Source organism: Pan paniscus, chromosome 20 (genome assembly GCF_029289425.2).
Source record: "Pan paniscus chromosome 20, NHGRI_mPanPan1-v2.0_pri, whole genome shotgun sequence".
NCBI classification, from domain to species: domain Eukaryota; kingdom Metazoa; phylum Chordata; class Mammalia; order Primates; family Hominidae; genus Pan; species Pan paniscus.
Genome location: NC_073269.2, coordinates 13683655 through 14236997, shown reverse-complemented (window position 1 = coordinate 14236997; position 553343 = coordinate 13683655). Strand labels below are relative to the sequence as shown.

The window sequence follows — 553343 nt, the reverse complement described above, 5'->3', positions numbered from 1 at the left end:
TAGATAAGAGCATAGATAAGATTCATGCGGACTTCCTAAAAGTGAAAACACCGAGATCTGGGGTCGGGGAATCTAAGGCCAATTCGTGATAATTTCCTAAAGTTAAATCAAAGGAAAAACACCTGGGGCTGGGGGCAGGGCACCTAAGGCCAATTAACACAAACTTCCTGAAGCTAAACCAAAAGGAAAAACCCCATCTCCCCAAGATCAAAGACTACTCTCTCTACTGTAAAAAGTAAAGTAGAGGTTCCTCTTCAATGACTTTCCTGCCCATCTAGTTAGGAATAGTAACTTCTGTTAGAAGCAAAATTTATTCAAAGACCTGTACTAATGTGTCCGGAATTGGTGGGTTCTTGGTCTCACCGACTCCAAGAATGAAGCCGGGGACCCTCGTGGTGAGTGTTACAGATCTTAAGGTGGCACGTCTGGAGTTTCTTCCTTCTGGTGGGTTCGTGGTCTTGCTGGCTCAGGAGTGAAGCTGCAGACCTTCGCGGTGAGTGTTACAGCTCATAAAAGCAGTGTGGACCCAAGGAGCGAGCAGTAGCAAGAGTTATTGCAAAGAGTGAAACAACAAAGCTTCCACGGCGTGGAAGTGGATCAAAGCGGGTTACCACTGCTGGCTGGGGCAGCCTGCTTTTATTCTCTTATGTGGCCCCACCCACATCCTGCTGACTGGTGGAGTCAAGTGGTCTGTTTTGACAGGGCGCTGATTGGTGCCTTTACAATCCCTGAGCTAGACACAAAGGTTCTCCACATCCCCACTAGATTAGCTAGCTACAGAGTGTCGACACAAAGGTTCTCCAAGTCCCCACCAGAGTAGCTAGATACAGAGTGTCGATTGGTGCATTCACAAACCCTGAGCTAGACACAGGGTGCTGATTGGTGTGTTTACAAACCTTGAGCTAGATACAGAGTGCCAATTGGTGTATTTACAATCCTTTAGCTAGACATAAAGGTTCTCCAAGTTCCTACTAGACTCAGGAGCCCAGCTGGCTTCACCCAGTGGATCTTGCACTGGGGCTGCAGGTGGAGCTGCCTGCCAGTCCTGCGCCATGCGCCCGCACTCCTCAGCCCCTGGGTGGTCGATGGGATTGGGTGCCATGGAGCAGGGGGCGGCACTTGTCGGGGAGGCTCCGGCTGCACAGGAGCCCACGGAGGCGGAGGCGGGGGAGGAGGGGGGAGGAGGGGGAAGGAGGGAGTGGGGGTAGGGCAGGGGGAGAGAAGGGTGGGGGTGGGGAGGAGGGTGGGGGGGAGGAGGGTGGGGGGAGGAGGGGAGGAGGAGTTGGGGAGGAGGGTGGCGGGGGGAGGAGGGCGGGGGGGAGAGGAGGGCGGGGGGGAGGAGGGCGTGGTGGGGGGGAAGGCTCAGGCATGGCAGGCTGCGGGTCCCGAGCCCTGCCCCACGGGAAGGCAGCTAAGGCCTCGCAAGAAATCGAGCGCAGCGCTGGTGGGCTGGGCCTGCTGGGGCACCCAGCACACCCTCTGCAGCCGCTGGCCCGGGTGCTAAGACCCTCATTGCCTGGGGCAGGGACGGCCGGCTGCTCCGAGTGCAGGCCTGCCAAGCCCACGCCCACCCGGAACTCCAGCTGGCCCGCAAGCACCGTGCGCGGCCCGGTTCCCGCTAGTGCCTCTCCCTCCACACCTCCCTGAAGCTGGGGGAGCCGGCTCCGGCCTTGGCCAGCCCAGAAAGGGGCTCCCACAGTGCAGCGGTGGGCTAAAGGGCTCCTTAAGTGCCGCCAAAGTGGGAGCCCAGGCAGAGGAGGCGCCGAGAGCGAGCGAGGGCTGTGAGGACTGCCAGCACGCTGTCACCTCTCACTAACATTCTTAAATATCTGCTAGCTGTAATAAAGAAATCAGTGTACTTTATGTTCTTAGCTCCCACAATTTAGCCTAAATATTTGCCCTGGCATGCTTATACTGGTCCAAGCAAGCATTAGGTCATAGTCTGTTCCTCTTCCTTATCTGAAGGTGTTTTTACCTTTCTCAGCATCCCACAAGTTACTTCCTCCTTCCTTTGTTCTCCTCTGCCTTTGCCTCTTTTAAAAAGTCCTAAGTTGCTAGCCAATCAGGACAAATACAGAATGTAAGGTCCTGTTCCAGCCAATGGAAACTGATAAGCCTCCTCTAATATCCCCCACCCAGAAAGAAACAAGCAAAGAAATCTGCAAGGTACCACAGCCCCCACCCCCCCGCCGGCTATCGGTTTTGTCCCCTTCAAGCTATAGGGAGAGGGGAATTTGGCCCAACCCGGGTACATGTCCCCTTCTCCCTCTCTGATTTAAAGCAGATCAAGGTAGACCTGGGGAAGTTTTCAGATGATCCTTATAGGTATATAGATGTCCTACAGGGTCTAGGGCAAACCTTCAACCTCACTTGGAGAGATGTCATGCTATTGTTAGATCAAACACTGGCCTTTAATGAAAAGAATGCGGCTTTAGCTGCAGCCTGAGAGTTTGGAGATACCTGGTATCTTAGTCAAGTAAATGATAGAATGACAGCTGAAGAAAGGGACAAATTCCCTATGGGTCAGCAAGCCATCCCCAGTATGGATCCCACTGGGACCTCGACTCAGATCATGGGGACTGGAGTTGCAAACATCTGTTGACCTGTGTTCTAGAAGGACTATGGAGAATTAGAAAAAAGCCCATGAATCATTCAATGAAGTCCACCATAACTCAGGGAAAGGAAGAAAATCCTACCACCTTCCTTGAGCGACTATGGGAGACCTTAAGAAAATATACTCTCCTATCACCTGACTCTCTCGAGGGTCAATTGATCCTCAAAGATAAGTTTATTACCAAATCAGCCGCAGATATCAGGAGAAAGCTCCAAAAGCTAGCCCTGGCCCTGAACAAAATTTGGAGGCATTATTAAACCTGGCAACCTTGGTGTTCTATAATAGGGACCAAGAGGAACAGGCCGAAAAGGAAACGCGAGATAAGAGAAAGGCCGCAGACTTAGTCATGGCCCTCAGACAAACAAACCTTGGTGGTTCAGAGAGGACAGAAAATGGAGCAGGCCAATCACCCAGTAGAGCTTGTTATCAGTGTGGTTTGCAAGGATGCTTTTTTTTTTTATTATACTTTAAGTTTTAGGGTACATGTGCACAACGTGCAGGTTTGTTACATATGTATACATGTGCAATGTTGGTGTGCTGCACCCATTAACTCATCATTTAACATTAGGTGTATCTCCTAATGCTATCCCTCCCCCTCCCCCCACCACACAACAGGCCCCCGTGTGTGATGTTCCCCTTCCTGTGTCCATGTGTTCTCATTGTTCAATTCCCACCTATGAGTGAGAACACGCGGTGTTTGGTTTTTTGTCTGCAGGGACACTTTAAAAAAGATTGTCCAATGAGAAACAAGCCACCCCCTCACCCATGTCCACTATGCCAAGGCAATCACTGGCAGGCACACTGCCCCAGAGGACAAAGCTTCTCTAGGCCAGAAGCCCCCAACCAGATGATCCAACAACAGGACTGAGGGTGCCCGGGGCAAGTGCCAGCTCATGTCATCACCCTCACTGAGCCTCGGGTAAGTTTAACCATTGAGGGCCAGGAAATTGACTTCTTCCTGGACACTGGCACAGCTTTCTCAGTGTTAAGCTCCTGCCCTGGATGGCTGTCCTCAAGGTCTGTTACCATCCGAGGAATCTTGGAACAGCCTGTAACCAGGTATTTCTCCCACCTCCTCATTTGTAATTGGGAGACTGCTCTTTTCACATGCCTTTCTTGTTATGCCTGAAAGTTCCACACCCTTATTAGGGAGAGATATATTAGCCAAAGCTGGAGTTATTATTTACATGAATATGGGGAACAAGTTACCCATTTGTTGTCCCCTACTTGAAGAGGGAACAACCCTGAAGTCTGGGCATTGGAAGAACAATTTGGAAGGGCAAAAAATGCCCACCCAGTTCAAATCAGGCTAAAAGACCCCACTACCTTTCCTTATCAAAGGCAATATCCCTTAAGACCTGAAGCTCATAAAGGATTACAGGATATTGTTAGACATTTAAAAGTTCAAGGCTTAGTAAGAAAATGCAGCAGTCCCTGCAACAGCCCAATTCTGGGAGTACAAAAACCAAATGGTCAGTGGAGACTAGTGCAAGGTCTTAGACTCATCAATGAGGCAGTAATTCCTCTATATCCAGCTGTACCCAACCCATTTACCATGCTGTCTTAAATACCAGAGGAAGCAGAATTGTTCACTGTTCTGGACCTCAAGGATGCCACCTTCTGCATTCTCCTGCACTCTGACTCCCAGTTTCTCTTTGCCTTTGAGGATCCCACAGACCACACTTCCCAACCCATGTGGATGGTCTTGCCTCAAGAGTTTAGGGATAGTCCTCATCTCTTTGGTCAGGCATTGGCCCAAGATCTAGGCCACTTCTCAAGTCCAGGCACTCTGGTCCCTCAGTATGTGGATGATTTACTACTTTTGGCTACCAGTTCGGAAGCCTCATGCCAGCAGGCTACTCTACATCTCTTGAACTTTCTAGCTAATCAAGGGTACAAGGCATCTAAATTGAAGGCCCAGCTTTGCCTACAGCATGTCAAATATCTAGGCCTAATCTTAGCCAGAGGAACCAGGGCCCTCAGCAAAGAACAAATACAGCCTATATTGGCTTTTCCTCACCCAAAGACATTAAAGCAGTTGTGGGTGTTCCTTGGGATCATCGGCTTTTGCCAACTATGGATCCCCAGATATAGCGAGTTGGCCAGGCCACTCTATACTCTAATCAAGGACACCCAGAGGGCAAATACTTATCTAGTAGAATGGGAACCAGAGGCAGAAACAGCCTTCAAAACCTTAAAGCAGGCCCTAGTACAAGCTCCAGTCTTAAGCCTTCTCACAGGACAAAACTTCTCTTTATACGTCACAAAACTTCTCTTTATACATTGGGAATAGCTCTTGGAGTCCTTACTCAGACTCGTGGAACAACCCCACAACCAGTGGCATACCTAAGTAAGGAAATTGATGTAGTAGCAAAAGGCTGGCCTCACTGTTTATGGGTGGTTATGGCGGTGGTCATCTTAGTATCAGAGGCTATCAAAATAATACAAGGAAAGGATCTCACCGCCTGGACTACTCATGATGTAAATGGCATACTGGGTGCCAAAGGAAATTTATAGCTATCAGACAACCATCTGCTTAGATACCAGGCACTACTCCTTGAGGGGCTGGTGCTTCAAATACACACATGTGCTGCCCTCAACCCTGTTACTTTTCTCCCAGAGGATGGGGAACCAATCAAGCATGACTGCCAACAAATTGTAGCCCAGCCTTATGCTGCCCAAGAGGATCTCTTAGAAGTCCCCTTAGCTAATCCTGACCTTAACCTATGTACCGATGGAAGTTCATTTGTGGAGAATGGGATATGAAAGGCAGGTTATGCCATAGTGATGTAACAGTACTTGAAAGTAAGCCTCTTCCCCCAGGGACCAGCGCCCAGTTAGCAGAACTAGTGGCGCTTACCTGAGCCTTAGAACTGGGAAAGGAAAAAAGAATAAACATGTACACAGATAGCAAGTATGCTTATCTAATCTTACATGGCCATGCTGCAATATGGAATGAAAGGGAGTTCCTAACCTCTGGGGGTACCCCCATTAAATACCACAAGAAAATCATGGAGTTATTGCACGCCGTGCAAAAACCCAAGGAGGTGGCAGTCTTACACTGCCAAAGCCATCAAAAAGGTGAAGGAGAAAAGGCAGAAGGAAACTGTCAGGCAGACGCTGAGGCTAAAATTGCTGCCAGGCAGAACCTCCCATTAGAAATACCTATGTAAGGACCCTTGTTATGGAACAACCCTCTCCAGGAGATTAAGCCCCAGTATTCTCCGACAGAAACAGAATGAGGACTTTCACGGGGGCATAGTTTTCTCCCCTTGGTGTGGTTAATGACAGAAGAGGGAAAGGTACTCATACCCAAAGCCAGCCAGTGGAAAATACTTAAGACCCTCCACCAAACTTTTCATATGGGTATTGAGAGCACTCATCAAATAGCTAAATCCCTATTTACAGGGTCCAATCTCCTCTGAACCATCCAACAAGTAGTCAAAGCCTGTGGGGTGTGCCAAAGGAATAATCCCTTGGTTCATTGTAAGGCCCCTCTTGGGGAACAAAGAATAGGGCACTATCCTGGAGAGGACTGGCAATTAGACTTCACCCATATGCCTAAGTCAAGTGGATTTCAATACTTGTTGGTCTGTGTTGATGCTTTTACAAATTGGATAGAAGCCTTCCCCTGCAAGACAGAGAAGGTTCAGGAAGTGGTTAAAGACCTAATTCATTAAATAATTCCTAGATTTGGGCTTCCCCAAAGCTTACAAAGCGACAACGGTCTGGCTTTTAAAGCCACGGTAACTCAGGGAATTTCCAGGGCACTAGGGATAAAATATCACCTTCACTGCACCTGGAGGCCACAATCCTCAGGGAAGGTCTAGAGGGCAAATGAAACACTCAAGAGGCACCTAAGGAAACTAACACAAGAAACTCATTTCCCATGGCCTACTCTGTTGCCCATGGCCTTGTTGAGAATCCGAAATTCTCCACACAAAATGGGACTCAGTCCATATGAAATGCTGTATGGATGACCTTTTCTCACTAATGACCTTCTACTTTATCAGGAAACGGCCAGTTTGGTCAAAGATATAACTTCTTTGGCAAAATATCAATAAAGTCTTAAAAACCTACCCGAAGGATGTCACGAAGACAAGGGAACAGAGTTGTTCCAACCAGGAGATCTAGTGTTAGTCAAGTCCCTCCCCTCTACCTCCCCATCTATGGATTCCTTGTGGGAAGGAACATACTCCGTAATCCTCTCTACCCCCACTGCAGTTAAGGTGGCAGAAGTGGAATCTTGGATTCACCACACCCGAGTTAAACTTTGGACACCCCCGTTATGGAGGAAAATACCCTTTCCAACTTGTAAATACGCAATCATTAGCCAACTTCCCCATCTCCGATAGGACCAAAAATACCCTAACAGGACGCGCAATCCAGCTTTTATGCTCTTACATTTCCAACTTCATCTATTACATGAGCAATGAAAAACCCATACATGGCCCTGTAACCGCGAATACCATCTTAACTTTCCAAGCCCCTTTATGCATCCAATGGAACCTATTATCAGGCCTGCCCCTGGGACACCTGCTATCCCATCAGTGTAATTATATCCTACAACTTCAAGCCCCAACTGATCATAGTAACTTCCAAGTCACCCAAACAGCTCCATTCAGATGGCTTGTCTGCTTCTCAGGGCCCCCTAAAATCACCACCCCCTCCCTGCTTAAACAGTTTGTAATGGCAAACATCTTCCCTGCATGACCATTCACCCCTGGAACCCCTGCAGCAGCGCCCCCACCACTAATGAATGCCTTCTCATCCCCTCTTTCAATCACTCTCTTGAATGGTTCCTAGTAGATACAAAATGGTTTTTTCTCTAATGGGAAAATAGAACACAGGGAGCCACTCAGTTTGCTCCCAATACCCCTTTCCAGCTGCTCACTGGAGCTACCTTGACAAGTACTCCGGGAGTATGGGAAAATGAAAAGAACAAACTCACACGCCTTTTTAACATACACAACCATTTCTGTCTACCCAGCCAAGGCATATTCTTCCCATGTGGAACTTCAACCTATATCTGCCTCCCCACCAACTGGAGACGCACCTGCACCTTAGTCTTCCTAAGTCCCAACATTGACATTGCCCCAGGAAATCAGACCCTATCAGTGCCCCTCAAAGCTCAAGTTTGTCAGTGCAGGGCCATACAACTAATATTCCTACTTATAGGGTTAGGAATGGCCACTGCTACAGGAACTGGAATAGCCAGTTTATCTACTTCATTATCCTACTACCTATCTACTTCATTATCCTACTACCACACACTCTCAAAAGATTTTTCAAACAGTTTGCAAGAAATAAAATCTATCGTTACTCTACAATCCCAAATAGACTCTTTAGTGGCAGTGACTGTCCAAAACCACTGAGGCCTAGACCTCCTCACTGCTGAGAAAGGAGGACTGTACATTCTTAAGGGAAGAGTGTTGCTTTTACACTAACCAGTAAGGGATAGTATGAGATGCCGCCTATCGTTTACAGGAAAAGGCTTCTGAAATCAGAAAACGCCTTTCAAACTCTTATACCAACCTCTGGAGTTGGGCAACATGGCTTCTCCCCTTTCTCAGTCTCATGACAGCCATCTTGCTATTACTTGCCTTCGGGTCCTGTATTTTTAACATCCTTGTCAAATTTGTTTCCTCCAGGATCGAGGCCATCAAGCTACAGAGGGTCTTACAAATGGAACCCCAAATGAGCTCAACTCAGAACTTCTACTGAGGACCCCTGGACTGACCCACTGGCCCTTTGACTGGCCTAGAGAGTTCCCCTCTGGAGGACACTACAACTGCAGGGCCCCTTCTTCACCCCTATCTGGCAGAAAGTAGCCCAGAGCGGTCATCACCCAGTTCCCAACAGCTGTTGGGTGACCTGTTTAGAGGGATAATTGAGAGGTGAGGCCAGCTGGACTTCCTGAGTTGAGTGGGGACTTGGGGAACTTTCCTGTCTTACAAGAGGATTGTAAAATGCACCAATCAGCACTCTGTAATATGCACCAATCAGCAGGATTCTAAAAGTAGCCAATCACAGGGAGGATTGAAAAAAGGGCACTCTGATAGGACAGAAACGGAACATGGGAGGGTCCGATAAGGGAATAAAAGCTGGCCACCCCCCCAGCCAGCAAGGCAACCCGCTAGGGTCACCTTCCACGCTGTGGAAGCTTTGTCCTTTCACTCTTCACAATAAACGTTGCTCACTCTTTGGGTCCATGCCATCTTTAAGAGCTGTAACACTCACTGCAAAGGTCCACAGCTTCATTCTTGAAGTCAGCAAGACCACAAACCCACCAGCAGGAACCAACTCTGGACACATTATCTCCTTTACAGCTTGGGTCCAGAGAGCTGCCTTAGACTCTCCAGTGAATCTATTCAAACAGCTGCCTCTGTTATCTTGACTCATCTCAGATTTCGTCCACCTGAGACACGTGCTGGTACTAGGAATGTAAAACTGTCTGTATTATTTTGGCTTGCTCCAGGTTAGGGAGAAGCCCGTGTGAAGCTTCAACTGACCATATGTTTCATTTCTAGCTTTGATGTCTGGGCACTGATTTCCCTAGATTTAACTATTTGCTCAATGTTAAGGCAGTTTTGTGGAAATTTGTCTGTGTAACAGAAGTGCTGTGCAGGTCTGTCTGTGTGACTGTCATGCAGGCCTGTCTGTGTGATTGTCAGGGAGAATTGACCTGCCACAAATTGGGAGGAAAAGCAGTCTGGATACCATGAACCAATTCTTGGTGTTGCTAGGACCTGGTCTGTCAGTAAAGGAAAAGCAAGGCAAAACATGCTTTGACCACTGTCCTAGTTATAGATTTATTACTTATGCTACAAATTTGTCCTTTTTTTCTGCTTTGTGATAATGGAGATGGGCCTTATAAATATTTCTCTTTTACCCGTTACCAGTGTAGGGTGCTGGAAGACAAGGAAGGAGGAAGAAGCTTCCTTTCCAAGTTTCAGTGTTGAGGTAGAATAGGGTCTACAGGCAGGGAACCTAAGGCCAATTCACGCTGACTTTCTAGAACTAGATCAAAAGGAAACCCCACTTTCCATGCCCAAGTAACAAAAGGACCAGAGGCTATTGCCTTTGCAATCCCTCACCTTTTTTGCATGGCAGATGAAAAATTGAAATTACTTCTGATTGGCAGGGCATGGTGGCTCACACCTGTAATCCCAGCACTTTGGGAGGTCAAGGCAGGTGGATCACCTGAGGTCAGGAGTTCAAGACCAGCCTGACCAACATGGAGAAACTCCATCTCTACTAAAAATACAGAATTAGCCGGGTGTTGTGGCACATGCCTGTAATCCCAGCTACTCGGGAGGCTGAGGCAGGAGGATTGTTTGAACCCAGGAGGTGAAGGTTGCAATGAGCTGAGATTGCACCACTGCACTCCGGCCTGGGCGACAGAGCGAGACTGAGTCAAAAACAAACAATAAAAAAAACCTACTGTTATGCGTACTGTAGGAAGCAGCCCTACTGGGTCTGTGGGTTTTTCTCTTCGTGTGTGGAGACAAGAGATCATAGAAATAAAGACACAAGACAAAGAGATAGACAAAAAGACAGCTGGGTCCGGGGAACCACTACCACCAAGGTGCAGAGACCAGTAGCGGCCCCAAATGCCTGGCTGCACTGTTATTTATTGGATACAAGACAAGGAGGGAGGGTAAGGAGTGTGAGCCATCTCCAATGATAGGTAAGGTCACGCGAGTCATGTGTCCACCAGACAGGGGGCCCTTCCCTGTTTGGCAGCCGAGGTGGAGAGAGAGAGAGGACAGCTTACGCCATGATTTCTTCTATGCATTTCAAAGACTTTAGTACTTTCACTAATTCTGCTACTGCTAATTAGAAGGCAGAACCAGGTGTACAGGGTGGAACATGAAAGTGGACCAGGAGTGTGACCACTGAAGCACGGCATCACAGGGAGACGTTTAGGCCTCTGGATGGCTGCGGGCGGGCCTGACTGATATCAGGCTTTCCGCAAGAGGTAGTGAGCAGAGTCTTCTCTAACTCCCCCGGGGAAAGGGAGACTCCCTTTCCCTGTCTACTAAGCAATGGGTGCCTTCCCCAGGCACTGACGCTACTGCTAGACCAAGGTCCGCTAGGTAACGGGCTCCTTCCCAGGGGCTGGCATTACCGCTAGACCAGGGAGCCCTCTAGTGGCTCTGTCCGGGCATAACAGAGGGCTCACCCTTGACTTCTGGTCACTTCTCATCATGTCCCTTCAGCTCCTATCTCTGTATGGCCTGGTTTTTCCTAGGTTATAATTGTAGAACAAAGATTATTATAATATTGGGATAAAGAGTAATGCTACAAATGATTAATGATATATACAATCATATCTATAATCTATTTCTAGTATAACTATTCTTATTCTATATATTTTCTTTATTGTACTGGAACAGCTTGTGCCCTCGGTCTCTTGCCTTGGCACCTGGGTGGCTTGCCACCCACGCGTACAAAGAAGGCAGAAAGGAAATACAGAAAATTCAAACACTGCTGGGATTCTGAATGTTGTTTGTTTTTTCCTTATACTTTTCCTTTAAAATAAAAAACTACAATGAGAACATAATGCTTCATAATAGAAAAAGATTTACACTTAAAAAACATAGATGATGAAAGGGAGCTGGCTAGGGCACCAGGGACAGGCATTGGGAAGGTGACCTCAAGCCGCAGTGAGGAAGTAATGAACAACCTAGGGACCAATACAGAAAGGCCACCTGTGGTTCACTTATATAACACATCTCTACCTCATATTATACCAAAATACATTCCCTGAGCAGTAAAGAATTATACGTTTTAAAAAGCAGTACAATTTGGAAGTAAATTAGGAAGTATTTTTATATTTTAGAGTTTGGGGAGACATTTAAAAGCAAACTAGGAAACTCAGAAACCATTTTACTAAAAGTATAGATTCATTGGGGATATATAAAATTGAATATATATATTTTTGAGATGGAGTCGTTCTATTGTCGCCCAGGCTGGAGTGCAATGGCGCGATCTCAGCTCACTGCAACCTCTGCCTCCCAGGTTCAAGCGATTCTCCTTGCCTCAGCCTCCTGAGTAGCTGGGATTACAGGCACCCGCCACAATGCCCAGCTAATTTTTTGTATTTTTAGTAGAGATGGGGTTTCACCATGGTAGCCAGGCTGGTCTTGATCACCTGACCTCAGGTAATCCACCGGCCTCGGCCTCCCAAAGTGCTGGGATTACAGGCATGAGCCACTGCGCCTTGCCTAAAATTAAATATTTTATATGGATATCATATTATAAACTAAGTCAGAGGAGCAAAATTATGTTATCAACTCAATTGTTGCATAAACATTTGATAGTGTTCATAAAAAATTATTGATAAAATATCTTTATAAACCTGGTTTAAAAAGATTAACTTGATAAGAGGTGCAACCTGTTGTAAACAGCTTACTGAGGAACTTTGGTAATCATTACCGACCAAGACAAGAATGCTTAATTTCTTTCCGACTTATAGTTGAGGAAGCCCTAAACAAACAATAAGAAAAAGAAATGACTCTGGGTGTGGTGGCTTACACCTGTACCCCTAGCACTCTGGGAGGCTGAGATGAGAGGATAGCTTGAGCTCAGGAGTTTGAGACCAGCTTCAGCAACATAGTGCGATCCCATCTTTACAAAAAATAAAGAAAATAGCTGGGTGGGGTGGTACGCGACTGTATTCTCAGCTACTTGGGGGGCTGAGATGGGACAATCACTTGAGCTGGGGAAGTCAAGGCTGCAGTGAGCCATGGTCGCGCCACTGCACTCCAGCCTAGGCGATAGAGTGAGACATTGCCTCACATAAAGAAATGAGTTATACACATTAAAACAATGAAAATATGCAGAGAAAATATTTATATTTGATGGTTCAAATAATAAACTGACAGCTATCAGAATTCAGCAAGTTTCCAGGAAAAAGGTTCTATTTAAATAATTATCAATGGCTTCCCTCTACAGGAGAAGTTATCAATACAACAATGAAAGGGAAAACTAAAAGGCCCAAAAGGACTGAGTGAGTGTAAAGGAGAGTCTGTTTCCTATTAGAGCTGCAAATATATGTGTCCTGTGTACAGGACTGTAGCAACGTGGAGGATAGGTAGAAACCCGATCGATGAGCATCCTGTATCCGTGGTAGCTGAGAACCTGGATGGGAAGCCCTAGCCTTAGCCCCATCCCTAGGCCTTGTCACTTAAGCCCCGCCCAGCCCTCGTCTCCGCCCCCTAGGAATTTCAACCAAGCCCCGCTCCCAATCTGGTTCCACCTTTAGCCCCGCCCCTTGGAGTATTTAAAAGGCCACGCCCCTAGGTCTAGCCCCAGTTCCGTCCCTCAGGCCGAGTCATGCAAGTCCAGTCCAGGGTTCTGTTTCTTCTCTGTTTACTCCAAATCATGAAGAAACTAGGATTTCTCATCCACTTGCGGCTGGAACCAGCCTTGGCGCTCCTTTGCATCCCGCTCCTCCCTGCTCCACCCCCTTCACCTCAAGTCCCGCTTCCCAGGCCCCGCCCCATACGCCATTTGCAGCGCCAAAAGAGGAATCAGAAGTGTGCTTCTGCGCATGCGCGAGTCGACAGCCCTGTCACCCTACGCCTCCGCCCGCGTCTGAGGAATATTTTTGCCTCCGTCCACTTCCTGTCCTGCCCTGCCCCGCCCCGCCCCGCCTGCCCCGGGTCGGGTCCGCGGGAGACCGAGGGCTGGGTTTGGGGATCGGCGGTCTAAGGGCTGCCTCCCCGCCACTCCTTGTCCGGACCCCGCGCCCGGGGCCTCCCGCCGCCGCGGCGCCTCCTCAGAGAGCCCGGGTCAGCTGCCCCTGTGGCCGCGGCTGGTCCCAAACTCACTGAATCGGGAACTCTGGTCTGGGTACAGAAATCGGGGTGATTCTGATGCAGGCGAGAGTTGGAGAACCAATGTCGTAGTTCATCAGCCTCCGAAAGCATCCTTTGCTGTCTTTCCAGAAAGGAAGAGCATCTCTGCCATTCGGGTCTCAAGGACAAGCGCTTCAGCCTCGTTCTCTGTGAGCTGATCTGTGGATCGCGGCGTGTCGGGTGAGCACGGGGTGACATTTGCCTCGGCTCGGTCCCCTCCTGTCCCCTCTTTATGCATTAGGTAGTGTTTGGGCCAAGCGCGGTGGTTCACGCCTGTAATCCCAGCACTTTGGGCGGCCGAGGCGGGCGGATCGCTTGAGCCCAGGAGTTTGAGGCCAGCCTGGGCAACATAGCAAGATCCCGTCTCTACCAAAAAAAAAAAAAAAGTAATATAAAAGGTGCGCTCCTGTGTTCCCAGCTACTCGGGAGGCAGAGGTTGCAGTGAGCTGAGATCGCATCACTGCACTCCAGCCTGGGCAACAGAGCGAGACCCTGTCTCAAAAAAACAAAAAGATAGTATTTGGTCTCTGGATATTATATTCTGCCTGTGGACATCAGTTTGATACATTATATTCAAGTGAAAGTGAACTGATGCATTTTGTCATTAATGATGCATTTGAATCATTTGTCTATAGATTGGTTAAATTTCACACAGAAAATTTGGTCATCTGTCAGTTTCAATCTTTTCCCTTTTTATTCCTTGCAGTTTCCATTTCTTTTCATTTCTTTACTGCACTTGCCAGGACCTCCAGTACAATGTCCGACAGAATAGCATGTAATTTACATCCTTGTCTTGTTTCTGATTCCAGAGGGAATTATTCTATCATTTCACCATTAAATAGGATGTTTGCTGTAGGTGTTTGTAGGTTTTTTTCCTTTCTTTATTCCTATTTCTTTTTAGAAAATAGGAGTCTCGCTCTGTTGCCCGGGCAGGTCTCGAACTCATGGGCTCTCCGCCTCCCAAAGTGCTGGAATTACAGGCATGAGCCACTGCACCCGGCCTGACCGTGTTTTAAACCGCTGATTTTTTTTTTCTTTAATTACGGGGTGTAATCAGGTTTTAGATCACTGCTGGAAAGTTGTACTACTTTCTAGAAATTCATTAATTACCTGTGCATCTTCATATTTATTCCTTAAATTTTTTCTATATTCTCCTTATGATATCTGTAATTATGATTCATTCTTGTTCATATTTGTTGTTGTTGTTGTTGTTTATGCCCTGTTGCTCTTAAAATTGCTGAGTCTGTTGCTGGCTGCGGTGGTGCACATCTGTAGTCCCAGCTGGTGGGAAGCTAAGGCAGATGGATCGCTTGAGCCTAGGAAATGAGATCAACCTGGGAACATAAAGAGTCTGTCTTAAACAATAAATTAAATAAAAAAAATTTTTTTAAAAAGCTGAGTTTGTCAGTTTCATTAGTTTTTCTTTTTGCAAAGGATGCTTTTTTAGCTTTTCTGATTCTGTTTACTATGTTTTAAAAAATATTATTTTCTATTTTCTTTCTAAACTTTTATGCTGGTCTTTATTCAACTTTATATATCAATAGTCTAGCCTATTAATACCGATTTTTTTTTTTTTTTTTGAGACAGAGTCTCGCTGTGTCTCCCAGGCTGGAGTGCAGTGGCGTGATCTCGGCTCACTGCAACCTCTGCCTCCTGGGTTCAAACAATTCTCTGCCTCAGCCTCCCAAGTAGTGGGGATTACAGGCACCTGCCACCATGCCCAGCTAATTTTTTTGTATTTTTAGTAGAGATGGGTTTCACCATCTTGGCCAGGCTGGTCTTGAACTCTTGACCTTGTGATCCACCCACCTTGGCCTCCCAAAGTGCTGGGATTACAGGTGTGAGCCACCGTCCCTGGCCAGTACTGATTTTTTTTCCTCTAGGAGTTGATAATGCTTATAAATATATAATAGCTATACTAAACCCTCTGAAATTCCACCATGATCTGAAATAGTTATTTTAATTTTCTGCTTCTACCCTGCCACATTACCTGTCCTGACTTGCTAAAGATAAATATGTTACGTGTCTCCTTATCCCTATAATGTGCTACATTTTTTATATAGCATGTATCTCTACTTGATGTATTTTGTTTACTTAGTGTCTTACCCAAAATATTATAACATTCATTTGCTTCAGGATTTTTCTTTTTTATTTTTCTATGCCTTATTCCTTGTGACTTCATGTAGTAGGGTCAGGATAAATGTCACCTAAATAAATATGAAACAAAGGAGGTAAGGGCTATAAGGGAAGCATCATTGCCCAAGACATAGGCCTTAGGAAAAGGAGCTCAAAGATAACATATTTGATTATTTATTTATTTTATTTATTTTGAGACAGAGTCTGGCTCTGTTGCCCAGGCTGGAGTGCAGTGGTGTGATTTCGGCTTACTGCAACCTCCGCCTCCTGAGTTCACACAATTCTCCTGCCTCAGCCTCCTGAGTAGCTGGGACTACAGCTGTGCGCCACCATGCCCGGCTAATTTTTGTAGTTTTAGTAGAGACAGGGTTTCGCCATTTTGGCCAGGCTGGTCTTGAACTCCTGACCTCATGTGATTCCCCCGACCTTGGTCTCCCAAAGTGCTGGGATTACAAGCATGAGCTACCACGCACAGCATATTTGATTAGAATGCTTCATTTGTCCACTCTCTGTAGTGCCCAATAGGGTTCTAGGCTAAATCCTGGTAAAACTAGGGAATAAGGGGCTTAAAAACAATTAAAATTTAAGGTATGTGTTCAAAAATGTACTCACTGGGTGTTTGGGTTTTGAAGACAAATAGGCCTGCATTCATACCCTGCCTCAGCAGCTGTCTAATTGGGTAATATTGAAGATGTGGTTAATTGACTCATTCTAAGATAATTCTAAACTGGTTGTAATAATATTTGATTTGCAGAGCTTCTGTGAGAAATATTCTAAAATGTGGCCATTTCTTTGCAAAGTCATTCTCACATCAGGGTTGTCCAGATGGCATATATTGTTACTAATACAGTGAAGAATGTTACAGTTTTTTATTGGCTTTTTAAAATGCTACTTGTTCCACTGCAGTGGAAGTAACTGTTAACATGTCGTTGTTTGAAATTTGTGAAACAGCACTGCAGATACCACATCAGGGCTGACACAGGTCAAGTGTATTTTTTTTTTGAGATGGAGTCTCGCTCTGTCTCCCAGGCTGGAGTACAGTGGCGCAATCTCGGCTTGCTGCAACCTCCGCCTCCCGGGTTCAAGCGATTCTCCTGCCTCAGCCTCCTGAGTAGCTGGGATTACAGGCTTGCGCCACCACGCCCGGCTAATTTTTGTATTTTTAGTAAAGGAGGGGTTTCACCACATTGGTTAGGCTGGTTTGGAACTCCTGACCTCGTGATCCATCCACCTCGGCCTCCCAAAGTGCTGGGATTACAGGCGTGAGCCACCGTGCTTGGCCAAGTATTCTTATTCTGCTACTACTGTACTGTGCAGGCAAATTTAGCATGTGTATCACAGCATAGCGGCCTTCTCTGCCTCCAGCATATGGAATTCAATAGGCTGATGCTTGGCCAGGCGCGGTGGCTCACGCCTGTAATCCCAGCACTTTGGGAGGCCGAGGCAGGCGGATCACGAAGTCAGGAGATTGACACCATCCTGGCTAACACGGTGAAACACCGTCCCTACTAAAAACACAGAAAAATTAGCCAGGCATGGTGGTGTGCACCTGTAATCCCAGCTACTGGGGAGGCTGAGGCAGGAGAATGGCATGAACCCGGGAGGTGGAGGTTGCAGTGAGCTGAGATCACACCACTACACTCCAGCCTGGGTGACAGAGCAAGACTCCATCTCAAAAAAAAAAATAGGCTGATGCTCTTTCTCAGGTTTTGGGGAACCCTGCAGCTCATGGGGGCAGGGGCAGTGGTCTAGGGCTGAGTAGCAAAGCCTGTTAGCCAGCCAAGGGGTGCAGAAGTAAGAAATATCGGGAGTGGAACTCCCAGAAGCCTGGCATATAAATCAGTGCTTTCTTGAATTTGAGATGGGGAGTGTTTATTCATGTTTTGGAAGATACTCCCTGATACATTTTATACTTTTTGTTATCATGGGCAGATTGACAGCCATACTTTTCTAGTCTTCAGTTAACTTAAAAAACTCTTAACCTCTTCTTTATGATCAACAAGGACCAGAGCACTGTTTTGTATCTCTAGGGGGACATAAGGTTGTTCCACTTTCCCACAAGAGCAGGGTATATTTACTTGGGTGTCTTGGGTGTGTGCGTGTGTGTGTGTGTGTGTGTGTGTGTGTGTGTGTGTGTGTGTTTTGAGGGGAGTTGTTACTTATAATTGATGGGCTGCAACATCCAGGCTCATGAGTGTGGGAATTTTGGGGAGGTCTGGATTCTCATGTCACCTTTTTTAATTCTAACTTCTCAATATCCTGCTTTTCTTCATGAAGGCGACATGGAGGAAGAAAGAAAAACTGCTGAGTTACAGAAAAATAGGATACAGGTAAGTAAAAGGTGATAATTGTCCAAAAGAATATTTCCATTGCACCAGGTCTCCCTCAGTGTTTTAGGGCACAAGCCAGCAATCTCTTTCTGTATTGGACCACATAGTATTTTAGGCACTGAAGGCTATAGTTTTTTTTTTTTTTTTGAGACAGAGTCTTGCTCTGTCGCCAGGCTGGAGTGCAGTGGCACCATCTTGGCTCACTGTAGCCTTCAACTCCCTGGTTCAACCGATTCTCCTGCCTCAGCCTCCCGAGTGGCTGGGACTACAGGCATGTACCACCACTCTCGGCTAACTTTGTATTTTTAATAGAGATGGGGTTTCACCATGTTGGCCAGGATGGTCTCGATCTCCTGACCTCGTGATCTGTCCGCCTTGGCCTCCCAAAGTGCTGGGATTACAGGCATGAGCCACCGTGCCCGGCCGGCCGTAGTGTTTCTATTGCAATTCAGCTCTGCCATTTTGGTGCAAAAGCAGCCATAGACAGTACATAAACACATTTTATTGTGTTCCAATAAAACTGTATTTATGCATTCAAGTGGCAGCTTGGATATAGTCCATGTGCCATAGTTTGCTGACCACTGGCCTAGAATACAAGGAAGTATGACCAGCTGTGGGCCTGGCTTCAAAATTGTGCTTATGCAGTCTCCTGGGCCTCTCAGTTTTGTGAGAGGGGGAAAAAAATGAAAGGCTGCTTTTCTCTCGGTGTATTTTTATTCATTAAAATCCCATCTAGATTTGACCCTGTGTTTAATGTTGTAGTGATTGCTATGGTGGGAATAAAGTAACAGGCGAAGTTATTTCTGTAATAAAGGAATCGATGATGTCAATGTGGAAATTATTTCATTTCCAGAGCATTTTTCTCATTTCTTCAATATGTTCTGGACTTTTCTAGGCCATCATAAGACTGGCATTGGTCACCATCTATGATATTGTGAAATACATATTTGGGGCTGGGCGCGGTGGCTCACGCCTGCAATCCCAGCACTTTGGGAGGCCAAGGTGGGCAGATTGCCTGAGGTCAGGAGTTCGAGACCAGTCTGGCCAACATGGTGAAACGCTGTCTCTACTAAAAATACAAAAAAAAGTAGCTGGGCATGGTAGCACGTGCCTGTAATCCCAGCTACTCGGGAGGCTGAGGCAGGGGAATTGCTTGAACCAGGGAGGTGGAGGTTGCAATAAGCCGAGATCGCGCCACTGCACTCCAGCCTGGGCGACAGAGCGAGACCCCATCTCAAAAAAAAAAAAAAGAAAACAATTTGGTTTTCATCCTATTTCCTAGGACAGAGTTCCTAAAAACGCTTGTAATCTCTAGAGCAATAAGAGGGTCTTTTGTGTGCTCATGAGATGGTTGGTATCTGGAAGCCCCTAGAGAGACTCAGAATGGGGGCTGGTTCAGAAAGACCCAGGCAAGATCAGAGGATTGGGACTTAAATCAGCCATGCCTGTGATGGAGCCTCCTTAAAAACCCAAAGGACTGGCTTGAGGAGCTCGTGGATAGCTGGACGTGTGGTGGTTCCCGGAGGGTGGCATGCCAGGAGAGGGCATGGAATCTCTGCGCCCCTTCCCAGCATACCTTGGCCTGTCCATCTCTTCATCTGGCTATTTTATCTGTGTACTTCGTAATGACCTTGGTGATAAACCAGTAAACATGTTTCCCTGAGTTCTGTGAGTTGTTCCAGCAAATTCATCAAACTCAAGGAGAGGGTAGTAGGAGCCCTGATTTTAGCCAGTCAGAAGTATAATTGACAGCCTTTTAACTTGGGATTGGCATCTGAAGTGGGAGGCAGTTTAGTGGCACCTCCTGTGGAATCTCCAACCTGTGGAATCTCCAGGTAGATGGTATCAGAAGCAAATTGTAGGATACCCAGCTGGTGTCCACTGGGGAATTGCTTGGTGTTTGCGGAAAATATCCCCCACACATCTGGTGTCAGAAGTGTTCTGTACAGTATTGAGTGACTATGTAAGAGGGTAGGAAAAACACTTTGTTTTTTCCTAGCTCATTGGCATCAGATTGTGGGGAGATAAATTTAATGTTTGTTTTTGTTTTTTTTTTGTCCAGGCTAGAGTGCAGTGGCATGGTCGTGCTCACTGCAGCCTCAACCTTGTGGCTCAAGCAATCCTCCCACCCACCTCAGCCTCCGGAGTAGCTGCCACCATAGGCACATGCCACCACGCCCAGCTGTTTTAAAAAAAAATTTAGTAGAGACTGATTCTCACTATGTTCTGTTGCCTAGGCTGGTCTTGAACTCCTGGGCTCAAGTAGTCCTCCTGCTTTGGCCCCCCAAAGTGCTGGGATTACAGGCTTGACCCAATTTGCCTGGCAATTTAGTGTTTTAGAAGTATTAAATCTATAAGCCAGGATTTGATCAGTGATGAATTATGTGTGGATAGAAAGAGAGAGAGATTTGTTGACTGAGCCCTAGAGTAGATGCTGGGATCTTCTGAACTTCCTATGAATTGACTCTCATTTCCCCAATGTTGTGAGCCTCATCTGTCCTCTTGTACACATTGGAGGAACTGTACCTTTCTGAACAGAATTTGTGGTATGTTTTAGGACTCAGTAGTCTTTGAGGATGTGGCTGTGGACTTTACCCAGGAGGAATGGGCTTTGCTGGATCTTGCTCAGAGGAACCTCTACAGAGATGTGATGCTGGAAAACTTCCAGAACCTGGCCTCACTAGGTAAGAATGGCAAGATTCTTTCATGTAGTTGTTTAGAAAGTTATTTTATCTCACTAAATTGACTTTATTCTAGGATTTGGGCTGAGGAATGGGAAGACATTGGTAAGTAAGACAGATATGGTCACTGACCCCAAGGAACTTACAGTCTAGTGGCTTTGCTATGAAAATAAACACCTGGGCCGGGCGCAGTGCTCATGCCTGTAATCCCAGCATTTTGGGAGGCTAAGGCGGGTGGATCACCTGAGGTCAGGAGTTCGATACCAGCCTGACCAACATGGAGAAACCCCGTCTCTACTAAAATTACAAAATTAGCCAGGCGTGGTGGTGCATGCCTGTAATCCCAGCTACTTGGGAGGCTGAGGCAGGAGAATCGCTTGAACCCAGGAGGTGGAGGTTACGGTGAGCCAAGATCGCTCCATTGCACTCCAGCCTGGGCAACAAGAGTGAAACTCTGTCTCAAAAAAAAAAAAAAAAAAAAGAAAATAAACATCTGTATATTGAACTGATGCTTTTTTTCATGGTTGAAAGCCTTGAGGTTTATTAAGTATCGAAAGTGTGGGTATAAACCTCAGCAATCACTATAGGACACAGGGAGGAGGTTTGTAGTTTGGACATTTTGAGGATTTTACTGCTATCTGTGTCCTTTACCCAAAGACTACCAGAACACCCCTATAGTTAAACAAGTTGGGTTTATTTTGCAGTGCAGCAAGCAAGAATACATGCCTCTTACATGTCCTAGTAAGATGGTGTTAGAAAAGACCTATTACAGGATTTGTGCTTCAGTTGAGTGATTTGGGGATGGGTCTATGGAAGCAGGCTGTATTAGTTTCCTAGACCTTCTGTAACAGAGTATCACACACTGGTGGCTAAAAACAACGGAAATTTTTTCCTTCACAGCATTTCTGGAGGCTGGGTATCTGAAATCAAGGGATCAGCAGGGCCATGTTCTCTCTGAAGGCTCTGGGGGAAAGACTCCCTTTTCTCTTCCTGGCTTCTGGTGATTGCTGGCAATCATTGGCATTCCTTGACTTACAGATGCATCATTCCATTCTCTGCCTTCGTCTTCTTGCCTGTGTGTCTAAGTCTCTGTCTCCTTATAAGGACACCAGTCATTGGATTCAGGGCCCATCCTAATCCAGTATAACTTTGTCTTGATTATATCTGTAAAGACCCTATTTCTAAATAAGGTAACATTTTGAGGTTCTGGGTGGACTTCTCTCTCTCTCTCTTCTTTTTTTTTGTAGGCTTTATTATTATTTTTAGAGCAATTTTAGGTTCACAGCTGAATTGAGTGGAAGGTACAGCGATTTCCCTTATAACCTCTGGCTCCCACATGCATAGCCTCCTCTGATAACAACATCCCCCACCAGAGTGGTAAATTTGTTATAACTGATGAAGCTACATTGACACATCATCATTGCCCGGAGTCCATCATTTACATTAGGGTTCACTCTTGGTATTGTACATTCTATGAGTTTGGAAGAATATATAATGACACGTATCCACCATTATAATATCATACAGAATAGTTTCACTGCTGTAAAAATCCTGTGTGCTCTATCAATTCATCCCTCCTTCCCTCCCTCTTAAATCTTGGCAACTACTGATCTTTCTGTCTCCATAATGATGTTGCCTTCTGCAAAATGTCATATAGTTGGAATCATGCAGTATGTAGCCTTTTCAGATTGGCTTCTTTCACTTAGCAATATACATTTAAGATTCCTCCATGTCTTTTCATAGCTTGAGAGCTCATTTCTTTGTACCTCTGACTAATATTCTATTGTCTGGATGTACCACGGTTTATCCATTCACCTACTGAAGGACTTCTTGGTTGCTTACACGTTTTGGCAGTTACAAATAAAGCTACTATGAACATTGGTGTGCAGGTTTTTATGTGGACTTAAGTTTTCAACTCCTTTGGGTAAAAGGAGTGCAATTCAGTTGCTGGATTTTATGAAAAGAGGATGTTTAATTTTATAAGAAACTGCCGGCCGGGCGCGGTGGTTCATGCCTGTAATCCTAGCACTTTGGGCGGCCGAGGTGGGTGGATCACGAGGTCAGGAGATCGAGACCATCCTGGGTAACAGGGTGAAACTCCATCTGTACTAAAAATACAAAAAATTAGCCGGGCGTGTTGGCGGGCACCTGTAGTCCCAGCTACTCGGGAGGCTGAGGCAGGAGAATGGTGTGAACCTGGGAGGCAGAGCTTGCAGTGAGCTGAGATCACACCACTGCACTCCAGCCTGGGCGACAGAGCGAGCATTCCAGCCAGCAATGAATGAGAGTTCCTGTTGCTCCTCATCCTCACCAGCATTTGTTGTTGTGAATGTTCAGGATTTTGGCCATTCTAACAGGTGTGTAGTGGTGCCTTGTTTTAATTTGCATTTCCCTGATGACTTATGATGTTGAGCATCTTTTCATATGCTTATTTGCCATCTGTATATGTTCTTTGCTGAGGTGTCTGTAAAGGTCTTTGGCTCATTTTTTTGTCTTTTTTTTTTTTAAGCATTGTTGAGTTTTAAGAGTTCTTTGAATATTTTGTTTGTTTTTTTCTGTATGATATCTGCTACAGTCTTTGTATATTTTTGATAACAGTTCCTTCTCAGATATGTTTTTTGCAAATATTTTCTCCCAGGCTGTGGCTTATCTTTCCATTCTCTTGACATTGTCTTTCAGAGGGCAGAAATTTTTAATGTTAATGAAGTTCAATTATTGATTCTTTGTTTTATGGATCATGCTTTAGCATTATTATCTAAAATATCATTGCCAGGGTGTGGGGGGCACGCGCTGGTAGTCCCAGTTACTTGGGAGGTGGAGGCTGGAGGATCACTTGAGTCCAGGAGTTTGAGGCTGCAGTGAGCTATGATCACACCACTACTACAGCCTGGGTGATAAAGTGAGACCCTGTCTCTTAAAAAAAAAATTAAAAATGTCAGGCCAGGCATGGTGGCTGACGCCTGTAATCCCAGCACTTTGGGAGGCCGAGGTGGGTGAATCACGAGGTCAGGAGATCAAGACCATTCTGGCTAACATGGTGTAACCCCGTCTCTACTAAAAATACAAAAAATTAGCCAGGTGTGGTGGCAGGCACCGGTGGTCCCAGCTACTCAGGAGGCTGAGGCAGGAGAATGGCGTGAACCCAGGAGGCAGAGCTTGCAGTGAGCTGAGATTGTGGCACTGCACTCCAGCCTGGGCGACAGAGCGAGACTCCGTCTCAAAAAAAAGAAAAAAAATTTAAAATGTCATTGCCAAACAGAAGGTCATTTAGATTTTTCTCCTGTTATCTTCTAGGAGTTTTCTAGCTTTGCATTTTACAGTAAGGTCTGTGACCCATTTTGCGTTAACTTTTGTGAAGGGTCTAAGGCCTGTGTCTAGATTTATTTTTTTGCTTGTGGATGTCCAGTTGTTCCAGTACCAATTGTGGGAAAGACTTAGCTTTTCTCCATTGTATTGCCTTTGCTATTTTGTCAAGGTCAGCTGACTGTATTGGTGTGGCTCTGTTTCTGAACCCACTGTGCTTTTCCGTTGATCCATTTGAACATAAATTTTGAGGGGACGTTGTTCAGCCTAGTGACACAGGCAGTCATTTTAGATTGGTTGCTGACAGAAAGTGGATAGTATTGCTGGTTGCTGACAGTATTATTCAATAATACTCTATTATTGAGTATGTTGTGGGTGGCATAAAGTCTTTAGACAAAATTATGAGGTAACCTTGTTTTGTTTCATTTTATCATGATTTCAGAGTAACTTTATCCAAGATTAGTATTTTGTGAGATTATTTATATTCTATAGGAGAACAAAATGTCCCGGTTGTGACTGTCTGACCAGCTTGTAATGATATTGAGGTTTAGGTGTGAACATTAGATCAGTTCTGTATGTCAGAAGCTGCTTCCTCCTGCCACCTCTCCTTTTATTTTTTTGAGATAGAGTCTCGCTCTGTCGCCCGGGCGGGAGTGCAGTGGCACGATCTTGGCTCACTGCAACCTCCGCCTCCCGGGTTCAAGCAATTCTCCTGCCTCAGACTCCTGACTAGCTTGGATTACAGGTGTGCTCCACCACACCCTGCTAATTTTTGTATTTTTAGTAGAGACAGGGTTTCACCATGTTGGCCAGGCTGGTCTCGAACCCCTGACCTCGTGATCTGCCTGCCTCGGCCTCCCAAAGTGCTGGGATTACAGGCGTGAGCCACTGCACCCAACCTGCCACCTCTCCTTTTAAAAAAAAAAAAAAAAAAAAAATTTGACATTTTGTTGCAGTTAAACTCACAGTTGTCCATTTTTGGAATATCAGAAGACTAAAGTTTTGTTTCTGTTTCATGGAAATGTTAGTGATTCTTCATTATTTTCCCTCATGATATGCCTTTCTGCTTGTGCAGGGTATCCGCTACACACACCCCATCTGATCTCCCAGTGGGAACAAGAGGAGGACCTGCAGACAGTGAAGAGAGAACTTATCCAGGGCATCTTTATGGGAGAGCACCGGGAAGGCAAGAACCCTTGGGAGAAACTGTCTTGGTTGGGGGAAAAAATAAACTTAAAGTAAAAAACAAAAACAAACTTTGTTTTATATGAGGAAGCTCATCTTCCACAGATAGCTCAGATGACTATTTTGACTTTTTATCAGTCCTCTCGCATTTTCCTTGTTCTTGGCAAAGACCTTCCACGTTTCCTCTTTGTAAGTTGGCATTTGGTCATGTGCATTTTATCCAATTTCTGTTTTGTTCTCCTAATACTATATTAGTTATGTTAGTTTCAATCTTCATAAAATTATTTCTTAGTTAATTGCTTACCATTTTGACCCTTGTGCCTATTAATACCAAAGTCCTGAAATAGTCACTCTGCTAAAAGTCCTTGGCTCACGGAAGCTTTCACTTTTTTTTGTTTCAGGTTTTGAGACGCAACTTAAAACTAATGAATCAGTTGCTTCACAAGATGTTTGTGGAGAAAAAATATCCAATGAACAGAAAATAGTAAGATTCAAAAGGAATGATTCCTGGTTCTCCAGTTTACATGAAAACCAGGAGTCCTGTGGTATTGATTATCAGAACAAAAGCCATGAGAGACATTTGAGGTGAGTGCCATTCGTGAGAAAGAGAAAGTGCCTCAGGAGAGAATCTTAAAATTAAAGTCATGAAATTTAAGAAATATGTATATATAAATAAGCCTAGATCAAAGATTGTGGGTTGAGAAAGAATTTTCATGAGTTAATTTTTTCCACAAATGAGACCGGGATTTTGAATGTTTGACACATACTTCAGTTGTAAACAATTATCAGAAAAATCCTGTGAGTCAATAACTCGGTGACAGTATTGGCTGTGGTAGAGCCCTCTGTGAAAACTTTCAGCTTATAACTTGACAGAAGGGCAGAAAACATATACATTCACTGAAATTGGTAGAAATTTATTACTAATAATGTGTCTTTTATTTTTAAAAGAAATCATATGGTAGAGAACATCTATGAATGTTATGAAGAAAATCAAGATGGACAGACTTTCAGCCAAGTTCCAAATCTTGATTCACTCAAGAGAAATACTGAAGTAAAATCCTGTGAATGCCATGAGTGTGGAAAGGCCTTCGTGGATCATTCATCCCTTAAGAGTCACATCAGGTCTCATACTGGAAGCAAACCCTATCAGTGCAAGGAATGTGGGAAGGCCTTCCATTTTCTTGCTTGTTTCAAGAAGCATATGAAAACCCCTACTGAAGAGAAGCCCTATGAATGTAAGGAATGTACCAAAGCCTTCAGCTGTTCCTCATTCTTTAGGGCACATATGAAGATTCACATCAGAAAGACAAACTATGAATGTAAAGAATGTGGGAAAGGTTTTAGTTGTTCCTCATCGCTCACAGAACACAAAAGAATTCACAGTGGAGATAAGCCTTATGAATGTAAGGAATGTGGGAAGGCCTTCAGTTGTTCCTCCTCACTCTCCAAACACAAAAGAATTCACAGTGGAGATAAGCCATATGAATGTAAGGAATGTGGGAAGGCCTTTAGCTCTTCCTCTCACCTTATAATACATATAAGAATTCACACTGGAGAGAAGCCTTATGAATGTAAAGAGTGTGGGAAGGCCTTCAGCGAGTCCTCAAAACTCACTGTACATGTGAGGACACATACTGGAGAGAAACCCTATAAATGTAAAGAATGTGGGAAAGCCTACAATTGTCCCTCCTCCTTAAGTATCCATATGAGAAAACACACTGGAGAAAAACCGTATGAATGTCTGGAATGTGGAAAGGCCTTCTACCTTCCCACTTCCCTTAATACACATGTGAAAAATCAAAGTCGAGAGAAACCCTATGAATGTAAGGAATGTGGGAAGGCCTTTAGTTGTCCCTCGTCCTTTAGAGCACATGTGAGAGATCACACTGGAAAGATACAGTATGAATGTAAGGAGTGTGGGAAGACCTTTAGTCGTTCCTCATCCCTCACCGAACACCTAAGAACTCACAGCGGAGAGAAGCCGTATGAATGTAAAGAATGTGGGAAAGCCTTTATTAGTTCCTCCCACCTTACAGTACATATCAGAACTCACACTGGAGAGAAACCCTATGAATGTAAGAAATGTGGGAAAGCCTTTATTTATCCCTCAGCCCTTAGGATCCACATGAGAACGCACACTGGGGAAAAACCCTATGAATGTAAGGAATGTGGGAAAGCATTTCGTCATTCTTCATACCTTACTGTACATGCAAGAATGCACACTGGAGAGAAACCCTTTGAATGTCTGGAATGTGGAAAAGCTTTCAGTTGTCCCTCATCCTTTCGAAGGCATGTGAGAAGCCACACTGGAGAGAAACCCTATGAATGTAAGGAATGTGGGAAAGCCTTTGTTTGTCCTGCCTACTTTCGAAGGCATGTGAAAACTCACACTAGAGAAAACATATAAATGTAAGGAATATGGGAATGTCTGCAAAGCTTCAGATCCTAGGCAACATGTGAGATCTCATACTGTGGAGACACCCTATGAATGTAAGAAAGTAGGAAATTGTTGCTCATCGTTTTGAAGATTTGAGGACACTTTAGAGAAACCCTGTGTATGTAAATCATGTGCTAAAGCCTTTATGAACATTGCTTATTATGTATAAGAAAATCTCTACTAGAAATGAAGATCAGTGCCTCATCCTTAAAGTAGAATGCTGGCTCGTTGATTACCAGTGTTTTCTGATAGGAACATTGAAGGTGATAAATTTACCTTTCAGCTCTAGCCACATACTTTTTAGTATGAGGTGCTTTAATTTTGGTTCTGATGTAAATATGATTTCCATTACAAAATCTTTTGGATCATGGAGGACACGAAATATTTTTTCTGTATAGGCAGGAGTGGTCTTTTTTAAAAAAGTGGTTTCTAATTAATGTTCATTGTTCTTTAAATGGGTAGTCGTTATAATATTGACAAACCAATATAATACTGACAAACCAAAAACCAAATATTGGTTTTTGTTGATGTTTTGTTTTTAGTCTACATGGCAGATAATGGAACTTGCCCACTCAATATTTTTCTTCCTATTCTTTTTTGCTAAGAGACATTAGAGTTTCTGAGATGATAAATTTTTACTATTAAAAGCTTTTATTGTCTAGTGAGTAATTTCAGCAGAAATTAATTTAATATACTTTTTTATATTTTATTCTTTGTCCTTGCTCGTGGCTGGGAATTGGATCCAGTGTTTTGAGTGTAAAAATTGTGTTACATTAACTACATTTCCCAGAATCACTTTTTTCTCCAGTTCTAGGTTAGACTTGTCTAAAATAAGAGTTTGTATGAGATTTGGAAGGCATAAGGGAAGAAAAAGCTGTTATGCTATGTTTAGTGGGGCCATCAGACAGAGACAGATGTATAAAGGCCTGGTGACCTCTAGTTTTCAGCTCATTTTTCTGACTGTTGGACTCATTGATCAATATTTGCTCAAAACTGAATGTTATAGCTGGACGTGATGGTGCATACCTGTGGTCCCAGCTACTCAGGGGGCCTGAGGTTGGAGGATCACTTGAGCCCAGGAGTTTGAGGCTGCAGTGAACTATGATCATGCCACTGCACTCCAGCCTGAGTGATAGAGTGAGACCCTTTCTCAAAAACAAAACAAAACAAAATAAAAAACCAAACATTAAATGCTTGCTTGACTTCAGTGTCTTCCAAGGCAGCATCTCTAAAGCAATCACCAGATACAGCTTCTTGGATTTTCTAGCAAGCTCTGGCATTGCCATTTTGCTTATGGTGCAGTCTTTCTTACACAGTCCAATCGCATCATGTCGTGCTATTCATGGGGAAAAATATGTTTGCAAGTCTCAAAAGCAAGAGCTGTGGAGAGTGAGGGAAGTTACCCTTGGTAATTGAGGTAAGCATCCACAGGGTGTCATCCTGTTTTAATGGAGGAAGATTTATACTTGACACCTTTAAACAGGAAAGATTTTACTGCTTTTTTTTTTTTTTAAATGTAAGAAGATGAATTGCTTCAGGTACCTTTAGCTACAGTATTATATTTTCCCTTTAAAAGTATAATCTACTACTGTGATATTTCCCTCCTATTATATTTTCTCTTTAAAAGTATAACTCTACTATTTCCCCATAATCACTTTTTATTTTATTATATTATACATATACTAACATGCATGAAGTGTGCTAATCTTCAATGTACAGCTTAATGACATTGCATGTATGTATATGTCCTGGTAAACAGAACATTTCCAAGACTTCAGGAAGTTCTTTCATCCTCTTTCTCAGTGATAATTACTCCACAGGGCAACCACAATTTTGACTCTTACTATAATTGACTTGGTGTGCTTTTCTTGATTTTCATCTAAATGTTAAAATACAATATATACAGTTATGTGTTTTGACTTCTTTTGCTCAACATAATGTGTGGTTTGACTTTTAATTGTTCTTTTGATAGATGTATGGGCTTATTTATCTTGGTATGTGCTATATGCTCAGGAATGAATTTACTGAATCATAGGGTAGACTTTAAGTTTAGTTTTGGTAGGTATTGCAGTTTTCAAGAAATATTGATTCCACTAATAATCCCCAAAACAATGCATGAAAGTTCCAGTTGTTTCACACACCTGTCCAGCTCTTTCTGATTATAGTCATCCAGCACAGTGTGCATTTACCTGATGTGTAATGATTTTGAGTACTTTTCGATGTGCTTATTGGCTATTTGGATTTTTTTTTTTTTGTGGGGGCACCTGTTGAAACATTTCATCCATTTATGATTTCTTTTCTTTTTTTTTTTTTTTTTGAGACGGACTCCTGTGCCCAGGTTGGAGTGCAGTGGCGTGATCTTGCTCACTGCAATCTCCGCTTCCTGGGTTCAAGTGATTCTCCTGTCTCAGCCTCCTGAGTAGCTGGGATTACAGGCGTGTGCCACCACACCTGGCTAATTTTTGTATTTTTTAGTAGAGACGGGGTTTCACCATGTTGGCCAGGTTGGTCTTGAACTCCTGACCTCAGGTGATCTGCCCACCTCGGCCTCCCAAAGTGCTGGGATTATAGGCGTGAGCCACCGCACCCAGACTTATGGTTCCTTTTTTAAAAAAAAAAAAATTGAAAGGTTTCCTTCTGGTTACTTGTCCTTTATTGTATGTATGTATATCTATATCTAGGTACACATGCATAGATATGTATAAACCATGTATCATATATTACATATATACATAAAATATGTATATTATATATACATACATTACAGATAACATTTCCCAATCTCTGTCTTGTCTTTTCACTCTTTAAAGGGAATTTGTTGGTTTAAATAATTTATTACTAAAAAGTCCTTGGGTATAACGAGCTTCAGACATGGCTAAATCCTGGGGCTAAAAAAATGTTATCTAGTTGAATTCTGTCTCCCTGTCTTGGCTGTGCATCCTCCTGCATTAGCGTTTCTTCCAAGCAGGTTGTCTCTTCATAGATGGCCCCAGAAACTCTGGCTACTTTCTTCCCAACTTAAAGTCTCAGGGAGAAAAGAGTGATTGTCTTTTTGAGTGGTTCCAAGATGATGATCAGAATTGAATCTCGTTGGCTCTGATTGGCTCACTTGCCCACTGTACTCTAGTCACTGGCCTGGGGAATGTAATACTCTCATTTGTTTAGGGTTAGTGCCTGTTCTTATCCAGAAACTGGATTAGAGTCTGCACTGACTGAATCATAGAGTCCTGGCAGTTTTGGGGCATATGCAGAGGGGAGGAGGAAGGAGTGGGCAGGTAGGATCTAAAAGCAGTGGTAATATTGTTAGCTGTTATGCTGGTCTTAGCAGCAAGTGGGAACTGTGAAGTCTGGGAACTCAGCCAGGGTTAGGTAGTTCCTAGATAGCATTTTAGAAAGGTCAGGTGTCATCCGTTAACATGTGTTTAGATTGCTAAAGATTGCTGCTTGGCCAGGCACAGTGGCTCATGCCTATAATCCCAGCACTTTGGGAGGCCGAGGTGGGCGGATCACCTGAGGTCAGGAGTTTAAGCCCAGCCTGGCCAACATGGTGAAACCCTGTCTGTACTAAAAAAATTAGCCAGGCGTGGTGGCCTGTGCCTATAATCTCAGCTACTCAGGAGGCTGGGGCAGGAGAATCACTTGAACCCGGGAGATGGAGTTGCAGGTAGCCAAGATTGTGCCAGTGCACTCCAGCCTGGGCAACAGAGTGAGACTCCGTGTCAAAAAAAAAAAAAAAAGATTGCTGCTTAATCTTTAATGAGCATAAAGATCAACTTGAGATCTGACACCTGTTTAAGAATTATTTGCCTGGACCAAGATAATGAATCTACTCTCCTATGTTTCCTTCTAGATTCTTTATTGTTTTTTTATGTAGGTCTGTGATCTACTTTGAATAATTTTTTGTAGCGCGTGAGGTAGGATCAAGGTGTGTGTATATAGATTTATCAAAGAGACCATGGTTTCCTCTTTGCTGAGGTGATCTCTGCCTCTTGGTTCATTTGTCTTTTCTTGCATCAATACCATACTATCTTAATTTATGTTGCTTTGTAATATTTTTGGAAATCTGGTAGTGAAAGCCTTCCGACTTTTTTATTCTTTAAGATTGTCTTGCCTTCTCTGTTCCCCATGTTTCCTAAATTAATTTTGGAATCTCAGGATTAATTTTCACAAATGAATTTTTGGTACTATGCCTGTAATTGCATTGGTTTTATAAAATAACCTGAGGATAATTGACATCTTTACAATATCGAGTTTTCCAGTTGATGAATATGGTATGATTGTCCATTTACCTAGGTTGTCTTTAACTTTTCTCAAGAGTGTTTTATAGTTTTCATTGTAGAAATCTTGATTTGTTTAATTTATTTCTAGTATATTTTGCTTTGTATTTTTAATTTGTTTTTCAATGTTTTTGGCTAGTACGTAGAATTGCAATATCTTTTTGTATATTGACTTTATAGCTGGTGACATTTATAAATTCAATTACTTATTCCAATACTTTGTGGATTTTGGATTTTCTATATATATATAATCCTGTTAATACCAATAAAAGAAAGTCTTACCTAACGTCTAAACTTTATTTTTTGCTTATTTTTCTTGCCTTATTTCTTTAGAGTAATGAATAGAAATGAATGTGAATATCTTTGCCTTGTTTCTGAACTTAGGGAAATGTGTTTAATATTTCACCATTAAGTATGATACTACCTAGAAGTTTTTTATAAATAAGCTTTATCAAATTAAGGGAATTCTGTTTTATTCTTGGATTTTCAAGATTGTTTTGTAAAAATCATGAATGGACATTAGATTTTATCTAGTGCCTTCTCTAGATAAAGAGAGTCTTTATCAGAGTCTTTAAGAAATCCTTGTCAATCCTGAGAGGTCTGGAAAAAAAAATTCTTAAATCTGTTAATAAGGTGAATTATATATTCCTTGATTTTCATATGGTAAAACAACATCTATTACTGGAATAAACCACACTTGGATATGGTTTATTAGCCTTTTCATTTTTGCTAGATTCAATGTTACTTTAAAAAAAGTATTTCTGTGTCTATGTTAATGAGAAGGTTGTCCTGTGATTTCTTTTATCATAATATACTTGGCTGTTTTGTATCAGGTTTATATTGTCTTATAAAAGTTGAAAACTATTCTGAAAGGTGGTATAAAATCACAGCTCACTGCAGCCTCGACCTCCTGGACTCAAGTGACCCTCTTGCCTCAGCCTCCTGAATAGCTGTGACTACAGGCACACACCACCATACCCAGCTTTTTTTTTTTTTTTTTTGTAGAGACAGGGTTTCACCATGTTGCCCAGGCTAGTCTTGAGCTCCTAGGCTCAAGTGATCTGCCCACCTTGGCCTCTCAAAATACTAGGTTTACAGATGTAAGCCACCATGCCTGGTTGTGACCTTTCTTTCAATAGATCCTTTTTTTAATTTCTCCTTCAGAAGATGGTTTCATCCCATGGTCCAAGTACTTTGACTTTCACTACCACATTCTAGAAAATTAATGCCCCCATTTCCTCACTCCTTGTATATTCATGCCCTTTGCTATGTGACTTGTTTTGGGCAATGGAACGTTAAGCAGTAAAATATGAGCAGAGGCTTTAAACATGCTTGTGTAGTTTGGTTTGCTAACTTTAGCACTTCTGGCACTGCTACAGACACAAGAGTAGCTAAATGGCTCAGTGGAGCCCAATGCAGATCAACTCCCAGATTTGTGAGCTAAATAACATACTTGATGTTTTGCCTCTGGGATTTTTGTGATCATTTGTTAGGCAGCACATTGGAGCAATAGCTAACTGATACACACATTGGCTAACAACTCCCAAATTCAAATCATGGCTCAGACTCCTCCTCTGAGCTCCAAACATATATTTGCATGGCTGATAATCATCTTCAAAATAACATGCCCCAAATAGAACTTTTCTTTAGCAAGCTACCCTTATCATACCTGTTCCACCCTTATAAATGACACCGTACTTCCAACTCAGATTTATGACTAGTCCTGGATTGCTTCCTTTCCTTTATGGTGACAGACACCTCATAGTGACTCAAACATTTGTAAAATGAATGAGTACAGTTATCTAAGTGTTCTGCTACCAGGATATATGGGACACAGTATTCTGGTCAGATCTGTCTTCAAATTCACTATCCACACTAAGTCTTTTGAAATGCGATAAGACTTAACCCAGCACCCCACTCTAAGAGGCCCAAAGTACCCAGAGAAGCTTCTCAATTAGTTGTGTTTCTGTTATCTTCCTCAATCATAAAATTTTTGGCTAATATGTAAAAATCTGAAAGGTGTTAAAAAATAAGGAATAAGAACCAGTCTATGTTTAGCCTTGGGCAGATAGATTATCAACATTGGCTATAAATTAAAGCCACTCAGTATCACCAGAAATGCATATAGGAAGTGATACTAGCATGGCTGGGGTGGAAGCAGGGACTATATCCTTTCTGTGGGATCAGAAACACTTCTTCCACTATCCTAAGTTCTTATTTTATTTTTATTTTATTTAATTAATTATTTTTTTGAGATGGAGTCTCACTCTGTCTCCAGGCTGGAGTGCAGTGGTGCGAGCTCGGCTCACTGCAACCTCCACCTCCCAGGTTCAAGGGATTCTCCTGTCTCAGCCTCCGGAGTAGCTGGGATTACAGGCGCATGCCACCACACCCAGCTAATTTTTGTATTTTTAGTAGAGACGGGGTTTCACCATGTTGGCCAGGATGGTCTCGATCTCCTAACCTTGTGATCCACCCATCTCGGCCTCCCAAAGAGTTATTATTATTACTATTATTATTATTTTTGAGACAGTCTTGCTCTGCCACCCAGGCTGGAGTGCAGTGGCATGACCTCAGCTCACTACAACCTCTGCCTCCTGGGTTCAAGTGATTCTCCTGCTTCAGCCTCCTGAGTAGCTGGGATTACAGGTGCACACCACACCTGGCTAACTTTTGTATACTTTCTTTAGTAGAAACGTGGCTGGTAACACAAGGCGATATTCACACAAGTGCATAAAATGGTCAGGAGGTAGAGAAAAGACTTTTCTGGGACTCCTTGACATGGGAGCCTCATGTACTCTGGTTCCAAGACCTGGTAATGGAGTCCTAACAGGGGCTATAGTTAGATTGCGAGGATATGGAAATACAATTGTTGATGGGATTATGGTGAATATTTGAAAATTAGTGTTTATTATTATTTTGAGACAGGGTCTCACTCTGTCGCCCAGGCTGGAATGCAGTGGTGTGATTATAGCTCACTGCAGCCTGGAACTCTGGGCTTAAGTGATCCACCCAAGTGGCTAGGACTACAGGCACACACCACCATAACTGACTAATTTTTTACTTTTTTTTTTTTTTAGAGATGGGGTCTTGCTATGTTGTCCAGGCTGGAAGACCTGGATTCAAGTGATCCTTCCGCCTCAGCCTCCCAAAGTGCTGGGATCATAGGCATGATGTGAGCCACCATGGCTGAGGAATTTTCAAGTGTACAATACATTATTATTAACTATAGTCACCATACAGTACAGTCAATGTCCAGAAATTTTCTTCCTGTCTAACTGAAATTTTGCACCCTTTGACCAACAACTTCCCATTTCTCCACCCCATCCTCTAGCCCGTGGTATTAACCATTCTACTCTCTGCTGCCAAGAGTTTGACTTTTTTGATTCCACATATCAGTGAGATCATGCAGTATTTATTATCATTTTTATTTCAATAGGTTTTTGGGGAACAAGTGGTGTTTGGTTAATGAATAAGTTCTTTAGCAGTGATTTCTGAGATTTTGGTGTACCCATCACCCGAGCAGTGTACACTGTTAACCAATGTGTAGTCTTTTATCCCTCACCCCTCCCACCCTTTCCCCCAAGTCCCCAGAGTCCAATGTATCATTCTTATGTCTTCATGTAGTCATAGCTTAGCTCCTGATCATATAGTATTTATCTTTCTGTTCCTGTCTAGTATGTGAGGTGATGGGTATGTTAATTAGCTTTATTTCATCATTCCATAATGTATACATATAACAAAACACATAGTACCCCTTAAATATATACAATTATTATTTGTTGATTAAAAATTTTAAAAAGAGGACCAAAGGTGGAGGCATCACATTTCATGATTTCATTGCTATATTACAAAACTACTGAATCAAAACAGTATGTTAGTGCCATAATAGCAGACACATAGACCAATGGAACACAATAGAGAGCCTAGAAATAACTCCATGTATGTGCAGTCAACTATTTTTCAACAAAGACACTAAGAATACCCAATGGGGAAAGGATAGTTTTTTCAGTAAATGGTGGCGTGAAAACTGGATATCCGTATGCAAAACAGAAAAAAAAGAAGAAATTTGACTCTTATATATAAAAATCAATTGAAAATGCACGAAAAACTTAAATGTAAGACATGAAGCCATAAACCTTCTCAAAAAAATATATATAGGGAAAAACTCTTTGACGTTGGCCTCAGTAAAGATTGTTTGCATTTGATCCCAAAAGCAACATGGAGCTGGGCATGATAGCTCACGCTTGTAATCCCAGCACTTTGGGAGGCCAAGGCGGGAGGATTGCATGAGGCCAGGAGTTTGAGACCAACCTGGGCAACATAGTAAGACCCACATTGCTATTAAAAGTAAATAAATAAATAAAAGCAATATGGTTGAACCTTGAAAACATTATGCTAAGTGAAATAAACCAGACGCAAAATGACAAATATTGTATGATTCCACTTATATGAGGAAACATGAACAGGGAATTCATAGACACAGAAGGAGCAATAGAGGTTGCCAGGGCCTGGAAGCAGAGGAGAATTGGAGGTATTATTTCATGCGTATAGGGTTTCCATTCAGAAATGATGAAAAAGAATGGAAGATGGATAGTAGTAATGGTGCACACCATTGTGAATGTACATAGTGCCACTGAGTCTCCTTTTTTTTTTTTTTTGAGATGGAGTCTCACTCTGTCGCCCAGGCTGGAGTGCAGTGGCGTGATCTCGGCTCACTACAACCTCCGCCTCCCGGGTTTAAGCGATTCTCCTGCCTCAGCCTCCCTAGTAGCTGGGATTACAGGTGCACACCACCAGGCCTGGCTAATTTTTGTATACTTTTTTTTTAGTAGAAACATGGTTTCACCATGTTGGTTAGGCTGGTCTCAAACTCCCAACCTCAGGTGATCTACCCACCTCAGCCTCCCAAAGTGCTGGGATTACAGGCGTGAGCCATCGTGCCCGGCAATGTGCTGCTGAGTCTTACACTTAAAATGGTCAATTTTGTTATACATATTTTACCACAATAAAAATATTAATAAAGGCCAGGTGTGGTAGCTCATGCCTGTAATTCCAGCACTTTGGGAGGCTGAGACAGAAGAATTACGTGAGGCCACAAATTCTAGACAGTCTGGGCAACATAGTGATGCCCTGTCTCTACAAAAAAAAAAAAAAAAATTAGTGGGGCATGGGGGCGCAGCCTGTACTCCCAGCTACTTGGAAGGCTGAGGTGAGAGGATAATTTAAGCTCGGGAATTTGAGGCTGCAGTTAGCTGAGATTGCGCCACTGCACTCCAGCCTTAACAAGAGTGAGACCTTGTCTCAAAAAGAAAAAAAAAGTAATAAAAACTTTATTTATTTTAGATTAATAAAAACTTTAATAAATAAAACTGTTGTAATTTTTTCTTTTTTCTGAGACAGAGTCTCACTCTGTCCCTCAGGCAGAGAGCAATGGTGCAATCTCAGCTCATTGCAACCTCCGCCTCCCAGGTTCAAGCAATTTTGTTTCCTCAACTTCCTGAGTAGCTAGGATTACAGGCGTGCGCCACCACGCCTGGCTAATTTTTGTATTTTTAGTAGAGACGGGGTTTCACCATGTTGGCCAGGCTGGTCTCAAACTCCTGACCTCATGATTCATCCGCCTCGGCCTCCCAAAGTGCTGGGATTACAGGCGTGAGCCTCTGTGCCCGGCCAACTGTTAAAATTTTTTTTTTAAAGTAGATTCTTAGGTCCTCCCTTGGAGATATTGACAAGGTAAGTCTGGGATAGAGTGGGAAGCTATTACCCTGGGATCCCCCAGGGTAGCATGGTGAAACCCTGTCTCTAAAAAAAAAAAAAAGTAAAAATTAGCTGGGCATGTTGGTGCACTCCTGTAGTCCCAGCTACTCAGGAGGCTGTTGTGGGAGGATTGCTTGACCCCAGGAGGTTAAAGCTGCAGTGAGCTGTGATCACACCACTGCACTCCACCGTGGTGACACAGCAAGACCCTGTCTCAAAAACAAAAACAAAAAACTATAGTATTTTTTTTTTAAGTAGACTCTTAGGTCTTCCTTTGGAGATCTTGGCAAGGTAAGTCTGGGATAGGGTAGGAAGCTATCTGTTCACAAGATCCCCTCTTTATACCTTTGATAAATCTCAATTTGTGAAGCACTGCCCCAGGACACTCGTTCCCAAAAAGATTGTCCTGGGGACCATCACATCTAGAATGTGTCCCAAATGCAAATTATGACTCAAATTTAGACCTACTGAGACAGAAACTTGAAAGTGGGTTCTAGCAATCTGTGTTTAAACAAGTCCTTGAGGTCATCTGGTGCGGGCTCCCTTTTGAGAACCACTACCTTTTTGTGAATCCTGGGACCCTTTGCTACCCAACTATCTGCCTAATTAGGAAACCTCAAGTCAGAAAATGCCGCCCAGGTGTGGTGGCTCACGACTGTAATTCCAGCACTTTGGGAGGCTAAGATGGGCAGATCACTTGAGGGCAGGAGTTCAAGATCAGACTGCCAGCACGGTGAAACTCCATCTCTACTAAAAATACAAAAGTTGGCCGGGCATGGTGGCAGGCGCCTGTAATCCTAGCCACTTGGGAGGCTGAGGCAGGGGAATCGCTTAACCCGGGAGGTAGACATTGCAATGAGCCAAGATTTCGCCACTGTACTTCAGGCTGGGTGACAGAGCGAGATTCTGTCTCAAAAAAAAAAAAAAAAAAAAAAAATTGCTGACAGTTGTCACCAAAGGTGATTCAAAGTAGACTAGAGTGATTCTTCCCAAAGGAGACGTACAGGAAACGGGAATCACAGCTGGCCCCATTGATAGTCTCCCAAGAATAAGGAATTGGCAGTTCAGAGACCTCTTCTTGTGTAGTCCCTGCCCATGAGGAACCAAACTGATCAGGGAATGAATACGCCATTGACCAACTTGTCTAACAAGCTTCAGAGGGGATAGACCACCCCAGGGCCCAACATGCAATTCATCTACTTACAGTCACCCAGGCCCCCAGGCGCAAGGTCCAAGACACTCATGCGTTCTCCAGGAGAAATCATCCAGGCCCCGTACCACCTGCCGGGCTCTGTCTCCCTGCTCTTTTGGGGGGCAGAGCTTCTGTCTTCATCGCCTACTTCCACGAGACAACAAAATTCAGGGGAGGTTGAGAGGTGACAGCGTGCTGGCAGTCCTCACAGCCCTCGCTCACTCTCGGCGCCTCCTCTGCCTGGGCTCCCACTTTGGCGGCACTTGAGGAGCCCTTCAGCCCACCGCTGCACTGTGGGAGCCCCTTTCTGGGCAGGCCAAGGCCGGAGCCGGCTCCCTCAGCTTGCAGGGAGGTGTGGAGGGAAAGGCGCGAGCGGCAACCGGGGCTGCGCGCGGCGCTTGCGCGCCAGCTGGAGTTCCGGGTGGGCGTGGCCTTGGCGGGCCCCGCACTCCGAGCAGCCGGCCGGCCCTGCCGGCCCGGGCAATGAGGGGCTTAGCACCCGGGCCAGCGGCTGTGGAGGGTGTACTGGGTCCCCCAACAGTGCCAGCCCGCCGGCGCTGCGCTCGATTTCTCACCGGGCCTTAGCTGCCTTCCCGCGGGGCAGGGCTTGGGACCTGCAGCCCGCCATGCCTGAGCCACCCCCTCCATGGGCTCCTGTGCGGCCCGAGCCTCCCCGACGAGCGCCACCCTCTGCTCCGCGGCTCCCAGTCCCATCGACCACCCAAGGGCTGAGGAGTGCGGGCGCACGGCACCGGGACTGGCAGGCAGCTCCACCTGCAGCCCCAGTGCGGGATCCACTGGGTGAAGCCAGCTGGGCTCCTGAGTCTGGTGGAGACATGGAGATCCTATATGTGTAGCTCAGGGATTGTAAATACACCAATCAGCACCCTGTGTCTAGCTCAGGGTCTGTGAATGCACCAATGGACACTCCGTATCTAGCTACTCTGGTGGGGCCTTGGAGAACCTTTATGTATAGCTCAGGGATTGTAAATACACCAATCGGCACTCTGTATCTAGCTCAAGGTTTGTAAACACACCAATCAGCACCCTATGTCTAGCTCAGGGTTTGTGAATGCACCAATTGACACTCTGTATCTGGCTACTCTGGTGGGGCCTTGGAGAACCTTTGTGTCGACACTCTGTATCTAGTTAATTTAGTGGGGACGTGGAGAACCTTTGTGTCTAGCTCAGGGATTGTAAAGGCACCAATCAGCACCCTGTCAAAACAGACCACTGACTCTACCAATCAGCAGGATGTGGGTGGGGCCAGATACCAGAATAAAAGCAGGCTGCCCCAGCCAGCAGTGGCAACTCGCTCGGGTCCCCTTCCAAGCTATGGAAGCTTTGTTCTTTCGCTCTTTGCAATAAATCTTACTACTGCTCACTCTTTGGGTCCACGCTGCTTTTATGAGCTGTAACACTCACCGCGAAGGTCTGCAGCTTCACTCCTGAAGCCAGCGAGACCACGAGCCTACTGGGAGGAACGAACAACTCCAAACGCGCTGCTTTAAGAGCTGTAACACTCACAGTGAAGGTCTGCAGCTTCACTCCTGAGCCAGCGAGACCACGGACCCACCAGAAGGAAGAAACTCCGAACACATCCGAACATCAGAAGGAAGAAACTCCAGACGCGCCACTTAAGAGCTGTAACACTCACCGCGAGGGTCCGCGGCTTCATTCTTGAAGTCAGTGAGACCAAGAACCCACTAATTCTGGACACAAGGTGGCTCCTGTGGTGGGTCCACATTGCCAAACCTGCATAGCTCAGTAAGTGTTGAGGGAAATAGGGAAAAGAGATGATTGAGGGGAAAGGCATTGACTTGTTAATCATAGGGCAGGAGAAACCCTGTGATGTCCACGGAGAAGGGGCTGTTGAGGCTGATTTCTTGGAAGGGAGAATGGCTAGACTACTTGCTTAAATAGCCATTGTATAGTGAGCTTTAACTTTGCCTGTATATTACTTGGGTGGATGACTGATGGAGGTTATAGGAAGGGCTACTCTTTGTTGGCCTGGGGCACTGTTTGATATCTTAGCACTGCCCTGGATCACTCTGTGTGGTCTTAGAGTGACCAATCTGCATTGTACAAATGGATGCTCCAAGGTACTGATAGAGCTGTAGGTGCCTTGCAGTGAAGTCCTGGTCACTTCTAGTTCTTTTCACCTACTACCTGACCCAAGAACTTCAGAGGCCCTCAGCCTAGATCAAGCCTCTCTGAATTCTTCTCTGTGACCCTCACTTGCTTGGAAACATCTCCTGCCTCTCCAGAAAGACTTATCCTTCCCCGTCTTTCTTTACCCTTATCCATGATTCTAAGTAGACACCTTCAAGAGACAAGCGTCTGTGTTCCCTGGAATGGAAGGCCATGGTGTATAACAACTAGGGTAGGATGGGTGAGTGAGGGAAAGTGAAGGGCTCAGGCAAGCCCAACATCCAGTCTCCTCTTGACATCGTATCCTCTGGGGAACACGAGGGAAGCATTGAAACCTGCAGGATTCTTTTCCATAATTCCCTTCATTTCACTTGAAGGTCAAGTCTCGTCCTTAAGCTGAGATTGTTAGCAAGACATTGACCTCATTCCTTTACCTCTCCTGGCCTTTGTTTTGCTTCTGCAAAAATATTCCTGAGTTGTTCCCCTCAATTCCAATGATATGAGGAATCCCCAACCTTGTTCCCTTGTCCTTAGTTTTGCCTGCCCTAAATCCATCTTTCCCTCCAGGCCCCAGGGAGAATTGCAATTCCTATCATGTTACTCCTTTGATTGCGGTTCCTTCACAGCCCCATCCTTTATGGATTATACTTTTCAAAGTTCTTAGACATGTCATCCCTGCCCACCTCTCCAACATCATCCTCATCGTTTCTATCTAACACTTTGTACTTAAGCAGCAGCAAAGGGCTAAGAGAACTCTGTCCCGTGCTGCTTCTTGCTTCTAGGCTTATTCCCTTGCTTATATCTCTGCCAGAAATGCCCCTGTGCAACCCTTCACCTGGGTAACTCCTTGCCCAGGTATTCCTTCCTCCAGGACTCCTTCCATGAATGCATTACTCCAGGCTGGATTGAGGGTTCCTCTCTGTACTCCAATCTGTACATCGTTTTATTTTAGCACTTAATTCACTGTGTTACAATGATCTGTTTCTGAATCCATCTTCTGGAAGGTGGAACCATTAGAAAAAAAAGACCACATCATTAATCTTTGTATCCCCAACAGCTAACACTTAGCCTGGCCCAAAGAAGACCCTCTTGCAGAATGGCTGTTAGCACTTTTTCAGTGATTGACAACCTAGTTGTCAACCTAGTTCAATTCTTCTGTACTTCCCAGCACGGCTCAACAAAAATTATGCACCAGGCCACGTGCTGTGGCTCATGCCTGTAATCCCAGCACTTTGGGAGGCCGAGGTGGGCAGATCACCTGAGGTTGGGAGTTGAAGACCAGCCTGGCCAACATGGTAAAACTAACTAGTTTTTGTAAAAAACTAGCTAGTTAGTTTTGTATTTTTACAAAAACTAGCTGGGCATGGTGGTGCACACCTGTAATCCCAGCTACTCAGGAGGCTGAGGCAGGAGAATCGTTTGAACCCGGGAGGCAGAGGTTATAGTGAGCCGAGATTGCGCCACTGAACTCTCCAGCCTGGGTGACAGCTCAGGACTCTGTCTCAAAAGAAAAGAAAACAAACAAAAACCCAACAACAACAACAAAATTGTGCACCAACACTAGACACTAGAAACATATTAGGACATATTTATTATGTGGATGGAAAAAGAGAATCATATAAGTGTCAAATGACTGTATCTTTCTGGTCTCTAATTTTGAGACCCTGGTTCTAAGGTAGAAAGTTTTTAATGTGCGGTCAACTTCTTAAGATGAATGTTATTACTGGTAATGTCATGACCTATTTGAATCAGAATTTGGCTGCCACCATAATTCCAAGTGGGACTTAAGGCAACAAGTAACCCTTCCTTCCTTCCTTTCCTTCCTTCCTTCCTTCTTTCCTTCCTTCCCTTCCTTCCCTTCCTTCCTTCCTCCCTCCTTCCCTCCCTCCCTTCCTCTTTCCTTCCTTGAAAACCTAAATCCACTCATCTTGCAATATTTTGCCTAGCTATGATCTCTGCTTTCATATTTTCTCACTGCTCAGACATAGTTGTCTGACCTTCTTCAGTCTCAGTTGTGTCTTAGACAAGGAAGATGACCCTGACCTTTTCTTAAGTTCACTGAACCTTATATGTGTTAGAGCAGGTGCAGACCATTTTATCTCTAAGGTCTAAAGTTGCTCTTGGTAGATTTGATGATTCTAAAGCAGAGAAAAAGGGAATGGGTAAGCCTCTGAGAGGCCAATGAACAGGGGTTAGTCAACGTCATGAAATGTTGCCTATAACAAATGACAGAATGTAGGATTCCTAAGTTTTGCAATTTTAAAGCTTTTGTATCCAATTATTCACCTCAAGAAATAAAAAAGCAGAGAGATTTTGGAGCCTGTTCAGCATCTATTTCATGTTTCTTCCCTTCCTTAACTGTCTAGCTGATGTGTCAGCAACATGGACTTGGGAAATCAAACAAGAGTTTCAGAATTTTTACTCCTGGGATTTTCCCAAGACCTAGAGGATCAACAGTTGCTCTTTGCACTGTTTCTGTCCATGTACCTGGTCACCGTTCTGGGGAACCTGCTCATCATCCTGGCCATCAGCTCTGACTCCCACCTCCACACCCCCAGGTACTTCTTCCTCTCCAATCTGTCCCTGGCTGACATCGGTTTCACCTCCACCGCAGTCCCCAAGATGCTGGTGAACATCCAGGTGCAGAGCAATGCCATCAGCTATGCAGGCTGCATCGCCCAGATGTATTTTTTCATGGTTTTTGGAGGCATGGACACATTTCTCCTCACCGTGATGGCCTATGACCAGTATGTGGCCATCTGTCACCCCCTGTACTACCGTGTCATCATGAACCCCTGCCTCTGTGGCCTGCTGGTTCTTGTGTCCTGGTTCCTCAGCTTGTCATACTCCCTGATCCAGAGTCTGTTGATGCTGTGGGTGTCCTTCTGCACCAGTTGAGTCATTCAGCACTTTTACTGTGAGCTTGCTCAGGTCCTCAGGCTTACCTGCTCAGACACACACGTCAATTACATCCTGCTCTACGTGGTGACCGGCCTTCTGGACTTTGTGCCCTTCTCAGGGATCCTTTACTCCTACACCCAAATTGTCTCCTACATCCTGAGAATCTCATCCACAGATGGGAAACACAAAGCCTTTTCTACCTGTGGATCTCATCTGTTTGTGGTTTCTTTATTCTATGGGACAGGCCTTGGTGTGTATCTTAGTTCCAATGCATCGTCCTCTTCCTGGTGGGGCATGGTGGCCTCGGTCATGTACACTGTGGTCACCCCCATGCTGAACCCCTTCATCTATTGCTTGCGGAACAGGGACATCAAGAGGACCCTAGAAACACTGCTTGGGAGAATGCTGTATGCTCAATGACGGGGACATTGGTCCTGGGCTTCTGAGTTGGCAGAGGTAGCAGCAGTGAGCTAAAGAAATTCTGGACCAGCCTGGGCAACATAGCAAGACCCTGTCTCTACAAAAAAAATATAAAATTTAGCCAGGCATGGTGGTGTGTACCTGTGGTCCCAGCTATTCAGGAGGCTGAGGTGGGAGGATCCCTTGAGTCCAGGAGGCTGAGGCTTCAGTGAGTCGAGATCATGCCACTGCACTCCAGCCTGGGCAATAGAGCCAGACCCTGTCTCAAAAACAACAGCAACTAAAGAAATTCTGCCTGTAGGCCAGGCGCAGTGGCTCACACCTGTAATCCCAGTGCTTTGGGAGGCTGAGACAGGAAGATCACTTGAGACCAGAAGTTCAAGACCAGTCTGGGCAACAAAGATAGTAAAATGTCTCAAAAAAAAAATTCTGCCTCTTAATCTCATGGAATTTGTTTCTCTGTTTCTCTGCCTTTGGTCAACATTACCTTGTGAGTACTGTGAGTACTTTGTATGAGTCTTATACAAAGAGACTTCTCTGTTGTCCTTCAGTTCTACCCTTTCATCTCCTCCTTTTACATTTTCCACGATTGCACCTCAGCTTGGTGTTTGTAGATTTGTTTGTGTTGATTCCTGAGGGTTAATACAACAAGTACTCAACTCAGACATTGTTGGATAAAAGTTATGAAATAGTTCATTTTACCATTAACCATTGCTAGCTCTTATCAAGTTCATTCATTTGACAATCTTTTCTTAAACCTTTCTCAATGATCCTTTGACAGTATTTATTGGACCTTATAGTGTGCCAGGCTGTTCTAGGTGCCTGGGATACAGAAGTGAAAATAAATTTTTGCCCCATAGAGTTAAATCTGCAATCTTAGAATGTTATCAGATCATGTTATATGTTCAAACTTAAAATAGATTGATGGGTAAATAATTTATTTCCTTATTAGTGAGGTTGAACATTTCTCCATATGTTTGTTTAGTACATTTCTAAAATAAGCTTTGATAGCCTCTAAAATAAAGAAAATAGGGAGACCCTTTCTTTACAAAAAAAAAAAATAGGCTGGGCGTGGTGGCTCACGCCTGCAATCCCAGCAGTTTGGGAGGTCGAGGCGGGTGGATCACCTGAGGTCAAGAGTCTCAAAAAAAAAAAAAAAAAAAAGCCAGCTATTGTAGTGTTCACCTATAGTCCCAGCCACTTGGGAGGCTGAGGCAGGAAGATCACTTGAGCCCAAGAGTTTGAGCATGTAGTGAGCCGTGATGGCGCCACTGCACTCTAGCCTCAGAGACAGAAAGAGACCCTGCTTAAAAAAAAAAAAAAAAAAAGGCCAGGTACGGTGGTTCACACCTGTAATCACAGCAATTTGGGAGGCCAAGGTGGGTGGATCACCTGAGGTCAGGAGTTTGAGACCAGCCTGACTAACATGGCAAAACCCCATCTTTACTAAAAATACAAAATTAGCTGGGTGTGGTGGCCCGCACCTGTAATCTCAGCTACTCGGGAGGCTGAGGCAGGAGAATGGCTTGAACCTGGGAGGCAGAGGTTGTGGTGAGGCGAGATAGCGCCACTGCACGCCAGCCTGGGCAACAAGAACAAAACTCCATCTCAAAAAAAAAAAAAGAAAGAAAGAAAAAAGAAAATGTATCACCAGAAACAGACAAACCATCTGCCCAGAATTTTAGGTCTGATCGTGCTGTATTTTGTCTAGTTGCCTAATTTCGCAGGTGAATTCACAGAGGCCCAAAACAGGAGTTTAGACAGTAACAGCACCTGGCTGAATGTAGAAACATCTTCAAATATGGTGCCAGCAGCGAGCACTAGCTTATGATTCAGGAGAGTGAGAACTGAATCACAGAGTTGCCAGAATCTAGGTATATAGTGCTGAGCAGCTTCAGATGCTGCAAATCCACTAGGACTACTGGATCTCTTCCTAAATGTTCATTTTAATATCTCCTCCACCATAAAACAAGTACCTTGGTGTAAGGTGAGATTATGGAGGGATATTCCAACAAGAAATTGGATAATATGTCTTTGGATGATGCTGTTTGCCAAGGCACTGTGGCAGGAAAGGCAAACGTAAGTACATAAATAAATATTCATTTCAGTAAAGATGAATTGCTGCCTACCCTGGGGTGCAAAGTGTCTGATGTAATCAACTTGCCACCATGTGGTCCTCAAGGAATATGACTATTTAGAGGCCATATACTGACATCCAAAGATGAGCCCAGCAACTCTTCAATTTCAATGCTCTAAATCTGAAAACAGGCTTAAGTATGAAAACTGGTAGAAGACAAGTTCAATTTGCTATTACACCATGTGGTCCTTAAGAAAGTCATGTCATTTTACAATAGAAAAACACTTAAACTATAAGTATGTATTATGAAACAAGGCACAAAAATGAAGTTTTTAAATAAAACCCAAATATGATGTTTAATGTCCTTTTTTTTTTTTTTTTTTTTTGACGGAGTCTTACTCTGTTGCCAGGCTGGAGTGCAGTGGCGCGATCTTGGCTCACTGCAACTTCTGCCTCCTGGGTTCAAGCTATTTCCCTGCCTCAGCCTCCTGAGTAGCTGGGACTACAGGCGCCCACCACCACGCCCAGCTAATTTTTGTATTTTTAGTAGAGACGGGGTTTCACCATGTTGGCCAGGATGGTCTCCATCTTTTGACGTCATGATCTGCCCGCCTCGGCCTCCCAAAGTGCTGGGATTACAGGCATAAACCACCGCGCCTGGCCTAATGTACATATTTAAAGATTAAATGTGCAGTGATTATTAAAAAACAAGAAAACTAGTAGAAGAATCATGATTTTCAATGGTGGTGGCTGACATCTGACTTCTGCTGACTTGATCATGATATTTTTGGATATGTAGGTCACACAATACACTCGACGTCTGCTCACCTACAATCTGTTGCCATCACCCCAAATCCCTGTGGGTCATGGACCCTGTTTACCATTTTAGACTTGCTGCCTGATAGCCTACCTTGCCTCTCACTTTTAGTGTTGTCATTTGAGCTTGGAACTCAAGATACTAGTAAAAAAATATATACAACCCCTGTTTTAGGCTGGGCGCGGTGGCTTACGCCTATAATCCCAGCACTTTGGGAGGCTGAGGCAGGCAGATCACTGGAAGTCAGGAGTTCAAGACTAGGCTGGTCAATATGGTGAAACCCCATCTCTACTAAAAATACAAAAGTTAGCTAGGTGTGGTAGCGTGCACCTGTAGTTCCAGCTACTCAGGAGGCTGAGGCAGGAGAATCACTTGAACCTGGGAGGCGGTGGTTGCAGTGAATACCTTGGTGTAAGGAGAGATTATGCAGGGATGTCCCAAGAAGCAATCGGATATGTGTCTTTGGATGATGCTGCAAATCATCATCCAATGCAGTGAGATTGCGCCACTGCACCCCAGCCTGGACGACAGAGTGAGACTTCATCTCAAAACAACAACGACAATGACAACAACAAGAACACCTCTGTTTTACTATGACAGTTAACGGTGCTATGTTTAAATATCCAAGAGTTGGAACAACAGTTTTGAAAATTCTGATTTTCAATGGACTAAGATGGCTTTAACGTTTTCCTCAGCTTTACAAAACGAGCTAGGTTTCTTCCTGACTACAGAGCCCTGACCTTTTTTTAGAGCATTTACTTTAAAAAACTTGTGATTGCAAATTATTTATCTGCTCCCTTGAAAGGGAGATAAATCATTTTTAAGTCTCATGCCTTTTTTTTTTTTATGAGACTGTCTGTCACTCTGTCACCTAGGCTGGAGTGCAGTGGCGTGATCATAGCTCATTGCAGCCTCGAACTCCTAGGCTCAAGTGATCCTCTTGCCTCAGACTCCCAAGCAGCTGGGATTACAGGCATACAGGCCACCATGCCTGGCTAATTTTTTTTTTCCTGGTAGAGATGGGGTCTTGCTACGTTGCCCAGGCTGGTCTTGAATTCCTTGGCTCAAATGATCATCCCACTTTGGCCTCCCAAAGTGCTGGGATTACAGGTGTGAGCCATCACGCCCTGCCACATCCCAGTTGTATAACCCAGGAATGTCTTTCTCAAGGACCTGGTTGCCATCCCTTTGAAATGTAATTATTAATAAAAACAACATCCCTATCTTTCAGCTTCTTTGGGAGGGTAGGAGCCTTCTGTAAGTGACAATTAGTGAACACACATGGCCAAATCACACTGGACAACCTCCTCCCTAACGTCTTCCTGGGCTTTTCCATTAGCTCACTCCAGCATTTGAAAATCCTCTCATTTTTGTTTCAGTAGAGTTGAGTTCAATCTCTTTTCCCTAATGCAATAGTCTTTTTTTTTTTTTTTTTTTTTGAGATGGAGCATCCCTCTGTCGCCAAGCTAGAGTGCAGTGGTGCAATCTTGACTCACTGCAACCTCTGCCTCATGGGTTCAAGTGATTCTCCTGCCTCAGCCTCCTGAGTAGCTGGGACTACAGGCATCCGCCACCATGCCCAGCTAATTTTTGTATTTTTAGTAGAGACAGGGTTTCACCATGTTGGCCAGAATGGTCTCAATCTCTTGACCTTGTGATCCATCTGCCTCGGCCTCCCAAAGTGCTGGGATTACAGGCGTGAGCCACATTGCCTGGCCTCCCTAAGGCAATAGTCTTGACCCTTATTGCAATTGTCTTGAATAAAGTCTTCTTTGCCAGCTTGACCCCATGTGATGTAATTTTTCTTTGACATGATCAATGACTTTCCACACTTCATAGCAAATTTCTACCAACTGATATATGGTTTTGGCGATGGAATTACCCAATGTCTTGCTAGTTTAAATCAATAACATGACATTCTGCAAAGGACTTTGGACTGCAAAGAGATGAAAGCTCACTGTCTTGATGACTTGCATATGTTTAATTTGGAAGAGAATAGCTGAGTCTGATTGCTACAAAGACTTTCCTTTATAGTACTCAAAACGTGTGAGATCACAGAGAAGGTAACGATATTGAAAGAGGAATCAGGCCCGGAGCAGTGGCTCACACCTGTAATCCCAGTACTTTGGGAGGCCGAGGTGGGCAGATCACGAGGTCAAGAAATTGAGATCATGCTGGCCAATATGTTGAAACCCTATCTCTACTAAAAATACAAAAAAAATTACCTGGGTGTGGTAGTGGACGCCTGTAATCCCAGCTACTTGGGGGGCTGAGGCAGGAGAATCACTTGAACTTGGGAGGTGGAGGTTGCAGTGAGCCGAGATGGCGCCGCTGCACTACAAGCCTGGTGACAAAGCAAGACTCCGTCTCAAAAGCAAAACAAAACAAACAAAACAAAACGCAAAAATAAAAATAAAAAAGAAAGAGGAATCAAGACTAACTTGATAGTAGAGCCCACTACACACCTAGTTTCTACGCTATGACCTACTGCTCCTAGGCTACAAACCCGCACAGCATGTCACTGTGCTGAATACTGTAGGCAACAGTAGTGCAATGGTATTTGTGTATCTAAACATAGAAAAGGTACAGTTAAAATATAGTTTAAAGGTACAGTCTAAAAGACAAAAGAAGGTCCACCTGTTTAGGGTACTTACCATGAATGGAGCTTGCAGGACTGGAATTGATCTGGGTGAGTCATTGAGTAGGGGGTGAATGTGAAGGCCTAGGACATTACTGTACATCATTATAAGACTTTAGAAACACTGTACACTTAGGCTACACTAAATTTGTAAAAAATATTTTTCTGTTTTCAAGAATCAACCTTGCTTACTGTAACATTTTCACTGTTTAAAAAAGGCTTTTGACTGTTTTGTGATAACACTTAGCTTAAAACACAGATTGTACAGCTGTTACAAAAGTTATTTTCTTTCTTTCTATCCTTATTCTATAACTTTTTTCTATTAAGATTTTTTTTTTTTAGTTAAAATTTTTTTTCTGTTAAAAACTATGACACATAGCCAGGAGCTGTGATTCACACCTGTAATCCCAGTACTTTTGGAGAGTCAGGAAGAGATTCACTTGTGGCCAGGAGTTTGAGACCTGCCTGGTCCACATAGCGCGACACAGTCCCTAAAAAAAAAAAAAAAAAACACCAAAAAATGAAGATACGAACACACATTAGCCCAGGCATACACAGGGTCAGGAGCATGAATACAACATCTCCCACCTCCACATCTTGTCCCACTGGAAAGTCTCGATGCCACTCATGGAGCTGCCATCTATCACAACAATGCCTTCTTCCAAAATACCTCCTGAAGGACCTGCCTGAGGCTGTTTCCTGTTAATTTTTTAAAATATAAAAATAGAAGGACGACATGAATGATAGACTGGATTAAGAAAACGTGGCACATATACACCATGAAATACTATGCAGCCATAAAAAAGGATGAGTTCATGTCCTTTGTAGGAACATGAATGAAGCTGGAAACCATCATTCTGAGCAAACTATTGCAAGGACAGAAAACCAAACACTGCATGTTCTCACTCACAGGTGGAAATTGAACAATGAGAACACTTGGACACAGGATGGGGAACAGCACACACTGGGGCCTGTCATGGGATGAGGGGAGCAGGGAGGAATAGCATTAGGAGATATACCTAATGTAAATGATTAGTTAATGGGTGCAGCACACCAACATGGCACATGTATATATATGTAACAAACTTGCACATTTTGCACATGTACCCTAAAGCTTAAAAGTATAATAAAAAATAAATTAAAAAATAATAAAAAATAGAAGGACAACACTCTAAAATAATGATTAAAAGTATAGTAAATACATAAATCACTAACATGGTCATTTATGATGACTGTCAATCATTACATACTACCTAGAATTATATGTGCTACAGTATTATGTAACTGGCAGTGCAGTAGGTTCGTTTACACAAGCATCATCACAAACGTGGGGAATACATTGTGTTATTGTTATGGGATCTTTAGGGTTTCACTTTTCTGTCTGGAAAGCTCTGTGGCCAGTGGTGCCTTTGCCTGAATTCTTGTCTTGCATCCAGGAAGAATGAGGTACGCAGGCAATTGGAGGGTGAACAAGATGAAGAGGAGCTTTATTGAGTGTTACAACAGCTTAGAGGAGACCCACAGTGGGTAACTGCTCTCTGTAGGCAGGTCTTCTGGTGGAGTGTTCAGCTCTCAGCTGAGATGGGGCCCTGGAGAGGGTGGCTCCTCCCTGCTAACAGGTGGTCTGGTCATCTCTCCATCCTCTGCCCTGCTCTGGCTGAGCCTGGGGCTTTTATGGACCTCAGAGGGGAGGAAGCACATGCTGATCGCTCCACAGGCAGCCATGGGTGGGCCAGAGGAGGCAATACAAGTCCCCACTCCATCCATGAGACTGGCATCATGGTGTCTAGCCTTCAGGCCTTCCATGGCCTGAAGGTAGGGTCTTACTGGGGACCTGCCCCCTTTTATCCAGAACTCTGTATCCCACTGCCATTTATGGTCCCAGAGCTGGTCCCAACCCCTCTCCGAGACTGGAGGAGGCACCAGAAGGGAAAGAGGCCAGGCTGTGGGAGCAGACACTGCCAAGCCTGCAGTGATTGGAGGGTCCTTCCCAGGCCCCCGAGGGTGGAGGCTGCAGATATGCCTGGGTCCTGTGCCTGGGAGGGCAGTGGCAGCTACACCCCGGGAGCTCCTGCCATGCCAACTCGGGAGGGTTGGGGCTCCCACTTGTCCCTGGCTCCTTCCTGCTCCATGGAGTGGGAGCCCCAGGTCTGCAGCTGTGGGTCAGTCGGCTACAGCTGCCCCCGGGAGAGCAGATCCTGTCTGCTCCTGCCTGCCTCCAAGAGCACAGGGAGGCTCGGAACCACAGCCAGATTGGGCAGCTGTAGCCCCACCCAGGAGAGCACAGGTTCCTGCCTGCTCTGTGGAGCTGGAGGCCTGGGTCTGCATCCATGGATTGGGCGGCTGCAACAGCACCTGGGGAGCTCCAGCCCCAGCTCATAAGGGATGGGCGGGGCTCCCTCTGGCTCCATGGAGTTTGCAGCCCCAGCTGCCCCTTCTCTGCTGCAGCTGGCCTGATGGCAGCAGCCACTGCTATCATTATGATGTCACAATGGCTATGACATTACTAGGCTATAGGGATTTTTCAGCTCCCTTAAAATCTTACGGAACCACCACTGTGTATGTAGTCTGGTCATTGAAACATCCTTACGCAGTGCATTACTGAAATCTTGAAACTTGAAATACCCATAATATCTTGGGCAATGTCAGGGAAATGCACTAATGGGAAGGGCAGTCCCCAAACTGTAAACACAAAGAAAAACAATGATGACACATTGTGGACCGGCAAGATGATCCCTTGATAACTGAGTGGAAATCGGAAGCTGCAGGGGAGATTTGTTGTTCTCAGGCATAGAGTGGCTGCGGGTTGGCCTGATGTCAATGGCAGGACTCTACAGGGGTAAGAGAATCCAGGGAGGCTTCTGTGCACTGCTTGGTCAGGTGGGTACTCAATGTAGAAGAAGTTCTGCCCAAGTGCCAGTTTTTCCTTCCAGACATTTTTTTTTTTTTGGAATTTTTTGGTTGTGATCATAGTGGTGTGATGAATTGGGGATTATGCTGGATATCTGCAGAGTGTTGCTGTGCTTAGAGTACAAAACCCTGACAGAGGATGAAGCCTGCGGGTGGCGCCTAAGACCCTTCCAAGGGTCCCTGCCTCCTAGTTTTCATGCCCGAGTGTCATCTCCTCTCCTTGAGTGTGGGCTGGACTCCGTGAGTAGCTTCTGATGACAAGAATATGGGGATCTCTGTGTTCTGATTGAAGGTTGAAACAACAGTAGTTTTTTTTTAACTGCCACTCTGTGGCCCTGTTGCTTGATGTTTTAGAATAAAAAAAAAACTATTATTTATTTTTGCATAATGAAGTATTGAACAATCCATTGCTTGATATTAATGGGAGTTAACTGCTCCATCAAGAGGACTAGAATAGACATTTCTCTAAAGAAGATAAACAAATAGACAATGAGCATACAAAATGGCCGGGTGCAGTGGCTCACGCCTGTAATGCCAGCACTTTGGGAAGCCAAGCTGGGTGGATTGCTTGCAGTCAGGAGTTTCTGTTCTGAAAGAGAAATATATTGATGCATGATGGTGGTGGTTGCACAACACTGTGGATGTACTTAATGCCAGCAAACTGTACAGTGAAAAGTGGTTAAAATGGTATTGGTTACCATTTTGAAGAGGATAAATGGTAAAATGTTACTTACCATTTTGTATAAACCTATATTTATAATTTTTATATTGAATGTGGTATATTTTGCCAGGATAAAAATATGAAAACTTTAAAAAGATGCATCCTTGAAAAAGAAAAAGAAATGAAAGAAGTGAACGATGAACACAAGCTTTCTCCTCATTAGAGGAAGAGCCCGAAAGTTCCTGGGGACGTTCATTTTTTCTGCTTTATCTTGCATTAATGAGGAAGTCCTTAAAGACTGGGGAACTTGGGCAAGTTTGCTAATGAGGAGCTCTGTGCCTTGAGCCCCCAAGGCCATAGGATAGTAAATACTCAGCCTGTGCCTCCAGCCCTGCAGTGTGAGCTTCCAGTCCAGTGGGCTCCACACCTGTCGTCTGCATCAGGAGGCTCATGTCTGACCCTGTCTTCCTGCCAGTCCTGAGGACGGAGCCTGAGCCTCCATCGTGCACCACACAGGGAGGACAGCGGACCTGCTCTCCGTGGTCATGGCCCAGCAGAGGGGAAGCGCAGCTCAGTGAGTGCTGAGGGATGGTCGGGAGCCTTGTTTCCTTATCCTCAGGACAAACAGGACAGTGGGGTGGCAGATGGGAGGAAACCCACGTGCAAAATGTCAGTTCAGACGACCGTGGAGTTTATGTTCTGGGTTGTGATTGGTCTCAGAAATCTCATTCAAAGTTTAACTTTTCTTCCACACTGGTTCAACTTCCCAAAGACATCTCACCCGTAATATCATGTTCCCTAAGCATGCCAAAAGGATTATGAAGGTGATGATGAGGATGAGGAGGAAGACGATGGTCACCAGGCTATCATGAACTTTTACTGAGGACTTCTTGATGTTCTATGAAGCCTGTTCTCTTTCATCTGCTTAGTCTTCCCTGAATTATACCTGCCGCATTATTCTTAATTATAGAATAGGAAAGGAGCCGTTTAAGTCCAGACACATGGCATTGGGCCAGGCCTCTCTCTGAGTCCAACCTGCCCTCTCAAATCCCTGTCAGTCCTGGCAGATGCCCTTGCTCACTGTGCCCTTCCCTTGGGGGGGGTTCCTGGTAGACCACAGCTAGACCAGAGGGTGCTACATTCACAGTATCACGTATAGAAAGGGCAGCTGAGATCACATCAAAGATCCCAGAAAGAACTGGCACAGGATCATTCAGGGTGCATCTCTCCCTTTCCCCCGTTCCTGGCTTTCCTTGCGGCTCTCCACCTCCTCAAAGGAGACATAAAATCAGGGTCTTGGCTCCATTTCTATTCAGGAAGCTGGAACTTGTTTCTAAATGCACCCCAGAAGTGCCTGTAGTTAAGACCTCCCACCTCTGCTTAAGACTTTCTGAGAGCTGAACAATAATGAAGAAGGGTAGTGCCTGGGCCTCAGAGACTGACCATTTAGTTTTGAATCTGCCCATTTCCCTGAACTCTGTGACACGGGGTGAGATCTCTGTGTCTCTGAGACTCAGCACTATCATCTAAGCTGATATCTAGTTGACCCAACTACAGTGAGTGATGATTCAACAGATCATGGGTGTTCTCTGCTGATCTCTATGTGATGGATACATAAAAGCAAAGTGAATTTTGATATTCTTATTACTATTTTAAGCTTAATCTTCATACAATTGAACTGAAATGTCCTCTGGCCTGAAGTTACAGTTCCCTACATCCCTGACAGGACATTTGACATTTGCGCCTATCTAAGTAAGTGCTGAGTATTATGAGAGGAATGTTTGCATCTCTTTCGTTTCTGATCCCCTAGAGCCTATATCTTGCCAGTCCCAAAGGAGGCATCAAAAATAAAGTTCCCCGTTAAATACTGGATAGGCCCTTCCTTGGATCACAAAAAATTGGCTGTGATTAGTGTGACCTCAACACAGTTGGTGGTTTCTTGTCTGTCCTTTCATCCCTTTAGGAATGTCTAATAAAATGAGATACAAGATAACACCTGTTTATGTCTATGTCACAGACACAGGGACCTTAGAATTCCATTTAATAGCATCTGCAATGTTCAAGTACCTAAATACCATCGCAGAGATTTTTGTAGCTATATCAGAATGAAGAAAGGCACAAAGAGAACAGGGCAGGTAGACCTGATTCTCGTGCTTAGACACAATTTTGAGTTTCGCATCATTCCAGGCTAAAATAAAATAAAGAGAAAATGTTATTAAACTTCATTATTATTTAGTGATGACACATGCATTACACATTATCGATAGCTGTGTGGTCGCTGAAGGCCTACGATTATGTGCAACAAAGCTTTCTTATCAAAACCCAAAGAAAACATGAGCCAAGGACAAGAGCTATATATTAAATAAATTTGGAAACATAGCTCCTATATTTGAGTGTGCATTTACTTGTGTGAAGAAATGATGTCAGAAAACCTAAGAATGATAAAAAATATGAAAAGTAATTGGCATGTAAAAAGGTCTTCTGATTATGAACTAGCAGGCCTGTTTTAGTTTCTAGATAATGTGCTCCTAGCTCTTGTATAGTGTTTATAAATATTCTACATCCAAGGAGTTTGTAGCACAGTGTCAGAATAAAATGAATTATATTTCACTGCTTCTTAATTTCTTTTAATTAAATTGGGCTTTTTTTTCTTAGAGAAGTACATTTCTTATTTTTTTTTCTGAAAAGACTAGGCCATGTTTTATTGCAATCATGGATTTGTTATATATTACTTCCTTGATCTTTTAACATTCTTCAGTGGATTTTCTCTGAAGTAGGTATATACAGAAAGAGTTGAATAGCAAAAAAGTAAATCATGTAATAATTCTGAGATTTTTGGGTTTCTCACAACGGAGAAATATTGCTGAGGGTGTATGGTCTTCAAGTGTGAAAATGTTACTTGTGAATTGCTCGTATCCAAAATATGCACACAGCAGTAAGTGCTGATTTATGTCTTTTATTTTTTCAACCCTCTTTTCTTCTCAAGGTGTCCAAGTTACACAGACTCGCAGAATATCACAGGTGTCTTAGAATTTCTCTTCCTGGGACTCTCAGAGGATCCAGAACTGCAGCCCATCCTCGTTGGGCTGTTCCTGTCCATGTACCTGATCACGGTGCTGGGGAACCTGCTCATCATCCTGGCCATCAGCTGTGACTCCCACCTCCACACCCCCATGTACTTCTTCCTCTCCAACTTGTCCTTGGCTGACATCGGACTCACCTCTGCCACCATCCCTAAGATGATTGTTGATATGCAATCTCACAGCAGAATCATCTCCTATGAGAGCTGCCTGATGCAGATGTCTTTATCTATTTTGTGTGTATGAATGACATGGTCCTGACTGTGATGGCCTATGACCAGTTTGTGGCCATTTGTCACCCCCTACGCTACCCAGTCATCATGAATCCCCATCTCTGTGTCGTCTTAGTTTTGGTGTCTTTTATTCTTAGCCTGTTGAACTCCCAGCTGCACAATCAGATTGTGTTACAATTCACCTGCTTCAAGAATGTGGAAATCTTTAATTTTTTCTGTGAGCCATCTCAACTTCTCAACCTTGCCTGTTCTGACAGTGTCATCAATAACATATTCATGTATTTAGATAGTGTTATATTTGGTTTTCTTCCCATCTCAGGGATCCTTTTGTCTTACTATAAAATTGTCTCCTCCATTCTAAGAATTCCATCATCAGATGGGAAGTATAAAGCCTTCTCCACATGTGGCTCTCACCTGGCAGTTGTTTGCTTATTTTATGGAACAGGACTTGGAGCCTACCTCAGTTCAGCTGCGTCCTCTTTCCCCAGGAAGGGTGCGGTCACCTCAGTGATGTACACTGTGGTCATCCCTATGCTGAACCCCTTCATCTACAGCCTGAGAAACAGGGACATTAAAAGTGCCCTGTGGAGGCTGCACAGCAGAACAGTCTAATCTCATTATCTGTTCCATCCTTTCTGTAGTGGGGGCTGAAATATATGGCAAAATCAAACATGTCTATTTGCAAATTCTGTCTCTTTGGTCACATTATTTTTGTTGCTTGTTTGCTTTCGTTTCTCTCCATGTTTCATGTATGAATATTGCTTCCTTTTTTGGGTCTTTAGTTGGAACGGGTGAGTATTCTGGTATCATTTGTTCATCATAAACATCACAAGTGGATCCCATATACCTCAACAGCGTCCTTGTGTCTAGGAGTGTCTGAGCAATGACATTGGTGTCCTGGTGATATCACAACTCACAGCTCCTTTCTGAGCCTCAGATTTCTCTGCAGCAAAGTAAGTGCAATAGCCTTTTTTTCCCCCAAGGCCATGCAATGATTGCGTATCTTTTTATTATTATTATTTTATTTTTATTTTTTTTGAGATGGAGTCTTCCTCTGTCACCCAGGCTGGAGTGCAGTGGCATGATCTCGACTCACTGCAACCTCTGCCTCCCGGGTTCAAGCAACTCTCTGCCTCAGCCTCCTGAGTAGCTGGGATTACAGGTGCCCACCACCACTCCTAGTTAATTTTTTTGTATTTTTAATAGAGATGGGGTTTCACCATCCTGGCCAGGCCGGTATTGAACTCCTAACCTCATGATCCACCTGCCTTGGCCTCCCAAAGTGCTGGGATTACAGGCGTGAGGCACTGTGCCCAGCCGATTGTATATCTTGTGTCATGAACCAGTCAGAGTAGTTTCCCATCAAATGGTAGCTTCTAGTATCACATTTAAAAAATTTAATTTTATGTGCATATTTCCAGAATATATTAGTAATGATGTTATAAGCTGCATGGCTCAGGGTATGATATAAACCATATTTCTATCGAATGATTAATATTTTATCTGTAGAGCGATAATTGCTTAACTGAGAGGCTGTTTGAGGGGATATAGTCAAATGTACTGGCAAGAACAGTATTACAAGCTAGGTGCAGTGGCTCACGCCTGTAATCCCAGTACTTTAGAAGGCCAAGGCGGGTGGATCACTTGAGGCCAAGAGTTGGAGACCAGCCTGGCCAACATGGCAAAACCATGTCGCTACTAAAAACACAAAAATTAGCTGGGCATGGGGGTACACGCCTGTAGTCCCAGCTACTCAGGAGGCTGAGGCAGGAGAATCGCTTGAACCTGGGAGGCGGAGGTTGCAGTGAGCCGGGATCGTGCCACTGCACTCCAGCCTGGGCGACAGAGAGAGACTCTATCTCAAAAAAATAAAAATAAATAAATAAAAAATTAGCTGGGTGTGGTGGCACATTCCTGTAGTCCTAGCTATTCTAGAGGGTGAAGTTTGGAGGATTGCTTGAGCCCAGGAGTTCGAGGTGACACTGAGCTGTGATTGTACCATTGCACTCCAGCCTGGGTGACAGAGGAAGATTCTGTCTCAAAAAATAAGTATATTCTTTTTTCCAATGTGCTGTCATTCTATGTGTCTCAAGTCATAGACTTCTTTCCCTATTTACCTCTATACACCTGCCATCTGGTCTCCCTCAAATACGCTGTCATTTATTTACACACCACAGGTCAATAACATCCTTTCATCCATATCCAATTTCATCTGGTGTATATGAAAGTGTTCTTTATGTCTACTAAAGACAAATCTCATTTTTTTTTTTTTCGGAGTCTCACTCTGTCGCCCAGGCTGGAGTGCAGTGGTGCGATCTCGACTTACTGCAACCTCCGCCTCCGGGGTTCAAGGGATTCTCCTGCCTCAGCCTCTCAAATAGTTGGGACTGCAGTCGACCACAACCATGGCTGGCTAATTTTTTTTTTTTTTTTTTTTGTATATTTAGTAGAGACGGGGTTTCACTACGTTGGCCAGGCTGATCTCGAACTCCTGATCGCAGACGATCCGCCTGCCTTGGCCTCCCAAAGTGCTGGGACTATAGGCATGAGCCATCGCTCCAGGCCATAAATCTCATTTCTTTAGAGTAGATATTTCTCAGCCAGGGAGTTCCATTGATAAAATGCAGAAGATGGCAACAGACCACTCTTCACGTGCATCTCACGTGATCTATTAGAAAAAACCCAGGCAGCCAGAAAACACCTTTTATTAGAGTGCTCAAGAGCTGGGAACACACAATGATACTATAGAAGCTATATTCTGGACCGGGTGCAGTGACTCATGACTGTAATGCCAGCATTTTGGGAGGCCTAGTTGGGTGAATCACCCGAGGTAAGGAGATTGAGACCAGCCTGGCCAAGATAGTGAAACCCCATCTCTACTAAAAATACAAAAATTAGCCGGGCGTGGTGGCACATACCTGTAGTTTCAGCTATGTGGGAGGCTGAGGCGGGAGAATGGCTTGAACCCCATAGGCAGAGGTTACAGTGAGCTGAGATCATGCCACTGCACTCCAGCCTGGGTGACAGAGTGAGACTTCATCTTAAAAAGTAAACAAATAAAAGAAACTTATATTCTGAAGCTATTTCAGCCTTTCAAGTGAGCAGAAATCAAAACCCCTGGACATTGCCTAAATTCAGCTACAGAAGGGGGCTACATTGCACTGCATGTCCAGGAGCAGTATGGTGGGGTCCACAGAAGGACCCAGCACAGAGGAAGTTCTCCGTCTCCATTGAATCATGTTGAGATATTGTGGTGTGTTAGATCCTACGCTAGAAAACAGAGGAAACTGAGGGCTGGGCGCGGTGGCTCACGCCTGTATTCCCAGCACTTTGGGAGGCCAAGGTGGGCGGATCACGAGGTCAGGAGTTCAAGATCAGCCTGTCCAACATGGTGAAACCCCATTTCTACTAAAATACAAAAATTAGCTGGGCGTGGTGGTGCACACCTGTAATTCCAGCTACTGGGGAAGCTGAGGCAGGAGAATGGCTTGAACCCAGGAGGCAGAGGTTGCAGTGAGCCGATTGTGCCACTGCACTTCAGCCTGGGTGACAGAGCAAGACTCCATCTCACAAAAAAAAAAAAAGAAAGAAAAAGAAAACAGAGGAAACAGACCTGGTTCTTGATGTCCTTGGAGCCCAAAGTCCTGGCAGAAAATGGGGCCTGTGTGATGAGCAGCATCTGAGATGTTCCCAAGGACATCCCAACTCCTGGTTTTCATACCCTTGTGCAATCTGCTCCTATTTAGTGTGAGATGCACCTGGTGACTGATTCCCAACTACGAGAGTGTGGAAGAAGTGACGCGATGTCACTCTGAGAATAGAACGAAGGACCTCAGCTTTTATTTTGCTGCCCCATCTTGCTTTGCATTGATGGAAGCCAAATGCCATGTGGTCAGCTGCTTTATGCAGAGACCCTTAATGCAAGAAATTGAGGGAATTTTCTGTCTAATGTTTCAGAGCAATCGAATCCTGGTAACAACCTTGTGAGTGAGGTTGGAAGTTGATCCTCTACCTTCCAGCCTTCAGATGACTGCCACCCTGGTCAACACGTTAATTGCCACCTTCTGAGAATGTCTTGTATTTCAGTGACGTATCAGTTATCAAATAACTAAAGTTCAATAAGTAAGGAATATACCATTGTATACTCATTTGGACAAAATACTTAGACCCGGAGATTCACTGAAACAAGCATCAAACATAAGTCTCTGGCACATTAAAGGCCAATCCAATGCAAGGGCTAATAGAAGTGAATTAAGACCTTCTCTGTAACTCCAATATTAAATGGAAACCGGGAAATAGCCAGATTCCTCTCCAACCTGTCCTTGGCTGGCATCGGTTTCCCCTCCACCATAGTCTCCAAGATGATTCTGGACATCCAGTCTCACAGCAGAGTCATCTCCTATGCGGGCTGCCTGACTCAGATATCTCTTTTTGCCGTTTTTGGATGCATGGAAGACATGCTTCTGAGTGTGATGGCTTATGACCGGTTTGTGGCCATCTGTCACCCTCTGGATTATCCAGTCATCATGAACCCATGTTTCTGTGGCTTCCTAGTTTTGTTGTCTTTTTTTCTCAGTCTTTTAGACTCCCAGCTACACAACTAGATTGCCTTACAAATTACCTGCTTCAAGGATGTGGAAATTCCCAATTTCTTCTGTGACCCTTCTCAACTCCCCCACCTTGCCTGTTGTGACACCTTCACCAATGACATAGTCATGTATTTCCTTGCTGACATATTTGGTTTTCTTCTCATTTCGGGGACCTTTTCTCTTACTATAAAATTGTCTCCTCCATTCTGAGGGTTTCATCATCAGGTGGGAGGTATAAAGCCTTCTCCACCTGTGGCTCTCACCTGTCAGTTGTTTGCTTATTTTATGGAACAGGCTTTGGAGGGTACCTCAGTTCAGACATGTCCTCTTATCCCAGAAAAGGTGCAGTGGCCTCAGTGATGTATACGGTGGTTACTCCCATGCTGAACCCCTTCATCTACAGCCTGAGAAACAGGGAAATTAAAAGTGCCCTGCGGCAGCTGCACTGCAGAATAGTCTAATCTCATTATCTTATTATCTGTTCCATTCCTTCCGTAGTGTGAGTTAGAAAAGGCAGCAAGGGGCCGGGCGCAGTGGCTCACGCCTGTAATCCCAGCTCTTCGGGAGGCCGAAGTGGGCGGATCACGACGTCAGGATGATCGAGACCATCCTGGCTAACACGGTGAAACCCTGTCTCTACTAAAAATACAAAAAAATTAGCCGGGTGTGTTGGTGGGCGCCTGTAACCCCAGCTACTCGGGAGGCTGAGGCAGGAGAATGGCGTGAATCCGGGAGGCGGAGCTTTCAGTGAGCCAAAATCGCGCCACTGCACTCCAGCCTGTGCGATAGAGCAAGACTCCATCTCAAAAAAAAAAAAAAAAAAAAAAAAAAAAAAAGAAAAGAAAAGAAAAGGCAGCAAGGTCAAATACAAATAATATAAAAGGATGTACACCTGCGTCCGGAATTGGTGGGTTATTGGTCTCACTGATTTCAAGAATGAAGCCGCGGACCCTCGCGGTGAGCGTTACAGCTCTTAAGGTGGCGCGTCTGGAGTTTGTTCCTTCTAATGTTCGGATGTGTTCGGAGTTTCTTCCTTCTGGTAGGTTTGTAGTCTCGCTGGCTCATGAGTGAAGCCGCAGACCTTCGCGGACCCAAAGAGCGAAGGAACAAAACTCCCACAGTGTGGAAGAGGACCCCAAAGGGTTGCTACTGCTGGCTCGGGCAGCCTGCTTTTCTTCTCTTATCTGGCCCCACCCACATCCTGCTGATTGGTAGAGCCGAGTGGTCTGTTTTGACAGGGCGCTGATTGGTGCCTTTACAATCCCTGAGCTAGACACAAAGTTTCTCCACGTCCCCACCAGATTAGCTAGATACAGAGTGTCGACACAAAGGTTCTCCAAGGCCCCACCAGAGTAGCCAGATATAGTGTCCATTGGTGTATTCGCAAACCCTGAGCTAGACACAGTGTGCTGACTGGTGTATTTACGATCCCTGAGCTAGACATAGAGGTTCTCCACGTCCCCACCAGACTCAGGAGCCCAGCTGGCTTCACCCAGTGGATCCCGCACTGGGGCTGCAGGTGGAGCTGCCTGTCAGTCCCCGTGCTGTGCGCCCGCACTCCTCAGCCCTTGGGTGGTCGATGGGACTGGGAGCCGCAGAGCAGGGGGCGGCGCTCGTCGGGGAGGCTCGGGCAGCACAGGAGCCCATGGAGGGGGTGGGAGGCTCAGGCATGGCGGGCTGCAGGTCCCGAGCCCTGCCCCGCGGGAAGGCAGCTAAGGCCCGGCGAGAAATCGAGCGCAGCGCCGGTGGGCTGGCACTGCTGGGGGACCCAGTACACCCTCCACAGCCGCTGGCCCGGGTGCTAAGCCCCTCATTGCCTGGGGCCGGCAGGACCGGCCGGCTGCTCCGAGTGCGGGGCCCGCCAAGGCCACGCCCACCCGGAACTCCAGCTGGCCCGCAAGCGCCGCACGCAGCCCGGGTTCCCGCTCGCGCCTTTCCCTCCACACGTCCCTCCAAGCTGAAGGAGGCGGCTCCCGCCTTGGCCTGCCCAGAAAGGGGCTCCCACAGTGCAGCGGTGGGCTGAAGGGCTCCTCAAGTGCCGCCAAAGTGGGAGCCCAGGCAGAGGAGTCGCCGAGAGTGAGCGAGGGCTGTGAGGACTGCCAGCACGCTGTCACCTCTCACACCCACTGTGATATTAGGGGTAATATCTCCCTAGGATATAAAAAATAGTACCACAGAGTGTACGCACATGGGGTACACCCACTGTGATATCAGGAGTAATATCTTTCTAGGACATACAGAATAATATCAGAGAGTGTACACACATGGTGTATCCTCACAGTGATATTAGAAGCAATATCTCCCTAAAATATTATGAAAAATATCACAGGGTGTACACCCTCATTGATATTAGAAAAAATATGTACCCTGGATATTATGAATAATATCAAGGGTGTAGACACATGGTGTATGTACACCCACTGTGATATTTAAAGTAATATCACCCTAGAATATTATGAATAATTTCAAAGGGTTACACCTCCTGTAACCTTAAGAGTAACGTTTTTCTAGGATATTATGAGTAATATCACAAGGTGTACACCCTTTGTGACATTAAAAGTAACGTCCCACTAGGATATTGGAAATAATAACACAAGGGGTATACACACATGGTGTACACCCCCTGTGGCATAAAGATTAACATCTTCCTAGGATATTACAAATAATATTACAGAAGGTGTAGACACATGGTGCACATTCCATGTGACATTAGGAACAATATCCCCCTAGGATATTAAAAATAATATCACAGTGGTTGTACACACATGGTGTACTCACCCTGTGACAGTAGAAGTAACATCCCCCTAGGATATTACAAGTAATATCACAGGAGGTGGACACATGGTTTACACATTCTGTAAAATTAGGAGTAACATCCCCCTAAGATATTACGAATAATATCACAGGGTGTGTACACACATGGTGTTTACCCCCTGTGACATCAGGTGTAACATCCTTCTAGGATATTATGAATAATATCATAGGGGGTGTACACACATGGTGAACACCCCCTGTAATATTATGAGTAACATCCCTGTAGAATATTACAGAAGGTTTACAGACATGGTGTACACCCCCTGTGACATTAGCATTAACATCTTCCTAGGATATTACAAATAATATCACAGGGTGTACACACCCTGTGACATTCGGAGTAACATCCCCGTAGGATATTATGAATAATATTAAAGAGTGTACACCCACTATGACATTAGGAGTAACATACGCCTAGAATATTACAAATAATATCACAGGGCAAGCACAACCTGTGACATTAGGAGTAACATCCCCCTAGGATATTACAACTAATATCACAGGGTGTACATGCATTGTGACATTAGTAGTAACATTCCAATAGGATATTACAAATAATATCACAGGGCGTACACCCCCTGTGACATTAGGAGTAACATCCCCCTAGTATAAAAAGAATAATATCACAGAGTGTACAACCACTGTGATATTAATAGTAACACACTCCAAGGATATTATGAATAATATCGTGTACAGCCACTGTGACATTTATATTCCTAAAATATAAGGAATATTATAATAGAGTGTACACACATTGTGTATACCCACTGTGATATTAGAAGCAATATGTTCCTAAATTATGAACAATATCACAGAGTGTACATTCTCTGTTATATTACAAGTAATATTTACCCTGGAGATTATGAATAATATCACAGTGGGTGTACACACATGGGGTACACCCACTGTGATATTAGGAATTATATCTCCCTAAGATATTACGAACAATTCAGAGGGTGTACTATGTGCATACTTCTACTGTGATGTTGGAAGTAATATCCTCCTAGGAGATTACAAATAATACCAAGGAATTTACACCACCTGTGACATTAGGAGTAACATTCTTTTAAGATATTACAAATAATATCACAAGATGTACAGCCATTGACATTTTGTACACCCTTTGTGTACATTAAAATTAATATCCCACCAGAATATTTTGAGTAATATCACAGGTGGTTTACACACATGGTGTACACATTTTATGTCATTAGGGGTAACATCCCTATAGGATATTATGAATAATATCACAGAAGGTGTACACAGATGCTGTACACTCCATGTGATATTAGAAGCAACATCCCCCTAGGATATTAGGAATAATATCACAGGACTTGTACATAAATGGGATACTTCCTTTGTGACATTAGGAGTAACATCCCCCTAGGCTATTATGAATAATATCACAGGGTGTGTACACATGGTGTGTACACCCTGTGAAATTAAAAGAAGCATCCCTCTAAGATATTATGTGTAATATCACAGGGTGTGTACACATATGGTGTACACACCCTGTGATGTTAGAAGTAACATCCTTCTAGAATAGTGATGGTGAATATCACATTTAATATTAGAAGTAACATCCCCGTAGAATATTATGAATAATATCACAAGGAGTGTGCACACATGGTGTACAGTCCCTGCGACATTGTGTACACATGGTGTACACTCCCTGTGATATTGTGTACACATGGTGTACACACCCTGTGACATTGTGTACACCACCTGTGACAATGTACACACCCTGTGACAATTTACACCCCCTGTGACATTGTGTACCCCCCCTGTGACATTAGGAGTACATTCCCTATGACATTAGGAGTACACCCCCTGTGACATTCTGTACACCCCAAGTGACATTAGAAGTAACATTAGGAGTACACATGGTGTACATCCCCTGTGACATTGTGTACACCCCCTAAGTGATATTAGGAGTAACATTTTCCTGGGATATTATGAGTAATATCACGGGCGTACACCCACTGTGACAACAGGAGTAATGTCGCCCTAGGATATTATGAATAATATCATTGAGTGTATACCCCCTGTGACATGAGGAGTAACATTTTTCTAGGATATTACAAATAATATTACAAGGTATACACCCCCTGTGACATTAGCAGTAACATCCCCCTAGGATATTACAGATAATACCATAGGGTGAACATGCATTGTGACATTAGTAGTAACATCCCTTTAGGATATTGTGAATAATATTACAGTGTGTACACCCCTGTGACATTAGGAGCTGTTGACCAGGCTGGTCTCGAACTCCTGACCTCAAGTGATCCGCCTGCCTCAGCCTCCCAAAGTGCTGGGATTACAGGCGTGAGCCACCGTGCCTGGCCATTTTATTTTATTGTAGATTCAGAAAGTACATGTGCAGTTTTGTTGTGTTACAAGAAAAGCCTTAGACAAATTAAATTTAATAGAGGGTTTTTTTTGTTTTATTTTTTATTCTTTTTTTGAGACAGAGTCTGGTTTCGTCCCCCAGGCTGGAGTGCAGTGGTGTCATCTCGGCTCACTGCAAACTCCACCTCCTGAGTTCAAGCGATTCCCCTGCCTCAGCCTCCTGAGTAGCTGGGATTACAGGTGCCCACCACCACATCCGGCTAATTTTTTTTTGTATTTTTAGTAGAGACGGGGATTCACCATGTTGGCCAGGCTGGTCTTGAACTCCTGACCTCAAGTGATCCACCCGCCTTGGCCTCCCAAAGCGCTGGGATTACAGGCATGAGCCACCACGCCCGGTCAAATTTAATAGAGTTTAATTGAGCAAATACCGATTCGCAAATCGGGTAACCCCCAACCAGAATAGGTTCAGAGAGGCTCCAGTGCAGCCATTTAGGGGAAGAAAATTTATGGACAGAAAAAGAAAAGTGACGTACAAAAGAATGGAAGTGAAGTACACAAACAGCTGGATGGGTTACCGCTCGGCGTTCGACGAATTTGAATACGGTTTGAAAGGCTGGCCAGCTTTGATGGCTCAAAAACAGATAATTGGCTCAGGCATAGGGTACAATCTGTTTAAACATCCAGGTAGGTTACAGTTCATATGCATGGAGGAACTTTCAGGCTGAACTTAAAATACGTAAGGAGGGCCGGGCGCGATGGCTCACGCCTGTAATCCCAGCACTTTGGGAGGCCCAGGCGGATGGATCACGAGGTCAGGAAATCGAGACCATCCTGGCTAACACGGTGAAACCCCGTCTCTACTAAAAAAAAAAAAAAAAATACAAAAAATTACCCGGGCGTGGTGGGGGGCGCCTGTAGTCCCAGCTACTCAGGAGGCTGAGGCAGGAGAATGGCATGAACCCGGGAGGCGGAGCTTGCAGTGAGCCGAGATCGTGCCACTGCACTGCAGCCTGGGGGACACAACGAGACTCCGTCTCAAAAATAAATAAATAAATTAATCAATTTAAAAAAACCTAGAGGAACAAGGAAAGGAAGGAGGGAGAGAATAAGAGAAAGAAGGGAGAAAGGAGGAAGGATAGAAGGGAAGAGAGAAGGAAAGAAGGACAAAAGCAAGAATCACAAGGAATGAAGCAACAGCTCAGGGTACTCCGAAGCACTAATCTCTATGAATTTTATGAATGAACCAGCCTGTGAATCTAGATCCCAGCTTTCAACTTGAAAAGCTCCTGAGTATTTTTATGAAATTCGGGTCAGCAAAGTTAGTAGTGGGGCTGCAGTGTCACACTGCCTGATATAGCCGACCTCAACTCAATCTCTGCCTCTGAGAAATAGAGTGAATGAGAGAAAATAACTCAAAGAAAGGTTTTTAGGATGAAATAGTTTATAGATGTAAACTAGTAAGCAGAGTTTTGATATGGTAAGTACTTTGCTTTGAATATTTTATGAATTTCATTTTATTTCTTCCAGGGATAACAAGAGCAAAATCAAATTAAGATGAAACAGTAACATTCAAATGGATCATTTTCGAGGACCTGTGTCAGCATTTGACATGAAGAGTTTTATAATGTCAAGTTAGAAATCTCAGGAATGGCACTAAAAAAATGGATCAAAGATGGAACTTTAAGGACTATGTGCAGAGAAGAAAACTTTAAAAGGAATTACTGAGAGAGCTCTTCAGCAGAAATATATTAGGTGGGTGCAAAAGTCATTGCAGTTTTGGCCATTACTTTTGATGGCAAAACTGCAATGACTTTTGCACCAACCTAATACAAAAACTTTTTTTTTCTTTTTTTTCAGACAGAGTCTCGCTCTGTCACCCAGACTGGAGTGCAGTGGTGCTACCTCGGCTCACTGAAACCTCCACCTCCTGGGTTCAAGCGATTCTCCTGCCTCAGCCTCCAAAGCAGCTGGGACTACAGGCGTGTGCCACCATGCCCAGCTAATTTTTGTATTTTTGGTAGAGACAGGGTTTCACCTGTTGGCCAGGATGGTCTCGATCTCTTGACCTCATGATCGGCCCGCCTCTGCCTCCCAAAGTGCTGCAATTACAGGTGTGAGCCACCGTGCCCGGCCATACAAAAACATTTTAAGCAAAGTCGTAGGTGCTTTGAAAATAGGAAACTGCAACATATATTTTAGGGGAGAGCAAGATCTAGGATATGTGCATTCACATTTGCTTAAGGGACCCATAGCATCCTCTTAGTTCTGAGCTTGTGTCCCGTAAGAGACAAAAGGCTGCCCTGCTAAGGAGTCTCCCCAGGGCTCCCTTCACATCCTTGTTCCTCAGGCTGTAGATGAAGGGGTTCAGCATGGGGGTGACCATGGCGTACATCACTGAGGCCATGGAGCTGCTCTGGGAAGAATGGGTCACAGCAGAACTGAGATAGACCCCAAGTCCTGTTCCATAGAACAAGGAGACCACACAGAGGTGAGATCCACAGGTGGAAAAGGCTTTGTACTTGCCCTCGGTGGAGGACATTCTCATTAAGGAGGAGACGATCTGAGAGTAGGAGAAGAGGATCCCAGCTACAGGAAACACACCCAGCAGTGCCGTGGCCACATACAAGACAATGTTAATGAGGAGAGTATCAGAGCGGGCCACCTTGAGGACCTGAGCCAGTTCACAGAAGAAATGCGGAATCTCAGTGCCTGTGGAGAAGGTCAGCCTCTTCATCAGTAGAATATGAACCAGGGAGACCCAGAAAATGATGAACCAAGATGCCAGAACCAGGAGGCCACAGAGATGGGGGTTTATGATGACCATGTACTGCAGTGGGTGGCAGATGGCCACAAACCGGTCATAGGCCATCACGGCCAGTAGGAAAGTATCCATTCCAGCAAACATCATTAAAAAATACACCTGAGTGAGGCACCCCATGTAGGAGATGTCTTTGCTCCGTGCCTGGATGTTCACTAGCATCTTGGGGACTGTGGTGGAGATGAAACAGGTGTCCACAAAGGACAAGTTGGAGAGGAAGAAGTACATGGGGGTGTGGAGGTGGGAGTCAGAGCTGACGGCCAGGATGATGAGCAGGTTCCCCAGCACAGTGACCAGGTACATGGACAGGAACAGCCCAAAGAGGACGGGCTGCAGTTCAGGATCATCTGAGAGTCCTAAGAGGAGGAATTCTGATAATTCTGTAAGGTTTTCTGCTTCCATGTAGCTGTTGTGTCTACCGGGGAAGGAGGAAAAAGCAACATTCAATCACTCTTCAATATCACTCTTGGATGCAACCTCTATGGAGTCCTTCCAAAGATCCTGATTCACTCAGCCATTTGGTAGCCTAATTCCATTTGAAACGTGTGGAGTTTCTCAAACTACCTTTAATTTAGCAGTAATCTTTCTCCTTTACCATATACTCATGAGTTTTAATTATTTGATTCAAACCTATGGACAGTAATTTCTTCTTTGATAGGATCCTTCCAAATAACTGCAGACTCGCCATGTCTTTTGATACATCTCCATAGTTCCTTCATGCTAATAGGTGTATAATCATGATTAAGATACGCATTTTCAACTCAGGCAATCTTTTTTTCTGTGACCTGACACTGGTGATGTGACAGTTAATTCTCAGTTCCTTAGTCTTCATGGATACCTCATGTTTTACTCATTTATGGGGGACATGTGATATTTTGGTACATGCATAGAATACATAATAATCACATCAGGGTATCTGAGGTGTCTACCACCTTCAGTATTTATCCTTTCTATGTGTTGGGAACAATTCACGTCCTCTTTTCTAGTTACTTTGAAATATGCAATACAATGTTGTTAACTATAGTAATGCTACTTTGCTCTTGATCAAAAGAACATATACCTTTTATCTAAGTGTACGTTTATTTTTTTCTTTCTAAAAATATGATTGTCAGTATCACTTTGTGAGGTTTTAAAAGTGGCTTTGTGTACAATAAGAGTCTCAGTAAATGATAGCTGTCGATATTATTAAACTCCTTCTTCTTATAAGATAGTTATTTTGGATATATCACTCTTCCAAGGTACAATACATAGGTGTAATTTAGGAAATGGAATCTTGAGGGAGATTTTCTGGAATAGAATTTTGGTCCACCAACTTACTATTGTGTGACCTTAAGAAAGACATGTGGCCAGGCACAGTGGCTCACGCCTGTAATCCCACCACCTTGGGAGGCTGAGGTGAGCGGATCACGAGGTCAGGAGTTCGAGACCAGCCTGGCCAACATGGTGAAACCCCGTCTCTACTAAATATACAAAAAATTGCCAGGCGTGGTGGTGCACACCTGTAGTCCCAGCTACTTGGGAGGCTGAGGCAGGAGAATTGCTTGAACCTGGGAGGCGGAGGTTGCAGGGAGCTGATATCGTGCCACTGCACTCCAGCCTGGGTGACAGAGTGAGACTCTATATCAAAAAAAAAAAAAAAAAAGAAAGACATGTAAACCCTCTTAGCTGCAGATAATTCACCTCTAAATAAGAGTAGTAAATATTTTCTGCATGGAAGGATTGAAGAGTGAAATTAAATGAGATGATCCATGTTGTTTTTCTGCTCTGGTTTCTGTGGCATACAACGGCCATATCATAAATGTGAGCTTCCGTTCTTAACATCACAATAATCTGCCTTGCATGAGTGTCATTTCTTAATATCCATCTCAAACTGTGCTGACCATCAAGGATGGAATTCTGGTGAAGATGAATAGAACTGTTACCTCTCTGACTGCCATACAACACTTCTAATTAATGAAGATTCCTGTGACTCCTTCCTTCAGAATGCCTGCCAGGTGATTCTTCCAAGAAGAGAAAAAAGCATGTGGACTACATATATAAGAGGAGGAAACAAAAGCACACAGCCATTAAAATAAAACACAAGTCACGTGTGAGTCTGTTCTCGTGTGTACGTGCTTTCCAGTGGGGTTGCAGCGTACTAAGGTCAGTAGAGTCGATCATCAACATATATAATTCATGGATTTGGTTCAAAATATTCAAAACTTACATAAATCATGTCATCCTAGAAAAAGAAAAGGCAAATTTAAGATTTGAAAATAAATGATTACATTTACCATGGTAGAAAAAGGGCAGTGATACTGATGCCTAGAGATATTTAACTAATCAAAGACCAGAAAAACATCATAGAAGACCAATTTAGTCTGGGAAGTTGGGTTCTGAAATAGGAATCTTGGAGCTAAGAGAAGAAGATTGGGTCATGATTCAAAAGGGGAAGTAAGGAAAGAATAGACAGTGTAGGCTGGGAGGATGAAATGCCTGGTTGCCCGTGACTCAGAGAGCTTAGTAATTGGGACTTGAGAGACCAGTGAGATGGAGAGTGGAGAGTGAGGGTTAGGGGGGTCAGAGTGTGAGCCCCACAAGAGACCATCCTGTGCTCTTTCCTGAGTGCATCTCATGTAGGTAATTTTACGTTTTTTTGTGGATCTGAGGTTGTGTTTTCTTTCATCATTTTTCTTTCCAGAGGTGTACATGGTACCCGTCACTTAGTGAAGCAGTGTCATTCGTTTGGGGTAATACCTGAGGTTCGCTGCCTCACGCCAAGGAAATCAAGGACACAGACAAACAAGGATTGGGTTTAACAGCGGAGGTTTCATAGATGAGAGAAAGAGAAAAGCTCTCTCCGAGGCGCTGCCGAGTGGGTCTTCCAGTTCCATTGTGAAATGCATGGGATTTTATAGATAAGCTTGAGGAGGTGGTGTCTGATTTACATAGGGCACAAAGGACTGGTTGGACCAGGTGTGCCGTTTAAAAGTGCACGAAGAATCTTTTTTTTTTTTTTTTTTTTTTTTTTTTGCGACGGAGTTTCGCTCTTGTTGCCCAGGCTGCAGTGCAGTGGCGCGATCTTGGCTCACTGCAACCTCCGCCTCCCAGGTTCAAGTGATTCTCCTGCCTCAGCCTCCTGAGTAGCTGGGACTACAGGCGCACACCACCACGCCCGGGTAATTTTTGTATTTTTAGTAGACACGGGGTTTCACCATGTTGGCCAGGATGGTCTCTATCTCCTGACCTCGCGATCCGTCCACCTCGGCCTCCCAAAGTGCTGGGATTACAGGCGTGAGCCACCGAGCCCGGCCATATAGCCTGCTTTTTAATGCACACACGGTTGACAAAAGGAAGATGGAGCCTCCATGTTGAACACGCCTGGCCCCCAGGTAGCCTTTTCCCATTGGCACAGCTGCCAGCATTCACCCGTACAAGCTTGCAGCCCGCTTTTCTATGTCTGCAGCTTGATTTTTCAGGCTGCTCGTTGTTAGAAAAGAAATGATTTTGGGGGATGCTTTTTGTTAAAAGGGAAACCCTTGCCAAGGACTCTCTTACCCTCACTAGCTGCCTAAGTAATTTCTTTTTAGCTCCTGTATCATTAGTAGGTGTTCAAGAAACACGATTTTGGATGTGTAATAAAGATTGAGATCAAAACTGACATCCATAACACAAAACAGAAATTTTTATTCATTTCATGCCTGAATATAGACACTAAATTGAACAGTAAAGTTAAATAAAATACGTTTCTGTTTATTTTAAAAGAATCATACACCATGAACATGTAAGACTCCTATTAATAGGAAACAGGCTTAATATTAGGATGTTTGTTTACATAGTTCATCACAATAATAGGTCAATGAAAAAAAAAAACCTTAACCACAAACACAATGCAAAATAATATATTTCAGAAAATCAAACAGCAGCCAGTGCAGAGACTCTCAGGACATGAGGAAAGCAAGGACAATTTTTGTTGTTGTTGCTTTTGTTTTTTGAGACAGAGTCTTGCTCTATTGCCTAGGCTGGAGCGCAGTGGCGCAATCTCGGCTCACTGCAACCTCCACCTCGCAGGTTCAAGCGATTGTCCTGCCGCAGCCTCCCAAGTAGCTGGGACTACAGGCATGCGCCACCACGCCCAGCTAATTTTTGTATTTTTAGTAGAGATGGGGTTTCACCATGTCGGCCAGGATGGTCTCAATCTCGTGACCTCATGATCCACCCGCCTTGGCCTCCCAAAGTGCTGGGATTACAGGCATGAGCCACCATGCCCGGCCACCAAGGACAATTTAACCTAGTAAAGGAAACCACAGCCAACAGCATAGTCCATATTAAAACACTACAGCATTTCTCAGGCCGGGTGTGGTGGCTGACACCTGTAATAATCCCAGCACTTTGGGAGGCTGAGGTGGGCAGATCACTTGAGGTCAGGAGTTTGAGACCAGCCTGGCCAAGATGGTGAAACCCCATTTCTACTAAAAATACTACAAATACAAAAATTAGCTGGTCATGGTGGTGCAAGCCTGTAATCCCAGTTACCTGGGAGGCTGAGACAAGAGAATCACTTGAAGGTGGAGGCGGAGGTTGCAGTGAGGCGAGATCATGTCATTGTACTCTAGCCTGGGCCACAGAGCAAGACTCCATCTCAATCAATCAATCAATAAATAAACACTGCAGTATTCCTCTTAAATTCATGAATAGGCCAAGGCAGTCTACTCAGCATCAATCGTCTGAGATTCTCCTGAACATTTAAAGACATTGGTAAAAATGAAATAAAGGAAATTGGCCCGAGTTTCAAATGTCAAAAATAATATTATTTTTTACATGGCACTGTGGACACTGAAGTGAAAAAATAGTAATGACAACAACAATGATATAGAATTCTTTAGTAATATTTGAAGTCAGATCTGCCAGCAACATAGTAAAATTATAAAAGAAAATCCAATCATATTAGAAACAAAATAGACAATACCTTGCGCAGGACAGATCTTCAGTGAGTCATTCAGGAAGAGGTGATTGGATTCAGGAAACCTACCAGGAACCTACAGTTTACGGCAGAGAGTGGAGAGGATTTGGAGATCATCAGAAAATCATACATTCAAGTATGGACATTCCTAACTGTTCCCGGAAAGAGGCTTCAGCTTCCAAAAGGAAAGAAAAGGAACAGAACAAGGGCTACAAAAGACTGGTATTGGTGAACACTAAAGTACCTTTAAAATACAGGAACTTCAAGGCTGGGCGCGGTGGCTCACACCTGTAATCTCAGCACTTTGGGAGGCCAAGGCAGGGGGATCACCTGAGGTTAGGAGTTCAAGACCAGCCTGAGCAACATGGAGAAACCCCGTCTCTACTAAAAACACAAAAATTAGCCAGGCGTACTGGTGCCTGCCTGTAATCCCAGCTACTCGGGAGGCTGAGGCAGGAGAATCGCTTGAACCCAAGAGGCGGAGGTTGTGCTGAGCCGAGATCGCGCCATTGCACTCCAGCTTGGGTAATAAGAGCAAAATTCTGTCTCAAAAAAAAAAAAAATACAGGAACTTCAGCTTCATAGACTAAATAAATATGGGACTGTCTAGGCTTATTACTCTAAAGTACAGCCCAGTACCCACTCTCTCTCCTCTTACCCCAGCAGCCCTTGTTGGGTCACACTGACTCTGATTGTCACTGATGCTTTCTCTTCTCCATGGTGTGTCCCTGTTAAACCCAATGGTGTTTTTTCCAAGGCTGGGATCAGAGAATTACACTTGAGGGGCGGCAGGGCCCAGTTCGAAGTTTCCATTGCCTCAAGGGTTGAACTCTCAGAGAGCCTCATTAAATAAATTGTTCTATTGTTTTTCCACCCTCCAAATAATTCAGCTCCCTTAGGATACAAAGAAGATAGCAGAATGGAAAATGTTCAGGCAATTTTGCAGCGGTAGTGGGAGATGAATTTATTTTCTCCAAGGAGAAACTCTTTTTTTAGTTGGATTTAAAAGTCACAAGGTATTCCCTAAGGAAAGTTTAATTTCTTTTTTTCTTTTCTTTCTTTTTTTTTTTTCTTTTTGAGACAGAATCTTGCTCTGTCGCCCAGGATGGAGTGCAGTGGTGTGATCTTGGCTCACTGCAACCTCTGCCTCCCAGGTTCAAGCGATTCTCCTGCCTCAGTCTCCTGAGTAGCTGGGATTATAGGCACCTGCCACCACGCCCGGCTAATTTTTGTAGTTTTTTTTTTAGTAGAGATGGGGTTTCAGCATATTGGCCAGGCTGGTCTCGAACTCCTGACCTCTGGTGATCCACCCGCCTCAGCCTCCCAAAGTGCTGGAATTACAGGCATGAGCCACCATCCCTGGGAGGAAAGTTTAATTTCTATAAGGAACCAAAACTCAGCAATCTTCTCTCTGGAATGTGCCTCCCTTGAAGAAACTTTGGAGATTTTATGGATCCCTTGGTGTCCACAAGGTTATAGAGGCAAAGGGATCTTTTTTTTAAATTTACTTTCCTTATGTTTTAACCACTTTATTGAAGTATGATTAAAATGTAAAAGCTGTAGACATTTAATGTATACACATGATGAGTTTTGAAACAGGCATACATCCTTGAAACCATCACCACCATTATGGCTAGGGACATACCCATCACCTCTTAAAGTTTCAACTGCCTTTAATATTTTAATGTGTGATAACCACACATAACATAACATCTGCCTTTAAGCACATTTTTCTAAATAATACATTATTGATATCTACAAGCACTGTATTGTATAGGACATATCCACAACTTATTAATCTTGCATCACTAGAACCCTTCGTGGTTTAACCAGCATCTCCCCATTTTCTCCCCTTTTCAGTCCCTGGCATTCACCATCTACTCCAAAGTGGTCCTTCCTGAAGGAAAGCAAATTGGTGAGTAGGTTTTGTCCTGGTGAAAGAACCAACAAAATGAGGACTGAACAATAGTTTTTGACATTTTCTGGTGACATGGAAGCCTTTGTTGATTTTAGGAAGGGCTTCATTTATTACCTCTAAATAGAAGGGTAGGACAGTAATAGCCCATATGGAGTAGGTGAAGAGTGTGTCTAGAGGAAATATAGGTGGCAAATGTACACCAACTATGAAGTTTTTTAGGGAAGGGGAGAGAAGAGAGAAAGTGTAGCCTAAAGGGGGCATGGAGTATGGGAGAGTATTTTGAAAAATGTTTTTAATTGGACAATAGAGGAATGTGTTTAATTTCAAAGAGAATGAAAATAATTAATGTAGGTATTTGAATACACAGATACTGACTACAAAATTGGCAAGATGTAATATACACCATAAGACAAAGAAAAATCATAATGTGCTACATCCCCAATATATAAAATCCATCGGTCCAAAACTCAAGGGTGGACAGTGAGAATGGCTATTATTAAAAACTCAAAAAATAACAGATGCTGGTGAGGTTGTGGAGAAAAAGGAATGCTTATACACTGTCGGTGGAGGTATAAATTAGTTCATTCATTTTGGAAGACAGTGTGACGATTCCTCACAGACCTAAAGACAGAAATACCATTCTACCCAGCAATCCCATTACTGGGTATATACCCAGAGGAATATATATCATTAGTATATAAAGACACATGGATGTATATGTTCACTGCAGCAATATTTACAATAGCAAAGGTATAGAACCAACCTAAATGTCCATCAGTGATAAACTGGATAAAGAAAATGTGGTACATATACACCATGGAATACTATGCAGCCATAAAAAAGAATATCAGGCAGGCGTGGCGGCTCACGTCTGTAATCCCAGCACTTTGGGAGCCCAAGGCGTGTGGATCACGAGGTCAAGAAATCGAGACCAGCCTGGCCAACGTGGCGAAACCCCATCTCTACTAAAAATACAAAAATTAGCTGGGCTTGGTGGCTCATGCCTGTAGTCCCAGTTTCTCCGGAGGCTGAGGCAGGAGAATAGCTTGAACCCAGGAGGCGGAGGTTGCAGTGAGCCGAGATCGTGCCACTGCACTCCCACCTGGTGACAGAGCAGGACTCTGGAAAAAAAAAAAGAAAAAGAAAAAGAATGAGATCAATGTCCTTTGTAGGGACATGGATGGAGCTGGAGGCCATTATCCTTAGCAAAGTAATGCAGGAACAGAAAAGCAAATACCGCATGTTCTCACTTATAGGTGAAAGCTAAATGATGGGAACACATGGACACAGAGAGGGGAACTACACACACTGAGGCCTTTCAGAGGATGGAGGGTGGGAGGAGTAAGAGGATCAGGAAAAATAACTAATGGGTACTAGGCTTAATAGCCAGGCGATCAAATAATCTGTACAACAAACCCCCATGACCCAGTTTACCTATGTGACAAACCTGCACTTGTACCCCTGAGCTTAAGATAAAGTTAAAAAAAATCAAGGGTGGAAAGTAGAAGGGTCCCTGCCTGACGTTCCTCTCAGGGAGCCACTTGGGGACTTTGTGCTTCTGTTCTGAAGTCTGACTTCCGCAGATTTAGAGGTCTTGGCTTCTAAAGGCTGTAAAAGTAAGTAGAGGTTCCTCTTCAAAGACTTTCCTCCTTGTCTAATTGGGAATAAATAGTAACTTCCCTTAGAAGCAAAATTTATTCAAAGACCTGTGCTAACATTCTTAAATATCTGCTAGCCGTAATAAAGAAATCAATGTACTTTATGTTCTTAGCTCTCACAATTTAGCCTAAATATTTGCCCTGGCATGCTTATACTGGTCCAAGCAAGCATTAGGTCATAGCCTGTTCCTCTTCCTTATTTGAAGGTGTTTTTACCTTTCTCAGTATTCCACAAGTTATTTCCTCCATCCTTTGTTCTCCTCTGCCTTTGCCTCTTTTAAAAAGTTCTAAGTTGCTAGCCAATCAGGACAAACACGGAATGTGCGGTCCCGTTCCAGCCAATGGAAACCGGACCCAGCAGTAGGGTGGACACATCAGGTTATAAATGACCTTGTCTCCTTTGTTCAGTGTACTCTCGTGGCAAAACTGCTGGCGAGTGTACCCTTTCTGCAGAAAGTATAAAAATGGCCTGGCTGAGGAAATTAAATTTATATTCAAGTGCTATTTCTTTATGGTACCAGGGAACAAGCATTTCAAACAAGGCTTAGCCCTTCTAGAGAAAGGGCAGAAGTCTCTAAGAACTTCAAGCCATGCTGCTGCCTAGCACTTCAGGGCTCTCATGCCAAGGAGAGGAGCTCCCACCTGGCAGGAGTAATTGACCCAGGTCATCAATGTCATTGTGGACACAGGAAGGAGCATGCACAGGTGCCTTGCTATGTTCTAGCCGTGATGGGAGCAGCCCAGGAGCAAGCTTGGCACAAACATAGTAATGAATACAGATGGCTCTGGGTCAGTTATGCTCCTACAGCAAGAGAGATGAGTGTTTCCACCATGAATAAAGCAGCCTCCTTCAGCTGAGAGCAACTCTCTAAGGGGATTGAGGCTGCAGGCTGCCATATGGCTACACTCCTTATGCCCTGAAGAACAGGACCTTCATTCTGAAATGGATAAGTAAGGAATGCAACGCAGCATCCATGACCATCCACTCCTTCAGCCATTTGGATAAACTTTTTGTGTACATTCAAGGAGTGGCATTCCCCATGGTTTCCTTTGTGTCGTTTTAGGGAAGAGAGGCCAATAGGATGAAATACTTACAAAAGGAGGGTCAGTGGTTCAAACAGCAGCCTCTGCTGCTGCCTGTCATCTCAAGGTCCCACTGATATAGGTAGTGTCCCCCTCCCTTGTCACCATCCTCAATTCCCCTCTCCTTTTTGTTGTTTTTTTATTCCTTCCTTCCTTCTTTCCTTCCTTCCTTCCCTCTCTCCCTCCCTCTCTTTTCTTTCTTCCTTCCCTTCCTTCCCCTCCTTCCCTTCCTTCCCCTCCTTCCTTCCTTCCTTCTTGAGTTTCGCTCTTGTTGCCCAGGCTGGAGAACAGTGGTGTGATCTTGGCTCACTGCAACCTCTGCCTCCCGGGTTCAAGCAGTTCTCCTGCCTCAGCCTCCCAAGTAGCTGGGATTACAGGCATGTGCCATCACATCTGGCTAATTTTATATTTTTAGTAGAGATGGGGTTTCCCCATGTTGGTCAGGCTGGTCTTGAACTCCTGACCTCAGGTGATCCGCCCACCTCAGTCTTCCAATGTGCTGGGATTACAGGCATGGGCCACCGCACCCGACCTCCCCTCTCCTTATATAACACTTCTGTTGTTGGGTGATTCAGGTGGTGGGGTGACCTTGACCTTCATCCCTAAGCATTCCAAGTCCTGGTTGTCATTTCTTTTTCAGGTCATGTCTGTTGCATTTGACCATTGATTGTGAAAACTGAGAGAAAGTCTACTGAGAAGTGTTTAAATGGATCACCCACATACCAACATAATCTCCTCTTCTCACATCATACACCCCTATGCTTGGGCCATATTATCTGCTAGATCTATGGTGTTGAAGGTCATTGGTGAACAAAATTCAGAGTGCATCTATGGAATCTCTCTCTCTCTTTTTTTTTTTTTGTTTTGACCAAGTCTCACTCCATTGCCCAGGCTGAAGTGCAGTGGCATGATTCTGGCTCACTGCAACCTCCACCTCCCCAGTTCAAGTGATTCTCCTGCCTCAGCCTCCCAAGTAGCTAGGATTACAGGCTTGCACCACCATGCTCAGTTAATTTTTTGTATTTTTTAGTAGAGACAGGGTTTCGCCTTGTTGGCCATGCTGGGCTCAAGTGATCCACCGGCCTCAGCCTCCCAAAGTGCTGGGATTACAGGTGTGAGCCACCATGCCTGGCCATATGGAATCTCTTAGTGGGAAAATCATGATCAGGTTTTAAGGATTCTAGAATGAGGCTATGCCATCCACTGGAAATATTTATATGTCTTTGAAAAATAGTTCCTGGTTTGTTACCAAGTCCTGTAGATATGGGATGCTTGATGACGGGGTACCAATGACCACATATATGAAATTTCCCACTATAACCTGATTCTATGGGCCCTATTAAGTCGTAACATTAGACAGGCCCAGCCCCAATCCATGGTGGAAATGGCACATCTGAGATTGAACCCAAACAGGACCAGAGGCGTGAGAAAGCTGCACGTGTAGAAAGCCGAGACCCCGGCTGGGTGCAGTGGCTCACACCTGTAATCCCAGCACTTTGGGAGGCCGAGGCAGGTGGATCACGAGGTCAGGAGATCGAGACCATCCTGGCTAACATGGTGAAACCCTGTCTCTATTAAAAATACAAAAAATTAGCTGGGTGTGGTGGCACACACCTGTTATCCCAGCTAATCGGGAGGCGGAGGCACAATAATTGCTTGAACCCAGGAGGCAGAGGTTGCAGTGAGCCGAGATTGTGCTACTGCACTCCAGTCTATGCCACAGAGCAAGACTCAGTCTCAAAAAAAAAGCCAAGACTCCAGCAGATCCCAATGGCATTCACCATTATTGCACCAACACCACGCCTTTAGCTTGTACCTAGGGTCCATTGGGGAGCAGGAGATGTCCTGTACTATTAGGAAAAAAAAAAAAAAAAGAAGAGAAAAATGCCTGAGTTTGCTTTATAGACAGATTGGCTTGGTATGTGAGTACAATAAAAAATGAACCATGGCTTCATTATAGCCAAGTTCAGGGACACCCTGCAAAAGGGGTGTATAGAAAAAATCTCTGCAAAGGGTGGAACTGCAAGCGACACATCTGGTCATCCACGTTGTCTGGAAGAAAAAGTCATTTGAGGTGGTGGGACCACCTGGTCATGGGCTTTGAAAGAAAATGATGAAACAGTGTAGACAGGTATGTAGATGGACATAGAGGACTGGATATGATAAATGAAAATATTTGTGTTGTATGTCACATAGGAGGCAGATAGGCATTCATTTTGCCACATAACATTTTCCAGCCTTTATCATTGGCCACCTGATGGTATGATGGCCTGATAAACAGAGTGGCCACAAGGGCTGAGCCTCCCATTTGCAAAGATCCATCGAGCTGGTGCTGCTTCGGAATGTCCGAATGGTCAGCAAGAGACAATAGCAGAGCACCCAGAGGGCCTTCTTTCTTGAGGAGACCAGCCAGCCAGGGGAGCAGGTTGACCACATGGGGCTCCTTCTATCTTGAAAAGACCAGCAGTTTATCCTCACAAGGATGGTGCAAATTATGCAAATTAAACAACAAGAAACATCAAACTCACAGAATGAAGAACAAAAGCCATATGACCATTTCTATAGATGCAGAAAAAAGCATTTGACAAAAATTAACATCCTTTAATGATAAAGACTCAATGAATTAGATATAGAAGGAATATACCTCAACATAGTAAAAACCACACACAAGAAACCCACAGCTAACATCACACTCAATGGGGAACAATTGAAAACATTTTATCTAGGGTCCAGAACAAGACAGGAATGCCTGTTCTCACCACTTCTCCTCAATATAGTACTGGAAGTTCTAGCTAAATCAACTAGGTTAGAGAAAAAAAATGAAAGACATCCAAACTGGAAAGTAAGAAGTTAAGTTGTCCCTGTTTGCAGATGACATGACCTTATGTATAGAAAACTCCGAAGACTGCCAAAAACTGTTAGAACTAACAGAAAAGACTCAGTAAAGTAGGAGGATACATAATTGACATATAAAAATCAATAGTGTTTCTATATACTAACAGCAAACTACTCAAAAAAGAAATCAACAAAATAATCCTATTTATAATTGGTACCCCCAAAAATAGAATGGTTAGGAATAAATTTAACTGAGGAGGTGAAAAATTTGTACACCCAGAACTATAAAACATTGTTGAAAGAAATTAAAGAAGATACAAATAAATGGAAAGATATCCCATGTTCATGAACTGGAAGAATTGCTATATTAAAATGTCCATACTATCCAAAGCAATCTACAGATTCAATGCAAACCCTGTCAAAATTGTAAAAACATTTTTCACAGAAATAGAAGAAAAATTCTACAATTTGTGTGGAATCACTAAAGACACCAAATAGCTAAAGCAATGTGAGCCAAAATAACAAAGCTGGAGGCATCACACTACTTGATTTAAAACTATTTGACAAAGCTGTAATATCCAAAACAGCATGGTGCTGGCATAAAACTAGATACATAGACCAACTGAACAAAATATCAACCACAGAAAGAAATCCGTGTATTTATAGCCAACTGATTTTCAACAAAGGTGCCAAAGACTCACAAGGGGGAAAGGACAGTCTCTTTAATAAATGGTGTTGGGAAAACTGGATATCCACGCAGAGAAGAATGAAATTAGGTATTTACTTCACACTATATACAAAAATCCATTCAAAATGGATTAAAGTCTTAAATGTAAAACCTAAAATAGAAAAGCTAGAAAATAACAAAAGAGGAAAACCTCATGACATTGGTCTGAGCAGTGATTTTTTTGGATATGACCTCTGAAGCACAGACAACAAAAGCAATAGACAAATGGAATTACATTAAACTAAAAATCTCCACACAGCAAAGGAAACAATAGAGTGAAGAGACAAACTACAGAATGGAGGAAAATATTTGCAAACTAGACACCTGATATGGGGCTAATATCCAAAATACGTAAGAAGCCCAAACAACTCAATAGGAAGAAAACGACCCAATTTTAAAATGGGCAAAAGACAGCCAGGCGCAGTGGCTCACGCCTGTAATCCCAGCACTTTGAGAGGCAGAAGAGAGCAGATCACGGGGTCAGGAGATAGAGACCACCCTGGCTAACACGGTGAAACCCCGTCTCTATTAAAAATACAAAAAATTAGCCGGTCGTGGTGGTGGGCGCCTGTAATCCCAGCTACTCGGGAGGCTGAGGCAGGAGAATGCCATAAACCCGGGAGGCGGAGCTTGCAGTGAGCCGAGTTTGCGCCACTGCACTCCAGCCTGGGTGACAGAGCGAGACTCCGTCTCAAAAAAAAAAAAAAAAAAAAAAAAAAAGGGCAAAAGACCTGAAAGACATTTGTCAAAAGAAGACACACAGATGGACAACATACATTTTTTTTTTTCTTGAGACGAGTCTTGCTCTGTCACCCAGGCTGGAGTGCAGTGGCGCGATCTCGGCTCACTGCAAGCTCCCCCTCCCGGGTTGAAGTCATTCTCCTGCCTCAGCCTCCCGAGTAGCTGGGACTACAGGCGCCCACCACCACGCCCGGCTAATTTTTTGTATTTTTAGTAGGGACGGGGTTTCACCTTTAGCCAGGATGGTCTCGATCGCCTGACCCTGTGATCCGCCCGTCTAGGCCTCCCAAAGTGCTGGGATTACAGGCGTGAGCCACTGCGCCCGGCCCAACATACATTTTTAAAAGGTTTAACTTCACTAATCATCAGGGAAATGCAAATGAAAACCACAATGAGATATCACCTCACTTCATCTCAAATGGCTATTACTAAAAAGACAAAAGATAGTAAGTGCTGGCCAGGATATGAAGAAATGGAAACCCTTCTACACTGTTGGTAGGAATGTAAATTAGTACAACCATTATGGAAAAGAGTATGGAGGTTCCTCAAAAACTTAAAAATAGAACTACCATATGATCCAGCAGTCCACTACTGGGTATATATCAATAAGAAACGAAGTCAGTGTGTGGAAGGGATATCTGCACTCCCATGTTTATTGGAGCATTATTCACAGTAGCCAAGACACAGAATCAACCTAGTTGTCTGCAAATAAATGAATGGATAAAGAAAATGTGGTATATATACACAATGGAATATGATTCATCCATAAAACACAAGGAAATCCTGTCATTTGCAACATGGATGAACTCAGAGAACATTGTGTTAAGTGAAATAAGGGAGGCACAGAAAGACAAATATCACATGATCTCACTCATATGTGGAATCTAACGAAGGTGATCTCAGAGAAATAGAATATAGATTTCAAAGAAGTAGAATGTTGGTTACCAGACCCAGAGTGGTTTGGGGTTGAGGAGTAGTGTTGGTGTTGTGGAGACGTTAGTAAAAGAATACAAAATTACAGCTATATAAGAGAAGTAAGTTCAAGAGATCTATTGTACAGCAGGATGACTTTAGTTAATGATGATATATGATATTCTTTGAAAATGCTGAGAGTGGATATTAAGTGTTCTCACCAGGATAACAACTCTGTGAGATAACGCATATGTTAATTAGATACATTGAATGTCCACAATGTATATATATTTCCAAATATCAAGTTGTACATGATACATACATATAATTCTATAATTTAAAAATATATATAAAAATAATTTGAAAAAAATATTTAAAAAGAAAAGACATTTTTGTTTCCATAAATTTTCAACACCGAGGGATCCATAAAATCTCCAAAGACTCTTCAAGGGAGTCACATCGCTTGGAGATGATTCTTGAGTTTAGTTCCTTGCAGAAATTAACCTTTCCTTAGGGGAAAACTTGTGACTTTCAAATTAAACTGAAGAAAGAATTTCTTCTTGGGGGAAATAAATCCATCATGCCCTACCACTGCCTATTTCATCACAAAATTAACTGAAAAATTTCCATTCTATCATCTTCTTACTACTCAAAGGGAGCCGAACTCTTTGGAGAGTGGAAAGAAAATAGAACAATTTATTTAATAAGGTGCTCTGAGAATTCAACTCTTGAGACACTGGAAACTTTAAACATGCCCCTGTTTAAACATCCTCACCTGTAATTCTCTGTTCCCAGCCTTTGGAAAAACCCAGTACGGCTTCCTAGGAACAGATCGTGTAGAAGAGAAAACTTCAGTGATAACCATCAGAGTTAGTGTGACCCAGTGAGGGCTGGTGGGGTAAGAAGGAAAAGAGGAGAGAGAATAAGTACTAGCCTTCCCAGTAATGAGCCTGGAAAGTCCCATACTTATTGAGTCTATGAAGGTGAAGTCCCTGTACTTTGATGGTACTTTAGCTTTCACAGAAACCAGTGTCTCCCACCTTCTGGCCTCACTCCTTGGAATCCAGGGCCCGTCTTTAATAAGTTATTTTCCAAACAGTCTCTAACTCTACTGTACTCTTTCCTATAAACTTTAGTCTCCTGTTGAATTTCGTACATCCAGTTACTTATTCATTAACTACTCACAGAAGATCTACTATGCTCAAGGTATTGTCTACGTGTTCCTAATGTGATTGGATTTTTCTATTATATTCTATATTTTTCCTGGCAGATTATTGGTTACCAGACCCAGAGTGATCTGGGGATTGGGGGGTAGGGTTGATGTGGTGGAGATGGTGACTTATTACAGCACTTACTAGCTGTTATGTTGTTGCTATTTCAACTTAGTATCCATGATATCATATACAAATAATACAATTATTTCTGACATTCAACATGCAGTCCAATTTTTTTTCTCATATTAAAAATCCCTTGGCTGAACGTAGTGGCTCACATCTATAATCCCAGCACTTTGGGAGGCCGAGGCGGGCAGATCACTTGAGGCCAGGACTTTGAGACCAGCCTGGCTAACATGGCAAAACCCTGTCTCTATTAAACAATAACAAAAAAAGAAAGCCTGAAACCTTAGCTTATACCTGCAATCCCAGTTACTCGGAAGACTGAGATGGGATAATTGCTTGAACCCAGGAGGCAGAGGTTGCAGTAAGCTGAGACTGCACCCCGCACTCCAGCCCAGGTGACAAAGTGACACCATGTCCCCCCCAAAAAAAATCCCTTTGCATGTTCACCAAAATATCAAAAGATTGAAATTGTAGTAGACGGCCTTTGGTGTGTCCAGGAATTTAAACCCCTTACTGTTTTAACATAGCATATCTTGTTGCCTGTGGTATTAAAACAACCATTGTTTATTGGGTTAAGCAATTGTCCTTGGTTTCTTCCTTTATTGAGAGGATCTGCCCTGGTTGATAATCTTTTTCAAATGCATTTTTTCTATTGTGATTTTGTTTATGATTTCTCTTTACTGACCTGTTTTTGTGATGAATTATGCAGACATTCTTACATTAAACCTGCTTCCATTGTTAGAGCTGGTATTACTACTTCATTTATCATTATTTTAAAAGAGATATGAATATATGTTATTTACTGTATTATTAAATTTATGTCTATATTCAAACATGTCTTAAACTTGAAGATTTCTATTTTGTGTTATAGTTGATGCTTTGGTCTCAGTCTTTACAGAACATTTCAATTTGTACTTGCTCAGAATCAGTAATGTGCTGGGCACCACGTAAATCCTTGTTAAATGATGAGACAAAACAATCGCAACCACTGTCTAAAACTAAATATAAGTTGACCAATGTGAAAGGGACAAGGAGGAAGAATATAGGATGTTCCATTTCTAGTCATCAAATACATATCCCACTTTCATTCCCTGCTCCCCATCTCACTGGCCTCTCAAATCCTTTCCTTTACAAGCTCAATGACCCATGGGACAATGTCGAATTCTCTTCTGTCAGCCTAGAAGATTTACCCTTTCCTTTCCTTACTTCCCCTAATTAACAATGATCCGGCCGGGTGCAGTAGCTCATGTCTGTAATCCCAGCATTTTGAGAGGCCGAGGTGGGCAGATCACTTGAGGTCAGTAGTTCGAGACCAGCCTGGCCAACAAGGTGAAACCCTGTCTCTACTAAAAACACAAAAATTAGCTGAGCATAGTGGCACACACCTGTAATCCCAGCTACTCAGGAGGCTGAGACAGGAGAATCGCTTGAAACTGGGAGGCAGAGGTTGCAGTGAACAGAGATCGCACCACTATACTCCAGCCTGGGCAACAGATCGAGATTCCATCTCCAAACAAACAAACAAACAAACCAATGATCCATTCTTCCTCTCTCAGCCCAAATTTTCCTATCTCAGAGAAGCCTCTTCTATCCACTTTCCAGGACTAAAGTTGGTCTTCAGTGATTATTTTTCCATCTTTAATTAATCAACATTCTCTAGGCATAAATAGTAACAGCCTTTTTTCCATCATGAAAAATGCAAATTTTTTTTCAAACCTCAAAGTTGCCCTTTAGTTTTTTAGGATGATTTGATTTATAGAAATTTTTAAATTTTTATATCAAACTTATCAGTCACATTTCTTGGCAATCCATTGCCCTGATATTAGTCCAACATTGCCACTCAACTGCATGTGTACACAAGCACACATTCTCTCAGGCCTTGTCTTTGATTCTAATGGCTGTGTCCCTTTCTTTTCTCGTCTTGTGTATGTAGTCCACAGGCTTTTGTTACTTCTTGGAGGAATTCACTGGGCAGACATTCTTTGAAGCAGGGAAGCATAGGGATCTTCATGAGTTGAGAGTCCTGTGTGGTGGTCACAAGACGTAACAGACCTGTTGTATTCACAGTGATCAGAATTCCATCCTTGATGGCTGCCCCATGTAAGGGGGATATTGATATTGATAAATGATAGCCATGAAAGACAGATTTATTGTAATGTTAAAAACAAAAGTTCAGGCTGGGCACAGTGGCTTATGCCTGTAATCTCAGCACATTGGGAGGCCAAGGTGGGTGGATCACTTGAGCCCAGGAGTTCAAAACCAACCTGGCCAACATGGTGAAACCCCATCTCTACTAAAAATAGAAAAATTAGCTGGGCATGGTGGTGCATGCCTGTGGTCCCAGCTACTTGGGAGGCTGAGGCACAAGAATCACTTGAACCCAGGAGGCAGAGGTTGCAGTGAGCCAACATTGCACCACTGCACTCCAGCCTGGTCAACAGAGTGAGACTCTGTCTCAAAAAAAAAAAGCAAAAGAACAAAAGTTCATATGTGTGAAATATCCATTGTATGACACAGAAATCATAGTAGACAAATGACATGGATAATCTCATTTAATTTCACTCTTCAATATTCCCACATAGGGAGTATTTACTACTCCTACTATGGAGGTGAGGTAGCTGCAGCTAAGACAGTTCAAATAACTTTCTCAATGGTATACAGTAGTAAGTTGGTGGATTCATATAGTTTGGCTGTGTCCCTACACAGTGAACCAGAGGCAGGTCACAGAAGAAATGTGGAATTTCAGTGCCTATAGAGAAGGTCAACCTCTTCATCAGAAGAACATGAACCAGGGAGACCCAGAAAATGATAAATCAAGATGCCAGAACCAGGAGGCCACAGAGGCAGGAGTTCATGATGACTGTGGGGTGCAGGGGGTGGCAGATCTCATCTTGAATTCCCATGTGTAATGGGAGGGACCCAGTAGGAGGAAATTGAATCATGGAGACAGGTCTTTCCCGTGCTGTTCTTGAGATAGTGAGTAAGTCTCATGAGATCTTATGGTTCTATAAGGGGGAGTTTCCTTGCACAAGCTCTCTCTCTTTGCCTGCCACCATCCATGTAAGATGTGACTTGCTCCTCCTTGCCTTCCACCATGATTATGAGGCTTCCCCAGCCACGTGGAACTGTAAGTCCATTAAACATCTTTCTGTTGTAAATTGCCCAGTCTCAGGTATGTCTTTATCAGCAGAGTGAAAACAGACTAATGCATGGATCAGAATTTTATTCTAAAAAGTCTGATTTCAGAAAATATTTTCCAAATCACAGCTCTATGCTGTACCTTGGAAGAGTTATATATCTAAGTAATTATCATAAAAGGAAAAGATGAATAAGATTAATAGTAATAGTAGCAGTAATGATAGCTATCATTTGTTGATATTCCTACTGTGCATATGGCATTTTTAAACCTCAATAAGAAAGTAATATCAATAATTTAATTTTAAGGAAGGAAGAAAGCCCTGAGAGTTAACTGTCACATCACTTCCAAGCACTGGGTCACAGAATAAAGGTTGTTTGGGTTGCAAATCCACAACTTAATAACTATTGTACATCTATTAGAATGAAGGAAGCATGGGGATTATCAAGGAAAAGACATGACATACCTTTAATTATTTTGGAAGATTCACACCAAAGAAGAAATTGATTTAAGTTCATAGATACAAATGGGGGAATTAAAACTGGTGAGTAAACGAAAAAAAGAGTTTTTTTTGTTTTGTTTTGTTTTTTCGAGACGGAGTCTCACTTTGTCACCAGGCTGGAGTGCAGTGCCATGATCTTGGCTCACTGCAACCTCCGCCTCCCGGGTTCATGCGATTTGCCTGCCCCAGCCTCCTTAGTAGCTGGGATTACAGGCGCACTCCACAACGCCCAGCTGATTTTTGTATATTTAGTAGAGACAGGGTTTCACCATATTGGCCAGGATGGTCTCAATCTCTTGACCTCGTGATCTGCCCACCTTGTCCTCCCAAAGTGCTGGGATTACAGGCGTGAGCCACCATGCCCGGCCAAAGAGAGAGATTTCTAAAAATTAAAGAATGGCTGGATAACTCTACACAAATAGAATAAAAATAGATACCACTTCCTGAGAGATTCATTGTCTTTGTAAGGACTCCAGGAAGGGTGACAAATGTCCATCAAAAGGTGATATTGTAAAGTGATGACAAGCTGAGCTGCCACTTGCTGTTCATTAAACGTTGCTTTTTCCTTCCTCCCCAGCAGACACAACAGCTACATGGAAGCAGAAAACCTTACAGAATTATCAAAATTTCTCCTCCTGGGACTCTCAGATGATCCTGAACTGCAGCCCGTCCTCTTTGGGCTGTTCCTGTCCATGTACCTGGTCACGGTGCTGGGGAACCTGCTCATCATCCTGGCCGTCAGCTCTGACTCCCACCTCCACACCCCCATGTACTTCTTCCTCTCCAACCTGTCCTTTGTCGACATCTGTTTCATCTCCACCACAGTCCCCAAGATGCTAGTGAACATCCAGGCACGGAGCAAAGACATCTCCTACATGGGGTGCCTCACTCAGGTGTATTTTTTAATGATGTTTGCTGGAATGGATACTTTCCTACTGGCCGTGATGGCCTATGACCGGTTTGTGGCCATCTGCCACCCACTGCACTACACGGTCATCATGAACCCCTGCCTCTGTGGCCTCCTGGTTCTGGCATCGTGGTTCATCATTTTCTGGTTCTCCCTGGTTCATATTCTACTGATGAAGAGGCTGACCTTCTCCACAGTCACTGAGATTCCGCATTTCTTCTGTGAACCGGCTCAGGTCCTCAAGGTGGCCTGCTCTAACACCCTCCTCAATAACATTGTCTTGTATGTGGCCACGGCACTGCTGGGTGTGTTTCCTGTAGCTGGGATCCTCTTCTCCTACTCTCAGATCGTCTCCTCCTTAATGAGAATGTCCTCCACCGAGGGCAAGTACAAAGCCTTTTCCACCTGTGGATCTCACCTCTGTGTGGTCTCCTTGTTCTATGGAACAGGACTTGGGGTCTATCTCAGTTCTGCTGTGACCCATTCTTCCCAGAGCAGCTCCATGGCCTCAGTGATGTACGCCATGGTCACCCCCATGCTGAACCCCTTCATCTACAGCCTGAGGAACAAGGATGTGAAGGGGGCCCTGGAAAGACTCCTCAGCAGGGCCGACTCTTGTCCATGACAAATCAGGGCCTCAGAACTAAGAGGACACACTGCGTACCCCTAAGGCAAATGTTGTGGGTTTAAATATCCGGCTCTTTTTCTCTTTTAAAAAATGTGCTTGATGTGGGATTTTTGGTTGTTGTTATTGGGTTGTTTGTTGTTGTTATTGTTATTGTTTTTGAGACAGAGTCTGGCTCTGTCGCCCAGGCTAGAGTGCCGTGGTGCAATCTTGGCTCACTGCAACCTCCACCTCCCAGGTTGAAGCGGTTCTCCTGCCTCAGCCTCTCAAGTAGCTGAGATTACAGGTGTCTGCCACCACACCCAGCTAATTTTTGTATTTTTAGTAGAGACAGGGTTTCACCATATTGTTCACACTGGTCTGGAACTCCTGACCTCATGATCTGCCCGCCTCAGCCTCCCAAAGTGCTAGGATTACAGGCGTAAGCCACCATGCCTGGCCAATGTGTTTCTTTCTTTTCTTTTCTTTTAATCAAAAACAATTATGATTTTGCTGTTGTTTTTGTGTTAGTTTCTCCTAAAAACTCCCTCTGTAAGCCCTTTTTGACTTTTCTTCCCTAGATGTTTCCCGTAAAGTTCCATCTTTGATCAGTTTTCTTACCACCCTTTCTGAGACTTCTAATTTGATGTGTATGGCACTCCCAATATCAAGTGCTGACCTGGTTTCCTCGAAAATTATCCTTTTGAATGTTGATGTTCCTCACCTTAGTATAGTTTTTTCTTGTCCTCTGGATAGGAAATAAAATGAAAATCATAGATTAGTCGTATAAAATGTTTACAATATCAGGACAGTGCTTGTTGCTTTACATGTATGATGTTATTCAATCCTGAAAACATTTTGTGAGAAATTTTGTCTCATTCACTGCATTTCTCAAAGGAGGAGACTGAGATGGAGGTAGAGTATATCCTAACGATCTGACACTTTGCCCACACTTCTAACTTTGCCATCCTACTTTCCATAAAAACAGTGATATAAAATTATCGGGGCACAGTGGCTCACACCTGTCTTCCCAGCTACTTGGAGGGCTGAGGCAGGAGAATCACTTGAGCCTAGGAGTTTGAGGATGCAGTGAGCTGTGATCGTGGCACTGCAATCCAGCCTGGGTGACAGAGCAAGACCCTGTCTCAAACCAAAAACAAACACAAAAGCAAAGAATGATAATGTGATTTTCAACTTCAAATTATGACTCTACATTTGAAAGCTGGTTGGGTCAAATGGTTCATAGTAATATACTGGCCAGAATGAGTCTGGCATGCTATCCCTTTGAAATACAAGCCCTATAAGCCCACAGAAATCAGAGCCGTGGAGTCTGGGAGCACAAACCCCTTAGGTATCTCACTACAGGTGATGTTAGGCAGGGCCAATCTTGTTCCAACTCTTGATTTCCGGGCCGTTGTATTCTATATCATAAAGATATTATCATTTTGATAGTATCAAAAGATATTATCATTTTTCACTGATTTGGAATGCATACTAATCCTAATTTGCATCCTGCGAATTTGGTAGCCAGTATTTTCTGTTTATTCAAATACCTGCAATAAATATTTGTCTTTGAAATAAAACTCAGGTGGCAGAGGTTGCAGTGAGCTGAGATTGTGCCACTGAACTCCAGCCTGGGCGACAGAGCAAGACTCTGTCTAAAACATAAAATAAAATAAAATAAATAAAACAAAATAACTTAGAAAGTATAATTGCATTGTTTGTAACTCTAAAGATAAATAGTTGAGGGATGAATACCTCATTCTCCACGATGTGGTTATTTCACATTGCATTCCTGTATCAAAACGTTTCATCTACCCCATAAATATATACAGCTACTATCTACGCACAAAAATTAAAAATGTTTTAAAAACATTTTTAAAGAAAAATAAAAGTAGAAGAGGAGAAAAGTGAATGACCATTGAAGGAACAGGGCTTCCTCTTCTCATTAAAACCTCTTCTGTCCTCTGAGTTCCCACCAGCAAGTTTCAGAGACAGTGACAAACCACATCAGATTTTTTTTAAATTTTAAAATGAAATGGGAGTCATATCTGCAAATCCATTGAATGAACCAGGTAAATAAAGAAGAAGCAGGCCTTCCATGAGAAGAATATATTGCTACTTTTTTTTTTTTTTTTGAGATGGAGTCTTGCTCTGTCGCCCAGGCTAAAGCACAGTGGCACGATCTCGGCTCACTGCAACCTCCATCTGCCGGGTTCAAGCAATTCTCCTGCCTCAGCCTCCCAAGTAGCTGGGACTACAGGCGCACGCCACCATGCCCGGCTAATCTTTTGTATTTTTAGTAGAGATGGGGTTTCACCATGCTGGCCAGGCTGGTCTCAAACTCCTGACCTCCTGATCCACCTGTCTCGGCCTCCCAAAGTGCTGGGATTACAGGCATGACCCACCACACCCGGCCACTACTTTCATTCTTGAAGTTCAGATTTATGTTTCTAAGGAGGACTTTCTATTTTACTTTCTATACTCCTTGCCTGTAATTTGAGATTTTATGCATTGGTAATTTATGTTTTTGCTAAGTTGGATAAGACCCTAATTCTTTCTGTCTGATTGATCTATGTTGGCATGTTAGAAACTGCTGATCTTTGCAGCCTAACTTGGTAACTTTATATATTGCTTAAGCATTTCCCCATATCTAACAAGACTGCAATCAGATGTCAGCCAGGGTTGCAGTCATCTCGTGGACTGACTGGAGAGGATCTGCTGTGAAGCTCACTCACATGGCTGTTTGTAGGGTTTAGGTTCTTGCAGGAGGATGGCCTAAGGCCCCTCAGTTTGTTGCCACAAGGGACTCTCATGGGGCAGCTCACATATGCCAGCTGAGTTCTGTCAGTGCAGGGAAGCAAGGGACAGAGCAACAGAGGCCAGGCCTATCCTTCTACCAGGACGTGGGTCTCTAAGCACCCAAGACCATGGAGATTTCCCTCTGCCTTCCGGTAGAGTTCCTCACCATTCAAGACATTGTACTGTCAGAAAAATTCCATGCTGTAGAACTGGCACATGGACATGTCGCCCTTTCCTCTGCACTGGATATTTCTACAGACTTAACAATGTTCTCCTGGACCTTCAGACAAAATAAGCCACCCTGGTTCTCCTTCGCCACAAGCTCTCAGCCCAACATCACAATAAGCTGCTGCAATTCTGCACCTAAATTCAGCAAGTGTTCCCAGCAGCTTCTGATTGTTGCTCATCAAGAAAGAGCTCATCTCACTTCAGGCAGAGAACTCCCTAGTGTAGACTCTGTGTTGTGTGTGTTGTGTGTGTTGTGTGTGTGTGTGTGTGTGTGTGAGATCACCTAGTAAATTCTTTAATGAAATGTACTTTCTTTTGGCCTGTCTTTATTCAAGTAGATAAAATAGGTTGTATGGAAGTTATGGAGTTTTTGTTTTGTTTTGTTTTGAGATGTCTTGCTCTGTTGCCCAAGCTGCAGTGAAGCGGCTCAGTCATAACTCACTGCAGCCTTGAATTCCTGGCCTCAAGTAATCCTCCTGCACCACCATGTCCAGGTAATTTATTTTATTTTATTTTTTTGTAGAGATGGAGTCTTGCTATGTTGCCCAGGCTGGTCTTGAACTTGTGGTCTCAAGTGACCCTCCTGCTTCAGCCTCCCAAAGTGGTGAGATTATAGGTAGGAGCCACCATGCCCAGCCAGATATTATGGTTCTTTATAAACTTTCACATTCCACCCATGGCTCAGAGGTGAGGTACTCAACAATATTTGTCAATGACTGATATAATAAATGTAAATATATATTCCAACAAGTTGAATGTGGAAGAAAGGATGCTATTTATCAGTGTATCAATAAATACTGAGGTAAATATGAGGGCACAAATGATCAAATGACAGGAATGTAGAGGTAGATTGGATCGGAAGATGCTGGGAGTTGGGAGCTTTTAAAATGTTTGGGTAGTAGCAAAAATAGTGTTCTAATCAGTACATTTGATATGTCTCCTCAAACAGACTCTTAGTTAAGTTGTTATCACATCTCTACAGATGAACTTGTTCAATAGAAATATGTTTTGTTTTACCTGGGTGCAGTGGCTCACGCCTGTAATCCCAGCACTTTGGGAGACTGAGGCAGGCGGATCACAAGGTCAAGAGTTCGAGATCAGCCTGACCAATATGATGAAACCCTGTCCCTAATAAAAATGCAAAAATTAGCTGGGCATGGTGGCACACACCTGTAGTCCCAGCTACCCAAGAGGCTGAGGCAGGAGAATTGCTTGAACCCGGGAGGCAGAGGTTGCAGTGAGATGAGATTGTGCCACTGCATTCCAGCCTGGGCAACAGAGCGAGACTCTGTCTTTAAAAAAATAAAAAAAAGAAATGTTTTGTTTTATACTCAAGGTCACAGTTTGTAATATCCAGTTACTTGTATATTCTGAGAATACCCATTTAAAATTAACTTCTTTTAAATTTTTTAAAAATGTAGTGACAGGGTCTCACTATGTAGCCAAGTCTGGTCTCAAACACCTGCCTTAAACTTTCCTGCCAAATCAGCCTCCCAAAGTGCTGGGATTACAGGTATGAGCCACCATGCCAGGCCCTAAAATTAACTTCCTCAGTGTAATAACAGGGGCTATCATTTCAAGGGAAACTAACATTTGACTGGTTAATGGCACCATGATATAAAATCATTGCATGGCCTTGGAAGAAAAGACTACTGCAATTAATTTGCTGCTGAGGAACATGGGGTTCAGAAAGGACCTCTGAGTTATCAAAAGTCCCACGTTTAAGAGCCCAATATATGAGTGATGAAGGGTCCATAAATCCCACATTTTTTCTACCATCTGTATATTCTATCCCGATTGAAGTTTGTCACATCGCTTTTGGTTGGCTACTGTGAACCATCCAAACAATCCAAACATTTCCCATCACAAGGTATTAATCCATCATAGCACTCTTCTAAATATTAAAATAAAAGTGCCAACAACAAAGCATTACCAGTGGGGAGAGTCCACCATGTGACATCAAAAAGCAGCATTAGGCCAGGCACAGTGCCTCACGCCTATAGTCCTAGCACTTTGGGAGGCCGAGGTGGGTGGCTCACTTGAGGTCAGGAGTTCGAGACCAGCCTGGACAACATGGCAAAACCCCATCTCTACTAAAAATACAAAAATTAGCTGAGCATGGTGGTGTGTGCCTGTAGTCCCAGCTACTTGGGAGGCTGAGGCAGGAGAATCACTTGAGCCCAGGAGGCGGAGGTTGCAGTGAACCAAGATCATGCCATTGCATTCCAGCCTGGGCAACAGAGCAAGACTCTGTCTCAAAAAAAAAAAAAAAAAAGGCAGCATTAATGTCCCACTTATCAAATTCTTTGACTATCATTTATGTGAAATAAAGGGGAGTTCATGTTTGCTGGTGACATGGACTTTTGGTAGCTCAGTGTAAAGTAAAAGAAGAAAACCCTGAAATTATTTATGATGAAATTGGTGATTTAACAATCCCTAGACATCATTAGAGTCACACAGCAACTGGAAATAGGGCACTGCCACTTAAACTTCAGTTGGACTCTCTTCACAAAGACATATGTTTTAAAAGCAGCTTTATTTCATCAGCACATTTTAAAAATATTCCCCTTGCAGACAACTCCAACATACTTTTGTTCCTCAGTCAAGGTTAGGTCAGGAATAGAAACCAGGGCTGGGCACGCAGCTCACGCCTGTAATCCCAGCACTTTGGGAGGCTGAGGCAGGTGGATCACCTGAGGTCGGAAGTTCCAGACGAGCCTGGCCAACATGGCAAAACCCCATCTCCACTAAAATTACAAAAATTAGCTAGGCGTGGTGGGCGGTCCTTGCAATCCTAGCTATGCAGGAGGCTGAGTCAGGAGAATTACTTGAACCTGGGAGGTGGAGGTTGCAGTGAGTCAGGATCACGCCACTGCACTCCAGCCTGGGTGACAGAGGGAGACTCCATCTCAAAAATAAATAAATAAATAATAGAAACTAATCTAGTTATTTTGAATAACTAATCTACTTATTATGAAGAGAATTGAACAGAGGGAGTTGGCTCGATTGTTACTGCAGGACAAAGGCTAAAGGACACAATGTGGTAACAGAGACAGTAACTGAAGGCAGCAGCCTCTAAACACTGAGGCAGGCATAGGGGTATACTAGAAGGTGGTCGCGAAGTATACCGAACTTTCAGTGTAGTGAAATTTAGTGTTCAAGAAAGTCTGTAACAAGAACACCAGATGGAAAACAGAGCAATAACTTCAACAGCCCCAACCTAGCATGAAAGAGCTGAGTAGAGAAAGGCGGGAAGGGAACAGAAAGACAATGGCTTAGAAACCAGAATAATGAGAACAATACAAATCTTCTCTCCTAGCTACTTTGAAATATGCAATCAATTACCACTAACTAGAATTCCCCTACTGTATTAGGAAACGCTGGAACTTATTTCTTCTATCTAACTGCATTTTTGTACCCTGTAAACATCTTTTCATGCTCCACTCCTTCCTTCCCTTACCAGCCTCTAGTAATTACCATTCTACCTTGTACCTTCACAAGATTCACTGTTTTAGCTCATAGGTATGAGTGGGAACATGCCATATTTGTCTTTTCATGCCTGGCTTATTTCACTTAAATCCATGTTGCTGCAAATGACTCACTTTCATTTCTTAAAGGCTGAATAGTATAACTTTGTGTATCTACCCCACACTTCATAAAAAAAGAAAGAAAACTAAACAAATTTTTAAAAATCAGTTATAGCATGTGAAGTTTTAGGGATGTTGTTACCATGTTATCCTTTTCTATTTTCCCTTTCAGTACGCACAAGAGTGAAATCCGAAGAAAATCTATATGTATATAAATCAACATTTTCAACAAATTCCAAGTGCTTACTAAAAATTCCCGGCATAATGACAATCTGTATATTGCTGAAGGATAATGAATTTGAAGAAGATAGTTGAAGAAAATTACATTGTCTAGTGCTGCAATCAGCTCTTTAGTAGCTTACCCATTTGAGCTTGATCCCTTGAAGAACTTCATCGTCTGAACTATCACTGGTGCTTTTAAAACCTCTCAGACCCACACAGGTTCAAGTAAATCAAAATCTCTGGGTAAGAGAGCCCAGCCATCATCATTTGTAAGCTCCCCAGGTGAGGTCAATAAAAGCCAAGGTTGAGGACTCGTGAACAAGTTCATCACACATAGCCTGCTTAAAGTGATTTTACAGATGTAATATGTAAATAATTTCCACACGAACTGTGAAAATTAACTTAAATTTGAAATACAGTAAGTCCTCAATTAACACCCTCAATATGTTTTTGGAAACTGTGAATTTAAGTGAAATGATTTATAATGAAACCGTGTGTTTTTCCTTATCAACAGTATAACTAATGGACTTTGAACAAAACAATTTTACTTGAGGACCTGCTGTACATCATTTCCTTAAGGTTGCAGTTTCCAAGATGCTATTGACTTTAAGCAAGGACTTCTTATATATAAAAACAGGGTTGTGATTTCACCTAGATACCAGGGTCATTGCTCAGAAACTAAAGGAGGCTGTCTAGGTATACTGGATTCAGCCATGAATTTTTGCAATAAACAAAGAATTCCAGAATACCTTCACATTCCAATTAAAGACAAAACAATGGAAACAATATTCACATGTAGGGACCAGCCCTACAGGGTCTGTGGGTCTTTCTCCCCGTGTGTGGAGACAAGAGATTGTAGAAATAAAGACACAAGACAAAGAGAAGAAAAGACAGCTGGGCCCGGGGGACCACTATCACCAAGGCGCGGAGACCGGTAGTGGCCCAAATACCTGGCTGCACTGTTATTTTTTGGATACAAGACAAGGGGGCAGGGTAAGGAGTGTGAGCCATCTCCAATGATAGGTAAGGTCACGCAAGTCACGTGTCCACTGGACAGGGGGCCCTTACCTGTTTGGCAGCCGAGGCGGAGAGAGAGAGGACAGCTTACACCATTATTTCTGCATTTCAGAGACTTTTAGTACTTTCACTAATTCTGCTACTGCTGTCTAGAAGGCAGAGCCAGTTGTACAGGGTGGAACATAAAAGTGAAACAGGAGCGTGACCGCTGAAGCACAGCATCACAGGGAAACAGGCCTCCGCATAACTGCGGGCAGGCCTGACTGATGTCAGACCCTCCACAAGAGGTGGAGGAGTAGAGTCTTCTCTAAACTCCCCCGGGAAAAGAGAGACTCCCTTTCCCGGTCAGCTAAGTAAGGAGTGCTTTTTCTAGGCACTGACCCTACTGCTAGACCAAGATCCACAAGGTTAACGGGGCTCCTTCCCAGGCACTGGCGTTACCGCTAGACCATGGAGCCCTCTAGTGGCCCTGTCCGGGCATAACAGAGGGCTCACACTCTTGTCTTCTGGTCAGTTCTCACCATGTCCCTTCAGCTCCTATCTCTGTATGGCCTGGTTTTTCCTAGGTTATGATTGTAGAGTGAAGATTAATATTGGACTAAAGAGTAATTGCTACAAACTAATGATTAATGATGTTCATATATAATCATATCTATGATCTATATCTAGTATAACTATTCTTATTTTATATATTTTCTTTATTATGCTGGAACAGCTCGTGCCCTCGGTCTCTTGCCTCGGCACCTGGTTGCTTGCCGCCCACATTCACATATGAAACATGGAGAGGAATTGAACCTATCAAGCAATAAATATAATGTAACCAAGGGGGAAGGATTTAAAGGTCTTGATATTTTGTATCAAAGCTCTGCCTTTTCCAACCAATACTACAAAAAAGATGCAACAGATAAGGAGATTACATTATTCTGCCGTGCAGCCTCTGCAGGGCACTTTGAATGTCCCTGTTTCTCAGGCTGTAGATGAAGGGGTTCAGCATGGGGGTGACCACCATGTACATCACTGAGGCCACTGCACCCTTCCTGGAGGAAAGGGACACAGCTGAACTGAGGTACCCTCCAAGGGCTGTTCCATAAAATAAGCAAACAACTGACAGGTGAGAGCTGCAGGTGGCGAAGGCTTTATACTTCCCACCTGAAGAGAGAACTCTCAGAATGGAGGAAACAATTTTATAGTAAGAGAAAAGGATCCCTAAGAGAGGGAGAAAACCAAATATGGCACCAATAAAATATACAACCATGTTATTAATGGAGGTGTCAGAACAGGCCAGGTTGAGAAGTTAAGAAGGGTCACAGAAAAAAATTAGAGATTTCCACATCGTTGAAGCAGGTAAGTTGTAACACAATCAAATTGTGCAGCTGAGAGTCCAAAAGGCTAAGAAAAAAAGACACCAAAACTAAGAAGCCACAGAGTCGTGGGCTCATGATGACTTGGTAGTGCAGGGGGTGACAGATGGTCACGAACCGGTCATAGGCCATCACAATCAGGAGCAGACTTTCCATACATGCGAAAAGGATCAAAAAAGACATCTGAGTCAGGCAGCCTACGTAAGAGATGAGTCTACTGTGAGCCTGGATGTCCACAATCATCTTGGGGACAGTAGTAGAGGCAAAACCGATGTCAGCCAAGGACAGGTTGGAGAGGAAGAAGTACATGGGGCTGTGGAGGTGGAAGTCAGAGCTGACGGCCAGGATGATGAGCAGGTTCCCCAGCACCGTGACCAGGTACATGGACAGGAACAGCCCAAAGAGGACGGGCTGCAGTTCTGGATCATCTGGGAGTCCCAGGAGCAGGAATTCTAAGACTCCTGTGAGATTCTCTGGCTCTGTGTATCTTGGACACAATTGAGAAAAAGAGAATTGCAAAAAAGGAAAGAACAAAATCAGCACCCAGCACGGTGTCTATATTTTGGATACAAGCAATTTACAATTAATGTTTTCACATTTGAGGATCATACACCCTCAGCCATATTTCTCAGTTTTGAAAACCCTAATTTTCTTTTTTTTAATTTTAGACTCACAGAATACATATGCAGGCTTGTTACATGAGTAAATAATGTGTCGGTAAAGGCTTGGTGCAGCAATGATCCCAACACCAAGGTAGTGGGCTTAGTACTGGATAGATAGACTTCCACCCCACACACCTCCACACTCCCCCATAAAGCAGTCCCCACTATTTTTCCCATCTTTGTGTCCGTAAAACCCAATTTTCTACAAATCCTTTTGTAATTGATTGGTGTGTTAGTCACCTGATTCTGTAGACACTTACCTTAGAGACCCTTGACTGAACAAAGTGAGAAGAGCAAGAACATTTGAGAAAATTCATGATCACATTAAAATACAGCATACTCTTTTCAGTAAAAATATAAAATAAGAAATATTGGCTAGGCGCGGTGGCTCATGCCTGTCATCCCAGCACTTTGGGAAGCCAAGGCGGGAGGATCACTTAAGCTGAGGAGTTTGAGACCAGCCTGGACAACATGACAAAACCCTGTCTCTACTAAAAATACAAAAATTAGCTGGCGTGGTGGCATGTGCCTATGGTCTCAACTACTTGGGAGGCTGAGGTGGGAGGATCACTTGAGCCCAGAGGTGGAGGTTACAGTGAGCCAAGTTCACACCATTGCACTCCAGTCTGGATGACAGAGTGAGACCTTGTCTTACACACACACACAAAAAGTAAAGAAATATCTTTCCCCATTTAAGAAAAGAAATCTTTGTAATTAAAAGAAACCAAAGACATTCAAATATGCCTTATTTCATTCTAATTCAATGCTACAAATTCCTTTGATTTACAATATTTAGAAATATTCTGTAAGACCTAGGACCACGTTATTTCAAAGGTAAATTAAAGTTGACAGTTCATAAGCAGACAACATTTTCACATTCCAGTTCTGTTCTAGTGTTTTCATTGTCTTCATGGTTTCTGACTTCACTTTCCTGTGGAAGCAAAGTCTCCCTCAAATATGTGGGTTTTCTTTTGAAATTCATTTAATATTCAACTCCTGTCCTTGCTTAGGTGGACTCAGAGTTTTGATAAGTAAGGTTTAGTTAAATGCGCATAATCAAACCCATCAGTGACTACAAGTTGTCTGTAGTGCGCAAGGCACCTGTGGATGTTTGAGCATTAATAAAAGTGTTTTTTTTCTTGAGATAGAGTCTTGCTCTGTCGCCCAGGCTAGAGTGCAGTGGCGTAATCTTGGTTCACTGCAACCTCCGCCTCCTAGATTCAAGAGATTCTCTTGCCTCAGCCTCCTGAGTAGTTGGGATTACAGGCGGGTGCCACCATGCCCAGCTAATTTTTTGTGTTTTTAGTAGAGACGGGGTTTCATGTTGGTCAGGCTGATCTCGAACTCCTGACCTCATGATCTGCCCGCCTCGGCCTCCCAAAATTCTGGGATTACAGGCGTGAGTAATGCAATTTTAAGAACACTTTTGCATTACTTTCTGTGAGGCTAGGAAGACGTGAAAGTCTAAAATGTGTTTCTGTCTAAGCAATAATGTTTACCTTCCCCTCTTCTTTCTGTCTCTTTCTCTCTTTTTTTTCTCAGTATTTCCAGAGATTTTTGGCTTTAAGTATTTATTTTATTCTGTGTATATAATTTTTTTGTGAAATGTTCCAAGAAATCAAGGGAATGTACATAATATGTATGTACTTTAAAAAAAAAAAAGAACAATAATGAAATACCCAAGTACCTATCCCACAGTTTAACAAATGCAATAAAACCAATCTTTGGGCCGGGCATGGTGGCTCATGCCTGTAATCGAAGGACTTTGGGAGGCTGAGGCTCAGGATCACTTGAGGTCAGGAGTTTGAGTCCAGCCTGACAAAGACGGTGAAACTTCGTCTCTAATACAAAAACTAGCCAGGCACGGTAGGGCCTGCCTGTAATGCCAGCTACCCGGGAGGCTGAGGCAAGAGAATCACTTGAACCTGGGAGGCGGAGGCTGCAGTGAGCCAAGATCGTGCCACTCCAGCCTGGGTGACACAGCGAGACTCCATCTCAAAAAACAAAACAAAACAAAACAAAAAACAATCTTTGGGCCAGGCTCGATGGCTCATGCCTGTAATCCCAGCATTTTGGGAGGCCGAGGTGGGCTGATCACTTGAGGTCAGGAGTTCGAGACCAGCCTGGCTAACATGGTGAAACCCCGCCTCTACTAAAAATACAAAGATTAGCCGGGCGTGGTGGCACACACCTGTAATCTCAGCTACTCGGGAGGGTAAGGTATGAGAATCATTTGAACTCAGGAGGCAGAGGTTGGAGTGAGCCGAGATTGCACCACTGCACTCCAGCCTGCGTGACAGAGCAAGACTCAGTTTCAAAAAACAAACAAACAAAAACAAAACAAAACAAACAAACAAGAAAAAAAAAGCACAATCTTCGAAGCCGTGCATCCTTCTATGGTTCCAGGCACCCCAGCCCTACGGCACAGGTAAACTCCAATGTGAAATTTGAGTTAATCTCTTCTTTCTTTATACTCTACATATATATATATATATATATATATATATATATATATATATCCCTAAGTAATGAATCATTTAATTTTGCTTTCTTAAATTTTATGTCAACGAAAGTATAGAGCAGGTATTACTCTGTAGCTTGCTTTTTCATTCAGTATTTCTGTAGAGTTATATCCACATTTACACACATAATTATACATCATTTTCTTTTTAAAAAATATTATGGGTACATAGCAGGTGTATATATTTATGAATGACATGAGATATTTTGACACAGGCATACAAGGCACAATAATCGCATCAGGGTAAATGGGGTATCCATCACCTCAAGCATTTATCCTTTCCTTGTGCCAAACAATACAATTACTGTTAGCTATTTTAAAATGTACAATAAATTATTGTTGATTACAGTCACCTAATACTGGATCTCATTCATTGTCTGTAACTACACTTTTGTGTTGCTTAACCATCCTGCACTTTCCCCCCACCCCCACTCCCCTTCCCAGCCTCTGATAATCATCCTTCTACTCTCTATCTCCATGATTTCCATTGTTTTAATTTTTAGATCCCACAAATAAGTGAGAATGTGTGAAGCTTATCTTTCTGTGCCTGGCTTATTTCATTTAAATTGATGGCCCCCAGTTCCATCCAAGTTGTTGCAAATGACAGGATCTCTTCCTTTTTTATGGCTGCATAATGCTCTATTGTGCACATGTACACAATTTCTTTGTCCATTCATATGTTGAACGGATGGTGAACGCTTAGCTGCTTCCAAATCATGGCTATTGTGACTAGTGCTGTAATAAACATGGGAGTGCAGATATCTCTTCAATATATGGATTCCCTTATGGGGGGGGTATATACTTATACTTAGCAATGGAATTGCTGTATCTTTTGTTTGTTTGTTTGTTTGTTTTGAGATGGAATCTCGCTCTGTCGCCTAGGCTGGAGTGCAGTGGCGCGATCTTGGCTAACTGCAACCTCTGCCTCCCAGGTCAAGTGATTCTCCTTCCTCAGCCTTCCGAGTAGCTGGGACTACAGGCGCCCGCCACCACGCTCGGCTAATTTTTTGTATTTTTAGTAGAGACAGGGTTTCACCATGTTAGCCAGGATGGTCTCGATCTCCTGACCTCGTGATCCACCCGCCTTGGCCTCCTAAAGTGCTGGGATTACAGGCGTGAGCCACCGCGCCCGGCCCGGAATTGCTGCATCTTATGGTAGCTCTATTTGTAGTATTTTGAGGAAACTCCAACTCGTTCTCCATAATGGATGGACTAACTTGCATTCCCACCAACAGTGTACAATTGTTCCCCTTTCTCCACATCCTTGTGAGCATTTGCTATTGCCTGACTTTTTGATAAAAGCCATTCTAAATGGGGTGAGATGATATCTCCTTGTAATTTTGATTTGCATTTCTCTCTCTTTTTTTTTTTTTTTTTTTGAGACGGAGTCTTGCTCTGTCACCCAGGCTGGAGTGCAGCGGCACGATCTCAGTTCACTGCAACCTCTGTCTCCCAGGTTCAAGTGATTCTCCTGCCTCAGCCTCCTGAGTAGCTGGGATTACAGGTGCCCACCACCATGCCCAGCTAATTTTTGTATTTTCAGTAGAGATGGGGTTTCACCATGTTGGCCGGGCTGCTCTCAAACTCCTGACCTCAAGTGATCCACCCGCCTCAGCCTCCCAAAGTGCTGGGATTACAGGCATGAGCCAATGCGCCTGACCTGCATTTCTCTTAAAAGAGATTTTTATTTTTGATGCCTCCTCTGTGTCAAGCAGGATAGAGACTCTGGAGAATTAGAGATGAAAGAGACTCAGTTGTTTCTGTCACAATAATCAGTACTTAATTATATAAGGACAAAAATAAAATGTCCTGTGGGAAGTACAGAAACAGTAACTTCAGGTCACAGGATATTTCAGTTGAGTGATATAAAGATTAATCTTAAAATATTAATAACAATTTCTAGAATACATGTTGCCTTTACTTTATGCATCCATCACACATAGATCCCACAGGGAGCCCCCATGATCTGCTTAATCAATACTGAATGTATCTGTGTCAACTAGAAATCAACTCAGGTGGCAATGTTGAGTCTCAGAAACACTAACCTCTTGCCCCCTGCCACACAGATAAGTGGAATGAACAGGATTAAAAAAAAATTATAGGTTGATGCAAAAGTAATTGAGGTTTGTGCCATTGCTGTTGTCACCAACCTAATAAATGATCAGTCTCTGAGTCTCAGGCATGAACCCTTTTTTATGTTTCCCAGCTATCAGAAAGTTGTAAGCAGAGGTAAGAGGTCTTAACCACAGGCACATCGGAGGTGCATTTTCAAACTGTTTCCAGATTCCTGAGTAGGAATGAGGCCAAAACTCTGATTTTATTTCTCCTTTCAGGAGGTGGAGAGCTGCAAGGAAAGCCAGGAACAGGGACAAGGGAGAGATGCACCCTGAAGGATCCTGTGCCAGTTCTTTCTGGGATCTTTGATGTGATCTCAGCTGCCCTTTCTATACTTGATACAGTGAACGTAGCACCCACTGGTCTAGCTGTGGTCTACCAGGAACCCCCTGGTAAGCAGTGAGCACACCAGGGGTCCAGAGTGACAGGGATTCGAGAGGGCAGGTTGGATGCAGGAAGAGGCCTAGCCAAATGCCATGTGCAAGGATTTAGATGGCCTGATTCAAACATGGCTTTACTCCTCTCTACTTCATGAAATACTACAAGTTATATAAAAATGCACAGCTCCTTTCCTCGTGCAAAATAATAATAATGTGTGCACTTATGGATTGCAGAAGGCTATGCAGATAAAATGAAACAAACCACATAGAACACAGAACTGGGCGCCTGGCATTCAGGAAGCCCTCAGGAAAAGTTCATGATGTCATAGTGACTGTCCTCTTCCTCCTCATCCTCATCATCAGCTTCATAATCCTTTTACAGTGTTCATGGAATAGCTTAGAGAGACCTATTTTTTCCTAGCTTCAGTGAGATGTCTATAGCAAGTAGAACCAGTGGAGGGAGAAAGTAAAACTTTGAATGAGATTTCGGAGTCCCCACCACAATCAAGAACATAAACTCCACAGTTGTCTGAGCTGATATTTTGCACATTGATGTCCTCCCATCTGCCACTCCACTGTCCTGTTTGTCCTGAGGATGAGGAAAGAAGGCTCCCCACCATCCCTCAGCACTCACTGAGCTGCGCTTCCCCTCTGCTGGGCCATGATCATGGAGAGCAGGTCCGCTGTCCTCCCTGCGTGGTGCACGATGGAGGCTCAGGCTCCATCCTCAGGACTGGCAGGAAGACAGGGTCAGACATGAGCCTCCTGATGCAGACGACAGGTGTGGAGCCCACTGGACTGGAAGCTCACACTGCAGGGCTGGAGGCACAGGCTGAGTATTCACTATGCTATGGCCTTGGGGGCTCAAGGCACAGAGCTCCTCATTAGCGAAATTGGCCCAAGTTCCCCAATCTCTAAGGACTTCCTCATAATAATTCAGGAAGAAGAAGAGAAAAATGAGTGTCCATAGAAGCTTTTGGGCTCTTCTTCTAATCAGGAGAAAGGTTGTGTGTATTATTCGCTTTTTTCTTTTCTTTGTAAAGATCCAAATGCTTCAATTTTCATCTTTTATTGTGGTAAAATATACCATGTGTAAATATTAAAAAGTATAAATATATATTATTTTATATATAAGGGTCAATATAAACATTTACAATTTCCACTATTTTGAAGTTTACAGTTTAATGACATTAAGTACATTTGTATTGTTTAGCAACCATCACCACCATCATCTCCAGAACATTTTTATCTTTCAAAATGGAAATTGTGCCCATTCAACAAACTCTCCATTCCTCTCTCTCGCCCACCCCTTGGGGCCACCATTCTGTTTTCCAACTCTATGAGTTTAACTACTCTAGATATTTGATATCAGTGGAATCATACTGTGTTTATCTTTTTTTTGAGACAGAGTCTCATTCTGTCACTCAGGCTGGAGTGCAGTGGCGTGATCTCGGCTCATTGCAACCTCTGCCTCCCAAGTTCAAGCGATTCTCCTGTCTCATTCTCCCAAGTAGCTGGGATTACAGGCATGTGCCACCATATCTGGCTAATTTTTGTATTTTTAGTAGAGACGAGCTTTCGCCATGTTGGCCGGGCTGGTCTCAAACTCTTGACCTCAAGTGATCCGCCTGCCTCGGCCTCCCAAAGTGCTGGGATTACTGGTGTGAGCCACTGAGCCCAGTTGTGTTTATCCTTCTGTGATTTATTTACTTCAGTGATGATAATGTCTTCAAGGTATATACTTTTGTATAAAAACCAAAGAGTTGGCTGGGCGCAGTGGCTCAGGCCTGTAATCCCAGCACTTTGGAAGTCTGAGGTGGGCAGATCACGAGGTCAGGAGTTCGAGACCAGCCTAGCCAATATGGTGAAACCCTGTCTTTACTAAAAATACACAAATTAGCCAGGTGTGGTGGTGTGCACCTGTAGTCCCAGCTACTCAGGAGGCTGAGGTAGGAGAATCTCTTGAACCTGGGAGGCGGAGGTTGCAGTGAGCCAAGATTGCGCCAGTGCACTCCAACATAGGCGACAGAGTGAGACTCCATCTTTAAAAAAAAAAAAAAAGAGTTATGTTTGTGCAGTAGAATGAATCATTTTCTTTCATCTTTTCCTAATTTCCCCTCACACGAAGAGTCCACTTAATGGAAACAGGAGGATACTATTTTCTGAGTTTTTTTTTTTCAATGTGCAACTGAAAAATGTCTACCATCACTTTTTAACGTATTAACCTTTATTATTTGCAGAATCTTTCAAAACCTTTCCTTTCTTATGTGATTTTTTTTTATACTTTAAATTCTAGGGTACATGTACACAACGTTCAGGTTTGTTACATATGTATACATGTGCCATGTTGGTGTGCTGCACCCGTTACCTCGTCATTTACATTAGGTACATCTCCTAATGCTATCCCTTCCCCTCCCCCCACCCCACAACAGGCCCCGGTGTGTGATTTTCCCCTTCCTGTGTCCAAGTGTTCTCACTGTTCAATTCCCACCTATGAGTGAGAACATGCGGTGTTTGGTTTTTTGTTCTTGCGATAGTTTGCTGAGAATGATGGTTTCCAGCTTCATCCATGTCCCTACAAAGGACATGAACTCATCCTTTTTTATGGCTGCATAGTACCATGGTGTATATGTGCCACATTTTCTTAATCCAGTCTATCATTGATGGACATTTGGGTTGGTTCCAAGTCTTATGTGATTCTTTATCTGTAAATACTGTTTAAGAAATCTAGATCCCATTCAACGGTTCTGATCAAACACTAACAAACCATATGTTTTGTTTCCAAGGAGTTCTCTGTATAGGAGGAATAGGGCTTCAGTGAGGAAAGAAAATATGGTATGAACAGATATCAAATTGCCTTCACTCTCATAAGTCAGTGTATAATTACTTCATTGTTATATGAAGGAGAGCTGTCCTCACTGTGCAAGGTTGTGAGTATATAGATAATGATATTCATTCTCTGCCCTTGTGTAAATATAAAAAAGAGACAGTCCGTCAGCCATCCAGGATAATGAACAACAGGAGTTCAAATAATTTACTTGAAATGCATTGATCTAAGTGTAGATGATGACAATGATATCTACATTTACTAATTTCTTATCAGGTAAATACATTATCTGTTTGATCCTAGAGTTCCTCAAGCTGAACATCATTAAAAATGATGAATTAGAGGATGTGGAGTTAATAAATATGTTCTGGTCCAGTCAGCAAATGACTTAGATGAGCTAATGTTGAAAATCAAACTTCAACCCTTAAAACCCATATGTTGGGCCAGGCGCAGTGGCTCACACCTGTAATCCCAGCACTTTGGGAGGCCGAGGTGGGCGGATCACAAGGTCAGGAGATCGAGACCATCCTGGCTAACATGGTGAAACCCTGTCTCTACTAAAAATGCAAAAAATTAGCCAGGTGCGGTGGTGGGCGCCTGTAGTCCCAGCTACTCGGGAGGCTGAGGCAGGAGAGTGGCATGAACCTGGGAGGCGGAGCTTGCGGTGAGCCAAGATCTCGCCACTGCACTCCAGCCTGGGCGACAAAGTGAGACTCCGTCTCAAAAATAAAACAAAACAAAAAAACACATATGTTCAACAATACACTAACCAATAATACATTGATTATGACAGTTTGGCCTTATTGTTCCATTACTACCTATTAAATAGTTATCTAATTAGAGATATATTTCATTATATCTCCCAGCCAGCCTCTCAGATAGACCATTATCACAGTATTAGATGAACTAGTGTAATAGAAATATGTTTTGTATTGCATACAAGGTTATACAGTTTGCAATAACAGTTTGCTTATGAATTCTGCAATAACAATTTGCTTATGAATTCTGGAAATTTTCATAAAATTGACTTCTTTTATGTAATAATATATACTAATAATATATACTAAAAATATTTGATGGAAAACTACCTTTACTGGTTCATGATACCATTATATATGATCATTGCATGATCTTGGAAGGAAAAAAAATGATTGTACTTAATTTGCTACTGAGGAATCTGAGGTTCAGAAAAGAGCTGTGAGCTGCCAAAGGTCCCAAATTCAAGAGCCAATGTATGGTTGATGAAGTAGCTACAAATCTGACATTTTTTTCTATTATCTGTGATCTCCATCCAAATCAAAGATTGTCATACTAATTTTAGATGGCTATTCTGAAGCATCCAAACTTCTGCCATGTAAGGTATTAGTTCATCATAGCTCTCTTCTAAATATTGACATAAAGAGCAAAGGACAGAGCATCACCTATGGGGAGTGTCTACAATGTGATTTCAACAGGCAATATTAATGTACCACTTATCATGTTCCTTGACTATTAGGTGACAAATGAAGAGCTCACTTTTATTGGTGACATATACATTTAATATCTTAGGATAAAGTTATAGAAGAACATGATTAAATTATTTATGATGAAATTGGTGGCTCAATAATCCTCAGACATCAGTAGAGCCACACAGCAACTGGAAGTAGAAAACCAGCATTTAAACCTCAGTTAGATGCCCTTCACAAAGACATATGTTTTATAACCAGCTTTATTTCTTGAGCACATTTAAAAATATTCCAATTGTAGAGAACTACAACATACCTTTGTTCCCAAATCAAAGTTCAGGAATAGAAGTCAATCTAGTTATTTTAATGAAGAGAATTGAATATAGGGAGTTGGTTCAATTGTTACTGCAGGACAAAGGCAAAAGGAAACAATGTAGTAACAGAAACAGTAACCGAAGGTAGCCTCTAAACTCTGAGGCTTCGGGGAGTGAAGGTGTTAGTGAAGTACACTGAACTTTCAGTGTGATGAGCCTTAGTGACCAGGAGTGGAATTACATAAGAAAACTACATGGGCCGGGTACGGTGGCTCACGCCTGCAATCCCAACACTTTGGGAGGCCATGGTGGGTGGTTGGCTTGAGGTCAGGAGTTTGAGATCAGCCTGGCCAACATGGTTAAACCCCATTTCTACAAAAATACAAAAATTAGCTGGGCGTGGTAGCCTGTGCCTGTTATCCCAGCTACTTGGGAGGCTGAGGCAGGAGAATTGCCTCAGAGGTTGCAGTGAGCTGAGATCATGCCACTGCACTCCAGCCTGGGCAACAGAGTGGGACTCCATCTCAAAAACAAACAAACAACAACAAAAACAAAAAACCCACATGGGAAATAGAACAGGGTTTCGAGAGTCCCAACCTGGCAAAAATGAGTACAGAAGAATGACATCAGAACAGAAATACTATAGGTTAAAGACCAACATAATAAGAACCACACAAATCGTATCTCCTTGCTATTTTGAAATATTCCACATTATTGTTAACTAAAATTTCTCTACTGTACTATTAAATACTCGAATTTAATTCTTCTGCATGGACCTTTGGACCCATATACCAACTTCTCTTCAACCCCCTCCCCATTTTTACCACGCTCTGGTAGCCAATATTCTACTGTCTGCCTTCACGAGATTAACTTATCAGCTCCTACGTATGAATGAGAACATGCATTTTTGTGCCTTCACCATTTCACTTAACGTAATGACCTACAGTCCCATCAAAGTTGTTGCAAATGACAAGATGCCATTTGTTTTACAGCTGAATCATATCTCATTGTATACGCATACACCACATTTTCTTTATTAGAAAGTAAAAATAACACATATTTTAAAGAACCAGTCTCTGAATGGGAAGTCTAGGGATATTGTACCATGTTATTATTTCCTATTTCTCTTTTTATGTATGCACAAGAAGGAAATATGATAAAAATCTATATACATGTAAAACTACAGTTGCAGTAGAAAAAATAAAAATTCTAAGGGGTGAAAATAACCCAGCATAATGACAGTCGGTTCAGTGTTGAAGGCAATGCATTTGAAGAAATCACATTGCCTGGTGGTACAAAAAACTCCTTTGTAACTTACATTGAGTTTAATCCCTTTGGGAACTTTACCATCTGAACTCTCTCTGATGCTTTGTAATATCCTCATACCCACACAAGTCTAAGTAAATCAGAATCTCTGGTAATGAGACCTGGGCATCAGCACTTGTAAGCTCTCTGGGCAATTTCAATCTAACTCAAACTCGAGGACCAGTGACATGGATCCTCACATATAATCTGCCTAAATAGATTTTATAGATGCAAAGTGTAAATAAATTACAAATGAACAGTGAAAAGCAATATAAATGTGAAGTACAGTAAATTCTCATTTAAGGTCTTCAATAGATTTTTGGAAACTGCAACAATAAGAAAAATGATGTATAATGAAACCAGATTCTTTTTCTCAACAACTTTATAGCTAAACAATGTTAAAGGAAATGACATCATTTGAGGACCTCCTATAATTCATTTTCTTAAAGTCACAGTTTCCAAGAACCTATCAACATTATGCGAGGACTTAACTGTATATAAGAAGAGAGATGTGGCCAGGTGCGGTGGCTCACGCCTGTAATCCCAGCACTTTGGGAGGCCGAGGCAGGTGGATCACAAGGTCAGGAGTTCGAGACCAGCCTGGCCAAGATGGTGAAACCCCGTCTCTACTAAAAGGCATGTGGTGGCACACACCTGTAATCTCAGCTACTCAGGAGGCTGAGGCAGAAGAATCACTTGAACCCGGGAGGCGGAGGTTGCAGTGAGCCGAGATCACTCCACTGCACTCCAGCCTGGGAGACAGAGTGAGACTCCGTCTCAAAAAAAAAAAAAAAAAAAAAGTGCCTTATGTTCACTATTCAGGTAATTGGTACGCCAAAAGCTCAGACTTCACCCTTATGCAAATGCATGTTAAGAAATCTGCATTTGTACTCTCAAAGTATAAAAACATTTTTTTAATTTTAAAGAGTAAGAATTTCAAAATAAAACATTTTTGCCATTGGTGCTCACAAAACTTCTTAGTCCTGGGGCCAAGGGATCCATCACAAACAAGAGGCTGCCCTGCCGAGGAGACTCCCCAGGGCTCCCTTCACATCCTTGTTCCTCAGGCTGTAGATGAAGGGGTTCAACATGGGGGTGACCGCAGTGTACATCACCGAGGCCACGGAGATTTTCTGGGAAGCGTGAGTCACCGCAGAAGTGAAGTGGACCCCAATGCCTGTCCCATAAAATAAAGAAACGACGGAGAGGTGAGACCCACAGGTGGAAAGTGCTTTTTGTTTTCCCCCAGATGAGGACATCTTCTTTATGGATGAGAAGCAATTCGTGAATAAGAGAAAATGATCCCAAGGAGGGGAAAAACGCCCAGCACACCCGTCATAAAGTATATCAACGTGCTGTTCAGGAAGGTATCAGAGCAGGCCAGCTGGAGGATGTACGTCAGTTCGCAGAAAAAATGTGGAATTTCAAAATCTTTACAGAAGATTAGATGCATCATCAGAGAAATATGGAGGAGGGATGTCGTGACACCAATGAGCCAGGTGACGAAAACCAGGAGGCCACAGAGGCGGGGGTTCATGATGATCATATAGTGCAGAGGGTGGCAGACAGCCACAAACCGGTCATAGGCCATCACGGTCAGGAGTAGCGTGTCCAGAATAGGAAAAAACATGGAGAAATAGACCTGTGTGAGGCAGTCCATGTAGGAGATGGCTTTGTTCTCGGTCTGGATGTTCACCAGCATCTTGGGGACGATGCAAGTGCTGAAACAGATGTCAACCCAGGACAGGTTGGAGAGGAAGAAGTACATAGGGGTGTGGAGGCGGGAGTCAGAGCCGATGGCCAGGATGATGAGCAGGTTCCCCAGCACCGTGACCAGGTACATGGACAGGAACAGCCCAAATATGAACGGCTGTAGTTCTGGATCCTCAGAGAGTCCGAGAAGGATAAACTCTAAAAATCCTGTTTGGTTTCCTGCTTCCATGTAGCTGATGTATCTACAAAAGAAGAGGTCATTAGCCAGGCGTGGTGGTGGACACCTGTAGTCCCAGCTACTCGGGAGGCTGAGATGGAAGGATCACTTGAGCCCAGGAATTTGCAACTGCAGGGAGCTATGTTTACACCACTGCACTCCAGCCTGGGCAATAGAGGGAGACCTGTCTCAAAAAATAAAAATAAAAAATAAAATAAAAACAAAACTATGTACATATGTATTTACTTTAAAATATACATATTTATTTAAAATTATATTTATTTATTTATTTAAAAGGAAGCGGTAAGAGAAACATCAGTTAACATCCAATGGGCATCCTTCATATAATAGAAATGTTGTCCATACTATTTACTTGTGATTTATGGACTCATTTTGTCTAATCTTTCATACGTAAATGGAATTCTAAAAAATGAAGTCTCTCATCTCAACCACCCATATATTTAATTATTTAAAAATTAATTATATTCTGTATATTCAACGTATACTATATATGTTATGAGATACATATAGATAGTAAAATGGTTACTGTAGTGAAACAAATGAACATATCCATCATCTTACATAGTTACCCATTTTCTTTATAGCAAGAACAGCTACAGTCTACTGATGTAGCATAAATCCGGAATACTACACACTGTTATTGACTATAATTTTCATGGGTACACTGGACCTCTAGACTCGTTTATCCTATATATCTGCTACTTTGTATCCATTATCCTACATCTTCTTCATTTCCTCCCCCAGCCGCACCCCTCCTCTGGTAACCACTGTTTTATTCTCTCTCTATATTTGACTTTAAAAAAAATATTCCACATAGAAGTGAAAAAATGCAGTATTTTTCTTTCTGCATCTGACTTATTCCACTTAACATAATGGCCTCCAGATTCATCCATGTTGTGGCAAACGGCAGGATCTATTCCTATTTTATCAATCAGTGGAATAATATTCCATAGTGTAAAAATATATATACACACACACATACACATACATATATATACACACACATACATATATATACACACAATGGAATATATATACACAAATATATACACACACACAAATGTACATATACATATATATCACATTTTCTTTAGCCATTTCTCCATCAGCAGACACTTAGGTTGTTTCCATATCTTGACTTTTGCAAGTAATGCTGCAATGAACATGAGCATGCAGATATCTTTACGAGTGGCAATTTCATTTTCTTTGGATACATATCCAGGGGAGGGATTGCTGGATCATATTTAATTTCTTTTTATTTTAAATTTCTTTTATTTTAAATTTATTCTTCTTTTTGATTTCTTTATTATTTTTATTTTTTGAGAAAGAGTCTCAAAATTTTAATTTCTTTTTCCTTTTTATTTTTTGAGACAGATTCTCTGTCGCCCAGGCTGGAGTGCAGTGGCGTGATCTCAGCTCACTGCAACCTCCACCTCCCAAGTTTAAGCGATTCTTGTGCCTCAGCCTCTTGAGTAGCTGGGATTACAGGTATGTGCCATCACGCCTAGCTAATTTTTGTATTTTTTGTATTTTTTCTTTTTTTTAGTAGAGACAGGGTTTCACCTTGTTGACCAGGCTGGTCTTGAACTCCTGGCCTCAAGTGATCCACCCGCCTTGGCCTCCCAAAGTGCTGGGGATTACAGGCGTGAGCCACCACACCCGGCCTCTATTTTTAATTCCTTTAGGAACCCTCACACTATTTCCCATAATGTCTGCTCCAATCTACATTACCACCGACAGGGCACAAGGGGTTCCCTTTTCTTCACACCCTTGCCAACTCTTGTCTTTTTAATAATAGTGAATAGTTAGTTAATAGTTAGCTAATAATAGAGCCAATTGTTAGCTAACCGCTAGTAATGGTTAATAATTCTAAGGTCAGGCATGGTGGCTCCCGCCTGTAATACCAGCACTTTGGGAGGCTGAGATGAAAAGATTGCTTGAGGCCAGGAGTTCAAGACCAGCCCGAACAACACAGTAAGACTTGCTCGCTACAAAAAAATAAACCAAATTAGCTGGGCATGGTGGCATGTGCCTGTAGTCCCAGCCACTCAGGAGGCTGAGGCGGGAGGATCGCTTTGAGCCACAGTGTTCGAGGATGCAGTGAGCTGAGATTGTGACACTGAACTTGAGCCTAGGTGACAGGGCGAGACCATGTCTTAAAAAAAAAAAATTACACGGATCTCCCACCAGTCACAGAAAGCGGCTCTGACCCAGCTGAAGTAATTCTTTCCACTGCCCCAGAACCCACCCACGGGAGCAGGCAGCTGGGTTGGCGGGGCGGGGTGGGGCGGCCTTGGAATAGGGGCTGTGGCAGTACACAGAGACCCTGCTGCGCTGGCTGTGGGGCTGACGAGAAACTACTAAAGTTCTTGGGGAAGCAAAGTAGAATTTCGTAAGAACAAAATGGATGGCGAGAAGAAAACCTACGGTGGCTGTGAAGGCCCTGATGCCTTGTATGTCAAATTGATATTATCTGACGGCCACGAATTTATTGTCAAAAAAGAACGTGCATTAACATCGGGCACGATAAAAGCCATGTTGAGTGGCCCAGGTCAATTTGCTGAGAAGGAAGCCGATGAGGTCCATTTTAGAGAGATCCCTTCACATGTGCCATCAAAAGTATATGCATGTGGCCGGGTGCGGTGGCTCACGCCTGTAATCCCAGCACTTTGGGAGGCCGAGGCGGGTGGATCACCAGGTCAGGAGATCGAGACCATCCTGGCTAACACAGTGAAACCCCGTCTCTACTAAAAATACAAAAAAAATTAGCCAGGCGTGGTGGCGGGCTCCTATAGTCCCAGCTACTCGGGAGGCTGAGGCAGGAGAATGGCGTGAACCCGGGAGGCGGAGCTTGCAGTGAGCCGAGATCTCGCGACACTGCACTCCAGCCTGGGCGAGAGAGCGAGACTCCGTCTCAAAAAAAAAAAAAAATAATGATAATGATAATAAATAAATAAATAAATAAAGTATGCATGTGTTTTATGTACAAGGTTCGCTACACTAACAGCTCCACTGAGATTCCCGAATTCCCAGTTGTGCCTGAAATTGCACTAGAACTGCTGATGGCTGCGAACTTCCTAGATTGTTAAATACAATAAATTATAATAAACTGTTAACTCATTTCAGTATTTAATACCTGTAGTTCAGTTAGTAATTTTTTCATATATAGCATGTTGCCTATATGCAGCTGAACTGTATAAAGTTCATTGAAAAGCAGATTATCTTCTGGTTTTGCATAGCAATCAAAGTTGAAATTTGTTTGCTACCTCAACAAATTAAGGGCATTTTCACAAACTGATAAATAAACAAAAATGCCAATTCATAGGTAAAAGAATAATAATAATAAACAATTCTAACAGGTGTGAGGAAATATCTCATAGTTAACCACCCATATTAAATATCCATTTTATAACGTCCCAAACAAAATAGAATTCTAGAAAATGGACTCTCTAATCCCAACCATCTATCTTAACACTGATTTTATAGCACCCCTATTACATGGTCAAGGAGATGCTTAATGGGACATAGTAAACATGTGCTTTCTGATAGGATTCACTGGAAACAGCGAAACATCATTTCTGTGGGATTCCTGCCAAAGACGCAGAACTTTAAAGAGTAGGGAACATCACACAAACTGAGCTTGAGGGGCACAATATCTCACTTGTGCTCTTCAAAAATGTCAGTGCCATAAAATACAAAGAAATGCCAGGCATGGAGGCTTACACTTGGGATCCCAGCACTTTGTGAGGCTGTGGGAGTATCGTTTGAGTTTAGGAGTTTGAGGCCAGCCTAGGAAACATAGTGAAACCCCTTCTCTACAAAAATTAGCTGGGCATGGTGGCACATGCCTGTTGTCCCAGCTACTTGGGAGGCTGAGGCAGGAGAATTGCCTGAGCCCAGGAAGTTGAGGCTGCAGTGAGCTATGATTGCACCACTGCAACCCACCCAGCCTTGGTGACAGAGCAAGACCCCATCTCAAAAAAAAAAAAAAAAAAAAAAAAAGTCTAGGAAATGTTCCAGATTAAAGGAGGCAAAAAAGACATGTCAATCAAATGTAATGGATGACTTGAGTCTTTCTTTTGCTATAGATGACATTATTGGGATAATTAAAATACAAATGAGAAGAAATAAAAAAATATAAATGAGCTCTGTAAATTTTATAGTATTATATTAATGCTATATACTAATTACTATATTAATAATATAGTATATAGCAAATAGTATATTATATATCTATAATACTATATATAATATGGTATTAATGCCAATTTCCTGATTGTGATCATTGCACTGTAGTTATGTGAAACAATTTTTTTTTGACAGGGTCTGGGTCTGTTGCCCAGGCTGAAGTGCAGTAGCATGATCATAGCTCACTGCAACCTCCACTTCCTGGGCTTAAGCGATCCTCCCACCTCAGCCTCCTGAGTAGCTATGACTACAGGTGCTCGCCACCACACCCGGCTACTTTTTGTATTTTTAATAGAGATGGGGTTTCACTATGTTGGCCAGGCTAGTCTCAAACTCCTGACCTCAGGTGATCCACCCGCCTCAGCCTCCTAAAGTGCTGGGATTACAGGCGTGAACCACTGTGCCCAGCCAGCATTATTTTTTACTTAACTATTTAGACAAATACACCATGAAGCCTGACAAACCTGAAGTTTCTTTGTGGCAAGTCCAGATCACATTCTAGAAAATTTTACTTTATCCAGATATTCCCCAAGGCTTTGTACTCATCATGGAAAGCTGAATGAAGGTAAAAAAAAAAAAATCGCATATAAGACAAACCAGAAATCTGCAAATTAATCTCATGTTGACAACAGATGCAAAAGCCTGAAAGGGGAGTGAAATGAAGTTATCTTTTGGATAAAATAACACACTCCATTACTAATGAATGTTTATCCTAAGAGTGTAAAAAAATTAATATCAGCAAGTCAGATAACAAAGTATATGCATGAATAGAGCAAGGCAGAAAAAGAAACCATGGTTTTAACATAAGCTAAAATTCATTTAATAAAATGTAACAGCCTGGCTGGGTGCTGTGACTCCTGCCTGTAATCCCAGCACTTTGAGAGGCTAAGGCAGGAGAAATTCTTGAGGCCAGGAGTTTGAGACCAGCCTAGACAACAAAATGAGACACTTGCCTCTACAAAAATAGATTTTAAAAAAATTAGCTACTTGGGAGGCCGAGGCAGGAGGTTTGCTTGAGCGCAGAAAGACCCTGTCTCAAAAAAAAAAAAGTCAACTTAAACACAATTAATTACAACTAATCAGTGTCATCAGCTTTCTTATGTATCTGCAAACAGCCATGAGAAAAAATAAGAGGAAAAAAAGTCCATTCACAGTTGCAATGACGATATATGTAACATCTGGTGCAGAGTGAGCATTTAGTACATACTTGTTTTGTTTTGCTTTGCTTTGTTGATTTTTTTTTTAGACGGAGTTTTGTTCTTGTTGCCCAGGCTGAAGTGCAATGGCGCAATCTCAGCTCACTGCAACCTCTGCCTCCCAGGTTCAAGAAATTCCCCTGCCTCAGCCTCCCAAGTGGCTGGGACTACAGGCACACACCACCATGCCCGACTAATTTTGTATTTTTAGTAGAGACAGGGTTTCACCATGTTGGCCAGGATGTTCTCGATCTCTTGACCTTGTGATCCACCCGCCTCGGCCTCCTAAAGTTCTGGGATTATAGGCATGAGCCACTGCACCCGGCCGAGAACTATTATATTATACTAGAGAAGAAAAAGGAAGGTGTTAGCAGGTAGACTGAAAGGAATGCACTCAAGGTAGTGCCAGTTCCTACTGACATTGAGAAAGTCACTAGTTTCCAGAATGAAAGGCCATCAGAGGTGGAGGTGACAGAAACAGTTGCAATAGAATCTTTTTTTTTTTTTTTGAGACAGCGTCTCACTCACTCTGTCACCCAGGCTGGAGTGCAGTGGCGTGATCTTGGCTCATGGCAACCTCTGTCTCCCGGGTTCAAGCCATTCTCCTGACTCAGGCTCCCGAGTAGCTGGGATTACAGGCATCCGCCACCATGCCCAGCTAATTTTTGTATTTTTAGATGAGACGGGGTTTCACCAAGTTGGCCAGGCTTGTCTTAGACTCCTGGCCTCAAGCGATCCGCCTGCCTCAGCCTCCCAAAATGCAATGCCTTAAGACATCTATAACCAGGTAAGGGAATCCTAGAGACATTTTAAAAATCATGAGACGTTATCAACCCTGTCACCTCCATCTCTGTTCCTCCCCACACTACTTTTTAAATCCTTTTCACACACGGTACTAACAAGGATAGTGTGAGTCACTCAACTGACATTGCTTGAAAAAAAAAAATGCTGGTATGTCTTCCCTGAAGACAGAATCTAGCAGGGAAAGGCGGGGAGATGGAACTTGTCATGAAGTCATCCTGACTCTCCTCTCTAAGATGCACGAGTGTGGCGTCAGGAAACTGTCCAGGTGAGGTGTTCTAGGGAAGTATTTATGGTTTCTCAAGCCCCAGGGAGCTGATGTCTCATCCTTCCTCATTAAATCCACTGTTCCAGTGATGTTCTACTCTCCAACCCATTCGGCTCCCTTGGGATCAAGAGCAAATGGCAGAAAGGTATGATGTGTTCTAATTCTGTTTCCAAGAAGGCAGCTCTGAAGCCAGGTGGCTCTCTCTGCACCTCCCACCCTCTTGGGGCCTCTTTATTCTTGGAAGAGCTTTCATCACTATTGGTTTGGCTTTGAGATAAAGAGGTTTTTCCCTCTGGAATGTGTCGCAGAAGCTACAAAGACCCATCTCTCTGTAATCCCAGTGCCTAAGGGTGTCAAGGTAACACAGAAGAAAATAGAGATGCAACTATTTCCGTGAATCCCTTGTGATCGCGTTGGCTACAGGGCGTTAAACAGGCTGTGGACATGTCGTAAGTCCTGTTTCAAGAGAGGGAGAGTCAACCATTGTGAGATACAGCAAGGTTTCTCTTCAAACAGCCTGCTTAGCTTCTTATTCTCTAATTCCAAGTACCTCCCACACACACTTTCTTCTCCTTTTCTTCTTTCTGATTTTGCTGCATGCCCAGATATGCCACCGCCCCAGCTCACATTTCTTTCCTTATTTAAGAATAGACTAGCTGTCTAGTCCTCTGTAGAAGACCCCTTCCTCCTCTCCCCTCTCTCCCATCACACACCCACCTTATCTAAGACAGTTTAAATGTGTAACCAATCAAGTCTAGTTTAGATTGTGCTGTCCGACCCCAGCCAATGGGGAAAGGACACAAAGTCAAGAGTCGCATTAAGAATAAAAGTTTCTACTCTCCTTTGTTCAGGGTGCTCTTGTAGCAGCCAACCCTACGAGAAGCACCCTTCTGAGCAGAAGTAAATTTGCTTTGCTGAGAAATCCTTTGTTTGAGTGCTCATTTTTCTTTATGACTCCAAGATTTATTTCTAACAACCATGTAAAATGATGCTATAGGGCCAAGCAAAATAAAGGCTGAAGAATATCCATCACATTTAATGGCATGGAAAACATTAGAAACAGCGATCTGGGTAGAGTGATGGGGAAAATTTCATTGATGGCAAGTTTGGGAGGAACTGAACAATAAGAAAAAAGTTTTTTTCAATTTTTAAAATGATGGCAAAATATACATAACATACAGTTCACCATCTTAACCATTTTAAGTGTACTAAGTGGCATTAAGTATATTCACAATGTTAAGCAGCCATCACTATCCTCCATATTCAGAATCTTCTCATCTTCCCAAACTGAAACTCTGTCCCATAACACTCATCCCTCATTCACCCTCCCCAGCCCCTAATGAACCACCATACCACTTTCTGTCTCTATAATTCTGACTGTGGTACCTACTTCATAGACGGAAGTATACACTGTTTGTCTTTTTGTGACTGACTTATTTCACTTAAGTGAAATATTGCCAAGGTTCATGTATGCTGTATATGTGTCCGAATGTTCTTTCTCTCTCTCTCCTCTCTTTTTTTTTCTTTTTTCTTTTTTGTCAGGGTCTTACTCTGTCACCTAGGCTGGAGTGCAGTGGCACAATCATAGCTCATTACAATCCCAAAGACCTGAGATCAAGCAATCCTCCCACATCAGTCTCCCAATTAGCTAATTTGTTTTTTATTTTTTGTTGTTTTTCTATTTATTATTATTATTTTTTATATTATTATTTTGAGACAAAGCCTCACTCTTGTCACCCAGCCTGGAGTGCAACTTCCACCTCCAGGGTTCAAGCGATTCTCCTGCCTCAGCCTCCCGAGTAGCTGGGATTACACCATGTCAGGCTAATTTTTGTATTTTTAGTAGAGATGGGGTTTCACCATGTTGGCCGGGCTGGTCTCATATTCCTGTCCTTGAGTGATCCTCTCGCCTCAACCTCCCAAAGTGTTGGGATTATAGGCATGAGGCACCATGCTCAGGAGAATGTTCTTTGTTAAGGCCACAAAATATTTCATTATATTATATGTATATACGCACATTTTGTTTACCCATTCATCTGTCAATGGCTGACAGATCTTTTAAAATTAAAATTAAATGTACAAAAATCTGTGTGGTTTGCAGGAATAAATTTCGATTATTTCAAATATACAACAAAATGTGCTTGGCCGGGTGTGATGGCTCACGCCTGTAATCCCAGCACTTTGGGAGGCCAAGGTAGGTGGATCACCTGAGGTCAGGAGTTCGAGACCAGCCTGGCCAACGTGGTGAAACCCTGTCTCTGCTAAAAATACAAAAAAAAAAAAAAAAAAAAAAATTAGCTGGGCGTGGTTGTGGGCGCCTGTAATCCCAGCTACTTGGGAAGCTAAGGCGAGAGAATTGCTTGAACCCAAGAGGTGGAGGTTGCAGTGAGCCGAGATTGCACCATTGCACTCCAGCCTGAGTAACAAAAGCGAATCCCTGTCTCAAAAAAAAAAGTGGTAAATATTTTTCTGAAATATAATTTTTAATATAAAATTATTAACACATTATTTCATTTTTTTTCATTTGTTTGTTTTGGTGCAGTCTCACTCTGTCACCCAGGCTGGAGTGAGCGGTGCAATCTCAGCTCACTGTAACCTCTGCCTCTCGGGTTCAAGTGATTCTTCCACCTCAGCCTCCTGAGGCGTAGTAGCTGTGATTACAGGCATATGTGCCACCACACCCAGATAATTTTTGTATTTTTAGTAGAGATGGGGTTTCACCGTATTGGCCAGGCTAGTCTCAAACTCCTGGCCTCAAATGATCCACCCACCTTGGCCTCCCAAAGTGCTGGGATTACAGGCGTGAGCCATGACGCCTGGCCATTTAGGGGTAATCTTTTTAACTGAACAGAAGTAATTGAAGTAATTTGCAACTCGACTGGACAAAAATCATTTGCAATTGATTAATTCCTTGTGGGTTGGCAATAACTTCACAGAGTCCAGGTCTCAAGCAAACAAACGAACATTGCCTTGAGAAGGAAAGAACTAGGTAGGCCCGTCAGACAATGCTTCAGCGTGATACTGAACAGAAATGCGGTCATCCTTTTGCCTTATTTAAAAGGTTTAGGTAATTTGCTTCTTAATACAAAGGATGGATTAGAAGACAGGAGGGTGATGGAACAAGAGATGGAGTTGGAGCAAAAAACAGGAGTCAGATCATGGAGGACACTGGAGTTTAGGTTTCCTTCTGGAGTGGAAGTAAGAGCACCGGGTGTTAAAAAAAAATGTGTACAATGATGTTCCCCTGCAGAATGGGCAGGAAGGGTGCCAGGCTATCTACAGCCCAGATGACAGATCATGTGGACTTGAATCAAAGCAGCATTGGTGGATGTTCTAAAAAAATAAAGTCTATTAAAATGGCATCTAATTCTTGCTATATATATATATATGTATATATATAATAATAAATATATATAAAAATAAAATATATATAATAAAAATATATAAAAATATATATATTTTTGAGATGGAGTCTTGCTCTGTCATCCAGGCTGGTGTGCAGTGGCACAATCTCGGCTCACTGCAACATCTGCCTCCTGGGTTCAAGCGATTCTCCTGCCTCAGCCTCCCAAGTAGCTGGGATTATAGGCACACGCCAGCATACTGGACTAATTTTTATATTTTTAGTAGAGACAAGTTTTCACCGTGTTGGCCAGGCTGGTATTGAACTCCTGACCTCAGGTGATCCTCCCCCCTTGGCCTCCCAAAATGCTGGGATTACAGGTGTGAGCCACTGCACCCAGCCCTCATTCTCTTTTCTATCAGTTATTTATTTAGGAATTAAAAAAATTTTTTTTCCAGTTTTCTAGTTTCCTAAGCACTTTTTTTTTTTTTACATAATTTGCCTTTTCTGACTTGACTTGTGATATGTCTGTATTATGAACTAAATTCTCATATTGATGTTGGTGAATAGAATCAAAGTCTGTAAAATATTTGAAGAGATTTATTCTGAGCTAAATATGAGTGACCGATGGCCCATAACATAGCCCCAGGAGACCTTGAGAACATGTGCCCCCAAAGTGGTCAGGCTATAGCTTGGTCTTACACATTTTAGGGAAACATCAATCAATACGTATAAGATGTACATTGGTTCGGCCGGGCGCAGTGGCTCACGCCTGTAATCCCAGCACTTTGGGAGGCTGAGGCGGGTGGATCATGAGGTCAGGAGATCGAGACCATCCTGGCTAACACGGTGAAACCCCGTCTCTACTAGAAAAAAATACAAAAAATTAGCCGGGCATGGTGACGGGTGCCTGTAGTCCCAGCTACTCAGGAGGCTGAGGCAGGAGAATGGCGTGAACCTGGAAGGCGGAGCTGGCAGGGAGCCAAGATGTGCCACTGCACTCCAGCCTGGGCAATAGAGCGGGACTCCGTCTCAAAAAAAAAAAAAAAAAAGATGTACATTGGTTCAGTCCGGAAAGGTGGGACAACTGGAAGTGGGGCTTCCAGGTCATATGCAGATTCAAAGTTTTTCCAATAGGCAGTTGGTTGAAAGAGTTTTTCTATCAGACCTGGAATCAGGCCGGGCACGGTGGCTCATGCATGTAATCCCCGCACTTTGGGAGGCCGAGATGGGAGGATTGCTTGAGCTCAGGAGTTCGATACCAGCCAGGGTAGCATGGCAAAACCCCATCTCAACAAATAATACAAAAACCAGCCAGGCATGGCGGCATGTGTCTTGTAGTCCCAGCTACTCAGGAAGCTGAAGCAGGAGAATCACTTGAGCCTGAGAGGTTGAGGCTGCAGTGAGCCATGATCGTGCCACTGCACTCCAGCCTGGGCAACAGGGTGAGACTCTGTCTCAAGAAAAAAAAAAGTTTCCAGGGAAAGTATTATGATAAGACAGAGAGAAGGGAATTGATCAGGTTGTATACTTTAAATATGTGAATTTCGGCCGGGCACGGTGGCTCACGTCTGTAATCCTAGCACTTTGGGAGGCCGAGGCAGGCGGATCACGAGGTCAGGAGATTGAGACCATCCTGGCTAACATGGTGAAACCCCATCTCTACTAAAAAAAAATACAAAAAAAATTAGCCGGGTGTGGTGGTGGGCGCCTGTAGTCCCAGCTACTCGGGAGGCTGAGGCAGGAGAATGGTGTGAACCCGGGAGGTGGAGCTTGCAGTAAGCCAAGATCACGCCACTGCACTCCAGCCTGGGCAAAAGAGCGAGGATCTGTCTCAAACAAACAAACAAACAAACAAACAAACAAACAAATAAATATGTGAATTTCCCACATGTTCATCACTTCTCAATAAAGATGTTCCCCTTACTTAGACTCTTGCAATAATACACTGGCCTTGTGGCCAACTGCAGAAAAGAATGGCCACTGTGTCTTTTCTTCCCTATATCCAAGCCCCTTTTGTGTAACTGAGTGCCCTTCCACCTTGGGCTCACCCATGATTGCACTGGCTGATGGGGCATAGGCATTCCCAATACAAGCTCTGCTGGAACACTCCAGCAATGTGTGAACAGGCCTTACCTGGATGACTGGAGGAATGAGACCTTGAATGAAGAACAATAAACCCCACCCCACCTAGAGAGTGACTGCAGAAGCCAGTCAAGAGAACTCTCAGGCTAAGCACAGCCCAAATTGTCGACAAACAAACCCTAAATAAAAGGTGGTGGGGTGTTGTTGTTTGAGAGAGGGGATTTCACCATGTTGCCCAGGCTGGTCTTGAACTCCTGGACTCAAGTAATCCTCCTGCCTGGCCCCCAAACTGCTGGGATTATGAGACACTGAGCCCGGCCTGGTGGTTGCTTTAAACCACCATGTTTTGGGTGGCTATGAAACAAAAGCTCATAGAAACAGGACCCTTCATTCCATTCCGCAATTGGGAACCAGTTACCTTGCTCAACTGCAAACTTCATTAAATATCAATTGGTTTCCATCGATTTCCAACTAACATTTACATTGAAACTAGTAGACTAACATATAGATATATGTGTGTGAGCCAGGCACAGTGGCTCATGACTGTAATCCCAGCACTTTGGTAGGCTGAGGCAGGAGGATTGCTTGAGCCCAGGAGTTTGAGACTAGCCTGGGCAACATAACAAGACTGTGTCTCTACAAAAATAAAAAAAATAGAATTAGTCAGGCATGGTAGTGTGTGCCTATAGTCCAGGTACTTAAGAGGCTGAGGTTGGCAGATGGCTTAAACCCAGGAGGTTGAGGCTGCAGAAAGCTATGGTCATGCCACTGCACTCCAATCTGGGTGACAGAATGAGACCGAGTCTTTAAAAAAAGAGAGAGAATAAAGGAAATGTGTGTGTTCTCCAATCTGTCCCATATTACCTTTCAAGTCTGCCTCTTACTCCAAAGATTGTCTTTTATCTACAGAATGTAATATACTGTCATTTTTTCAGTGCCTTTGCACTCAGGATTAGCATGCTTTTTTGATTCTGCTCCTGAACTCTTAATGAGCCTTCTACACGGCAGGCCTCGGTGGCTCATGCCTGTAATCCTAGCACTTTGGGAGGCCGAGGCGGGCAGATTGCCTGAGCTCAGGAGTTTGAGACTGGCCTGGGAACACGGTAAAACCTGTCTCTACTAAAATACAAAAAATTAGCCAGGCATGGCAGCGTGTGCCTGTAGTCCCTGCTACTCAGGAGGCTGAGGCAGGAGAACCGCTTGAACCTGGGAGGCGGAAGTTGCAGTGAGCTGAGATCGCGCCACTGCACTCCAGCCTGGGCAACAGAGCGAGACTCCATCTCCAAATAATCATAATCACAATCATAATCATCCTTCTACACTGAGCTTGCATCATCTCTTCTACTTAGATTTTCTTGATGGCCCCCAGTTCAACATCTTCCTCATCTGGGGCCTCCCAAACGGATTCACCTGCCATACTAGGTGTCTTATTTACTGTTAATATCGCTCTTCTCCTAGACCTTTACTTTCTTAAGGGCAGTACTTTGTCTTATTGATCTTTCTTCCCAAAACCTAATTAAAAGTGTAAGGCACTTAGCTAATATTCATTGGGTATATACAATAGGTTCCCTAGCAGGGAAGAATTCCTGAGTGGATTGGATGTTACCCAAAGGTTACACAAGACAGAGATTTTCCCTGCTGGAGAGGGTCCAAGAACTGAAAACAAGACTCAGACAAGCAGACTGTGTTCCTGTAATTAGAAGTTCCCTCCAGAGACTGTGTGACACTTTCTTTCTGAGAACTGGCAGGGAAGTGCAATGAGAGGCAACTGTCATGGGCCACTGAGGTTATCCATGGAATTCATTATCGGGATGGAGAAATTGGGCACAAAGGGACCAGTTATGCCGGTTCCCAAGGCTCATTTAAAAGATGGCCGATTTTACTCAATGCTGAGAGAAAGTACTCTCTTCCCCTTGGGCCTGGCCTCTAGGGTACACATTCTTTTTCTCAACCCTGGCAATAGCCAGTGAGTAATTGCTATTTCTTCACTAATGAGCCTAGGAAAACTTTTGACCAAGGCTTGCTGAACATTCAGCATTTTCACTTGGGGATGTAAACTGCCCCGACCACACACTCAAAGTCCTGCGTGGAAGCACTGCCAGGGGAAAGGAAGGGATTTCAGGAAGCCAAGTGGAACACCACAAGCCCCTTTGTCATGTGCTCTGAGCCCAACAGATCCACTGGTTGATGCAGGCATGAAAGGGGTCAAGAGATGAAACAAGAGCTGAATGTCAGAGTAAGCACTTGACACTAGTCCCAGTTTCCAGCTGGTAAGTTGACTCTTTGACCTGTCTCTTTCTCTGCAGAAAGTAAATGACTGGCCTCCAGTGTTGTTGGGAAGACTGGTCAATCTATGAAAAAAGTGCTCCAATCCGCCATCTTCTTGGTTGAGGTAGAGAAAAATTATCACCAATGTTAGGTCAAAATAACTGTCAAGGGCCCAGCATGGTGGCTCACGCCTGTAATCCCAGCACTTTGGGAGGCCGAGGCAGGTGGATCACCTGAGGTTGGGAGTTCGAGACCAGCCTGACCAACATGGAGAGACCCCCGTCTCTACTAAAAATACAAAATTAGCCGGGCATGGTGGCGCATGCCTGTAATCCCAGCTACTCAGGAAGGCTGAGGCAGGAGAATCACTTGAACCTGGGAGGCAGAGGTTATGGTGAGCCAAGATCGCGCCAGTGCACTCCAGCCTGGGCAACAAGGGCGAAACTCCATCTTAAAAAAAAAAAAAAAACTGTCAAGTCCCAAGGCTGGTGTAATCCCAGCACTTTGGGAGGCTGAGGTGGGCAGATCACTTGAGGCCAGGAGTTCAAGACCAACCTGGCCAACATGGCAAAATTCTGTCTAGTAAAAATACAAAAATTTGTCAGGCATGGTGGTGGGTACCTGTAACCTCAGCTACTCCTGAGGTTAAGGCAGAAGAATCGCTTGAGCCTGGGAGGCAGAGGTAACACTGAACCGAGATCGTACCATTGCACTCCAGCCTGGGTGACAGAGCAACACTCTGTCTCAAAATAATAACAATAAATAATAATAATAATAATCAGCTTTTATTCTGAACTCAAGAAAGTAGCATCGGGCTAAAGACAAATCAAGGAACTCATGTTGCTTAAATGTAAGGGTTTTCTTGGGCAAAAGATTAAGACCTTGGAGGCCAAACCAGATAGAAATGAATGGACTGGAAGAAAATGCAGATCAAACAGTCCTTGAAAACAGAAACAACCGTCGAGTTTTGACAAGTGTTCTTCAAATCTTGCAACCTGAAAACCAAATACAGTGAGAGAAGCAGGGTCTCATGGAGCAAGCTGGAATTGCTCTTGTCATGACAGAAAGAAATGCTTTGATGATTCCTCAGTAAGCATTCCCAGCCCTGTTCTGTTTTAGGAGAAACTGAAATGTACAGGAAAGCTGCCTCTTGAGGATTTCTGTGATGATTTTGTTTCCTAAAAAGGTAAAGTGGCCAAAAATGAGTGTACACCCCTGTCTCTACTAAAATACAAAAAAATTAGCGGCGCGTGGTGGCAGGTGCCTGTAGTCCCAGCTATTTGGGAGGCTGAGACAGGCGAACCGCTTGAACCCGGGAGGCAGAGGTTGCAGTGAGCCGAGATCGTGCCACTGCAGTCCAGCCTGGCGACAGAGCGAGACTCCATCTCAAAAAAAAAAAAAGAGTATACGCTGTACACTGCACAGGTTGAATGGGTCAATCCCATCTGTCTGTTCCCCTCCTCAACTTTACTCTTCCTTACAGCATTTATTCTTCTCCACATTTACTTTTCTTCCTAGTGTTTATTTATTTGCTTGTACTCTGGCTCCAAAGTTTAACGTCAAGATTACTATGAATGGGACCAGTTTTGTGTACTGCTGCCTTGCCAAAGCCTATAAATACCTGGACAAGAAAGTCATTAGTTAATTCCCAGTATTTATGAGAATGTAGTATGACATTCCTAGCATTTTAATGTAGCTGATAAAAGTCATTTCGTAAGTGATGGAGGTAAAATGAGTTATCCATTCTGACAAGATCTCTAAGTACAACATACCCTGCCACCAAACTGATGGCAACTCTTAGACCTTCTCAAGAGACACAAATACCCTCATACTCACACCTCCAAAGGGACTAGGGATCTCTGGTCTAAAAAAACCCAAATCCAAGCTGAGACACACACTTAACAGTCCCCCAAGGGCTTTTACAAAGAAGAAACTTAGCACAATACATAATAAATATATATATATTTTTTGTTTTTGTTTTTGTTTTTTTTTTTGAGACAGAGTCTCGCTGTGTCACCAAGGCTGGAGTGCAGTGGCAAAATCTCGGCTCACTGCAACCTCCGCCTCCCTGGTTCACGCGATTCTCCTGCCTCAGCCTCCCAGGTAGCTGGGAATACAGATATGCACCACCATGCCCGGCTAATTTTTTTGTATTTTTAGTAGAGACGGGATTTCACCATGTTGTCCAGGCTGGTCTCGAACTCCTGACCTCATGTGATCCCCCAGCCTCGGCCTCCCAAACTGCTGGGATTACAAGCATGAGCCACTGTATCTGACTGATATGTAAATATTTTGCAAGTAACCTGCCTGACTGTAAACCCTTGGCCTCTCTACTCCAAACTCCAAACCCAGGTTTCCCAGGACACAAATATTAGGAATGCATGGATGTGTTCACTCAGGTGAGGAACGATACCCGCAATGGCCAATGTGTGCAGAATAACAATGTAAGGCCAGGCGCAGTGGCTCACGCCTGTAATCCCAGCACTTTGGGAGGCCAAAATGGGAGAGGATCACTTGAGGTCAGGAGTTCGAGATCAGTCTGGCCAACATGGTGAAGCCCCGTCTCTACCAAAAATGCAAAAATTACCTGGGTGTGGTGGTGTGTGCCTGTAATCCCAGCTACTTTGGAGGGTGAGGCAAGAGAATCCCTTGAACCTGGGAAATGGAGGTTGCAGTGAGCTGAGATCGTGCCATTGCACTTTGGCCTGGGTGACAGAGTCAGGCCCTGACTCAAAAAAAGAAAAAAAAAAAAAAAAAAAAGAGGGAAATGGAGAAATTGGAGAAAAGAGAGAGACAGAATTTTAAAAATCTAGAGAAAGAAATATAAAGAGAGAGAGAGAGATGGAAAGGGAAGAAAGTAAAACCACTTAGCTAAGGAAGCTCAAAAATGAAAATGTGGAAATGGGAGAGGGTAGAAGGCTGTTGGAGAGGGAGTCTGAGGCCCTCAGAAGAACCAAGCATGTAAGGAAGAAAATTAAGGAATAAAACTGTCCCGAATGTCAAAGTCAGAGTCCACCACTCGTAGGCTCCCACCCTGGAAACACACTAGGTCTTCTGTTGTGCTGAATGGCGGTAGCTGCTTCTCCACGTGGCAGAAAGGCGGCTGAGCAGACCATGTGAGAGCACAAACACTATCTCCAGCAACACAGGAGTCCAGGGTCTTCACAGCCAATGAGGTCCCCGCCGGGCCTCCAGGCTTAATCTCAATCTTGCCATTTTCCTTCCTGGTAACTAAAAACAATGGCCAAAGTTCCATCATGGAGCTTGGATTCCTGTGCAATTGGGTTCTGCTTGCAACAGAAGGTGGTTTGAAAACAACCTTTTAATGGCATCAGACCCACTTGTCATCACTGCATGGCTGCTGATGGGTACCTGAGACACCTTTTTTGTAGGATTTCCTTGTTCCTTGGCAGGGTTTCTAATGAAATAACAGGAGGTGGAGGGGAGGGCATGTGTGGGGGGTGTCAGTTACTACATGTTTGGTTTTTTTTTTGACCGAGTCTCACTCTTTCGCTCAGGCTGGAGTGCAGTGGTGTGATCTCAGCTCACTGCAACCTCTGCCTCCTGGGTTCGAGCAATTGTCCTGCCTCAGCTTCCCAGTAGCCGGGACTACAGGCACGCGCCACCACGCCCAGCTAACTTTTGTATTTTTAGTAGAAACGAGGTTTCACTATGTCGGTCAGGCTGATCTCGAACTCCTGGCCTCGTGATCCTCCCTCCTTGGCCTCCCAAAGTGCTGGGATTACAGACATGAGCCACTACACCTGTCCCAGTTACTGCATCTTGAGGAAATCAGGCTTGGGGATGGGAGCAGGAAAACACATCACCCTTTTCAGTTATTACACAAAGCTGTGCACAGCAAGGCTTATTACCACTACACCTACCTCTCCCTTCATTCCTCCCTGGGTGGCCAGGGCAGGCCAGGAGGCATTGTGTTATCGGCTTAGGGGACCACCACATTCAGAGCAAATTCAAGCTACAACGGGGAGAAGCACCTGTTTTCCTAAGGACCTCAGACATCTGGATTTTAAGGAGTCACTAAATGGATTCCACAGATGAAGAAGACAGAAGAGTTAGTGAACTTTAAGATATATCAGTAGAAGTCATACAAACTGGAAAACAAACACATTAGAAAAATGAAACAGGAACTTCAGAGTCCTGTGGCACAGCTGGAGTCCCAAAAGGAGAAAATGAGGAAGAAAACAACTTCGGAAAATTCCTGAGAATTGAAAGCAGGAACTCACACAGACACTTGCAAACCAATGTCCATATTGTAGGGGCAACAAGATTTCACCTTCATCATCTTAGGATCCTTGCTGGGCCTGATAATTGCACTGACATATGATTAGGTTAACAAGATAAAAGCATACACATGTATTTGTTTAATGAAAGTTTTATGTGGCATGGGGGTCCTCATAAGGAAACAAGCCAGAAAAGCAATTAAGAGCCAAACACTTATATACTGAATTGGACAGACAAGTAAACTGCGCTAATGGGATAAAACCAAGGGTGTGGGCTAGGGTGGTTAATCAGGTAGAGAAGTGGCTCAGAAGCCATAGTGTAATGAGGCTGGTTTGGATAGATCTCCTTTGCCTCAACTTTGCATCCTTCATGCTAAGAATGCTGTCTTCAGGCTGGCCGCAGTGGCTCACGCCTGTAATCCCAACACTTTGGGAGGCTGAGGCGGGCATATCACCTGAGGTCAGGAGTTCAAGACCAGCCTGACCAACATGGTAAAACCCCGTTTCTACTAAAAATACAAAAATTAGCTGGGCATGGTGGCAGGCTACTCAGTGAGTACCCAGCTACTTTGGAGGCTGAGGCAGGATAATTGCTTGAATCCAGGAGGCAGAGGTTGCAGTGAGCCCAGATCGCGCCACTGCACTCCAGCCTGGGCAACAGAGCAAGACTCCATCTCAAGAAAAAAGAAAAAAAAATCATCAATATCAGTATGATTCACATAGCCAAGAGGTAGAAACAGCCCAAATGTTCATCAATAGATGAATGAATAAAACGTGACACATACATGCAACAGAATTTATTAAGCCATAAAAGGGAATGAAATTCTGATGCATGCTACAACATGGATAAGCCTTGAAAACGTTACTTTTAATGAAATAAGGCAGACGCACACGAAACAACGTATTTTATTATTCTACTTCTGACAAAATTCATGGACACTACCTACAAGTTACCAGGGGCTGAAGATAGAAGTGTTGAGGAGTGATTGCTTAATGGGTACATAATTTTTTGGAATGAAGAGAAAGATCTGAAAATGGATAGTGGTGGTAGCCAATATTGTCAATGTACTTAATGCCACCGAACAGTACACCTAAAAAATGATTAAAATGGGGCTGGGCACGGTGGCTCACACATGTAATCCCAGCACTTTGGGAGGCCGAGGCAGGTGGATCACGAGGTCAAGAGATCTAGACCATCCTGGCCAACATGGTGAAACTCCCGTTTCTACTAAAAATACAAATATTAGCTGGGCATGGTGGTGCACACCTATAGTCCCAGCTACTCAGGAGGCTGAGGCAGGAGAATCGCTTGAACCCAGGATGTGGAGGTTGCAGTGAGCCAAGACTGCACCACTGGACTCCAGCTTGGGCAACAGAACGAGACTCCGCCTCAAAAAACAAAAACAAACAAACAAAAAAACCCAGTGAATTTCATGTTATGTTTATTTTACCACAATTAAAAAATTATGAAGAAATAATGGCCAAATACTTCCTTGTGAAAGACAATGACTCACGTATCTAAGAATCTCAAGGATCCCCAAGCAGAGTAAATGCACAGGAAACTGCACCAAGACACACAGTCAAACTGTTGAAAACCCAAGATAATTATCTGAAGAGGAGCCAGTGACAAGCAACACATTACATACAGGGGAGTAATGTTAAGAATAACGCTAACTTTTAGTCAGCAACAATGGAGGCCAGAAGACAAAGAAATGACCTCTTTAAAGCATATCCAGGCCAGGCACGGTGGCTCACACCTGTAATCCCAGCACCTTGGGAGGCTGAGGCAGGCAGATCACCTGAGGTCAGGAGTTCAAGACCAGCCTGGCTAACGTGATGGAACCTCAACTTTACTAAAAATACAAAAATTTGCCAGGCATGGTGGTGCAAACCTGTAATCCCAGCTACTCAGGTGGCTAAGGCACAAGAATCGTTTGAACCTGGGAGGTGGAGGTTGTAGTGAGCTGAGATCATGCCACTGTACTCCAGCCTGGGCGACACTCTGTCTCAAAAAATAAATTAAAACAAAATAAAATAACATATTCAGCCAAAGTATCTCCAAAAACTAAGGTGAGGAGACTTCCAGGTAACTAAAAACAATGGCCAGTGAGTGGTAAGCAACCTCCCCAAATCTCCTCTCAAATGCTGTGAAGTAACTCCACACCTATGAATCTTCTACACAAAACTATACCTTCAACAGTGCCTTCAAGACATAGAGAATGCCAAAATTGCAACATAACTATGAGTAAAATCAGACAAAGCATTAAATCTTAGCACCACGGTCCCACACATGCCCACCCCAAGGCTCTGTTAGGTAAACTGCAAGAAAGAGGGATAGCTGGTGGGGGGCCTGAGACAGAGCTGGAGCAAGACCCTCAGACTCATCTACCCTTAATTTGAAAATGCAAAAAAACAAAACAGAATCAAAACCCTGGCCAATCATAGGAGAACTGCAGGAAACAGACTTAAAACTATGTGTCATTTATAGACCAGAGCAACTGTGTCTCACACTGCTAATAAAGACATACCCGAGACTGCCTAATTCATAAAGAGGTTTAATGGACTCACAGTTCCACATGGCTGGGGAGGCCTCACAATCATGGCGGAAGGTGAATGAGGAGTGCTGTCTGAATAGCCCACTCCTTAATTTGCATGTAATTAAAACTGGGTATAAATACTGCTAGCCAACAGCCCATATGCTGCTACGCTGGGTATACTGCCTATGAGTCAGCCGTGCTCCACAAAAGGGGCAGCCACTCGGCTGTGCCCTGCTGCTTCAATAAACCCAATTTCTTTTACCGCTGGCTGCCTCTTGAATTCTTTCCTGAGCAAAGCCAAGAACCCTCCTGGGCTAACCCCCAGTTTGGGGGCTCATCTGCCCTACATCATCAGCAGAAAAATAGAAACTCAAAGAATCAGAAGGAAAGATCAGAAATCAAAGCCACCATAAAGAAATGGAAGAATGCCTTTGATAGGCTAATCAGTCATCTGAACATGGCTGGGTGCGGTGGCTCACGCCTGTAATCCCAGCACTTTGGGAGGCCAAGGTGGGCGGATCATGAGGTCAGGCCATCAAGACCATCCTGTCTAACACGGTGAAACCCCATCTCTACTAAAAATACAAAAAAAAATTAGCCGAGTGTGGTGGTGGGCGCCTGTAGTCCCAGCTACTCAGGAGGCTGAGGCAGGAGAATGGCATGAACCTGGGAGGCAGAGCTTGCAGTAAGCCGAGATTGCACCATTGCACTCCAGCCTGGGTGACAGAGCAAGACTCTGTCTCAAAAAAAAAAAAAAAAAAAACAACAAAAAAAGAGCACAACTTACCAATGATCAGGTGTATGGGCTCCAGGCAGCATCCAGCTGGGTGCAGAAACCCCCTCCCACCAATAAATAAATGAAATAGAAAAACAAGCTGGGTGTGGTGGCACATGCCTGTATTCTCAGCTACGTGGGAAACTGAGGCAGGAAGATCATTTGAGCCCAGGAGTTCGAATCTAGCCTAGGCAACATAGGGAGACCCCCATCTCAAAATAAATAAATTTAAAAGAAAAACAATGAAATATCCATAGCAGCTTAAACCAATAATCAGTTTTATTTTTTCTCATGTTATAGAAGTCTGGAAGTCCAGGGCTGGTGCAGACACTCAAAGAGGCCACAGGGGAGGCCAGGGTCGCTGTGAGCTTTCTGCAGTCACTTCCTTAGACTGTGGTTTTCATATGCACGGTCGTTAAGGTGGATCTTCCAATACTAGGTACTGGATCTCTTCGCAAGGTGAAAAGTAAAGCAAAGAACAAAACATACAGGGAGGAATTCATGTTTAAGAACGATCCCCATTCAAGAGCTTTCTCAGAAGCCCACGTGGTGACATCTGCTGATCTGTCAGTGGCCAGGGCTGTGAGACATGGATGGTACTAGCTGCAAGAAAACCTGTAAGAGATTTTTAAAAATTTAGATTAGCACACCTTACTAATCTGACAGAACCTGGATTCTCTTGATATTGGAAGAAGATGAGAGTGGATACCGGGGAAGTCACTAGAAGTATCTGTCACTCTTGGCTGGACAGCAGGCTGCAAACATATTACCACTTGATGGAGGCATCATGCTCTGGTCGCAATCCGTGTGCATCAGGTACCAGTAACAAACTGGTACTGAGAAATATCCTCATGTCACACAGATCTCAATATGCCATTGGTCAAGGAGGTTGTCCAGAAGGAAATTAGGACGTTATCAAGGATGAAGCTATAGTAAAAATACTATAAACAAACCTTTCTTGATGAGGCTTAAGGGTTATTTAGAGGAGTGTAACCTTAAAAATAAAGATGAAAAACTTATGAGCGGGGCTCTGTTTTCCTGATGAGAGAGTACGTGCAGTCCCGTATTCACCGGAAAATCTCGTTGGGGCTTCTCTCGGGGGTCTGTTTCCGTGATGAAAGAGTAAGTGCAATCCCGTATTCACCGGAAAGTCTCGCTGGAGCTTCTCTCCGTGAGAATATTCACATGCTCAAGTGAGGGGACCATGGCTGGAGTCATGTCCACATAGGAATTATCAGCACTAATTGCATTTTAAAAGTTTTGTAAAAGAAATTTCTCCTAGCGTAAGTGCTCACAAGATTCATAAAAATGGAGGAGGTGCTGCAGGCAGTAATTGAGGAATGACTGCATGATTATTTTCAACCTCAGCAACAGTGACGTTTGGGGGCACTAACTCTTCATTGTGGGGGGCTCCTGTGTGCTGGAGCCGACTTAGCAGCATCTCTGATGTCTTCTTATTGCAAGTCAGGAGTATCTTCCTCCCCCATTCTAACTACCAAAAATGTCTCTAGACATTGCCAAATGACGCCTAGACAGCCAAATTGTCGCCCGACTGAGAACCCGTGCTGTAGACCAAGGGTCGGCCAAGTTTTTCTGGAAAGGGGCAGATGACAGGAAGTATTTCAGACTTCATTGGCCACAAATTTTGAAACATTCTTCTTCCTTAAAGATGGAACCACTATTGTTAGCTGGCAAGCCATACAAAGACAAGCAGCGGGCCGTGGTTTGCGGCCCATTCATGACCTTCCATGTTCCTTACTTCACTGATTTCTCTCTTTAGTGTGATTTCCGTCATGAGGAATCAAGTGAGACTAGGAAGCCACTGTGTTTACAGAGATGCTCCCTAGTGTGCTTATGGGCCCAGAAGGCTAGAAGTGGTCTGAAGTCATTTTGACATTAAATGCCACGCTTGGATTTTGACATTAAATGCCAAGCTGCCATTAAGTCCTCCTGTGTTTGTTAAGAGTCGAATGTACCCTGAAGGCTTCTCCATGCTACAGACGTCCATTTTCACCCCCGGCGTGAGTTCTCACAAACCTCCTATGGGATGAGAACGCCTCGTCTTCCCAGTTTTTACAGGAACTGGACTTCTCCCAAGTTCCGTGGATTCTTTTGCACCCAGTAAGGTGCGAGCTCACAGAGGCTTCCTCTTACACCCACGAGGTCTGTTTCCGGTCTGAATCATCCTGTGTCTCTAAAGCAGGCGCGCTCACTGGAGCCTTTTCCACACGGATGACACAAAGAGCTTCTCTCCTCGGTGAGTTTTCACGTGGCTCCTGAGGGATGAGTGGTCGCTGAAGGCTTTCCCGCAGACAAGGCATTCGTAGGGCTTCTCCCCGGTGTGGATCCTCCTGTGCACGTTCAGGTTGGAGCCTATGCTGAAGGCCTTCCCACAGTGATCGCATTCGTACGGTTTCTCCCCCGTGTGGCTTCGCATGTGCGTCTTCAGCGTTGACTGGTTCCTGAAGGCCTTGCCACACTGCCTACACTCAACTCGTTTCTTTACAAGGTGAATGCTCATGTGCCTCCGCCGGGATAAATAGTCACCGAAGACTTTCCCGCAGGCGGCGCATTCGTAGCGTCTCTCTTGCGTGTGTATCTTCCTGTGTGCGGTGAGGTTTGAACTCGCGCTGAAAGCTTTCCCGCAGAGATCGCACCCGTATGGTTTCTCTCCAGTGTGAGAGTTCATGTGAGTCTTAAGGATGGACTGGTTTCGGAAGGTCTTCCCGCACTGCCGACATTCCACGGGTTTCTTGACGATGTGAATCCTCATGTGTTTCCTCCGGGACACGAGATCGCCAAAGGATTTCCCGCATTCTTTACATTCGTAGGTCTTCTCCACCATGTGGTTCTTCTTGTGCAAATTAAAGTTGGACTTCCAGCGGAAGGCTTTGCCGCACTGCGTGCACGCGTAGGGCTTCTCCCCCGTGTGATTCCTCACGTGCTCTTTGAGGTGGGAGGGGTGCTGGAAAGCTTTCCCACAGTCGTGACACTCGTAGGGCCTCTCTCCGGTGTGCGTTCTCTTGTGTGCGATGAGGTGGCAGCTCCGGCCGTAAGCCTTCCCGCACTGATCACACTTGTAAGGCCTCTCGCCAGTGTGAACTCTCATGTGGATTTTCAGGGCCGAGAGGGTCCGGAATGCATTTCCACACTGACTGCAGTCAAAGGGCTTCTCTTTGAGGTGAGTTCTTGCGTGGCTCCTAAGGGCTGAAGGGTCGTTGAAGGCTTTCCCGCAGTCGCTGCACTCGTAAGGCTTCTCCCCGGTGTGGATTCTCCTGTGCCGTGTGAGGGACGCGCTCGTGGTGAAGGCTTTTTGGCACTGATGACATTCATGCATTTTTCTCCCGTCGTACATGCTCATGTGCTGAGTGAGGTGCGGCCTGCCCTTGAACGCTACCCCATAGTCGCGGCGGTGATAGGGCCTCTTGCCAGCGTGCCTTCCCATTGGCTGAGTGAGATGAGGGTCCATGCCAAAGACTTCGAACAAGTGAGCGTATTCAGTGGACTTCTCTCCAAGACCGGCTCTTTCCTGTTGGTTAAGACATAAGTGCTGACAAAGGCAATTCTCATATTCATTGCAACCCTAAGCGTCATCCCCACATACACTGCTATGAACAGATAGAAGCACATTACTATGACTAGAGCTGTCACCATCTGCCGTGCAGACGTGCTGTCCCTGCCCCATTTGAGCTCCATTAAAGACAATAGGTGAATGCCAGGCCATAAGGCTCCACGTGTGTTACTTTTCCAAAGCTTTTTGCATATAGCATTTCTTCACTGCTTAAAATGGAATTGAGGCTGGACAAGGTGGCTCACGCCTGTCATCCCAGCACTCTGGAAGGCCAAGGCGGGTGGACTACCTGAGATCAGGAGTTCGAGACCAGCCTGGCTAACATGGTGAAACCCTGTCTCTACTAAAAATACAAAAATTAGCTGGGCATGGTGGTGCACACCTGTAATCCCAGCTACTCGGGAGGGTGGGACAGGAGAATCACTTGAGCCTGAAAGGTGGAGGCTGCAGTGAGCTGAGATCGTGCCATTGCACTCCAGCCTAGGTGACAAGAGCAAGACTGTGCCTCAAAACAAACAAAGAAAGAAACAAACAAACAAACAAACACCACTGAATTGAGGCTGGGCATGGTGGCTCAAGCCTATAATCCCAGCACTTTGGGAGACCGAGGCTGATGGATCTCTTGAGGCCAGGAGTTCAAGACCAGCCTGGGCGACATGGTGAAATCCTGTCTCTGCAAAAAATATAAAAATTAGCCAAGTGTGGTGGCACATGCCTATAGTCCCAGCTGCTCAGGAGGCTGAGGTGGGAGGATGGCTTGAGCCTGGGAGGCAGAGGTTGCAGTGAGCCAAGATGTTGCCCACTGCACTGGGCAACAAGAGCGAGACTGTCTGCCCCCCAAAAAATAAACACCACCAAAATTGAATTGATAAGTAAGTGTATAGCATAAATATAAAATAAAACAAAAACTGCATTGAGCCCCAGCACTCAATATCTGAGACACAGCTATAAAAATCTTCACTCAGAGACATTCTAGGTGAAGTAGCTTGAGGTTAGGTTTAGGGTTGTCTCCATCTTGGTAATACCCAGTGTCTCTGAAACACAGTCTCCTCTGAGGGAAGCTGCTTGCCCTGGTGTTGAACTGCTTTTCTAACCTAGGCTGCCCTAGTCTCCTCAGATGTGGAAGGAAGATCCAGAATTATCCCACGGTAATCTTACCATTGTCACACCACTGGGCGTTTCCTTCCCAAAAATATCTTCCATAAGAAGTGACCACTTGGTTTTAGATGGAGTCTCCCAATCTGAAACAAATTGGAAAAGTATTAATTGTTGGAAAAGGAAAATGGTGGGATGATGGCGACAATGACATGTGGATTTCTTGGCAGATCCTAAGGCTATGTAAGGAAAAGTGGTGCAAAAGCAATTGTTAAAAAATCTGGTCATGTGAGATATTTGGCAATGCCAGGGGTAGAAATTTAAGTCAATTCAGGCCTGGCGCAGTGGCTCACGCCTGTAATCCCAGCACTCTGGGAGGCCGAGGTGGGTGGATCACCTGAGGTCAGGTGTTCGAGACCAGCCTGGACAACATGGTGAAACCCATGTCTACTAATACTAAAATTAGGTAGGCATGGCGGCATCGTGCCTGTAGTCCCAGCTACTTGGGAGGCAGAGGTTGCAGTGAGCCGAGATCATGCCACTGCACTCCAGCCTGGCAACAGAGTGAGACTCCGTCTCAAAAAAAAAAAAAAAAAGAAAAAAAGAAATTTAAGGCAATTCAGATGATGTTGATAATGACAGAAAGAGGATGATCAGGAACATCAAATATGAAAGAATGGGACAAAGAGCCCAATAATGGGAATGTGAAAGTCAAAGATGAAGGAGTGTGTGGACCAAAAGATTTGTCAGAGAATGGATGGGCAAAAAGAGGAAAGGAGCATCTCTCAATTTCCCTGGGTGACACTCCCTAACCTACCTCCCTCCACCCCAGTCACTGAATAGAGGTAGAGTCACAGCACCGCTCTTTGCCTGGGGCTCGCTCACCTGCACAAGCGCCCTGGTGAGCGCCCCTCTCCTCTGTCCTCGGCTCCTCCTCCTGCTCCAAGTGTGAGATGAGGCTGGGTTTGCCGACCTGATACCCTACACTCACGGGAAAGACACAGGTTGAGGGAGGGCCATGCAGAGGACAACCCCTTCCAGTAGCCTGGGCTCAACACTTGGGTCTTCAGTGTTCTGAGGGTGGACAAGTCTGACTTAGGAGCGGCAAAATGGTGGTGCCAAAATTTCTAAGGAACACAGTAAAAGTTTTTGACTGATAGAAAAAACCACAGGCAAAGCATGGTGGCTCGTGCCTGTAGCCAGGAGTTCAAGATCAGTCTGAGCAACATAGTGAGAACCCTTCATCACCAAAAATAAATTAAAAAAAAAAAAAGAAATAGGAAATAAGATCACAAGTACCCACACACTGACCCTCCAAAAGAATGGGGATTTTGTATTTCAGAAGCCCATGCCAAGCTCAGACACACACCGGAGAACCACCATGGTCCCTGCAATAGATGGGCCTCGATACCCAGGAGAGACCCCATTAAGCATGGGTGCTGGGGCTGCTTGTTCACAGCTGTGTTCTGAACCGCTGCATAGTTCCTGGGTCACAGAACATACTCAAACAAAAACATCTAATTCATGAATGAATAAGTGGAGAAATGGCACTGGCCTTACCCAGTGAAGTGAGGTTGCTGTAGTTCTCCAGCATTACATCTTTGTACAGTTTTCTCTGAGAAGAATCCAGCAAGGGCCACTCCTTCTCGGTAAAGTCCACAGCGACATCTTGGAAAGTCACCGATTCCTGGAACGCCACACAAACTTGGGGTCAGTGAGGAACCAGCCTAACGATGTTCATGGTAAGATGGCTGAGGTTGAAGACCGGGCATGAGAGACCCAACACAGGATTTCCAGATGGCCTGCTACGGGGCTCAACATTTCCTCCAGGCGTCAGTCCTCAGACATCCTCTCTCCCCAGTGAGGCCATCTTGTCCTGTGCCGTCGCTTCAGATGCAACCCTGACAAGGGACTAATCTCCCTCCAGTTCTAGCCCACTCCGAGAGCTTTTCCCTTTATTTCCCCCCGTCTCTGGGGCTGAGCATGGGCCTGAGATTTTGCAAGCATGAGGGAAACAGATGCTACATAAATCACTTCCCCTAACTTTCCCAACACCAGGACAGCCCCAGTATTCCTTGGCTCTCTCTTGGGCCCTGTTCTGGCATCCATTGGCTGAGATGAAGCTCTGCAAGAATTCCAGCATGCACTGGTGGGGTCTTCCAGGAAGTGCCTCTCCTGCTCTAGGGACCCAGAGATCTTAGTGCACCTGGGAACCAGCACTGGGTGTGTGAGGCTCCAGACCACTGCACGCGAACAGGTCCAAATTCTGGGGACAGGAACGGTCTTTTGAAGAAACAGGAAATTCTGAGTCCTGGAGACAGGTAGAATCCTGGGTGGACGTGGCTGGAGGAGAAAAGAGGGTTCATGAGAATCAGAGCCTGCCCTGCCTCATAATACAAACTTGTAAACCAGGAAACTGCTCCACACTGATTCTGAGTGTTCACATCCTCCAACTGCTCCACACTGATTCTGAGTGTTCACATCCTCAATCCTCTCTCTCTCTTCCTCCCCCCACCTCTCTTGCACATATCAGTTTCATAACAAGTCAGAGCAGCCCTGTTCCACCAAAAACATAAAGAGGGTGGTGGGCTACATACTCATAAGAAGTGACATAGTTCCAACCTAGGAGTGAAGAAATGCAAGTTCTGAGAGCTAGAGTTGTGACCTTGCTGAAAGTGATCAAAATAATAAATGAGATAACTCAGGGTTACCCATTACCTGCACCCTCTTCACGCATGAATGGTAAGGACACTGGCCCGCTCCCAGACCCACCAAGACCCTCAGCAGACACAGTCACTGGGGTGGCTGCTGGGGCTCTGTTCCCACCCCTTTTCCACTTGCCCATCCTCTCCCAGCAGCCCTCTATGGTGTACGTATCTTTCACCCCATCAAGTGGCAGGGGCCACTTGCACTCACTTTCTCAGGGCACGCACTGACCCAAGAACTTACCAAATGTAGGGGACAGAGCTGCCATCCTCAGAGAATGGCAATCAGTTTGCCTGAGCAGGGCACCGGGACAACCAGAAAGCTACTCTCTTGCTCTCACGTGACTCTCCAGGCTGGCATCTGTAGCAAATGAAAGAACATCGGGAGTAGTGAAAGGCTATCTGTCTCTCCTGCTTGCCAAAGAAAACTCTGAGTTTTGTTTTTTGGCATTTCCTCTTTTGAGCAGCAAGATCTGCCTGATCCTGGACTTTTATCTTACTTAGGTAAACTCTCTCAGCAATGTGGTGATGTGGTGGGGGGACAGCCCCTGATCTGCTATAAGTGGGTTCAGAATTACTCTTCCTAAGTGATTTGCCACCAAGTACAACTCTGTTAAACCCCCTCACTCATTAAACACTCTGGTCCTAGACTTCTGCTCTTCCTTCACCTTCAAGGCCTGCGATCATTTAGGATGGCTCTATCCATGAAGATGGTCCACCCAGGACCAACCATGAGTTCCAAACTCCAATGCCCTTTGCACCCACACTCCACACCAATATATACATCCTTGGGCCATGGCCTGGACTGCATCATCACTAGAATCAGCCTCACCTCACAGGCAATGATTTGGAAATCTGCTCTCTGGGCAAAGTCTCCTGTGCAACCTTCTCACATCAACTCTCATTTTAGAGATTCACGGCCACCTATGCTTCTGCCACCTCCTCCACTCACTGAATTTGAATTTAAACATCTTTTGAGATGAATCAGAAACTTAAAAATTCATAGAGAACAGCTGCAGTGAGCTACCATCATGCACTCCAGCCTGGGCAATAGAGTAAGATTCTGTCTCTAAAAACAAAAAAAGAAAAAGAAAAAAGGAAAATGAACAGTGAACCACGGATTGGGAAAAAAATATCTGCAATGCATACACCTGAAAAAGAATTCGTATTCAGATTAAAGAACTCCTACATAGGAGTGCAAAAGGCTTACTGGAAAAAATAAAAAGAACTCCTTCAAAACAGAAAGAAAGAAAGAACATCAACCCAACAAAAAGGGCAAAAGACTTTAATTAATAAACAGACATTTCACAAAACCAGTAAGAATCACATCGAATGGTGTTGAACATCATAGTCATTAAAGAAATGCAAATTAAAACTAGAGCAGCCAAAATAAAAAAGACTACCAATACTAAATGCTGCTGAGTTTGGGGCACACTGGCACCTCTCATATCCTGATGGTAGGAGCGTGAAGTAGTTCAACTACTTTGGAAAACACTTTGGCAGTTTTTAACAAGCACACTGACTATCTGATCCAACAATTCTGCTCCTAGATATTTACATAAGAGAAACTGTAAACAATTTATATCCACAAAGACTCATACAAAAATGTCTGTAGTAGTCTGATTCCTAATAGCCAAACACTGTAAACAATCTAAACATCTATCAACCAGAGAATGGATATACAAATTGCAATGTTTACAGAATGGAATACTACTCAGCAATAAAAAGAAACCATGCAGACACACTACACGGAGAAATCCCTACGATGCTGGCCAAAAGAAACTGGACACATAAGAAACGCTCTGATTCCAACAATATAATGTCCATGAATAGGCAAAACGTAATTAAGTTGATAGAATTGAAAAAAAAAAGGGGGGGGGTTTCTTCAATGGAGGATCACAAGACAGGGATAGACTGAAAGAAGCAAAGGGAACTTTCTAGGATGATAGAAACGTTACCTATTTTCAGATGTACAGTGTACACAATTGTCAAAAATTCAAACTGATCACCTAAGTAGGACCTATGCATTTTCTTGAACATATATTAAACCCTGCTTAAAAGAAAGAAAAAAAATGAGGCTTTCTTACCTTCTTGCTTCTAGTTATTTAAATATTCTTCTCACAACTGATTTATGACCTCCTCCTTTCCTTTTATGACAGACAAAGAGATGTCTGCCCTCCCTTCTCAAGGCAATCCTTTCAAATCTGCTCCAGGCCCATCCCCTTCTCTGGACCCTCGCACTACCTGGCTCTCCTTTACTTTCAGCCTCATTTGTCGCCCTGCTAGACAATTTCCTATGCATGGACACATGCTCAGGTCTATTCCATCTTGAAACCAATGCCTGCCCTCGCTCCCCTTAGTGCCCCCTTCCGAGCAAAAACTTAGGAGCAGTCTACATTCACCATCTCCCAATTCAGTACACCCAGCATCCACTACCATCATCCCCATCCTCACAGAAAATACAATTTACTCCTGTGTCAGTGAATCCAGTAAACGCACTTCAGTCTTAGAGTCTCACGAAAATGTGGTGTCTATTTTCTTTGAGAATCATTCTCTATTCTCGGCTCCTCTACCACTGTCTTCTGGTTCTTTCCCTGCTTCTCTGGATCATCTGGACCATCCAGAGGTCCTCTTTCACCACTAAAGGCTGATTCTGCTCAAGAGCCATCCTTTACCCATTCCTTCGCATGCCTCATGCTTTGCCCAGGTAATCACATCCACTCATTTAACCTGAATCCCCATCTCTAACACTTAGGTTCCAGTAGGAACTCGAGATCTTATTCCCTTTGCCTAGGAAAAGCCACCAGTAAGACATCTCATACAAAAACCAGTTCCAGCCAGGTGCAGTGGCTCCCGCCTGTAATCCCAGCACTTTGGGAGACCAAGGTGGGTGATCACCTGAGGTCGGGAGTTCGAGACCAGCCTGACTAACATGGAGAAACCCCGTCTCTACTAAAAATACAAAGAATTAGCTGGGCATGGTGGTGCATGCCTGTAATCCCAGCTACTCGGGAGGCTGAGGCAGGAGAATCGCTTGAACCCGGGAGGCGGAGGTTGAGGTAAGCTGAGATCGTGCCATCACACTCTAGCCTGGGTGAGAGAGCGAGACTCAGTCTCAAAAAACAAACAAACAAACAAACAAAAAAAACTACCTTGACACACTAAACCTAGGGAAAGCAAAAGTAAAGAAATAAAGATTAAAGCAGAGACAAATGAAATAGAGAATAGAAGGAGAATTAATGAAAACAAAAGTTGGTTCTTTCAAAAAGATCAACAAAGGTGACAAAACTACAGCTAGAATTACTAACAAAAAAAGATGCAAGTAACTAAAATCATCAGTGGAACTGGGACATTACTACTGACCTTACGGAAATTCAAAGGGCTGTAAGAGAACGCCATGAACAATTATGCACCAACACATTAGATTATCTACACTAGCAGTCCCCACCCAATTTGGCATCAGAGACTGGTGTCATGGAAGACAATTTTTCCATGGATGGTGAGGTGAGGGGGGATGGTTTTGGGATGACTTGAGTGCATTACATTTATTGTGCACTTTATTTCTATTATTATTACATTGTAATATATGGTAAAATAATTATACAACTCACCATAATGTAGAATTAGTGGAAGCCCTGAGAGTGTTTTCCTGAAACTAGATGGTCCCATCTGGAGGTGATGGGAGACACTGACAGATCATCAGGCATTAGATTTCCATAAGGAGTGTGCAATCTAGATCCCTTGCATGTGCAGTGCACAATAGGGTTTGCGCCCCTATGAGAATCTAATGCTGCTGATGATCTGACAGGAGGTGGAGTTAAGGGGTAATGTGAGTGATGGGGAGCCACTGTAAATACAGATGAAGCTTCACTCACTTGCCCTCTGCTCACCTCCTGCTGCAGGGCCTTGTTCCTAAAAGGCCAGGGACCGGTACCTGTCTGTGGCCCAGGGCTTGGGGATCAATGCTCTAGGTGTATCAAATTCCTTGAAACATACCCAAACAGGCTCTAGAAGAAAAAGAAAATTGAGAGACCTATAACAAGAGACTGAGGCAGTCATCGAAAGCCATTAAATAAAAAGTCCAGGACCGGCTGGGCACGGTGGCTCACACCTGTAATCCCAGCATTTTGGGAGGTCGAGGCGGGTGGATCAGGAGGTCAGGAGATCGAGACCATCCTGGCTAACATGGTAAAACCCCATCTCTACTAAAAATACAAAAAATTAGCCAGGCGTGGTGATGAGCGCCTGTAGTCCCAGCTACTCGGGAGGCTGAGGCAGGAGAATGGCATGAACCTGGGAGGCAGAGCTTGCAGTGAGCCGAGATCGTGCCACTGCACTCCAGCCTGGGCGACAGAGCGAGACTCCGTCTCAAAAAAAAAAAAAAGTCCAGGACCAAGGGGCTTCACTGGTGAACCCTACCAAACATTTAGAATTAACATCAAGGACATTATCAAGAAAGTGAATGAGACACAGAATGGTAGAAAATATTTGCAAATCATGTATGTGATAGGGATTTAATATCATTATAAACTCAACAACAAAGACAACCCAATAAAAAAGTGGGCAGGAGACTTGAACAGAACAGACATTTCTCCAAATTTACAGAAATGAACTGTAAACACATGAAAAGATGATTAACAACATCAGTCATTATGGAAATAACATCAAAACCACAATACATTGGTGAGGTATGGTGGCCCACACCTCGGGAGGGGATTTAATTTGCTTTGTATGAACATGTCTCCTCTCTCTGGTTTCCACTGCGACTCTCATGACAGCACTGACGTAAGAACCGTGACGCTGCTACTTTAACATCTAACTCAGATCAATAATCAATATTACCACTTTTAAACATTACCAGGGTTATAACAATCTTTTTCAACATCAATTAGTATTTCTGCTATTGGAATTGTTTTAGATATTCAGAAACATTTCAAAACAATAATATAGGAAGTATGTTTTAACATATAAACTCTGCCTTGGGGATTCATTATTCAACACCAAATTTGATCTTGGGCCAACTCAAAGATGCATGATGCTTTCATTCTTTTTACAAAGCCCTTTTCTAGTCATTGTGCCTTTGGGTTCTGACATTAAGTCACTACTGAGGAAGGGGAGAGAGGGTGACAGAGGCTCAGTTCCTGAGGCACAGTATCTCCATCCTCACCTACCATTCATTCGTTCATGCTCAACTAACAAGCTTCTGCAGGTCCCATTCCACATTTCCCCACCAACATTAATGCCAATTCTACAAATAACGACATGTGTAGTGTTTACAAGGTATGAGACATTCTCCTGAGTCTTTCCAGGGCCACTCCTATTTAATCCTCACAACCTCCTGGAATTATTCTCAAGTACCCAGAGAATAAGGCACCAAGGGTCTGAGACACTTGGTCAAGGTCATAGGTGGAAGTTGTGAGCCCAGCTGACGTGACTGCGGAGCCACATCTTGTTGCCTCTCAAAGTGACCTATGTCACCTGTACTGTCCCCTATGTGGGAACTCCTTGACACTACATCTTGACCCTTCCTTTGCCTGACCTCCTGACACATCATCTTGCTCACTATGAATCTATCTCCCTCTTCCTGGGAATGCCACTGCTCTTGCAGCCATAGCCCCCTCATCCCAGTCTGTGCTCACATCTCTGGTTGCTCTTTTGAAGACTCTGGCTTGAGATCCCTCTTGTGCCCGGCCCCTAAAGGTCACGGTTCCCCTGGGCCCCTCTCCCCCATCTCCCACAGGTCCACATTGTGAAACACCCCCACCATTTGGAGGTGCTGACACCCAGGTTCTGATTGCACTTCTGTGAAGGTCTCCCTGTCCCTGAGGCCTCAGTAGACTCCCCTTTAATGCAAGCCCACAATTCTGCTCATTCCCCTCCCAAGAGTCAGTTAATCAAAACTCAGTTTTCTCATCTGGAAACTGAAGACTTTAACACTGGGTTATGTATGGAACTCTATAGGCTCAGTAAACAAACATTCACTCTAAAATGCCATTATCATTAAAATAAAATGACCACTGACGATTTCACAATTACTTCACAGAATTGTTCATTTCTAGTGGGTGCCACTCTCCGCTCCCTGGCACCTGCCCCACCCAGAATGACTCAGAGTGAGTGGCAGCCAGGTGGCTACTTAGTATCCCTACTGCAACAGCCAACAGGATCCCACATTAAACACCTACAACTGTGCTGCCACCAGCCTCCCCACGTTGATGGCAGCTCCAGCCTCCCAGGGGCTCAAGTCAAAAGCCTTGCTCGTCATCACCTTCAACTCTCCTCTTTCTTTTCCATAAACCACACCTGCATCACCAGCAAATCCTGCCAGCCTTATCTTTAAAACTTAATACAAAAATCTGGTTGCTTCTCACCACCTACACTGCTACTGCCTTGGCATAAGGCATCGCTTCTCTTCTAGAACATTCCAACTGCTTCCTAACTGGTCTCCCAGCTGCTATGCCTGACTTCCCTTAGCTTCCATGACAGCCGTAACTTTATGGGTAAAATGAAGATCACATCGCTCCTCTGTTCAAGATCCTCTGATGGTGTCCCATCTCACTCAGACCAAGGGCCCAGGTCCCTGCCGCCTCACCCACAACTCGCTCTGCCACTGGTCCCTCACCCAAGCCACATAAGCCTCACTGCTGTGCATCAGGCCCCGCCAGCCATGCTCCCACCTCAGGGTCTGTGCACCTGCTGCTCCTCTGCTTGAAATGTTTCCCCCACATTCTCAGTGTGCCTGGCCCCCTCTCATCCTTCAGATCTTTATTCAACTTTACCTGTCCTGATCTGGCATTCACTGGCCACTCTTTTCTTTTCTTTTGAAATGGAGTCTCGCTCTGTCACCCAGGCTGGAGTGCAGTAGTGTGATCTCAGCTCACTGCAACCTGCGCCTCCCGGGTTCAAGTGATTCTCCCGCCTCAGGCTCCCAAGTAGCTGGGACTATAGGTGTGCCACTGTGTCCGGCTAATTTTTGTACTTTTAGTAGAGACAGGGTTTCACCATGTTGGCCAGGCTGGTCCTGAGCTCCTGACCTCAGCTGATCTGCCCGCCTTGGCCACTTTTTAAAATGCAAACCCCTGCTTCTTTCAATCCCAATTCTCCACTCCTTTTCTTTTTCCCCAAAGCACTAATTTCCAAGTAATGTTCTGTGTAAGATTAGGCTCTATTTTTTACTGCAAAAACAGACAAACCCAAATCTCAATGACTCAATAAAATGGAAAGTTTACGCCTTGCTCATGTCACTTGTTCAACCCAGGCTGATGCCAAAAGTTTTCCTGTTGTTCAAGGATGCCACTTGTCTCTGAACCAACTGATACCCTTGGCCATGTTGGTCATAGATGATGAGCAGGAAGCTGGACAATTATGCATTCTGTCGTCTATATTTTGACCCTGAAGCACTTGCAGCCCATTGGCCAGAACTAGTCACATGCCCCTGCCAGCTCCAAGGATCCTGGGAAATGTAGGACAGGACACAGAACACCGGGTAAGCATTATTATCTCTCTGCTGTCTCCTCCATGCACACTATGTAGTTTACTTGTTTTGATTTCCTGTGTGCCCAACTAGAAAATACATTCCAGGTGAGTAGAGATTTTTTACTTTGATGATATTTCATTCACCATTCCAGTGCCTGATATAAATAAGACAATAAGTAGGGAATGAAAGAATGAATGGATGATGAGCAAGCTGATCTACATTTGCCTTCATACTGAGACAGCCACCCAGGGGATGCCACCTTGGGAGACCATAAAGGAGGGGCCTATGGAATGTAGGGGGTCTGGGATCTCCTCAGAAGGTCCTGTGAAATTAAACAGTAATCCAGGTACTAGGACACAGCCCTATGGCTTAGCCCAACACCCTGGGGCCAACATTCACCACCACCCTCCATGAAGGACAAAGTGTCCAGAGGGCTGGAGCTTAGAGAGCGCACCCACATCAATTCAGTCTGTGGAACCTTGTCGATGTTTTGCAACGATGCAAAGCAGAGCTCAGAGTGGAGCTTCTGGCCAAGTTCTCACCTGAGTGATTCTATCACTTTCAGGGGTTGTCAGTGCTGGGTGATGGTGTATTAGTCCATTCTTGCACTGCTATAAAGAAATACCTGAGACTGGGTAATTTATAAGAAAAGAGGTTTAATTGGCTCACAGTTCTGTAGGCTCTACAGGAAGCACAGTGCTATCTGCTTCTGGGGAGGCCTCAGGAAGCTTCCAATCATAGCAGAAGGCAAAAGGGAAGCAGGCAAGGCATATGGTGAAGCAGGAGCAAGACAGCAAGGGTTGGGGGGAGGTGCCACACACGTTTAAATGACCGGATCTCAGGAGAACTCACTATCACGAGGACAGTACCAAGGGGGATGGTGCTAAACCATTCATGAGAAATCTGCCCCCATAATCCAATCACCTCCCACCAGGCCCCACCTCCAACATTGGGAATTACATTTCCATATGAGACTGGGGGGCGGGGGGTGGATACACATCCAAACCGTATCAGAGAGTCTCAAAGAACTGGTGGCCATGAATACAAATAAAGCAGGAAGATTTCAGCATCTAAGCGACCCCAGCAGGATGTGGAGCAGGGTGTCTAGAACAGCTGTAGGATCTATGAACTCAGAGACATTCTGTCCCGTTTCTGCATGATACATGAAACAAAACCAGGATCAGCCGGGCGCGATGGCTCACGCCTGTAATCCCAGCACTTTGGGAGGCTGAGCCAGGCGGATCATGAGGTCAGGAGATCGAGACCATCCTGTGAATGGTGAAACCCCATCTCTACTAAAAATACAAAAAATTAGCCAGGCGCGGTGGCAGGCGCCTGTAGTCCCAGCTACTCAGGAGGCTGAGGAAGGAGAATGCTGTGAACCCAGGAGGCAGAGCTTGCAGTGAGCTGAGATTGCGCCACTGCACTCCAGCCTGGGCGACAGAGCGAGACTCCATCTCAAAAAACAAAACAAAACAAAAAAAAACAAACCAGGGTCATTGGAATGCTGTCACTATGGATGAGTTAGAACGGACAGGTTAATTTTTCAGAGCTGTTGGGGTTGCTTAATTTCTCTTTTAATTTTCTTTACAGCATGGTGAAAGCAGTTCTATTTTTCTATTTCTACATATCTTATTCTATTCTCATTGGGATCTGTTTTTCTCCTCACCAGGGCCAGGACTGGGATGAGGCAACCAAGGCTGCTAGACAAGAGTGTGGTATTTAAGGAAGTACTTCTGGTGTCAGACAAGCACAAGGTTGGCTCAGAGTGAGTGGCTCCCTGGCTCTGCACTCACAAACCTCACCCTTGCTCCAGCCCTGCTCCTCAGTTTTAGAAGATCTGCCTCCTCCATCAAGTTTGTGGTCCAAAACAAATGTTGCCCAAAACTGTTCCATTATGAGCTTTCTCAGGACCATAATTCTCCCAATATTTGATTTTATCCCCATATTCAACTTAATCACAGTATCCCAGGATATTCAGAATTTGCAGATGTAAATACTGTAGAGAGAATAATTCTTTTGTTACTTTTACTGACTGGTATTTCTGCCCTTGCTAGAACCCTTTCTACCACTGTTATTCACGTAAATATAGGCCCAGCATGGTGGCTCATGCCTGTAATCTCAGCACTTTGGGAGGCTGAGGCGGGCAGATCATTTGAAGTCAGATGTTCAAGACTGGCTTGGCCAACATGGTGAAACCCTGTTTCTACTAAAAATACAAAAAAATTAGCCAGGCATGGTGGCACATGCCGTCCCAGTTACTTGGGAGGCTGAGGTGGGAAGATTGCTTGAACCTGAGAGGCGGAGGTTGCAGTAAGCCAAGATCATGCCACTGCACTTCCAGCCTGGGTGACAGAAATGAGACACTGTCTCAAAAATAAAAAGAAAAAAATATATATATATAAATAATATATACAATATATATATAGCGAGAGACAGAGAGAAGGCAACAAAGGTTGTGAGAACATCATATGCCATTTTCTTGGTCCAGAAATGCATTACATTAGTAAATCAATATACCCTCCTTTCAACCAGCTAGATGAGATGTCCCAGGGGGTGGGGAGCAGGGTAGGAATTCTGTTTCCAACAAGCAACCTAGGTGCCCCAATTAAACCTTCCATGCATAACTATTTCAAATGCAACACAAAGTACAGACAGATGATATGTTTCAAATTCATGTGCTGGCAAGAAATTAACATTCAGAAAATTAAAAATTTATGATTTCTAAAGGGCAATTACAATTGCTAAAAAAAAAAAGCAAAATGGAAACCCACAACAAAAGCCCTAAGTAAATAGCTTTTAGATTACACACAGCCAATAATAATAATAATAATAATAATAATAATAATTTGTTTCTTAAATATAGTCTGCTGCATAAGCGTCCCCTGGAGCACTTTAAGTAACTCTGACACCCAGATCATATCTCAGTTCAATTCTCTTTGGGGTGGCCTGATGAATCAGTATTTTAATAAACTCTACATGAAATTTTTATGAAGGCTGAAGTTTCAAAGCCAGTTGTAGCAATAAATGCAAGGGAAGCACAGAAAAAGAGTCGAGGAACATAAATACAGCTAAGAACCATGCGGGGGCAGAAGATAAGGAATTGAACCATTTCTAACTGGAGTTACTGATGAGAGACAGAGAAGGAGGCTAAGCAATTACTGCAAAATATAATGGCTGTAGATTTTTCATTTTGAAGGAAAATATAAACAGATTGAAGAGAGATAAAATCTTAAGCACAATGAACCAGATAATACCAATGGTAAAAAGAATATCTCAACAGCAGCCAGAGGAGAAAAAGACAGGTTACCTTTTAAGCAATAGTTCTCAAACTTTAAGTTACATGGGAGTCACCTGGAGGTCTTGTTAAAACACACCGTAAATATCTCTCTATTAAGAAACAAAGCAAGCCTGGGCATGGTGGCCCACACCTGTAATCCCAGCATGCTGGGAGGCCAAGGCAGGTGGATCACTTGCACGCAGGAGCTTGAGACCAGCCTGGGCAACATACCGAGACCCTGTCTCAAAACAAAACAAAACGAAAAACTCACATTTCTAGGCTCCTAAAACTGCTGCCTGGCCAACATGGTGAAACCCTGTCTTTACTAAAAATACAAAAATTAGCTGGGTGTCATGGCCCATGCCTGTAATCCCAGCGACTCAGTAGGCTGAGGCAGGAGAATTGCTGGAACCCAGGAGGCAGAAGTTGCAGTGAGATGAGATTACGCCATTGCACTCCAGCCTGGGCAACAAGAGTGAGACTCTGTCTCAGAAAACAAACAAACAAACATTAGACTGACAGCTGACTTCTCATCATTAACAAGTGGAAGCCAGAAGATAATGGAACATCTTCATAGTTCTGAAATATAAAATTCTATTACCACCAAAAATGTCCACTGAGAAAGAGGGAAAGAAGTGTTTTCTGAGCACCAAAAAACAAAGTTCCTGTGGGCTTGCAACCCACAGAAAAGAGACATCATCAAAGACATACCTCAGGGAGAAAGAGGTAATTAAAGAACCAAAGCAAACAGTGGAAGAATTACACCAAAAAGTGTAAGAACCAACTAAAGTGCTCAAAGTGACAAACATGTGAGTATAATGAAACAAGAAATGATGGCATGCAATAGCAATAATAATTTCTTCTGAGGTTTAAAAAAGAACTCAATATGTGCAACTATGATATATCAATACAGAAAGAATGAAAATGCATAAGAAAACCATGTAAATCAGGAGAGTAACATATGCAAATCTAGATTTAGTGAACAAGCATGGGTAAGAATTATTTAGAACAACCACTGAAATAATAGAGTAAATAAATTCAAAATGTACAGAAAATAAAAAAGGAGAATGACAAAAATACACAAAAGAAGCTAGAGAAAAAACAGAAGACAAATGTAACATTCAAATATATTAATACAGAAGATGCTAACAGAATAAATGCTTTAACTAAAATACTAAATTCACAGAATAGATTAATCCAATTATATGCTACGTACAAGAGATATCTTAAATATAAGAATACAATAAGAGCTGGGCGCGGTGGCTCATGCCTGTAATCCCAATGCTTTGGGAGGCCAAGGCAGGTGGATCACCTGAGGTCGGGAGTTCGAGACCAGCCTGACCAATATGATGAAACCCCATCTCTACTGAAAATAAAAAAATTAGCTGGGTGTGGTGCCATGCGCCTGTACTTCCAGCTACTTGGGAGGCTGAGAAAGGAGAATCACTTGATTCCAGGAGGTGGAGGTTGCAGTGAGCCAAGATCGCGCCATTGCACTCCAGCCTGGGCAAAAAGAGTGAAACTCCGTCTCAAAAAAAAAAAAAAAGAAAAGAAAAGAAAAAAGAGTACAATAAGAATGGAAATAAAAGGATATATAAGGCAAGTTAAAAAAAAAAAAAAGAAAGCTGGTTTGAATGTTAGTGTCAGACAGAACAGATTAAGGCAAAAAAGCTCATAGAGAAAAATGAAGTATTACATAATAAAAAGTTATAAATCCAAAAAGAGGTGTGTGTGTGTGTGTGTGTGTACAAAACACAGCCTCAAAAAAAAGGAAAACACAAAAATTAAAAAAAAAAACAAAAGGGGGACAGAACTCTAAGGAGAAATGGATGAAGCCACCACCAGAGCTCTCACAAATCCAGTTTAAGCAGGCAGTTCAATAACTACATGCAGATGGAACATGATGAAACAGTATTTCCTAACTATAAAATCCAACCACTCATGGGGCCATGTTTGTCTCAGAAAATGCTTGACCACAGAGCAATGCAGTTGGCAAACAATGACCAAAAGATAACCAGAAAAAAAGTCACAGAAATGAAAATTAAAAGAAAAGAATTCTAAATCTGCATGCCAAAGAAGCCATGATATTTGATATTATAATTAAAATACAATAAAATATGATACTGCAATTCTTTGGGATGTGACAGGCATTCAACATAAGAAACTGGAAAGAAACATCCCAAAAGGAAGAAAATGATAACAATCAGAAAGTTATAAAATAGAAAACATATATATCATAAAGTGGTTCAATCAAGCCAGAAGTTCTTTAAGAAGAAAACTGACAACATTCTGACGGAATTTATTTTTGTAAAAAGCAACATATAATTATTACAAATAAAAAAGTGGATAACATTACAAATGTAGCAAGCATTAAAAATTTGAGTATGTTATGAACAACCCTGACTATACAATTTAAACCTCAGATGGAATAAATAAATTCCTAAAGAAATTTTACTCATCATAACAACACAGAAAACTTGAATGCCCCACAAACCTTAAAAGAACAGAAACAATAGCTTTAAAACTTTCCACAAAGAAAACTCCAGACCCAAATGGTTTTTCCAGGAACCACTCCCGTTCTAAGGAACAAAAGATTCTATTCTTATGCAAAACATTCCAGAGTTTAGAAAACAGAACACTTCTCATCCCATTTTATGAGGCTGGCATAAATCTGAAACAGAAAAGGAACATTTCACTCAAGCATAGATCCAAAAACACCAAACAAAGTATTAGCAAACCGAAGCCAAAAGTGACAAATAGTAACGTCCTTTCCAAATTATTTACCAATACAAATTCAATGTAACAAGAGAAAATCAATTGGTTTAATTTGCCACACTACAGGATAGAAAATAAAATTAGATTATTCACTCATTAATTTGTTACACAGCAGTACTGAGTGCCATAATTTAAGGTACTAGAAATGTATCAATAAACAGATACAAAACTATCAATATAGATTTTGTATCAAACAGATACAAAATGTATCAATAAACAGATACATAATGGCAAAAAAAAAAAAAAAAAATCACTTGTTAAAAGCCTGCAGCAATTCACAAGAAAAACTCAAGTAGGAAAAGAGGGGAGCTTCCTTGATCTAATAAAAACTCTTCGAAAGAAAAGCCTTCGGCAGACACAAATGACAATTCCCTTTAAGATCAGAAAATAAACAGGCCTGCCTAGAGTGTGCCATCCAAACTCCAGTCAATGACAATGGAAGTCCCCACCCAGTCCAGCACAAAAAACAAACAAAAAAGACAATTTATCGTCTGTATAAAATAAATATTTGTATTTTCCCTTTGACTTGTACACATTTTCTTTGTCTACAAAGAACATCCAACAAACTACACAAAAGTTAGACTTTTCTGAGCACCAAAAAACAAAGTTCCTAAGAATAAATATAACAAAAACAACCTAAATCCTTTTTGCAGGTACTTATAAAACTTTACTGAGCCTGACATCGTGGCTCTCTCTTGCAATCCCAGCACTTTGGGAGGCCAAGGCGGGTGGATCACCTGAGGTCAGGAGATCGAGACCAGCCTGGCCAACATGTTGAAACCCCATCTCCACTAAAAATACAAAATTTAGCTGGGTGTGGTGGTGGATGCCTGTATTCCCAGCTACTCAGGAGGCTGAGGCAGGAGAACCGCTTGAACCAGGGAGACAGAGGTTGCAGTGAGCGGAGATTGTCATTGCACTCCATTCTGGGCTACAAGGGTGAGACTCCATCTCAAAAAGGAAAAACAACAACAACAACAACAAACATTTTATTGAAAGGCATTAAAGAAGATGTAAATAAATGATGTAAATCAATTAACTGCAACTCAATGGCATAAAAATGACAATATTCTCAAAGTTCAAATATAGATTCACCACAACTTGAAAACAAAAGTCCAGTATGTGGAATTTGGTGAACTGACTAGAATTTAAGCCATGACATTCCTGAAAAAGAATGGCTAGGTGTAAGTACTTCATCTACAAGATATTTAGAAATCTCTAAATTACAAAGGTGTGCTTGCATCAATACAGAAAAAGATTGTTTCCAAAAATACTGAAGCGCCTGAGTTCATTCACAAATAATTACCAAAATTTAGGAAATATATTTTCTGGAAAAGATGTATACGCAGTCAAATCCACGGAGAAAGTATTGGTGGGAGAGGAGGATGCAGTTTAGAAGAGGTACACAGCTTTCTGAGATTTAATAATCTCTTTCTTGGCCTGGTTTGTAAATTCGCTTTACTGTTGTCCTTTTAAGTGTGTGTAAGTCTGCGTGTGTGTGTAATCATACTTTTTTTGCATGTATGTCCTATTTTCCAGTGTTAAAATATGTGCATAGAAAAGGACACACCACAAAATAAGACGGTAAAATTCAATGGAAAATATTAATAATCACGATAAGTATAACTGGACTAACTCAAGTTAATTAACAAAATGTTGAACTGAATAGTAAATATACATATAGGCTATTTACAAGAGAGTCCACTAAAATTAAAATAAATAAAAAAGTGCAACCAGAAGGACTTAAAAATATAAAAGGTACTCAAGGTAAGTGCTAAAAAGAACACCAATGTGCTGACATTCACGAGATAAAATTGACTACAGCGCAGAAAGAAGGTGATTTCTCCTCGCGATGTCCAAATCCTGACGCCCCCCAATCTCCTGAACTGCCCCCAAACTCTTGAATTCACTTCAGCCGGGCTTTTCCGCCCCCACCAGAGACTCAGGGCTTTTCAGGATCAGGTGACCAATGCTTCTCTCATCACTAGCTGCAATGGTCCAATTTTATCCTTCGCGTCCCCAGCTTTTCATATCGCTGATCGCGAGATCTAAACGCACCCCTCGTCTGGATGCCTAGCTCTTTAGCCCCCGACCCTCGTACCCTCTTAGTCCTCACCGCCAGATAGGCCTCCCGTGACCCCTGGAACTGAGGGGGAGAAGGGTTAAGGAAAGCAGGGCTTACACGACTGGGAGTATGATCGGGGGAGCGGAGGTGACGGAAGCCGCCGCCGATGCGAAGAGAAGTTCATACGGGAGGTCCAGTCTGGCGTGGGGACGCAAGGGGTCCCCAACAGGCCAAAAGAATTCGCCGCTGACCCCTCCTTGGCCCATGTGTCTCGGGGCAATAGCCTCCAGAGAGTAATGGCTTCCGCTTCACTGCCGCCTTCCAATTCTCGCGGGACTTCATTGGCTGCGTCTAATACGGAAGCGGGGCGGAGAGGATGCTGGGAATTGTAGTTTTGAAGTTTGGATTGGCATGGCGGCCGTGCCCCGGTGGAATCTGACGGTCCAGCATGTTTCTCCAATTTCTACTCAAGACTCAAATTTTCAACTACAACCCACAGCATTTTGTAGCCATCATAGTGGTAAAGGTTGAATCAGGCAAGAATTGTCATCTATATGACACAACTGGGGGACATTTGCATGACGAGCAGATATTTGAATTGCCTTAAATGCCTCTCTATAAACTGCTCGTATGTTGGAATGGAGAAAAAGTAATAGAAATTGTACAGCGAAGAAATTGGACAACATCTGGACCAGGTGATCTAATCAATATCACCAGTGAGGGTCAGATGGAGACCACGTGCCTCTGAATGACACCTTGGGAGGGGCGTAAAATCACCATCACCTGTGTGGTGTTCATCCTGCATATCTGCTATTTTGTGTTTTTTGACCCACATCTCCCCATTTCCTTCCCCAACTGTTTCATTCTTTATTTCTGTGTATTTGAGCTGTCTCTCTTGATTAAAAAAAGTTCCTCATGTAAGTGACGTCATGCAATATTTTTCTTTTTGTGTCTGGCTTATTTCACTCAGCAAAATGTCCTCCAGGTCCACCCGTCTTGTGATAAATGTCAGGATCTCCTTCTATTTCAAGGTTGAATAATATTCCGTTACATATATTATATGTTTTATACAATGGAATATATATTATATCATATTTATTATAATTATGTACTATGTGTATTATTACTGTATATTATATAATATATGCTAAAATAATATATGTATGTATGTTATATATATTATGGAATATATATTATATATAATATATATTATTTTAGCAGGAGGAGTCTGCATATACAAAATTCCAGAATCAGACTTGGTACAGTGGCTCACACCTGTAATCTCAACACTTTAGGAAACCAAGGCTTCCCATGTAACCAGTAGGGGCAGAATTATATAGGCAGGAGAGACAGATGGTTAGTATTATCCAGGGCAGGTATTATAAAAGACAGAGAGAAGGAAATTTGAGGTTTTGGAAAATATATTATTGAGGGGATGGACCATGGTGCATATATATATATACACACACATATAAAATGTATGTATGGAATATATATGGATATAAAATATTCATATATAATATATAATCTATATTACATAATGTAATATATATTTCATAATAATATATACACCATAATATATAGCATATATACATATAATACATATAATATATAGTATGTATTTCATATAGTATATTATATACATATATTACATATAATATATTACATGATATATAACATATAATGGGAATATTATGTAATAGGTATGTATTTATATACAACATATTATATTAATATAAATATTATATTAATTAATATTTAATATAATTTGAAATATATATCAATATTATATGATATTAATGTTGACATCATATATAAATACAAAATAGATATAATAGAATATTATTCAGACTACATAGCTGCTATTTTATATTTCGTATTCATGTGAGCATCAATGGACATTCAGGTTGTTTCTGTAACTTGGATATTGTAAATAATGCTACAATGAAAATGAGTGCAGACATCGTTATGAGGTGATTATTTCATCTCTTTTAGGCATATATTCAAAAGAGGAATTCCTGGGTCATATAGTAGTTCTGTTGTAGATTTCTTTAAGAGCCTGAATACTGTTTTCCACAAAGGTTGTACCAATATGCATTCCCACCAACAATGTACTAGGGTTCACTTTCCTCCATGCCCTCGCCAACATTCATCTCTCATCTTTTTTTTTCTTTTTTTTTTTTTCTTTTTGCAATGGAGTTTCGCTCTTGTTTCCCAGGCTGGAGTGCAATGGTGGGATCTCAGCTCACCGCAACCTCCGCCTCCCGGGATCAAGCGATTCTCCTGCCTCGGCCTCCCGAGTAGCTGGGCTTACAGGCATGCACCACCACGCCCAACTAATTTTGTCTTTTTAGTAGAGGCGGGCTTTCTCCATGTTGGTCAGGCTGGTCTCGAACTCCCGACCTCAGGTGATCCGCCCGCCACGGCTTCCCAAAGTGCTGGGATTACCGGCTTGAACCACCGCGCCCGGCCTCTCCTATCTTTTTGATGATAGTTCTCCTTAAGGATGTGAGGTGATATCTCATAGTGGTTTTAATTTGCATTTCCCTGATGATTAGTGATGTAGAGCACCTTCTCAAATACCTGCTGGCCTTTTTTATGCCTTCTTTGGAAAAACGTCTGTTCAGACCCTTTGCCCATTTAAAAATCAGGTTATTTGTTTTTCTGCTATTGATTTATAAGAGTTCTTTATAAATTTTGGATATTAACCCCTTATCAGATATGTGGTTTGCAAATATTTTTTCCCAGTCCGTGGATCGCCGATTCATTCTGTTGATTGTTTCCTTTGCTATGCAGAAGGTTTTTAGTTTGATGTAGTCCCGTTTGTCTACTAATTTTTGCTTTTGTAGTCTGATCTTTTGGTATAATATCAAATATATATATATATATATTTGGTCTTTTATCCATTTTGAGTTGATTTTTGTGTATGGCGTAAGATAAGGGTCAAATTTCCTTCTTTTGCATGTGGAAATCTAGTTTTCCTGGCAGCATTTACGGAAGAGGCTATCCTTCTCCCATTTTGTCCTCTTGGTGCCCTTATTGAAAATTAGTTCATCATATATGTTTGGATTTATTCCCAGGCTCTCTGTTCTGTTCCTTTAGTCTATGTTTCTGTTTTTATGCCAGTATCATGCCTTTTTTTTTTTTTTTTCTTGAGACAAGTCTTGCTCTGTCACCCAGGCTGCTGTGCACGGCTCACTGCAGCCTCGATCTCCCGGGCTCAAGTGATCCTCCTGCCTCAGCCCCCCAAGTAGCTGGGACTACAGGTGCATGCCACAGCGCCTGGCTAATTTTTGTATTTTTCATAGAGACAGGGTTTCACTATGTTTGCCCAGGCTGGTCTTGAACTCCTGGGCTCAAACAATCCACCTGCCTCATCCTCCCAAAGTGCTGGGATTGCAAGCGTGAGCCACCACGCTGGGTCCCTTTTTTTTTGAGACTGAGTTTCACTTTTGTCGCCCAGGCTGGAGTGCGATGGTGCGATCTCGGCTCACTGCAACCTCCGCCTCCCGGCTTCAAGCAATTCTCCTGCCTCAGCCTCCCGAGTAGCCAGCCTCCCGAGTAGCTGGGATTACAGGCATGAAGCCTGTAATTAGCCATCATGGTTGGCTAATTTTGTATTTTTAGTAGAGACAGGAGTTCACCATGTTGGTCAGGCTGGTCTCGAACTCCTGACCTCAAGTGATCCACCAGCCTTGGCCTCCCAAAGTGTTGGGATTACAGGCGTGAGCCACGGCGCCCGGCACGTTTTGATTCTTAAGGACAATTGTGCCACCTATGGAGACGCCTTTGGTTTTACCACTACCCGGGATACTACTGACATCTAGTGGTTAGAGTATAGAATGCCCTACTCCCTCTAACAGAAATATCAGGTCCTGAATGTCAGTCGTACCAATGATGAGAAACCCTTGCATAGAAAAGTAGGAGATGGCCGAGCGCGGTGGCTCACGCCTGTAATCCCAGCACTTTGGCCGCGGCGGGTGGACCACGAGGTCAGGAGTTCGAGATCAGCCTGGCCAACATGGTGAAACCCCGTCTCTACTAAAAATACAAAAATTAGCCGGGCGTGGTGGTGCGTGCCTGTAGTCCCAGCTACTCAGGAGGCTGAGGCCGGAGAATCTCTTGGATCCAAGAGGTAGAGGTTGCAGTGAGCGGAGATTGTGCCACTGCACTCCAGCCTGGGTGACAGAGACTCTGTCTCAAAGAAAAAAAAAAAGCAGGAGATACTGGCTGTAGATAAGAAGGCAGACATCTCATTGCTTGCAGAGTGAAAGAAGAAAGAACTGGTGATGTTACTGGACTACTTTCGCACTAATGTCAAGAAGGTGAGAAATCTCTCGAATCTAGGATAAGAGAAAAAATAAAGAAGGTGAGAAATCTTTGTCATGGTCGTTACTATTTCTCTCTGCAGTAAGTTGTAAAATCATTTGTTATTAAACAGGGAAGTTGTGGCCGGGCGCAGTGGCTCACGCCTGTAATCCCAGCACTTTGGGAGGCCAAGGAGGGCGGATCACGAGATCAGGAAATCAAGACCATCCTGGCCAACATGGTGAAACCTCGTCTGTACTAAAAAAATACAAAAATTAGCTGAGCGTGGTGGCGCGTGCCTGTAATCCCAGCTACTCGGGAGGCTGAGGCAGGAGAATAGCTTGAACCAGGGAGTTGGAGGTTGCAGTGAGCTGAGATGGTGCCACTGCACTCTAGCCTGGGAACAGAGCAAGACTCTGTCTCAAAAAAAAAAAAAAAAAAAAAAAAAAAAAAAAAAAAAGGAGGGAAGTTGAGACGGTGTGAATTCAAAATCCTGGAGAAATCATGAAAAGATCTTTGCCCATTGGAAATTTTCTGAAGTGTCGAAGGCCCCTTTAGAGTAGGTGATCTCAAATTTTTAGCGCTTCCCATATCACCGCGTGGGGGCAGAATTATGTAGGCAGGAGAGACAGATGGTTAGCATTTTCCAGGGCAAGTATTATGACAGGACAGAGAGTAGGGAATTTGAGGTTTTGTAAAATATATGATTGAATCTCAGTTACCTAGTTAAAGAAATGAGGTTGGCCAGGCGCGGTGGCTCACGGCTGTAATCCCATGACATTGGGAGGCCAAGGTGGGTGGATCACCTGAGGTCGGGAGTTCAAGACCAGCCTGACCAACAAGGAGAAACCCCGTCTCTACTAAAAATACAAAATTAGCTGGGCATGGTGGCGCATGCCTGTAATCGCAGCTACTCAGGAGGCTGAAGCAGGAGAATCGCTTGAACCTGGGAGGCAGAAGTTGCAGTGAGCCGAGATCTTGCCATTGCACTCCAGCCTGGGCAACAAGAGCAAAACTCCATTTCAAAATAAATAAATAGAATGCAAAAAGTAGCTGGGCATGGTGGCGGGCACCTGTAGTACCAGCTACTCAGGGAGGCTGAGGCAGGAGAATTGCTTGAACCCAGGAGGTGAGTGTTGCAGTGAGCTGAGATCATGCCATTGCACTCCAGCCTGGGCTACAGAGCAAGATTCCATCTCAAAATAAATAAAAATAAATAAATAGCAACATGGTTGAAGAATAGATGGCTTGGAGGCCTCTATGCATTAGGAGAGGAGATGCAGTAAGGCCAAAATGGTGAAGAAGTTGGGGCCGCGTGCAGTGGCTCATGCCTGTAATCCCAGCATTTAGGGAGGTAGACGGATCACTTGAGGTCAGGAGTTCGAGTTCAGCCTGGCTAACATGGTGAAACCCCATCTCTACTAAAACATAAAAATTAGCCAGGCATGGTGGCACACACCTGTAATCCCAGCTACTCAGGGAGGCTGAGGCAGGAGAACTGCTTGAACCCAGGAGGTAGAGGTTGCAGTGAGCTGAGATTGCACTACTGCACTCCAGCCTGGGTGAAGGAGCAAAACTCTGTCTCAAAAATAAAAGAAGAGAAATTATCCTGAATCATGGCATAGCTGGGTGTTTAAAGAACAGGAGTCGTGCCAATGACTTGAATGCATTAGGTCTCTGTGTTGATGCCAATTCAGATGAGAAGCCAGAGATGTGTCAGGGCAGCATGGGATTTTTGATAAATGGTGAGCAATGCAGTTCAATAATGTGGATACACATTAGGGATAGAGCAGGTAAAAAACGTTCACCATATTGCTTTGAGGTCGTACATGCCACACAAAATCAAGACCCAAGATCAAAAACACCTTGAATCCAGAAGGAGAAGATACTGGATGGGTCATGATGGAACTGCCTTTGGTGCAACAGAGAAACAGAAAACTTGTGAATTCTCTTTTTCATATGTCTTGATTTTAGGCTGGGCATGGTGGCGAAACGGTGGCTATCCCAGCTACTTCGGAGCCTGAGGTGGAAAGATCAAGTGTTTGAGACCAGCCTGGGCAACATAGTGAGTCCCCATTTTTGCACACACACAAAAATAGCTGGATGTGGTGGTGCACATCTGTAGTCCCAGTTAATTGGGCGGCTGAGGCAGGAGGATTCCTTGAGTCCAGGAATTCAAGGCTGCAGCGAGCTATGATGGCATCACTGTACTCTTGCCTGGACGACAGAGCAAGACCCTGTCTCTAAAAAAAAAATAGAAAAGAGAAAAGAAAAACTTAAGGGGAAAGCAGAGAACATTTACTATGAGTTTCCTCATATAGCTTCAGCTTTCCCTATCTTTCACTTTTTACCTATCATTTCCTACTTAGGATCTTAAAGACCTGTCTTCTTTCTGACACCCAGGCTTGAGTGTGGTGGCACGATCTCTGTTCACTGTAACCTCCACCTCCCAGGTTCAAGCGATTCTCCTGCCTCAGCCCCCCAAGTAGCTGGGATTACAGGCACCCACCACCACACCTGGCTAATTTTTGTATTTTTAGTAGAGACGGGGTTTCACCATGTTGGCCAGGCTGGTCTCAAACTCCTGACCTCAAATGATCTGCCTCTTCGGCCTCCCAAAGTGCTGGAATTACAGGCGTGAGCCACCACGCTTGGCCTTTTTTTTTGAAAGAACTGTCTTCTTAAAGACCTGTTCTCCTTAATATTTACGTTGGAAGCCATTGTCTAATTCTTTCTCATTTTTCATACATAATAGCTTTTGCCTGTCAATGTAATTTCCAATCGTAATAGAATCATTCCTTAGTAAACTACATAAAATACCAAACGATGGCAGTATCATTCCTTTGATTATGAATGCAGACATTTTCCCCCTTGTCTTCCCAAGTTTAGGGTCAATAATTAAAGAGAAACCCACACAGGCCCCATTTTTTGTCACCATCACTGCACCATTTCATACTCTATCAACTTCAGGTTTTGTTCTTCATTTGTTTCAGACTGGGTTTGGGCTTTATCTGCATGTTGTCAACATTATGTCACCATTTCTTTTCCAAAAACTTACTGTACTAGGCCATTATTGTGTTGGTATAAAGAAATACCTGACGCCAGGTGCGGTGGCTCATGCCTATAATTCCAGCACGTTGGGAGGCCGAGGTGTGTGGATCACTTGAAGTCAGGAGTTTGAGACCAGCATGGCCAACATGGTGAAACCTCGTCTCTACTAAAAATATAAAAATTCGCCAGGTGTCGTGTGTGCCTGTAATCCCAGCTACTCTACTCAGGAGGCTGAGGCAGGAGAATCGCTTGAACCTGGGAGGCTGAGGTTGCAGTGAGCTGAGATCGCACCACTGCACTCCAGCCAGGGGGCAGAGCGAGACTTGGTTTGAAAAAAAAAAAAAAAAAGCAATTTCTGACTCAGAGAAAGCTGGGATTCTGTCTAAGGAGGATTCCACCAGCTCCCTAGGGGTCCGATCCTAGGATCCAAGAATGAGATACCCTTGGGGTAAGAGGAAATGTGGTAGGAAGAGAATGACATACAGCTTGTCCCTTGGGGTCAGAAAGTCAACCATCCAGAAATTCCCCCTTTGTGCTCACGTCTGATCTGTGCTCATTAAGGATTTGAGCTGCCTTAGGGGAAGAAATGACAGTACTGTACACATTTAGCTAATGAGCAGCTTTGAAAATTGAGCTCCTAGGGGCCACAGAGACTGCAAATAATCTACCGGTGACCACTCCACTCAACAGCCCCGCTCATGTTAGGAAACATCACACCTGAGTCTTGCTCCAGAGATGATCCCTCTTGCCCAAGAGTGCGTTGCCTTACTTGGTTCATCTGCCCTTCTTGGGGATAGATCTTCCATTTCATCTTACAATTCTCCAAGAAAAAAAATGGAGAATTCCTCACTGAAGTCTTCAAGGTAATCTGAAATGCTCCCAATAAATGCTGTGAGAAACTGAACAAGTTTTTTATTTTATTTTTGCTCCCATCTTATCTGGAGGACAACCATAAGGTAAGAGACAATTCAGCAGAATTGTTATAAGTGAGATTCCAAACTAATCGGTGACCCTTTTCTTGATATATTTACTTCCCCTGTTTTCTTATAATTTATAATCAGATTTCATTATTTTCAGCTCTCATTCTGTCTTCTAAATCCCAGGGACTCCTTCCTTACCTAAGTATGAATTAGTCCCTTCAAAAAGGAATCTGGCCAAGTGCGGTGGCTCACGCATGTAGTCCCAGCACTTTGGGAACCAAGGCGGATCAATCACCTGAGGTCAGGAGTTCAAGACCAGCCTGGCCAACATGGTGAAACCCCATCTCTACTAAAAATACAAAAATTTAGCCGGGCATGTTGGCAGGCACCTGTAATCCAAGCTACTCAGGAGGCTGAGGCAGGAGAATCGCTTGAACCCGGGAGGCAGAGGTTGCAGTGAGCTGAGATGGCACCACTGCATTCCAGCCTGGTGACAGAGCAAGACTCTGTCTCATAAAACAAACAAATAAACAAAAGGAATCTACAGTTCTCTGGTTTTCCACATTCTTTTTTTTATTTTTTGAGAAGGAGTCTCGCTCTGTCACCAGGCTGGAGTGCAGTGGCTCAATCTCAGTTCACTGCAACCTCTGCCTCCTGGGTTCCAGCGATTCTCCTGCCTCAGCCTTTTGAGTAGCTGGGATTATAGGCACCCACCAACATGCCTGGCTAACTTTTGTATTTTTAGTAGAGATGGGGTTTCACCAAGTTGGCCAGGATGGTCTTGATCTCTTGACCTCGTGATCCGCCCGCTTTGGCCTCCCAAAGTGCTGGGATTACAGGCGTGAGCCACCATGCCCGGCCCCATGGTTTTCCTCATTCTTTTGACTGCAGATGGGGCTTTGATGAGATGCATCTGGCTTTTCAATCGTCACCATGTCTGTTGCCAGATTTCACACTTAAATAACTTGACTCTTGTCCCCATCTCTTGACCGTGAGAAACTCCAGAAGAGGAAGTTGAGACCCACTCACCTACATTTCCAGTCTTTCGGTTTCTCTTTTAAAACCCCAAAACAGGCCAGATGTGGTGGTTCATGCCTGTAATCCTAGCACTTTGGGCTTACAGGCATGGGCAACATAGCAACATAGCCTGGGCAACATAGCAAGAGCTCATCTCTGCAAAAAAAAATTTTTTTTAATTTTAAAAATAGATTTAAAATACTAAATATAATAATAATAACAATAAAGTATAACACTTATACATGAAGTCCTCTTGATTTCTTTTTATTCCTCTCCTTCCCTTCCTGGGGACCACCACTCTCTGAAATTGGTGGGCATTCACTATGGTTAAGTTAACACTATTATTACATGTAATAATAGTGCCATAATTTGTGTATCTATCCCCATACTGATGTTTGTTTAGCTTCTTTCTTTCTTATTTTATTTTGAGACAGGATCTCACTCTGTCACCCAGACTGGAGTGCAGTGGCTCAATCACGGCTCACAACAACCTCGACCTCCCGAGCTCAGGTGATCCTCCTACCTCAGCCTCCTGAGTAGCTAGGACTATAGATGCATGCCACCATGCCTGACTAGTTTTTGTATTTTTTGTACAGATGGGGTTTCACCATGTTGCCCAGGCTGGTCTCTAACTCCTGGGCTGAAGTGATCCGCCTGCCTCTACCTCCCAAAATGCTAGGATTACAGGCGCGAGCCACTGCGCCTGGCTTTTTCTTTTTTCTTTTTCTTTTCTCTGAGACAGCATCTTGCTCTGTCACCCACGCTAGATAGAGTACAGACACACAACCCAGGCTGGTCTCAAACTCCTGGGCTCAAGCGATCCTCCCACCTCGGCCTTCCAAAGTGCTGGGATTACAGGCTTGAGCCACTGTGTCAAGCCCAGTTCTTTCTTTTCTGTACCTCATTACACTAGGAGAACCCTCAGTGGGATTTTGAGCACATGCCTTCTTTGCTCAGCCCTAAGACATTCTTCTTCTTCTTTTTTTTTTTTTTTTTGAGATGGAGTCTCACTCTATCACCCAAACTGGAGTGAAGTGGCATGATCTCAGCTCACTGCAACCTGCACCTCCCAGGTTCAAGCAATCCTCTTGCCTTAGTCTCCAAGTAGCTGGGATTACAGGCATGCATCACCACACCTGGCTAATTTTTTAATTTTTTTAGTAGAGACGGGGTTTCACCATGTCAGCCAGGCTGGTCTCAAACTCCTGACCTCAGGTCATCTGCCCGCCTCGGCCTCCCAAAGTGCTGGGATTACAGGTGTGAGCCACCGCACCCGGCCTGACATTATTCTTGGGATATCTTCCCTGCTTCTTCCTTTTGCACCCCATCTCACCCCCATGTCCCTGAGGCATCAAGCATTGTCCACAGCTAGAAACAAAAATGATAGGAAAGGTCATTGCAGGCCAGGCGTGGTGGCTCACGCCTGTAATCCCAGAACTTTGGGAGGCCAAGGTGGGCAGATCACCTGGGGTCAGGAGTTTGAGACCAGCCTGGTCAACATGGTGAAATCACGTCTCTACCAAAAATACAAAAAGTAGCTGGGCATGGTGGTGCACACCTATAATCCCAGCTACTCAGGAGGCTGAGTCAGGAGAATTGCTTGAACCCAGGAGGCAGAGGTTGCAGTGAGCCGAGATCGTGCCACTGCACTCCAGCCTGAGCCACAGAGCGAGACTCCATCTCAAAATAAATAAATAAATAAAAGGTTATTGCAGGACCCCTGAGCACTGTGCTAGGATACACCTATCCTAACATCTATTCATTTTTCATCCCTGCAACACCCCTGCACATTTTTATACCAGTTCCCATCGGAGAAGTGAGAAACTTGAGTCTGCTCAGAGAGGTTCAGGGACCTTCTCATGTCACGGATCCATGTCACAATTGAGGCATACATGACGGAACTGACAACTGTCTGAGTCCAAGTTTTATGCACCAATGGTTAAAGCTTTTATAATCATTTGTCTTTCTCCAGTAAAAGCCAGCTCCTGGTTGGGGGCCTGAATTTTGTTTTTGTTTGTGTATTTGGTTTTTTGTTTGTTTGTTTGTTTGAGACAGAGTCTCGCTCTGTCGCCCAGGCTGGAGTGCAGTGGCAGGATCTCGGATCACTGCTAGCTCCACCTCCCGGGTTCACGCCATTCTGCCGCCTCAGCCTCCTGAGTAGCTGGGGCTACAGGCACCCACCACCATGTCCGGCTAATTTTTTGTATTTTTAGTAGAGACGGGGTTTCACCATGTTAGCCAGGATGGTTTCGATCTCCTGACCTCGTGAACCGCCTGCCTCAGCCTCCCAAAGTTCTGGGATTACAGGCTTGAGCCACCACACCCAGCTTGTTTGTGTATTTGTTTTAAGAGGCAGAGTCTTGCTCTGTTGCCCAGGCTGGCATGCAGTGACCCTATGAAAGCTCACTGCAGCCTCCAACTCCTGGGTTCAAGTGATCCTCCCAACTCAGCCTCCCAAGTTGCTGGGACTACAGACACGTACCACCGTGCCTGGCTAATTTTTAATTTAATTTAATTTTTAAAAAATGTTTAGTATAGATGGGTCTTGCTACTTTGTTCAGGCTGGTCTCAAACTCCTGGCCTCAAGCGACCCTTCTGCCTCAGCTTCCCAAAGTGCTGGGATTATAGGTGTGAGCCACTGTGTCTGGCCAGGAACTCAATTTGTGAAGCAAAGGGCTGAGATGGGCTCACTGCACCATTCAACTGTTCACATGCTGTGATTCTATAATATGTTTGCCCCAACTCCTGAGTCATCATTACAGAATTTCCTTAACTTATGGGTTTATGAGAACAGCAGGCTGATGTTTTGACATTGCCGGCATACATCAATTCTTTACTTCCTGCTTTGGGGGCCCCAGAATCAATTTCTCAAGGATCTGGATAAGCCAGAAGGAATAGGGAAGGTTTGGCGCTGACTCACACAGGACTCCTCCAGGAATCAGTGCCAAGGCTCAGGGGTTGCCTGAACCAGGGGCTGCACCAGTAATAATAGGAAGGGTGGGTGCAGTGGCTCAAGCCTGTAATCCCAGCACTTTAGGAGGCTGAGGCGGGTGGATCACTTAAAGTCAGGAGTTCAAGACCAGCCTGGCCAACATGGTGAAACCCTATCTTTGTTAAAAGTATAAAAATTAGCCAGGTGTGTTGGCACACACCTGTAGTTCCAGCTACTTGGGAGGCTGAGGCAGGAGGATCGCTCAAACCCGGGAGGAAGAGGTTGCAGTGAGCTGAGATCACACCACTGCACTCCAGCCTGGGTAGCAGAGTGAGACTCCATCTCAAAAAAAAAAAGAAAAGAAAAAAATAATGGAAAGAGGGTCTGATGCATGGCTTACTCTTAAAATTTTCTTTATTAACATTATCTGTGATACAAATGAAAGACAGATGAAGGCAAATAAAAATAGTGGGAGGGGCTTATGCTGCTAGATAAAGAGGGCTTAATTTTTATTTTCACAAACTGTAATAAGAAAGGGAAATTAGTGGGTGAGAAAGACACTGATAGGGTACCTAGGAAGGAAGTAAAGAACAGGCTGGGCATGGGGGTTCATGCCTGTCATCCCAGCTATTTGGGAGGCTGAGAGAGGAGGATTGCTTGAGCCCAGGGGGATGAGGCTACAGTGAGCTATGATCATGCCACTGCACTCCAGCATGGATGACAGAGAGAGAGACCCTGCAAAGAAGAAAGAAGGAAAGAAAGAAGGAGGGAAGGAAGGGAGGAAGGAAGGAAGGAAAGAGAGAGAGAGAGAGAAAGGAAGGAAGGAAAAGAGAGAGAGAAAGAAAGAGAGAGGGGGGAAGGAGGGAAGGAAGGAAGGACAAAAAGAGGAGGGAGAGAGAGAAAGAGAAAGAAAGGAAAGGAAGAAAGAAAGAAAAAGGAGAAAGAAAGAAGGAAAGAGAAAAGAAAGAAAGAGAAAGAGAAAAAGAAAGAGGAGGGAGAGAGGGAGGGAGAGAAAGAGAGGGAGGGAAAGAAAAAGGAAGTAAGAAGAAAGAAAGAAAGAGAAAGAAAGAAGGAGGGAGAGAGAGAGAAAGAAAGAAAGAGAGAGAAAGAGAAAGAGAGAGAGGGAGAGAGAGAAAGAAAGAAAGAAGGAAAGAAAAAGAAAGGAAGGAAGGAAGAAAGAAGGAAGGAAGGAAGGAAAAAGGGTCTATAACTTATAACTGGTTTGGTTTTGATAATATTGACAAGATCAAGACTCATCAACAACATGAAAGCAGGAAACTTCTCAGACACTCCAGAATTCTTTCTCTTGGGATTGTCAGGGGATCCGGAGCTGCAGCCCATCCTCTTCGTGCTGTTCCTGTCCATGTACCTGGTCACGGTGCTGGGGAACCTGCTCATCATCCTGGCCGTCAACTCTGACTCCCACCTCCACACCCCCATGTACTTCCTCCTCTCCATCCTGTCCTTGGTCGACATCTGTTTCACCTCCACCACGATGCCCAAGATGCTGGTGAACATCCAGGCACAGACTCAATCCATCAATTACACAGGCTGCCTCACCCAAATATGCTTTGTCCTGGTTTTTGTTGGATTGGAAAATGGAATTCTGGTCATGATGGCCTATGATCGATTTGTGGCTATCTGTCACCCACTGAGGTACCATGTCATCATGAACCCCAAACTCTGTGGGCTGCTGCTTCTGCTGTCCTTCATCATTAGTGTCCTGGACGCTCTGCTGCACACGTTGATGGTGCTACGGCTGACCTTCTGCATAGACCTGGAAATTTCCCACTTTTTCTGTGAACTAGCTCATATTCTCAAGCTCGCCTGTTCTGATGTCCTCATCAATAACATCCTGGTGTATTTGGTGACCAGCCTGTTAGGTGTTGTTCCTCTCTCTGGGATCATTTTCTCTTACACACGAATTGTCTCCTCTGTCATGAAAATTCCATCAGCTGGTGGAAAGTATAAAGCTTTTTCCATCTGCGGGTCACATTTAATCGTCGTTTCCTTGTTCTATGGAACAGGGTTTGGGGTGTACCTTAGTTCTGGGGCTACCCACTCCTCCAGGAAGGGTGCAGTAGCATCAGTGATGTATACCGTGGTCACCCCCATGCTGAACCCATTCATTTACAGCCTGAGAAACAAGGACATGTTGAAGGCTTTGAGGAAACTAATATCTAGGATACCATCTTTCCGTTGATGTCTCTGCTTCTTGGGCTTACACTGCTGGGATATGTCAGGGAGAAAGAAGTAATGAGGTCTTGAAAGCCTGACTAATGTTTTTGGGGTTTTCTGTTTTTGTTTTGTTTGTTTGTTTGTTTTTGTTTTTGTTTGTTTGTTTGTTTTTTGAGATGGAGTCTCGCTCTGTTGACCAGACTGGAGTGTAGTGATGCAATCTTGGCTCACTGCAACCTCCGCCTCCTGGGTTCAAGCGATTCTCCTGCCTCAGCCTCCGGAGTAGCTGGGATTACAGGCACATGCCACCAAGCCCAGCTAATTTTTCTATTTTTAGTAGAGACGGGGTTTCACCACATTGGCCAGGATGGTCTCGAACTCCTGACCTCAGGTGATCTGCCCGTCTCGGCCTCCCAAAGCGCTGGGATTACAGGCATGAGCCACTGTGCCCCATCTAACCAATGTCTTTGAATACATGAGACCAGAGATCAGATGGTTCAGGGTGATAGTTTTGGAATCGGACCACCTGGACTTGAATTCTTTTTGGATTGATTGACTGACTAATTGATTTTTGAGACAGTTTCTCACTTTGTTGCCCAGGCTGGAGTGCGGTGGTGTGATCACAGCTCACTGCAGCCTCGAATTCCTGGGCTAAAGCGATCCTCTGGACTCAGCCTGCCGAGTAGCTGAGACTGCAGGTGCATGCCACCACGCCTGGCTTTTTTTAAATTTTTGTATCAATGCATAATAGATGTACATTGTTTCAGGATACATGTGATAGTGTAATACATTTGTATAATCTGCAAGGATTTGTTACTTTAGATATCCATCACCTTAAATATTTGTCTTATCTTTATGCTCCAACCATTCCAATTGTTCTCTTCTAGGTATTTTGAAATATACAATGGATTATTTTGAACTATAGTCACCCTACTGGTCTATCCAATACTAAGTCTTTTTTTAAAAAAAATTAAATTTAATTAAAAATTTAAAAACTTATTTATTTATTTATTGAGACAGAGTCTTGCTCTGTCGCCCAGTCCAGAGTGCAGTGGCACAATTTCGGCTTACTGCAACCTCCACCTCTGGGGCTCAAGCAATTCTCCTGCCTCAGCCTCCTGAATAGCTGGGATTACAGGCGCCTGCTACCGTGCCTGGCTCATTTTTGTATTTTTAGTAGAGACAAAGTTTCACCATGTTGGCCAGGCGGGCCTTGAACTCCTGACCTCAGGTAATCTGCCCGCCTCAGCCTCCCAAAGTGCTGGGATTACAGGCATGAGCCACCATGCCCAGCTAGCTAATTTATTTTTAATTTAAAAATTAAGTAATTTATTTACAATTTAAAAATTAAGTAATTAATTTTTAATTTTAATATTAAATGATTAATTTCTTTTTTAGAGAGAGCCTTGCTCTGTTGCCCAGGTTGAACTACAGTGGTGTAATTACAGCTCACTGCAGCCTCAAACTCCTGGCCTCAAACAATCCTTCTGCCTCAGCCTTCCAAAGTGCTGGGATTAAGCAGTGTGAGCCACTGTGCCCAGGTCGCCTATAATTTAAATCATTTCTACATTACTTATATTACCTAGCATAATGTTAATCCTATGTAAATAGTTGTATTACTTAATATTGTATTTTTGTAATATTCTTATTTAATATTTTTAAATATTTTCTTTAATATTTTTAATATTTTTGATCCACAGTTGGTTGAGTCCATGAATGTGGTACTGGCAGATATGGAAGGCTGACTGTACTTGTGTATATATATTGTTAAAATTGTCAGAATCAAAATGGAGTCACTTATTTAAAAAAAAAAAAGGCTGGGTGTAGTGGCTATCAAAAAAGTCTGCACTTTGATAGGCTGAAGTGGGCAGATCACAAGGTCAGGAGTTCGAGACCAGCCTGGCCAACATGGTGAAACCCCATCTCTACGAAAAATACAAAAATTAGCCAGACGTTGTGGCGCATATCTGTAATCCCAGCTACTCAGGAGGCTGAGGCATGAGAATCACTTGAACCTGGGAGGCGGAGGTTGCAGTGAGCCGAGATCGCACCGCTGCATTCCAGCCTGGGCGACAGAGCAAGACTCCATCTCATGAAAAACAAACAAGCAAACAAAAACAAAACAAAACAAAAACACCCTGACAAGTAAAGCTAGGGAAGGCCATGAAGAGATTTATTTCACTTGCATGCCTAATAACAAAAACTATCACAAGACTACAAAAACTATCACAAGACAACAAAAACCACAACCTTGCACAAAAGGCTGTTGCAACCTTACACAAAAAATATTTCTGCAAGTACATCTGCCCAGCAACTGCCTGTCTAGCTTCAGACTGGCATCACCCTTGTTATTAGTTATTACTGTGAAGGATAATTATTTCAAAACAATTATGTAACCTTCCTCATTTTTCCATTAAAAAACTGTCTTCCTTTACCTCCTTGAATGCATACATAGTTTATGATGGCACGCGTATCGCTATTGCAATGCTTTCTTTGGCAATAAACATCATTTTCTTTTAGATAGCCTCTCTCTGTTATTTAGGTTGACTATCTATAGTTATATTGATTTATGTTTGTGCTGTTGAATTTCAAAGGAATTGAAATCAATATGCTGAAGAGATATCTGCACTCTCATGTTCATTGCAATATTAGTCACAATAGCCAGGAAATGTAATCAACCTGAATGTCCATCAACATATAAGTGGATAAAGAAAATGTGGTATGGCAGGCACCGTGGCTCACGCCTGTAATCCCAGCACTTTGGGAGCCTGAGGTAGGTAGATTACTTGAGGTCAGGAGTTCAAGACTAGCCTGGCCAACATGGTGAAACCGTGTCTCCACTAAAAATACAAAAATTAGCCAGGCATGATGACGTATGCCTGTAATCCCAGCTACTCAGGAGGCTGAGGCAAGAGAATCACTTGAACCCAGGAGGCGGAGGTTGCAGTGAGCCGAGATCGCACCACTGCACTCTAGCCTGGGCAACAGAGTGAGACTTTGTCTGGAAAAGAAAAAGAAAATGTGGTATATGATAGAGTACTATACACCCTTTAAAAAGAAGGAAATTCTGTCATTCGCCACAACATGGAGGAACCTGGAGAACACTATGCTAAGTGAAATAAGCCAGGTACAGAAAGACAAATACTGCATGATCTCAACCATGTGTAGAATCCAAAAGAGCTGATCTCATAAAATCAGAATAAAATAATGGCTACTGCGGTCAGGCACGGTGGCTGATGCCTGTAATCCCAGCACTTTGGGAGGCCGAGGTGGGTGGATCTCGAGGTTAGGAGTTCAAGACCAGCCTGCCCAACATGGTGAAACACTGTCTCTACTAAAAATACAAAAATTAGCCGGGTGTGGTGACGCTTGCTTGTAGTCCCAGCTACTCAGGGGGCTGAGGCAGGAGAATCACTTGAACCTGGGAGGTTGCAGTGAGCCGAGATCGTGCCACTGCGCTCCAGCCTGGGTGACAGAGGGAGACTCTGACTCAAAAAAAAAACCCCAATAAAAATAAATAAATGAAAATAACTTTCTGGTCTATTTTGCAACTTGCATATTTGGTGATATTCTTCTCTCTGGGGTCATGTTTTCTTATTCTCAAATAGCCTTGTCTGTTTTGAGAATGCCGTCAGCAAGTGGAAAACATAAAGCTTTTTTCACCTGTGAGTCTCACCTCCCATTTGTTTCCCGATTCTACAGGGCGGGTTGGGGGGTGTACATTAGCTCTGCCGTTTCTGACTCTTCAAGGAGGACTGCGGTGGCTTCAGTGATGTACACAGTGGTCACACCTATTATGAACCCCTTTATCTACAGCCTGAGGAACAGAGATATGAAGAGAGCCTCGGGGAAACTCATTGGTAGGATAACTTCTCTTCCTGATTATGTTGTCCACGTTGGACTTGGGATTCAAAATGGGTCAAAGACACAGAAATACTGGTGAGCCAGAATGCCTGACTGATCTATCACTGAGTTTTCTAAAATGATTAGATAACATAGTGGGTAAGTACATTTTAACTTGGGGTTGAAACATCACTTGTTCTTTGTGTGTAGCTCTGTGATTTTACGAAAATGAGTTCCACGGCCGGGCGCGGTGGCTCACGCCTGTAATCCCAGCACTTTGGGAGGCCGAGGCGGGAGGATCACGAGGTCAGGAGATCGAGACCATCCTGGCTAACACGGTGAAACCCCGTCTCGAATAAGAATACAAAAAATCAGCCGGGCGTGGTGGCGGGTGCCCGTAGTCCCAGCTACTTGGGAGGCTGAAGCGGGTGAATGGCGTGAACCCAGGAGGCGGAGCTTGCAGTGACCTGAGATGCCGCACTGCACTCCAGTCTGGGCGACAGAGCGAGACTCCATCTCAAAATAAATAAATAAATAAATAAAAATTAAAAATAAATAATAAAAAAAATTAGTTCCATTCTCCAAGCTCAGTTTTTCTCTTTCTCTTTTTCTTTTTCTTTCTTTTTTTGAGACAGAGTCTGTTCTGTCACCCAGGCTGGAGTGCAGTGGTGCAGTCTCGGCTCACTGTAGCCTCCGCCTCCTAGGTTCAAGCAATTCTCATGCTTCAGTCTCCGGAGTAGCAAGGATTACAGGCAAGCATCACCACACCCAGCTAATTTTTTTCTATTTTTAGTAGAGACGGGGTTTCGCCATGTTGGCCAGGGTGATCTCGAATTCCTGGGATCAAGAGATTCTCCCGCCTCGGCCTCCCAATGTGCTGGGATTACAGGCCTGAGTCACCAGGCCCACCACCACCACATTTCTTATCAACCCTGGGACAACACATTCTACCCTTAACGCTACTTCATTTCCTGCTCACTTTCCACAGAGTCAGCAAACTTTCCCCAAGGTGGTATCTGAACACTTGCCTCATGACTTTTTCCTTTCTGAGTCTCTGAACATTTCTATTTTTTCTTTATTTTGGTTTTAGAGACACAATCTTGCTGTGTTGCCCAGGCTGGAGAACCAGAAATAGAAATAAAACTAATTTTTGTGACTTTCAATGTGATAAAGCAATAAGATGAGAAAACTTTTATTAATTTCTGGTTCAAAGACATATTTTAGTGTGACATAATCATAAATATTCATGTAATAGTAGTGCCAGTAACAACCAAGAAAAAAACAGAGAAAATTTATCAAAAAATAGCTACAACCAAAGGCTCACATCCAAGAAGCAACTGAAGTAGCTTACACACCTCCAGAAAAAGATTTTACTCTCTTTTAAAATGATTTCTAGAAATAACTGTTTTTTAAAAATCCTGAATAGCCAAGATAACCCTATGCAGAAGGAACAAAGCTGGAGGCATCACACTATCTGACTCCAAACTATACTACAGGGCTACAGTAATCAAAACAGCATGGTACTTGTACAAGAACAGACAAATAGACCAATGGAATGGAATAGAGAACCCAGAAATAAGACCGCACACCTTCAACTATCTGATCTTTGACAAACCTGACAAAAACAAGCAATGGGAAAAGGATTCCCTACTCAATCAATGGTGCTGGGATAACTGGCTAGCCATATGCAGAAGATTGAAACTGTACCCCTTCCTTAAATTATATACAAAAATTAACTTAAGATAGATTAAAGACTTAAATGTAAAACCCAAAACTATAAATACCCCAGAAGACAACCTAGGTAATACCATTTAGAACATAGGCATGAGCAAAGATTTCATGATGAAGACACCAAAAGCAACTGCAACAAAAGCAAAAATTGGCAAATGGGATCTAATTAAACTAGAGAGCTTCTGCACAGTGAAAGAAACTATCATCACAGTGAACAAACAACCTACAGAATGGGAGAAAATTTTTGCAATCTATCCATCTGATGAAGGTCTAATATCCAGCATCTATAAGGAACTTAAACAAATTTACAAGAAAAAAAAAACCATTTAAAAAGTGAGCAAAGAACATGAACAGACATTTTTCAAAAGAAGACATATAGGCGGCCAACAATCATATAAAAAAAAGCTCAATATCACTGATCATTAGGGAAATGCAAATCAAAACCATAGTGAGATATCATCTCACATCAATCAGAATGGCTATTACTAAAAAGCCAAAAAATAACAGATGCTGGCAAGGCTGTGGAGAAAAAGGAACACTTATACACTGTCAGTGGGAGTGTAAATTAGTTCAACCATTGTGGAAGGCAGTGTGGGAATTCCTCAGAGACCTAAAGACAGAATACCATCAGACCCAGCAATCCCATTACTGGGTATGTACCCAAAGGAATATGAATCATTGTACTATAAAGACACAAGCACACATTATGTTCATTGCAGCACTATTCACAATAGCAAAGACATGGAACCAATCTAAATGCCCATCACTGATAGAATGGATAAAGAAAATGTGGTACATACACACCATAGAATACTATGCAGCCATAAAAAAGAATGAGATCATGTTCTTTGCAGGAAAATGGATGGAGCTGGATGCCATTATCCTTAGCAAACTAGTGTAGGAACAGAAAACCAAAGACCACGTGTTCTCACTTATAAGTGGGAGCTACATGATGAGAACATATGGACACATAGAGGGGAAAAACATACACTGTGGCCTATTGAAGGGTGAAGGGCTGGAGGAGGCAGGGATCAGGAAAAATAACTAATGGGTACCAGGCTTAATACCTGGGTAATGAAATAATTGGTACAACAAACTCCCATGACACAAGTTTGCCTATGTACAAACTTGCATATGTGCCCCTGAATTAAAATAAAAATTAAAAAAATAAAATAGACTGGGCATGGTGGCTCACGCCTATAATCCCAACACTTTGGGAGGCAGAGGTGGGTGGATCCCCTGAGGTCAGGAGTTCCAGACCAGCCTAACAAACATGGTGAAATCCCATCTCTACTAAAAATACAAAAATTAGCTGGGAGTGGTGGCAGGCGCCTGTAATCCCAGCTACTTGGGAGGCTGAGGCAGGAGAATCGCTTGAACCCAGGAGGCAGAGGTTGCAGTGAGCTGAGATCGCGCCACTGCACTCCAGGCTGGGTGAAAGAGCAAGACTCCATCTCAAAAAAAAAAAAAAAAAAAAGAAAAAGAAAAAAAGAAAAGTGGATGATGTACACTTGGCCTCTAGGGTCAGGACAGCAGCCATCCTGAATTTCTCCCTTGTTCTGCAAGGATTTAAGCACCCTGGGATTACAGTGCCAACACAAATTCCTTGGCTAATGAGGAGCTTTGGCAATTGAGCCGCTAGGGAGGCAGAGACTACAATGTACCAGTGACCACCGCATTCATGAGCCACTGTGCCCAGCCAGAAGCTTTTATTTCTTATAAGAGAAAGAAACTCTGACTATAATTTACATGAATAAGAAACAGAGTTATTTTTTACGACAAGAACTTCAGGGGTAAGAAATGCATGGGAGCAGTAGTGTGGGGATTCATGCAAGCCTCGGGAAGATGACTCCACATCTGTGCTGATTTTCCTCTTGCAAACAGATGTCTGCAGAAATGTAGGCATCATATTCAGACATGGTGCTCAGAGAAAACCGACGGTCTTTCTGTAGGTCTGCTGTGAAGAGAGTCTATTTGTAATAGAAATTTTCTTTTAAAATTTTATTTTTATTTACTTGTTTATTAGAGACAGGGTCTCACTCTGTCACTCAGGCTGGAGTGCAGTGCCACGATCATGGCTCACTACAGCCTTGAACTCCTGGGCCTCAGCGACCCTGAGTAGCTGGAACTACAAATGAGTGAGTGCCACCACACCTGGAGATATATATATATATATATATATATAATCCTCTATATGTATAATTATATGTATATTACACAAATATATTCTAATTGTATCATTGTAGGATTAGCTGTAGTCTCAGTGCTCCCGTGCAAAACTGTTTAATGTGTCTTCACTAGGAAGATTACTCTGTAGAGAACTACTTTCATTTGAGAAGGAGATGTCGAGTGTAAGACAAGACAGGAGGAAAGGGAAGTTGGCAAGATTTTGGGGCATAATTTTTTTCTATAAGCACACACACACACACACACACACACACAGCAGGATCATCAGTCAGAATTATCTCTCTAAGTGTGAGGAGCAAACAATGGAGGTGTCAAAAGAGAATCAAAGGAGTGGGTGGAGAGTCTTCTGTTGCAGCTGTCTTTGGAGCTTGAGGAGCTGGCTTTATTTTCACCAAAATATCTGGGAAGCCAGGCATGGTGGCTCGTGGCTGTAGTCCCAGCTACTTGGGAGGCTGAAGCGGGAGGATTGCTTGAGGCCAGGAGTTTGAGACCAGCCTGGGCAACATGGCAAGATCCTGTCTCTAAAAAACCCCCAAAACAAAACAAAAAGCTCTTACATATCTGGAACGCAGCTCCTATTCTGGCACTCATAGAGTCTCCTAGGACTGAGATTCCTCTGTTAGTGTCCACAGAACAGACACAGAGAGGAACCACCCGAGACATTTCCTCATAGAGAAGGTTCTTGGCCTTGCCCGAGAACTACTGGTGTTAAATCTCTGAGAAATGTGTGAGGTGTGAGAATTTTTAATAAGCACTTTGAGAGATGCTGATAACCTCTGAAGCCTGATACTCATAACTTTAATATTAGGAGAACATGAGGAAACATATTTAGGGTTAGAAATATGAAGGGTCTTTCTTTAATCGTACTTGTTACATTATCATATACAAAGTAATGCATAAAATCTATCTATCTGTAGGTAGTGTAGAGCACAGTGGCTCACGCCTGTAATCCCAGCACTTTGGGAGGCGGAGGCGGGCAGATCACAAGGTCAGGATATGGAGACCATCCTGGCTAACGCAGTGATACCCGTCTCTACTAAAAATACAAAAAATTAGCCGGCCGTGGTGGCGGGCGTCTGTAGTCCCAGCTACTCAGGAGGCTGAGGCAGGAGAATGGCGTGAACCTGGGAGGCGGAGCTTGCTGTGAGCCGAGATCGTGCCACTGCACTCCAACCTGGGCGACAGAACGAGACACTGTCTCAGGAAAAAAAAAAATCTATCTGTAATTCTGAGAGAATAGTAACATGATAAAATCGCATATACCTATCTGGCATTAAAAATAAGTTAATGTCATCACCATAGAACCTACCTGTAGGATTTTCTACTCAAATCACCTTGTTTTCTTCCAGCAACAAATACACTATCCCGAATTCTGTAGTTACCATTTTCTTTGAAAACAGGATGACTGTTATAAAATTCTCTGTAATTTACTTGCAGTCTTGTGGGGGAGAGGAGGTGAGCAGCTTGCTAAACTTCACCTTATCTTCACTTTCCTGTGGTGTTTTTATTTATTTATTTTTTTTATGGAGTTTTGCTCCATTGCCCAGGCTGGAGTATAATGGCATGATCTCGGCTTACTGCAACCTCCGCCCCCTGGGTTCAAGCTATTCTCCTTTCCTGGTTCTTGACACAGCTTTGTATTATTTCTGTTGGCTGCCCTGAAGTCTCTGGGGGTCCAGACAGAGTCTTCCAGCCGTTTTCCTGGTATGTACTTTGTTTCATTTTATTTATTTTTTGTTTTTTCATTACCAAATATTTTTAATAATCAGAACAGCAGAGTGGTGGCACATGTCTGTAATCCCAGCTACTCAGGAGGCTGAGGATGGAGAATCGCTTGAACCTGGGAGGCAGAGGTTGCAGTGAACCAAGATTGTGCCACTGCACTCCAGCCTGGGCAACAAGAGTGAAACTCCATCTCAAAAAAAAAAATGATGAGGCTGGGCATGGTGGCTCACGCCTGTAAACCCAGCATTTTGGGAAGCCAAGTCGGGCAGATCACTTGAGGCCAGGCATTTGAGAGCAGCCTGGCCAACATGGCAAAACCCCGTCTCTACTAAAAATACAAAAATTAGCCAGGTGTTGTGGCAAGCATCTGTAATCCCAGCTACTTGGGAGGCTCAGGCAGGAGAATTGCTTGAAACCAGGAGGCAGAGGTTGCAGTGAGCCAGGATCAAGCCACTGCACTCCAGCCTGGCCACAGAGCAAGACTCTGTCTCAAAAATAAATAAATAAATTTAAAAAATAAATAAATAAAAATAAAAAATGATGACCCCTTAACCATTTCCAGAATTAACAATTATCGATGCTGTGCTGTATAAGCTTCAAGTTTTGTAAAAGCAATAAAGTAATATCAATACAAAAGGCAACACTTATTTATTTTCTTCCCTTAGAATCCACCCCTTTTCAAGATGGTGTTTGCCTCTGGTGACGTTGCTCCCGCAGTCTAGAAAACACATTTGATGGTCTAATCATCCCATTTTTTGATCATCAAAAACATGGGACCCAGAAACCAAACAGCTGTTTCAGAATTTCTTCTCATGAAAGTGACAGAGGACCCAGAACTGAAGTTAATCCCTTTCAGCCTGTTCCTGTCCATGTACCTGGTCACCATCCTGGGGAATCTGCTCATCCTCCTGACTGTCATCTCTGACTCCCACCTCCACACCCCCATGTACTTCCTTCTCTTTAATCTCTCCTTTACTGACATCTGTTTAACCACAACCACAGTCCCAAAGATCCTAGCGAACATCCAAGCTCAGAATCAGAGTATCACTTACACAGGCTGCCTCACCCAGATCTGTCTTGTCTTGGTTTTTGCTGGCTTGGAAAGTTGCTTTCTTGCAGTCATGGCCTACGACCGCTATGTGGCCATTTGCCACCCGCTGAGGTACACAGTCCTCATGGACGTCCATTTCTGCGACTTGCTGATTCTTCTCTCCGTGTTCATGAGCACTATGGATGCCCTGGTTCAGAGTCTGATGGTATTGCAGCTGTCCTTCTGCAGAAACGTTGAAATCCCTTTGTTTTTCTGTGAAGTCGTTCAGGTCATCAAGCTCGCCTGTTCTGACACCCTCATCAACAACATCCTCATATATTTTGCAAGTAGCATATTTGGTGCAATTCCTCTCTCTGGAATAATTTTCTCTTATTCTCAAATAGTCACCTCTGTTCTGAGAATGCCATCAGCAAGAGGAAAGTATAAAGCGTTTTCCACCTGTGGCTGTCACCTCTCTGTTTTTTCCTTGTTCTATGGGACAGCTTTTGGGGTGTCCATTAGTTCTGCTGTTGCTGAGTCTTCCCGAATTACTGCTGTGGGTTCAGTGATGTACACTGTGGTCCCACAAATGATGAACCCCTTCATCTACAGCCTGAGAAATAAGGAGATGAAGAAAGCCTTGAGGAAACTTATTGGTAGGCTATTTCCTTTTTAGCGATATTTGTCCTCTGCTTTGAACTGGAGCTTCTAAAATAAATCATCATGACAGGATTCCTTGGTAAGCCAGAGTGCCTGACTCTTGCATCAAGATTTACTTTTTTTTTTTCGAGGCAGAATCTCGCTCTGTCGCCCAGGCTGGAGTACAGTGGCATGATCTCGGCTCACTGCAAACTCCGCCTCCCGGGTTCATGCAATTCTCCTGCCTTGGCCTCCCGAGTAGCTGGGATTACAGGCACACACCACCACACCTGGATTTTTTTTTGTATTTTTAGTAGAGATGGGGTTTCACCATGTTGGCCAGGCTGGTCTCGAACTCCTGACTTCAGGTAATCCACCCACCTCGGCCTCCCAAAGTGCTGGGATTACAGGCATGAGCCACCATGCCTGACCTACTTTCTTTTTTGTGATCTTTGTGCTCTGCTTTGAACTGGAGCTTCTAAAAGGAATCAACATGACAGGATTCCTTGGTAAGCCAGAGTGCCTGCCTCTTGCATCATGAAGATTTTCTTTTTCTTTCTTTCTTTTTTTTTTTTTTTGTGACAGAGTCTCACTCTGTCACCCAGGCTGGAGTGCAGTGGCACGATCTCCGCTCACTGCAATCTCCGCCTCCTGGGTTCACGCCATTCCCCTGCCTCAGCCTCCTGAGTAGCTGGGACTACAGGCGCCCGCCACCATGCCCGGCTAATTTTTTGTATTTTTTTAGTAGAGATGGGGTTTCACCGTGTTGGCCAGGATGGTCTCAATCTCCTGACCTAGTGATCTGCCCGCCTTGGCCTCCCAAAGTGCTGGGATTACAGGCATGAGCCACCGCGCCCGACCTTTCAAGATTTTCTTAAAGTGACTAGTCTGCATCACGGATGTGTATGTTTTGTTGTTGTTGTTGTTGAAATCTTGCCTCTTTTGGAGCTCTGTCATGTGTCAAAAATGAATTCTATTCTCAAAGCTCAGTTTCTTTGCATGTGGTGTTTAAAAAGTTAACCTGTGGCAAGTGTTACAGTGATTTGGTTGGTAAATATTCTCAGAGGAAGAAAAGCAGGAGGCGTCTCATAGGTCAGGGCAAAAATCCAAAGAAGGCTGTGTTCGCAACACAGAATTGATATTGCCTGATTGAATATTTAGGGCCATATGAAATGCATGCCAGAGTGAAACCTATTGTGCAAAATGGGAGCTGATTGTTGATACCAGAATTCTGTAATTTTAGAGCCCAGTCACTACTAAACTGTCTGTCTGTGCAGGTCAACATCAACGTCTACTTACTACCCTCAGTTTTATCATCAATAAAATTGCTATCATTAGGTTATTTCAGTGGTGAGATATTCTTTCTTTCTTTCTTTCTTTCTTTCTTTCTTTCTTTCTTTCTTTCTTTCTTTCTTTCTTTCTTTCTTTCTTTCTTTCTTTCTTTCTTTCTTTCTTTCTTTCTTTCTTTCTTTCTTTCTTTCTTTCTTTCTTTCTTTCTTTCTTTCTTTCTTTTTGAGAGACAGAGTCTCGCTCTTGTCACCCAGGCTGGAGTGCAGTGGTGCAATCTTAGCTCACTGCAAACTCCACCTCCCAGATTCAAGCTATTCTAACCTTCCAAAACCATCTCCCTGGCATTCCTATAACCTCCCCTTTCCATACTTCCAGAGGAATCACACCCATGGAACCAGGAAACCAAACCAGTGCATCTCAATTCATCCTCCTGGGACTCTCAGAAAAGCCGGAGCAGGAAACACTTCTCTTTTCTCTGTTCCTCTGCATGTACCTGGTACAGTCCTGGGGAACCTGCTCATCATCCTGGCCATCAGCGTAGACTCCCACCTCCACACCCCCATGTACTTCTTCCTGGCCAACCTGTCCCTGATTGATTTCTGTCTGGCCACCAACACCATCCCCAAGATGCTGGTGAGCCTTCAAACCGGAAGCAAGGCCATCTCTTATCCCTGATAATGCAAACATTCCTGGGCTCTTTATGGGGAAGCTGCGGCCCTGTGCCTGACCCCAAGGCACTGGGAGAGAAAGCCTTTCCTGACCCCAAGGTGTTACAGGAAAGGGGTCCAATCCAAACTCCAAGAGAGGGTTCTTGGATCTCAGGCAAGTCCATAAAGTGAAAACAAGTTTTTAGGAAAGCAAAGGAATAAAAGAATGACTACTCCATAGACAGAGAAGACCCGAGGGCTGCTGGTTGCCCATTTTTATGGTTATTTCTTGATGATATGCTAAACAAGGGGAGGATTATTCATGCCTCACCTTTTTAGAGCATCTGGGGTAACTTCCTGATGTCGCCATGGCATCTGTAAACTGTCATGGTGTTACCAGTAGAAGGTGTCCAGGTTCTTTGCATCCCAAACAAAGAATTGGACAAAACACACCAACAAAGCAAAAGCAAAAGCAAAAGCAGGCGTGAGCCACAGTGCCCGGCCTCGAGCTGACATGATATTAAGCAGAATGGCTTTGAATAATCAAACCTCTGATTTATTTGTGTTACTTTTCTTCCAAGAGAATTAAATTTTAATTTCTCAGGTGAACAAACAGACCTCCAGATGTGGCCCTGCTGTAGATTTCTATAAGTAAGTACACAGGTTGGAAAGATGAAGAAAATCTGCTTTCTGGTGACTATTCTGGTGAATGAAACACAGAATTTGACCGGGGATGGTGGCTCATGCCTGCAATCCCAGAACTTTGGGAGGCCAAGGCAGGTGGATCATTTGAGATCAGGAGTTAGAGACCAGACTGGCCAACATGGTAAAACCGCATCTCTACTAAAATACAAAAATTAACTGGGTGTGGTGGCGGGCATCTGTAATCCCAGTTACTTCGGAGGCTGAGGCAAGAGAATCACTTGAACCCGGGAGTCGAAGGTTGCAGTGAGCTGAGATGGTGCCACCACACTCCAGCTTGGGTGACAGAGCAGGACTCTGGCAAAAAAAAAAAAAAAAAAAGAATGGCCAGGTGGCACGGTGGCTAACACCTGTAATCCCAGCACTTTGGGAGGCAGAGGCAGGCGGATCACCTGAGATCAGGAGTTTCAGACCAGCCTGGCCAAGGTGGTGAAACCCGGTCTCTACTAAAAATACAAAAATTAGCCAGGCGAGGTGGTGCGCACCTATAATCCCACTTACTTGGGAGGCTGAGGCAGGAGAATCGCTTGAACCCGGGAGGCGGGGGTTGCAGGGAGCCAAGATCTCACCACGGCACTCCAGCCTGGGCTACAGAGAGAGACTCCATTTCAAAAACAAAAACAAAAACAGAATTTAAGATAATTGGAAGTTGGGAGGATTGCTTGAGCCCAAGTTCAAGGCTGTAGTGTGCAATGATTATGCTTGTGAATAAACACTGTGCTCCAGGCTGGGCAACATAGCAAGACCCTTGTCTCAAAAAAAAAATTAAACTAAAAAAATAAAGTAAGCCTGGGCGCAATGGCTCATGCCTGTAATCCCAGCACTTTGGGAGGCTGAGGCGGCTGGATCACGAGGTCAGGAGTTCAAGAGCAGCCTGGCCAATGGTGAAACCCTGTCTCTACTAAAAATACAAAAAAATTAGCCAGACATGGTGGTGCACACCTGTAGTCCCAGCTACTCGGGAGGCTGAGGCAGGAGAATCGCTTGAACCTAGGAGGCAGAGGTTGCGGTGAGCCAAGATCATGTCACTACACTCCAGCCTGGGCAACAGAGCGAGACTCCATCTCAAAAAATAAAATACATAAAAAATAAAATAGGCCAGGTGCAGTGGCTCACGCCTGTAATCCCAGCAGTTTGGGAGGCCGAGGCAGGTGGATCACCGGAGGTTGTGAGTTCGAGACCAGCCATGACCAACATGGGGAAACCCCGTCTCTACTAAAAATACAAAATTAGCGGGGCATGGTGGTGCATGCTTATAGTCCCAGCTACTAGGGAGGCTGAGGCAGGAAAACTGCTTGAACCCGGGAGGTGGAGGTTGCGATGAGCCAAGATCATGCCATCGCGCTCCAGCCTGGGCAACAAGAACAAAACTCCATCTCAAAAATAAATAAATAAATAAATAAATAAAAATAAAATAAGATGAGAGTTTGCCATGGAGAGTCCATGATTCAGGTCAGGGCCTTTTTGGAGTAACCAGAAACCATGGGAAAGCGAAACTACAGCTCTCTCTCCTTGCAAGTTCCCTACACTCTCTTGCCATAGGCACGCAGGCGATTACCGTGCTGATTGACAGAAGGCTGGAATTGCCAGAGACTTGGGAAGTTATTACAACCTGGGGGCTGCTAGAAATTTGGGGAAAGCCCTCCCTCTGTATCCAGCTTGAGCTGAAGCATTTATTTAGACCCCTCCGTCCCCTGTGAAATGAGAAATGCCTCAGGCACCAATAAATCTCTTAAGATTCTGTCAGCCAAACAAAAAGATCTCCAACTTGCTCTGTGTTAAGAAATAAAGGTTTCCTAAAGTGCTGGCTCTGCAGGCATGAGCCACCATGCCCAGCAGAGGTGGGTAGATTGCTTGAGCCCAGGAGGTTAAGACCAGCCTGGGCAACATAGTGAGATCCCATCTCTACCAAAAAAGAAAAAAAAAAAAGTAGCCAGGCCTGGTGGTGCACACCTGTAGTCTCAACTACTTGGGAGGCTGAGGAAAGAGGATCAGCAGAAGCCGGGAGGTCCAGGCTGCAATGAGCCATAATTGCACCACTGTACTCCAGCCTGGGTGACAGAGCAAGATGCTGTCTAAAATAATAATAATAATAAACTTAAGGCCGGGTGTGGTGGCTCACATCTGTAATCCCAGCACTTTGGGAGGCTGAGGCGGGCAGATTACCTGAGGTCAGCAGTTTGGGACCAGCCTGGCCAACATGGCAAAACTCCATCTCTACTAAAAATACAAAAATTCACCAGGCGTGGTGGCGGGCGCCTGTAATCCCAGCTACTCGGGAGGCTGAGGCAGGTGAATCGCTTGAACCCAGGAGGTGGAGGTTGCAATGAGCCAAGATCACACCATTGCACTCCAGCCTGAGCGGCAGAGAGAGACTCCATCTCAAAAAAAAAACAAAAACCTAGACTTGGGTTACTGCAGTTCCCAATGGAGACACACGAGGGCAGAAGAAACACGCAGCGAGGACGTCTCAGGTGCTCCAGTCCCTCGGGCACTTTTCACAGAGAGCATCTCCCGCCTAGCACAGACATTTTGCTTAATCCTGGTCCCTTTCCCCACCTGACCTCAGTGCCTTTTGCCACTGGGGAGCCAGAAGCCTATAGCCCAGGGGCTTCCCAAGTTAAGGCACACTGGGAAAGGGTTGAAAGTAGCCTTACGTTTTCCAAATTTCCCACCCCAGCCCCTGGGCTCGGTGAATATCTTCCCACCTAACCCAGGACTGGGGCCATCTGGTTTCTGTTGTCCACAGAGAGATACTGAAGTTATGCAAGAAAAAGAGAGAGAGAAGACCGGACCTGGTGGTTCACGCCTGTAATCCCAGCACTTTGGGAGTCCGAGGCAGGTGGATCACCTGAAGTCAGGCGTTCAAGACCAGCCTGGCCAACATGACGAAACCCCGTCTCTACTAAAAATACAAAAATTAGTCCAGGCGTGGTGGCTCAAACCTGTAATCCCAGCACTTTGGGAGGCCGAGGTGGGCAGTTCACGAGGTCAGGAGTTCGAGACCAGCCTGACCAACATGGTGAAACCCTGTCCCTACTAAAAATACAAAAATTAGCCGGGCACGGTGGTGCACGCCTGTAATCCCAGCTACTCGGCAGGCTGAGGCAGGAGAATCACTTGAACCTGGGAGGCGGAGGTTGCAGTGAGCCGAGATTGCGCCACTACACTCCAGCCTGGGCGACAGAGCGAGACTCCGTCTCAAAAAAAAAAAAAAAAAAAAAAAAAAATTAGCCAGGTATGGTGGTGTGTGACTGTAATGCCAGCTATTTGGGAGGCTGAGGCAGGAGAATTGCTTGAACCCGGGAGGTGGAGATTGTAGTGAGCCGAGATCACACCATTGCACTCCAGCCTGGGCAACAAGAGCAAAACTCTGTCTCAAAAAAAATAAAAAATAAAAAAAAGAAAAGAAAAATGAAAGAGAGAGACAGAGAGAGCGCTACAGAGAGAGAGAGAGAGACAGAGACAGAGAGATACTGCAGTTATGCAAGAAAAAGAGAGAGGGAGGGAAAGAGAGACAGAGAGATACTGTGACAGGCCAGGTCTCACTAACACAGGCCTCTCTAACAATTGTTTCAGCACTGACTGCGTGGTTAAGTTAAATATTTAAAGATGATAGCGCCAGTGCCCTTAGACAAAGGCTGGAACGTAACAAAAGCACACCAAGAGTTTTGCCCAGGCCTTTCCTGGGCCTTGAAGCATGACAAGATAATGAAGGAATTCTTAATGGACCTGTTTAGGATTAAACAAGTTTTATTGGAAGTCTGAAGAAACTCTCCAGACTCTAAAATTTAGCAGGAGACAAGATAAGGGTAACTACCCCTGGCACCTGGACCCATCTAGATTAAGTAAATTTACTGAGGCTCAGAGGAAGGTCTTCAGGACTCAGACCTTAGTTACAGATTAGGAGAAGTTAATTGGCCTGGTGCAGTGGCTCACGCCTGTAATCCCAGCAGTTTGGGAGGCCAAGGCAGGCAGATCACTTAAGGCCAGGAGTTCAAGACCAGCTTGGCCAACATGGCGAAACCCCATCTCTACTAAAAATACAAAAATTAACCAGGCATGATGGTGCACGCCTGTAATCCCAGCTACTCAGGAGGCTGAGGCAGGGGAATCGCTTGAACCTGAGAGGTGGGGGTTGCAGTGAGCCGAGATTGTGCCACTGCACTCCAGACTGGGTGATAGAGCAAGACTTCATCTCCAAAAAAAAAAAATAATAATAAAAATAAATAAATAAATAAAAATTAAACTACAAGCCAGGCACGGTGGCTCGCACCTGTAATCCCAGCACTTTGGTAGGCCGAGGTGGGGGGATCACCTGAGGTCAGGAGTTTGATACCAGCCTGGCCAACATGGTGAAACCCTGTCTCTACTAAAAATACAATAGCTGGGCATGGTGGTGCACGCCTAGATAATCCCAGCTACTCGGGAGGTTGAGGCAGAAGAATCGCTTGAACCTGGGAGGCAGAGGTTGCGGTGAGCCGAGATAGCGCCACTGCACTCCAACCTGGGTGACAGAGTGAGACTCTGTCTCGAAAATAAATAAAACTACAGCAGCCACAAGCACTGACAGAGTCAAGTATCAGGCACCCACAGGACAAGGTGGGACACAGTGTCTACTCATCTGCAGAGTGGGGACCAGGGCAGGATTGGGAGAAGAGAGCCAGGGTAAGGGGGAAGAAACAATATTGACAGAATAATTCTGAAAGATTCTCCCCGAGGCCTGAAAACTTGGGAGGATAAACTTGGGGGGATGAATAACTCCTCCCTTCTCAGGCCCAGTCCCAAGGTGCAAGGCTACTTGCCCTAGCAGCGTGCGCCAGCAAGATAGCAGAAGCAGGAAGAGAGATGGCCAGAAGACAGCTACCCTGGCCGGAAGACAGCTACCCTGGCCGGAAGACATCTACCCTGGCCAGAAGACAGCTACCCTGGCCGGAAGACATCTACCCTGGCCGGAAGACAGCTACCTTGGCCGGAAGACACCTACCCTGGCCGGAAGACACGTACCCTGGCCGGAGGACATCTACCCTGGCCGGAAGACACATGCCCCTGAAGATCAAGAGACGGGCCATCCGGGTACCATGTAGCAGTTACGTCAGACTGGGACACTTGCTGTTTATGGGAGACTATAAAACCCCTGCCCCGTCTTCACTTGGGGCTGACACCATTTTAGGCCTCAGCCGTCTGCACCCAGGTGCACATTAAAACAGTGTGTTGCTCCACACCAGCTCATGTTGTTTGTTGGCCTGCTCTCGGGGTTCGAACCGACACAAGAGTCTTACAAATTCCATGCTTGGCTCACTCGGCATTTCCTTAACAGATGTTCATTCAGCGCCCGCGTGCTTGACAAGCCCCAGGTCTGAGAATACAACGGATCAGTGAATGAACCAACATGCAAAAATCCCTGACATTCTAGTGTTAAGAGTCTACAGGTAGAATAAATAAGTAAATTTAAAAAGATGTTAGATCCCTTTTCTTTTTGAGACAGGGTCTTGCTGTGTTGACCAGGCTGGAGTGCAGGGGCACAATCATAGTAAGGGAGGACACCACCCCTCATATTATGCCCAATTTCTGCCTCCAAAGAAAGAAGAAGTAAAAACTAAATGGCAGAAATCAAATCCATAGGCAGACAGCCCGGCACCGCACCCTGGGCCTGGTTAAAGATCGACCCCTGACCTAACCGGTTATGTTATCTATATATTCCAGATACCTCAAGGAAAAGGTAATATTTGATTCAAGACCTTCAAAACGAGGCCAGGTGTGGTGGCTCACGACTGTCATCTCAGCACTTTGGGAGGCCAATGCAGTGGGATCACTTGAGGTCAGGAGTTCGAGACCAGCCTGGGCAACACAGCAAGAACCTGTCTCTTTTGAGTTTTTTTGTTTGTTTGTTTGTTTTGTTTTTGAGGTGGAGTTTTGTTCTTGTCACCCAGGCTGGAGTGCAATGGCATAATTTCGGCTCACTGCAACCTCCACCTCCTGGGTTCAAGTGATTCTCCTGCGTCAGTCTCCTGAGTAGCTGAGACTACAAGCGTGCACCACTACGCCTGGCTAATTTTTCTGTATTTTTAATACAGACGGGGTTTCACCATTTTGGCCAGGCTGGTCTGGAACTCCGGACCTCAGGTGATCCACCCACCTCGGCCTCCTAAAGTACAGAGATTACAGGCATGAGCCACCGCACCCGGCCAAGACCCTGTCTCTGAAAATAACTTTTAAAAATTAGCCAGGTGCCTACGGTCCCAGCTACTCAGGAGGCCAAGGTTGGAGGATCGATTGGGCCCAGGAGTTGGAGGCTACAGTAAACTATGATCGCATCACTGCCCTTCACCTAGGGGCAGAGTGAGACCTTGTCTCAAAGAAGAAAGACCTTCAAAAATGAAACAGGGAACCAGAAGGAGGGCAAGGTGGCAGCCAGGGCAAAATCCCTATGATGAGGGCATGCGGCTATGTGCAAGGAATTGCTCTGAGAATAAAGATGGGGACATTCTAGCCGAGCTAAAGAATGATCCATTTACTTATCATTGTAAGAAAATTGGAGCCGTTCCCAGAGATGACTAAGACCTAGGCCTGCAAAGTGTGAAGCCTGCAGGGAGGTGGGGGAAGGAGGCGAAGAACAAAGAACGCAAGGGGGGCCGAGTGAGTCATGGGCAGTGGGAACGGCGGTGCGGTGCATGGCTGGGTGCAGATGTTACCCTCGGGTAGCAGCCAGGCCCAGGTGGGGTGGGTGTCAGCAGGAGATGGACAGAGACCTCCCTCCGCTTCAGAAAGTGAAACCGGTGCTGCCCCAGCCTGGAACTCCCCCGGGAGAGTTGGAATCCTGCCCATCCCCTCCCCTCTTCCTCCAGTCTTTTCTTCCAGCTCAGGCCTGAGCTTTAAAAATCTTGCTTCCCAGCCACGGCCAAGACACGTCCGTCCCTGCCTCCCCCAGCAGAATGCAGGTTTCAGGTGTCATTCATGAACTATTTAAGGGTTTCTGGAATGTTAGATTTGCCTGCTAGTCTGGGAGTCTTGGAGGGGGAGACCAGCTGTCACACGTCCTGCCCATGGCTGTGATTGGAGCACCCGGCAAGCTTAGGAGACAATGTTCACGTGGACAGACTTTCTCTCTGAATGCCTTTGTCAGAGATGTTTAAACCAGAGCGACTCCATCTTGTGTAGGGGCTGGGTAAAATAAGGCCAAGACCTGCTGGGCTGTGTTCCCAGACAATTAAGGCATTCTAAGTCACAGGATGAGATAGGAGGTCAGCACAAGATGCAGGTCATAAAGACCTTGCTGATAAAACAGCTTGCAAAAAGAAGCCAGTCAAAACCCACCAAAACCAAGATGGCCCCAATAGTGACCTCTGGTTGTCCTCACTGCTACACTCCCATCAGTGTCATTGAGTCAGGAAAACAGGGTCTGGAGGCCAAGAATATAAGGTCGATTCACACTTCACCTATGGCAGGAAGGGCGGAAGCCAAGTCAATGACTGTAACCTTACTTCATCCTCTCCATTTACATAGGGCGTACCCCAAGTAGAGGGTATTTAAACTCCGAAAAATTCTGTAATGGGGCCTTTGAGCCCCTATGCTCCGGCCCACTCCCACACTGTGGAGTGTGCTTTCATTCTCAATAAATCCCTGCCTCTGGCTGGGGCGCGGTGGCTCACACCTGTAATCCCAGCACTTTGGGAGGCCGAGGAGGGCGGATCACCTGAGGTTGGGAGTTCACCTGAGGTTGGGAGTTCGAGACCAGCCTAACCAACATGGAGAAACCCCGCCTCTATTTAAAGAAATACAAAATTAGCCGAGCCTGGTGGTGCATACCTGCAATCCCAGCTGCTCGGGAGGCTGAGGCAGGAGAATCACTTGAACCCGGGAGGTAGAGGTTGCGGTGAGCCAACTCCAGCATGGACGACAGAGGAAGACTCCGTCTCAAAAAAAAAAAAAAAAAAAAATCCCTGCTTCTGCCTTCCTTGCTTTTGCTTTGTTGGTGTGTTTTGTCCAATTCTTTGTTTGGGATGCCAAGAACCTGGACACCTTCTACCGGTAACACCATGACAGTTTACAGATGCCATGGCGACATCAGGAAATTACCCCAGATGCTCTAAAAAGTGGGGGCATGAATAATCCACCCCTTGTTTAGCATATCATCAAGAATTAACCATAAAAATGGGCAACCAGCAGCCCTCGGGGCTGCTCTGTCTATGGAGTAGCCATTCTTTTATTCCTTTACTTTCCTAAAAACTTGTTTTCACTTTATGGACTTGCCTGAGATCCAAGAGCCCTCTCTTGGGGTTTGGATTGGGACCCCTTTCTTGTAACACCTTGGGGTCAGGAAAGGCTTTCTCTCCCAGTGCCTTGGGGTCAGGCACAGGGCCACAGCTTCCCCATAGAGAGCCCAGGAATGTTTGCATTGTTAGGAGAGAGTCAGGTTTCAGCGAGAATCTAAGGAAAATCCTCCAGAGAGTATCTAAAACGAGGTGAGGAAAGGGGAAAAGGCATTTTCCTTTAGGAGGAGCCTGAATTCCTTAGGATACAGCTGGTGAACAATAACATCTGTAACTCCCTCCTAGGTTTTTCAAAGGGAAGGAAGGAAGGTAGAAGGCCCTCTTGAGAAATGTCTTTTTTTTTTTTTAAGGGACCAGGTCTCCCTCTGTTGCCCAGGCTGAAGTACAGTGGCGCTATCATAGCTGACTGCAGCCTCGAACTCCTGGGCTCAAGCAAATCCTCCAACCCCAGCCTCCCAAGTAGCTGAGACTACAGGCAAGTGATTCTCCTGCCTCAGCCTCTCAAGGATTGCAAGCACCAGCCAAAAAGCCCAGCTAACTTTTGTATTTTTTGTAGAGATGGGGTTTCACCATATTGGCCAGGCTGGTCTCGAACTCCTGACTTCAGGTGATCCACCCTCCTTGGCCTCCCAAAGTGCTGGGATTTTCCCTTAACAAGCATCTATGGGTCGGGCCCGGTGGCTCACACCTGTAATCCCAGCACTTTGGGAGGCTGAGATGGGAGGATCACTTGAGCCCAGGACTTCAAGTTCATCCTGGGGAACATATATAGTGAGATTCGGTGTCTACAGAAAATTTTTTTTTTTTTTTTTTAGACAGAGTCTCACTTTGTCGTCCAGGCTGGAGTGCACAATCTTGGCTCATTGCAATTTCTGTCTCCCAGGTTCAAGAGATTTTCCTGTCTCAGCCTCCCAAGTAGCTGGGATTACAGGCACGCGCCACCACCCCCAGCTAATTTTGTATTTTTGGTAGAGATGGAGTTTCACCATGTCGGCCAGGCTGGTCTCAAACTCCTGACCTCAGGTGATCCGCCCGCCTTGGCCTCCCAGAGTGCTGGGATTACAGGCGTTTGCCACTGCACCCGGCTTCTACAAAAAATTTTAAAAATTAGTCAAACGTGATGGCACATACCTATATAGTCCCAGCTACTCGGGAGGCTGAGGTGGGAGGATGGCTTGAACCCAGGAGGTAGAGGCTGCAGTGAGCCACTGCACCCCAGCCTGGGCGACAGAATGAGATCCCATCTCAAACATATAACCATAAACTTTGGATGTTAAGCATTTGCTCGAAAAAAAGAAAAAAGATAAATTAAAACAAAAAAATCCCCCATAAACTAAATGCCATGATATTTAAATACAAATCAAGTAATTCTGATGAAAATTATGGCCAAGACATTTTACATTCTTTTTTTCAAAATCAGTCTTCAAAATCTCATCTCATGTGTATTTTACATGCACCACACATCTCTTCTGGTTTTTGTTTTGTTTTGTTTTGTTTTTGAGACAGAGTCTCTCTCTGTTGCCCAGGCTGGGGTGCAGTGGCACAATCTCAGCTCACTGCAACCTCTGCCTCCCGGGTTCAAGCGATTTTCCTGCCTCAGCCTCCCAAGTAGCTGGGATTACACACATGCGACACCATGCCCAGCTAATTTTTGTATTTATAGTAGAGATGAGGTTTTGCCATGTTGGTCAGGCTGGTCTCCAACTCCTAACCTCAGGTGATCCACCCACCTTGGCCTCCCAAAGTGCTGGGATTACAGACGTGAGCCACCGTGCCCGGCCATAATAATACTTTTTTTTTTTCATTAAAAAAAAAACAAAAACTAAAAACAAGAAGTCTGGGCACGGTGGCTCATGCCTGTAATCCCAGCACTTTGGGAAGCTAAGGCGGGCAAATCACGAGGTCAGGAGTTCGAGACCATCCTGACCAACATGGAGAAACCCCATCTGTATTAAAAATACAAAAATTAGCCGGGCGTGGTGGCACGTGCTTGTAATCCCAGCTACTCGGGAGGCTGAGGCAGGAGAATCACTTGAACCTGGGAGACGGAGCTTGCAGTGAGCTGAGATTGCGCCACTGCACTCCGGCCCGGGCGACAGAGCGAGACTCTGTCTCAAAATAAATAAATAAGAAAAAAGAAAGAAAACTGAGGCTCAGAGAGGTTAGGTGACTTCCCCAAGGTCACACAGCAGGACGGAAACCCACACCTTCCTGTCCCTTGTCCACTCCCCTAGGCTTTGTGCCTCACTGGCTTCAGGGAGAGCAGCCATGTCATAAAACAGGTTCTGCCATGGGCCCTCAGCCTGGTTGTCCATGACACCAGCACTGACTGGAGGCCTGGATCTCTGAGCCCCAGTTTGCTTTCGTGCAAAATGACTTTGCAATAGGCTGTGCCTTCCCTTGAGTATGGTGAGAAATTAAATTGTTAAATAAATTCCCAGGAATAAGGACAGGAAGTGTCCTTTCTTTTCCTTCTTTTTTTTTTTTTTTTTTTTTTCTGAGATGGGGTTTCACTCTTGTTGCCCAGGCTGGAGTGCAATGGCGCGATCTTGAGTAGTCTGGTCTGATGGTCTGGGTGGTGTCAGCTGATCCATCGAGTTCAGGGTCTGCAAACTATCTCAAGCACTGATTTTAGGTTTTACAATAGTGATGCTACCTCTGGGAGCAATTTGGGGACGTTCAGACTCTTGGACCCAGAGGCTGCATGACTCCTAAACTGTAATTTCTAATCTTGTAGCTAATTTGTTAGTCCTGCAAAGGCAGACTGGTTCCCAGGCAAGAAGTGGGTCTTTAGGGGAAAGGGCTGTTATCAGTTTTGTTTCAGAGTCAAACCATGAGCTGAATTCCTTCCCAAAGTCAGTTTGGCCTAAGCCCAGGAATGAACAAGGACAGCTTAAAGGTTAGAAGCATTTTAGAACTTTAAAGAGGGCCGGGTGTGGTGGCTCACGCCTGTAATCCCAACACTTTGGGAGGCCAAGGAGGGCTGGTCACCTGAGGTCGGGAGTTCAAGACCAGTCTGACCAACATGGTGAAACCCCGTCTCTACTAAAAATACAAAAATTATCTGGGCGTCATGGTGCACACCTGTAATCCCAGCTACTCCGGAGGCTGAGGCAGGAGAATCGCTTGAATCTGGGAGGTGGAGTTTGAGGTGAGCTGAGACCGTGCCATTGCACTCTAACCTGGGTGACAAGAGCGAAACTGTCTCAAAAAAAAAAAAAAAAAAATTAGGCCGGGCGTGGTGGTTGAAGCCTGTAATCCTAGCACTTTGGGAGGCTGAGGCAGGTGGATCATCTGAGGTCAGAAGTTCAAGACCAGCCTGGCCAACATGGTAAAACCCCGTCTCTACTAAAAATACAAAAATTAGGTGGGCACAGTCGGGGGTGCCTGTAATCCCAGCTACTAGGGAGGCTGAGGCAGGAGAATCGCTTGAACCTGGGAGGTGGAGGTTGCAGTGAGCCGAGATCGTGCCACTGCACTCCAGCCTGGGCGACAGAGTAGGACCTTGTCTCCAAAAAAAAAAAAAAAAAAAAAAAAGGAGGTTTCAAACTCTGGCACCAGGCTCCAGAAACTGTACGCTTAACCACTGGGCTTATTTGGTGGGGGGGCGGCTATGATGTAGGCAGTACATGCATTAGAATTTGTGGCGACCACCCAAACCCGGGGTATCCATTTCCCTTTGGCCTGACCCTGGGGTCCCAGCTTATGGAACACAGAGCAGGTGTTTACTTCAGCAGGAGCTGAGCAGTCCCAGCACCCCTCCTCCTCCTCCATTCTGAGCACCTCTCCTCCACCCTCCAGGACCTTTTCCGTGATCACCGGGAGAAGACAATGGAATGGCAGCTTAGGGACAAAGGGAGAGCTCAGTTACTAATGCCACTTCTGGGCAGGGTTCCTGCATTCCTTAGTGGGGAAGGGAGCAACCGCTGCTGGATTCCCCGTGGGTTCAAGGAGCTGGAGGACCCAGGAGCCTAAATCTCTGCTCAGATCCTCTGAGCTCTGAGTCTGGTTTTCCCAAAAAACTAGATGGTTTTCCTTAAAAAAAAAAAAAAAAAAAAAAAAAGTTACCGGACACAAGTCAGCCGTGCCCCCGGGAGCTGCCTTTGAAAAGAGGAACCTGGCCAGGAGCAGTGCCTCACATCTGTAATCCCAGCGCTTTGAGAGGCCAAGGTGGGCAGATCACTAGGTCAGGAGTTCACGACCAGCCTGCCCAACATGGTGAAACCCCATCTCTACTAACAATACAAAAATTAGCCAGGCTTGGTGGTGTGCGGCTATAGTCCCAGCTACTCAGGAGGCTGAGGCAGGAGAATCGCTTGAACCCGGGAGACAGAGGTTGCGGTGAGCCGAGATCGTGCCACTGCACTCTAGCCTGGGTGACACAGCGAGACTCCATCTCAAAAAAAAAGAAAAAAGAAAAAAGAAAAGAGGAGCCTGGTGGCCAAGGTGCTGTCTCAAGCTTTGTAATCCCAGCATTCTGGGAGGCTGAGGCAGAAGGATGGCTTGAGCCCAGGAATTCAAGATCCAGCCTGGAGCCGAACTCACACCTGTAATCCCAATACTCTGGGAGGCTAAGGCAGGCAGATCACCTGAACTCAGGAGTTTGAGACCAGCCTGGCCAACATGGTGAAACCTTGTCTCTATCAGAAATATAAAAAAAAAAATTAGCCAGGTGTGGTGGCGAGCACCTGTAGTCCCAGCTACTTGGGAGGCTAGGCATGAAAATTACTTGAACCCGGGAGGCGGAGGTTGCAGTGAGCCAAGATCACACCACTATACTCAAACCTGGGTGCCAGAGCAAGGCTCGGTCCTCACCCCCCACCCACCCACCCCCACATAAAAAAAAACAAAAACCCTGGGCAACATATCCAGAACCAGTCTCTACAAAACAAAAAAGTATAAATCAGCTGGGCACGGTGGTACATGCCTGTAGTCCCAGTTACTCAGGAGACTGAGGCAGGTGGATTGCTTGGGCCCAAGAGTTTGAGGCTGCAGAGAGCTATGATTGCACTACTGCACTCCAGCCTGAGGAACAGAGTGAGACCCTGTCTCAAAAAAAAAAAAAAAAAAAAAAGGAAAAGAAAAGAAAAAGAAAGAGGAACCTGGTGGACAATTGTTTATTTTTAAATTTTCTTTATTTAAAAAGTTTAATGACAAATAATAATTGTATCTATTTATGGGGTACAATCTGATATTTTGATATTTGTATGTATATCTTGTGGAATTATTTAAGAAGCTAATTAACATAGCCATCAACTCACCTACTTATCGTGTGTGTGTGTGTGTGTGTGTGTGTGGTAAGAGCATTTAAAATAAACTTTTTTTTTTTCTTAATAGCGACGTCGCTATGTAAAATAAACTCTTTTTAGCAATTTTCAAATATGTGGGCCGGGCATGGTGGCTCATACCTGTAATCCCGGCACTTTGGGAGGCCAAGGCAGGTGGATCACCTGAGGTCAGGAGTTCAAGACCAGCCTGACCAACATGGTGAAACCCCCGTCTCTACTAAAAATCCAAAAATTAGCTGGGTGTAGTGGCGTGTACCTGTAATCCCAGCTACTCAGCAGGCTGAGGCGGGAGAATTGCTTGAACCTGCGAGGCGGAGGTTTCAGTGAACTGTGATCGGGCCACTGCACTTCAGCCTGGGTGACAGAGCGAGACTCTGTCTCAAAAAAAAAAAAAAAAGAAATATGTAATCATTATTTTGACCTATAGTTACAATAGATCACTAGAACTTATTCCTGCTAACTAAAACATGTGTCCTTTGACCAACTAACTCTCTTCAGTCTTCCCACTTCCCCAGCCCTGGTAACCATCTATATATATATATACACATCTATATCTATATCTATATATATATATAGATATGGTATATATATATACCATCTATATATATATATATGGTAACCATATATATATATATACACACATTTTCTTTATCCATTTATCCATCGATAGAGACCCCAAATAGCCAAAGCCATCTCAAGCAAAATGAACAAAGCTGGAGACATCACACTCTCTGATTCCACATTATATGGCAAAGCTGGTGGGCAAATTTTAACTGGAAGGTTTTGAATACCTCCTGTGGGTGGTCCTCCTTGATTTCTCTCCACTCAAAGCCAACTCTATTTTCATTTTTTTTTTTTTTTTTGAGACGGACTCACTCTGTCTCCCAGGCTGGAATGCAGTGGCACGATCTCGGCTCACTGCAACCTCCGCCTCCCTGATGCAGGCAATTCTCTGCCACAGCCTCCCAAGTAGCTGGGATTACAGGTGCCCACTACCACGCCCAGCTAATTTTTTGTATTTTTAGTAGAGACAGGGTTTCACCATGTTGGTCAGGCTGGTCTTGAACTCCTGACCTTGTGATCCACCTGACTCAGCCTCCCAAAGTGCTGGGATTACAAGTGTGAGCCACCATGCCCAGCCCACTTATTCTTTAATTCACATATTTATTCATTTAGCAAGCATATTCTAAGTTGATAGGTGCTGGAGATAAGCAATAAGACTTAGATGACCAAGTGCAGTGGCTCATGCCTATAATCCCAGCACATTGGGAAGTAGAGTCGGGAGGATTGCTTGAGCTCAGGAGTTCGAGACCAGACTGGGCAACATGGTGAAACCCTGTCTCTACTAAAAATACAAAAATTAGCCAGATGTGGTGGTGCACACCTGTAACCCAGCTACTCGGGAGACTGAGGTGGGAGGATCACTTGAGCCTGGGAGGTGGAGGTTGCAGTGAGCCATCGCACCAGTGCACTCCAGCCTGTGTGACAGAGCAAGACCTTGTCTCTCAAAAAAAAAAAAAAAAAAATAGGCCGGGCGTGGTGGCTTAGGCCTGTAATGCCAGCACTTTGAAAGGCCGAGGCGGGCAGATCACCTGAGGCCAGGAGTTCGAGATTAGCCTAGCTAACATGGTGAAACCCTGTCTCTACTAAAAGTACAAAAATCTACTAAAATTACAAAAATGGTGGCACTGCCTGCAGTCCCAGCTACTCAGGAGGCTGAGGCAGAAGAATCACTTGAACTCGGGAGGCGGAGGTTGCAGTGAATCAAGATCGCGCCACTGCACTCCAGCCTGGCGACAGAGCAAGACTCCATCTAAAAAAAAAAAAAATTACCCGGGTGTAGTGGCGTGCACGTGTAATCCCAGCTACTTGGGAGGCTGAGGCAGAAGAATCACTTGAATCCTCCTGAGTAGCTGGGATTACAGGTGCCCACCACCACACCCAGCTGATTTTTGTATTTTTAGTAGAGATGGGGTTTCTCCATGTTGGTCAGGTTGGTCTCGAACTCCCGACCTCAGGTGATCCACCCTCCTCGGCCTCCCAAAGTGCTGGGATTACAGGCATGAGCCACCGCGCCCAGCCTGAAAACTGTTGCTGAATGCAGTCACATCGGAAGTAAAGGCTTCAACTTGTGAATTTGAGGGGGATACAATTCAGAGCGTCACAGAGAGAGAACATGAGGCTGCTGTGGAATAGCAGAGACTACCGCTTGCAGCAGGACCAGAGGCGTGATTTGCAGGGTCCAGTGCAAAGTGAAAATGGGGGCCTCTTTGCTCAAAAATTATTACAAATTATAAGACATTTAATGTTTTATTTGCCAATCATTCTTCAATAAAGCTGGGGAGGGAGGAATGTAAGTATAGGCTGGGCGCTGTGGCTCACGCCTGTAATCTCAGCACTTTGTGAGGCCAAGGCTGGCAGATCACTTGAGATCGGGAGTTCGAGACCAGCCTGACCAACATGGTGAAACCCTGTCTCTACTAAAAAATACAAAAATTAGCTGGGCATGGTGGTGTGTGCCTGTAGTCCTAGCTACTCGGGAGGCTGAGGTACAAGAATCGCTTGAACCGGAAGGTGGAGTTTGCTGTGAGACAAGATGGCACCACTGCATTCCAGCCTGGGCAACACAATAGGACTTCTTTTCAAAAAAAAAAAAAAAAAGTAATGGGTAAATTGCAAAAGTGATTGTGGCCCATGAAAGTCGCAGTGCAGCTCTGGGTCTGGGGAACATTCTAGGGAGACTTTTCCTGACACCCGCAGCTGAGCCTGGCAGCTGAAACTCCCGCTCCCCTCAATGCCCATGGAGCCCTGTCTTCCTGGGAGCCCAGACAGGCAGAACCAAGGGCCCAGGGAGCCAATCAGGGCCTGGGAATAGGCGAGGGGATCCTTCCCAGCCCCGCCCGGCCTCGCAGGGATTAGGCTGACTGGGCACATTTGATACCCGCCAGATCTTAGGCACCTGGCCGCCCGGGGCTGCTGGACATGTCTCTGGGCTTGGCTGGGGGGCTGGAACGAGGGCAAAGAGCAGCCCCCAAGTCTTCCTGAAGCCGTGAATGGCCGGCCTGTGGCAGGGTGCCCCTGGAGGCCGGCGGTGGGCCCTGGTGTTACTAATGCTGAGATACCTGCTGCCCACAGGTAAGGGGATCTCTTGCTCCTTCTGGTCCTCTGGGGAGGAGGGAAATGAGTCCACAATGTCCCAGCCCATTCTCAAATGGCCTTGCATGTCAACCCCACTCCTTCCTTCCTTCCTTTTTTTTGACAGGATCTTGCTCTGTTGCCCAGGCTGGAGTATGGTGGCATGATCACGGCTCACTGCAGCCTAGACCTCCCAAACTCAAGTGCTTCTCCCAATTCAGCCTCCCAAGTAGCTGGGACCACAGATGTGTGCCACCTAGCTCAGCTAATTGTTTTTAAATATTTTGTAGAGACGAGGTCTCCCGGTGTTGGCCAGGTTGGTCTAGAACTCCCAGGCACAAGTGATCCTCCCGCCTTGGCCTCCCAAAGTGCTGGGATTACAGGCATGAGCCACTGCACCCAGCTTCCACTTTGTCCCCCTTTCCAGCTTGAGTCCCTACCCAACTGTCACCTCTTCTGTGTCCCCAACCACCCTCTTCCTTTCCTTCTCCCCCTTTACTTTCTGTTTCTTTTTTTTTTTTGAGACAGAGTTTTGGTCTTGTCGCCCAGGCTGGAGTGCAATGGCGCGATCTCAGCAATTCTCCTGCCCCAGCCTCCGGAGTAGCTGGGATTACGGGCGCTAACGTTTTTGTATTTTCAGTAGAGATGGGGCCTGCAGACTTGGTCTTTCTGAGCCTCACTTTTCCCCATCTGCAAAAAGGGCATCATGATAATGATAATAGCATCTTGCTTGAGGGGCCTGTTGGGGCGATGCAAGATGATTATTCAGCTCTTGCCTGGCACAGAGGAAGTTTCAATGAGCAAGTGACCTTTGCTTTTATGAAGTGGGAAGGTCACAGATGGCTTGAGGGACACAGAAGGGATCCTCTCTGTGTGGCACCCAAGAGAAACCTTATTTTTCATGCAAGCCTGGGGTGGGGGACATGTAGGATTCACAATCCCACAGGGAGCTTAGAGATATTGGCTGATGGTCTGATGGCCCCGTTTTATGGAGGAGCAAACTGAGGTTCAAAGGGTTCAGGATTTTCCCAAGGTCCTGTAGCAGGAGACATGGGGCCAGTTCCCAATCTCTTCTCTCTTTCTCTCTCTCTCTCTTTTTTTTAAAATAATTTTTATTTTATTTTATTTATTTTATTTATTTTTTGTCGAGACGGAGTTTTGCTCTTGTTGCTCAGGCTGGAGTGCTATGGTGCCATCTCGGCTCACTGTAACCTCCGCCTTCCTGATTCAAGCAATTCTCCTGCCTCAGCTTCCCTAGTAGCTGGGATTACAGGCGTGTGCCACCACGCCCAGCTAATTTTGTATTTTTAGTAGAGATGGGTTTTCACCATGTTGGTCAGGCTGGTTTCAAACTCCTAATCTCAGGTGATCCACCTGCCTCAGCCTGCCAAAGTGTTGGGATTACAGGCGTAAGCCACCACACCTGGCCAAGAATTTTTTTTTTTTTTTTTGGTGGTTGTTGTTGTTTTTGAGACAGAGTCTCACTCTGTAGCCCAGGCTGGAGTGCAGTGGCTCTAACTCGGCTCACTGCAAGCTCTGCCTCCCGGGTTCACGCCATTCTCCTGCCTCAGCCTCCCGAGTAGCTGGGACTACAGGCGCCCGCCGTCATGCCCGGCTAATTTTTTTTTGTATTTTTTGTAGAGACGGGGTTTCACCATGTTAGCCAGGATGGTCTTGATCTCCTGATCTCATGATCCGCCAACCTCAGCCTCCCAAAATGCTGGGATTACAGGTGTGAGCCACTGCGCCCAGCCCAAGAATTTTTATAAAAATAGAGAAAGGAGGCTGGGCGCGGTGGCTCATGCCTGTAATCCCAGCGCTTTGGAAGGCTGAGGTGGGCGGATCACCTGAGGTCAGGAGTTCGAGACCAGCCTGGCCAACATGGTGAAACCCCGTCTCTAAAAATACAAAAATTAGCTGGGTGTGGTGGCAGGCACCTGTAATCCCAGCTACTCAGGAAGCAGAGGCAAGAGAATTGCTTGAACCCAGGAGGCGGAGGTTGCATTGAGCCGAGATCATGCCATTGCACCCCAGCCTGGGGGACAAGAGCAAGACTTCGTCTCCAAAAAAATAAAAAGTAAAAATAAATAAAAGTAGAGAAAAAGGGTCTCCCTATGTTGCCCAAGCTGGTCCTGAACTCCTGGACTCAAGCAATCCTCCTGCTTCATCTTCCCAAAGTGCTGGGATTACAGGCATGAGCCATCGCACCCGACCCCAGTCTCTCTTCTTTAACTGGCTCGTGTTTCTTCTGCCTCCCCTGGGAGGATCATGTAGTCAGTGAATGGGCATTTGTACATTGAGCCCCTGCTATGTGCCCCTGCAGGCTTTGAGGACTTACAGGACACTGGAGAAAAAGTAGACAAGACACTCAGAGGGAGCGATGAGGGATTTGGAGGTTGCATTAGTTTTCTGAGGCTGATATAACCAAGTACCACAGACTGGAGGCCTCAACAACAGAAATGTTTCGTCTCTCCGTTCTGCAGGCCGGAAGTTGGAGATGAAGGTGTCTGCAGGTTACCATGGTGGTTACCAGAGGCTGGGAAGGGTGTTGAGGAAGATGGATGAGGAGAGGTGGTAAAAAGATACATAATTACAGTTAGATGGGAGGAAAAAATTCAAGACATCTATTGTATAGCAGGGTGACGATAGTTAATGACAGTTTATTGTAGTCTTGAAAAATGCAGGCCGGGCTAGGTGGCTTATGCCTGTAATCCTGGCACTTTGGGAGGCCGAGATGGGCAGATCACCTGAGGTCAGGAGTTCGAGACCAGCCTGGCCAACATGGTGAAACCTCATCTATATTAAAAATACAAAAAGAAAATTAGCCAGGTGTGGTGGCTCACGCCTGTAGTTCCAGCTACTTGGGTTGCTGAGGCACAATAATCGCTTGAACCTGGGAGGTGGAGGTTGCAGTGAGCCAAGATCACGCCACTGCACTCCAGCCTGGGCAACAGAGTGAGACTTGATCTCAAAAAAGAGAAGAGAGAAAGAGAGAGAGAGGGAGAGGAAAGAAAGGAAGAAAAGAAAAGAAAAATGCAAAGAGAGGCCAGGCGCAGTGGCTCTTGCCTGTAATCCCAGTACTTTCGGATGCCGAGGTGGGAGACTTGCTTGAGCCCAGGAGTTCAGGACGAGCCTGGGCAACATTGTGAGACCCCCATCTCTGCAAAAAAAATTTTTTTTAATTAGCCAGGCCTGCAGTCCCAACATTTTGGGAGGCCAAGATGGGAGGATCACTTGAGTTCAGTAGTTTGAGAACAGCCTGGGCAATACAGCAAAACCTTCTCTACTAAAAATAAAATAAAAATTAGCCAGGCATGATGTTACGTGCCTATAGTCCCAGCTACTCAGGAGGCTGAGGTCGGAGGATCACTTGGGTCCAGGAGGTTGAGGCTACAGTGAGCTATGATTGTTCTGCTGCACTCCAGCTTGGGCAACAGATTGAGACTCTGTCTCAAAGCAAAAAAAAAGGACAGAAAGAAAGTAAAGGCAGACAGCCAGGCATGGTGGCTCACGCCTGTAATTCCACACTTTGGGAGGCCAAGGCAGGCGGATCACTTTAGCTCAAGAGTTCAAGACTAGCCTGGCCAACATGGCGAAACCCTGTCTCTACAAAAAATACAAAAATTAGCCAGGTGTGATGGTGCACCCTTGTAGTCCCAGCTACTCAGGAGGCTGCGGTGGGAGGGTGACTTGAGCCCAGGAGGCAGAGGTTGCAGTGAGCTGAGATCATGCCACTGCACTCCAGCCTGGGTGACAGAGCCAGATCCTGTCTCTAAAAAATTTAAAAAACTAAAAAGGAATTAGCCCAGTGCCTGCCACATGGTCAACAGGATATGTTAGCTTTTATTGTAAAGGTAGGCCTCATTTCATTGTTACTAAGATAGGAGCTTGGCATGGTGCTGGCCCAGTGAGTCTCAGCTATCCTAAAAGCAAGGTGGTTATTACTATTAACTAAAATTGTTTGATCTAGGCTAGGATCTGTATTAAGCTCTTTGTCACCATTAGTCCTAGCAATGACTCTCCAAAATAGATGCTGTCAGATGTAATCCTAATTTACTAGAGAGGAAACAGGCAGAGTTTGAGTGGCCTATCCAGGACCACACAGGATTTGAACCCAGGACTGATGATAGAGCCCACTGTGTTTCTCTAAAATTATAGCAACAGGCCAGGCGCCGTGGCTCATGCCTGTAATCCCAGCGCTTTGGGAGGCCGAGGCGGGCAGATCAACTCAGGTTGGGAGTTCGAGACCAGCCTGGCCAACATGGTGAAACCCTATCTCTACTAAAAATACAAAAAAATTAGCTGGGTGTGATGGTCAGTGCCTGTAATCCGAGCTCCTCAGGAGGCTGAAGCACGAGAATCGCTTGAATCCACGAGGCAGAGGTTGGAGTGAGCGGAGATTGCCATCACTGCACTCCAGCCTGGGGCAACAGAGTGAGACTGTGTCTCTAAGTAAATAAATAAGAGCAACCAACTAGGGCCTCTCTGGCTTCCTGAAATTCAGGCTGGCTGGGCAGATTAAAAAAATGTAGGACGTGCTGACGTTGTGGAAATACAACTAAATGCAAGAATCTTCTCTCAACTCAGGAAACCTCTGCACAAAAGTAGAAGGGAAAGGAAAAAAATACCCCTTAATATTATCACTGAATAAGCATTCATCCAGAGTGTGGTGCACATTGTAGATAAGGCCTAGGACATTGCAAAGGCAGAAAGAAATCTCGCCCTTTTTCATTTATTTTATTTATTTATTTTTTTGAGACAGAGTCTCGCTCTGTCGCCCAAACTGGAGTGCAGTTCAGTGATCTCAGCGCACTGTAAGGTCCGCCTCCTGGGCTCAAGCGATTCTCCTGCCTCAGCCTCTTGAGTAGCTAGGATTACAGGCAAGAGACACCATACCCAGCTAATGTTTTGTTTTGTTTTTGAGAGAGTCTTGCTCAGTCGCCCAGGCTGGAGTGCAGTGGCACAATCTCGGCTCACTGCAAGTTCTGCCTCCCGGGTTCACGCCATTCTCAGGCCTCAGCCTCCCGAGTAGCTGGGACTACAGGCGCCCACCACCACGCCCGGCTAATTTTTTTGTATTTTTAGTAGAGACGGGGTTTCACCGTGTTAGCCAGGATGGTCTCCATCTCCTGACCTTGTGATCCACCCACCTCAGCCTCCCAAAGTGCTGGCATTACAGGCGTGCGCCACTGTGCCCGGCCTTGTTTTGTTTTTGAGACGAGTCTGGCTTTGTCACCCAGGCTGGAGTGCAGTGGTGTGAACTTGGCTCACTGCAACCTTCCCCTCCCCGGTTCAAATGATCCTTCCACCTCAGCCTCCCGAGTAGCTGGGATTACAGGCGCCCGCCACCACATCTGGCTAATTTTTTTATTTTTAGTAGAGACGGGGTTTTGCCATGTTGGCCAGGCTGATCTCAAACTCCTGAACTCAAGCAATCCGCCCACCTTGGCCTTCCAATATGCTGGGATTACAGGCATTTGAGCCACCATGCCCGGCCTTCATTTTTGTATTTTTAGTAGAAACGGGGTCTTACCATGGCTGGTCTCAGACTCCTAGCCTCAAGTGATCCGCCTGCCTCATCCTCCCTAAGTGCTGGGATTACAGATGTGAGCCACCATGTCCAGCCTGCCTCTCACCCTCTTTCTTTTTCTTTTTTTTTTGAGACAGAGTCTTGCTCTGTCGCCCAGGCTGGAGTGCAGTGACGCAATCTCGGCTCACTGCAACCTCCGCCTCCCGGGTTCACGCCATTCTCCTGCCTCAGCCTCCCGAGTAGCTGGGACTACAGGCGCCCGCCACCTCACCCGGCTAATTTTTTGTATGTTTAGTAGAGGCGGGGTTTCAACATGTTGCCAGGATGGTCTCGAGCTCCTGACCTCGTGATCTGCCCACCTCGGCCTCCCAAAGTGCTGGGATTACAGACATGAGCCATCGTGTCCAGCCTACATCTCACCCTTTTTCTATAGCCAAGCAGATAAACGTGTCACCTTCATGCCTCATGATAAATAATCATTAGTTCTCCAGTAACAGAACTTGACAGCACCGTTTATCAAACGCATAGTTCATCCTGGAGCCACCTAGTCATTGTGACGACGGTGTGAGCTAATTGGCTTTATCCAGGGGAAAAACACATCTTTCATCATGACAGGAGGGAGTTTTGCAATTTGGAGCAAGGCATCCACTGAAGTTATATTTTGACCCTCCCCCGAAACCAGAATACAGGAAGAATTAAGCCTCTTGTTTCTCGTTTTTCTTTGTCTTTACACAGACTAGTCCAGGATATAAAGTCAAAGGGGAGGTGCTTAAATATACAGCAGAGGGGAAAGAGTTGGGGTAATCTGCCTTGTTGTTGTCATTCAGGGGCAGCAAAGACATCACAGAATTAGATCTTGCAGGACAGGGGTGATAAACATCCTAGAGGGAGGACAGCTGGGACGTGACGCTTTTACCAACCCCACCCCTGGAGTGCTCGTAAAATGGCCACCCCATCCCTGCTGTGCTCCTAGAATCCTGTCCTACTGGGGATAAAACCCAAACCAGCCTAGGCAACATAGCAAGACCATGCCCCTACAAACAACACAAATATTAACGGCTGGGCACGGTGGCTCATGCCTGTAATCCCAGCACTTTGGGAGGCCGAGGCGGGCGGATCACCTGAGGTCAGGAGTTCGAGACCAGCCTGGCCAACATGGTGAAACCCCGTCTCTACTAAAAATACAAAAAATTAGCCACGCGTGGTGGCACATGCCTGTAATCCCAGCTACTCGGGAAGCAGAGGCAAGAGAATCGCTTGAACCCGGGAGGCGGAGGTTGCAGTGAGCCGAGATCACGCCATTGCACTCCAGCATGGACAACAAGAGCAAAACTCCATCTCCAAAAAAAAAAAAAAAATTAAAGCTGGGCAAGGTGGTTCACACCTGTAATCCCAGCACTTTGGGAGGCTGAGGCGGGTGGACCACCTGAGGTCGAGAGTTCAAGACCAGCCTGACCAACAAGGAGAAACCCCGTCTCTACTAAAAATACAAAATTAGCTGGGCATGGTGACACATGCCTGTAATCCCAGCTACTCAGGAGGCTGAGGCAGGAGAATCGCTTGAACCTGAGAGACAGAGGTTGCAGTGAGCCGAGATCGCATCATTGCACTCCAGCCTGGGCAACAAGAGCAAAACTCTGTCTCAAAAAAAAAAAAAAAAAAATTAGCCAGGCGTGATGGCACATGCCTGTAATCCCAGCTACTTGAGAGGCTTGAGGTGGGAGGATGGCTTGACCCGGGAGGTGAAGATAGGCAGTGAGCTGAAACTGCAGCACTGCACTCCAGCCCGGGAAACAGAGCCAGAACCTGTTTCAAAAAAGAAACAACGAAACCCGAACTCCCCCTGTGGCCTGAAATCATCATATCCTGCTCTGTTGCCTCTTGTCTCTTCCTTCCTGCTACTCTGACCTCTGCTGCTTCCAAATCTTTTTAAGTGGTTTGGACCACAGGGCCTTTGCACTTGCTTTTTACTCTGTCTGGGTGTTCTCTCTGCAGCTCTTCTGAAGGTTGGTTCCTTCTCATCCTTCCAGGGATGACCAGGAAAATAATACTGGAAATAACCTGATGTAGAATCTTTAGAGTATTTAAATATCTGAATTACCTTGTTTGTGTAGTTATCATGTGTACCGCACCAGACTGTATGTTTTTCATGAGAGTGGCAAGCTACAAGGTGGTGAAGAGCACCCATCATTGTGGGTTCAAATCCCAGCTCAGCCATACGACTTGGGGGCCTCTCTGAACCTCTATATCCTCCTCTATAAAATGGGAGACGTAGAAGGGTTTTTATTTATTTATTATTTATTTATTTATTTCTGAGGCAGGGTCTTGCTGTGTCACCCAGGCTGGAATGCAGTGGCAAGGTGATCTCAGCTCACTGAAGCCTCAACCTCCTGGGTTCAAGCAATGCTCTCACCTCAGCCACCCAAGTAGATGGAACCATAGAGGTGCATCACTATGCCTGACTAATTTTTTGATTTTTTTTTTCTTGCAGAGATAGGGTCTTGCTACATTGCTCAGCCTGGCCTCAAACTCTTGGGTTCAAGCGATTCTGCTGCCTCAGCCTCTCAAAGTGTTGGGATTACAGGCATGAGCCACCACATCAGGTTTGAAACGTTTCTAGAAGGACTAAATAAACAACTCCTAGAATACGTAGTGGGTACAGAATAGGGGCTATGTGTCTCCCAAAGTACTGGGATTACAGGCATGGGATACCATGTCTGGCCAGCAAACACTTAAATAGTCCCTATTCTGCGCCCACTACGTATTCTAGAAGTAGCAGCAGATAGAAGAGAGAGATGGAGCTGGGCATAGTGGCTCATGCCTGTAATTCCACCACTTTGGGAAGCCGAGGCAGGAGGATCACTTGAGGCCAGGAGTTCGAGACCAGCCGGGAAAACACAGTGAAATCATGTCTCTATCAAAAAATACAAAAATTAGCCAGGCATGATGGTGCATGCCTGTAATCCCAGCCAAAGTCCCAGCACTTTGAGAGCCTGAGGCGAGAGAATCGCTTGAGCCCAGGAGCTCGAGGCCAGCCTGGGCAATGCAGCAAGACCCTACCTCTACAAGAAAAAAAAAAATCAAAACTAGCCCTGGCAACATAGCTAGACCCCATCTCTACAAAAATTAAAGAACTAGCTAGACATAGTGGCACACACCTGTGGTCTCAGCTACTCAGGAGGCTGAGGCAGAAAGATAGCTTCAGCCTGGGAGGTTGCGGCTGCAGTGAGCCATGATCTGCCACTGCACTCCAGCCTAGGCAACAGTGCAAGACTCTGTCTCGCAATAAATAAATAAATAAATTGCTGTTTTTATTGTTATAGTAGTAATAGTAATAATAGGGCCGGGCGCGATGGCTCACACCTGTAATCACAGCACTTTGGGAGGCCGAGGCAGGTGGATCACGAGGTCAGGAGTTCGAGACCAGCCTGGCCAACATGGTGAAACCCCATCTGTACTAAAAATACAAAAATTAGTTGGGCATGGTGGGGCACGCCTGTAATCCCAGCTACTCGGGAGGCCGAGGCAGAAGAATTGCTTGAACCCGGGAGGTGGAGGTTGCAGTGAGCCGACATCACGCCATTACACTCTGGTCTGGGTGACAGAGAGAGACTCCGTCTCAAAATAAATAAATAAATAAATAAATAAATAAATAAATAAATAAATAAATAAATAATACTATAATCCTTAGCTTTTAGCACAGAATTCAGCCTCTATTAGATCACTAGATATTTATTGCGTGGACAGACAGATGGATGGCAAATTTTTGAGCAAAGAAAGGTAGTGTAAAGCCGCTTCCAAGCTTTGGGCATGACTTAGATCAAAACCAGAGAGGCTGGGCCAGGTGCAGGAGCTCACGCCTGTAATCCCAGCATTTTGGGAGACCGAGGTGGGCGGACCACCTGAGGTCAGTAGTTCGAGACCAGCCTGGCCATCATGGTGAAACGCCATCGCTACTTTAAAAAATAAATAAATAAAAATAAAAAAATAGCCTGGCATCATGGCGCGTGCCCGTAATCCCAGCTACCTGGGAGGCTGAGGCAGAAGAATCACTTGAGCCTGGGAGGCAGAGGTCGCAGTGAGCTGAGATCGGGCCACTACACTCCAGCCTGGGTGACAGAGCAAGCCTCCATCTCAAAAAAAAAGAAAAAGGAAAGAAAAAGAAAATCAGAGAGGCTGGCTGGGGATGGGGGAGCCGGGAGGGAGCTGTTCTGCCCACTTCGTCTCAGTTTATACTTCCAGCCTCCACATCTCCCGACTTCAGAACTCAAAAGTCAGATAAAACCGAGAAATGCTATTAGTAAACACATTTGTGTTTGTCTGTGAGGAGTTACAATGTTGAAAATTGAGTTTAATTTTAAACCATCCTGGCTGACTCAGCTCTCAGCGCTGCCCCCTGGGGAGGGTGCAGTCCTTGGCTCAAAGCCAGAGAATTACCATAGTAAAGCCTCTATTTGTCCCAACTGACAGTTTTGATCCCCTTCGTTTTTTTTTTTTTTTTGCTTGTTTGTTTGTTTGAGACTCACTCTGTCACCCAGGCTGGAGGGCAATGGCGCGATCTCGGCTCACTGCCACCTCACTCTCTCACTCTCGGGTTCAAGCAATTCTTCTGTTTCAGCCTCCTGAGTAGCTCGGACTACAGCCTCCCGCCACCACACCTGGCTAATTTTTGTATTTTTAGTATAGATGGGGTTTCACCATATTGGTTTGGTTGGTCTCCAACTCCTGACTTCGGATGATCCGCCCGCCTCGGCCTCCCAAAGTGCTGGGATTACAGGCGTGAGCCACCGCGCCAGGCCTCCCCTCCAATTTTTGAAGGAGGGAAAAAAAGAAACGTTCCCTGCCAGGCATGCTCCCACCCTCATCCCCCAGCCCTCCACACTGTTTTATTGTTTGCCCCTAGGGCTGCCTCTGTGGTTTCGCAGGAGGAAAAGGACCCGAGGCGTCCTCTGCACGCTGAGCCTAGTGACAGATCCTGTTTGGTTAGGATTAAGGAGGGTGAGGACTGCTGAGCTCAAGTCTCAGCAAGGCCTGCCAGGAAGGCATTTATACACTGCAGGCCTGGGGCGCCTCAGGGTTCCAGGGTTAGTGGAGGTGGAAACAGAGAACCTTGAGAGTAAATAGAGGGAGTTTGTAATCCCTCTCCCACTTCCCCGCCCTGGTTTCATCCCTCTCCCACCTCCCCGCCCTGGTTTCATCCCTCTCCCACCTTCCCGCCCTGGTTTCATCCCTCTCCCACCTCCCCGCCCTGGTTTGGTGGAAGGGGTGAGAAGCGGCAGACAGAAGAGAGAGATGGAGCTGGGGGCGGTGGCTCACACCTGTAATCCCAGCACTTTGGGAGGCGGAGGCGGGAGGATCACTTGCACCCAGGAGTTCGATACCAGCTTGGAAAACAGTGAAACCCCATCTCCATCAAAAAAAAAAAAAAAAGAACAAAACAAAAATTATCCAGGTGCGTGCCTATAATCGCAGCTACTTGGGAGGCTGAGGCAGAAGAATTGCTTGAACTCGGGAGGCAGCCGTTGCAGTGAGCCAAGGTCATGCCATTAGCCTCCAGACTGGGCAACAGAGTGAGACTCCAACTCAACAACCACCACCACAACAACAAAAAAGGAGACAGATGGAGAGAGAATCAGATGAGGGAAGAGTGAGGAGAAAGGGGAGAGAGACAAAGGAAGTGAGAAGGAGAACGAAGGAAGAGGGAGGGGACTGTGAAGGGAAAGTAAATTTCGGGGTCCCCAGATTGTGTCCGGAATTGGTTCCTTCCGGTGGGTTCTTGGTCTTGCTGACTTCAAGAATGAAGCCGCAGACCCTTGCAGTGAGTGTTACAGTTCTTAAAGATGGTGTGTCCCGAGTTCGTTCCTTCAGATGTTCAGATGTGTCAGGAGTTTCTTCCTTCCAGTGGGGGTTCCTGGTCTGGCTGACTTCAGGAGTGAAGCTGCAGACCTTCACAGTGAGTGCTACAGCTCATAAAAGTAGTGTGGGCTCAAAGAGTGAGCAGCAGGAAGATTTATTACGAAGAACAAAAGAACAAAACTTCCACAATGTGGAAGGGGACATGAGCAGGTTGGCACTGCTGGTTCAGGTGGCCAGCTTTTATTACCTTATTTGGCCCCAACCACATCCTGCTGATTGGTCCATTTTACAGATCGCTGATTGGTCCATTTTACAGAGGGCTGATTGGTCCGTTTTTACAGAGTGCAGATAGGTATGTTTTTACAGAGGGCTGATTGGTGCGTTTACAAACCTTTAGCTAGACACAGAGCGCTGATTGGTGTGTTTTTACAGAGTCCTGATTGGTGCGTTTACAAACCTTTAGCTAGACACAGAGTGCTGATTGGTGCGTTTACAATCCTTTAGCTAAACAGAAAAGTTCTCAAAGTCCCCACCTGACCCAGAAGCCCAGCGGGCTTCACCTCTCAAAATCATTAAGCTAGAGCGAAAAGTCAAGCTGGCAACTGCTCAGGGCCGACCTGCCTCTCATTCTATTCAGTCTCCTCTGCTCACTTAGATACATTCATATCTGATTGGCTCCTTTGGAGAGGCTTATCAGAAACTCAAAATAATGCAACCATTTGTCTCTTATCTACCTATGACCTGGTTTTTGTTTTGAGATGGAATCTCATTGTGTCACCCAGGCTGGAGTGCAATGGCACAAATACAGCTCACTGCAGCCTCCACCTCCTAGGCTCAAGCGATCTTCCCATCTCAGCCTCCTGAGTAGCTGGAACTACAGGTGCACATCACCATGCTTGGCTAATACAAATTAAAAAAAAAAAATTACGTTCCTCACCCATAGTACATAGCATTATGGCTACAACTGTGGTAGCCCCAGTAGCTGCATTGCAAGAGCTCACTCACTGTGCATGGCTAGCGAATGATGTAAAACACACCCAAGGCTTCGGAAATGTCCAACGGTCCATTAAACAGTGACACTCTCCAGCGAGACTTCCAGGAGCTGCTTAGCTAATCACTAGCTCCACGACGACCTTAGGCAGATTATTGTACTTCTCCTTACCTCTCTCAGGTTCCTCATCTGTGAAATGAGCTTAATAATAGTACTATCAAAATGTCGTTGTGAGGGCCTGGTGCAGTAGATAATGCCTGTAATCCCAGCACTTTGGGAGGCCAAGGCAGGCAGATCACTTGAGGTCAGGAGTTCGAGACCAGCCTGGCCAATATGGTGAAACCCCATCGCTACTAAAAATGCAAAAACGAGCTGGGCGCGGTGCCAGGTGCCTGTAATCCCAGCACGTTGGGAGGTCGAGGCGGGCAGATCACTTGAGATCAGGAGTTTGAGACCAGCCTGGCCAACATGGTGAAACCCTGTCTCTACTTAAAACACAAAAACTAGCTGGGCATGGTAGTGCACTCCTGTAGTCCCAGCTACTCAGGGGGCTGAGGTAGGAGAATCGCTTGAACTCAGGAGTTAGTGGTTGCAGTGAACCAAGATCGCACCACTGTACTCTAGCCTGGGTGACAGAGTGAGACCCCGTTTGAAAAAAAAAAATAGTTGTTGTGAGAATTCTATGATTTAATATATTTAGAGTTTTTGGAAAGATGCCTGACATGGTAAATCCTTACTATCATTATACTAAGTCGTTAATATTTATATCATGTTATTAATATTATTATGTATTGTAAGTATACGTGTGTGTGTATATATATATATATATTTTTTTTTTTTTTTTTTTTTTGAGACAGAGTCTCGCTTTGTCGCCAAAGCTGGAGTGCAGTGGCACAATCTCGGCTCACTGCAACCTCCACCTACTGGGTTCAAGTAATTCTCTGCCTCAGCCTCCTGGACAGCTGGGATTACAGGCACCTGCCACCATGTCCGGCTAATTTTTGTATTTTTAGTAGAGATGGGGTTTCACCATCTTGGCCAGACGGGTCTTGAACTCCTAACCTCGTGATCCACCTGCCTTGGCCTCCCAAGGTGCTGCGATTACAGGCGTAAGCCACCTCGCCCGACTTATTTATTTATTTATTTGTTTATTTCTGAGACAGCGTCTCACTCTATTGCCCAGGCTGGAGTACAGTGGTGCTATCTCTGCTCACTGCAACCTCTGCTTCCTGGGTTCAACTGATTCTCCTGCCTCAGCCTCCCGAGTAGTTGGCGCCCGCCACAACGCCTGGCTAATTTTTGTATTTTTAGTAGAGACAGGGGTTTCAACATGTTGTCCAGGCTGGTCTCGAACTCCTGACCTCAGGTGATCTGCTCACCTCGGCCTCCCAAGTGCTGGGATTACAGGCGTGAGCCACTGCACCTGGCTAAACGTCCCATTAGCTTTAATCCTCATTCAGTACAATTATGTGCTGTATAACAACATTTCAGTCAATGACAGACTGCATATATGACAGTGGTCCCAAGGGATTGTAATACTGTATTTTTACTGTCCTTTCTCTATGTTTAAATACATGTAGATACACAAACGCTTATCATTGGCCTGGTGCAGTGGCTCATATCTATAATCCCAGGACTTTGGGAGGCCAAGGTGAGAGGATCACTTGAGCCCAGGACTTCAAGACTAGCCTGGGCAACATAGTGAGACCCATCTCTAGTTGTAAATATATTTTAAGTTAAAATATAAATTTTAAGTTAAAATATAAATTTTAAGGCTGGGCGCAGTGGCTCACACCTATAATCCTAGCACTTTGGGAGGCTGAGGCGGGTGGATCACCTGAGATCAGGAGTTCGAGACCAGCCTGGCCAACGTGGTGAAACCCCATCTCTACTAAAAGTACAAAAGTAGCCGGGTGAGGTGCCAGGTGCCTGTAATCCCAGCTACTGGGGAGGCTGAGGCAGGAGAATCACTTGAACCTGGGGGCAGCAGTTGCAGTGAGCTGAGATTGTGTCACTTCACTGCAGCCTGGGCGAAAGAGCAAAACTCCGTCTGGAAAAAAAAAAATATATATATATATTTCTATATATTTTTATTTATATATATATATATATGTAAAATCTAGAGGTCATACCCTACCGCCTGGGTGTGTAGTTGCTATACCATCTAGGTTTGTATAAGTACACTCTATGGTATTTGCACAATGACAAAATTGCCTAGTGATGCATTTCTCAGGATATATCCCCGTTGCTGAGTGAGGCATGACTTGTACCTAGAAGGTACACATTTTTTCAGTCCATGCTATATCTGGGCAAACTGAAGTTCAGAGAGGTTTTGTCAGTCCCCAAAGGTCAATAGCATTGAAGAGGTGAAACTGGGAGGTGATCTGGGCTTGTGAGATTCCAATGCCCACGCCTGTCCACTGGATCATGAGCTCTCTTGAGGCAGAAGCCTGTGCAAGGGTCCTGGGGTAGACATCACAGGGTGTGTCTGCCATGTGATGCATTGGTCAGTTTTGCTGGAATGCAGGGTATGTGGAAGGGAGGGGTGTGGTGGAGACAGATGAGAAATAAAGTCAGAAATAAAGTAGAAGCTAGTCAGACATTGAGCAGCAACCTGTGGATTTGCAGCTCCATTTAAGGAACTACAGAGTGCTCTAAAAAGCATCTAATCTGAGACAGCCTGCCCCTTAGCTCCTGCTGGTGAAAACAGCAGTTCACATCTAGGGAGCAAGAACGATTGTGCTGGCCAGGTGCAGTGGCTTACTTCTGTAATCCTAGCCCTTTGGGAGGCCGAGGTGGGCGGATCACTTGAAGTCAGGAGTTGGAGACCAGCCTGGGAAACATGGCAAAACCCCATCTCTACTAAAAAAACAAAAATTAGCCGGGCGTGGTGGTGGGCGTCTGTAATCCCAGCTACTTGGGAGGCTGAGGCAGGAGAAACACTTGAACCCAGGAGGCAGAGGTTGCAGAGAGCCGAGATCGTACCCCTGCACTCCAGCCTGGGGGGTAAAGCGAGACTCCGTCTCAAACAAACAAACAAACAAACAGATTGTGCCGAGACCCATGCCTGTGGTCCATCTCACAGAGTCCTTACAAGAACCTTTTTCTTTTTTTTTTGAGACAGAGTCTAGTTCTTTCACCCAAGCTGGAGTGCAGTGGCACGATCTCAGCTCCCTGCAACCTCCACCTCCCGGGTTCAAGGAATTCTTCTGCCTCAGCTTCCCAAGTAGCTGGGATTACAGGCATGCACCACCACGCCTGGCTATTTTTTGCATTTTTTTAGTAGAGATGGGGTTTTGCCATGTTGGCCAGGCTGGTCTCTGACTCTTGACCTCAGATGATCCGATCCGCCTGCTTTGGCCTCCCAAAGTATTGGGATTTCAGGCGTGAGCCACCACGCCAGGCCAATAACTCTTTTGTTTTTGTTTTTGAGACAGAGTCTCTCTCTTAGCCAGGCTGGAGTGTAGTGGCACGATCTTGGCTCACTGCAACCTCCTCCTCCTGGGTTCCAGTGATTCTCGTGCCTTAACCTCCCAAGGAGCTGAGACTATGGGCACGCACCACCATGCCCAGCTAATTTTTTTTTTTTTTTGAGATGGAATCTCACTCTGTCACCCAGGCTGGAGGGCAGTGGCGTGATCTCAGCTCACTGCAACCTCCACCTCCCGGGTTCAAGCAATTCTCCTGCCTCAGCCTCCCGAGTAGCTGGGATTACAGGCGCCCGCCAACACGTCCAACTAATTTTTGTACTTTTAGTAGAGATGGGGTTTCACCGTGTTGGCCAGGCTGGTCCCAAACACCTGATCTTGTGATCTGCCTGCCTTGGCCTCCCAAAGTGCTGGGATTACAGGCGTGAGCCACTGTGCCCTGCCACCTGGCTAATTTTTTTTTTTTTTTTTTTTTGAGATGGAGTTCCGCTCTTGTTGCCCAGCCTGGAGTGCAATGGCGCGATCTCGGCTCACCGCAACCTCCACCTCCCGGGTTCAAGTGATTCTCCTGTCTCAGCCTCCCAAGTAGCTGGGATTACAGGCGAGTGCCACCATGCCCGGCTAATTTTTGTATTTATAGCAGAATCAGGGTTTCATCATTTTGGTCAGGCTGGTCTCGAATTCATGACCTCAGGTGACCTGCCCACCTTGGCCTCCCAAAGTGCTGGGATTATAAGCATGAGCCACTGTGCCCGGCACTAATTTTTATACTTTTAGTAGAAATTGGGGTCTCACCATGTTGCCCAGGTGGGTCTCAAACTCCTGGCCTCAAGCAATCCTCCCATCTCAGCCTCCCAAAGTGCTGGGATTATAGGTGTGAGCCACCTTGCCTGACCCAGTTGTGTTTGTTTCTTTTTTCTTTTTGAGACAGAGTCTCACTCTGTCCTCCAGGCTGGAGTGCAGTGGTTTGATCTCAGCTCACTACAACCTCTGCATCCTGGGTTCAAACGACTCTCTTGCCTCAGCCTCCCCAGTAGCTGGGATTACAAGCACATACCACCATGCCTGGCTAATTTTTTTTTTTTTTTTTTTGAGACGAAGTCTTGTTCTGTCACCAGGCTGGAGTGCAAGTGGTGTGATCTTGGCTCACTGCAACTTCCGCCTCCTGGGTTCAAGCCATCTCCTGCCTCAGCCTCCTGAGTAGCTGGGACTACAGGCGCGCCACCACACCCAGCTAATTTTTGTATTTTTAGGACAGACAGGGTTTCACCATGTTGGCCAGGATTGTCTCCATCTCTTGAGCTCGTGACCTCGTGATCTGCCTGCCTCGGTCCCACAAAGTGCTGGGATTACAGGCACGAGCCACCAAGCCTGGCCTAATTTTTTGTATTTTTAGTAGCGATAGGGTTTCACCGTGTTGGCCAGGCTGGTCTCAAACTCCTCACCTCAAGTTATCTGCCCGCCTTGGCCTCTGAAAGTCTTGGGATTACAGGTGTGAGCCATTGTGCCTGGCCACAGACCTGGCTTTTATACTTTTCTTTTTCTTTTTTTTTGAGACGGAGTCTCACTCTGTTGCCCAGGCTGGAGTGCAGTGGCATGATCTCGGCTCACTGCAACCTCCGCCTCCCAGGTTCAAGTGATTCTCCTGCCCCAGCCTCCTGAGTAGCTGGGATTACAGGTGCACACCACCACACCTGGCTAATTTTTTTTTTTTTGGTAAAGATGGGGGGTTTCACCATGTTGGCCAGGCTGGTCTCGAACTCCTGACCTCAAGTGATCAGCCACCTTGGCCTCCCAAAGTGCTGGGATTACAGGCATGAGCCATCGCGTCCGGACTGACTTTTATATTTTTTATAAGAAGTCCGTGATCTTTCCCTCCTTACAAAAATTCAATAACCATTCATTCAATCGTTCATTCAATAAATATTTATTGATGATCTATAATATGGTAAGGAGAGACTGAGAGGTTAATATAAGAGGTAATACAACTATGATTAGTAATAATCCCATTAAGCATTGTTATTATTAGTTGTATTTAGATAAGAATTGATTGCAACAGCTCGTTCCACCGTTAATTTGATATTTACACTATGACATCACAAATGGAGAGCTTTACATGAATAATCCCATTTAATCCTCTTAACAGATCTGTGAGATCAGATCGTCTTTTTTTCTTTTTAATAATTTTTGTTGTTTGCTACATGACATTATGGGATACACGCAGATGGTGCAACGGTTACTACAATGAAGCGTCATGTATCACTTTCTATTTGTATATGTTTTGTAGTTGAGGAAACAGAGGCTTGGAGAGATTAAGCAACTTGCTCAAGGAAATATAGCTGTGGGTGATAGAGGTGGGGCTTGGGGGTTTGATCCAGGGGTGAGGTGGTCCACACCCTTCATCCACCAGTAGCTTGAGGGTGGTTTTTCAACGGAAGGAGACAGGAGTGAGGAGAACATCTGGGAGTGGCGAAGGTGGAGAGAAAAATCTGAGATGAGAGAGAGAGGGCCAGGCGCAGTGGCTCTCACCTGTAACCCTAGCACTTTTGGAGGCAGAGGTGGGAAGAGTACTTGAGTCCAGGAGCTCAAGACCAGCCTGGGCAACATGGGAAAACCCCATTTCTACTAAAAATACAAAACATTAGCTAGGCATGGTTGTACGTGCCTATAGTCTTAGCTACTTGGGAGGCTGAGCTGGGAGGATCCCTTGAGCCCAGAAGTTCAAGAGCAGCCTGGGCAACATGGCAAAACAAGGAAGAAAGAAAGAGAGAAAGAGAGAGAAAAAGAGGGAGGGAGGGAGGAAGGGAGGAAGGAAGGAAGGAAGGAGAAAGAGAGAAAGAAAGAGAAGAAAGGACGGAAAAGAAGGAAGGAAGGAGAAAGGGAGAAAGAAAGAGAAGGAAGGAAGATGAAAGAAAGAGAAAGAAAGAAGGGAGGGAGGGAGGAAGGAATGAAGGAAGGAAGGGCCAGGCGTGGTGGCTCATGCCTGCTATCCCAGCACTTTGGGAGGCCGAGGAGGATGAATCACCTGAGGTCAGGAGTTTGAGACCAGCCTGACCAACATGGTGAAACCCCGTCTCTACTAAAAATACAACAAATTAGCCGGGCATGGTGGCGGGCACCTGCAATCCCAGCTACTCAGGAGGCTGAGGCACGAGAATCGCTTGAACCCAGGAGGCGGAGGTTGCAGTGAGCCAAGATCGCGCCGTTGCACTCCAGCCTAGGTGACAGAGCGAGACTATGTATCAAAAAAAAAAAAAAGAAAAAGAAAAAAAAAGAAACAAAAAGAAAGGAAGGAAGGAAAGAAGGAAGGAAGGAGAGAAAGAAAAAAGGAGAAAAAGCTTTGAGCTGAAGCTCTTTTCCATCATGTTTTCATCCCACAAACATTACTGAGCACCTACTATGTCAAGAGAGGTAGTGGGTGTCAGGGTTCAGGGGTGAGGTAGCACAGTCTTTGAAGAGGTGACGTCTGAGCAGACGACTTAATGAGGTGAGGATGGAACTATTTAGGTATTTGGGTAGGTGGAAGGATGTTCCAGGAAATGGGAACAGCAAATGCAAGGGCCTTGAGGCAGGAGTGAGTTTGAGAAACAGCAAATAAACCAGAGCAGCTGAAACACAGTGAACGAGGTGGGAGAGAAGGAATCTGGGGAGGGACATGAGGGCAGGAACAAACCAATAGGTCCTTGGAGGGAATTTAGTTTTGACTCTGACATACATGCAGAGCCATGGAAAGACATTAAGCTCTGGTCTATCATTTTCTTTTTCTTTTTTTTTGGACAGGGTCTTGCTCTGTGCCCCAGGCTGCAGTGTAGTGGCTGATCACAGCTCACTGCAACCTCAACCTCCTGGGCTCAAATGATCCTCCCGCCTCAGTTTCCCAAGTACCTGGGACTACAGGTGTGCACTACCATACCTGGCTCATTTTTTATTTTATTTTATTTTTGAGATGGAGTCTTGCTCTGTTGCCCAGGCTAGAGTTCAATGGCATGATCTCAGCTCACTGCAACCTCCACCTCTTGGGTTTAAGTGATTCTCCTGCCTCAGCCTCCTGAGTAGCTGGGATTACAGGCACCCGTCATCATGCCCAGCTAATTTTTGTATTTTTGTAGAGACAAGGTTTCACCATGGTGGCCAGGCTGGTCTTGAACTCCTGAACTCAGATGATCTGCCTGCCTCTGCTTCCCAAAGTGCTAGGATTATAGGCATGAGCCACTGCGCCTGGCCTATTTTAATTTTTTTTTTTTTTGAAGAGACAGGGTCTCGCTATGTTGCCTAAGTTTATCTTGAACTCCTGGGCCTAAGCAATCCTCTTGCCATGGCCTCCCAAAGTGCTGGGATTACAGGCATGAGCCACCACGCCCAGCCCATGCTTTGACTCTTATTTTTCACAGCCTCCTTCTGGCTGCTGTACAAAGAGCAGACTGTTAGGGCACAAGGTGGAAAGAAATCAGAGAGGCTATCAGGAGGCAATAATCCAGGAGGAAGACGTGGATACATTTTAAAGACCTTGAAGGATTAGCTGATTCGTGAAACACTGGGAGAGGAGGTGGGTGCAGGGGATTCCGGAGATTCAGGTGGTTGAGAATGGAAGTCTTTGGTGTTCCGGTGGATCTCTGGAAGCCACAGCATTCAAGGGGTGGGTGCGAATATAACTGAGGGATCTGCCAGGGAGACTTGCAGAGAGAGAGCAAAACAGTTTTTGAATTTGCCAGGGGCTCAGTTAGAAAGGCAAAAAGGCGTGGTGGCTCACACATGTAATCCCAGCACTTTGGGAGGCCAAGGTGGGTGGATCACGTGAGGTCAGGAGTTTGAGACCAGCCTGGCCAACATGGTGAAACCCCGTCTCTACTAAAAATACAAAATTAGCCCAGCGTGGTGGTGCGTGCCTGTAATTCCAGCTACTTGGGAGGCTGAAGCAGGGGAATCACTTGCATCTGGGAGGTGGAGGTTGCAGTGAGCTGAGATCGCATCACTGCACTTCAGCATGGGCAACAAGAGCGAAACTCTGTCTCAAAAACAAACAAAAAGACAATATATTGGCCAACTCTCTGGGCCTCTGTTTTAATGTTAATGCTGGTCAGTTGTGCTTAAACTCCAAAGGGAGGGGTACAATGAGGAATGTCCAAATCCTCTCCTTATCATGGGCTGAACTAGTTTTTCGGGTTCCTTTGGGATCCTCTTGGCCAAAAGAGGGGTCTATTCAGTCAGTTAGGGGGCTTAGAATTTTATTTTTGGTTTATAAGATGAGCTTTCTGGAATTAGAATTTTCGGAAGGGTCTGGAAGAGAGGAAACAGTGAGTGTTACTTTCTCTCGGTCACTTCCGTAGAGGCAGGAAGAAGGGGATTTTCCTCTGGAGTTGTAGGAAATGTCCTGTATCTGGGTCAGGTGGTCCAAGAGGCCTGTAAGAAAAAGTTCTGGGCCGGGCGCGGTGGCTCACATCTGTATTCCCAACACTTTGGGAGGCCAAGGCGGGCAGATCACTTGAGGTCAGGAGTTCCAGACCAGCCTGGCCAACATGGTGAAACCCTGTCTCTACTAAAATACAAAAATTAGCCAGGCGTGGTGGTGCTCGCCTGTAATCCCAGCTACCTGGGAGGCTGAGACAGGTGAATCTCTTGAACCCGGGAGGCAGAGGTTGCAGTGAGCCGAGACTGCGCCACTGCATTCCAGCCTGGGCGACAGAGTGAGACTCTGTCTCAAAAAAAAAAAAGAAAGGGAAAAAAAAAAGCTCAGTTTCGGAGGTCAAGGTGGGCCAATCACTTGAGGTCGGGAGTTCGAGACCAGTCTGGCCAACATGGTAAAACCCTGTCTCTACTAAAAAGACAAAAATTAGCCAGGCGTGCTGGTGTGCATCTGTAATCTCAGCTGCTCTGGAGGCTGAGACAGGAGAATTGCTTGAACCTGGGAGGCGGAGGTTGCAGTGAGCAGAGATGACACCACCGCACTCCAGCTTGGGTGACAGAGCAAGACTCCATCTCAAGAAAAAAAGAAAAAGAAAAAGCTCTGGGGTGGGGTGAGTCATAGGTAAAGAACTGGGAAATCTTGGGTCACCAGAATGAGTGGAAGAGGGGAGGAGGGAAAAAAGAAGAATGACCACAGCTACCCTTTACGAAATCTGATTACAGTTGGGCCATTCACAGAGAGATTTCAGGGAGAGATTAACTCATTTAATGCCCTCTACAGCTCAGCAGTGTGGGAGCACATTCACCCCCATTTTCCAGATGAGTACACTAAGTCAGAGAGCAGAAGAAATGTACTCAAGTTAACAGCCTGTTGGTGGCTCAACAAAACAGACACAGACAGCAGGCATGGTGGCTCTGCCTGTAATCCCCACACTTTTTTTTTTTTTTTTTTTTGAGATGGAGTCTCGCTGTCGCCCAGGCTGGAGTGCAGTGGCGCGATCTCAGCTCACTGCAACCTCTGCCTCCCAGGTTCAAATGATTCTCCTGCCTCAGCTTCCAGAATAGCTGGGATTACAGGCGCCTGCCACCATGCCCAGCTAATTTTTGTATTTTTAGTAGAGACGGGGTTTCACCAGGTTGGCCAGGCTGGTCTGGAACTCCTGACCTCAGGTGATCCGCCCGCCTTGGCCTCCCAAAGTGCTGGGATTACAGGCATGCGCCACCATGCCCAGTTAATTTTATATTTTTAGTAGAGATGGGGTTTCTCCATGTTGGTCAGGCTCTTCTTGAACTCCCGACCTCAGGTGATCTGCCCACCTTGGCATCCCAAAGTGTTGGGATTACAGGCGTGAGCCACTGCGCCTGTCTCAGTTATCTATTGTTATAGAAGAAACGACCCCAAAATGCAGAGGCTTGAATTAATAACGCAGTACATGTCCGTAGTTTCAGCTATTTGGGTAGCTGAGATAGGAGGATCGCTTGAGCCCAAGAGTTTGAGTCCAGCCTGGGCAACATAGCAAGACCCCATCTCTTAAAAAAAAGAAAAACACCAAACACCAACCACCCTCTAGCAAACAATGATTTGAATGACTGGATTTCTCATTGGAAACCATGGACTCTAGAACACAATGGAACAATGTTTCTAAAATGCTGAGAGAACATGACGATTCACTAATTCTATACCAGTGAAAATATCTAGGAGGAACGATAGTAAAATAAATAGTTAGGTAAAAGAAAACGAAAAGAAGTCATCATCAACAGAATTGCTCTAAAAGAAACAGTAAAGAGAGTTATTGAGGCTGAAGGGAAATGATATCAAAGAGAAGCCCGGAACTTCAAAAAGAAAGAAGAGTGAGTGAAGGCAAATTTATTGGTCTTTAGATCAAGAGAAGTCGTACTCAAGGTGTTTAAGGTATAATACCTGAGGACCATCATCCACACCTGGACCTAATTTATTGATTGATTGATTGAGATGAAGTCTCCCTCTGTCACCCAGGCTGGAGTGTAGTGCTGGGATCTTGGCTCACTGCAACCTCCGCCTCCCAGGTTCCCAGGTAATCCTCCTGCCTCAGCCTCTAGAGTAGCTGGGACTACAGGTGCACGCCACCATGCCTGGCTAATGTTTGTATCTTTTGTAGGGGTGGGGTTTCGCCATGTTGCCCAAGCTTGTCTCCAACTCAAGCAATCTGCCCGCCTCGGTTTCCCAAAGTGCTGGGATTACAGGAGTGAGCCACCGTGCCCAGCCCCTGGCCCTAATTTACATCATAAAAGACATGACTGCTTCCATATTGTCACTAGGATACTCAAGCAGCTCTATAGAGAGGCCTACATGGCAATGAACTGAGGTTTTCTGCCCACAACCAGCACTAATTTGCCAAGCAAATGAATGAGCCACCTTGGAACTGGATCCTCCAGCCCACATCAAGCCTTCAGATGACTGCAGCCCCAGAGGACATTTGACTTCAACCTCTTGAAAGCCACTAAGCACCCATCTAAGCTGCCCTTCAACTCCTGGCTCACAGGAATTATGTGAGAAAATAAATGTTTCTTGTTTTTTGTTTTGTTTTTATTTTTGAGACGGAGTCTTGCTCTGTTGCCCAGGCTGGAGTGCATGGCACTAACTCGGCTCACTGCAACCTCCGCCTCCTGGGTTCAAGCGATTCTCCTGCCTTAGCCTCCTGAGTAGCTGGGACTACAGGCGTGTGCCACCATGCCTGGCTAAGTTTTTTATTTTTAATAGAGGTGGGGTTTCATCATGTTGGCTAGGCTGGTCTCAAACTCCTGACCTCAGGTGATCCACCCACCTTGACCTCCCTAAGTGCTGGGATTTCAGGTGTGAGCCACCGCGCCCGGTCATGTTTCCTTAAAGGTTTTATCCTATAAAGGGTTGACTTGCAATGTGGAGGGTAGATTTAATCATTGCAAGGGAGGTTTGGAGGTCTATTTCTAGTCATGTATTCCCTTGATGCCATCCTCAGACCTGTAATCCCAGCACTTTGGGAGGCCAAGGAGAGTGGATTGCTTGAACCCAGGAGTTCAAGACCAGCCTGGGCAACATGGGGAGACCCCGTCTCTACAAAAATAGAAAAATTAGCTGGGTGTGGTGTTACGCAACTGTAGTCCCAGCTACTCGAGAGGCTGTCACTCAAGCTAGAGTGCGGTGGTGTGATCTCAGCTCACTGCAGCCTGGACCTCCTGACCTCAAGCGATCCTCCTGCCTCAGCCTCTTGAGTAGCTGGGACTATAGGCACGTGACACCACCCCCAGATGATTTTTGTATTTTTGTATAGACAAGGTCTCCACATGTTGCCTGGGCTGGTCTCGAACCCCTGTGCTCAAGCGATCCACCCGCCTCGACCTCCCAAAGTGCAGGGTTACAGGCATGACGACAGCATGATTTTCTTTCTCCTTTTCTTTTTCTTTTTTCTTTCTCTCTTTCTTTCTTTCTTTTTTTGTTTGAGACAGTTTCACTCTTGTTGCCCAGGCTGGAATGCGGTGGCACAATCTCAGCTCACTGCAACCTCTGCCATCCAGGTTCAAGTGATTCTCCTTCCTCAGCCTCCTGAGTAGCTGGGATTACAGGCACCTGCCGCCGCACCCAGCTAATTTTTTTGTAGTTTTTAGTAGAGACGGGGTTTCACCTTGTTGGCCAGGCTGGTCTTGAACTCCTGACCTTGTGATCCACCTGCCTCAGCCTCCCAAAATGCTGGGATTACAGGCGTGAGCCACCGCACCCAGCCTTTACGGCATGATTTGCAAGGGAATATGTGACCAGAAACAGAACTACGAAGCTCCCTTGCAATTATTAAATTAAAAGAAAAGGAAAGAAAAGAAAATGATGCTGTTGTAGGGCCAAATAACTGGTTGTATGTTTGTAAGCAGGTGGGTCTCAGGGGGTCGGGGGGTTGTGTGAAGATGCTGTTGAAGTATATCTCTGAGGCTGCACGTCCCTGAGGGAGCATACCAGCGGTGGGTAAGGGCTTGGGAATGGCTGCATCTGGGTGTGTAGGATAGGTTTAGGGTGAGTCTGACCATGAGTAACTCTGACCGTGGGTCGGTGTGGCGTTAGTGACAGGTGCGTGTGGCTCCAGATAGAAGTGTTCTAAAAAAAGACAAAGAAAAGAGCTCACCTTCCTCTTCTATCTTCTCCCTGGGAGGCCAGCCCCTAAAGTCCTAGGAAGGGGCCAGGTCTTGAGTCCCAGTGACCCTGATCCGTTGAGGGCGCTTCTGCTGGAAATAGGTGTTTCTGGAAGCCGGGCGGTGACCCTGGTTCTGTCCCTCAGGCCACACTCCCAGAGAGTGAGTTTCGTTTATTTGAAACGCAACCATCCAGAAATACAATTGTTTTTTGTTCCACACCTTACTTTTTCTTCCACCTGACGCTCACCAATAGTTTCCTTTTGCTTGTGTGATGTGAACGAAGAAGATTGACATCCGCCCTGGTTGAGAATCTGCAGGGGAGAGGCAGACAAGTCCAAACATGTTGCTCAACTCCTGTCCAGGGTGGACAATTGAGGTGAAAGGGCTTCCTTGGGGAGCAGGTATCTGATCCTCAGTTACCCCTTCCCACAATAATGGATGAAGGATATGGAGGCAATAGCATTCAGCAGTGTAGCCTAGTGGCTAGGTCCTCTGACTTTGAAACCACGTGGTCTGGGTTTAAGTCCCAGCTGTGCTACTAATCAGCTGTGTTACACTGGGAGCTTAGCCTCTCTGTGTCTTCAATCTTATTCTTTGTAAAATGTGGATACTTACAAGATAGCAGTACCCAGTGTGGAAATATGTGAGCCAGGTGTGTAATTTTAAATTTTGTATTTATTTATTATTTTTTAAGATGGAGTCTCGCTCTGTCGCCCAGGTTGGAGTGCATTGAGTTAGGGTTTCCTTGGTTTCTTTTGTGTTTGTTTTGTTTTGTTGTTGTTGTTTTAGTTTTGAGACAAAGTCTTGCTCTGTCGCCTATGCTGGAGTGCGGTGGCATGATCTGGGCTCACTGCAGCCTCTGCCTCCTGGGTTCAAGCAATTCTCCTGCCTCAGCCTCCCGAGTAGCTGGGATTACAGGCGCCTACCACGATGCCTGGCTAATTTTTATATTTTTAGTAGAGACGGGGTTTCACTATGTTGGCCAGGCTGGTCTCGAACTCCTGACCTCAAATGGTCTGCTCGCCTTGGCCTCCCAAAGTGCTGGGATTACAGGAGTGAGCCACTGTGCCCGGCACTTTTTCATTTTTTACATTGACAAAACATTGTATATATTTATGATATACAAGATGATGTTTTGAAATTTGTATACATTGTGGAATGAGTAAATTGAGCTAATTAACATACATATTACTGGCTGGGCACGGTGGCTTACGCCTGTAATCCCAGCACTTTGGGAAGCCAAGACGGGTGGATCACAAGGTCGAGAGTTTGAGACCAGCCTGGCCAACATGATGAAACCTTGTCTCTACTAAAAATACAAAAATTAGCCGGGTATGGTGGCGGGTGCCTATAATCCCAGCTACTCAGGAGGCTGAGGCAGGAGAATCGTTTGAACCCAGGAGACGGAGGTTGCAGTGAGCCGAGATCGTGCCACTGCACTCCAGCCTGGGCAACAGGGTGAGACTCCATCTCAAAAACAAAACAAAACAAAACAAAACATATATATTACTTCCCATACTTTTTTTTTGAGAACGCCCAAAATCTACTCTCTTAGCAATTTCCAAGTACAGTCAGCTCTCTGTCCTGTGTCTCTATTTGCTTTTGGGCAAATGGAAAGAGGATAGACAGCCTTCCTGCACCTGCTTTTTTTTTTTCTTGAGAAAGAGTCTCACTCTAGCCTGGAGTGCCATGGTGCAGTCTTGGCTCACTACAACTTCCACCTCCCGGGTTTAAGGAATTCTTGTGCCTCAACCTCCCGAGTAGCTGGGATTATAGGAGCCTACCGCCACGCCTGGCTAATTTTTATATTGTTAGTAGAGACGGGGTTTCACCATGTTGGCCAGGCTGGTCTCGAACTCCTGACCTCAAGTGATCCACCCCCTTGGCTTCCCAAAGCGCTGGGATTACAGGCATGAGCCACTGCATTCAGCCCATGCCCACTTCTTAATTGCCTTCAGTTCAACAGTCCTTATGCTAAAGGGGCATATTTTGGGGTGGTGTAGTCTGGTTCCCCACATCTGTTAGTTTGCAGAGCTCTAAGGTTATTGGGGGGTAGGAGCTCCAGTTAGTGATTACCATAAATGACAGCAGGTGTTATATGAAGGAAATATAGTATTTGGGCCTGAGGATGAGGGAAGAAGATGGGGTAATCTCTAGGAGTTTGGGGCAAATAAGTGGATGTTGGAATCATTCAGCAAGAGAGAGGAAAAGCGGCACCTAGAGCAGTGATCGGCTCCGTCACACCCATATTAGGCTTGGAGTCGGTCAGCTATCTCCACAGGGTAGCTGAGTATTTGATTCTGGAGCGGGGCTGGAGTTATAGGTTTGGATGTTCCAAGTGCGTGGGAGGTTATTGAAACCATGCAGTGGCCAGGGAGGATGCTTGGTGAGCATGATCTAAAAGGGCTGAGATGCCTGTAATCACTGACTAATTTGTGTATTTTTAGTAGAGATGGGGTTTCACCATGTTGGCCAGGCTGGTCTCGAACTCCTGACCTCAAATGATCCGCCTGCCTTGGCCTCCCAAAATGCTGGAATTACAGGTGAGTCACCGCGCCTGGCCAACCTGTGTACTTTTTTATGCTAGGTCTGATAAAGAGGTGGATAGTCATAGACAAGTAGGATTGGGTTAAACAAAAAAAAAAAAAAAAAAAAAAAAGAAAGGATCTTCTGCCAGTAAACTGGGGGAACTTAGCCAGGCCTGTTTGTTCAGATTCTTCTCTGTGTCCTGTGTCTTCAGAGATAAGATGTTCCTCTCCTCCTGGGATAGGGAGGGCTGCTCTCACATGAGAGTCTTACAACCTGCTTTAGGAGAGAAGAGAAAAATGTGAGAATAATCTTCATGCCTTGGATATTTTTTTCAAGTACCAAGGTGCTTGTTTATTACTAAGAACCTATGATGTGCCTGGCCCTGAGCTGGCTTCCAGGGCACAATTATTTTCTAATAACCACATTTCAGAGGCTTGTGGGGGAACTTGCCTCTTTCATTCATCCGATATTTAATAAAGATGACTATCTTTCATTCATCTATCCATCTTCTATTCATCTATTCACCCACTCATTCCTGCATCCATCCACCCACCCATTCATCCATTCACCGATCCATTCATTCATCCACTCATCCATCCATTCATCCACTCATCCATCTATCCATTCATGCACTCACCCACCAACCCCTTCTTCCATCCATGCAGCTATCTTTCATTAATCCATCCGTCTTCTATTCATCCATCTATTCACCCATTCATTCTTCCATCCATCCACCCACCCACCCATCCATCCACTCATCAATCCATCTATCTGCTCATGCATCCATCTATCGTCTGTCCACTCATCCACCCATCCATTCATTCATCCAGCAAATAGTCACTAAATGCTCAGTTTGCCCAAATATATCCACTTGAACTCTCTGCGAGGTCTGTGAAGCAGAATGGTCACCTGGGTTCTTGTTAGACATGAAGAATCTCCGCAGGATCTTCCGTATCAGAAACTGCATTTTAACAAATGATTCCTATGTGAATCAAATCTTGAGGGATACTGCTATAAACTTTACCAATATTGACAAGAGTTGCCGAAAAGATTGGGAGGAAGCATGGTCAATGCTGGCATACACTGGTGACTCCATAAATAGTAGGACTGCTATTTTCAATTTTTATTATTGTAGCTTCCAGAATTGGACAGATTAGCACTAGACTAGCTCTTTTTTTTTTGTTTGGGACGGAGTTTTGCTCTTGTCACCCAGGCTGGAATGCAATGGCACGATCTCAGCTCACTGCAACTTCCTTCTCCCGAGTTCAAGTCATTCTCTTGCCTCAACCTCCTGAGTAGCTGAGATTACAGGTACCCACTACCATGCCCAGCTAATTTTTGTATTTTTAGTAGAAGGGGGCTTTCACCATGTTGGCCAGGCTGGTCTCGAGCTCCTGACCTCAGGTGATCCACCCGCCTCGGCCTCCCAAAGTGCTGGGATTACAGGGGTGAGCCACCGCGCCCGGCCTAGACTAGCTCTTTGTTTGCAAGGTTTGTTTGCAAGATTTGTTTGCAATTTGGGGTCTTATTCAGGGAGGACTTATAGAGGATTGCCTCTTCTGAAGTATACTTATGGCTCTGAGTTTTCTAAATCACTGAAGAGGTAACACTGATCCTGTCTCCTCTCTCTCCTCTCCCCAGGAGGAATTACTCATCTGGACACCAGAGCCCTGCTAAGCCTGGTTGCAGCCACAGAAATCCTGGGTGGTCACCATGTACCCACATCTCAGCCTTCTGCAGAAGACCTGTGCCCTGATATGCCCATCTCCTGTGGGAGAACCCTGGGGACACGCTCATTGTCCACAGTCAGGAACATGAGTGGTGCTTCTGTGGACACCAAGAGGCAGCCAAACAAGAGAAAGCTGATCAGAAGGGCAGCATTCAGCCCAGTTCCTTCAAGGTCACCTGCGAGGCCAGAGGGTCCTATGACTTCCGGGAGGCTGGACGCCAGAGGCCAGGGATGGGACCCTGGAGGCCCCAGGATCCCAGTGTATCCCGTGCCCACTGAGCAGTCACACCCTGCACACTCAGGGCTGAGGCACCAGTCACATTCCCACACCAGGACCGGAGACAGTAAGTCCTTGCCTTTTTAATCTTCTAACTAGACATTGGCCCTGCCAGTGTTTAAATGTCTTTGATTCTTTATTGGTCTAGTAGACGTTGAAACGGTGCCTGATGCCAGAGGATGGGCAAATTGGTTGCAGCTTCACGCAGTTTAGAGTCAACTAGTGAAGACAAGTTTGAAACAAAGTATCACAATAAAACAGGATGATGTGGAGGATGGGGGAAGCATGTAGCATTCAGGCAGGTAGGGTGAACCTAGGGGAGGGAATCAGGAGTTTCTCTGCTAGTGAAATTTAAGCTGCATTGAGGAGTTAACCAGCAAAGATGGCGTCCACATGATGTAAGCATTTAGTGGATGTTTCTTCTCCCTCCTTCCAACCTCTTTTTGTTTTTTTGGTTTTTTTTTTTGAGACAGAGTCTTGCTCTGTTGCTAGGCTGGAGTGCAGTGGCAGGATCTCAGTTCACTGCAACCCCTGCCTTCCAGGTTCAAGCGATTCTCCTGTCTCAGCCTCCTGAGTAGCTGGGACTACAGGCATGCACCATCATGCCCAGCTAATGTTTGTATTTTTAGTAGAGACGGGGTTTCACCATGTTGGCCAGGATGGTCTTGATCTCTTGACCTCATGATCTTCCTGCATCGGCCTCCGAAAGTGCTGGGATTACAGGCGTGAGCCACGGTGCCCGGCCCCAACCTCCTCTTTCTCTCTTCCTCCTTTTCTTCTCCTCCTGCTTCCCTCTCCTTTTCTCCCTGACCCTCCCCCTCCTTTCTTCCCCTCGTTCTTTTCTCTTCTTCCCCTTTCTCCTCCCCCTTCTTCTCCTCCTTCAATTATTTTATTTATTTATTTACTTATTTATTTTTCGAGACCAGATCTTGCTCTGTCTTGCTCCACCCAGGCTGGAGCACAGTGGCATGATCTGGGCTCACTGCAACCTCCGCCTCCCAGGTTCCAGCGATTCTCCAGCCTCAGCCTCCCAAGTAGCTAAGATTACAGGCAACACGCCCGGCTAATTTTTGTACTTTTAGTAAAGACGGAGTTTCACCATATTGGCCAGGAAGGTCTTGAACTCCTGACCTTAGGTGATCTGCCCACCTCAGCCTCCCAAAGTGCTGGGATTACAGGCGTGAGCTGCCACACCTGGCCCTCCTTCAGTTATTTTTAAAATGAATTACTATTTGTTTCTTGAGTCCTTCCAGTCATGGACAAAGCCTGTAGTTCCTTTTTGTCCAGATCTCAAGCTAAGGATGGTTTTTACTGGCCGGGTGCAGTGGCTCACGCCTGTAATCCCAGCACTTTGGGAGGCTGAGGCAGGTGGATCACTTGAGGTCAGGAGTTTGAGACCAGCCTGGCCAACATAGTGAAACCCCATCTCTACTAAAATACAAAAAATTAGCTGGGCTTGGTGGCGGGCGCTTGTAATCCCAGCTACTCGGGAGGCTGAGACAGGAGAACCACTTGAACCTGCGAGGCAGAGATTGCAGTGAGCTGAGATCATGCCACTGGACTCCAGCCTGGGTGACAGAGTGAGACTCTGTCTTAGAAAAAAAAAAATAGGATGGTTTTTACATGTTTGAAGGATTGGGGAAATCAACAACAACAAAAGAGGAAGACAGAGCAGGGTTCTCACGGCCTGTGAAACCTAAGATACTCACTCTGGGCCCTTACTGAAAGTTTGCCAAGACCTGGAATATATTATTTTTTATTTTATTTTATTTATTTATTTTTTGAGACAGAGTCTCTCTGTGTTGCCCAGGCTGGAGTGCAGTGGCGCCATCTCGGCTCACTGCAACCTCCGCCTCCCGGGTTCAAGTGATTCTCCTGCCTCAGCTTCCCAAGTAGCTGGAATGACAGGTGTGTACCATCACACTTGGCCTGGAATATATTATTAACGTGATTTTCACTTGTTTCTTTTTACGTGTGTGTGTGGGGAGGGGCTGCTAGAAAGTTTTAAAACACATATATGGCTTGCATTGCATTTCCACTGTAAGAGCTGCTTTAGAGCGTTTCCAGGGTCTGTCCCAGAGCAAGGCACATGTAAGGTAGGGAGGGACAGGGAGGCCAGTGGTTATTCTTGTACATCTCTGACTTCAGAGTTCTGGATTTGAACCCTTGGTTGTGAACACATTGCTGAACCCATTGGTTCTCAGTGGCTCATCGTTCAATGTGGCTCTAAGAGCATTTAATGATATAGCACATTGGCCAGGTATGGTGGCTCACACCTGTAATCCCAGTGCTTTGGGAGGCCAAGGCAGATTGCCTGAGCCCAGGAGTTCAAGACCACCCTGGGCAAAATGGTAAAACCCCATCTCTACAAAAAAATTAGCCAGGCTTGGTGGTGGGTTCCTGTAGTTCCAGCTACTCGGGAGGCTGAGGTGGGAGGATGGGTTGAGCCCGGGAGGCAGAGGTTGCAGTGAGCCAAGATCACGTCACTACACTCCACTCCAGCCTGGGTGACAGAGCAAGACCCTGCTTCAAAAAAAAAAAAAAAAAAAAAAGAGGCCGGGCGCGGTGGCTCATGCCTATAATCCCAGCACTTTGGGAGGCCGAAGTGGGCGGATCACCTGAGGTCAGGAGTTCGAGACCAGCCTGACCAACATGGAGAAACTCCGTCTCTACTAAAAATGCAAAAATTAGCAGGGCGTGGTGGCACACGCCTGTAATCCTAGCTACTCAGGAGGCTGAGGCAGGAGAATCGCTTGACCCCAGGAGGCAGAGGTTGCAGTGAGCCAAGATCATGCCATTGTACTCCAGCCTGGGCAACAAGAGCGAAACTCCATCTAAAAAAAGGAGACAGAGAGATAGCACAAATTCAAACACTTAACACAATGCCTGGCTCACTGAAAGCATCAGGTAGAGGATGCCTCTTTTAAGTCATTTGCTGAAGACCCTCTAAGTCACTACCTCCTAGAGCCAAATATGCTCTTTACATATTTCAGGAGAGCTCAGTGCACCTCAGCCTTCTGGGCTTTCCCAGTCTGGCCTCACGGGAATGCTTCCTTGCTGTCCTTCTCAGCTGCTTCTGTGAACACTTGAGATTAGCAGCTGGTCATGATGTTACCTGAGCTGGCTAACACCACAGGTGTGCCCAGGAGACCATGAAGAGCAGTAGGGCGAGGCTGTCATGAGGCCAACTGTGCAATGAGAAGGGGTCCTCCTAGCAGCTGGGAAGTGCCATACAGCTTCTGCTGGGGAGCTGGAGGAAGTACGAGTCAGCTCCCGCCTGGCCAGCCAGTAAGAGCAGGGCAAGGTGTTGGCACTGGACATTTGGGAGTGTACGTGCCACCAGCTCCTGTCATCTGCTTTGTTTCCAAACTCAGAGTGAAGCAGACCTGTCTTGTGGACACTAACTTCCTTCATTCATTCCTTCGCTTGTTTGGCAAATATTTATTGAGCACCTGCTGGGTGGTAACGCCTGTGTCAAACACCATGGGATGTACAGTAAACAATGTGGTCAGGGCTTCTGCCCTTGCCAAGGCAGAAAATCAAGAAGATAAAGGTTGTAAAAAAGTCTGTGCAGCTGCAGGTCGTGGCATGTGCCTGTAGTCTTAGCTACTTTGGAGGCTGAGGTGGGAGAATCACTTGAGCTCAGAAGTCAGAGGCTGTAGTTTGTGATGATTGCTTGTGGATAGCCACTGCACTCTAGCCTGGGCAACATAGCAAGACCCCATCTCTTTTTTTTTTTTTTTTTTTTTGAGACAGAGTTTCACTCTTGTTGCCTAGGCTGGAGTACAATGGTGAGATCTTGGCTCACCGCAACCTCTGCCTTCCGGGTTGAAGCGTTTCTCCTGCCTCAGCCTCCCGAATAGCTGGGATTACTGGCATGCATGACCATGCCTGGCTAATTTTGTATTTTTGGTAGAAATGGGGTTTCTCCATGTTGGTCAGGCTGGTCCCAAACGCCCAACCTCAGGTGATCTGCTCCCCTCGGCCTCCCAAAGTGCTGGAATTACAGGTGGAGGTTGCAGTGAGCCAAGATCATGCCATTGCACTCCAGCCTGGGCAAGGAGAGTGAAACTCTGTCTCAATAAGTAAATACATAAATAAATCTAGAGAGGGTATGTAATTTTGTTACATGCATAAATTGTATAGTGGTGAAGTCAGGGCTTTTGGGGTATCCATCACCCCAATAAGGTACATCATAGCCATTAAGTAATTTCTCATCACCCTACCGCATCTGCTCTGTCATTCCACTCTCTACATCCACATGAACACATTTTTTAGCACCCACGTATGAGTAAGAACATGCAATATTTGACTGTGTGTCTGACCTGTTTCACTTAAGATAATGACCTCCAGTTCCATCCCTGTTGCAGCAAAAGACATGATTTCACGGCTCAAAGACTTTTTTTTTATGGCTGTGTGGTATTGCGCTGTGTATATGTACCACATTTTCTTTAGCCAATCCTCTGTGGATGGACATTTAGGCTGATTTCTTATCTTTGCTATCGCGAGTAGTGCTGTGATAAACCTACAAGTGCAGGTATCTGTTTGTTTGTTTGTCTGTTTTGAGACAGAGTCTTGCTCTATCACCCAGGCTGGAGTGCATGGCGTGATCTCAGCTCACTGCAACCTCCATCTCCCGGGTTCAAGCAATTCTTGTGCCTCTGTCTTCTGAGTAGCTGGGATTACAGGCACCTGCCTCCACACCTGGCTAATTTTTGTATTTTATATTAGAGATGGGATTTCACCATGTTGGCCAGGCTAGTCTCAAACTCCTGACCTCAAATGATCTGTCCACCTCGGCCTCCCAAAGTGCTGGGATTACATGCTTAGCCACCATGCCCAGCCAGGAGTCTTTCTGATATATTGATTACTTTTTTTTTTTTTTTTTTTGAGTATATGCCCAGTAGTAGGATTGCTGGATCAAATGACAGTTCTATTGTTTAGTTATTTGATTTTTTTTTTTTTTTTTTTTTTTTTTTTTTTGAGACAGAATCTCACTCTGTCGCCCAGGCTGGAGTGCAGGGGCGCGATCTCGGCTTACTGCAAGCTCCGCCTCCCAGGTTCACGCCATTCTCCTGCCTCAGCCTCCCGAGTAGCTGGGACTACAGGTGCCCGCCACCATGCCTGGCTAATTTTTTGTATTCTTAGTAGAGACAGGGTTTCATCGTGTTAGCCAGGATGGTCTCAATCTCCTGACCTCATGATCTGCCCGCCTCGGCTTCCCAAAGTGCTGGGATTACAGGCGTGAGCCACCGCGCCCGGCCTATTTGAGAAATGTTCATACTGTTTTCCATAGAGGTCGAACTAATTTACACTCCGACCAGCAGTGTACAAGCGTTCCCTTTTCTCAGCATTTTCATCAACATCTGTTATTAAATATTTTTTGTCTTTTTTTTTTTTTTTGAGACGGAGTCTCTCTGTTACCCAGGCTGGAGTGCAGTGGCGTGATCTCGGTTCACTGCAAGCTCCGCCTCCCGGGTTCACGCCATTCTCCTGCCTCAGCCTCCGGAGTAGCTGGGACTACAGGCGCCCGCCACCACGCCCAGCTATTTTTTTGTATTTTTAGTAGAGGTGGGGTTTCACCGTGTTAGCCAGGATGGTCTCGATCTCCTGACCTCGTGATCCGCCCGCCTCGGCCTCCCAAAGTGCTGGGATTACAGGCGTGAGCCACCGTGCCCGGCCTGTCTTTTAAATAATAGTCAATAGTAACACACTTTAATGATCTACTGCATGGGATGATGGCCATAGTTAGCAATCATGTATATTTAAACATTGCTAACAAAGCCTTTTTTTTTTGAGACAGGGTCTCACTCTGTCCCCCAAGCTGGTGTGCAGTGGTGTGATCATAGCTCACTGCTACCTCTCCCTCCCTGGTTCAGGTGATCCTGCTGCCTCAGCCTCCTGAGTAGCTGAGACTACAGGTGCATGCCACCAGACCTGGCTAATTTTTGTATTTTTGTTTTTTTGAGTTGGAGTTTCATTCTTATTGCCCAGGCTGGAGTGCAATGGCGCAATCTCGGTCACTGCAACCTCTGCCTCCTGGGTTCAAGCGATTCTCCTGCCTCAGCCTCCTGAGTAGCTGGAATTACAGGTATGCACCACCACGCCTGGCTAATTTTGTATTTTTAGTAGAGACAGGGTTTCTCCATGTTGGTCAGGCTGTTCTTGAACTCCCGACCTCAGGTGATCCACCTGCCTTGGCCTCCCAAAGTGCTGGGATTACAGGCGTGAGCTACCATGCTGGGCTAATTTTTGTATTTTTTGTAGAGATGGGGTTTCGCCGTGTTTCCCTAGCTTGTCTCAAACTCCTGGGCTCAAGCTATCCACCCACCTCAGCCCCACAAAGCGCTGGGATTACAGGCATGAGCCACCTCGTCCAGCCTAATAAAGCCTATTTTAAACATTCTCGTCCCCGCAAAAAGTGCTAAGTAGGTGATGTGATAGATATGTTAATTAGCTTGATTTATGGCTGGGCACGATGGTTTACGCCTGTTAATCTCAGCACTTTGGGAGGCCAAGGTGGGCGGATCATCTGAGGTCAGGAGTTCGAGACCAGACAGGCCAACATGGCAAAATCCCGTCTCTACCAAAAGTACAAAAAAATTAGCCAGGCGTGGTAGCGCATGCCTGTAATCCCAGCTACTCAGGAGGCTAAAGGAGGAGAATCTCTTGAACCCGGGAGGCGGAGGTTGCAGTGAGCCGAGATCGCGGCCCTGCACTGCAGCCTGGGTGACAGAGCGGAGCGCCTTCTCAAACAAAAAGAAAAACAAAAACAAAAACAAAAATTAGCTTGATTTAATCTGTCTCCAATGTGTTCACGGATCGAAATATCACATTGTACTCTGTAAATATATACAATATGTGTCAGTTAACCTTTTTTTTAAAAAGTAGATTAGAAGTGTTTTAATTAAATTGTCAACATCTTAGGGAATTTTTGTTAACTCTGAAGATTTCACATGACTAGCTAGATATTTGGTTATTGCAGTGTCTGCAGCATTGGGGAGAGTGTGTCCAGCGGGGTCATTTTTTGGGGTTCAGATTTTCCTGAAATGCCCTCATCCAGGGTCCAGCTCAGCTCCATCCTCACCTTCTTCCTCTACTCACTCAGAACATCTTGGTTTCCCCTCTCCTTGAAATAGTTTGTGGATTTTTGCCAGGCGCACTGGCTCATACCTGTAATCCCAGCACTTTGGGAGGCCTAGGCAGGCAGATCACCTGAGGTCAGGAGTTCGAGACCAGCCTGGCCAACATGGTGAAACTCCGTCTCTACTAAAAATACAAAAATTAGTTCGGTGTGGTGGTGTGTGCCTGTAGTCCCAGCTATTCAGGAGGCTGAGGCAGGAGAATCGCTTGAACCTGGGAGGCGGAGGTTGCAGTGAGCCAAGATCGCACCACTGCACTTCAGCCTAGGTGACAGAGCGAGACTCTGCCTCAAAAAAAAAAAAAAAAAAAAAAAAGCTTGAGGGTTTTTTCCGAAGTAACAGCTCTCTTCTAGATATTAGTTAAGAAGTCCAGGTGGAGTGTGGTGGCTCACATCCATAATCCCAGCACTTCAGGAGGGCGAGGCAGGAGGATTTGCTTCAGCCCAGGAGTTGGAGACCAGCCTAGCCAACATGGCAAAACTCCATCTCTTCAAAAAATACAAAAATTAGCCAGGCATGGTGGTGTGCACCTGTAGTCCCAGCTACTCGCGAGGCTGAGGTGGGAGGATGGCTTAAGCCTGGGAGGTCGAGGTTGCATTGAGCTATGATAACACCACTGCACTCCAGCCTGGGTGACAGAGGGAGACCCTGTCTCAAAAAACAAAAACAAAAGCAATGCCCAGTGGCAGGTTCACTTACTATTATGAAATCCAAACAGAAAAGTCCAACTTCTTTGATTCTGTTGCAGAGGTCAATAAGAGCCTCTTTGAAGTGACTTCACATAGGCAACAAAAATTCATTTGGAGTTCGGGCTCAGTGGTGCACGCCTGTAATCCTACACTTTGGGAGGCTGAGGTGGGAGGATTGCTTGAGGCCAAGAGTTCGAGACCAGCCTGGCCAACACAGCAAGACCTCACCTCTATAAAAGAAAAAACAATTGAAAAAAAAAGAAGGCCAGGCACGATGACTCACGCCTGTAATCCCAGCACTTTGGGAGGCTGAGGTGGGTGGATCACGAGGTAAGGAGTTCAAGACCAGCCTGTCCAACATGGTGAAACCCCATCTCTACTAAAAATACAAAATTAGCCAGGCGTGGTGGCACACACCTGTAATCCCAGCTACTCAGGAGGCTGAGGCAGGAGAATCACTTGAACCTAGGAGGCGGAGGTTGCAGTGAGCCGAGATTGCGCCCATGCGTTCTAGCCCGGGTGACAGTGCGAGACTCCATCTCAAAATAATAATAATAATAAGTAAAAATAAAAAAAATTTATTTGGAAAAGTGAAGGCCTCCATCCTCCACAAAAACAGGGAAGTCAATGAAGTGGACATGAGTCAGTTGGTGTGTGGCATTTGTATCAGCTATCATCGTGTAACAAATTACTCCAAAATGAATGGGCTCAAAACAACATTTATTATCTACAGTTCCAGTGGGCCTGGACTCTGGGCTGGGTTTTCTGCCTCAAGGTCTCTCCTAGGCTGGTATCCAGATGTCATCCAAGGCTGTCCTCACTGTAAGGATCAGCTAGGGGAGGACTGACATCTAAGCTCACTGTTGGCAGGATTTAGTCCCAGTGGCTATTAGATTCAGGCCCTCAGTGTCAGCCGGGTGTGATGGCTCAGGCCTGTAATCCCAGCACTTTGGGAGGCCGAGACGGGTGGATCACCTGAGGTTGGGAGTTTGAGACCAGCCTGACCAACATGGAGAAACCCCACCTCTATTAGAAATACAAAATTACTGAGCATGGTGGTGCATGCCTGTAATCCCAGCTACTCGGGAGGCTGAGGCAGGAGAATCGCTTGAACCCAGGAGGGGGAGGTTGCAGTGAGCCGAGATCAAGCCATTGCACTCCAGTCTGGGCAACAAGAGCAAAACTCCATCTCAAAAACAAACAAACATACAAACAAAAAGAAAAAATTAGCCGGATGTGGTGGCACGTGCCTGTGGTCTCAGCTATTCGGGAGCTGGGGCAGAAGAATCACTTGAACCTGGGAGGTGGAGGTTGCAGTGAGCGGAGATCGCACCACTGCACTCCAGCCTGGGCGACAGAGCGAGACTCTGTCTCAAACAAAACAAAACAAAATAAAACAAAACAAAACAAAACAAAACCCTCAGTGTCATTGCCACGTGGCTTTCTCCCAGGTGGCCACTTGTTTTTTCAAAGCATGCAAGCCAAGAAGGAGCTAGATAGAGTGCAGTGAGATGGAAATCGCAGTCTTTTGTAACCTCATCACAAAAGTGACACACCATTGCTTTTGCCGGTTTCTGTTCCTTAGAACTGAGTCATTAGGTTCAGCCCACACTGGAGGCAAGGCATATTAGGCCATTCTTGCATTGCTGTAAAGAAATACCTGAGACTGGGTAATTTATTTCTTTATTTCTTATTTTTATTTATTTATTTTTTTTGAGACGGAGTTTCGCTCTTGTTGCCCAGGCTGGAGTGCAATGGCATGATCTCAGCTCACTGCAACCTCGGCCTCCCGGGGCTCAAGCGATTTTCCTGCCTCAGACTCCAGAGTAGCTGGGATTACAGGCATGCACCATCACGCCTGGCTAATTTTGTATTTTTAGTAGAGACAGGCTTTCTCCATGTTGGTCAGGCTGGTCTCAAACTCCTGACCTCAAGTCATCTGCCCGCCTCAGCCTCCCAAAGTGTTGGGATTACAGGCGTGAGCCACCAGGCCCGGCCTATTTTTAAAATTTTGTGAGACAGAGTCTTGCTCTGTTGCCCAGGCAGGAGTGCAGTGGCGAGACCTCAGCTCACTGCAAGCTTCACCTCCTGGGCTCAAGTGATTCTCCTGCCTCAGCCTTCTGAGTAGCTGGGATTACAGGCACGCGCCACCACGCCTGGCTAAGTTTTGTATTTTTAGTAGAGACGGAGTTTCACCGTGTTGGCCAGGCTGGTCTCAAACTCCTGAGCTCAAGTGATGTCCTCTCCTTGGCCTCCCAAAGTGCTGAGATTACAGGCATGAGCCACTGCACCTGGCCAACACTACCCATCTTTTAGGCATCCAACCTCAGGTTGCATGGAGCCCCAGATTAGAGTCAACTCCCTCCTTGTGGGTCCAACCCACTGTTGTCACCTAAGGGGCATGGACCTATGTCTTATTCATCACCCACCTCGGCAGTGTCACTCTGAGCCCCCTGGGGGCAGGGGCTGTAACCCTCAGTCACTGTCACGTCCTCATACCTGACACTTTCCCTGGTACCTGTCAGCCCCTGGCAAAAATCTGACATTGTGAACTGAATCATTGCCCCCTCTTCTCCCGCCCCACTACCAGCTCCTTTACTGCTATTTACAGCGTGTTTTAATTTCCTAGGGCTGCAGTGACAAAGTACCACAGACTAGGTGACTTCAACAACAGAAATTTGGTGTCTCACCGTTTTGGAAGCCCGAAGTCCGAGATCAAGGTGTGGACAGGGTTGGTTCCTTCTGGGGCTGTGGAGGGAAGAATCTGTCCTATGTCTCTCTCCCAGCGTCTGGTTGTTTGCTAATTTTTTTTTTTTTTTTTTGAGACAGAATCTCACTCTGTTGCCCAGCTGGAGTGCAGTGGCGCGATCTTGGCTCACTGCAACCTCTGCCTCCCAGGTTCAAATGATTCTCCTGCCTCAGCCTTCCCAGTAGGTGGAATTGCAGGTGCCCACCATGATGCCCAGCTAATTTTTGTATTTTTAGTAGAGATGGGGTATTGCCATGTCAGCCAGGCTGGTCTGGAACTCCTGGCCTCGAGCCATCCTCCCGCCTCGGCCTCCCAAAATGCTGAGATTACAGGTGTGATCCACCACGCCCGGCCTTATTTGCTGACAATCTTCGAGGTTCCTTGGCTTGTGGATACCTCACTCCAATCTTTGCCGTCATCTTCATATGGGCTTATCTCTGTGTATGTCTGTCTTGGTGCCCAAATTTCCTCCCCAACCTTTTTTTTTTTTGAGATGGAGTCTCACTCTGTCACCCAGGCTGGAGTGCAATGGCATGGTCTTGGCTCACTGCAACCTCCGCCTCCCGGGTTCAAGCGATTCTCCTGCCTCAGCCCCCTCCCCAAGTAGCTGGGACTATAGGCACGTACCACCATGCCTGGCTAATTTTTGTATTTTTAGTAGAGATGGGGTTTCACCATGTTGGCCAGGCTGGTCTGTAACTCCTGACCTCGTGATCCACCCACCTCGGCCTCCTAAAGTGCTGGGATTACAGGCGGGAGCCACCACACCCGGCCTCAAATTTCCCCTTTTTAAGGGGACACCAGTCCTATTGGATTAGAGCCCACCCTGGTAGCCTCATTTCCAATATTTCTAAATAAGGTCACATTCTGAGAGGTACTGGGCATTAGGACATCAACGTCTATTTTTCAGGGGGACACAATTCAACCCATGGGGCTTCTGGCTTCAGAGTCACCCATACTTGAGACCATAATTATCTTTGCCTCTACCCTTTACATAATTCAGTAAATATGGAGAGATGGACTTAATAAGTATAATAGGGGATTGAGCTGAGGGCTGGAGACCCCACAGCAAGTCCTGGCGGGCATCTTAATCCTGCTTTTAAGATTTACAATCAGGAAAGAGCAGGTGTGCTTTTTAAAAAAAAAAAAAAATTTTTTTTGGACAAGATCTTGCCCCGTCACCCAGGCTGAAGTGAGGCATGGTAATGGCTCACTGCAGCCTTGAACTCTTAGGCTCAAACAATCTTCCCACCTCAGCCTCGTGAGTAGCTGATACTACAGGTGTGCACCAACATGCTTGGCTAATTTTTTTTTTTTTTTCTTTGAGACAGAGTCTCACTCTGTCGCCCAGGCTGGAGTGCAGTGGCATGATCTTGGCTCAATGCAACCTCCACCTCCTGGGTTCAAGTGATTCTGCTGCCTCAGCCTCCCGAGAAGCTGGGTTTACAGGTGCACACCACCACACTCAGCTAATTTTTGTATTTTTAGTAGAGACAGGGTTTTGCCATGTTGGCCAGGCTGGTCTCAAACTCCTGACCTTGTGATCCACCCGCCTTGGCCTCCCAAAGTGCTGAAATTACAGGTGTGAGCCACCGCACCCGGCCGCCCGGCTAATTTTTTAACTTTCTGTAGAGATGGGGGTCTTGCTGTGTTGCCCAGGCTGGTCTCAAACTTCTGGGTTCTACTGATCCTCCCACCTCGGCTTTCCAAAGTGCTGGGATTACAGGCATGAGCCACCGTGCCAGCCCAGATGTGCCTTTGAAACCTCTGTTTTTCAGGTTCCATTGCCTGGGGAGGATAAAAGCAAACAGATTTAGTAATTGCAAATAATTGCAAGAAAATATTTCCTTGGCCCTGCCCCACTCCTGCTTTTCTGAAGTCTCTCAAAGTCTCCCCCAGGGTGACTGCAGGTGTCTCGCACCCTCTCACAGATAAACATGCTTGATGCCACTTCACCAGCTTTGCTGGAAGGGCACCGGGAGTCCTCATTTCAGCCTCACAGCAATGCTGCAAAGTAGGTGCTGTCATTACCCATTTCAAATGCACAAAACACTGAAGTCACTGCCCAAGAAGGCACACCTGGGAACTGGTGGAGTTGTCATTTTTGTTTCTTTCTTTTCTTTTTTTTTTTTTTTGAGATGGAGTCTCCTCTGTCGCCCAGGCTGGAGTGCAGTGTACCATCTCAGCTCACTGCAAGCTCCACCTCCCGAGTTCAAGCAGTTCTCCTGCCTCAGCCTCCTGAGTAGCTGGGATTACAGGCACCCGCCACCACAACCAGCTAAGTTTTATATTTTTAGTAGAGACGGTGTTTCACCATGTTGGCCAGGCTGGTCTCAAACTCCTGACTTTGTGATCCACTGGCCTTGGCCTCCCAAAGTGCTGGGATTACAGGTGTGAGCCACTGCGCCCGGCCTATCATTCCCATCTTTATGTCTGTGTGTACTCAGTGTTTAGCTCCTTAGAGGTGAAAACACGTGGTATTTGGTCTTCTGTTTTGCATTAATTCACTGAGAATAATGGTCTTTGATTTAAACCCAGTGTGTCTGATTCCCTAGCTTGTGCTTAAAACCCCACCTCAATAAATCATTAGCCCAGGTTGATGGGACAGAAAGCAGGTCAGAAGAAGGAAGGGCATAGCCATGTGAGAAGGGAAGCCCTTCGGGGATTTGAACTCAGGTGAATCTGACTTCAAAGCCATGTATACTCTTATTTTCACCTTTTGAAGGTGAAATTAGAATTTGTATGCAGTAACATGCAAAAATGCAAGGGATTTCCCCCAAAATCTTATCATAAAAAATTCAAACATAGAAATAATTTTGCAGGCCAGGTGCAGTGGCTCATGCCTGTAATCCCAGCACTTTGGGTGGGGGTCAAGGTGGGAGGATCACTTGAGCCCAGGAGGTCAAGGATGCAGCGAACTATGATTGTGTCACTGCACTCAGAGCCCGGGTGACAGAGGGAGACCCTGTCTCACAAAAGAAGAAAGAAGAAGGAGGAGGACGAGGAAGGAAGGAAGAAGGAAGAAGAGGAAGAGGTTTCAGAAAGAGAGAGAAAGAGAGAAAGAAAGAAAAAGAGAGAGACAGAAAGAAATAAAGAAGAAAGAAAGAGAAAGAAGAAAGAAAGAAAAGAAGGAGGAGGAGAAGGAGAAGAAGAAGAGGAAGGAGAAGAAGGAGAAGGAGGAGGAGGAAGAGGCGGCGGTGGCGAAGGAGGAGGAGAGTAGTTCCAGATTAGGCTGGGCAATGGAGTGAGACCTTATTTCTACAAAAAAGTAAAAAATTAGCTGGGCGTGGTAGTGCATGCTTGTAGTCCCAGCTACTTAGGAGGCTGAGATGGGAGGATTGCTTGAGCCCAGGAGGTCAAGGGTGCAGTGAACTACGATTGTGCCACTGCACGCCACAGCCTGGGCAACATAGCAAGACCTTGTCTCTAAAAATAAATAAATAAATAAATATAAAAGTAAACAAAAAGTTCTTCACGCAGAGCATTAACTAGAGGACAGTATTCACGTATAGAATTTTATCTTTTGAGGTCAAGTTTATACTCAATTAAATGCACAGACCTCAAGTGTACGTTGGCTAAGTTTGGACAAATGCAAACATCTGTCTAACCCAAATCCCTACTAAGATATAGAACATCAGCATCACCACAGAAAGATATAGAATACTATCCTCCTCTATTTTTCCTTTATATGGAGGTATAATTTATACTCACGAAAATCCACACATCTTAAGTGCTCAATAAACTGTTCTGAGAGCCATAGCTTTTAGCCACCGGACTATACTTGAAGTCATGTCTCTTCTTGATAACTGGACTTTTCTTTAGTCTAGACTCTTTTGGCCGGGCACAGTGGCTCATGCTTGTAATCCCAGCACTTTGGGAGGCTGAAGAGGGCAGACCACCTGAGGTCAGGAGTTTGAGACCAGCCTGGCCAACATGGTGAAACCCTGTCTCTACTAAACACACAAAAAATTACCTGGGCGTGGTGGCGGGTGCCTGTAATCCCAGCTACTCGGGAGGCTGAGGCAGGAGAATTGCTTGAACCCAGGAGGCGGAGGTTGCAGTGAGCCGAGATCATGCCACTGCACTGTAGCTTGGAGGGCAGAGTGAGACCCTGTCTCAAAAAAAAAAAAAAAAAAAAAAAAAAAAGACTCTTTGGTATTGACATCAATCAGTGGTTCTCAATTAGGAGAGATTTTGTCCCCAGGGGACAGTTGGCAATATCTGGAGACATTTTGGTTGTCACACCTGGGAAGTGGAGTGAGGCTGAGGCAGGAGAATAGCTTGAACCCAGGAGCTGGAGGTTGCAGTGAGCTGCAATCGCACCACTGCACTCCAGCCTGGGCGACGGAGCGAGACTCCATCTCAAAACAAAAATGAAAACAAAACAAAGGGGTACAGAAAATACACGGCATCTGCTTTGTTCATCTCTCTCTTTTTGTTTGTTTTGTTTTAAGAGATGGGGTCTTGCCCTGTCACCTAGGCTGGAGTGCAGTGGTGTGATCATAGCTCACTGCAGCTTCCAACTCCTGGGCACAAGTGATCCTCCTTTCTCAGCCTCTCAAGTAGCTGGGACTACAGGTAACACCGTGCCTGTCTAAATTTTTTATTTTTTTATTTTGTAGAGACAGGATCTCACTATGTTGCCCAGGCTGGTCTTGAACTCCTGGGCTTAAATAATTCTCCTGTCTCAGCCTCCCAAATAGCTAGGACTTCAGGCTGGTGCCACCACACCTGGCTAAGTTTTTTATTTGTTTAGAGATGGGGTCTCACTATGCTGCCCAGTCTGGTCTTGAACTCCTGGCCTCAAAGAGATCCTCTAGCATCAGCCTCCTGAATCTTGTTCTCCTCTCTCTCTCTCTCTCCTTTTCTCTTTTTTTCCTTTGAGACAAGGTCTTGCTCTGTTGCCCAGGCTGGCGTGCAGTGGTGCGATCTCGGATCACTGCAACCTTCATTTCCTGGACTCAAGCAATCCTCCCACCTCAGCCTTCCGAGTAGCTGGGACTACAGGCACACACCACAAAACCTGGCTAATTTTTTTTTCGTTGTTTCCTTTAATTAACATCTAAATAGATTATACATCTTCTATAATTATAATATGGAAATGTATATGAGCAAAATATACAAATTTTTTGGTAAATGCCTAGGGAAGAATGGTGTCAGTCAAGTTCATCCAAGGTCTTAAGCAGCAGCATCTATGCAGCCAGGGTGTGCTCAGCGTTTGGGGACAGAGGTAAATATCCGCAATCCATGCATCCCTTTGATTTCTTCTTGTAGTGACTGATTCACTATTTGGTGCTGCTGAATAGTTCTCTTCTCCTTAACTTCTTCTGATTCAATTTTAATTTCATACATGACCCCACAACCTCTTGAAAAGTCAGTGACTTTGATAGCTGTAGCTCGAGGAAACTTTTCTTTTTTCTTTTTTTCCTTTTTTTTTTTTTTTTTGATGTTGTCTCACTCTGTCACCCAGGCTGGAGTGCAGTGGCACCATCTCGGCTCACTGCAACCTCTGCCTCCCAAGCTCAAGCGATTCTGTCTCACCCTCCCGAGTAGCTGGGATTACAGGTGCCCGCCACCATGCCTGGCTAATTTTTGTATTTTTAGTAAAGACGGGGTTTCACCATGTTGGCCAGGCTGGTCTTGAACTCCTGACCTCGTGATTCACCCGACTTCGCCTCCCAAAGTGTTGGAATTACAGGCGTGAGCCACCGCGCCCGGTGAGGAAACTTTTTTCGAGAATTTGGGTCATTCTGAGCTCCCCCTCAGTCTGGGAGGCAAACATCCAATGGACACAGTGAAGAGGATGCCCACAGATCGTGGAGCAGAGGTGCTGCGGCAGCCGGGCTCCATGCTGCTATGCCCGCCCCACCTAATTAAAAAATTTTTTTTTTTTTTGTAGAAATGGGGTCTCACTATGTTGCCCACGCTGGTCTTGAACTCCTCCCGGGCTCAAGCAATCCTCCAGTCTCAACCTCCCAAAGTGTTGGGATTACAAGCATGAGCCGCCACACCTGGCCTTGTTCTTCTCTTCTTCTTTTTTTTTTTTTTTTGAGAGCCTTGCTCTGTCACCCAGTCTGGAGTGCAGTGGGCTGATCTCGGCTCACTGCAACCTCTGCCTTCCAGGTTCAAGTGATTCTCCTGCCTCAGCCTCCCAAGTAGCTGGGATTACAGGCATGCGCCACCACGCCCGGCTAATTTTTTGTGTCTTTAGTAGAGACAGGGTTTCACCATGCTGGCCAGGCTGGTCTCGATCTGCTGACCTCAGGTGATCTGCCCCCCTTGGCCTCCCAAAGTGTTGGGATTACAGGCCTGAGCCACCGCGCCCGGCCTTGTTCCTTCTCTTTATCCCCAGCGCTTGGTGCCTGGTGAATGGTCAATATATGAATAAATCATTCAACAAGCTTTTTTTTTTTTTTGTCTGTGTGACACACCTATCATAGTCAGGTACCCTCGTCATATTCACACACTAGAGAGAGTTATAAGAGATGAAAACACAGATACGCGATCCTGTGGTCAAACGATTTTACAAGGAAGTTACAAGGTGCTTTGGGAACAGGGCGGGGAGCTCTGCTTTCTGTCTGGGGAGGGAGGTAGGGGAGGCCTGGAGAGAATTAGGGGACACAGAATCAGGTAAAGGGAGGGAGGGTAATTCCGGCACAGGGAAAGGCCGAGGCAAAGGCTTGGGGGTGAGAAGCGAAGTCATACGTTAGTCCAATGCAGGCCAGGTCCCGGCTCAAGGTGGGCCTTCAACGCCAGGCTGCAGCGTTTGGACTTGGTCCCGAGGGCGGTGAGAAGGCACTGAAGAATTCGGACCGGGGCGGGGCATGGCCGGTGTTGCATTTTTGAAAGGTCACTCTGTTGGCTGGGCGGGCGGAGGGGAACTGGAGGAGGGTGGAGCTGGTGGTAGAAGATGAATATGAGTAAAGAAGCTATTTCGGGAAGGCAGGCAGAGAGAGAGGATGAGGGCATGAACAGAGGTGAGGCAGTGGGCCGAGTCATTACTTAGAAGGGGTCGAGCACTGTGGCTCACGCCTATAATCCCAGCACTCTGGGAGGCTGAGTCGGGTGGATCACTTAAGGTCAGGAGTTCAAGACCAGCCTGGCCAACGTGGTGAAACCCCATCTCTACTAACACACACACACACACACACACACACACACTAGCCAGGCATAGTGGCACACGCTTGTAATCCCAGCTACTCAGGAGGTTGAGACAGGAGAATCACTTAAACCTGGGAGGCAGAGGTTGCAGTGAGCCGAGACTGGCCCACTGCACTCCAGCCTGGGTGACAGAGCAAGACTTCGTCTCAAAAAAAAAAAAAACAAGTTTTTGTTGCAATGTAACAGACACAAGTAAAGTGTGCACAAAATGCCTGAATCTTAAGTGCGTGTCAATGAATTTTTACATATGTGTAACCATTGCACACCACGATGTAAAATGTTCCCTTCCTCTATTTTTTTTTTAATTTTAATTTTATTTTTTGAAACGGAGTCTCATACTAGCACCCAGGCTGGAGTACAGTGAGGCAGTCATGGCTAACTTCAGCCTCAACCTCCTGGGCTCAAGCAGTCCTCATGTCTCAGCCTCCAGGGTAGCTGGCACGACAGATGTGCACCACCACTCCTGGCTAATTTTTTTTTTTTTATTTTTAGTGGGGACATCTCACTATGTTGCCCAGGCTGGTCTCGAACTCCTGAGCTCAAGTGATCCTCTTGCCTCAGCCTCCCAAAGTCCTGGGATTACAGACATAAGCCACCTGCGGCCCCTTTTTTCTAGAACAGGATTTCTCAGCCTTGGCGCTTTTGACATTAGAAGCTGGGTAATACTTTGTTGTAAGGGGCTGTCCTGTGTGTTGTAGGATGTTTAGCCGCATCTCTGGCCTCCACCTATTAGACACCAGTAGCACCCCTTCTCTCTCAGTTAAAACAACATCTTCAGACGTTGCCAAATGGCAGCTGGGAGGCACAATTGCCCTCACTTGAAAACCACTGCTGGCCGGGCGCGGTGGCTTACGCCTGTAATCCCAGGACTTTGGGAGGCCGAGGCGGGCAGATCACGAGGTCAGGACATCAAGACCATCCTGGCTAACACGCTGAAACCCTGTCTCTACTAAAAATACAAAAAATTAGCCAGGTGTGGTGGCAGGCGCCAGTAGTCCCAGCTACTGGGGAGGCTGAGGCAGGAGAATCACTTGAACCCAGGAGGCAGAGCTTGCAGTGAGCTGCGATCACGCCACTGCCTCCAGCCTGAGCGACAGAGTGAGACTCCGTCTCAAAAAAAAAAAAAGAAAGAAAAGAAAACCACTGCTGTAGAAAGCTCCTTCAAACCCCTTTTCCAGACAGACAGTGCCCCCATCCTCAGAACACCCTTTTTTTTTTTTTTTTTTTTGAGGTGGAGTCTTGCACTGTTTCCCAGGCTGGAGTGCAATGGTGCAATCTTGGCTCACTGCAGCCTCCGCCTCCCGGGTTCAAGCAATTCTCCTGCCTCAGCCTCCTGGGTAGCTGGGATTACAGGTGCACACCATCATGCCCAGCTAATTTTTTTTTTTTTTTGTATTTTTAGTAGGGATGGGATTTCACTATGTTGGCCAGGCTGGTATCGAACTCCTGACCTCGTGATCTGCCCGCCTTAGCCTTCCAAAGTGCTGGGATTACAGGCATGAGACATCACGCTCCACCTCAGAACACTCTTTTGGCTTCTTTCCCCTCAATTCCTCTTGCCTGTCCTTGAACACATTGCAAATGGAAACATACAGGGCCCAGCTGTGCAATCTTGTGTGAGTTATGTAATTTCTTTGTGCCTCAGTTTCCCCCACTGTAAAATGGGTCAATGAAACGCACCACTTCACAGAGAAACCTCGAGAATGAAGAGCCATTCACTTCTGGGAAGGGCGTGGCTCAGAGAAAATATTGAACTCACGTCATTTGTGGATGCTGTGATTTAATGTCAGTGTCCTTTCTTCTGGTTTCGCGGATGGATGCCTGGCAAACACTAAGTTCTTGGTAAACACTTTTAGGGTCATGTTCATTTCTTCTACTGTGGGGATTTGAACCTAGACTACCTCCAGCTCCCCTGTCATTCCCTTGTGGTTTGTTTTTTTTTTTTTTTAGAGAGATGGGGTCTCACTATATTGCCCAGACTGGTCTCGAACTCCTTGCCTCAAGCAATCCTCCCATCTCGGCCTCCCAAAGTGCTGGGATTACAGGCATGAGCCACCATGCCTGGCTTTTTTTTTTTTTTTTTTTTTGAGACAAGGTCTCACTCTGTCACCTAGGCTGGATGGAGTGCAGAGGTGTGATCTTGGCTTACTGCAGTCTCCACCTCCCAGGCTCAGGCCATCCTGCCACCTCAGGCTCCTGAGTAGCTGAGACTACAGGTGAGCACCACCACGCCTGGCTAATTTTTGTATTTTATTTTTTGTAGATATGGAGTCTCATTATGTTGCCCAGGCTGGTCTCAAACTCTTGGGCTCAAGCAATCCTCTAGGCTCGGCTTCCCAAAGTGCTGGGATTACAGGCATAAGCCACCATGCCCAGTGTCCCCTGTGACTTCTAAGCCTGACAATCCAGGCTGGTCTGTTCTCCTACGTGGAAACCCCATCTTATTAAGAAATGCCAACTGCTTTTCTGAGTTTCCTTTAGTTCCACCTTTTCCATGATGTTTGCCCTGGGAGACTCTCCCGTGCCATTGAAATCCACTCCCTGGCCGGGTGCGGTGGCTCACGCCTGTAATCCCAACACTTTGGGAGGCTGAGGCAGGTGGATCACTTGAGGACGGGAGTTCAAGACCAGCCTGGCCAACATGGGGAAACCCCGTCTCTACTAAAAATACAAAAGTGAGCTGGACATGGTGGCAGGTGCCTGTAACCCCAGCTACTCGGGAGGCTGAGGCAGGAGAATCGCTTGAATCCAGGAGGCAGAGGTTGCAGTGAGCCGAGATGTCACCACCGCACTCCAACCTGGGTGACAGAGCAAGACTCCGTCTCAAAAAAAAAAAAAAAGCCCAGACAAACAAACCCCACTGCACCTTGCTGTTTAGTGATAACTGTGGGTTTCTCCTCCTGCTCTCTGACCCTGCCTCCTGTGTCTCTGCCACTGATCTCTCTCCCTCTTCTCTACTCAGCAGCGTCCCTCAGCCCTCTGTCTCGCTCGGCCAGCACCACCCAGCCCTGACGTCTCTTCTTTGCCCCTAGCGATGTTATCACATAAGCAAAGCTGGCTCAGGCCAGGTCAGTCTGGGGATAGCAGGAGACAGAGGTTGCCTTGCTTCTTCTTTGATTCTGCTGTGGTCCTCTCCATTTTCCCACAGAGGGGCAGGCAGACCTTTGAGAAGAGAGCACCCAGAAATCTGTACACTTCTCCCCCAGTTCCTTTTTTAAAAAACTTTTATTTTAGGTTCAAGGGTACATGGGAAGGTTTGTTACAAAGGTGAACTCATGTCACGGGGGTGTGTTGTACAAATTATTTCATCATCCACGTTTTTAATTTTTAAAAAAATTTTTTTGAGACAGAGTTTTGCTCTTGTTGCCCAGGCTGGAGTGCAATGGTGTGATCTCGGCTCACTGCAACCTCCGTCTCCCGGGTTCAAGCGATTCTCCTGCGTTAGTCTCCCAAGTTCTGGGACTACAGGAATGCGCCACCATGCCTGGCTAATTTTAGTAGTTTTAGTAGAGATGGGGTTTCACCATGTTGGCCAGGCTGGTATCGAACTCCTGACTTCAGGTGATCCACCTGCCTTGGCCTCCCAAAGTACTGGGATTACAGGCATGAGCCACCGCACCTGGCCAATAGGTAAATTTTCAACCCTCACTCTTCCTCCTACCCTCCCTTTTTTTGGAGTTCCCAGTGTCTATTATTTCCATCTTTGTGTCCATGTATACTCATTGTTTAGCTCCCACTTTTAAGTGAGAACACATGGTATTTTACATCCTGTTTCTGAGTTATTTTCACTTAGGATAATGACCTCCATCTCCACCATGTTGCTGCAAAGGACATGATTTCATTCCTTTTTATGGGTGTATAGTATTCCATGGCGTATACTTACCACATTTACTTTATTCATTCATCCATTGATGGACACTTATTCCACAACTTTGCTTTTGTGTATAGTACTGCAATAAACGTACAGGTGCAAGTGTATTTTAGATAAAACAATTTCTTTTCCTTTGGGCAGATTTTTTTCCCTTTGGGTAGTAGTGGGATTGCTGGGTTGAATGGTAGTTCTATGTTTCGTTCTTTGGGAAATCTTCATACTGTTTTCCATAGGGGCTGAACTAATTTACATTACCACCAACAGTCAGAGGCTATTTTATTTTATTTTATTTTTTTGAGACAGAGTCTCACTCTGTTGCCCAGGCTGGATCTTGCTCACTGCAACCTCTCCCTCCTAGGTTCAAGCGATTCTCCTGCCTCAGCCTCCCGAGTAGCTGGGATTACAGGCGTGCACCACCACGCCTGGCTAATTTTTTTGCATTTTTAGTAGAGATGAGGTTTTACCCTGATGGCCAGGCTGGTCTCGAGCTCCTTGCCTCAAGCAATCCACCCACCTTGGCCTCCCAAAGTGCTGTGATTATAGGCGTGAGCCATTGCACCCGGCCTAATTTTTTAAAACATACTTTAAAAACATTTATTTATTTATTTATTTATAATTTCCACTTTTATTTTAGATTCAGGAGGTACAAATTATGTTCAGGTTTGTTACATGGGTATATTCTATGACGCTGAGGTTTGGGGTACGAATGCACCTGTCTCCCAGATACTATGCATAGTACTCAATAGGTGGGTTTTCAGCCCTAGCCCCGCCTCCTGCCTCCCACCTGTAGTACCCTCCAGTGTCTCTTGTTCCCATCTTTACATCCATACCTACCCGTTGTTTACCTCACACTTATAAGTGAGAACATGCAGCATTTGATTTTCTGTCCCTGGGTTATTCATTTAGGACAACAGGGCCAGGCACAGTGGCTCATGCCGGTAATCCCAGCACTTTGGGAGGCCGAGGTGGGTGGATCACTTAAGGTCAGGAGTTCGAGACCAGCCTGGCCAACATGGTGAAAGCCTGTCTCTACTAAAAAAAAAATACAAAATTAGCCAGGCATGGTGGTGCATGCCCGTAATCCTAGCTACTTGGGAGGCTGAGGCAGGAGAATCGCTTAACCCGGGAGGTGGAGGTTGCAGTGAGCCGCGATCACGCCATTGCACTTTAGCCTGGGTGACAGAGCGAGACTCCATCCCCAAAAAACAAAACAAAAACAAAAACAAACAAAACAAAAAACAAAACGAAACAAAAACCAGGAGCTATGATGACCTATCTGGAATCTAAACCCATTTTCCCAGATGCACTCCTTGTAAGAACGGGCGACCCCTGGACCTAAGGCATGATGTACCATGGCGCTTGGGGATACTTGCTGCTGTGTGCTAGAGAAAGAGGATTTGCACTGCTTACTCGGGAAGAGCACTGGTTGTGGAGTCCAGAGTCCTGGGGCCTGTTTCCAGTTCTGTTGCTGATCTTGCAGATTCTGGTGCTCTCTCTTTTTTTTTTTTAAATGGAGTTTTGCTATTGTCTCCCAGGCTGGAGTGCAATGGCGCGATCTCCGCTCACTGCAACCTCCACCTCCTGGGTTCAAGCGATTCTCCTGCCTCAGCCTCCCAAGTAGCTGGGATCGCAGGCGTGCACCGCCATGCCCAGCTAATTTTGTATTTTTAGTAGAGACGGGGTTTCACCATGTTGACCGGGCTGGTCTCAAACTCCTGACCTCAGGTAATCCACCCTCCTCGACCTCGCAAAGTGCTGCGATTATAGGTGATACTCTTTTTAGGGGCCCAGTTTTCCCATCTCTGAGGTAGGGGAAATGGAATACAGTGATTGCCCAGAAAACTCACTGGCTTGCCTTCTGTTTCTCTGCGATGATTTTTCTTAAGTGAGGGACGGGTACCTTGAGAGAGAACTAGGGTGGGAGTTTGGACAAAACTTAGGCTCAACTTTCCCCTTCCTGCCTCCCTTTCTGTTGCTTCCAGCCACTGTCTTCTCCCTGGGAAACTCCCTTCCCTTCCCTTCTCTCCATCTCCCCTGGTCTGGAGGACTCCAGCCTCTCTTTCCATCTTGATGCACATGCCACCTCCTCCAGGAAGACTTCCCTGATTCCCTGCCCCCTCCCAGTCTGGGTTTGGCATCTCCCACCTACCTCTCATTTCCAGCTTGATCACCTGTACTTGTTCATTTATCTGTTTTGGCCAGATTGCCTGCCCAGGGTGTTTCCTGGGGTTCAAGGTACGTCTATGCTGAGAGGAAGGGCTACAGAGCAAGGAGAGAAGAGAAATGGTTAATAGGAAATTGCACAGAGCATAAGCCCCAGGGGTTGCTGACAGACTTGCCTGGGCCATGAGCCCAGCCACAGGGTCATGGAGTTTGGCTCCAGGTACAAGACCCAGGAGAAGTGGGTGGCCCCGTGGGGGTGTCTGGCACGCTGAGGTCCAAATCCACTGTCTGCCTCCTTCACACTGGGCACCTGCAGGTGTCTCCTTATCTTGAAGATGGGTGATGACAGGCCGGGCACGGTGGCTCATGCCTGTAATCCCAGAGCTTTGGGAGGCCGAGGCAGGTGGATCACTTAAGGTTAGGAGTTCGAAACCAGACTGGCCAACATGGCAAAAACCGATCTCTACTAAAAACACAAAAATTAGCTGGGTGTGGTGGCGCACACCTATAATCCCAGCTACTCGGGAGACTGAGGCAGGAGAATCTCTTGAACCTGGGAGGTGGCGGTTGCAGTGAGCCAAGATCACGTCATTGCACTCCAGCCTGGGTGACAGAGCGAGACTCCATCTCAAAAAAAAAAAAAAGATGGGTGATGATAAACCCACTTCCTCTGACTGTTAGAGGCTAGAGGGGTGGGGGTCTCTTGAGTGCCTGGACAAAGGGGTACAGCAGGGGGGTGTCTTGAGGGGCATGGTACTTAAAAAAGATCACTCTGCAATCTGTGCTGGGCCGATTTGAGGGGCAAGAGCCTACTTCTGAAATGACTATTGTCATCACCCAGGCCTGGGGTGAGAAGAAGCTGGTGGAGATTGCAGGGCTGGTGAGGAGGAGGAAGAACCCCCAATCCCCTCCCTGTACCCCACACCAGCCCCTTCCTTGCCTCTCTGCTGCTGTCAAGGGCAGCTGAAGAGCTTGACCGGGGAGTGAGGGACTGCAGCCCCGAGGTGGTTTTGGAGGACTCAGAGCACGGCAGGAGTATAGCGGGTGTGGCTCTGTGGGGCTTTGGAAGGGTACGAGAAAGCCAGCCCTCAGCTCCCCTGGCAGCCAGGGAGTTCCTGCTTGGGAATGCAGCCTTGCGTACACTCCTGAACATTCCAAAACCCTCCAGAGGCAGCTGTGCCTCCCCCGAGGAGGGTCCACCCAGCTCCAGTCTGGCGGTGCCAGTCCCTGCGCAGGAGGGGGTCAGGTAGAACCTGGGGGCTTTGGAGAACGGAACAGGTCTATGCCTGGGGTCCCTGTTTTCCTTCAAGCCCAGAGGGACCCCCAGTTTGGCAACAGACTCTGGAGTCAGGCTCTGTCTGCGGTGGGGGCTCCCTCGGGCCGCTGCTCTCGGAAGGTATCAGCCTGCAGGTGTCAGTCACTGAGTGCACTGAATCATGCCAGCTGACCTTTGCCAGGAAGGCACCCACTGCTTCCCTCTAGGGCAAGCCCTGCCCCTCTTGAGAAGCTCAGCAAGGTGTGTCCTCACCACCCTCCCTGCAGCTGGGGCCAGACTGGGCTGGGTTCAGTCTCAGGGACTCTCTCGGGGGGTGAGGAGCACAGCCTGGGCGGGCAGGAGGATGGGCCGGGAGGGCCCTGCACACCCAGGGCACCGATGCAGGCCCCTGCTAGCGCTGGCCGTGAGCCTCCTCCTCACCTGCTGGCCAGGTAAGTGGGACTGGGCTGGGGCTCATTGAGGAGCTGGACGGATTCCTATGGGAGAGAGGCCGGTATGACAGGTGACTTGTGCTTCCTAAGCCCCAGCAGGGACAGCCAGGAGGTCTTCTTTTGCTTTTGCTTTTGCTTTTCTGTAAATGCCTCCTCCAACCCGACCCAATGAATCTGCATTTACCAGACTGACGTGGGCGAGTTCACAAAACTGCTGTATTGTGAATTGAGTATCTGCCGAGATGGGTGTGGAAACACCCAAGGATGCCTTCCATCACCGACTCACTCACACACTCACTCCCTGAGGGGGTTTTAGCGGCACCTCCAGTCCCAGTATCTGTGCCCAGCTCTCAGGGACAGAAATGAGCAAGTCGCCGCCACAGGGTTCCGGGAGCTCCGATCTGGTGGGCGAGAGAGACTGGGGCGTCCAGTCAGTCGGGGTACAGGGCTGAGCAGGAACTTTGCTAAGAGGCATTGATGGGGTGAGGGTGGCGGCGGTGGGGGCGGGGGTCTTAAACTGCAGGGTGGCATCTGAATTGTACAGGGTTGGAATTTTACAGGCACAGTTAGGAGCAAAAGAGAAGGGCGTTCCCGGCAGCGGGGACGGAGTAGGCATGGACTAGGAGGCAGGGAGCCACCAGGCGTATCTGGGTCCTTTCCTGTGAGCTGCATGTATCTGGGCTGCATGATGGGGAGATACCGAGGGAAGGACTGGAAGCAGAAACGCAGTGTGGGAGGGTTGTGGGAGGCATGTTCCTGGGTCCAAAGGGGACTTTCAAGAACTGTTGGTCATTTTAGGAGATTAGCCTGGACATTACTGCCCAGAGAAAAGACCCTGGGCTCAGGGAAGGGCTGGCATCCAGCTTGGTGTTTCTGTGTGTTGTTGCGGGCTTAAGGGAGCCAGCCTCTCTTCCCTACAGGGAAGTTTCAAGATTGTTCATACCTGGACCCAGGGCTGCCCAAACCCACCCAGAACTTATTTTACTCTGGTTGCCTCCGGGGGCAGGAAGTTGGGGCTTTTTCACCAAACAGCCCTCGTGTGCAAGATGAACTGAGGCTTGCGGAAGAGGAGATCTATAATGAACTGGGTGCTCAGATGTCTGTTCATTTACTCAGAGGAGGAGGAAGGACAGTTTCTCACAGCTTGGTCTGGAAACGGAGGCCACGAGGGGCCTCAAGGGGTTGGGGTTGGGGGAGGCCCATCCACCTCCCCCATCCGGGGAGTGGGGGTGCCCTGGATGCAGACAGCCTGTGATTCACCTGCCCCCATGCCCTTCCCTACTCAGGCCCCGGATCTAGCCTGAGGAGCAGGTGAGGAAGGCACCCCAGTCCCCCAGCCCTGAGTCACCGAGGCCAGGCAGCCGGGGATGGAGGGAGAGCTTTGTGGTTGGACACCATTGTGAGGCCTCCACACAATGGCCTGAATGGTGGGCGGGTTTGTATAGGACAACCCCACCACCTCCAGTGGGGCGTGTCCCCCTGACCTGTACTCAAAGCAGGTCACCACCAACAGAGGCTGTTTACTGCATTTGTCCCCAAGGTTCACTCAGGGTCTGATGCCGGGGGCTGTTTGCATTGGGCAGACCCTGCTCCTGTTTCAGGGAGGACTGGGCTTTGGGCTGACACCCCTCCCCATCCCCATCACCCCTCTGGCCACATCAGTCCCTTTCCAAGGGATTCCCCTGGAGTCAGTCCAGACACCATGCGGGATTTTTGACATAAAACACTGGAGAAGACTCTCTTAATCCCTGGCCATAAATCTGAGCCCACTGCTGGCAAGCTGTGAGTCCTTGAGCCAGACATCTAACCTCTCTGAATTTCCATCTCCCCAAAGAGCAATTTTTAGAAGAATTCCAGAGCTGGAGAAATCCATCTCCCAGTTGCCTCTCCCTCCACCCTGTGGCTGAGAAACTCCAAGAGTCCAAAGGACCTCTGTGACCATCATTTTATTTTATTTATTTATTTGAGACAGAGTCCCACTCTGTCGCCCAGTCTGGAGTACAGTGGCACAATCTTGGCTCACTGCAACCTCTGCCTCCCCGGTTCAAGCAATTCTCCTGTCTCAGCCTCCTGAGTTGCTGAGATTACAGGTGCCTGCCACCATGCCCAGCTAATTTTTTTTTTCTATTTTTAGTAGAGATGGGGGTTTCACCATGTTGGTCAGGCTGGTTTTGAACTCCTGACCTCAGGTGATCCACCCGCCTCAGCCTCTCAAAGTACTGGGATTACAGGCGTGAGGCACTGCGCCCGGCCCACCATCATTTTATAGGGTCCACCTTCTATGTAATATGTGCCTGCACTTTACATGTGTTGTCTCCGTTGAACCTGCCTGATGGGTGAACACAGGGGCACCGTTATCCCCCATTTTGCAGAAGAGAAAACAGGCTCAGAGAGCTTAAGCCTTTTGTTTAAAGTCACACGGCCAGGATTCCAACTCCAGTTTCCGGATGATTCCTAAATGCTGGTTTTTATCCTTTGCCTGGGAAGAGACTGAAGGTTGAGGATTTCTCCTCTCCTGGCAGTTTCTGGGTACGTGAGTCCCCCCACACCGCCGAGGAAATGAGTTCTGTACTGCCCGTCCCAGGAGAAGGGCTGTGAAGACACAGAACATAGGCAGATCTCATCGTGCGCCGCGGAGCCCCTTCCTGGGTCCCTGAACAGTGGTCATTGTCCCAGCCCAGGCCTGGTCAGGGGGATATGAAGTTAAGGGAGTTGTATTATGAAGGGAAGGGGGCATTGGTGGGAGTGGGTGTGTATAGTGGGCATGGGTGGAACTGTGAGGTGGGTTCCTGGTCTAACCTGCCCTTGCCAGAGTTACAGTGTATCTTTCACCACTTTTGGTTCACCAAAAAGCAGAACGGTTTGCTTACTGTTTCCTCTAATCCTGGAGAGAGAGTTACCTTTCTTCCCAGTTGCTGGGTAGCAAAGGAAGACAATGGGTCCAAGAGGGGCAGGCCTGGCTGGGTGTACTCTCTCTCTCTCTCTCTCTCTCTCTCTCTCTCTGTGTGTGTGTGTGTGTGTGTATGTGTGTGTGTGTTTTGTGAGACGGTGTCTTACTCTGTCGCCCAGGCTGAAGTGTAGTGGCGTGATCTCGGCTCACTGCAGCCTCCGCCTCCCGGGTTCAAGTGATTCTGCTGCCTCAGCCTCCCTAGTAGCTGGGATTACAGGCGTGTGCCACCACACCCAGCTAATTTTTGTGTTTTTAGTAAAGATGGGGTTTCAACATGTTGGCCAGGCTGGTCTTGAACTCCTGGCCTCAAGTGATCGGCCTGCCTCAGCCTCCCAAAGTGCTGGGAGTATAGGCCTGAGCCATGGTGCCCGGCCGGCCTGGGCATTCTTTATGCTCAGTGGATTCTTCTGGTCACTTGGTTCTCCCAGGGTGGGTTGAGCAAGTGAAGGAGACTCTTCCTACCTCCCTGGAGCCTCAAGGGCCAGAAGGCCAGACATAGCAGATTATCCAGGCATGCACTCATGCTGACTGTAGATTCAGTGGTCCAGATGACCATCCCCGTTTTACAGATGAGAGGACAGAAGCTCAAAGAGGAAGGGCTGGGTGTGGTGGCTCACGCCTGTAATCCCAGCACTTTGGGAGGCCGAGGCAGGTGGATCACCTGAGGTCAGGAGTTCGAGACCAGCCTGGCCTACAGGGTGAAACCCTGTCTCTACCAAAAAATACAAAAATTAGTCAGGCATAGTGACACACGCCTGTAGCCTCAGCTACTCGGGAGGCTGAGGCACGAGAATCGCTTGAACCCTGGAGGCAGAGGCTGCTGTGAGCTGAGATCGCACCACTGCACTCCAGCCTGGGCAACAGAGTGAGATCTTGTCTCAGAAAAAAAAAAAAAGCTCAAAGAGAAGACCCCCAGGTAGCCAGGGTAGGACTGAACCCATTCTCTTGATCTTCCTGCCATTATCCAGGCCTGACTTCTAATCCAGGTACCAGCCTCTTCTTCTCCACCTTGGAGATGCTCCCAAAAGCTCCTCACTCCTGCAGCTCAGAGCTGTGCCCAGGGACCTAAACTGATCACAGTCCCAGAGCCACAGGGACAAATGCCAGGTCAGGAGGACACAGATCTCAGTAGGATGACCAGTAGGATATCCTGGTTCGCTTGAGCCTGAGGCAGTTCCTTGGATGAGGGACTTTAGTAAAACTAAGAAAGCCCTGGGTAGACCAGGACATGAGGGTCACTCTTCCATCCCAGATGCTCTCCTATATGGATTTCCTTCCTGACACTTCCTCTCTTCAGCCTGTTCCAGTACCTGGCACATAGTAAGTGTACAAGACATATTTGTTACATGAATGAATGAATGAATTAACAAGGTAATAGACTACTTCCCCCCCACCCCCCGCTGTATTGAGATATACTCAAAAAATAAATATTGCATGTATTTATATAAAAGTAGAACTACCATATGATCCAGCAATCCCACCATATACATATACAACATGTACAATACACTGCTTTGATATATGTACATCTTGTGAAATGATTACCACAATCAAGCTAATTAACATACCCATCATCACCTCACATGATTACCTTTTTTTACGTTGTGAGAACATTTAAGATAAACTCTTTTTAGCATATTTCTTTCTTCCTTTCTTTCTTTTTTTTTTTTTTTGAGATGGAGCAACTCTTGTTGCCCAGGCTGGAGTGCAGTGGTGCAATCTCGGCTCACTGCAACCTCTGCCTCCCGGGTTCAAGCAATTATCCTGCCTCAGCCTCCCGAGTAGCTGGGATTACAGGCTAATTTTGTTTTTTTAGTAGAGACGGGGTTTCCCCATGTTGGTCAGGCTGGTCTTGAACTCCTGACCTCAGGTGATCTGCTTGCCTTGGCCTCCCAAAGTACTGGGATTACAGTCGTGAGCCACTGCTCCCAGCCTTCTTTTACCATATTTCAAGTATATAATACAGTGTTACTACCTATAGTCACCATGCTGTACATTAGGTCTCCAGAACTTGTTCATCCTGCATAACTAAAACTTTATACCTGCCTGCTGCTGGGAGTTGCTTGGAGGTTGGCAGCTTGGGGCTGAAGGCTTGCAGATGGAGCGGTCATATCCCACAAACAAATTTACTATTCCGACAAATACGACAACGAGGAGTTTGAGTCTCGGTTAGTGCCGGCGCGGGGGCAATAGTGAGATTGTGAGAACATTTAAGATCAACTCTTTTAGCATTTTTTCTTTCTTTCCTTTTTTTTTTCTTGAGATGGATTTTCACTCTTGTTGCCCAGGCTGGAGTGCAATGGCATGATCTTGGCTAACTGTAACCTCCGCCTCCTGGGTTCAAGCGATTTCCCTGCCTCAGCCTTCCAAGTAGCTGGGGTTACAGGCGTGCACCACCATGCCCGGCTAATTTTCTATTTTTAGTAGAGACAGGGTTTCACTGTGTTGGTCAGGCTGGTCTCGAACACCTGACCTCAGGTGATCTGCCTGCCTCGGCCTCTCAGAGTGCTGGGATTACAGGCATGAGGCACTGCACCTGTCCGCGAGGTTGACTTTTTTAGATTCCACACGTGAGTGAGATCATGCAGTAATTGTCTTTTTGTGACTGGCTTATTTCACTTTGCATAATGTCCTCCAATTCATCCATGATGTCATATATGGCAGAATGTCTTTCTTTTTAAAGACCGAATAATATTCCACTGTAGATAAACCACAATTTTTTTGTCTGTTCATCCATTGGTGGACACTTAAATTGTTTCCATATCTTGGCTACTCTGAATAATGCTACAATGAACGTGGGGGTTGCAGATGTCTCTTGGAGATACTGATTTGATTTTGTTTGGATTGTGAACTCAAAGTATTTGAGACAGGTCTCCATCCATTTAGAAAGTTTATTTTGCCAAGGTTGAGAACATGCCTGTGACAGCCTTAGGAGGTCCTGATGACATTTGCCGAAGGTGGTCAGGGTGCAGCTTGCTTTTATACACTTTAGGGAGACATGAGACATCAATCAAGATGTGTAAGATACATTGGCTTGGTCTGGAAAGGCAGGGCAACTTGAAGTGGCAGCGGCGTGGGCCGGGGGGTGGGGAGGGGGCCGGTTTCCAGGTTATAGGTAGGTAAGAGACAAATGGTTGCATACTTTTCAGTCTTTTTTTTTTTTTTTGAGATTGAGTCTCGCTCTGTCGCCCAGGTTGGAGTGCAGTGGTGCGATCTCGGCTCACTGCAAGCTCCGCCTCCAGGGCTCATGCCATTCTCCTGCCTCAGCCTCCTGAGTAGCTGGGACTACAGGCACCTGCCACCACGCCTGGCTAATTTTTTGTGTTTTTACTAGAGACGGGGTTTCACCGTGTTAGCCAGGATGGTCTCGATCTCCTGATCTTGTGATCCACCCACCTCAGCCTCCCAAAGTGCTGGGATTACAGGCGTGAGCCACTGCACCCGGCTACTTTTGAGTCTTTGATCAGCCTTTCACTGAATACACAGTTTACACGTGAGAGGGAGGTAGAGGAATAGTCACTTAAACCTTAGTCTGGGTCCATAAATCTGCATTTTTACATGAACAATAGGGCAGAGGAAGCAGTCAGATATGCATTTGTCTCAGGCGAGCGGAGGGATGACTTTCTGTCCCGCATCTGTAAAGATAAGCTGTCCATTTACATTGCCAAGGTGAAATTCAACAGAACTGTTTTAGGGTAAATATCTTGAGTCCCACAGAGAATTTCCTTGTGGGCAAATTTTGAGGGAGGTATGTTGCCTTTTAAATCTTGGTAGCTATTGGCCGGGTGCGGTGGCTCACGCCTGTAATCCCAGCACTTTGGGAGGCCAAGGCAGGCGGATCACAAGGTCAGGAGTTCGAGACCAGCCTGACCAGCATGCTGAAATCCCATCTCTACTAAAAACAAAAAAAATTAGCCAGGCGTGGTGGTGTGCGCCTGTAATCCCAGCTACTCAGGAGGCTGAGGCAGGAGAATCACTTGAAGCTGGGAGGTGGAGGTTGCAGTGAGCAGAGACTGAGCCACTGCACTCCAGCCTGGGTGACAGAGGGAGACCCTGTCTAAAACAAACAAACAAACAAACAATTTGGTAGCTATCTTATTTGGGAATGAAATGGGAGGCTGGTTTGCCTGATGTCGTTCTCAACCTGACTTTTCCCTTTGGCTTTGTGATTTTGGGGTCTCGAGATTTATTTTCCTTTCACAGTATATGTTCCAAGAAGTGGGATTGCTGGATCATATGGTAGTTCTACTTTTATTTATTTATTTATTTATTTTAGAGACAAAATCTTGCTCTGTCACCCAGGCTGGAGTGCAGTGGCACAATCATAGCTCACTGCAGCCTCCAATTCCTGGGCTCAAGCCATCCTCCTGCCTCAGCCTGTCAAGTCACTGGGACTACAGGCATCAATCACCATGCTCAGCTCACAGTTTTTTTTTTTTTTGTTTCTTTTTTTGTTTTTTGTGACAGAGTCTTCCTCTGTTGTCCAGACTGCAGTGCAGTGGAGTGATCTCAGCTCACTGCAACCTCCACCTCCCGGGTTCAAGTGATTCTCCTGCCTCAGCCTCCTGAGTAGCGGGGATTACAGGCACCTGCCACCATGCCTGGCTAATTTTTGTATTTTTAGTAGAGACGAGGAGTTTCACCATGTTGGCCAGGCTGGTCTCAATCTCCTGACCTCAAGTGATCTGCTCGCCTCGGCCTCCCAAAGTGCTGGGATTACAGGCATAAGCCACCGTGCCCGGCTCATAGTTCTATTTTTAATTTTTTGAGGAACCGCAGGAAGTGAGTAGGGTCTCTGCCTCAATCCACACCGGATGGAGTTTTCATTCTCTTCTTTCATGCCTGGCTTCTAGAGATGTCATCACTCTTCCCAGGAGAGGAGACATCCCCCTCCTTTCTCAACCTGGAAAAGAAAGACTCTTTATTATTCTTTTTTTGTGGAGGGGAGGTCCCTTGATGTGAGATTTTGCACACTGATATCAAGGAAGGGTCCTCTTTGCAGTTTTACTCTATCAAGAAGGGCCCTTTACCTCTTTAGTCAATACTTTTGAAGAGATTCATTCATTCAATTTGTTCAATGAGTGTTTATTGAGCACCTACTGTGTGCAGGCACTGTTCTAGGCAATGAGGGGATGGCTGTGAGCAAATCAAAAGATCCCTGCTGAGCTGACACTTTCAGCAAAGGGGGATGACCTTAAACCAAAACCAGAGTAAGTACGTGATGCATTGTTAAGAAGGGAATAAGGGGGCCGGGTGCAGTGGCTCACACCTGTAATCCCAGCACTTTGGGAGGCTGAGGCGGGTGAATCCCCTGAGGTCGGGAGTTCGAGACCAGCCTGACCAACATGGAGAAACCCCATCTCTACTAAAAATACAAAATCAGCAGGGTGTGGTGGCGCATGCCTGTAATCCCAGCTGCTCGGGAGGCTGAGGCAGGAGAATCGCTTGAACATGGGAGATGGAGGTTGCAGTGAGCCAAGATTGAGCCATTGCACTCCAGAAAAGAAGGGAATAAGGAGAAAAGAAACAGGATGGAGACTCGGGGGTGCTGGAGTGTGTTGTGGGGGCACATTGCTCTTTCCAATAAAGTGGGTTCAAGGAAAGGCCCTCACTGAGAAGCTAAGACTTGAGGGGTGGGGTTCTTGTTACAGATTCACGACTAGCTCATCTCAGGTTGACCTTGTTGCAATGCCTGGGGAGGTGTATGCTGCTATTTCTGCTTTAACTGTAGGGAAACTGGGACTCAATGAAGCGAGTTGGGGCAGAACCAGGATGAAACCCAGAACTCTAGGACTTGAGTTCCTGCCCAGTGAGTATGCATGTGGATAAGTGTGTGATTATGTGTCTGTGTGTGCTTCCTGTGCGTCTGCATGAGCATGTGTGTGTTAGAGTGAATGTGCATAAGTGTGTGCACGTGTCCATGTGTGAGTGTGCAACTTAGTGCTTGCGTGCATACTTGTGAGTGTGTGCATCCATCTATGTGTCTACAAGTGTGTGCAATGAGTGAGTTTGCACAGGTGTGACTGTGTGTGCATAAGCATGTGTGAATATGTGTGTGAGTGTGAATATGTGTGTGCATGTGTGAATATGTGTGTGAGTGTGAATATGTGTGTGCATGTGTGTATGCATGTGTGCATAGGTGTGTGGGTGTGCATGAATGAGGGTGTGTTTGTTTTTCAGCATGTGTGTCCATGTGTGGGTGTGTTTGAATGCTTACATGTGAGTGTGTAGCTGTGTGTGTATGCATATGTACAAGAGAGTGCATACATATGTATGTGCGTTTGTGTGTGTATTAGTGTGTGCATGAGTGACTGTGTTTGAGTCTGCACATGTGTGAGACTGTGAGTATGTACATAAGTTTAAGTGTGTGCATGAGTGTTTGTATTCGTGCATGTGTGTCCATGTGTAAGAGTGTGTGTGCATGCATGCAAATGAGTTTTTGTGTGTGCATAAGTGTGAGAGTGTGCATGAGTGTTTGTGTGTGTGCATGTGTGGGTACATATGTTTTCCCTCCTCTTCCTCTGGGGCAGCGGGGGTCCTCCTTTGCCACTCGTGGCAAAATATCCTGCTTTCCTCAGTTGGGGAGGAGAGCCCTTAGCTTGTTCTTTCTAGGGTAAGTAGCAAGACAAAGGAGCAGTTGGTGCCAACATCCCCCAAGGACCTCCAGCAGTCCCTGTGGGGACAGGACAGGCCAGTGGGGCTGAATGGGGCCAGGGGACTCAGCCCATTGTCCAAAGTGGCTCAGCCCTTCCTGGGTGGGAGAGAGGAGGTGGGCCGGGGCCATCCTGGGCTGGAGGGCCCCACCCTGTCCCTCTCCTCATCTCTGCCTGGGATGAGAGGTCCAGGGGGCTGCCCTGGCTGGTCTGGCCACATACCTGAGTGGAGCTGGGCCTCCCACCTGTCAAGGAAACAAACACTGCGGTGCAGGGAGGCAGCCTGCCTGATTGTCCTCACCCTCCCTGGACCTTTCATCCCGCCCTGAACAATCCCATCTGCTTCATTTAATCCTTTGTCACACCTGTTTTGGTGCACCTGTCCTAGCACTTGCAGCTCTACCAACCCTGTCCCCAATACACAGTGAATCTGAGCCGGGCTTCTCATCCTTATCCTGGCTCTGATCCACCCCCTCTCAGTGACTCTGAACCCACATTGCCCGCTTCCCCTAATAATAAAAAGAATTATACTCTGGGGTAAGTGCTATTCTAGAGCAAGTCATGATAATGATAATAGCTAACAGGGAACACTAACATGTACCAGGCACTCTTTTAAGCTCTTTACAGATATGAATTCATTAAATCCTCATAACAACTTGGAGGACAATAGGAGGTACGTCCTGTTATCATTTCCATTTTGCAGAAAAGGAAACCAAGGCGCAGTTAGTTAGGCAACCTGTCCAAGGGCACATAGCTGCTATGTGGTAGGGCTGGGCTTTGACCCTGGGCAGACTGGGTCTGTAAGACCCTAGTGATTCTGACCCAGCTCCCCTGTGATCTGAGACATCCTCTTTCTCAGTGACTCCCAGTATTGAGAGAACGAGGCAAAGAGATGAGGTAGGGAGGAAGGCAGGTGCTGTCTATCAGACGATGAGCTAATGCAGGAGCTAACATTAATTATTAACTATTAGCTAAAAAGTCTAATAGTCTTTTTAGACTGGGATCCATGGTAAGAAATATATTGCACATTGTGTACCAGTGTGCAATGTATTGTATACCAGTGTACCAGTACCATCCTACCATTGTGTACCAGTGTGCAATACATTGTGACCAGTTTTGCTTATAGATGCATGATGAAAATACTTTTTTCTTTTTTCTTTTCTTTTTTTTTTTTTTGAGAAGATATTTCACTCTTGTTGCCCAGGCTGGAGCGCAATGGCGCGATCTTGGCTCACTGTAACCTCTGCCTCCTGGGTTCAAGCAATTCTCCTGCCTCAGCCTCCCGAATAGCTGGGATTACCGGTGCCCACCACCATGCCTGGCTAATTTTTTGTATTTTTAGTAGAAATGGGGTTTCACCATGTTGGCCAGGCTGGTCTTAAACTCCTGACCTCAGGTAATCCACCCACCTCAGCCTCCCAAACTGTTGGGATTACAGGCGTGAGCCACCGTGCCCAGCCCCTGATGCCTTTTAATTCTATTATATTCTCTCATTTATTTATTTATTTTGGATGCTGCTCTCAACCCACCGAACAGGTTCGTTATCTGCCTGTCTCCATGGCAACAACCCTGTATGCTACAACCTGGACCAATCCCACTGAAGCGAGGTTTCTCAATCCCAGCACAAAAGTCAATGGATTTGGGTCTCATAATCCTTTGGGGAGGTAGGGTGGGCTGTCTCGTATATTGGTCAAGTGCTAAACAGTATCCCAGGTTCCCTACAACGGGATGGCAGCAGCACTCCCACCAACCAAAAATGTCTTCAGACATTGCCAAATGCAGCCTGTTGCAGTACCTGGCACATAGTAGTTGTGCAATAAATATGTGTTGCATGAATGAAGGGGGCAAATAGAGTCACGGAGGGCCACGAAAGGAGGGTTCTCATGCTGGTATGCCTGATAACAACTATCACAAAAGATTCCAAAAGCCACAACATTGCACAAAGGCCATCTCAACCTTACGCAAAAAATACTCCTGCAGGCCGGGCGCAGTGGCTCACGCCTGTAATCCCAGCAGTGTGGGAGGCTGAGGCAGGAGGATCCCTTGAACCCAAGACGCTGTCTCTCTTTTTTTTTTTCCTTGAGATGGAGTCTTGCTCTGTTGCCCAGGCTGGAACTGGAGTGCAATGGCGTGATCTCTGCTCACAGCAACCTCTGCCTCCTGGGTTCACCACCATTCTCCTGCCTCAGGCTCCCGAGTAGCTGGGATTACAGACACGCACCACTACACCCGGCTAATTTTTTGTATTTTTAGTAGAGATGGGGTTTCCCCATGTTGGCCAGGCTAGTCTTGAACTCCTGATCTCGTGATCCATCCGCCTCAGCCTCCCAAAGTGCTGGGATTACAGGCCTGAGCCACCGCACCCAGGCTGCTCTCTCTCTCTTTTTTTTTTTTGAAATGGAGTCTCGCTCTGTCACCCAGGCTGGAGTACAGTGGTGTGATCTCAGCTCACTGTAACCTCCACCTCCCGGGTTCAAGTGGTTCTCCTGCCTCAGCCTCCCGAGTAGCTGGGACTACGGGCTCCTGCCACCATGCCTGGCTAATTTTTGTGTTTTCAGTAGAGACGGTGTTTCACCATATTGGCCAGGCTGGTCTCAAACTCCGACCTTGTGATCTGTCCACCTCAGCCTCCCAAAGTGCTGGCATTACAGGCGTGAGCCACCGTGCCCAGCCTTCGAAGACACTGTCTCTACAGAAAAGGTGTTATCCTTGTTATCGATCTTTGTAGCCAAGGACAAATATTTCAAAACTATTATGCAATTCTCCTCAATTTTTCCTCTAAAAAGCTTTGTCTTCCTGAATAGGCATGTATATTACAGTGGCATGCATATTCCCACTGCAATGTTCTATTCCCAAATGAACATATTTTCCTTTAGAGAGTCTGTCTCTGTTTGCTATTTAGGTTGACAGGGGTTTGGCTAGTTAGTCTAAGAAACTGGGATTGCTCTATCTTATCATAAATTCCTCTCCTCCCTGGAGTCCTAGGAAGCTGGCTTCTTCCATCTCAGAAGTTTGTAGGGAGTGAAATAATCTATCAGGAGTATGTGGATAATTTAGTGCCATTCAGTAGGACCGTGTGTGTGTGTGTTTGTGTGTATTTTCTTGGTGAGGGCTGTAGGTATGAAAATACACATCCAATAAAAGTTTCCCCAAAATTTCAGTCATTCACATTTTTACATCCCATGGTCTTTTTCCTTTTTTGTTTTTTTTTTCTCTCTTCTACATATGGGTAGCCCAGTTATCTCAGCACCACTTATTGAATAGGGAATCCTTTCCCCATTGCTTGTTTTTGTCAGTTTTGTTGAAGATCAGATGGTTGTAGGTATGTGGCATTATTTCTGGGCTCTCTATTGTGTTCTATTGGTCTATATGTCTATTTTTGTACCAGTACCATGCTGTTTTGGTTACTATAGCCTTGTAGTATAGTTTGAAGTCATAGCCTCTGATCTTGAGGACTTTATTTGCTTATTTATTCATTCATTTTTGAGATGGAGCCTGGCTCTCTCACCCAGGCTGGAGTGCAGTGGCATGATCTCGGCTCACTGCAACCTCTGCCTCCCAGGTTCAAGTGATTCTTCTGCCTCAGCCTCCCAAGTAGCTGGGATTACCCAGCTAATTTTTGTATTTTTATGGAGATGGGGTTTCACCTTGTTGGCCAGGCTGGTCTGGAACTTCTGACCTCACGTGATCCACCCACCTTAGCCTCCCAAAATGCTGGGATTACAGGCATCAGCCACGGTGCCTGGCCAATCTTGAGGACTTTATAGCCTCTTCTTTGTCCTTGTAACATCATCTCCTTAGTCTTTGAGCACTTCCTTGCTTTCTGGCAGAATTATCTCTTAATAATGCTAACCTGGTCACAACCCTCACCCGTTGCTTCAAATCCTCCAGTGACTTTCCATTGCACTTCCAAGAAAATCTAAACTTCATACATCACTGGTTTGCAACCCTTCCTCCTCTTTCTCCTCATTAGATCTGACCTCTGCTTACCCAGCTGGTTTCGTCTTACACTCCAGCCATGCTTTCTCAATGCACTCTGGCCACCCTGGCCTTCTTGAAATTTCTCGAGTGGGTCAGGTTTATTCCAGCCTCTGGGCTTTTGCATATATAGTTCCCTCCATCACAAGCACACTTCTCCTGTGATAAGTACCTTCTCATCTCTCAGGGCCCTCCTTAAATATTACCTCCTATGAGAAGTCTTCCCTGATGACTCTATGGAAAATTATGCTTCTCTCCCATGGGTAGAGTGACTTCAAAATTCCCTTCACTCTCTGCAAGGACATTAATTATTTATCTGTTGGATGAATCGCTGTCTGCTTTCTCCACTAGGATGTAAACTTTTTTTTTTATACTTTAAGTTATGGGGTACATGTGCAGAACGTGCAGGTTTGTTACATAGGTATACATGTGCCATGGTGGTTTGCTGCACCCATCAACCCATCATCTACATTAGGTATTTCTCCTAATGTTATACCTCCCCTATAGCCCCACAACCCCCGACAGGCCCCAGTGTGTGATGTTCCCCTACTTGTGTCCATGTGTTCTCGTTGTTCAACTCCCACTTATGAGTGACAACATGCAGTATTTGGTTTTCTGTTCTGGACATAAACTTTTTGAGGGAGTGAAGACTTGTCTTGTTCCTCACTCTGTGCCCCAATCTTGGAATTGTTGCCAAAACACCAGGGGTCCAGGCTAGGTCCTGCTGCTCACCACACAGAAAGTCAATCACTGAGACAACGATTATTACCAAGGAAGAAGACTTTAATCTCCTTGGCTGCAGTGAGAAAATGGGAGCTCAGTCTTAAATCCATCTCCCTGACCAACAAAAATTACAGGTTTATATAGCAGGGAAGAAATGTGACTACGTGTAGTAAAACAGGAAATCAAGAGGGGTCAGGAAGCAATCATGAGGAATGAGGGGTCTGACATCTCATTGTCTGGATATGATGATCTGCTGAGTTTCTTTTCTTTGATACTTTTTGAGAGGACTGGGGGTCCTTTAATGAGGAAGGAACTCAGATAAAACAAATGTAAGTTTCCCACAGAATGGGAGAAAATATTTGTAAACTATGCACCTGACAAAAGTCTAATATCCAGCATCTATAGAGAACTTAAGTAAATTTACAAGAGAAAAACAAACAACACCATTAAAAAGTGGGCAAAGGCCGGGCACGGTGGCTCACAACTGCAATCCCAGCACTTTGGGAGGCCAAGGCGGGCAGATCACTATGTCAGGAGTTCGAGACCAGCCTGACCAACATGGTGAAACCCCGTCTCTACTAAAAATACAAAAATTAGCCGGGCATGGTGGTGCACGCCTGTAATCCCAGCTACTCAGGAGGCTGAGGCAGGAGAATCACTTGAACCTGGGAGGCGGAGGTTGCTGTGAGGCGCGATCGCTACTGCACTCCAGCCTGGTCAACAGAGTGAGACACTGTATCAAAACAAAAAACAAAAAAAACAGACACTTTTTGAAAGAAGAGATACATGTAGCCAACAAGCATATGAAAAAAATGCTCACTATCACTGATCATTAGAGAAATGCAAATCAAAACCACAATGAGATAGCATCTCACCATAGTCAGAATGGCTATTATTAAAAAGTCAAAAAGTAACAGATGCTGGCAAGGTTGTGGAGAAAATTGAACATTTATACACTGTTGGTGGGAGTGTAAATTAGTTCAACTATTGTGGAAAGCAGTGTGGCAATTCCTCAAAGAGCTAAAAGTAGAACTACCATTTGACCCAGCAATCTCATTATTGGGTATATACCCAGAGAAATATAAATCATTCTACCGTAAAGACATATACACGTGAATGTTCATTGCAGCACTATTCCCAATAGCAAAGACAATGGAATCAACCTAAACGCCCATCAATGACAGATTGGATAAAGCAAATGTGATACATATACACCATGGAATACTATGCAGCCACAAAAAAGAACAAGATCATTGCTTTTGCGGGAACATGGATGGGGCTGGAGGCCATTATCCTTAGCAAACTAACCCAGGAACAGAAAACCAAATATTGCATGTTCTCACTTAGAAGTGGGAGCTAAATGATGATAACTCATGAACACAAAGAAGGGAATAAAAAACACTGGGGTCTACTTCATGGTAAGCATTAGGAGGAGAGAGAGGAGCAGAAAAAATAACTATTGGGTACTAGGCTTCATACCTGGGTGATAAAATCATTTGTACAACAAACCCCGTGACATGAGATTACCTATATAACAAACCTTCACATGTAGCCCCAAACCTAAAATAGTTAAACAATAACAAATGTCAGTTTCAAGTATTTAAATATGTATATAAATACTGTCTATGAGACTATCGGGTTGGTTTCAGAATCAGCTGTCGTATAAAAGGTGCTCAAGACATATTTGCTGGTTGGATGAATGAGTGACTGAGGGTCTGGAATAAATATTAAATAAATGAAATGGTAAATGAACGAGTCACTATGCAGAGATTCCTATGGAAAGAAGAGCAAGTCCAGAAGAAAATATTTTTTTATTTTTTTCGTTCTACTTCCTGCTGGGATAACCAACCTGGTTCTTCCTCCACAGGGCTGCCTTTCGACGCAGTGGTCTTTGCCCAAACCACAGACCAAGGAACACTTGGAGCCACCAGGCAGTTGACCCACGACCCTTCCTCCCCGGCGTCACTCATCAGCTCCGTGGGTAGGTAATAATAAAATAATAAATAATAATGATAATAATTCAATAATAATAAATAATAAAAACCAGTAACAGGCTGGGCGGTGGCTCACGCCTATAATCCCAGCACTTTGGGAGGCTGAGGCGGGCGGATCATGAGGTCAAGAGATGGAGACCATTCTGGCTAACACAGTGAAACCCCATCTCTACTCAAAATACAAAAATTAGCCAGGCGTAGTGGCGCACACCTGTAGTCCCAGCTGCTTGGGAGGCTGAGGCAGGAGAATTGCTTGAACCCAGGAGGCAGAGGTTGCAGTGAGCCGAGATCACGCCATTGCACTCCAGCTTGGCGACAGTGCAAGACTCCGTCTCAAAACAAACAAACAAAAAACAAAAATAAAAAAACAAAATGACAACAAAAAACCGCCCCACCCCCCCAAAAAAAAAACAGTAACAGGAGTTTATTAAGTCCTAATTCCCTCACCCTGCATGGTGGATCACATCACTGCATCATCTCAACAGCCCTCTGCTGTTATCCCTGTTGGGCATATGAGGAGACAAGGCTCAGAGAGGTTAAGTGACTTGCCCCAGATCACACAGTGAGTAATTGGGACTTGAGTCCCACTGAGTCCACTTCTTTCATTTTCCTCCCACTGTGCATTTTGTTTCCTGCTCTGGGAAGATTGCAATTGGCTTGATTTTATGAAGGAAAGAAAATGAGTCTTCAAGAGATGATTTGGGCTGGGCACAGTGGCTCACACCTTGTAATCCCAGCACTTTGGTAGGCCAAGGTGGGTGGATCACTTGAGGTCAGGAGTTCAAGAACAGCCTGGCCAACATGGTGAAACCCCATGTTCTCTACTAAAAATACAAAAACTAGCCAGATGTAGTGGTGCCAGCCTGTAATCCCAGCTACTCAGGAGGCTGAGGCAGGAGAATCGTTTGAACCCAAGAGGTGGAGGTTGCAGTGAGCCAAGATTGCATCACTGTACTCCAGCTTGGGTGACAGAGTGAGACTCCGTCTCCCCCCCACCCAAGAAAAAGAGAAAGGTGATTTGAATATGAGGACTGCATAAGTAAACTCTGTGTCTTCTGCCTTACTCACAAATATTGGCAGGCTGGCATGGCGGTGAATGCCTGTAGTCCCAGCTACTCAGGAGGCTGAGTCAGGAGGATTGGTTGAGCCCAGAAGTTGGAGAGTGCAGTGAACTATGATTGCACCATTGCATTACAGCCTGGTTGACAGAGAAAGACCCTGTCTCAAAAGCAAAAAACAAAAAACAGGCCAAGCACAGTGGCTCACGCCTGTAATCCCAGCACTTTGGGAAGCTGAGGGAGGAGGATCACTTGAGCCCAGGAATTTGAAATTAGTCTGGGTACCATGGTGAAATCCCATCTCCATAAAAAAAATATATATACATACACACACACACACACACACACACACACACATATATATACACACACACATATATATATATTAGGTGGGTGTGGTGGCATGCACCTATACTTCCAGCTACTCGGGAGGCTGAGGCGGACAGATTGCTTGAGCCTAGAAGTTGGAGGCTGTAGTGAGCCATGATTGAACCACTGCACTACAGCCTGGGCAGCAGAGCAAGACTGTCTCAAAAGGGGGGGAAAAATGAACAAACACTGGCTTCCTCAGGAGCAGGCAGGAGAGAGCCCGGTCCTCATCCTCCCCCTGACCCTCTCATCTACCCACTCACCTTCTCTCTCCATATCCACAGTGTCCTAGAGGCAGATGGCGTTGATGGGGCTGCTGTGAGTGTGGCCACCAACCCTGTCACATAAACAGGCAGGTTTCCCATTGCTGGGAGATGATTCCCCAGGTGTCTCCTTGGAGGGAACCAGCCCAGGCAGGGAGAGGGGGTTCAAGGCAGGAGCCCTGTTGAGGTTCTTCCTGCTGCCTCCTGCTCCTTGCCTCTGGGTGTTAGGTCCTCCCTTTCCTAGGAGTCTAGTTCTGTTCCCTTTATTTGTTGAGACAGAATCTTGCTCTGTCGCCCAGGCTGCAGTGCAGTGGTGCGATCTCGACTCACTTGCAACTTCCGCCTCCCGGGCTCAAGCGATTCTCCTGCCTCAGCCTCTTGAGTAGCTGGGATTACAGGCGTGCACTACCACACTAGGTTAATTTTTGTATTTTTAGTAGCGACAGGGTTTCACCATGTTGTCCAGGGTGGTCTTGAACTCCTGACTCTGCCTGCCTTGGCCTCCCAAAGTGCTGGGATTACAGGCGTGAACCGCTGCGCCCGACCTTGTATTGGGATGATGACTTTATAAGCAGCACAACAGAGCAGTTAACAGAGGAGACACTGATATTAGACAGCTTGGGTTCAAATCCCACCTCTGCTACTTTCTGGATAAATAAGGAAACCTCTCTGAACCTCCAGTGTCTTGGGAACAAACGCCCTATGTGACCGAGTAACTGTAAAATCTGAATTAAATTACATGCTGCCTCCAAACAGTGGTTATCAACTGAATGTGATTTTTGTCTCCCAGGAGACATTTGTCATATCTGGAGACATTTTTGGTTGTCAGAAATAGGAGGGTGGGTGCCAGTGACACAAAGCAAAGCCCCCTTCCTAACCCTGGTGAAAGCTGGAATTGTTTCAATGTGCATCCTATGAGAATGCAACTTACATTAATTAGTTAAGTGTGACTGCTGAAGGAGGGAGAGATTATTCACCATGTGAGCACTGTAAGCTTCACATCCGTTTAGGTGCCTGCTACAAAAACAAACAAAACAACACAGGAAAACATAAAAATATTATAACAAATGAGGCTGAGGATGTGCAGAAATTAGAACACTTGTGCACCGCGGGTGGGAGTCTAAATGGTGTCCCAACTGTGGAAAAGAGTATGATGCTTCCTAAAAAAAAATTAGAAATAGAATTACCAGATGATCCAGCAACACCACTTCTGGGTATATATTGAAAAGAATTGAAAGCAGAACAGAGACTCAAGCAGGTATTTATACACCGGTGCTCATAGCAGCATTATTTACAATGCCCCAAATGTGGAAACCATCCAAATGTCCTTCGGCAGATAAATGGATTAAAAAAATATATTCCATCCCCACAATGGAATTTTTTTTTTCTTTCTTTTCTTTCTTTCTTTTTTTTTTTGAGATGGTGTCTCACTCTGTCACCCAGGCTGGAGTACAATGGCGTGATCTCAGTTCACTGCAACCTCCGCCTCCTGGCTTCAAGCAATCCTCCCATCTTAGCCTCCTGAGTAGCTGGGATTATAGGGCACCACCACGCCCAGCTAATTTTTGCATATATATATATAACATATATATGTATTTTTTTCTTTTTTGAGACAGAGCCTCGCTCTGTTGCCCAGGCTAGAGAGCAATGGCGAGATCTCGGCTCACTGCAATCTCTGCCTCCTGGGTTCAAGCAATTCTCCTGTCTCAGCCTTCTGAGTAGCTGGGGTTACAGGTGCCTGACACCATGCTCGGCTAATTTTTGTATTTTTATAGAGACAGAGTTTCACCATGTTGGCCAGGCTGGTCTTGAACTCCTGACCTCAGGTGATCTGCCGGCGTTGGCCTCCCAAAATGCTGGGATTACAGGCGTGAGCCACCGTGCCCAGCCTAATTTTTGTATTTTTAGGAGAGACGGGCTTTCACCATGTTGGCCAGGCTGGTATCAAACTGCTGACCTCAAGTGATCCGCCTGCCTTGGCTTCCCAAAGTGCTGGGATTACAGGCGTGAGCCACCACTCCTGGCCCCCACAATGGAATATTATTCAGCCTTAAAAAGGAAGGACATTGTGACACATGCTACAATGTGGGTGAATGTTGAGGACAGTGTGCTAAGTGAAATAAGGCAGTCACAAAAGGACACATTCTGTATGATCCCACTTATGTGAGGTTCCTAGAGTCATCACATTCATAAAGACAGAAAGCAGAATAATGGGTGCCGGGGGCTGGGGAGGGGCAATGGGGAGCATAGTCCTTCCTATCTCCCATTCAGTTCCTCCAACTAGAGAACAACAATCCTGACTCCATACACACACAGCCCACCTACCCACAGGAACTGGGGCAGAGACATCTACCACTGTGGTGCTGATTGACAGAAGTGCCCCATTCTCTGCCTCTCCAGGGGTTCAGCTTCCCTTTTCTTTTCTTTTCTTTTTTTTTTTTTGGAGACTGAGTCTCGCTCTGTCGCCCAGGCTGGAGTGCAGTGGAGCAGTCTTGGCTCACTGCGAGCTCTGCCTCCAGAGTTCACGCCATTCTCCTGCCTCAGCCTCCTGAGCAGCTGGGACTACAGGCGCCCGCCACTGCGCCCAGCTAATTTTTTGTATTTGTAGTGGAGACGGGGTTTCACCGTGGTCTCAATCTCCTGACCTCGTGATCCGCCCGCCTCGGCCTCCCAAAATGCTGGGATTATAGGCTTGAGCCACCGCGCCCAGCCTCAGCTGCCCTTTCAAGCTCTACTTGTTCCTAGTCAATCCTAAGGTTACAAATTGACTAACTATCTTCGTAAGTATTGCTTTTCAGTCTCCCTGGAAAATCATCTAGAGCTACCTGCCCTTGGGAATGGCTTTCCAAATTTATTTTTTAATTTTTATTTATTTATTTTTTTGAGACGGAGTTTCACTCTTGTTGCCCAGGCTGGAGTGCAATGGCTTGATCTCGGCTCACCGCAAACTCCACCTCCCGGGTTCAAGCGATTCTCCTGCCTCAGCCTCCGGAGTAGCTGGGATTACAGGCACCCGCCACCACATCCGGCTAATTTTGTATTTTTAGTAGAGATGGGGTTTCTCCATGTTGGTCAGGCTGGTCTTGAACTCCTGACCTCAGGTGATCCACCCACCTCGGCCCCCCAAAGTGCTGGGATTACAGGTGTGGGCCACCACGCCCGGCCATAAATTTCAAGACCCGCCCCCCCGCCAACTAAGTATTACTACTAGTCTTGTTCAGCAATGCGTCATGCCTTCACCCTTTTCCCCTCCTGCACGAGATGTCCCTATGACACAGCTTGCCATCTAAATTCTAGGAAACATCGGGTACTGTAGCATTTTCAAAGATAGAAAAGATTTAGCTGAGGTCGGGCGTGGTGGCTGACACCCGTAATCCCAACACTTTGGGAAGCTGAGGAGGGAGGATTGCTTGAGCCCAGGAGTTCGAGATCACTTTAGGCAACATGACAAGACTGCATCTCTACAATTAAAAAAAGAAAAAATTAGCCAGGCATGGTGGTGCATGCCTGTAGTCCCAGCTACTCAGGAGGCCGAGGCGGGAGGATTGCTTGAGCCCAAGAGATCGGGGCTGCAGTGAGCTACGATCACACCTCTGCCTTCCAGCCTGGGTGACAGAGCAAGACCCTGTTTCAAAAATAGAAGATTCAGCTAAGAACTAAGAATGTGTGAGGACCCAAGGTAAGAAATCACCCGAACTACTTGACATGGACAAGGCTATGACTAGGTAGTGAAATATCACTGTCTGTAGAACCTTTGGAATGCCTCTAAACAAACAGGAAACATCCTTTTCTATTTCCAAATAGGTCAAGTATTAGGTAACCAAAGTAACCAAATAGACCGAGATTCTTTTAGCTACGTAAATAATAACTAAATCTGATACATACAAGAAGATAAACTAAAAGGATTGGCCAGCAGGGGGCACTTGTGTCTTCCTCGCGGGGTGTAGCATCTACAAAAACTACTAGTTAAATTCTAATTCTGGGCCAAGCGCAGTGGCCCAGGCCTGTAATCCCAGCACTTTGGGAGGCCGAAGCGGGCGGATCACCTGAGGTCAGGAATTCGAGACCAGCCTGGCTAACGTGGCGAAACCCCGTCTCTATTAAAAATACAAAAATTAGGCTGGGCGCAGTGGCTCACGCCTGTAATCCCAGCACTTTGGGAGGCTGAGGCGGGCGGATCACGAGGTCAGGAGATCGAGACCAACCTGGCTAACACGGTGAAACCCTGTCTCTACTAAAAATACAAAAAAAAAAAAAAGCCGGGCGTGGTGGCAGGCACCTGTAGTCCCAGCTACTTGGGAGGCTGAGGCAGGAGAATGGCGTGAACCCGGGAGGTGGAGCTTGCAGTGAGCCGAGATCCCGCCACTGCATTCCAGCCTAGGCGACAGAGCGAGACTCCATCTCAAAAAACAAACAAACAAACAAACAAAAAAAACAATTAGCCAGGTATGGTTGTGCGTGCCTGTAATCCCAGCTACTTGGGAGGCTGAGGCAAGAGAATTACTTGAACCCAGGAGGCAGAGGTTGCAGTGAGCCGAGATCATGCCACTGCACTCCTGCCTGGGCGACAGAAAAAGACTCCATGTCAAAATTAGTAAATAAATAAATAAAATAAAATAATAAATCCTAACTCTGGCTGTGTGTGGTGTGTGGTGTGTGGTGGCTAGTGCCTGTAATCCCAGTGCTTTGGGAGGCTGAGGCAGAAGGATCACTTGAGGCCAGGAGTTTGAGACCAGTCTGGACAACATAGTGAGACTTCAACTCTACTAAAAATTAAAAAAAAATTCGCTGGGCATAGTGGCACCCACCTGTAGTCCCAGCTACTTGAGAGGCTGAGGCAGAAGGATCACTTGAGCCCAGGAGTTCGAGGCTACAGTGAGCTAAGATCGTACCACTGCACTCCAGTCTGGGCAACAGAGCAAGACCCCATCTCTAAAAGCAACATACTAACTTTATATCATGGTGTTTAAATATTAACTTTACTTTAAAAACATTGTTAACTCTCTAAAGAAAATACTGTTAACTCGGCCAGGTGCAATGGCTCATGCTTGTAATCCAAGCACTTTGGGAGGCCGAGGCGGGCAGATCACCTGAGGTCAGGAGTTTGAGACCAGCCTGGCCAGCATGGTGAAACCCCGTCTTTACTAAAAATACAAAAATTAGCCAGGCATAGTGGCACATGCCTGTAGTTCCAGCTACTCGGGAGGCTGAGGCAGGAGAATTGCTTGAACACAAGAGGCAGAGGTTGCAGTGAGCTGAGATCACACCACTGCACTTCAGCCTGGGCAACAGAGCAAGACTCCGTCTCAAAAAAAAAAAAAAAAAAAAAAAAAAAAAAAAAAATATATATATATATATATATATATATATATATATAGTTAACTCTCTAAAGAAAATCCTAACTCTGCCACTTCCTGGTTCTGGGACCTGAGCCTTGTCATTTCACCTCCTTAGACTTCAGTTTCTTCAGCTGTAAAATGGGAAGGATAGCACTTGTCTCCCCAGGTTGTGGTGAGGACCAAGGCACTCCACATAACACCTGCATGTAGCATCTTCTCTGCTAATGTTTTGACCCAGTAGACAAGACAGCGATGCAACAGGGAAAGATCAGAGCACATTCTGTACTCAAAGGAACACCCCAAAGGTGTGACATCAGTGACAGCCTGGCTGCCCAAAGCACCAGAAAGCTTGTCGTCACCAGAGGAACCAATGAGCCCAGCATTGCCCAACAAATAGGATCACTGAGGCGACCTTTGCAAGGTAGATGTCAACAGCAATCATCACCATGGGGACAACAGCCACCTCCACTGCCCTCCAGGCCACGTCTACCCAGAGCAGAATTTGCAAAATCCACACCAGCCACACCACATAGTGGATCCAGATGATTCACAACAGCAGCCTCCTAAAGTCATGAATACAGCCATGAGTATGGATTCTCCCAGCTGAGACCACAGCTACTCCTGGCTCAGTGATTCAGTCATTGAGGACAGTCTCCTGTGCCATTCCTGAGTCAATGCAATGTAGACGGTGTAGCTACTTCCACCCATGCTGATGCTCTACTTGCAAAACAATCTGTGAAGATGGTAGAAGGACTCCCATTGTATCATGTTCTCATGTCTTACTTGGGTCAAAGCCATTATTTAACCTGGAATGCCTCACCTACTGTCATCCCCAATTCCCCAATTCCTTTTTGGTCTACAGATCATGCTTTCTTTCTTTCTTTCTTTTTTTTTTTTTTTGAGGCCGAGTCTCGCTCTGTCACCCAGGCTGGAGTGCAGTGGCATGACCCCGGCTCACTGCAACCTCCGCCTTCTGGGTTCAAGCAATTATCCTACCTCAGCCTCCCAAGTAGCTGGGATTACAGGAACGTGCCACCACGCCTGGCTAATTTTTGGTTCAAGTGGTCCTCCAACATCAGCCTCCCGAGTAGCTGGAACCACAGGCAAGCACCACCACGCCTGGTTAATTTTCTAAATTGTTTTGTAAAGATGGGGTCTTGCTATATTGCCCAGGCTGGATTTGAACCGCTGGCCTCAAGTGATCCTACTGCTCAGCATCCCAAAGTGCTGGGATTACAGGTGTGAACCATCATGCCCTGTTCTGAGCTTCCTTACTTAGGTGCTCTTTCCATCCTTTTCTCCTCACAGGAACTCACGAGCCTGGGGAGAGTTCGTCATCCCCACATGGAACCTCAGTACGGCCAACAGGCAGCCCTCTGGTGGAAAAATCAACAATCAGTCCGGCAGGTATGCTCCAATCTCATCTCCTCCACATTGTTATGGTCTCCCGGAGCTTTGTTAATCTCTTTGAAGACAAACATTTTTGATCTTTTCCATAGGGGAAGTGCAAGGGACGCCTGTGTTGGAGTTTGCTCCCCAGCTACAGGGCTCCCTAACTTTTTATTTAACCTCCAGCTTTATGACCACGTACAAGTATGCAATTCTAATCTTTATCTTGTTTTGAGATTCTAATCCAGAGTAGTTGGGGGACAGGAAGCCCAGCCTATAACCCCTGATTTTTTTTTTTTTTTTTTTTTTTGAGACAGAGTCTCATTCTGTCACCCAGGCTGGAGTGCAGTGGCACAATCTCAGCTGACTGCAACCCCTGCCTCCCGAGTTTAAGCAATTTTGGTGTCTCAGCCTCCTGAGTAGCTGGGATTACAGGCGCCTGCCACCACCCCCGGCTAATTTTTGTATTTTTTGGTAGAGACGGAGTTTCACCATGTTGGTCAGGCTGGTCTTGAACTCCTGACCTCAAGTAATCTGCTCTCCTCAGGACTCTCTTGGAAGGATTTTTTATTTTTATTTTTATTTATTTATTTATTTATTTTTTAGATGGAGTTCTGCTCTTTGTCTCCCAGGCTGGAGTGCAATGGTGCGATCTTGGCGCACTGTAACCTCCGCCTCCCAGGTTCAAGTGATTCTCCTGTCTCAGCCTCCGGAATAGCTGGAATTACAGCCGCCCACCACCACGCCCAGCTAGTTTTTGTATTTTTAGTAGAGACGGGGTTTAACCATGTTGGCCAGGCTGGTCTTGAACTCCTGACCTCAGGTGATCCGCCCGCTTTGGCCTCCCAAAGTGCTGGGATTACAGGCGTGAGCCACTGCGCCCAGCAGGAACTCTTAGTTCAGAAGAAGAGTGAGCTAATAATGTATATGTCTTATAGCACTTTTTTGCATCTAAGTTGTTTTATTTGGGATCAGAAGACTTTTATTTTCTTTTTTAAAATTTAGCTTTTATTTTAAGTTTAGGGGTACATGTGCAGGCTTGTTATATAGGTAAACTTTTGCCATTGGGGTTGGTTTTACAGATTATTTCATCGCCCAGGTATTAAGCCTAGTATCCATTAGTTATTTTTCCTGATCTTCTCCCTCCTCCCACCCTCCACCCTCCAATAGGCCCCTAATTAAACTAAAGAGCTTCTGCACAGTAAAGGAAACTATCAACAGAGTAAACAGACAACCTACAGAATGGGAGAAAAGCTTTACAAACTTTGCATCTGACAAAGGTCTAATATCCAGCATCTAAAAGAAACGTGCCGGGTGTGGTGGCTCACACCTGTAATCCCAGCACTTTGGCGGATCACCTGAGGTTGGGAGTTCGAGACCAGCCTGATCAACATGGAGAAAGCCAATCTCTACTAAAAATACAAAAATTAGCCAGGCATGGTGGCACATGTCTGTAATTCCAGCTACTCCAGGGGCTGAGGCAGGAGAATCACTTGAACCCGGAAGGTGGAGGTTGCAGTGAGCCGAGATTGCACCACTGCACTCCAGCCTGGGTGACAGAGTGAGACTCCATCTCAAAAAAAAAAAAAAAAAAAAAAAGAAAGAAAGATAAACGAATTTATAATTTTAAAAAACCAGCAAAAAACAAAACAAACAAACAAAAGAAACATTAAAAAGTGGGCAAAGGGCGTGATTCTTCAATCATTTTGACCTGGATAAAATTGGTAGCTCCTGAGTAGAAAAGAAGATTGGGAAAGCATGAGGAATGAATTATAGTTTAACTTACCCCACCGGCCTAGGGAAAAACTCAATTCCTAGGAGAGGCAGCTTAGAACCAAGGTGGGCCTCATCTTGAGAGAAATCCATGAGCCATGCCTATCTTAGTCTGTATTGCATTGCTTATAGCAGAACAGCTGAAACTGGGTAATTTACAAAGAAAAATAATGTATCTATTACAGATATGGAGGCTGGAAAGTTGAAATCCAGAGGGGCACACCTGGTGAGAGCCCTGTTGCTGGTGGGGACTCTGTGGCATCCAGAGGTAGACAGGGCATCACACGTCAAGACAGCTGAGTGTGCTAATGTGATAGCACAGGTCTCACTTCCTCTTTTAAAGCTTTTCTTTTCTTTTCTTTTCTTTTTTGAGATGGAGTCTCAATCTGTCACCCAGGATGGAGTGCAGTGCTGCGATCTTGGCTCACTGCAACCTCCACCTCCTGGGTTCAAGTGATTTTCCTCTGTTAGCCTCCCGAGTAGCTGGGACCACAGGTGCGCACCACTATGTCTCGCTAATTTTTGTATTTTTTGTAGAGACATGGTTTCACCATGTTGGCCAGGCTGGTCTCGAATTCCTGACTTCAAGTGATCCGCCCACCTCAGCCTCCCAAAGTGCTGGGATTACAAGCCTGAGCCACCATGCATGGCCTGAAGCTTCTTTTAAAGCCACCAAGTCCCTTCCCATGATAGCCCACTAATCCATGGATTAGTCATGAATGGATTAATCTATTCATAGGGACAGAGCCCTCATCACCCAATCACCTCTTAAAGGCCCCACCTCTCAATACTGCCACACTGGGGATTAAGTTTCAACAGAGTTTTGGAGGGGACATTCAAATCATAGCAATGCCCAAAGTGAAAAATCTTCCCTGCACTTTTCCCTCAACAAAAACAGCCAGAGATAGTGAGCTGCCAGGAAATTCTTTTTTTTTTCCTCTTCTGTCCTAAATCACCATCGCTAGACCTTTACATGATTCAACCTCTGGGTCATGAAATTTTATTTATTTATTTATTTATTTATTATTTTCTTGAGACAGACTCTGGCTCTGTCGCCCAGGCTGAAGTGCAGTGGTGTGATCTTGGCTCACTGCAACCTCCGCCTCCTGGGTTCAAGCGATTCTCCTGCCTCAGCCTCCCGAGTAGCTGGGATTACAGGCGGGTGCCACCACACCCAGCTAATTTTTTGTATTTTTAGTAGAGATGGGGTTTCACCATATTAGCCAGGATGGTCTCCATCTCTTGACCTCGTGATCCGCCCACCTCAGCCTCCCAAAGTGCTGGGATTACAGGCATGAGCTACCGCACCCGGCAGGCCAGGGTCATGAGATTTTAATCAAGAGCAACTTCCACTGATTCCTGAGAGTGCATCTGTGGGCCCCTGCTCTGATCTGAACAGAAGTGCTGTGTCTTCTCTGACCTCCACTTCTCAATTCAAGAGCCTTAGTATCTGCCAGTATCACACACTGAGCGTTAGCTCCATCTCATGGAGGGTGTAGGTAGGGGTTCTATCTGCATCTTTCTTTCTTTTTTTCTTTCTTTCCCTTCCTCCCTTCCTCCCTCCCTCGGTCCTCTCTTTCTTTCCTTTTCTTTCTTCCTTCCTCCCTTCCTCCCTCCCTCCCTCTCTCTTTCTTTCTTTCCTTCTTTTTCTCTCTTCCTTCCCTCCCTCCCTCCTTCCTTCCTCTCTCTTTCTTTCTTTCTTTCTTTCTCTTTCTTTCTTTCCTTCCTTCCTTCCTTCCTTCTTTCTTTCTCTCTCTCCCTTCCTTCCTACCTTCCTTCCTTCCTTCCTTCCTTTCTTTCTTTTTTTCTTTCTTTCTTTCTCTTTCTTTCTGTTTCTCTTTGAGACAGAGCTCTTATTACCCACGCTGGAGTGCAGTGGTGTGACCTTGGCTTACTGCAACATCTGCCTCCTAGGGTCAAGTGATTCTCCTGCCTCAGCCTCCTAAGTAGCTGGGATTACAGACACATGCCACCACACCCAATATTTATTTTTATTAAAAATTTTTTAAAATTATTTTTTAAAAATTAAAAATAATTTTGTATTTTTAGTAGAGATGGGGTTTCTCCATGTTGGTCAGGCTGATCTCGAACTCCCAACCTCAGGTGATCCTCCCACCTCAGCCTCCCAAAGTGCTGGGATTACAGGCATGAGCCACCGTGCCCAGCCTGGTTCCTGGTTTCTAAGACATCACACACACACACACACACACACACACACACACGCACACACACTCTCAGAGAGAGAGAGAGAGAGAGAGGATCATTAAGACATGATACACTAAGAAATTCTATTCTGCAGACAGCAAGAATCCGTTAAAAAGTTTGAAGGGAAGAATTGAGATCATCAGGTGTTTATTTGAGGAAATTGTCTGTGGTTGAACTATCCTTTCCTTTCTCTCCCTGAGATTTGGTCTTCTCAATTAGAAGCGTTGCACAATTCCCCCAACCTCCATACATACGGCAGCTCTTCTAGACACAGGTTTTCCCAGGTCAAATGCAGGGACCCCAGCCATATCTCCCACCCTGAGAAATTTTGGAGTTTCAGGGAGCTCAGAAACTCTGCAGAGGCCACCCTCTCTGAGGGGATTCTTCTTAGACCTCCATCCAGAGGCAAATGTTGACCTGTCCATGCTGAAACCCTCAGGCCTTCCTGGGTCATCTTCTCCCACCCGCTCCTTGATGACAGGGAGCAGGAGCACTAAAGCCACACCAGAAATGGATTCAGGACTGACAGGAGCCACCTTGTCACCTAAGACATCTACAGGTGCAATCGTGGTGACAGAACATACTCTGCCCTTTACTTCCCCAGATAAGACCTTGGCCAGTCCTACATCTTCGGTTGTGGGAAGAACCACCCAGTCTTCGGGGGTGATGTCCTCTGCTCTCCCTGAGTCAACCTCTAGAGGAATGACACACTCCGAGCAAAGAACCAGCCCATCGCTGAGTCCCCAGGTCAATGGATCTCCCTCTAGGAACTACCCTGCTACAAGCATGGTTTCAGGATTGAGTTCCCCAAGGACCAGGACCAGTTCCACAGAAGGAAATTTTACCAAAGAAGCATCTACATACACACTCACTGTAGACACCACAAGTGGCCCAGTCACTGAGAAGTACACAGTCCCCACTGAGACCTCAACAACTGAAGGTGACAGCACAGAGACCCCCTGGGACACAAGATATATTCCTGTAAAAATCACATCTCCAATGAAAACATTTGCAGATTCAACTGCATCCAAGGAAAATGCCCCAGTGTCTATGACTCCAGCTGAGACCACAGTTACTGACTCACATACTCCAGGAAGGACAAATCCATCATTTGGGACACTTTATTCTTCCTTCCTTGACCTATCACCTAAAGGGACCCCAAATTCCAGAGGTGAGACAAGCGTGGAACTGATTCCATCAACCACTGGATATCCCTTCTCCTCTCCTGAATCTGGCTCCGCAGGACACAGCAGAATAAGTACCAGTGTGCCTTTGTCATCATCTGCTTCAGTTCTCGATAATAAAATATCAGAGACCAGCATATTCTCAGGCCAGAGTCTCACCTCCCCTCTGTCTCCTGGGGTGCTCGAGGCTAGAGCCAGCACAATGCCCAACTCAGCTATCCCTTTTTCCATGACACTAAGCAATGCAGAAACAAGTGCCGAAAGGGTCAGAAGCACAATTTCCTCTCTGGGGACTCCATCAATATCCACAGAGCAGACAGCAGAGACTATCCTTACCTTCCATGCCTTCGCTGAGACCACGGATATACCCAGCACCCACATAGCCAAGACTTTGGCTTCAGAATGGTCGGGAAGTCCAGGTACCCTTGGTGGCACCAGCACTTCAGCGCTGACAACCACATCTCCATCTACCACTTTAGTCTCAGAGGAGACCAACACCCATCACTCCACGAGTGGAAAGGAAACAGAAGGAACTTTGAATACATCTATGACTCCACTTGAGACCTCTGCTCCTGGAGAAGCGACCGAAATGACTGCCACCTTGGTCCCCACTCTAGGTTTTACCACTCTTGACAGCAAGATCAGAAGTCCATCTCAGGTCTCTTCATCCCACCCAACAAGAGAGCTCAGAACCACAGGCAGCACCTCTGGGAGGCAGAGTTCCAGCACAGCTGCCCACGGGAGCTCTGACATCCTGAGGGCAACCACTTCCAGCACCTCAAAAGCATCATCATGGACCAGTGAAAGCACAGCTCAGCAATTTAGTGAACCCCAGCACACACAGTGGGTGGAGACAAGTCCTAGCATGAAAACAGAGAGACCCCCAGCATCAACCAGTGTGGCAGCCCCTATCAGCACTTCTGTTCCCTCAGTGGTCTCTGGCTTCACCACCCTGAAGACCAGCTCCACAAAAGGGATTTGGCTTGAAGAAACATCTGCAGACACACTCATCGGAGAATCCACAGCTGGCCCAACCACCCATCAGTTAGCTGTTCCCACTGGGATTTCAATGACAGGAGGCAGCAGCACCAGGGGAAGCCAGGGCACAACCCACCTACTCACCAGAGCCACAGCATCATCTGAGACATCCGCAGATTTGACTCTGGCCACGAACGGTGTCCCAATCTCCGTGTCTCCAGCAGTGAGCAAGACGGCTGCTGGCTCAAGTCCTCCAGGAGGGACAAAGCCATCATATACAATGGTTTCTTCTGTCATCCCTGAGACATCATCTCTACAGTCCTCAGCTTCCAGGGAAGGAACCAGCCTCGGACTGACTCCATTAAACACTAGACATCCCTTCTCTTCCCCTGAACCAGACTCTGCAGGACACACCAAGATAAGCACCAGCATTCCTCTGTTGTCATCTGCTTCAGTTCTTGAGGATAAAGTGTCAGCGACCAGCACATTCTCACACCACAAAGCCACCTCATCTATTACCACAGGGACTCCTGAAATCTCAACAAAGACAAAGCCCAGCTCAGCCGTTCTTTCCTCCATGACCCTAAGCAATGCAGCAACAAGTCCTGAAAGAGTCAGAAATGTAACTTCCCCTCTGACTCATCCATCTCCATCAGGGGAAGAGACAGCAGGGAGTGTCCTCACTCTCAGCACCTCTGCTGAGACTACAGACTCACCTAACATCCACCCAACTGGGACACTGACTTCAGAATCGTCAGAGAGTCCTAGCACTCTCAGCCTCCCAAGTGTCTCTGGAGTCAAAACCACATTTTCTTCATCTACTCCTTTCACTCATCTATTTACTAGTGGAGAAGAAACAGAGGAAACTTCGAATCCATCTGTGTCTCAACCTAAGACTTCTGTTTCCAGAGTAAGGACCACCTTGGCCAGCACCTCTGTCCCTACCCCAGTATTCCCCACCATGGACACCTGGCCTACACGTTCAGCTCAGTTCTCTTCATCCCACCTAGTGAGTGAGCTCAGAGCTACGAGCAGTACCTCAGTTATAAACTCAACTGGTTCAGCTCTTCCTAAAATATCTCACCTCACTGGGACGGCAGCAATGTCACAGACCAATAGAGACACGTTTAATGACTCTGCTGCAACCCAAAGCACAACTTGGCCAGAGACTAGTCCCAGATTCAAGACAGGGTTACCTTCAGCAACAACCACTGTTTCAACCTCTGCCACTTCTCTCTCTGCTACTGTAATGGTCTCTAAATTCACTTCTCCAGCAACTAGTTCCATGGAAGCAACTTCTATCAGGGAACCATCAACAATCATCCTCACAACAGAGACCATGAATGGCCCAGGAACTATGGCTGTGGCTTCTACCAACATCCCAATTGGAAAGGGCTACATTACTGAAGGAAGATTGGACACAAGCCATCTGCCCATTGGAACCACAGCTTCCTCTGAGACATCTATGGATTTTACCATGGCCAAAGAAAGTGTCTCAATGTCAGTATCTCCATCTCAGTCCATGGATGCTGCTGGCTCAAGCACTCCAGGAAGGACAAGCCAATTCGTTGACACATTTTCTGATGATGTCTATCATTTAACATCTAGAGAAATTACAATACCTAGAGTTGGAACAAGCTCAGCTCTGACTCCACAAATGACTGCAACTCACCCTCCATCTCCTGATCCTGGCTCTGCTAGAAGCACCTGGCTTGGCATCTTGTCCTCATCTCCTTCTTCTCCTACTCCCAAAGTCACAATGAGCTCCACATTTTCAACTCAGAGAGTCACCACAAGCATGATAATGGACACAGTTGAAACTAGTCAGTGGAACATGCCCAACTTACCTTCCACGACTTCCTTGACACCAAGTAATATTCCAACAAGTGGTGCCATAGGAAAAAGCACCCTGGTTCCCTTGGACACTCCATCTCCAGCCACATCAATGGAGGCATCAGAAGGGGGACTTCCAACCCTCAGCACCTACCCTGAATCAACAAACACACCCAGCATCCACCTCGGAGCACACGCTAGTTCAGAAAGTCCAAGCACCATCAACCTTACTGTGGCTTCAGTAGTAAAACCTGGCTCTTACACACCTCTCACCTTCCCCTCAATAGAGACCCACATTCATGTATCAACAGCCAGAATGGCTTACTCTTCTGGGTCTTCACCTGAGATGACAGCTCCTGGAAAGACTAACACTGGTAGTACCTGGGCCCCCACCACCTACATCACCACTACGGATCCTAAGGATACAAGTTCAGCTCAGGTCTCTACACCCCACTCAGTGAGAACACTCCGAACCACAGAAAACCATCCAAAGACAGAGTCCGCCACCCCAGCTGCTTACTCTGGAAGTCCTAAAATCTCAAGTTCACCCAATCTCACCAGTCCGGCCACAAAAGCATGGACCATCACAGACACAACTGAACACTCCACTCAATTACATTACACAAATTTGGCAGAAAAATCATCTGGATTTGAGACACAGTCAGCTCCAGGACCTGTCTCTGTAGTAATCCCTACCTCCCCTACCATTGGAAGCAGCACATTGGAACTAACTTCTGATGTCCCAGGGGAACCCCTGGTCCTTGCTACCAGTGAGCAGACCACAATCACTCTCCCCATGGCAACATGGCTGAGTACCAGTTTGACAGAGGAAATGGCTTCAACAGACCTTGATATTTCAAGTCCAAGTTCACCCATGAGTACATTTGCTATTTTTCCACCTATGTCCACACCTTCTCATGAACTTTCAAAGTCAGAGGCAGATACCAGTGCCATTAGAAATACAGATTCAACAACGTTGGATCAGCACCTAGGAATCAGGAGTTTGGGCAGAACTGGGGACTTAACAACTGTTCCTATCACCCCACTGACAACCACGTGGACCAGTGTGATTGAACACTCAACACAAGCACAGGACACCCTTTCTGCAAAGATGAGTCCTATTCATGTGACACAGTCACTCAAAGATCAAACATCTATACCAGCCTCAGCATCCCCTTCCCATCTTACTGAAGTCTACCCTGAGCTCGGGACACAAGGGAGAAGCTCCTCTGAGGCAACCACTTTTTGGAAACCATCTACAGACACACTGTCCAGAGAGATTGAGACTGGCCCAACAAACATTCAATCCACTCCACCCATGGACAACACAACAACAGGGAGCAGTAGTAGTGGAGTCACACTGGACATAGCCCACCTTCCCATAGGACCATCCTCCCCAGCTGAGACATCCGCAAACATGGCACTGGAAAGAAGAAGTTCTACAGCCACTGTCTCTATGGCTGGGACAATGGGACTCCTTGTTACTAGTGCTCCAGGAAGAAGCATCAGCCAGTCATCAGGAAGAGTTTCCTCTGTCCTTTCTGAGTCAACTACTGAAGGAGTCACAGATTCTAGTAAGGGAAGCAGCCCAAGGCTGAACACACAGGGAAATACAGCTCTCTCCTCCTCTCTTGAACCCAGCTATGCTGAAGGAAGCCAGATGAGCACAAGCATCCCTGTAACCTCATCTCCTACAACTCCTGATGTGGAATTCATAGGGGGCAGCACATTTCGGACCAAGGAGGTCACCACAGTTATGACCTCAGACATCTCCAAGTCTTCAGCAAGGACAGAGTCCAGCTCAGCTACCCTTATGTCCACAGTTTTGGGAAGCACTGAAAGTACAGGAAAAGAAAAACTCAGAACTGCCTCTATGGATCTTCCATCTCCAACTCCATCAATGGAGGTGACACCATGGATTTCTCTCACTCTCAGTAATGCCCCCAAGACCACAGATTCACTTGACCTCAGCCATGGGGTGCACACCAGCTCTGCAGGGACTTTGGCCACTGACAGGTCATTGAATACTGGTGTCACTAGAGCCTCCAGATTGGAAAACGGCTCTGATACCTCTTCTAAGTCCCTGTCTATGGGAACCAGCACTCACACTTCCATGACTTACACAGAGAAGAGTGAAGTGTCTTCTTCAATCCATCCCCGACCTGAGACCTCAGCTCCCGGAGCAGAGACCACTTTGACTTCCACTCCTGGAAACAGGGCCATAAGCTTAACATTGCCTTTTTCATCCATTCCAGTGGAAGAAGTCATTTCTACAGGCATAACCTCAGGACCAGACATCAACTCAGCACCCATGACACATTCTCCCATCACCCCACCAAAAATTGTATGGACCAGTACAGGCACAATTGAACAGTCCACTCAACCACTACATGCAGTTTCTTCAGAAAAAGTTTCTGTGCAGACACAGTCAACTCCATATGTTAACTCTGTGGCAGTGTCTGCTTCCCCTACCCATGAGAATTCAGTCTCTTCTGGAAGCAGCACATCCTCTCCATATTCCTCAGCTTCACTTGAATCCTTGGATTCCACAATCAGTAGGAGGAATGCAATCATTTCCTGGCTATGGGACCTCACTACATCTCTCCCCACTACAACTTGGCCAAGTACTAGTTTATCTGAGGCACTGTCCTCAGCTCATTCTGGGGTTTCAAACCCAAGTTCAACTACGACTGAATTTCCACTCTTTTCAGCTGCATCCACATCTGCTGCTAAGCAAAGAAATCCAGAAACAGAGACCCATGGTCCCCAGAATACAGCCCCGAGTACTTTGAACACTGATGCATCCTCGGTCACAGGTCTTTCTGAGACTCCTGTGGGGGCAAGCATCAGCTCTGAAGTCCCTCTTCCAATGGCCATAACTTCTAGATCAGATGTTTCTGGCCTTACATCTGAGAGTACTGCTAACCCGAGTTTAGGCACAGCCTCTTCAGCAGGGACCAAATTAACTAGGACAATATCCCTGCCCACTTCAGAGTCTTTGGTTTCCTTTAGAATGAACAAGGATCCATGGACAGTGTCAATCCCTTTGGGGTCCCATCCAACTACTAATACAGAAACAAGCATCCCAGTAAACAGCGCAGGTCCACCTGGCTTGTCCACAGTAGCATCAGATGTAATTGACACACCTTCAGATGGGGCTGAGAGTATTCCCACTGTCTCCTTTTCCCCCTCCCCTGATACTGAAGTGACAACTATCTCACATTTCCCAGAAAAGACAACTCATTCATTTAGAACCATTTCATCTCTCACTCATGAGTTGACTTCAAGAGTGACACCTATTCCTGGGGATTGGATGAGTTCAGCTATGTCTACAAAGCCCACAGGAGCCAGTCCCTCCATTACACTGGGAGAGAGAAGGACAATCACCTCTGCTGCTCCAACCACTTCCCCCATAGTTCTCACTGCTAGTTTCACAGAGACCAGCACAGTTTCACTGGATAATGAAACTACAGTAAAAACCTCAGATATCCTTGACGCACGGAAAACAAATGAGCTCCCCTCAGATAGCAGTTCTTCTTCTGATCTGATCAACACCTCCATAGCTTCTTCAACTATGGATGTCACTAAAACAGCCTCCATCAGTCCCACTAGCATCTCAGGAATGACAGCAAGTTCCTCCCCATCTCTCTTCTCTTCAGATAGACTCCAGGTTCCCACATCTACAACAGAGACAAATACAGCCACCTCTCCATCTGTTTCCAGTAACACCTATTCTCTTGATGGGGGCTCCAATGTGGGTGGCACTCCATCCACTTTACCACCCTTTACAATCACCCACCCTGTCGAGACAAGCTCGGCCCTATTAGCCTGGTCTAGACCTGTAAGAACTTTCAGCACCATGGTCAGCACTGACACTGCCTCCGGAGAAAATCCTACCTCTAGCAATTCTGTGGTGACTTCTGTTCCAGCACCAGGTACATGGACCAGTGTAGGCAGTACTACTGACTTACCTGCCATGGGCTTTCTCAAGACAAGTCCTGCAGGAGAGACACACTCACTTCTAGCATCAACTATTGAACCAGCCACTGCCTTCACTCCCCATCTCTCAGCAGCAGTGGTCACTGGATCCAGTGCTACATCAGAAGCCAGTCTTCTCACTACGAGTGAAAGCAAAGCCATTCATTCTTCACCACAGACCCCAACTACACCCACCTCTGGAGCAAACTGGGAAACTTCAGCTACTTCTGAGAGCCTTTTGGTAGTCACTGAGACTTCAGACACAACACTTACCTCAAAGATTTTGGTCACAGATACCATCTTGTTTTCAACTGTGTCCACGCCACCTTCTAAACTTCCAAGTACGGGGACTCTGTCTGGAGCTTCCTTCCCTACTTTACTCCCGGACACTCCAGCCATCCCTCTCACTGCCACTGAGCCAACAAGTTCATTAGCTACATCCTTTGATTCCACCCCACTGGTGACTATAGCTTCGGATAGTCTTGGCACAGTCCCAGAGACTACCCTGACCATGTCAGAGACCTCAAATGGTGATGCACTGGTTCTTAAGACAGTAAGTAACCCAGATAGGAGCATCCCTGGAATCACTATCCAAGGAGTAACAGAAAGTCCACTCCATCCTCCTTCCACTTCCCCCTCTAAGGTTGTTGCTCCACGGAATACAACCTATGAAGGTTCGACCACAGTGGCACTTTCTACTTTGCCTGCGGGAACTACTGGTTCCCTTGTATTCAGTCAGAGTTCTGAAAACTCAGAGACAGCGGCTTTGGTAGACTCATCAGCTGGGCTTGAGAGGGCATCTGTGATGCCACTAACCACAGGAAGCCAGGGTATGGCCAGCTCTGGAGGAATCAGAAGTGGGTCCACTCACTCAACTGGAACCAAAACATTTTCTTCTCTCCCTCTGACCATGAACCCAGGTGAGGTTACAGCCATGTCTGAAATCACCACGAACAGACTGACAGCTACTCAATCAACAGCACCCAAAGGGATACCTGTGAAGCCCACCAGTGCAGAGTCAGGGCTCCTAACACCTGTCTCTGCCTCCTCAAGCCCATCAAAGGCCTTTGCCTCACTGACTACAGCTCCCCCAACTTGGGGGATCCCACAGTCTACCTTGACATTTGAGTTTTCTGAGGTCCCAAGTTTGGATACTAAGTCTGCTTCTTTACCAACTCCTGGACAGTCCCTGAACACCATTCCAGACTCAGATGCAAGCACAGCATCTTCCTCACTGTCCAAGTCTCCAGAAAAAAACCCAAGGGCAGGGATGATGACTTCCACAAAGGCCATAAGTGCAAGCTCATTTCAATCAACAGGTTTTACTGAAACCCCTGAGGGATCTGCCTCCCCTTCTATGGCAGGGCATGAACCCAGAGTCCCCACTTCAGGAACAGGGGACCCTAGATATGCCTCAGAGAGCATGTCTTATCCAGACCCAAGCAAGGCATCATCAGCTATGACATCGACCTCTCTTGCATCAAAACTCACAACTCTCTTCAGCACAGATCAAGCAGCAAGGTCTGGTTCTAGTTCCTCTCCCATAAGCCTATCCACTGAGAAAGAAACAAGCTTCCTTTCCCCCACTGCATCTACCTCCAGAAAGACTTCACTCTTTCTTGGGCCTTCCATGGCAAGGCAGCCCAACTTATTGGTGCATCTTCAGACTTCAGCTCTGACACTTTCTCCAACATCCACTCTAAATATGTCCCAGGAGGAGCCTCCTGAGATAACCTCAAGCCAGACCACTACAGAAGAAGAGGGAACAACAGCTGAAACACAGACGTTAACCTTCACACCATCTGAGACCCCGACATCCTTGTTACCTGTCTCTTCTCCCACAGAACCCACAGCCAGAAGAAAGAGTTCTCCAGAAACATGGGCAAGCTCTATTTCAGTTCCTGCCAAGACCTCCTTGGTTGAAAGTAAGAATGCCCTGCTCCTTCCCCAAGTGTGCTGGGGATGAATCTGGAAATAAACTACATCTTTTTTATTTTTTAAACTTTTATATTTGAAAATATAAATATTTTAGGTTCAGGGAACTTGTGCAGGTTTGTTATATAGGTAAATTGCATGTCATGGGGGCTTGGGGTACAGATTACATCATCAGCCAGGTAATAAGCCTAGTACCTGATCAGTAGATTTTTTTTAATCCTCTCCCTCCTCCCAGCCTCCACCCTCAATTCCCATGTCTCCATGTGTACTCAAGGTTTAATTCCCACTTATAAGTGAGAACATGCGGTATTTGTAAACTACATCTTTATTTTTGCTAACCTCGAACTGAAATTTAGCATTTGTTTTATTGATGAATAGAGGTAACAAAACAAACCACATTAATCCTAGCGGTGCCTGTGCCTTTGCCAACAACAGAAATTCCGGACACTTTCATATCTTATGACAATTGTTGCAAGCACTTTTAAAAATCATGTATGACTTTATTCATAATTATAGTGGTTATTAGGCTTTTCAATAGATCTTATTTAATGAGTTAGTAAAAGAAGTGCCTGTATTATTGTATTACATTTGTTTATTAAGATCTTGATAACAACATTTCAATATAATCTTTCCTTTGTTTTTTAAATTTTAGATTCAGGGGTATATGTGCAGGTTTGTTATGTGGATATACTGCATAATGGTGAGGTTTGGCTTCTAGTGAACCCATCAGCCAAATAGCGAATGTTGTGCCCAATAAGTAGTTTTTCAATCCTCACTTCACTCCCAGCCTCCTCTATTTTGGAGTCCCAGTGTCTATTATTTCTATCTTTACGTCCACATGTACCCATTGGTTAGCTCCCACTTATAAGTGAGAATGTGCAGTATTTAATTTTCTGTTTTTGAGTTATTTTGCTTAGGTTGATGGCCTTCAGCTCTAGCCACGTTGCTTTAAAGAACATGATTTCATTCTTTTTTATGGCTGCGTAGTACTCCGAGGTGTATGTGTACCAGATTTTCTTTATCCACAATGATTTCCTTTGTAATCTAATATTTTATATTGTTATTTTGTTTTATTCTATATTTTTATTTTAATTTATAAAGGAATTCATATGGTTCACAAGCCTGTCAAAGGGACCTATAATAAAAAGAGGTTAAGAATCCATGCTCTAAACAGAATATTACTCCATTTTATTTCATTTATTTTTAAAGAGACAGTCTCACTCTGTCATCCAGGCTGGAGTGCAGTGGAGTGATCATAGCTCATTGCAACCCTGAACTCTTGGGCACAAGCAATTCTCCTGCTTCACCCTCCAGAGGAGCTGGGACTACAGGTGCACATCACCATGCCCAGCTAGTTTTAAAAATTATTTTGTAGAGATGGTGTCTCACTATCCTACCCAGGCTGGTCTCAAACTCCTGGGCTCAGGCAATCCTCCCACTTTGACCTCCCAAAGTGTTGAGATTACAGGGGCAAGCCACTGTGCCTGGCCACTTGTCACATTTTAATTTGTGATTACTTATAAAATGAACGCCTTCCCATCTGAGATCTGTCAGTCTTTCTGGTGACGGTGCCTGGTGTCTGCTTTCTACCATGTCCTGTTAGATTAGTGTTTGATGGGAGGTCACCTGGGCAGCTGTCCAGCTCACTCACTGGGCTCTAGAGCCTCTGAGTTGAAGCAAAATAGAAAGATCAGTCAATGTAAAGAAAGCTCAAAAACTGACATTCTGAAGTAATGGATAGCTAAACCTTCCTATTGCCCTTTTCTTTCAGCAACTGATGGAACGCTAGTGACCACCATAAAGATGTCAAGCCAGGCAGCACAAGGAAATTCCACGTGGCTTGCCCCAGCAGAGGAGACGGGGACCAGTCCAGCAGGTAAATATAGACCTTGTTTCCATTTATGCTCTGCTAATGCCACCCAAGCCTTTCTTTTCTTTTCTTTCTTTTCTTTCTTTCTTTCTTTCTTTCTTTCTTTCTTTCTTTCTTTCTTTCTTTCTTTCTTTCTTTCTTTCTTTCTTCTTTCTCTCTCTCTCTTTCTTTCTTTCTCTTGTTCTTTTTAAATTTTTTATTTTTTTACTTAATTTTTTTCACCCAAGCCTTAAGGCCAATTTGGACCAGATAGTGAGACCCCACCTCTATAAAAAAAATTAAAAAAAAACATTAAGTTGGGCATCGTGCAGGCCTGTAGTCCCTGCTACTCAAGAGGCCAAGGTGGGAGGACAGCTTGCTGCTGACTAAAAGTGCTGCTTATTGATTCTGGGAAGAAAAAATATACAAGGCTTCAGTTTCATTATTTTATAAGTAAATGCTAGCAACTTTTCCTTTCTTTCTCTCTTTCTCTCTTCCTCTCTTTCTCTCCTCTCCTTCTCTTCTTTCTCTCTCTCTCTTTCTCTCTCCTCTCCTTCTCTTCTCTTCTTTCTCTCTCTCTCTCTTTCTTTCATTTATTTTTGAGACATGGTCTCATTCTGTCACCCAGGCTGGAGTACAGTGGTGTATATTCACTGCAGTACTCACTGTACTCACCGCAGCCTCAAATTCCTGGGCTCAAGCTATCCTCTCACCTCAGCCTCCTGAGTAGCTGGGCAGCAGTCCAGCTCACTCACTGGGCTCTAGAGCCTCTGTGCTATGCCCAGCTTATTGTTGTTGTTTTTTTAAATTTTTTTTTGTACAGATGGGGTCTCACTATGTGGCCCAAGGTGGTCTTAAACTCCTGGCTCCAAGAGATCCTCCCACCTCAGCCTCCCAAAGTGCAGGGATTACAGGTGTGAGCCACTGTGCCCAGCCTAGACAGCATTTTTTTTTTGAAACAGGGTCTCCCTCTGTTGCCCAGGCTGGAGTGCAATGGCGTGTTCATGGTTCACTGCAGCCTCAGCCTCCTCAGTCTCAAGCAATCCTCCAACCTCAGCCTCCCCCAACAGCTAGAACTGCAGGTGATCATCACCAATTAGCCTGGTTAATTGTGTGTGTATTTCTTAAATTTTTTGTAGAGATAGTTCTCACTATATTGCTTGGGCTGGTCTCAAACTCCTGGACTCAAGTGATTCACGTACCTTGGTCTCCCTAAGCACTGGGATTACAGGCTTGAGCCACCACACCCGGCAAGGACTAGGTTTTAAAATAGGTTCCTAGGCTGGGTGTGGTGGCTTACGCCCATAATCCCAGCACTTTGGGAGGCTGAGGTGGGCGGATCACGAGGTCAGGAGTTTGAGACCAGCCTGGCCAACATAGTGAAACCCTGTCTCTACTAAAAATACAAAAAATTAGCTGGGCATAGTGGCACACACCTGTAATCCCAGCTACTCGGGAGGCTGAGGAAGGAGAATCACTTGAACCTGGGAGGCGGAGGTTGCAGTGAGCCGAGATCACGCCATTGCTCTCCAGCCTGGGTGACAGAGCAAGACTCCATCTAAAAAAAAAAAAAAGTTCCTTTGACTTCTTGACACTCTTCTCTGAGGATATTGATCATTTTTCCCCAATAGATGTTACTAATTGAACACTTCTGTTGCTTCAACTTACTAATTTACATGATCAATAGCCAATTAATTCAGCAGGAGAGAATGCTACAGAGTCGATTCTTTCTGTACTTTCTTCTGCTCCAGAGTGAAGGATCTTTCTAAATCAGAGACCATCACTGTGTTCACAGGGAGGGCCTAGGTGAACCTGAGATGGCAAATGTTGCGTTTGTTACTACGGAAGAAGGGATTATGGGTTGAAGTCCTTGGCAGTGCCAAATTGCTTAGAAAAATGTGAAATATGGTCCCTAGGAGTGCTCTTGGGATGTCACATTTTTCTCACTCCTTTGACAGGTAGATGTTATTTTCCTGAAGGACAGGGAAAGGATTCAGAGGGAGGAATGAATTTGAAAGAAAATGAAGGTGACGAGAAAGAATGAGCTCATCTCCCTTATCCTCTTCTTCTCAAATCCTTAAGTAGCTTTGCAGTGAACTAAGATTTGGGGGAACCTAGAGGAGGCTGAAAGTTGGAAGCTGAAATTGGTTTAGCAAGGGCAAGCTCCAAAGACAAAAGTGGAAATAGTTTGGGGGTAGCCTCTTGCATGAGTGGAGCCCTGGTTCATCATATCCTCCCTTATGCAAAGAGCCCTTTTATATGGGGCATGGGGAAAAACTGAGATAAAGGTGATAATTTCTCCTGAGCAAGCCAGATGGTCAAAGCTCTAACTTCACCATCTCCCTTGGAATGTTTAATGTGTTCCCTGGTGTCCAGAGGCTTAAAGTGTGAGAATTAAAAGCTCAACATTTTCTTTCCCAGGGAAGGAGGAAATAGTTTTAATTGAAATCCCGGGAGGAAATGAATGATAGTGTCAAACCAAAAAACTTCATCTTCTGTACCACTTGCATATACTCCACTGACTTACTTTCTAATCACAGGCACATCCCCAGGAAGCCCAGAAATGTCTACCACTCTCAAAATCATGAGCTCCAAGGAACCCGGCATCAGCCCAGAGATCAGGTCCACTGTGAGAAATTCTCCTTGGAAGACTCCAGAAAAAACTGTTCCCATGGAGACCACAGTGGAACCAGTCACCCTTCAGTCCACAGCCCTAGGAAGTGGCAGCACCAGCATCTCTCACCTGCCCACAGGAACCACATCACCAACCAAGTCACCAACAGAAAATATGTTGGCTACAGAAAGGGTCTCCCTCTCCCCATCCCCACCTGAGGCTTGGACCAACCTTTATTCTGGAACTCCAGGAGGGACCACGCAGTCACTGGCCACAATGTCCTCTGTCTCCCTAGAGTCACCAACTGCTAGAAGCATCACAGGGACTGGTCAGCAAAGCAGTCCAGAACTGGTTTCAAAGACAACTGGAATGGAATTCTCTATGTGGCATGGCTCTACTGGAGGGACCACAGGGGACACACATGTCTCTCTGAGCACATCTTCCAATATCCTTGAAGACCCTGTAACCAGCCCAAACTCTGTGAGCTCATTGACAGATAAATCCAAACATAAAACCGAGACATGGGTCAGCACCACAGCCATTCCCTCCACTGTCCTGAATAATAAGATAATGGCAGCTGAACAACAGACAAGTCGATCTGTGGTTGAGGCTTATTCATCAACTAGTTCTTGGTCAGATCAGACATCTGGGAGTGACATCACCCTTGGTGCATCTCCTGATGTCACAAACACATTATACATCACCTCCACAGCACAAACCACCTCACTAGTATCTCTGCCCTCTGGAGACCAAGGCATTACAAGCCTCACCAATCCCTCAGGAGGAAAAACAAGCTCTGCATCATCTGTCACATCTCCTTCAATAGGGCTTGAGACTCTGATGGCCAATGTAAGTGCAGTGACAAGTGACATTGCCCCTACTGCTGGGCATCTATCTCAGACTTCATCTCCTGCGGAAGTGAGCATCCTGGACGTAACCACAGCTCCTACTCCAGGTATCTCCACCACCATCACCACCATGGGAACCAACTCAATCTCAACTACCACACCCAACCCAGAAGTGGGTATGAGTACCATGGACAGCACCCCGGCCACAGAGAGGCGCACAACTTCTACAGAACACCCTTCCACCTGGTCTTCCACAGCTGCATCAGATTCCTGGACTGTCACAGACATGACTTCAAACTTGAAAGTTGCAAGATCTCCTGGAACGATTTCCACAATGCATACAACTTCATTCTTAGCCTCAAGCACTGAATTAGACTCCATGTCTACTCCCCATGGCCGTATAACTGTCATTGGAACCAGCCTGGTCACTCCATCCTCTGATGCTTCAGCTGTAAAGACAGAGACCAGTGCAAGTGAAAGAACATTGAGTTCTTCAGACACAACTGCATCTACTCCCATCTCAACTTTTTCTCATGTCCAGAGGATGAGCATCTCAGTTCCTGACATTTTAAGTACAAGTTGGACTCCCAGTAGTACAGAAGCAGAAGATGTGCCTGTTTCAATGGTTTCTACAGATCATGCTAGTACAAAGACTGACCCAAATATGCCCCTGTCCACTTTTCTGTTTGATTCTCTGTCCACTCTTGACTGGGACACTGGGAGATCTCTGTCATCAGCCACAGCCACTACCTCAGCTCCTCAGGGGGCCACAACTCCCCAAGAACTCACTTTGGAAACCATGATCAGCCCAGCTACCTCACAGCTGCCCTTCTCTATAGGGGACATTACAAGTGCAGTCACACCAGCTGCAATGGCAAGGAGCTCTGGAGTTACTTTTTCAAGACCAGATCCCACAAGCAAAAAGGCAGAGCAGACTTCCACTCAGCTTCCCACCACCACTTCTGCACATCCAGGGCAGGTGCCCAGATCAGCAGCAACAACTCTGGATGTGATCCCACACACAGCAAAAACTCCAGATGCAACTTTTCAGAGACAAGGGCAGACAGCTCTTACAACAGAGGCAAGAGCTACATCTGACTCCTGGAATGAGAAAGAAAAATCAACCCCAAGTGCACCTTGGATCACTGAGATGATGAATTCTGTCTCAGAAGATACCATCAAGGAGGTTACCAGCTCCTCCAGTGTATTAAGGACCCTGAATACGCTGGAATCTGGGACAACTTCATCCCCAAGTTGGAAAAGCAGCCCATATGAGAGAATTGCCCCTTCTGAATCCACCACAGACAAAGAGGCAATTCACCCTTCTACAAACACAGTAGAGACCACAGGCTGGGTCACAAGTTCTGAACATGCTTCTCATTCCACTATCCCAGCCCACTCAGCGTCATCCAAACTCACATCTCCAGTGGTTACAACCTCCACCAGGGAACAAGCAATTGTTTCTATGTCAACAACCACATGGCCAGAGTCTACAAGGGCTAGAACAGAGCCTAATTCCTTCTCGACTATTGAACTGAGGGACGTCAGCCCTTACATGGACACCAGCTCAACCACACAAACAAGTATTATCTCTTCCCCTGGTTCCACTGCGATCACCAAGGGGCCTAGAACAGAAATTATGTCCTCTAAGAGAATATCCAGCTCATTCCTTGCCCAGTCTATGAGGTCGTCAGACAGCCCCTCAGAAGCCATCACCAGGCTGTCTAACTTTCCTGCCATGACAGAATCTGGAGGAATGATCCTTGCTATGCAAACAAGTCCACCTGGCGCTACATCACTAAGTGCACCTACTTTGGATACATCAGCCACAGCCTCCTGGACAGGGACTCCACTGGCTATGACTCAGAGATTTACACACTCAGAGAAGACCACTCTCTTTAGCAAAGGTCCTGAGGATACATCACAGCCAAGCCCTCCCTCTGTGGAAGAAACCAGCTCTTCCTCTTCCCTGGTACCTATCCATGCTACAACCTCGCCTTCCAATATTTTGTTGACATCACAAGGGCACAGTCCCTCCTCTACTCCACCTGTGACCTCAGTTTTCTTGTCTGAGACCTCTGGCCTGGGGAAGACCACAGACATGTCGAGGATAAGCTTGGAACCTGGCACAAGTTTACCTCCCAATTTGAGCAGTACAGCAGGTGAGGCGTTATCCACTTATGAAGCCTCCAGAGATACAAAGGCAATTCATCATTCTGCAGACACAGCAGTGACGAATATGGAGGCAACCAGTTCTGAATATTCTCCTATCCCAGGCCATACAAAGCCATACAAAGCCACATCTCCATTGGTTACCTCCCACATCATGGGGGACATCACTTCTTCCACATCAGTGTTTGGCTCCTTCGAGACCACAGAGATTGAGACAGTGTCCTCTGTGAACCAGGGACTTCAGGAAAGAAGCACATCCCAGGTGGCCAGCTCTGCTACAGAGACAAGCACTGTCATTACCCATGTGTCTAGTGGTGATGCTACTACTCATGTCACCAAGACACAAGCCACTTTCTCTAGCGGAACATCCATCTCAAGCCCTCATCAGTTCATAACTTCTACCAACACATTTACAGATGTGAGCACCAACCCCTCCACCTCTCCGATAATGACAGAATCTTCAGGAGTGATCGTCACCACCCAAACAGGTCCTACTGGAGCTGCAACACAGGGTCCATATCTCTTGGACACATCAACCATGCCTTACTTGACAGAGACTCCATTGGCTGTGACTCCAGATTTTATGCAATCAGAGAAGACCACTCTCATGAGCAAAGGTCCCAAGGATGTGTCCTGGACAAGCCCTCCCTCTGTGGCAGAAACCAGCTATCCCTCTTCCCTGACACCTATCTTGGTCACAACGATACCTCCTGCCACTTCCACGTTACAAGGACAACATACATCCTCTCGTGTTTCTGCGACTTCAGTTCTTACCTCTGGACTGGTGAAGACCACAGATTTGTTGAACACAAGCATGGAACCTGTGACCAATTCACCTCAAAGTTTGAACAATCCATCAAATGAGATACTGGCCACTTTGGAAGCCACCACAGATATAGAGACAATTCATCCTTCCATAAACAAAGCAGTAACCAATATGGGGACTGCCAGTTCAGCACATATACTGCATTCCACTCTCCAAGTCAGCTCAGAACCATCCACAGCCACATCTCCAATGGTTCCTGCCTCCAGCATGGGGGATGCTCTTGCTTCTACATCAATACCTGGTTCTGAGACCACAGACATTGAGGGAGAGCCAACATCCTCCCTGACTGCTGGACGAAAAGAGAACAGCACCCTCCAGGAGATGAACTCAACTACAGAGTCAAACATCATCCTCTCCAATGTGTCTGTGGGGGCTATTACTGAAGCCACCAAAATGGAAGTCCCCTCTTTTGATGCAACATTCATACCAACTCCTGCTCAGTCAACGAAGTTCCCAGATATTTTCTCAGTAGCCAGCAGTAGACTTTCAAACTCTCCTCCCATGACAATATCTACCCACATGACCACCACCCAGACAGGGTCTTCTGGAGCTACATCAAAGATTCCACTTGCCTTAGACACATCAACCTTGGAAACCTCAGCAGGGACTCCATCAGTGGTGACTGAGGGGTTTGCCCACTCAAAAATAACCACTGCAATGAACAATGATGTCAAGGACGTGTCACAGACAAACCCTCCCTTTCAGGATGAAGCCAGCTCTCCCTCTTCTCAAGCACCTGTCCTTGTCACAACCTTACCTTCTCCTGTTGCTTTCACACCGCAATGGCACAGTACCTCCTCTCCTGTTTCTATGTCCTCAGTTCTTACTTCTTCACTGGTAAAGACCACAGCCAAGGTGGATACAAGCTTAGAAACAGTGACCAGTTCACCTCAAAGTATGAGCAACACTTTGGATGACATATTGGTCACTTCAGCAGCCACCACAGATATAGAGACAACGCACCCTTCCATAAACACAGTAGTTACCAATGTGGGGACCACCGGTTCAGCATTTGAATCACATTCTACTGTCTCAGCTGACCCAGAGCCATCTAAAGTCACATCTCCAAATGTTACCACCTCCACCATGGAAGACACCACAATTTCCAGATCAATACCCAAATCCTCTAAGACTACAAGAATTGAGACTGAGACAACTTCCTCCCTGACTCCTAAACTGAGGGAGACCAGCATCTCCCAGGAGATCACCTCGTCCACAGAGACAAGCACTGTTCCTTACAAAGAGCTCACTGGTGCCACTACCGAGGTATCCAGGACAGATGTCACTTCCTCTAGCAGTACATCCTTCCCTGGCCCTGATCAGTCCACAGTGTCACTAGGCATCTCCACAGAAACCAACACCAGGCTGTCTACCTCCCCAATAATGACAGAATCTGCAGAAATAACCATCACCACCCAAACAGGTCCTCATGGGGCTACATCACAGGATACTTTTACCATGGACCCATCAAATACAACCCCCCAGGCAGGGATCCACTCAGCTATGACTCATGGATTTTCACAATTGGATGTGACCACTCTTATGAGCAGAATTTCACAGGATGTATCATGGACAAGTCCTCCCTCTGTGGATAAAACCAGCTCCCCCTCTTCCTTTCTGTCCTCACCTGCAATGACCACACCTTCCCTGGTTTCTTCTACCTTACCAGAGGATAGGCTCTCCTCTCCTATGACTTCACTTCTCACCTCTGGCCTAGTGAAGATTACAGACATATTACGTACACGCTTGGAACCTGTGACCAGTTCACTTCCAAATTTCAGCAGCACCTCAGATAAGATACTGGCCACTTCTAAAGACAGTAAAGACACAAAGGAAATTTTTCCTTCTATAAACACAGAAGAGACCAATGTGAAAGCCAACAACTCTGGACATGAATCCCATTCCCCTGCACTGGCTGACTCAGAGACACCCAAAGCCACAACTCAAATGGTTATCACCACCACTGTGGGAGATCCAGCTCCTTCCACATCAATGCCAGTGCACGGTTCCTCTGAGACTACAAACATTAAGAGAGAGCCAACATATTTCTTGACTCCTAGACTGAGAGAGACCAGTACCTCTCAGGAGTCCAGCTTTTCCACGGACACAAGTTTTCTACTTTCCAAAGTCCCCACTGGTACTATTACTGAGGTCTCCAGTACAGAGGTCATCTCTTCCAGCAAAATTTCCACCCCAGACCATGATAAGTCTACAGTGCCACCTGACACCTTCACAGGAGAGATCCCCAGGGTCTTCACCTCCTCTATTAAGACAAAATCTGCAGAAATGACGATCACCACCCAAGCAAGTCCTCCTGAGTCTGCATCACACAGTACCCTTCCCTTGGACACATCAACCACACTTTCCCAGGGAAGGACTCATTCAACTGTGACTCAGGGATTCCCATACTCAGAGGTGACCACTCTCATGGGCATGGGTCCTGAGAATGTGTCATGGATGACAACTCCCCCTGTGGAAGAAACCAGTTCTGTGTCTTCCCTGATGTCTTCACCTGCCATGACATCCCCTTCTCCTGTTTCCTCCACATCACCAGAGAGCATCCCCTCCTCTCCTCTTCCTGTGACTGCACTTCCTACTTCTGTTCTGGTGACAACCACAGATGTGTTGGGCACAACAAGCCCAGAGTCTGTAACCAGTTCACCTCCAAATTTGAGCAGCATCACTCATGAGAGACCGACCACTTACAAAGACACTGCACACACAGAAGCCGCCATGCATCCTTCCACAAACACCGCAGTGACCAATGTAGGGACTTCCGGGTCTGGACATAAATCACAATCCTCTGTCCTAGCTGACTCAGAGACATCGAAAGCCACACCTCTGATGAGTACCACCTCCACCATGGGGGACACAAGTGTTTCCATATCAACTCCTGATATCTCTCAAACTAGCCAAATTCAAACAGAGTCAACGGCATCCCTGACCCCTAGAATGAGGGAGAGAAGCACATCTGAGAAGACCAGCTCAGCGACAGAGACAAATACTGCCTTTTCTTATGTGCCCACGGGTGCTGCTACTCAGGCCTCCAGGACAGAAGTCATCTCGTCTAGCAGAACATCCTTCTCAGACCATGATCAGTCTACAATGACACCCAACATCTCCACAGGAATGATCACCAGGCTCTTCACCTCCCCCATCATAACAAAATCTGCAGAAATGAGTATCACCACTCAAACAACGACTCCTAGGGCTACGTCACATGGTACCCTTCCCTTGGACACATCAACCACACTCTTCCAGGGAGGAACTCATTCAACCATGTCTCAGGGATTCCCACACTTAGAGATAACCACTCTTAGGAGCGGAACTCCTGGAGATGTGTCATGGATGACAACTCCCTCTGTAGAAGAAACCAGCTCTGCGTCCTCCTTGATGTCTTCATCTGCCATGACATCCCCTTCTCCTGTTTCCTCCACATTATCAGAGAGTATCCCCTCCTCTCCTCTTCCTGTGACTGCACTTCTTACTTCTGTTCTGGTGACAACCACAGATGTGTTGGGCACAATAAGCCCAGAGCCTGTAACCAGTTCACCTCCAAGTTTGAGCAGCCCCACACATGAGAGACCAGCCAATTACAAAAACACTGCACATACAGAAACCATGCATCCTTCCACAAACACAGCAGTGACCAACATAGGGACCTCCAGGTCTGGACATGAATCACAATCCTCTGTCCTAGCTGACTCAGAGACATCAAAAGCCACATCTCCAATGAGTACCACCTCCACCCTGGGGGACACAAGTGTTTCCACATCAACTCCTAGTATCTCTCAGACTAACCAAATTCAAACAGAGCCAACAGCATCCCTGAGCCCTAGACTGAGGGAGAGCAGCACGTCTGAGAAGACCAGCTCAACAACAGCGACAAATACTGCCTTTTCTTATGTGCCCACAGGTGCTATTACTCAGACCTCCAGAACAGAAATCTCCTCTAGCAGAACATCGATCTCAGACCTTGATCGGTCCACAATAGCACCCGACATCTCCACAGGAATGATCACAAGGCTCTTCACCTCCCCCATCATGACAAAATCTGCAGAAATGACCATCACCACTCAAACAACTACTCCTGGGGCTACATCACAGGGTACCCTTCCCTGGGACACATCAACAACACTTTTCCAGGGAGGGACTCATTCAACCGTGTCTCAGGGATTCCCACACTCAGAGATAACCACTCTTCGGAGCAGAACCCCTGGAGATGTGTCATGGATGACAACTCCCCCTGTGGAAGAAACCAGCTCTGGGTTTTCCCTGATGTCACCTTCCATGACATCCCCTTCTCCTGTTTCCTCCACATCACCAGAGAGCATCCCCTCCTCTCCTCTCCCTGTGACTGCACTTCTTACTTCTGTTCTGGTGACAACCACAAATGTATTGGGCACAACAAGCCCAGAGCCCGTAACGAATTCACCTCCAAATTTAAGCAGCCCCACACATGACAGACTGACCACTTACAAAGACACTGCGCACACAGAAGCCATGCATACTTCCATGCATACAAACACTGCAGTGGCCAACGTGGGGACCTCCATTTCTGGACATGAATCACAATCTTCTGTCCTAGCTGACTCAGACACATCCAAAGCCACATCTCCAATGGGTACCACCTTCACCATGGGGGATACAAGTGTTTCTACATCAACTCCTGCCTTCTTTGAGACTAGAATTCAGACTGAATCAACATCCTCTTTGATTCCTGGATTAAAGGACACCAGGACGTCTGAGGAGATCAACACTGTGACAGAGACCAGCACTGTCCTTTCAGAAGTGCCCACTACTACTACTACTACTGAGGTCTCCAGGACAGAAGTTATCACTTCTAGCAGAACAACCTGCTCAGGGCCTGATCATTCCAAAATGTCACCCTACATCCCCACAGAAACCATCACCAGGCTCTCCACTTTTCCTGTTGTAACAGGATCCACAGAAATGGCCATCACCAACCAAACAGGTCCTATAGGGACTATCTCACAGGCAACCCTTACCCTGGACACATCAAGCACAGCTTCCTGGGAAGGGACTCACTCACCTGTGACTCAGAGATTTCCACACTCAGAGGAGACCACTACTATGAGCAGAAGTACTAAGGGCATGTCATGGCAAAGCCCTCCCTCTGTGGAAGAAACCAGTTCTCCTTCTTCCCTGGTGCCTTTACCTGCAATAACCTCACATTCACCTCTTTATTCCACAGTATCAGGAAGTAGCCCCACTTCTCCTCTCCCTGTGACTTCCCTTCTCACCTCTGGCAGGAGGAAGACCACAGACATGTTGGACACACACTCAGAACTTGTGACCAGCTCCTTACCAAGTGCAAGTAGCTTCTCAGGTGAGATATTCACTTCTGAAGCCTCCACAAATACAGAGACAATTCACTTTTCAGAGAACACAGCAGAAACCAATATGGGGACCACCAATTCTATGCATGAACTACATTCCTCTGTCTCAATCCACTCCCAGCCATCCGGACACACACCTCCAAATGTTACTGGATCTATGATGGAGGACGCTATTGTTTCCACATCAACACCTGGTTCTCCTGAGACTAAAAATGTTGACAGAGACTCAACATCCCCTCTGACTCCTGAACTGAAAGAGGACAGCACCGCCCTGGTGATGAACTCAACTACAGAATCAAACATTGTTTTCTCCAGTGTGTCCATGGATGCTGCTACTGAGGTCTCCAGGGCAGAAGTCACCTACTATGATCCTACATTCATGCCAGCTTCTGCTCAGTCAACAAAGTCCCCAGACATTTCACCTGAAGCCAGAAGCAGTCACTCTAACTCTCCTCCCTTGACAATATCTACACACAAGACCATCGCCACACGAACAGGTCCTTCTGGGGTGACATCTCTTGGCCAACTGACCCTGGACACATCAACCATAGCCACTCCAGCAGGAACTCCATCAGCCAGAACTCAGGATTTTGTAGATTCAGAAACAACCGGTGTCATGAACAATGATCTCAATGTCTTCAATGTGTTGAAGACAAGCCCTTTCTCTGCAGAAGAAGCCAACTCTCTCTCTTCTCAGGCACCTCTCCTTGTGACAACCTCACCTTCTCCTGTAACTTCCACATTGCAAGTGCACAGTATCTCCTCTCTTGTTTCTGTGACCTCAGTACCCACCCCTGCACTGGCGAAGATCACAGACATGGACACAAACTTAGAACCTGTGACTCATTCACCTCAAAATTTAAGGAACACCTTGGCCACTTCAGAAGCCACCACAGATACACACACAATGCATCCTTCTATAAACACAGCAGCGGCCAATGTGGGGACCACCAGTTCACCACATGAATTCTATTTTACTGTCTCACCTGACTCAGAGCCATATAAAGCCACATCCGCAGTAGTTATCACTTCCACCACAGGGGACTCAATATTTTCCACATCAATGCCTAGATCCTCTGCGATGACAAAGATTGAGTCTGAGACAACTTCCTCCCTGATAGTAAGACTGAGGGAGACTAGCACCTCCCAGAAAATTGGCTCATCCTCAGACACGAGCACGGTCTTTGACAAAGCATTCACTGCTGCTACTACTGAGGTCTCCAGAACAGAACTCACCTCCTCTAGCAGAACATCCATCCAAGGCACTGAAAAGCCCACAATGTCACCAGACACCTCCACAGGATCTGTCACCATGCTTTCTACTTTTGCTGGCCTGACAAAATCTGAAGAAACGACCATTGCCACCCAAACAGGTCCTCATAGGGCGACATCACAGGGTACCCTTACCTGGGACACATCAATCACAACCTCACAGGCAGGGACCCACTCAGCTATGACTCATGGATTTTCACAATTAGATTTGTCCACTCTTACGAGTAGAGTTCCTGAGTACATATCAGGGACAAGCCCACCCTCTGTGGAAAAAACCAGCTCTTCTTCTTCCCTTCTGTCTTTACCAGCAATAACCTCACCGTCCCCTGTACCTACTACATTACCAGAAAGTAGGCCATCTTCTCCTGTTCATCTGACTTCACTCCCCACCTCTGGCCTAGTGAAGACCACAGATATGCTGGCATCTGTGGCCAGTTTACCTCCAAACTTGGGCAGCACCTCACATAAGATACCGACTACTTCTGAAGACATTAAAGATACAGAGAAAATGTATCCTTCCACAAACATAGCAGTAACCAATGTGGGGACCACCACTTCTGAAAAGGAATCTTATTCGTCTGTCCCAGCCTACTCAGAACCACCAAAAGTCACCTCTCCTATGGTTACCTCTTTCAACATAAGGGACACCATTGTTTCCACATCCATGCCTGGCTCCTCTGAGATTACAAGGATTGAGATGGAGTCAACATCCTCCCTGGCTCATGGGCTGAAGGAAACCAGCACCTCCCAGGACCCCATCGTATCCACAGAGAAAAGTGCTGTCCTTCACAAGTTGACCACTGGTGCTACTCCTGAGACCTCTAGGACAGAAGTTGCCTCTTCTAGAAGAACATCCATTCCAGGCCCTGATCATTCCACAGAGTCACCAGACATCTCCACTGAAGTGATCCCCAGCCTGCCTATCTCCCTTGGCATTACAGAATCTTCAAATATGACCATCATCACTCAAACAGGTCCTCCTCTTGGCTCTACATCACAGGGCACATTTACCTTGGACACACCAACTACATCCTCCAGGGCAGGAACACACTCGATGGCGACTCAGGAGTTTCCACACTCAGAAATGCCCACTCTCATGAACAAGGACTCTGAGATTCTATCATGGACAATCCCTCCTTCTATAGAGAAAACCAGCTTCTCCTCTTCCCTGATGCCTTCACCAGCCATGACTTCACCTCCTGTTTCCTCAACATTACCAAAGACCATTCACACCTCTCCTCCTATGACCTCACTGCTCACCCCTAGCCTAGTGATGACCACAGACACATTGGGCACAAGCCCAGAACCTACAACCAGTTCACCTCCAAATTTGAGCAGTACCTCACATGAGATACTGACAACAGATGAAGACACCACAGCTATAGAAGCCATGCATCCTTCCACAAGCACAGCAGCGACTAATGTGGAAACCACCAGTTCTGGACATGGGTCACAATCTTCTGTCCTAGCTGACTCAGAAAAAACCAAGGCCACAGCTCCAATGGATACCACCTCCACCATGGGGCATACAACTGTTTCCACATCAATGTCTGTTTCCTCTGAGACTACAAAAATCAAGAGAGAGTCAACATATTCCTTGACTCCTGGACTGAGGGAGACCAGCGTTTCCCAAAATGCCAGCTTTTCCACTGACACAAGTATTGTTGTTTCAGAAGTCCGCACTGGTACTACTGCTGAGGTCTCCAGGACAGAAGTCACCTCCTCTGGTAGAACATCCATCCCTGGCGCTTCTCAGTCCACAGTGTTGCCAGAAATATCCACAAGAACAATGACAAGGCTCTTTGCCTCGCCCACCATGACAGAATCAGCAGAAATGACCATCTCCACTCAAACAGGTCCTTCTGGGTCTACCTCACAGGATACCCTTACCTTGGACACATCCACCACAAAGTCCCAGGCAAAGACTCATTCAACTTTGACTCAGAGATTTCCACACTCAGAGATGACCACTCTCATGAGCAGAGGTCCTGGAGATATGTCATGGCAAAGCTCTCCCTCTCTGGAAAAACCCAGCTCTCTCCCTTCCCTGCTGTCTTTACCTGCCACAACCTCACCTCCTCCCATTTCCTCCACATTACCAGTGACTATCTCCTCCTCTCCTCTTCCTGTGACTTCACTTCTCACCTCTAGCCCGGTAACGACCACAGACATGTTACACACAAGCCCAGAACTTGTAACCAGTTCACCTCCAAAGCTGAGCCACACTTCAGATGAGAGACTGACCACTGGCAAGGACACCACAAATACAGAAGCTGTGCATCCTTCCACAAACACAGCAGCGTCCAATGTGGAGATTCCCAGCTCTGGACATGAATCCCCTTCCTCTGCCTTAGCTGACTCAGAGACACCCAAAGCCACATCACCAATGTTTATTACCTCCACCCAGGAGGACACAACTGTTGCCATATCAACCCCTCACTTCTTGGAGACTAGCAGAATTCAGAAAGAGTCAATTTCCTCCCTGAGCCCTAAATTGAGGGAGACAGGCAGTTCTGTGGAGACAAGCTCAGCCACAGAGACAAGTACTGTCCTTTCTGAAGTGTCCATTGGTGCTACTACTGAGATCTCCAGGACAGAAATCACCTCCTCTAGCAGAACATCCATCTCTGGTTCTGCTGAGTCCACAATGTTGCCAGAAATATCCACCACAAGGAAAATCATTAAGTTCCCTACTTCCCCCATCCTGGCAGAATCATCAGAAATGACCATCAAGACCCAAACAAGTCCTCCTGGGTGTACACCAGAGAGTACCTTTACATTAGACACATCAACCACTCCCTCCTTGGTAATAACCCATTCGACTATGACTCAGAGATTGCCACACTCAGAGATAACCACTCTTGTGAGTAGAGGTGCTGGAGATGTGCCATGGCCCAGCTCTCCCCCTGTGGAAGAAACCAGCCCTCCATCTTCCCAGCTGTCTTTATCTGCCATGATCTCACCTTCTCCTGTTTCTTCCACATTACCAGCAAGTAGCCACTCCTCTTCTGCTTCTGTGACTTCACTTCTCACACCAGGCCAAGTGAAGACTACAGAGGTGTTGGACGCAAGTGCAGAACCTGAAACCAGTTCACCTCCAAGTTTCAGCAGCACCTCAGTTGAAATACTGGCCACCTCTGAAGTCACCACAGATACGGAGAAAATTCATCCTTTCTCAAACACGGCAGTAACCAAAGTTGGAACTTCCAGTTCTGGACACGAATCCCCTTCCTCTGTCCTACCTGACTCAGAGACAACCAAAGCCACATCGGCAATGGGTACCATCTCCATTATGGGGGATACAAGTGTTTCTACATTAACTCCTGCCTTATCTAACACTAGGAAAATTCAGTCAGAGCCAGCTTCCTCACTGACCACCAGATTGAGGGAAACCAGCACCTCTGAAGAGACCAGCTTAGCCACAGAAGCAAACACTGTTCTTTCTAAAGTGTCCACTGGTGCTACTACTGAGGTCTCCAGGACAGAAGCCATCTCCTTTAGCAGAACATCCATCTCAGGCCCTGAGAAGTCCACAATGTCACACGACATCTCCATAGGAACCATCCCCAGGATTTCTGCCTCCTCTGTCCTGACAGAATCTGCAAAAATGACCATCACAACCCAAACAGGTCCTCCGGAGTCTACACTAGAAAGTACCCTTAATTTGAACACAGCAACCACACCCTCTTGGGTGGAAACCCACTCTATAGTAATTCAGGGATTTCCACACCCAGAGATGACCACTTCCATGGGCAGAGGTCCTGGAGGTGTGTCATGGCCTAGCTCTCCCTTTGTGAAAGAAACCAGCCCTCCATCCTCCCCGCTGTCTTTACCTGCCGTGACCTCACCTCATCCTGTTTCCACCACATTCCTAGCACATATCCCCCCCTCTCCCCTTCCTGTGACTTCACTTCTCACCTCTGGCCCGGTGACAACCACAGATATCTTGGGTACAAGCACAGAACCTGGAACCAGTTCATCTTCAAGTTTGAGCACCACCTCCCATGAGAGACTGACCACTTACAAAGACACTGCACATACAGAAGCTGTGCATCCTTCCACAAACACAGGAGGGACCAATGTGGCAACCACCAGCTCTGGATATAAATCACAGTCCTCTGTCCTAGCTGACTCATCTCCAATGGGTACCACCTCCACCATGGGGGATACAAGTGTTCTCACATCAACTCCTGCCTTCCTTGAGACTAGGAGGATTCAGACAGAGCTAGCTTCCTCCCTGACCCCTGGATTGAGGGAGTCCAGCGGCTCTGAAGGGACCAGCTCAGGCACCAAGATGAGCACTGTCCTCTCTAAAGTGCCCACTGGTGCTACTACTGAGATCTCCAAGGAAGACGTCACCTCCATCCCAGGTCCCGCTCAATCCACAATATCACCAGACATCTCCACAAGAACCGTCAGCTGGTTCTCTACATCCCCTGTCATGACAGAATCAGCAGAAATAACCATGAACACCCATACAAGTCCTTTAGGGGCCACAATACAAGGCACCAGTACTTTGGACACGTCAAGCACAACCTCTTTGACAATGACACACTCAACTATATCTCAAGGATTTTCACACTCACAGATGAGCACTCTTACGAGGAGGGGTCCTGAGGATGTATCATGGATGAGCCCTCCCCTTCTGGAAAAAACTAGACCTTCCTTTTCTCTGATGTCTTCACCAGCCACAACTTCACCTTCTCCTGTTTCCTCCACATTACCAGAGAGCATCTCTTCCTCTCCTCTTCCTGTGACTTCACTCCTCACGTCTGGCTTGGCAAAAACTACAGATATGTTGCACAAAAGCTCAGAACCTGTAACCAACTCACCTGCAAATTTGAGCAGCACCTCAGTTGAAATACTGGCCACCTCTGAAGTCACCACAGATACAGAGAAAACTCATCCTTCTTCAAACAGAACAGTGACCGATGTGGGGACCTCCAGTTCTGGACATGAATCCACTTCCTTTGTCCTAGCTGACTCACAGACATCCAAAGTCACATCTCCAATGGTTATTACCTCCACCATGGAGGATACGAGTGTCTCCACATCAACTCCTGGCTTTTTTGAGACTAGCAGAATTCAGACAGAACCAACATCCTCCCTGACCCTTGGACTGAGAAAGACCAGCAGCTCTGAGGGGACCAGCTTAGCCACAGAGATGAGCACTGTCCTTTCTGGAGTGCCCACTGGTGCCACTGCTGAAGTCTCCAGGACAGAAGTCACCTCCTCTAGCAGAACATCCATCTCAGGCCTTGCTCAGCTCACAGTGTCACCAGAGACTTCCACAGAAACCATCACCAGACTCCCTACCTCCAGCATAATGACAGAATCAGCAGAAATGATGATCAAGACACAAACAGATCCTCCTGGGTCTACACCAGACAGTACTCATACTGTGGACATATCAACAACACCCAACTGGGTAGAAACCCACTCGACTGTGACTCAGAGATTTTCACACTCAGAGATGACCACTCTTGTGAGCAGAAGCCCTGGTGATATGTTATGGCCTAGTCAATCTTCTGTGGAAGAAACCAGCTCTGCCTCTTCCCTGCTGTCTCTGCCTGCCACGACCTCACCTTCTCCTGTTTCCTCTACATTAGTAGAGGATTTCCCTTCCCCTTCTCTTCCTGTGACTTCTCTTCTCACCCCTGGCCTGGTGATAACCACAGACAGGATGGGCATAAGCAGAGAACCTGGAACCAGTTCCACTTCAAATTTGAGCAGCACCTCCCATGAGAGACTGACCACTTTGGAAGACACTGTAGATACAGAAGCCATGCATCCTTCCACACACACAGCAGTGACCAACGTGAGGACCTCCATTTCTGGACATGAATCACAATCTTCTGTCCTAGCTGACTCAGAGACACCCAAAGCCACATCTCCAATGGGTACCACCTACACCATGGGGGAAACGAGTGTTTCCATATCCACTTCTGACTTCTATGAGACCAGCAGAATTCAGATAGAACCAACATCCTCCCTGACTTCTGGATTGAGGGAGACCAGCAGCTCTGAGAGGATCAGCTCAGCCACAGAGGGAAGTACTGTCCTTTCTGAAGTGCCCAGTGGTGCTACCACTGAGGTCTCCAGGACAGAAGTGATATCCTCTAGGGGAACATCCATGTCAGGGCCTGATCAGTTCACCATATCACCAGACATCTCCACTGAAGCGATCACCAGGCTTTCTACTTCCCCCATTATGACAGAATCAGCAGAAAGTGCCATCACTATTGAGACAGGTTCTCCTGGGGCTACATCAGAGGGTACCCTCACCTTGGACACCTCAACAACAACCTTTTGGTCAGGGACCCACTCAACTGCATCTCCAGGATTTTCACACTCAGAGATGACCACTCTTATGAGTAGAACTCCTGGAGATGTGCCATGGCCGAGCCTTCCCTCTGTGGAAGAAGCCAGCTCTGTCTCTTCCTCACTGTCTTCACCTGCCATGACCTCAACTTCTTTTTCCTCCACATTACCAGAGAGCATCTCCTCCTCTCCTCATCCTGTGACTGCACTTCTCACCCTTGGCCCAGTGAAGACCACAGACATGTTGCTCACAAGCTCAGAACCTGAAACCAGTTCACCTCCAAATTTGAGCAGCACCTCAGCTGAAATATTAGCCACCTCTGAAGTCACCAAAGATAGAGAGAAAATTCATCCCTCCTCAAACACACCTGTAGTCAATGTAGGGACTGTGATTTATAAACTTCTATCCCCTTCCTCTGTTTTGGCTGACTTAGTGACAACAAAAGCCACATCTCCAATGGCTACCACCTCCACTCTGGGGAATACAAGTGTTTCCACATCAACTCCTGCCTTCCCAGAAACTATGATGACACAGCCAACTTCCTCCCTGACTTCTGGATTAAGGGAGATCAGTACCTCTCAAGAGACCAGCTCAGCAACAGAGAGAAGTGCTTCTCTTTCTGGAATGCCCACTGGTGCTACTACTAAGGTCTCCAGAACAGAAGCCCTCTCCTTAGGCAGAACATCCACGCCAGGTCCTGCTCAATCCACAATATCACCAGAAATCTCCATGGAAACCATCACTAGATTTTCTACTCCCCTCACCACGACAGAATCAGCAGAAATGACCATCACCCCCAAAACAGGTCATTCTGGGGCATCCTCACAAGGTACCTTTACCTTGGACACATCAAGCAGAGCCTCCTGGCCAGGAACTCACTCAGCTGCAACTCACAGATCTCCACACTCAGGGATGACCACTCCTATGAGCAGAGGTCCTGAGGATGTGTCATGGCCAAGCCACCCATCAGTGGAAAAAACTAGCCCTCCATCTTCCCTGGTGTCTTTATCTGCAGTAACCTCACCTTTGCCACTTTATTCCACACCATCTGAGAGTAGCCACTCGTCTCCTCTCGGGGTGACTTCTCTTTTCACCCCTGTCATGATGAAGACCACAGACATGTTGGACACAAGCTTGGAACCTGTGACCACTTCACCTCCCAGTATGAATATCACCTCAGATGAGAGTCTGGCCACTTCTAAAGCCACCATGGAGACAGAGGCAATTCACCTTTCTGAAAACACAGCTGTGACTCAGGTGGGCACCATCAGTGCTAGACAAGAATTCTATTCCTCTTATCCAGGCCTCCCAGAGCCATCCAAAGTGACATCTCCAATGGTCACCTCTTCCACCATAAAAGACATTGTTTCTACAACCATACCTGCTTCCTCTGAGATAACAAGAATCGAGATGGAGTCAACATCCACCCTGACCCCCACACCAAGGGAGATCAGCACCTCCCAGGAGATCCACTCAGCCACAAAACCAAGCACTGTTCCTTACAAGGCACTCACTAGTGCCATGATTGAGGACTCCATGACACAAGTCATGTCCTCTAGCAGAGGACCTAGCCCTGATCAGTCCACAATGTCACAAGACATATCCACTGAAGTGATCACCAGGCTCTCTACCTCCCCCATCAAGACAGAATCTACAGAAATGACCATTACCACCCAAACAGGTTCTCCTGGGGCTACATCACGGGGTACCCTTACCTTGGACACTTCAACAACAATTTTTATGTCAGGGACCCACTCAACTGCATCTCAAGGATTTTCACACTCAGAGATGACCGCTCTTATGAGTAGAACTCCTGGAGATGTGCCATGGCTGAGCCATCCCTCTGTGGAAGAAGCCAGCTCTGCCTCTTTCTCACTGTCTTCACCTGTCATGACCTCATCTTCTCCCGTTTCTTCCACATTACCAGACAGCATCCACTCTTCTTCGCTTCCTGTGACATCACTTCTCACCTCAGGGCTGGTGAAGACCACAGAGCTGTTGGGCACAAGCTCAGAACCTGAAACCAGTTCACCCCCAAATTTGAGCAGCACCTCAGCTGAAATACTGGCCACCACTGAAGTCACTACAGATACAGAGAAACTGGAGATGACCAATGTGGTAACCTCAGATTATACATATGAATCTCCTTCCTCTGTCCTAGCTGACTCAGTGACAACAAAGGCCACATCTTCAATGGGTATCACCTACCCCACAGGAGATACAAATGTTCTCACATCAACCCCTGCCTTCTCTGACACCAGTAGGATTCAAACAAAGTCAAAGCTCTCACTGACTCCTGGGTTGATGGAGACCAGCATCTCTGAAGAGACCAGCTGTGCCACAGAAACAAGCACTGTCCTTTCTAGTGTGCCCACTGGTGCTACTACTGAGGTCTCCAGGACAGAAGCCATCTCTTCCAGCAGAACATCCATCCCAGGCCCTGCTCAATCCACAATGTCATCAGACACCTCCATGGAAACCATCACTAGAATTTCTAACCCCCTCACAAGGAAAGAATCAACAGACATGGCCATCACCCCCAAAACAGGTCCTTCTGGGGCTACCTCACAGGGTACCTTTACCTTGGACTCATCAAGCACAGCCTCCTGGCCAGGAACTCACTCAGCTGCAACTCAGAGATTTCCACAGTCAGTGGTGACAACTCCTATGAGCAGAGGTCCTGAGGATGTGTCATGGCCAAGCCCCCTGTCTGTGGAAAAAAACAGCCCTCCATCTTCCCTGGTGTCTTCATCTGCAGTAACCTCACCTTCACCACTTTATTCCACACCATCTGGGAGTAGCCACTCCTCTCCTGTCCCTGTCACTTCTCTTTTCACCTCTGTCATGATGAAGGCCACAGACATGTTGGATGCAAGCTTGGAACCTGAGACCACTTCAGCTCCCAATATGAATATCACCTCAGATGAGAGTCTGGCCACTTCTAAAGCCACCACGGAGACAGAGGCAATTCAGGTTTTTGAAAATACAGCAGTGTCCCATGTGGAAACCACCAGTGCTACAGAGGAACTCTATTCCTCTTCCCCAGGCTTCTCAGAGCCAACAAAAGTGATATCTCCAGTGGTCACCTCTTCCTCTATAAGAGACAACATGGTTTCCACAACAATGCCTGGCTCCTCTGGCATTACAAGGATTGAGATAGAGTCAATGTCATCTCTGACCCCTGGACTGAGGGAGACCAGAACCTCCCAGGACATCACCTCATCCACAGAGACAAGCACTGTCCTTTACAAGATGCCCTCTGGTGCCACTCCTGAGGTCTCCAGGACAGAAGTTATGCCCTCTAGCAGAACATCCATTCCTGGCCCTGCTCAGTCCACAATGTCACTAGACATCTCCGATGAAGTTGTCACCAGGCTGTCTACCTCTCCCATCATGACAGAATCTGCAGAAATAACCATCACCACCCAAACAGGTTCTTCTCTGGCTACATCCCAGGTTACCCTTCCCTTGGGCACCTCAATGACCTTTTTGTCAGGGACCCACTCAACTGTGTCTCAAGGACTTTCACACTCAGAGATGACCAATCTTATGAGCAGGGGTCCTGAAAATCTGTCATGGACGAGCCCTCGCTTTGTGGAAACAACTAGATCTTCCTCTTTGACATCATTACCTCTCACGACCTCACTTTCTCCTGTGTCCTCCACATTACTAGACAGTAGCCCCTCCTCTCCTCTTCCTGTGACTTCACTTATCCTCCCAGGCCTGGTGAAGACTACAGAAGTGTTGGATACAAGCTCAGAGCCTAAAACCAGTTCATCTCCAAATTTGAGCAGCACCTCAGTTGAAATACCGGCCACCTCTGAAATCATGACAGATACAGAGAAAATTCATCCTTCCTCAAACACAGCGGTGGCCAAAGTGAGGACCTCCAGTTCTGTTCATGAATCTCATTCCTCTGTCCTAGCTGACTCAGAAACAACCATAACCATACCTTCAATGGGTATCACCTCCGCTGTGGAGGATACCACTGTTTTCACATCAAATCCTGCCTTCTCTGAGACTAGGAGGATTCCGACAGAGCCAACATTCTCACTGACTCCTGGATTCAGGGAGACTAGCACCTCTGAAGAGACCACCTCAATCACAGAAACAAGTGCAGTCCTTTTTGGAGTGCCCACTAGTGCTACTACTGAAGTCTCCATGACAGAAATCATGTCCTCTAATAGAACACATATCCCTGACTCTGATCAGTCCACGATGTCTCCAGACATCATCACTGAAGTGATCACCAGGCTCTCTTCCTCATCCATGATGTCAGAATCAACACAAATGACCATCACCACCCAAAGAAGTTCTCCTGGGGCTACAGCACAGAGTACTCTTACCTTGGCCACAACAACAGCCCCCTTGGCAAGGACCCATTCAACTGTTCCTCCAAGATTTTTACACTCAGAGATGACAACTGTTATGAGTAGGAGTCCTGAAAATCCACCATGGAAGAGCTCTCCCTCTGTGGAAAAAACTAGCTCTTCATCTTCTCTGTTGTCCTTACCTGTCACGACCTCACCTTCTGTTTCTTCCACATTACCGCAGAGTATCCCTTCCTCCTCTTTTTCTGTGACTTCACTCCTCACCCCAGGCATGGTGAAGACTACAGACACGAGCACAGAACCTGGAAGCAGTTTATCTCCAAATCTGAGTGGCACCTCAGTTGAAATACTGGCTGCCTCTGAAGTCACCACAGATACAGAGAAAATTCATCCTTCTTCAAGCATGGCAGTGACCAATGTGGGAACCACCAGTTCTGGACATGAACTATATTCCTCTGTTTCAATCCACTCGGAGCCATCCAAGGCTACATACCCAGTGGGTACTCCCTCTTCCATGGCTGAAACCTCTATTTCCACATCAATGCCTGCTAATTTTGAGACCACAAGATTTGAGGCTGAGCCATTTTCTCATTTGACTTCTGGATTTAGGAAGACCAACATGTCCCTGGACACCAGCTCAGTCACACCAACAAATACACCTTCTTCTCCTGGGTCCACTCACCTTTTACAGAGTTCCAAGACTGATTTCACCTCTTCTGCAAAAACATCATCCCCAGACTGGCCTCCAGCCTCACAGTATACTGAAATTCCAGTGGACATAATCACCCCCTTTAATGCTTCTCCATCTATTACGGAGTCCATTGGGATAACCTCCTTCCCAGAATCCAGGTTTACTATGTCTGTAACAGACAGTACTCATCATCTGAGTACAGATTTGCTGCCTTCAGCTGAGACTATTTCCACTGGCACAGTGATGCCTTCTCTATCAGAGGCCATGACTTCATTTGCCACCACTGGAGTTCCACGAGCCATCTCAGGTTCAGGTAGTCCATTCTCTAGGACAGAGTCAGGCCCTGGGGATGCTACTCTGTCCACCATTGCAGAGAGCCTGCCTTCATCCACTCCTGTGCCATTCTCCTCTTCAACCTTCACTACCACTGATTCTTCAACCATCCCAGCCCTCCATGAGATAACTTCCTCTTCAGCTACCCCACATAGAATGGACACCAGTCTTGGGACAGAGAGCAGCACTACTGAAGGACGCTTGGTTATGGTCAGTACTTTGGACACTTCAAGCCAACCAGGCAGGACATCTTCATTGCCCATTTTGGATACCAGAATGACAGAGAGTGTTGAGCTGGGAACAGTGACAAGTGCTTATCAAGTTCCTTCACTCTCAACACGGTTGACAAGTAAGGACCCACAGCCCCTACAATCCCATTATTGGGGGCTCATAGGAAATGATCCCTTCCTAAGAAGCAAAAAAAGAGTTAACTAGTTTATTCCTGTACCAGAAATTCTTTTAGCGAACATGTGTTTATCTAATTTCACTTCTAGGCACTGGGTTAAGGAATTGGAGAAACAAAAATAAGCAAATAATTGAATCGTTACAGTATCGTGATAGGTGCTCTAATATTACTACTAGTAATGATGATGATGACAATAAGAATGACAACAGAAAATATTTATAACAGTACTTACTCTGTTTCAAGTGCAGTTTTATTCAGCTATTTGATCCTCAATTGTAACACTAATTGAAGTAGAGATTATTAGAAGCCTATTTTGGAGATGAAGACATTTAGGCACAGGGAGATTAAGTAACTTTCTTAAGGCCATTTAGCTAGAAAGCAATAGAACTAGGATAAGAACTCAAATTGTGTGTCACTAGGAACTCATGCTCCTAACTGTTGGGCTAAACAGGAGTGGTCAGAGAGGTAACAGAAAAGGCAAGAAGTTCTGGCATCACAGAAGCCACAGGAGGGGAGGGTTTTAGGAAGGAGAAATGGTAAGTTCTGTTAAATACCACAGAATTGCCAAGTTGAAATGAGGTGAGAAGTGCTTTGGCAACATGGGGGTTCTCAGGGATTCTAACGAAGGGAGCATCAGTGAGGTATAGGGCATTAGAAGAACAGCTAAAATACTACGTAGACATAAGGGAGGGTTTCTCCCTTTGAGTTGAGCAAGAGACAAAAGGGAAAGTGAAAGGAAAAAGTGAATTAATGAAAATAGAGGGAACAAAGTACCTAAGAAGGTAGAAGGCACCCAGAGCCTAGAAGGAGGAAACACTACTTCCAAGAGGTCAGTAGATAAAGGAAGGAACTTCTTGGGGATTCCATTCCTCTGAAAGGGTTGAGCTTGGCACCAACTTTTGTTCTGGACACAAATCCAAAGAGGCCCTCCAACGACTGGAGTTTCTGCCTCACTGGACAATATCTCCAGGAGAATGATTTGCTCCCTCTCCTTCTTCACATTATTTTGTAATTCACACTAATTTTAGACACATTGGTGGCTATTGACCCATATGTTACTATGTGACTCAGTAGTTGAGTCACGGGTGTTCAGTAAGCAAGTGATGAATGGCATGGCGAGAAGGGAGAAGTGTAGTTGGATGGATAAAAGGAAGAATGGAGAGATGAGTGAATGGAAGGAAGCAAACATGAAGCGGAGGAAGGATAGATGCACAGAAGGAAGGATGAAAAGAAAGAAAGATGATGGAAGACAGGATTGAAGGTGATATAGATTGAAGGAAAGAAAGGTAGAAGGATGAAATGAAGTAAAGATTGAAGAAAAGATGGATGGAAAGAAGAAAGGAGGGTGCACAAAAAATCTCACACTTCACCACATATGATTCATCCATATAAGAAAAAACCACTTGTACCCTCAAAGCTATTGAAATACAAACTTTTAAATTAAATTTTTAAAAAGCAAGAGAAAGGAAAGAAGGGAGGAAAGACAAAAGGAAGAATGGGTGATAGGAGGAAAGAATAAAAGGAAGAAAAAATGGAAGAATAGATGATCAGATCTAGGGATGAATGAAAGGAAGGATGGACAAATCTATAGGTAGGTGGATGGATCTATGGACAGGTGTGGCCACTTATGGCACATAGTCCCAGCTCCAGTTCATACTGATGGACTTGAGGAGTGTTTGTGGCCAATGAAGTGGATCCATTTAGACAGTGCTCTTCTTCTGAATGAGATGAGTTACCCCAGTTTTTCTCCCCACCTTCATCTTCAGGAACTGATGGCATTATGGAACACATCACAAAAATACCCAATGAAGCAGCACACAGAGGTACCATAAGACCAGTCAAAGGCCCTCAGACATCCACTTCGCCTGCCAGTCCTAAAGGTAGGTTGAACTTTGCTTACCTCCCAGTAATGCGACTCGTGACCATATTTCCTCCTCCAGAGAGACAAAATGTTTGTATTCTTTAGAGAGAGAATTGTGTGTGGTTGTCATAGGTTTCCCTGTCTGAACTGAGTCTTTATCTAATGGTTACCAGGCAGATGTTACCACTTCTCTTTCTCCTCATGGCATGCTGAGTGAGTTTTGTCCAACATCAAATATTCAGAAATTTGTCCATATTAACCAAATTTTTAAAATGCTCATTAAAAACTTACTATGAGCTGGGCGCAGTGGCTCATGCCTGTAATCCGAACACTTTGGGAGGCTGAGGTGGGTGGATCACCTGAGGTAAAAAATTCGAGACCAGTCTGGCCGAAATGGTGAAACTCCATCTCTACTGAAAATATAAAAATTAGCCGGGCATGGTGGCACACACCTGTAATCACAGCTACTCAGGAGGCTGAGGCAAGAGAGTCACTTGAACCCAGGAGGTAGAGGCTGCAGTGAGCTGAGATTGTGCCAATGCACTCCAGCCTGGGTAACAGAGCAAGACTCCAGCTCAAAAATAAATAAATAAATAATATATATATATTATTTATTTAAATAAAATATACTATATATATATATATATAGAGAGAGAGAGAGAGAGAGAGAGACAGAGTATGTCTGAAAATACATCCCAATAGTTCTAGCAAATGTAGGAAAAAGAAGTATAAATTAACAGCCTTTATGTATGCCCTGGTTGAAAAACAGACACAACTCTCTTGTAAGAGAAACTTCAAAAAAAATACCTAGGATTATATCTCCCATGATGAAAAATTTGGAACTGTACATTTTTTTAAACTTTCACTTAAATAAAGAAGATGGGTGAGCTCCTGGGTTATTTTTGTTTGTCATCACTGGAGAGCTAAATCACAATATGTAAGTACAATGGGGGGAATAAAAACACGATATAAATGTAAGATGGTTTATGACATCACTGTTATATGTTTTCTTTGTCACAATATTTAGTAATTCCTCCTTCTGTTTTGAATAAAGTCTGAAACAAAATTTTCACTTTAAAAGGCAGTAATATGAAATACATAAATAAATAAAAATCTGGGTTTCTCAACTTTGACACTATTGTCATTTGGGGCAGATACTTCTCTGCGATGGGGGCTGTGCTGTGCATTGTAGGATGTTTACCAGCCTCTCTGGCCTCTGTTCTAGATGCCATACCTTCTGCCCACATACAGTTGTGACAACCAAAAATATCTCCAGACATTGTTAAGTGTCCCCTGGAAGCAAAACTGCCCCTGGTTGAGAACCACTGAACTGGAGAATGTATCCTAAGATCCATCTTACTAGATGGGCGTTTTCACCTCACTTCATTCTCTTTCCATTCTGGTCCCCACAAGATCCAGAAGTCCCTTTAGGGAATTAATATAATGCAATGGTTAATAATATGGGTTTAGGATTTAGATACGATGATGTTCAAGTTTTCACCCTGTCAATAGCTGTGTGTGACCTTGGTAAATTGTGGTCTCTGGATTTCTCTTTTTCTCCTGTAAAATGACAAGAATTATACAATGTGCATTTTATTTTATTTTATCTCATTTTATTTCTTTATTTATTTGAGGCGGAGTCTTGCTCTGTCACCCAAGCTGGAGTGCAGAGGTGCAATCTCGGCTCCCTGCAACCTCCATCTCCTGAGTTTGAGTCATTCTCCTGCCTCAGCCTCCCGAGTAGCTGGGATTACAGATGCACGCCACTAAGCCTGGCTAATTTTTGTATTTTTAGTAGAGATGGGGTTTGACCATGTTGACCAGGCTGGTCTAGAACTCCTGACCTCAGGTGATCCGCCCACCTCCTCCTCCCAAAATGCTGGGATTACAGGCGTGAGCCATTGCGTCTGGCCAGAATGTGCCATTTAATGTTCTTGTGAGGTTCAAAAAGACAGTGCATGTCAAGTGCTTTGCAATTGCTCCTCCTCCTCCTCCTCCTTCCCATTAACAAAATCACCATCATCATCACCATTATTGTTAGATACACATGAAGCACTTGAGAGTGCATTCTCAGACATATTGTTTTTAGAGTATATCCAGCAACACAGGGACACTGCTCCATAATCAGAGTCAAAATCCCCTTCATTTTACCCCCTTTCTCTACCAAGCTCCAGTAGGCTTTGTGGGCTTTATAGAGAAGCCTCCAGTTAGTTCTTCCTCTTCCCTAGGAACCATTTTCTAAAGCCTGGTCAGCAGCTGCTGTCTCATCAATGCTACTGGAATCTTGTTCAAAGGTATTCCAGTCACCTTGGTCAGCTCTGGTAGTGTCTAGTGTGGTTGGTGGAGAATTCTATTTAGCAAATGTTTATTTTGTAGTAGAATTATTAGTAGTGACAGTAGTAATGGTAAGTAGTAGTGGTAGTAACAATAGCAGCAATAGCACTAGTAAGTAGTAGTAACTGTAGCAATAACCATAGCAATAAGCAGTAATACTAGTAGTAATAGTAGTGATAATGGCAGTAATGGTATGTAGAGTTGTGTTGGTAGTAACAGTAGTAGTAGTAGGTAGTAGCAGTGGTAGTAGTGACAGTAGAAATCATAAGTGTTAGTGGCAGCAACAATAGTAGTAATAGTAGTAACCATAGTAATAACATAGTAATAACCATAGCAACAGGCAGTAATATTAGTAGTAACAGTAGTAATAACAGCAGTAATGACAGAGCACTACCATTACTGCTGTTACTCTACTGTAGGTAGAGTAGTAATATTAAGTGGTAGTGGTAGTAACAATAGTAATAGCAGCAGCAGTAGTAATAGTAAGTAGAAGTAACCATAGTAATAACCATAGTGATAGGTAGTAATAGTTGTGGTAACAGTAGTAATAACTGCAGTAATGGTAGGTAGAGTGGTGGTAGTAGTAACAGTAGTAGTAGCAGTGGTAGCAGTAACAGTAGCAATGGTAATAGTGGTAGTAACAGTAGTAGTAGCAGTACTACTAGTAGTAATCATAGTAATAACCATTGCAATAGGTAGTAGTAACAGTAGCAATAACAGCAGTAATGGTAGGTGGAGAAGTGATAGTAATAACAGTAGCAATAGCAGGTCATAGTCGTGGTAATAGTAGTAATGTCTTATGGTGACCCAGGAGGCACTGTGCTTGGCGCCTTTTTACCAACACTTTGAGATGGCCGTTGTACTTATCCCCACTTTATAGATGGGAAAATGGAGGTCCAGCAATATTTTTTAACTTAAAGAGCCACCCATCTCTTTAGAGAAAGAGCCAGAATCCCAGGCAGGTCTATCTTATTCCAGAGCCCAAGCTCTCAAACACATGATACACAATACTTAATCTCTCTCAAGTCAGAGGAGATCCACTTAAGTATACATCCATCCGCATATTCATTCATTCAATCATTCAACAAATATTAGTTGAGCACTTACCGTATGCCAAACAGTCAGACGTGAATAGCTGTCACAAATGAGACTGTGAAGGATGGTACAACGCAGATGCAGACAGTGTGATAAGGAAATATTGAGAAGCAAAGATGAGTTCTGGCGTGAATTTGTAAAGGTGGATGTGGGCTTGGATTTCAATAATGGCAGAACTTAAGGAATCTGGTGAGAAGTGGGCACTTCAGGCAGAGAGAAGAGCTTGAACAAGGCTCAGAGGCTGACAGTGCAGGAAACACATGGGAAGAGGGAATAGAGTAGCGGTCAAGAATTCACAGAGGATTTATAGGTGAAGATGCAACCAAGTTACAGACCAAGGTAAGATAGGGGAATACCAACCACAATCTCTTTTCCCATTCCAGAAGCATCCCAGACACATCCTAGTAACCGAGAGACATTTCTCTCCCTTTCCTCCTATGGAGAATAAATAAGCTATTGCTAGTCCAGTAAGTGTAATCATTTTGTTCAAATTGTGTGCCCATTCCCCAATTCACAGGACTACACACAGGAGGGACAAAAAGAATGGAGACCACCACCACAGCTCTGAAGACCACCACCACAGCTCTGAAGACCACTTCCAGAGCCACCTTGACCACCAGTGTCTATACTCCCACTTTGGGAACACTGACTCCCCTCAATGCATCAATGCAAATGGCCAGCACAATCCCCACAGAAATGATGATCACAACCCCATATGTTTTCCCTGATGTTCCAGAAACGACATCCTCATTGGCTACTAGCCTGGGAGCAGAAACCAGCACAGCTGTTCCCAGGACAACCCCATCTGTTTTCAATAGAGAATCAGAGCCCACAGCCCCACTGGTCTCTAGTTCTGGGGCAGAGAGAAGTCCAGCTATTCAAACTCTAGATGTTTCTTCTAGTGAGCCAGATACAACAGCTTCATGGGTTATCCATCCTGCAGAGACCATCCCAACTGTTTCCAAGACAACCCCCAATTTTTTCCACAGTGAATTAGACACTGTATCTTCCACAGCCACCAGTCATGGGGCAGACGTCAGCTCAGCCATTCCAACAAATATCTCACCTAGTGAACTAGATGCACTGACCCCACTGGCCACTATTTCAGGGACAGATACTAGTACAACATTCCCAACACTGACTAAGTCCCCACATGAAACAGAGACAAGAACCACATGGCTCACTCATCCTGCAGAGACCAGCTCAACTATTCCCAGAACAATCCCCAATTTTTCTCATCATGAATCAGATGCCACACCTTCAATAGCCACCAGTCCTGGGGCAGAAACCAGTTCAGCTATTCCAATTATGACTGTCTCACCTCGTGCAGCAGATCTGGTGACCTCACAGGTCACTAGTTCTGGGACAGACAGAAATATGACTATTCCGACTTTGACTCTTTCTCCTGGTGAACCAAAGACCATAGACTCATTAGTCACCCATCCTGAAGCACAGACAAGTTTGGCCATTCCAACTTCAACTATCTCGCCTGCTGTATCACGGTTGGTGACCTCAATGGTCACCAGTTTGGTGGCAGAGACAAGTACAACTAATCGAGCTCTGACAAACTCCCCTGGTGAACCAACTACAACAGTTTCATTGGTCACGCATCCTGCACAGACCAGCCCAACAGTTCCCTGGACAACTTCCATTTTTTTCCATAGTAAATCAGACACCACACCTTCAATGACCACCAGTCATGGGGCAGAATCCAGTTCAGATGTTCCAACTCCAACTGTTTCAACTGGGGTACCAGGAGTGGTGACCCCTTTGGTCACCAGTTCTAGGGCAGTGATCAGTACAACTATTCCAATTCTGACTCTTTCTCCTGGTGAACCAGAGACCACACCTTCAATGGCCACCAGTCATGGGGCAGAAGCCAGTTCTGCTATTCCAACTCCAACTGTTTCACCTGGGGTACCAGGAGTGGTGACCTCTCTGGTCACTAGTTCTAGGGCAGTGACTAGTACAACTATTCCAATTCTGACTTTTTCTCTTGGTGAGCCAGAGACCACACCTTCAATGGCCACCAGTCATGGGACAGAAGCCGGCTCAGCTGTTCCAACTGTTTTACCTGAGGTACCAGGAATGGTGACCTCTCTGGTCGCTAGTTCTAGGGCAGTAACCAGTACAACTCTTCCAACTCTGACTCTTTCTCCTGGTGAACCAGAGACCACACCTTCAACGACCACCAGTCATGGGGCAGAAGCCAGCTCAACTGTTCCAACTGTTTCACCTGAGGTACCAGGAGTGGTGACCTCTCTGGTCACTAGTTCTAGTGCAGTAAACAGTACAACTATTCCAACTCTGATTCTTTCTCCTGATGAACCAGAGACCACACCTTCAATGGCCACCAGTCATGGAGCAGAAGCCAGCTCAGCTGTTCCAACTCCAACTGTTTCACCTGGGGTATCAGGAGTGGTGACCCCTCTGGTCACTAGTTCCAGGGCAGTGACCAGTACAACTATTCCAATTCTAACTCTTTCTTCTAGTGAGCCAGAGACCACACCTTCAATGGCCACCAGTCATGGGGTAGAAGCCAGCTCAGCTGTTCTAACTGTTTCACCTGAGGTACCAGGAGTGGTGACCTCTCTGGTCACTAGTTCTAGTGCAGTAACCAGTACAACTATTCCAACTCTGACTATTTCTTCTGATGAACCAGAGACCACAACTTCATTGGTCACCCATTCTGAGGCAAAGACGATTTCAGCCATTCCAACTTTAGCTGTCTCCCCTACTGTACAAGGGCTGGTGACTTCACTGGTCACTAGTTCTGGGTCAGAGACCAGTGCGTTTTCAAATCTAACTGTTGCCTCAAGTCAACCAGAGACCACAGCCTCATGGGTCACTCATCCTGGGACAGAAGCAAGTTCTGTTGTCCCAACTTTGACTGTCTCCACTGGTGAGCCGTTTACAAATATCTTATTGGTCACCCATCCTGCGGAGAGTAGCTCAACTCTTCCCAGGACAACCTCAAGGTTTTCCCACAGTGAATTAGACACCATGCCTTCTACAGTCACCAGTCCTGAGGCAGAATCCAGCTCAGCCATTTCAACAACTATTTCACCTGGTATACCAGGTGTGCTGACATCACTGGTCACTAGCTCTGGGAGAGACATCAGTGCAACTTTTCCAACAGTGCCTGAGTCCCCACATGAATCAGAGGCAACAGCCTCATGGGTTACTCATCCTGCAGTCACCAGCACAACAGTTCCCAGGACAACCCCTAATTATTCTCATAGTGAACCAGACACCACACCCTCAATAGCCACCAGTCCTGGGGCAGAAGCCACTTCAGCTTTTCCAACAATAACTGTCTCACCTGATGTACCAGATATGGTAACCTCACAGGTCACTAGTTCTGGGACAGACAACAGTATAACTATTCCAACTCTGACTCTTTCTTCTGGTGAGCCAGAGACCACAACCTCATTTATCACCTATTCTGAGACACACACAAGTTCAGCCATTCCAACTCTCCCTGTCTCCCCTGGTGCATCAAAGATGCTGACCTCACTGGTCACCAGTTCTGGGACAGACAGCACTACAACTTTCCCAACACTGACGGAGACCCCATATGAACCAGAGACAACAGCCATACAGCTCATTCATCCTGCAGAGACCAACACAATGGTTCCCAGGACAACTCCCAAGTTTTCCCATAGTAAGTCAGACACCACACTCCCAGTAGCCATCACCAGTCCTGGGCCAGAAGCCAGTTCAGCTGTTTCAACGACAACTATCTCACCTGATATGTCAGATCTGGTGACCTCACCGGTCCCTAGTTCTGGGACAGACACCAGTACAACCTTCCCAACATTGAATGAGACCCCATATGAACCAGAGACTACAGCTACGTGGCTCACTCATCCTGCAGAAACCAGCACAATGGTTTCTGGGACAATTCCCAACTTTTCCCATAGGGGATCAGACACTGCACCCTCAATGGTCACCAGTCCTGGAGTAGACGCCAGGTCAGATGTTCCAACTACAACCATCCCACCCAGTATACCAGGGGTAGTGACTTCACAGGTTACTAGTTCTGCAACAGACACTAGTACAGCTATTCCAACTTTGACTCATTCTCCTGGTGAACCAGAGACCACAGCCTCATCGGCTACCCATCCTGGGACACAGACTGGCTTCACTGTTCCAATTCGGACTGTTCCCTCTAGTGAGCCAGATACAACGGCTTCCTGGGTCACTCATCCTCCACAGACCAGCACACCTGTTTCCAGAACAACCTCCAGTTTTTCCCATAATAGTCCAGATGCCACACCTGTAATGGCCACCAGTCCTAGGACAGAAGCCAGTTCAGCTGTACTGACAACAATCTCACCTGGTGCACCAGAGATGGTGACTTCACAGATCACTAGTTCTGGGGCAGCAACCAGTACAACTGTTCCAACTTTGACTCATTCTCCTGGTATGCCAGAGACCACAGCCTTATTGAGCACCCATCCCAGAACAGAGACAAGTAAAACATTTCCTGCTTCAACTGTGTTTCCTCAAGTATCAGAGACCACAGCCTCACTCACCATTAGACCTGGTGCAGAGACTAGCACAGCTCTCCCAACTCAGACAACATCCTCTCTCTTCACCCTACTTGTAACTGGAACCAGCAGAGTTGATCTAAATCCAACTGCTTCACCTGGTGTTTCTGCAAAAACAGCCTCATTTTCCACCCATCCAGGGACAGAAACCAGCACAATGATTCCAACTTCAACTCTTTCCCTTGGTTTATTAGAGACTACAGGCTTACTGGCCACCAGCTCTTCAGCAGAGACCAGCACGAGTACTCTAACTCTGACTATTTCCCCTGCTGTCTCTGGGCTTCCCAGTGCCTCTATAACAACTGATAAGCCCCAAACTGTGACCTCCTGGAACCCAGAAACCTCACCATCTGTAACTTCAGTTGGACCCCCAGAATTTTCCAGGACTGTCACAGGCACCACTATGACCTTGATACCATCAGAGATGCCAACACCACCTAAAACCAGTCATGGAGAAGGAGTGAGTCCAACCACTATCTTGAGAACTACAATGGTTGAAGCCACTAATTTAGCTACCACAGGTTCCAGTCCCACTGTGGCCAAGACAACAACCACCTTCAATACACTGGCTGGAAGCCTCTTTACTCCTCTGACCACACCTGGGATGTCCACCTTGGCCTCTGAGAGTGTGACCTCAAGAACAAGTAAGAATAACTTTTTTATTGTGGTAAAATATAAATACTATAAAACTTGCCATTCTAAACATTTTAAATGTACAACTCAGCAGTACTAATACATTCACATTGTTGTGCAACCCTCACCATTATCTGTTTTCAAAACTTTTTTTATCACCCCAAACAGGACTGAAGGAATAATTTCCCATTCCCCATTCTCCCTAGTGCAGTGGTGCAATCTCGGCTCACCACAACCTCTGAACCTCTGTCTCCTGGGTTCAAGCAATTCTCCTGCATCAGCCTCCTGAGTAGTTGGGACTACAGGTGCACGCCACCGTGCCTGGCTAATTTTTGTATTTTTAGTACAGACAGGGTTTCACCATGTTGGTCAGGCTGGTCTCAAACTCCTGACCTCAGGTGGTCCACACGCCTTGGCCTCCCAAAGTGCTGGGATTACAAGTGTGAGACACTGTGCCCGGCCATATGTGTTAGATCTTACTAATCCTGTCAAGAGGATTCAGTGTCCTTTTTTTTTTCTTTCTTTCTTTTGATAGAGTCTCCCTCTGGCACCCAGGCTGGAGTGCAGTGGTACGGTCTTGGCTCACTGCAGCCTCCACCTCCCAGGTTGAAGCGATTCTCCTGCCTCAGCCTCCCAAATAGCTGGGACTACAGGCGCGTGCCACCACGCCCGACTAATTTTTGCATTTTTAGTAGAGATGGGATTTCACTATGTTGGCCAGGCTGGTCTCAAACTCCTGATCTCAAGTGATCCGCCCAAGGGCCTCCCAAAGTGCTGGGATTACAGGTAGGAGCCACCTCACCTGGCCCTATTTTCGGAATGGATTTTTTTTTAATTTTTAAAATGTCACCTAAGATTATTGTGAAGATCAAATAAGATAAAATCCTAATAACCCAAGTAAACCACAGGGCTCCACTTGGACCAGTCTCAGAAGTTTCAAGAAAATCAGTCAGACCATCAAATGTAAAATAAGTCTAAATTTTCTTTGCACTATTCACAGAGCACCAAAGAGGATCTAATTCATGTTTCAGAACATACCATACTTACTAAAATCCCCTTTTCCTCATTTCTTCTCATTCTGCAACTTTATCATCTCCTGCGGACCCCCCAGCCTCTCCCCTCCCCATAGTCAGTCTCTCTCTCTCTCTTTCCCTCCCCTCTTATTATCTCAATTTCACATGAAAGAATTCCAGAAACTATACTGCCAAAAGTCTTTCCTGTCTTTGAAAAGTTGGGAAAGAGGAGAAACTCAGACAGCAATGACAAAATTATACGTAATGGATGAAGGAAACACAAATAAGGCTGGAAACAGAAAATTTTGTCCCCATCATTTATTTAATGAAGGTGGCAGTATTCCAGCCACATAGTGAACCCCCACAATAAGAAGGGGCCTCTGGCGATTGATTATTGTCATTGTTGTTAATGATAATGAGGGTGAGGATATCATGAGCATCAATGTAGGAGGCAGTTAACTAATAAGACCAAGCTGTCGGCTGGGCATGCTGGCTCACACCTGCAGTCCCAGCACTTTGGGAGGCCAAAGTGGGTGGATCACTTGAGGTCAGGAGTTCAAGACCAGCCTGGCCAACATGGTGAAACCTGGTCTCTACCAAAAATACAAAAATTAGTCAGGTGTGGTGGCGTGTGCCTGTAATGACAACTACTTGGGAGGCTGAGGCAGGAGAATCACTTGAACCTGGGAGGCGGAGGCTGCAGTGAGCTGAGCTTGAACCACTGCACTCCAGCCCGAGCAACAGAGGGAGACTCTTGTCTCAAAAAACAAAACAAACAAACAAAAACTAAACCAAACAAAAAAAGACTAGCTGTTATTCATTTATTTATTTAGAGACGGAGTCTCGCTCTGTCACCCAGGCTGGAGTGCAGCGGCACAATCTTGGCTCACTGCAACCTCTGCCTCCCAGATTCATGTGATTCTCCCGCCTCAGCCTCCCCAGCTGTTGTTATTCATGAATGAACCTCAGAGAAAGCACACAGGAGGGTTGGTGCACCTGTGTTTTGAGTTCTACCCCTCCTTCCTCTCTTAACCTCCTCCTGTCTTCTCACTCTTATTCTTTCTTCCTTCCTCTCCCTCTCTCTCTGCAGGTTATAACCATCGGTCCTGGATCTCCACCACCAGCAGTGAGTAAACATGGCCCTGAAGTCCCTATGCCCTGGGAATTCTTCCTCCCTAAGCCTGCCTTCCAGGGGGAAAGTATCCCCCATTCCCTAGGTTCTCATCCCCACAGAAACTCCAGAATAGCAAAAGTCTCAGGCTGAGCCAAGGCACAGATGCCAGTGCTCACCAAGAGTCCTATTCTCCCCTCGCTAAATGATACGACCCAACAAACCCGATTCACGCTGCGTTTTCTTTCAGCTCCGATGACCTCCATGTTCTCTCCAAGGCCTCTCGTATCTGTGAGCCCCACCCCCAGCGCTACAGGTAGGAATCTGGCTTCCAGCTCCCATGAAACGTCGGCTGCCATTCAGTGGCTGATTAATTGCTGTGTGGTCTGAGTCCTGATGCCCACCAAGTCTCAGCGTGTCCCCCCCTGTCCAATCTCATCCAACAATTTAAGCTAATGCTTGTTTAATGATGTCCTCACTATACCACCTTGGACACTTTCTTTTTGCCTGGATTTAAAGCTTCCATTTCTTTCCTTCCTTCCTTCCTTCCTTCCTTCCTTCCTTCCTTCCCTCCTTCCTTCCTTCCTCCTTCCTTCCTTTCTTCCTTTCTTCCTGTCTTTTTCTTTCTTTCTTTCTTTTGGCAGAGTCTCACTCTGTCGCCCAAGCTGGAGTGCAATGGTGCAATCTCGGTTCACTGCAACCTCTGCCTCCCAGGTTCAAGCGATTCTCATGCCACATGCCACTATGCCTGGCTAATTTTTGTTTTTTTGTTTTTTTGGGGCTTTTTTGAGACAGAGTCTCAGTCTGTTGCGCAAGCTGGAGTGCAGTGGCATGATCTCGGGTCACTGCAACCTCCTTCTCCCAGGTTCAAGCGATTTTCCTGCCTCAGCCTCCTGAGTAGCTGGAACTACAGGCACGCACCATCACACCGGCTAATTTTTTGTGTTTTCAGTAGAGACAACGGTTTTGCAATGTGGGCCAGGCTTGTCTCGAACTGCTGACCTCAAATGATCCGCCCACCTCGGCCTCTCAAAGTGCTGGGATTACAAGTGTGAGCCACTGCACCAGGCCAAAAACTTGTATTTCAATAGTCATTGAGGCCGGGTGCAGTGGCTCACGCCTGTAATCCCAGCAGTTTGGGAGGCTGAGGCCAGTGGATCACGAGGTCAGGAGATCAAGACCACCCTGGCTAACACAGTGAAACCCCATCTCTACTAAAAATACAAAAAAAAATTAGCCGGGCATGGTGGCAGATGCCTGTAGTCCCAGCTACTCAGGAGGCTGAGGCAGGAGAATGGCGTGAACCTGGGAGGCGGAGCTTGCAGTAAGCGGAGATCGCACTGCTGCACTCCAGCCTGGGCAACAGAGAGCGACTCTGTCTCAAAAAAAAAAAAAAAAAAAAAAAAAAGTCATTGAGACCGACTCTGACTTAAAAGCAGTAATGAATGGTGTAGGTTTTGGTAAATTACAGGTCTTACTTTAAGTCCTGGTCCTCTCTTTTGCTCACTGTGTGGCCCCGGAAGAGCCATGTAACCTCTCCAGGCTTCAGTGTCCATTTTTAGAATGGAGTAAGTGAATAAGCTGTGTCCAATCATCTCTGGCCATATCAGCCTGATTTTTTTTTTCCTCCAGGGTCCAAACATCCCTCCACCCTCAGAGTCTTTGCACCTGGTGTTCTTGTCCTTCAAATCTCAGCTTGGATCACCCTTTATAAAGTACCATTTCCCCCATATATGCATCTTGCACACAGCCAATCTCTATTCTACCGCTATGCTCACTTCCTTCCTGGCAATTATTACTATAGCTGGGCCCTTGAACAGCATGAGGGTTCAGGGTGCTGACCCCTATGCATTCAAAAATCCACATATAACTTTTTTTTCTTTTGAGATGGAGTTTCACACTTGTTGCCCAGGCTGGAGTGCAGTGGCGCCATCTTGGCTCACCGCAAACTCTGCCTCCTGGGTTCAAGTGATTCTCCTGCCTCAGCCTCCTGAGTAGCTGGGATTACAGTCATGTGCCACCATGCCCAGCTAATTTTGTATTTTTAGTAGAGATGAGGTTTCTCCATGTTGGTCAGGCTGGTCTTGAACTCCTGACCTCAGGTGATCTGCTCGCCTTGGCCTCCCAAAGTGCTGGGATTACAGGATTGAGCCACCGCACCCAGCCGTAACTTTTGACTTTCCTTAACTTCACCGTGCCCAGCCATAACTTTTGACTTACTTAACTACTAATAGCCTACCATTGACCAGAAGGCCTTACTGATAACATAGTCAATGAACATATATTTTGTGTGCTACGTGTATTATATACTGTATTCTTACAATAAACTAAGAAGCTAGAGTTAAAATGTTATTAAGAAAATCATAAGTGGATCATCAAATCAAGTTCTTCTTTCTTTTTTGTTTTTTGTGAGATGGAGTCCTGGTTTGTCGCTCGGCCTGGAATCCAGTGGCACAGTCTTGGCTCACTGCAACCTCTGCATCCCAGGTTCAAGCGGTTCTCATGCCTCAGCCTTCCAAGTAGCTGGGATTACAGGAGTGCACTGCCATGCTTGGCTAATTTTTGTATTTTTAGTAGAGACGAGGTTTCACCATCTTGGCCAGGCCGGTCTTGAACTCCTGACCTCGGATGATTCGCTTACCTTGGCCTCCCAAAGTGTTGGGATTACAGGCATGAGCCACTGCACCTGGCCATTTTAAAGGTCTTCATCCTCGTCCTCTTCATGTTGAGCAGGCTGAGGAGGGGGAGGAAGAAGAGGGGTGGGTCTTGCTATCTCAAGAGTGGCAGAGGTGGAAGAAAATCCACGTATAAGTGGACCCATGCAGTTCAAACTCGTGTTGCTGGCGGGTCAGCTGTATTTGGATTTCTTGCCTGCTCAAGTATTTGTGCCCCAAGACCTGAGCACAAAAGATCTTGGCCCCACCTCTTCTCAATGAAATGTTCATGACTTGTTCAGCTTAGGCCACTGTGGGCTGAGAAAATTGAGGTTCCCTTGTGAGCTGAAATCACATATCAAAGGTGGAAGCCCTTCCCCTTTCTCTGGCTGGCTGAGGGATAGCCCAGATGGGTTATCTCAAACCTCACCTACTGAACACTATGGTCAGGTAAACAGTATTGGCTCCTTACGCCACATGCAGCTCAAAACTGAGATTGAGATGGGCTGTCTCTCTCTTTCCTTTCTTTCTCCAGCAGTTGTGAGTCCAGTCCTTATACCATTTACTCTCAACTTCACCATCACCAACCTGCTTTATACACCAGACATGGGGCACCCAGACTCCTTGATCTTCAACTCTACTGAGAAGACCTTGAATCACCTGGTAAGAGCTGGACAGTGCCTACCATGGCCCACCTTGCCCTTGCCCCACCTGGTCCACTCATTCTATCCTGCTCATCTCCCTTCCTTCCTCTAGCTCAATCCCTTGTTCAAGAACACCAGTATTGGTTCTGGCTACTCCAGCTGCAGACTGACCTTGCTCAGGTGAGACTTCCTTCCCTCACATCATGAAGGGCTGCACGCTCACAGGCAAGCTCACCTGGAGGTGAGGACCTGAGCCTGACGCCCAGTAAGCAAGGATTATCAATGACTGGGGTCTTCCATCAATGAAGACTTAGAAGGCACCCTCTCTGGCTGAGTATATCACAGAGGGCTTCCTGAAAGAGGTGTCTCTCAAGGACCTTAAATTATTTAGAGAAGCAGAGGCAGGGAGCGCTGAGGCTCACCTGTTAGAAAGGGCAGCATTGACTCATTAAGTGAACATGGAATGAGGTGCCTCAGGTCATGCCATGTGACAGGGGCTAAGGGTACTGAGAGAGTCAACCATGGGCCTTTCCCTCAAGAAGCCCACAATGTAGAGAAGGCAGCAACCACATGGACTTAAAACACTAGGAGAAACAGAGTTAGGACAACAATACACCTCTACACAGGGCCACAGGAGCCCAGAAAAAGGACTTTTAGCTCAACCTGGGAGAGCTGGGCAGAAGCTGGAGAAGATGATGCCTGAGCCAAGTTTGACAATTGAGTGAACAATGGCCAGAAGATAAACACTGGCAAAGATATTATTTAAAGGGGTGGCACATCTTACGGAATGGGATAGATGGAAGAAATAGCCTAGTACATGAAAAAAGTTCTATAAAATTCAAGAGTGTGGGGCAAGTAGCAATTGCATGCATGAATGAATGAAAAAATGGAAGGAAGGAAGGGAGTGATGGAGGGAGAGGAAGGGTGAGAGAGGGAGACGGGAAGAAAAAAGAGATGGGAGGAAAAAACACAGAATAGGAGGGAAGGAGAGAAGAAGGGAGGAGACAGGAAAAAAGAAGGAAGAGGAGGGAAGAAAGGAGATTGATGGGGGGACTGCCTGAGTGGATGGATGAGTGCATGGAGTATAGTTGCATGAGGAGTGAATGAATTGTGGGATGAGGGGGTGTCATCAAGAGTTCAGGGTGGAGTTGGGGTTAGAGGACATACTAGAGACATTTTATAGTATTTTAAGCATTAATAGTGTCTAGGGTGGGGCGCGGTGGCTCACGCCTGGAATCCCAGCACTTTGGGAGGCCAAGGCAGGCAGATCATGAGATCAGGAGATCAAGACCATCCTGGCCAACATGGTGAAATCCAGACTCTACTAAAAATACAAAAATTAGCCAGGTGTGGTGGCACCTGCCTGTAATCCCAGCTACTCGGGAGGCTGAGGCAAGAGAATCGCTTGAACCTGGGAGGCAGAGGTTGCAGTGAGCTGAGATCGCACCACTGCACTCCAGCCTGGCAACAGAGTGAGACTCCATCTCAAAAAAAAAAAAAAAAAAAAAAAGAGAGAGAGAGAGGTCAGTTAAGAATGAGACCCTGGAGATCAATCTCTTTACAGAAGGGAGACGGGGCTATATAAAGAAGACCCAGAAAGAAATGCATCTGAGAAACGAGACAACACCCAGTAAATAGAGATGTCCTAAGGCCAAGAATGTGGGAGTCTCCATTTTAAAGACAGAGTTGAGCAGACTATTTAACTCTCCCACGTCTCTGAATGTTCCCATTTGTATGTCCCGATCACTTCAGGACTGAGAAGGATGGGGCAGCCACCAGAGTGGACGCTGTCTGTACCTACCATCCTGACCCCACAAGACCTGGGCTGGACAGAGAGCATTTGTACCAGGAACTGAGCCAGCTGACCCACGACATCACCCAGCTGGGGCCCTACACCCTGGACAGAAACAGCCTCTATGTTAATGGTGAGTGTCTATACTGCAGCTGGGGTCTCCTACAATCCCAGGTCACTCTGCACCAGTAGTTCTTAACTAGGGGCAATTTTTCACCCCAGGACACATTTGACAGTGTCTGGAGACATTTTCATTTGTTTGTTTGTTTGTTTGTTTGTTTTCTGAGACAGAGTTTCACTCTTGTTGCCCAGGCTGGAGTGCAATGGCACGATCTAGGCTCACTGCAACCTCTGCCTCCCGGGTTCAAGCAATTCTCCTGCCTCGGCCTCCCAAGTAGCTGAGATTACAGGTGCCTGCCACCATGCCTGGCTAATTTTTGTATTTTTAGTAGAGATGGAGTTTCACCATGTTGGCCAGGCTGCTCTTGAACTCCTGACTTCAGGTGATCCGCCTGCCTTGGCCTCCCAAAGTGCTGGGATTACAGGCATGAGCCATGATGCCCGGCCATTTGCTAATGGCATCTAGTAAGTAGAGGCCAGAGATGTTGCAAAACATCCAACGATGCACAAAGCAGCCTCCTATCAAAACGCATTATCCAGACCAAAGTGTCAATAGGGCTGAGGTTGAGCATCTGCTGTACACTGATTCCAAGTTCTGGTACAAATCTCGTAGTTCTCTGAGGGCTCATCTTTCAATGCCTAGCACATCAAAGGAGGCCAATTTCCTCTTCCCTTTCACCTCCTGGTATGAAATGTTTCCTCCTCCACCTTGATCCTGTAAGAACCCAGCTGGAGTTCGCAGACGACGGGGAAAGAAATGGGTGAGGGAGGGTCTTATGGTTGAGTCTCTGCAGTGGGCACTGGGTGCCCAGTTCACCCTCCTCCCCTTCATTTTCCCCATCATGACAACTCAAGGCAAATTCTCAGTTTCCATGGGCCAGTGGAATCCACTGACTTCATGAAATAACCCCACCCTGAGCAAATACCCCTCAAATAATAACTGTTCACACAACATCAATGGCAACAATGACCCAAGCAGCAATGCCACCACCAGAATAGCAACCATAACAGCAGCTCATTTTCATCAAAAGGAAACTGTAGGGCCGGGCACAGTGGCTCACACCTATATTCCCAGCACTTTGGGAGGCTGAGGCAGGCAGATCACCTGAGGTCAGGAGTTCAAGACCAGCCCAACCAACATGGTGAAACCCCATCTCTACTAAAAATACAAAAACTAGCCAGGCTTGGTGGCATGTGCCTGTAATCCTAGCTACTCGGGAGGCTGAGGCAGGAGAATTGCTTGAACCCGGGAGGCAGAGGTTGCAGTCAGTTGAGATTGTGCCACTGCACTCCAGCCTGGGCGACAGAGCAAGACTCTGTCTGAAAAAAAAAAAAAAACGAATTGTGCCAGGAATTGTGATGAGAACTTTATATGCATTATCTCCTATTAATATTACCCAAACCTCCGTGAGTTACTATACTCATTTCTACAGAGAGCCTTTATGCATCCAGGGAGGAAGTAATTAGCCCAGAATTACTCAGTTATGACACAGGACAGTATGAAAACTCCAACCGAAGATTGGAGACTCATGAAAACTCCAGGCTCCTAACTACAAGACATCACTGTGGATCGTCCAAATAGAGCAAGCCCCAATCTCAGGACAGGAATGAGGCATGAATGGCCTCTATGCTAATGATCTAACCTAATGCTGAATTTGTTACTTCCCCTCTCTATCCACTTGGAGATTTCCTTTATATCTGACTTGAAATAGAGGATATATACTCCTCTATCCTTGACATAGGAGATAATACACAGAAAGTATTTCATTGTAGTATCAAGTACACATCCTGTTCTGTGTCCATAGGATTATGACTAATTTAGGGCACGGCTTAACAGTGTGGTACTATTGAATGACAGACAGATGTCTATTTTGTTGGATGCAGGACAAGCCATGTAACCTCTCCAGACTTTAGTGTCCCCTCTGTGGAATGGGATAAAAATACTACGTGGGATTGTTGTGATAATCAAATGAGATAATTCAGGAACAACCCAGATAAATTACAGGGCTGCCCTGGGTTCTGTCTTTCCTTGTATCTCTCACAGAGCCTCAAAGGAGATGCAATCCATGACCTAGAGAAACACTCAGGACAAATTCTCTTTTCCCCAGTTCCTTTCTTGCTCCAATGGCAACACCACCCCTCTCATCCTGAAGTCTCTTGTTTTTACCACCACACCCATTTTGCCAAATTTTCTCCAATATTCCAAACCATATGAAACCTTTCTTTCCTTCCTTCCGTCCTTTCCTTCCTTTCCTTCTTTCTTTCTTTTTTCTCTTCTCTTCTCTCCTTTTCTTTTCTTTTTGAGACATGGTCTCACTCTGTTGCACAGGCTGGAGTGCAATGGCACGATCTCTGCTCACTGCAACCTCCGCCTCCCAGGTTCAAGAGATTCTCTTGCCTCAGACTCCTGAGTAGCTGGGATTACAGGCGCCCACCACCATGCCACGCTAATTTTTGTGTTCTTAGTGGAGACAGGGTTTCACCATGTTGCCCAGGCTAGTCTTGAACTCCTGACCTCAAGTGATCTGCCCATCTCAGTCTCCCAAAATGCTAGGATTACAGGCGTGAGCCACCAAGCCCGGCCCCATATGAACCATTTCTATTCCTCATTTCTCTATACTTTTACCTAAAAACACCACTCCCTTCACCCATCGCATTTTTGTCAATTCTACATCACACACACACACATACACGCACACACACACACACACAGAGAAAGTAAGTTGGAAAAAAATTATACTATCATGAAATTTTGTGAAAGGAGGTAAGCTGAGAGAGTAAGAATCAAACTAAATTATCTTTATGGGTAGAAAGCACACTCATCCATACATGTGTCTTTCCACCCTTGTAATGTATTTATTATTATTGTTTGTGCATACTAGATTCCCAATAAATAGGGACAGCTATTATGGTATTTTTATTTCAGGAATAATAATAGTGATGATCTCCACCATTATTGTCAAAGGACAAAGCACAAAATATGTACCAAATAAAATATAGTCATTATCCTTCATTCACAAAAGATCTTGGCCCCACCTCTTCTCAATGAAATGTCCATGACTTGTTCAACTTTGGCCACTCTGGGCTGAGAGATGCAGGTTCCCTTGTGAGCTGAAGTCACACATCGAAGGTGGAAGCCCCTCCCCTCCCTCTGGCTGGCTGAGGGATAGCCCAGATGGGCTCATCATGAAAGTTTCCCATTATTTCCATTTCTAGATCTACCATCTTCCCCTCCCCTACCTCTCTCCCATCATAATTGTCCTTCTTTACTCTTTCCTCCCTATCTGCAGGTTATAACCGTCGGTACTGGACCCCTGCCACCAGCAGTGAGTATTCAAACCTGTGATATTCCAATGCCCTTGGGACCCTTCCTCCCCAAGGTGCATTCCTCAGAAGAGAAACTGATCATTCTCCCTCCCTACATGCCCAGCCACAGCCTCAGAGCAGCCCCTAACCTGTCAAGGTCTTGGTGTGAGTCAAGATAGAAGTCCAAATTCCAATGAGCAGTTCCTGTCCCATATTCCTTTAGGAAGACACCCAATCATTTCTCCATGTTCTTTTTTTCTCAGCTCCAGTGACTTCTACATTCTCCCCAGGGATTTCCACATCCTCCATCCCCAGCTCCACAGGTAGGAAGCTCCTCTCTGGCATCTATGAAATTTAACACTGCATGGTCTGTTCCCTGCTGACCACCCAGACTCAGCCTGTTCCACTCGCCCTCTCACTCTCTCTCTCTCTTTTTTTTTTTTTTACGGAGTCTTGCTCTGTCACCCAGGCTGGAGTGGAATGGTGTGATCTCGGCTCACTGCAACCTTTGCCTCCCAGGTTCACGTGATTCTCCTGCCTCAGCCTCCTAAGTAGCTGGGATTACAGGTGCACGCCACCATGCCTGGCTAAATTTTTGTATTTTTAGTAGAGACGGGGTTTCACCATGTTGGCCAGGCTGGTGTTGAACTCCTGACCTCAAGTGATCTACCCACCTTGGCCTCCCAAAGTGCTGGGATTATAGGCATGAGCCACCACGCCAGGCCCACTCTCTAAATTTTGGCCACCCTGCCTTGAGTGGTGTTCTAGCACCCTAACCTCTGTCTAAGCTCAGGAGCTTTGCACTAGTGATTCCTGGGGACCAGCTATGGTTGGTATCTTCTCAACTTTCTAATTTTTAAAAATTATTATTATTATTATTTTTTGAGATGGAGTCTCGCTCTGTCACCCAGGCTGGAGTGCAGTGGCACAATCTCGGCTCATTGCAACCTCTACCTCCCAGGTTCATGCAATTTTCCTGCCTCAGCCAGAAATTTTCTCAGTGGTCGAGATCGTGCCACTGCACTCCCGCCTGGGCAATGGAGCTAGGCTCCATCTCAAAAAAAAAAAAAAAAAAAAAAGATGGAAGTTGGGCATTCCTAACCCTTAACCCTGCCTTGTGATTCTGGAGTTATGAGATAGAACCTGGTGTCCCGTAATTTAAATTCTGCCTTCAGGCCTTATGTTTTGTGAGTCAGAACACTGAAAACTTTTTACATGCTGTAGACAGGATGTTCACTCTCCACATCCTCACCGCTCTGCTCTAATCAATTCAACCATTTATGTGACATGCCTAACCCCTCTCGGCTTGTACGTATGTAACATGTATTACAAAGCAAGTCATTCCATGATCAATGCTGTCACTTTTTCTAGGTGCTTTCAAAATTTGTTCTTCATCATTGATTTTCAGTAGTTTGATTACGATGTGTCTGGGCATGGTTTTCTTTGAGTTTATCCTGCTTAAAGTGTTCTCAGCTTCTTGAGTCTCAAAGTGTTTATTTTCTGCTCTGATTCTTTCTCCCCTTCGGACCTCCAATGAAATGATGTTGCCCCAAGAGACCCTGAGGTTCTGTTCATTTTGTTATTTACCAATCTTTTTTCCTCTCCGAATTTCAGGTTTAATAATTTTTTTTTTTTTTTTTTTTTTTGAGATGGAATCTCGCTCTGTCACCCAGGCTGGAGTGTAGTGGCGCGATCTCGGCTCACTGCAAGCTCCGCCTCCTGGGCTCACGCCATTCTCCTGCCTCAGCCTCCGGAGTAGCTGGGATTACAGGCACCCGCCACTATGCCCGGCTAATTTTTTGTATTTTTTAGTAGAGACGGGGTTTCACCGTGTTAGCCAGGATGGTCTCAATCTCCTGACCTCGTGATCCGCCCGCCTCAGCCTCCCAAAGAGCTGGGATTACAGGCGTGAGCCACCGTGCCCGGCCCAGGTTTAATAATTTTTATAGAATATTTTCACAATCACCAAGCCTTTTCTCTATCAGTTCCATTCTGCCTGCCCATCCATTGAATTCTTTTTATCTCAGTTACTTTATGTTTCAGTTCGAAAGTTTCTATTTGGTTAGATAGATAGATGTTATAACATATATGTTATATAAAAATATATTTATGGCTATACATATAACATATATGTTATATATAGTTATTTATATAGCCATAACTATATATAACCATATATAGTTATTTATATAGCCATAACTATATATAACCATATATAGTTATATATAACCATATATATAGTTACCATATAGTAACCACATATATAAAACGTATAGTTATATATATAGTGTCTCTCTATATATAGTTATATATATAGTTTCTATATCTGTAACTGTATATAGTTATATATGTATGTTTCTCTGTATATAAATATATATATTCCATATATATAGTTATACAAATTATATATATAACTGGGAGATGTTGGTAAAGGATGGCGTGAGGAAACCTAGAGCAGTCATGGTAATCCTCGCTCTGCTCCGAACTCCTCAAGAGCAGGAGAAGGGTCCTCCTCATTCTCCAGCCATGTTGACTTTGAGCAATTTACTTATCCTCTCAGTACCTCAGTTTCCTCACCTGCCAATTGAGGATAATAATATTTCATAAATTGTTTGCAAATGTTAAATGCAACTCTATGTAAGAACACCTAGCACAGGGGCTACCAGGGAATTTGGTTTAACAAATATTTATCAGGCACCTATTCTGGGCTGGGCAGGGGGATAAGATGTTGACTAAGTCAAATGCAGTCCCTCCCCTCACCAAGTTTACAGTGTATTGGGCAAGACTGAAATGGAATAAGCAATTACAATTGACAATAAAAGACAACCAAGTTATTGAGCACTTACTATACGGCATGCCATATGCTATGTATTATTTATTTTTAACTTTTCATTTTGAAATAAATAATAAATATAAAGTAAATAATAATATAAATAAATAATAAATAACTTTTCATTTTGAAATAAATAATAAATAAATTCAGGAGATGTTGCGAAAATAGTGTAGCATTCCCCTGTATCCTTCACCCAGTTTCTCCCCAATGGCTACATCTTACATAACTCTAATACAATATCAAAAGCAGCAAACTGACATTGTTAAAATCCATTTTACTGGTTTTACACGCGTGTGTGCATATGTGAGCTTGTGTATGTGCGTGTGTGTGCAGGCATGTGTGTGCATATGTGCATGTGTGCATGCGTGTGTGCATGCATGCATCTGTGTGCATGTGTGCACGTGTGTGCGTCTGTGCACGTGTGTGCATGCATGTGTGTGTGCGTGCGTGTGGGTAGCCCTATGCAATTTTTATCACATGGGCATAGCCCTATAATCCCACCACCATCAAGATTCAGAACTGTTCCATTCCCCCAAAGATTCCCCTCATGCTAGCCTTCATAATCATGCCCACTGAGCCCAACACTATTGCATAGAATAGCTATTCTGCTTTCCATCTCCATCTCCGTCTCTACAATTTTATTTTGAAGATGTTATATAAATGGAAATGTACAACATGTCACCTTTGAAATTGGCTTCTTTTCCACTCAATGTAATGCACTGGAGATGTGCTCTTTTTAACAGTCATGTAACCTTCCTAATTTCCCTCCAAAATATCATTATGCCCCTCGCCGCCTTTTTAAATTTTTTTTATTTTTTGAGACAGAGTCTCACTCTGTCGCCCAGGCTGGAGTGCAGTGGTATAATCTCAGCTCACTGCAGCCTCCGTCTCCCGGGTTCAAGGGATTCCCCTGCCTCAGCCTCCCAAGTAGCCAGGATTACAAGTGCATGCCACCACGCCTGGCTAATTTTTGTATTTTTAGTCGAGACGGGGTTTCATTGTGTTGGCCAGGCTGGTCTCGAATTCCTGACCTCAAGTGATCTGCCCGCCTTGGCCTCCCAAAGTGCTGGGAGCTCACAGGTGTGAGCCACCGCGCCTGGCCCATATTGCCCATTGTATTACAGCGGAAGAAACTGAGGTATGGACAGGTAACATGTCCATGGTCACTTGGCTGGTGAGGGGCAGAGAGGAGATTTGAAACCAAATCTGACTCACTAGTGTGGCCGTAACCACGGTAACTATGTCTCTCTACCATGTGGTCTCCTCTTTATTAAAGGAAGGGCAAGTTCTGGGAGTTTTGGGAGTTTTGGGCTTGAGTAGGGAAGGGTAGCCAAGTAAAGCAGGCGAGAGAAGGTCTGCTTTAAGGACTGCTGTTTGATTTTTATTGTTGTTGTTCAGTGTTCAATGGGATTGAGTTGACTCTTTTTTCCCTTCTTGTTCCCCAAAGCATGAGACTGTTCCAGTCCTTTTCCCTTTTAACTTCTCAGCTAGAGTTTGTTAGGGCGGGTATGGGCACCTGGCAGAGTCTGAGACCTCAGCTTCCAGTAGGCACACGTTCTGACCCAATACACCTACCCTGGTCCCCTAACCTGCTTCTGGTCCCCTAACCTGCTTCTGGGCCCAGGTAAGGCATTTTAGGAACATCCCACTTTTCTCCTTACCTGGCTTTCCATTATCCGTCCAAACTAAAGCACCCACCTGTCTGCTTCAGACTCTTGCTTCAAGCACTCCGTCTGGGTCCTCAGAAATTGACTTAGAGTCAGTTCAGATCTGACTCAGGCGTGGCCTTCTTTTCTCCTTCCTTGCAGCAGCCACAGTCCCATTCATGGTGCCCTTCACCCTCAACTTCACCATCACCAACCTGCAGTACGAGGAGGACATGCGGCACCCTGGTTCCAGGAAGTTCAACGCCACAGAGAGAGAACTGCAGGGTCTGGTGAGAGCCCCGCCCACCGTACTCCTCCCTCGCCCACTTAGATAAACCAGCCCACCTCACACTGCCTCGCCCACTGATGCCAGCCACGCCCACCTCATCCAACCCTAGCCACCTTTCCCTGCCCCACCCACTGATTTTAGCCAAGCCCACCTCACCCTACCCCGCCTACTGATGCCAGCCACGCCCACCTTTCCCTGCCCCGCCCACTGATTTCAGCCACGCCCACCTCACCCTGGTCCACCCCTCCAATGCCCCACTCTTCCTGGCTTCCCACAGCTGTTGTTTCTCACCTCCCCTCTCCTTCCTTGCAGCTCAAACCCTTGTTCAGGAATAGCAGTCTGGAATACCTCTATTCAGGCTGCAGACTAGCCTCACTCAGGTGAGACCCTCCCTAAGAAAAACACAGCCCAACAGGTGAATATGACCCTAGTCTCTGGGCTCCCTGACTCTGTTCATACTTGGAACAACTATTGCCCATGGATACTAAGCATCACCACCAGCAGCAGCAGATAACTATTCCTAAGACCCAAGGCACTGCATTATGTACTTTATATTTAATGCCTCATCAGTGCTTGCAACAGCCTCATGAAGCAGGAGCAGAAGGGGAAACTGAGGCCCAGGTTAAGTGGCTTGTGCCAGGACACACAAAGCAACTGCAGGACTTCAGGTTCTATATCCAAACTCCTATCCCTTAGGTGGCACTTCCTCCTCTGCCCCCATTATGAACTTGCAGCATGTGGAAAACCCCAATCTGACTTCCCTCTAAGGGAACTTGCCCAGAGAATCTAAGAGGGGAGGAAAGGAAGGCGTTCAGCCCTTACAGGCAGGAGGTCAGCTCCTGAGTGGCTCAGATGCAGCCACAGAGGGCCTGGCCGGTCTGAGGGTGACTGAGAGGCACCGAGGGCACTGTCCCTGAGTGCTGGAAAGGGCAGGTCTTTTAGGGTAGACAGCGGTTGATATCATTTCCTGCCTGGCATTCTCACCTTCCACACCTCTCTCACAGAATCTCCAAGTGTGGCTCTCCCAAGAGAGACTGTCAGTCATCTACCTCCAGTTTCCTTTCCTTCCCAGGGGGAAGAGGGGACGGGGGGCCCTAATGGCTAAGAGCATTGGTGAACTCAGGCAGACCTCAGTTCTAAACCAACCCAGCTCTGCCATTTACTATCTGTGACTCTGAGCAAGTGCCTGAAGCCTTCTGTGCCCTATTTCCTGACATATTATATATATAAAATACATATATTATATATAGACATATATTTTATATACATATTGAGGCATATTTTATAAACATGTTTATAGACACATTTTTATATGCATGTTATATACATATATAACAAGTTATATATAATGTATATGTTATACATATTGTTATATTGTATACATGTTATATATGTTATAGCATATATAGTACAAGTTATATATAACACATACATTATGTTACATATAATGTATGTGTTATATATGATATATATAATTATATATTATATAAAGCTTTTATATATAATTATATATTATATATAATGTTATATATAACTATGTTATATATAATTATATATAATATATAATTGTTATATATAATTATATATAATATATAATTGTTATATATAGTTATATATTATAATTGTTATATATTATATACAACATATAACATACATTATATATTGTTATATATAATATAATATATATAACATATGTATAACTTTTATGTTATACATAATGTATATAACATATATGTGTATGTGTGATGTATATAACATATGATATAATATAACAATATTATGTTATAACATATAACATATGTTATAATAGAACAATATTATATGTTATAATATATACTATCTGTCATATGTAACATATACATTATATTTTATAAATCAGTTTAATATACATTATGTTACATATAATGTATGTTATATATGATATATGATGTATAATTATTTATTATACATAATTGTTATATATAATGTATACATTGTATTTGTTATGTATTATATACAACATATAACATATACATTATGTATTGTTGTATATAATGTAATATATACATATATAACGTGTATAACTTATGTTATATATAATGTATATAACATATATGTGTATGTGATGTATATAACATATCTGACATTAACATATAACATGTTATAATATAACATATATGTTACATATAATATACATCATGTATAATAATATGTGTATATATAATATATTAAATCATATAAGTATAAATACATATAATATTCAAATATATATTATATATAGTATACATGTGGATACATACAACTACATATACCTAGTATATATTCTATATATAAACAGTCCATGAATTACAATGATTCAACTTATGATTTTTCAAACTTTGTGATAATGCCATAGCAATATGCATTCAGTAGAAAGCATACCTTCAACACCCATGCAACCATTCTGTCATTCACTTTCAGTACAATATTCAATAAATTATATGAGATATTCAACAGTTTATTATAAAATAGGCTTTGTGTTAGGTGATTTTGCCCAAATGTAGGCTAATGTAAGGGTTCAGAGCATGTTTAAGGTAGGATAGGCTAACCTATCATGTTCTGTAGGTTAGGTATAGTCGATTTTTATTTTTATTTTTATTTTTGAGACAGAGTCTTGCTCTGTAACCCAGACTGGAATGCACGGGTGCGATCATAGCTCACTGCAGCCTCGAACTCCTGGGCTCAAGTGATCCTCCTACCTCAGCCTCCCGAGTAGCTGGGACTACAGGTGTGTGCCACCACACCTGGCTATTTTTTTTTAATTTTTTTTTTGTGGAGAGGAGGGTCTTGCCATGTTGCCCAGGTGGCCTTGAACTCCTGGGCTCAAGGAATCCTCCCACCTTGGCCTCCCAAAATCCTGGGATTACAGGTGTGAGCCATCACGCCTGGCTACAGAGCATTTTTGACTTATGACATTTTCAGTTCACAATGGATTTGTCAGGGCTGGGCATGATGGCTCACACCTGTCATCCCAGCACTTTGGGAGGCTGAGGCAGGTGGATCACTTGAGGCCAGGAGTTTGAGACCAGGCTGTCCAAATGGCAAAATCTTGTCTCTACTAAAAATACAAAAATTAGCCAGGCGTGGTGTGACAACTGTAGTTCCAGCTACTCGGGAGACTGAAGCGTGAGAATCACTTGAACTTAGGAGATGGAAGTTACAGTGAGTCAAGATCACACCACTGCACTCCAGCCTGGATGACAGAGCAAGACTCTTTTCTCCAAAAAACAAAAAACAGGCTGGGTGCATGGCTCATGCCTGTAATCCCAGCACTTTGGGAAGCTGAGGCAGGTGTATCACCTGAGGTCAGTAGTTCAAGATCAGCTTGGCAAACATGGAGAAAACCCATCTCTACTAAAAATACAAAAATTAGCTGGGTGTGGTGGTGGGTACCTGTAGTCCCAGCTACTCGGGAGGCTGAGGCAGGAGAATGGATTGAACCTGGGAGGCAGAGGTTGCAGTGAGCCGAGATCACACCACTGAACTCCAGCCTGAGCAGCAGAGTGAGACTCCATCTCCAAAAACAAAAGAAAACAAAAACAAAAAAATAAAATAAAAAACATGGGTTTATCAGGACATAATACCATCATGAGTCAAGAAGCATCTAAATGTACATGGTAGTTATATAAAAATAGTTATATAGTTATATACAATAGTTATATATAAACCAGTTTAATATATGTTAGGTAGAGGTATATGGTGGTTATATAAAAAATAGTTATATAATAGTTATAGAGTTCTATAATTATATAAAATAGTTATATATAAACCAGTTTAATATATGTTAGGTAGAGGTATAATAATATATATTATATATACTATATAATATAATGTATAAAATGCAAAACGATATCATATATTTCTATATTAAGTTTATATTTACAGATCTACATTTTATATATTTTATCTTATATATAATTGTGTTGTACATAATATAATTAGTATAGTACTGACTTGGGGAATTGAGCAGTACCAACCCATAGGGATGTTTGAGGATGAAAATATGTGATTATGAATACAAAATGCTGGGCCTGCTGCATAGGAAGTATTTAATAAATGGTAGTTGTTACTATAAAGTCGTTCCTACTATAGAGCTACTCACAACCCTGGGACGTAGGGAAAGAGCCCGTTTCTCTCTAATCACTCAATAGTAGGTGGCTAGGTAGGTGAGTCCACGTCCTGTGGCCGGGAACAGGTGCTGAGACATGAAGACCTTCTGACTGCATGTTGGACCAGCCACAGTTTCAGACGGACCAGCCAAAAAGGGCATTTTCCCCAAGCCATTTAGCTCCCTTGAGTCTCATAACAAATCTCCTAGCCCTGCTGGTCCATAGGATCTAGAGAGGATGACTTGAACCTTCTGATCCCACCATTTGAAAACGCCATGCCATGGGCACCAGTAGGAGGGCCACTGCTACGTGCACCAGTACAAGGGCCACTGCTATGGATTACAGATTAACCCTAAGTATAGCTGTCGCACACCTAGTACTTTAGGAGGCTTATTCGGGGCCATGCAGATCCCTGGCATTATTATCCTAGGATCCTACACCAAGCAAAGCAGGAGCTGCCCCTCCTCATAAACCCATAAGCCCTTCTCTTGAGCAAAGCAGCTGGGAAGGCCAGAAGTTATTCAGGCTCCCCTCTGCCCCGGTTCCAAAGACAGACAGCTCAAGCCTACATGCAGCAAACCCTATAAAAGTGTCACCTCTTGGCATTTCTGCAATGGTAATGCTTTCTGCTTCCACTAATCATCCTAGTAATTTGTTTATGGTGGGCATCTCTCTGATGAGAACCACATTCTTTTTTTTTTTTTTTTTTGAGATAGAGTCTCACTCTGTTGCCCAGACTGGAGTGCAGTGGCGCGATCTCGGCTCACTGTAACCTTTGGCTCCTAGGTTCAAGCAATTCTCCTGCCTCAGCCTCCCAAGTAGCTGGGACTGCAGGCACGTACCACCATGCCCAGCTAATTTTTGTATTTTTAGTTGAGACAGGGTTTCACCATGTTAGCCAGGATGGTCTCAATCTCTTGACCTCATGATCCACCTGCCTTGGCCTCCCAAAGTGTTGGGATTACAGGCATGAGCCACCATGCCCGGCCTGAGAGCCACATTCTTGTTAACCACAGTTTCCCCAGAGTCCGCATTAGGGGTTGACAAAGAGTGGAAAGGAAGGACAAAAGGATGGAGAGGTGGATGGACTAAGCATATGTAGGTTCTTACCCAGGCCAGAGAAGGATAGCTCAGCCACGGCAGTGGATGCCATCTGCACACATCGCCCTGACCCTGAAGACCTCGGACTGGACAGAGAGCGACTGTACTGGGAGCTGAGCAATCTGACAAATGGCATCCAGGAGCTGGGCCCCTACACCCTGGACCGGAACAGTCTCTATGTCAATGGTGAGCAGCTGTGATTGGTTGGAGGCTCTTCCTCCTTGCTGAGCAGCCTGTAATCTCTGGCTTGAGGTCACACTCACTGTCAGGCAATTGAAAATTTGGTCCTGTGCTCTACATGGGATGACTAATTTCCGGACTTCATGGTATCTTTTTTTTTTTTTTTTTTTTTTTGAGATGGAGTCTCGCTCTGTCACCAGGCTGAGGTGCAGTGGCATGATCTCAGCTCCCTGCAACCTCCGCCTCCCGGATTCAAGCAATTCTCCTGCCTCAGCCTCCTGAGTAGCTGGGACTACAGGTGCATGCCACCACATCCAGCTAATTTTTGTATTTTTAGTAGAGACAGGGTTTCACCATGTTGGCCAGGATGGTCTCAATCTCTTGACCTTGTAATCCACCTTGCCTTGGTCTCCCAAAGTACTGGGATTACAGGCTTGAGCCACCACACCTGGCCAGGACTTCATGGTTTCTTCATCATCATGGAATGAATTCCATCAGGGCATTCTTCCCTGATGTGAGGGCACTGATAGGAAATCTTTAATGGTCCCTGCTGCATGAAACTCCTTCCATTGCACCAGGGTAGCCCTGACCCCTGTTTGGTCCCCCACATCTGCTTGTAACTTACCCACACTCCTCCCTCCTTCTCTATGCAGGTTTCACCCATCGAAGCTCTATGCCTACCACCAGCAGTGAGTATTCAACTCATGTCCACATGCCCATGATCCTACACCAAGCAAAGCAGGAGCTGCCCCTCCTCATAAACCCATAAGTCCTCCCCTTGAGCAAAGCAGCTGGGAAGGCAGAAATTATTCAAGCTCCCCTCTGCCCCAGTTTCAAAGACAGACTCAGCTCAAGCCCACATGCAGCAAACCCTATAAAAGTGTCACCTCTTGGCATTTCTGCCATGGTAATGCTTTCTGCTCTCACTAATGAGGACTTCTCCTCAGCTCCTGGGACCTCCACAGTGGATGTGGGAACCTCAGGGACTCCATCCTCCAGCCCCAGCCCCATGAGTAAGTACCAGTCAATGGCATCTCTATTAGAGCATGCTATCTCTGTCATTTTTACTTAGATGAAGATGGAAAATCATAGCAAATCTACTGATAGTGAGTGGACCAACGAAATTTGTTGGCCACCTCGTGTGTACCAGATCCTAGAGATACAGGAGGGAAAACAAAACCAACACAAAATTTCTGCTCTTAGTGAGCTTGTATTCTTGTCATGATGATGATGATGGTGGTGGTGCTGTTGATGACGATGATGATGATGATGATGCTTGTGATACTGTTGATGATGGTGATAGTGATGTTGATGACAATGATGATGATGATGATGATGTTGAAGAAGATGCTGGTGATGGTGGTGGGGGTTATTATGGTAATAATGATACGTTGAGTGTGACGATGATGGTGGTGGTGTTGATGATGATGATGATTATTATTATGCTAGTGACATTGATGATGGTAATGGTGATATCGATGACAATGACAATGATGGTGATGAGGATGATGTCGGTGATGGTGGTGGGGTTATGATGTTAATGATATGTTGAATGTGATGATGGTGATGATGATGTTTGTGGTTCATGATGGGGATTGTCATGGTGGTGCTGGTGGTACTTGTGATGACAATAATGATAATAATAATGATGACAATGATAGTGATGATGGTGATGGTGATAATAAAGATAACAGATATCACCTTACAATATTGAGCACTAAATATGTAACAAGAGCTATGCTCAGTATCTAACTACTATTATATAATCTACTTTAGAAAATGAATTGTATCATAGATAAGAAAGGCGTGGAAAATATTTATTATGTCACTCAATTTAATTGCTGCGTATGGTTATTACAAAGTGCTATTCTCTCTACTTTGAACATAATGTTTATTTCACACTCACACTACAGCTGCTGGCCCTCTCCTGATGCCGTTCACCCTCAACTTCACCATCACCAACCTGCAGTACGAGGAGGACATGCGTCGCACTGGCTCCAGGAAGTTCAACACCACGGAGAGAGTCCTGCAGGGTCTGGTTAGTGTCCTGCCCTCCACACTCTGCCCTGCTCATGATACCCAGTCCTTCTTACATCATCCATGCCAGGGCAATGGAAGAATATCACACCCAACTCACTCTTGCCCCAAGAGATGCAAGCCTCAGCCGGGAGCAGTGGCTCATGCCTGTAATACCAGCACTTTGGGAGGCCAAGGCGGGTGGATCACCTGAGGTCAGGAGTTTGTGACCAGCCTGGCCAACATGGTGAAACCTCATCTCTACTAAAATACAAAAATTAGCCAAGCATGGTGGTGCATGCCTGTAATCCCAGCTACTTGGGAGGGTGAGGCAAGAGAATCACTTGAATCAAGGAGGCAGAGGTTGCAGTGAGTCAAGATCATGCCACTTTACTCCAGCCTAGGCAAAACAGCGAAACTCCATCTCACAAAAAAAAGAAAAAAAGAGACAGATGCAAGCCTCCCCCACCGAGGCCAGCCCTGCCCACCTCACTTCTGCCTGGCTCTTACATAAAACTTAGCCCTCCTACTCACCGCCCTCTCCCTCCTCCACAGCTCAAGCCTTTGTTCAAGAACACCAGTGTTGGCCCTCTGTACTCTGGCTGCAGATTGACCTTGCTCAGGTGAGAACTTAGAATTTCCAGCCTGGCTGCCCCACTTGTACTCACTCCAAAAGACTTTGCACTGCTTCCTTGCTGCACTTCCTAGGGATATCCTCACCAAAGATGGAATTCAGGAGTCACAGGCTTCAGGATCAGTGTGTTTCCTGACAGTAACACCCCTACACTCCACCTCAACAGAGAGACTCTGCATGGCACATCATCAGGATTGAGCCTCTCCCTTTATCATCCCTCTGAATTCCCTCCATTCCCTGTGCCTCCCTTTCCTTTACATGTTAAATTCTGTCCCCAGGATTTCTTTCAGGACAATCATGCCTCATCCACGTGATTTCATCCTCATTTCGAGCTCTTCACTGGGCTCAAGTCCGGCTCCCCTGTCTCGTCCATGAAAATGTCAGTTTCATCTTGTCATTGTATCCGTTACTCTGCTCACAGTCCTCAGCAAGCCAATAGTCCATGCACTAAGAGTCGATGTGGCTTCTCACCTCTTTCCCAGGTTTCTCATTTCTCTGGTCCTTGCTGTCCTTCCCTCAGCAATCGCAAGACCCTTCCGAGATAATCTTTTCATTGTCATTTTTCCCACTGACCCTCCCCAGGCTCGAGAAAGATGGGGCAGCCACTGGAGTGGATGCCATCTGCACCCACCGCCTTGACCCCAAAAGCCCTGGACTCAACAGGGAGCAGCTGTACTGGGAGCTAAGCAAGCTGACCAATGGCATTGAAGAGCTGGGCCCCTACATCCTGGACAGGAACAGTCTCTATGTCAATGGTGAGTGGCTGTGATGTGGTTGAAATCTCTTCCCCCTTGCTGGGCAGCCTCTAATCTCTAACTAGAGGTCACACTCCCTGCCTGGCCTTTGAAAATTCTGTCATGTGCTCTACATGGGATGACTAAGGTCTGGACTTCATGGTTTCCTTACCATCATGGACTGTGTTCCCTCAGGGGATTCTTTCCTGATGTGAGGATGCTGATAGGAAATCTTCAATGGTCCCTGTACCATGAAACTCAGTTCATTGCACCAGGGTAGCATTGACCTACATTTGGTCCCCCACCTCTCCTTGTCTCTTACCCACTCTCCTCCCTCCTTCTCTATGCAGGTTTCACTCATCAGAGCTCTGTGTCCACCACCAGCAGTGAGTATTCAACTCATATCCACATGCCTCGGTTCCTACACCAAGAGGAGCAGGAGCTGGCCCCTCCTCATAAACCCATTAAGTCCTCTTCATAAGCAAAGGATTTAGGAGGGCAGAAGTTATTTAAGTGCTCCTCTGCCCAGCTCAAGAGACCGACCCAGCTCAAGCTACACATGCAACAAACCCCATAAATAGTCTCCCCTCTTGCCATTTCTGCCAAGAGAGTGCTTTCTGCTTTCACTGATGAGAACTTTTCCTCAGCTCCTCAGACCTCCACAGTGGATCTTGGAACCTCAGGGACTCCATCCTCCCTCTCCAGCCCCACAAGTAAGTATCAGTCAATGACATCTCTATGAGAGCATAGCTGATTAGTGTAAACATCTCTGTCATTTTCACTCAAATAAAGATGGAAAATCATAGTAAATCTAGTGATACTGAGTGGACAAATTTGTTTGTTTGTTTTTTCTCATCCTTTTCACTTTTTTTTATTAAACTTTAAGTTTTAGGGTACATGTGCACAATGTGCAGTTTAGTTACACATGTATACATGTGCCATGCTGGTGTGCTGCACCCATTAACTCATCATTTAGCATTAGGTATATCTCCTAATGCTATCCCTCCCCCGTCCCCCACCCTGCAACAGTCCCCAGAGTGTGATATTCCCCTTCCTGTGTCCACGTGTTCTCATTGTTCAATTCCCACCTATGAGTGAGAACATGCAGTGTTTGGTTTTTTGTCCTTGCGATAGTTTACTGAGGATGATTTCCAATTTCATCCATGTCCCTACAGAGACATGAACTCATCATTGTTATGGCTGCATAGTATTCCATGGTGTGTATGTGCCACATTTTCTTAATCCAGTCTATCGTTGGACATTTGGGTTGGTTCCAAGTCTTTGCTATTGTGAATAGTGCCGCAATAAACATACGTGTGCATGTGTCTTTATAGCAGCATGATTTATAATCCTTTGGGTATATACCCAGTAATGGGATGGCTGGGTCAAATGGTATTTCTAGTTGTAGATCCCTGAGGAATCGCCACACTGACTTCCACAATGGTTGAACTAGTTTACAGTCCCACCAACAGTGTAAAAGTGTTCCTATTTCTCCACATCCTCTCCAGCACCTGTTGTTTCCTGACTTTTTAATGATTGCCATTCTAACTGGTGTGAGATAGTATCTCGTTGTGGTTTTGATTTGCATTTCTCTGATAGCCAGTGATGGTGAGCATTTTTTCATGTGTTTTTTGGCTGCATAAATGTCTTCTTTTGAGAAGTGTCTGTTCATGTTCTTCACCCACTTTTTGATGGGGTTGTTTGCTTTTTTCTTGTAAATGTGTTTGAGTTCACTGTAGATTCTGGATATTAGCCCTTTGTCAGATGAGTAGGTTGTGAAAATTTTCTCCCATTTTATAGGTTGCCTGTTCACTCCGACGGTAGTTTCTTTTGCTGTGCAGAAGCTCTTTAGTTTAATTAGATCCCATTTGTCAATTTTGGCTTTTGTTGCCATTGCTTTTGGTGTTTTAGACATGAAGTCCTTGCTCATGCCTATGTCCTGAATGGTAATGCCTAGGTTTTCTTCTAGCGTTTTTATGGTTTTAGGTCTAACGTTTAAGTCTTTAATCCATCTTGAATTAATTTTTGTATAAGGTGTAAGGAAGGGATCCAGTTTCAGCTTTCTACATATGGCTAGCCAGTTTTCCCAGCACCATTTATTAAATAGGGAATCCTTTCCCCATTGCTTGTTTTTCTCAGGTTTGTCAAAGATCAGATAGTTGTAGATATGTGGCATTATTTCTGAGGGCTCTGTTCTGTTACACTGATCTATATCTCTGTTTTGGTACCAGTACCATGCTGTTTTGGTTGCTGTAGCCTTTTGGTATAGTTTGAAGTCAGGTAGCATGATGCCTCCAGCTTTGTTCTTTTGGCTTAGGATTGACTTGGCGATGCGGGCTCTTTTTTGGTTCCGTATGAACTTTAAAGTAGTTTTCTCCAATTTTGTGAAGAAAGTCATCGGTAGCTTGATGGGGATGGCAATGAATCTATAAATTACCCTGGTCAGTATGACCATTTTCCCGATATTGATTCTTCCTACCCATGAGCATGGAATGTTCTTCCATTTGTTTGTATCCTCTTTTATTTCATTGAGCAGTGGTTTGTAGTTCTCCTTGAAGAGGTCCTTCACGTCCCTTGTAAGTTGCATTCCTAGGTATTTTATTCTCTTTGAAGCAATTATGAATGGGAGTTCACTTATGATTTGGCTCTGTGTTTGTCTGTTATTGGTGTATAAGAATGCTTGTGACAAATTTGTTTTGGCCACCTACTGTGTACCAGACCCCAGGAATACAGTAAGAAAAAGAAAATCAATTTTAAAAAAATCTATGCCCTCAGTGAGCTTGTATTCTTGTGATGATGATGATGGTGGTGGTAGTTACAATGGTAATGATGATGTGTTGAGTGGGATGATGATGATTGTGGTGGTGACATTGTTTATGATGATGATGATGATGATGGTCATACTGTTGATGATGGCAGTAGTGATGTTGATGATGATGGTGATGGTGTTGAGGATGATGCTGGTGATGGTAGAGGAGGTTATGATGGTAATTATGATGTATTGAGTGTGATGATGATAGTGATAGTGTTGCTGTTTATAATGATGATAGTGGTGATCTTGATGATGGTGGTGGTGATGTTGATGACAATGATGATGGTAATGAGGATGATGCAGGTGATGGTGGTGGAGATTGTGATGGTAATGATGTCGTATTGAGTATGATGGTGATGATGATGGTGGTAGTGTTGCTGTTTATAATGATCATGATAATGATAGTGTTGATGTTGATGGTGGTGGTGATGTTGATAACAATGATGAGGATGGTGATAAGGATGATTCAGGTGATGGTGGTGGGGTTATGATGGTAATGATGATGTGTTGAGAGTGATGATGTTTGTGGTGGTCATAATGGGGATTATCATGGTGGTGATGATGATAATGATGGTGATGGTGACGATGATGGTGATGGTGATGATGATGATAATAAAGTTAACAGAAAATGTCAGACAGTATTGAGCAATAAATATTCACCAACAGCTATGCTAAGCACCTACTATTATATAATATACTTTTATAAAAATAAATTATATTATTATAGGCAAGGGAGGCATGGAAAATATTTTGTCACTCAATTTAAATTCTGCATATATTGAAAGATAAGTCTATTGCAAACTCCTATTTTCTCTGCTTTGAACATAGTGTTTATTCCCATTCCAGTTATGGCTGCTGGTCCTCTCCTGGTACCATTCACCCTCAACTTCACCATCACCAACCTGCAGTATGGGGAGGACATGGGTCACCCTGGCTCCAGGCAGTTCAACACCACAGAGAGGTTCCTGCAGGGTCTGGTGAGAGCCCCACCCACTTTACTCCTGCCCCATCCCAGATACATCTATGCCAGGGCTATGGAAGAAGATTGTATCCATCTCACCCTTGCCCACAAAAGATGCAAGCCCTGCTCACTGAGGCCAGCCATGCCCACTGGTGCCTGCCTGCTCCACCCACCTGACTTCTGCCCCACACACATGCACCTTAGCCCTCCTACTCACTTTCCTCTCGCTCCTCCACAGCTTGGTCCCATATTCAAGAACACCAGTGTTGGCCCTCTGTACTCTGGCTGCAGACTGACCTCTCTCAGGTGAGACCTTAGAAGATCCAGCCTGGCTGCCCCAGTTGTTCCCACTCCAATAGATTTTGCACTGCTTCCTTGCTGCACCTCCTAGGGATATCCTCACCAAAAGGGGAATTCAGGAGTCACTGGCTTCTGGACCAATGTGTTTCCTGATAGTAACACCCCCACACCTTACCTCAACAGGGAGAATCTGCATGGTCCATCATCAGGATTGAGCCTCTATCCTGATCATCCCTCTGAATTCCCTGCCCCTCCCTTTCATTTAGGTGTTAAATTCTGTCCCCAGAATTTCTCTCAAGACAATCATGCCTCATCCAAGTGCCTTCATCCCTGTTTCCAGCTCTTCACTGGTCTCAAGTCTGGGCTCTCCTGTCCCCATGCTATGAGAATGCAGGTTTCACCTTGCACTTTTATAAGCATGGTTGTATCTGTGACTCTGTGCACAGTCCCAAGCAAGCCAGTGGTCCATGCCCTCAGAGAATCTAAGTGTAGCTTCTCACCTCTTTCCCAGGTTTCTCATTTCCTCTGGTTCCTTACTGTCTTTCCATCAGCAGTCTCAAGACACAACCTAGGTAATCTTTTCATAGTCATTCTCCCCACCTACCTTCCCCAGGTCCGAGAAGGATGGAGCAGCCACTGGAGTGGATGCCATCTGCACCCATCATCTTGACCCCAAAAGCCCTCGACTCAACAGAGAGCGGCTGTACTGGGAACTGAGCCAACTGACCAATGGCATCAAAGAGCTGGGCCCCTACACCCTGGACAGTAACAGTCTCTATGTCAATGGTGAGCAGCCGTGATGTGGTTGGAGTCTTTTCCTTCTAGAGTCTGGGAAGAATCTAATCTCTGGCTTGAAGTCACACTCCCTGCCTGGCCACTGAATATTCTGTCATGTGGTGTAGATGGGATGACTAAGTTCTGGACTTCACAGTTTCTTCATTGTCGTGAACTGTGTTCCCTCAGGGCACTCTTCCCTGTTGTGAGGATACTGATAGGAACTCTTTAATGGCCCCAGTCCCATGAAACTCATTGTCCCATGAAACTCATTTAATTGCATTGGGATTGCCATGACGCTTATTGTGTCCCTCATATCTCCTTAACGCTTACCAAGTCTCCTCCCTCCTTCTCTATGCAGGTTTCACCCATCGGACCTCTGTGCCCACCACCAGCAGTGAGTATTCAACTCATGTCCACATGCCCCTGATCCTACATTAAGTGGAGCAGGAGCTGGCCCCTCCTCTTAAACCCATAAGTCCCCCTCTTGAGCAAAGGAGCTGGGAAGGCAGAAGTTATTGAAGCTCCCTTCCACCCTAGCTCCAAAGACAGCCCAGCTCATGGCCATATGCAGCAGACCTCATAATAGTCTACCTTCTTGCCATTTCTACCATGAGATTATTTTCTGCTTTCATTGATGAGCACTTTTTCTCAGCTCCTGGGACCTCCACAGTGGACCTTGGAACCTCAGGGACTCCATTCTCCCTCCCAAGCCCCACAAGTAAGTACTAGTCAATGGCATCTCCCTTAGATTATGCCTGATGAGTGTTAACATCTGTGCCATTTTCACTCAAATGAAAATAGAAAATCATAGTAAATCTAGTGATACTGAGTGAACCAAAAAAATTTATTGGCCACTTGCAGCGTACCAGACCTTAGAGATACAAGGAAAAGAAAACTAATAAAAGCACCTCTGCCCTCAGTGAGCTTGTGTTCATGTGATGATGGTGGTGGTGGTTATGATAGTAATAATGACATGTTGAGTGTGATGATGATTGATGATGATGGTGATGCTGTTGATGATGATGGTGGTGACGTTACTGGCAATGATGATGATGGACATAAGGATGTTGTCAGTGATGGTTGTGAAGGTTATGATGGTAACGATGGTGTGTGGAGTGTGATGATGATGATGGTGCTGTTTATGATGGTGAAAATGATAGCACCAATCATGATGGCCAGCCATCATAAATATAACAGAAAACATCAGACAATATTGAGCATTGAATATGCATGATTAGCTATGCTCAGCATCTAACTACTATTATATAACATACTTTCATAAAAATAAATTGTATTATTATAGGCAAGGGAGATATGGTAAATATCTTGTCTCTCAATTTAAATTTTGCACACGTTTAAAGATAAGTCTATTCTAAACCTCTATTTCTTGACTTTGAGCATAGTGTTTATTTTCAATTCCCACTACAGCTACTGGCCCTCTCCTGGTGCCGTTCACCCTCAACTTCACCATCACCAACCTGAAGTATGAGGAGGACATGCATCGCCCTGGCTCCAGGAAGTTCAACACCACAGAGAGGGTCCTGCAGAGTCTGGTTAGTGCCCTTCCCTCCTCACTCTGCCCAGCCCCAGATATCCAGTCCCTTCTACATCATCCATGCCAGGGTGATGAAAGAAGATAGCAACAACTTTCCCCCTTCCCCCCAAGAGACGCAAGCCCCACCCACAGAGACCAGTCCTGCTTATTGGTGCCTGCTCCACCCACCTCACATCTGCCCCTACACACACACACCTTAGCCCCACTACTCACCTCCCTCTCCCTCCTCTACAGCTTGGTCCTATGTTCAAGAACACCAGTGTTGGCCTTCTGTACTCTGGCTGCAGACTGACCTCGCTCAGGTGAGACTTTAGAAGAGCCAGCCTGGGTGCCCAACTTGTTCCCACTCTAAAAGACTTTGCACTGCTTCCTTGCTGCACTTCCTAGGTATATCTTCACCAAAAGGGGAATTCAGGAGTTATAGGCCTGAGAACCAGTTGTTTCCTGATAGTAACACCCCCATGCCCCACCTCAACATGCAAAATCTTCATGGTTCATCATCAGGATTGAGACACTACCCTGATCACCCATCTGAATTCCCTCCTTTCCCTGCCCCTCCCTTTCATTTAGGTGTTAAATTCTGTCCCCAGGATTTCTCTCAAGATAACCATGCCTCATCCACATACATTCATCAGCCTTTCAAGCTCATCACTAGTCTAAAGTCTGGGTTCTCCTGTTCCCATGCCATGAGAATGCAGGTTTCACCTTGCACTTTTATTAAAATTATTATATCCATGACGCTGCTTGCAGTCCCAACCAAGATAGTGGTCTGTGTACTCAGATAATCTAAGTGTGGCTTCTCACCTCTTTGCTAGGTTTCTCATTTCCTCTGGTTCCTTGATATGTTTCCCTCAGCAATCTCAAGACAAGTCCTAGGCAATCTTTTCATTGTCATTTCTCCTCCTACCTTCCTCAGGTCTGAGAAGGATGGAGCAGCCACTGGAGTGGATGCCATCTGCACCCACCGTCTTGACCCCAAAAGCCCTGGAGTGGACAGGGAGCAGCTATACTGGGAGCTGAGCCAGCTGACCAATGGCATCAAAGAGCTGGGTCCCTACACCCTGGACAGGAACAGTCTCTATGTCAATGGTGAGCAGCTGTGATATGGTAGGAGTCTCTTCCTCCTGGCTGTGCAACCTCTAATCTCTGGCTTGGGGGGCACACTCCCTGCCTGGCCATTGAAAATTCTGTCACGTGCTCTACATGGGATGACTAAGCTCTGGACTTCATGGTTTCTTCGTTATCATGAGAGGCATTCCCTCTAGGCACTCTTCCCTGTTGTGAGGATGCTGATAGGAAATCTTTAATGACCCCTGTCCCATGAAACTCATTTAATTGCACCAGGGTAGTCCTGAACTCTATTGCGTCCACCACATCTTCTTAACCCTTACCCAGTCTCCTCCCTCCTTCTCTATGCAGGTTTCACCCATTGGACCCCTGTGCCCACCAACAGCAGTGAGTATTCAACTCATGTCCAGATGCCCCTGATCCTATATCAAGTGGAGCAGGAGCTGGCCCCTCCTCTTTAACCCATAAGTCCTCCTCTTGAGCAAATGAGCTGGGAAGGCAGAAGTTACTCAAGCTGCCCTCTGCCCCAGCTCCAAAGACAGACCCAGCTCAAGCCCACATGCAGCAGACCTCATAATAGTCTATCTTCTTGCCATTTCTGCCATGAGAGTGCTTTCTGCTTTCACTGATGAGGACTTTTTTCAGCTCCTGGGACCTCCACAGTGGACCTTGGGTCAGGGACTCCATCCTCCCTCCCCAGCCCCACAAGTAAGTACCAGCCAATGGTATCTGTATTAGATCATGCCTGATGAATGCAAACATCTGTGCCATTTTCAGTCAAATGAAAATGGAAAATCATAATAAATCTAGTGATACTGAGTGAACCAAAAAAAATGTATTGGCCACCTACAGTGTACCAGACCCTAGGGATATAGCAAGGAAAATAGAACCAATAAAAACATCTCTGCCCTCAGTGAGCTTGTGTTCATGTGATGATATGATGGTGGTGGTGGTGGTGGTAATAGTAATAATGGCATATTGAGTGTGATGATAATTTATGATTATGGTGTTGCTGTTGATGATGGTGGTGGTGATGTTACTGATAATGATGATGACGGACATGAGGATGTTGTCAGTGATGGTTGTGAAGGTTATGATGGTAATGATGTGTTGAGTGTGATGATGATGATGATGATGGTGGTGTTGGTGCTGTTTATGATGGTGACCATGGTACTGATGATGTTGATGATGGTAGTGGTGACGTTGATGACAATAACAATGATGGTGATGAGGATGATGCCAGTGATGGTCATGTGGTTATTATGATAATGATGATGTGTTGAGTGTGGTGATAATTATGTTTGGGTGATCATGATGGGGATTATCATGGTGATGATGATAATAATGATGGTGATGGTGACAATGATAGCAACAATGATTATGGCCATAATAAAGATAACAGATAACATCAGACAATATTGAGCACTGAATATGTACAAGTAGCTATGCTCAGCATCTAACTACTATTATATAATATATTTTTATAAAAATAAATTGTATTATTATAGGCAAGGGAGACGTACATATTTTTCTCTCAATTTAAATTTTGTATATGTTTAAAGATAAGTCTATTCCAAACCCCTATTTTCTCTACTTTGAACATAGTGTTTATTTTCAATTCCCACTACAGCTGCTGGCCCTCTCCTGGTGCTGTTCACCCTCAACTTCACCATCACCAACCTGAAGTACGAGGAGGACATGCCTCGCCCTGGCTCCAGGAAGTTCAACACCACAGAGAGGGTCCTGCAGAGTCTGGTAAGTGCCCTGCCCTCCTTACTCTGCCAGCCCCAGATATCCAGTCCCTTCTACATCATAGATGCCAAGGTGATGAAAGAAGATAGCACCAACCTCACCCATGCCCCTGAGAGATGCAAGCCCCGCCCACAGAGACCAGCCCTGCTCATTGGTGCCTACTCCTCCCACCTCACATCTGCCCCTAACACACAGACACCTTAGCCCTCCTACTCACCTCTCTCTCCCTCCTCCACAGCTTGGTCCCATGTTCAAGAACACCAGTGTCGGCCCTCTGTACTCTGGCTGCAGACTGACCTTGCTCAGGTGAGACTTTAGAAGAGCCAGCCTGGCTGCCACAATTGTTCTCACTCCAAAAGACTTTGCACTGTCTCCTTGCTGTACTTCCTAGGGATATCGTCACCAAAAAGGGAATTCAGGAGTCACTGGCTTGAGAACCAGTTGTTTCCTGATAGTAACACCGCCATTCCCCACCTCCACAGGCAGAATTTTCATGATCCATCATCAGGATTGAGGCACTACCCTGATCACTCCTCTGAATTCCCTCCTTTGCCTGCCCCTCCCTTTCATTTAGTGTTAAATTCTGTCCCCAGGACCGCTCTTAAGACAATCATACCTCATCCACATACATCCATCCCCCTTTCAAGCTCTTCACTAGTCTGAAGTCTGGGTTCTCCTGTTCCCATGCCATGAGAATGCAGGTTTCACCTTGCACTTTTATACAAATTATTATATCCATGACTCTGCTTGCAGTCCCAACCAAGATAGTGGTCTATGTACTCAGATAATCTAAGTGCAGATTCTCACCTCTTTCCCAGATTTCTCATTTCCTCTGGTTCCTTGATATGTTTCCCTCAGCAATCTCAAGACAAGTCCTAGGCAATCTTTTCATTGTCATTCCCCCTCCTACCTTCCTCAGGTCCGAGAAGGATGGAGCAGCCACTGGAGTGGATGCCATCTGCACCCACCGTCTTGACCCCAAAAGCCCTGGAGTGGACAGGGAGCAGCTATACTGGGAGCTGAACCAGCTGACCAATGGCATCAAAGAGCTGGGTCCCTACACCCTGGACAGAAACAGTCTCTATGTCAATGGTGAGGAGCTGTAATATGGTAGGAATCTCTTCTTCCTTGCTGTGCAACCTCTAATCTCTGGCTTGGGGGCACACTCCCTGCCTGGCCATTGAAAACTTTGTCACGTGCTCTACATGGGGTGACTAAGTTCTGGACTTCATTCTTTCTTCGTCATCATGAACTGCATTCCCTCAGGGCACTCTTCCCTTTTGGGAGAATGCTGATAGGAAATCTTAATGACCCCTGTCCCATGAAACTCATTTAATTGCACTAGGGTAACCCTGAACCCTATTGCATCTCCCACATCTCCTTAACCCTTACCCAGTCTCCTCCCTCCTTCTCTATGCAGGTTTCACCCATCAGACCTCTGCGCCCACCACCAGCAGTGAGTATTCAACTCATGTCCACATGCCCCTGATCCCACATTAAGTGGAGCAGGACCTGGCCCCTCCTCTTAAGCCCGTAAGACCTCCTCTTGAGCAAAGGAGCTAGGAAGGCAGAAATTACTCAAGCTCCCCTCTGCCCCAGCTCCAAAGACAGTCCTAGCTCAAGCCCACATGCAGCAGACCTTATAATAGTCTACCCTCTTTCCATTTCTGCCATGAGAGTGCTTTCTGCTTTCACTGATGAGGACTTTTTTCAGCTCCTGGGACCTCCACAGTGGACCTTGGGACCTCAGGGACTCCATCCTCCCTCCCCAGCCCTACATGTAAGTACCAGTCAATGACATGTCTATTAGATCATGCCTGATGAATATGAACATCTGTGCCATTTTCACTCAAATGAAGATGGAAAATCATAGTAAATCTAGTGATACTGAGTGAACCAAAAAAATGTATTGGCCACCTACAGTGTACCAGACCCTAGGGATACAGCAAGGAAAATAAAACCAATAAAAACATCTCTGCCCTCAGTGAGCTTGTGTTCATGTGATGATGATAGTGGTGGTGGTTATGATAGCAATAATGACATGTTGAGTGGGATGATGTTGATGATGGTGATGCTGTTGATGATGGTGGTGGTGATATTACTGATGATGATGGTGATGGACTTGAGGATGTTGTCTGTGATGGTCGTGAAGATTATGATGATAATGATGATGTGTTAAGTGTGATGATGATGATAACTGTGGTGATGCCGTTTATGCTGGTGACCATGGTACTGATGATATTGATGTTGGTCGTGGTTATGTTGATGACAATGACAATGATGGTGATGAGGATAATGCCAGTGATGGTTGTGGGGTTATGATGATAATGATGATGTGTTGAGTGTGGTGATGATAATGTTCGTGGTGGTCGTGATGGGGATTACTATGGCAGTGATGGTCATAATAATGATGGTGATGGTGACAATGATAGCAAGGATGATGATGGCAATAAAGATAGTACATAATATCAGACAATATTGAGCTCTGAATATGCACCAGGAGCAGTGCTCAGCAACTAAATACTATTATATAATATATTTTTGTAAAAATAAATTGTATTGTTGTAGGCAAGGGAAGCATGGTAAATATTTTGTCACTCAATTTAAATTCTGCATATATTTAAAGATAAGTCTATTGCAAACTCCTATTTTCTCTACTTTGGACATAGTGTTTGTTTCCCACCTCCACTACAGCTGCTGGCCCTCTCCTGGTGCCATTCACCCTCAACTTCACCATCACCAACCTGCAGTACGAGGAGGACATGCATCACCCAGGCTCCAGGAAGTTCAACACCACGGAGCGGGTCCTGCAGGGTCTGGTTAGTGCTCCACCCTCCTCACTCTGCCCCACCCCAGAGAGTCAGTACCTCCTACTGACTACTACTACTATCATCCATGCCAGGTGATGGAAGAAGATCATACCCACCTCACCCTTGCCCCAAGAGATGCAAGCCATGCCCATTGAAACCAGCCCCACTCACTGATGCCTGTTCTGCCCACCTGACTTCTGCCCTACACACCCACACACGCAACTTAGCCCTCCTACTCATCTCCTTCTCCCTCCTCCACAGCTTGGTCCCATGTTCAAGAATACCAGTGTCGGCCTTCTGTACTCTGGCTGCAGACTGACCTTGCTCAGGTGAGACCTTAGAAGATCAAGCCTGGCTGCCCCACTTGTTCTCACTCCAATCGACTTTGCACTGCTTCCTTGCTGCACTTCCTAGGGATATCCTCACCAAAGGTGGAATTCAGGAGTCACTGGCTTCATGATCAATGTGTTTTCTGATAGTAACACCCCCAAACCCCACCTCAACAGGGAGAATCTGAATGGCCCATCATCAGGATTGAGCCTCTACCCTGATCATCCCTCTGAATTCCCTCCTGTCCCTGCACCTCCCTTTCCTTTAGGTCTTAAATTCTGTCCCCAGGATTTCTCTCAAGATGATCGTGCCTCATCCACAGGCTTTCATCCCCATTTCCAGCTCTTCATTGGTCTCACGTCTGGTGTCTCTGTCCCCATGCCATGAGAATGCAGGTTTTAACTTGTACTTTTTTATTTTATTTTATTTTATTTTATTTTATTTTATTATTTCATTGTTGAAACATAGTCTTACTGCACACCAGGCTGGTCTCAGCTCACTGCAACCTCCGCCTTCCATGTTCAAGTGATTCTCCTGCCTCAGCCTCCCAAGTAGCTGGGATTACAGGCACCCGCCACTATACCCAGCAAATTTTTGTATTTTTTGTAGAGACGGGGTTTCACCATGTTGACCAGGCTAGTCTTGAACTCCTGACCTCAAGTGATCTGCCCGCCTTGGCCTCCAAAAGTGCTGGGATTACAGACATGAGGCACTGTGCCAAGCCACTTTGCACTTTCATAAAAATTCTTGTATTCATTACCCTGCTTGCAGTTCAAAGCAAGCCAGTAGTCGGTGCATTCAGAGAATCTAAGTGTGATTTCTCACCTCTTTCCCAGATTTCTCATTTCCTCTGGTTCCTTGCAGTCCTTCCCTCAGCAATCTCAAAACCCTTCCTAGTTAATCTTTTGATTGCATTCCTCCCACCTATCTTCCCCAGGCCTGAGAAGAATGGGGCAGCCACTGGAATGGATGCCATCTGCACCCACCGTCTTGACCCCAAAAGCCCTGGACTCAACAGAGAGCAGCTGTACTGGGAGCTGAGCAAGCTGACCCATGGCATCAAAGAGCTGGGCCCCTACACCCTGGACAGGAACAGTCTCTATGTCAATGGTGAACAGATGTGATGTGGTTGGAGTCTCTTCCTCCCTGCTGGGCAGACTCTAATCTCTGGCTTGGGGGCACACTGTCTGCCTGGCCGTTGAAAATTCTGTTATGTGCTCTACATGGGATGACTAAGTTCTGAACTTCATGTTTTCTTCGTCATCGTGAACTGCATTCCCTCAGGGCATTCTTCTCTGTTGTGAGGATGCTGATAGGAAACCTTTAATGGTCCCTGTCTCATGGCACCAGGATAGCCATGACCCCTATTGCATCACCCCCATCTCCTTAATCCTTACACAATTTTATCCCTCCTTCTCTATGCAGGTTTCACCCATCGGAGCTCTGTGGCCCCCACCAGCAGTGAGTATTAAATTCATGTCCACATGCCCCTGATCCTACACCAAGCAGAGCAGGAGCTGCCCCTCCTCATAAACCCATAAGTCCTCCTCATGAGCAAAGGAGCTGGGAAGGCTGAAGTTATTGAAGCTCCCTTCCACCCCAGCTCCAAAGACAGGCCCAGCTCATGCCCACATGCAGCAGACCTCATAATAGTCCCCTGTTTGGCCATTTCTGCCATGAGAGTGCTTCTGCTTTCACTGATGAGGACTTTTCTTCAGCTCCTGGGACCTCCACAGTGGACCTTGGGACCTCAGGGACTCCATCCTCCCTCCCCAGCCCCACAAGTAAGTACCAGTCAATGACATCTCTATTACAGCATGCCTGATGAGTGTGAACATCTCTGCCATTTTCACTCAAATAAAGATGGAAAATTATAGTAAATCTGGTAATAGTGAGTGAACCAAAAATATTTGTTGGCCACCTACTGTGTACCAGACCCAAGGGATACAGCAAGGAAAACAAAACCAATAAAAATGTCTCTGCCCTCAGTGAGCTTTTTTATTCATGTGATGATGATAGTGGTGGTGGTGCTAGTTGTTGATGATGATGATGATCATGATCATGATAATGATCATGATGGTAATGCTGTTGATGATGGTGGTGGTGCTGTTGACGATGATGATGATGATGATGATGATAGTGATGCTGTTGATGATAATGGTGTTGATGTTGCCGACCATGATGATGATGGATATGAGGATGATGTCAGTGACGGTTATGATGTTAGTGATGATGATGGTGGTGGTGGTGGTGCTGTTTATGATGATGATGATGAAACTGGTGATGTTGATGACAATAACTGGTGATGGTGGTGAGGATGATGCCAGAGATGGTCATGGGTTTATGATGATAATAGTGATGTGTTGAGTGTGGTGATGATGATGTTGGTGGTGGTCATGGTGGGGATTATTATGGTGGTGGTGATAATAACGATTGTGATTGTGACAATGATAGCAATGATCATGATGGCAATAATAAAGATAACAGGTAACATCAGAGAATATTGAGCACTGAATATGAACCAAGAGCTATGCTCAGCATCTAACTACTATTTTATATAATATCCTTTAAAAAATAAATTCTGTCATTGAAGGCAAGGGAGGCATGGTAAATATTTATTTTGTCAGTCAATTTAAATACTGCCTATATTTAAAGATAACTATATTGCAAACTCCTATTTTCTCTCCTTTGAACATAGTGTTTATTTCCCCCTCCCACTACAGCAGCTGTTCCTCTCCTGGTGCCGTTCACCCTCAACTTCACCATCACCAATTTGCAGTATGGGGAGGACATGCGTCACCCTGGCTCCAGGAAGTTCAACACCACAGAGAGGGTCCTGCAGGGTCTGGTTAGTGCCCTGCCCTCCTCACTCTGCCCTGACCAAGATACTCAGTCCCTCCTACAACATCCAAGCCAGGGTAATGGGAGAAGAATGTACCCACTTCGTCCTTGCCCCCAGAGATGCAAGACTCACCCACTGAGGCCAGCCACGTCCACTGAAGCTAGCCTCACCCACTAGGCCCTGCCTCACTCACCTTATTTCTGCACCCACACACAGGGACCTTAGCCCTCCTACTCACCTCTCTGTCCCTCTTCCACAGCTTGGTCCCTTGTTCAAGAACTCCAGTGTCGGCCCTCTGTACTCTGGCTGCAGACTGTTCTCTCTCAGGTGAGGCTAGAATAGCCAGCCTAGCTGTCCCAATTATTCTCACTCCAAAAGGCTTTGCACTGCTTCCTTGCTGCACTTCCTAGGGATATCCTCACCAAAGGTGGGATTCAGCAGTCACTGGCTTCAGGACCAGTGTGTCTCCTGATAGTAACACCCCCACACTCCACCTCAACAGAGAGAATCTGCATTGTCCATCATCAGAATTGAGCCCCTACCCTGGTCATCACTCTGAATTCCCCCCTTTCTCTGCCCCTCCCTTTCATTTAGGTGTTAAATTCTGTCCCCAGGATTTCTCTCAAGACAATCATGCCTCAGCCATGTGCTTTCATCCTCATTTCCAGCTCTTCACTGGCCTCAAGTCTGGGCTCTCCTGTCCCCATGCCATGAGAATGCAGAATTCACTTTGCACTTTTTTTTTTTTTTTGAGACAGAGTTTCACTCTTTTTGCCCAGGCTGGAGTGCAATCGCACAATCTCGGCTCACCGCAACCTCTGCCTCCCAGGTTCAAGCGATTCTCCTGCCTCAGCCTCCCGAGTAGCCGGGATTACAGGCATGGGCCACCACACCCGGCTAATTTTGTATTTTTAGTAGAGACAGGGTTTCTTCATGTTGGTCAGGCTGGTCTTGAACTCCTGACCTCAGGTGATCCACCTGCCTCGGCCTCCCAAAGTGCTGGGATTACAGGCGTGAGACACCATGCCCAGCCTCACCTTGCACTTTTATCAAAACTGTTGTATTCATGACTCTGCTCACAGTCTCTAACAAGCCAGTAGTCTGCGCACTCAGAGAATCTAAGTGTGGCTTCTCACCTCTTTCCCAGGTTTCTCATATCCTCTGGTCCCTTGCCGTCCTTCTCTCAGCAATCTCAAGACCCGTCCTAGGTAATCTTTTCATTGTCATTCTCCCCACCTACCTTCCCCAGGTCTGAGAAGGATGGGGCAGCCACTGGAGTGGATGCCATCTGCACCCACCACCTTAACCCTCAAAGCCTTGGACTGGACAGGGAGCAGCTGTACTGGCAGCTGAGCCAGATGACCAATGGCATCAAAGAGCTGGGCCCCTACACCCTGGACCGGAACAGTCTCTATGTCAGTGGTGAGTGGCTGTGATGTGGTTGAAGTCTCTTCCTCCTTGCTGAGCAGCAGCTAATCTCTAACTAGAGGTCACACTTCCTGCCTGGCAATTGAAAATTCTGTCACTTGTTTTACATGGGATGACTAAGTTCTGGACTTCATAGTTTCTTTATCACCGTGGATTGTGTTCCCTCAGGGCATTCTTTGCTGATATGGGGATGCTGATAGGAAATCTTCAAATGCCCCATACCATGAAATTCATTCCTTTGCACCAGGGTAGCCTTGACCCCTATTTGGTTGCCAATGTCTTCTTAACCCTTACGCACTCTCCTGCCTCCTTCTCTATGCAGGTTTCACCCATCGGAGCTCTGGGCTCACCACCAGCAGTGAGTATTCAACTCATGTCCACATGCCCCTGATTCTACACCAAGCGGAACAGGAGCTACCCCTCCTCATAAACCCATAGGTCCTCTTCTTCAGCAAAGGAGATAAAAGGGCAGCAGTTACTCAAGCTCTGCTCTGCCCCAGCTCCAAAGACTGACCCATCTCTAGCCACACAGGCAGCAGACCCCATAGTCTCCCCTCTTGCCATTTCTGTCATGAGAGTGCTTCCTGCTTTCACTGATGAGGACTTTTTCTCAGCTCCTTGGACTTCCACAGTGGACCTTGGAACCTCAGGGGCTCCATCCCCCGTCCCCAGCTCCATAAGTAAGTACCAGTCAATGGCGTCTCTGTTAGAGCATGCCTGATGTAAACATCTGTGCCATTTTCATTCAAATAAAGATAGAAAATCATAATAAGTCTAGTGATAGTGAGTGAACCAAAAAAATTAATTGGCCACCTACAGTGTACCAGACCCTAGGGATACAGCAAGGAAAATAAAACCAGTAAAAACATCTCTGCCCTCAGTGAGCTTCTGTTTATGTGATGATGATGATGATGATGATGATGGTGGTGGTGGTGGTTATGATATTAATCATGATATGTTGAGTGGGATGATGATGATGGTGGTGGTGCTGTTTATGATGATTATGATGACGATGATGATAGTGATGCTATTGATGATAATGGTGGTGGTGGTGCTGACCATGATGATGATGGACATCAGCATGCCAGTGACAGTTATGATGTTTGTGATGATGTGTTGAGTGTGGTGATGATGATGTTTGTGGTGGTCATGCTTGGGATTATTATGGTAGTGGTGATAATAATAATGGTGATGGTGACAATGATAGCAACAATGATGATGGCAATAAAAAAGATAACAGATAACATCAGACAATATTAAGCTCTGAATATACACCAAGAGCTACGCTCAGCATCTAACTACTATTATAAAACATCCTTTAAAAAATAAATTATGTCGGGCCGGGTGCGGTGGCTCACGTCTATAATCTCAGCACTTTGGGAGTCCAAGGTGGGTAGATCACGAGGTCAAGAGATCAAGACTCTCCTGGCCAACATGGCGAAACCCCATCTCTACTAAAAATACAAAAATTAGCCGGGTGTGGTGGTGCATGCCTGTCCCAGCTACTTGGGAGGCTGAGTCAGGAGAATCGTTTGAATCCAGGAGGTGGAGATTGCAGTGAGGTGGAGACTGCAGTGAGCCGAGATGGCGCCACTGCACTCTAGCCTGGTGACGGAGCGAGACTCCATCTCAAAAAATAAATAAATAAATAAATTCTGTCATTATAGGGAAGGGATGCCCGGTAAATATTTATTTAGTCATTCAATTTAAATGTTGCACATGTTTAAAGATAAGTCTGTTGCAAACTCTTATTTTCTCCACTTTGAACATAGTGTTTATTTCCCCCTCCCACTACAGCTGCTGGCCCTCTCCTGGTGCCATTCACCCTCAACTTCACCATCACCAACCTGCAGTATGAGGAGGACATGCATCGCCCTGGATCTAGGAAGTTCAACACCACAGAGAGGGTCCTGCAGGGTCTGGTTAGTACCCTGCCCTCTTCACTCTCCCCCGCCCTGGATGCTGAGCCCCTCGTACAACATTCATGCCAGGGCAATGGAAGAATATCGCACCAACCTTGCCCTCATCCCCAGAGATGCAAGCCTCACCCACTGAGGCCAGCCACTCCCATGGGTGTCTGCCCCACCCACCTCACTTTTGTCCCCATACAGGGACCTTAGCCCTCCTACTCACCTCTCTCTCCCTCCCGCACAGCTTAGTCCCATATTCAAGAACTCCAGTGTTGGCCCTCTGTACTCTGGCTGCAGACTGACCTCTCTCAGGTGAGGCTAAAATAGCCAGCCTGGCTGCCCCAATTATTCTCACCCCAATAGACTTTGCACATCTTCCTTTATACACTTCCTAGGGATATCCTCACCAAAGGTGTAATTCAGGAGTCACTGGCTTCAGGACCCAGTGTGTTTCCTGATAGTAACAACCCCACACCTCACCTCAACAGAATCTGCATGGTCCATCATCAGGATTGAGCTCCTACCCTGATCATTCCTCTGAATTCCCTCCTTTCCCTCCATCTCCCTTTCCTTTAGGTGTTAAATTCTGTCCCCAGGATTTCTCTCAAGACAATCATGCCTCAGCCACGTGCTTTCATCCCCATTTCAAGATCTTCACTGGTCTCAAGTCTGGGCTCTTTTTTCTCATGCCATGAGAATGCAAGTTTCACTCTTGCACTTTTATGAGAATTGTTGTATCCATGACTCTACTCACGGTCCCAAGCAAGCTGGTAGTCTGTGCACTCAGAGAATCTAAGTGTGGCTTCTCACCTCTTTCCCAGGTTTCTCATTTTCTCTTCTTTGCTGTCCTTCCATCAGCAATCTCAAGACCTGTCCTAGGTAATCTTTTCATTGTCATTCCCCCAACCTCCTTTCCCCAGGCCCGAGAAGGATGGGGCAGCAACTGGAATGGATGCTGTCTGCCTCTACCACCCTGATCCCAAAAGACCTGGGCTGGACAGAGAGCAGCTGTACTGGGAGCTAAGCCAGCTGACCCACAGCATCACTGAGCTGGGCCCCTACAGCCTGGACAGGAACAGTCTCTATGTCAATGGTGAGCAGCTATGATGTGGTTGGAGGCTCTTCTTCTCTGATGGGCAACCTCTACTCCCTGGCTTGAGGTCACACTCACTGCCTGGCCATTGAAAGCTTGACTATGTTGTCTATATTTGATAGTTGACGTCAGAACATCATGGTTTCTTCTTTATGTTGGAGACTGGGTCTACCCTCAGGGTTTTCTTCCCTGATGTGAGGGTCCTGATAGAAAACGTCCAGCAGCCCCGGTTCCATTTCACCAGGGTAGCCCTGACCCCTATTTTGTTATCCACCTCTACCTTAACCTTACTCAGGTTACTCCCTCTTTCTGTGCAGGTTTCACCCATCAGAACTCTGTGCCCACGACCAGTAGTGAGTATTCAACTGATAATCTCATGCCCCTGATTCTACACAAAGCAGAGCAGAAGCTGACCCTCCTCCTTATAAATCCATAGCTCCTCTTCTTAAGAGAAGGAGCTGGGAAGGCAGAAGTGATTCACACTCCCTTCTGCCCCAGCTACAAACTGATCTAGGTCAAGCCCCATATGCATCAAGTTTCATAATAGTCTTACCTGCTGGCATTTCTGCCATGAGGGTACTTGCTGCTTTCACTGATGAGAGCTTCTTCTCAGCTCCTGGGACCTCCACAGTGTACCGGGCAACCACTGGGACTCCATCCTCCCTCCCCGGCCACACAGGTGAGCACCAGTCAATGATACCAGTCGATGGTGAGTGTCTGCATCTCTGTCATTTTTATGCAAATTAACATGAAAATCATAGCAAATCAAATCTAGTGTTGCTGATGCAACCAACACACTTTATTGAGCACCTACTCTGTGCCAGGCCCATGGAATATGGCAGGGAATACAAAAGAGATAAAAATGTCTTCCTTCAGAGAGCTTATATTCTTGTGATGATGAGGATGATAAAGGTGGTGGTGATGATGGTTGTGGTGATGGAGATGATGATGATATGATGGAGATGACTATAAAGAAGGTGATGCTGCTGATGATGTTGGTGATGGTGATGATGATTGTGGAGATGGTGATGAAGATGATGGTGATAATGGTGGTGCTGATTATAACAGGAATGATGATGTGATGGTGGTGATGTGATGATTGTGGTGATAGTGGTGATGTTTGAGATGATTGTGGTGATGATGATGATTGCCAATGATGATTGTGATGTTAACAATGAGAATAATGAAGATGATGACGATGATGATGATGATGATGATGATTGTGTTGGTGGTCATCCTGGTAATGATAATATTATGATGGTGCTGGTGGTAATGATGCTGATTATGATCACTGTGGTGGTGATGGTGATGAGGATGGTGGTAGAGGTGGTGCTGATGTTGATGGCGATGAAAGTGATGATAGCCATGGCGACGACTATGGTTATGTTGCTGATGAAGGTGGCAATAACAGAGGTAAAAAATAACATCTGACATTATTGAGCACTGAATCCACACCAAGAGCTATGTTTACCATCTAATTACAATTATATAATATGCTTCTTTATGAAAAACTTCTATCATTGTAGTAAAGAGAGGCATGAAAATCTTTTATTTTTCTTTCACGTTAAATGCTGTAGAATACGTTAAAAAATAAGTCTATCGTGGCCGGGCGCGGTAGCTCACGCCTGTAATCCCAGCACTTTGGGAGGCCGAGGCAAGCAGATCACAAGGTCAAGAAATCAAGATCATCCTGGCTAACATGGCGAAACCCCATGTCTACTAAAAATACAAAAAAAATTAGCCAGGAGTGGTGGTACGCACCTGTATACTCAGCTACTCAGGAGGCTGAGGCAGGAGAGTCGCTTCAACCTGGGAGGCAGAGGTTGCAGTGTGCCGATATCACGCCACTTCACTTCAGCCTGGGCTACAGAGTGAGACTTCATTGCAAAAAATAAAAAATAAAAAATAAAAAATAAATATATTGCAAACTGTTATATATTTCTCTACTTTTGAACATAGTGTTTATTTCCCAACCCCTTTACAGACCCTGGCCCTCTCCTGATACCATTCACCCTCAACTTTACCATCACCAACCTGCATTATGAGGAAAACATGCAACACCCTGGTTCCAGGAAGTTCAACACCACGGAGAGGGTTCTGCAGGGTCTGGTAAGAGCTCCACCACCTTACCAGTCCCGCTTATATTACCCATGCCAGGGCCATGGAAGATCTCACCCACCACTCCTTGGACCCAGAGATGCAAGCCCCGCCTACTGATGCCAGCCTCTCCTACCTCATGTCAGACTCATCCCTACACCTCAGCTCACCCACTTACCTTCCTATGCTTCCTCCACAGCTCACGCCCTTGTTCAAGAACACCAGTGTTGGCCCTCTGTACTCTGGCTGCAGACTGACCTTGCTCAGGTGAGACCTTAGAATTTCCAGCTTGGCTTACCCAGTTGTTCCCAGGCCCAAGGAATTTGTTCAGCTTCCTTCCTGCCCTACAAAAGGATGGCCGCAGCACAGATAGAATTCAGGAGGCACTGGCTCCAGAACCAATTTGTCTCCTGATTCTACCACCTCCCACATCAACTGACAAATTCTTCGGAGTCCATCAGCAGGATTGACCCCTTACCCTCATAACCTCTCTAAATTCCCTCCACCTCCCTTTCCTCCAGTTGTTAAACTCTGTTCCCAGAATTTCTCTCCAAACAAACATGCCTCATCTGCTTGCTTTCACCCCTAATTCCTGTTCTTCTCCTATCTCAGGACTGAGCTCTTTTTTCCCCATTGCTGTGAGAATGTAGATTGCACCTTGTGATTTCATAAAAATCCTTGCATCCATGACTCTGCTCACAGTCCCAGGCTGGCAGGGAGTCGAAGCACTCAGGGAATCAAAGTGTGGTTTCTCTCACTTCTGTACCAGGCTTCTCAATTCCTCTGGTGCCTTCCTGTCCCTTACCCAGCAAGCTTCAGGACCCCTCCCCAGGCAATCCATTCATTGCCATTCCCCACTCTTACCCTCCCCAGACCTGAGAAGCAGGAGGCAGCCACTGGAGTGGACACCATCTGTACCCACCGCGTTGATCCCATCGGACCTGGACTGGACAGAGAGCGGCTATACTGGGAGCTGAGCCAGCTGACCAACAGCATCACAGAGCTGGGACCCTACACCCTGGACAGGGACAGTCTCTATGTCAATGGTGAGCAGCTGTGATGTGATTGGAGTCTCTTCCTCCTTGCTGGGGTGACTCTATTGTCTGTCCTGAGGTCACATGCCCTGTCTGACCATTGAGGTTTTGAGGATGTGCTCTATATGTGATAACTGAAGTTTCAACTTCATGGTTTCATCTTCATCTTGCACGGATTTCACCCTCAAGGCCTTCTTCCCCCATGTGAGGGTGGTGGTGAAGAATCACAATGACCATGCATCATTACACTTTCCTCATTGCACTAGGGTAACCCTGATCCCTATTTGGTCCGACCTCTCCTTAACCCTTACCCACTCTCCCTCCTTCTCTCTGCAGGCTTCAACCCTCGGAGCTCTGTGCCAACCACCAGCAGTGAGTATTTTACTGATGTTCCAGTCCCCCCAATCCTACACCAAGCAGGGCAGGAGCTGACCTTACCTCTTATCCCCTTATGTCCTCTTCATGAGGGAAAAGGCTGGGAGGGCACAAATTATTCCCTTTCCCCTGTGCCCTAGCTCCATAAAGAGGCTCAGCTCAAACCTCAAATGCAGCAGGGCCGATAATAGTCTTACCTGCTGACATTTCTGCCATGAGGGGACTTGCTGCTTTCACTGATGAGAGCTTCTTCTCAGCTCCTGGGACATCCACAGTGCACCTGGCAACCTCTGGGACTCCATCCTCCCTGCCTGGCCACACAGGTGAGCACCAGTCAGTCAATGATACCAGTCGATGGTGAGTGTCTGCATCTCTGTCATTTTCATGCAAATTAAGATGAAAAATCATAGCAAATCAAATCTAGTGTTGCTGATGCAACCAACACACTTTATTGAGCACCTACTCTGTGCCAGGCCCATGGAATATGGCAGGGAATACAAAAGAGATAAAAATGTCTTCCTTCAGAGAGCTTATATTCTTGTGATGATGAGGATGATAAGGGTGGTGGTGATGATGATGGTGGAGATGGAGATGATGATGATATGATGGAGATGACTATAAAGATGGTGATGCTGCTGCTGATGTTGGTGATGGTGACGGTGATTATGGAGATGGTGATGAAGATGATGGTGATAATGGTGGTGCTGGTTATAACAGGAATGATGATGTGATGGTGGTGATGTGATGATTGTGGTGATAGTGGTGATGTTTGAGATGATTGTGGTGATGATGATGATTGCCAATGATGATTGTGATGTTAACAATGAGAATAATGAAGATGATGACGATGATGATGATGATGATGATGATTGTGTTGGTGGTTATCCTGGTAATGATAATATTATGATGGTGCTGGTGGTAATGATGCTGATTATGATCACTGTGGTGGTGATGGTGATGAGGATGGTGGTAATGGTGGTGCTGATGTTGATGGTGATGAAAATGATGATGTCCATGGCGACAACTATGGTTATGTTGCTGATGAAGATGGCAATAACAGAGGTAAAAAATAACATCTGACCATATTGAGTACTAAATCTGCACCAAGCGCTGTGTTCACCATCTAATTACAATTATATAATATGCTTCTTTATGAAAAACTTCTATCGTTTTAGCCAAGAGAGGCTTGAAAATCTTTTAGTTTTTATCCACATTAAATCCTGTTGGCATATGTTCAAAAATAAGTCTATTGCAAACTTTTATATATTTCTCTGCTTTTGAGCATAGTGTTTATTTCCCAACCCCTTTACAGCCCCTGTCCCTCTCTTGATACCATTCACCCTCAACTTTACCATCACCAACCTGCATTATGAAGAAAACATGCAACACCCTGGTTCCAGGAAGTTCAACACCACGGAGAGGGTTCTGCAGGGTCTGGTAAGAGCTCCACCACCTTACCAGTCCCGCTTATATCACCCATGCCAGGGCCATGGAAGATCTCACCCACCACTCCTTGGCCCCAGAGATGCCAGCCCCACCTAGTGATGCCAGCCCCTCCTACCTCATGTCTGCCCCATCCCTCCACCTCAGCCCACCCACTCACTTCCCTCCCCTTCCTCTACAGCTCAAGCCCTTGTTCAAGAGCACCAGTGTTGGCCCTCTGTACTCTGGCTGCAGACTGATCTTGCTCAGGTGAGACCTTAGAATTTCCTGCCTGGTTTCTCCAATTGTTCCCAGGCCCAAAGAGTTTGCTCACATTCCTTCCTGCCCAACCCACACCAACTGACAAATTCTTCAGAGTCCATCAGCAGGATTGATCCCTTACCCATCACCCGTCTAAATTCCCTCCACCTCCCTTTCCTCCAGTTGTTAAACTCTGTTCCCAGAGTTTCTCTCCAAACATGCCTCATCTACTTGCTTTCACCCCTAATTCTTGTTCTTCCCCTGTCTCAGGACTGAACTCTTCTTTCCCCATTGCTCTGAGAATGCAGGTTGCATCTTGTGATTTCATGAAAATCCTTGCATCCATGACTCTGCTCACAGTCCCAAGCTGGCAGGGAGTCGAAGCACTCAGGGAATCAAAGTGTGGCTTCTCTCGCTCTGTACCAGGCTTCTTAATTCCTCTGGCCCCTTCCTGTCCTTCACCCAGTAAGCTCAGAACCCCTCCCTAGGCAATCCACTTATTGCCATTCCCCACTCTTACCTTCCCCAGACCTGAGAAACATGGGGCAGCCACTGGAGTGGACGCCATCTGCACCCTCCACCTTGATCCCACTGGTCCTGGACTGGACAGAGAGCGGCTATACTGGGAGCTGAGCCAGCTGACCAACAGCGTTACAGAGCTGGGCCCCTACACCCTGGACAGGGACAGTCTCTATGTCAATGGTGAGCAGCCGTGATGTGATTGGAGGCTCTTCCTCCTAGCTGGGCAGATGCTACTCTCTGTCCTGAGGTCACATGCCCTTTCTGACCATTGAGGATTTGATGATGTGCTCTATATCTGATGATTGAAGTTTCAACTTTATGGTTTCATCTTCATCTTGCACGGATTTCACCCTCAAGGCCTTCTTCCCCCATGTGAGGGTGCTGGTGAGGGATCCCAGTGACCATGCTTCATGAAACTTTCCTCATTGCACAAGGGTAACCCTGACCCCTATTTGGTCTGACCTCTCCTTAACCCTTACCCAGTCTCCTCCCTCCCTCTCTCTGCAGGCTTCACCCATCGGAGCTCTGTGCCAACCACCAGTAGTGAGTATTTTACTGATGTTCCAGTCCCTCCAGTCCTACACCAAGCAGGGCAGGAGCTGACCTTACCTCTTATCCCCTTACATCCTCTTCTTATGGGAAAAGGCTTGGAGGGCACAATTTATTTCCTTTCCCCTGTGTCCTAGCTTCGTAGAGAGGCTCAGCTCAAACCTCAAATGCAGTGGGGCCCATAATAGTTTTACCTGCTGGCATTTCCACCATGAGAGGGTTTGCTGCTTTCAGTAATGAGGGTTTATTCTCAGTTCCTGGGACCTCTGCAGTGCACCTGGAAACCTCTGGGACTCCAGCCTTCCTCCCTGGCCACACAGGTGAGCACCATTCAGTGGCACCTCTGTTAGATCATGCCTGAGCGTGCCAACATCTCTGCCATTGTTGACTCAAATAAAGATGGAAAGTAATGGCAAATCTAGTGATGGTAAGTCAACTCACAAACTTTAATGCCCGGGGATACAGCAGGGAACAGAAAAGAGATGAAATAACTGCATTCAGAGCGCTTATATTTCCATGATGATGATGATTAAGTGGGTGTTGGTGATGATAATGGTGATGACAGTGGTGATGATGATGATGATGACTGTGATGATGATGATGATAATGGTGATGCTGATGATAGTGGTGGTAATGAGAAGGACAAGAATAATGGTGGTAGTGAGGATGATGGTGATGATGACGATAGTAGAAACAAAGAGAATAGATAATTTTTGGCAATATTGAGCACTGAATATGCATCAAGAGCTATGCTCAGTATTTACCTACTATTGTATGCTTTCTACAAAATTCTATCACTTTAAGTGCTGCATATGGTTTTTTGTTTGTTTGTTTTGTTTTTTTGAGACAGAGTCTCACTCTGTCTCCAGGCTGGAGTGCAGTGGCGCGATCTCAGCTCATTGCAACCTCCACCTCGTGGGTTCAAGTGATTCTTGTGCCTCAGCCCCCCAAATATCTGGGATTACAGAAGTGCCACCACACCCAGCTCATTTTTGTATTTTTTTAAAGTAAAGACGGGGTTTCATCATGTTGGCCAGGATGGTCTTGATCTCCCAACCTCGTGATCCACCCACCTCGGCCTCCCAAAGTGCTGGGATTACAGGCGTGATAAATTCTTCATGTGTTTAAAAATAAGTCCGTTGCAATATCATATTTTTCCTACTTTTGAACATAGCGTTTACTTTCCATTCCCACTGCAGCCCCTGGCCCTCTCCTGGTGCCATTCACCCTCAACTTCACTATCACCAACCTGCAGTATGAGGAGGACATGCGTCACCCTGGTTCCAGGAAGTTCAACACCACGGAGAGAGTCCTGCAGGGCCTGGTGAGAGCCCTACCATTTTGCCAGTCCCACCTACATCATCTATGCCAGGGCCACGGAAGATCTCACCCACCACTCCTGGGTCCCAGAGATACAAGCCCTGCCCACTGATGCCAGCCCCTTCTACCTTATGTCTGCCATGCCCCTACACTTCAGCTCTCCCATTCACCTCCCTCTCCCTCCTCTGCAGCTCAAGCCCTTGTTCAAGAGCACCAGTGTTGGCCCTCTGTACTCTGGCTGCAGACTGACCTTGCTCAGGTGAGACCTTAGAGGAGCCAGCTTACCTTCTCCAATTGTTCCCAGTCCCAAGAAGTTTGGACAACTTCCTTCCTGCCCTCCCTGGGGGTGCCCTTAGCACTGGTGGAATCCAGGAGGCAGTGGCTCCAGGACCAAGGTGTCCCTGATAGTAACATCTCTCCACTCAACAGTGATGCTGCAGAGCTCATCAGCAGGATAGGGCCCCTACCCTGGTCATCCCTCTAAATTCCCTCCTTTCCCACCACCTCCCTTTCCTGCAGATAATAAACTCTACAACCAACATTTCTTTCAAACACAAACATGCCTCATCCACTTGCTTTGATCCCCAATTCCAGCTCTTCACCTGTCTCAAGTCTGAGCTCTCCTGTCCCCATCCCCTGAGAATAGAGGATCCGCTTTATAATGTTACAAATATTTTTGTGTCCATGATTCTGCTCACAGACCCAGGCTGGCTGGGAGTTGGTGCACTCACAGAATCTACATGTAGCTTCTCACCTCTGTACCATTTCCTCTGGCTCCTGCCTGTCCTTCCCTCAGGAATCTCAGGATCTCTTCCTAGGCAATCCATTTATTGTCATTCCCCTCACTTATCCTCCTCAGGCCTGAAAAACGTGGGGCAGGCACCGGCGTGGACACCATCTGCACTCACCGCCTTGACCCTCTAAACCCTGGACTGGACAGAGAGCAGCTATACTGGGAGCTGAGCAAACTGACCCGTGGCATCACCGAGCTAGGTCCCTACCTCCTGGACAGAGGCAGTCTCTATGTCAATGGTGAGTGCCTGTGATGTGGTTGCAGGCTTTTCCTTCTTGATGAGTGGCCTCTACTCTCTGGCTTGAGGTCACAATTCCTGCCTGATTATTGTAGGTGCAGCCACTTTGTCTTTTGTGATTGCTGACATCTAAACTTCAGGGTTTCTTCTTCATCTTGCACTGAGTTATATCTTCAGGGTCTTCTTCCTTGACGTGAGGGTGGTAATAGAGAATCTCCAATGGCCTTTGTTCCATGAAACTCCTTCCATCAAACCAGGGTACCCTGACCCCTATTTGGTCACCTACCTCTCCTTTGACTCTTATTCACCATTCTTCCTCTCTCTCTCTCTGCAGGTTTCACCCATCGGAACTTTGTGCCCATCACCAGCAGTGAGTATTCAACTGACATTCCAGTGCCCCCAATCCTACATTAAGCAGGGCAGGACCTGAACCCACTTCATATGCCTTTCTGTTATTTTCATGAGCAAAGGAGCTGGATGGGCACAAGTTATTCCCTTTACCCTGTGCCCCAGGGAGAGACCCAGCTCCAACCCCACATACAGCAAGGCCCATAAATTGTCTTACCTACTGGCATTTCTGCCATGAGAGAGCTTGCTGCTTTCACTGATGAGGTCTTTCCCTCAGCTCCTGGGACCTCCACAGTACACCTAGGAACCTCTGAAACTCCATCCTCCCTACCTAGACCCATAGGTAAGTACCAGTCAAAGGAACCTCTGTTAGAGCATGACTGATGAGCAGCAACATGTCTGCCATTATTTACTCAAATAAATGTAAAAATCATAGTAAATCTAGTGATGAGGCGTCAACCTACAAATGTTATTGGGCACCTCCTCTGTGCCAGACCCTGGGGATACAGCAAGCATACAAAACAGATAAAAGTCTCTGCTATCAGAGAGCTTATATTCTTGTGATGATGCCTGTGGCAGGTAGTGATGATGATAGTGGTGGTGGTTTTGATGATGATGGTGATGCTTATGGTAGCAATGATGATAATGATGATGAAGGTGGTGAGGATGATGACAGGTGAGGATGAGGATGAAGGTGGGGGTTATGATGATAATGATGATGTGTTGAGTGTGATAAATGATAGTGCTGGTGGTCATGATGGAGATGATCATGGTGGTGGTCATGGAAGTGGTGGTGACAACAATGATGGTGTGGGTGACAGTGATGGTGATGGTGATGATGATGGTTCTGGTGCTGGTGGTGATGATGGAGATTATCATGGTGGTGGTGGTGGTGGCAGTAATGATGACAATTTTGGTGTGGGTGACAATGATAGTGATGATGATGATGACAATGGGGATTATCCTGGTGATGATGATGGCGGTGATGATGGCAGTAATGATGGTGATGATGATGATTATGGTGTTGGTGATGGGGATTATCATGGTGATGATGGTGGCAGTGATGATGACAGTAATGATATTGATGATCATGATGATGGTGGTGATGGTTGTGCTGGTGGTGATTGTGGGGATTATTACGGTGGTGGTGGTGGCAATGATGATGACAATAATGATGCTGTAGGTGACAATGATGGTGATTATGATGGCGCTAACAAAGGTAAGGGATAACATGACATTATTGAGCAATAAACATACAATGAAAGCTAGGCTTAGCATCCAACTGATATGATATAGTATGTGTTTTTTAAAATTCTATCATTATAGTTAAGGGAGGGATTAAAAATCTTCATTTTGTCCAACCCGTTTAATGCTGTGTATATTTAAAAATAATTCTATTGCAAACCCATAATTTTTCTACTTCTGAACATAGCGTTTGTTTCTCACTCCCACTATAGTGCCTGGCCCTCTCCTGGTGCCATTCACCCTCAACTTCACCATCACCAACTTGCAGTATGAGGAGGCCATGCGACACCCTGGCTCCAGGAAGTTCAATACCACGGAGAGGGTCCTACAGGGCCTGGTGAGAGTCCAACCCATCTCACTCTGCCTGGCCCACCTTACCAGATTCCACCTGCATCACCCATGCCCGGGATATAGAAGAAGATCCCATGTGAATCACCTTCGACCCCGAGTCACAAGCCCTACCCACTGGTGTCAGCCCCACCCACCTATCTCATTTCTACCCTGCCCCTCCTCATCAGCCCTCCCAATCACCTCCCTCTCCCTCCTCCACAGCTCAGGCCCTTGTTCAAGAATACCAGTATCAGCCCTCTGTACTCCAGCTGCAGACTGACCTTGCTCAGGTGAGACCTTAGAATAGCCAATCAGGGCTTACCCAAGTGTTCCCAGGCCCCAGAAGCATCCTTCTTGCCCTCCTTGTGAACGTCCTCAGCAGAAGTGGGATTCAGTTGGCGGTGGCTTCAAGAAAGAACGTGTCTCCTGATCCTAGCACTTCCCCACTCAAGTGACAGATTCTCCTGAGCCCATCATAAAGTTTGGGTTCTTACTCCATTCATCCTTCTTAATGCCTTCCATTCCCCCATATCCCTTCCCTTAAGTTTTAAAATTCTGTTCCCAAGGTCTCCCTTAAGAGAAAGGTGGCTTTTCCACTTGCTTTTATCTCTGATTCTAGCTCTTCACTTATCTCAAGTCCGAGCTCTCCTGTCTTCGCGCTATCAAACTGCAGGTTTCACCTTGCAATTTCATAAATATTCTTGTGTCCATGACTCTGCTCCCAGTCCAAGGCTGGCTGGGAGTTGGTGCATTTAGAGAAATTAACTGTGGCTTCTCACCTCTCTCCCAGGCTTCTCATTTCCTCTGTCCCCTCCCTGTCCTTCCCTCAGGAATCTCAGGACCCCTTCCTGGGCAATCCTTTCATTGTCACCCCCCCCCCACCACCTAACCTCCTCAGGCCAGAGAAGGACAAGGCAGCCACCAGAGTGGATGCCATCTGTACCCACCACCCTGACCCTCAAAGCCCTGGACTGAACAGAGAGCAGCTGTACTGGGAGCTGAGCCAGCTGACCCACGGCATCACTGAGCTGGGCCCCTACACCCTGGACAGGGACAGTCTCTATGTCGATGGTGAGCAGCTTTGATGTGGTTGGAGTCTCTTCCTCCTTGCTGGGCAGCGCCTCCTCTCTGGCTTGAAGTCGCACTTCTTGTCTGGACGTTGAAGCCTCTGCCATGTTGTCTGTATGTGATGGTTGATGTTAGAACTTCATTATTTTTTTCTGCATCTTGGACTGAGTTCATTCTCCAGACCCTGGTCCCTGAAGTGAATGTGCTGATAGAGAACCTCTAATGGCTCCTGTTCCATGAAACCCCTTCGATTCCACCAGGGTAGCTCTGATTCCTATTTGGTCCCCCCACCTCTCCTTAACCCTTACCCACTATCCTCCTTCCCTCTCTCTGCAGGTTTCACTCATTGGAGCCCCATACCAACCACCAGCAGTGAGTATTCAACTGATGTTCCAGTACTCCCAATTCTACCCCAAGCAGGGCAGGAGCTTAGCCCTCCTCATACATACTTATATCCCCTTTATGAGAGGAAGGTGCTGGGAGAGCACAAGTTATTCCCTCTCCCCTATGCCCAAAAGAGAAACACAGTTCAAGACCCACCTGCAGCAAGCCTCATACTAGTCCCACCTGCTGGCATTTCTGCCATGAGAATGCTTGCTGCTTTCACTGATGAGGGCTTCTCCTTAGCTCCTGGGACCTACACAGTGAACCTGGGAACCTCTGGGATCCCACCTTCCCTCCCTGAAACTACAGGTAAGTGTCAGCCAATGGCACTTCCATTAGAGTGTGCCTGATGAATATAAACATTTCCGCCATTATGCACTTAAATAAAGATAAAAGTCGTAGTAAATATGGTGATGAGGAGTTAACCTGTAAACTTTATTGAGCACCTACTCTGTGCCAGGCCCTGGAGATACAGCAGGGAACATAGAAATAGCAATCTCTGCTTAAGATAGCTTATATTCCTGTGATAATGATGATGTAAGTGATGGTGATGATGATGGTGGTGATGGTGATGATGATGATAATGATCATGATATAGATGATGGTGGTGATGATGCTAATTATGATGACAGTGATGAGGATGATGATAATGGTGGGGGTAGTGGTTATGATGATAATAATTATGTGAAGACAGTAATAATTATGGTGGTGGTGATTGACAAAAATGATGATGATGTTGACACTGATGATAATGAAGATGGTGATGATGATAGCGCTGGTGGTGATGGGGATGATGAGGATAATGATGATGGTGGTGGTGATGATGACAATAATCCTACTGATGGTGGCAATCATGGTGATATTGACGGTGATGATGGTGATGATGATAATGGTGATGGAGGTGATGATTGGGATGATGATGGTTGTGGTGTTAATGGTGATAATGATGATGGTGGTGGTGGTGGTGGTGGGGTTGGTGCTGATGGTGGTGATGATAATAATACTCATGGAGACAATCATGGTGATGTTGAAAATGAAGGTGGTGTTAACAACGGCACTAGATAGTATCTGGCACTATGGAACACTGAATATGCACCAAGACCTATGCTCAGCCTCTAACTACTATTTAATGTGCTCTATCAAGAACAGCTATCATAATAGTCAAAGGAGGTGTGAAAACATTATGTTTTATCACTCACTTTAAATCCTGTTGCATATGTTTAGAAATAAGTCTATTGCAAACTCTTAAATTTTCTCTACTTTTGAACATAGTGTTTATTTCCCACCTTCACTATAGCCACCGGCCCTCTCCTGGTGCCATTCACACTCAACTTCACCATCACTAACCTACAGTATGAGGAGAACATGGGTCACCCTGGCTCCAGGAAGTTCAACACCACGGAGAGGGTTCTGCAGGGTCTGGTGAGAGCCCCACCCATCTCACTCTGCCCTACCCACCTTACCTAGTCCCACCTATGTCACCTATATGGCCATGGAAGATCTCATCCACCTCCCCTCACCCCAAGAGATAAAAGCCCCATACAACCTACTGATGTTAGCTCCACCAACTACAGCCAGCCCCACCCACCTCACTTCTGCCCTGCCTCTACTTCTTCAGCCCTGCCACTCACCTCCCTCTCCCTCCCCAACAGCTCAAGCCCTTGTTCAAGAGCACCAGTGTTGGCCCTCTGTATTCTGGCTGCAGACTGACCTTGCTCAGGTGAGACCTTAGAATTTCCAGTGTGGCTGCCCCAATTATTCCTAGTCTCAATGAGTTTGGACTTCTTTTTTCCTGTCCTCTTTGTGATTATTCTTATCAAAGATGGAATTCAGGAAATTGTGGCTCCAGGACTAACCTGTCTCCTAGTATTAGCAGTGCCCCCGCCCCCACTTCCAAACTGACTGAGAGATTCCAGAGTCCATCAACAGGACTGGACTTCTGCCCTGGCCATTCCTCAGAATTCCCTGTTTTCCCCCCACTTCACTTGACTTTAGGTGTTAAATTCTGTAACCAGGATTTCTCTCAAGACAAACATGCCTCAACCACTTGTTTTCATCCCCAATTCCAGCTCTTCAGCTATCTCAAGTCTGAGCTCTCCTGTTTCCATGCTTTAAGAATGCAGGATCCACCCTGCCATTTTGGGAAAACTGTTATATCCATATCTATGCTCACAGTCCCAAGCTGTCCAGTACACTCAGGGAATCTAAGTATTGCTTCCCACCTCTGTATTAGACTTTTTACTTCCTCTGTCCTTCTTGTCCTACACTCTGCCATCTCAAGACGTCTCCTTAGGCAATTCATTTATTGCCATTCCCCTCACCACCTCTCCCCAGGCCTGAGAAGGACGGAGTAGCCACCAGAGTGGACGCCATCTGCACCCACCGCCCTGACCCCAAAATCCCTGGGCTAGACAGACAGCGGCTGTACTGGGAGCTGAGCCAGCTGACCCACAGCATCACTGAGCTGGGCCCCTACACCCTGGATAGGGACAGCCTCTATGTCAATGGTAAGCAGCTCTGATGTGATTAGAGTCTCTTTCTCCTGGCTGGGCAGCCTCTACTCTCTTACTTGAGGTCACATGCCCTGCTTGGACACTGAAGGCTAGGACACATCTGTATGTGGTGATTGATGTCAGAATTTCATGATTTCTTCTTTATCTTGAACTGATTTCATCCTTAGTAGCTTCTTCCCTGATACTCAGATTCTGACAGAGAATCTCCAAAGGCCCCTGTTCCATGAAACTCCTTTCATTCCACCAGGGTAGGCCTGACTTTTGTTTGACCCCCTACCTCCCCCTTGACTCTTATCCACACTCCTCCCTCCCTCTCTATGCAGGTTTCACCCAGCGGAGCTCTGTGTCCACCACCAGCAGTGAGTATTCTACTGATGTTCCCGTGGCCGCAATCTTACACCAAACTTAGCAGGAGCTGACCCCTATTCATAAGCCCTTATGTCCTTTCCATAAGGGAAGGAACATAGAGGGCACAAATTATTCCCCTTCCCCACTGCCCCAGCTAACCAGAATCCCAGCTGAAGCCCCACAGGCAAAAATCCCCATGAATAGTGCCTCCTGCTGGCATTACTTCCATGAGAGCACTTGCTCCTTTCACTGATGAGGGCTTCTCCTTAGCTCCTGGGACTTTCACAGTACAGCTGGAAACCTCTGAGACTCCATCATCCCTCCCTGGCCCCACAGGTAAATACCAGTCAATGGTATTTGGAGCATGGCTGATGAGTGTAAACATCTCTGTTTACACTCTGTTAGAGCATGGTTGATGAGTGTAAACATCTCTGTCATTATTCACTTAACTAAAGATGAAAATTCATAGTAAATGTAGTAACCATAGGTCAACCAACCCAGTTCATTGAGCACTGCCTCTGTATCAGGACCTGGATATACATCAGGGAACAAAAAAAGAAAAAACACTGCCCTCCGCCAGCTTATATAATTGTGATGATGATGATGGGGGTGGCGGTGATGATGATTGCAGTGGTGGTGGTGGTGGTGATGATGGTAAGGATAATGATGATTATGCTGCTGGTAATCATGGGAAGAATGATGGTGGTGGTGGGGATTACAATTGACAATAATTATGGGGATTTTGACAATAATGATAATAATGATGATGATGACAGTTGTGTTGATTGTGGTGATGATGTTAGAGTGGTGATGATAACAATGGTGATGATGATGGTAAAGATGATGATGGTTGTTTGGATGATGACAGTAATGTTGCTGGTTATGATGGTAATGATGATGTGATTATGGTGATGATGATGATGTTTGTGGTGGTGTTGATGTGGATTGTGACATTCGTGATGGTGAGGATGACAATAGTGATGGCGATAGTGATTATGATGACAATGATCGTGATGATGATTATTCAGATAATGACAATGATGATGATTATGATGGTAATGATGATATGACAAGGGTGATAATGATGTTTGTGGTAGTATTGATGGGGATTATCGTTGTGGTGATGGTCTTGGTGCTGATGCTGACAATAATGGTGATGATGATGATGATGATGATAATGGTGATGACAAAGGTAACAGGTAATATCTGATATTTTTCAGCACTGAATATGCACCAAAAGCTGGGCTCAGAATCTAACAAATATTATGTAATATGCTTTTTAAAAAAATAATTTCTATCACGAAGGGCATGGAAACCTTTAATTTTGTCATTCATTTTAAATTCTGTTGCATACGATTAAAAATAAACTTATTGCAAACTCTTCAAGTCTATTGCAAAAGTCGAGAAACTTGAGGAGTTTGCAATAGACTTATTTTTAACTATATGAACTATATGCAACAGATTAAAAATACAAACAAACACAATAGTGTTTGTTTCCCCACCTTTTACTACAGCCACTGGCCCTCTCCTGCTGCCATTCACCCTCAATTTTACCATCACTAACCTGCAGTATGAGGAGGACATGCATCGCCCTGGCTCCAGGAAGTTCAACACCACGGAGAGGGTCCTTCAGGGTCTGGTGAGACCCCTGTCCACCTCACTCTGCCCCTCCCACCTTACCTGGTCCCAACAACATCACCCATGCCAGGGCCATGGAAGAAAATCTCATCCATCTCCCCTAGAGACACAAGCCCTGCCCACTGGTGCCAGCTGCACTCTCCACACTTGTGCCCCACCACTATGTCCCCAACCCTCCTAGTCACCTCCCTCTCCCTCTTCCACAGCTTATGCCGTTGTTCAAGAACACCAGTGTCAGCTCTCTGTACTCTGGTTGCAGACTGACCTTGCTCAGGTGAGACTTTAGAAGAGCTAGCCTAGCTGCCCCAATTGTTCCTAGTCGCAAAGAGTTTGGATTTTTTTTTTTCCTGCCATCCCTGTGAATGTCCTCACAACAGATGGAATTCGGGAAGCATTGGCTTCAAAACTAATCTGTCTCCTCATACCATCAGCACCACCCCAATCAACTGAGAGATTCTGCAGAGTCCATCAGGAGAATTGTGCTTCTACCTTGGTCATCCCTCTGAATTCCCTCCTTTCCACCTACCTCCCTTTCCTCCAGTTGTTAAATTCTGTCCCCAGGATTTCTCACAAGACAAGCATGCCTCATCCACTTGCTTTCATCCCCAATTCCAGCTCTTCATCTGTCTCATGTCTGAGTACTCTTGTCTCCACGCCATGAGAATGCAGTCTTCACCTTGCAATTTTATAAAAAGTTCTTGCGTCTATGACTCTGTTCACAGTCCTGGGCTGGCTGGCAGCCGGGACACTCAAAGAATCTAAATGTGACTTATTACCTCTTTCCCAGGCTTCTCATTTCCTCTGGCCCCTTCCTGTCTGGCCCCAGGAAATCTCAGAACTCCTCCTGTGGCAATTTTTAAATTGTTATTTGTTTCATCTGCCCTCCCTAGGCCTGAGAAGGATGGGGCAGCCACCAGAGTGGATGCTGTCTGCACCCATCGTCCTGACCCCAAAAGCCCTGGACTGGACAGAGAGCGGCTGTACTGGAAGCTGAGCCAGCTGACCCACGGCGTCACTGAGCTGGGCCCCTACAACCTGGACAGGCACAGTCTCTATGTCAATGGTGAGCAACTTTGATGTGGTTGGAGTCTCTTCCTCCTTGCTGGGCAGCCTCTATTCTCTGGCCTGAGGTCACACTTCCCATCTGGCTATTGAAGGCTCAACCATGTTGTCTGTATGTGGTGGCTAAGGTCAAAACTTCATGGTTTCTTCTTCATCTCAAAGTGAATTTACCCTCAGGATCTGCTTTCTAAATCTGAGGGTGCTGATAGAGAATCTTCAATGGCCCGTGTTCTGGGAAATTCCTTCTGTTGCACCAGGATACCCCACCACTCCCTTAACACTTACCCACTCTCATCCCTCCATCTCAATGCAGGTTTCACCCATCAGAGCTCTATGACGACCACCAGAAGTGAGTATTGACTGATGTTCCAGTGCTCCTGATCCTACACCATAAGGGGCAGGAGCTTACCTCTCCTTCTATGCCCCTATATCCTCTTCATGAGGGAAGGAACAGAGAGCACAAGTTATTCCCCTTTCCCTCTGGCCCAGCTCCAGATGGAGATACTGCCCCACATGCAGCAAGGGCCATAAATACTCCTACCTGCTGGTGTTTCTGCCATGAGAGGGTTTGCTGCTTTCACTAATACAGCAAACCTTCTCCTCAGCTCCTGATACCTCCACAATGCACCTGGCCACCTCGAGAACTCCAGCCTCCCTGTCTGGACCCACGAGTGAGTACCATTCAGTGTCATCTCTATTACAGCATGCCTGAGGAGTGTCAACATCTCTGCCATTTTCTTTTCTTTCTTTTTTTTTCTTTTTTGAGACAGAGTCTTGCTCTGTCACCCAGGCTAGAATGCAATGGCGTGATCTCAGCCCACTGCAACCTCTGCCTCCTAGGTTCAAGCGATTCTCCTGCCTCCGCCTCCTGAGTAGCTGGGATTACAGGTGCATGCCACCATGCCCAGCTAATTTTTATATTTTTAGTAGAGATGGAGCTTCACCATATTGGTCAAGCTGATCTCGAACTCCTGACCTCGTGATCTGTCTGCCTTGGCCCCCCAAAGTGCCGGGATTACAGGCGTGAGCCACTGCACCTGGCCTACAACTCCGCCATTTTCACTCAAATAAAAATGAAAAGTCCTAGTGAATCTAGTGATGACAAGTCAACCGACAAATTTTGTTGAGCGTCTGGCTTCTTTGGGGCCCTAGGGATAAGGCAGGGAACACAAAAGAAATAAAAATCTCTATCCTCAGGAAGGTTATATTGTTGTGATGATGATGATGATAATGATAGGGGTGGTGGACATGATGACAACAATGATGGTGTTGCTGATGATGTTGGTGATGATGATGATGATGGTGGTGGTAGTGGTTTTGATGGTGATGATGATGATAGTGGTGGTGATGATTATGGGAAGGATGATAGTGGTGGTGGTGATGTGATGGTTCTGATGGCAATTGACAATGTGATCATGATGTTGACAATGAGGATAATGATGGTGGTGATGATGATAATGATGATAATGATGTTGGTGGTGATGGTGGTTATGATAGTAAGAATGATATGATAATGGTGTTAGTGACCATGTGCTAGTGGTGATTATATGGATGATGATAGTTGTGGTGCTGGTGGTGTAATGTTGATGATGGGTGGGGATCATAGGGATTATGATGGTCATGGTTTTGGTGCTGATGCTGGTGGTGATGACAATAATGATAGCGATGGTCACAGTGTTGCTGATGTTGATGATGATCGTGGTGTTAGCAAAGGTAGTAGATAATGTCTAGTAGTATGGAATACTGAATATGCACCAAGAGCTATGCTTAGCATCTAACTACTATTGTTTAGTATGCTCTATGAGAACTATGTACCATTACAGTGAAGGGAGGCGTGAAAACCTTTTATTTTGTCACTTTAAATCATGTTGCATATGTTTAGAAACAATTCTATCACAAATTCTTAAGTGTTAGTCTACTTTTGAACACTGTTTATTTCCCATCTTCACTATAGCCGCCAGCCCTCTCCCGGTGCTATTCACAATTAACTTCACCATCACTAACCTGCGGTATGAGGAGAACATGCATCACCCTGGCTCTAGAAAGTTTAACACCACGGAGAGAGTCCTTCAGGGTCTGGTAAGAGCCCCACATACCTCATTCTACCCCACTCACCATGTTTAGTCCTGCCCACCTCACCTATTGCAGAGCATGGAAGATCTCATCTACCTCATCTTGCCCCCAGATATGCATACCCCAACCACTGATGCCAGCCCCACCAACTGTTGCCAGCCCTGCCCACCTCCCTTCTACCACACCCCTATGACTTCAGTCCTCCCACTCACCTCCCTCTCCCTCCTCCACAGCTCAGGCCTGTGTTCAAGAACACCAGTGTTGGCCCTCTGTACTCTGGCTGCAGACTGACCTTGCTCAGGTGAGAACTGAGAACAGCCAGTCTGACTGATCTGAGCAGTTTGACCTGCTTCCCTTCTGCACTCCCTGGAGATGTCCGCAGCACAGGTGGAATCCAGGAGGCAGTGGCTCTAAGACCAATGTGCTTCCTGATCCCACCACCTCCCACCTCAACTGAGAGATGCAGAGCCCATCAGCAGGACTGAGCTTCTACCTTGGTCATCCCTCTGAATTCCCTCCTTTCCCCTACCTGCCTTTCCACAAGTGGTTCAATTCTGTTCCCAGGATTTCTCCCAAGAAAAACATGCCTCGTCCACTTGCTTTCATCCCCAAACCTAGCTCTTCACCTGTCTCAAGTATGAGTTCTCCTTACCCCATGCTACAAGAATGCAGTTTCCACTTTGCAATTTTATAAAAATCCTTGCATCCATGATTCTGCTCATAGTTGCTAAGAGTCAGTGCACTCAGAGAATGGAAGTATGGCTTCTCACTTCTCTACCAGGCTTCTCATTTCCTCTGGCCCCCTCCTGTCCTGCCCTGTGGGATCTCAGAACCCCTCCCTAGGCAATCCGTGTATTGTCTTTCCCCAATCTTGCCCTCCCCAGGCCCAAGAAGGATGGGGCAGCCACCAAAGTGGATGCCATCTGCACCTACCGCCCTGATCCCAAAAGCCCTGGACTGGACAGAGAGCAGCTATACTGGGAGCTGAGCCAGCTGACCCACAGCATCACTGAGCTGGGCCCCTACACCCTGGACAGGGACAGTCTCTATGTCAATGGTGAGTAGTTGTGATGTGGTTGGAGTCTCTTCCTCCTTGCTGGGCAGCCTCTACTCTCTGCCTTGAGGTCACGCTCCCTGCCTGGCTATTGAATGCTCATCCATGTTGTCTGTATGTGATGGCTGAGGTTGGAACTTCATGGTTTCTATTTCATCTTGGACTGAGTTCATCCTCAGGATCTGCTTTCTGGATCTGAGGGTGCTGATAGAGAATCTTCAATGGCTCGTGTTCTGGGAAATTCCTTCCATTGCACCAGGGTACCCTGACCCCTATATAGTTCCCCACCACTCCCTTAACCCTTACCCACCCTCTTCCCTCCCTCTCTATGCAGGTTTCACACAACGGAGCTCTGTGCCCACCACTAGCAGTGAGTATCCACTGATTTCCAGTGCTCCTGATCCTACATCATGCAGGGCAAGAACTGACCCCTCCTCACATGCCCCTATGTCCTCTATGAGCAAAGGAGCTGGGACAGCACAAGTTACTCCCTTTCCCTTCTGGCCCAAGTCTCTTCAGAGAGAGACCCAGCTCAAGCCCCACATGCAGCAAGGTCCATAAATACTCCTACCTGCTGGCATTTCTGCCATGAGAGGGTTCGACACTTTCACTAATGAGGCCTTCTCCTCAGCTCCTGGGACCTCCACAGTGGACCTGGGAACATCTGGGACTCCAGTTTCTAAACCTGGTCCCTCGGGTAAGTACAAATCAATCGCATCTCTGTTAGAGCATGCCTGATGACTGTCAACATCTCTGCCATTTTCACTTAAATAAAGATTAAAAATCCTAGTGAATCTACGGATGAGGAGTCATCTAACAAACTTAATTGAGTGCCTAGTTTCTGCAGGGCTCTAGGGATAAGGAAGGGGACACAAAACAGTTAAAAATATCTGCTGCAAGAAAGCTTATTTTATTGTGAGGGTGATGGGAGTTGGTGGTGGTGAAGTTACTGGAGATGATGACAGTAAGAATGGTGATGCTAGTGATGATGATGGTGATAAGGATGATAATTATGAAGATGGTGGTGGTGATGATGATGGTGGTGGCAGGGGTTATGATGGTGATGCTGTGATGATGATTACAATGGTGGTGGTGATTATGGGAAGGATGATAGTGGTGTTGGTGATGGTGGTAGTCTTGGTAGTGATTGACAATAGTAATGACGATGTTGACAATGAGAATAATGATGATGATGGTAGTGGTGGTGGTTATGATGGTAATCATGTGATGATGATCAGGACAGTTGTGGGGGTGATTATGGGAAGAATGATGGTGGTAAGGATGGTGGCGGTTGTGGTAGTGATTGACAATAGTGTTTGTGATGGTTACAATGAAGATAATGATGATTATAATGATGACGGTTGTGATGGTGGTTGTGGTGATGAGAATAATGATGATATGACAATGGTGTTGGTAATCATGGTGCTGGTGATCATGATGCAAATGATGATGATTGTGGTGGTGGTGATGATGATGATGATGGTAGTGGGGATGCTACCACAGTGTTGGTCATGATTTTGGTGCTGATGTGGGTGGTGCTGATGCTGGTGGTGATGACAATAGTAGTGAGGGTCACAGTGTTGGTGACATTGATGATGACAATGGTAATAATAAAGGTAACAGATAATATTTAGTATTATAGAACTCTGAATATGCACCAAGAGGTATGCTAACTACTACTATTATTTAGTAGGCTTTGTTAGAAACTTCTATCGTTATAGTCAAGGGACGCATGGAAACTTTTTATATTATTCTCTCTTTAAATCCTGTTGCATATGTTTAGAAGTAGGCCTTTTGGAAATGTATAAAGTTCTCCACTTTTGAACATGTTGTTTCTTTCCCACCTCCACGACAGCTGCCAGCCCTCTCCTGGTGCTATTCACTCTCAACTTCACCATCACCAACCTGCGGTATGAGGAGAACATGCAGCACCCTGGCTCCAGGAAGTTCAACACCACGGAGAGGGTCCTTCAGGGCCTGGTAAGAGCCCCGCCCATCTCACTCTGCCCAGTTCACCTTGTCTAGTTCCACCTGTCTCACTCATGACAGGGCATGGAAGAAGATCTCACCCACCTCCTCTCACACCCAGAGACGTGAGCCCCCATCCACTGATGCCAGGCCCGCCTACTGGTGCCAGCCCCAATGACTAGTCCCCTGACGCTACCCCCTCAGCCATCCTACTCACCTCCCTCTCCCTCTCCCACAGCTCAGGTCCCTGTTCAAGAGCACCAGTGTTGGCCCTCTGTACTCTGGCTGCAGACTGACTTTGCTCAGGTGAGACCTTAGAATTGCCAACCTGTCTGCCCCAATTGTTCCCAGTCTCCATGAGTCTGGACTTCTTTTTTCTTGCCCTCTCTGTGGTTATTCTGATCAAAGATGGAACTCAAGGAACAGTGGCTCCAAGACTAACCTGTCTCCCAATATTACCACTGCCCCCTGCCATCACACCCAAATTGACTGAGAGTTTCCACAGGGTCCATCAGCAGGATTGGACTTCCACCCTGACCATCCCTCTGAATTCCCTCTTTTCTCCCCACCTCCCTTGCCTTTAGGTGTTAAATTCTCTAACTAAGATTTCTCTCAAGACAAATGTGCCTCATTCACTTGTTTAATTCCCAATTCCAGCTTGTCACCTGTCTCAAGTCTAGGCTGTCCTGTCCCCATGCCATGAGAATGCAAGAACCACACTGAAATGTTAGAAAAATTCTTTTATCCACAAGTATGCTCACCGTCCCAAGCTGGACAGTAGTCAGTGCACTCAGAGAATCTAAGTGTGGCTTCTCATCTGTGTACCAGGCTTCTCATTTCCTGTGGCCCCTTCTTGTCCTTCCCTCAGCAATCTTGGGACTCCTCCCTAGACAAAACTTTATTATTATTCCCCTCACCTGCCCTCTCCAGGCCTGAAAAGGATGGGACAGCCACTGGAGTGGATGCCATCTGCACCCACCACCCTGACCCCAAAAGCCCTAGGCTGGACAGAGAGCAGCTGTATTGGGAGCTGAGCCAGCTGACCCACAATATCACTGAGTTGGGCCCCTATGTCCTGGACAACGACAGCCTCTTTGTCAATGGTGAGCAATTGTGATGTGGTTGGAGTTTCTTCTTCCTTGCTGAGCAGGCCTCTACTCTCTGTCTTGAGGTCACTCTCCCTGCCTGGCCACTGGTCTTGGCCATGTTGTCTGTATTTGATGATTGATATGAACTTCACCGTTTCTTCTTCATCTTGTACTGGAGACCTTCATCCTCAGGACCTTCTTCCCTGATCTGAGTGTACTTGTATAGAATCCTCAAAGCCCATGTTCCCTGAAACTCCTTCAATTGCACCATGGTAGCACTGACCCCTTTTTGGTCCCCCACCTTTCCCTTAACCCTTACCCACTCTCCTCCCTCCCTCTCTATGCAGGTTTCACTCATCGGAGCTCTGTGCCCACCACCAGCAGTGAGTATTCTACTAATGTTCCAGTAACCCCAGTCCTACTCCAAGCAGGACAGGAGCTGACCCCCTTCTCCTATGCCCCTATATCTTCTTCATGAGGGAAGGATCTGAGAGGGCACAAGTGATTCCCTTTCCCTCTGGCCCAGCTCCAGAGAGACACTAATCTCAAGCCCCACATGCAGAAATACTCCTATCTGCTGGCATTTCTGCCATGAAAGAGCTTATGCTCTTTAGCATAAGCTAAAGAGCTTATGCTGCTTTAACCAATGTGGGCTTCTCCTCAGCTCCTGGGACCCCCACAGTGTATCTGGGAGCATCTAAGACTCCAGCCTCGATATTTGGCCCTTCAGGTAAGTACCAGTCAATGGCACCTCTATTAGAGTATGCATGATGAGAGTCAACATCTCTGTCCTTTTCATTCAAATAAGATTAAAAATCATAGCAAATTTACTGATGATGAGTCACCCAACAAACTTCTTTGAGTACCCACTCTCTGCCAGGCCCTAGAGATAAGGCAGGGAACACAAAAGAGGTAAAAATCTCTGCCCTCAGAGAGCTTCTTTTATTTTGAGGATGATGTGGGATAGTAGTGATGATGATGTTGCTGGAGATGATTACAATAATGATGGTGATGCTTATGACCATGATGTGATGATGATGGTGATTATGAAGATGATGATGATGATATTGATGATGGTAGTGGTTTTGACAGTAATGATGATGTGATGATGATGATGATAGTGGTGGTGGTGATTATGGGAAGGATGACAGTGGTGGTGGTGATGGTGGTGGTTGTGGTGGTGATTGACAATGTGGTGGTGATATTGACAATGAGGATGATGATGATAGTGGTGGTGGTTATGATGGTTAAGGATGATGTGATGATGGTGTTGGTGATCATGGTACTAGTGGTGGTGATGTGGACCGTGATGGTTGTGGTTGTGGTGGTGATGGTGGTGATCATGATGATGATGAGGATGATGGTGGTGATTGTCATGATGGTAAGGATGAAACAGTGATGGTGTTGGTGACCATGTTCCTGGTGGTGATGGTGCAGGTGATGATGTGGATGATGATGGTGATGGTGGTGGAGATGATAGGGATTATGAAGATCGTGGTTTTTGTCCTGATGTTGGTGGTGATGACAATAATGAAAATGATGGTCACAGTGTTGGTGATGATGATGATGGTGGTGATAACAAAGGTAATAGATAGTATCTAGTATTATGGAACACAGAATATGCACCAAAGGTTATGCTTAGCATCTAACTATTATTATTTAGCATGCTCTATGAAAAAGTTTGATCATTATAGTCAAGGGAGGCATGAAAACCTTCTATTTTATCACTCTCTTTAAATCTGGTTGCATATGTTTAGAAATAAGTCTATTACAAACTCTTAAATGTTCTCTACTTTTGAACATAGTGTTTATTTCCCACCTCCACTACAGCTGCCAGCCATCTCCTGATACTATTCACCCTCAACTTCACCATCACTAACCTGCGGTATGAGGAGAACATGTGGCCTGGCTCCAGGAAGTTCAACACTACAGAGAGGGTCCTTCAGGGCCTGGTGAGAGCCCTGCCCACCTCACTCTGCCCTGCCCACCTTGTCTCGTTCCACCTACGTCACCCATTCCAAGGCATGGAAGAAGATCTCACCCACCTCCCCTCATCTGGTAGCCCCACCCCCTGATTACAGCCCCTTCCACCTTACATCTTCCTCGCTTCTATGTCCTCAGCCATCTTACTCACCTCCTTCTTCCTCCTCCACAGCTAAGGCCCTTGTTCAAGAACACCAGTGTTGGCCCTCTGTACTCTGGCTGCAGGCTGACCTTGCTCAGGTGAGAACTGAGAATAACCAGTCTGGCTGCCCCAAGTGTTCCCAGGCCCAAGGAGTTTCATCAGCTTTCTTCCTTCCCTTCCTACGGAAGTCCTCAGCACAAGTGGAATTCAGGCATTGGTGGCTCCAGGATGAACATATCTGCTGATCCTACCACCTCCCTCATCAATCGAGAGAATTTGCAGGGCCCATCAGCCAGATCAGGCTTCTACCTTGGTCATCCTTCTGAATTTCTTACTTCTCCCTACCTCCCTCTCCTTCAGGTGTTAAATTCTCTTCCAAGGTTTCTCTCAAGATAAACATCCCCCATCCACTTGCTTTCACCCCCAATTCCAGCTCTTAATATTTCTCAAGTCTGGGCTCTCCTGTCCCCATACCATGAGAATGCAATTTTATAAAATTCTTGTATTCCTGACTCTACTCACATTCCCAGGCTGCCTGGAAGTTGGTGCATTCAGAGAATCTTAGTATGGCTTCTCACCTGTCTACCAGGATTCTCATTTCCTCTGTCCCCTTCCTGTCCTGCCCCCAGGAATCTCAGAATGCCTCCCCGTAGGCAATCTATTTAATGTCATTCCCCTTATCTGCCCTCCCTAGGCCAGAGAAGGTTGGGGAAGCCACCAGAGTGGATGCCATCTGCACCCACGGCCCTGACCCCACAGGCCCTGGGCTGGACAGAGAGCAGCTGTATTTGGAGCTGAGCCAGCTGACCCACAGCATCACTGAGCTGGGCCCCTACACACTGGACAGGGACAGTCTCTATGTCAATGGTGAGCGGCTGTGATGTGGTTGGAGATTCTTCCTCTTTGCTGGACAGCCTCTTACTCTCTGACTTGAGGTCACACTCCCTGACTGGCCATTGACGTCTTGGCTATGTTGTCTGTATGTGATGACTGATGTCTGAACTTCATAGTTTCTTCATCTTGGACTGAGTTCATCCTCAGTACCTTCTTCCCTGATCTGAGGGTACTGATAGAGAATCTTCAAAGGCCCCTGTTCCTTGAAACTTCTTCCATTCCACTAGGGTATCTGTGACCCCTATTTGATTCCCCACCTCTCCCTTAACCCTTACCCACTCTCCTCCCTCCTTGTCTATGCAGGTTTCACCCATCGGAGCTCTGTACCCACCACCAGCAGTGAGTATTCAACCGATGCTCCAGTGGCCCCAATTATACACCAAGCAGGGCAGGAGCTGTCCTCTCTTCCTATGCCCCTATGTCCTCTTCATAAGGGAAGGGGCTGGGAGGGCACAAGTTATTCCCTTTCCCTTCTGGCCAGCTCCAGAGAGACTCAGCTCGGGCCCCATATGCAGCAAGGCCTGTAAATAGTTTTATTTGCTGACCTTTCTGCCATGAGAGGCTTGGATGCTTCCTCTGAAGAGGGTTTCTCTGTAGCTCTTGGGACTACCACAGTGTACCTGGGAAACTCTGGGGATCCACCCCTTCTACTGGTCCCTTGAATAAGTACCAGCCAATGGCACCTCTGTTAGAGCATGGCTGATGAGTGTAAACATCTCTTCCATTAATCAGTCAAATAAAGATGGAAATTCTTTATAAATCTAGTGAACATGAGCCAACCAACAAACTTTATTGAGCATTGTGACAAGCCCTGGGGCTCTGCCAAATCCTGGGGATATGGCATGGATCATGAAACAATTAATAATCTCTCCTCTCAGAGAGCTATTTTTATGATGATACTGATGGTGGCAATGATGATGATGATGATGGTGATTATGATCATGATGACAATGGTGATGGTGGTGGTGATGGTAATGATGATGATGGTGATGTTGGTAATGATGGTGGTAATTATGACAATAATGATGGTGATGGTGACAGGGATGGTGATGGTTATGATGGTGGTGGTGATAACAAAGTTAATAGATAATATATGAACTTATTGGCTACTGAATATGCACCAAAGTGCTATGCTCAGTGTTTAGTACTATTTAATATGATTTCTTAAAAAAATCTTGAATTATTATAGGCAAAAGAATCATGGGAACCTTTTATTTTGTCACTTACTTTAAGTCATATTGCATATTTTTTTAGGTCAATTGCAAACACAATTTCTCGGCTTTGAACATTGTGTTTATATCCAGTCACCCTAATAGTGCATAAACCTGCTGATTGGAGCAACTGTGTCTTACTCCCTTGTGCTTCCCTAGTATCTGCTTCAGGACCTTGTACATAGTAGATCGACAGATTTAGATCTACAGGAAAATATGGATTTTCCCAGGGAAGGAAGGAATGAAGTATGCTTTCTTATAATGTATGGAAACTTTCCTCTTCTGCCTTGGTTCAACTTTAGTGTCTGCCAGAGTTTACACTGGAAAACTATATGGCATCTGCTCCACTCCCTCATCCATGACAGACATCATTAATTGATTACAGCATTCATGGCAGACATCACCAATTGATAATAGCATTCATTTTCTCTCAGTTCAAAACAGCTTCAGAATGGTTACCAAAAAAAAAAAAAAAAAATTCAGTCGCTACCAATTCATTTGGAGCTGACTCAGGATTATGGGAGGGAATTCAAGAGAGTTAGGTTCCTTGATGATGTGTAGTTGGCTCTTTGGTTTTCCTAGAAGGCTCAGTTCAGGCTCAGCTTGGTCATTGCTGATATCCTTTCTTCCACTTGGTCGATTTGGCTGTTGATACTTATGTATGCTTCACGAAGTTTTTGTGCTGTGTTTTTCAGCTCCATCGGTTGGTTTATGTTCCTCTCTAAACTGGTTATTCTAGTTAGCAATTCCTTTAACCTTACATCAAGGTTCTTAGCTTTGCATTGCATTAGAACATGCTCCTTTAGCTCATCGTACTTTTTTATTGCCCGTCTTCTGAAGCCTACTTCTGTCAATTCATCCATCTGATCCTCCATCCAGTTCTGCACCCTTAATGGAGAGATGTTGCGGTCATTTGGAGGAAAAGAGGCACTCTGGCCTTTTGGGTTTTCAGCATTTTTTTGTTGATTCTTTCCCATCTTCAGGAGTTTTAGTTTCAGGCTTTGAGGCTGCTGATCCTTGGGTGGGGTTTTTGTGGGGGTCTTTTGGTTGTTGTTGATGATGATGATGCTGTTATTGTCACTTTCTGCTTGTTTTTCTTTCAATAGTCAGGTCCCTCTTCTGTAGGGCTGCTGCAGTTTGCTAGGGGTTCACTTCAGGCCCTATTCATCTGATTTGCTCCCATGTCTGGAGGTGTCACTCAAGGAGGCTGGAGAGCAGCGAACATAGGTGCCTGCCTCTTCTGGGACCTCTGACCTCGAGGGACACCAACCTGATGCCAGTAGGATCGCTCCTGTATAGGGTGTCTGACAACTATTGTTGGAGGGTTTCGCCCAGTTGACTGGCATGGGGAGCAGGACCCATTTAATGAAGCACTTTGTCCCCTGGTGGAGAGGGGGTTCTTCACTGGGGGGAAACCACATGTCTGGGCTGCCTGGATTCCTCAGAACTCCTAGAGGAGAGGCTAAGTCTGCTGGTCCACGGAGACTACAGCCATCCCTCCCACTAGGGGCCCAAGCCCAGGGAGTCCAAATTCTGTCTCTGAGCCTCTGGCTGGAGTCCTTGGAGATCCTGCAAGGAAGCTCTGCCCACTGAGGAAGGATGGGTCAGGGTTAGCCCTGAAGAGGCACTCTGGCTGCAGACTGCCACAGCCGGTGTGTTGGGCTGTGGGGCAAGTCTTGGGACCAAGCCGTCCAGCCTATCCGGCTCTAGCAGGGGAAAAGCACAGCCTGGAGCTATTGAAAGGGGTGCCGCCCTTCCCCCGCCCAGGGAGCTTAGCGTGTTAGGCAGTTGTGAGTCCCAGTGCTGGCTGTCGCCCCTTCCCCAAGGAACAAAAAAGACTTAGCCGGCAGCCGCAGCCAGTGCTCGTCGCCCCTCCCCCGGGGAGTTCCGTAGGCTTAGATTCCAGCTGTAAGAATCTGCGTGTTCTGGGGTTGGGACACTAGGTCCCAGTAGCATGGGTTTGCGAGTGAGATCTTCCAATCTGTGGGTTGCACAGTTCCGTGGAAAAAGCACAGTTTCCCCCGCTTGGGTAGCCCGCTCACTCACCACCTCCCTTGGCTGGAAGGAGGGGGTTCCCCTTCCCCATGTGTCTCTCAGGTGGGCCACCACACCACACTGCTCTTCCTTCTCTCCGTGGGTCACTGCCAGCCTTCTAGTCAATTTTGTTGAGGGAACCTGGACATTTTGGTTGCCAGGAAGGATCACACACTTATTACAGTTTTTTTCAATGTGAGCCTCTGAGCGCTGCTGCTTATAGTCGACCATCTTAGCCCCCAGAGTCACATCTGTTATTTTTTGATGTTTTGATTGTGGCAATTCTTGCAGAAGTAAGGTGGTATCACATTATGGTTTTGATTTCCCTGGTCATTAGTGATGTTGAACATTTTTTTCATATGTTCATTAGCCATTTGTATATATTCTTTCGAGAACTGCCTATTCATGTTCTTAGCCCATTTTTGATGGGATTGTTTGTTTTTTTCTTGCTAATTTGTTTGAGTTCGTTGTAGATTCTAGATATTAGTCCTTTGTTGGATATATAGATTGTGAAGATTTTCTCCCACTCTGTGGGTTGTCTGTTTACTCTGCTGACTGTGAAGGAAAAGTCAATTTCTTATACGAATTTGTCTCACTCCTACTTCCAAACGAGATCCTGGGGTTTTTTTTTCTGTTAATCCTTCACAATACTTCTCCCACTTTTTTGAGCTCATTTGTTTATATTCTGTTGTCTGCTTCTCTTTTATAGGAATGTGACTTCTTATGGGCTTTCTCTATTATACCACATGTGGGTTTTTGTTTTGTTTTGTTTTGTTTTTGTCCTCGGATCCATTCTCCAACCCCCTCCAACCTTCCCGTGCTCTGTGGGATAGACGTCTGACTCATGAAAAGTACATTTCCCAGGCTCCCATGCTAACTAGCTTCCTGTTAGGTTCAGCCAATAGGAGGCATTTGTGGGACAACGGTGGGCGGGGCTATGGAAGGGCCAGAGTATTTCTGTACCCCGCCCCCCTGCTCCCCTTCCAATGTTCCTGGAGCGGTGTAGGACCAATACTGTATATATGGAAGGAAGGCAAGGTGGATAGATGGAAGGAAGAAGTGACGGAAAGAAGAAGTGATGAATGGAAGGAGGAAGGGAGAGAGGATGGATGAGTCGATTGAAGAAAGAAAAAAATGGATGAAAGAAAAAAAAGGAGGAGGAAAGATGGATAAATAGATGGAAGGAAGAAAAGAGAGGTGTAAGAAAGGAAAGATTGATGATGGATGGATGAATGGATCAGTGGGTGAGTGGGTGAAGGGATGAATGGATGGATGGACACATGGATGAACAGATGGGTGGGTGGATAGATGGATGGATGGATAAATGGGTAGGTGGATGGATGGATGGATGGACAGATGGGTGGGTAGGTGGATGGATGGATAGATGGATGGATAAGTGAATGGATGGATGGATGGATGGATAAATGGATGGATGGGTGAAAGGAAGGAAAGAAGTGAGAGAAGGAAGAGGAAGGATAGACAGATGATAGAAGGTACAATGAAAGGAAGGAAGCCAGCAAGAAAGAAAGGATGCATTAATAGAATGAAAGATGGAAGGGAAGAAGAAAGGATGGAAAGAGCGAAGGAGAGAAGGAAGAATGAACAGAAGGAAGTTCAGGAGAGAAAGAAGGAGAGAAGGAAGAATGAACAGAAGGAAGTTCAAGAGTGGTGAAAAGAAGAAAGGCAGGGAGAGAAGGAGAAGTAAACTTTTCTTCTAGAGGTTTGTCTTAAACCTTAGCTTGGCTGGACACCGTGGTTCACGCCTGTAATCCCAGCACTTTGGGAGGCCAAGGCGGGTGGATCATGAGGTCAGGAGATCAAGACCATCCTGGCTAACATGGTGAAACCCTGTCTCTACTAAAAATACAAAAAAAAAAATTTAGTCAGGCGTGGTGGTGCACGCTTGTGGTCCCAGCTACTCAGGAGGCTGAGGCAGGAGAATGGCATAAAACCTGGGAGGCAGAGCTTGCAGTGAGCCAAGATCGCACCACTGCACTCTAGCCTGGGCGACAAAGTGAGACTCTGTCTCAAACAAAAACAAAACAAAAAAGCAAAACCAAAACAAAACCAAAAAAAAACCTTAGCTCATACTTTCATAAAGTTACACACACAGGGAGTGATTAGAAAGCATTTGCTGATATATTTTATATAATAAACATGTACCCATATTGACCTGTGTGCCCAGCAGTGCTTACATGATTTACAATGATTAACTTGTTTAAGCTTTATAACAACTGTTGAGGCAGGAAACATCATTGTGAACCATTGTCATCTCATTTTACAGATGAGTAAACTGAAGTGCTGAGAGGTTGGTTATGGCTGCAAAGATTGTTGGCCATGTTAACCAATGCATAGAAGATTAGCATACCTGGTTGTGAGTGCAGGAGAGAGAGAGAAATGGGAGAAAGGCAGAGAAGGATCGATGGGGAGAGAGGAAGACAGAGAGAGAGAATAAATTTTTTAAAAATGTCTAGAGTCATGACTTCTGCATCAGTGTGGTAATATGCAGCCTTTACCCTGGGAAAGATCAGAACCATTGGTACTTTTTACAGAATCTTCCCTTCCTGCATTTGGGTAGAAGGACCCCATCTGGACATCCCAAATCATTAAGCACACCCTTACTGGCTGCTGGAGTTGTCTCCATTAAAAGTCACCGTTGGGTTTATTAAGAGGCGGACACAGGGTCCTTAGAACACACTGCCCCCACCCTGTCCCACACCACCCCCCACCCACCCATCATCCTCCCCAAGAGCTTCATCTCTCTCTCTCTCTCTCTCTTCCCCCTGCCCTAGCCGGGGTGGTCAGCGAGGAGCCATTCACACTGAACTTCACCATCAACAACCTGCGCTACATGGCGGACATGGGCCAACCCGGCTCCCTCAAGTTCAACATCACAGACAACATCATGCAGCACCTGGTGAGAGGCCTGCCTCCCGCTGCAGCCCTGCCATGCCCATCCTAGGGCTGTTGCCTGCCTGCCTCTGACCAACCCAGGCTCCCTTCTCCCTCTGCAGCTCAGTCCTTTGTTCCAGAGGAGCAGCCTGGGTGCACGGTACACAGGCTGCAGGGTCATCGCACTAAGGTGAGAAACTCCCCCACCCACAGCGCACCACCAAGAACTTAGAGTTCTGACTGGGAGGTCCCTCTTGGGTTGGGGTGGGCTACATATTTTTTTAAATCTTTTTATCTTTCCTTTTTTTTTTTTTTTGAGATGAAGTTTCGCTCTCGTTGCCCAGGCTGGAGTGCAATGGCACGATCTTGGCTCACTGCAACCTCTGCCTCCCGGGTTCAAGTGATTATCCTGCCTCAGCCTCCCCAGTAGCTGGGATTACAGGCAGGCACCACCATGCCCGGCTAATTGTTTTGTATTTTTAGTAGAGATGGGGTTTCTCCATGTTGATCAGGCTGGTCTCGAACTCCTGACTTCAGGTGATCCACCCTCCTCAGCCTCCCAAAGTGCTGGGATTACAGGCGTGAGCCACCACATCTGGCCCCATTCTTTTTTTAAAATGAATTTAAGGAGTGCAAATGCAGTTTTTGTTGCATGCATATATTCCATAGTGAAGTCTGCAGACAGTAGACTTCCAGACAGTAGCTTTTGGTGTATCACCCGAATAGTGTACATTGTACTTATTAAGTGAGGTTCCCCACCCTTCTCCCACTCTCCCACCTTTCTGAGTATCCAGTGTCTATTATTCCACACTCCAGGTCCATGCTCCCACGTATAAGTGAGAACGTATGGTATTCTACCATGAGCTAATGGACATGGAGTCCATTGGCTCCCACTTATAAGTGAGAACATGCGGTATTTGACTATTTCTGAGTTTCACTTAAGATAATGGACTCCCATTCCATCCATGTTGCTGCAAAATACATGATTTCACTGTTTTTATGGCTGAATAGTATTTCATGGTATATATATATATACCACATTTTCTTTATCCAGTCTTCTACTGATGGACACTTAGGTTGGGTCCATACCTTTGCTGTTGTGAATAGTGCTGCAATAAACATACACGTGCAGGTGTCTTTTTTATATAATGATTTCTTTTTTTCTTTCTTTTTTTTTGATATAACGATTTCTTTTATTGGGTAGATCCCCAATAGTGGGATTGCTGGGTCAAATGGTAGTTCTACATTTTTGTTCTTTGAGAAATCCTCATACCATTTTCCATAGATTGTACTAATTTGGATTCCCACCAACAGTGTATAAGAGTTCCCTTTTCTTTTATTCTTGCCAGTATCTGGTTGTTTGTTGTTTGTTTGGTTGGTTGGTTGGTTTTTGTCTTTTTAGTAATAGTTATTCTGACTGGTATTAATAACTTTTTTATTTATTCATGACAGTTTGATTTTTGACATATAAAAATTGCTTGCATTTAAAGTGTACAACTTGATATTTTGGTATACATTGTAAAATGATGGCCACGTTTCAGCTAATTAATATATCTATTATCTCTACATAGTTATCATGTTTGTACCCTTTGACCAGCATCACCCCATTTGCTCCTCCTCCCAGCCCCTGGCAACCACCACCCTACTCTCTGCTTCTATGAGTCTGACAATTTTAGATTCCACCTATAAGTTAGATTATGCGGTATTTGTCTTTCTGTGCCTGGCTTATTTCACTTAGCCTAATGTCCTCCAGCTCCATCTATGTTATCCCAAGTGGCAGGATTTTCATCTTTCTTATATATTTCATTGTATATGTGTATGCCACATTTTCTTTACCCATTCATCCATTGAAGGTCATTTAGCTTGTTTCCATATCTTGGCTATTTTGAATAGTGCTTCAATGAACATAGGAGTGCAGATATCTCTTTAAGATACTGGTTTCATTTCTTTCTTTTTTTTTTTCTGAGACAGAGTCTGACTCTGTCGCTCAAGCTGGAGTGCAGTGGTGCAATCTCGGCTCACTGCAAACTCTGCCTCCTGAGTTCAAGCGATTCTCGTGCCTCAACCTCCCAAGGAGTTTTGCTCTTGCTGCCCAGACTGAAGTGCAGTGGTGCAATCTTCACTCACCACAACCTGTGCCTCCCGGGTTCAAGCGATTCTCGTGCCTCAGCCTCCCAGGTAGCAAGGATTACAGGCGCCCAACACCACACCAGGCTAAATTTTTTTGCATTTTTAGTAGAGACGGGGTTTTGCCATGTTGGCCAGGCTGGTCTCAAATTCCTGGCCTCAAGTGATCCAACTGCCTCAGCCTCCTGAAGTGCTGGGATTTTACAGGCATGAACCACCACACATGGCCTCATTTCTTTTAGATAAATATGGGTTGAGCTATTCTCAGAGGGTCCTTTTCTGCATCTATTTAAGAAAATCACATTTTTTTATATTGTGGCAAAAATACATGTAACATAAAATCTGCCATTTTAACCATTTTTAAATGTACAATTCAGTGACATTGATTATATTCACAATGTCATGCAGCCATCACCACTATTTATTTCTAATACTTTTCCATTGGGTAGATCCCCAACAGTGGGATTGCTGGGTCAAATGGTAGTTCTGATTTTTTTTTTGTTTTTTGAGAAATCTCCATACTGTTTTTCATTTGAGGTTGTACTAATTTACATTCCCACCAACAGTGTATAAGAGTTTCCTAGGCCGGGCACGGTGGCTTATGCCTGTAATCCCAGCACTTTGCGAGGCCCAGGTGGGTGGATCATGAGGTCAGGAGATCGAGACCACCCTGGCTAACATGGTGAAACCCCGTCTCTACTAAAAATGCAAAAAATTAGCCGGGCGTGGTGGCGGGTGCCTGTAGTCCCAGCTACTGGAGAGGCTGAGGCAGGAGAATGGCATGAACCCTGAAGGCGGGGCTTGCAGTGAGCTGAGATCGCACCACTGCACACTTCAACCTAGGCGACAGAGAGAGACTCCATCTCAAAAAAAAAAAAAAAAAAGGTTTCCTTTTAGTGCATCCTTGCCAACTTGAGTTTTCTGGGTTGGTTTGCACTCTCATGGTATTTACTACATACTTCTCCATTTATATTTTTACTCAACCCATGCCCATAACACCACTCCTCTTCCATTCCCACCAACCATGTATAAGAGTTCCTTTTCTTGCATCCTTGCCAACTTGACTTCTTTGGGTCAGTTTGCACTCTCTTGGTATTTACTATTTACTTCTCCATTTATATTTTTAGTCAACTGATGCCCATGGCACCGCTCCTCTGAGGCAGGTGCTGGGTACTAGAGTGATAAGACAGATGCTGTCCCTGCCCTCACCCAGTGGAGAAGAACAGATGCTAAACAGGAACATAAATATCTAAGTAAAATGGCTTCAAATGGAGTAAAGTGATATGAAACATAAATAAATAGCAAGTGATGGGTAGAGCAACTTTACCCAGGATGAATCTTGGGCTGTGTCCCAAATGTCCATGAAAACTGTTCCAGGCAGGGAGAACAGCATGAGAAAAGGTCTTGAGGTGCAAATGAGCTTGGCATGTTCTATGAACAGCAAAGAGGCCAGTGTGGCTGGAGCAGAGAGAGAGCAAGAAGAAAAGAGAGAGAGGATAAGACTCAAGACATCAGCAAGTTTGAAGGGCCTTGGAGGACTTGGATTTTTTTTTTTTAAAGACAGCTTTGTTCTTGTTGCCCAGGCATGATCTCGGCTCACCACAACCTCCGCCTCCTGGGTTCAAACGATTCCTCTGCCTCAGCCTCCCGAGTAGCTGGGATTACAGGCATGTGCCACCACACCTGGCTAATTTTGTATTTTTAGTAGAAATGGGGCTTCTCCATGTTGGTCAGGCTGGTCTCGAACTCCCGACCTCAGGTGATCCGACTGCCTTGGCCTCCCAAAGTGCTGGGATTATAGGTGTGAGCCACTGCACCTGGCTTGGATTTTTTTTTCTATATTGTGGTAACATACACATCACATTAAATTGACCATTTTAGCTATATTTCCCGTTCAGTGGCATCAAGCACATTCACATTATTGTGCAACCATCACCACTATCATCCATCTCCAGAACTTTCTCATCTTCCCAAACTGAAACTCCATCCCCATGAAATACTCATTCCTCATCCCCCTCCTCAAGCCTCTGGCACCCACCACTCTACTTTCTGTCTCTGTGAATCTGATGATTCTGAGGACCTCCTATGAATGGAGGAATCATATGGTATATGTCCTGGTTTATACTGTATGGCTGGCTTATTTCACCAAGCATAATGTCCTCAAAGTTCATCCATGTTGTAGCATGTGTCAGAATTCCCTTCCTTTTCCACTTGTATGTAAATGCTGTATTGTGTTTCTCCATTCATTAGGACTTTGATTTTTGCAGGGAGTTGTCAAGGGCTGCTGGGTTCTGGGGCTTCAATATAATAAGAGTAAGCTAAACTGGTTCATTTCCTCCTTCGTGGAGACCATGTTCTGGTAGGAACAGGAACAAATAATTTATGATTACATAGAGGGTGACCAGGGCAGTGACAGGGGAAGAGTGGAGGATTGTGGGACCCAGAGGAGGCTCCTGACCTTGCCTAGGAAGATAGGAGGAGGAAGAGGAGGAAGAGGAGGAGGAGGAGGAGGAGGAGGGAGTCGTCTAAGCTGAGACCTGGAGGATGACCAGGAAGTTATCCAGGTAAGGAGAAATGGGGAGAAGCTTCCAGACAAAAGTAACAGCAATTGCAAAGATCCTGAGATGATAGATAAGGCCAGGTGGAGAAAGTGCAAACTGTCAACGAGACCAAAATATGGACTGTGAGTTGTGCAGTGACCACAAGTGGAGAGGTGCTAGGTGGCCTTCATCCCCCAAAGCTGCACCTCTCCCTCCTCAGGTCTGTGAAGAACGGCGCTGAGACACGGGTGGACCTCCTCTGCACCTATCTGCAGCCCCTCAGCGGCCCAGGTCTGCCTATCAAGCAGGTGTTCCATGAGCTGAGCCAGCAGACCCACGGCATCACCCGGCTGGGCCCCTACTCTCTGGACAAAGACAGCCTCTACCTTAACGGTGAGCAGCTCTCAGCCCCATTTCCCTGCCCCACCCCCCAGCCCCCACTGCAGTCCAGGAGGGTGTCTGTTTCCCGGTTCTCTAGGGAAAGACTTGGGGTTCAAGTCTTGGCATTACCACTGACCCTCCCATAACCACCATGCAAGGTTGGACTTTGATTAATCCCATTTTACAGATGAAGAAACTGAGGCTTAACAGGCTAAGCAATTTACCTTGACAGTGGTGGAACCAGGATATGAACTCCACTTGTCAGCATTCGGTGCTATGATCCACTCCACATGTTTAACTCACAGAAGAGTCTTCCTGGTGGGGGCACTTGGGAGACAAAAAACACATTTCCGGCCGTGTGCAGTAGCTCACACCTGTAATCCCAGCACTTTGGAAGGCCAAGGCGGGCGGATCACAAGGTCAAGAGATTGAGACCATCCTGGACAACATGGTGAAACCCTGTCTCTACTAAAAATACAAAAATTACCTGGGTGTGGTGGCGCACGCCTGTAGTCCCAGCTACTCGGGAGGCTGAGGCAGGAGAATCGCTTGAACCCAGGAGGCAGAGGTTGCAGTGAGCCAAAATTGTGCCATTGCACTCCAGCCTGGTGACAGAGCAAGACTCTGTCTCAAAACAAAACAAAACAATTTCCCCTCCCTGCTTTCTTCTCACCATTGACGAGGGATGGGCTTCTCTCCTACCTGAGGTCCCTATACCAGGAAGATCTATGGGATCTAATCTTCAGGCACACTGGGCCTCAGCATTGGTCTAGAACTCAGGAAAAGATAGCATTTAAGAAGGCATCCCCTAAATGGGGTTCTGAGAGGCAAAGCATGACCGTGGAGAATTGACAAAATAGCTCGCCTTTCATCCCCTCCACCGCCAACCCAAGAACAGTGCTTATCATCATGACCCCATGAGGTGGGCACCCCATATCACTTATATGAGGTACCTTTAGGTAGGTACCGGGATGTAGAGAGACATCCTGGGCTTTCATTATTCTTATTTTAGCAAAGAGGGAAACTGAGGCACAGAGAAGGGAAGGGACTTGCCCATGCCCACAGTGAGTTTTTGGTTAGTCTGGGTCTTGATGTTCTTTATTATTATTATTACTATCCTCCTCACCATCATCATTGTATGTATACAGTTATGGGGTACAAGTGCAATTTTGTTACATGCATAGATGGCACAGTAGTGAAGTCAGAGCTTTCAGAGTATCCACCACTCCAATAACATACATTGTATCCATTTAGTCCTTTCTCATCATCCACCTTGCTCCTACCCCCTCACCCTTCCAAGCCCCCTTTATCTATCATTCCCCTCTCTGAGTTCTTGTCTACACATTGTTTAGCTTCCACTTATGATTGAGAACATGTGATATTTGTCTGTCTGTGTCTGACTTGTTTCACTTAAGGTAACTTCAGTTTCATCCATGTTGCTGCAAAAGACATGGATTCATTCTTTTTTTCTAACTTTTAAGTTCAGACATACACGTGCAGATTTTCTATATGGTTAAACTCATGTCACAGGGGTTTGTTGTACAGATTATTTCATCACCCAAGTATTAAGCCTAGTACCCATTAGTTATTTTTTCTGATCCTCTCTCTCCTCCCACCCTCCACCCACCACCCGCCACCCTCCAACCTCAGGTAGGCCCCAGTGTCTGTTGTTCCCCTCTATGTGTCCATGTGTTCTCATCATTTAGCTCCCACTTATAAGTGAGAAGAGGCAGTATTTGGTTTTCTGTTCCTGCATTAGTTTGGTAAGGATAATGACCTCCAGCTCCATCCATGTTCCTGCAACGGACATGATCTCATTCTTTTTTATAGCTGCATAGTATTCCATGGTGTATATGTTCCTCATTTTCTTTATCCAGTCTATCCTTGATGGGCATTTAAATAGATTCCATGTCTTTGCTATTGTGAATAGTGCTTCAATGAACATGTGTCTTTATGATAGAAAAATTTATATTCCTTTGGGCATATATGCAGTGATGAGATTGCTGGGTCAGACGGTAGTTCTGTTTTTAGCTCTTTGAGGAATCATCCTGCTGCTTTCTACAGTGGATGAACTAATTTACACTCCCACCAACAGTGTATAAACACTCCTTTTTATCTGCAACCTCAGCAGCATGGTTTTATTTCTCTTTATGGCTGAATAGTGTTCCATTGTGCATATATACCACACTTTCTTTATGGATTCATCTGTTGATGGACATACAGGTTGATTCCACATCTCTGCTATTGTGAATAGTGCTGTGATAAACACACAGGTGCGGGTTGGGTCTTGATGATCTCAGTTTTAACATCCAGTCCCTTCAACTTGGCTATTGCAGGGAGCTGTTCCCCCTTGTAAACTGCACAGCTTATATGCTTCATTTTGTTCCTTCATTTAGATTTACCAAGCAGCTACTATTAACCAGGCCACAATGTGCCTGGCCCCAGGAACAGAGATAGGTTACATGTGCATCCTGTCCTAATGTAATCTCCAGAGGGGTGGAGACTGTTTTGTTCTACCCTATATTCCCCAAATGTAAAGGGAGGCTTGCACATAGTAAACCCTTAATAAACATTCACTGGGTGGAGGAATAGATTGGAGGAGGACTGGAAGGGGAGGTGGGGGGTATGGATGGATAGGAGGATAGACTTGTGAACACAAAGGTAGTGAGAGCCTCTCATTGGAGGCATGCTGGAGACGTGAGTAGGGAAGGGTCAGTGCTAATTGAAATATCAGGAAATTCTTTCTAGTGGTGAACACATTTAAGTCAAATATTAGATGATATATAAATGTATCCATAATCTCTAGATACACAAAGGGAAAGGCATCCAGGCAGGGGCCCCATAAGGACAAAGGCATGGAGTATCTGGGACGGTTCCACCAACTCCTCTTATGTGTGACTTCTTTGTTTCTAGGTTACAATGAACCTGGTCCAGATGAGTCTCCTACAAGTATGTGTCTTTGAATCCAGTGCCCATTTCAATCTCCATGGGTCTTGGTTCAAGCTTTTCTCCTCATTCGTGAAGGAAGGTTGCCCCAAATTCGGGCTGGTCCCCTGAGGTGGTGAGGAGCAACGTCTCAGTGGGAGGAAGAATGCTGAGTCCTTGGCCTGTTTTTAGACCTGCAGCCATAGTCTTGGCTTTGTGAATTTTCCATGGCCCTCTGGGTTGGAGGAAGAAGTTTGAACAAACATTCCCTACAGGGATAGAGGTTGAGGTCAGATGATGACCTTGTTAGTCTGTACCTCCTGATAAGAAAATCTCCTCCAAGTGCCCCAGCAGAGGCTTCATGGTCAAGCTGCAGACTCTGCTGGCTACTGGTTTTGGCTAAATTTGCCCATTGCCTCATCCAGTGATCCACTCATCTATCTTTCCAGCCATCCATTTTTCTATCCTTCCAGTCATCTCTCAGACACCATCCGTCCTTCCATCCATCCATCCATCCATCCATTCACCCATCCATCCATCCACCCCATTTCCTGACCATTTACCTCCTCGTCCTTCCTTCCATCTGTCCTTTTATCCATCTATTCATCCATCACCCATCCTCCTGCCCATTCACCTGCTTGTCCCTCCTTTCTTCTGTCCTTCTATACATCTATCCATCCATCCATCCATCCATCCACCCATCCACTCATCCACCACCCACCCATCCTTCTGCCCATTCACTTGCTAGCCCCTCCTTCCTTTTGTCCTTCCATCCATCCATCCACCCATCTTCCTGCCCATTCACCTGCTTGTCCTTCCTTCTATCTGTCTTTTATCCATCTCTCCATCCATCCACCATCCATCCATCCATCCTTCTCCCTATTCACTGGTTTGTCTTTCTTTCTGTCCTTCAAACCATCCACCCATCTCTCCATTCATTCTCCTCTTCATTCACCTGTTTCCTTATTTCTGTCTTTCCATCCATCCATCTATCCTGCCAGCCATCTCTCCACCCATTCTCCTCCCCATTCACTCAATTGTCCTTCCTTCCATCTGTCCTTTTATCCATCCATCCACCCATCCATCCATCCATCATCCATCCATCTATCCTTCTCCTCATTCACCTGTTTGTCCTTCTTTCTGTCCTTCCAACCATCCATCCATCTCTCCATCCATCCTCCTGCCTATTCATCTGCTTGTCTCTCCTTCCTTCTGTCCTTCCAACCATTCATCCATCTGCCCATCCACCCACTCATCCTCTTGCCCATTCACCTGCTTGTCCTTCCTTCCACCTGTCCTTTTATCCATCCATCCATCTTGCTCACTCCTCCACTCACACAGTCACTCCTTCCCTCAGTCTCATTTATGGCCCACCTGTGAATGGTTGTCTGGCTTGGACCACTGATGAAGCCCAGGGGAGTTTCTCCCACTAGGTGGTGGGCTTTTTTCCTCTCTGACGGACTGTTCCTTCCACAGCTCCCAAGCCAGCCACCACATTCCTGCCTCCTCTGTCAGAAGCCACAACAGGTATTTGGGGCCATTTTTCCTCCTCGAAGATTAGAATAGCATTTCAATCAGACACCTGCCCTCGTGGAGTCCCAGATTTTATGAAATAAATAGACCATCATAATGTCAGATGTTTTGGGGTGAGACACCTGGCATAATTGGGAAGGAGGAGGGCTTTCTGGAGAAAGTTTCACCTGAACTGAGTCTTTAAGGATGACTAAGAGTGATTCAGGCAAATAGGGCATGAATAGTATAACTGAAAGAGGGGAATCTGTGAGCAAAGCCTCAGTGGCCAGAAACAGCATAGAGTATAGGGAGAAGTGAGAGAAATTTGGTTTGCATGAAACATAAAGCTTAACCCAGAGTGGATGGATAAGTGAGACTGAAAGGTCAGCAGGAGCCAGATTGGGAAGGGCCTTGAGTGCCAAGTCAAGAAATTTGAACTTAACACTGAAGGCCATAGGGAGCTGTGGATGGTACTAGAGCAGGGGCAGCCATAGTGAGATTGTCATTTCAGAAAGATTCTTCTTGTGTTCAGTATAGAGAATGTCCTTTAGACAGGGCATCCAGTGAGTCTGCCAGGGTGCTAATCAGGGTGAGAGAAAATAAGACCTGAACTGGGATAGGGGAGGAGAGAGAGGATATATGTGATGAATATTCAGCAAAGAGAATTGGTGTTACTTGGAGGGGAGAAGACACATAGCTTCTGACTTGGATGGCCACACTAGTTAATAATGAGCGCAGTCTGATCTAGTCTCAGACCAGCCCTCAGTTGCAGACATCTCTCCTCCCCTCCTGCAGCCATGGGGTACCACCTGAAGACCCTCACACTCAACTTCACCATCTCCAATCTCCAGTATTCACCAGATATGGGCAAGGGCTCAGCTACATTCAACTCCACCGAGGGGGTCCTTCAGCACCTGGTGAGACCCTGGTCCTAGCAGCTCCCGGTGGGATAAATCCTACCCCCAACCTCTGTTCCTCGGCTTACCCTCTTCCTCCTTCCTCTCAAGCTCAGACCGTTGTTCCAGAAGAGCAGCATGGGCCCCTTCTACTTGGGTTGCCAACTGATCTCCCTCAGGTGAGACCACTTCCTGGCCATTTGCCAGTAACAACCACCCCTTTTGTGACCACCCCTTCCTCAGCTTTCCCCTGCTCCTCCCTCCACTGCTCTTTACTTGCAGAGGTCTTGGGACCTCTCTAAAGTCCTCAAATGCCTCTCTCCCCAGGCCTGAGAAGGATGGGGCAGCGACTGGCGTGGACACCACCTGCACCTACCACCCTGACCCTGTGGGCCCCGGGCTGGACATACAGCAGCTTTACTGGGAGCTGAGTCAGCTGACCCATGGTTTCACCCAACTGGGCTTCTATGTCCTGGACAGGGATAGCCTCTTCATCAATGGTGAGTGTCAGGCTGAACTTGGATTTACAGTGACTTTTGGGGGGTTGGTTTCTTTGTTTTTGAGATGGAGTCTCACTCTATCACCCAGGCTGGAGTGCAATGGTGCAATCTCGGCTCTGCAACAGTGATTCTCCTGCCTCAGCCTCCCAAGTAGCTGGGATTTACAGGTGCATGCCACCACGCTCAGCTAATTTTTGTATTTTTAGTAGAGATGGAGTTTCACCATGTTGCCCAGGCTGGTCTCGAACTCCTGACCTCAGGTGATCCACCTGCCTTGGCCTCCTAAAGTGCCGGGATTACAGGCATGAGCCACCATGCCCGGCCCACCATGACTATTATTTGTCCCTGTTGTATGCCCTTTCCTCTCTAAAAAAAATAGCCCAAGGCCTGGCTGGGGGACACCCTTCCCCAAACCACCAAGGGGAGGGTCTTTCCCATTATTTTGAGTAAATAGCATGAAATTCTTTGAACAAATTAATGTCATAAATTGTTTGTCTCTTTCTCCTTCACTTTTGTTTCCAACTTGGTTGCGGTATAAATATCAAATACAATTGTATGTATTTAAGATGTATAATGCAGTGATTTAATATATGTGTAGCTTATGAAATGATTACCATGATCAAATTAGTTAACACTGCTTTCATGTCACATAGTTACCGTGTGTCTGTGTGTGTCTGTGTGAGTTAGAGAGAAAGAGAACATTTAAGGTCTACCCTCATAGAAAATTTCAGGTTTACAATACAGTATTATTAACTGTAATCATCAAGCTTTATACTCGATCCCCAGAACTTATTCATCTTGTAACTAAAAGTTTGTATTTTGTGACCAACATCTCCCCATTTTCTCTATCACCACCCCCATGCCCCTAGCCCCTGATAACCATCATGCTACTCTCTGCTTCTGTAAGTTTGACTTCTGATCCCACATATAAGTGAGATCATGCAGTATTTGTTTCTCTCTATCTGGTATATTTCACTTAGCATAATGAACCCCCCCTCCAGGTACATCCATAATGAATTTCAATTCAAAACCCAAGTGGCTGAGCCGTGGCATCCTTTGGGACAGGATAGCAGGTCCCTTCTATATAAGGATCCTCTGTGTCAGTGGTTATTACCAGGGGACAATTCTGCACTTCTGCCCCACCCCACCCCCCAACTGGGAGACTCTAGGCAATATCCGGAATCATTTTTGGGTATCACAACTCAGGGAGGGAAGGAGGGTGCAACTGGCACCTAGTGGGTCAGTAGCCCATTTTCCAGTGCACAGGAGACAACCACCCCAGGGAATGATCCAGCCCCAAATGCCAATAATTTCAAGGGTGAGAAATCCTGTTGTACATGGTCCCAAAGTTCCTAGGTGGGCACAAGGCTGACATTTATCACACTTTACTGTAATTACTTGTTAAATTATCTGATTCCCCCTTACCCTGTGAACTCAACAAAATTATGGTCTATTATGAATGCCACTGTACCCTCGGTTCTCAGTACATCAGCACATCATAGTATGGAAAGAATCATTGAATGAGTGAGCAAATTAAAGATTTGTGTCTCTGCTGTAACTCACATTCATTAATTAATTCATTCAGCAAACATATATGGGTGGCTGTTCTGCCCCAAGCCTTGTGCTGGGTCTGGAGATAGAAGACACATTTTTCTGTCTCTGAAAAACTCATACTCAAGTTAACAACAAACTAGGGGCACAACAAAGACCCCACTGCTGTTATTAACAGGGTACTATGGGAGCTGAGAGGAGGAGTAAATTAAGGAGGGCTTCCTGGAGGAGGGTGTTATATACCCGGCCCTGTGCCGGGACACAATAATGAATAAGACAGACTTGGGCCCCTGCTGTCCTGGAGCTCCCTCTCACTGGGCTCTTGAAGCGTGAGCAGGAGTTTTGCAGGAAATGAAAAGGATGCATTCCTAGAAGCGGGAACTACATAGCACATGCAGGAAAGCTCAGCTCAGGAGAATCTGTGTAATATTCCATTTTTCCCCCTCTTTGGGTCAACTTTCCGTCTAAGAGCTCCTGCAATGCCCAGCATGCAGACCTGAAATTGACTGATTCTGACAGTAGGCAGGGGACCGCTGGGCCATTCTGGCTCTGCATTTTGTGATCAACATTTCCCCACCATATGTTGTCTTTTCTTCTTCTCTGTGGCTCCAGGCTATGCACCCCAGAATTTATCAATCTGGGGTGAGTACCAGATAAATTTCCACATCGTCAACTGGAACCTCAGTAATCCAGACCCCACATCCTCAGAGTACATCACCCTGCTGAGAGACATCCAGGACAAGGTGGGGCATCTCTCACCCTTCCCATCTTCCCTGCCCTGTGTGCTTCTCTCCCTCTTCTACTTGATTTGTCTATGAAGTTGTCATTTCAAATGCTTCACTTCACTACGTATTCTTGGTTCTCTCTCAGTTTCCAAAAGTACTCTCTTGACTACCGTTCCCATTTCACAGATGGGCAAACTGAGGCTCAGAAAGGGGCGTGGTGTGCCTAGGGTCACACAGTGCTTTAGGAACAGAGTTAGGATTTGAACTCTGGTCCCCTTTGCTCCAAGTCCTGTGATTTTTTCCACTGGCATCAGCGGCCCCTCCACCCCTAAGAGGCCTCCATCTCACCCACTCTCCCTACCCATCTTTCTAGGTCACCACACTCTACAAAGGCAGTCAACTACGTGACACGTTCCGCTTCTGCCTGGTCACCAACTTGACGTAAGTTCTGAAGGTCATAAGCAGTGACCAAGCTTGTGGCTGTGTCTCTGAGCACCCTTGAGCTAGACGTCCCCAGTGGGGTACCCATTCTCCCCTACATCCCTGTCTAGCTAATCCTACCATCTCCTCCCATAAATCCTCAAGGTAGGGAGTGAGGATTAGCCTCATGGGGCCACCAACTCCCAGCATACACCTTCTTTTTTTTCTGGACACTTGGGAAAATATAACTTTTTGATGTAGAACTCAAAATATTAGCCCAATAATAATATTTAACATCAACCAGCCTCCTCTCATTTAATTCTCACAACAGAATCTATGAGTTGAGTGCAAAAATCATCCCTATTGTGCAGATGGGAAAACTGAGGGTCAGAAAAGTGAACTTCCCAAGAACTGTCAAAGTTGGGATTTGAACCCAGGTCTCTGATGACTGGATGAAGGAATGAAGATATCTATACTTGGGAAGAGGAGGGTCACAGGACACAGGGCTGACTTTGTATATTTCTAAACTTCAAAGATTTTTGTATTTCAGCTGGGAATATGGAGAAGGTTAATGGGAACAAAAAAATGCAAAGAATGAATAAGACCTAGTATTTGCTAGCACAACAGGGTGACTGTAGTCAAAAATAACTTGACTGTACATTTTAAAATATAACTAAAGGTGTATGCTTGGATTGTTTGCAACACAAAGGATATATGCTTGAGGGGATGGATACCCCATTTACCCTGATGATTATTATGCATTACATGCTTGTATCAAAACATCTCATGTACCCCATAAATATAAAAACACCTACTATGTACCCCAAAAAATTAAAAACAAATAAAATCAAAAGTAGGCTGGGCACAGTGGCTCACGCCTGTAATCCCAGCACTTTGGGAGGCCAGGGCAGGCGGATCTCTTGAGCCCAGAAGTTCAAGACCAGTGAGGGCAACATAGGGAGTCCTAGTCTCTACAAAAAATACAAAAATTAGCCAGGCATGGTGGCACACACCTGTAGTCCCAGCCACTCAGGAAGCTGAGGTGGGAGGATCGCCTGAGCCTAGGAGGCTGTACTCCAGCCTGGGTGACAGAGCGAGACTCTATCTCAAAAAATAAAATAAAATAATAAAAAGTAGAAATCAAGAGGGAAAATGTGGGAGAAATTGGGATAATTTTAACAATACCTTCCACCAGAGTGATGATGAAGAATGCATAAGTAACTTCTTAGTGGTCTTGATCTATAAAAAGTGTTCAATAAATGTCGATTATTGTTACTGTTATTGCTTCTAGACGTAATTCCTGGAAGCATTTTTTTTTTTTTTGAGATGGAGTCATGCTCTGTTGCTCAGGCTGGAGTGCAGTGGTATGATCTTGGCTCACTGCAACTGCCTCCTGGGTTCAAGCAATTCTCCTGCCTCAGCCCCCCATGTAACAGGGACTACAGGCACGCGCCACCACAACCGGTGAAGTTTTGTATTTTTATTAGAGACAGGGTTTTGCCATGTTGGTCAGGCTGGTCTCGAACTCCCGACCTCAGGCAATTTGCCTGCCTCGGCCTCCCAAAGTGCTGAGATTACAGGCGTGGGCCACTGCATCCAGCTGAAGGCCTCCCATTTTGATCAGAACCCTTCTCTAGACTGGGGGTGGGTGCCTCTAGATCTTTCTCTCTTTAAAGACAGCAACCGATGACCCTGCTGATGCTGAGTACTGGCTGAATTCCTGTGGTCTCTGTCCCTAGGATGGACTCCATGTTGGTCACTGTCAAGGCATTGTTCTCCTCCAATCTGGACCCCAGCCTGGTGGAGCAAGTCTTTCTAGATAAGACCCTGAATGCCTCATTCCATTGGCTGGGCTCCACCTACCAGTTGGTGGACATCCATGTGACAGGTACAAGGTGGGGTGGCTGGTTTCCTAACTGGAAGAGGTGGGGTTATGAGGAAAGATGGGGCTTCTCGGTACCAGTGGAATTGGTGGAGGCTCTAGAGAGGGAAAGGGAAGCTTTCTGGAGACCCATGTAGGTGACCTGTGGCAGTAGATCATCCAACGAGGCAGGAACAGAACACCAGCCACTGAATCTAAGAGAATAGCTATTTTTACATGTAAAAAGAATTGTGTTGAATGAATGAATCAATAGATCATTTATTTTGAATCAATTTATTGATTCGTTCATTTAATTAATGAATAATAAATGATTCAGTACATAATTGATTAATTGATGTAATTGAGAATTGATTTAATTGATTAATTGATCAATTAAAATGATTAATTAAATGAATGAATCAGTAAATGAATAATTCATTCATTCAATAAACAATGGAAGTAGGCCGGGCATGGTGGCTCACGCCTGTAATACCAGTACTTTGGGAGGCCCAGGCAGGCAGATCACGAGGTCAGGAGATTGAGACCATCCTGGCTAACACGGTGAAACCCTGTCTCTACTAAAAATACAAAAAAATTAGCCAGGCATGGTGGTGGCCACCTGTAGTCGCAGCTACTCGGGAGGCTGAGGCAGGAGAATGGCGTGAACCCGGGAGGCAGAGCTTGCAGTGAGCCGAGATTGCGCCACTGCACTCCAGCCTGGGTGACAGATGGAGACTCTGTCTCAAAAATAAATAAATAAATAAAAGTAAAAAATAAATAAACAATGGAAGTAAACATGTACTGATGATACAGTGTGATCATTGCTATGATAAGGGAATTTCAGGGGCCTGTGGGAGCCCCAAGGAGGAACACACAACCTTGTCTTGGAAAGTTTTGTGTAGGAAGAGGTGAAGAAGCTGAGATCTGACAGAGAATGGGACCTAGCCAGGGGTAATAGATGGAGAATTGTGCTCCATGCATCTATAACCTAGAAGATAGAAAGAATATGGCATCTGGCCGGGTGCGGTGGCTCACGCCTGTAATCCCAGCACTTTCAGAGGCTGAGATGGGTGGATCACCTGAGGTCAGGAGTTCAAGACCAGCCTGACCAATATGATGAAACCCCATCTCTGCTAAAAATACAAAAATTAGCCAGGCATGGTGGTGCGTGCCTGTAATCCCAGCCACTTGGGAGGCTGAGACAGGAGAACTGCTTGAACTCGGGAGGCGGAGGTTGCAGTGAGCCGAGATTGTGCCATTGCACTCCAGCCTGGGCAAAAAGAGCAAAACTGCGTCTGAAAAAAAAAAATATGGCATTTTGGGGCAAGTTTAAGAAGATTGGTGCAGCTGGAGCATCCACTTTGATACTGGAGAGGTGACCGTTGAAGCCAAAGATGTGGGCAGAGACTTTGTTGGGCACTGGAATGGCTTGGGGAGGAACATGACACACTCATGAGTTCTGCTTTAGAAAGAAAATGAAATGAATTCTGCTCATCCTCTGGGTGCTGTGTGCAGAATAGAGGGTGGGGGGAGAGAAGAGCAAAGGCAAGAAGACCCTTTAGGAACAAAGATCATTAGTTAGAAGACTCTGGGTTTCTCAGCACCTGCAATTGCTGACTACACCCCCAGAGAAACCCAGTCTCTTTTCCCCCATGTTGTAGGGAATTCTTACAATGCTTGGTAGAAAGAGAATTGAACAGGTAGATGGGTGGATGGATACAAGTTGGACAGATGGATGGAGGAAGATCCTCCATCCAAGATAGAGCTGTTACCTAAAACCCTCCATCCCACCTTTAAAATCCAAGCTCAGCCAGGCGCGGTGGCTCACACCTGTAATCCCAGCACTTTGGGAGGCCAAGGCGGGCGGATCACCTGAGGTCGGGGGTTCGAGACCAGTCTAACCAACATGGAGAAACCCTGTCTCTATTAAAAATACAAAAAAAAAAAAAAAAAAAAATTAGCCAGGCAGGGTGGCGCATGCCTGTAATCCCACTACTCGGGAGGCTGAGGCAGAAGAATGGCTTGAACCCAGGAGGTGGAGGTTGTGGTGAGCCCAGATCACGCCATTACACTCCAGCCTGGGCAAAGAGAGTGAAACTGTCTCAAAAAACAAAACAAATGACCCCCTGCCAAAAAAAAAAAAAAAAAGAAAAAAGAAAAAAAGAAAAGCCTAGCTCAGCTCACACTGTCAGGAATAAGTAAGCTAGCTGGAATAATCTCTTTCTTAAAACCCTGCCTTGATAGTGGATTTTTACATACTTTTTTTAAAATTCTAGAAATGGAGTCATCAGTTTATCAACCAACAAGCAGCTCCAGCACCCAGCACTTCTTCCTGAATTTCACCATCACCAACCTACCATATTCCCAGGACAAAGCCCAGCCAGGCACCACCAATTACCAGAGGAACAAAAGGAATATTGAGGACGCGGTGAGAAGGGGGTGGTATGTCCACTCTGTTGCCATGCAGAAACTGACTTATGCATACTGGGTAGCCACAGGGTGACTTTTTATAACAATCCACAAAGACAGGTTCTTATTCCCATTTAATACACAAGCACAGAGAGGTTCAGTAGCTGACCCAAGGTCACACAGCTAAGTCATACCCTAGGAGAGCATGTCCTTTGATATACATACCTGGGCAAGTGGTTGTCATGACAAGAAGCAAAATAGACGGAGAAGTGTGCTCAGTGGCTGAAAATTCTCTGATGCTACTGGGGCCAGGATTCTGACCTAAGAAACATCGCCCTGTCTTTCAGCTCAACCAACTCTTCCGAAACAGCAGCATCAAGAGTTATTTTTCTGACTGTCAAGTTTCAACATTCAGGTAAGTTCTAACTCAGGACCTAATGACTCTAGGAACTTCTGCTGTCCTTTAAATAGAAGTGTCCCCAAGCCATAGCTTTGATGGAAGAGAGCCCTAGAAAGAGAGAGCTGTTAACTAAAAACCAGCTTTTTCCTAAAGCTGGAGCCCAAATGGCTTCAACACTCAAGAGAGCTGGTGTAAATCTCAGCAGACATAAAGGGACCTGGTGCTGAGGCCATGGAGTCTAGTGTAGAATCTACTACATTAAGACATCAGCTACTGAAATCAGGACCCATGGAAGATGGGGGAAGGAGGGGACTAAAACCAGATGACTTAGAATCTAGCAGCCTAACTGTGCTTTTCAATGAGAGGTATCATTTCCAATGGTGGGGGGTACCAATGATTTTTTTTTTTTTTGACAACTGCCCTGAGAACAGGCTTTCCTCACTAAACAAATTCTGAATCAGAACAAATAAAGATAAGCCCTGAGAACAGGGCTTTTTCAAGGAGCTGCCAAACAGATCAAATAGTGACTATGTTCTGCAGATCGATGTCTGGAGAACTCTAAAGCTATTTTGACTGCTAGGCAGCTGGTTTTCACAGATATCATGATTCTGAGGCTGCCAGTTTTCAAAGTTACCGAGGATCTTGCTGGATGCAGTGGCTCGCGACTGTAATCCCAGCCCTTTGGGAGGCCAAGGTGGGTGGATCGCTTGAGCTCAGGAGTTTGAGACCAGCCTGGGCAATATGGTGAAAACCCATCGCTACAAAAAATACAAAAATCAGCTGAGCATAGTGGCATGTGCTGTAGTCCCAGTTACTTAGGAGGCTGAGGTGGGAGGATGGCTTGAGCCCAGGAGGCAGAGGTTGCAGTGAGCTGACATTGTGCCATGCACTCTAGCCTGGGCAACAGAGCCAAAGCCTGTCTCAAAAAAAAATAATAATAATAATAAAAAAATACTGAGGATCTTGAAAGAGCACTGTGGAAATAATGCAAGTTAAAATGCCACAAAGCTTGCTCTTTTTACTGAGATTTAACACTTTCCTTAACTAAACACCCCTCGAATTTTTGCAAGCCTTTGGTTCACTTCTAGACTTCTGGAAAAATTGATTTGGACTATTTTGGCCAATGTTCTCATTGATTTTATGGGTATTAAGAAGTTGTTACCCCAACATTCCAGAAATGTTCTCCCTGTGGCTATTACTTTATTTATTTATTTATTTATTTGAGACGGAGTCTCCCTCTGTTGCCCAGGCTGGAATGCAGTGGCGCAATCTCAGCTCACTGCAACCTCCACTTCCCAGGTTCAAGCGATTCTCCTGCCTCAGCCTCTCAAGTAGCTGGGATTATGGGTGTGCACCACCACGCCGGCTAATTTTTCTGTTTTTAGTAGAGATGGGGTTTCACTGTGTTGGCCAGGCTGGTCTCGAACTCCTGATCTCAACTGATCCACCCGCCTTGGCCTCCCAAAGTGCTGGGATAACAGGCATGAGCCACTGTGCCTGACCTCCCTGTGGCTATTTTTAAATGAATTAAGTGGAATAAAATTAGAAATTCAGTTCTTCTCCCACGCTAGCTGCATTTTAAGCATTTAATAACAACATGAAGCTACTAATGGCTGCATTGTGTAGTGCAGATGTAGAATTTTTTTTTGTTTTTTGTTTTGTTTTTGAGATGGAGTCTCACTCTGTCACCAGGCTAGAGTGCAGTGGCGTGATCTCGGCTCACTGCAATCTCTACTCCCTGATTCAAGTGATTCTCCTGCCTCAGCCTCCCAAGTAGCTGGGATTACAGGCACATGCCACCACACCCAGCTAATATTTGTATGGATGGTCTCAGTCTCCTGACCTCGTGATTTGTATGGATGGTCTCGATCTCCTGACCTCATGATCCGCCTGCCTGGGCCTCCCAAAGTGCTGGGATTACAGGCGTGAGCCACTGTGCCCGGCCGACATAGAATGTTTACATCATTGCAGAAAGTTCCTGCAGGAAGAGCCTAGAAGGAGAAAGCCTAGAATCATGATAAAATTGCAGATATCTTTGCTTATCCCTGTTCCCTTCCAGGTCTGTCCCCAACAGGCACCACACGGGGGTGGACTCCCTGTGTAACTTCTCGCCACTGGCTCGGAGAGTAGACAGAGTTGCCATCTATGAGGAATTTCTGCGGATGACCCGGAATGGTACCCAGCTGCAGAACTTCACCCTGGACAGGAGCAGTGTCCTTGTGGATGGTAAAGCTCCCTGGGTCATTGGTACTGAGGTGGAAGCTCCCACTTCCTCACCTGGGTCCTTCCCTGGGAATCTGAAGGCTTGGGGTTGATTCGTCATCGAGCTTTCTCAGACTGGGAGAAAGTGGCTTAGTTCTCCTAAGCTTTACCCATCATTGAAGGAAAGAAAAGGACGCCCGAGGGATATGGGAGGCATTTGCCCTCTTCTGGCCAGCTCTGTGACCTCAGGCTAGTCACATCTCCTTTCTGGACTTCTTATCTCTCTGTACTTAGCAAGCCACTTGGTTTTTGGTTCCCATCTTGCCTGCCCTAGATGGTATTGCTCCTCCACCCCCAGGCAGCTGCAGTGTTAAACAATTACCCTGATTAGTTATTGTTGTTGTGTTGTTTGTTTGTTTTTGAGACAGGTCTCACTCTGTCACCTAGGCTGGAGTGCAGTGACATGATCTCAGCTCACTGCAACCTCAACCCCTGGACTCAAGCAATCCACCCACTTCAGCCTCCCAAGTAGCTGGGACTACAGCCATGCGCCACCACACCCGGATAATTTTTGTATTTTTTCTAGAGATGGGGTTTTGCAACATTGCCCAGGCTGGTCTTGAACTCCTGAGCTCAAGCATGCCACCTGCTTCAGCCTCCCAAAGTGCTGGGATTACAGGCAGGCAGGCACCACTGCACCTGGCTCTGGTTTTTTGTGTTTGTTTTTTTCTTTTAGAGGAAGGGTCTCGCTCTGTTAACCAGAATGGAGTACAGTGGTGCAATCATAGCTCACTGCAGTCTTGAACTCCCGGGCTCAAGCGATCCTCCCACCTCAGCCTCCTGAGTAGCTGAAACTACAGGCACGTGTCACCACGCCTTGCTAATTTCTAAATTTTTTGTAGAGACAGGGTCTCACTATGTTGCCCAGACTGGTCTCTAATTCCTGGCCACAAGTGATCCTCCTGCCTCAGCAGGTCAATGAGGGCTTCCAGTTTCAAGTTGTATGTGATTCATCCTCAACAAATGTGGTAGGATGGACCTATTTTCCAACTCCAGAGATGGATTCAAGGTGGCTCAACTTTGCATATCCAATTTTACCCATTCAAAGAATAGTTATATACATTGTACCATGTATCAGGAATATAACAGAGAGTAACTGTTTGCTCTTTCACCACTATATTCCAAGAACCCCATATTCTGCCTGGCACATAATAAACACTCAACTCATATTTGCAGAAGGAATAACTAGATTTCATACAAGGTTCTTTTCAAGTCAAATGCGAATAACGTTTTAGACGGGACCTTCCAATGCCTATGTGCACTGTCCTTGGCTCTGAATTATTGTTGTGCAAGAGAGCACTGTTGATCCTTCAGAATCAACAAGCCTTTCACATGCCTGTCACAGGTTTTTCTTTTTCTTGTTTTACCAATTTTGTTTGTTTGTTTGTTTGTTTGTTGTTGTTATTGTTTTGTTTTGCTTTTGTTTTTTATTTGTTTTTATTTTTTCTTTTTTTTTGAGACAGAGTCTCGCTCTGTCGCCCAGGCTGGAGTGCAGTGGCACGATCTCGGCCCACTGCAAGCTCCGCCTCCTGGGTTCTCGCCATTTTCCTGCCTCAGCCTCCTGAGTAGCTGGGACTACAGGCGCCTTCCACCATGTCTGGCTAATGTTTTTTGTATTTTTAGTAGAGACAGGGTTTCACCATGTTGACCAGGATGGTCTCGATCTCCTGACCTCGTGATCTGCCCACCTGGGCCTCCCAAAGTGCTGGGATTACAGACATGAGCCACCACACCCAGCCCCAATTTTTTTTAAAATTAAAATTGTTGTCAGCTCACAAGCTTTCTAAAAACAGGCCATGGACCCAGCATGGCTGTAGTTTGCCAAACCTTGCCTTGAATCAGTACCATCCAATAGAACTTTCTGCAGTGATAGAAAATGTTTCTATCTGTGCTATTCAGCACAAAGCCATGTGTGATTACTAAGCTTGAAGTGTGGTTAATGTAACTGAGATACCGAAGTTTTAATTTTATTTAATTTTAATTTAAAAAGCCACTTGTGGCTGCTCCATATTGCACACTACTTTTTAAAATTATTATTTGTATATATTTAAGGGGTACAAGTACAATTTTGTTGCATGGATTTATAGCCCAGTGGGGAAGTCTGGGCTTATTACCTGAATATGTACATTGTACCCATTGAGTAATTTCTCATCATCCACTCTCCTCCAGTCCCCAACCCTTCCAAGTCTCCACTGTCTATTATTCCACTCTCTATGTCCATGCCTATGCATTATTTAGCATTGACATGTCTATGCATTATTTAGTCAAATACATGTGCTATTTGACTTCCTGTATCTGAGTTGTTTGACTTAAGATAATGACCTTCACTTCCATCCATGTTGCTGCAAAAGACATGATTTCATTCTTTTTTATGCCTGGGTGGTATTGCATTGTGTGTGTGTGTGTGTGTGTGTGTGTGTGTGTGTGTGTGTGTGTGTAGAGAGAGAGAGAGAGAGATCACATTTTCTTTATACAGTCCTCCATTGATGGGCACTTAGGTTGATTCCATATCTTTGCTATTGTGAATAGTTTTGTGATAAACACACAGGTTCAGGTGTCTTTTTGACAGAATTATTTATTTTCCTTTGTGTAGATACCCAGTCGTGGGATTCCTGGATCAAATGGTAGTTTCATTTTTAGTTCTTTGAGAAATCTCCACGTTTTTCATAGAGATTATACTAAATTACATTCCCACCAACAGTGTGTAACAGTTCACTTTTCTTGCATCCTTTTTAACATCTGTTATTTTTTGTCTTTTTAGTAACAGCCATTCTGACTGGCGTAAGGTGGTATCTCAACATGGTTTTAATCTGTATTTCTCTGATTATTAGTGATGTCGAGCATTTTTTCATATGCTTGTTAGCCATTGGTATGTCTTCTACATCTTTAAGAAGCTGGCTATGGGCTGGGCGCAGTGGCTCACACCTGTAATCCCAGCACTTTGGGAGGCCGAGGCAGGCGGATCACGAGGTCAGGAGTTAAAACCCAGCCTGGCCAACATGGTAAAACCCTGCCTCTACTAAAAATACAAAAAATTAGCCAGGCATGGTGGTGCGCCTGTAATCCCAGCTACTCAGGAAGCTGAGGCAGGGGAATCACTTGAACCCAGGAGGCGGAGGTTGCAGTGAGACTAGATCACATCATTGCACTCCAGCCTGGGTGACAGAGTGAGACTCCATCTTGAGAAAAAAAAAAAAAGAAGTTGGCTATAACAGGGTTGTAGAAGTAGAGGAACCAGTAACCCTTCTCGCCATGCCCGATGATGGCTTTACATCCCTATCTTCATGGAGTTTATGCTGTCGTGAGGAATAACAAGAACAGGCAGTTGTCAATTATAAATTATTTGATATGAACCTATTCATACATGGGTGTGGTCATCAGGGAAGGCTTCCTGGAGGAAATGACATTGAAGGTGAATTCTAAAAGATGACGATAAAACCACCAAGGGAAGGAGAGCTTAAATGTGTTTTTAGGCAGAAGAAAAAGCTTTTGGGTGAAAAATTTAAAACTTAGAGAGGTCCCATCAGTTTCCAACTGCGATGATCCATTCTCTCCACCACTGCCCTTGGGCCCAGCCCAATTTAGGTCCACCATGCCCAGAGGCATGAATTTAACTTACGACACTCTTGTGGTGGAATAATGGCTTTGGGCTTATGTAACCATGTGTCATTTTTTTAGAGATACAAATTGAAATATTTGGGGTGAGATATCATGGTGTCTACTGGCCTCTAAAACTTCAGTGAAAACATTTACTTTCACTGAAATGTCAATAAATCATAAATTGGATGTATATGTTTTAGTTGAAGGAAATATAAACCACTAAATCTAGGTGATGAATATTTATTATACTCTTCTCTCTGCTTTTTTGTACGCTTGTAAAATTGTATTTAAAAGAATAAGACACACTCGGCCGGGCGCGGTGACTCACGCCTGTAATCCCAGCACTTTGGGAGACCGAGGTGGGTGGATCATGAGGTCAGGAGTTCAAGACCAGCCTGGCCAACATGGTAAAACTCCATCACTACATACAAAAATTAGCCGGGCATTTTGGCGGGCACCTGTAATCTCAGCTACTTGGGAGGCTGAAGCAGGAGAATTGCTTGAACCCGGGAAGCAGAGGTTGCAGTGAGCCAAGATCACGCCACTGCACTCTAGCCTGGGCAACAGAGCAAGACTCCATCTCCAAAAAAAAAAAAAAAAAAAAAAGACACACTCACATGCACCCTCCATTTCTTTCATTTCTAGGGTATTCTCCCAACAGAAATGAGCCCTTAACTGGGAATTCTGGTAAGTCTCAAAGAAGCCCCAGCCCAGGGTAGGGAGGGGGTAGCCTGATGGTGCTTTGCCTTGTCCAAGAGCACCAGGCACACAGAGTCTTGGATGAGGATCAAAGTTGCCAACCCATGGCAAAGACTATTGAGGCATGGTAAAGGGATAGCAGGGATCCTGGCTTGCTGGGGGCCCAGTTTTTGGGGGCATCAGAGGCATGAGGTGTTGAGCCACTAAGCTCTCTTCCCCAGGGCTGTGCCCATCTTCAGGCCACATAGGGTCCAAGAAGGAGCCCTGAGACGTGGCAGGAGGTGGCTCACCCCAGCCCTTGTCTCCCCAGACCTTCCCTTCTGGGCTGTCATCCTCATCGGCTTGGCAGGACTCCTGGGACTCATCACATGCCTGATCTGCAGTGTCCTGGTGAGCAAGGAAGGGTTGCTTGTCTTCTTACAATTGGGTTGTAAGAGTTCTTAATATATTATAAAACCATACTATACTATACACAAGTCCTTTGCTGGATATATGTTTTGCAAATATTTTCTCCCAGTTCACAGAGTGGCTTTCCTATTTTCTTTTTATAATTTTATTTTTAATTAATTCACAAATAATGAATGCATATATTTAGGGGATACAATGTGATGCTTTGGTATATGTACAATTATGGAATGACTCAATCAAGCTAATTAATATGTCCCTCACCTCTCATACTTATTATTTCTTTGTGGTGTGAACATTGGCAACCTATACTCTTAGCAATTTTGAAATCTACATTATTATTAACTATAGTTACTATGTTGTGCAGATCTCAAAAACTTCACAACCTATATGCTGATTACAAGATATTGAGAGAAAAAGTGATTGCAAAGAGTGTAAATAAAATAATGTAAGAGGGAAAAATGTAACAAAATTAGTGGTTAGGGAAATGTACACGGAAGTCACAATGAGAGGCCACTTTTCACAAGAATGGATAAAATTGAAAAGATTGACTATAACAAGTGTTGGTGAAAATGTGACAGAACTGGAACTCTCATAAACTGCAAGTGGAAAATAGCTTGGCCATTTCTTTGAAAATTACACACACCTACCGTAAGACCCTACCATCCCACTACTAGTAATTTATCTAAGAGAAATAAAAACATATGTCTATATGAAGACTTGTACACAAGTAAATGTTCATAACAGTTTTGTTTGTAATAGCCAAACTCTGAAAACAACCCTAATGTCCATTAACAAATATATCCTGACAATGGAATATTATTCAGCAACAAAAAGGAATTATTAATACATTAATAAATTATACAGCAACACGTATAAATTGCAAAATAGTTATGCCTAGTGAAAGAATCCAGATGAAGAAAAGAGTACATGCCATATGATTCCCTTAATAGACAAATTCTAGAAAATACAAACTAATCTGTAAGGACAGGAATCAGATCAGCGGTTGCCTGGGAATGAAAATGTGTTTGCAGTGGCAGGGAAAAAGGAATTGTAAAAGAGCAGGAGGAAAGTTTTTTTGTTGTTTTTTTTTGTTTTTTCTTGAGACAGAGTCTTAGTCTATCGCCCAAGCTGGAGTGCAATGGCATGATCTCAGCTCATTGCAACCTCTGCCTCTCGGGTTCAAGCGTTTTTCCTGCCCCAGCCTCCCAAGTAGCTGGGATTACACATGCGCACCACCACACTCAGCTAATTTTTGTATTTTTAGTAGAGATGGGGATTTTACCATGTTGGCCAGGCTGGTCTCGAACTCCTGACCTCAGGTGATCCACCCGCCTCGGCCTCCCAAAGTGCTGGGATTACAGGCGTGAGCCACCATGCCTGGCCAGGACGAAAGTTTTGGGGATGATGGATGGATGTTCCTTATGTTGACTGTGGTGACGATTCAATAAGTTATGATCAGAACTTATCAAAACATTCACTTTAAATGTGTGCAGTTTATTTTATGTCAGTTATGCCTCAGTTAAGCTGGACAGGTGTTGAGGAGGAAGGGAGGGAGAGAGGGGGCTGAGATCAGGACCAAAAGCCAGAGAGAAAGAGACTGAGAATGAGCTGAGAGAGAAATGATATTTAGACAGAAGACAGGCGATAGATGATTGATAGTTGATAGATGATTGGTGGATAGCTGATAGGTAGATGATAAATAGATTATTTTTGATAGATAATTGGTAGATAATAAATTGGTAGGTAACAGTTGATAGATATTGATAAGTAGATGATAAATACATGATTGATGGATGACAGGTGATTGATAGATGATTGATGGATTATAAATAGCAGATGATTGAGAGGTGAGAGATAATTGATGGTTATTGATTGGTAGATAATTGATTGACAGGTAGATAAATATTGATAGCTAGATGATAGATAAATAGATCATTGGTAGATATGTGATATATTGATAAAGAAATTCAGGGGCAAGAGGAGAGAGAAATGAAGGGGATATCGGAGGGGGAAAAATTTTTTTAAACCGAGAGTGAAACAAGGAGACAGAAGAAAAGAAAGTGGTGAAAAGAGGAAAAGAACTGAGGGAGAAATTAAATGAAACAATGAAGGGAGACAGAGGAAGCATAAGGCCTCTGGCTTTGGCCATATTCTCACCCCTGTGGTCTCCTCTCCCTGGACGGCTGACCAGTCCATTCTCACGCCTCCTCCTCACCCTCATAGGTGACCACCCACCGGCGGAAGAAGGAAGGAGAATACAACGTCCAGCAACAGTGCCCAGGCTACTACCAGTCACACCTAGACCTGGAGGATCTGCAATGACTGGAACTTGCCGGTGCCTGGGGTGCCTTTCCCCCAGCCAGGGTCCAAAGAAGCTTGGCTGGGGCAGAAATAAACCATGTTGGTCGGACACAGTCTCTGAGCCTTCCTTGACGTGACCCCTGACTGGTTCATGTTGGACTAAGAGAACAGTCTTCCACCTTCGTGAAGTCCCAAAGGCAACTCTCAGTTGTGTGTTGTGGTTTCGCACCATGTCATCCCTTGGGAACACCAGAATTGGTGAAAATGATTGTATTAGGCTGTTCTTGCACTGCGATAAAGAAATACCTGGCCGGGCACAGTGGCTCACACCTGTAATCCCAGCACTTTGGGAGACCCAGGCGGGTGGATCACTTGAGGTCAGGAGTTCAAGACCAGAGCCTGGCCAACTTGGTGAAACCCTGTCTCTACTAAAAATACAATAATTAGCCAGGCATGGTGGTCCACGCCTGTAGTGCCAGCTACTTGGGAGGCTGAGACAGGAGAATCACTTGAACCCAGGAAGCAGAGGTTGCAGTGAGCCAAGATCATGCCACTGCACTCCAGCCTGAGTGACAGAGCGAGATTCTGTCTCAAAAAAAGAAAAAGAGAAAAAAAAAAAATACCTGGCCAGGCTCGGTGGCTCACGCCTGTAATCCTAGCACTATGGGAGGCCTAGGCAGGCAGGTTGCTTGAGCCCAAGAGTTCGAGACCAGCCTGGGAAACATGGCAAAATGCTGTCTCTACAAAGATTTTAAAAAATAGCCAGGCATGGTGGTGCGTGCCTGTAGTCCCAGCTACCCAGGAGGCACAGGTGGGAGTATCACCTGAGCCTGGGAGGTTGAGGCTGCAGTGAACTGTGATTGTACCACTGCACTCCACCCTGAATGACAGAGTGAGATCCTGTCTCAAAAAAAAAAAAAAAAAAAAAAAACCAAAGGAAAAAGAAATACCTGAGACTGGGTAATTTTTAAAGAAAAGAGGTTTAATTGGCTCACAGTTCTGCAGGCTGTACAGGAAGCATGATGTCAGCATCTGATCAGCTTCTGGAGAGGTCTCAGGAAGCTTCCAATCATGGTGAAGGCCAAGGGAGGGCCAGCATGTCACAAGAGAGGGCCACCATGTCACATGGCCAGAGCAGGAGCAAGGGAGAGTTGGGGGGAGCAAAGGTGCCACACAGTTAACCAGATCTCACAAGTACAGACTCCCTGTTGCAAAGGCAGCATCAAACTATGAAGGATCTGCCCCTATGACCCAAGCACCGCCTACCAGGCTCCACCTCCAACACTGGGGATTACAATTCAACATCAGATTTGGTGGGGACACATATCCAAACTACATTACTGATGATATGGACAGGAGACAAGGAAATACTGGGTAGAAGAGGGAGGTTCCCCAGCAAAGGCCCCACCCTCAAGCCTGGAGACCTGTGGCCCTAAATGGGAACAGACAATCCTGTTTTCATGCCCCAAAGTCACCTTTTGGCCCACTATGCCCCCCTATCCTGTACCCATATAAACCTCAAACCCCAGGCTCCACAAGCAGAAGAATGGCAGAACGACACAGCAGAGAGAAGAGAAGGAGCATCTGAATGCCAAAAGGAGTTCAACTGGGGACAGTCAGAGAGGAGACTAGCCACTGGACAGCCAAACTCCAGGGGAAGATCATCTTCCCACTCCATCCCCCTTCCAGCTCCCCATCCATCCCACTGAGAACCACCTCCCCCATTCAACAAAACTCTGGCATTCATCCTTCAAGTCTATGTGTGACCTGATTCTTCCTGGATGCTGGACAAGGACTTGGGTACCAAGAGGGCACTGAGCTGGTTAACACTTAAGCCATCCACAGACAGCAAGGCTAAGGAGCACACTGTAACACACAGCCACTTGGGCTTTGGGAGTTGCAGTCTCCCACCCGTGGACACTGCCATGGGGCCAGAGCCCAGGGACACTGGCCCTGGCTCCTGCACCTGCCTGTCTGTGTGCTCCCCATCCCATAAGGGGTTTGAGTGCACCCAGCAGCCAAACAGATGAGCCACACCCCTGTCGCATATCCTGCAAGGGAGCTCAGGGAATCCTCCTGTTTCACTGATACAGAAATTGCCATCATGGAGGCCGGGCACGGTGGCTCACACCTGTAATCCCAGCACTTTGGGAGACCAAGACAGGTGGATCACCTGAGGTCAGGAGTTCAAGAACAGCCTGACCAACATAATGAAACCCAACTCCACTAAAAATACAAAAAAATTAGCTGGGTGTGGTGGTGGGTGCCTGTAATCCCAGCTACTCGGGAGGCTGAGGCAGGAGAATCACTTGAACCTGAGAGGTGGAGGTTGCAGTGAGCTAAGATCGCACCATTGCACTCCAGCCTGGGCGACAGAGCAAGACTCCATCTCAAAAAAAGAAAAAAGAAATTGCCATGGTGGAAAATCAACATTCCACTTCAGTGTAAGGTCTCCCACCTTTGTCACTCAGTACACACCCACCCTTGACTCCTATACCAGCCATCACACCCATCCTGTTCCTTTATATTCCCACATCCCTGACCCCAAGAAACCCTGGCAGTTGCAAGTTTCTCTTCCACTATTTCATTCTCTGAAACTCAAATGCACCAGAATTTCCAGATTAGTGTTCCCTGGGTGGCATATTATCCATCTCACGGGTCCTCTACAATGGGAAGTAGACCAAGAAGACATAAACGGGTCAGAAATGGTTCTATGGGCCAGGCACAGTAGCTCAAACCTGTAATCCCAGCATGTTGGGAGGCCACGGTAGGAGGATTGCTTGAGGCCAGGAGTTAGAGACCAGCCTTGGCAACATAATGAGACCCCCATCTCTACTAAAAGAAAAAAATAGCTGGATGTGGTGGCACACACCTATAGTCGCAGCTACTAGGGAGGCGGAGGCAGGAAGATCCCTTGAGCCCAGGAGGTTGAGGCTGCAGTATGATCGTACCACTGCACTCCAAGCCTGGGCAACACAGTGAGACCCCATCTCTAAAAAAAAAATAGAGTGCAATATCTATATTATTTATAGCTTCCCTAAAAATTTGTTATTTTAAAATTTCATCTTTTCTGCTCTGTGCTTCCACGTGGTAATCATGTGTGTCCTAGAATGTGGGGATTTTTTTGGTTTTGTTTTCTTTTGTGTTTTGAGATGGAGTCTCACTCTGTTGCCCAGGCTGGAGTGCAATGGCACGATCTCAGCTCACTGCAACCACCGCCTCCCAGGTTCAAGCGATTCTCCTGCCTCAGCCTCCTGAGTAGCTGAGATTACAGGTGGGTGCCACCATACCCAGCTAATTTTTGTATTTTTAGTAGAGACAGGGTTTCGCCATGTTGGCCAGACTGGTCTTGAATGCCTGACCTCAGGTGACCTACCCACGTTAGCCTCCCAAAGTGCTGGGATTACAGGTGTGAGCCACTGCGTGCAGCCTTAGAATGTGTTTTAATGTTTTGTTTGCTTGAAAACAAATACCAATAGCCTACATCCAGTCTATATGACTTTTTTTAGATTCCACACGGAAGTGAGGTCAATGCATCATTTTCTATCTGTGTCTGACTTAATTCACTTATCTTAAAGTCAGTAGGCAGTACTCAAGATTATAAAATTATTCAGTGCTTTGTCCTCATCATCACAGGATAAAGCCTACCCAATCAGAATTGATTATTATTTTTGTGAAATATCCCAGTGGATTCCAAAATAATATTTCAGGAAAGAGTTTTTTATATCTACGTTCTCAAATAAGCTATCTAACTCTAGTTATTTTTCTGTTCTTGATTGCCCATTATTTCAGAGTTGCATTTAATGAAATACCAGACTTTCCCTGATTCTCTAAGTCTATATGTGTTTGAAATTTGAATCAGGAAAGTCGACACAATTTGAGGGATAATAATATCAAGAAAAACTTTTCAGGCCGAGCGTGGTGGCTCACGCCTGTAATCCCAGCACTTTGGGAGGCTGAGGTGGGCCAATCACTAGAGGTCAAGAGTTCGAGACCAACCTGACCAACATGATGAAATCTCATCTCTACTAAAAATACAAAAATTAGCTGGGTGTGGTGGTGGGCACCTGTAATCCCAGCCACTTGGGAGGCTGAGGCATGAGAATCGCTTGAACCCAGGAGGCAGAGGTTGCAGTGAGCCAAGATCGCACCACTGTACTCCAGCCTGGGCGACAGAGTAAGACCCCTGTCTCAAAAAAAGAAAAGAGAGAGAGACTTTTCAGTGTTAAGAATCTAACAATGCACCACCGTTCTGCTTGTTGGGGATACGAGTTAAAGTCTACTTGTCTACTTGCCTGATCAAGCTTATTGAATTATTCCAGTCCTCTATCATTAATTTGCTTTTGTTTGATGGATTTACCAGTTTCTGAGATTGATGTGTTAAAAATGATAGAATACTGGCCAGGCATGGTGGCCCACACCTGTAATCCCAGCATTTTGGGAGGCTGAGGTGGGAGGATTGCTTAAGTCTAGGAGTTTGAAACCAGCCTGGGCAACAGAGTGAGACCTTGTCTCTGCAAAAAATAGAAAAAATTAGCCAGATGTAATGGCATGTGCCTGTAGTCCCAGCTACTCAGGAGGCTGAGGCAGGAGGATCACCTGAGTCCAAGAGTTCAAGACTGCAGTGAGGTTTTGTTTGTTTGTTTGTTTGTTTGGGTTTTTTGGTTTGTTTGTTTTGGGGTTTTTTGTTTGTTTTGGTTTTTGGTTTTTGTTGTTGTTGTTGTTGTTTTTTGAGATGGAGTCTTGCTCTGTTGCCCAGGGTGGAGTGCAGTGGGGTGATCTCGGCTCACTGCAACCTCTGCCTCCTGGGTTCAAGTGATTCCCCTGCCTCAGCCTCCCGAATAGCTGGGACTACAGGTGTACATCACCACACCCAGCTAAGTTTTGTATTTTTTGTAGAGACAGGTTTCACCATGTTGGCCAGGTTGATCTTGAACTCCTGATCTCAAGCAATCCACCCATCTTGGCCTCCCAAAGTGCTGGGATTACAGGCATGAGGCACCGCACCTGGCCTGCAAGTGAGTCATGATGGCACCACCGCACTCCAGCCTGGACTACATACATACATACATAGTAAATAAAAATGAGAGTATAACATGAAAAAGAAAAAATCTCCTTTCCCTGCCCACCTGAAACCCAATCTCTCACCTCAAAAAGAAATTATTGTCTTTATTCCCTTGTGTCACACAAAGGAGTGTAATTTTTTGTTTTGTTTTGTTTTGTTTTTGAAACAGAGTCTCAATCTGCCACCCAGGCTGGAGTGGAGTGGTGCAATCTCGGCTCACTGCAGCCTCTGCCTCTGGGTTCAAGCGATTCTCCTGCCTCAGCCTCCCGAGTAGCTGGCATTATAGGTGCCTGCCACCATGCCCAGCTAATTTTTGTATTTTTAATATAGATGGGGTTTCACCATGTTGGCCAGGCTGGTCTTGAACTCCTGGCCACAAGTGATCGCCCGCCTCAGCCTCCCAAAGTGCTAGGATTACAGGCATGAGCCACCGCACCCTGTTCTGAGCTTACTTACTTAGGTGCTCTTAGGTGCTCACCCAGCCTAATTTTTTTTTTTAAGTATTGGCATATTTTAAAGTTTCAAGAGCTTAAAGCAAAAAAACCTCATTGTGGACACTGCAAAGAGATGTTAATAAAGGATTACACTTTATTTCATCTGCACTATCTTCCCTTTTTTTCTTAGCGTTTTTCAGGACAGCCTTCTTGGTCTCTCACTTTCTCTGCCTCAGCGAGTCCATCCGCAATCAGTGCTATTGCGAGTCTCTCTCTGACTGTCTTCACTTTCCCTTCCTGTTTCCTGATATCTTCCTCAGTGACCAGAAATTGTTTGCAGAGGAGCTGCGAGATACCCACTCCCTCTCCAGGAATTATCTCCACCGCATCTGAAGAGCAGGCAAGGTGGGGCATGGGGCAGGAGTGCTCCAGACCACTGGCAAGATCCTCCAGCAGAGATCCACCTGTGTAACTAGGGACAAGTTTTTGCAAGGTATTGGCAAGATCTAAAGTGCTTAAAAGTTCTCCTGCACTGCTGTAAGCCTGGAGTCCCTGCAGTCTCCTCTGCCAGCAGACCTGCTGAGGCTTCTCCAAGCTCTCCTCCCATTGATGGTATCTGACCTCATTGCCAGGATGGGGTGTAATTCTCGTTACTGGCCTCTTGAATGTGTAACTGGACATTCTCAGAGGGATTGAGGTGCTCAAGCCAGGATTTGATTTGCATTGGTTTGCACAGTCACGTTGCTTCCTCTGTGAACTCTTGGCCATCACACTTCTTTTCCTCTTACACTGTTAAAATAAATCATGAAACGGGGTCAAATTGATCAATGAAGCCTGCCTTCTCAGAACAAGGATCTCAGCTGTTCTGGACTTTCATCCTTCCTCTCTCCCTCTGGGGATAGGTCTGACCTGCTTCCTGGGACATCATCAGGCAGATTTGAGTCAAGCACAGAAAGTTCAAGGTCAAAATCTCCTTCATCATCCTGCAAACCCCCTCCTTGTTTGAGTACTATTTTATTCTCTTTCTGCCCTTGTCACTCTTAAATACTCAAGTCCTGATACTCCCTCTCATGACAAATATGACAGTCTTTTTCTAAATCTCAAATCTTGCCTTTTTTTTTTTTTTTTGTCCCACTCCGTCACTCAGGCTGGAGTGCAGTGGTGCAATCACAGCTCACTGCAGCCTTTACCTCCCCAGGCTCAAGTGATCCACCCACCTGAACCTCCCACGTAGCTGGGACTACAGGCTTGCATCACCATGCCTGGCTGTTTGTGGTTTTTGTAGAGACGAGGTTTCACCATATTGTCCAGGCTGGTCTGGAACTCCTGAACTCAAGTGATCCACCCACCCTCGACCTCCCAAAGTGCTGGGATTACAGGCATGGGCGACCGTGCCCAGCCCAAATCCTGCCATTCTTATGCATTACTTGACTATTCATCTGGTTAACACATTGACCTCTTGGTTTGCACAGTTCCTGCAGCTTGTAAGTCAATAATGAAATTATCAACTGCTCTGCTCTTCGAGCCTTAATCCCACACCCCAGACATTTTCAGCAACCCAAACAGCCATGCTCAAAAATAAATAATTCTGGCCCAGCACAGTGGCTTACATCTGTAATCCCAGCACTTTGGGAGGCCAAGGCAGGCGAATCGCTTGAGGTCAGGAGTTCAAGACCAGCCTGGCCAACATGGTGAAACCCCATCTCTACAAAAAATACAAAAATTAGCTAGGCATGGTGGCGGGCACCTGTAATCCCAGCTACTCGGGAGGCTGAGGCAGGAGAATAGCTTGAACCCGGGAGCTGGAGGTTGCAGTGAGCCGAGATCGCACCCCTGCACTCCAGTCTGGGTAACAGAGCGAGACTGTCTCAAAACAAATAAATAAATAATCGGAAAACTTATTCACCCACTATAAATTTCTGATTTCCAGGTTTTTTAATTCAAATGCCTATACCATAGATACTTGTTCTTGATGAACATACCTTGAGGAACAAGTACCTGTGATTTGGGTATTTGAATTACTCCGGACCTCCGTATCTTCACCTTCCTCTCTCTCCTCTGATTCCTAGCACTCTTGGATTCTGTGGTCTGCGACCTCAATATTTCCCTTAGAGGCCGGGCACGGTGGCTCCACGCCTGTAATCTCAGCACTTTGGGAGGCCGAGGTGGGTGGATCACTTGAGGCCAGGAGTTCAAGACCAGGCTGGCTGGCCAACATGGTGAAACCCCATCCCTACCAAAAAAAAAAAAAAAAAAAAATTAGCTGGGTGTGGTGGCACACACCTGTAGTCCCAGCTACTCGGAAGGCTGAGGTGGGAGAATCACTTGAACCCAGGAGGTGGAGGTTGCAGTGAGCAGAGATCACGTCATTGCACTCCAGCCTGAGCAACAGAATGAGACCCTGTCTAAAAAAAAAAAAAAAAAAAATTTCATTTAGATTAATCCAAAATTCCTTACCATTTATCATACCTGCCTTGTAAAACTTCAAACTTGGAAGGTCCCTGTTCTCTGTGACGCCATGGCTACCGCCGTCATATGATCACTGCTGAAAAAAGAATCACGTGACATGACGTCTTAGTGCCACTATAAATAACAAAATATTCTCCATCAACTGGGAAGAATCCATCATGCGTAGAAACTTTATTTTCTGTGTATGCACTGTCATGTTTACTCCTTGATTTTCCCCAAAACCTGTTGCAAAATTTTCTCCAGCTTTCTTTTTTCCTCATAGATATTTAATTCTCCTTAACTTACCTGATGGTTCCCAAAGACGTTAGTTGCCACATCTGCAAATATCCCTGATAAGCATTGAATGTTTCCAAATTTCCTTTAATTGTATTTAAAGAGATTTCCTGCCAGGCATGGTGGCTCACACATCTAATCCCAGCACTTTGGTAGGCTGAGGCGGGAGGGCCACTTGAACACAGGAGTTTGAGACCAGTCAGGGCAACGTAGGGAGACCCCCATCTCTACTAAAAATTAAAAAGTTAGCTGGGGGTGATGATACATGTCTGAGGTCCCAGCTGAGTGAGGGAGGCCGAGTGAAGAGGATAGCTTGAGCCCAGGAGGTCGAGGTTGCAGTGAGTGGCAATCAGGCCACTGTACTCTAGCCTTGGCAACAGAGCAAGACCTTGTCTCATAAATACATAAATATATTTCCTTTAACCACCAAGAGTGATCTGAGCCTCATTCCTTCTTCCTTTTTGTTAATTTTATGCTTCCAATATTGCAATGTAACCTTTGTATCATCTGTTTTTTTTTGTTGTTTTTTTTTTTTGAGACGGAGTCCCGCTCTATAGCCCAGGCTGGAGTACAGTGGGATGATCTGGGCTCACTGCAACCTCCGCTGCCTGGGTTCAAGCAATTATCTTGCCTCAGCCTCCCAAGTAGCTGGGATTACAGGCACACACCTCTATGTCCGGCTAATTTTTTGGTATTTTTAGTAGAGATGGGGTTTCGCCATGTTGGCCAGAGTGGCCTCGAACTCCCGACCTCATGATCTGCCCGCCTCAACCTCCCAAAGTGCTGGGATTACAGATGCCCCCATATCTTTAACTTCTGTTTTTCTACTGAATCCCTTCTTCGGCATTTAAACATGTTCAAGTTTCTCCTAGCTACACAGACACTCCTCTCCTAAACTTCCTGGGACCCCCTCCTTCACCACTACTGTCTATCCCTTCCCCTTAGCTATGAACCACTGAGAAAAGATCATCTACATCTATGTCTCCTATCTCCTCACCTCCAGCTAAGTCCTCAGGCCACCCCAAACTTCTGTTTTCCTTCACCGTTCTCAGCGGCTTCTGTTGCTAAGGCCACAATGACCCCTTTGTTGTTAGATCCCAAAGGAATTCTCATTATTCATCTGACATGACTCTTGAAGTGGAAAGCTTTGAAGTATGCTTCGAACAACCTGGACATGTGAATCTTACTTTACAGCTGTGAACCCTAGAAAATCTAAATATGGCCAGGCACGGTGGCTCACACCTGTAATCCCAGCACTTTGGGAGGCCGAGGCGGGCAGATCATGAGGTCAGGAGATTGAGACCACCCTGGCTAACACAGTGAAACTCCTTCTCTACTAAAAATACAAAATATTAGCCATAATATTAATACAGGTGGGTGTGGTGGCGCACACCTGTATCCCAGCTACTCAGGAGGCTGAGGCAGGAGAATGGTGTGAACCTGGGAGGCGGAGCTTGCAGTGAGCCGAGATGGCGCCACTGCACTCCAGCCTGGGCGACAGTGCGAGACTCTGTCTCAAAAAAAAAAAAAAAAAAAAAGAAAAGAAAAGAAAAAAAAGAAAATCTAAATATGGGGCAAGTACATCTGATAACATTCAACTCGCAAATTGAGATGTGCCATCAGTGGAAAGTACGAACTGGATTTCTGGAACTCATTACAAAAAACAAAAATCATTTAAAAGGTCTCATGTGGAGTCCTAATAAGATAAGTAACCAACAACAAGGAAAGGGCCCCTGGTTGGGGGAGAACAATTGTTCTGAGAGATGGCTAACTGCAAACAACCCACTGGCATGACATTCTGTTCCAAAAGACCTCGGTCTGCACATAGTCCCAGCAACACGACCTTATCTGCACACCTCACATGCACATAGCCGCCTCCAGCACGACCCTATAAAATCCCCTCCAACCTCTGCCTCTTTGCAAATGGCCCCTTCTCTTCTGTGCTGCCTGTTGCATCCTTGCAACCTATCTTCATATCTTCTCTAATAAATCTGTCTTTCTTTACCTACGACTGTCTTGGGAAATTATTTTACCACCAACAATGCCAGCCCCAGCCAGTCGCACCTAAAACGTCTCAATAATTTTTACATTGATTGCATGCACAAATGAGAATATGTTGGCTATCGCAGGTTAAAATAGACTTTTAGAATTCATTGTGTGTGGCATGCCATCTGTGGCTGAGGTGCTATATTGGTGCTTATCTAGGAGTTATCACCAGACAGCCTGTGTTCTGTGCATGCTTGGTTGTTTGCAGAGTTGTATAGCCTTCAAAACATTTACTATCTCAATATATCCATGTCCTCGGGAGAGGGTTAGGCAATATGCAGTTTGTTTCCATGGGACATCTCCATCCTTAGCAATTCCTTTGGGGATTATTTGACACCTGTCATTTCCACAGGTGGCCTTGCCCTGGAGGAAGGTGATAGTGGGGCTGCTGATCTTTTTTTTTTTTTTTTTTTGAGATGGAGTCTTGCTCTGTCGCCCAGGCTGGAGTGCAGTGCAATGATGCGATCTCGGCTCGCTGCAACCTCTGCCTCCTGGGTTCAAGCGATTCTCCTGCCTCAGCCTCCTGAGTAGCTGGGACTACAGGTGTGCACCACCATGCCCACCTAATTTTTTGTATTTTTAGTAGAGACGGGGTTTCACCATGTTATCCAGGATGGTCTTGATCTCTTGACGTCATGATCCGCCCGCCTCGGCCTCCCAAAGTGCTGGGATTACAGGCATGAGCCACCGTGCCTGGCCAGGGCTGCTGATCTTCTGGGTAGAATTTCAGCCTTGCTGTCTCCTGTGTATAAGGAACTCTGCCTGCTCCATCTTGGTCCCTTCCAGTTGTTTCACTTCAAGTTTCTTTACCTCCTTCTCTTCCTTACTAACCAAAATATGAAATGAAATATTTCGTAGCAATTATTTTATGCGTCATCTGGTTAGGTGGAAGCTACTAGTTGTTTTTACTCTAGCAGAATTAGGGTAGCCGGAAGTGACTATCAGAGTATAAAGTATCCTCAGATCTCAGGTACTCTGTGGGGAAAGCAAGAATTTGTCTTGTCCATGAGGCCAGTGTGAAGGGTAAGGGTCTTTATCCCTGTCACAAGGCTTGAGGCAAAACTTTGCACTCTGCCTTCTGCCCTCCAGCCAGAGAAGTTTCTAGCCACCCCCATTCGAGGCAGAAAGGGTCCAGGCATTATGTGGTTGTCAAGCCCTGGAATTTTATATTCCTAGACTTTGTGGGTTACAACATGGATACACACTGCCGACTTCATTCCGCAGCCAGCTTCTCACATCTAACAATATATCCTGACTGTAATTTAATATAACTAAATGTACATTGACATTGTTGTTTTAAGGCCCATGAATGTCATTTCATACGGCTACACCAGTACTTATTTTGCCATTGTTACTAATCTTTTGTCATATTAAATAGGAGGTAGATGATCAATCCTTTTTAACAAGGTTCAAACATTCTCTGATTTAGATCATTGTAAAATTGCTGGGTTGATAAATATGCACATTCGTACAGCTTTGGGTATATGTTACCAAGTACCTGCTAAGAAACTGGTACTTATCAATGCTGCTAGCAGAGGGCGAGGTCATTCATTTCTTCATGTCTTGACAAACTGGCCATTTAAAATGTTTTGCATTACTTGAGAGGCACAAACATAATGCCATTATTTTAATTTATGCCTCTTTGCTAATTAGAGTATTGGGCAGTTGTATGTATTTGTAAAGGAGTGTGTGGTTCATAGCCTTTGTCTTTGATGATGTTTTTACTGGCTTGTTCATCTTTTGCTTATTTATCCAAAATATTCTTTATGTAATAATGATATGAGCCCACATGTCATAGATTTTTACAATTATTTATCCCCAGTTTGTTTTGCCATTTAATAATGTGATGGTGTGGAAAATTAAGATACACTTAAGCTGGACACGATGGGGTCATGCCTAAAATCCCAGCACTTTGGGCAGCCAAGGCAAAGGGATTGCTTGCGCTCAGGAGTTCGAGACTAGCCTCTGTGGTGTGGCGAGTCCCTGTCTCTATAAAAAATACAAAAACTAGCTGGGCGTGGTGGTGCACGCCTGCAGTCCCAGCTACTCGGGAAGCTGAGGAGGGAGAATGACTTGAGCCCAGGAGGTCGAGGCTGCAATGAGCCATGTTTGCACCACTGCACTCCAGCCTGGGTGACAAAGCAAGATCCTGTCTCCAGAAAAAAAGAAAAAAGAAGAAAGAAGGAGGAGGAGAGGGGAGGAGGAGGAGGAAAAGGAAGAGAAGAAGGAGGAGGAGGAAAGAAGAAAGAAGAAGGAGGAGGACAAGGAGGAGGAGGAAGAGGAAGAAGAGAACTCGCATTTTGTAGTATTTTACTTTTTCCACTTTTCTTCTATTATTTTGAGGAAGAAGCACTCATATTTATGTAGTATTTTATTTTTCCACTTTTATTCTCTTATTTTGCCTAACTGAAGAATTTATGTGTATAATTCTACATTTTTTAAATAAAAACTTTATTGAGCTACCATAATATTCAACCTTTTAAAGTGTACAGTTCAATGGTTTTTAGTATAGTCACACAGTTGTGCAATCGTCACTACTATCTAATCTTATTTTCATCTAAATTGAAATCCATACCATTACCCACTTCCCCTCATTTCCCTTTTCCCCAACATTTGCCACTAATCTATTGTCTCTTTGGATTTTCTTATCCTGGAAATTTTATTTAAATTGAATTATACAAAATGTGGGTTTTTTATGAGTGGCTTCTTTTACTTACCATAATGTTTTCAAGGTTCATCCATGGAATATGTATTCTGTTTAATGGATGAATAATAATCCATTGTGTGGATATACCACATTTTATTTATCCATTCATCAGTTGATTGATATTTGGGACATATGAAATTTTGGGCTATTATGTATAATGCTGCTATGAACATTCATGTACAAGCTGTCATGTGAACACGTTTTCATTTCTCTTGGGCATATACTGGAAATAAAATTGCTGGGTCACGTGGCAACTCTATGACTTTTTGAGGAACTGCCAAACTATTTTGCAAAGTGGGTGCACCATTTTACAATCCTGACAGCAATGTATAAGAATTCCAATTTCTCCTTGTCTTTGCCAATCTTTGTTATTGGCTATCTTTTTAATTTTAATTATCCCAATGGGTGTGAAGTAGTATTTTATTGAAGTTTTGATATTAACTTCCCTAATGATTAATGGGGCCGAGCATCTTTTCATGTATATATTTGCCATTTGTGTATCTTCTTTGTAGAAATGACGATTCGAACTCTTTGTTCATTTTTCAGGCTGGGTGCAGTGGCTCACACCTGTAATCCCAGCACTTAGGGAGGCCGAGGTGGGCAGATCACTTGAGGACAGGAGTTCAAGACCAGCCTGGCCAACATGGCAAAACACTCTCTCTGCTAAAAATACAAAAATTAGCCAGGCGTGGTGGTGAACGCCTGTGGTCCCAGCTACTTGGGAGGCTGAGGCAGGAGAATCGCTTGAATCCAGGAGGCAGAGGATGCAGTGAGCCAAAATGGTGCCACAGCACTCCAGCCTAGGTGACAGAAGGAGACTCCACCTCAAAAAAAAAAAAAAAACAAAAAACTATTTGTTCACTTTTAATTGGGTATCTTTTTATTGCTGAGTCGCAAGCCTTTATATATTTTGAATACAAGTCATGTATCAGATAAATCATTTGTAAATGTCTTCACCCAGTCCATGTTTGTCTTTTTTCTTGATGGTGTCCTTTGAAGCATCAATGTTTTTAATGTTAAGTCCAATTTATATATTTTTTCTTTTGCCACCTGTTTTTGATGTCATATCTAAGAAACAATTGCCTAACCCAAGATCACAAAGTTTGACACCTATGTTTTCTTCCAAGAAGTTTATAGTTTTAGCTCTTACCTTTAGGTCTATGATCTATTTTGAGCTCACTTTTGTACATGGTGTGAAGTAGAGGTCCAATTTCATTCTCTGTTTTTTGTTTGTTTCTTGGTTGTTTGGTTGTTTTTTGGTTTTGGTTTGTTTTTTTTTTTGACGGAGTCTCGCTCTGTTCTCAGGCTGGAGTGCAGTGGGACGATCTCGGCTCACTGCAATCTCCACCTCCTGGGTTCAAACGATTCTCCTGCCTCAGTCTCCCGAGTAGCTGGGACTATAGGCGCCCGCCACCACGCCCAGCTAATTTTTGTATTTTTAGTAGAGACAGGGTTTCACCATGTTAGCCAGGATGGTCTCGATCTCTTGACCTCGTGATCTGCCTGCCTCAGCCTCCCAAAGTGCTGGGGTTACAGGCATGAGCCACCACGCCCAGCCCAATTTCATTCTTTTGTATATTGGCATCTAGTTGTCCCAGCACAATTTGTTGAAGAGAACAGTCTTTCCACAGTGAACTTTCCTAGTATATTGAATTTTGAACTTGTTCATTTTTGCTTAAACTTCCTTCAGCCACCTGAAAATGGATATTTTTGGGAAGCAGAGATCTAACTATTTTTTTCTGAAAGGACACGTGCATGAAACAATATCATTCATTGAAAGTATTTCTTCCTGGCTGATTTTAAATGTTACCACTCTCTTACATAAAATTTTTTCCCTTTGCACTTACCAGTATCTTTTTTTGTTTATGGTTTTTGGTTTTTGTTTTGTTTTGTTTTTTGAGATGGAGTCTTGCTCGTCACCCAGGCTGGAGTGCACCGGCTGCAATCTCGGCTCACTTCAACCTCCACCTCCTGAGTTCAAGCGATTCTCCTGCCTCAGCCTCCCAAGTACCTGGGATTACAAGGCATCCGCCACCACACCCGGCTAATTTTGTATTTTTAGTAGAGACGGGGTTTCACCATGTTGGCAGGCTGGTCTCGAACTCCTGACCTCAGGTGATCTGCCTGCCTCGGCCTCCCAAAGTGTTGGGATTACAAGCGTAAGCCACCAGGTCCAACCAGCACTTAGTGGTATCTAACGCACCAACCCACCATGTATTCTATTTATCACATTCACTGTTCACTTCTCCTGCCCAACTCACAACTAAAATGCACGTTCTCTGAGGGCAAGGACGTTTACCTATTTTGTTCAGTCTATATCCATGGTGTATAAAACAGAGACTTGTGTGGGGGGGAGGTAATAGCATTTATTCCATGAATATGACTACGGCATAAACACATACACACACATACATGTCCACACTATATCTGGAAAGATAGAGGAGAAAATTATTTTTGCCTCTGAGCAAAAGAACTGAAAGACCGTGGTGGGAGAATATTTGACTGACTTTGTACCATTCTTAAGTTTTCCTATATGAGTATCTATGACCCAGTCCTCTCCTGCTCCCCTAAACTCTTAGTGTTAAATCACTATGTTCTGCCTTGGGAAAGCAAGTTATAGACAAATGTGCATACATAATCTGATCCTATTGGGTTGTATGAACATGGGGCAGTAACTGTATCAACAATCTAGGGATCCAAGGAAAGCCCTACCCCTGAATCTGATCTCCCACAATCCTGGCTCCTGGGCCTATCCCAACCCACCCACATCACACACCCTTTTATTCATACCCAGATCCCTGCCCCTGGAACTGGTCTCCACCCACTGCCCCCTCCCTAGGCCTGGTGCAGCCCACAGTCCCGCCCCCAGAACTGGTCTCCGCCCACAGTCAGCCCCGCCCCCAGGCTTGGTGCCACCCCCCATAGCTCCGCCCCTAGAACTGCTCTCTGCCAATCACCACTGCCCTCCAGGGCCGGTACACCCACAGCCTAGTCCCCGCCCTCCGCCCTGCCCGGAACTTATCTACGCCCACAGCCAGCCCCAACCTCCAGGGCTGTCACAACCACAGCCTGGTTCCCGCTCAGCCCCGCCCCGGAAATGGAGGTCTCCACCCCTGTAACTGGTCTCTGCTCAGTCATTCCCGCTCTGGAAGCCTTATACCATCCGCCCCGAGAACTGGGCCCCACCCACAGCCCCGACCCTGGAACTGGTCTCTGCCCAATCAGCCTCGCCCTCCAGGCCTGGTACGGCCTCAGCCGGTTCCCCGCCTTCAGCCCCGCCCCGGAACTGATCTCCGCCCACAACCAGCCCCGCCCCCAGGCCTCGTGCAGCTCGCAGCCTGGCCCCGCCCCCAGGGCCAACCTTACCCCCGCTACTGCCCCAGGCCAGGGCCCAACTTTGTGCCCACTAAGCAAACTAGAACACCTCTGCCCAAGGCTGGGGTGCGCGGCCGCCGCTCCCGCCCGCCGCGCCGGTCGCCTAAGCGCCGAACCCCCAACACGCTCGACTCTGCGAGGCTGCCCGCCCGAGCCGGAAGGGGACGTGCAGCGCCCCTCTCCCCAGACCGGAAGCGGAAGCGCGGGGCGGTACCGTGGGAGGGGCCGCGCGTGGGGCAGCGGGGAGCGAGTCCCTCCGTCCCCGCGAGTCGGCGCTTTTGGCCCCGCGGGAGGGGCCGGGCTCGGTGAGCGACTGGCGGGGGCTCGGGTCCGAGTCCAGGGGGCGACGTGGGCCGCGGACACCGCCAGCCACGGGCCCTGCGTCCCTCCAGGGAGCCGTGTTTCGGTTCATGAGGCCTCGGGCTGTGAGCTTAGGTCAGCACGAAGCTGCCGCTTGCTCCTGGGTCGGGGTCCCGCGCCGCTGTCGCCTCCTCAGGGAACCCCAGTCGCCCTCACCCGGGGCGATTCCGCACCCCAGGGGACTTTTGGCTGTAGCTGGAGACGGCTGTGGTTGTCACAAATTGTGGGGAGGGGAGGCTGCTACTGTCAACTAGAGGGTGGAGGCCGGGGAAGAGGGACGCTGCTTGCTCTTAAAGATCCTACGTTGTACAGGACAGTCCCCCACAACAAAGAATTATCAGTAGTGCCAGGTTGGGAAACCCTGCTCTAGGGCCTTAAAAAAAAAATCTCTGCAGTTCTGAATAAACTACATAAATTGTTAAAAATTCAGTTTAGTCACTTAATAGGGCCTCTAAGTGACAAGATATTTTTAAAGCCTGTGGAGTCACCATAGAATCTCTCTCCAGCCTAGTAAGTTGAGCAAGTCAAATGCACACAGCGTTAAGCCGCTTTCTCCCCTCTTACGGAGCAGATGGCCAGATGGGAATCAGGTAAAGCCAGTCACGGCCCACAGGCTGGGCCCTTATTACACATTTAATCATTGAGTACCCAAAAAAAGTGAATGGGATGGTGTTTCCAGCAGCTGTATCCAACAACTGTACAACCTATACAAAGCCTCGAAAGAAATCTTTGTGTCTTTTTTTTTTTCAGATGAGAAAAGCATCATTCAAGCTCAGATTCGTGTTGAAGCCTGCCACAAGGTCCACCTGTTGTTGTGGGTTTGTGGGTGACCAGGTGAGTACAGTGTGGAACCTACAACAAGGTTTCAGCAGGCTCTGCTGTGTAGAAGAACTCCTCGTGGGCTTTCCTGTGCTGGGGTTGTAACCACATGGAAGTCACTAAGAGTGAAAGTATCTTAAGGAAAGTTCAAGGTAAAAAGACAGAGGTATTTATGGTTACATGTGTGTAAATAAGTAAATACAGTTACATGCAAATAAGTATCCACAAAACAAACATACAAATAACGTAAAGATGTGTAACTGTAGCTAAAGACAGATTTTCTGGTATGCTATAATGCTAAAAGTTTCTGAATGTTATATAAGTATAGAAAATATTTACATGTATATGTAGTGTTACAAGTCTTCCCACTAACAACTAGCAGGACTACTTAGCAACATTCTTCAGGCCTGTTTGATTTGACTTTTTTTTTTTTTCTTGAGACCAAGTCTCGCTCTGTTGGCCAGGTTGGAGTGCAGTGGCGCGATCTTGGCTCATTTCAGCCTCCACCTCCCAGACTCAAGCAAATCTCCTGCCTCAGTTTCCTGAGTAGCTGGGACTACAGGCAAGTGCCACCACGCCCAGCTAATTTTGTTTGTATTTTTAGTAGAGACAGGTTTTTGCCATGTTGGCCAGGCTGGTCTTTAACTCCTGACCTCAAGTGGTCCGCCCACCTCAGCCTCCCAAAGTGCTGGGATTACAGGAAAGAGCCACCGCACCCAGCTGTTGATTTGATTTCTAAAGGCATATCGGCCCTCCACCAAACTTCAAAATATAAGGGCATTTGTAAAAAGGATGATTCATTAGTAACAAATTTAAAATTAAATTGACCGGCGACCAGATGTGTTTTGAGTAATGGGATTTTTTTTTCCTAATGAGATTTGAAAACATTTGGAAGAATATTAAGCAACAACTTAGATTGAAGGGTAGGGAACTGGTTTCCAAAAAGATTGTCCTCTGCACCTTGCCTCCTGTATTAGTCTGTTTTCACACTGCTATAAAGAACTACCTGAGAGTTTTCACACTGCTATAAATAACTCCCTGAGACTGAGTGACTTACAAAGGAAAGAAGTTTAATTGACTCAGTTCTGCATGGCGGGGGAGGCCTCAGGAAACTTACAATCATGGCAGAAAGCAAAGGGAAAGCAAGGCACGTCTTACATGGCAGCAGGAGAGAGAGAGAAGACATAAACGCCAAACTTCTAAACCATCAGATCTTGTGGGAACTTACTATCAGGAGAACAGCAAGGGGGAAGTCCACCCCCATGATTCAGTCACCTCCTACCAGGACCCTCCTCTGACACGTGGGGATTATTACAACTCGAGATGAGATTTGGGTGGGGGGACACAGAGCCAACGATATCACCTCCTAATAGGAATTAACTTTGTTTCTTAAAACTTCTCTGAAATAACAGTATGGTGATTCATATTGCAGAGAATCATGTTAAGTAATCTAGTATTAAATTGTGGGGTTTCTACTAATTGTGTGTGTGTTCACCTTTTCCATTCTAGCTTTCCTACAGCATTCTTGAAGGAATGTTTACTTATCATGCAATAGATATTATTTGAGTGCACAGTTAATGGTGACCAACCATCCTCATTTATTCAGGACCAAGGGGTTTGCTAGGGCACAGGGCATCCAGTGTTCAAACCGGGACAATCCTTGGCAAACCAGGTCGCCTCCATGAGTCAGGTCCTAGGTCAGATGCACAGGGACCCTGGAGGACCTGAAATGGCCCCTGTCCTACATAAAGTTTACCTTCTAACAGGGAAGATAAATTTTAAACCATGAATGACAGGAGTGATGTGGGAGCTTGGCACTAGTGAACTTGATCAGAGGGAACAGGGAGGCTTTCTTGGGAAGGATATTTAGCTTGAGAGCTTAAGTTGTTACAGAACCAAACTGGGGTCTGCTCACCTGGTGGTGCAGTGAAACCAGATGTCTATATTGAGGGTTGCTACGATAGATAGAAAGGCTTTTATTGCACAACACTAAGCAAGGAGGACCAGACCATTAAATGTTCAAATCCTGGCCTCCCCAGTGGCTTTTAGGCAAGGAATTTTTTTTTTTTTTTTTTTTTTTTGAGACGGAGTCTCACTCTGTTACCCAGGCTGGAGTACTGTGTTGCAATCTCAGCTCACTGCAACCCCTGCCTCCCGGGTTCAAGCAGTTCTGCCGCAGCCTCCTGAGTAGCTGGGATTACAGGCGCCCACGACCATGCCCGGCTAATTTTTGTATTTTCAGTAGAGACAGGGTTTCACCATGTTGGCCTGGCTGGTCTCAATCTCCTGACTTCGTGATCCACCCGCCTCAGCCTCCCAAAGTGCTGAGATGGTACAGGCATGAGCCACCACACCCGGCCTTTTTTTTTTTTTTTTAAATGAGACAGAATCTCACTTGGTCACCCAGGCTGGAGTGCAATGGCACGATCTCAGCTCACTGCAACGTCCGCCTCCCAGGTTCAAGTGATTTTCCTGCCTCAGCCTCCCCAGTCCCTAGGATTACAGGCACATACCACCACACCCGGCAAATTTTTTGTATTTTGAGTAGAGACAGAGTTTCACCATGTTAGCCAGGTTGGCCTCAAACTCCTGACCTCAGGTGATCCGCCTGCCTAGGCCTCCCAAAGTGCTGGGATTACAGACATGAGCCACCGTGCCTGGCTAGGCAAGGATTTCTGAAGGCAGTGGTAAGTTACAGAAAAGCAGAAGCTACAGGCAAAATCATAAAGCAATACGTGGAGGTTACACACTGGTTTAGACTTAAAAGGGCAAGGATGTCTTGAAGCAGGAGCTTGTCATAGGTAGATTCAAAGATTTTTCTGATTTGTGATTGGTTAAAGAAAAGAAGCTTTGTTTAAAAATTTAGAGTCAGTAGGAAAATGTTAACTGGCTGGGAGAAGTGACTTTCTCCAAGCCCCTCAAGAAGAAACTTAGCACAAAGAACGCTGAAGCTCAGCCTTCACGTCCCGCTTATCTGGGATCTCTGAGCCAGCAGCTCCATTTGGTGGGGTCCTCAGTGGGAGTCCCAGCCTCTGAAAGGCAACTCAGGGATGCATGTTAAGATGTTATCTTTAGTTTCCATGGGGAAAGCGAACATCTCTGGAGCCTTAACTTCTTTGGCTGTTGTTTTAGGTTACTATTACCTTCCTGTTTAACAAGTTCCATATTTACTTTTGGGGCTAGCTGGATGCTCGGAATTTCCCTTAAAGGAACTTCAGGATTTTCCTTTATTTTCCCACTTGGGGTTCACAGGCCCCTGAAAAAGGGAATTGCTGCTCCATCTCCAAGTTGGGGTCAGATGTAGCTAGTCATAGGGCTCGACTAGAGTGAGGGGACAGGGTTATGTCCAAGAGAGCACTGCCATCGAGGAAGCTGTGTAAGGAAAGGCCCTGCAGCAGGAGAGAGGCTGCCACGCTCCCTTCACTGGGAACACAGGGATGGCTGAAGCCGAGACAAGAACAGGGAAAGAAGCTGGGCGCAGTGGCTCACACCTGTAGTCCCAGAACTTTAGGAGACCAAGGCAGGCTGATCACCTGATGTCAGAAGTTCGAGACCAGCCTGGCCAACATGGTGAAACCCCGTCTCTACTAAAAATACGAAAATTAGCTGGGTGTGGTGGTGCACACCTGTAGTCCCAGCTGCTCGGGAGGCTGAGACAAGAGAATTGCTTGAACCTGGGAGGCCGAGGTTGCAGTGAGCAGAGATTGCGCCACTGCACTCAGCCTGGGTGTAAGAGTGAGACTCCTCAAAAAAAAAAAAAAAAAAAAAAAGAATAGGGAAAGAAGTGTGACCAAGACCAAGATCAAGAGGGAGGCAGAACCATACTAGGCCTCACTTCAGACTCTGTTCTCAGGCCAGTGGGAAGACACTAAAGAGTTGTGGGCCAGAGGGTGATGCAATTTGCATGTAGTGTAAGCATGCAGATAACAAGGACTTCAGGATTCAGAAGGAAGACGTTTAAGAGGCAAAAGAGGAGGTGTTTGGAGGTAGTTTAGGAATCAGATGATTGCTCCCCAAAAAAATAAAAATAAATTTATTTTCTCAGCCATACTAGTCACATTTCAAGTATTAGAGCAGAATTATAGAACATTTCCATCATCACCAGAAGTTGTGTTGGGCAGCTGACATAGAGTGGCCCATCTGCTGTGACCATCCTCCAGCACTGTATCCAGGGCAGGGCAGGGCAGGTGTCACAGGATCTGTAAACTGAAGAGACCCCTCCTGTCCTAGTGGGAAATTTCTGCTTCCAGACAGCCTTGAATAGGGACTCGGGGCCTGAAAATGTCCCAGGTACCTTCTCTACTTGTTTTCTTCTTGGAGGCCCAGTGAGCTGGCTGGAGGCCAACCCCCCCTCACTCCCCAGCTCAGTGACTGGAACTACTGTGTGCCTACCTGCACATCAGGTCCGTTATGGGGAAAAAGGAGATACTTACCCCTGTAGAGGGTAGGGAAGTTCTGCAGCAGTTGCCTGGGTCTGCTGAACTCACCCAAAGGGAAGGTGTGATGTGAAAGGCATGTTAGTTTCCTATTGATGCTATAACAAACTACCACAAATTCAGGGACTTAAAACAACACACATTTATCCTCTTGCCTTTCTGGAGGTCAGAAATCCTCAATAAGCTGGAAGGCCTGCATTCCCTCTAGAGCAGGAGTCCCCAGCCCCTGGGCCACGGACCAGTGCTTATAAACAGGGCTGCACAGCAAGATGCGAGCGGCAGGTGAGCAAAGCTTCATCTGTATTTACAGCCACTCCTCATTGCTCGCATTACCACCTGAGCTCCACCTCCTGGCCGATCAGTGGCAGCATTCGATTCTCATAGGAGCCCAAACCCTATTGTGAACTTTGCATGTGAGGGATCTGGATTGCACACTCCTAGGAGAATCTAATTCCTGATGATCTGTTGCTGTCTCCCATCACCCCCAGATGGGACCATCTAGTTGCAGGAAAACAAGCTCAGGGCTCCCACTGACTCTATATTATGGTGAGTTGTATAATTATTTCATTATATATTACCATGTAATATAATAGAAATAAAGTGCAGAATAAATGTAATGTGCTTATAAAACATCATCCTGAAACCATTCCCTGCCCAGCCCCACTGCCGCCCCGTGCTCCATGGAAAAATTGTCTTCCACGAAACCAGTCCCTGGTACCAGAAAGGTTGGGGACCACTGCTCTAGAGGCTCTAGGGGAGAACCCATTTCCTGTGTTTTTCATCTTGTAGAGGCCACCAGCCTTCCCTGACTGTGGCTTGTTCCTCCATCATCAACACCAGCAGGGCAGCATCTTCCAGTCTCTCTGTATGTTTTCTCCTCCCTGCTACACACACGCTCCCTTCTTCTCTCATCTCATCCCATCCTTCTTTGAACTGACCCTCCTGTTTCCCTTTTATAAGGACCCCTGTAATCACAGTGGGCCCACCCAGCATCATCCCCCATGTCAGGATCCTTGCCTTCCTCACAGCTGCAGAATCCCTTTTGCCATGTAAGGGAGTAGATCCAGAGGTTCTGGGGATTAGAACACAGACCCCTTTCTTGGGAGAGCAGGAAGTTAATCATCTGTCTACCACAGAGGCCCAAGAGCCAAAGACTCCCTCCAACTTGATTTTTTCACGGAACCCGAACTCACCCTGAATGTCCAGTGCCCCCATCCCTGCCCATTCACACCCTTCACTCCTTTTATCTTTTGGGTTCATGTCATGGAGGTCACACATGGAAACCTCCAGAAGCTGGCTTTATGGAGTTACGTTTTATTCTATAAATCCGGAGAAAGGAGGCTTTCCCGTCTTATAAAAAGGACACATGACATTGCTTTGTACCTTGATTTTTTTTTCACTTAAATTTATTGGAGATAATCTCTCTGAATACCTAGAAATCTTTTCAGGGGTTCTTTGTTTTGGTTTTGGTTTGGGGTTTTTTTTTCCTGGCTACATGTTTCTTTGTTATTTATTAAGTTGCTGCAAAAGTAATTGCAGGTTTTGCCATCGAAAGTAATGGCAAAAACCGCAATCACTTTTGCACCAACCTAAAAGCTATCACATAGTTTATTCAACCAATCCCCTACTGATGGTCACTTGTGGTGTTTTCAATCCTCTGCGATTATATGAAGTGCCACAGTGAATCATCTTACACGTGTCTTTCAGTATTTGTGTACCTTTGAGATAGATTTCTGGAAGTGGGGTTCTAGGAAAGAACAAATGTTTTTTGCAGCTTTGCTTGACATCAGCACGTTTCCTTCCCTAGGGGTTACCCCCAGCAGTGTGTGAGAATGAAGAGTGTGGGCCACTGTGTCTCTGTTGACCTGCCAGATAGGAAATAGCGCCAGAGTTGCTGCAATCCACGTCTCCCTGGTGAGTAAGGTCATTGTCGATTCCATCAAGGGTATTGTCCTTGGGATGATAGTAGGGAAGCCAGATTGCACCGTGTGAGGACTCAGGAAAGGGGACAGAGTGAAGAGCTGTGGCTGGGATGGGGGATACAGACGGGGCAGTAACCGGAAAGAAAGCTGTACCCCAAGGATAGGCTCATCGCACTACAGAAGATGCCACATCAGGCTTGAGGGGCATGAGGAAGGGTCTAGCAGCACGGGAGAGCTAGAAGGGAAAGGGCGGAGGAGAGAGCTTTGAGCACAGACAGCTCCTCAAAAGCAGGAGGGTGGACACCAGGCCAGAACTGCCCAGCAGGCCCTGCGGAGAAGGCAGGCAGCTCCTTGTCTGCCATGGGAGGAGGCGGAAGGGTGGGGCGCAGGTTGCAGTGCTGGCAGCAACACAGGAAAGTAGATTCCTCCTCATGATCTTTACCCTGAGAAGCAGGATCGGGATTGTCTGCTGAAAATGAGATGATTTGTCATCTCTTGCTGCCTGACAAATGATCTCAAACCTTAGTCACTTGAAACAATGACCATGTATCGTCTCTCACTGTTTTTGTGTTTCAGGAATTCAGGAGCAGCTTGGCTGGAAGGCTCTGGCTGGAAACTTGCAGAAGGCTGTCAGCTGGGTCTGCATCATCTGAAGGCTCAACGGGTACCGGGGGCCACTCCATGGCCTGCGAGTCAGAGCTGGCCGTAGGTGGGAGGCCTCAGTTCCTCTCCACATAGGCCTCTCCACAGGGCCACTTGAGCATCTTCCCACCATGGCAACTGGTGTCCTCTAGAGCAACATCCAGGAGACCAAGGCGGAAGCAGCTGTAGTGCCTTCTAGGACCTGGTCCTGAAAGTCACCCCTGCACCCACCCCCGCTGTCTCCTCAGCCATATTCTGCTGGTCACACAGGTCAGCTCTAATTCCGTGTGTGCGTCGGGCCTACACAGGGTGTGAGCACCGGGAGGCTGGGATCGTCAAGGGCTCGTTAGGAAGCGGTTACCACAGAGGGGACAGGGGAGGAGGTGTGAAGTTTAAAGAGAGGAGAGGAGGTTTGACGAGTGGGAAGCCATGCTGACCTGTGGGATCGCCCTGCAGGCTGAGGGTTCTTTACACGTTGGTGACCGTGTTATTCCAGAGTGGCAGCGTCACAGCCTTTGCACAGGGTGGTCTGACCGAATGTCCCCTGGAGCAGGTGGATGATTGAAGTCACGCCTGGCTGGAGTTCTGCTGGGCTGGCATGACAGTGGGGGGTAGGGAGGAGGAAATCAGCTGAAATGAGGGACAGTGACATCCAAGCTGGGCGAGGATGAAATCAAGAGAGGGGGTGGCTGAGGCAGGAGAGGGGGTGACCAAGGCAGAGCATAGGTAGGAGAGGGGCTGACCGAGGCAGGAGGGGGGTGACTGAGGCCGAGCACAGGCAGGAGCAGGGTGACCAAGGGCAGGAGTTGGGGTAACAGGCAGAACATGGGCAGGAGAGGGGGTAACTGAGGCAGAGCACAGGCAGGAGGGGGGTGACCAAGGCAGGAGGGGGGTGACCGAGGCAGGAGGGGGGTGACCGAGGCAGGAGTGGGGTGACCGAGGCAGGAAGGGGGCTGACTGAGGCAGGATGGGGGTGACCGAGGCAGGAGAGGGGTTGACTGAGGCAGGAGGGGGGTGACCGAGGCAGGAGGAGGTGACTGAGGCCTGCGTGTGGTCGGAGGACATGCGGTGAGAGAAAAAAGGAGTGAACGCTGTGGAAGTTGAGGAGGGAGGTTGGGTTCAGAGAGAGGGGAGTTTCTGAACGTTGTTCTGGGCGGTGGGACAGTGCCCGGTGATGACCAAGGCTGAGGGGACCTGTGGAAACATGTGGCTGATGAGAGAAGGAACAAAGGGCCCTGGAGCTGAGGAACTCCTGAGACTCTGGGGGTCTCTGATATCCTCCAGGAGCTGGGACTGGAGGTGGGAGGAGTTATGGAGGTGCCGGAGTCCCCAGGGAAGGAGGGAGTAGCCAGGAATGCGTTTGTGGTGCGCTTGGATGGGAAGAACATGCCGTGAGACTGCGTGAAGCCGAGGTTCTCAAAGCGGGTGGGTCAGGGAGGTACTGGTCGTTGTGTTGGGAACAGAGGAAGGCAAGTTTTCCATCAGGTGGCCCTGAATTCATTGCCTGCTCAGCAAAATAAAGGCCCAGTGTGGAAGCCGGAACTTGCATTTGAAGAAGGATGGGAAGGATGGGTTGAGGAGGGCCCATCCCCAGCAGCCCGAGAGGGAGGAGGCCACGGAGACTCGGAGCATTCCCGTTTCTTCCAGAGCGCTGCGGGATAAAGGAGGAGCGTCCTGCTTCCCGGCTGCCCTGTTGCTGTCGGAGTCACAGGATGGCGGCTGTCATCCTGCCCTCGACTGCTGGTGAGTCGTGGGGTCCTGGCATTTCTCAGAGTCCAGCCTTGAAAGGTTCTGACCCACAGCATGGGACACGAGCGGGGTTGGGCAGAGCAGGTGAGGCAGGAGTGGAGCCCCAGGGGCCCAGAGGTCCTCCGTGTCTGGTCGGGCGGCTCTCGGGATTTGGGACTTAGGCATTTGGGTGTCTGTGGATGTCACCTGTGTGGTGAATGTGCTGGAGCTTTTGAATTCTCCCTTTAGTTCTTTCTGTGAACCTGATAAAAACACAGTGACGCCCTTGGAACTTCAGTTTCCTCATCTGTGAAGTGGGAATAATCCCTTCCCCAAGTGCAGTCAGACCTTGAGCCCTATTGTCTTTGGTTGGTGAGACAGGGCTGTGTTCGGGTATCTTAGGAGAGCTATGGGTAGGTGTTTGCATGGAGCGTAGGTGGGCACTGTGTGGTGCCTCATCTGTGTGGGTGTGGGAGGTGGGTGTGGTCAATCAGGGGCAGATCTGTGGATGTCAGACAAGCCTAAATCCCTGGGACTCATTTCTCCTCCTCCAGCTCCGTCTTCCCTGTTCCCAGCCTCTCAGCAAAAAGGACACACACAGGGTGGAGAGCTGGTTAATGAGCTCCTGACAAGCTGGTTACGGGTGAGTCAGATGTTCCTTTTCCCAAATCATTATTCCTTTGGCCAGAAGTTTGGACTTGATACCTTCCAGCAGCCTGGAGCCTCATGGCCAAACCAGGTCCTCAGGCATCCCAGGATTTCCAGGCATCAGATGGAGGGTGAGGGCTGCCCAGAAAATGTCAGTGTGTGTCAACGTTTACTGCAGGTTCAGAGCTCCCTCCAGGGTCCCTGAGTACATCATGTGCTCCTGAGAGTTTTAAGGGAAAGCCAAGTAAAGACGTGATGATGTTCTAAACCCAAGCAATTAATAAACGCCACGGAAATCAGTCATTCACTTACCAAGTATTTCTCTGATTTCTGCCATGTCACGGGCCCATGATCCCCTGGAGATTGAGGGAAATAAGATCACAGGAGCTCCCAGTCTGAGTGAGAAAAGGCAGCTGCTCTGTGGTACTGTGCACTGGACCTGGGAATGGCCTAAGGAGACAAGCATTGAGGGCTGAGCTCAGAAGCCAGGGAGAAGAGCTCAGAACCCCAGGAGAGGAGCTCAGAACCCTGGGAGAGGAGCTCAGAACCCTGGGAGGTGAGCTCAGAACCACCCTCCCCAACATCTCGTGCTCAGGTTTCCCCAGCCCTGGCTCTGTTCTCCTGGCCCCTCTTCCTGTGCACGTTGGTGGGGGTGGTCCTTGGCTAAGCCGTGATGTTTGCAATGCTTTAGGGCTTGGTGACCTTCGAGGATGTGGCCGTGGAGTTCACCCAGGAGGAGTGGGCGCTGCTGGACCCTGCCCAAAGGACACTGTACAGGGACGTGATGCTGGAGAACTGCAGGAACCTGGCCTCACTGGGTAAGCCTAATGTCATTCCTGCATTTATTTAATGACTCCGGTGGCAAGACTTGCCTGCTTTTCTTACTTTTTTTATTGTGGTAAAATCCACACAACATAAAATTCACCATTTTTAACCATTCTAAGATATCCAGTCCAGTGGTTTTTCATACATTCATGGTATTGTGCAACCATCAACACTATCTAATATCACCATATTTTCATCACCCTGAAGGAAACCCCGTCCCTATGAAGCAGCCAATACCCGTTACTTTCCCTACCCACTGCTGCTGGTAACCACTCATCTGGTGTCTGTCTTTAGGAATTTACCTATCCAGAACATATCATATAAATGTAATTACAAAATACATTACCTTTTGTGTCTGACTTTTCATGTAGCACAGTGTTTTAAAAACTTAGCTATGGGCCAGGTGTGGTGGCTCACACCTGTAATCCCAGCACTTTGGGAGGCCAAGGTGGGCGGATCACGAGGGCAGGAGTTCGAGACAAGCCTGACCAACATGGTGAAACCCCATCTCTACTAAAAATACAAATTAGCCGGACGTGGTGGCACGCACCTATCCCAGCTAGTCAGGAGGCTGAGGCAGGAGAATCGCTTGAACCAGGAGGCAGAGGTTGCAGTGAGCTGAGATTGTGCCATTGCACTGCAGCCTGGGCAACAGAGCACAACTGTGTCTCAAAAAAAACAAAACAAAAAAACTTAGCTATGTTGTGTGTTGTACCAGCGCTTCATTCCTTATGACTGAATGATATTCCATTGTATGGACATACCACATTTTGCCAATCCATTTTTCTATTGAGAAACATTTGAGTTGTTTCCACTCTTTGACTATCAAGAATAATGCTATAATACTATGAATTTTTGTGTACGAGCTTTTGTTTAAATGCCCACTTTCCATTTTCTTGGGCATATACTAGGAGTGGAAGGCTAGGTCTGTGTTTAGCTTCTTGAGGAACTGCCAGACTTTTCCACAGCAGCTGCACCATTGCACGTTCCCGCCAATGCAGGAGGGTTCCAGCTTCTCCGCATCTTCCCAGCACTTGCCTTTTTGATTATACTCATACCAGTAGGTATGAAGTGCTATCTCGTTCTTGTTTTGATTTGCATTTTTCTAATGACAAATGACATGGAGCATCTTTTCATGTACTTGTTGAGTATTTTTCTTTGGAAAAATGTCTATTCAAGTCCTTTGCCCATTTTTGTTATTGTTGTTGTTTGTTTGTTTGCTTGTTTTGACACAGTCTCCCTCTGTCGCCCAGGCTGGAGTGCAGTGGCGCAGCACGATCTCGGCTCACTGCAACCTCTGCCTTTCGGGTTCAAGTGATTCTCATACCTCAGCCTCTCAAGTAGCTGGAATTACAGGCATGTGCCACCATGCCTGGCTAAATCGTTTTGTATTTTTTATAGAGACAGGGTTTCGCTGTGTTGGCCAGGCTGGTCTCAAACTCCTGGCCTCAAATGATCCACCTGCCTTGGCCTCCCAAAGTGCTGGCATTACAGGTGTGAGCCACCGCTCCCAGTCCTCTGCCCATGTTTTATTTGGGTTGTTCATTTTTGTTGTCGGATTTTAAAAGTTCATTTTATATTCTGGGTACCAAATCCTTATTCAAAATATAATACATAAATGATTTCTCTATTCTTTGGGTGTCTTTTCATTTTCTTGATAGTGTCCTTTGATGCACAAAAGTTTTAATTGTGACCAGGCAGAGTGGCTCACGCCTGTAATCCCAGCACTTTGGGAGGCCAAGATGGATGGATCACTTGAGGTCAGGAGTTCAAGACCAGCCTGGCCAACTTAGTGAAGCCCCATCTCTACTAAAAATGCAAAAATTAGCCAGGCGTGGTGGCAGGTGCCTGTAATCCCACCTACTCGGGAGGCTGAGGCAAGAGAATCACTTGAACCTGGGAGGCAGAGGTTGTAGTGAGCCGAGATCCACTATATTCCAGCCTAGGCGACAGAATGAGACTCCGTCTCAAAAAACAAAAAAAATTTTAATTGTGATGAAGTCTGTTGTATCTAGTTTTTCTTTTTTGCTTGTGCTCTTGGTGTGATACCTAAGAAACCATTGCTCAAGTCAAGGTCATGAAGATTTACCCCTATGTTTTCTTCTAAGAATTTTCTAGTGTTAACAATTCCACTCAGCTGTGTGATAGATTTTGAGTGAATTTTGCATATGGTGTGGAGAAAGGGTCAACTTCATTCTTTTGCATGTGTGTATATCCAGTTGTCTCACCACCTTTATTCTTTCCCCATCAAATGACCTTGGTACCCTTATTGAAAATTATGTGGCCATACACACTGGAGTTTATTTACATACTCTCAATTCTGTTCCATTGGTCTGTATATCTCGAACTCCTGACCTCAAGTGATCCGCCTACCTGGGCCTCCCAAAGTGCAGGGATTACAGGCATGAGCCACTGCTCCTGGCTCCATTGGTCTATGTATCTATCCTTGGGTCAGTACCACAATGCCTTGATTATTGTTACATTGTAGTAAGTTTTGATAACAGTAAGTGTAAATCTTTCTACTTTATTCTTCTTTTTCACTTCTTGTCTGTTCAAGATCCCTTGCAATGCCATGAATTTTCAGATCAGTTTGTGTATTTCTGAAAGGAAAAAAAACTCAGAATTTTGATAGTGATTGTTTTACCTCTGTAGATAATTTTGGGTAGTATTGTCACCTTAACAATATTAAGGCTTCCAATACATAACTTTATTATTTTTTTTGAGACAGAGTCTCACTCTGTCACCAGGCTGGAGTGCAGTGGTGTGATCTCGGCTCACTGCAACCTCCGCCTCCCAGGCTCAAGTGATTCTCCTGCCTCAGCCTCCCGAGTAGCTCAGACTACAGGTGCACACCACCACGCCCAGCTAATTTTTGTATTTTTAGTAGAGATAGGGTTCCACCATGTTGGCCGGGATGGTCTCAATCTCTTGACCTCGTGATCCACCCACCTCGACCTCCCAAAGTGCTGGGATTTCAGGCGTGAGCCACTGCGCCTGGCCCTGTTACTCATTTTTAATTTCATTCCATTGTGGTTAAGGAAGATACTTTGTATGAGTTCATTGTTTTTTAATTTAGTCAGACTTTTTTTATAGCCTAACATATAATCTATCCTGGAGAATGTTCCATGTGCATTTGAGATGAATATGGATTCTCTTGTTGGGTGGTGTGTTCTTTATATATTTGTTAGGTCTAGTTAGTTTATTGTTTAATCCTTCTGTTTCCTTTTTGATCTTCTAATATGTTGTTTTATCCATTATTGAAAGTGGAGTATTGAAGTCTCAAACGATTATTATAGAACACTCTATATCTTCCTTCAATTATGCCAGTTTTTACTTCATACATTTTGGAGTTCTTATTAGGCACATATATGTTTATAATCGTTACATTTTCTCCATAAATTGATGCTTTATACAACTATAATGTCTTTCTCTGTGTTTTATAACAATTTTTATTGTATGAAATATCTTTTTCCATTCTTTCACTATTGGCCATATTTGTGTCTTTGAATATAAAGCAAGTGTCTTATAGACAGTATGTACACATGCTCCGCAACTTTGATGGGGCTATGTCCCAATAAAGCCATTGTAAGTTAAAAATACCATAAGTCAAAAATGCAAAACAATGAAAAAAAAAAAGTCAAAAATGCATTTAATTCACCTAACCCACTGAACATCATAAGTTAGCCTAGCCTAAACATGCTCAGAACACTTACATTAGCCTACAGTTGGGCAGTGGGCTAACATAGCAGTGTATTTTAAATAAAGTATTGAATATCTCAACAATTATAAATTATATATTTAATATGGTACTGAAAGTGAAAAATAGAATGGTTGTAGGGTACTTGAAGTGTGCTTTCTACTGAATGCGTATGACCTTTGTACCATCATAAAGTTAAAAAATCATACCATGGTAAGCTGGGGACCATCTGTAATTGGGTTATTTTTTAAATCCATTCTGCCAAAATCCACCTTGTAATGATGTAATTACTGATAAGGAAGGAGCTACTTCTGCCTATTTACTATTTGCTCTATAACTATTTACTTTTTTCTACGTGTCATATCATTTTTGTTCCTAAGTTCTTTCATTGTTGTTTTGTGTTAGATATTTTCTAGTGGACCATTTTGATTCCCTTCTCATTTGTTTTTAATCTTTTTAGTTATTTTCTTAGTGGTTGCCCTGAGAATTTTAATAAGCATTTTAATTTATAACAATCTAGTTTAATAGCAACTTAGTTTCAATAGTATATAAAAACTTTGTTTCACTGTAGCTGTTCTGTTTAGTAATTTTGTCACAAATTGCATCTGTATGCATTGTGTGCCCATTAATGTAGATGTGTAATCATTTATGCTTTTGTCTTTAAATTATGTAGTAATAAAAGAGAAGTTATAAACCAAAAACACATTGTCAGTGACTTTTATATTCACCTCTGTATTTACCTTTACCAGTGTTCTTCACTTCCTTCTGTGGATTCAAGTTACTCTCCATTATCTTTTCATTTTGTCCTGAAGTCACCCTTGATCATTTTTTGTAGGGTAGATGTAATAGTGACAAACACTCAGTCTTTGTTTATGGGAAGGTCTTCATTTCTTTATTTTTGAAGGGGAGTTTTGCCAGACATAGAATTCTTGGTTGCCATTTTTTCTCAGCACTTTGAATATACCACTCCAGCGCTTGGTGATTTCCATGGTTTCTATTGAGAAATTGGCTGTAATCTTACCGAGGATCCTGTTTACGTGATAAGTCATCTCCCTCTTGCTGTTTTTAGGATGCTGCCTTTGTCTTTCAACAGTTTGATTAATATGTGTTTGATGCCGGGTGCAATGGTTCACGCCTATAATCCCAACACTTTGGGAGGCTGAGGCAGAAGGACCCCTTGAGGTCAGGAGTATGAGACCAGCCTGGGCAACTTGGACCCTGTCTCTACAAAAAATTAAAAAATTAGCCAGACGTGCTGGTGCACACCTATGGTCCCAGCTTCTTGGAAGGCTGAGGTGGAAGGATTGCTTGACCCCAGGAGATTAAGGCTGCAGTGAGCCATGATCACACCACTGCACTCCAGCGTGGGTGACAGAATAAAACCCTGGCTCAAAAAATGTGTGTGTGTGTGTGTGTGTGTGTGTGTGTGTTTCAGTATGAATCTCTATTTTTTCAAATTTATTCTACTTGAGTTTGTTGAGCTTCTTGGATTTGTACATTTGTGCCTTTCATCAAATTTTGGGAAGTTTTTAGCCATTATTTCTTCAACCTTCTCACCCTTTTCTCTCTTTACATCTCTCTGGTTCTCCGCATCCTATATATGTTGGTAGGTTCGATGATATCCCAAAGGTCTCAGGCTCTGTTCATCTTTTTTAAAACTCACATTCTCTCTCTCTCTCTCTCTTTATCTTTTAGACAGGTTCTCACTCACTCTGTCACCTAGGCTGGAGTGCAGCAGAGTGATTGTGGCTTACTGCAGCCTTGACCTCCTGGGCTCAAGTGATCCTCCCACCTCAGCCTCCCAAATAGGGAGGCATGGCTAGAGACGTGCATCACCATGCCCAGCTAATTTTTTAAATTTTTTGTAGAGTCAGGATCTCACCATGTTTCCCAGGCTGGTCTTGAACTCCTGGTTGCAAGCAGTCCTCCTGCCTCAGCCTCCCAAAATGCTGGGATTACACATGAGCCATTGCACCTGGCATCTCTCTTTTTTCTGCTCCTCAGACTGGATAATATCGATTGTCCTATCTTCATGGTCACCAATTTTGTCTTCTGCCTGCTCAGATATGTTCTGAATGTTTCATTTCAGCTATTGTACTTTTCAACTCACATTTTTTTATTTGCCTTCCTAAAGTTTCTGTCTCTTAATGTTTTCCATTTTTTGTATTTTTTGATATGCCATAGTTGTACCTATTTTGCTGTTTTTCATTTGATGAAAATTTGTACTCATGGTTTCCTTTAGTTCTTTATACATATTTCTTTTACATCTTTTAGCAGATTTTAAATAGTTGACTTATTTTACTTGTCTAGTTAAGTCCAGTGTTTGAACTTCTGAAGGGACAATTTCTACCAGCTTCATTTTTCTTGTAATGGGCCCAATGTTTGTTTCCTTGCCTCCCTCATAATTATTTTGTTGAAACTATGTATTTGGAATATTATAATATAGCAATTTGGGAATCAGACTTTTCCCCATCTCCAGAGTTTGTTTTACTTGTTGTAGTTGGTATTGTATCTATAGAACATACAACAGTTCTAAAGTTAGTTGTGAAATAGAACTATTGTGTATTCTAAAGTTGTAGAATATCGTATATTGTAAACTCTTGTTAGAATATACAATAGTTCTATTTCAGAACTAACTTTGTAATGTCTGTATTTGTCATGTGTGGCCACCGAAGTCTCTTTTCTGATAGCGTAATGGTCATATAGTGATTTGAAGGCCTGGAACAAAAAAGGAAAAAAACTTCTAGTCTTTTTACATGGGCTCTGTGTGTACATAGGGACATGCCTTTAATACTTAGGTAGGCAGTTAACTGTGCCTTGACCTTCATTTCTGGCTTGTGCAGAGCCTGAAGGTCACCAAAAGATGAGGGTTTTGTGCCTTCTCAGGTATTTTCTGGGCATGCTCCCAGCCCTGAGTATGTGCTTGGAATTACAGGTTCTTAAGAATATGAGGAAGATTTTCAAAGTCCTACTCCCCAAACATCTTTTTCCCCATTTTTCCTTTCAGGCTTTTTGGTTAGTCTTTTGTTTGCTTCTACTGTTTTCTCTTGCCTCAAGCAGTACTGACTAATACATTTGCCTTTACATGTGTCGATCACGTGTGTTCCAGGTAACCAGCTCAGTCCTGAAAGAATTTGGAGTTAGATAAATAAAGACAACCCTTTGAGCCAGTCCTTCAGGGAACCACCAGACAGGTCAGGAAAAGCAACCACAGAGTAAGGTCTGTTCTGCTCCCTGCAAGTACTAGGAATGCAGGCTGTTGTCTTCAAGGTTGTAGAAAAAGCAGGGGAAAGAGGTCCATTTAAAGTATCATAAAGCTCTCTTACCCAGATTCAGCTGGGTTTTCTGAGAAGGCATTCTCCTGATTGCTGTGGACTTTTGATACATTTCAAGAATTCCGATAAAGTTGATTCGGACCGCTTTTGCCAGTTTACTCACTGTTTTTGTGGAGGGATGAACGTTTGGAATTCCCTCCTCCACCACTGTCACTGTCATCACTTCTTTCAAGTTTTCTTGAGCACCTCTGTGTTCCTAGGTCTGTGCAGTGGCTTGAGAGTACAGTGATGAATGGGACCATATGGTCCCACCCTCATGGGCAGTCTCTAATTCCTGCCTTATGAACTGAAGATCTATTTCTTGTCCTGACTTTATATTCTTCATGGTTAAAAGTTTTGGGGCCTCTGAAGTGTGCATTTGAACTCAGGCATGGCCTTCTGGGACTGTTTATGCCCTATCACCCTGAATATCTAGTTGAATATGCTTGTTGCATTTTTGTTCCGTGAGAGTTACCATATGCACTAGAATTAAGGTATAATTGGCAGGGCGTGGTGGCTCATGCCTGTAATCCCAGCACTTTGGGAGGCCAAGGTGGGTGGATCACGAGGCCAAGAGATCAAGAGATCAAGACCTGCCTGGCCAACACGGTGAAACCCCGTCTCTACTAAAAATACAAAAATCAGCTGGGCGTGGTGGTGTGCACCTGTAGTCCGAACTACTTGGGAGGCTGAGGCAGGAGAATCGCTTGAACCTGGAAGGCAGAGGTTGCAGTGAGCCGAGATCATGCCACTGCACTTCAACCCGGGTGACAGAGCAAGACTCCATCTCAAAAAAAAAAAAAAAAAAAAAAAGAATTAAGGCATAATTTATTTCACTGCTCCTAAAGTCACACTTTTCCATCTTCATAAATGTTGGCTTTCATTTCATGGACTTGGTTGTCCCCAGCACTGTTACCTATATCATGTGTATTGTTTCCGTAAATAGGGTGTCGTGTTAATAAACCCAGTCTGATATCCCAGTTGGAACAAGACAAGAAGGTGATAACAGAGGAAAGAGGAATTCTACCAAGTACCTGTCCAGGTGAGCACCAGGTGGATATGAGCCCTTGTGAGGAATAGCTCTGGCCAGTGACTTGGGGGTTGGGAGTATTACATTAGTTCATGTCAATCAGGGAACTTTGTAAAATACCCTGTTCCTGACAAACATGCACAAGAACATTTGGTGTGAGCTTCCTCATGTCCTTTCTTTTCTCTCTAACTCCCTTGTCATCATCTCATAGTTCGCTTTGGGCTCAGGGAAGAAACAAAGATGCAACTCTTTTGAAAATTTCAGTCAAGTTCCTTCCCACTTTGCATTCCTGATCACTCCTCTTGTCAACCTGTGATCAATCTCAATTTGTCTAGAATCCTTTTTTAAAATTAATACCTAAAATTTTCATAACCAAATCCTCTTTGTTGCAAACATCCTCAAAAACCCTGATCCCTCAGAATCTGCCTTTACTCATGTGTACACTTTTCCATTTCTTTTCTCCATCAATCTAAATTTCTTTTCAATTTGTTTCAGATTTGGAGACTCTACTTAAAGCCAAATGGTTAACTCCTAAGAAGCATGTTTTCAGAAAAGAACAGTCTAAAGGTGTAAAAACGGTAAGACTAACATGGGTGATTTCTGGTTTTCTACAGTAGGAGAATGCCTTAAGTTTAGAAAGGGCACAAAATAACCAGGAGAGGCATTAAAGGAAAGTGTCATTTATAATTGAGAATGCCGTGTTCCTGGAGAGACACTGTGAAAATTATAAATATTTAGAGAAGTGTGAGTTAGGTCCAAACTTATTTCTTCACGGAGAGTTCCCACAAGTAAATATTTCCTATCTGTGGCTCAGATATTGACTGTTGGAACAAAACTTCATCCACACGTTATCAGAAAATGTTTTGTGAATCTGATAAGGACTTGTGGCAAAGCATCTATGTTTTTTAACTTTCTTAGAGCTAAAACTGGGCAGAAATCACATACAACCACTGAAAGTAGCCAAAATATCAATTATAATAATGTAACAGAATTCCTGGGAGAGAAGATTCCTAGGAGAACATTAAGTATTTCAAATATTATAAATTATAGTTATCATTTGTCTCTTAATCCACAGGAAAGAAGTCATCGTGGAGTGAAACTCAATGAATGTAATCAGTGTTTTAAAGTCTTCAGCACGAAATCTAACCTAACTCAGCACAAGAGAATTCATACTGGAGAAAAACCCTATGACTGTAGTCAATGTGGGAAGTCCTTCAGTAGCAGATCTTACCTTACTATTCATAAGAGAATCCATAATGGGGAGAAACCCTATGAATGCAATCACTGTGGGAAAGCATTTAGTGATCCCTCATCCCTTAGACTGCATTTGAGAATTCACACTGGAGAAAAACCCTACGAATGTAACCAGTGTTTTCATGTTTTCCGCACCAGTTGTAACCTCAAAAGCCACAAGAGGATTCACACGGGGGAGAATCACCATGAATGTAATCAGTGTGGAAAAGCTTTCAGCACAAGGTCCTCTCTCACTGGGCACAATAGCATTCATACAGGGGAGAAACCTTATGAATGTCACGATTGTGGGAAAACCTTCAGGAAGAGCTCCTATCTGACACAGCACGTAAGAACTCATACTGGAGAAAAACCCTATGAATGTAACGAGTGTGGGAAATCCTTCAGCAGTAGCTTTTCTCTTACTGTGCACAAGAGAATACATACCGGAGAGAAACCCTACGAGTGCAGTGACTGTGGAAAAGCCTTTAATAATCTCTCAGCTGTGAAGAAACACTTAAGAACTCACACTGGAGAAAAACCCTATGAATGTAATCATTGTGGGAAATCCTTCACAAGTAACTCCTATCTTTCTGTGCACAAGAGAATACATAATAGGTGGATATGAATTACTGCAGGAACTTCTGGAGGAAAGCACTCATTGATCTTTCATCCCTAAGATAGTTTGAGAGAGCTCACACTGGATATATAAGTTATTTGTTGCAGCATAACAAATGATCCCCCCAAATTTTGTGGCTTCAAACACGAAATGTTTATTCTCTAACAATTTCTACAGGTCAGGAATTCAAGAACGGCTTATCTCTGTAGTTACACTGCAGGATCTCTCATGCCTTTACTTACAATCAAGATGTCAGCCAAAGATATGGTCATCTAACATCTTTACTGATGAACAGTCCATTTCCAAGATGACTTATTCACATGCCTGGAAAGTTGATGTTGGTTGTTGTCAGGGGACCTTCAGTCATTACCATGTAGGCCTCTTTACAAGGCCGAGCTCCTTGACAATTTGGCAATAAGTTCTCCCCAAGGTTAGTGATCCAAGAGAGGACCAATACAGAGGCCAAAATGGCTTTTATGACCTATCCTCAGGAGGACTGCTAAGCTTTCACTTATTTCCTATTGTGTTGGTCTCACAACACACCAATCCTGATACAATGTGAGAGACTGCAGAAGGTATGAATACCAGGAAACAGATAACTCAGAAGCATCTGGGAAATTTGCCATGGAATTAATGAAGAAAAGCCCTCAGCACATCATCCTTCTACTCTAATCAATATGAAATAGCATTCAGTAACTCGTATTAATTCACTCTGAAGAGAAACCTTTTGAGGACAATCTGTATGGTAAAGCTCTCAGCTCGAATTCTCACCTTCATGGGCCCAGAAGATTATGTACTGAGAGAATCCTGAAGAATGGAACAGCTGTAGAAAGCCTTCAGTGCTATCAGCAGGGATTCATGTGACAGCTCACACTAAGGGAGAAAACCTGTGAAGGTCTCAGAAGGCTTCAGTGACAGTCATCCCTTAAGACACATTGGAAATCACACCATGGAACAACACTCAGAAATGCAGAATACCCTACAGCAAAAGTGTTCACATTACTGAGCAAACTATAGTGTGGTATTCTGCAGTGACTGTGGGAAAGCCTTGAATGTTCTATTGGTTTTTAAGGGACTTGAGAATTAATTCTGGAGAGAATGCCCCATTGAACATCATCAATATTGGAGAGCTTTCTGTTTTTCTACATTTGTTAGGAAACTTGTGAGCATTCACACTACAGAGAAACTTGAAATATAAAGAGGAAGAGAAAGCCTTCAGTGATGCCTCTGTGTTAGGGAAAATATGGAACTTCTCCCTGGATGCAAAACCTATGAGTATATTAATATTGGAAAATTTTTCAGTGATTCTTCTCTTTCTTGTATATGAGAGAACTTATATGGAGAAACCCCTAGGAATGTAATCAGTGTTAGGATGCCTCAGCCTGAACTCTTCACTGAGTGGCCACAATTTTCACTGGGAACAAAAAGTATAATAACTGTTTTGAGTGTGGGATATCCTTTATCAGTGTCTCATCTGTAGATTGGACTGCTGGCTCATTAATTTTTTTAGTCTTTTTTTCTTTTAATATAAACATTTGTGTATAGCTGTTCCCTAAAATAAACATTAACATATTTCATAATTTTAATGCAATATATTTATTATAATTAATTTGCTTGTTAAAGACATCCACACATTGCATATTCAAAAAGTTATTTCCAAATACCTTCTGAGTGATTCAGTTTATCATAATGGAAATTAGTATTTATAAACACATTTTTCTAATGTAGTGGTATTTTTGGCAGAGTACATGAGCTTTATGATACTGATTATTTTCTCTCTATCTTGGTATGCCAAATACTGTTGGTTTCTTTCCCAGTGTCTGTTCTCTTCGGTTTATTCGTTTAAAGAAACAAACATGTTGTTCAAGTTGTCTGTGAACAATATCGAAAGTTCTCAATCTTATAGTTTTTCCTGAAGCCCAGGCAGGTTTTTTCGCACTCCCCTGGCAATGAGAAGTAAGTCGAAGTAACTGTGTGGAACATCTCCTGGCTTGTTCTCCTCACATATTTTCCATTCACCTCACCCATTCTGTCTCTTGGAAAGTGGCCTCAAGGTCTAGAGTTTGAAGAGCTTCTTTTTGACCACAATGACAGAAACCAAAGTGCAGCCAAAAATCACAATGCTGTGGGCTCTCCAGGAGCCTCCGATTGGCTGCATCTGCTCTGGACTCCTTATTCTTATACTTCTTATGTGACTAAAAGAAACCCCTAGGCTGGGTGTGGTGGCTCACGCCTTTAATCCCAGCACTTTGAGAGGCTGAGGTGGGTGGATCATGAGGTCAACAGATCGAGACCATCCTGGCCAACGTGGTGAAACCCTGTCTCTACTAAAAGTATAAAGATTAGCTGGGCATGGTGGTGCACACCTGTATTCCCAGCTACTCGGGAAACTGAGACAGGAGAATTGCCTGAACCTGGGAGGTAGAGGTTGCAGTGAGCCAAGATGGCGCCACTGCACTCCAGCCTGGCAACAGAGCGAGACTCCGTCTCAAAATAAACAAATAAATGAATATTTTTTAAAAAAGAAACCCCTAACTGATTGAAGCCAACATGATCTGTTGTTTGTTTTTGAGGTGGTGTTCTGTTAACTTCCAGCAGGATGCAGAATCTAACTGGTAAACCTATAAATTGGTCAAATTTTACCCATGTTGTTTCTTTGAAAACAATGTATATTCTCTAATATTTGGTTATAGGGTATATGAACATTAATGCAACTTAATTGTATTTCCAAGTACAGTACATATGTTCAGATTTCTTTTTCTAACCTTATTTAGTGATAGAGGTGTGGTAAACTCTTCCATTATGTTTATGTATTAACACTGTAATTTTGTCATTTTTATATATTTTGACGTTATGTAACTAGATGCATACAGGATTAGGTATTTTCTTCTGTATTCCTTTTTATGTGGAGATGATATTTTTACATAGCAAAGTATTGTAATGCATTAATAATAAATGGTCAAACATTTATTTATTTATTTATTTATTTTAGATGGAGTTTCACTCTTGTCATCAAGGGTGGAGTGCAATGGTGCGATCTCGGCTCACTGCAACCTCGGCCTCCCAGGTTCCAGCAATTCTCCTGCCTCAGCCTCCTGAGTAGCTGGGATTACAGGCATCTGCCACCACGCCCAGGTAATTTTTTTATATTTTTAGTAGAGATGGGGTTTCACCATGTTGGCCAGGCTAGTCTCGAACTCCTGATGGTCAGACATTTATATTGCACTTCCCATAGATCAGGCCCCCTTCTAAGTGACATGTAAGTATTAACTCAGTATGCATTATAAACTTAAGTATGTAATGTTATTATCCCCAGTTTACAGATGAGAAAACTGGTATGATACACTTAAGTTACTTGCCTGCATTCACTGACTGGTAAATGGTAGAGCCAAGATCTGAACCCAGACAGTCCATGCACTTAACCACTACCCTATTAACGGAGTATGTTCTGTGTGCCAGGCAAAGTTTTGCCATTGAAATACTTCACCTAATGGAGGAGGAACAGATTATAGAAAAATCAAGAAAATATGGTATTATAGAGTTATGGGAAAAAAAAAGCATTTTAGGAGAGTTAAGGGGGGTTGGGAATAATAATTTTATATAACTAGGAAAAGAAAGCCTCTTGGTAAGGAGCATTTGAGCGGAGATCTCAACAAGTTGGGACAGTGAGTCATATGAATTTGTCTTGCAAGAGTAGTGTTGGCATGCAAAGGCCCACAACAAGGAGGCCAATACAGCTGGAGTGGAACAAAGGGGTGATGAGGGAGCAGTAAAAGATGATGTGGTCAGAGACATGGTAGATCCTGATCTTGTTGGGTTTTCTGAGACATTGTTAGGACTTTTCCTTATTTCAGTGAGTTGGCACATCAGTCAGGGTCCCAGCAGGAACTCAGGTTGACACCCACAGACTAGGACAATTCAGGTAGAGTTTTCATAAAGGATCTACTCAGTCCTGTGGACAGGATCCAGGGAAACCACAAAAAGTTGTAAAGCACCCAGCAGCTTAGCAGGGCAGAGCTCTAACACCCCACAGCCTGAAGGGACGAAGGGAGGGAGCAACTGAATCTGGAGATGAGAGGAGAGGGCTGCGTTCCAGGAGCTGAGAGAGGTCAGTCAGCGATAGCATCCAGCCCCAGGTCCTCCTGCAGGAAATAGCCAGGGTCAGACCTCACTCTCCTTCATCCATTGAGACAGGAAAATGTCCTCATTTATGAATATATAAATCAATAGCAGCAGATCCAGAGACAATTTGGGTATTGGAGTTAGCAGACAAAGACTTTAAAATAACCAAGAATAATATGTTAAGGGAAATGGAGGAAACATGGACAAACCATAGAAAATGAGAGACAAACTGCAAATCTACCAAACAACCAAAGAAGAAGGACACATTGCTTTCAAAGGAGCATCAATAAGACTAATGATGACTTTTCAAAAGAAACTATGGAAGCAAGAAGACAATGAATGACATCTGACATATAAAGGGTTAAATGGGTTGGAGGAGGGGGAAATTGTCAATCAAAAGTTCTGTAACCTAAGAAAATATTCTTCAAAACTGAAGGCAACAATGTTTTCCAATGGGAGGGAATTTTTTTTTTTTTTTTTTTTGAGATGGAGTCTTACTCTGTCGCCATGCTGGAGTGCAGTGGCATGATCTCGGCTCACTGCAACCTCCTCCTCCTGGGTTCAAGTGATTCTCCTGCCTCAGCCTCCTGAGTAGCTGGGACTACAGGTGTGTGCTACCACGCCCAGCTAATTTTTGTATTTTTAGTGGAGACAGGCTTTCACCATGTTGGCCAGGATGGTCTTGATCCTTTGACCTCACATGATTTGCCCACCTCGGTCTCCCAAAGTGCTGGGATTACAGGTGTGAGCCACCACGCCCGGCCTGGGAGGGATTTTTTTAAGCTGAGAGAATTAACAGCATAACTGTATTTTCAGAAACACTGAAGAGATTTCTTCAGGCTTCAGGAAAATGATTCCATAGAGACATACATAATTCCAGGAATTAAGATCAACAGGAAACATAAGATGCAAGTAAATATAAATCAGTACTGACTGTATAAAACAACCCTGTATAGTTTTACAACTTTTATGTATATCTAAACTTTCCAAAATAAAATGCTTTTAAAAACACATTGCATTTATCTCCCCAAACTAGAGGTGGTGGAAAGCACTGCAGGAGATTTCTCCCCCAACACACACAAACACACAAGACTAGTGATTTATGGAAGGCCCAACAAGTGGTGCGTATAGTCTGCATCTAACAATAGAGCTGATAGAAGTCCTAGTAAGGGGTCATCAGGCCCCTCCAAAACTAGAGGCAACAAGACCTCAGTTAGCAGGTGTCATCCCCAAACACAAAAGATACTGAGAAAGCAAGACATCCATCCTCCCAAAACTAGAACTGATGGAAATTTCAGTAAGCACCTCCAGTTATGTCTGATACTTGAAATGACAGCAGTCCCATAAGTGACTTCCTCAGCTGCCCCTCAGCACTAAACAATGAGGATCCCAAGCCCAGTGACCTACCTCATCTATACCAATAATAAGGAAGACCCAGAAAGTGACTCTAGTAACCCCCTCAACACTAGATAAAATAGGTTAAAAGAGACCCTTCCAAACCCACTGGACAGAGATAAGTGGACCCCCACAGAATAACAACCCATCTTCTTCCCAAACTAAGACAATGGGACCTCCATCCAGGTACACTTCCCTGACTCCACAATATTTAAAAAATGGGAGTCAAAGGTAGTGATCCTCCAGGCCCTAAAAAACAGGAGCTCGTACCTCCAGCCTCTTAGTTACACCCCTCAACATAATGAGGATTCCATCAGATGAGAACTTCAAGTGACCCCCCTATATTCCTCTAACATTAGATGAAGGAAACCCAAAAAGGCAATTTCCAATCCCCTACATACTAAAGAAAGCTCCAAATTCCACAACACTCTCACTCAACACAAACCCTAGCTTGCCTCCCTTGTCTCCCCAAGAGCAGACACAAATATCCCCAGCAAGGATACCACAGTCTTCCCCCAATACAATCATGAGAATCTCAACAGACAACCCGCCAGGTTCTACCTCTCATTCGATTATTACAAAATAAGAGTTGACAGAAGCATCAGGAAGCAACACTCTCAACATAAATGAGGAGAGCCCACAGTGTGAGTCCCTCAAGTCTTCCCTAACATAAGATGACTGCCCCTTCAGTGAGCCCTCTTTATTCCAAACACAAGAAACCAGCTGAGCCCTAGTAGGCAACTCTTCAGCCTGCTCTTGCAATGCAGATGTCTGTCCCCACCTGATAGCAGATACGTAGAGCCCCATCAAACCAAGTGTCTCCTTTCCCAGGGAATGTTAGAACATGGAAGACAACAGTAGTCCCAACATGCCAGCATATACCCCCAAGCTCCCATAATACAGGAGGTGACAGGAGCCCAGGAAGCAAACCTTCCCCCAACATTTCCTGCACCCAGCAGACCGCTCTTATAGGCTGCATTCCCAGCTGACCCTCAGAGCATCAACTGCTCAGAAAGGCCCTGAGAGGAAAAGGAAGGGTGAAGCTGGGGGCGAGGCTGAGAAGAACAGAGAGGGGAGAAAGGGGAAAGGAAACCTTGCAACTTATCCCAAACACAGCCATAAATGCCAGAGGCCCCAGACAGCTACAATGAAACCAGGCTCTACAGCAGAAAAAAAAGATAACAGGGGGTGGGGATTTCTGGGCTGATGAGGTGGTCTGGAGGAAAGGTGGATGTGTTCGCTAGCCTTCAAGATGCTCACCAAGGATCCTTGCCACCTGAGATTCCTGTCCTGTGTAGCACCCCACACACACCCCAATATTTAATCAGATGACCCATATAATCAATACAGTGCTGCTGCTGAAGTGACCATGTGTGGCATCTCAGGCCAGGTCATAAGACACACTGAAGCTTCCTCCTTGGTTTCTTCAATTGCTCCCTCCCTGGAGAAAGCCATCCACCATGCCATGAGGACACTCAAGCAGCGCCGTGGCAAAGGACCAACTTTCCAGCACCACATTGCTAGGCAGAAGATGAGCCACCTTGGAAAGAGATCTTCCAGCCCCAAATTTTGAACTCTAATTAATGATATGTATGTTAAAAATGTTTAGGGGAGAAATCTATTGCTGTCTGCAACCTACTTCAAAATGCAAAAAAAAAAAGAATAAAAATAAAAAAAGATGGGTTGATGAATGATACAGAGATCAATGTGGTCAAGCAAGTATAATAAAGTATCACTGATGGAATCTAGATGGTAGATTATATTAGTTTGGTAGGGCTACTATAAAATACCACAGACTTGCTGGTGAAAAGTAGAAATTTGGGCCAGGCCCAGTGGCTCACGCCTGTAATCCAGCACTTTGGGAGGCCGAGGGTGGCGGATCATTTGAGGTCAGGCGTTCTAGACCAGCCTGGCCAACATAGCAAAACCCCGTCTTTACTAAAAATACAAAAATCGTGTGGGCATGGTGGTGCATGCCTGTAGTCCCACCTACTTGGGAGTCTGAGGCAAGAGAATCACTTGAACCTGGGAGGCAGAGGTTGCGGTAAGCCAAGATCACACCATTGCACTCCAGCCTGGGCAACAGAGTGAGACTCCATTTCAAAGAAAATAAATAAATAAAAAGTAGAAATTTATTTTCCCACAGTCCTGGAGGCTGGAAGTCCAAGATCAAGGGGCTGGCAAGGTTGGTTTCTCCTGAGGTCTCTGCATGGCTTGCAGATGGCTACCCCCTTGCTGCCCCTTCTGTCTGTGCACCACGATGCTTTTTGGTCTATTATGTCCTGATTTCCTTATAAAAACACCAGCCAAACTGGATTAGGGCACACCCTAAAAGCCTCATTTTAACTTACTTAATTGCCTCTTTAAAAGCCTGATCTTGGCTGGGTGCGGTGGTTCATGCCTGTAATCCCAGCACTTTGGGAGGCCAACGTGGGTGGATCATGAGGTCAAGAGATTGAGACCATCCTGGCCAACATGGTGAAACCCTGTCTGTACTAAAAATACAAAAATTACCTGGGCATGGTGGCACGTGCCTGTAGTCACAGCTACTCAGAGGCTGAGGCAGGAGATCGCTTGAACCTGGACCTGGGAGACGGAGGTTGCAGTGAGCTAAGATTGCACCACTGCACTCCGGCCTGGTGACAGAGTGAGACTCTGTCTCAAAAAAAAAAAAAAAAAAAAAAAAGCCTGATCTTACAAATAGAGTCCCATTCTGAGGTACTGGGGTTAGGGCTCCAGCATATTAATTTGGGGGGTGAGGGGATGGGGACAATTCAGTCTATAAGTGGATGCTCACTTGTAAAATTATTTCAACTTATCTCCCTGTTTGAAAATATTTAATAATAGGATGGGAACTGTAGCTCACACCTTAAGGCCAGTGCTTTGGGAGGCCTAGGAAGGAGGATCACTTGAGATCAGGAGTTCAAGACAAGCCTGGGCAACATAGTAAGACCCCATCTCTACCAAAAAAAAATTAGCTGGGCATGGTGGCATGTGCCTGTAGTTTCAGCTACTCAAAAAGCTGAGGCAGGAGATTGCTTGAGCCCAGGAAGTCAAGGCTGCATTGAGCTGTGATTTGTTCTGTGGAGCAAGATCCTGTCTCAAAAAAAAAAAAAAAAAAAAGACGGGTAACTGATCTGAAGGTGAAGCTTGGACCAGCAAAAAATGGACCAGAACAACCCAAATGCCCATCAATTTATAAATGAGTGTTTTTAATGTGATATATTCATACATTGTGTATTATTCAGCCACAGAGGTATGAAGGATGTGTCTACATGAATGAAAACCTTGTGCTAAGGGAAAGAGGCTACTCACAAAAGACCAACTATATGTAATTCCATTTCTATGAAATGTCAAAAATAGATAAATCTATACAGATGGAAAGTAGATTAGTGGTTGCTTAGGGGGAGTTGGACAGGGAAAATGCAGGGATATGGTTCAAGTTCTATTCAGTTCCTTTTCATAATTTCTATCTCTTTATTGATACTCTTGATGTTCTCTATATGTTGAGTGTAAGAGTTGAAGAAAGAAACAGGAAAAGCAGCTCAACAGTCAAAGACAGGTTTATTTTGGGAATAAACCTGAGAGGGGCTTCTGGCCAATTTAGGTCAGGAGTATTCTCTCTTACAGACTAAAACTATTTAAGAGTTTAGGGGCTGGGCACGGTGGCTCATGCCTATAATCCCAGCACTTTGGGAGGCCGAGGCAGGTGAATCACAAGGTCAGGAGTTCGAGACTAGACTGACCAACATGGTGAAACCCTGTCTCTACTAAAAATAGAAAAATTAGGAGGGAGGAGCCAAGATGGCCAAATAGGAACAGCTCCAGTCTACAGCTCCCAGAGTGAGCGACGCAGAAGATGGGTGATTTCTGCATTTCCATCTGAGGTACTGGGTGCATCTCACTAGGGAGTGCCAGACAGTGGGCGCAGGACAGTGGGTGCAGTACACCGTGTGTGAGCTGAAGCAGGGCAAGGCATTGCCTCACTCGGGAAGTGCAAGGGGTCAGGGAGTTCCCTTTCCTGGTCAAGGAAAGGGGTGACAGACGGCACCTGGAAAATTGGGTCACTCCCACCCAAATACTGCGCTTTTCCGATGGGCTTAGGAAACGGCGCACCAGGAGATTGTATCCTGCACCTGGCTTGGAGGGTCCTATGCCCACAGAGTCTTGCTGATTGCTAGCACAGCAGTCTGAGATCAAACTGCAAGGCAGCAGCGAGGCTGGGGGAGGGGTGCCCGCCATTGCCCAGGCTCGCTTAGGTAAACAAAGCAGCCAGGAAGCTCGAACTGGGTGGAGCCCACCACAGCTCAAGGAGGCCTGCCTGCCTCTGTAGGCTCCACCTCTGGGGGCAGGGCACAGACAAACAAAAAGACAGCAGTAACCTCTGCAGACTTAAATGTCCCTGTCTGACAGCTTTGAAGAGAGCAGTGGTTCTCCCAGCATGCAGCTGGAGATCTGAGAACAGGCAGACTGCCTCCTCAAGTGGGTCCCTGACCCCTGACCCCTGAGCAGCCTAACTGGGAGGCACCCCCCAGTAGGGGCAGACTGACACCTCACACGGCCGGGTACTCATCTGAGACAAAACTTCCAGAGGAACGATCAGACAGCAGCATTCGCAGTTCATGAAAATCCGTGGTTCTGCAGACAAGGCTGCTGATACCCAGGCAAACAGGGTCTGGAGTGGACCTTAAGCAAACTCCAACAGACCTGCAGCTGAGGGTCCTGTCTGTTAGAAGGAAAACTAACAAACAGAAAGGACATCCACACCAAAAACCCATCTGTACATCACCATCATCAAAGACCAAAAGTAGATAAAACCACAAAGATGGGGAAAAAACAGAGCAGAAAAACTGGAAACTCAGAAAAGCAGAGCGCCTCTCCTCCTCCAAAGGAACGCAGTTCGTCACCAGCAACGGAACAAAGCTGGACGGAGGATGATTTTGACGAGTTGAGAGAAGAAGTCTTCAGACGATCAAACTACTCCGAGCTACAGGAGGAAATTCAAACCAAAGGCAAAGAAGTTGAAAACTTTGAAAAAAATTTAGACGAATGTATAACTAGAATAACCAATACAGAGAAGTGCTTAAAGGAGCTGATGGAGCTGAAAGCCAAGGCTCAAGAACTACGTGAAGAATGCAGAAGCCTCAGGAGCCGATGCGATCAACTGGAAGAAAGGGTAGCAGTGATGGAAGATGAAATGAATGAAATGAAGGGAGAAGGGAAGTTTAGAGAAAAAAGAATAAAAAGAAATGAACAAAGCCTCCAAGAAATGTGGGACTATGTGAAAAGACCAAATCTGCATCCGATCAGTGTACCTGAAAGTGACAGGGAGAATGGAACCAAGTTGGAAAACACTCTGCAGGATATTATCCAGGAGAACTTCCCCAATCTAGCAAGGCAGGCCAACATTCAGATTCAGAAAATGCAGAGAATGCCACAAAGATACTCCTCAAGAAGAGCAACTCCAAGACACATAATTGTCAGATTGACCAAAGTTGAAATGAAGGAAAAAATGTTAAGGGCAGCCAGAGAGAAAGGTCGGGTTACTCACAAAAGGAAGCCCATCAGACTAACAGCGGATCTCTCAGCAGAAACTCTACAAGCCAGAAGAGAGTGGGGGCCAATATTCAACATTCTTAAAGAAAAGAATTTTCAACCCAGAATTTCATATCCAGCCAAACTAAACTTCATAAGTGAAGGAGAAATAAAATACTTTACAGGCAATCAAATGCTGAGAGATTTTGTCACCACCAGGCCTGCCCTAAAAGAGTTCCTGAAGGAAGCACTAAACGTGGAAAGGATCAACTGGTGCCAGCCCCTGCGAAATCATGCCAAAATGTAAAGACCATCAAGACTAGGAAGAAACTGCATCAACTAACGAGCAAAATAACCAGCTAACATCATAATGACAGGATCAAATTCACACATAACAATATTAACTTTAAATGTAAATGGACTAAATGCTCCAATTAAAAGACACAGACTGGCAAATTGGATAAAGAATCAAGACCCATCAGTGTGCTGTATTCAGGAAACCCATCTCACGTGCAGAGACACTCATAGGCTCAAAATAAAAGGATGGAGGAAGATCTACCAAGCAAATGGAAAACAAAAAAAGGCAGAGGTTGTAATCCTAGTCTCTGATAAAACAGACTTTAAACCAACAAAGATCAAAAGAGACAAAGAAGGCCATTACATAATGGCAAAGGGATCAATTCAACAAGAAGAGCTAACTATCCTAAATATATATGCACCCAATACAGGAGCACCCAGATTCATAAAGCAAGTCCTGAGTGACCTACAAAGAGACTTAGACTCCCACACAATAATAATGGGAGACTTTAACACCCCACTGTCAAAATTAGACAGATCAATGAGACAGAAAGTTAACAAGGATACCCAGGAATTGAACTCAGCTCTACACCAAGCAGACCTAATAGACATCTACAGAACTCTCCACCCCAAATCAACAGAATGTACATTTTTTTCAGCACCACACAACACCTATTCCAAAATTGACCACATAGTTGGAAGTAAAGCTCTCCTCAGCAAATGTAAAAGAACAGAAATTATAACAAACTATCTCTCAGACCACAGTGCAATCAAACTAGAACTCAGGATTAAGAAACCCACTCAAAACTGCTCAACTACATGGAAACTGAACAACCTGCTCCTGAATGACTACTGGGTACATAATGAAATGAAGGCAGAAATAAAGATGCTCTTTGAAACCAATGAGAACAAAGACACAATATACCAGAATCTCTGGGACACATTCAAAGCAGTGTGTAGAGGGAAATTTATAGCACTAAATGCCCACAAGAGAAAGCAGGAAAGATCCAAAATGGACACCCTAACACACAATTAAAAGAACTAGAAAAGCAAGAGCAAACACACTCAAAAGCTAGCAGAAGGCAAGAAATAACTAAAATCAGATCAGAACTGAAGGAAATAGAGACCAAAAAAACCCTTCAAAAAATTAGTGAATCCAGGAGCTGGTTTTTTGAAAGGATCAACAAAATTGATAGACCACTAGCAAGACTAATAAAGAAAAAAAGAGAGAAGAATCAAATAGACACAATAAAAAATGATAAAGGGGATATCACCACCGATCCCACAGAAATACAAACTACCATGAGAGAATACTACAAACACCTCTATGCAAATAAACTAGAAAATCTAGAAGAAATGGATAAATTCCTCAACACATACACTCTCCCAAGACTAAACCAGGAAGAAGTTGAATCTCTGAATAGACCAATAACAGGAGCTGAAATTGTGGCAATAATCAATAGCTTACCAACCAAGAAGATTCCAGGACCAGATGGATTCACAGCTGAATTCTACCAGAGGTACAAGGAGGAACTGGTACCATTCCTTCTGAAACTATTCCAATCAATAGAAAAAGAGGGAATCCTCCCTAACTCATTTTATGAGGCCAGCATCATCCTGATACCAAAGCCGGGCAGAGACACAACCAAAAAAGAGAATTTTAGACCAATATCCTTGATGAACATTGATGCGAAAATCCTCAATAAAATACTGGCAAACCGAATCCAGCAGCACATAAAAAGCTTATCCACCATGATCAAGTGGGCTTCATCCCTGGGATGCAAGGCTGGTTCAATATACACAAATCAATAAATGTAATCCAGCATATAAACAGAACCAAAGACAAAAACCACATGATTATCTCAATAGATGCAGAAAAGGCCTTTGACAAAATTCAACAACCCTTCATGCTAAAAACTCTCAATAAATTAGGTATTGATGGGACATATCTCAAAATACTAAGAGCTATCTATGACAAACCCACAGCCAATATCATACTGAATGGGCAAAAACTGGAAGCATTCCCTTTGAAAACTGGCACAAGACAGGGATGCCCTCTCTCACCACTCCTATTGAACATAGTGTTGGAAGTTCTGGCCAGGGCAATTAGGCAGGAGAAGGAAATAAAGGGTATTCAGTTAGGAAAACAGGAAGTCAAATTGTCCCTGTTTGCAGACGACATGATTATATATCTAGAAAACCCCATTGTCTCAGCTCAAAATCTCCTTAAGCTGATAAGCAACTTCAGCAAAGTCTCAGGATACAAAATCAATGTACAAAAATCACAAGCATTCTTATACACCAATAACAGACAAACACAGAGCCAAATCATGAGTGAACTCCCATTCACAATTGCTTCAAAGAGAATAAAATACTTAGGAATCCAACTTACAAGGGACGTGAAGGACCTCTTCAAGGAGAACTACAAACCACTGCTCAATGAAATAAAAGAGGATACAAACAAATGGAAGAACATTCCATGCTCATGGGTAGGAAGAATCAATATTGGGAAAATGGCCATACTGCCCAGGGTAATTTATAGATTCAATGCCATCCCCATCAAGCTACCAATGACTTTCTTCACAGAACTGGAAAAAACTACTTTGAAGTTCATATGGAACCAAAAAAGAGCCCGCATCGCCAAGTCAATCCTAAGCCAAAAGAACAAAGCTGGAGGCATCACGCTACCTGACTTCAAACTATACTACAAGGCTACAGTAACCAAAACAGCATGGTACTGGTACCAAAACAGAGATATAGATGAATGGAACAGAACAGAGCCCTCAGAAATAACACCACATATCTACAACTATCTGATCTTTGACAAACCTGAGAAAAACAAGCAATGGGGAAAGGATTCCCTATTTAATAAATGGTGCTGGGAAAACTGGCTAGCCATATGTAGAAAGCTGAAACTGGATCCCTTCCTTACACCTTATACAAAAATTAATTCAAGATGGATTAAAGACTTAAACGTTAGACCTAAAACCATAAAAACCCTAGAAGAAAACCTAGGCATTACCATTCAGGACATAGGCATGGGCAAGGACTTCATGTCTAAAACACCAAAAGCAATGGCAACAAAAGCCAAAATTGACAAATGGGATCTAATTAAACTAAAGAGCTTCTGCACAGCAAAAGAAACTACCATCAGAGTGAACAGGCAACCTATAAAATGGGAGAAAATTTTCACAACCTACTCATCTGACAAAGGGCTAATATCCAGAATCTACAATGAACTCCAACAAATTTACAAGAAAAAAACAAACAACCCCATCAAAAAGTGGGCAAAGGATATGAACAGACACTTCTCAAAAGAAGACATTTATGCAGCCAACAGACACATGAAAAAGTGCTCATCATCACTGGCCATCAGAGAAATGCAAATCAAAACCACAATGAGATACCATCTCACACTAGTTAGAATGGCAATCATTAAAAAGTCAGGAAACAACAGGTGCTGGAGAGGATGTGGAGAAATAGGAACACTTTTACACTGTTGGTGGGACTGTAAACTAGTTCAACCATTGTGGAAGTCAGTGTGGCAGTTCCTCAGGGATCTAGAACTAGAAATACCATTTGACCCAGCCATCCCATTACTGGGTATATACCCAAAGGACTATAAATCATGCTGCTATAAAGACACATGCACACGTATGTTTATTGGGGCACTATTCACAATAGCAAAGACTTGGAACCAACCCAAATGTCCAACAATGATAGACTGGATTAAGAAAACGTGGCACATATACACCATGGAATACTATGCAGCCATAAAAAATGATGAGTTCATGTCCTTTGTAGGGACATGGATGAAATTGGAAATCATCATTCTCAGTAAACTATCGCAAGGACAAAAAACCAAACACCGCATGTTCTCACTCATAGATGGGAATTGAACAATGAGAACACATGGACACAGGAAGGGGAATATGACACTCTGGGGACTGTTGCGGTGTGGGGGGAGGGGGGAGGGATAGCATTAGGAGATATACCTAATGCTAAATGACGAGTTAATGGGTGCAGCACACCAGCATGGCACATGTACACATATGTAACTAACCTGCACATTGTGCACATGTACCCTAAAACTTAAAGTATAATAATAAAAAAATTTATTTGAAAAAATAATAATAATTAAATAAATAAATAAAAATAAAAATAGAAAAATTAGCCAGGCATGGTGGCACGTGCCTGTAATCTCATCTACTCAGGAGGCTGAGGCAGGATAATTGCTTGAACCTGGGAGGCGGAGGTTGCAGTGATGCGAGATCACGCCACTGCACTCCAGCCTGGGCAGCAGAGCAAGATTCCATCTCAAAAAGAAAAGTTTAGGGAGGGAGAGCTTATCACAGGTTCAGAATGTTTTCTGAGTGGAGGAGAGTTTATCTCAGCATTGGAATGTTTCTGGTCAAAGGTGTCATTTATGGTTTATGGTCAAGCTGAGATTAGCCATTAGACTCATGTTTTAGGGGCTGGATTTAGGCGATTTTTAATCAAAGGGAACTTAAAATAGTGGTGTTTGTCCAAGATGGCAATGCACCTGCTCTGTCATTGAGACATCTTTGTCAAGGGTTTTCTTTCAAGCTTGTCTGACCTGCCTTATTTTGGTGATGGTGTTCTCTTTCGTTTTTGGCTTTTAGCAGCCTGAATCCATGGTTTCTAGTTTCTGTCTCTAGTGATAAGCAGAAAAGAGGGATGAGGAAGGGGCTTTACTGGCCCAACCAGAAACAGAAACCAAAAACACATGACTATGTTCTCTCCCTTGGACACGCCTGCTTAGCTCTTTGAACATATTTAAGATAGTTGTTTTAAAGTCTTTGTAGGGGGATTCTCCCCCTTCCCCAGGTTTTGTTGTTGTGGTTTGCTTTGGGCTCCCCTTTTCCATTTGTTCAGTGACTTTTCCAACTATTTTTAGAAAGACTATATTCCTTGTTGTGTGTGGTCAGTAAAATCCCTTTTTCCATTATCTCAAATAGAACATAGATCTCTTTTTGGTTTTTTGTTTTTGTTTTTGTTTTTTGAGACAGAGTCTCAGTCTTGTCACTCAGGCCACAGTGCACTGGCACGATCTTGGTTCACTGCAACCTCCGCCTCCCAGGTTCAAGTGATTCACCTGCCTCAGCTTCCCAAGTAGCTGGGATTACAGGTGTGTGCCACCACACCCGGCTAATTTTTGTATTTTTAGTAGAGATGAGGTTTCACTATGCTGGTCAGGCTGGTCTCGAACTCCTGGTGGCCTCAAGTGATCTGCCTGCCTTGACCTCCCAAAGTGCTGGGATTACAGGCGTGAGCTGCCATGCCTGGCTAGTAATGTAACAATTAGTTTTAAAGTTAACTCTAGCATGACTTTCCAGGCAGGGATAGTGTCTACTGAAGGATTGAAAGACACAAACTACCAGCATCTGCCTGGGGCTAGGGGATATTGGGTTAGGCAAGAAGCAGACAGACCCAAAAGCCTCACAAAGGAGACAGCTGAGAAGGAAGTTTGTTGAAAATAATGAGGACTTGGAAGGGTCACCACATATCCCAGGGAAGGGACTGTAGTGTGCGGGACACTAGAAAGTAACACACTGGATCCAAGCTCAGAAAAACCTGAGATGGTTGGGCACGGTGGCTCATACCTGTAATCCCAGCTACTCGGGAGGCTGAGGCAGGAGAATCGCTTGAACCCAGGAGGCGGAGGTTGCAGTGAGCCGAGATCGCGCCACTGCACTCCAGCCTGGGCAACTAGAGTGAAACTCCGTCTCAAAAAAAAAAAAAAAAAAAAAAGCAGTAAATCGATGGAGGAACATTTGTTTTTAGAACCATTTCTCTCCTGAAAACCTAATGTGTGATAAAGATAGAATTTCAAAACAGTTTAACAATGATGATTTAATTAGAGGCCTGTGGACAATAGATTATACATGTGTAAGCGAATTTTGCTCGACTAACTTTTGAATTAGGAAAACTCCTCAATATATTAGAAATATTAATATATCATCAAGCTAATATTTAAACATTATAAAGCTAACAAAACTCTGAGGAAGCAAGAAGAAAACAGAAACTAAATCATGTGCAACTTAGATATTTGATCAAAATATGCACATTTAGCGTGTCTATCAGGTGATAAGTAAAATATAGAAATTGATTCAAAATACAAAAGGAGCTCAAACATCTCAATAGCACACAACCTTTTTTTTTTTTTTTCTGAGACAGAGTCTATTGCCCAGTCTGGAGTGCAGTGGAACAATCTCAGCTCACCCCAACCTCCACCTCCCAGGTTCAAGCAATTCTCCGGCCTCAGCCTCCTGAGGAGCTGGCAGTACAGGCGCCTGCCACCACGCCTGACTAATCTGTGTATTTTTAGTAGAGACAGGATTTCACCATATTAGCCAGGCTGGTCTAGAACGCCCGACCTCAGGTAATCCTCCCACCTCATCCCCCCAAAGTGCTGGCATTACAGGCGTGAGACACAGTGCTTGACCCAATAGGACAAAATCTAATAATTTGATTTTGAAAATGGGCAAAAGACATGAATAGATTATTATTTTATTTTTTTATTTTTAGACAGAGTCTCACTCTGTCACCCAGACTGGAGAGCAATGGCACGATCTCAGCTCACTGCAACCTCTGCCTCCCAGGTACAAGCGATTCTCCTGCCTCAGCCTCCCAAGTAGATGGGATTACAGGCATCCACCACCACGCCCAGCTAATTTTTGTACTTTTAGTAGACACAGGGTTTCATCACGTTGGCCAGGCTGGTCTCAAACTCCTGACCTCAGGAGATCCGCCCACCTTGGCTTCCCAAAGTGCTGGGATTACAGGCATGAGCCACCACGCCTGGCCTCTGAATAGACATTTTTCAAAAGAAGATATACAAATGGCAAACAGGCTTATGAAGAGGTGCTCAACATCATTGATCATCAGAGAAATGCAAGTCAAAACTATGAGGAGATACCATCTTACCCCAGTTAGCTTACATCCAAAAGACAGACAATAATACATGCTGGTAAGGATGTGGAGAAAAGGGAACGCTTGTACTGTGTTGCTTAGTTCAACCACTATGCAGAGCACTAAGGGCCACAAAGTGAGACCTTGTCTCTAAAAAAAATTACAAAAACAGGCCTGGCGCAGTGGCTCACACCTATAATTCCAGCACTTTGGGAGGCCCAGGCAGACAGATCGCCTGAGCTCAGGAGTTCAAAACGAGCCTGGGCAACTTGGCAAAACCGCGTCTCTACTAAAAATACAAAAATTAGCTGGGTGTGGTGGAGCACGCCTGTAATCCGTTACTTGGGTGGCTGAGGCACAAGAATCGCTTGAGGCTGGGACATGGAGGTGGCAGAGAGTCAAGATTTTACCACTGCACTCCAGCCTGGGCACCAGAGTGAGACTGTGTCAAAAAAAAATGGTGAATAGATGAATAATTGAATAACTGCCTCAGACATTTATACAGTTCTCATCTCATTCTGGGCACACGGAAGACCGTGTTGGACTCATCTCCTTGATTTTAAAAACAGCCATTCTAAAATCAAGGAGACTAGATGTATCACTTCTAGGCCAAATCGTGAAAGAAAACATGTAAGAGTTTCATGTGCTCTTCATCTCTGTGATCACAATTGAAGAAGGCATGAGTTTGAGATGCTGCATCACTAAGATCGTGGTGATTCCATTATCATTACCCTTGTAACTTGTGAGCATCTTTACTGCCAGCAATCATTATTAGATATCAAATGTGAGATAGGAGTTCATATTTACTGTATGAATATCTTGGTCTGGGAGTGGTGGCTCATGCCTGTAATCCCAGTGCTTTGGGAGGCAGAGGCAGGAGGCTCACTTGATCCCAAGAGCCCAAGAGTTCGAGACCAGCCAGGACAATTAAGGGAGACCCCATCTCAACAAAAAATGTAAAAATCAGCCAAGTGTGGTGGTAGGTGCCTGTAGTCTCAGCTATTTGGGAGGCTGAAGTGGGAGGATCCCTTGAGCCTGGGATGTCAAGGCTACAGAGAGCCAAGATCGTGCCACTGAACTTCAGCCTGGGCGACAGAGCAAGACTGTCTCAAAAATAAAATGTTTTATTCTTTAGGCTTAAATTCTAACCCTCAAACCTCCAATGTGAAGGTATTAGGAGGTGGGGCCTTTGGGAGATGATGACGTTATGAAGGTGGAGCCCTCATAGATGGGATTAGTGCCCTTCTGAAAGTGACAGAAGAGAGCTCGCCGGCACTTTCCATGTGAGGAGACAGGGAGGATATGACAGTCCCCAACCTGGAAGAGGATCCTCACCAGACCCCGATCATGCTGGCACCCTCATCTTGGACTTCCAGCCCCCAGAACTGGGATAAACAAATGTCTGTTCTTAAAAAAAAGAAAAAAAAAAAGCGTGGAAAGCAGTGTTAATGTTCCCAATCCCTTTGAGTACATTCTTTCTTTAACTATGTCTTAATGCATAGTTGCGTTGTATGGCCTAGTTTGTAATGTTAGAATATGCATGTAAGTGAATTAATAAATACAGCAATAAAGAATACTGTTCAGGTTGGGAATGGTGGCTCACGCCTGTAATCCCAGCACAATGGGAGGCCAAGGCGGGTCAATCACCTGTAGTCGGGAGTTGGAGATCAGCCTGACCAACATGGAGAAACCCCGACTCTACTAAAAATACAAATCAGTTTGCCATAGTGGCACATGCCTTTAATCCCACTGCTCGGGAGGCTGAGGCAGGAGAATCACTTGAACCTGGGAGGCAGAGGTTGTGGTGAGCCGAGATCGCGCCATTGCACTCCAGCCTAGGCAACAAACGCTAAACTGAATCTCAAAAAATTAAAAAAAAAAAAAAAAAAGAATGCTGTTTGTTGACCATTTGATCAGCCAGCCTTGGTGCTTCCTGGTGAGCCAGGAGAGCGCTGCCCCATTCCTACCCATTCCAGTAGACAGGGCATAAGAGTGATTCTCACTCTCTGCTATAGCCTCTTTATCCATTGGCTGAAATGATTTTTTTAAAGTGTCTTATAAATGTTTCCATAGTAAAAAAAGAATTGAATTTTATAGTGACTCTTTTGGGGATCATTACCCATAATTTGTTTGAACTCCTAAAAAATGGAAGTATGCCGAGCACAGTGGCTCATGCTTGTAATCCCAGCACTTTGGGAGGCTGAGGTGGGCGGATCACCTGATGTCAGGAGTTCAAGACCAGCCTGACCAATGTGGGGAAACCCCAACTCTACTAAAAATATAAAATCTGAAGATGACCTGTGGTGGGGGTATAAATGGATTCGTACATGTGTTTTGTGATTGTGTGAGTGTTTGTGTGTGTGTGTGTGTGTGTGTGCTGTCATCTGTGGAGTGGGGGATACTCTTTTGCCTCGAGAAAGCTCATCTCTATCCACTTACTGTGGGCTCTACCATCTGTGCCTTGTACCCAATAGAAATAAAACAATTTGGTGTAGAAATGGAGTTTTATTTTATTTTACTTTACTTTTTATTAGGATTATTTGTAGACCGGGTCTCACTCTGTCACTCAGGCTGGAGTGCAATGGCACGATCTCAGATCACTGCAACCTCTGCCTCCTGCACTGAAGCCATCCTCCCACCTCAGCCTCTGGAGTGGGGAGATCCCACACCTGTGTAATTTTTGCATTTTTTCTAGTGATGGGGTTTCCTCATGTTGCCCAGGCTGGTCTCCAACTCCTGGGCTCAAGCGATCCACCCGCTTCAGCCTCCCAAAGTGCTGGGATTACAGGTGTGAGCTATTGTGCGTGGCCAGAAATGGAGATTTTCTTTTTTTTCTCCTTTTTTTTTTTTGAGGCGGAGTCTTGCCCTGTTGCCCAGGCTGGAGTGCAGTGGAGTGACATTGGCGCACTGCAAGCTCTGCCTCCTCGGTTCACGCCATTCTCCTGAGGGGAGGGAGGGAGGGAGGGAGGGAAGGGAGAAAGGGAGGGAGGGAGGAAGGGAGGAGAAAATGTCCGAAGGAAAGAAAGAAAGAAAGAAAGAAAGAGAAAGAAAGAAGGAAAGAAAGAAAGAGAGAGAGAATATGTTCACAAAACCCACAATGAGTTACCAGCAATGAACTTTCTCCAGACAAAGAAGGGTCTGCACCCCAGGAACAGACACTTCATCCTGGCTACACACACACACACACACACACACACACACACACACACACACACACAGGCTTTCATAGGCAATCCAGATATCCAGTCAAAGATTCCTTATATATTTCCCTTTACTTCCTTTTTTTTTTTTTTTTTGAGACAAAATCTCCCTCTGTCATCGAGGCTGGAGTGCAGTGGCACCATCTCAGCTCACTGCAACTTCTGCCTCCTGGGTTCAAGCAATTGTCTTGTCTCAGCCTCCCAAGTAGCTGGGACTACAGCTGCACACCATCATCGTCGGGTAATTTTTGTATTTTTAGTAGAGTTAGGATTTCTCCCACATTGGTCAGGCTGGTCTTGAACTCCTGACATCAGGTGATCCGCCCACCCAAAGCGCTGGGATTACAGGCATAAGCCACTGTGCTTGGCATACTTCCATGTTTTAGGAGTTCAAACAAATTATGGGTAACAATCCCCAAAAGCGTCACTATAAAATTCAATTCGTTTTTTACTGTGGAAACATTTATAAGACATATGAAAAAATCATTTTAACCAATGGATAAAGAGGCTATAGCAGAAAGTGAGAATCACTCTTCTGCCATGTCTACTGGAATGAATGGGGGGTGCAGCAGGGCTCTCCTGGCCCACAAGGAAGCACCAAGACTAGCTGATCAAATGGTCAAAAAACACCATTCCATTTTTCTTTCTTTTTTCAGATAGAGTTTAGCTTTTGTTGCCCAGGCTAGAGTGCAGGCACACGATCTCGGCTCACCACAACTTCTACCTCCTAGGTTCAAGTGATTCTCCTGCCCCAGCCTCCCGAGTAGCTGGGATTAAAGACACGTGCCACTATGACAGGCAGATTGGTATTTTTAGTAGAGTCGGGATTTCTCCATGTTGGTCAGGCTGATCTCCAACCCCCGACTTCAGATGATACACCCGACTTGCCCTCCCATTGTGCTGGGATTACAGGCGTGAGCCACCATTGCCAACGTGAACAGTATTCTTGACTCCTGCATTTATTAATTCACTGACATGCATATTCTAACATTACAAACTAGGCCATCCAACACAAATATGCATGAAGACATAGTTAAGGAAAGAATGTACTCACAGTGATTGGGAACATTAACATTGCTTTCCACACTTTTTTTTTCTTTAAGAATACACATTTGTTTATCAGAGTTCTGGAGGCCGGAAGTCCACGATGAGGGTGCCAGCATGATCAGGGTCTGGTGAGGACCCTCTTCCAGGTTGGAGACTGTCATATCCTCCCTGTCTCCCCACATGGAAGGTGCTGGCGAGCTCTCTTCCGTCACTTTCAGAAGGGCACTAATACCATTTAAGAGGGTTCCACTTTCATAATCTCATCATCTCCCAAGGGCCCCACCTCCTAATACCTCCGCATTGGAGGTTTGAGGGTTAGAATTTAAGCCTAAAGGAAAAAGCATTTTCTTTTTGAGAGAGAGTCTTGCTCTGATGCTCAGGCTGAAGTTCAGCGGCACGTTCTCGACTCCCGGTAGCAATTACATCCCGGACGCAAGCGATCCTAACAGTTCAGCCTCCTAAGTAGCTGAGACTACAGGCACCTACAACCACACTTGGCTGATTTTTACATTTTTGTAGAGACGAGGGCCTCGCTATGCTGTCCCGGCTTGTCTCGAACTCCTGGGCTCAAGCGAGCCTCCTGCTTCTGCCTCCCAAAGCACTGGGATTACAGGCATGAGCCACCACTTCCAGACCAAGATGTTCAAATAGTAAATATGAACTCCTATCTCAGATTCCATATCTAATAATGATTGCTGGCAGTAAGGATGCTCACAAGTTACAAGGGTAATGATAATGGAATCACCACGATCTTGGTGATGCAGCATCTCAAACTAATGCCTTCTTCAATTCTGATCACAGAGATGAAGAGCACATGAAATTCTCACACATTTTCTTTCAAGATTTCGCCTAGAAGTGATACATCTAGTCTCCTTGATTTTAGAATGACTGTTTTTAAAATCGAGGAGATGAGTCCAACATGGTCCTCTGTGTCCCCAGAGTGAGACGAGAAATGTATAAGTGACTCAGGCAGTTATTCAATTATTGTCCTATTCACCAATTTTTCTCTTACACATAGGAAGGAAGGACGGAAGGAAGAGAGGAAGGGGAAGGGAAGAAGAGAGGAAGGAAGGAAAGAGGGAAGGGAGGGAGGAAGGATGGAAAGAGGGAGGGAGGGAGTGAGGGAGGGGGGGATGGAGGGGGGGTAGGATCGAGGGAGTGAGAAAGCAAAAAATGTCTGAAAGAAAGAAAGAGAGAAAATATCTCCAAAACCCACAATGAGTAAACAGCAATGAACATTCTCAAGAGAAAGAAGGGTCTCCACCCCAGGAACAGCCACTTCATCCTGGCTTCACACAAACACACACACACACACACACACACGCTTTCATAGGCACATCCACAAATCCAATCAAAGATTCCTTCGTGTCATCCTGAAATTCTCAGCAGGGTTTGTCCAATGCCCTAAGATTGAACTTCTGAAGCACCTTCTTATTTGGGTAGGAAGAAAGAAGCCAACATGTTTAGGAAACATGGCAGGAATTCAAGCAGAGACGCTCAGAGAAGCTTGTGAATTTCCTTCTGCTTCTGCTCCTTTGACACTTCATTTCATGTACATAACATTCCCCAGGATAGCCACCGTGAAAATTAACATATTTTTATTGCATGAAAATATAAAAGGCACACATGAAAAACTATTTCAGCAATGGATGAATTGGGTGTGACAGAAAGTGTCTATCATTATTAGGCAAGACCTAGAGGATGGGAGGGGACAGGAAACAGGTTGGCTGTTGATGGGATTAGGCAGGTTCTGTTGATCGGTCATCTATCGGTTGAGTTACACCCTAGTCCTCCATGAGGGCCCCTCCCGTTGTCATACCAGGAACAGCCAATCACATCAGTTCCTGCTGACAAATCCCCTGGCTCCACCCCCTGCTGACAGTGTACAAGATTCCCCCAAGAGCTCAGTTGTCAGAGCCTCATCCACCTGCCGCTGGCCACAGCCCCGTCGCTACACAACCCAAGCCTTGGGGAGCAGCTTTGGGGCTGACACCACTCTCTCCAAGGAACTCAAGGATTCGGGAGCCAAGAAGAAATCTTTGCAGGAGACAGACAAACACTGGCAGTGGCTGACTTGGAGAACCCTGGAAATTTTCACCATGAAAGGTTCCCGGCGCCCAAGAAGCCCCAGTGATTCCTGCACCGAATCCAAGAGCGACCACGCAGGAGAGAGCGGGTGAGCTTTGCTATGTGCTGGGGACGCCTGCGGGGTGACCTGCCTGTGGGATGTGTGGGTGTGTGTTGGAGAGAGGGGAAGGGAAAAGGGATGCATGAACCTGCCATGAGATTGGATGTTTTGAATTTGGGGCCAGAGGGAAGTGAGGTGCCCGTAAGTCATCACAGGGTGCTGGGAAGGCTTCTACATCCCAACCGCACACATATCTCAGGGCAGCCCCACTTTCAATCCACCCAACCAGCTCCACAGGGAATGGGCTCTGTGTTCTGCAAGAAGGGAGATTGTAGGACATGATGTGAGAGTTTCAAGATCTACTAGGAAAAATAAAAGAGTTTCCTCCTTTTTTCATTTTTCATTTTTCTATTTGTCTTATTTACTGATTTATTTTATGGAGACAGCGTCTCACTCCGATGGTCCACACTGGAGTGCAGTGGCGTGATTTTAGCTGACTGTGGGCTCCACCTCTGAGTCGCAGGTGATCCTCCCACCTGAGCCTCCTGAGTAGGTGAGACCACAGGCATGCACCACAATGACCCACTGATGTTTTTTATTTTGAGTGGAGACTAGCTTTCCCCCTGTTGCCCAGGCTGCTCTCCAACTCCTGGACTCAAGCAATCCTCCGACCTTGGCCTCCCAAAGTGCTGGGATTACAGGCGCATGCCATCATGCCCGACAAATTCCTTCCTTTTCTCCTGCTGTTATTCGAATCCTAAGACCCCATTCCGTTGTTACCTGTCTACACAGAGGTGCCACCTTTCCGGGATCTCAACATCTTCCTCCAGCTCCTCACACCCAAGGAGAGTTTTCCAACTCTGATCTGCATGAACTCCTGAAAGGGTAAACTGCTCCCTGTGGGCACCGACCCTCCTTCCCTGCCTTTTCTTCACCCAGGGAAGCTCAGGTAGATGGGGTGAGAATAAGAACAGCTGGGAGTTAGGATAGATTGGGAGCAGGTCTCACAGGAAGTGGATGACGAGTCTGTGACCTTGAATGAAAGGCAGGGAAGTGGAGTGAATTGGTAGGGATTCAGGGAATTGGACGTTAGGGAACTGCCCGAAATCTGACTGTGTCTCTCTGTCCTACAGCTCCAGCGGCACGCCATCAAATGCCCCAAAACGCCAGAAAGTGGAGGAGCTGGGTCCTCATCCAGGTGAGGCATCTTCTCTTTTTCATCCTGAGTCCCCTGCTACCAAGCCAGGGTCCCATCACGTCATGAGACGAGCAGCTGTGCTGTCCAGAGTGTCGGGAGCTTCCTCCTGCAGCTCCGTGGCTGGGTGTCCTGTACCTGGCTTCTTCTGTATTTGGTCTTTCTCACGGTGGCACCTTGAACCCTCAAGGGCATCCTGCATGACAAGGGCTTTCACCTGCACACTCTGCTCTCTCCACAGGTGCAGAACCAGCTCCGGTACAGCCAGCTCCCCACCACCCTGCACAGCTGCCCCTGGAGCTGCCCCAGGTAAGGTCACACCACCTAGGTGGGCGTGGGTGAGACAGGTCTGCCTGAGCTCCAGGCCCTAGGGGACTTCCAGGAAATCACCGTCCCAAGGGGCGTCAATACAGGTGCAAATTCTGGGTGTCCCTGCGGGGTTTCATTTATGCCTGGGGAAGTTACTGGCAGCTCCCCGCCTTGCTCTCTCCCTGTTTGAGCCACCCTCAGAGGACAATGACTGACCCACGGCTTTTCTCCCCCAGGGCCCACGGCTTCCCCAGAGGAAGGTGATCATCGCGGTCTTGGAACCAGGAATGGTCCTGCACCTGCGCCTGGGGCAGGAGTTCCTGGGGCTGGACCCACAGGGAGCCCTGCGACTCAGCCTCCTCAATGTGCAGCTCCTGGTGGTCCCTGAGCAAGTCTTGATGTCCTTGAAGGATCTCTTGTACCCTGCCCATGCCCGCTGGCTCCTGCTCACTAGTACAGAGACTGTCTGGGAGATTGACATTGAAAATGGATCTGTGAGAGCCCAGAGAGCAGAGAATGTGTGTGTGGCGCCTTCAGTAAAAGAGGGTGAGGCTCCCCAAGGCTTCCTGCCCCTGATGGGACCCCCAGCAAACCTTGTGCATGGAGTCAGCCCTTCTTCCTGGCGTGTCCTCTACCTCAAACCTGACTACAGAGCGGCCGTCCCCCAGGGCTCATCCCAAATGCCCAAGCCTAGTCCCTGGAGACAGGCTCTGCCTGAAGAATTCCACTTGGATCTCCATGGCCTGGAGCCCCTGCCCACCTCTGCCCTCAGACCTCTACCTCCCTCACCCGGTCCGGAGCCCACAATTTGCCACAAGTTTCTATGGAGGCCAACGTGCAAGGCCCGAAGACGTCTCTTCTAAGGCTCATGGGCCATGAACCCTCAGGCACCAGACGGGAATCAGAGACGCTCTATTCAGAATGAAGCACACCTGCTTTTTCATGCTGTCTCCCCGCACACATGTCTCGGCATCTCGGAGGAGAGAGATGCTGCGCAAGCTGGAGGGGTGGAGAAATGCTCCGTCCTCTCACCTGAACCTTTGCTCTGCCTCAGATGCTCTTGATTTGTATCAAAGAGCAACCTTGAGATTGGGGCACAAAATATTTGCAAATCTCATATACGTGCAAGGACTGCTCGTACTCACAATACACAGAGTTGTCAAAACTCCAATGGAACAAACCAATGATTCTGTTCCAAACCCAGCAAGAGACTTGAGCAGACATTTCCTCAGAGGGGATGTAAAGAACCACTTCCAAAAGCGTTCACTGTCCCTCCCCTGGGGAAATGCACGTCAAATACACCTTCAACAACAACCAAGAAGCTCTCCCAGAAGCCACCGTGACAATCACTCACCATCCCAAGGGCTGCGGAGCATGTGGAGAAGCTGGAACGCTCTGACAGTGCTGCTTGGAATCCAACTGGGACAACCCCCAGGGAGAAAGAGTTTCATTGATTCATAATCAATGCAATAGGCACTTAGCATTGGAACCATCTTTCCCACCCTGAGATAGTTGTTCTAAAGGAATTAGAACTCACGTGGACAAGGCTGAGGGCAGAGGCTTCTAGCACCTGTCCTCACAATCGCCAAAAGATGGAAGGGACTTCAATGTCGTTCCACAGTGTCTAGAAAGAGGAACTGTGACCCATTCTTTCAATGGGATGCAGTTCAGCAATGAATAGGCTGGGATTGTTGTTGGTAAATTCAGTTCTAAGAATGAGTAGTGAAGAACTTGTCGGAACACTTGAAGGTATGTTTGGACTCTTACGCTATGTGAGACTTCTCCTGAGATTGTAACTCTCATGAAATTGACATGCACATCAAGCATGTGTGATCGACGTTCACTTCCAACTGAGGTTTGCTGTAAAACACATACTAGATTTTGCATCTGAGAATGAAGGATTGTAGCATGTATCTTATTCATCATTGTGACATCAATTGTATTGGTGTTGATTATATCTGTATTCCTTGGGTTAAATAAAAATGTTAAAATGAGTTTCGTCTATTTGCGTTTCTTTTCTTTAATGTGTTTGCTCAAACATCTCCATTTCTGGGCCGTGCATGGTGGCTCATGCCTGTAATCCGAGCACTTCGGGAGGCTCAGGCGGGTGCGTCACGAGGGCAGGAGATCGAGACCGTCCTGGCTAACACGGTGAAAGCCCGTCTCTACTAAAAACAAAAATAAATACCAAAAAATTAGCTGGGCGTGGTGTCGGGCGCCTGTAGTCCCAGCTCTTTGGGAGGCTGAGGCAGGAGAATGGCATGACCCCAGGAGGCAGAGCTTGCAGTGAGCCGAGGTCACTCCACTGCACTCCAGCCTGGGCCACAGTGCGAGGTTCCGTCTCATCAAAAGAAGAACAAAAATCTCCATTTCTGGCCGGGCACAGTAGCTCCCACCTGTAATCCCAGCACTTTGGGAGGCTGAGGTGGGTGGATCACTTGAGCCCAGGCGCTGGAGACCAGCCTGGGCAGCATGAGGAAACCCCATCTCTAGAAAAAATGCAAAAATTACACAGGTGTGGGATCTCCCCACTCCAGAGGCTGAGGTGGGAGGATGGCTTCAGTGCAGGAGGCAGAGGTTGCAGTGATCTGAGATCGTGCCATTGCACTCCAGCCTAAGTGACAGAGTGAGACCCGGTCTACAAATAATCCTAATAAAAAGTAAAGTAAAATAAAATAAAACTCCATTTCTGCCGCAAACTGTTTTATTTCTACTGGATACAAGGCACAGATGGTAGAGCCCAGAGTAAGTGGACAGAGATGAGCTTTCTCAAGGCCAAAGAGGATCCCCCACTCCACAGATGACAGCACACACACAAACACACAGTCACACTCTCACACAATCACAAGACACATAGAAGTATCCATTTACACCCCCACCACAGGTCATCTTCAGATTTCCCTGAGTGATTCTCAAATGCATGAGTCTGCACTTCTAACGAGTCTTAGGAATAGATCCCCAGAAGTGGTCTGTTTGGACAATTAAGGGGGAATCACAATTAGCAACTCTCTCCTAACACCTTGTATATATGTATATTTCCCTTTACTTCCTTTTCTTTCTTTTCTCTTTGGTTATTTCTTTATTATTTGAGAAGAAATATCCACTGTACTCGGCATACTTCCCGTTTCTAGGAGTACAAACAAATTATGGAATGCTGGGTAACAATCCCCGAAAGAGTCCCTATAAAAGTCAATTCAATTTTTTTTGCTATGGAAGCATTTAGAAGACACGTCAAAAAAGAATCATTTCAGCCAGTGGATAAGGAGGCTATAGCAGAAAGTGAGAATCACTCTTACGCCATGTCTACTGGAATGGGTAGGAATGTGGCAGGGCTCTCCTCGCCCACCAGGAAGCACCAAGACTGGCCGATCAAATGGTCAACAAACAGCATTCTTTTTTTTTTTTTTTTTTTAATTTTTTGAGATAGAATTTAGCTTTTGTTGCCCAGGCAGGAGTACAATGGCGCGATCTCGGCTCACCGCAACCTCTGCCTCCTAGGTTCAAGTGATTCTCCTGCCTCAGCCTCCCGAGTAGCTGGGATTAAAGGCATGTGCCTCTATGCAAGGCTGATTTGTATTTTTAGTAGAGTCGGGATTTCTCCATGTTGGTCAGGCCGATCTCCACCTCCCGACTACAGGTGATTGACCCGCCTCGGCCTGCCATTGTGCTGGGATTACAGGCATCAGCCACCATTCCCAACCTGAACCGTATTCTTTACTGCTGTATTTACTAATTCACTAACATGCGTATTCTAACATTGCAAACTAGGCCATCCAACACAACTGTTCATGAAGACATAGTTAAGGGAAGAATGTACTCCAACTGATTGGGAACATTAACATTGTTTTCCATACTTTTTTTTTCTTTAAGAACACACATTTGTTTATCACAGTTCTGGAGGCCGGAAGTCCACGATGAGGGTGCCAGCATGATCGGGGTCTGGTGAGGACCCTCCTCCAGGTTGGAGACTGTCATATCCTCCCTGTCTCCCCACATGGAAGATGACGGCGAGCTCTCTTCCATCACTTTCAGAAGGGCACTAATCCAATTTTCGAGGGTTCCACTTTCATAATCTCATCATCTCCCAAGGGCCCCACCTCCTGATACCTTCACATTGGAGGTTTGAGGGTTAGAATTTAAGCCTAAAGGAAAAAGCATTTTCTTTTTGAGAGAGAGTCTTGCTCTGTTGCCGAGGCTGAAGTTCAGTGGCACGATCAAGGCTCCCTGTAGCCTTGCCATCCCGGGCACAAGCGATCCTAACACTTCAGCCTCCTAAGTAGCTGAGACTACCGGCACCTACCACCACACTTGGCTGATTTTTACATTTTTGTAGAGAGGAGGGCCTCGCTATGCTGTCCCGGCTTGTCTCGAACTCCTGGGCTCAAGCGAGCCTCCTGCTTCTGCCTCCCAAAGCACTGGGATTACAGGCATGAGCCACCACTCCCAGACCAAGTTATTCATACAGGAAATATGAACTCCTATCTCAGATTCCATATCTAATAATGATTGCTGGCAGTAAGGATGCTCACAAGTTACAAGGGTAATGATAATGGAATCACCACGATCTTGGTGATGCAGCATCTCAAACTCATGCCTTCTTCAATTGTGATCACAGAGATGAAGAGCACATGAAACTCTTACCCATTTTCTCTCAAGATTTCGCCTAGAAGTGATACATCTAGTCTCCTTGATTTGAGAATGATTGTTTTTAAAATCGAGGAGATGAGTCCAACACGGTCCTCTGTGTCCCCAGAGTGAGATGAGAACTGTATAAGTGTCTGAGGCAGTTATTGAATTATTCTTCTATTCACCAATGTTTCTTTTACACACAAGAAGGAAGGACGGAGGGAAGAGGGGAAGGGGAAGGGAAGAAGGCAGGCAGGAAGGAAAGAGGGAAGGGAGGGAGGAGGGATGGAAAGAGGGAGGGAGGGAGTGAGTGAGGGGGCGATGGAGGGGGGTAGGATCGAGGGAGGGAGAAAGCAAAAAATGTCTGAAAGAAAGAAAGAAAGAGAGAAAATATCTCCAAAACCCACAATGAGTCAACAGCAATGAACATTCTCAAGAGAAAGAAGGGTCTCCACCCCAGGAACAGCCACTTCATCCTGGCTTCACACACACACACACAAACACGCACACACACGCACACACACACACACACACGCTTTCATAGGCACATCCACAAATCCAATCAAAGATTCCTTCGTGTCATCCTGAAATTCTCAGCAGGGTTTGTCCAATGCCCTAAGATTGAACTTCTGAAGCACCTTCTTATTTGGGTAGGAAGAAAGAAGCCAACATGTTTAGGAAACATGGCAGGAATTCAAGCAGAGACGCTCAGAGAAGCTTGTGAATTTCCTTCTGCTTCTGCTCCTTTGACACTTCATTTCATGTACATAACATTCCCCAGGATAGCCACCGTGAAAATTAACATATTTTTATTGCATGAAAATATAAAAGGCACACATGAAAAACTATTTCAGCAATGGATGAATTGGGTGTGACAGAAAGTGTCTATCATTATTAGGCAAGACCTAGAGGATGGGAGGGGACAGGAAACAGGTTGGCTGTTGATGGGATTAGGCAGGTTCTGTTGATCGGTCATCTATCGGTTGAGTTACACCCTAGTCCTCCATGAGGGCCCCTCCCGTTGTCATACCAGGAACAGCCAATCACATCAGTTCCTGCTGACAAATCCCCTGGCTCCACCCCCTGCTGACAGTGTACAAGATTCCCCCAAGAGCTCAGTTGTCAGAGCCTCATCCACCTGCCGCTGGCCACAGCCCCGTCGCTACACAACCCAAGCCTTGGGGAGCAGCTTTGGGGCTGACACCACTCTCTCCAAGGAACTCAAGGATTCGGGAGCCAAGAAGAAATCTTTGCAGGAGACAGACAAACACTGGCAGTGGCTGACTTGGAGAACCCTGGAAATTTTCACCATGAAAGGTTCCCGGCGCCCAAGAAGCCCCAGTGATTCCTGCACCGAATCCAAGAGCGACCACGCAGGAGAGAGCGGGTGAGCTTTGCTATGTGCTGGGGACGCCTGCGGGGTGACCTGCCTGTGGGATGTGTGGGTGTGTGTTGGAGAGAGGGGAAGGGAAAAGGGATGCATGAACCTGCCATGAGATTGGATGTTTTGAATTTGGGGCCAGAGGGAAGTGAGGTGCCCGTAAGTCATCACAGGGTGCTGGGAAGGCTTCTACATCCCAACCGCACACATATCTCAGGGCAGCCCCACTTTCAATCCACCCAACCAGCTCCACAGGGAATGGGCTCTGTGTTCTGCAAGAAGGGAGATTGTAGGACATGATGTGAGAGTTTCAAGATCTACTAGGAAAAATAAAAGAGTTTCCTCCTTTTTTCATTTTTCATTTTTCTATTTGTCTTATTTACTGATTTATTTTATGGAGACAGCGTCTCACTCCGATGGTCCACACTGGAGTGCAGTGGCGTGATTTTAGCTGACTGTGGGCTCCACCTCTGAGTCGCAGGTGATCCTCCCACCTGAGCCTCCTGAGTAGGTGAGACCACAGGCATGCACCCCAATGACCCACTGATGTTTTTTATTTTGAGTGGAGACTAGCTTTCCCCCTGTTGCCCAGGCTGCTCTCCAACTCCTGGACTCAAGCAATCCTCCGACCTTGGCCTCCCAAAGTGCTGGGATTACAGGCGCATGCCATCATGCCCGACAAATTCCTTCCTTTTCTCCTGCTGTTATTCGAATCCTAAGACCCCATTCCGTTGTTACCTGTCTACACAGAGGTGCCACCTTTCCGGGATCTCAACATCTTTCTCCAGCTCCTCACAGCCAAGGAGAGTTTTCCAACTCTGATCTGCATGAACTCCTGAAAGGGTAAACTGCTCCCTGTGGGCACCGACCCTCCTTCCCTGCCTTTTCTTCACCCAGGGAAGCTCAGGTAGATGGGGTGAGAACAAGAACAGCTGGGAGTTAGGATAGATTGGGAGCAGGTCTCACAGGAAGTGGATGACGAGTCTGTGACCTTGAATGAAAGGCAGGGAAGTGGAGTGAATTGGTAGGGATTCAGGGAATTGGACGTTAGGGAACTGCCCGAAATCTGACTGTGTCTCTCTGTCCTACAGCTCCAGCGGCACGCCATCAAATGCCCCAAAACGCCAGAAAGTGGAGGAGCTGGGTCCTCATCCAGGTGAGGCATCTTCTCTTTTTCATCCTGAGTCCCCTGCTACCAAGCCAGGGTCCCATCACGTCATGAGACGAGCAGCTGTGCTGTCCAGAGTGTCGGGAGCTTCCTCCTGCAGCTCCGTGGCTGGGTGTCCTGTACCTGGCTTCTTCTGTATTTGGTCTTTCTCACGGTGGCACCTTGAACCCTCAAGGGCATCCTGCATGACAAGGGCTTTCACCTGCACACTCTGCTCTCTCCACAGGTGCAGAACCAGCTCCGGTACAGCCAGCTCCCCACCACCCTGCACAGCTGCCCCTGGAGCTGCCCCAGGTAAGGTCACACCACCTAGGTGGGCGTGGGTGAGACAGGTCTGCCTGAGCTCCAGGCCCTAGGGGACTTCCAGGAAATCACCGTCCCAAGGGGCGTCAATACAGGTGCAAATTCTGGGTGTCCCTGCGGGGTTTCATTTATGCCTGGGGAAGTTACTGGCAGCTCCCCGCCTTGCTCTCTCCCTGTTTGAGCCACCCTCAGAGGACAATGACTGACCCACGGCTTTTCTCCCCCAGGGCCCACGGCTTCCCCAGAGGAAGGTGATCATCGCGGTCTTGGAACCAGGAATGGTCCTGCACCTGCGCCTGGGGCAGGAGTTCCTGGGGCTGGACCCACAGGGAGCCCTGCGACTCAGCCTCCTCAATGTGCAGCTCCTGGTGGTCCCTGAGCAAGTCTTGATGTCCTTGAAGGATCTCTTGTACCCTGCCCATGCCCGCTGGCTCCTGCTCACTAGTACAGAGACTGTCTGGGAGATTGACATTGAAAATGGATCTGTGAGAGCCCAGAGAGCAGAGAATGTGTGTGTGGCGCCTTCAGTAAAAGAGGGTGAGGCTCCCCAAGGCTTCCTGCCCCTGATGGGACCCCCAGCAAACCTTGTGCATGGAGTCAGCCCTTCTTCCTGGCGTGTCCTCTACCTCAAACCTGACTACAGAGCGGCCGTCCCCCAGGGCTCATCCCAAATGCCCAAGCCTAGTCCCTGGAGACAGGCTCTGCCTGAAGAATTCCACTTGGATCTCCATGGCCTGGAGCCCCTGCCCACCTCTGCCCTCAGACCTCTACCTCCCTCACCCGGTCCGGAGCCCACAATTTGCCACAAGTTTCTATGGAGGCCAACGTGCAAGGCCCGAAGACGTCTCTTCTAAGGCTCATGGGCCATGAACCCTCAGGCACCAGACGGGAATCAGAGACGCTCTATTCAGAATGAAGCACACCTGCTTTTTCATGCTGTCTCCCCGCACACATGTCTCGGCATCTCGGAGGAGAGAGATGCTGCGCAAGCTGGAGGGGTGGAGAAATGCTCCGTCCTCTCACCTGAACCTTTGCTCTGCCTCAGATGCTCTTGATTTGTATCAAAGAGCAACCTTGAGATTGGGGCACAAAATATTTGCAAATCTCATATACGTGCAAGGACTGCTCGTACTCACAATACACAGAGTTGTCAAAACTCCAATGGAACAAACCAATGATTCTGTTCCAAACCCAGCAAGAGACTTGAGCAGACATTTCCTCAGAGGGGATGTAAAGAACCACTTCCAAAAGCGTTCACTGTCCCTCCCCTGGGGAAATGCACGTCAAATACACCTTCAACAACAACCAAGAAGCTCTCCCAGAAGCCACCGTGACAATCACTCACCATCCCAAGGGCTGCGGAGCATGTGGAGAAGCTGGAACGCTCTGACAGTGCTGCTTGGAATCCAACTGGGACAACCCCCAGGGAGAAAGAGTTTCATTGATTCATAATCAATGCAATAGGCACTTAGCATTGGAACCATCTTTCCCACCCTGAGATAGTTGTTCTAAAGGAATTAGAACTCACGTGGACAAGGCTGAGGGCAGAGGCTTCTAGCACCTGTCCTCACAATCGCCAAAAGATGGAAGGGACTTCAATGTCGTTCCACAGTGTCTAGAAAGAGGAACTGTGACCCATTCTTTCAATGGGATGCAGTTCAGCAATGAATAGGCTGGGATTGTTGTTGGTAAATTCAGTTCTAAGAATGAGTAGTGAAGAACTTGTCGGAACACTTGAAGGTATGTTTGGACTCTTACGCTATGTGAGACTTCTCCTGAGATTGTAACTCTCATGAAATTGACATGCACATCAAGCATGTGTGATCGACGTTCAGTTTCCAACTGAGGTTTGCTGTAAAACACATACTAGACTTTGCATCTGAGAATGAAGGATTGTAGCATGTATCTTATTCATCATTGTGACATCAATTGTATTGGTGTTGATTATATCTGTATTCCTTGGGTTAAATAAAAATGTTAAAATGAGTTTCGTCTATTTGCGTTTCTTTTCTTTAATGTGTTTGCTCAAACATCTCCATTTCTGGGCCGTGCATGGTGGCTCATGCCTGTAATCCGAGCACTTCGGGAGGCTCAGGCGGGTGCGTCACAAGGGCAGGAGATCGAGACCGTCCTGGCTAACACGGTGAAAGCCCGTCTCTACTAAAAACAAAAATAAATACCAAAAAATTAGCTGGGCGTGGTGTCGGGCGCCTGTAGTCCCAGCTCTTTGGGAGGCTGAGGCAGGAGAATGGCATGACCCCAGGAGGCAGAGCTTGCAGTGAGCCGAGGTCACTCCACTGCACTCCAGCCTGGGCCACAGTGCGAGGTTCCGTCTCATCAAAAGAAGAACAAAAATCTCCATTTCTGGCCGGGCACAGTAGCTCCCACCTGTAATCCCAGCACTTTGGGAGGCTGAGGCGGGTGGATCACTTGAGCCCAGGCGCTGGAGACCAGCCTGGGCAGCATGAGGAAACCCCATCTCTAGAAATAATGCAAAAATTACACAGGTGTGGGATCTCCCCACTCCAGAGGCTGAGGTGGGAGGATGGCTTCAGTGCAGGAGGCAGAGGTTGCAGTGATCTGAGATCGTGCCATTGCACTCCAGCCTAAGTGACAGAGTGAGACCCGGTCTACAAATAATCCTAATAAAAAGTAAAGTAAAATAAAATAAAACTCCATTTCTGCCGCAAACTGTTTTATTTCTACTGGATACAAGGCACAGATGGTAGAGCCCAGAGTAAGTGGACAGAGATGAGCTTCCTCAAGGCCAAAGAGGATCCCTCACTCCACAGATGACAGCACACACACAAACACACAGTCACACTCTCACACAATCACAAGACACATAGAAGTATCCATTTACACCCCCACCACAGGTCATCTTCAGATTTCCCTGAGTGATTCTCAAATGCATGAGTCTGCACTTCTAACGAGTCTTAGGAATAGATCCCCAGAAGTGGTCTGTTTGGACAATTAAGGGGGAATCACAATTAGCAACTCTCTCCTAACACCTTGTATATTTGTATATTTCCCTTTACTTCCTTTTCTTTCTTTTCTATTTGGTTATTTCTTTATTATTTGAGAAGAAATATCCACTGTACTCGGCATACTTCCCGTATCTAGGAGTACAAACAAATTATGGAATGCTGGGTAACAATCCCTGAAACAGTCCCTATAAAAGTCAATTCAATATTTTTTGCTATGGAAGCATTTATAAGACACGTTAAAAAAGAATCATTTCAGCCAGTGGATACGGAGGCTATAGCAGAAAGTGAGAATCACTCTTACGCCATGTCTACTGGAATGGGTAGGAATGTGGCAGGGCTCTCCTCGCCCACCAGGAAGCACCAAGACTGGCCGATCAAATGGTCAACAAACAGCATTCTTTTTTTTTTTTTTTTTAATTTTTTGAGATAGAATTTAGCTTTTGTTGCCCAGGCTGGAGGACAATGGCGTGATCTCGGCTCACCGCAACCTCTGCCTCCTAGGTTCAAGTGATTCTCCTGCCTCAGCCTCCCGAGTAGCTGGGATTAAAGGCATGTGCCTCTATGAAAGGCTGATTTGTATTTTTAGTAGAGTCGGGATTTCTCCATGTTGGTCAGGCCGATCTCCACCTCCCGACTACAGGTGATTGACCCGCCTCGGCCTGCCATTGTGCTGGGATTACAGGCATCAGCCACCATTCCCAACCTGAACCGTATTCTTTACTGCTGTATTTATTAATTCACTAACATGCGTATTCTAACATTGCAAACTAGGCCATCCAACACAACTATTCATTAAGACATAGTTAAGGGAAGAATGTACTCCAACTGATTGGGAACATTAACATTGTTTTCCATACTTATTTTTCTTTAAGAACACACATTTGTTTATCACAGTTCTGGAGGCCGGAAGTCCACGATGAGGGTGCCAGCATGATCGGGGTCTGGTGAGGACCCTCCTCCAGGTTGGAGACTGTCATATCCTCCCTGTCTCCCCACATGGAAGGTGCCGGCGAGCTCTCTTCCGTCACTTTCAGAAGGGCACTAATCCAATTTTCGAGGGTTCCACTTTCATAATCTCATCATCTCCCAAGGGCCCCACCTCCTGATACCTTCACATTGGAGGTTTGAGGGTTAGAATTTAAGCCTAAAGGAAAAAGCATTTTATTTTTGAGAGAGAGTCTTGCTCTGTTGCCGAGGCTGAAGTTCAGTGGCACGATCAAGGCTCCCTGTAGCCTTGCCATCCCGGGCGCAAGCGATCCTAACACTTCAGCCTCCTAAGTAGCTGAGACTACCGGCACCTACCACCACACTTGGCTGATTTTTACATTTTTGTAGAGACGAGGGTCTCGCTATGCTGTCCCGGCTTGTCTCGAACTCCTGGGCTCAAGCGAGCCTCCTGCCTCTGCCTCCCAAAGCACTGGGATTACAGGCATGAGCCACCACTCCCAGACCAAGATATTCATACAGGAAATATGAACTACTATCTCAGATTCCATATCTAATAATGATTGCTGGCAGTAAGGATGCTCACAAGTTACAAGGGTAATGATAATGGAATCACCACGATCTTGGTGATGCAGCATCTCAAACTCATGCCTTCTTCAATTGTGATCACAGAGATGAAGAGCACATGAAACTCTTACCCATTTTCTTTCAAGATTTCGCCTAGAAGTGATACATCTAGTCTCCTTGATTTGAGAATGATTGTTTTTAAAATCGAGGAGATGAGTCCAACACGGTCCTCTGTGTCCCCAGAGTGAGATGAGAACTGTATAAGTGTCTGAGGCAGTTATTGCATTATTCTTCTATTCACCAATGTTTCTTTTACACACAAGAAGGAAGGACGGAGGGAAGAGGGGAAGGGGAAGGGAAGAAGGCAGGCAGGAAGGAAAGAGGGAAGGGAGGGAGGAGGGATGGAAAGAGGGAGGGAGGGAGTGAGTGAGGGGGCGATGGAGGGGGGTAGGATCGAGGGAGGGAGAAAGCAAACAATGTCTGAAAGAAAGAAAGAAAGAGAGAAAATATCTCCAAAACCCACAATGAGTCAACAGCAATGAATATTCTCAAGAGAAAGAAGGGTCTCCACCCCAGGAACAGCCACTTCATCCTGGCTTCACACACACACACACAAACACGCACGCACACACACACACGCTTTCATAGGCACATCCACAAATCCAATCAAAGGTTCCTTCGTGTCATCCTGAAATTCTCAGCAGCGTTTGTCCAATGCCCTAAGATTGAACTTCTGAAGCACCTTCTTATTTGGGTAGGAAGAAAGAAGCCAACATGTTTAGGAAACATGGCAGGAATTCAAGCAGAGACGCTCAGAGAAGCTTGTGAATTTCCTTCTGCTTCTGCTCCTTTGACACTTCATTTCATGTACATAACATTCCCCAGGATAGCCACCGTGAAAATTAACATATTTTTATTGCATGAAAATATAAAAGGCACACATGAAAAACTATTTCAGCAATGGATGAATTGGGTGTGACAGAAAGTGTCTATCATTATTAGGCAAGACCTAGAGGATGGGAGGGGACAGGAAACAGGTTGGCTGTTGATGGGATTAGGCAGGTTCTGTTGATCGGTCATCTATCGGTTGAGTTACACCCTAGTCCTCCATGAGGGCCCCTCCCGTTGTCATACCAGGAACAGCCAATCACATCAGTTCCTGCTGACAAATCCCCTGGCTCCACCCCCTGCTGACAGTGTACAAGATTCCCCCAAGAGCTCAGTTGTCAGAGCCTCATCCACCTGCCGCTGGCCACAGCCCCGTCGCTACACAACCCAAGCCTTGGGGAGCAACTTTGGGGCTGACACCACTCTCTCCAAGGAAGTAAAGGATTCGGGAGCCAAGAAGAAATCTTTGCAGGAGACAGACAAACACTGGCAGTGGCTGACTTGGAGAACCCTGGAAATTTTCACCATGAAAGGTTCCCGGCGCCCAAGAAGCCCCAGTGATTCCTGCACCGAATCCAAGAGTGACCACGCAGGAGAGAGCGGGTGAGCTTTGCTATGTGCTGGGGACGTCTGCGGGGTGACCTGCCTGTGGGATGTGTGGGTGTGTGTTGGAGAGAGGGGAAGGGAAAAGGGATGCATGAACCTGCCATGAGATTGGATGTTTTGAATTTGGGGCCAGAGGGAAGTGAGGTGCCCGTAAGTCATCACAGGGTGCTGGGAAGGCTTCTAAATCCCAACCGCACACATATCTCAGGGCAGCCCCACTTTCAATCCACCCAACCAGCTCCACAGGGAATGGGCTCTGTGTTCTGCAAGAAGGGAGATTGTAGGACCTGATGTGAGAGTTTCAAGATCTACTAGGAAAAATAAAAGAGTTTCCTCCTTTTTTCATTTTTCATTTTTCTATTTGTCTTATTTACTGATTTATTTTATGGAGACAGCGTCTCACTCCGATGGTCCACACTGGAGTGCAGTGGCGTGATTTTAGCTGACTGTGGGCTCCACCTCTGAGTCGCAGGTGATCCTCCCACCTGAGCCTCCTGAGTAGGTGAGACCACAGGCATGCACCACAATGACCCACTGATGTTTTTTATTTTGAGTGGAGACTAGCTTTCCCCCTGTTGCCCAGGCTGCTCTCCAACTCCTGGACTCAAGCAATCCTCCGACCTTGGCCTCCCAAAGTGCTGGGATTACAGGCGCATGCCATCATGCCCGACAAATTCCTTCCTTTTCTCCTGCTGTTATTCGAATCCTAAGACCCCATTCCGTTGTTACCTGTCTACACAGAGGTGCCACCTTTCCGGGATCTCAACATCTTTCTCCAGCTCCTCACAGCCAAGGAGAGTTTTCCAACTCTGATCTGCATGAACTCCTGAAAGGGTAAACTGCTCCCTGTGGGCACCGACCCTCCTTCCCTGCCTTTTCTTCACCCAGGGAAGCTCAGGTAGATGGGGTGAGAACAAGAACAGCTGGGAGTTAGGATAGATTGGGAGCAGGTCTCACAGGAAGTGGATGACGAGTCTGTGACCTTGAATGAAAGGCAGGGAAGTGGAGTGAATTGGTGGGGATTCAGGGAATTGGACGTTAGGGAACTGCCCGAAATCTGACTGTGTCTCTCTGTCCTACAGCTCCAGCGGCACGCCATCAAATGCCCCAAAACGCCAGAAAGTGGAGGAGCTGGGTCCTCATCCAGGTGAAGCATCTTCTCTTTTTCATCCTGAGTCCCCTGCTACCAAGCCAGTGTCCCATCACGTCATGAGACGAGCAGCTGTGCTGTCCAGAGTGTCGGGAGCTTCCTCCTGCAGCTCCGTGGCTGGGTGTCCTGTAACTGGCTTCTTCTGTATTTGGTCTTTCTCACGGTGGCACCTTGAACCCTCAAGGACATCCTGCATGACAAGGGCTTTCACCTGCACACTCTGCTCTCTCCACAGGTGCAGAACCAGCTCCGGTACAGCCAGCTCCCCACCACCCTGCACAGCTGCCCCTGGAGCTGCCCCAGGTAAGGTCACACCACCTAGGTGGGCGTGGGTGAGACAGGTCTGCCTGAGCTCCAGGCCCTAGGGGACTTCCAGGAAATCACCGTCCCAAGGGGCGTCAATACAGGTGCAAATTCTGGGTGTCCCTGCGGGGTTTCATTTATGCCTGGGGAAGTTACTGGCAGCTCCCCGCCTTGCTCTCTCCCTGTTTGAGCCACCCTCAGAGGACAATGACTGACCCACGGCTTTTCTCCCCCAGGGCCCACGGCTTCCCCAGAGGAAGGTGATCATCGCGGTCTTGGAACCAGGAATGGTCCTGCACCTGCGCCTGGGGCAGGAGTTCCTGGGGCTGGACCCACAGGGAGCCCTGCGACTCAGCCTCCTCAATGTGCAGCTCCTGGTGGTCCCTGAGCAAGTCTTGATGTCCTTGAAGGATCTCTTGTACCCTGCCCATGCCCGCTGGCTCCTGCTCACTAGTACAGAGACTGTCTGGGAGATTGACATTGAAAATGGATCTGTGAGAGCCCAGAGAGCAGAGAATGTGTGTGTGGCGCCTTCAGTAAAAGAGGGTGAGGCTCCCCAAGGCTTCCTGCCCCTGATGGGACCCCCAGCAAACCTTGTGCATGGAGTCAGCCCTTCTTCCTGGCGTGTCCTCTACCTCAAACCTGACTACAGAGCGGCCGTCCCCCAGGGCTCATCCCAAATGCCCAAGCCTAGTCCCTGGAGACAGGCTCTGCCTGAAGAATTCCACTTGGATCTCCATGGCCTGGAGCCCCTGCCCACCTCTGCCCTCAGACCTCTACCTCCCTCACCCGGTCCGGAGCCCACAATTTGCCACAAGTTTCTATGGAGGCCAACGTGCAAGGCCCGAAGACGTCTCTTCTAAGGCTCATGGGCCATGAACCCTCAGGCACCAGACGGGAATCAGAGACGCTCTATTCAGAATGAAGCACACCTGCTTTTTCATGCTGTCTCCCCGCACACATGTCTCGGCATCTCGGAGGAGAGAGATGCTGCGCAAGCTGGAGGGGTGGAGAAATGCTCCGTCCTCTCACCTGAACCTTTGCTCTGCCTCAGATGCTCTTGATTTGTATCAAAGAGCAACCTTGAGATTGGGGCACAAAATATTTGCAAATCTCATATACGTGCAAGGACTGCTCATACTCAGAATACACAGAGTTGTCAAAACTCCAATGGAACAAACCAATGATTCTGTTCCAAACCCAGCAAGAGACTTGAGCAGACATTTCCTCAGAGGGGATGTAAAGAACCACTTCCAAAAGCGTTCACTGTCCCTCCCCTGGGGAAATGCACGTCAAATACACCTTCAACAACAACCAAGAAGCTCTCCCAGAAGCCACCGTGACAATCACTCACCATCCCAAGGGCTGCGGAGCATGTGGAGAAGCTGGAACGCTCTGACAGTGCTGCTTGGAATCCAACTGGGACAACCCCCAGGGAGAAAGAGTTTCATTGATTCATAATCAATGCAATAGGCACTTAGCATTGGAACCATCTTTCCCACCCTGAGATAGTTGTTCTAAAGGAATTAGAACTCACGTGGACAAGGCTGAGGGCAGAGGCTTCTAGCACCTGTCCTCACAATCGCCAAAAGATGGAAGGGACTTCAATGTCGTTCCACAGTGTCTAGAAAGAGGAACTGTGACCCATTCTTTCAATGGGATGCAGTTCAGCAATGAATAGGCTGGGATTGTTGTTGGTAAATTCAGTTCTAAGAATGAGTAGTGAAGAACTTGTCGGAACACTTGAAGGTATGTTTGGACTCTTACGCTATGTGAGACTTCTCCTGAGATTGTAACTCTCATGAAATTGACATGCACATCAAGCATGTGTGATCGACGTTCACTTCCAACTGAGGTTTGCTGTAAAACACATACTAGATTTTGCATCTGAGAATGAAGGATTGTAGCATGTATCTTATTCATCATTGTGACATCAATTGTATTGGTGTTGATTATATCTGTATTCCTTGGGTTAAATAAAAATGTTAAAATGAGTTTCGTCTATTTGCGTTTCTTTTCTTTAATGTGTTTGCTCAAACATCTCCATTTCTGGGCCGTGCATGGTGGCTCATGCCTGTAATCCGAGCACTTCGGGAGGCTCAGGCGGGTGCGTCACGAGGGCAGGAGATCGAGACCGTCCTGGCTAACACGGTGAAAGCCCGTCTCTACTAAAAACAAAAATAAATACCAAAAAATTAGCTGGGCGTGGTGTCGGGCGCCTGTAGTCCCAGCTCTTTGGGAGGCTGAGGCAGGAGAATGGCATGACCCCAGGAGGCAGAGCTTGCAGTGAGCCGAGGTCACTCCACTGCACTCCAGCCTGGGCCACAGTGCGAGGTTCCGTCTCATCAAAAGAAGAACAAAAATCTCCATTTCTGGCCGGGCACAGTAGCTCCCACCTGTAATCCCAGCACTTTGGGAGGCTGAGGCGGGTGGATCACTTGAGCCCAGGCGCTGGAGACCAGCCTGGGCAGCATGAGGAAACCCCATCTCTAGAAAAAATGCAAAAATTACACAGGTGTGGGATCTCCCCACTCCAGAGGCTGAGGTGGGAGGATGGCTTCAGTGCAGGAGGCAGAGGTTGCAGTGATCTGAGATCGTGCCATTGCACTCCAGCCTAAGTGACAGAGTGAGACCCGGTCTACAAATAATCCTAATAAAAAGTAAAGTAAAATAAAATAAAACTCCATTTCTGCCGCAAACTGTTTTATTTCTACTGGATACAAAGCACAGATGGTAGAGCCCAGAGTAAGTGGACAGAGATGAGCTTTCTCAAGGCAAAAGAGGATCCCCCACTCCACAGATGACAGCACACACACAAACACACAGTCACACTCTCACACAATCACAAGACACATAGAAGTATCCATTTACACCCCCACCACAGGTCATCTTCAGATTTCCCTGAGTGATTCTCAAATGCATGAGTCTGCACTTCTAACGAGTCTTAGGAATAGATCCCCAGAAGTGGTCTGTTTGGACAATTAAGGGGGAATCACAATTAGCAACTCTCTCCTAACACCTTGTATATATGTATATTTCCCTTTACTTCCTTTTCTTTCTTATCTGTTTGGTTATTGCTTTATTATTTGGACGAAATATCCACTGTACTCGGCATACTTCCCGTTTCTAGGAGTACAAACAAATTATGGAATGCTGGGTAACAATCCCCGAAAGAGTCCCTATAAAAGTCAATTCAATTTTTTTTTGCTATGGAAGCATTTATAAGACACGTCAAAAAAGAATCATTTCAGCCAGTGGATAAGGAGGCTATAGCAGAAAGTGAGAATCACTCTTACGCCATGTCTACTGGAATGGGTAGGAATGTGGCAGGGCTCTCCTCGCCCACCAGGAAGCACCAAGACTGGCCGATCAAATGGTCAACAAACAGCATTCTTTTTTTTTTTTTTTAATTTTTTGAGATAGAATTTAGCTTTTGTTGCCCAGGCTGGAGTACAATGGCGCGATCTCGGCTCACCGCAACCTCTGCCTCCTAGGTTCAAGTGATTCTCCTGCCTCAGCCTCCCGAGTAGCTGGGATTAAAGGCATGTGCCTCTATGACAGGCTGATTTGTATTTTTAGTAGAGTCGGGATTTCTCCATGTTGGTCAGGCCGATCTCCACCTCCCGACTACAGGTGATTGACCCGCCTCGGCCGGCCATTGTGCTGGGATTACAGGCATCAGCCACCATTCTCAACCTGAACTGTATTCTTTACTGCTGTATTTATTAATTCACTAACATGCGTATTCTAACATTGCGAACTAGGCCATCCAAAACAACTGTTCATTAAGAAATAGTTAAGGGAAGAATGTACTCCAACTGATTGGGAACATTAACATTGTTTTCCATACTTTTTTTTCTTTAAGAACACACATTTGTTTATCACAGTTCTGGAGGCCGGAAGTCCACGATGAGGGTGCCAGCATGATCGGGGTCTGGTGAGGACCCTCCTCCAGGTTGGAGACTGTCATATCCTCCCTGTCTCCCCACATGGGAGGTGCCGGCGAGCTCTCTTCCGTCACTTTCAGAAGGGCACTAATCCAATTTTCGAGGGTTCCACTTTCATAATCTCATCATCTCCCAAGGGCCCCACCTCCTGATACCTTCACATTGGAGGTTTGAGGGTTAGAATTTAAGCCTAAAGGAAAAAGCATTTTATTTTTGAGAGAGAGTCTTGCTCTGTTGCCGAGGCTGAAGTTCAGTGGCACGATCAAGGCTCCCTGTAGCCTTGCCATCCCGGGCGCAAGCGATCCTAACACTTCAGCCTCCTAAGTAGCTGAGACTACCGGCACCTACCACCACACTTGGCTGATTTTTACATTTTTGTAGAGACGAGGGTCTCGCCATGCTGTCCCGGCTTGTCTCGAACTCCTGGGCTCAAGCGAGCCTCCTGCCTCTGCCTCCCAAAGCACTGGGATTACAGGCATGAGCCACCACTCCCAGACCAAGATATTCATACAGGAAATATGAACTCCTATCTCAGATTCCATATCTAATAATGATTGCTGGCAGTAAGGATGCTCACAAGTTACAAGGGTAATGATAATGGAATCACCACGATCTTGGTGATGCAGCATCTCAAACTCATGCCTTCTTCAATTCTGATCACAGAGATGAAGAGCACATGAAACTCTTACACATTTTCTTTCAAGATTTCGCCTAGAAGTGATACATCTAGTCTCCTTGATTTGAGAATGATTGTTTTTAAAATCGAGGAGATGAGTCCAACACGGTCCTCTGTGTCCCCAGAGTGAGATGAGAACTGTATAAGTGTCTGAGGCAGTTATTGAATTATTCTTCTATTCACCAATGTTTCTTTTACACACAAGAAGGAAGGACGGAGGGAAGAGGGGAAGGGGAAGGGAAGAAGGCAGGCAGGAAGGAAAGAGGGAAGGGAGGGAGGAGGGATGGAAAGAGGGAGGGAGGGAGTGAGTGAGGGGGCGATGGAGGGGGGTAGGATCGAGGGAGGGAGAAAGCAAAAAATGTCTGAAAGAAAGAAAGAAAGAGAGAAAATATCTCCAAAACCCACAATGAGTCAACAGCAATGAACATTCTCAAGAGAAAGAAGGGTCTCCACCCCAGGAACAGCCACTTCATCCTGGCTTCAAACACACACACACATACACGCACACACACACACACACACACACACACGCTTTCATAGGCACATCCACAAATCCAATCAAAGATTCCTTCGTGTCATCCTGAAATTCTCAGCAGGGTTTGTCCAATGCCCTAAGATTGAACTTCTGAAGCACCTTCTTATTTGGGTAGGAAGAAAGAAGCCAACATGTTTAGGAAACATGGCAGGAATTCAAGCAGAGACGCTCAGAGAAGCTTGTGAATTTCCTTCTGCTTCTGCTCCTTTGACACTTCATTTCATGTACATAACATTCCCCAGGATAGCCACCGTGAAAATTAACATATTTTTATTGCATGAAAATATAAAAGGCACACATGAAAAACTATTTCAGCAATGGATGAATTGGGTGTGACAGAAAGTGTCTATCATTATTAGGCAAGACCTAGAGGATGGGAGGGGACAGGAAACAGGTTGGCTGTTGATGGGATTAGGCAGGTTCTGTTGATCGGTCATCTATCGGTTGAGTTACACCCTAGTCCTCCATGAGGGCCCCTCCCGTTGTCATACCAGGAACAGCCAATCACATCAGTTCCTGCTGACAAATCCCCTGGCTCCACCCCCTGCTGACAGTGTACAAGATTCCCCCAAGAGCTCAGTTGTCAGAGCCTCATCCACCTGCCGCTGGCCACAGCCCCGTCGCTACACAACCCAAGCCTTGGGGAGCAACTTTGGGGCTGACACCACTCTCTCCAAGGAAGTAAAGGATTCGGGAGCCAAGAAGAAATCTTTGCAGGAGACAGACAAACACTGGCAGTGGCTGACTTGGAGAACCCTGGAAATTTTCACCATGAAAGGTTCCCGGCGCCCAAGAAGCCCCAGTGATTCCTGCACCGAATCCAAGAGTGACCACGCAGGAGAGAGCGGGTGAGCTTTGCTATGTGCTGGGGACGTCTGCGGGGTGACCTGCCTGTGGGATGTGTGGGTGTGTGTTGGAGAGAGGGGAAGGGAAAAGGGATGCATGAACCTGCCATGAGATTGGATGTTTTGAATTTGGGGCCAGAGGGAAGTGAGGTGCCCGTAAGTCATCACAGGGTGCTGGGAAGGCTTCTAAATCCCAACCGCACACATATCTCAGGGCAGCCCCACTTTCAATCCACCCAACCAGCTCCACAGGGAATGGGCTCTGTGTTCTGCAAGAAGGGAGATTGTAGGACCTGATGTGAGAGTTTCAAGATCTACTAGGAAAAATAAAAGAGTTTCCTCCTTTTTTCATTTTTCATTTTTCTATTTGTCTTATTTACTGATTTATTTTATGGAGACAGCGTCTCACTCCGATGGTCCACACTGGAGTGCAGTGGCGTGATTTTAGCTGACTGTGGGCTCCACCTCTGAGTCGCAGGTGATCCTCCCACCTGAGCCTCCTGAGTAGGTGAGACCACAGGCATGCACCACAATGACCCACTGATGTTTTTTATTTTGAGTGGAGACTAGCTTTCCCCCTGTTGCCCAGGCTGCTCTCCAACTCCTGGACTCAAGCAATCCTCCGACCTTGGCCTCCCAAAGTGCTGGGATTACAGGCGCATGCCATCATGCCCGACAAATTCCTTCCTTTTCTCCTGCTGTTATTCGAATCCTAAGACCCCATTCCGTTGTTACCTGTCTACACAGAGGTGCCACCTTTCCGGGATCTCAACATCTTTCTCCAGCTCCTCACACCCAAGGAGAGTTTTCCAACTCTGATCTGCATGAACTCCTGAAAGGGTAAACTGCTCCCTGTGGGCACCGACCCTCCTTCCCTGCCTTTTCTTCACCCAGGGAAGCTCAGGTAGATGGGGTGAGAACAAGAACAGCTGGGAGTTAGGATAGATTGGGAGCAGGTCTCACAGGAAGTGGATGACGAGTCTGTGACCTTGAATGAAAGGCAGGGATGTGGAGTGAATTGGTGGGGATTCAGGGAATTGGACGTTAGGGAACTGCCCGAAATCTGACTGTGTCTCTCTGTCCTACAGCTCCAGCGGCACGCCATCAAATGCCCCAAAACGCCAGAAAGTGGAGGAGCTGGGTCCTCATCCAGGTGAAGCATCTTCTCTTTTTCATCCTGAGTCCCCTGCTACCAAGCCAGGGTCCCATCACGTCATGAGACGAGCAGCTGTGCTGTCCAGAGTGTCGGGAGCTTCCTCCTGCAGCTCCGTGGCTGGGTGTCCTGTACCTGGCTTCTTCTGTATTTGGTCTTTCTCACGGTGGCACCTTGAACCCTCAAGGGCATCCTGCATGACAAGGGCTTTCACCTGCACACTCTGCTCTCTCCACAGGTGCAGAACCAGCTCCGGTACAGCCAGCTCCCCACCACCCTGCACAGCTGCCCCTGGAGCTGCCCCAGGTAAGGTCACACCACCTAGGTGGGCGTGGGTGAGACAGGTCTGCCTGAGCTCCAGGCCCTAGGGGACTTCCAGGAAATCACCGTCCCAAGGGGCGTCAATACAGGTGCAAATTCTGGGTGTCCCTGCGGGGTTTCATTTATGCCTGGGGAAGTTACTGGCAGCTCCCCGCCTTGCTCTCTCCCTGTTTGAGCCACCCTCAGAGGACAATGACTGACCCACGGCTTTTCTCCCCCAGGGCCCACGGCTTCCCCAGAGGAAGGTGATCATCGCGGTCTTGGAACCAGGAATGGTCCTGCACCTGCGCCTGGGGCAGGAGTTCCTGGGGCTGGACCCACAGGGAGCCCTGCGACTCAGCCTCCTCAACGTGCAGCTCCTGGTGGTCCCTGAGCAAGTCTTGATGTCCTTGAAGGATCTCTTGTACCCTGCCCATGCCCGCTGGCTCCTGCTCACTAGTACAGAGACTGTCTGGGAGATTGACATTGAAAATGGATCTGTGAGAGCCCAGAGAGCAGAGAATGTGTGTGTGGCGCCTTCAGTAAAAGAGGGTGAGGCTCCCCAAGGCTTCCTGCCCCTGATGGGACCCCCCGCAAACCTTGTGCATGGAGTCAGCCCTTCTTCCTGGCGTGTCCTCTACCTCAAACCTGACTACAGAGCGGCCGTCCCCCAGGGCTCATCCCAAATGCCCAAGCCTAGTCCCTGGAGACAGACTCTTCCTGAAGAATTCCACTTGGATCTCCATGGCCTGGAGCCCCTGCCCACCTCTGCCCTCAGACCTCTACCTCCCTCACCCGGTCCGGAGCCCACAATTTGCCACAAGTTTCTATGGAGGCCAACGTGCAAGGCCCGAAGACGTCTCTTCTAAGGCTCATGGGCCATGAACCCTCAGGCACCAGACGGGAATCAGAGACGCTCTATTCAGAATGAAGCACACCTGCTTTTTCATGCTGTCTCCCGGCACAGATATCTCGGCATCTCGGAGGAGAGAGATGCTGCGCAAGCTGGAGGGGTGGAGAAATGCTCCGTCCTCTCACCTGAACCTTTGCTCTGCCTCAGATGCTCTTGATTTGTATCAAAGAGCAACCTTGAGATTGGGGCACAAAATATTTGCAAATCTCATATACGTGCAAGGACTGCTCGTACTCAGAATACACAGAGTTGTCAAAACTCCAATGGAACAAACCAATGATTCTGTTCCAAACCCAGCAAGAGACTTGAGCAGACATTTCCTCAGAGGGGATGTAAAGAACCACTTCCAAAAGCGTTCACTGTCCCTCCCCTGGGGAAATGCACGTCAAATACACCTTCAACAACAACCAAGAAGCTCTCCCAGAAGCCACCGTGACAATCACTCACCATCCCAAGGGCTGCGGAGCATGTGGAGAAGCTGGAACGCTCTGACAGTGCTGCTTGGAATCCAACTGGGACAACCCCCAGGGAGAAAGAGTTTCATTGATTCATAATCAATGCAATAGGCACTTAACATTGGAACCATCTTTCCCACCCTGAGATAGTTGTTCTAAAGGAATTAGAACTCACGTGGACAAGGCTGAGGGCAGAGGCTTCTAGCACCTGTCCTCACAATCGCCAAAAGATGGAAGGGACTTCAATGTCGTTCCACAGTGTCTAGAAAGAGGAACTGTGACCCATTCTTTCAATGGGATGCAGTTCAGCAATGAATAGGCTGGGATTGTTGTTGGTAAATTCAGTTCTAAGAATGAGTAGTGAAGAACTTGTCGGAACACTTGAAGGTATGTTTGGACTCTTACGCTATGTGAGACTTCTCCTGAGATTGTAACTCTCATGAAATTGACATGCACATCAAGCATGTGTGATCGACGTTCACTTCCAACTGAGGTTTGCTGTAAAACACATACTAGATTTTGCATCTGAGAATGAAGGATTGTAGCATGTATCTTATTCATCATTGTGACATCAATTGTATTGGTGTTGATTATATCTGTATTCCTTGGGTTAAATAAAAATGTTAAAATGAGTTTCGTCTATTTGCGTTTCTTTTCTTTAATGTGTTTGCTCAAACATCTCCATTTCTGGGCCGTGCATGGTGGCTCATGCCTGTAATCCGAGCACTTCGGGAGGCTCAGGCGGGTGCGTCACGAGGGCAGGAGATCGAGACCGTCCTGGCTAACACGGTGAAAGCCCGTCTCTACTAAAAACAAAAATAAATACCAAAAAATTAGCTGGGCGTGGTGTCGGGCGCCTGTAGTCCCAGCTCTTTGGGAGGCTGAGGCAGGAGAATGGCATGACCCCAGGGGGCAGAGCTTGCAGTGAGCCGAGGTCACTCCACTGCACTCCAGCCTGGGCCACAGTGCGAGGTTCCGTCTCATCAAAAGAAGAACAAAAATCTCCATTTCTGGCCGGGCACAGTAGCTCCCACCTGTAATCCCAGCACTTTGGGAGGCTGAGGTGGGTGGATCACTTGAGCCCAGGCGCTGGAGACCAGCCTGGGCAGCATGAGGAAACCCCATCTCTAGAAAAAATGCAAAAATTACACAGGTGTGGGATCTCCCCACTCCAGAGGCTGAGGTGGGAGGATGGCTTCAGTGCAGGAGGCAGAGGTTGCAGTGATCTGAGATCGTGCCATTGCACTCCAGCCTAAGTGACAGAGTGAGACCCGGTCTACAAATAATCCTAATAAAAAGTAAAGTAAAATAAAATAAAACTCCATTTCTGCCGCAAACTGTTTTATTTCTACTGGACACAAGGCACAGATGGTAGAGCCCAGAGTAAGTGGACAGAGATGAGCTTTCTCAAGGCAAAAGAGGATCCCCCACTCCACAGATGACAGCACACACACAAACACACAGTCACACTCTCACACAATCACAAGACACATAGAAGTATCCATTTACACCCCCACCACAGGTCATCTTCAGATTTCCCTGAGTGATTCTCAAATGCATGAGTCTGAACTTCTAACGAGTCTTAGGAATCGATCCCCAGAAGTGGTCTGTTTGGACAATTAAGGGGGAATCACAATTAGCAACTCTCTCCTAACACCTTGTATATATGTATATTTCCCTTTACTTCCTTTTCTTTCTTATCTGTTTGGTTATTTCTTTATTATTTGAGACGAAATATCCACTGTACTCGGCATACTTCCCGTTTCTAGGAGTACAAACAAATTATGGAATGCTGGGTAACAATCCCCGAAAGAGTCCCTATAAAAGTCAATTCAATTTTTTTTGCTATGGAAGCATTTAGAAGACACGTCAAAAAAGAATCATTTCAGCCAGTGGATAAGGAGGCTATAGCAGAAAGTGAGAATCACTCTTACGCCATGTCTACTGGAATGGGTAGGAATGTGGCAGGGCTCTCCTCGCCCACCAGGAAGCACCAAGACTGGCCGATCAAATGGTCAACAAACAGCATTCTTTTTTTTTTTTTTTAATTTTTTGAGATAGAATTTAGCTTTTGTTGCCCAGGCTGGAGTACAATGGCGCGATCTCGGCTCACCGCAACCTCTGCCTCCTAGGTTCAAGTGATTCTCCTGCCTCAGCCTCCCGAGTAGCTGGGATTAAAGGCATGTGCCTCTATGACAGGCTGATTTGTATTTTTAGTAGAGTCGGGATTTCTCCATGTTGGTCAGGCCGATCTCCACCTCCCGACTACAGGTGATTGACCCGCCTCGGCCGGCCATTGTACTGGGATTACAGGCATCAGCCACCATTCTCAACCTGAACTGTATTCTTTACTGCTGTATTTATTAATTCACTAACAAGCGTATTCTAACATTGCGAACTAGGCCATCCAAAACAACTGTTCATTAAGAAATAGTTAAGGGAAGAATGTACTCCAACTGATTGGGAACATTAACATTGTTTTCCATACTTTTTTTTCTTTAAGAACACACATTTGTTTATCACAGTTCTGGAGGCCGGAAGTCCACGATGAGGGTGCCAGCATGATCGGGGTCTGGTGAGGACCCTCCTCCAGGTTGGAGACTGTCATATCCTCCCTGTCTCCCCACATGGAAGGTGCCGGCGAGCTCTCTTCCGTCACTTTCAGAAGGGCACTAATCCAATTTTCGAGGGTTCCACTTTCATAATCTCATCATCTCCCAAGGGCCCCACCTCCTGATACCTTCACATTGGAGGTTTGAGGGTTAGAATTTAAGCCTAAAGGAAAAAGCATTTTCTTTTTGAGAGAGAGTCTTGCTCTGTTGCCGAGGCTGAAGTTCAGTGGCACGATCAAGGCTCCCTGTAGCCTTGCCATCCCGGGCGCAAGCGATCCTAACACTTCAGCCTCCTAAGTAGCTGAGACTACCGGCACCTACCACCACACTTGGCTGATTTTTACATTTTTGTAGAGACGAGGGTCTCGCTATGCTGTCTCGGCTTGTCTCGAACTCCTGGGCTCAAGCGAGCCTCCTGCCTCTGCCTCCCAAAGCACTGGGATTACAGGCATGAGCCACCACTCCCAGACCAAGATATTCATACAGGAAATATGAACTCCTATCTCAGATTCCATATCTAATAATGATTGCTGGCAGTAAGGATGCTCACAAGTTACAAGGGTAATGATAATGGAATCACCACGATCTTGGTGATGCAGCATCTCAAACTCATGCCTTCTTCAATTCTGATCACAGAGATGAAGAGCACAGGAAACTCTTACCCATTTTCTTTCAAGATTTCGCCTAGAAGTGATACATCTAGTCTCCTTGATTTGAGAATGATTGTTTTTAAAATCGAGGAGATGAGTCCAACACGGTCCTCTGTGTCCCCAGAGTGAGATGAGAACTGTATAAGTGTCTGAGGCAGTTATTGAATTATTCTTCTATTCACCAATGTTTCTTTTACACACAAGAAGGAAGGACGGAGGGAAGAGGGGAAGGGGAAGGGAAGAAGGCAGGCAGGAAGGAAAGAGGGAAGGGAGGGAGGAGGGATGGAAAGAGGGAGGGAGGGAGTGAGTGAGGGGGCGATGGAGGGGGGTAGGATCGAGGGAGGGAGAAAGCAAAAAATGTCTGAAAGAAAGAAAGAAAGAGAGAAAATATCTCCAAAACCCACAATGAGTCAACAGCAATGAACATTCTCAAGAGAAAGAAGGGTCTCCACCCCAGGAACAGCCACTTCATCCTGGCTTCACACACACACACACAAACACGCACACACACACACACACACACACACACACACTCGCTTTCATAGGCACATCCACAAATCCAATCAAAGATTCCTTCGTGTCATCCTGAAATTCTCAGCAGGGTTTGTCCAATGCCCTAAGATTGAACTTCTGAAGCACCTTCTTATTTGGGTAGGAAGAAAGAAGCCAACATGTTTAGGAAACATGGCAGGAATTCAAGCAGAGACGCTCAGAGAAGCTTGTGAATTTCCTTCTGCTTCTGCTCCTTTGACACTTCATTTCATGTACATAACATTCCCCAGGATAGCCACCGTGAAAATTAACATATTTTTATTGCATGAAAATATAAAAGGCACACATGAAAAACTATTTCAGCAATGGATGAATTGGGTGTGACAGAAAGTGTCTATCATTATTAGGCAAGACCTAGAGGATGGGAGGGGACAGGAAACAGGTTGGCTGTTGATGGGATTAGGCAGGTTCTGTTGATCGGTCATCTATCGGTTGAGTTACACCCTAGTCCTCCATGAGGGCCCCTCCCGTTGTCATACCAGGAACAGCCAATCACATCAGTTCCTGCTGACAAATCCCCTGGCTCCACCCCCTGCTGACAGTGTACAAGATTCCCCCAAGAGCTCAGTTGTCAGAGCCTCATCCACCTGCCGCTGGCCACAGCCCCGTCGCTACACAACCCAAGCCTTGGGGAGCAGCTTTGGGGCTGACACCACTCTCTCCAAGGAACTCAAGGATTCGGGAGCCAAGAAGAAATCTTTGCAGGAGACAGACAAACACTGGCAGTGGCTGACTTGGAGAACCCTGGAAATTTTCACCATGAAAGGTTCCCGGCGCCCAAGAAGCCCCAGTGATTCCTGCACCGAATCCAAGAGCGACCACGCAGGAGAGAGCGGGTGAGCTTTGCTATGTGCTGGGGACGCCTGCGGGGTGACCTGCCTGTGGGATGTGTGGGTGTGTGTTGGAGAGAGGGGAAGGGAAAAGGGATGCATGAACCTGCCATGAGATTGGATGTTTTGAATTTGGGGCCAGAGGGAAGTGAGGTGCCCGTAAGTCATCACAGGGTGCTGGGAAGGCTTCTACATCCCAACCACACACATATCTCAGGGCAGCCCCACTTTCAATCCACCCAACCAGCTCCACAGGGAATGGGCTCTGTGTTCTGCAAGAAGGGAGATTGTAGGACATGATGTGAGAGTTTCAAGATCTACTAGGAAAAATAAAAGAGTTTCCTCCTTTTTTCATTTTTCATTTTTCTATTTGTCTTATTTACTGATTTATTTTATGGAGACAGCGTCTCACTCCGATGGTCCACACTGGAGTGCAGTGGCGTGATTTTAGCTGACTGTGGGCTCCACCTCTGAGTCGCAGGTGATCCTCCCACCTGAGCCTCCTGAGTAGGTGAGACCACAGGCATGCACCACAATGACCCACTGATGTTTTTTATTTTGAGTGGAGACTAGCTTTCCCCCTGTTGCCCAGGCTGCTCTCCAACTCCTGGACTCAAGCAATCCTCCGACCTTGGCCTCCCAAAGTGCTGGGATTACAGGCGCATGCCATCATGCCCGACAAATTCCTTCCTTTTCTCCTGCTGTTATTCGAATCCTAAGACCCCATTCCGTTGTTACCTGTCTACACAGAGGTGCCACCTTTCCGGGATCTCAACATCTTTCTCCAGCTCCTCACACCCAAGGAGAGTTTTCCAACTCTGATCTGCATGAACTCCTGAAAGGGTAAACTGCTCCCTGTGGGCACCGACCCTCCTTCCCTGCCTTTTCTTCACCCAGGGAAGCTCAGGTAGATGGGGTAAGAACAAGAACAGCTGGGAGTTAGGATAGATTGGGAGCAGGTCTCACAGGAAGTGGATGACGAGTCTGTGACCTTGAATGAAAGGCAGGGATGTGGAGTGAATTGGTGGGGATTCAGGAAATTGGACGTTAGGGAACTGCCCGAAATCTGACTGTGTCTCTCTGTCCTACAGCTCCAGCGGCACGCCATCAAATGCCCCAAAACGCCAGAAAGTGGAGGAGCTGGGTCCTCATCCAGGTGAAGCATCTTCTCTTTTTCATCCTGAGTCCCCTGCTACGAAGCCAGTGTCCCATCACGTCATGAGACGAGCAGCTGTGCTGTCCAGAGTGTCGGGAGCTTCCTCCTGCAGCTCCGTGGCTGGGTGTCCTGTACCTGGCTTCTTCTGTATTTGGTCTTTCTCACGGTGGCACCTTGAACCCTCAAGGACATCCTGCATGACAAGGGCTTTCACCTGCACACTCTGCTCTCTCCACAGGTGCAGAACCAGCTCCGGTACAGCCAGCTCCCCACCACCCTGCACAGCTGCCCCTGGAGCTGCCCCAGGTAAGGTCACACCACCTAGGTGGGCGTGGGTGAGACAGGTCTGCCTGAGCTCCAGGCCCTAGGGGACTTCCAGGAAATCACCGTCCCAAGGGGCGTCAATACAGGTGCAAATTCTGGGTGTCCCTGCGGGGTTTCATTTATGCCTGGGGAAGTTACTGGCAGCTCCCCGCCTTGCTCTCTCCCTGTTTGAGCCACCCTCAGAGGACAATGACTGACCCACGGCTTTTCTCCCCCAGGGCCCACGGCTTCCCCAGAGGAAGGTGATCATCGCGGTCTTGGAACCAGGAATGGTCCTGCACCTGCGCCTGGGGCAGGAGTTCCTGGGGCTGGACCCACAGGGAGCCCTGCGACTCAGCCTCCTCAATGTGCAGCTCCTGGTGGTCCCTGAGCAAGTCTTGATGTCCTTGAAGGATCTCTTGTACCCTGCCCATGCCCGCTGGCTCCTGCTCACTAGTACAGAGACTGTCTGGGAGATTGACATTGAAAATGGATCTGTGAGAGCCCAGAGAGCAGAGAATGTGTGTGTGGCGCCTTCAGTAAAAGAGGGTGAGGCTCCCCAAGGCTTCCTGCCCCTGATGGGACCCCCCGCAAACCTTGTGCATGGAGTCAGCCCTTCTTCCTGGCGTGTCCTCTACCTCAAACCTGACTACAGAGCGGCCGTCCCCCAGGGCTCATCCCAAATGCCCAAGCCTAGTCCCTGGAGACAGACTCTGCCTGAAGAATTCCACTTGGATCTCCATGGCCTGGAGCCCCTGCCCACCTCTGCCCTCAGACCTCTACCTCCCTCACCCGGTCCGGAGCCCACAATTTGCCACAAGTTTCTATGGAGGCCAACGTGCAAGGCCCGAAGACGTCTCTTCTAAGGCTCATGGGCCATGAACCCTCAGGCACCAGACGGGAATCAGAGACGCTCTATTCAGAATGAAGCACACCTGCTTTTTCATGCTGTCTCCCCGCACACATGTCTCGGCATCTCGGAGGAGAGAGATGCTGCGCAAGCTGGAGGGGTGGAGAAATGCTCCGTCCTCTCACCTGAACCTTTGCTCTGCCTCAGATGCTCTTGATTTGTATCAAAGAGCAACCTTGAGATTGGGGCACAAAATATTTGCAAATCTCATATACGTGCAAGGACTGCTCATACTCAGAATACACAGAGTTGTCAAAACTCCAATGGAACAAACCAATGATTCTGTTCCAAACCCAGCAAGAGACTTGAGCAGACATTTCCTCAGAGGGGATGTAAAGAACCACTTCCAAAAGCGTTCACTGTCCCTCCCCTGGGGAAATGCACGTCAAATACACCTTCAACAACAACCAAGAAGCTCTCCCAGAAGCCACCGTGACAATCACTCACCATCCCAAGGGCTGCGGAGCATGTGGAGAAGCTGGAACGCTCTGACAGTGCTGCTTGGAATCCAACTGGGACAACCCCCAGGGAGAAAGAGTTTCATTGATTCATAATCAATGCAATAGGCACTTAGCATTGGAACCATCTTTCCCACCCTGAGATAGTTGTTCTAAAGGAATTAGAACTCACGTGGACAAGGCTGAGGGCAGAGGCTTCTAGCACCTGTCCTCACAATCGCCAAAAGATGGAAGGGACTTCAATGTCGTTCCACAGTGTCTAGAAAGAGGAACTGTGACCCATTCTTTCAATGGGATGCAGTTCAGCAATGAATAGGCTGGGATTGTTGTTGGTAAATTCAGTTCTAAGAATGAGTAGTGAAGAACTTGTCGGAACACTTGAAGGTATGTTTGGACTCTTACGCTATGTGAGACTTCTCCTGAGATTGTAACTCTCATGAAATTGACATGCACATCAAGCATGTGTGATCGACGTTCACTTCCAACTGAGGTTTGCTGTAAAACACATACTAGATTTTGCATCTGAGAATGAAGGATTGTAGCATGTATCTTATTCATCATTGTGACATCAATTGTATTGGTGTTGATTATATCTGTATTCCTTGGGTTAAATAAAAATGTTAAAATGAGTTTCGTCTATTTGCGTTTCTTTTCTTTAATGTGTTTGCTCAAACATCTCCATTTCTGGGCCGTGCATGGTGGCTCATGCCTGTAATCCGAGCACTTCGGGAGGCTCAGGCGGGTGCGTCACGAGGGCAGGAGATCGAGACCGTCCTGGCTAACACGGTGAAAGCCCGTCTCTACTAAAAACAAAAATAAATACCAAAAAATTAGCTGGGCGTGGTGTCGGGCGCCTGTAGTCCCAGCTCTTTGGGAGGCTGAGGCAGGAGAATGGCATGACCCCAGGAGGCAGAGCTTGCAGTGAGCCGAGGTCACTCCACTGCACTCCAGCCTGGGCCACAGTGCGAGGTTCCGTCTCATCAAAAGAAGAACAAAAATCTCCATTTCTGGCCGGGCACAGTAGCTCCCACCTGTAATCCCAGCACTTTGGGAGGCTGAGGCGGGTGGATCACTTGAGCCCAGGCGCTGGAGACCAGCCTGGGCAGCATGAGGAAACCCCATCTCTAGAAAAAATGCAAAAATTACACAGGTGTGGGATCTCCCCACTCCAGAGGCTGAGGTGGGAGGATGGCTTCAGTGCAGGAGGCAGAGGTTGCAGTGATCTGAGATCGTGCCATTGCACTCCAGCCTAAGTGACAGAGTGAGACCCGGTCTACAAATAATCCTAATAAAAAGTAAAGTAAAATAAAATAAAACTCCATTTCTGCCGCAAACTGTTTTATTTCTACTGGACACAAGGCACAGATGGTAGAGCCCAGAGTAAGTGGACAGAGATGAGCTTTCTCAAGGCAAAAGAGGATCCCCCACTCCACAGATGACAGCACACACACAAACACACAGTCACACTCTCACACAATCACAAGACACATAGAAGTATCCATTTACACCCCCACCACAGGTCATCTTCAGATTTCCCTGAGTGATTCTCAAATGCATGAGTCTGCACTTCTAACGAGTCTTAGGAATAGATCCCCAGAAGTGGTCTGTTTGGGCAATTAAGGGGGAATCACAATTAGCAACTCTCTCCTAACACCTTGTATATATGTATATTTCCCTTTACTTCCTTTTCTTTCTTATCTGTTTGGTTATTTCTTTATTATTTGGACGAAATATCCACTGTACTCGGCATACTTCCCGTTTCTAGGAGTACAAACAAATTATGGAATGCTGGGTAACAATCCCCGAAAGAGTCCCTATAAAAGTCAATTCAATTTTTTTTTGCTATGGAAGCATTTATAAGACACGTCAAAAAAGAATCATTTCAGCCAGTGGATAAGGAGGCTATAGCAGAAAGTGAGAATCACTCTTACGCCATGTCTACTGGAATGGGTAGGAATGTGGCAGGGCTCTCCTCGCCCACCAGGAAGCACCAAGACTGGCCGATCAAATGGTCAACAAACAGCATTCTTTTTTTTTTTTTAATTTTTTGAGATAGAATTTAGCTTTTGTTGCCCAGGCTGGAGTACAATGGCGCGATCTCGGCTCACCGCAACCTCTGCCTCCTAGGTTCAAGTGATTCTCCTGCCTCAGCCTCCCGAGTAGCTGGGATTAAAGGCATGTGCCTCTATGACAGGCTGATTTGTATTTTTAGTAGAGTCGGGATTTCTCCATGTTGGTCAGGCCGATCTCCACCTCCCGACTACAGGTGATTGACCCGCCTCGGCCGGCCATTGTGCTGGGATTACAGGCATCAGCCACCATTCTCAACCTGAACTGTATTCTTTACTGCTGTATTTATTAATTCACTAACATGCGTATTCTAACATTGCGAACTAGGCCATCCAAAACAACTGTTCATTAAGAAATAGTTAAGGGAAGAATGTACTCCAACTGATTGGGAACATTAACATTGATTTCCATACTTTTTTTTCTTTAAGAACACACATTTGTTTATCACAGTTCTGGAGGCCGGAAGTCCACGATGAGGGTGCCAGCATGATCGGGGTCTGGTGAGGACCCTCCTCCAGGTTGGAGACTGTCATATCCTCCCTGTCTCCCCACATGGGAGGTGCCGGCGAGCTCTCTTCCGTCACTTTCAGAAGGGCACTAATCCAATTTTCGAGGGTTCCACTTTCATAATCTCATCATCTCCCAAGGGCCCCACCTCCTGATACCTTCACATTGGAGGTTTGAGGGTTAGAATTTAAGCCTAAAGGAAAAAGCATTTTATTTTTGAGAGAGAGTCTTGCTCTGTTGCCGAGGCTGAAGTTCAGTGGCACGATCAAGGCTCCCTGTAGCCTTGCCATCCCGGGCGCAAGCGATCCTAACACTTCAGCCTCCTAAGTAGCTGAGACTACCGGCACCTACCACCACACTTGGCTGATTTTTACATTTTTGTAGAGACGAGGGTCTCGCCATGCTGTCCCGGCTTGTCTCGAACTCCTGGGCTCAAGCGAGCCTCCTGCCTCTGCCTCCCAAAGCACTGGGATTACAGGCATGAGCCACCACTCCCAGACCAAGATATTCATACAGGAAATATGAACTCCTATCTCAGATTCCATATCTAATAATGATTGCTGGCAGTAAGGATGCTCACAAGTTACAAGGGTAATGATAATGGAATCACCACGATCTTGGTGATGCAGCATCTCAAACTCATGCCTTCTTCAATTCTGATCACAGAGATGAAGAGCACATGAAACTCTTACACATTTTCTTTCAAGATTTCGCCTAGAAGTGATACATCTAGTCTCCTTGATTTGAGAATGATTGTTTTTAAAATCGAGGAGATGAGTCCAACACGGTCCTCTGTGTCCCCAGAGTGAGATGAGAACTGTATAAGTGTCTGAGGCAGTTATTGAATTATTCTTCTATTCACCAATGTTTCTTTTACACACAAGAAGGAAGGACGGAGGGAAGAGGGGAAGGGGAAGGGAAGAAGGCAGGCAGGAAGGAAAGAGGGAAGGGAGGGAGGAGGGATGGAAAGAGGGAGGGAGGGAGTGAGTGAGGGGGCGATGGAGGGGGGTAGGATCGAGGGAGGGAGAAAGCAAAAAATGTCTGAAAGAAAGAAAGAAAGAGAGAAAATATCTCCAAAACCCACAATGAGTCAACAGCAATGAACATTCTCAAGAGAAAGAAGGGTCTCCACCCCAGGAACAGCCACTTCATCCTGGCTTCAAACACACACACACATACACGCACACACACACACACACACACACACGCTTTCATAGGCACATCCACAAATCCAATCAAAGATTCCTTCGTGTCATCCTGAAATTCTCAGCAGGGTTTGTCCAATGCCCTAAGATTGAACTTCTGAAGCACCTTCTTATTTGGGTAGGAAGAAAGAAGCCAACATGTTTAGGAAACATGGCAGGAATTCAAGCAGAGACGCTCAGAGAAGCTTGTGAATTTCCTTCTGCTTCTGCTCCTTTGACACTTCATTTCATGTACATAACATTCCCCAGGATAGCCACCGTGAAAATTAACATATTTTTATTGCATGAAAATATAAAAGGCACACATGAAAAACTATTTCAGCAATGGATGAATTGGGTGTGACAGAAAGTGTCTATCATTATTAGGCAAGACCTAGAGGATGGGAGGGGACAGGAAACAGGTTGGCTGTTGATGGGATTAGGCAGGTTCTGTTGATCGGTCATCTATCGGTTGAGTTACACCCTAGTCCTCCATGAGGGCCCCTCCCGTTGTCATACCAGGAACAGCCAATCACATCAGTTCCTGCTGACAAATCCCCTGGCTCCACCCCCTGCTGACAGTGTACAAGATTCCCCCAAGAGCTCAGTTGTCAGAGCCTCATCCACCTGCCGCTGGCCACAGCCCCGTCGCTACACAACCCAAGCCTTGGGGAGCAACTTTGGGGCTGACACCACTCTCTCCAAGGAAGTAAAGGATTCGGGAGCCAAGAAGAAATCTTTGCAGGAGACAGACAAACACTGGCAGTGGCTGACTTGGAGAACCCTGGAAATTTTCACCATGAAAGGTTCCCGGCGCCCAAGAAGCCCCAGTGATTCCTGCACCGAATCCAAGAGCGACCACGCAGGAGAGAGCGGGTGAGCTTTGCTATGTGCTGGGGACGCCTGCGGGGTGACCTGCCTGTGGGATGTGTGGGTGTGTGTTGGAGAGAGGGGAAGGGAAAAGGGATGCATGAACCTGCCATGAGATTGGATGTTTTGAATTTGGGGCCAGAGGGAAGTGAGGTGCCCGTAAGTCATCACAGGGTGCTGGGAAGGCTTCTACATCCCAACCACACACATATCTCAGGGCAGCCCCACTTTCAATCCACCCAACCAGCTCCACAGGGAATGGGCTCTGTGTTCTGCAAGAAGGGAGATTGTAGGACATGATGTGAGAGTTTCAAGATCTACTAGGAAAAATAAAAGAGTTTCCTCCTTTTTTCATTTTTCATTTTTCTATTTGTCTTATTTACTGATTTATTTTATGGAGACAGCGTCTCACTCCGATGGTCCACACTGGAGTGCAGTGGCGTGATTTTAGCTGACTGTGGGCTCCACCTCTGAGTCGCAGGTGATCCTCCCACCTGAGCCTCCTGAGTAGGTGAGACCACAGGCATGCACCACAATGACCCACTGATGTTTTTTATTTTGAGTGGAGACTAGCTTTCCCCCTGTTGCCCAGGCTGCTCTCCAACTCCTGGACTCAAGCAATCCTCCGACCTTGGCCTCCCAAAGTGCTGGGATTACAGGCGCATGCCATCATGCCCGACAAATTCCTTCCTTTTCTCCTGCTGTTATTCGAATCCTAAGACCCCATTCCGTTGTTACCTGTCTACACAGAGGTGCCACCTTTCCGGGATCTCAACATCTTTCTCCAGCTCCTCACAGCCAAGGAGAGTTTTCCAACTCTGATCTGCATGAACTCCTGAAAGGGTAAACTGCTCCCTGTGGGCACCGACCCTCCTTCCCTGCCTTTTCTTCACCCAGGGAAGCTCAGGTAGATGGGGTGAGAACAAGAACAGCTGGGAGTTAGGATAGATTGGGAGCAGGTCTCACAGGAAGTGGATGACGAGTCTGTGACCTTGAATGAAAGGCAGGGATGTGGAGTGAATTGGTGGGGATTCAGGGAATTGGACGTTAGGGAACTGCCCGAAATCTGACTGTGTCTCTCTGTCCTACAGCTCCAGCGGCACGCCATCAAATGCCCCAAAACGCCAGAAAGTGGAGGAGCTGGGTCCTCATCCAGGTGAAGCATCTTCTCTTTTTCATCCTGAGTCCCCTGCTACCAAGCCAGGGTCCCATCACGTCATGAGACGAGCAGCTGTGCTGTCCAGAGTGTCGGGAGCTTCCTCCTGCAGCTCCGTGGCTGGGTGTCCTGTACCTGGCTTCTTCTGTATTTGGTCTTTCTCACGGTGGCACCTTGAACCCTCAAGGGCATCCTGCATGACAAGGGCTTTCACCTGCACACTCTGCTCTCTCCACAGGTGCAGAACCAGCTCCGGTACAGCCAGCTCCCCACCACCCTGCACAGCTGCCCCTGGAGCTGCCCCAGGTAAGGTCACACCACCTAGGTGGGCGTGGGTGAGACAGGTCTGCCTGAGCTCCAGGCCCTAGGGGACTTCCAGGAAATCACCGTCCCAAGGGGCGTCAATACAGGTGCAAATTCTGGGTGTCCCTGCGGGGTTTCATTTATGCCTGGGGAAGTTACTGGCAGCTCCCCGCCTTGCTCTCTCCCTGTTTGAGCCACCCTCAGAGGACAATGACTGACCCACGGCTTTTCTCCCCCAGGGCCCACGGCTTCCCCAGAGGAAGGTGATCATCGCGGTCTTGGAACCAGGAATGGTCCTGCACCTGCGCCTGGGGCAGGAGTTCCTGGGGCTGGACCCACAGGGAGCCCTGCGACTCAGCCTCCTCAATGTGCAGCTCCTGGTGGTCCCTGAGCAAGTCTTGATGTCCTTGAAGGATCTCTTGTACCCTGCCCATGCCCGCTGGCTCCTGCTCACTAGTACAGAGACTGTCTGGGAGATTGACATTGAAAATGGATCTGTGAGAGCCCAGAGAGCAGAGAATGTGTGTGTGGCGCCTTCAGTAAAAGAGGGTGAGGCTCCCCAAGGCTTCCTGCCCCTGATGGGACCCCCCGCAAACCTTGTGCATGGAGTCAGCCCTTCTTCCTGGCGTGTCCTCTACCTCAAACCTGACTACAGAGCGGCCGTCCCCCAGGGCTCATCCCAAATGCCCAAGCCTAGTCCCTGGAGACAGACTCTGCCTGAAGAATTCCACTTGGATCTCCATGGCCTGGAGCCCCTGCCCACCTCTGCCCTCAGACCTCTACCTCCCTCACCCGGTCCGGAGCCCACAATTTGCCACAAGTTTCTATGGAGGCCAACGTGCAAGGCCCGAAGACGTCTCTTCTAAGGCTCATGGGCCATGAACCCTCAGGCACCAGACGGGAATCAGAGACGCTCTATTCAGAATGAAGCACACCTGCTTTTTCATGCTGTCTCCCCGCACACATGTCTCGGCATCTCGGAGGAGAGAGATGCTGCGCAAGCTGGAGGGGTGGAGAAATGCTCCGTCCTCTCACCTGAACCTTTGCTCTGCCTCAGATGCTCTTGATTTGTATCAAAGAGCAACCTTGAGATTGGGGCACAAAATATTTGCAAATCTCATATACGTGCAAGGACTGCTCGTACTCAGAATACACAGAGTTGTCAAAACTCCAATGGAACAAACCAATGATTCTGTTCCAAACCCAGCAAGAGACTTGAGCAGACATTTCCTCAGAGGGGATGTAAAGAACCACTTCCAAAAGCGTTCACTGTCCCTCCCCTGGGGAAATGCACGTCAAATACACCTTCAACAACAACCAAGAAGCTCTCCCAGAAGCCACCGTGACAATCACTCACCATCCCAAGGGCTGCGGAGCATGTGGAGAAGCTGGAACGCTCTGACAGTGCTGCTTGGAATCCAACTGGGACAACCCCCAGGGAGAAAGAGTTTCATTGATTCATAATCAATGCAATAGGCACTTAACATTGGAACCATCTTTCCCACCCTGAGATAGTTGTTCTAAAGGAATTAGAACTCACGTGGACAAGGCTGAGGGCAGAGGCTTCTAGCACCTGTCCTCACAATCGCCAAAAGATGGAAGGGACTTCAATGTCGTTCCACAGTGTCTAGAAAGAGGAACTGTGACCCATTCTTTCAATGGGATGCAGTTCAGCAATGAATAGGCTGGGATTGTTGTTGGTAAATTCAGTTCTAAGAATGAGTAGTGAAGAACTTGTCGGAACACTTGAAGGTATGTTTGGACTCTTACGCTATGTGAGACTTCTCCTGAGATTGTAACTCTCATGAAATTGACATGCACATCAAGCATGTGTGATCGACGTTCACTTCCAACTGAGGTTTGCTGTAAAACACATACTAGATTTTGCATCTGAGAATGAAGGATTGTAGCATGTATCTTATTCATCATTGTGACATCAATTGTATTGGTGTTGATTATATCTGTATTCCTTGGGTTAAATAAAAATGTTAAAATGAGTTTCGTCTATTTGCGTTTCTTTTCTTTAATGTGTTTGCTCAAACATCTCCATTTCTGGGCCGTGCATGGTGGCTCATGCCTGTAATCCGAGCACTTCGGGAGGCTCAGGCGGGTGCGTCACGAGGGCAGGAGATCGAGACCGTCCTGGCTAACACGGTGAAAGCCCGTCTCTAATAAAAACAAAAATAAATACCAAAAAATTAGCTGGGCGTGGTGTCGGGCGCCTGTAGTCCCAGCTCTTTGGGAGGCTGAGGCAGGAGAATGGCATGACCCCAGGGGGCAGAGCTTGCAGTGAGCCGAGGTCACTCCACTGCACTCCAGCCTGGGCCACAGTGCGAGGTTCCGTCTCATCAAAAGAAGAACAAAAATCTCCATTTCTGGCCGGGCACAGTAGCTCCCACCTGTAATCCCAGCACTTTGGGAGGCTGAGGTGGGTGGATCACTTGAGCCCAGGCGCTGGAGACCAGCCTGGGCAGCATGAGGAAACCCCATCTCTAGAAAAAATGCAAAAATTACACAGGTGTGGGATCTCCCCACTCCAGAGGCTGAGGTGGGAGGATGGCTTCAGTGCAGGAGGCAGAGGTTGCAGTGATCTGAGATCGTGCCATTGCACTCCAGCCTAAGTGACAGAGTGAGACCCGGTCTACAAATAATCCTAATAAAAAGTAAAGTAAAATAAAATAAAACTCCATTTCTGCCGCAAACTGTTTTATTTCTACTGGACACAAGGCACAGATGGTAGAGCCCAGAGTAAGTGGACAGAGATGAGCTTTCTCAAGGCAAAAGAGGATCCCCCACTCCACAGATGACAGCACACACACAAACACACAGTCACACTCTCACACAATCACAAGACACATAGAAGTATCCATTTACACCCCCACCACAGGTCATCTTCAGATTTCCCTGAGTGATTCTCAAATGCATGAGTCTGAACTTCTAACGAGTCTTAGGAATCGATCCCCAGAAGTGGTCTGTTTGGACAATTAAGGGGGAATCACAATTAGCAACTCTCTCCTAACACCTTGTATATATGTATATTTCCCTTTACTTCCTTTTCTTTCTTATCTGTTTGGTTATTTCTTTATTATTTGAGACGAAATATCCACTGTACTCGGCATACTTCCCGTTTCTAGGAGTACAAACAAATTATGGAATGCTGGGTAACAATCCCCGAAAGAGTCCCTATAAAAGTCAATTCAATTTTTTTTGCTATGGAAGCATTTAGAAGACACGTCAAAAAAGAATCATTTCAGCCAGTGGATAAGGAGGCTATAGCAGAAAGTGAGAATCACTCTTACGCCATGTCTACTGGAATGGGTAGGAATGTGGCAGGGCTCTCCTCGCCCACCAGGAAGCACCAAGACTGGCCGATCAAATGGTCAACAAACAGCATTCTTTTTTTTTTTTTTTTAATTTTTTGAGATAGAATTTAGCTTTTGTTGCCCAGGCTGGAGTACAATGGCGCGATCTCGGCTCACCGCAACCTCTGCCTCCTAGGTTCAAGTGATTCTCCTGCCTCAGCCTCCCGAGTAGCTGGGATTAAAGGCATGTGCCTCTATGACAGGCTGATTTGTATTTTTAGTAGAGTCGGGATTTCTCCATGTTGGTCAGGCCGATCTCCACCTCCCGACTACAGGTGATTGACCCGCCTCGGCCGGCCATTGTACTGGGATTACAGGCATCAGCCACCATTCTCAACCTGAACTGTATTCTTTACTGCTGTATTTATTAATTCACTAACAAGCGTATTCTAACATTGCGAACTAGGCCATCCAAAACAACTGTTCATTAAGAAATAGTTAAGGGAAGAATGTACTCCAACTGATTGGGAACATTAACATTGTTTTCCATACTTTTTTTTCTTTAAGAACACACATTTGTTTATCACAGTTCTGGAGGCCGGAAGTCCACGATGAGGGTGCCAGCATGATCGGGGTCTGGTGAGGACCCTCCTCCAGGTTGGAGACTGTCATATCCTCCCTGTCTCCCCACATGGAAGGTGCCGGCGAGCTCTCTTCCGTCACTTTCAGAAGGGCACTAATCCAATTTTCGAGGGTTCCACTTTCATAATCTCATCATCTCCCAAGGGCCCCACCTCCTGATACCTTCACATTGGAGGTTTGAGGGTTAGAATTTAAGCCTAAAGGAAAAAGCATTTTCTTTTTGAGAGAGAGTCTTGCTCTGTTGCCGAGGCTGAAGTTCAGTGGCACGATCAAGGCTCCCTGTAGCCTTGCCATCCCGGGCGCAAGCGATCCTAACACTTCAGCCTCCTAAGTAGCTGAGACTACCGGCACCTACCACCACACTTGGCTGATTTTTACATTTTTGTAGAGACGAGGGTCTCGCTATGCTGTCTCGGCTTGTCTCGAACTCCTGGGCTCAAGCGAGCCTCCTGCCTCTGCCTCCCAAAGCACTGGGATTACAGGCATGAGCCACCACTCCCAGACCAAGATATTCATACAGGAAATATGAACTCCTATCTCAGATTCCATATCTAATAATGATTGCTGGCAGTAAGGATGCTCACAAGTTACAAGGGTAATGATAATGGAATCACCACGATCTTGGTGATGCAGCATCTCAAACTCATGCCTTCTTCAATTCTGATCACAGAGATGAAGAGCACAGGAAACTCTTACCCATTTTCTTTCAAGATTTCGCCTAGAAGTGATACATCTAGTCTCCTTGATTTGAGAATGATTGTTTTTAAAATCGAGGAGATGAGTCCAACACGGTCCTCTGTGTCCCCAGAGTGAGATGAGAACTGTATAAGTGTCTGAGGCAGTTATTGAATTATTCTTCTATTCACCAATGTTTCTTTTACACACAAGAAGGAAGGACGGAGGGAAGAGGGGAAGGGGAAGGGAAGAAGGCAGGCAGGAAGGAAAGAGGGAAGGGAGGGAGGAGGGATGGAAAGAGGGAGGGAGGGAGTGAGTGAGGGGGCGATGGAGGGGGGTAGGATCGAGGGAGGGAGAAAGCAAAAAATGTCTGAAAGAAAGAAAGAAAGAGAGAAAATATCTCCAAAACCCACAATGAGTCAACAGCAATGAACATTCTCAAGAGAAAGAAGGGTCTCCACCCCAGGAACAGCCACTTCATCCTGGCTTCACACACACACACACAAACACGCACACACACACACACACACACACACACACACACACTCGCTTTCATAGGCACATCCACAAATCCAATCAAAGATTCCTTCGTGTCATCCTGAAATTCTCAGCAGGGTTTGTCCAATGCCCTAAGATTGAACTTCTGAAGCACCTTCTTATTTGGGTAGGAAGAAAGAAGCCAACATGTTTAGGAAACATGGCAGGAATTCAAGCAGAGACGCTCAGAGAAGCTTGTGAATTTCCTTCTGCTTCTGCTCCTTTGACACTTCATTTCATGTACATAACATTCCCCAGGATAGCCACCGTGAAAATTAACATATTTTTATTGCATGAAAATATAAAAGGCACACATGAAAAACTATTTCAGCAATGGATGAATTGGGTGTGACAGAAAGTGTCTATCATTATTAGGCAAGACCTAGAGGATGGGAGGGGACAGGAAACAGGTTGGCTGTTGATGGGATTAGGCAGGTTCTGTTGATCGGTCATCTATCGGTTGAGTTACACCCTAGTCCTCCATGAGGGCCCCTCCCGTTGTCATACCAGGAACAGCCAATCACATCAGTTCCTGCTGACAAATCCCCTGGCTCCACCCCCTGCTGACAGTGTACAAGATTCCCCCAAGAGCTCAGTTGTCAGAGCCTCATCCACCTGCCGCTGGCCACAGCCCCGTCGCTACACAACCCAAGCCTTGGGGAGCAGCTTTGGGGCTGACACCACTCTCTCCAAGGAACTCAAGGATTCGGGAGCCAAGAAGAAATCTTTGCAGGAGACAGACAAACACTGGCAGTGGCTGACTTGGAGAACCCTGGAAATTTTCACCATGAAAGGTTCCCGGCGCCCAAGAAGCCCCAGTGATTCCTGCACCGAATCCAAGAGCGACCACGCAGGAGAGAGCGGGTGAGCTTTGCTATGTGCTGGGGACGCCTGCGGGGTGACCTGCCTGTGGGATGTGTGGGTGTGTGTTGGAGAGAGGGGAAGGGAAAAGGGATGCATGAACCTGCCATGAGATTGGATGTTTTGAATTTGGGGCCAGAGGGAAGTGAGGTGCCCGTAAGTCATCACAGGGTGCTGGGAAGGCTTCTACATCCCAACCACACACATATCTCAGGGCAGCCCCACTTTCAATCCACCCAACCAGCTCCACAGGGAATGGGCTCTGTGTTCTGCAAGAAGGGAGATTGTAGGACATGATGTGAGAGTTTCAAGATCTACTAGGAAAAATAAAAGAGTTTCCTCCTTTTTTCATTTTTCATTTTTCTATTTGTCTTATTTACTGATTTATTTTATGGAGACAGCGTCTCACTCCGATGGTCCACACTGGAGTGCAGTGGCGTGATTTTAGCTGACTGTGGGCTCCACCTCTGAGTCGCAGGTGATCCTCCCACCTGAGCCTCCTGAGTAGGTGAGACCACAGGCATGCACCACAATGACCCACTGATGTTTTTTATTTTGAGTGGAGACTAGCTTTCCCCCTGTTGCCCAGGCTGCTCTCCAACTCCTGGACTCAAGCAATCCTCCGACCTTGGCCTCCCAAAGTGCTGGGATTACAGGCGCATGCCATCATGCCCGACAAATTCCTTCCTTTTCTCCTGCTGTTATTCGAATCCTAAGACCCCATTCCGTTGTTACCTGTCTACACAGAGGTGCCACCTTTCCGGGATCTCAACATCTTTCTCCAGCTCCTCACAGCCAAGGAGAGTTTTCCAACTCTGATCTGCATGAACTCCTGAAAGGGTAAACTGCTCCCTGTGGGCACCGACCCTCCTTCCCTGCCTTTTCTTCACCCAGGGAAGCTCAGGTAGATGGGGTAAGAACAAGAACAGCTGGGAGTTAGGATAGATTGGGAGCAGGTCTCACAGGAAGTGGATGACGAGTCTGTGACCTTGAATGAAAGGCAGGGATGTGGAGTGAATTGGTGGGGATTCAGGAAATTGGACGTTAGGGAACTGCCCGAAATCTGACTGTGTCTCTCTGTCCTACAGCTCCAGCGGCACGCCATCAAATGCCCCAAAACGCCAGAAAGTGGAGGAGCTGGGTCCTCATCCAGGTGAAGCATCTTCTCTTTTTCATCCTGAGTCCCCTGCTACGAAGCCAGTGTCCCATCACGTCATGAGACGAGCAGCTGTGCTGTCCAGAGTGTCGGGAGCTTCCTCCTGCAGCTCCGTGGCTGGGTGTCCTGTAACTGGCTTCTTCTGTATTTGGTCTTTCTCACGGTGGCACCTTGAACCCTCAAGGACATCCTGCATGACAAGGGCTTTCACCTGCACACTCTGCTCTCTCCACAGGTGCAGAACCAGCTCCGGTACAGCCAGCTCCCCACCACCCTGCACAGCTGCCCCTGGAGCTGCCCCAGGTAAGGTCACACCACCTAGGTGGGCGTGGGTGAGACAGGTCTGCCTGAGCTCCAGGCCCTAGGGGACTTCCAGGAAATCACCGTCCCAAGGGGCGTCAATACAGGTGCAAATTCTGGGTGTCCCTGCGGGGTTTCATTTATGCCTGGGGAAGTTACTGGCAGCTCCCCGCCTTGCTCTCTCCCTGTTTGAGCCACCCTCAGAGGACAATGACTGACCCACGGCTTTTCTCCCCCAGGGCCCACGGCTTCCCCAGAGGAAGGTGATCATCGCGGTCTTGGAACCAGGAATGGTCCTGCACCTGCGCCTGGGGCAGGAGTTCCTGGGGCTGGACCCACAGGGAGCCCTGCGACTCAGCCTCCTCAATGTGCAGCTCCTGGTGGTCCCTGAGCAAGTCTTGATGTCCTTGAAGGATCTCTTGTACCCTGCCCATGCCCGCTGGCTCCTGCTCACTAGTACAGAGACTGTCTGGGAGATTGACATTGAAAATGGATCTGTGAGAGCCCAGAGAGCAGAGAATGTGTGTGTGGCGCCTTCAGTAAAAGAGGGTGAGGCTCCCCAAGGCTTCCTGCCCCTGATGGGACCCCCAGCAAACCTTGTGCATGGAGTCAGCCCTTCTTCCTGGCGTGTCCTCTACCTCAAACCTGACTACAGAGCGGCCGTCCCCCAGGGCTCATCCCAAATGCCCAAGCCTAGTCCCTGGAGACAGACTCTGCCTGAAGAATTCCACTTGGATCTCCATGGCCTGGAGCCCCTGCCCACCTCTGCCCTCAGACCTCTACCTCCCTCACCCGGTCCGGAGCCCACAATTTGCCACAAGTTTCTATGGAGGCCAACGTGCAAGGCCCGAAGACGTCTCTTCTAAGGCTCATGGGCCATGAACCCTCAGGCACCAGACGGGAATCAGAGACGCTCTATTCAGAATGAAGCACACCTGCTTTTTCATGCTGTCTCCCCGCACACATGTCTCGGCATCTCGGAGGAGAGAGATGCTGCGCAAGCTGGAGGGGTGGAGAAATGCTCCGTCCTCTCACCTGAACCTTTGCTCTGCCTCAGATGCTCTTGATTTGTATCAAAGAGCAACCTTGAGATTGGGGCACAAAATATTTGCAAATCTCATATACGTGCAAGGACTGCTCATACTCAGAATACACAGAGTTGTCAAAACTCCAATGGAACAAACCAATGATTCTGTTCCAAACCCAGCAAGAGACTTGAGCAGACATTTCCTCAGAGGGGATGTAAAGAACCACTTCCAAAAGCGTTCACTGTCCCTCCCCTGGGGAAATGCACGTCAAATACACCTTCAACAACAACCAAGCTCTCCCAGAAGCCACCGTGACAATCACTCACCATCCCAAGGGCTGCGGAGCATGTGGAGAAGCTGGAACGCTCTGACAGTGCTGCTTGGAATCCAACTGGGACAACCCCCAGGGAGAAAGAGTTTCATTGATTCATAATCAATGCAATAGGCACTTAGCATTGGAACCATCTTTCCCACCCTGAGATAGTTGTTCTAAAGGAATTAGAACTCACGTGGACAAGGCTGAGGGCAGAGGCTTCTAGCACCTGTCCTCACAATCGCCAAAAGATGGAAGGGACTTCAATGTCGTTCCACAGTGTCTAGAAAGAGGAACTGTGACCCATTCTTTCAATGGGATGCAGTTCAGCAATGAATAGGCTGGGATTGTTGTTGGTAAATTCAGTTCTAAGAATGAGTAGTGAAGAACTTGTCGGAACACTTGAAGGTATGTTTGGACTCTTACGCTATGTGAGACTTCTCCTGAGATTGTAACTCTCATGAAATTGACATGCACATCAAGCATGTGTGATCGACGTTCACTTCCAACTGAGGTTTGCTGTAAAACACATACTAGATTTTGCATCTGAGAATGAAGGATTGTAGCATGTATCTTATTCATCATTGTGACATCAATTGTATTGGTGTTGATTATATCTGTATTCCTTGGGTTAAATAAAAATGTTAAAATGAGTTTCGTCTATTTGCGTTTCTTTTCTTTAATGTGTTTGCTCAAACATCTCCATTTCTGGGCCGTGCATGGTGGCTCATGCCTGTAATCCGAGCACTTCGGGAGGCTCAGGCGGGTGCGTCACGAGGGCAGGAGATCGAGACCGTCCTGGCTAACACGGTGAAAGCCCGTCTCTACTAAAAACAAAAATAAATACCAAAAAATTAGCTGGGCGTGGTGTCGGGCGCCTGTAGTCCCAGCTCTTTGGGAGGCTGAGGCAGGAGAATGGCATGACCCCAGGAGGCAGAGCTTGCAGTGAGCCGAGGTCACTCCACTGCACTCCAGCCTGGGCCACAGTGCGAGGTTCCGTCTCATCAAAAGAAGAACAAAAATCTCCATTTCTGGCCGGGCACAGTAGCTCCCACCTGTAATCCCAGCACTTTGGGAGGCTGAGGCGGGTGGATCACTTGAGCCCAGGCGCTGGAGACCAGCCTGGGCAGCATGAGGAAACCCCATCTCTAGAAAAAATGCAAAAATTACACAGGTGTGGGATCTCCCCACTCCAGAGGCTGAGGTGGGAGGATGGCTTCAGTGCAGGAGGCAGAGGTTGCAGTGATCTGAGATCGTGCCATTGCACTCCAGCCTAAGTGACAGAGTGAGACCCGGTCTACAAATAATCCTAATAAAAAGTAAAGTAAAATAAAATAAAACTCCATTTCTGCCGCAAACTGTTTTATTTCTACTGGACACAAGGCACAGATGGTAGAGCCCAGAGTAAGTGGACAGAGATGAGCTTTCTCAAGGCAAAAGAGGATCCCCCACTCCACAGATGACAGCACACACACAAACACACAGTCACACTCTCACACAATCACAAGACACATAGAAGTATCCATTTACACCCCCACCACAGGTCATCTTCAGATTTCCCTGAGTGATTCTCAAATGCATGAGTCTGCACTTCTAACGAGTCTTAGGAATAGATCCCCAGAAGTGGTCTGTTTGGGCAATTAAGGGGGAATCACAATTAGCAACTCTCTCCTAACACCTTGTATATATGTATATTTCCCTTTACTTCCTTTTCTTTCTTATCTGTTTGGTTATTTCTTTATTATTTGGACGAAATATCCACTGTACTCGGCATACTTCCCGTTTCTAGGAGTACAAACAAATTATGGAATGCTGGGTAACAATCCCCGAAAGAGTCCCTATAAAAGTCAATTCAATTTTTTTTTGCTATGGAAGCATTTATAAGACACGTCAAAAAAGAATCATTTCAGCCAGTGGATAAGGAGGCTATAGCAGAAAGTGAGAATCACTCTTACGCCATGTCTACTGGAATGGGTAGGAATGTGGCAGGGCTCTCCTCGCCCACCAGGAAGCACCAAGACTGGCCGATCAAATGGTCAACAAACATCATTCTTTTTTTTTTTTTAATTTTTTGAGATAGAATTTAGCTTTTGTTGCCCAGGCTGGAGTACAATGGCGCGATCTCGGCTCACCGCAACCTCTGCCTCCTAGGTTCAAGTGATTCTCCTGCCTCAGCCTCCCGAGTAGCTGGGATTAAAGGCATGTGCCTCTATGACAGGCTGATTTGTATTTTTAGTAGAGTCGGGATTTCTCCATGTTGGTCAGGCCGATCTCCACCTCCCGACTACAGGTGATTGACCCGCCTCGGCCGGCCATTGTGCTGGGATTACAGGCATCAGCCACCATTCTCAACCTGAACTGTATTCTTTACTGCTGTATTTATTAATTCACTAACATGCGTATTCTAACATTGCGAACTAGGCCATCCAAAACAACTGTTCATTAAGAAATAGTTAAGGGAAGAATGTACTCCAACTGATTGGGAACATTAACATTGATTTCCATACTTTTTTTTCTTTAAGAACACACATTTGTTTATCACAGTTCTGGAGGCCGGAAGTCCACGATGAGGGTGCCAGCATGATCGGGGTCTGGTGAGGACCCTCCTCCAGGTTGGAGACTGTCATATCCTCCCTGTCTCCCCACATGGGAGGTGCCGGCGAGCTCTCTTCCGTCACTTTCAGAAGGGCACTAATCCAATTTTCGAGGGTTCCACTTTCATAATCTCATCATCTCCCAAGGGCCCCACCTCCTGATACCGTCACATTGGAGGTTTGAGGGTTAGAATTTAAGCCTAAAGGAAAAAGCATTTTATTTTTGAGAGAGAGTCTTGCTCTGTTGCCGAGGCTGAAGTTCAGTGGCACGATCAAGGCTCCCTGTAGCCTTGCCATCCCGGGCGCAAGCGATCCTAACACTTCAGCCTCCTAAGTAGCTGAGACTACCGGCACCTACCACCACACTTGGCTGATTTTTACATTTTTGTAGAGACGAGGGTCTCGCCATGCTGTCCCGGCTTGTCTCGAACTCCTGGGCTCAAGCGAGCCTCCTGCCTCTGCCTCCCAAAGCACTGGGATTACAGGCATGAGCCACCACTCCCAGACCAAGATATTCATACAGGAAATATGAACTCCTATCTCAGATTCCATATCTAATAATGATTGCTGGCAGTAAGGATGCTCACAAGTTACAAGGGTAATGATAATGGAATCACCACGATCTTGGTGATGCAGCATCTCAAACTCATGCCTTCTTCAATTCTGATCACAGAGATGAAGAGCACATGAAACTCTTACACATTTTCTTTCAAGATTTCGCCTAGAAGTGATACATCTAGTCTCCTTGATTTGAGAATGATTATTTTTAAAATCGAGGAGATGAGTCCAACACGGTCCTCTGTGTCCCCAGAGTGAGATGAGAACTGTATAAGTGTCTGAGGCAGTTATTGAATTATTCTTCTATTCACCAATGTTTCTTTTACACACAAGAAGGAAGGACGGAGGGAAGAGGGGAAGGGGAAGGGAAGAAGGCAGGCAGGAAGGAAAGAGGGAAGGGAGGGAGGAGGGATGGAAAGAGGGAGGGAGGGAGTGAGTGAGGGGGCGATGGAGGGGGGTAGGATCGAGGGAGGGAGAAAGCAAAAAATGTCTGAAAGAAAGAAAGAAAGAGAGAAAATATCTCCAAAACCCACAATGAGTCAACAGCAATGAACATTCTCAAGAGAAAGAAGGGTCTCCACCCCAGGAACAGCCACTTCATCCTGGCTTCAAACACACACACACATACACGCACACACACACACACACACACACACGCTTTCATAGGCACATCCACAAATCCAATCAAAGATTCCTTCGTGTCATCCTGAAATTCTCAGCAGGGTTTGTCCAATGCCCTAAGATTGAACTTCTGAAGCACCTTCTTATTTGGGTAGGAAGAAAGAAGCCAACATGTTTAGGAAACATGGCAGGAATTCAAGCAGAGACGCTCAGAGAAGCTTGTGAATTTCCTTCTGCTTCTGCTCCTTTGACACTTCATTTCATGTACATAACATTCCCCAGGATAGCCACCGTGAAAATTAACATATTTTTATTGCATGAAAATATAAAAGGCACACATGAAAACCTATTTCAGCAATGGATGAATTGGGTGTGACAGAAAGTGTCTATCATTATTAGGCAAGACCTAGAGGATGGGAGGGGACAGGAAACAGGTTGGCTGTTGATGGGATTAGGCAGGTTCTGTTGATCGGTCATCTATCGGTTGAGTTACACCCTAGTCCTCCATGAGGGCCCCTCCCGTTGTCATACCAGGAACAGCCAATCACATCAGTTCCTGCTGACAAATCCCCTGGCTCCACCCCCTGCTGACAGTGTACAAGATTCCCCCAAGAGCTCAGTTGTCAGAGCCTCATCCACCTGCCGCTGGCCACAGCCCCGTCGCTACACAACCCAAGCCTTGGGGAGCAACTTTGGGGCTGACACCACTCTCTCCAAGGAAGTAAAGGATTCGGGAGCCAAGAAGAAATCTTTGCAGGAGACAGACAAACACTGGCAGTGGCTGACTTGGAGAACCCTGGAAATTTTCACCATGAAAGGTTCCCGGCGCCCAAGAAGCCCCAGTGATTCCTGCACCGAATCCAAGAGCGACCACGCAGGAGAGAGCGGGTGAGCTTTGCTATGTGCTGGGGACGCCTGCGGGGTGACCTGCCTGTGGGATGTGTGGGTGTGTGTTGGAGAGAGGGGAAGGGAAAAGGGATGCATGAACCTGCCATGAGATTGGATGTTTTGAATTTGGGGCCAGAGGGAAGTGAGGTGCCCGTAAGTCATCACAGGGTGCTGGGAAGGCTTCTACATCCCAACCACACAC

General features: G+C 45.9%; 11 protein-coding genes and 3 pseudogenes across 21 annotated transcripts; 9 read left to right on the top strand and 5 right to left on the bottom strand.

Moving 5' to 3' along the window:
• Window positions 1-12399: 12399 nt before the first annotated feature.
• Window positions 12400-36226, top strand: ZNF699 (zinc finger protein 699). Its single transcript, XM_063599831.1, has 6 exons — window positions 12400-13659; window positions 17893-17945; window positions 20503-20629; window positions 25005-25115; window positions 25516-25699; window positions 26063-36226. The coding sequence occupies exons 2-6, from the start codon at window positions 17898-17900 to the stop codon at window positions 27519-27521; spliced, it is 1929 nt and encodes a 642-aa protein (XP_063455901.1). The 5' UTR covers window positions 12400-13659; window positions 17893-17897; the 3' UTR covers window positions 27522-36226.
• Window positions 36227-43313: 7087 nt separating this feature from the next.
• On the top strand, window positions 43314-44252 carry LOC129394759 (olfactory receptor 7D4-like; annotated as a pseudogene).
• Window positions 44253-53900: 9648 nt separating this feature from the next.
• LOC100972430 (olfactory receptor 7E24-like) lies at window positions 53901-57319 on the top strand (annotated as a pseudogene).
• A 3101-nt stretch (window positions 57320-60420) lies between these two features.
• Window positions 60421-62108, top strand: LOC129394761 (olfactory receptor 7E24-like; annotated as a pseudogene).
• Window positions 62109-68452: 6344 nt separating this feature from the next.
• On the bottom strand, window positions 68453-69646 carry LOC100992942 (olfactory receptor 7D4). The gene has a single exon (XM_003809632.6). The coding sequence runs from the start codon at window positions 69644-69646 to the stop codon at window positions 68654-68656; it is 993 nt and encodes a 330-aa protein (XP_003809680.1). The 3' UTR covers window positions 68453-68653.
• Window positions 69647-89631: 19985 nt separating this feature from the next.
• On the top strand, window positions 89632-90570 carry OR7D4 (olfactory receptor, family 7, subfamily D, member 4). The gene has a single exon (NM_001279243.1). It carries the CDS (start codon window positions 89632-89634, stop codon window positions 90568-90570), a length of 939 nt encoding a protein of 312 aa, NP_001266172.1.
• Window positions 90571-99318: 8748 nt separating this feature from the next.
• Window positions 99319-100255, bottom strand: LOC100973124 (olfactory receptor 7E24). The gene is given in 2 exon segments (XM_024926711.3): window positions 99319-99720; window positions 99722-100255. Coding segments are annotated over 2 exon segments (831 nt in total). The 5' UTR covers window positions 100151-100255.
• An 11392-nt stretch (window positions 100256-111647) lies between these two features.
• On the bottom strand, window positions 111648-113649 carry LOC100994331 (olfactory receptor 7D2). The gene is given in 2 exon segments (XM_008961912.4): window positions 111648-112609; window positions 112612-113649. Coding segments are annotated over 2 exon segments (939 nt in total). The 5' UTR covers window positions 113278-113649; the 3' UTR covers window positions 111648-112336.
• Window positions 113650-135244: 21595 nt separating this feature from the next.
• On the bottom strand, window positions 135245-158299 carry ZNF317 (zinc finger protein 317). 3 transcript variants are annotated; one of them, XR_610322.5, is made up of 8 exons: window positions 158071-158299; window positions 142604-142720; window positions 141861-141997; window positions 141215-141341; window positions 140540-140635; window positions 139718-139800; window positions 135698-138517; window positions 135245-135603 (listed from the first exon to the last, which is right to left on the bottom strand). XR_610322.5 is itself a non-coding variant. In XM_003809614.6 (7 exons), the coding sequence occupies exons 2-7, from the start codon at window positions 142626-142628 to the stop codon at window positions 137198-137200; spliced, it is 1788 nt and encodes a 595-aa protein (XP_003809662.1). In that variant the 5' UTR covers window positions 142629-142720; window positions 158071-158299; the 3' UTR covers window positions 135245-137197. The 3 variants fall into 3 exon arrangements, 2 of the variants coding, with proteins under 2 accessions (XP_003809662.1, XP_003809663.1); XM_003809614.6 differs by having other exon boundaries at window positions 135245-138517; XM_003809615.6 differs by lacking the exon at window positions 140540-140635 and having other exon boundaries at window positions 135245-138517.
• Window positions 158300-170092: 11793 nt separating this feature from the next.
• LOC100993304 (olfactory receptor 7G3) lies at window positions 170093-173030 on the top strand. The gene has a single exon (XM_003809633.5). The coding sequence runs from the start codon at window positions 171446-171448 to the stop codon at window positions 172382-172384; it is 939 nt and encodes a 312-aa protein (XP_003809681.2). The 5' UTR covers window positions 170093-171445; the 3' UTR covers window positions 172385-173030.
• Window positions 173031-181111: 8081 nt separating this feature from the next.
• LOC100993994 (olfactory receptor 7G1) lies at window positions 181112-191529 on the top strand. The gene is made up of 2 exons (XM_063600774.1): window positions 181112-183531; window positions 183691-191529. The coding sequence occupies exons 1-2, from the start codon at window positions 182616-182618 to the stop codon at window positions 183708-183710; spliced, it is 936 nt and encodes a 311-aa protein (XP_063456844.1). The 5' UTR covers window positions 181112-182615; the 3' UTR covers window positions 183711-191529.
• An 8864-nt stretch (window positions 191530-200393) lies between these two features.
• On the top strand, window positions 200394-439500 carry MUC16 (mucin 16, cell surface associated). 3 transcript variants are annotated; one of them, XM_063599829.1, is made up of 115 exons: window positions 200394-202849; window positions 232368-232799; window positions 274386-274499; window positions 282850-282948; window positions 287513-296806; window positions 298588-298692; window positions 301206-307973; window positions 308847-323783; window positions 325607-325720; window positions 329648-334327; window positions 336420-336455; window positions 336691-336756; window positions 344941-344976; window positions 345220-345279; window positions 349598-349725; window positions 350037-350104; window positions 354966-355138; window positions 355786-355821; window positions 356080-356145; window positions 357046-357170; window positions 357704-357771; window positions 358365-358537; window positions 358867-358902; window positions 359164-359229; window positions 362175-362305; window positions 362528-362595; window positions 363203-363375; window positions 363725-363760; window positions 364019-364084; window positions 364795-364919; window positions 365156-365223; window positions 365838-366010; window positions 366341-366376; window positions 366635-366697; window positions 367620-367744; window positions 367980-368047; window positions 368661-368833; window positions 369162-369197; window positions 369456-369521; window positions 370436-370560; window positions 370813-370880; window positions 371819-371991; window positions 372307-372342; window positions 372600-372665; window positions 373605-373729; window positions 373983-374050; window positions 374973-375145; window positions 375474-375509; window positions 375766-375831; window positions 376949-377073; window positions 377306-377373; window positions 377982-378154; window positions 378472-378507; window positions 378768-378833; window positions 380139-380263; window positions 380451-380518; window positions 381125-381297; window positions 381622-381657; window positions 381918-381983; window positions 382973-383097; window positions 383285-383352; window positions 383873-384045; window positions 384373-384408; window positions 384669-384734; window positions 385614-385738; window positions 385926-385993; window positions 386594-386766; window positions 387100-387135; window positions 387391-387456; window positions 388571-388695; window positions 388911-388978; window positions 389587-389759; window positions 390093-390128; window positions 390384-390449; window positions 391438-391562; window positions 391793-391860; window positions 392475-392647; window positions 392977-393012; window positions 393272-393337; window positions 394516-394640; window positions 394846-394913; window positions 395530-395702; window positions 396015-396050; window positions 396307-396372; window positions 397656-397780; window positions 398008-398075; window positions 398659-398831; window positions 399163-399198; window positions 399460-399525; window positions 400684-400808; window positions 401035-401102; window positions 401727-401899; window positions 402232-402267; window positions 402549-402614; window positions 403715-403836; window positions 404040-404107; window positions 404704-404876; window positions 405207-405242; window positions 410941-411065; window positions 411163-411230; window positions 415928-416100; window positions 419002-419037; window positions 420490-420540; window positions 421321-421442; window positions 421533-421600; window positions 421749-421921; window positions 424085-424215; window positions 424571-424638; window positions 426357-426505; window positions 428755-428906; window positions 429235-429302; window positions 431347-431513; window positions 435795-435836; window positions 436159-436238; window positions 438480-439500. In XM_063599829.1, the coding sequence occupies exons 1-115, from the start codon at window positions 202768-202770 to the stop codon at window positions 438576-438578; spliced, it is 46488 nt and encodes a 15495-aa protein (XP_063455899.1). In that variant the 5' UTR covers window positions 200394-202767; the 3' UTR covers window positions 438579-439500. The 3 variants fall into 3 exon arrangements, with proteins under 3 accessions (XP_063455899.1, XP_054958860.2, XP_014197952.4); XM_055102885.2 differs by lacking the exons at window positions 200394-202849; window positions 232368-232799 and adding an exon at window positions 256879-258214; XM_014342466.5 differs by lacking the exons at window positions 200394-202849; window positions 232368-232799; window positions 274386-274499; ... (24 more) ...; window positions 390093-390128; window positions 390384-390449 and having other exon boundaries at window positions 281542-296806.
• A 3334-nt stretch (window positions 439501-442834) lies between these two features.
• Window positions 442835-449887, bottom strand: MBD3L1 (methyl-CpG binding domain protein 3 like 1). 3 transcript variants are annotated; one of them, XM_057300547.2, is made up of 3 exons: window positions 447796-449887; window positions 446514-446601; window positions 442835-444845 (listed from the first exon to the last, which is right to left on the bottom strand). In XM_057300547.2, the coding sequence occupies exons 2-3, from the start codon at window positions 446514-446516 to the stop codon at window positions 444243-444245; spliced, it is 606 nt and encodes a 201-aa protein (XP_057156530.2). In that variant the 5' UTR covers window positions 446517-446601; window positions 447796-449887; the 3' UTR covers window positions 442835-444242. The 3 variants fall into 3 exon arrangements, with proteins under 3 accessions (XP_057156530.2, XP_057156529.2, XP_054958971.2); XM_057300546.2 differs by having other exon boundaries at window positions 446514-449887; XM_055102996.2 differs by lacking the exons at window positions 446514-446601; window positions 447796-449887 and having other exon boundaries at window positions 442835-445656.
• A 5237-nt stretch (window positions 449888-455124) lies between these two features.
• On the top strand, window positions 455125-477776 carry ZNF558 (zinc finger protein 558). Of its 5 annotated transcripts, none has more exons than XM_014342488.4 (10): window positions 455125-455361; window positions 456037-456120; window positions 462349-462455; window positions 463040-463375; window positions 464753-464848; window positions 465388-465476; window positions 466173-466299; window positions 474264-474359; window positions 474843-474925; window positions 475423-477776. In XM_014342488.4, exons 5-10 carry the CDS (start codon window positions 464818-464820, stop codon window positions 476203-476205), a joined length of 1209 nt encoding a protein of 402 aa, XP_014197974.1. In that variant the 5' UTR covers window positions 455125-455361; window positions 456037-456120; window positions 462349-462455; window positions 463040-463375; window positions 464753-464817; the 3' UTR covers window positions 476206-477776. The 5 variants fall into 5 exon arrangements, with proteins under 5 accessions (XP_014197974.1, XP_003809678.1, XP_054958968.1 ...); XM_003809630.6 differs by having other exon boundaries at window positions 455131-455231; XM_055102993.2 differs by having other exon boundaries at window positions 455131-455231; window positions 464591-464848.
• Window positions 477777-553343: the final 75567 nt, after the last annotated feature.

Excerpts from the sequence above, each read along its gene's own strand:
- LOC100993304 (XM_003809633.5), top strand. The coding sequence starts at position 171,446 with ATGAAAGCAGGAAACTTCTCAGACACTCCAGAATTCTTTCTCTTGGGA.
- OR7D4 (NM_001279243.1), top strand. The coding sequence starts at position 89,632 with ATGGAAGCAGAAAACCTTACAGAATTATCAAAATTTCTCCTCCTGGGA.
- ZNF699 (XM_063599831.1), top strand. The coding sequence starts at position 17,898 with ATGGAGGAAGAAAGAAAAACTGCTGAGTTACAGAAAAATAGGATACAG. Across the intron at positions 20,630-25,004 it reads CCAGAACCTGGCCTCACTAG|GGTATCCGCTACACACACCC; the intron begins GTAAGAATGGCA and ends CTGCTTGTGCAG. Across the intron at positions 25,700-26,062 it reads AGCCATGAGAGACATTTGAG|AAATCATATGGTAGAGAACA; the intron begins GTGAGTGCCATT and ends TATTTTTAAAAG.
- ZNF558 (XM_014342488.4), top strand. The coding sequence starts at position 464,818 with ATGGCGGCTGTCATCCTGCCCTCGACTGCTG. Across the intron at positions 465,477-466,172 it reads TCCTGACAAGCTGGTTACGG|GGCTTGGTGACCTTCGAGGA; the intron begins GTGAGTCAGATG and ends GCAATGCTTTAG. Across the intron at positions 474,926-475,422 it reads AGTCTAAAGGTGTAAAAACG|GAAAGAAGTCATCGTGGAGT; the intron begins GTAAGACTAACA and ends CTTAATCCACAG.
- MUC16 (XM_063599829.1), top strand. The coding sequence starts at position 202,768 with ATGGCCGGCCTGTGGCAGGGTGCCCCTGGAGGCCGGCGGTGGGCCCTG. Across the intron at positions 372,343-372,599 it reads CTCTGTGGCCCCCACCAGCA|CTCCTGGGACCTCCACAGTG; the intron begins GTGAGTATTAAA and ends ACTTTTCTTCAG. Across the intron at positions 399,199-399,459 it reads CTCTGTGCCCACCACTAGCA|CTCCTGGGACCTCCACAGTG; the intron begins GTGAGTATCCAC and ends CCTTCTCCTCAG.
- ZNF317 (XM_003809614.6), bottom strand. The coding sequence starts at position 142,628 with ATGGCAGCTCTGTCCCCTACATTTG. Across the intron at positions 141,998-142,603 it reads AGCTCTGTCCCCTACATTTG|CCACGTCCACCCAGGATTCT; the intron begins GTAAGTTCTTGG and ends TTTCTCCTCCAG. Across the intron at positions 141,342-141,860 it reads CACCCAGTGCTGGTTCCCAG|GAATCGGTGACTTTCCAAGA; the intron begins GTGCACTAAGAT and ends GTGGCGTTCCAG.
- LOC100993994 (XM_063600774.1), top strand. The coding sequence starts at position 182,616 with ATGGGACCCAGAAACCAAACAGCTGTTTCAGAATTTCTTCTCATGAAA. Across the intron at positions 183,532-183,690 it reads AGCCTTGAGGAAACTTATTG|GCTGGAGTACAGTGGCATGA; the intron begins GTAGGCTATTTC and ends TCTGTCGCCCAG.
- LOC100992942 (XM_003809632.6), bottom strand. The coding sequence starts at position 69,646 with ATGGAAGCAGAAAACCTTACAGAATTATCAGAATTCCTCCTCTTAGGA.